This window comes from Chanodichthys erythropterus, chromosome 10 (genome assembly GCF_024489055.1).
Source record: "Chanodichthys erythropterus isolate Z2021 chromosome 10, ASM2448905v1, whole genome shotgun sequence".
In the NCBI taxonomy this organism is placed as follows: Eukaryota; Metazoa; Chordata; class Actinopteri; order Cypriniformes; family Xenocyprididae; genus Chanodichthys; species Chanodichthys erythropterus.
This window is the reverse complement of record NC_090230.1, coordinates 31,039,164-31,615,879: the sequence shown is the minus strand read 5'-3', so window position 1 is coordinate 31,615,879 and position 576,716 is coordinate 31,039,164. Positions and strand designations below refer to the sequence as shown.

The window sequence follows — 576,716 nt, the reverse complement described above, 5'->3', positions numbered from 1 at the left end:
TTCAGCTTCCTTTGTTCTGGCCAGTTGAATTCAAATTCACACTTTTCTTTTTGGACTGCATTTCAGTTCTGAAAGATAACGCATGTTTTCATAGATCAAGCTGTTTTATCTCTAAAAATCCTCATGATTCTTAGGATTGTGGCCCTTTAAGCTTGTGCAAACTGGATTTTAAGTTAAATAAATGCAGGTTTATGGTGCAACCGTGCTCCATAATCAAGAATGAGCTTCGGGCGACATGACACGCGTCCTCCATCATCTTGGAGGGAATGAGCGAGACCGCTGGGGTCGCCCGAGGAGGACATCTCTGTGACCCGAGGCCCTTCTGACTTTGGTCATTGTGCGGGTTGTAAACAGGCTGCCCGGCTGTTGCCCTGAGATGTTTACGGAGGCTTGGTGCTTATACACTGGCCAGACAATCCCATTAACTGACTAGAAGAGGCCAGGATCTAAATTACTCGTCTGACCTTTACTCTGATAATAGACTCGCTCTGGAGGAAGACGGCAGCTAGTTGAGCATGAGGTGCAAAGAAAGTGATCCTACAATTAAAGTTGGTGGAAATGTATATTTATATATGAATTTTGAAACATTAACGCTGTTATTTTCCTGTTTATTGATATGTAATTCACATGAGATCTTCAGAAGAGATCTCAAACTGTGCTGAGGTTTCCCAAGATACCAAAGTTTCGCAGTCAAATCTCAATAGAGTGCATTAGTGCACACTTTTTCAGCGGCGTTGGTTTCGAAGTATTTTTCCATTAATTTCTCCCATAGGGATTTATCCCATAGGGTAAAAATCTTTGTTAAAGCATTATAAGACATGAACGAAGGCAACCAGATACGAGGTGAATCATAATATTACAAAAAGTAAAAAAGTAGGGTATAAGACTGTGTACATAAGCGAGGGAAAGAACTAAAATCCCATGACGCATTGCAAACAGCATAATTGGATTAAAAACGATGGAGAAATCTTCTACTACTCATTTAAAAATGTTGATTATATCTATAGTTAATTGCAAAATATGCTTAATATTTAAGTATTTTGGTTATAATTTAAAGTGCTTTATGGGAGAGGGCGTCGCTAAAGAGCTCATTTTGCTTGTCTTGATTCTGATTGGTGGAATTTTCTGCACAGCATCATGGGTAATGTAGTTTTTTTTACCACAAATTCTGCTGTTAAACATGATTAACTGAAACTGAATTGAAATAATGTGGGCAAATACTGTTGATTGACAACCTCGTAGCCCACAGTAGGTTTATAAGTTATTGTTAAAAATAAATTTCTCTATGGAGAAAATGATTGCCGTTTTTACATTCGGGAACCCGACTGTATATGAGCATCTTCAGAGCAATGAAATGTTCCTTATTTAACTCAGAATGATTTTTAAAGGCAGTTGAGATTATGTTGTTCCAGGTATCTGTAATCGAATGCCGACGTTTTAGTGCCACAAACTGCTTAAGTATATTTATGTGTTTTAAACATGCACTAAAATGATTCATGTTTCTTTAAATCCTCCATTTTGCTGATCATTTGAGATGTCTTTTGCCCGTGGCGGAACTGAAACTGTGTCTCTCTCATTGATATACGGCACCAGAGCCGAAGCTTTGTTGAGTCGGGTATTTCCAGATGGCTCACAAAAGACTCAATTGACTCTCTCCTCTAATGTGTTAAACCGTTTGCTCCCACATGACAAATTTGGAGGGGGAAAAAAAACCCCAGCCCTTCAGCAAACAGTAAAAGATGAAATATCAAACAGATTTTCTCTTTCACTCTGCAAAAAAAAAAAAAAAAAAAATCCTACTCAGTATTTTTGTCTTGTTTTCCAGTACAAATATCTAAACATTCTTAAATCAAGACACATTTATTTGCGAAGCAAAATCTTGGTAAAAGAAAACAAGAAAATATGGTAACACTTTCTATGAAGCCAGTATTCATAATGCATTATAATGCATGCACAATGCCCAATAAACAACCTTATGTTGTATCATCTGATAAATAATCATAACAACAGTTACACTGCATTTTAATACTTACCTATTTTAAGAGGACAATGCATTATCACACCAGATGAAGCCTGCATCATAAGGGTATTCTTAATGTATTATAATGCCTTATAAACAACCTTATAATGTGTTGTATCATCTCTTGAATAATCGTAACAGCAGTAATAATACTCACCTATATGTGGTTATAACTATTAAAGGGGACCTATTATGCCCCTTTTACAAGTAATATAATATTAATATCATATAAATATAATATCTATAAGTCTCTGGTGTCCCCAGAATGTGTCCCTTTAAATGCAAATGAGCTGCTGCTCCCAGCCCCCTTCCCAGAAGAGGGCGGAGCTTTAACAGCTCAACAACAACAAAGCTGAAGAATCTCACGCAGCCAAAATGAGGATTGTCAGTAACGGTGTTCAGCCTCACATTGTTCAAACCGGGCGGGGTTTATCTAATTTTAGGGTTAGTGATGTCACCAACCCGGGAAGAAGTTTGTTGTAGTCCTTAAAAAGCGATTTCTGTAAAAGAAAATATCTTCATTTGCATTGAACGTTGAGCGTCGTAACTTTGCAGATGTTGTTTATGCTCAAACAGCAACATTACACACTAACTAAAGTTAATAAATTGAAATCATAATCAACCGCCCCTTTAAGCATAAACACATTTTTCATAAAACGAGACATCTTAAGTCAATTTGCTCCTCAAGTAAATGTGTCTTGACTGAAGAATGTTTTGATATTTGTACTGCAGAACAAGACAAAAATAGCGAGTTTTTCACAGTGTAATTTCAAAGATGTTGCACCACGTGCCATTTGTATAAATCAGTCTTATCTGAGTTCTTGTGTATAAATAAGTTTGTCTGTTACAGATACACTTACATCATGTCTTGCTGTCTTATGCAATGGCGTCTGGAGCTCGGCCAGCATGCAGTGAACCAGAGAAGCGGAGAGACATCCCAGCGGCCCTCAGCCCTGACAACACCCTCTATCCCCCTCTGAAATCTTTATTTACTGCCCCCACACTTCTGCTCCCTCGCAGGGGCAATTAAAGCACCACTGTGTCAGACGGGGAGGCCGCGCACCTTCACTGCGGAGCTTCTGTGAGGTTATGTGTGCAGTGATGCACTTCATGCGTTTGTTTGTTGTGTTTGCACTGTTGAACTGCAATAGTGTGTGAACAAGTGATAAATGACCAATATCATGTGTTTAGGCTGATATTGAAAGCAGATATCAGACCCCCCCTTCATGCTTTGACATGTTTGAAATGTTGTGAAAATACTAAGCAGTTATCTATCTACAGGGTCACAGAGACAAAAGCAGCTTGACTCATGAATATTAATAACATGATGGTCTTAAAAATGCAGCTTCATGTCTACAAACCTAAATTTGACTGAAATATGTTTTAAGAAATAAAATGAAATGTATTATTTTCTCAAAAAGCTGGCAGGGGATCTTAATATTAACTTTAAAAAATTATATTATTCTATTTTTATGTTTTGTTGTAAATTCTTGACCAAAGCTTTAGTGTGAACAACATTCTTGAGACATGAGCAGAATTAATGTCACTTTCATAAAAATGTTCTCTCATAAATCACGACATTGACTTGATTGAATAAGAATATTTTGTTTTTTTTATACAAAAAATGTTATTAATTACATGCTTTTCTTATTTTTCCACTTGCACTTCAATTTGCAGTTTAATGTGGCCGGCTACAATATTTTTTTTCCCTTTGCACCTGCAATCAAACAAAATTTTACTAGAAATCATATATATATATAGATTTAGAAAGATTTATTATTTTATATTTTAAAGTTTAAAGTTCATGTCTTTTTGAGAAATTTATATATATATATATATATAATATATATATATATATATATATATATATATATATATATATATATATATATATATATACTTTTTTTTTCTTTTCTTTTTTTTAAATTTACAAATAAAATAAAATTTATACATTTCCCCAAAAAGCTGGTTGGTGAACATAATATGAACTTTAAAATATAAAATAATAAATCTTTTGATGCAAATTATTGACCAAAGTTTCATATAAATGTTCTTACATTAATAGCCACATTGATTTGTCTAAAAACAAAAACAAATTCTTTCAAAATATATATTTTTAGAAATAAAATACAATTTATTAATTCCCCAAAAAACTTAAAATATACTTTAATCTTTAAATTGTAAAACATCAAATTATATATATATTTTTTAATGTTGATGCCAATCCTTAGTTTTCTCATATAAATGTTCTTACATTAATAGTCTAAGAAGCAAAATTGTATTTTATAAACATATATATATATATATATATATATATATATATATATATATATATATATATATATATATATATATATATATATATATATATAAGTTTATAAAATACAATTCTCAAAAAGACATCTGAACTTTATAAAATTTATTAAAAAAGTTTTGATGCAAATCCAAAGTTTGCCTACACTTGACCAAAGTTTAATATAAATGTTATTACATTAATATTGATTTGATTGTCTAAGAATGTTTTTTTTGTTGTTGTTGAATGATTAATTTGCAAATGAGTTCCAGAATTCGTCTCAAATAATTATCAGCTAAAAGTAAACCAAAATGTCTACATCAGTACATCCCTACTGTACTTAGGTAATGTATGTGGATAATTTGGAGCTCTATCTTCAGTTACTTGTTGGTTATTCAAGCGTTCTTGGCCTCTCGGTTCATCATGAGCACAGTTTAGTCACGTCCCCCGTGGAGAACACAAAGGATGTAATTGCTTTAGCTTGAGCTCAATTGCTCCAATTTGAGGCAGTCTTACACGCCAGTCAGCTGTGCGGTGCGAGCGGCGTGCCAGGAAGCGCTATGGATTACCCGCTTCTGTGCAGTGCCGAAGCCGAAAAATGGCACAGAAATTCGATTTGTTTGAGACGGAGGCTTGTGGCTTTTAAATTCACTACAAATTGCAGCAGTCTAGTGTCTTTTAAAGGCTATTATTGTGTCTTGTGCTAATGGTACATGTAGAGCTGCTATAATGGCACTTCGGTACTTGACCATGATCTCTGGTGTCAGTTTGAGGTTTTGTCTTTCACGCTGAGGGTCACGGTGATGATTAGGACAAACTGTTTGGGACACAGATGGTCCCTGCGGATGGATGGACATCTGTCCGTTTACATCTTCTGTTTTTAGAAAGTTGGATGCATTACATCTTTTAAGTACGCTACACCCATCCACGCAAAATCCTAAAGCTTAAAGTCAACATGAAATCAAAATTGACCCTATTTACACAGTACATTAATGCATGTTCCTGCTCTTACTGTGTATGAATTATTAGTGCACATTACTTAATGTCTACTTATACTCAAATGAGAGTTATGCTCGGTTCAGACTACATGATAGTCACAGATTATGCGATTATTTGACTCTTAAAGGGATAGTTCACCCAAAAATGAAATGATTTACTCACCCTCAAGCCATTATAGGTGTATATGACTTTAATTTTTCAAACAGAGTCAGAGAAAATATTCTGCTCTTCCAAGCTTTATAAAGATAGTGAATGGGGGGTGAGATTTTAAAGCCCAAAAAAGTGCATCCATCCATCATAAAAGTAATCCATGCGACTCCATTTGCCGGAAGATAGATTTATAGTTTATAAAGTTTTATATATGGATATTTTTCTTACAAAAACCCGTCGCTTCTCTTCAGTAGGCCTTTATTAACCTCCCGGAGCCGTATGGATTATTTTTTATGATGGATAGATGCATTTTTTTGGGCTTCAAAATCTCGCCCCCCATTCACTCCCATTATAAAGCTTGGAAGAGCAGGATATTTTAAAATATATCTCCGAATGTGTTTGTCTGAATGAAAGTTATATACACCTAGGATGGCTTGAGGGTGAGTAAATTTTTGGGTGAACTATCCCTTTAAATTCTTGTCGTGTCATGGACAAGAAACATGTTGCTTCCCGACCAATCATCGCTTGGTGTGCATGATGTCATCGAGAGGGCGGAACTAGTGACTGACTTCCGGAAACAAGAGTGTAGACAAAAAATGGCTTCTAAAGTGGCATGTTTTTGTCATCAGAAAAGACCAAAATAAAAAAACGTTGGTGGACGTGGCATCACTTGTCATCCACTATGACACACTATATGAGATAAATCGGTCGATTCTTACGTCCCGACACCCATTGTCATTTACGAATCACCACAACACCCCAACGTCAAACGGATAATGCCAAAATCTGTATATCACAAATTAATGAGAGTTAGGTCCTGTTTACGCCTGGTATTAAGGTGCATTTTTGTCAATCAGGTCACAAGCGGACGGCGCTAAATACAGGTGTGAACAGGGTCTAAAATGTTTTGAAAACATTGCTTTCATAGTGGAAACGCTCATGTGGTCAAATGCGTTTGAACAGCTGCAAAAGACCACCTACTCTCCACATACTGACCTAATGCGTAAACATTATGGGAAGCGCGCTAGTCAGACGGGATTCAAACTTTAGACGAAAAATGTACCAAGCACAATGTTCTCTCACCATTCCTGATTTCTAACACACACTCGCGTTTGGCATGGTCTGCAGCTGTCATCTTTTTCCGTCATCTCCGGTTGCGTTCATATGTAAATTGCACGAGCTTATTTCATCTATTACATAGAAAGATCTGAAAAAAATAGGGGTGTAACGGTACACATTCATACTGGACCGTTTCAGTACAGGGCTTTCGGTTCGGTGCAAGTGTCCGAAGCATTACATTGCAACAGTGTAGCCTAACCACCATTTAAAGGGTTAGTTCACCCAAAAATGAAAATTATGTCATTAATGATTCACCCTCATGTCGTTCCAAACCCGTAAGACCTCCGTTCATCTTCAGAACACAGTTTAAGATATTTTAGATTTAGTCTGAGAGCTTTCTGTCCCTCCATTGAAAATGTATGTACGGTATACTGTCCATGTCCAGAAAGGTAATAAAAACATCATCAAAGTAGTCCATGTGACATCAGTGGGTTAGTTAGAATTTGTTGAAGCATCAAAAATACATTTTGGTCCAAAAATAACAAAAAACTATGACTTTATTCATCATTGTCTTCTCTTTCGGAATCCTTTCCGTTGAATTGATTCCATTGAACTGATTCCATTGAATTGATTCAGTTGAAATGATTCCATTGAACTGATTCCATTTAATTGATTCCATTTAATTGATTCCATTGAACTGATTCCATTGAATCCTTTCATCTGTGGGCGTTGGTAATGCACTTTTACGTCGCCGTGGTTGTTTTTGGCGATTAGGACATCCGCGACGTGCACACTTACGCACCATTTTAAAAAATATAGTAATACCAAAATGCAAACAATGTAGAATAGCTTGAATACAGCGTGCGTGTCCCTCAGACTGTAAACGAAGCTTGGGCGCACCGGAAAACACGTCAGCAGCGTCACTGCGGAGTCGTGAACCACACTCCGGAGCAGAAGGGGGCGGTAATGCACCAATAAGCTGGATGCCAACCGCCGTAAAACAGTTAAGAAGAAGAAGCGGAGTCGTGAACGTGAATTCACAACAGACCCGGAAGAGAATACAATGCTGAATAAAGTCATAGTTTTTGTTATTTTTGGACCAAAATGTATTTTCGATGCTTCAAAATGTCGCGGATGTCCTAATCGCCCAAAACAACCACGGCGACGTAAAAGTGCATTACCAACGGCGACAGATGAAAGGATTCAATGGAATCAATTCAATGGAAAGGATTCCGGAAGAGAATACAATGCTGAATAAAGTCGTAGTTTTTGTTATTTTTGGACCAAAATGTATTTTCGATGCTTCAACAAATTCTAACTAACCCACTGATGTCACATGGCCTACTTTGATGACGTTTTTATTACCTTTCTGGACATGGACAGTATACTGTACATACATTTTCAATGGAGGGACAGAAAGCTCTCGGACTAAATCTAAAATATCTTAAACTGATGAACGGAGGTCTTACGGGTTTGGAACGACATGAGGGTGAGTCATTAATGACATCATTTTTGTGTGAACTAACCCTTTGACCACCAATAATCGCAATAAGTTCTACATTTTGTTACATTCGAGAAACAAAGTGTCATCCTTCAAATTCTGTCCACAAAATCATGAAATTTAAACAGAAAATGTCGTTTTGACACACTTTGATGCGGCGTGACAGATCACTGTACGGGCGCCTCAGTTCAACCTCATCTCTTCCTCTTTAATACTAGTTACAGAATGAACATCTGAAGGTATGTTAAAAGATACAGTACAACTTACTGAAACGGTCATATCTCGTGTAATCATTCAATAAGTGTTTCAACGGCAGAAATGAAAGCTTGTGAACAATCTGTCATGTAGCATTTACCTCAGAAAAGCCATTCAGTGTCCAAAGTTTGTTAGTTTGCTAGAGAAATGAACTTTTCCGCTTAATATATGCACTGTATTAGCCTATAATCATTATATTTTACTTAACCTTTTAGTGATTAGGCTATGTTTAAATAAATGAAAATCGTGAAAATGACAGCCACTGTGTGGAAATGATTATATTTTAACAACAAATTGGAGTAAAAACATTTAGAAGTTAATGCAAACACTGCCTTATGTGCAGCTTACATGTTTGCATAGGCCTACAATTTATTTAAGTGTTGATTATTTTATCTAAAAATAAAAAGCAATTGAATTTAGGCTAATAGTTTGGGCTCAGATGTTAACCATTAATATTATAGTAGCATAATGTTCAAGTAAGGGCTCCCTACATTAGCAGAGATTGACATGTAGTTGCAAAGTTACTTCTAGTTAGTAGACTGTCTAAAGTGGACTATTGAAATAAAGCGTAACCCAATCAACTGCAAATCTGCATTGATGTCTAGTGCCATTTATGTATAAAAACACCTACTTTTCACCATCAAACCAAATCCCAAATGATAAAATCCAGTCCTATCCTACATTTTTTCCAGTTGAATATTCTGTAAACGACACATTTCAGAAGTAAAACGGGTTATAGATGCCGTTTCATGTTGACTTTAAACACTTTCAAACATCTCTTCTGCACCAAAACGGCTGGTGCGAGGAGATTTCCCACAAGGCATTTCTTATGAATGAGAGTTTCAGTTCCATTAGAGCTGCTGTGAAACATTATCAGCCTCTTGAGTTTCAGAACTTTTTACGCAATAAACCTACTGTCCGTGTCATAACCTCGTGTAAATTAGCACACGGGATGTGAAGGATGTGTTTGGACGTTTAATCAGGTTATACCTAAGATCCAGCCAGTACCATAATCTTTCTTTCTCTGGTTTTTGCAGTAGCTTTTCTCCCCAAAACATAAGATAAACTTCAAACGCACAGCAATCTGTATTCCAAACGGATGCGGGGAAAGAAAAGTGTCATAAAGCGCCGTCCATATCTAATGCTCAGGCCTTTAAAAGCAATAAGCAATCTCACGCAGGCTGTTAATGCGATAAGCGATCTTGCGCAGGTTGTTAATGCGTGCTGAGAATGAATATATTCCTTTATGAGCCTCCGAAGACTAATTATGCCGCTCTTAAAATGTCACAAACATATGATTACAGCCTTTAGCGCACACAATAAAGATTTGCACTTAATAAAGACCTCACAGCTGCGCTCAGCTGCTCGCCCATAAATCAGGAAAGTTATCGGGAAGTGAAGTGTGGAGGGGAACATGTGGAATTCTTTGATTCTCCGCGCTGCCTCCCCTTGCGGAGGGAGTTTTGGGTTACCGCCGTGAAACAATCCGGCAGATTCTCCTCTGTTGGACACACCGTCGAGCGGCTAGTCTTAAAGAAAGCACCTACGCCCCCTGTTGTCTCCGAAAATGAAAATTTAAAGGGATGGTTCATCTAAAAATGAAAATTATGTCATTGTTTATTGAGCCTCATGTCATTCCAAACCTGTATGACTGACATTGTCCATTAAGCGGAAAGTTTGGATCCCACTGACTGTTTCAGGGGAGAAAGACAGTTCAAATCTTTTTTGTGAGTCAGTTTGTTTGAACACTTGTTTGTTGTCGGCTGCTTGAGACTACTGTACTGTATATCTGGCTAAGATTCACAATATTTAAAGGAGTAAAACCGATAGTTCACCCCCCCAAAAAAATTAAAATGGTGTCATTTACTCATCCTCAAGTTGTTCCAAACCTGTATGGCTTTCTTTGTCCATGTTCAAAGTAATGATTCGCTGACTGTTTTGAGTCATGTGCTGCAAAATAATTGTGTGAAACACTACTTTTGACTACCGAAATTTATTTAGTGTACATTTATCTGTTTCTTGCCACCATGTAGTCTTCACAACCCAAGTTGGGTTAATGGACTAACCCAGCAATTGGGTTAAATGTTTGACCCAACCTGCTGGGTAGTTATATTTAACCTATTGTTTAAAATTGACTATATGTCTGGCTTAAAATGAACCCAAAATAGGTTGGAAATTAAAAATCAGACACATAATTACTAGAGGCAACAATAATAATAATCAAAAGATGAACATTTATTAATAAATTTTTATTATTTAATTATTATTTATTAAACATAGTAATAAAGGTTAATTTCCAACCTACACTCTAAAAAATGCTGGGTTAAAAACAACCCAAGTTGGGTGGAAAATGGACAAACCCAGCAATTGGGTTGTTTTAACCCAAGTGTTGGGTTAAATGTTTGCCCAACCTGCTGGGCAGTTTTATTTAACCCAACTGTTGTTTGAAAATGACTATATGGCTGACTTAAAATGAAATTAAAATGTTCATTTATTAAACATATTAATAAATGTTAATTTTCAAGATATTTTGGGTTCATTTTAAGCAATCAATACAGTAATTTTTAAACCAATAGTTGAGTCAAATAGTGTCAAAACAACTCAATCTCTGGGTTTGTCCATATTTAACCCAACTTGGGTTATTTTTAACCCAGCATTTTTTAGTGTAGGAGTCTATAAGTAGCAATAAATAAAACCTGTATGACTTTCTTTGTCCTTTAAACTAACAAACTAATTGTTGTTTCTTCTTCTTTTGTGTTTCACAGGAGAAAGAAAATCCAACAGTTCAGTTTATTTTAGTGAATCAGTTTCTTTGAAAGATTGATTTACTGACTCATCTGAGTCCTGTGCACCAAAACATTTTTACACTAAAATACTCACGCACACAATCTCATGCACACCAATATTCAGGAGTGAATCATTTAAAAATAGCAAAAAACTACTAGTTTAACCAGCATGATTTCAAAACGTGTTGTAACAAGTTGCACCTGCAACCAATCACAATCCTAAAACATCATATGGGAAAGTTCAACTCACTGTAATGAATCAGTTTGTTTGAACAGTTCATGTAAAAAAAAAAAAAAAAAAAAAAAAAGATTCATGTGACTCATTTGAATCCTGTGCAGCTGTCTCCGTGTGATACTTATGACTATCAATGTGTTTTTTAGTGTACATTTATCTATTTCCACCCTCTTTAATGCCAGATACATACTGATAAAAATAAATTATTCATCAATGAATAATTATTTAAAAAAATAACTAACTTCAATAGCTTCAATGTAGTCTAGAAGCCTTTTCTTCTTTGTTTGTGTTTCACAGGAGAAAGTCAACCAAAAAAATCAAACGGGTTGGAACGACTAATTGATGACTACCTGTACATTTTATATATATATATATATATATATTCACTGTAAAAAAGAATTGTTGGTTTAACTTTAAGTTACCTGGTTGCCTTAATTTTGAGTTCATTGAAATTAAAAATTTAAGTTCATGCAATGAAGGCGATTGGTTTAATCAACAAAAAAACTCAAAATATTATATTATGTTATCTGAACCACATTATTGTTAATTTGACAAAAGAAAAAATGTGATAACAAATCATGAAACTATTTTTTTACAGTGTATATATATATATATAATAATTATATATATATATATATATATATATATATATATATATACATACATTATAGGCTCCTAGACTATACTGTTGCTATTTTTACTAAGTAATTATTCAGTGATTAATCATTTATTTTTATCAGTATGTATCTGGTATAAAAGCAATAAAGTTTGTGACACAAAATAGATAAATGTACAATAAATTAAATTAAAAACACGTTTGATAGTTAAAAGTAGTTTCACTTGAGCAGCTAGGTAATTATTTTGCTGCACAGATGACTCACAAATGAGTCAGAGAATCATTAATTTGAACATGATTCTGATTCACTAAAATGAATCAAACTTTCATCTGCATTAAAGCTTGTTACAGAACATTTTGCAATCATGCTGGTTAAACTAGTAGTGCTACTTTTAAATGAGATCATGTGCATGAGTATTTCCGTGCAAATGTTGCACGCACATGTGCGTGAAAGAAAAACCTAGAGTGTCCTTGCACCAGTGCATGTCACAGGAGATGTGAGAGAGAGAAAAAATGATGAAACCGGAGACTGCAGAAGCGGCCTGCAGAGATCATATTAGTAGCTGCGACCATCGATCGGTTCTAGCACTTAAATTTCAAGCGTGACAAAACTGTAGGCAAATTAATTGTTCGCCAGAATATTACACATCAGAGTACATTAATCCTCTCCAGAGCCGCACGCCATATGAATACTAATAGAGCTGCCAGACGCCTCTCCTCTCGTCTGCCGCGCGTCCATTCGCTCGTCTGCTCCTCTCTCCTTTTGTTTCCTTCTTATTTCCAGTCCTCATTGTTTTTTCGTCTCTCTCTCTCTCTCTTGCGCGCGTCTTTTCTCCTTCAATTGCGAGTGACATTAACTGGCAACAGCGTTCATTAATATTCATATATCCTCCCAATACCTGCGGTATCTGCGAGCCGTGCGCCTTCTTTTTGTGATTGAATCGTTTGAAGTGTTTCCTTTTTTAAAAAATAATTGTCTGTAAAATTTGGAACTGACACTTATGTCTTATCCTTTATGGGCCTTGGCAGGTATCCGGGCGCTAAATGTATAAATAAATCTGGGATTACAGGAGAAGACGGAAGTAGGAACATTATTGCATGTTAAAGTCATAAAATAAAACCTGTATGTAAAGCGTGCGCTCGGCCGTCCGTGTGTTTTCAATTAAAAGCGCAAGGTTACGTGTTAAATAATCCAGTAAAAATACACTCTCTCTCTCTCTTTCTCTCACTCTTTTTTTTCTTCCAGAAAACCATCCCGGCTAGTCCAAACATGGGAGCGGTTCTCGGATTTCAGACCCCCACCTTGTCTTTTGTGCCGAGTTCAGTGAGGCTCCTGGTCAGAAATGTACACAAGCCTAATTCGAGTTCGAAGATCTCCGAATAACCCGAAAGGGATCAAATTAAAATTCCAAGACGGGCGGAAAAAAGCGATATGGGGTTTGAAAGTGGCCCCTGCTTCTTTAAGCTGGATTTAAGTGATCAAAGTTCCATATGAGGCAGCCATTGGTGGTATTGAGTTACTCTAATGGCTGCCATGTGCTACTGCCGACGGGCCCGATCCACGGACGTCTCCAGGGTGTCAGGCACAAGACAGTTGTAAAAAGAGGCTTTACAATGGAGAGCGTGATCGGCTAAAACCAGATGCCTCGTGCATTTTTTTCCGAATTAGCTCCAGATTTTTCGAGGAGCATCGATCAAGGCGTCCGGCGGGTCTCTCAAGACCGTGCCAGCCGACAGCGGCCCCCTCTCTATCGCTCGCCAAGCGCTTATTTACTGATGCGTGGCTTCCCCATTCCCACTAAACTGCAGGAGACACAAGTGACAATAAAAGTCAAACACTCGGTGGTTGCCGGAGTCCTGGCTGGTTATTAGTATGTAAATGAAATCATCACAGCTGTTCTATGCGCGGAGAGGGGGAGAGCGGAGACAACGAACCCTGCATTCTGATGCTGTCTCCTGAACAACCATCAGGCGCTGGCCACCTCTTCCGTACCCTGCAGTCACGCAATAATGCATGCGCAAATGCTTTTATGCATGCAATTAAATTATTGCTAAAGTATAGTGTACACATATACAGGTTAATTAGCAAAACGGCTGGAATTGCTTTCGTTCAGTGAACAGCGAATGCCTGTGGATGTGTTTTGTTATTGCAAAAGCCTTTTGGAAATGAAAAAAATAGTACTTGGGTGTATTTAAAGCTGTGATTTAGATCTATAGCAGTCCAAATCAAGGAAAAAAAAAACATTTATTATTTATTAGGATAATGTTATACGATTTGAATCAAAGTTTCCGCGGAAAAAGCGCAGAGAATTTACATTTATATTATATTGTTTAAATCATCTTTTAAAATATATTTATGTTTTTAATTTACGTGTACATATATACATTTTATATAATATATTTTATATTTATATATTTATTTAGCAGTCTTTGTACATAAGTCTTATTTAAAGCTTCTTCTGTGATAAAATAATTTATATTTATATATTATTAAATAATTATATTTTTAATTTACATTTACATTATTTAAAAAATACTTTTATTCAAAGCAGCCTACAAATGAAAAACACTACAAAGCTATTCATCCCAAGTGTCAGTAACATGAAAAAATACTTTATCATATATATATATATTTTTTTATTATTATATTGTTATATACGGAGCCCCGCACATGACATGCAGGAAAAAAAGTAAATTGTGCGCATGATTTACTATTTAGTTCCCTCGATTTGCTAAATCATGCGCGATTTACTGTTTCGTTCCCTCGATTTGCTAAATCATGAGCACGATTTACTGTTTCGTTCCCTCGATTTGCTAAATCATGAGCTTGATTTACTATTTAGTTCCCTCGATTTGTTAAATCATGCGCGATTTACTGTTTCGTTCCCTCGATTTGCTAAATCATGAGCTTGATTTACTATTTAGTTCCCTCGATTTGCTAAATCATGCGCGATTTACTGTTTCGTTCCCTCGATTTGCTAAATCATGAGCACGATTTACTGTTTCGTTCCCTCGATTTGCTAAATCATGAGCTTGATTTACTATTTAGTTCCCTCGATTTGTTAAATCATGCGCGATTTACTGTTTCGTTCCCTCGATTTGCTAAATCATGAGCACGATTTACTGTTTCGTTCCCTCGATTTGCTAAATCATGAGCTTGATTTACTATTTAGTTCCCTCGATTTGCTAAATCATGCGCTTGATTTACTATTTAGTTCCCTCGATTTGCTAAATCATGCGCTTGATTTACTATTTAGTTCCCTCGATTTGCTAAATCATGCGCGCGATTTACTGTTTCGTTCCCTCGATTTGCTAAATCATGAGCTTGATTTACTATTTAGTTCCCTCGATTTGTTAAATCGTACGCGATTTACTGTTTCGTTCCCTCGATTTGCTAAATTGTGCGTGCGATTTACTGTTTCATTCCCTCGATTTGTTAAATCATGAGCTTGATGTACTATTTAGTTCCCTTGATTTGTTAAATCGTGCGCGCGATTTACTATTTAGTTCTCTCGATTTGCTAAATCGTGCGCTCGAATTTACTGTTTTGTTCCCTCGATTTGTTTAATTGTGCGCTCGATTTACTATTTCTTTCCCTCAATTTGCTGAATCGTGCACGATTTACTGTTTTGTTCCCTCGATTTGCTGAATCGTGCGTGATTTACTATTTAGTTCCCTCGATTTGCTAAATCGTGTGCTTGAATTTACTGTTTCGTTCCCTCGATTTGCTAAATCATGCGCGCGATTTACTATTTTGTTCCCTCGATTTGCTAAATCATGCGCTTGATTTACTATTTAGTTCCCTCGATTTATTAAATTGTATGCGCGATTTACTGTTTCGTTCCCTCGATTTGCTAAATTGTGCATGCGATTTACTGTTTTGTTCCCTCGATTTGCTAAATCGTATGCTCGTTTTTCTGTTTCGTTCCCTCGATTTGCTAAATCATGCGCGCGATTTACTATTTAGTTCCCTCGATTTGCTAAATCATGCGCTCGATTTACTGTTTTGTTCCCTCGATTTGCTAAATCATGCGCGCGATTTACTGTTTCGTTCCCTCGATTTGCTAAATCATGAGCTTGATTTACTATTTAGTTCCCTCGATTTGTTAAATCGTACGCGATTTACTGTTTCGTTCCCTCGATTTGCTAAATTGTGCGTGCGATTCACTGTTTCATTCCCTCGATTTGTTAAATCATGAGCTTGATGTACTATTTAGTTCCCTTGATTTGTTAAATCGTGCGCGCGATTTACTATTTAGTTCCCTCGATTTGCTAAATCGTGCGCTCGAATTTACTGTTTTGTTCCCTCGATTTGTTTAATCGTGCGCTCGATTTACTATTTCTTTCCCTCAATTTGCTGAATCGTGCACGATTTACTGTTTTGTTCCCTCGATTTGCTGAATCGTGCGTGATTTACTATTTAGTTCCCTCGACTTGCTAAATCGTGTGCTTGAATTTACTGTTTCGTTCCCTCGATTTGCTAAATCATGCGCGCGATTTACTATTTTGTTCCCTCGATTTGCTAAATCATGCGCTTTATTTACTATTTAGTTCCCTCGATTTATTAAATTGTATGCGCGATTTACTGTTTCGTTCCCTCGATTTGCTAAATTGTGCGTGCAATTTACTGTTTCATTCCCTCGATTTGCTAAATCGTGCGCTCGAATTTACTGTTTCGTTCCCTTGATTTGTTTAATCGTGCGCTTGATTTACTATTTCTTTCCCTCAATTTGCTGAATCGTGCACGATTTACTGTTTTGTTCCCTCGATTTGCTGAATCGTGCGTGATTTACTATTTAGTTCCCTCGATTTGCTAAATCGTGTGCTTGAATTTACTGTTTCGTTCCCTCGATTTGTTAAATCATGCGCTCGATTTACTATTTCGTTCCCTCAATTTGCTGAATCGTGCAGGATTTACTGTTTCGTTCCCTCGATTTGTTAAATCATGCGCTCGATTTACTGTTTTGTTCCCTCAATTTGTTAAATCATGCGCTCGATTTACTGTTTTGTTCCCTCAATTTGTTAAATCATGCGCTCGATTTACTGTTTTGTTCCCTCGATTTGCTGAATTGTGCGTGATTTACTGTTTCGTTCCCTCGATTTGCTATATCGTGCGTGCGATTTACTGTTTCGTTCCCTCGATTTGCTAAATCGTGCGTGCTATTTACTGTTTCGTTCCCTCGATTTGTTAAATCGTGCGCACAATTTACTATTTCGTTCCCTGGATTTATAAATTGTGCACATGATTTAGCCTACTATTTTTTTTCCTGCATGTCATGTGTGGGGTCATCTCCATAGTTATACTATAGTTAATTATGAGTAAATTATTTTTTTTCACCTTTTTCCATTCAGCATCTCAACTAGCCCAGCACAGCAACATCAGATCAGCAAATGGGGTGAGTTCTGGGAGGGGCTATCTTCTGGTCCAACCAATGGCAGAAGAGGAGAGTGTTCAGGGAAACATGTTTGAAAACAGTCATTATTTTTGCAATTACATTTGGGTCACATGCAAAAAATTACATACTGAAAGTGTAAGTTAGACTTGCAGCACACGCAAATCATGAGAAAAACATCACACTTTAACATTATGAGAAAATGCATTGCATCAGTGGGAATATTTCAAGTTTTCATTCGAACGAGTCAAAAAAACATGCACATAACATCAGTATGGAGGTTTATTTAAAGCTGTGATTTAAATCTGCAGCATGTAAACTCTCGAATTCCAGGCACAAATCATTTTCTTATTTATTTTTCCAAAGGATAATATTATGAGAAAACTCACATTTTTTCCCACACAGTAAACAAAAGCATTCCCCCCGAAAACTGATTTCTGCCGCAAATGAAACATAGACGGGCGTTAGACGCTGCCAAATCTCCGGCTGAAATTGTTTCCATATCTGCGCCATGTATTCAGTGCCCATCTGCCCGAACTCCTGCGCGTACCGCCAGCAAAAACACAATGAGTAATTCTCTCCAAACATAGACATAAAACCTGCCATTCCTTCTCCATCAGGCCTATGCGCAAAAAAATGTCGAAAAATATCTCGTTTCGGATCATCCACTTGAGAATACTAATTAGACCGCCATTGTGGAAAATGTTACACAAGGCTTCGATCAAACATCACGGGTCCAAGTCTCGGGATCAGATGTGTTCAACTTAAGTCCAAACAAATCCAGGAAAGAGCTTTCAATCTAAATAAAGAACTGTTTTTCAGCTCGGCCCATCTCTGCCTGGTAAATAAATAATGCTCTACGATATAGTCGACAGGCAAAATGTCAGATTGTCTGCTATTTAAATGCATAGAGGTGTGATGAGTGAAACATATGGGAGATTTGAGACCTAGCACCGTTTTCTGATCAAACCAGCCGTTACGGTGTGTAGTGTGCATTTTGGCTGCTTTTGACAAAGTAATCCGACGGGTTTTATGTAAAAATATGCTAAGATAGCATCACGGCGCATCTGTATCACTTCGTCTGCCGCGTTTCATTAAGCTAAATTTTATGACGTGTTCTCTTTAAGTCTGAGAATTTATGGATAGATGTCTCTCGAAATTCCATCACGTCAACAGCATTACTCTTCATTCACAGCGGGTGTGTTTAACGTCGTTCTCCATCTCCGTAACTTCAAGAGACGGATTCCGACGCACTTTTCTTCAACTTCATCATAAAGATGACTTGATTTAGCATGCGTTTACATAAGCTCTAATGCTTAATTGCCTGCAGTGAGTGAACTTCCGTGCAAACCGTGAAATAAACCATGTTCTCTGGCCTGAATTGTTTGATAGCGAGAGGTTACAGAGTGAGGAGCTTTGTTTGTTCGCCTCACCTTCCCTCCTACACTCACTGTCTCCCCCTGTGATTAAAAAACATCATCAGCATCTCATTAGCACTGATTTGCATAGTAACAGCATGAATATTGTGAGTGTGTTTCTGGGGGTAGGGGTAACTTAATGAATGCGACAGCCTCTTCTGTTTAACTAATTTTTTGCCTCATCCATATTCAGATGACTCTTGGAATCAGACAGCGGTTAAACTTTCGTGCTGAAGACGTGCAGACGTGATCGCCAGAATGTCGCACCTGATTCCTGAACCCAGAGGAGAATTTTAGCGCTCAGATGTTGCTCTTTTGACACTCGGGAGACTTGAAGGCATCATGAGATTTACATTATTTACTGTTTGAATGCGTGTTTGTGGCCTTATTGTGCGTGATTCATCAGTACATGATGTTTTTAAGGAAAAAAAGGTTTGTCGCTTGTAAATACGTCAAAATTGTTGTGAATGGCATTTCATTGTCAGAAAAATCCTTGGGAAAAAAAAAACACACAGTTGATGAGATTGGTCACAGACTTTGGTGTCTTGATGTATGTGAGTACAGTTTGAGATGTTGTTAGAGTCTCTGGAGATGCATGTGAGATTGTTGGTTTTAAGATTTAAATATCTCGATTTAATCTTATTGCTTTCATTTGTGATTTTTCTTTATTGCAGGAAATCCTTTCCAAATTGTATTGCTCAAATGTTTCTCATTCATAGCTCAAATGACCTAATGGAGATCCTAGTTATGTTTCATGTAAGTATCAGCTTTGTTTCAGATGTTTCTCCTAAAATGACTATAGGAAAAATAAAAAATACACACAAATGAGTCATATGTTGAGTTCACATTGATATGAGAGTACAGTTAGAGACATTGTTGATCTCGAGTCTCTGGAGGAGATGCATGTGAGATTATTGTTGTTTTTATGGTTTATTAATTCACAACATTCACTGGGTTAAAACAACCCAAACGCTGGGTTAAAACAACCCATTCACTCAGTTAAAACTACCGAAACGCTGGGTTAAAACAACCCATTCACTGGGTTAAAACAACCCAATTCGCTGGGTTAAAACAACCGAAACACTGGGTTAAAACAACCCATTCACTGGGTTAAAACAATCCAATGGCTGGGTCAAAACAACCCATTCGCTCAGTTAAAACAACCCAAACGCTGGGTTAAAACAACCCATTCACTCGGTTAAAACAATCCAATGACTGGGTTAAAACAACCCAAACGCTGGGTTAAAACAACCCATTCACTTGGTTAAAACAATCCATTGGCTGGGTTAAAACAACCCATTCACTCGGTTAAAAAAATCCAATGACTGGGTTAAAAAAAAAACCAAACGCTGGGTTAAAACAACCCATTCACTCGGTTAAAACAATCCAATGGCTGGGTTTAAACAACCCAAACGCTGGGTTAAAACAACCCATTCACTCAGTTAAAAAAATCTAATGGCTGGGTTAAAACAACCCAAACGCTGGGTTAAAACAACCCATTCACTCGGTTAAAACAACCCAAACGCTGGGTTAAAACAACCCATTCACTCGGTTAAAACAACCCAAACGCTGGGTTAAAACAACCCATTCACTCGGTTAAAACAACCCAAACGCTGGGTTAAAACAACCCAAACGCTGGGTTAAAACAACCCAAACGCTCGGTTAAAACAACCCAACCGCTGGCATAAAACAACCTAATCGCTGGGTTAAAACAATCCAATCGTTGGGTTAAAACAACCCATTCACTCAGTTAAAACAATCCAATGGCTGGGTTAAAACAACCCAAACGCTGGGTTAAAACAACCCATTCACTCGGTTAAAAAAATCCAATGGCTGGGTTAAAACAACCCATTCACTCGGTTAAAACAATCCAATGGCTGGGTTAAAACAACCCATTCACTCGGTTAAAACAATCCATTCGCTCGGTTAAAACAACCCAACTGCTGGCTTAAAACAACCTAATCGCTGGGTCAAAACAACCCAATCGTTGGGTTAAAACAACCCAATCGCTGGGTTAAAACAATCCATTCACTGGGTTTGTTCATTTTCAACCCAACATCATGTTTCATGTATGAACTTTACATCACTTTTCTCCTACAATTACTTAAAATTACTCAAATTAAATACACACAGTCTGTATTGATGGCCCCCCAACAGACATTCTACTGACTATAAGTAACTTTGCAAGTACATGTCAACAAGCAACCCCAACAGTCCACTATTACTCTAATGAAAGTTAGTTGACATGTAGTTGCAAAGTTAGTTGGTAGAATGTCTATAAAGTGGACTATCGAAAAAGAAAAAAAAAAGCCTTTCCAAACTGTATTGCTCAAATGTTACTCATTCACAGTTCAAAGGACCTAATAGAGATCCTAGTAATGTTTCAGGTAAGTATCAACTTTGTTTCAGATGTTTCAGATTAGTCAAGTATAGAGCTATAAAATCAAGGTGGACAGACTAGAATGTGATGAGAAATGTTCGAGTTCACATTGAGATCTTCAGTGCAGGTGCCATTCGGTTTTGGCACCTTCTTTCTCGCGCCTGAGCATCCAGCCGCATGATGGATGACGCCAGTGAATTGCAGCGTGCAGTATTTTGCCGCAGTTGATTGCAAACTGACTCCGGGTAACATAATTATTTACACTGACACAATAATGTAAAATGATTAACATCCGCTCATATTCATACCGGTATAAATCACCAGCCCACGTCGGGTTCATCATTCGGGGAGGAGGGCCGTCTCGCCCGCAGATTGGACGGTGGCCAGATAAGAGGAATATTAATCGTGGAGATATGCCGCATGGTCGTTTAAAACTTCGAGAAAAGAGAGGCCCTGGCAGAGTCTTTGGCAGAGCGATGGTTTCTGGCTCCAGCGGGCACCGCTCAAGATGGATTACCACCTGACTCCTCAACATAGATGTCCTACCTGTGCATGAAATAGGGCTTGACCGGCCAACGCGCACTTTTTCTACCCCTTTCTCCCCCAAAATGAGAATTACTGCTGGGAGGCTCTGGACAATTTTATGTAGGGCTGGAGAACAAAAATCAATATTTAATTATCTGTGAGCGTTTGGTGTCACTACATCTTTAGATCTGTAGGGTGGAGTGGACAGGGTCACCGGGCCGGTAAGTGAGTCCGTCAGTGACGAGGCCGTCTCGTCCCAAGGCTCCGATTGGCCTGTCTTCAATCACCGCAGGAGTGATGACTGACAAGTCATTTATACGTCGACCTGCGTGTTTGGAGAAGGCCACCTTAAGAAAGAGCCTGCGTGACGTGTGTACAGTACGCTTGAAGTTAAATATGGTTTTGACCTATTAGAAATATGGCTTAAATGCCCCACCTAGAGGCAGGATGGGACACTTACGGGGTTTGGTGGGTGGAAGTAAATGCATGCTTGTTAAAAGGAGAATAATATTAAAATGGTACCATTTTTGTCTGAAGACTGTGCTGTTAAGATCTATATTTTCTTGCACTACATTTGATTAGTGACCTAGAAGTAATGGAGAATGTTATTATTTTTTTTATTCCATTGTATTTTATTTGTTTGTTTATATTTAGTTTTAGATTTTTCAGATTTAGTTTTAGACTTTTTTCCTTTTTTTTTAAATACAGTAAACAAACATCTTTTGTAATGTATTTGACATACTTGTATGTAGTTGCATAGCTTAATTTATATCAGAAAATATCAAGGCATAGTGAGAATTCTTTGTTTCCCGTTTTCATCTGATATATTTTTTTTTTTTTTGGGAAAAAAAGCATTTCGGCACAGTTACGATTAGTTTGATCTACAAATTTTAGTCTAAGATCAGAGAGAAAATGCTTCTAGTTTTGGAATTTAGTATTTGATATTTGATATTAAATATTTATTCTTTATTTTATGTCATAACTTTCTTTGTTTTACATTTTTCAAAATCCTAAAAAAAACCTGTTTAAATGAAAAGATATCTGACTTAGTCTGTAGTGATTTATGTATTAAACACTCTGGTTTACAGTTTTATACACTCAAAAAAAAAAAAATGCTGGGTTAAAAACAACCTATGTTGGGTCAAAAATGGACAAACCCAGCAGTTGGGTTAAATGTATGCCCAACCTGCTTGATAGTTTTATTTAACCCAACTATTGTGCAAAAATTACTATATGGCTGGCTTAAAATGAACCCAAAATAGGTTAGAAATTAGCAATAAGCAATTTAATTAATGTTTATTGTTTAATTATTATTCATTAAACTTATTAATACATGTTCATTTATTAAACATATTAATGAATGTTAATTTTCAACATACTTGTGGTTCAATTTAAGCAAGCAATACAGTCATTTTTACAGTCAGTTTTTAACCCAGCATTTTTTAGAGTGTAGCATGTTAATTTATTTTAGTAAGGAAAGAATACAATATAATACTGGTAAATTCTTTATTTCCAATTTTCATAAAACATTTCAGTTTTTTGATCAGTTTGATCTACAGCTGCAGTTTGAAAGTCTGAGATCAGAGAGAAAATGCTGCTATTTTGCATTCTTTCTCATAAAATCTGTTTATTTCTGTATTTTAAATTGTAAACTTGATCTGTTATAATTTATATAACACTGGTTTGTAGTTTCATAGCATGTGAATTAATTTTAATAGGCATATAGAGTATAATAGCGATCATTCTTGAAAACATCTCAGTGCTGTTATGATCCATCTATTTTGATTTATTTAACATATCTTATGGTATCTTCGAGCATACCAAAAATGTCTGGCAGCCACCAGCGTAAAAATCCATTATGGCTTAATAATAGATATAATGGAGATGAAGGCAATTAAAAATTTCATACAGGCCTGGCGCTTGTAATCAACGTACAATCCGTTTGAATCCGTTCATTTGGCTAATGATTTCTTACGAAGAGAAAGTGAAGGGTCAAACACAAAATACTTGAACTCCTGTAATTACTGACCGCGATTCTTCCATGAAAGTAGTTCAGGGACAGACTCTTTTCCCAGAGCTGACCGCTTGCTTTTGGGTTGGTAAGAGACAGTTTTGTACCTCTTTTCCTCGAATGTCCTTTGCACTCGCAGTTAGAGGACACAGAATTGGGACCCTTCTTGAGTTTAATGGTAGCGCACAGCCAATCGATACACTTCAGCTACAAAGGAACAGTTGAGGGACCAAAGGCCCAAACACATTACACGCTGGTCAAGGCCAATAGCAATCTGATGTTGAGGTTAGAAAAACACGCTAGAACTGTTAGCCTCCAGTTGCTCAGGCGGGCCGCTCCGGTAGACCAATCTGTCTTTGATTTACCATTGTCACAGTTCAACTCCCTGTACGGCGAGGAACGCAAAATAAGATGTAAAAAACCTTCTTGGAAAGTCTTTGTGTTAAAGCATCAATTAGCCCTAGAGCTAACTGCTAACTTGTGGTCTGTTTGCAGAATGGAAAATGGAAAATATAAGGTGTGCATGGAAGGTCAAGTCCAGTGAACTGCATTCTGTGATAATGTCTAATGCAGTGTGAATTGTTTGGCTATATTCAGAATTGAATACTAGCTTAATATTTAGTCTACTGTGAGTATACACTCTAAAAAATGCTGGATTAAAAACAACCCAAGTTGGGTTGAAAATGGACAAAACCATCGATTGGGTTGTTTTAACCCAGCGGTTGGGTTAAATGTTTGCCCAATGTGCTGGGAAGTTTTTTTTTAACCTAACTATTGTTTAAAAATTACTATACTGGCTTAAAATGAACCCAAAATGACACATATTTACATAATTATTCATTACATATTAATGAATGTTCATTTCCAACATATTTTGGCTTCATGTTAAGCAAGCAGTACAGTAATTTTTAAACAATAGTTGAGTTAAATAAAACTACCCAGCAGGTTGGGCAAACATTTAACCCAGCCACTGGCTTGAAACAACCCAATCGCTGGTTAAAAACAACCCAGTCACTGGTTAAATCAACCAAATTGCTGGTTAAAACCACCTATTCACTAGGTTAAATCAACCCAATAGCTGGTTAAATCAACCCAATCGCTGGTTAAAACAACCCAATCGCTGGTTAAAAACAACCCAATCGCTGGTTAAAAACAACCCAATCACTGGTTAAATCAACCCAATTGCTGGTTAAAACCACCTATTCACTAGGTTAAAACAACCCAATAGCTGGTTAAATCAACCAAATCACTGGTTAAATCAATGCAATTGCTGGTTAAAACAACCCAGTCACTGGTTAAATCAACCCAATCGCTGGTTAAACAACCCATTCACTGAGTTAAAACAACCCAATCGCTGGTTAAAAACAACCCAGTCACTGGTTAAATCAACCAAATTGCTGGTTAAAACCACCTATTCACTAGGTTAAAACAACCCAATCACTGGTTAAATCAATGCAATTGCTGGTTAAAACCACCTATTCACTAGGTTAAATCAACCCAATAGCTGGTTAAATCAACCCAATCGCTGGTTAAAACAACCCAATCGCTGGTTAAAAACAACCAAATCACTGGTTAAATCAATGCAATTGCTGGTTAAAACAACCCAATCGCTGGTTAAAACCACCTATTCACTAGATTAAAACAACCCAATCGCTGAGTTAAAACAACCCAATCGCTGAGTTAAAACAACCCAATCGCTGGTTAAATCAACCCAGTCACTGGTTAAATCAACCCAATCGCTGGTTAAACAACCTATTCACTGAGTTAAAACAACCCAATCGCTGGTTAAAAACAACCCAATCACTGGTTAAATCAACCCAATCGCTGGTTAAAACAACCCAATCGCTGGTTAAAACAACCTATTCAATGGGTTAAAACAACCTATTTAGTGGGTTAAATCAACCCAATCGCTGTTTAAAACAACCTATTCACTGGGTTAAAACAACCTATTTAGTGGGTTAAATCAACCCAATCGCTGTTTAAAACAACCTATTCACTGGGTTAAATCAACCCAATCACTGGTTAAATAAACGCAATCGCTGGTTAAAACCACCAATTCACTGGGTTAAAACAACCCAATCACTGTTTAAATCAACCCAATCACTGGTTAAATCAATGAAATCACTGGTTAAAATAACCCAATCACTGGTTAAAACAACCCAATCGCTGGTTAAATAAAACCAATCGCTGGTTAAAACAACCTATTCACTGGGTTAAATCAACCCAATCACTGGTTAAAACAACCCAATCACTGGTTAAATCAACCCAATCACTGGTTAAAACAACCCAATCACTGGTTAAATAAACGCAGTCGCTGGTTAAAACCACCAATTCACTGGGTTAAAACAACCCAATCACTGGTTAAAACAACCTATTCACTGGTTAAAACAACCCAATCACTGGTTAAAACAACCCAATCACTGGTTAAAACAACCCAATCACTGGTTAAAGCAACCCAATCACTGGTTAAATAAACGCAATCACTGGTTAAATAAACGCAATCGCTGGTTAAAACCACCAATTCACTGGGTTAAAACAACCCAATCACTGGTTAAAACAACCCAATCACTGGTTAAAACAACCTATTCACTGGGTTAAATCAACCCAATCGCTGGTTAAAACAACCTATTCACTGGGTTAAATCAGCCCAATCACTGGTTAAATAAACGCAATCGCTGGTTAAAACCACCAATTCACTGGGTTAAAACAACCCAATCACTGGTTAAACAACCCAATCACAGTTAAATCAATGCAATTGCTGGTTAAAACCACCTATTCACTGGGTTAAAACAACCCAATCACTGGTTAAATCAACCCAATCACTGGTTAAAATAACCCAGTCGCTGGATAAAACAACCTATTCACTGGGTTAAATCAACCCAATCGCTGGTTAAATCAACGCAATTGCTGGTTAAAACAACCCAGTCACTGGTTAAAACAACCCAATCGCTGGTTACATCAACCAAATCACTGGTTAAAATAACCCAATCACTGGTTAAAACAACCCAATCGCTGGTTAAATAAAACCAATCGCTGGTTAAAACAACCTATTCAATGGGTTAAAACAACCTATTTAGTGGGTTAAATCAACCCAATCGCTGTTTAAAACAACCTATTCACTGGGTTAAATCAACCCAATCACTGGTTAAATAAACGCAATCGCTGGTTAAAACCACCAATTCACTGGGTTAAAACAACCCAATCACTGTTTAAATCAACCCAATCACTGGTTAAATCAATGAAATCACTGGTTAAAATAACCCAATCACTGGTTAAAACAACCCAATCGCTGGTTAAATAAAACCAATCGCTGGTTAAAACAACCTATTCACTGGGTTAAATCAACCCAATCACTGGTTAAAACAACCCAATCACTGGTTAAATCAACCCAATCACTGGTTAAAACAACCCAATCACTGGTTAAATAAACGCAATCGCTGGTTAAAACCACCAATTCACTGGGTTAAAACAACCCAATCACTGGTTAAAACAACCCAATCACTGGTTAAAACAACCTATTCACTGGTTAAAACAACCCAATCACTGGTTAAAACAACCCAATCACTGGTTAAAACAACCCAATCACTGGTTAAATAAACGCAATCACTGGTTAAATAAACGCAATCGCTGGTTAAAACCACCAATTCACTGGGTTAAAACAACCCAATCACTGGTTAAAACAACCCAATCACTGGTTAAAACAACCTATTCACTGGGTTAAATCAACCCAATCGCTGGTTAAAACAACCTATTCACTGGGTTAAATCAACCCAATCGCTGGTTAAAACAACCTATTCACTGGGTTAAATCAACCCAATCACTGGTTAAATAAACGCAATCGCTGGTTAAAACCACCAATTCACTGGGTTAAAACAACCCAATCACTGGTTAAACAACCCAATCACTGGTTAAAATAACCCAGTCGCTGGATATAACAACCTATTCACTGGGTTAAATCAACCCAATCGCTGGTTAAATCAACGCAATTGCTGGTTAAAACAACCCAGTCACTGGTTAAATCAACCCAATCACTGGTTAAATCAACCCAATCACTGGTTAAATCAACCCAATCGCTGGTTAAATCAACCCAATCGCTGGTTAAAACAACCTATTCACTGGGTTAAATCAACCCAATCACTGGTTAAATAAACGCAATCGCTGGTTAAAACCACCAATTCACTGGGTTAAAACAACCCAATCACTGGTTAAACAACCCAATCACTGGTTAAAATAACCCAGTCGCTGGATATAACAACCTATTCACTGGGTTAAATCAACCCAATCGCTGGTTAAATCAACGCAATTGCTGGTTAAAACAACCCAGTCACTGGTTAAATCAACCCAATCACTGGTTAAATCAACCCAATCACTGGTTAAATCAACCCAATCACTGGTTAAAACAACCTAACTAATACAGACATAAATGGTCATTATAGTTGAAACAGCCTTTATCATAATGATTTTGTAGTGAATTGTAAACAGGCAGAAAGAGAGTAAAGAGAGTACCTATTAAAAGCGATTTGAACCAATGGGGTGGGGGGACCCAATTTGTCGCTATACCCGAACCAGTGCTGCTGAAAAAGGGGGAAGAAAACTCTATATGGCAGAATAGGTCCCGGCTTTCTAAATTACAGCGTTCTGAGTGTTCTGCACTTAGGACTGCTCATGCACAATGGTGGATCTAGCTTGAAAAATAACCTTTTTTTTAACATTATGAGCATAAGAAACAACATTTATGAGATGGTTGTTGTGAAATTTCATTGATGCACTGTATACCACCTACTATTTTTAAAATACTATGAAACAGTTCCAGTGATAAACCTTTTGATTCGCAGTATACTATATTGTTGTCACATCTATTTTGCATTTCTAATCTAATTTTGTGTAGGAATGTCAAAACATGTGGTAGCCTAAGTCAAGAGAAAGATGTTAAATCACACTTGACATCACTTCCTGTTGAAATAGAAGGTCAGGTCACAGTGTGCTACTGCAGTATTCCGCTCACAGCCGTGGTGTGAACGGACGAAATGGACGTGTGAGAGCGACGCTCAGCCAGGCAGTTCATCGCCTCGTTCCAGCAGATGAGCAGTCTCCTCTGGTAATGCTTACCCTTGCAAGTTCAACTCAAATTAAGTGCCTCATCTTCATTGCAGGCTGTAAGGCGATTGATTTGTCCCTTTTAATCAATTTATTTAATTAGTCATACATTCAGCTCTTAACATGCACTGCCTTTCTCCTCGTCTCGTCTTCGCTTCTGGGTCTCTGGAGATTATCGGGGAAATTATCCAGCAACCCCCACCAATGGAGAGCTGATAAACAAAAGTCTATTAAGGCCATGGCAGTGTTTAAAGATCATGCGCTAATCGATTATTAGGCTATTATTTTACTGCCAATGTGAAATAAAAGGACAGATTCTGCTTCAAATTAGACAAACGTCTGATGGAGATGCGTGCTGAAACGCAAACATTTGGTGCCATTAAACTGTTCGCGACGTCATTTGCTAATGGTTTGTTTTGATGTGAGCAGTGATTGGTGTACAGCGCTGTCATCGCCGCACAGATGGTCAATGTTTTAAAAGTTTGTGAATTAAAAGCATCATTTATAGTACAGATGTGTCATGGATTAAATTAGCATACCTACAGTTTCAAACACTAGTGTTTCTGAAAAGCTAAAGGTTTTAAATGCACATACTTTATGCACATAATTTGCATTTCCAGAAGTACTTTTGGTTTTGCTGAGCATTTAAAAAAAATAAAAAAAATAAATAAATTATTAATAAATAACATTTTAATTATATATAATACATTTATAATAAAATATAAATAATAAAAAATAAATAAAAAGATATATTATAAAATATAAATATTTTAATTATATAAAACATTTACAATAAAATGTAAATAATGAAATAATAAAAAGATGCATTATAAAAATAAACATTTGTAATTATTTTAGTAAAATAAATTAATAATCAATAAATCATAAAAAATATGTATCATAAAATAATATTTTAAATTAAATATAATACATTTATAATAAATATAAATAAATAATAATGATGTATTATAAATAATAAAATATTAAATATAAATAATTACTAATAAATAAATAAAAATGTATTATAAAAATTATATTTTTAAATTGTTTTATTTATTATTTTATAGTAAATATAATAAATAAAAATATTTACATAATATTATTTTATATTATATAAAAATATAATACAAAATAATATATATTTTTAATTTTATATATATATATAATTGTAATAATTATAATAAAATGCAAATAATTAAATAATAAAGATGTATTATAAAAAAATAAATATTTTTTAATTGGTAGTAAAATATAAATAATACTAAATAAATAATAAAAATATGTATTATACAATAAATATTTTGTTAGAAAATTTTGAGTGTTGTTTGCCCCCACTAATGATGATCAGGTGTTGTGGATGTTGCTAAAATGTTTTGAGTGGTTTTTAGCATGTTGCTATGTTAACTTGCGTGTCAAAGTGTATTATTTAGGTTTAGGGCTTTGTTTAATTCTCTTACAGTATGAGTATAGTAATAGTGACGCTTGGCTTGGCAAATACTGCTAATGGAATAAAACATGCATCTTTACTGGCCTTAACAAAAATCTAATTTCAAAAAAATGTATGTTAGGACTGTAAAGCCAAGCATGTGGTCATGAGAAAAGGCTCCTCTGTGTGAATGTATGTGTGTGTGTGTGTGTGTGTGTGTGTGTGTGTGCATTTCACGGGCAGGACTGTGAGCGAGCGCTGAGGGAATTGCACATTTGTTATTCCGGAGGCATATTTGAAGCCCATTTAATCAAGCTGTGATGAGAAAAGATGCAGAAAGGATGAGATCGCCCCTCGCATTGATAGGGTCTGGCCGGGGCAACCGATGAACCACCTGAGGTCTTACCGGCAGACAGGCACGGCAGAATTATGGAAATAGATTCCACTCAACTCATCTCCCCGCTTCTCTCTTCAGGTGCTTCTTTCTGGAATGTTAAACAATGGCGTGTTTTAATCTTGCAGGTAGAGCGCAGAGTTCAGCAGCTCATGAAAACGATGACGTCCCTCCGATCTCTGAACCCTTTGAAAGCTGCTGGTCACGCTTCTACATTCACACCACAGAGATAAAGGCCTGAATCTGTGGGAATGTTTTGTGCCATTCCTGTTAAAATGCTGTCAGGAAACCTTTTTGACAACACTCATTATTTTTGCAGTTCAGTTTTGTGACACTAGGGGGTGGGGGGAGGGGTCAATCACAACATTACAAACTTTGATTTGAGGTGAAAATCTATTTGAAAATCAGACAAAAAGACAAAGATACAAGACGGCTCTAGTGAGGGAAAGAACTACAATCCCATGAAGCATTGCATACAGCATGATCAAATTATAAAACTATTGACTAAAGATGTTGACAGAAAACCATTTATTTTACTTTTATTCCAAAATATGCATATATACGCAAATATTTATGATTGATTCTTACATAAGTGTTACATGGAAGATTTCTTTGTAGAATCATGGGTAATGTAGTTTTTCAACAGGAAGTCCTCTGCTAAACATGATAAAAAATATGAAAAAACATGAAAAATAGTTGAAATAAGAACTGATGGCTTTGATAAAAGCATCTACCATCGATTAACAACCTCGTAGCTCACAGTACGTCTGTCTTTAAAGGTTTGTAAGTTACTGTTAAAAATCAATTTCTATGGAGCCCCGCACATGACATGAAAAGGGGGGGATGGGGGAGAAAAAGTGCACACAATTTACTATTCTGTTCCCTCGATTTGCTAAATCGCACAGACGATTTACTAATTTGTTCCCTTGACTTGCTAAAGCATGCGGACAGTTTACTATTTCGTTCCCTCGATTTGCTAAAGCTTGCACACGATTTACTATTTTATCCCACGATTTACTATTTTGTTCCTTCGATCTGCTAAATCGTGTGTACAATTTACTATTTTATCCTTCGATTTGCTAAATCGTGCACGCCATTTACTATTTCATTCTCTCAATTTGCTAAATCGTGCACGCCATTTACTATTTTGTTCTCTTGATTTGCTAAATCTTGCACACGATTTAGCGTCTGGACGATTTACTATTTTGTTCCCTCGATTTGCTAAAGTGTATGGACAATTTACTGTTTCGTTCCCTCGATTTGCTAAGTCGTGCACACGATTTACAATTTTATATCTAGATTTGCTAAAGCATGCACACGATTTACTATTTTATCCCACGATTTACTATTTTGTTCCCTCAATCTGCTAAATCGTGCACGGCATTTACTATTTTGTTCCCTCGATTTGCTAAAGTGTGTGGACAATTTACTGTTTCGTTCCCTCGATTTGCTAAAGCTTGCACACGATTTACTATTTTATACCTAGATTTGCTAAAGCATGCACATGATTTACTATTTTATCCCACAATTTACTATTTCGTTCCCTCAATTTGCTAAAGCTTGCACACGATTTACTATTTTATCCCACGATTTACTATTTTGTTCTCTTGATTTGCTAAATCTTGCACACAATTTAGCGTCTGGACAATTTACTGTTTCGTTCCCTCGATTTGCTAAGTCGTGCACACGATTTACTATTTTATACCTAGATTTGCTAAAGCGTGCACATGATTTACTATTTTATCCCACGATTTACTATTTTGTTCCCTCGATCTGCTAAATCGTGCACGCCATTTACTATTTCGTTCTCTCGATTTGCTAAATCTTGCACACGATTTAGCATCTGGACGATTCACTATTTTGTTCCTTCGATTTGCTAAAGTGTATGGACAATTTACTGTTTCGTTCCCTCGATTTGCTATATCGTGCGCACAATTTACAATTTTGTTCCCTCAATTTGCTAAATTGTGCGCACAATTTACAATTTTGTTCCCTCAATTTGCTAAAGCATCTGGACGATTTACTGTTTCATTCCCTAAATTTGCTAAAGTGTCTGGACGATTTACAATTTCATTCCCTCGATTTGCTAAAATGCACGGACGATTTACTATTACGTTCCCTTAATTTGCTAAATCGTGTGCACGATTTACTAATTTATTCCCTCATTTTATAAATCGTGCACATGATTTAGCCTACTATTCTTTCCTGCATGTCATGTGCGGGTGCTCATAAATTCCCATGAAAATGAATGGAATTTTTAAGTACGGAACTCGACTGCTGCACTTTTTTTTTCTGGCGTAATACATGTTTAGTGTAATTAACTGAGGTATATTGAGCTAGAAGGGCATTTTATCATGTGCTCAAAACTTAATTTTGAGCACAGGATAAAACTAACATGACGTGCATCAGATTTTCGTTTCTGCTTATGCATATAGCCAATATATATGTATATTTTACTCTAATTAGTTTCTGGTTTGGTACTTAAGAATAACCATATTGCAATCCTTACATAGGTGTGGTTTGCAAACACAAGCATCACTATTACAATTGTTCTTATTAGGGTTACTGATTTTCTTCTAAAAATGTGAAAATTTGGTTTTAACAAATACAGTTTGATCATTTCTGCTGATCTGAATTATAAATGATCTGAGTTCTGTGTTCTCCTGTTCTTCATACAGGGCATAAGTGCTGAATTAGTATTTATATGTAATGAGATAAAGAATAGCCTGTGTGTGTGTGTGTGTGTGTGTGTGTGTGTGTGTGTGTGTGTGTGTGTGTGTGTGTGTGTGTGTGTGTGTGTGTGTGTGTGTGTGTGTGTGTGTGTGTTTCATTCTACTCTGGGTAATGGCAATGCTAATGTGATTGTTAAGAACTGCTGGCATCAGCATATTGCATTGGCTGTTACTTTTAATCAGTGGTAAGGAGAAAATCACAACCGCTCGTGATTGCACAAATTATCTGCCTGAAAAAGTCAGCGTGGAGTAACTACGCAAAACATGGCGAACCTGACAGATAAATAACCCTCCTTACTTTACTATGGTCCTGGTAATGATAAAGCACGAGCGATTAGAGCAAGCTACGAAAGAGCAACAAAAGCAGCGCAGTACAAACAACTCTTTCTCCTCGTCCACAAAGCAATCAGCCTAACTTTTAATACGTCCATGGAATATTAGCAGGGTCATCGTGCGGATGGTGATTAAGCGACAGTTTAATCTTCAGCGCTTCTGGACGGCGGGGGTCGAGGGGTATATTTGCATTAGCAATCTCTGTGAAACTTTGCTAAATTGGCTGTAGTAGAAATCTCAGCTAATGTGATCTAATTTAGTTTTCGCCGCTCTGCTGTGAATGTCAAACATGTCTGACCTCGTCCGTTAGTTATCCAGACAGCAGCCAAGAATCTTCCAGGACTCGCTGCCACTCGACGACAGGTTTGAATCAGTCTGATGAGCCTTGAATATCAAATAACTAGCTTTGCATTTTCTGAAGAAAATATGAGCGGTGTCTGCCCATTCATAACTCGCTGCTCTGGTGTTGTTGTGGTGCAATTGCTAGGGTGTTGCTAGGGTGATCTGTGTGGTTGCTAGGTCGTTGCATAATGGCTAAAGTTAATAGTGTGTATGTTGAATGCAGTGTAAGTCGCTTTGGATAAACGTGTCTGTTAAATGAATGAATGCAAATGTAAAAGACAATCAAAATAGACTACACTTTAAAAAATGCTGGGTTAAAAACAATCCAAGTTGGGTTGAAAATGGTTGGGTTAAATGTTTGACCCAGCCTGCTGGGTTGTTTTATTTAACTCTGCTATTGTTTAAAAATGAGTGTATTACTTGCTTAAAATGAAATGAATGAACATTTATTAATACGTTTAATGAATAATATTTAAACAATAAACATTTATTAAATTGCTTATTAATAAATGTTCACCTTTTGATTATGATATTTGCCTCTATTTATTTGTCTGATTTTTAATTTCCAACCTATTTTGGGTTCATTTTAAGTCAGCCATATAGTAATTTTTAAACAATAGTTAGGTTTTAAATAAAACTGCCTAGCACATTAGGCAAACATTTAACCCAACCATTGGGTTAAAACGACCTAAATTCTGGCTTTGTCCATTTTCAACACAACTTGGGTTGTACACTGTAAAATAATAATAATGTTAGTCATTTTTACAGAAAATTGTAAAAATGCTACAGTAAAAATCTAAAAACAAGTTACCTTGCCACAACAGTGGAAACTGTAAATGCATTATATGTAATTTTACTGTATGGTTTTTGCCAGTAAAAATAATGAATTAACCTATCATTTATGGTGAAAAAAGTAAAATGACATTTTCAGATGTCCCTGCGTGACATCACATATTTTTTCCTCGTATTTTTTTGTTATCAATAATGTGCATTATGGGGGTTTGTGTTATATTTTCTGTTATTTAGTGAATGTTTATTGCATTATTTTAATATGACCATGTGCATCATCTTTATACTGGCCATATTTTATGCACAATCTAATGATAAACTCTGAAAAATACTGTCAAATTAATGGATATGGCAAGTAAAAAAACTATTAATTACCATATTTTTTACTGCAATTAGTAGAGATGCACGATATATCGGCCGCCATATCGGTATCGGTATCGGCCGATACATTTTGATTTTTAATGTTGTCATTATTGGCACAATAAGAAAAGTTGTCCGATATATTAAAGTCGATAAATAATGGATTATTTTCTGTCAGCAGAGACACTTCAGATGTGTACTGTCCGTCATGATGGTTTTGAATTGCTTGAAATATCATTGAAAATCACTTCAAAAAGGAAAGTACAGTTAAGTGCAACATATACAGCCTATAGTCTGTCATATAGGCTACATAAAATTGTAATGAGAACATTATAATTGTGTGTTTGGGACATGAATTTTAAGGTGAGATTTTTGTTTTTGTAATCAGGCTCTCAAAAATTTTATAAAAATTTTGATTTAGATTTATCAGCCAAAATATCGGTTATCGGCTTTCATATATAAATATCGTTTATCGGTATCGGCCAAAATATGTTGATTTGGGATATGACTTTTAATGGTGAGAAAAACTTTAGTTTTTTGCCATCAGGCTCTCAAAAATTGTATAAAAATATTGATTTAGATTTATCGGCCAATATATCGGTTATCGGCTTTCAAATATAAATAATTATGGGTATCTGCCGATATATGTTGATTTGGGACATGGCTTTTAATGGTGAGAAAGACTTTTGTTTTTGTAATCAGGCTCTCAAAAATTGTATAAAAATATTGATTTAGATTTATCGGCCAATATATTAGTTACAGCTTTCAAATATAAATAATTATCGGTATCGGTCGATATATGTTGATTTTTGATATGACTTTTAATGGTGAGAAAAACTTTTGTTTTTGTAATCAGGCTCTCAAAAATTTTATAAAAATGTTGATTTAGATTTATCGGCCAATATATCGGTTATCGGCTTTCAAATATAAATAATTATCGGTATCGGCCAGAATTTTTATATCGTTGCATCCTTATTAAGTAGTTACCTAGCTATATATGGGAAAATCTGGTTTAACATTGCATTATATGTTTAAAAATACGCTTATAATATGCTTTTTGCAAGTTTATTATAGTGGTTATCAGTATAGTTTAAAATAAAACGCAGATTTTGTTATTCAAGGTGTATTTAATGAAATATACGGTTAAAGGATACAAACATTTTTACTTTATGGTGATTTTTTTCAATTGCAACTACAGCTTTACTGTAAATTGAACAGGATATTTTTCTTTTACAGTGTAGAATTCAACCTCAGGCGGGTTAGTTAGGCAATCACCACTAATGAAATAATGTGAATATGATATGCATATTGTTTGTTTTGTATGAATTAGATCTCTAAGTTGTTTACACAGAGTAAGTAGATGGCGAGATGTATTTTTCTTGTTCATGAAGTGGCTTTTATGGTTTTGCACATGATCTTCATCAGTTTTGTAAGACTTTGAGTGCTGGTATTTTTGTATAATATATGAATGCAGCATGTTGGCAGAGAGAGAGAGAGAGAGAGAGAGATGGTGCTGGTGATCTCCTCCATTATTCATTAGGGCTCGTCTCAGACGGTAGAAGAATCCGTAGTGAGGTGGATTTGCGAATTATTATGATTCCGGTTAGCCAGCTCCAATAAGACCTTTAACTCCGGCGAGCTTAAGGCCTGTCATCCCCCGTTGACTTTAATTATAATTTCTATTCCCTCAGCTTTCTGCTGCTCTGTGGTTTTCAATCATCACACACACACACACACGTACACACACCTGTTTGGCCTCTCCGACCCTCACTAGAGGAGACGCACTGACTCTGACAGCCCTATAAAGTCATTAATGGCTCCTGTAGCTCATGTTTGAATATTACGGCCAGTCGCAGTAACACGAGGTCTGTGGAAACTGGGTGATTACAAATCTTCTGGCCTTTTCCGGACACAGTTGTACTGATACGACTTGTGCGATTCAAAGGCACATTCTGTGCTATTCTGGAGCAGTTCCTCTAAATGCGCGTCGTTCGCTGTGGGCAGGAAGTGTTCATGCTGACTAGTTTAACATCACCATCCGGTTTGTGTTTTTGTGTGTGCTGGTTATCCTGTCACTATTCTGGATAACAATGAGGAGTCATCATGTTTATAGATCCTGTTTATATTTGACGTTTCTATTTCATCATGTTTACATTCATATATAGGTAGATTTAGCATAATAATACATTGATTTCAAAGTCTAATGTAGTTACATATGACTGATATCAGCGTATATAGGTTTAAATGTTCTCTATTTGTCATATGATTCATTGCATCATATGCTTTTCTATATTTCTAAATATTATCTACATTATTTATTCTGTGGGTAGACGGATACATATGCATTGATAACATGTAAAATTGTAATATAATTAGATATGATGAATTAAATGAAAGTGTAGAAGTATTGTGGGGTCAACTAGCATGTGTACAGCAAGAGCGCCTGCTGGTGGAGAACATTTGCATTGCGTTTTGTTATAATGCACTTAAATCCATACTTAGTTTTTTTTTAGGTTTTTGCCTTGTTCAAAAGTGTATTCTGCATAGCATAGCCTTAATATATGAATTGAGCGAGGAACAAAAAGAGATTTTAAATATTATTGAATAGTGTTAAATAAATTATTTTAATTTATATAAAAGACGAAATTAATACATGTTAAATAAATCATATATATATTTACATTTTAAAAAATATTTTAAAAATACATTTATAAATATTATTAAATACTAGTTCATATTTAAACATTAAGTAGCCTATTAAATATAATATCAAATATTATTACATTGATTTATTTATTTAAAATGATAAATAAAATACATTTATAAATATTATTAAATACTAGTTAATATTTAAACATTAAGTAGCCTATTAAATATAATAAAAAATATTATTACATTGATGTATTTATTTAAAATTATAAATAAAATACATTTATAAATATTATTAAATACTAGTTCATATTTAAAGAATAAGTAGCCTATTAAATAAAATATCAAATATTATTTCATTGATTTATTTAAAATTATAAATTATAAATTTTATTAAGTATTAGTTAATATTTAAACAATAAGTAGCCTAATAAATATAATATCAAATATTATTTCATTGATTTATTTAAAATTATAAATTTTATTAAGTACTAGTTAATATTTAAACAAAAAGTAGCCTAATAAATATAATATAAAATATTATTACATTGATTTATTTATTTAAAATTATAAATAAATATGAACAAATCATGTCTGGTTGTGATATTCTCATAAGAACTGGATAAAATAACTGTAAATACATAACCAAAAATGAACAATCATCTCTTAAAGCTGACATCTTGAGTCTTGGTCTTAACTTACATCAGCGTGATAAAAACTGCCTAAAATGACAGAAACCATCTTTTGAAAAAAAAAAAATTTGACATGTAATTTGACTGTTTAGTTTGTCTCATGTCCCATTACATTACATGGAGTGGGCAGGGTTTATGACCTATACTGGGAGCAACCACTTGGGGGCGATCGAGTCGTTTTGGCTTCACTTTTCAGGGCTTGTGTGGCACGCTTGGGTTTAGACATATGGCAGCTCTTCTGTCAAATATCTCCATGTAGCAGTTACATGAATAAAACATTTATTGCTATTGTATCTTCAGATGAATCTGATGGTTCTGGGAGAAAATGATGCATGATCGTGGTATTCCCTCATCATGAATCAGGTTAAAGTCTTCCAAACCTGCAGGTAACATGCTCAACGAGAAATGTGAACCGAAGGCCGTACGTGCGTCTCATGGGAACGGCTGCAGATAATAGTCAGTGCATGATCTCCATGGTGTCAGCAGACGCCGCAGACACGTGTTTACTCATTACACTCATAAGATAGAGACTTTCCATACCGACAGTTAATGCAGCGAGGACCATCGAGAATGCATTGCACTTTTAATTCCTATTTGCACCTGCAAATAGTAGAAAAACTGAAATAGTATTTGTTTTATTTCAACAAAATTGGTAACGCTTTCATGCATGATGCATTATAAATGTATTTAAAATGTACATTTATAATGCATTATATATTTGCATACAATTGTAACCAAAGTAAAAATGCATTATAATATTTGCAGCTTCCTCGTTACATCTAATATTGGTTGTTTTTCATGTGTTTTAATGCATTATACTTCCTAAAGGTGCAACTAGATAAGTATTATAATGCATTATAACAATTATTCATGACATTATGCAATGCATTATAAAGTGCATAATTAATGCATTTAAAAATACTTTTATAGTGCATTATATATATATATATACACACAAGGCTTTAAGTAAATTGTTTAATATGAGCAACAGTAATAGTGTGAATAAACAACCAGCACTAAATAAAAAAAAATCTCAGCAAGGCCTGAAAATATAGCGAGCACATGAGCATTTTAGAGACTCTTATTACGGCATTACAGGAATCGCTCTGCACTTCATGGAATGAATCTCTTCTAGAAAGCTCTCCAGATAATTCTCCATCTCCTCACGAGCTCTGTTTATGCCTGGTAAGTACCCAAGAGAGAGTGTGTGAGGGTCTCTGTGGTATATTGCTCTGTCAATATGCCCTACTTGCAGGTACACACGACTAGGATGAAGTCGCTGACAAACACGAGGAAGAGATGACGACTTTGTCATCATTTATTGTCGCCTTTTTCCTTCTAGGATTCTCTTGTTCTTCACGGAGCGAGAGTTGTGTCGGTAAGTGTTCTGAGACCGGGCTCAATTAGAGACAGGTAGTCAATATTTCAGCACGTACGTGTGTGTGTGTGTGTTTGCGTCCTCAGCAGGTAACGTCAGTTTGTCGGTGTCTGTCAGCAATAACTCCACTCTGCTGGTTGAGTGGAACAGCGGGAGCAAACAGACGACCCAATGTGCTCTGCTCATTTCAACTGAAGGAAGACAGGAGATTCAGATACACCTTGTGCCAAGGTTAAATCTCTTTATAAAGCTCAATCTTTGATGGAGAATGTGGAATGGAGTGATTCAGTGATGGAGTATCTCGGCTGTTTTTGTTCTGTGTTTCAGGTCTGGATCCCTCCTACTGGAAAACATGACAGACTATCTCAAACACTTCTTCTTATGCACTTGTTTCGAACAATCTCAGGGACTCTTGTGCTCTAAGAACATAACCTTTGTCATGGGTAATTTGTTTTTATGATAATGAACATTTATAGCCTTGAAAACTCACAAATGCTTTAAAAAAATAATTTAATATACTGTAATTAGATGAGTATATCAAGCATTTATAGTGATATTACAAAACCGATGTCCGATAGCATGTAAAAATGCTTAAATATTGGTAAAACCGATTATCGGTCGATCTCTATAAAAATGTATTTAGGCAAAAAATAATAATATATAAATTATATAAAAAATAAATTATTTAAATATGTTTTTAATATATATATATATATATATATATATATATATATATATATATATATATATATATATATATATATATATATTATTAAGATAATTATACATGACATATTTATCATATATATGACATGTATTTTGGCATAAAGTAATATATATATATATATGTGTGTGTGTGTTTATATTTACTTTTACGTCAGATGCAAATAATCACGATTAATCGATTTAACAGCACTTATATATATATATATATATATGTGTGTATACATTTACATATATATATATATTAGTGGTGTAAAAGCAAGTAATTGCATCAAACATAAAAGTTTGTAAATATATATGTGTGTGTGTGTGTATAAATATATATACGAGTTTTATGTTAGATGTAATTAAACATGATTAATCAATATGACAGCACTTGTATATATTAATGGTGTAAAAGCAATCAACCACATGTAACATAAAAGTTTGTAAATATATATGTGTGTGTGTGTATATATTTACTTTTATGTTAGATGCGATAAATCACGATTAATCGATTTGACAGCACTAATGTGTGTGTGAAAATAAATATATATATATATATATATATATATATATATATATATATATATATATATATACACAACATACATACTTATATATAAGTGCTGTAAAACCGGTTAATCACGTCTAACATAAAAAAATTTTTAAATATATAATGTGTGTATATTTTATGTTAGATTAATTAAACAATCATGATTAATCAATTTGACAGCACCAATATGCATATATGTATATAACCAATGAAATATTAATAACTGATTATTTTGTAGTCAATGTGAGCTTTTTGTTTTTCTATGCATTTTTTTTCATAGTAAAATAGGTGTAGTTTTGCCAATTAATTTTGCCTGATAAATACCTTAACCAAGTTTAGTCTTTTGTTCTTCCCTCAAATTATTATTTTTTGTAATTATAAAAAAAGCATATATATATATATATATATATATATATATATATATATATATATATATATATATATATATATATATATATATATATATAATGCTTTATAAAAAAAAAAAAAAAAAAAATATGTTATGCATTTGTTTTTTTAAATCATATCTGAAATATGAATCAATAGAACCAGTATTACAATCATCTTTTTTCCCTCTTATCGCAGGCGCCGTTTCCACACCAGCTCTGGTCCTGATGTCAGATACTCAAAACTCTGCCAGTTACATCAGCATGTAAGTCTCCTTCCAATGTTCAGATCCTTCTGCTTCAGATTTATGCATAATCACACAGTACCTGCTGCCATTACAGTAACAAGACTTGTGTCAGGAGTTTCCTAGAAAACCACTAGAGGGCATCAGGACACAACACACCAAAACACACGACATTGGATGTGACATCAGAGTTCTGCTAGATTCAGAAGGATGTTGTGGAACATTAGCTCTATATTAGTTTACGAGGATGCTTTAATATGTATTTACAATTACATTTAATAGCATAGAAACACAATGCACAATTTAATTCAACAATTGGTTATTTTCTTATAAATATCTGTGAAAAGTATGCAAATGATCTATTTGGGATTCCCTGATGACCTAATGCATTTGCCTAAATGTGCATTACACAATGTGGAATACTGTGACAAATGTGATGAGTCCAATTTCCTGTTCCTGTTTCATTTATTTTTTTAAATAGTAGGCAGTATTTTATACAGTAGTGTCCAAACTTCATGTCTGGAGTTGATATTTGTTTTTAATTAACCTACAAGTTTGATTAAACCATCAAAATATGAGGAACATATTTTATAATTACAAAAAAATTTATCAGGCAAAATTAATTGGCAATTAACTACAGCTATTTTACTATGAAAAAGTGCATAGAAAAACAAAAAGCTCACAGGAAAAAGCTACTACAAAATAATCAGTTATTAATATTTCATTGGTTCGCTCTTGTTTTTGCATGTGTTCATAATTTCTTTGTATGACAGCCTGGCCAAATATGATTTTTCATTGCATTATCACAAATAAACCAATCGACTCCAAGCACAACTATATGCTTACAAAATCTTTTACCAATTTTTAATAATATTCGAATAAAGGGTGAAGATGTCAATTTTTCTATGCTGAACATCATTTTTGGCCACTACTGTACTACTCAATACTATAGTAAAGCTGGAATTCCTTTCTGAACATAGCAAATGACTCATTTGAACTGATTCAGTTTGCTAACATGAATCGGATCACATGCTCTTTGCAGATTCAAATGTTTTGTTTTATTAATTTTTAATGCAATGAAATGTTTATGAAACATTTTCGGAAGACACTTATTCTTAAACAAAGTGATTCTGTTTTCCTTCTAATCTTGTCATCATAAAAGAGTCTGCAGTGTTTCTCCTGAAGTGCATTTACTGTTAGTCGGACTTTATCCTCTTTAAATGGAGGAAATAATAAAAGTGACTGCGTCATATCTGCTCCTACGTTTCACACCTGGGAAAAGTGTTATCTTACACGTCACAGTATTTGTAATCTCTCCTATTTATTTAAAAACTGTAGTTTTGCATCAAAGCGTGCTTTTCTGTCGTTCTGTGGGCTGTAAACAAAATATGGCTTAGTCATGAGCCTTCTCTAAATGTTTATGGAAGAGCTACGGGTTATTCCCGTTCATCTAAACAGGAGAGTGTCACTTGAAGGACTCGCACTGCCTGACTGGATCCTTTCAGATAGTTCACAATCACTCGACTGAAATTTCCCTAAAACATTTTCATCTGCCTTCCTGGAAAGCAGTTTCGAATGTTAAACTCTGACACATAATTGCAGTCAGAGAGCGCGGCATCTGTGTTTGGACATGTTGGTGTTGTTTATTCGAATACTGATGAGGTTTAAAACTCACAAGCACCCAAAAATAACCCCATGACCCATGATGCCGGTCCGTCTCAAAGCGGCCCTTCTGTGGACAACACCTGCCGCTGTCTCATGGTTTATACACAAGCCTCGTCCACCCACAGCCGGCTGTTTACCCTCGGAGAAGGAGATCAGAGATCAGGGATTGATGCTTCATGGAGGTCGCCTTTGTTTATGAAGCTCGCATGCCATGTTCGGCTTTGTTTTGAAGCAGCACTGAAAGATATCAAGTCAAACAAGAAGAGTTTGCAGATGTCAAGCTGTTTGTATAAACGGAGGTACTGATAGTCAGTGCCCGCAATGACACTAAAAAACTACATATTCTAAACCCCAGGTAAACAGCATCATGGGTCACCTGACATTTATACAACGCTTTGTGTTTCTGTGACTGTATGTGAATACAAGGCAGATGATTGGCTGTCGGTTGCTAATAATCTAGCCTGCTCCGGAGCAGGGTTTCATAACCCTGGGTAAAAAGCTGTGATAACCCCGCTTCTAAATGAAAAGTGTGAGACGTTCCTTTATCCGGGGAATATAACCTGGGGTTAAGTGTAACTGTCGTAGGCCAGTAAGAGCTGGGTGTGTAAACCTCACTCTTCTGAACTCAAGAGACCCTCTAGCGACTGACACTAGAAACTGCGGTGTTTAGCCTCCCATGCAGCGGACCTGGGTTCGAGTCCTGCTTAGAATGGATGGTTCGGACAGGAGGGGTTACATAAGCACAGTGTGTAAAGGCCAAAAGGGCTTATCATGCTTGAAATAGTTTCACACTTTTCACACTGCACTTAAAGGGATAGTTCACCCAAAAATGAAAATTTGATGTTTATCTGCTTACCCCCAGGGCATCCAAGATGTAGGTGACTTTTTTTCTTCAGTCGAACGCAAATTATGATTTTTAACTGCAACCGCTGCCGTCTGTCAGTCAAATAATAGCAGTAGATGGGAACTTCAACTATAACAGTAAATAAAACTTCCATAGACAAATCAAAATTAAACCCTGCGGCTCGTGACGACACATTAATGTCCTAAGACACGAAACGATCGGTTTGTGCGAGAAACCGAACAGTATTTATATAATTTTTACCTCTAATACACCACTATGTCCAACTTCGTTCAGCTTCCTGTTAGTGAGGTCAAAAAACGCGTTGTGAAGACGGAAGTGATGTCTCGCCCATATACTTCAATGAGCGCGAGACATCACTTCCGTTGTCAGAGCGCGATCAGACCTCACTAGCCGGAAGCTGAACGCAGTTGGACATAGTGGTGTATTAGAGGTAAAAAATGATATAAATAATGTTCGGTTTCTCACACAAACCGATCGTTTCGTGTCTTAGGACATCAATGTGCCGTCACGAGCCGCAGGGTTTAATTTGGATTTGTCTATGGAAGTTTTTTCGACTCTTATTGTTCAAGTTCCCAATCACTGCTATTATTTGACTGACAGACGGCAGCGGTTGCAGTTAAAAATCATAATTTGCATTCGACTGAAGAAAAAAAGTCCTCTACATCATGGATGCACTGGGGGTAAGCAGATAAACATCAAATTTTCATTTTTGGGTGAACTATCCCTTTAAGCCCAGGTTATTGTAGTTCTAAACACTGCTTCGTTTTACACTTGTAATTCAGAGCTGGATTAGACACACTTTGCTTTGCGGTGCCAAACTTGTCCAGTGTGAAATAATAGTGTTAAGCTAGATGCTTAGCAACAGACAACTCATATTTGCAAGCTTAGGACAGTCACGGAAACACTGCACATTGTACATAAACAGTAAATTCACTGTTTGAGAGGAAAAATGTCATATGCTTCATTCTTACCGTTATAGTCTGAAATACTAGTCGGCAATACGAGGATGTGCAATGCAAATTAATGCATTTTCTGTATGCATTTGACATTTTCTGTCTCAAATGCTTAATTTAAAATTCAACCCTTAAATGCATACCTCGGGTCTTTAGTGACCCGGGACGTCATTCACTACCCTCCTCCTCCTTCATTTTTTAAAGTTAGACATCAACCTTCTTGGTATTCCTCAATCAATTCATTATAAAGAATATAACAAGAAAAAAATCACAAAATTATAAAATAATGCCTATTTTTGTAAATATTTTTTGTAAAAATTGTATAGGGTCGCAAACGACCCAAGGTGTGTATGAGTGTACATATATTTTTTCTGCACAACAATAACTGAATCTTAGATGATGGAATAAGTGCAATTCACCTTTATTCCACAAGGTGGCAATGTCTGATACACAATGCTGAAGTGGCGACTGAAAACGAAATAATAAGCAAAACATGAAATGGCTCAGGGATTTACTGCAGAATAAGTACTGAATGCAATCAAATATGACTGTAACTGTCACTGGATGGATCTGGTGAAGCTGTTAGCGATCGAAATATTGATTTTGAAGATGTTGAAAATTATATAGTTTTGAGAATACGTTTGAGATCGCGAATGGGCTCATATTCGTGACCTCAAACATAAAAATAGCCTATTATTTGCTGAATTTACTGGGAAATGAGGTCTGACGAGGACAGTGATGATGGCAATAAACATCTGCACAAACTGAGCCCTTTCAAGCTCCAAAAGGTAACAAAATACGATTTATTTTATTCTTCTGTAATTGTTACTCTAATATCAGAGGAGTTTTATATTATCGCGACAGGTAGAGATCCTTCCGTGTTAGATATTGATCCGGGTCGATAAAGACCCGAAAATGTAAGAATGATTGGCGAAACAGTCATGCATTTAAGGGTTAAATACAATGTGCAATGTGTTACCGTCCAAAGCAGGCAAATATGAGTATGCGATTGGTTGTCTGTTGCTGTAACATTTTAACACCGCATGATTACACACTGTATAGGTTTGGCGCCGCAATGCGGGGTTAACAGAGCAAAAGCAGTGCAGGTTTCATAACCCCGGGTAAAAAAACGCCGCTAACCCCGCTTCTAAATTACAGTTGTGAAACGCTTTACCTGGGGTTAAAAGTGGCATTTAGAACTATGATAACCCGGGGTTAAGCGCAGTGTGCCCTTAAGAATGTTAACCCAGGGTTTAGGAATGTGCAGTGTGAAACACACCCAGGATTAATTGTTAACCCTGGGTTAATTAGTGTAAGAAGTGTGAAATGGGAAGCAAGATAACCCAGGATTCCATTTACCCGACTATTTCAAGTGTGAAAATCCCTCCTGGGTCATTCTAAACCCTGTATCCTGGGTTATCTTGCTTCACATTTAATTAATAACTGGGCCTCAATTAATCCTGGTTTTTAATGACACTTCGAACTGTATATTCCTAAACCCTGGGTTAATGCCCTCATTTGCATATTCGTGGTGCCAGTGCTATTGATTGGACGAGCACAGCATGCAACTTGTTTATATAAAATCTCTAGCATTGTGCATCATCATTATATGTTGCTCACTGTACAAGTTAATTTCTGAATGGAATCTGCGGATTATAAAAATAAGAATGATCTCTTCATTAGTCCAATTGACTTTGCCATGTGACATTTTACCATCAAACGCTGAAACAACATGATTGGTTTGCTAAGCATCTAGTTGTAACATTCTAGCACGTTTGGCACCGCAATGTGGGGTTAATTCTGCTCTAACCCTGCTTCTAAATACAAGTGTGAAACATTAATTTACCCAGGGTTAAAAGCACGGTTTAGAACGATTATAACCCAGGGTTAAAAGCCCAAAGTGGCCTAACAGTTCACCCAAAAATAAGTATTATTTAGATAAATAAATGCTGTAATTTTGTGTTTTACAGGAGGTGGTTGAGCAGCGGTGTGTTTGGAACGACTTTAGCCACATGTGTCATTCTTCTAGCCTACATTATATACAGAAGATGGACGGGGAACGGCGTCTTCCGACTGCGTCTGAGATAGAGAAAGACTCGTCTGGGTATTTAATAGCCTAGTTAAAAGAAGAGACATTTTACTCCCACTGACATTTAATTCAATCTCAAGTATATTGATTTTGTATTAACTAAACTGCAGAGGACCTTGGACAGAGTGAGCGCCATATTTAATGTAATGTGAATGAAAACGAGGACAGAAGTACAGTTGTGCATGTCGATCATTCAGCATTGAAAAACATTACAATGTCCAGATGACAAAAAACACAAAACATGCGAGTTACTCTAAGTTTTATTAAACAGACATCTGTTTTCATTCATGTCAAATTAGAATCATTTTGACATGAATTTGAATGACAGTTAACAATGTTTATGTTTTCTGTCAATACAAGTAATATATATTTCTGTTTAGACCTTTATATTGTATGTAATGTTCATAGGAAACGCAAAAACACATTTTGATGTCATGCTGAGAAAGTAAAATTTAGGGTATAAAAACGCTACTGCTGAATGTTTAACTCTAAACTTGAGGTTTGTTTCTCTGAAACTGCTTTCTAAACTATTTAAGCCTGCATTTATTCTTGTAAACATATCAAGGTACCAAAACAACAAAGTTGTGCACTAAGTTACTGGCCTCACCAAAAGTGAACATTAGCTAGCATAGAAACATGGTTGTTTACAGTCATAGAATCAGAAAGCACATTACAGTAGGCCTAATTTTAATAAAAAATAAATAAATAAATATTTTTTTCAGCCATGCGCCTCTCACCTGGCAGATCAAAAGCTGCTAATGAAGGGCAAAATGCTCTCAGCTCAGAGAAGGGCTCTTAAAGCAAATGCTCAGACAGGATGTGCTCAAACACAATGTTTTTAATGGACAATAGAAAAGAGTATAGTATTGTACATGTCAAGGATAACGTTCAGTCAGTCAGTCATTGTGGCAAAATAAACCTGAAATAGGGGCCTTTTATAACCTCTAATGAGTTTATTCACTGATGAAGACATTCACTGATAAAGTCAATACCACACAAAATACATCTCTACTACATGACATTTATCATCAGACCTGTTTGTCTGACAGCGAATCAGAACCGCTCTCTGTCTGTCAATCATTTGATGGCCGACATCTGGTTGGCTGAGACATCAGGAGGGCGGGGTTTTGGAGGGAGAGTGTTGTTGAACCTGCTGTATCGTGTGTCACCACTAGATGGCAAGAGGGACATTTCTGCTGCAGCCAAGACAGGAAGCGTGTGTTACATGAATCTGCCAAACTCTCATTATAATGTGTTCTGCTGTACATCAGATGAAGCATGAAAATTCATTTACAGCAAGAGTGAGTTTTTACTGAGGCCATACAGTGTGTAAATTCACACGAAAAAAACATAGCTGGAGTCATTTGTTTACCCTGGATGTGTTCGGTGTGCTGAACATTGTTGTTTAATTGGATAAAATAATGCAAACATAATTAGAAAAGGAAAGATTGTTAAAGCAAAGTTTAGTTTTGGTTTTAAAAAGCCTTGCCTGAGAGTTTAAGGAGTTTGATGCTGGCCATGTACTTTGAATACTAAATAATAATAATAATAATATACATTTGAAGTTTGCAATCCCAAATATTGTTCTCAGATTCAGAACATTTGTGGGTAATACTATAATAAGGTCTCATTTGTTAACATTAGTTTATGAATTTGCTAACATGAACTAATACAGAGCAATATTTTTTTACAGAATTTATTCCTTGTTAATGTTAGTAATAAAAATACAAATGTTCATTGTTTGTTCATGATAGTTCACAAGCATTGATTAAAGGGCACCTATAATGCCCCTTTCACAAGATGTCTCTGATCTCTCCAGAATGTGTCAGTGAAGTTTCAGCTCAAAATCCCCCACAGATCATTCAATTTATCACTTGTTAAATTTGCCCTTATTTGGGCGTGAGCAAAAACACGCCGTTTTTGTGTGTGTCCCTTTAAATGCAAATGAGCTGCTGCTCCCACCCCCTTTCCAGAAGAGGGCGGAGCTTTAACAGCTCAACAACAACAAAGCTGGAGAATCTCACGCAGCCAAAATGACGAAAATGTTCAGCCTTACATTGTTCAAACCGGAGTCGACGCTGATGGAGAGACTCAGGAAGAAGTTACAACTTTTAGACGTTTCTGAATGGTTAGTGGATAAATTTATAGCATGTGCCGTCATGTTAACCTTTTGTGCAAATCCAGCATTATTCTGAAGCTAATATGAACAATTGTCTTCACATTGCATTTGAGATTTGTATATTGATTTCATGTATCTGGTTGAACTGTTTCCCCAGTTATTCTGAGCTGTAGATCATCTGGTGAAGGGTGATCGATCGATACCTTTCTGGAGTGATACCCATCCTATCTCACTGCTGCCAACAGCTCTGACGGCATCACTCAATAGTCAGCAGGACAAGCATTATATCACACGACCAGCCAGCGCCAACATCAGGAGACATGTAGTATGACATTGCTTGTGTCAGATGTTTCTGCAAATATAACTAACAGAGTAGACATACAGTAAGAGTATAGAAATATAACACATATGTAGATGGAGGAGTCACATGTGAGATGAAACATCCGAGGCCCTGTCCCAAATGGAACCCTAAGCCTTCGCAATCTTCCACACTTTCGTGTCGTAACACCACTTTGACTGTTCGGTTGAAGTCATTGGCCGCAAAGGGGGAGCTTGCGCACCCCCGTCTGAAACCTAAAATTACAAATGGGACACTCTATGGTGATGCACACAAAGTGTGGCATTTGGGACAGGGCCAGGAGACTTTCACTCAGAGGTTTGAGTCGATTGTTGTAGGGTGAGAACAGTAATGTGTATTTACTTAAAAAAGATGTTTCAAGCAGCTTCATTGCTTATGTTCCTTGCATTCATATTTTGGAGAAACATCTAAGATTTCCCTTTCTTTGTGGTGCTTTAGCTGCCCAGGTTCTTCTGATGCATAAGTGGGTCGTTTTGATGTTGTGCTTCACATTTAATGCCAGGTGCAACCCTTCCCTGGAGTGATGCATGACGCACTCAGAGTTTTCTTCTCTCTCATCCATCCGCTGAGAGGTTTCTTTTGTGGTCATCGGCTCAGTGTCCCGGTGTTCTGTGCTTAGGATAAAGCGGCTGGCGATAGGAGGTTCTTTATGTATTTATGTATGAGCTGAGTTTTGTGGCACGCACCATTCGACCCGTTGTGGATGATTTGATCTGGTGCCTGTTTGCCTGGTTTGTTTTGTTTGGGCAAGTTTGGAAGCATTCTTACTGCAGGAAATGGAATGTAGATACACAATTAAAGCTCTTGTGTGCCTGTCTACACATGTTTGGCTAGAAGTGTACATTTACTCAATGCCATGTTGCAATAACATTACAAAAATATGCAAGTTTTTATATTCATATATCATTTCCACATGTGTTTCTATTGTAGCTCAGCAATGACAGAGAAATATTGTAGTTTAACTTGCAAAAGAGTGGATATAAACTACATCTCTATTATGGACATGCACTTTTGGATAAAGAGTGCAGCTGTACTTTTGTTGAAGAGGACCTATTATGCCTTTTTTCAAAGTCTTGATGTTGTTTTGCGGTTTTCATGCTTGAATGTTCATTATTCTCCATTGCTGCAGCTCCTCTCTTCCCAGTCTGTCAGTAACGCTCTGTTTAGTTCCTGTCTCTATGAAGCCCCTCCTTCTTAAAAGCACAATGTGCTCTGATTGGTCAGCTGGAGCAGTGTGTTGTGATTGGTGTTTTGGAAATGTCCCGCCCCTTACCATAACTGCCAGTTTCAACACACTACTAACTAACTCAAGCAGGCCCCGCCCCTTTATTCTGCGTATGAATTATTTAAATGAGGAAAATTGTGACGTGTTCGTTCCTGGAAGAAACTCAAGACTACAATGGAGGCGTTTCTGGGAGTTCAGAAACACTGATATAGAGAATAACTCCTGCTGGAGGAACTTTGCAGACCTTTTTCATGCTCAAACAGCAACATTACACACTAAAGAAAGATGAACCTGTAAAAAAGCAGAATAGGACTCCTTTAAAGCTAAATGTGGATCTGTTTTGGGTTCTGTACAGCTGCCAGCGTTCAGTGTGAAATCTCTGAACAACTGGGGCATGAGTGAGAGGCGAATATAGGGAGGAGGGCAGCTTTAGATGTTTGTGTTCCTATGCCAACCAACTAGACTGACCTTCAGCCCGGCTGCTAATCACTTCAAAGTCATTCTCATCAACAACCAAGACTGAACCACTGTGATTCATCACAGTCATTAGGACGGGCAGCTTTCATGTGGACCACCTCTGAGAAAAACAAATCATTGAGCCTTTTTCAGTCTACACACACACTATACACACAGTACAGTCCAAAAGTTTGGAACCACTAAGATTTTGAATGTTTTTAAAAGAAGTTTCGTCTGCTCACCAAGGCTACATTTATTTAATTAAAAATACAGTAAAAAACAGTAATATTGTGAAATATTATTACAATTTAAAATAACTGTGTACTATTTAAATATATTTGACAAAGTAATTTATTCCTATGATGCAAAGCTGAATTTTCAGCATCATTACTCCAGTCTTCAGTGTCACATGATCCTTCAGAAATCATTCTAATATGCTGATCTGCTGCTCAAGAAACATTTATGATTATTTTCAATGTTGAAAACAGTTGTGTACTTTTTTTTTCAGGATTCCTTGATGAATAGAAAGTTCAAAAGAACAGCATTTATCTGAAATACAAAGCTTCTGTAGCATTATACACTACCGTTCAAAAGTTTGGGGTCAGTAAGAATTTTTATTTGTATTTTTGAAAAGAAATTAAAGAAATGAATACTTTTATTCAGCAAGGATGCATTAAATCAATCAAAAGTGGCAGTAAAGACATTTATAATGTTACAAAAGATTAGATTTCAGATAAACACTGTTCTTTTGAACTTTCTATTCATCAAATAATCCTGAAAAAAAAATATTGTACACAAATATTTTGTACAATTGTAAACGATAAATGTTTCTTGAGCAGCAGATCAGCATATTAGAATGATTTCTGAAGGATCATGTGACACTGAAGACTGGAGTAATGATGCTGAAAATTCAAAGCTGTGATCACAGAAATAAATTACTTTGTCAAATATATTTAAATAGTACACAGTTATTTTAAATTGTAATAATATTTCACAATATTACTGTTTTTACTGTATTTTTAATTAAATAAATGTAGCCTTGGTGAGCAGACGAAACTTCTTTTAAAAACAATAAAAATCTTAGTGGTTCCAAACTTTTGGACTGTACTGTATATTAGTAAAAATCGGCGTTATAATGACTATATGAAACGGTGTTAATTGCCAGTTGGCCAGTAATATTTTTATAAATTCTAATAATGCAAAATTGTGAGAACATGAATGTGAACAAACGGCCCAATATTAATATTATAAAGTGATCTTGAGAGAGGAAATGTCATTGCTGGATATGCAGGCCTCACGGAGCCATCAGATTTCAACAAAAATATCTTAATTTGTGTTCTGAAGATGAACGAAGGTCTTACGGGTGTGGAACGACATGAGCGTGAGTAATAAATGACATTATTTTCATCATTTTTTGGGTATAATGTTGCCCAAATAAGCATTTAATTGGTATCACACTCACAAAAGCCTTTTTGTAAGTATAACTTTTGCTATCTTCACAAAAATGTGTAATTCAATAACTACATTTTTAGAAAACCATAATACTTTTTTTAAGGGTCATATGAATGTCTTTTTAATGTTTCTTTGCTCATCTTGCTGTCTGCCATCAGTATGTTTTTGATGTTTCTCGGAGGTATTCAGTCGGTTGTTGACAAGATGCCAGCTAGAAAACAGAACTCGCCCGCATAATTGTCATGAAATCCTGAATGATCTTTTGGGAATATGGGATGCTGGAAATTCTCTTTTGCGGTTGTCGGTCGGGCAGCTGCCTCCGGGATCTGTTTACTACTTTCCATGTAATCGATACATCCGCATGCCCGCATTGATCCGGTGCCTTAGATGTTTATCTTGTTTAGTGAAAGAGGAAGCTCATGCCATGCTGTGCCAACCAAGTGTCCATGCATGGGCACACATTTTTGGTTATGTATATGCAGAATTCAGACTTTGCATTGATCTTTTTTAATTAAAACATTTCCTCATTTGATTTTCTCACATCTGACGTCTTAATACTTCAAGAATAGATTGAAAAGCAAATTAGCGGAAAACAAAACCCAATTAAATCGGGTGCTGCCAGGTTATTCATCTCAGAATTCTAGATTGCATAAGGTCAGTCATTTTTAAAAGCCTTACATAAATGATTATTAGAGGGAAACATCAACAACGGGCCTCTGGGCTTAATCTTGATTACTCACAGTCCTGATGTAGTTTGTGCTCTGATAATGCAAAACCTTTGCTGACAGAAACATGTGTATAAGTTTGATCCATTAACAACAAAGAATAAACGCAACCGTGTGTTTACAATCCTGCAGATGCTCGCTAAATTTTGTGTTTGCTTTCAGACTGTCCATTGAGACGCCACTCTCAGTTCCTGTTTTCCCAGACATCTCTAGATTATTGCCAGACATAGCAACATGTTAAATCATGCTATCAACATGCTAATTCATGTTAGCATCATGCTACTTAATGCTAACAACATGCTTAGTCATGCTACCAACGTGCTAATTCATGCTAGTAATGTTAAAACATTCTAGCAACATGCTAATTCATGTTAACAACATGTTAAGTCATGCTACCAACGTGCTAATTCAGGCTAGTAATGATAAAACATTCTAGCAACATGCTAATTCATGCTAACAACATGTTAATCATGTTAGTAACATTCAAATTCATGCTAGCAAAATGCTAATTCATGCTAACAAAATGCTATCTCATGTAAGCATTGTGATAATGTTAGCAATATGTTAAAAAATGCTAATCATGCCGACAACATGTTAATTAATACTAACATCATTAATCACGTTAGTTTCATTCAAATTAATGCTAAGTCATGGTAGCAATGTGTTAATTCTTGTTAACAATGTGTTAATCATGTTAACAACATGTTAAAGCATGTTATCAAAATAGTAATTCATGCTAATACCATGTTAAAACTTTTTAACAGTATGTTAAATCATGATGGCAATGTGTTAATTCATGTTAACAAATGTGCTAATCATGCTACCAACATGTTAATTAATGCTAATAACATATTAAACATGCTAACAACATGCTAATTCATGTTAACAAAATGTTAACTCATGTTAGCCGTGTGATAAATAATTTTAGCAATATGTTAATAACATGTGAATCATGCTGACATCATGTTGAAGCATGTTAGCAAAATGTTAATTAATGCTAACAACATGATAATTCATGCTACCACCATGTTAATCATGTTAGTAACATTCAAATTCATGCTAGCAAAGTGCTAATTCATGTTAGCAGCGTGTTAAATCATGGTAGCAATGTACTTATTCATGTTAGCAACAATGTGCTAATTCATGTTAACAGTGTGTTATTCGTTATCAACATGTTGAAACATGCTAACAATGTGTTAAATCATTCTAGCAAAATGTTAAATCATGTTAACAACATGTTAGCAACATATTAATCTTGCTAGCAACTGTATGATATACTGTATGCCTATATATGTGTCATTTCAATGGTATAAACAGAAATGACATTTAGCTCCAAGCTTAAGCATTTTATAGACTTCTGCTGCTGCTTGCTTCTATTTTTTGCCTCGGTGGAATTTTTTAATGGCAGTATCAAAATGTAAATTACATGTTTCATCCACGAAAGCCACAGCTAATTTCTGGTTTCTCTCTCTTTGTTCCTCTGTAATTTCTCTGTGATCTGCTGAGAGACATGAGCAGCGGCTGTATAAACTAGCATTAGTTGTTATATTACAGACCATTACAGGAAAAAAGGCAAATCTGAGAGATTCGTTTGGTAACAGTGTCTCATTTGCATCGATCTGACAGTCATGAAAGCTTCACATTAATGAAACACCTCTTCCGGCACTGCTAACAAGATCTCTTCTCTCTTTTCAAACCGACAATGTGTTTAATCAGTCCTAATGGCGAGCAACCACTGGATCAAATAGTGTGCGTCAGTAAGGGAGAAAGGGGCTAGTTGTCACACTTAGCATTCAGGGTATCTTTTTTACAGTTTATATACAGTTACTGCATAGATGTATATAAATTGTGTTTTGGCTACACAATAAGCTACTGTTGTATCCCAGGTTGCGCATACATCAAATTATATAATAGAGGGGCATGTTGTCACACTAAATGGAGTAAGTTGTCATATAGCTTCATATATCTCCTCATTCATAGGGTAACTGGTCTTTTGGTTCAAAACCTAATAAACTGAACTAATAGTTATTTGTATGCATCACCACATGGCATGTTATCAACATGTTATTTCATGTTAACAATAAAATAAAAGATGTTAGCAAAATGCTAAATCATGCTAGCAAACTGCTAAATCATGTTAGCAAAATGCTAAATCATGCTAGCAAATGCTAAATCATGCTAGCAATGTGCTAATTCATGTTAGTTACATGGTAAACATGCTAGCAACATGCTAATCATGGTAAAACATGTTAAAACATGTTAGGAATGTGTTAAATCATGTTAGGAATATGTTAAATCATGCTAGCAACTTGTTAATTCATGTTAGCAAAATGTGTTAACTTATGCTAGTAACATGTTATCAACATGGTAAATCATGTTAACAATGTCTAATTAATGCTAGCAACATGTTAAATCATGTTATTAACATGTTAATGCTAACAACATGCTAATTTGTGTTAGCAACATGATAATTCATGTTAGTAACATGTCAATTAATGCTAGCAAAATGTTAATCATGCTAGTAACAAGGTAAATTGTGCTAACAATGTGTCAATTCATAATAGTAAAATGTTAAAATATGTTAGCAAAATGCTAAATCATGTTAGCAATGTATCAATTCATCTGTTAACAAAATGTTAAACCGTATTAAAATTCATGTTAACAGCATGTTAATTCATGTTAATACAATGTTAAAACATGTTATCAACATGTTAATTTACGTTAACAATAAAATAAAATAAAAGATGTTATCAACATGCTAAATCATGCTAGCAATGTGCTAATTCATGCTAGTAACATGGTAAACATGCTAGTAACATGCTAATTCATGTTAGCAACATGTTCATTTTTTTGCTAACAATGTGTCAATTCATGCTAGTAAAATGTTAAAAAATGCTAGCAAAATATAAATCATGTTAGCAATGTGTAAATTCATATTAGCAATGTTAACAAAATGTTAAACAATGTTATCAAAATGCTAATTTGTGTTAACAGGATGCTAATTCATGTTAATATCATGTTAAAACATGTTATCAACATGTTAATTCATGTTAACAACAATAAAATAAAAGACGTTACCAACATGCTAAATAATGCTAATTAATGCTAGTAACATGGTAAGCATGCTAGCAACATGCTAATTAATGTTATCATTGTGGTAATTCATGTAAGCAAACATGTTAACAACATGCTAATCATGCTAACATGTTATTAAAACATGTTAGGAATGTTAAATCATGTTGATAACATGCTAATCATGTTAGCGATTTGAAATTCATGCTGGCAAAATGTTAAATTGTGCTTACAATGTCAATTCATGCTAGTAAAATGCTAATTCTTGGTAGCATTGAGCTAATTCATGTTAGCATTGTGTTAATCATGTTAACATGTTAAAACATGTTAGGAATGTGTTAAATCATGTTAGTAACACACTAATCATGTTAACAAACTGCTAAAATGCTAGAAATGTGCTAAATCATGTTAGCAACCTGTTAAATCGTGGTAACAACACATGTTTAGCATTGAATATAATTGTCTACAATGGTTGTTTAATTCAAATTAAAGCTTATAAATGTACTGCGGATGCACTGTACAGATGCCCATGTGACAACTAGCCCTGCTGCAAAATGAGCTAGAAAAGATCACACTTAATAAGGTGCTTAAAAGTTTGTCAACGTACCAAACAAATGATTTGCACGTGTCCCAGTGTTCACAGCTGGAAGTCACACTGCACCTATTTCCCAGGAAGACATTTTGTTTTACTGATGTGCACCATATACTGTATAATGGTGTGAAATAAATCTGTTCTGAGTGTTTTTCCTCAGGCCGGACTGGAGCTGTGGACTCATTAGCACGTGCTGTGGCGCTCCACACTCGTCCTCCGTCTCCTGCAGCGCCTGTCAGGGTTGGACACGGTCGCTAAGGTCATTAAGTCTGTCAGAGCCTTTCAGAGCTACAGCATTAAGCATTCAGCAGCGTTTTTAATAGGCATGTACATACACGTGCGGCATATAAGTGTTGACAAGATGAAGGCACAGCAAATATTGAGAGGAGAAATGTGTGCAGGGCGTAATAACAACAAATATGCATGTTTAGTTTGGGGATAGAAACCAGATTTTGTTTGCAAAATCTTATTCGCACTGTGAAATTCAGCATCATTAAGCCATTAGCTACAAAATGTGTGTCTATATTATTTACTCCAAATGTTTGTCATCTCTCAGCTTATCTTGTAATGGCAGCATGTTTGTATATTCTAGTTCACTGGCCTCGGGTTTGAGATCTTATTTCTGACTTCAGTTTTATCATTTGATTTGTTTGATGTTTAGAAGCATCATAGAATCATTCTATTTTCATCATGCATCTGCCTCTAATTGTTTGTTTTTCTTATGACTGATATGAAATCATTTTCCAGAAACTCACTGAAGGAAGGGAGGAATCTCTTCACTTTGGAGAAATGAGATCATAAACAAAGATTTGACCTTGTAAACTCACAATATTGCAGTCCTAGAGGCCTGGGTTTTGTTTTGTTTTTTTTCTGATGCCTTTATTTAAGGTTGGCGTTTTATTCTGACGTTATTCTCAGTTATTTTACCTGCATTTGCGAACGTTACATTGATTTTAATGCACTTTTTATTTGGCTATTAAAGGGTGCCCCTTTCACAAGATGTAATGTAAGTCTCTGGTGTCTCCAGAATGTGTCTGTGAAGTTTCAGCTCAAAATCCCCCACAGATCATTTATTATAGCTTGTCAAATTTGCCCCATTTGGGTGTGAGCAAAAACACGCCGTTTTTGTGTCACTTTAAATGCAAATGAGCTGCTGCTCCCGCCCCCTTTCCAGAGGAGGGTGGAGCTTTAACAGCTCAACAACAACAAATCTGGAGAATCTCACACAGCCAAAATGTTAATTTTTTGTGCAAATCCAGCGTTGAATTGACCCTCGTTTGTGAAGCAGTCCGACGTAAAATGGATATTGCCTGCATGAAACGTTTTGAATATAATTGGCTACAATGGCAGTATCATCAAAATTATGGTTTTCTTAAAAAAAAATAACCAAACAAACAACATTTTAAGACATTTCAGAGCATAAATATTGAAATATAATAATTTAGTAAATATACAAAGTGTCCATTAGGCAGATCTAATTCAATGTGTATGTTTCAGGTTGCATTTCCATTCACCGCATGCTTTCCATCCTTGGAAAATTTCACACTTTGAACCCCAAGCCAAAGTTGTTGCACAGCAAAGCTATCCAGAGTGGGAGACACTTTTTTTTTTTTTTTTTTGCTTTAGGATAACACATTAGACCCAATGCATTATCTTCACTTCAAAGGGCTTTTCAGAGTGCTTATGTGCTGGATTATTTTCCATCAACCTGATCAAACAAGATGAAGATCACAAAACCTGTAAGAGGAACTGTGCATAAGTCATGCTGGGATCCTGGGGTTTGTTTTCACCTCCGTGTCACCTCTATTGTAGAGGAATTAATTTGATCTGGATGTGTCTCCGTGCTGTCTGATCTGAGAACAGAGCATTACAGCTTTGATAAATGACCCTAAAGCATCTACTGAGACTGACCTTGATGTGTTCAGATGCTGATTATCACAAACAATAATTTCAAGATCATCAAATTGTTTCTGAAAGAAAAACAGAAACAGCTACTTTTAAAAGGCCATATTATGCCACTTTAAAAATAAGTCTGACCTGAAAACAAGGATAAATTATAAAATTTTACAGCTCAAATAGCACAAATATGTGTTGAAGGATTCAAAGTATTAATGTCAGCCCGTTTTCTATTTGTTCATACACCCTGAGGGAAGCATTGAAATTATTGTCTGTGATAATGGACAGTATGTACTTATGTTGTTAAAAAGCAGCTTTACAAAAATGATGTTCATAGACTATTTGGTTGCTGAGGTGTTCTGAGGCAGTTTTAGTTTGGTTTAGTTTCTATGGTGTTGTGTCCCTCCCAAAAAATCTCAATGTAGAGGATTTTTTAATGCATTTTACCATGGAACTGGTTCAGATCCCGAAGTATGAGCAATAGCAATGCTTGCCTTTGCAAACACTTCATATATTTAATCAAATCTATTGACCAAAAGCTAGTTTGCAATGCAATTTACCAAAGTGGTTTATTGTGCATGTGGTTGTTTAAACCTACAAGAGAAGCATCTTAAAGTATAAGTTCGCCAATCGTTTAGCCTAAAACACAATGTTGTGCATCAGCTTTTCTGTTGCAGTGTTCTCTCCATATTTATGATTCTTTGCAGCCTTTTAGACACTGCCTACAATGAACTGGATCCTTCACTGGAAACTGAAAATAACTCTTTGAACAAGAGGAACAACACAAGTCAACACCATTGTGACTAAAAGTTTGCTAAGAAGTTTTTCCTACTCAAGCAAGGCAGTGTTTGAATCAAGCCTGTTCAATAGAGTTCAACAGCCAGGTTCCGGAAGTAAAAACTTAACTTTCTCCATTGGGAAATATATTTTTAATGATAACTGAACTTATAAACCTTTAAAGACAGCCCTACTGTGAGCTAAGAGGTTGTTAATTGATGGTATTTAATTCTGTTGAAGCCGTCAGCCCACGTGATTTCAACTTATTTTTAAAATAATCATGTTTATCAGCAGAATTTGTGGTGGAAATCTATATCACCCAAGATGTTGTACAGAAAATTCTACCAATCAGAGATTCACGACAAGCAAAATGCGCCAAAAGAGCTCCACTCCCATGAAGCCATGCTAATGACGTAATTGAGTCAGATATTATCTCAAATCAAATTTTTTTTTGTGTATGTATGTACTATATACATATATATATATATATATATATATATATATATATATATATATATATATATATATATATATATATATATATATACACGTATATATCAAATATGTTAAAATGGCCAACTTTACGACAATAAATAAATGTGTTTACAGCCTGGTACAAAAATTGGTTTCGGTCTATATAGCTAATTTTGCCCTTCAGGACAGCTGTGAAGGGGTGAATTTTTTTAAACCTTAAAGTTCTGCATATTTAAGGGCGTGGCCACTTGAGTGACAGGTGGATTGCCGCTGCTGTCACTACTAGTGATTTGTCTGCTGTCTGTTAGCTCCACTCACGTCCCGCCTCTTTGCGTCCCGGCATTTTTGCTTATCTGGGAGTAACGCATGGTGACGTGCTGCCAAGATGGCGACAGCCGGCTCCGCCCACTTTGGATTTAAAAAATGCAAACCTACGCGTGACGTCACGGACACTACATCCATTGTTTTATACAGTATATGTGTTGCACTCTATAGAAGCAGACTAGGAGTGGCCTTGGACGGTAACATGCCCAATGCATTATGGGTGTTGAAGTTTTCCCACCTGTTTGGCAAAAGAAAGGAAAACAGCCCTTTTTTTCTCTGTTTTCTCTAGTCAGGTAGCACCAGTTTCTTGCCTTTCTATCACATAGGCAGTCAAGTTTTGCCAAGAGAGTTTCTTGATGGTCCTTTTAAAATGAGCATTGATTGATGTTGATGTGTTTAATGCACGTTGTTGGTACCACATCTAATTGCATATATATATATATATATATATATATATATATATATATATATATATATATATATATATATATATATTGCTTAATTCAAATTTTTTTGTTTTTTGTCTACCTAACAATCATATAGTAAGATCTGTCTGGCCTTGAGCAGAACTGTGAAGCCATCTCTCCAGCATGAGCACTACTCATTGATATTCTGTCAGTCGGTCTCATTTCACCCTGGTTTTCATGAATCAAGTCGAGCTCTTACCTTCACTCAAAAGCAGCTCAGTCTGACGTCACGACTCCCCGTGTTGCTGCGCAGAGTCGCAGACGTGAGACGATTGCCAATTTCTCTCCCCGGCTCGTCAGACACAAACACTCTCTCAGGACTAGCGTTAAGCTCAGCCGGCACGTGCACTGAATAGCAAACAGCTCTCCATTGACAGCGAAGGGTTTACACAGCGACTGTCAATCACTCGTCAGGGTCTCTCCACCAACTGCATTACATGCTGCGTTTAATGAAGTGCCCTTCGAAGTGTTTGTCTCATCTGAAGTGCTCACAGTTAGACATGTGCACGCTCCAGAAACCGCTCCAATAGAGACACTAACAGCTGCCTAAGACAGTCATTGTGAATTAAAGGAGACGTCATGGAAAGCAGGGTTTTTCCTGCTGTTTTGAAATGAGATTTTGTTGTACTATATAGACATACTCACACTGTTACTGCACAAAGCTTCCTTCTCGATCCACTTCATTTATCAAAATCTTAGGCCTGAAACATACTCTACGCAAGCTTCACGTGCTGTTGCATTAGAAAATCTGTCAGAATGAAATTAAAAGCAGCTTAAGGTCACATTTGCATTATCAACAATGTCACAAGGGGCGCTATAAGTGGGTATTATGTACATATCGCGATATGCATATCACAACTTGCAAAGAGGCTAAAAATTAGTGATCGACCGATATTGATTTTTTATTACCGATACCGATTATTTGCATGTTTTGTACCTGATAACCGATATGCAGAACCAATATTTATTTACTGTTATACTTCTGTTTTTGACAATTATTACAACACAAATGATAAATGTATTAACTAAATAATGGTTATGTAGTAAATCAAAGCAATATGAACAAACTTTTTTTTCCGAGACTATATAAAGTTAAACAGCACTTGTCAGTTGGCATTTTATGATCTAAATTTAATCTAACGTTAAATCATGAAATGCCAACTGACAAGTGCTGTTTAACTTTATATAGTCTCGGAAAAAAAAAGTTTGTTCATATTGCTTTGATTTACTACATAACCATTATTTAGTTAATACATTTATCATTTGTGTTGTAATAATTGTAATAATAAATAATTAATTTCCGCAAAGCGGTAGGCTATATTTATATGTGTATTAGCGAAATAATTGTTATGTAGTAAATGATAATATAATCTAGGGTGTTTAAACAAGATGATCTTGTCAAAAGTTTCATTCAGTGGCCGTGCTTAAGCCTCCTGATCATCCGTCAGTTGCTAAGCAATATGAACGAACTTTTTCTTCTAGACTAACGGTGAGCAAATACAACAGATCGAGAATTAAATCCAGCGCTTTTATTTTCAACATGCACTCATTCACGTCTGTTTTATTTAATTCATGTAAAGTTACGTCGGTATTGGGGCAGGACATGACGAATTACATTACGTGACTCAATGAGTTTGTCTCAATTGTTTAGAAACAAGCTGCACAAATTAACTATATCAGGAATTTATGTCTCAGATCTCATTTATGCATGTCTGTTATGTTAAATAAAGTTGATTAATTAAAGCAAACCAAGTAGAACATATACTTTACCTGTGCACTGAGTTGTTGTTGACTGATCTCCTCGGACAGCCACAAGATGGCGCCGTAAATCGGCGAATCCGATATTACAAAACCGATACCCAATTATGGAAAAATGCTTAAATATCGGGAAAAATATCGGTAAACAGATACATCGGTCGATCACTATTAAATATTGCCGGTAAATTTTCCGAAACTTTCCAAAAATTAAAAAAAAATTCTAAAAATCCTGGAAATTTTCTGGAAACCCTACTTACGATATCTGAATGATTTCAATAGGTTACTTCAAAAAGTTGGAAAAGTCAAAGATTTAGGTCGATGCACATAGTAGAGAATAGACTGGGCACGTGACTGTTACTTACATGTGACTTGCTTGATGTTAAATTGAGCTATTAAGTGACATAAGCTGCGAAAACAACTTCTTGCTTTACCCGCGCTCAGAGGCGATTCTAGGGTCAGAGCTTTAGGGGTGCTGAGCACCCAATGAGCCCCACTGCCACCACCCACCCTCTTTTCACACAAAAACAAAAAATATGTCTATTGAAAAATAACTTTATCATTTTAACATTGATTCAACTAACTCCAAAATCCAGATTTTATTATTTTTTTTTTTTCCTTTTTTTGAGACCTTTTCAGAACACCAGCTTAATTGTGATAGTTCACACAGCAGCCCCCTGTAACAAACACAAAACCTTCTTCACTCAGCTGGTTTTCCTGACTGTTAACTCCATGTGCCTCCTTTTGTAACAACAGTCATCAGATTGGTCAGATTAGATTCAGCTTTATTGTCATTGAACAAAGTAACAGGTACTTGGACAACAAAATGTAATTCATCTTCTGTAAATTATTTACAAATGGCCATCTCTAACATATCTGGTTGCATACAGCAAAAGAAAAACATAAAACTTTCTTTTATTGTCTAGTTTGATAGTCAGCCACAACTGAAAAATAACAGATATAAATCTAGGAATGAATAACAATTCATTTAAAAAGCCACAGTGAGTGTTTTCACACATGCTGGTGGTATACAGTGATATGTCGTTTGTTTTCACTCTGGTCCAAACGCCAGGGCTTCATGTTTCCATGACGACTGACCAGAAAAGACACACGTGAGGTCATGTTTGCATGACTCCCGATAAATGAGTATCAAATTAACGATAAACTTTAACAACAGAGACACACTGACCAGATTTCTGGGGACATTTCCTATGTGAGTGGTCAAAATACCACCAAAATCTCATTTGTTATTATCTATTAATTAAAAAACAGGGACAGTACATTTTTGATTTTTTTTTTCTTTATTATTGTTGTGGGTTTCACATTTTACATGAATAAATATTATGATTTAATTTTATTATTTGGATTTTTGGTCTGGTTTTAATAATTCACCAAAATAACTAGCCAGTAGGCCTAATTACAAAAAACTATTACACTATTTTGAAAAATCCCAATACAAAATATAATGTGAGATAAATAACACAAATAATATTTGCAACATTTATTATTTTAATTTTCACGAGCTGTTTATACTGTTTATAGGCTACCAGGGGGGTCCGGGGGCATGCACCCCCGTAAGAAAATGTTGTACATTTTAAGGTTAAATGCATCAATCTGGTGCACTTTGGAAGCTAAAAATTATGAGCTTCAACCCAATTGAACAAAGAAACAACATTGACTTGTACCTGAACTTTAAAGAGGGTTCAAACATCTTTTTAGTTGTGATATAAAGTCTACATCGTTTTAGGTGTTTTAGGATGCCAAACAATTATAACAATAAAATAATAATATAATAATGTTTAAAGCCTATATAATTATTCATATGACAGTAATATCCATATAGGCTATTGTAACAAACGCACTCTAATTAATAAATAAATAAATAAATATATAAATAAATATATATATATATATATATATATATATATATATATATATATATAGTACAGTCCAGTCCAAAAGTTTGGAACCACTAAGATTTTTAATGTTTTTTCTTCTGCTCACCAAGGCTACATTTATTTAATTAAAAATACAGTAAAAAAACAGTAATATTGTTAAATATTATTACAATTTAAAATAACTGTTTTCTATTTGAATATATTTGACAAAGTAATTAATTCCTGTGATCAAAGCTGAATTTTCAGCATCATTACTCCAGTCTTCAGTGTCACATGATCCTTCAGAAATCATTCTAATATGCTGATCTGCTGCTCAAGAAACATTTATGATTATTTTCAATGTTGAAAACAGTTGTGTACTTTTTTTTCAGGATTCCTTGATGAATAGAAAGTTCAAAAGAACAGCATTTATCTGAAATACAAAGCTTCTGTAGCATTATACACTACCGTTCAAAAGTTTGGGGTCAGTAAGAATTTTTATTTGTATTTTTGAAAATAAATTAATGAAATGAATACTTTTATTCAGCAAGGATGCATTAAATCAATCAAAAGTGGCAGTAAAGACATTTATAATGTTACAAAAGATTAGATTTCAGATAAACACTGTTCTTTTGAACTTTCTATTCATCAAATAATCCTGAAAAAAAATATTGTACACAAATATTTTGTACAATTGTACACATTAAATGTTTCTTGAGCAGCAGATCAGCATATAAGAATGATTTCTGAAGGATCATGTGACACTGAAGACTGGAGTAATGATGCTGAAAATTCAGCTTTGATCACAGGAATAAATTACTTTGTGAAATATATTTAAATAGTACACAGTTATTTTAAATTGTAATAATATTTCACAATATTACTGTTTTTACTGTATTTTTAATTAAATAAATGTAGCCTTGGTGAGCAGACGAAACTTCTTTTAAAAACATAAAAAATCTTAGTGGTTCCAAACTTTTGTACTGTATGTATATATATATATATATAATTTTTTTTTTTTTTTTTTGGTTAAGCTACTTTACACAATGTATAGGGAAATTAAAATACTAGCTTGTAGCCAATTTCCAAGATAAATCCTTGAGCTTTAATTTTGATCACCAAATCGCCAGCTGATCGTGGAGCAAATGTGCTCACTTCTCTTTAAAACACGCAGCACAAACAGACTGTATATATACTTAATCACTGTATGGCTCTGTACAACTGCGATGTGCGTGCCGGTGTATGGATACTGTAGAAAAGCGGTATTGAACTGTTTAACATATTTTAATAGAGAGAGATATGTTTAGAAAAAATATATATTTTAACAGCACTATTAAGAAACCTCTATGCTGTATTGTGGCCAGACGTTTTTGCAATGTATTTGCAGATTATTAATAAAACGGGGACATTTCCGGGGATAGCTCCAGTCGGGGACGGAGCACCGGAAAACGGGGACGTCTGGTCACCCTAACACGTGCGCACTACACACACAGGTACGCTGTTTTTGTTTCACGCTCTAGCAGTTAATAAACAGAAGTGCATGCGTCTTGCGGAAGAACATTGTAACCGGCGCTACTTCTCTCCGTTTATGACTATGGACGAGTCACCCAGGTCCTGTGCTGCTCCACAGCGGCGGCGACCCGCTGGACTAAAGTAGTCTGAAAATAAACACTTATTATAGGTGTACCATGGTGATTCAGGATACTGACTGCAGTACTCACCTATATGGTTTCATAATCGGAACAAATTTTAGAATAACAACATTTCTTACTCCATGTTTTAGGGGTAGCCTTGCCCATGCCCGCGCTGTCTGACACATGCCTGGAGCGCGCACACAGAAAGCCGCATTTTAGACAGCGTGCGATCTCGAATTCATTTCTCTTTCCTGGCTTATTGTATTCGAATCAGATTTCTACGTCAAAGAAGGAGGAGCCTCTGAGCCACACCCACCTATTTCATAATCGCCACAGACCAATGGCAGTGTGAAGGTGTTTACCAGCCAGAGAAAACGTTTTCGGAAAGTTTGTTTTGGCAAGCTGTTTCAAACTCGTTCTTGATTTTGTTCGAAATGACGTCACACCAATTTATTTTTCAATTTTGTTTGTAGTATGTCAGGGCCTTGAAGTTTGTTACTACCACAGAAACACAAGAATAGATGAAGTATGCATAATGTGACTGTGTGCTTGCAATGGATTGGCCAAGTATTTGCACATTAAGCACTGTATGTTTATGCGTTTTTGTCAGATCGACATTATAAATGGACTTTATATTGAAGTGTAGGTTATGGCCTTTTAATGTTTTCCTAGGGCAATCTTTGCATACACAGTATAATTATATGGATATTCAGAATATGAATGCACAGACAAAAATAGTCATGAATGACGTGATTAACTAGCCGTCACGACAAAGGTCTGACTCCTTAATCTTCTTATTTTGGACAGCTGTGACACCTCCTAAAGTGCAGTATGGAAACAGCTCTTTAATTCAGCATTATGTGCTTGACCTTCCTGAACTCCCTCTGAGTTGGTTGATGACTCTGCAATAAAACTTCAGATGAGAGGCATGTGAAATGGGCCGTGGAAGAAAATAATTCACACATAATCTCTGTGAGGGCAAACGAGGAGAGACTTTTCAAATATGAACTGTAGTTGAAATGTCATTGGCCTTTTAAACGTCGAGTGATTGCTTTTCAAATATGGCTAACGGCGATTATAAAGACAAAGAGGTGCCTGAAAGAAATCTGCGAGGATTAAGTGCTGATGGAGTTGTTGAATATTTTAGTTCTGACATACGCAAGTGCTGAGATTAAAAGGCTCATAACATTGTTATGTAGAATTGTCATCACTTGTCTTTTTTTGTCATTGCTGGGCTTTTTTTAAGGTTTGTTGTTGTTGAGATTTGATCTCTCTTTTCATACATTCAGAAACTTTGAAATGGTGACATTAATTGGTTTCATTTCAGGTGAGTGACGATTCATCTATATTCAAGAGCTTAGAGTATATTTCGCTGCTAAAAATGAAGTGTAAAAATCTATTAGTTTTAGGGCCCAACTAACACACCAAGTTTGAACAAAATTGGTGCAGCTTTACAATTGTTTAGAATTTTCGTATAAGATTAATTATTTATTTTTTTCTCAAAACAATAAGTTCAGATCGCTGAAAAATTAGCTTCTTGTTCACATCAGATTTGAATTTCTTATTTATTTAAGCAAATTGCATGCTTTTGCACTGTGCAAAAGAGTAAGTACAATTGTCTACAATTTGCTAAATGCACATGGCTTGTTGATCAAAACTAATGAGTTGATTCTCAGTGAAATTGTCAAACTCTTCACATGCAAAATCTGTCAGACATGCATGAATATATTATATCTGACATGCAATGTTTGTAATGTCTTTTAAATTGGCAAGCGGCCTGCCATTGTAATGAAATAGTGATCACAATCTTACCAATCTTACCATGGTGGTGTTAGGGGAAGACATAACAGTGTGTTATCATATTTCATTTTCTTTTTATGTACTACAGTATTGACTTTTCCCAGTAAATTTTTACCTACTGTTGAAATCTGTATCTAAAAAGCTCATCAAACAAGACAAAACTGACATTTGTATATTGTCAATAAAAACAATCAATAAAAAAAATTAGAAAACACACTGCATGTATATAATGTCTAAACATTTTGAGGAGTGTGGCTCACATGATGACAAAAACACTTTTTATTTTGGTGGCATTGGCCAATTTACTGACACATTAACTAGATTTTGAAGAATGAATTAAATGGTTTGGGTGCACTCACAGTTTAACTCACAAAAAAACTGTAAATCGGCCTGATTTGGCCCAGGATGACCCGGCTGTCTTGTAGAACGTGACTATAGACGCACACGAGACTGTGATGAGACACGTTCGATGACAGAATGACCTCCAGGAAAAAAGTGCAGTAGACAATACTATGACTATGAGACCTGCTGGATCTAAATTTAAACACCTGAATGTGACCAGGAGGAAGTATTTGGAGGAAGGACCATTGTTTATATGCATGTTGTTTTGGAGCGTAAGAATTTCCAGTATGGACACAAGGGTGAAATGGGATGCTTATAGTTTCCAGGGCTCAAAATAGCTTGGAAGATGCCTTCATGAGAATGTTGCGATGAACGGCACAGCGGCATCGGGTTTCAACCGTAGTTACTTCCGCAAAACGAACAATGCTGGTAGTTCACGCCTGTGTCTGTCTGATTAAAATAAATGTCTCGAGGCATGGAAAGTGTGTTGTGTCAATGGAAGGCCTAAAGAAATGTAGGCTATACCTGAAGAGCTGTTTGCATGGAAATCGAGCACAACACGTAGATATAATTGCATGTGCACTTGTAGAAAATAGAACCGGAAGCAGGTTTTATAGGACATGACCTGTCAATTCTTTTGCAATCCTTTAGGCCAGTGTTTCTCAACTGGTGGGTCATGACCCAAAAGTGGGTCGCAAGACCGTTTTGAGTGGGTCACGGAGCGTGCCGTCAAAGAAACAACAACAAAACGTAATTCTGTTTTTCTGATGCAAGACTTTTATTTTGAAAGACATGCATGAAAGCTGTCCCTTAAGAGTCCCTGAGAAAATTTGCACTCTACAGGCTATATGTCAGTGACATTATTTTAATGTTATTTTAGTAACTTAAATAAAAAGTCTCTTACTTCAGAACACTTACAGTTTTTTGTACCGATCAGATAAAGAGCATCCAGCAGGTTTGGGATCAGTCGAGGGGTGATGGCACATTTCTCCACACCTCTAATGGCTGTAGGGTGTGTGACAGCACGCAGAAAACACAACCAGTGCTTCACAGCCGACCTGTCAAGTCTTGCACTAAAAGTGTGAATAAAACTGCATAAGCTCTAATTAAATGCATTTTATAAGCATAAGGAAGCGCCTGATGTATATAGGGGAGCTTCGAGAGAGTTCTTGTAGGTTGCAGAAGTTGTTTTAGTTATTTTTTTGCACTAGCTTGTTAGTGGTGTTTACTAAGACATGCATCATTGTTAGTATTGTTTACACTGCAAACATTAAATACAATATCTAATAAAGTAAGATGTGGACAAAAGTGCGAAACCTATAAAAAAAATTAGCAATGCATTTGCTAGAAATAATTATATTTGTAAGGTAAAAATGCATACAGAACACATTTTTCAATACTTGAGTCACTTTTTCAAAACTAAACTGGATTATTTATCATTGCTTTGGCAAAAATTGCATTCACTGACTACAACTTTCAAATTACATGAATACATTTCTCACATAGACACAAAACTTTGTGTACCTATGCACAAATGCCAGTTTGCACTTTCAAAACTGTTAAACTTAAGTTCAAATCCTTGTATAATACATAACTGAATAAGAAAGCAATTTGCTACATTTCTGCAGTAATACCATATTGAAATATATTCAGAATCTAAAAAATGGAAATACCATCAAAACAATTGGATGTAGCTGAACGCCTACACAGCAGTCTTTCAGTTTCAGTACCATCTATACAAAATGTTGTACTGTAATGTAAACATGGACTATGCAAGTAGCATAAACTGCAGTCTATTCTAAACAGCAGAGATGTCATTTTTGCTTTGTAGAGGAACACAAGAAAACATTGTATAATGCTGCATGTTGTTAGTGTTTTTAGGTTATTGCTTTATGAGTGACCTTTACTAGTGATATGGAAGAATGAGTTGATTTGACACATGTATTAAGTACATGTTTTGAATGTGAAATTAACTGCTGTGAAGCTGAAAGTTTGTTAGGAGAACTGTGTGAAGAGTTTTGAAAAAGTGTCCTAAGTTTTGAGAAATTGTAAAAAACATTTGTAGTGAGCAGCAGGGCTGCACGATTCATCAAAATAAAACCTTGAATCTGTGTTCTTTTACATGCAAATCGAATATTTATTACTATTATTATTATTATTACTGTTATACAGTTGTATTTTATATTTCTTATTTTTTTATTTTAACAGTGAAATATCACAATAGTAATATTTTATTTTGTTGAATATTTTAATTTAGTAGTAATAGTAATAATAATAATTGTATTGTAGAGTACAATTATTATTGTTGTTGATATTATTATGTTTTTTTTATAGTCATATTGATATAATCACAACATTTTTGGAAAAATTGTGCAGCCCTACAAACAAGCACAGCAAACGTGGAGCTTTATTTTATTTTTTAAATCGCAATTTTTATCACAATTCGATTTTTTTTTTTCTTTAAATCTTGCAGCCCTATTGAGAAGTACTTATTTGTATTTATATTTATGAATTTGGCCCACAGTTGCGAGATGAATCATCAATATTTTTGGTCTGTTTCTGTAAAGTTTATATCTGTCAATAAGATAATTTGGTCAATTTTTAGTAGTAAACTAGCATATAGATGACCTCAAAGATGATTGATATGAACTAATGGTCCAGTTTTAATTTGGTGGGGTCTCCCTTGAGGATTACGGTCATATTTGGAAGGTTTGGACGTGCCGATCAGAGCAGCTCAGTGTTGATGGATGCCGACCACGGCGGAGGGGACTCTGGGTGTTGGCTGTGTTTCACAGCATTGTTCTCCAGCTCTGCTCTCTCCGGTAGGAAGCCCCTGCCACACATTTTTTTTTCTTCTTCCCAGAGTTCTCCTCTGTGCGCTCTTAACACACTGTGGGTCTTTCAGGATGCGCCCCCCTCCCCCACCTTCCTCACTTCCTCCGCCACCTCCATCGCTCCAATCAAAAGCACTTCCTACTTCCCAGCCAAGTAGCACAGTTAAACCCTGCCAACTCCACAGCTGGTACTACCATCGACTTTTTTTTCTGCCAAGAACGAGATGTTTTCCCCTGAGACTCGGTCCCTAGTAGACTTAAATATTGTGTTAAAGTGTTTGAGGTAACTTTATGGTTTGTTATAGAAACAGTAAGCCATGTATTACAGTGATTTTACTACGTTTAAGGGGTGCATTTGAAGCCGAATATATATATGCAGCTGATGCAGTTATAATTGGGCATATACATCGGCCGTTTTATTGACAATCTGATACTGTATGCTGTTTATAGTCATTTTACCTCCTTTTTGTCCTCTGTTTTGGCAGTTCTGGAGGTATTTCACATGAAATCCGAGTGTGAATGAGTTAACACATGCTTCGCCACCATTAGAGTGCAAAAATGGCATGACTCACGTCCTCAGAGAACATCAGCGGTGACTTTAAAATGCATAATCTCATTAATGCAGCAGCACTAAAGGAAGACATTACCTGTTTTCTGCATAATTTTCTGCACACCTCTGTATCAGCCTCAGTGAGCTAATGATTATACAGTGAAATGGGCCGTCACATCCTGAGCTCGGAAAAATAGCACAGGGCTGGGGATTAGAAACACGCGTTTGGCAGAGGAAACGGGATGGAGAAGCATTAAAATGTTGTCCGTAGTGAAGGTTATTGGCACGGGTGGATGGTGCATGAATGAATTATAGATACAAAAAGGGAGTTCGCTATAAGAATTTTATGAGCTTGCACCCGATTTGCTGAAGGAATGACTGGTTAAGGTGCTATTTGCCAGAATTGAGACGTGTGTGCTGAAAATAATGGCAATGACTTCATTTAAATATGCATACTTTTGCTGATAGCATTTGCAATGAAAAAAAATGGTAGAGAAACAATTTTCACAATTAGTTACAAAGAAACGGCAAGTAACACATGAATAAAAATTAGCATGAAATGGAAGTAGCGATCAGCTTATTTCCAAGTATATCCAAGTGAAACGGATTCTGGAACAAGAACAAATGTAGGGCGGGGCTTGATTTTTGTCTATGGGGAATTGATTAGATGGTTGTGGTTTGCTATTGGTGGATTTCATGTGAGTGATATTTGCCCCACCCTCATCATCAGACAAGAGAAGAGATGTCTAAGCAAGAGGATAAATCATTTATAAAAAATTTTAGATTTTGAGAAACATTTTTTTTACAGTGTGGTTTGCAGTTGTTTAGTGAAATGCCTCATTTTAAAGGGTTCATGACATGAGAAATCAAATTTGCCTTGATCTTTTCACATATAAGAGGTATTTATACCATTAAAACTGCAAGTTTCAGAGCTTAAAACATACTATTCATTTTAAAGGTGTCCTAGAATTAAAAATTGAATTTATCTTGGCATAGTTGAATAACAAGAGTTCAGTACATGGAAATGACATACAGTGAGTCTCAAACTCCATTGCTTCCTCCTTCTTATATAAATCTCATTTGTTTAAAAGACCTCTGAAGAACAGGCGAATCTCAACATAACACCGACTGTTATGTAACAGTTGGGATCATTAATATGTACGCCCCCAATATTTGCATATGCCAGCCCATGTTCAAGGCATTAGACAAAGGCAAATATGCACAGATATGGATATGCACAGCTGAATCATCAGACTAGGTAAGCAAGCAAGAACAACAGCGAAAAATGGCAGATGGAGCAATAATAACTGACATGATCCATGATATCATGATATTTTTAGTGATATTTGTAAATTGTCTTTCTAAATGTTTCTGTCACGGAAAAATAAGGCAGATGCAAGTGCAAGTTAAATCTCATTTATTGAGCTTCACACCAGGGAAAACACAAGTAGAATTGGGCAGACAGCAGGAGAGTGGTGATCGCAGGGACTTCGATGGGCCTCGGAGCAGGTGAGTGGAGATCGTGGAATCTGGTCCGTGGTGGGTGAAGATCCGTGGTGTTCCGTGGTGAGTGAGAGTCTTGTGAGGTCCGTGGTGAATCAAATCCAATGAGGAAACAAGACACAGGAACATGTAGACACAAGAACTCCAAACACAGGTAAGACTCACAAGGAACACGGGGGAAACACACGAGACACTCCAAACAACGATCTGACAAATGTGAGACGAAAGACAGGGCATTAAATAGGCTGGTAATGATGACAAACACCTGCTGCTGATCATGACTATCAGCGGCGACGCCCATACAACTGATTACGTGACAAAACACACGTACACAAGACCACAGGGTGAGAGAGCAGATCAGCAACCGTGACAGTACCCTCCCTCCTAGGAACGCCTCACGCCGTTCCCAGGAGCACCTACCGATGATTGTAATCATCGATAAGGGAGTGATCCAGAATGTCCCTAGCAGGTACCCAACTTCTCTCCTCCGGACCGTAACCTTCCCAGTCCACCAAGTACTGGAATCCGCGTCCCCTCTTTTTGGGTCCAGAATACGGTTAACCGAATAAGTTGGTTCCCCGTCTACGAGTCGCGGCGGTGGGGGAACCGGAGCAGGCGGATTAACGTGTGAATGAAACACAGGTTTGATTTTGGAAACATGAAAGGCGGGATGAATTCTCCTGTACGCTGGAGGGAGTTAAAGGCGGACTGCCACCGGACTAATGATCTTGGTGACAGGAAACGGGACGATAAATTTAGGAGCAAGTTTATTAGAAACGGAGCGGAGAGGAATGTTCCTGGTTGAAAGCCACACTTTTTGACCCACGACGTATACGGGAGGCTTCGACCAGTGGCGATCGTTCTTAGCCTTGGTGCACGACCTCACCTGGAGGAGAGTCTCGCGGGCTCTACTCCATGTGCGGTGACACCTCTAGAGGAAGGCGTGAGCGGAGGGGACAGCGACTTCGGATTCCAGACTGGGAAAAATAGGTGGCTGGTAACCTAAGCTACACTCGAACGGTGAAAGGCCCGTGGAAGACACTGGTAACGAATTATGTGCGCACTCGATCATAGAGAGTTGCTGGCACCAGGTGGAAGGATTCTTGGAGACCACACATGGCAACATTCTTTCCAAATCTTGGTTGGCTCTCTCGGTTTGACCATTGCTCTGGGGATGAAACCCTGAGGACAGACTGACAGTCGCTCCCAACAATTTACAAAATTCTTGCCAAAATTTGGACACAAACTGGGGACCCCTGTCAGAAACCACGTTCATCGAGAGGTCATGTAACCGGAAGACGTGGTCTATGACAGTTACCGCTGTCTCCTTTGCAGAGGGTAATTTGGGCAAAGGGATGAAATGAGCCGCCTTCGAGAACCAGTCCACCACAGTCAAAACGACTGTGTTCCCCTGGGAGGGTGGGAGGGCGGTAACAAAATCTAGAGCGATATGGGACCAGGGTCTCGAAGGGACAGACAGCGGTTGAAGTAACCCATGAGGAGGGCGATTGGAAGTCTTACCAATGGCACAAACCGAGCAAGCCAAGACAAAACTGCGAATGTCACGAGCCATAGCAGGCCACCAGAATCGTTGCTTGACCAAAGAGTTGGTGCGATTAACCCCTGGGTGACAGGCCACGTTGGAACAGTGCCCCCATCTGATAACGTCGGATCTTAACCCCTTAGGCAACCGGTTCGGTGGGCACCCGGGCGGAGGCGTTACCCCTTCTAAGGCCGATTTGACCTTCGACTCGACCTCCCACGTCAGAGTGGAGACCACTAATGTCTCAGGAAGAATGCACTCGGGAGTAGACGGGTGCTCGGATGGATCAAAAATACGAGATAAATAATCGGGTTTGATATTCGTAGAACCCGGGCGGTACGAGAGGGAAAAGTCAAAACGTCCGAAAAAAAAGTGCCTTCTAGCAGAGTCTTTTAGCAGATCTGATATATTCTAAATTCTTATGATCAGTCCAGACGATGAAAGGAACCCCTGAAACCTTCCAACCAATGTCGCCACTCTTCCAACGCTAACTTGACCGCCAGCAACTCTCTGTTACCAATGTCATAATTACGTTCGGCTGGAGACAAACGATGGGAATAAAACACGCAGGGATGCATCTTATCGTCTGAAGGAGTACGCTTGGACAGAACTGCACCTACCCCCACCTCTGACGCGTCGACCTCCACCACGAACTGACTTGAGGAATCAGGGGCAATAAGAATGGGAGCCGAAACGAAACGGCTCTTAAGTTTGGAAAACGCAGCCTCGGCTGCGTCAGACCACCTGAATGTCGTCCTGGGGGAGGTCAAGGCGGCCAGAGGCGTGGCTAGTTGGCTGAAGTTGCGAATGAAACGCCGGTAAAAATTGGCAAACCCCAGAAACCGCTGTAGGGCCTTACGGGAATCTGGACTTGGCCAATTCACCAGAACCTTAACCTTGTCAGGGTCCATGCGTATTCCCTCAGAGGACACGATGTACCCTAGGAAGGAAACAGACTGTGCATGAAAATCGCATTTCTCCGCCTTGACAAAAAGCAGTCGTTGAAGCACTCGTCTGACATGTTGAACATGTTCCTGGAGAGACGAAGAGAAAATCAATATGTCGTCCAGGTAAACATATATGAACTGGTCTACCATGTCTCTCAACACATCATTGATGAGTGCCTGGAAGACCGCCGGGGAGTTGGACAGCCCGAAGGGCATGACCAAGTATTCAAAGTGCCCCCTGGGGGTATTAAAGGCGGTCTTCCATTCATCCCCCTTCCTAATGCGAACCAAATGATATGCATTACGTAAATCCAATTTCGTGAAAATGGACGCTCCCTGCAGCCTCTCGAAGGCTGAAGACATCAACGGCAAAGGATAAGTATTCTTTACCGTGATGTTGTTCAGCTCCCGGTAATCAATACAAGGCCGCAAGGAACCGTCCTTCTTCCCCACAAAAAAGAATCCCGCCCCCGCTGGAGAAGAGGAATGACGGATGAACTCCGCTGCTAGAGAATCAGAAATGTATTTCTCCATGGCCTCCCTCTACGGAACAGAGAGAGAGTATAACTTGCCTTTAGGCGGAGACTTACCGGGCACTAACTCTATAGCACAGTCATAGGTACGATGTGGAGGGAGAGAAGCAGCACGGGACTTACTGAACACTTCCTTCAGGTCCAGGTACTCTACGGGCACGTTTGACAAATCCGCCGACTGCCCGAACCTCTGAGCCACTAGCTCCACCGTGTGGTCGGGAGAGGCGCTCTAAACAATTGAGTCGGGAATCCACCCGTAGAGCCAGTTCGATGAGGCCGTTTAGATCCGGTGGTAGGTCCAGGACGTAGATTTCCTTGTGGACACGGTCAGCCAGCCCATGCAGGAAGACGTCCCACTGCGCCTCCTCGTTCCAGCGGCACTCCACCGCGAGGGTGCGAAACTCGATCGAGTATTCGGCAACAGTGCGATGACCTTGTTTGAGTTCCGTGAGTTGGCGGGCAGCCTCCTTGCCCGCGACCGCATGATCAAAGACCTTCTTCATCTCCGCGGCGAGTGCCTGGAACGAGGAACAGCAAGGATCCCGATTCTCCCACACCGCCGTTCCCCATAAGGCTGCCTGTCCCGTGAGCAGGGTGAGCACGAATGCCACCTTGGTCTCCTCTCTCTCGAAGGTGCGAAGCTGGAGAGAGAAATGCATGGAACACCGATTAAGAAAGGCTCTACAGAAGTTCGGCTCACCAGAGTAAGGCTGGGGGACAGGCAGTCGAGGCTCTGGGATCATCTTGGTCCGGTGGTGAAGGGGGAACGGACGGCGCGGTCGTTTCTTATTGTATTCACAGAGACAAGAGCCGTCGCTATTTTCATTATTAAACACTTGCAGTCTGTATAATTCATAAACACATCTTCATTCTTTATAAATCTCTCCAACAGTGTGTAATGTTAGCTTTAGCCACAGAGCACTATCAAACTCATTCAGAATCAAATGTAAACATCCAAATAAATACTGTACTTACACGATTATACATGCTGCATGACGAACACTTTGTAATGATCCATTTTGAGGGTTATATTAGCTGTGTGAACTTTATGCTGTTTATGTTGTTTAAGGCAAGCGCAAGCTCTTTGGGCAGGGAGCGAGAGATTTAAAGGGGCCGCAGCCTGAATCAGTGCATATTTAATGATAGGCAGTTAAAAAAATTTATTTAAAAAAATCTATGGGGTATTTTGAGCTGAAACTTCACAGACACATTCAGGGGACACCTTAGACTTATATTACATCTTGTAAAAAACATTCGATGGCACCTTTAAACAAAGCATTTATTTAATCAAGCTCCTAAAATGGCATTACATTTGCATATGACTGCCTGCAGAGCAAGACATCGATGAATAGTTATACAGCATCTCATCATAGGCCCCGCCCACTGGCGTTCAATCACTTAACGGTTGACATTTGCCTAATCTGTCTGCGCTGATACAGTATACAGATGTGCGTTCGGTTTCTTACATTCTCCATGCCCTTGAGTCTGTTGATAACAGGACAAATAATAGAGTGAAAGAACGTTTGCTTCGACGCATCCAGTTTAAATGGCTCATTTGCTTTTCTGTTTAGACTTCATAAGGATCCCAGCATCAGAAAAACTAGTAGATGGATTATTTTAATAGCGTCTCGGATCATGTCAAATGATTATATGTTTGTTCGGAGCATTTTGTTTTATCAGTAAGGCACAGTGTAATGGAGAGTTTGCAAAAAACCTTTTGACAGATGAAGCAGCTGACTACTTCACAAAAACCGTAAGTGAATGAATTCATAATGCTTTGTCTGTAAATTATGTTTTTTTATGGATAATGTTGTCAAAACACTTACTCACGTGCAATAGTGAGTGGGCGTTGATTCTGTTTTCTATGCAATGATGTTAGCCAATTCGAACAGTGACAAGCCTTAAAGGAGCCATGCCTTAAAAATGGATCATTTCAGACAGAGGGTCAGTACAGTGAACGGGAGGGGACATGTTCAGTTCACTTAGTTTTGTGTGGTCATGACATATAAACTTGTGGGAACATGATAATAAATCGTGGCCACAAGATCGTTTTGTCGATGTAACGACATCCTTATGTCGTGGCCACGCGATGTAAAGTCGTGGCCTCAAGATCATATGTTGAGGGAACGACATAATTTTCTCGTGGCCACGAGTTACATGTGTAAACAACATGCGCTACCATAACAACCTGGAATTAAGAATGATAAAATAAGTGTGGAATTAAGAAATTATTATTATTTGAATGCTGTCTATATAGTCAACATCGCGCGCAATATAATAAGTTATAAATAGCCTGTTGTGCGCGATGTTGACACTATAGCATTCAAATGTTTGTTATTATCAATTTCATAACAAACTTCATTTAATGATAATGAACATTTATCCATCCCATCTCACAGCCTTTTAATCTGATCGTGTCTTTATAATAATAATTATTATTATTATTATTATCAGTGAATGGATTTTTTTTAGCTTAAACATTCTTTTAACAACCAATTAATAATAATAAATTCAAATGCTGTCACGGGCACGAGTGTCTACAGATGATAACAGACGCTCATTATTCTATCTTCACGGCTACAATACAGTCATAAAGTCACATTTTATTGGCATGATCTGGCATTTAAAGTATTTACAAAATATAGCTAACAACATAATATAGGCCTACAAGAAATGAAGGGGAAAATAAAGCAAATAGGGCTTCATAACAATGAATAAAAAAAATTTAACCAATAATGAAAGCCTAATAATAATAATAAATAATGTAAAAATACGAAATAAAAAAATTAACAATCAGTGAATGGATTTAAAAAGACTGTTGGATGTGATAAAAATATACATGGCATATTCTAATATTTATTGATAAACTTCATTCGCATGCTGGGCTGCGTTAAGCCCCGACAAAACGTTGCGAAACGTTTTTTAAAAGGAAACAGTGGTGCGTTGAACACCCCGTTCTGATGACGCAAGTGTTGACACTATGGCAGCTGAGAAGGCCATTCTTTGTGTTCTTTTTGAAGAATTTTCGGAGCCTGATGAAATCGGTATAAATACGTGTTTAATACTGCAAAATACGCTCAATATTACAGTCACTGCCCTTGCCGTCCAGAATGAAAGAGAACATCCCAATCGAGTGAAGGGATTTATGGAAACTTCTAATTATTGTGATACAACATTTGCCTCACATTTCAGGATGAAAAGACAAACATTTCAGGTCAAGGATAATCCACTTCTTTATCATTATTTGCTGGTCACTATTGTTGTGCTATGGTATTGTAATATTTACCATTATATAATCAGAGGAGTATAGAAAAGTTTATTAAAGTGTCACTTCACAATACAGTAGCAAAACATATAAGTATAGTATTTTTATGTTACATTAATACCCATTGTGCGAGAGGTCTCTTTAATACCGCGTGGTTTATATACATGTTGCTGCTGATTGGGCTGACGTTTCTGACACACCCACCAAACAAGAGAAAACACATCTCAAACCTGTTGCACACCGATGCACACCGTTTCCAGGAAACATGTCGTTCAACCCGGAAACCGTAGCAAAACGTTGCGCACCGGTTTGAGCTTGAACGTGCCCCTGCTGTAGGCATCGCACACAACCTACGGAAGAGGATTAGGTCCAATCAATAATAAAAAAATAAAACCATCTCAAGATTAAAGTTGTTAAATTTCGAGAAAAAAGTCGAGATAAAGTGTTGAGAATAAACACGTTAAATTACGAGAAAAACTCGTTAAATTTCGAGAAAAAAGTCGAGATAAAATGTTGAGAATAAACACGTTATATTACGAGAAAAACTCGTTAAATTTCGAGAAAAAAGTCGAGATAAAATGTTGAGAATAAACACGTTAAATTACGAGAAAAACTCGTTAAATTTCGAGAAAAAAGTCGAGATAAAATGTTGAGAATAAAGTCATTAAATTATTAAATAAAGTCATTAAATTACGAGAAAAAAGTTGTTAAATTATGAGAACAAATTCGTAATTTAACGACTTTATTCTCATAATTTAATGACTTTATTCTCATAATTTTATCTCCACTTTTTTATCGAAATTTAACAACATTTTTCTCATAATTTAACAAATTTGTTCTCGTAATTTAACAACTTTTTTCTTGTAATTTAACAAGTTTTTTCTCGAAATATAACAATTTTAATCTTGAGATGGTTTTATTTTTTTTATTATTGCTTGGCCCTAATCCTCTTCCGTACACAACACAATAGGCAACATGTTAATAACCACTTCTTAATTCCGCGCTTTTTCTTAATTAAAAATAAATATTATTATAATCCATTTCTGATAGTTCCAGGTTGCTATGGTAGCGCAGATTGTTTACACATGTAACTCGTGGCCACGAGAAAAATATCTCGTTCCCTCACCATATGATCTCGAGGCCACGACTTTACATCGCGTGCCCACAAGATCGTTTTGTTGAGGTAACAACGTCCTTTTACGTGGCCACGAGATCATATGGTGAGGGAACGACTTAATATCACGTTCCCACGAATTAATATCTTGTGGCCACCACATATTATCACGTTCCCACGAGTTTATATGCCAGTCACCCCAGGTCAGAATGAGGGTTTAATATTTTTCTGCATTTATATATATATATATATATATATATATATATTATTATTATTATTATTATTATTATTATTATTATTATTATTATTTGTTTGTCCCTATAAATGGAGCATCTGTTTAGTAAATTCACCTGAAAACATTCTGTAATTTAAAACAAGATGTCTTTTAGTAAGAATATAACCTGTGTGGGAATGAGTATTTTGCAACCATTGTTCTTATCTGAACTTCTGATTATGCTGACGAGAAGGAAATACATGCAGGGTAAAATGATTTAGCGGAATGATAGAGAATTGATCAATCTAGGAAAGCTTTACCCACAGGAAGCCATTAACCACAAAGAAGCATTTGTTCTGTACACACAGAAGCACTCAGATAACTTTAGTTTTAACTCTCAATGGTCTCATTTCAACAGGCCTGTGATTGGCATTTCCTGTTGCTGTCTTCTCTGTGAGTTGAAGACGCGCATCTGTAAGAATCTGACGTCTTCAGAGACGGGTAGGGAACAGGTTACCTACAGATAAGACAGGAAGAAAATCAGTCAGAAAATGGCAGCGTGTCACGAGAGTTAGCGCTCTCTACGTAGGGCACTAATGTTCGGAGACCCCTCATTTCCTCATGTTGTTTGGGCTGCGCAGTCCCACTTATAAACACATCTGTCCATGTTCAGCATGCCCGTCAAAGATGATTACAACTGAATGGTGAACTTGCATGCATATTTTCTCAGTCAAAAGTTTGAGGTATTTTTTATTCAGCATGGATGCATTAAATTGATCAAAAGTGACAGTAAAGACATTAATAAATGCTGTGCATTGAATTTCAAATAATACATCACGGTTTCCTCAAAAATATGAAGCAGCACAACTGTTTTCATCATTAATAATAATCATAAATGTTTCTTGAGCAGCAAATCATCATATTAGAATGATTTCTGAATGATGACTGGAGTAATGATGCTGAAAATTCGGCTTTGATCACAGGATATAAATTACAGTTTACTTTTTGACCAAATAAATACAGCCTTGGTGAGTAGAAACATTATAAAATCTTAAAGATTTGAACGGTAGTGTGCTTTGCTAACGAAAGTTTTTGCTTTAACAAAGATTAATAATTGCTTTAGGGGCACTGGGCATGTAATAAAACGTTTTAATAAAACGCTATTTCGTCCCCTGCACTTTTTTCAGGCAAGCAGAGGTTTTAATGGGCCAATGTGAATAAATTCAGAGACAAGATAGTCTATGCATGACCTATCCAAAACAAAGTTATGTGAACATTATGGAGAGCTACTTTCATATAATGTATGTTTCATTCATACTTGAAGCTAGAGGGCGCTCTTTTGCAGAAAGTCCAAAACGCACTCATAGAAGAAATAACTTATGACGTTCCAGAAAATCCTTTATATGGACAAGGAACTCCAGCTATAGCTGAATAAAATCAAAGTCCTTTTAAGGCAAGTCGTTTCACTTGGCAGCCAATGTCGAAATGCCTCTCGGGCAGCAATTTCAGTCATGCAGGTACAGCTTGTGTCTCTTTGAATGGAAATCGCCAATGAAATCTGACAACAACTGTCTCATAAATGTTGTTTCTTATGATCAAATAGCATTAAAAAGCTTAGGCTAGAGTAGACCATACAATGTGATTGGATTTCAATCTGCGATTGGTTCTTTTATTTAGAAGACGATGCTTATTCCACCATATTGCGCATTGCACTTTCTCCCATTCATAGTAATATGTTTTTATTACGTAATAAATCAATCATAGGATAATCTAGGAAATAAATATATCCATAGCCAATTAAAAGCAAGAGAAGGTCAGAAAACAACTGGTATTGCTCTTGACATTTCTTTCCCCCTCACTTCTGAAATGATGGTCATGCCCCTGAGCTATAGTAATGGTGATGCTTGATTAAAATATTGAAACACCACCCACAACAGCATGAGATGTATGGGCAAGCTCATATTTTCTTCAGCAAGTGTAAAAATCAAATTTTTCTTTGATTGATTTTTGAGGTGTGTTTTCATATGCCGTTACAAGATTTGAGAAGGTCTGAACTGATTATTCTGAGAATCTAATTTGCTGTCAAGGCAGGTTAGGTTTTCAGAGATGCGGTGAGTTGAATCTGAGATATTCATGACTCACCAGATCAAACACATTCCCTGATGAATTTCAACATGTGTGGAGGTGCTAAAGAATTCCCTGGAATATGCATTCCTTCTGCTTGTTTTCTTTTTTCAATCATGAGGTGTGGAAGAGATTGCTTTATTGTCCAAGTTTTGTTAGATTATTAATTAGAACCATAAAAAAAAAAAAAATTACTTGAAATAAAATAAATGTCCCCAAGTTTCCAAGGCAACATTTCAAATTTTAATTTAAATTTTTAAATACATTTAACTTAATGTACAGTAGTGGCCAAAAGCGATGTCCGGCCTATGAAAATTTACATCTTCACCTTTTATTCAAATATTATTAAAAACTTGTTAAAGATTTTGATATCATATTGCGCAGTTGTGCTTGGAGTCAACTGGATTATTTGTGATAATAACGCAATGAAACATGACAAATTGTGCAACAAGTTTTGGCTGGGCTGTCATATAAAGAAATTATGAACTATAGAAAACTATAGAGAACCAATTAAATATTAATAACTGATTATGTTGTACTTAATGTGAGCTTTTTGTTTTTCATTGACTTTATAATTTGCAATTCTCACTTTATGTCATGTAATTCTGACTTTATAACTCGCAATTCTGACTTTATATCTCAATACTGACTTTATAACATGCAATTCTGACTTTATATCTCAATTCTGACTTTATAACTCACAATTCTGACTTTATATCTCAATTCTGACTTTATAACTCACAATTCTGACTTTATATCTCAATACTGACTTTATAACATGCAATTCTGACTTTATATCTCAATTCTGACTTTATAACTCACAATTCTGACTTTATATCTCAATACTGACTTTATAACTCACAATTCTGACTTTATATCTCAATTCTGACTTTGTAACTCGCAATTCTGACTTTATAACATGCAATTCTGACTTTATAACTCGCAATTCTGACTTTATAACTCGCAATTCTGACTTTATATCTCAATTCTGACTTTATAACTCACACTTCTGACTTTATATCTCAATTCTGACTTTATAACATGCAATTCTGACTTTATATCTCAATTCTGACTTTATAACTCACAATTCTGACTTTATATCTCAATTCTGACTTTATAACTCACAATTCTGACTTTATATCTCAATTCTGACTTTATAACTCACAATTTTGACTTTATAACATGCAATTCTGACTTTACATCTCAATTCTGACTTTATAACTCACAATTCTGACTTTATATCTCAATTCTGACTTTATAACATGCAATTCTGACTTTATATCTCAATTCTGACTTTATAACTCACAATTCTGACTTTATATCTCAATTCTGACTTTATAACTCACAATTCTGACTTTATATCTCAATTCTGACTTTATAACTCACAATTCTGACTTTATATCTCAATTCTGACTTTATAACATGCAATTCTGACTTTATATCTCAATTCTGACTTTATAACTCACAATTCTGACTTTATATCTCAATTCTGACTTTATAACATGCAATTCTGACTTTATATCTCAATTCTGACTTTATAACTCACAATTCTGACTTTATATCTCAATTCTGACTTTATAACATGCAATTCTGACTTTATATCTCAATTCTGACTTTATAACTCACAATTCTGACTTTATATCTCAATTCTGACTTTATAACTCGCAATTCTGACTTTATAACATGCAATTCTGACTTTATAACTCACAATTCTGACTTTATAACTCACAATTCTGACTTTATATCTCAATTCTGACTTTATATCTCAATTCTGACTCTATAACTCGCAATTCTGACTTTATAACTCACAATTCTGACTTTATAACTCGCAATTCTGACTTTATAACTCACAATTCTGACTTTATATCTCAATTCTGACTTTATAACTCACAATTCTGACTTTATAACATGCAATTCTGACTTTATAACACGCAATTCTGACTTTATATCTCAATTCTGACTTTATAACATGCAATTCTGACTTTATAACTCGCAATTCTGACTTTATAACATGCAATTCTGACTTTATATCTCAATTCTGACTTTATAACATGCAATTCTGACTTTATATCTCGCAATTCTGACTTTATAACATGCAATTCTGACTTTATATCTCAATTCTGACTTTGTAACTCACAATTCTGAGTTTAAATCTCGCAATTCTGAGAAAAAAGTCAGAGTTGTGAAATAAAAAGTTGCTTTTTTATTTTTTATTTCATGGCAGAAACAATCTTCCATATTTAATTGAACCTGTAGGGTCATTAAAAAACAAATATCCCCTCCAGAAATCTTTTGTCCACTACTGTATAAAAACTAATTAAAAACTATAATAGTATCTCAATGAGAGTAAAGGTGAATGCTTTCATATAAAAACTTGGCGTGAGGAAGGTACAGCTCCAGTTGGCTCAGACTGAAGCTCCATATGCCCGACCTGTAATTACCGAACACAGTTTGTTGAAAGAAGCTGAATAGGAAACCTGGATGCATTGTACATCTGAAAGGGTGATTTAGCTCCTGCTCGGGTTTCCTCCTCAAGAAGTGTCTTATCTACAGAAAAACACATCTTGAGGAAAGACCATGTGACCTAGAAGGTGTTGGCAGGAGTGAGTTTGTGGATTCAGCCCGTCGTTTGTTTGGGGTTTCGTTTCCTTCACCTCCCCATGAGCACACACATATTTGCTCGTCTTTCTTTCATCTGCACGCTGGAGGGTGGGCGGCACGCCCTGCCCTCGCATTCCATTCTGGCAAGTCAAATTAAAGTAAGGTGAGAAAATTAGCTGGCACTTGATAGGACAGACTCCCCACAGGAAGCAGAAGCACAGCCAAAGTGTGTCCACCCAGAGGACCAAACCCACTGACATTCCATCTCCATTCCTGTGAAGTTATACAATATTAAAGGGCACCTATTATGCCCTTGATGTTGTTTTTGGGCTCTACTAGAACAGGTTTTCATGCTTGAATGTTCATTATTCTCCATTGTTGCAGCTCCTCTCTTCCCAGTCTGTCAGTAACGCTCTGTTTAGTTCCTATCTCTATGAAGCCCCTCCTTCTGAAAAGCACAATGTTCTCTGATTGGTCGGCTGGACCCGTGTGTTGTGATTGATCGAGCGCTTTGAGCGTGTTTGGTAAATGTCCTGCCCCTTACCATAAACACCAGTTTCAACACATTACTAATTAACTCAACCAGGCCCCGCCCCTTTATTCTGCGTATGAATTATTTAAATGAGGAATATTGTGACGTGTTCGTTCCTGGAAGAAACTCAAGACTACAATGGAGGCGTTGTCTGAAATCACCCCCTATACCCCTAAATAAGGCACTATTTGAGGGAACAGCCATTTGTAGTGGTGTCCAAAACCATAGTGGATGTTATCGAGTGCACTAATTCAATCCCACAATGCACCGCAATAACAGCCGTTGTGCGCTCAACAACTAGAGAATACCCATAATGTACTGTGAGAGTAGCGTGCAGAATGACCAGAAGATGGCGCCTGCAGCTGAATCATCCATCCATTCTCTAAACCGCTGGTCCAATGTGGGTACAGCATAATATCATACAGGTATAAATTCCTTTTTAATTGATTATTAAATGGTTTAATTAGGGTTTATACATTGCTTCCATAACAGAGTTCAAAAATCACTTGTTGCATGTTTCTATATATATATATATATATATATATATATACAGTGCGTACGGAAAGTATTCAGACCCCCTTACATTTTTCACTCTTTGTTATATTGCAGCCATTTGCTAAAATCATTTAAGTTCTTTTTTTTTTCCTAATTAATGTACACACAGTACCCCATACTAACAGAAAAACACAGAATTGTTGACATTTTTGCAGATTTATTAAAAAAGAAAAACTGAAATATCACATGGTCCTAAGTATTCAGACCCTTTGCTGTGACACTCATATATTTAACTCAGGTGCTGTCCATTTCTTCTGATCATCCTTGAGATGGTTCTACACCTTCATTTGAGTCCAGCTGTGTTTGATTATACTGATTGGACTTGATTAGGAAAACCACACACCTGTCTATATAAGACCTTACAGCTCACAGTGCATGTCAGAGCAAATGAGAATCATGAGGTCAAAGGAACTGCCTGAAGAGCTCAGAGACAGAATTGTGGCAAGGCACAGATCTGGCCAAGGTTACAAAAAATTTCTGCTGCACTTAAGGTTCCTAAGAGCACAGTGGCCTCCATAATCCTTAAATGGAAGACGTTTGGGACGACCAGAACCCTTCCTAGAGCTGGCCGTCCGGCCAAACTGAGCTATCGGGGGAGAAGAGCCTTGGTGAGAGAGGTAAAGAAGAACCCAAAGATCACTGTGGCTGAGCTCCAGAGATGCAGTCAGGAGATGGGAGAAAGCAGCAGAAACCATCACTGCAGCCCTCCACCAGTCGGGGCTTTATGGCAGAGTGGCCCGACGGAAGCCTCTCCTCAGTGCAAGACACATGAAAAAACACCTGAAGGACTCCAAGATGGTGAGAAATAAGATTCTCTGGACTGATGAGACCAAGATAGAACTTTTTGGCCTTAATTCTAAGCGGTATGTGTGGAGAAAACTTGGCACTGCTGATCACCTGTCCAATACAGTCCCAACAGTGAAGCATGGTGGTGTGTGAAAAACTTGTTGCATCTTACCCACTGTATATTATATATATATATATATATATATATATATATATATATATATATATATATATATATATATATATATATATATATATATATATATATTATTGTGTATGGGGCTGCATAGCCGCAGACCCGTCAGGGTGCCCATTGTCAGAATGTCAACTGTCCACCTCCGAAAGTCCAAACAGTGGTCATATGAGCAATGGAAGAAGGTGGCCTGGTCTGATGAATCATGTTTTTTTTTTATATCACATGGATGGCCGGGCGCATGTAAATTGATGAATTACACATGATATCTCTTTGATTTCTCATTTCTTTGTCCTAGACAGCAGTGAGATTAATTGGAGCAATGCATCTGTTTGTTAGATTTTACCTGAAATAAAAAGACCCAAGCAAATGTGAGTTCTCAACAATGTCTCAAATTCAAATGTCAGCGACTGACATTTCTCTTCAAATTCTACCAAGAGTAAATGATTCACATTACTTATATAGCTTCATCTGAAGTATTTCCAAAAACCTCAGAGACAAAGTTACTTAAAGGGTTAGTTCACCCAACAATGAAAATTCTGTCATTTATTACTCATGCTCATGTCGGCTTTGTTAATCTTCGGAACACAAATTAGATATTTTTGTTGAAATCCAATGGCTCCGTGAGGCCTGCATGGCCAGCAATAACATTTCCTCTCTCAAGAACCATTGATGTACTAAAAAACATATTTAAATCAGTTCATGTGAGTACAGTGGTTCAATATTAATATTATAAAGCAACGAGAATATTTTTGGTGCGCCAAAAAAACAAAATAAAGACTTATATAGTGATGGCCGATTTCAAAACACTGCTTCAGGAAGCTTCGGAGCGTTATGAATCAGCGTGTTGAATCAGCGGTTCGGAGCGCCAAAGTTCTGAAGATGAATGAAGGTCTTACAGGTGTGGAACGGCATGAGGGTCTCCTGAGAACTTTATCATTGTCTCTTTGTTAGTTTTCAGCAGTTGTTTGTCTCGTTCGGTCAGGACCAAGAACGTGACTATCCAGACAGACAGTTCCCAGCACAGATAAACACTGAGACATTTACTGAACTGATTAAAATCTTTTATGCTCATTTAGTATAAAACAATGCTCAGTGGGTCTCTTTCAGTGACCCTTTACTGAGGGCATCCATTCATTCGGTGTCTATTATTTCTCATATGAATGAATGCTCCTGTTATCATGTTATCATGGAAGATCATCGTCACGTGCCTCCTGTATACTAGTGCAGAACTAATGGGTGAAATTCACAGCCTCCAGGGATCATCCCGCACAGCTGCTGCTCCGTTCACCGCGGTAAATCACTTAGTTAACACACCGCAGGTTTGTGTGGAGAATGGAAGTGCATATAAATGTTTTGTTTGCTGCGTACTGTAATTGCAATCTCACAGTAGCAGGGAACCTTTGGTAAATGTCAATCGTGTTAGCACTCACTGCCAAAACACACTTTTAGAGTATATTGATATTGCTCAGAGAGCGCTGGAGAATTGATGAAGTTCCCAATGTATTTGAAAAAGTATCAGCTGAATATTTTTTTTTTTAAGTTTTGTCTTTTATTAATCGTAAATGTCTTATACACAAAAGTTTGGTGTCTGTAAGAGTTTTTAATGTTTTTGAAAGAAGTTTCTTCTGCTCACCAAGGCTGCATTTATTTGAGCAAAAATACAGTAAAAATAGTAAAATATATTTACAATTTAAAAGAGCTGTTTTCTATGCGAATACATTTTTTTGAAATGTAATTTATTCCTGTGATCAAAGCTGAATTTTCAGCATCATTACTCCAGCACAGTGTCACACACTCTGAAAAGTAATTTAGGGGACCTGTTAGCACAACTTAAATAAATGTTAAATAAAAGTAATTTAATGTTTTAATTAAACCTTTTAAGTTGCAAAAATTATTTTATTGAGTTCTGTTGACATAATAATATTGATAATTACATCAACTTAAGATCATCTGTAATTTAAACTCAAATTTCTGCATTAATTGGCTTTTAAAAAAAAATAAGTTGTAGTATCTTAATGAATTGTCTTGATAACTTCATAAATTAGGCAGTAGATTTTTAGCTCCCAGTATGCTTTGCATTAGGACTGGATAAGGAGAATAAATGTTCAAATTAAGTGTTTTTTAGTGAAGGGAAAGACCTGTTAGTGTTTAATTCTGTTATGTATGACATTTAAAAGAGTTTCTGTAATGTTGAAGTTTTTGTGGTTACCGTTGAAACACTACATTGACTCTATAAGCAACGACTGACAGGTTGGGTGGGTGGTGGTGAAAGGAGCGAGGACTCAATGATGCAGGGAAAGGAAGGGCTTTATTAATAATAAAAATAAAAACAAAAACACAACAAAAACAACCCCGAGGGGGAAAACAGACTATAACTAAACTTGACTGACTTGACAGGGACTTGACTTGACTAGACTTGACGACACACAAGGAGAAATACGACAACGAACCAGCACCGGACTGCAAACACAAGGAGAATAAATAGGAGAGCAAATGAGGCAGGTAATGAGGGAGGACAGGTGGGGCAAATCAACCAATAATCAGGTGACAAGGTGGGCGGGGTCAAGACAATAGACATGGGAGCACATGGCACAAAGAAACATGACAAGCCATGTGCTCACACCAAACAAAACAAAGACACAAGCACATGGCCAATGAAGACAAAATCACAAGCCATGTGCTTACACAAGACGAGACATGAACACGTGACTATGAAAACTCATAAGCCACGTGTTCACACAAAACAAGACAACATGAGAGCACGCAGCCTGTGAGACACAGACTGCGTGCTACACAACACAACAACACAACATGAAAGCACGCGGCAGGAAGAAATAACCGCGTGCTACACAAAACATGAGACAAGAGCGCACGGCAAGTGAAAGTACACACAAACCGTGCGCTCACAAAAAAGACAGGACTGGGAGCGCGAGTGTCCGAATCCCGACACGAAACCGAAAACAAACTAGACACAAGTGCCGGGATCCGAACGCCACGCTCCCAACATGAAACAAGGCACGCAGACAAGAGAGCGCACAGCCCCGAGAACACTCGAGACTGTAACACTCACACAAAAACACGACAAGAACGGGAGTGTCAGAGCTCTGTCACAAAACCAAGAAATACACTAGACCGAAGTGACAGAACCCTGACAACGACTGCGCTAATGCCAAGTAATATCTTATTAATATATATATAATATATATATGTTAAACAAGTTATGTGTTATAATAGCTGCTGATTTGAACTGAAATATATAAGATTGATTTCAACACCACTGGTAGTTGGAGCTACTTATTTTTTTGAGCAACTTAAAAATTTGTGTTGGCTACCTCTAACTCATTGTAGCTTGTTGGTTAAACGTAAATTAACTCAAAGTTGTCATAACGCAAAACAATTGATGCAAACTTTTGCATTCATTTTTTATTGTTGTTGTTGTTGTTGAGCCAACACATTATTTTGTAATGACCCTTCAGAAATCATTCTAATATGTTTTGCTGTCTAGGAGATTTGTGATTTGTGAAAATACACTAAATTATGAATTTTTGGTTGCACATTTGTTTTATGAGTTTTTGCGGAGACCTTTGACATGTTCCTGATTGACCTGCCAGATGCTTAAAACCGCCGCCAACATTTCAGCCTTGATAAACATGAGAAAAAAAACATTTTGTTTATCGCACTTGTTGATGCTCCGGCTGCTAATTGGAGGCTGTTTATAGTGTCTGCCTGCTTTAAAAGCCTTCGCTCCAAATTACACACTGGCATGAAAACGCACTCTATCAGCGTTCCCATCAAAGCCGACAGCGACCGAGAAACATTAATGTGCAGGATTCTTCGTGAGAGCTCCTCCTCACAGGTTAAATCTCTGAGGACTGACAACAGAAACAGCTTCATTTGGCATTTACTGCTTTTGTGTGAGTAGCTCATTACAGGCCTCATTTTCAGAAGAGTTTTTCTCTTTTTTTTTTGCAGTAGCTGACTCTCACTTGCACTATATCCAAGTATTTTCTTTGTCTTTGTCTTTGCTATGAGAGAAAAACTCATTGTGTCATTGCACATTTCACCAAGGCTTGTTATTATTTAGCTGAGTTAATCAAAGCAAGGATCAGCATTCTCCCCTAAAAGTGATCAGGCAGACCAAAACTGTAAGTCATAGAGACTTGAGATTTTAGTAGTCACCGTCTACAACATCACCAAGGCTCGCCTCGATCGGCCTGACGGGGGCGCTACAGCGGTCAAAAGTCCGAAATGGCTCATAACTCCTAAACCGTTTGACGTAGGCTCAAGTGTCTTATATCGTATCGATTTTTTGAAAAAACTACTTTTGCGAACTAGTCCTAGGTTTTTGACCCGATTGGAACCAAACAGGTGCAGCTAGATTCTCCGGAGCCTGATTGTCAATAGTTTAAAAAAAAAAAAAAGTTTAGATTCATGGTTGCTAAAGGGTGGCAAAACGTTTGAAGTGGGTGGAGCCACTTTTACTAAAATAGCTATAACTAATGAACAGAATGAGATATTTTCACCAAACTTGGTACACCTATGTAAGAGCTCATTCTGTGGTTGTGTGAAAAAGGACATGGCGACTGGCCACTTGGTGGCGCTGTAACAGGAAAAAAACATGAAAACGGCTACTTCACCGTTAGTCCGATCGTGTTGAAAATTGGCATTCAGTGTCTTTGTCTGAGGTGCCATGACTGTTTATGAGGACATTTATGTAACTCAAAAAAACATGTCTGCCATCGGCCAATGAAGTTTGAGCAGCTATCAGACAGGGTTAATGGAGGCCGATCGTAACAATGCTCTCTGGGCCTGTTTGACAACCCAAGAAGCCTGTGAGACATTCGAAAGTAATCAGACACCGTGGGGCGCCTTTGCATTTTTCACGTGCGTAAAGGATTGTGTATCGTTCGTTAAATATTAGAGATTATTTCAAAAACCAACTTTAGCGAACTAGTTGGAGGTTTTTGGCTCAACCTCGATAACCATTAAAAAGCTTTATAAACCATATATTTCCAATGATAAATTGCTGGTATTGGCTGATCGACATTGCTACAGGCTTGCTAATTAAAACATTATACCTTTTTAGGCATGTGCTTAAAGGCCTTAAAGTGCTTGAACCCCGATAATTGCTATATTTTTTAACTTAATTTCTCAGTCAGAACAGAATTACTGATTATGTATAAAATAGAATGTGATAGTGTGTGATAGCAGTGCTAGTATGTTGTTTTGTATGGTAAAAATTATTAACATAAATTAAAAATTATTAACATTTACAAATTGCTAAACAGGTTCAAATAAAAACTCACACTTACCTTGACTTTAATAATAAAAATAATGTTTTCATATCCGCATCTCAAAATCATTTTTAACATACACTCTTAAAAATAAATGTTCTTTATTGGCATTGATGGTTTCTTGAAGAATCTTTAGCATCCACAGAACCTTTCCATTGCACTAAAGGCTCTTAATATTTGAAAAAGGTTCTTTGGATTATTAACATGTTCTTTACACTAAGAAAAAAATGGTTCTTTTAAGAACTGATCACTGAAAGGTTCTTTGGGGAACCAAAACATTTTTTTCAGTGGCATCGCTCTTTTGAAACTTTTATTTTAAGAGTGTATTTTTAACATCGCTTCTCTTCTAAAAGTGTTTAATTCTAATTATTGAAAGAAATAATTAAGCTTTTGTCGTTTACTCACACCCATGTCGTATTTTTTTCATACAGTGGCAGTGAATGTTCACACTGTCAAGCTCCAAAAAAAGACACAACAGATGCAAAATTTAAGTTGTTATTCAGTGACAATTTGTCAATTTGTTGCAACTCTGGAGCAGAGCATCTTTTAATTGAACACATGAGAGTAAATAACAACACCATTTTTTCACATTTTTGTGTGAAAGCTCCAAAGGTTTTGCAGCATTACATAAAACTAGTTATCCAAAGTACTTTAAGTACTCTCTTGCAATCCGCCTTAAACACTTTCTTGATATTATTAGCTCCGCAAATTTCTGTTTTAGACATTCATTTCACACTTAAATAGTTTGCATTGAGTAATATGTTCGTGGTGACGGTCAGAAAGCCACCGCCTCGCTGTCACAACAGGAGGAAAGTGACAAGAGCGTCTATTTGTGTCCTTTTGGTGTTGGTTTAGTCACTATCTGTGTCCATCGCACTTGACTGATCTGTTAGCGTTTTACCATGTTACACTCTTTTAGAAAAAATGTGCAATAATTGTACCTTTAGGAGAACAACAGCTTGTCACTGGGGCATCTTTGACATCTTTGTACCTTATTTATTCTTAAAAGGTTCATAGTATGCTATTCTATGGTACTAATATGCACTTTTTTCTGCGAGAGAACCATCAGCGGCTCATGATGTCACTCAACATGTGATCGCCCACAGCCCAGACACAAACTGTTCACCATTTGGAAGTTCTTTCACAAGTACAGGTTTGTGTTACTCGATTTTTATTGAGAAGGCACAGTTATCAAGACGCTCCACTCAAGGTTGGAGCTTCAAAAATCATCTTTTTTCCTTTTAACTTCATCTCTTTACCACTGCTTATCTTTCACTTCCTGAAGTGAGATTCAATTTTCTGATTGCGGTTCAAGCATGGGAAATCAAAAGCACCCCAGCCCAAATCAGCTGGACATACTATTTTAAGTCATTCTCATGTCCTCATATGCTCCAAAAACAAACCCGGCCCTAAAGATAGCCAACGACAACAAAAGCGACACAGTGTGCTGTACCCAAAGGGTACTTCAAAGGGCACAATGCTAATTGTAGCCTTGGTTTTGGTCCTATCATTAGTCAAACAACACCCAGTAATCAACAGCACAATCACAGTGTCACTGCGCTTCCTGTGATGGAGTCCAAATGCTCCATCTGAGGCCACTTGAGCTTTTCAGTTGTCACTGAATGTTCATCAGCTGATGTGTGTAAGTGTTCATTAGTGTCAGCTTTAAAACAATTTGCAGGATCTGGTCAAGGATGTTCTTTCAGCTGTGGCTTTTGAACTTGAGAGCTGTCGAAGTGGTGCGAAAAGGGGTCCTATGATGTTTTTTTTCAGTGTTTATCTTTCTTTAGTGCGTAATGTTGCTGTTTGAGCATGAAAAAGGTCTGCAAAGTTCCAAAGCACAAAGTCCCTTCATTGTAGTCTTGAGTTTTCTTCCAGGAACAAACACATCACAGTATTAAATAATTCATATGCAGAATAAAGGGGCGGGGCCTGGTTGAGTTAGTAAGTAGTGTGTTGAAACTGGCGGTTATGGTAAGGGGCCCAAACACACTCGAAGCACTTGACCAATCACAACACACTGCTCCAGCTGACCAATCAGAGAGCTTTTCAGAAGGAGGGGCAGGAACTAAACAGTGGTGCGTTTCCCAAAGCCATCGTTAGCCAACTAACATCGCAAGTTCCGTCGTTACTTACATAGTTCAACGATTTGGTGTTTCCCGAAACCATCGTTCAAACGAACATTCGAAAATGCATCTCTCGAGCTGTAGTTGGAAGCATAGTTTCTTGTTTTTATGACATGTGGACTTAATAAATCATTATCTTGAGCAAAATAAGCAAGCTGACATTAAGTACAATGTATTTCGAATATATACAAATGTAATTTATATATTTTAGTTTGTCAAGAGATTTAAAGCACCATTTTTAGAGAGTGCGCATGTGCATACGTCCTCTAGTACGTAAGCACAAGCATTTAATTTAATTTGGAAATAAAGCAGAATAACTGAGAAAAATAGGAATTAGTCCTCTAAAGCCATGTCCGTAATTTATAGCAGAAATTCTAGCATCAAACACATTCATTTAAAGAAGTTATTACTCACCACCTGCGTGACGTCATTCACCAACGTGGTTGAACGACAGGTTTGCGACAATATGGTTTCGGGAAACGGTTGTGGCTAACTAGTTGATTTGTTCAACGATGCATCGTACTATGGTAGTTCAGCAGCGAGTTACATCGTTGTTTGGGAAATGCACCCCAGAGTGTTACTGACAGTCTGGGAAGAGAGGAGCTGCAACAATGGAGAATATGAGGAAAATAATGAACATTAAAGCATGAAAACCTGTTCTAGTAGAGCCCAAAAACATCATCAAGACTTTGAAAAAGGGCATCGTTCCCTTTAAGAGAGTTTATACAGTAAGACCTACAGATGCGCTGATTGTGATTAATGGTAGGGTTTCTAACAATATCTTAAAGGGGTTCTATGCAGGAATGATACCTAGTGGTCGAAATAGGTACTACAGTCCAAATTCAAAATATTGTTTGCCCCGCCCCCTCGTTCAAAGATGCGGGTGGCCAGCTTGAGGGCAAGAGGGAGTGCAATTGCGCAATTCAAAAATTACTTAGAAAGCAAGATAACATGACCACGTTTATTGCGTTTCGTCTGTGCACTTTGAGATGCAAGTAATTTATATACAAACAAAGACCCACAGAGGCTTCTCCTACTGCAGAAAATTGGCACCAGTTTATCAGGAATTGACTATTTTGTTCTCTTCATCTCGCTGGATGGAAACGGTGCTTTATTTGTGAATTTATTACAATTTTGCACACAAGTGAAATTCACAACTTTAGATGGAAACATAGCTATTGAATATCTTGTTGCACTTGGAAATATTATATATATCTTACAGTAGTATACAATCATAAAACCTAAACACTTCACATGAGACTAGTGAGTCACTTAAAGAATTAGTTGACTTCAGAATGAAAATTTTCTGATAATTTACTCACCCCCATGTCATCCAAGATGTTTATGTCTTTCTTTCTTCAGTCGAAAAGAAATGAAGGTTTTTTTAGGAAAACATTCCAGGATTTTTCTCCATATAATGGACTTCACTGGGGTTCAACAGGTTGAAGGTCCAAATGTCAGTTTCAGTGCAGCTTCAAAGAGCTCTACATGATCCCAGACGAGGAATAAGAGTCTTATCTAGAGAAACCATCAGTCATTTTCTAAATAAATAAATAAAAATGATATACTTTTTAACCACAAATGCTCATATTGCACTGCTCTGTGATGTGCCACGCATTACGTTGGAAAGGTCACAGAAGTACTGATCCAGTGTTTACAAAGCGAACGTGCAAAGACTCACTCAAACACCCTTTACAATAAAGGGTAAAGCAACAATGTCAGACGATTTTGAAGATGGAGGAGAAAATGAGATGGAGTTGTTTGCCCCAACATCTGCTTTTGCTCGATGGAAGAATGAAAGAAACAACATGATGGTGAGTAAATGATAACAGAATTGTCATTTTTAAGTGAACTATCCCTTTAATGACCATGTCTGGCAGCAAAGTGTGCTGTATGTTAAGGTTCACCATTTGCACCTCAATACCTTAAATACAAACACATTTTGAACATTATTCATGTGGCAAATGTTCATACACGTGTTAGTGTCATTTCCACTCCAGGAGTTCCTGGAAGGCAGCGGACTAACGCAGATGGCGAGTTTCCCTGTCACTCCCACATCCTGTTTCCTTGCGTTTATCATCAGACGTTTGAAGGAAGGATGCTCCATATATCCGTATCCTCTACAGCTGCACCATAAAGCCTCGTTCCACAGCTTTCTGAAGGGCTCACTGGGCAACGCAGGATCAAGGCCGTGGGCTACACCCAACAGAAGTGTCAGGAACTTCTGTACTTAAGGAAACTGGATGTGAGTGCAATCACACTCCTTACAGGATTTATGACAGTCATGTGTTCCTGTAGTACAGAGACCCCACCAAAATCAACACTTCATCAATTAACACCCAACATCTCCTGAGTTCATCACAAGTGGAGAGGTAGCTGGCTGCTACAGGGAGTTCTGGGGCCAGTCGCATAAACATAGACTTTATGTTAAGACTGTGTCTTAAGAATTAGTATGACTAACTAGCAGTTAGTTAGGGGTAATCAGTCTTACTTTTCGGTATCAAATTAGACCAATATACGTTTTTATGTAACTGACTTAAAAAAGTTATGAACAGTCTTAAAGAAAAAAACATTGATGACTAAGTTGTAAGACTAGTCTTAGCAGTTCATGCAACCCGCCACTGGCTGCTAAGTAGTCACTATTGAAGCTTGTTTCCGCCACAGAATACCACAATTTAAAAGATAATTGTGACTTTTTATCTCACAATTCTGACTTTTTTCTTGCAATTACAAGTTTATATCTCGCAATTGTGACTTTATTATCGTAATTACGAGTTTATATCTCACAATTCTGACTTTTTCTCGCAATTATGAGTTTATTATAGCAATTACAAGTTTACATCTCGCATTTCTGACTTTTTTATTGCAATTCTGACTTTATCGCATTTGCGAGTTTATATCTCACAATTCTGACTTTTCTCGCAAATCTTGACTTTTTCTCGCAAATCTGACTTTTTCTCGCAATTGCGAGTTTATATTTCACAAATCTGACTTTTTTATCACAATTCTGACTTTTTTATCACAATTACGAGTTTACATCTTGCAGTTCTGACTTTTTTATTGCAATTATGACTTTTTTCTCACAATTGTGAGTTTATATCTCATAATTCTAACTTGTTTTCTCAGAATTGCGAGATATAAACTTGCAATTGTGAGTTATAAAGTCCAATCCTAGGGGGAAAAAAGATAGTATATATCTCACAATTGTGACTTTATGTCATGCAACTCTGAGAAAAAAGTCTGAATTGTGAGATAAAAAGTCACCTAAAAAATTCCGACTTTTTCTCACAATTATGAGTTTACATCTCGCAATTCTGACTTTTTTTTCGCAATTATGAGTTTACATCTCGCAATTCTGACTTTATTATCGCAATTCCGAGTTTATATCTCACAATTCTGACCTTTTCTCGCAATTATGAGTTTACATCTCGCAATTCTGACTTTTTTCGCAATTATGAGTTTACATCTCGCAATTATGAGTTTATTATCGCAATTACGAGTTCATATCTCACAATTCTGACTTTTCTCGCAATTTTGACTTTTTCTCGCAATTCTGACTTTCTCTCATAATTCTGACTTTATTATCGCAATTCCGAGTTTATATCTCACAATTCTGACTTTTCTCGCAATTCTGACTTTTTCTCACAATTTTGACTTTTTCTTGCAATTTCGAGTTTATATCTCACAATTCTAACTTGTTTTCTCATAACTGTGATATATAAACTTGCAATTGTGAGTTATAAAGTTAAAAAAATATTGCAAGTTTATATCTCACAATTGTGACTTTATATTATGCAACTCTGAGAAAAAAAAGTCTGAATTGTGAGATAAAAAGTGACCTCAAAAACTTTTTCTCGCAATTAGTTTACATCTCGCAATTCTGACTTTATTATCGCAATTCCGAGTTTATATCTCACAATTCTGACTTTTTCTCGCAATTAGTTTACATCTCGCAATTCTGACTTTATTATCGCAATTCCGAGTTTATATCTCACAATTCTGACTTTTTCTCGCAATTATGAGTTTACATCTCGCAAATCTGACTTTTTCTTGCAATTCTGACTTTTTCTTGCAATTACGAGTTTATATTTCACAAATCTGACTTTTTTTATCACAATACTGACTTTTTCTTGCAATATCTTGCAGTTCTGACTTGTTTTCTCAGAATTGTGAGATATAAACTTGCAATTGTGAGTTATAAAGTCCAATTCTAGGGGGGAAAAAGATAGTATATATCACACAATTGTGACTTTATGTCATACAACTCTGAGAAAAAAGTCTGAATTGTGAGATAAAAAGTCACCTCAAAAATGACCTTTTTTTAGTTTTTATTCAGTGGTGGAAACAAGCTTCCATAGGTCTCTAGGGTGTTCTGGTGGTTTCTTAATGTCTCAGGTGAACCATTAAGTCTTTGGGAAACAGCTCAGTCCCTCGTTCAATGTGTGTCTGTGGGATTTCTTCACCTGTTTTATGGTCCAGCAGGTGAAAATGGTGCGTCTGATCACAGTAAAGTAACAGCAAAACTCTCCTCAACAACACACATGATTTGAGGAATCTGCATGACAAAAAATGCATGACCAATTTCAAAACTTGGCATTTGGTCAACTAATCATTTTGAGAAGAACGGAAGCTGTATGGAAACGCCCATATAGGGAAAATGTCCCCCTTGTGAATTAGAGGAATTCAGGCAGGAATTTTTTGGAAAAGACTTTTGCAGGTTGAAACTGAAACAGGCGTTGCTCATTTAGGTCCTTGTTTTACCTTTTGGCACAGACAGTGTTTCTGCAAGCCATTGAGGTGAGTTTCAGTAGGTGGCGCTGTTCATTCAGCCGAACATGCTGACTCACAGGTCGAAACGAATGGAGCAAAACCACAATCACTGCATCCTTAAATCCTCAGACACAGCTGAAGGTGAAATTAATTGAATGTTCTCCTCAGAGGAGAAACATTGTTATGAGCTCATGCACCAATTTATTGGTACAATTTTATCCCTTTTGGGAAAATTGCAGTCTGTTTCTCTGATTGGCTAGCTTATTAGAGTAGAAAAGACTTTGTGAATTAGGGCATGACGCCCATTTTGTTCATTTTCAAATGTAATAAGAACATTTCTCCTGGAAGAATGAGCTTAATTTACCAGAAAAAAATGGTTGAATTTGATGATACAGAAGCACAGGTATATCTTACTTCCACTCCTTCCACTCATGTGTGTGTGTGTGTGTACAATATATATATAATTATTAATATTAATGAATTAGCCTATAATTGTTTAAATGATTAACATTTCATTCTGCAAGATGAATGTAATCTTGATTATATAAATAGAATGTAGAAAACTAACAGTTGGATCAACTTAAATTGGTAACACCTAAAAAAATTAAGTTTTCTCAATTTACTTTTTTATCAACTTAATTTCACTAGGTCAATTAAACTTATATTATTTGTATTTGTTCAATCCTATTATTCACATTAGTCTAACTTAATTTTACTGAATGTTTTCATTTTTTCTAAATCATGTTTTAAAAATTGCCTGCAAGTAAAAACCTCAATTTCAAACATAATATTGCTTAAAAGTACTATTTTTTTCATTAGTTGTTTAGTATTTTTTCCTGAAAATGCTATAAATGATCATAAGTCTCAAACTGCTTCAAAACTATTAACATTAATTCAGTTCATACACTGACAGTATTTTCCTTATTCCAAAAATGTAACTTTGAGAAATCATTTGCAAAACAAACTGAACAAAGTTTCTAATGTAATTTCATTTACTTAAACTTAAAAAGATCCATTCCATTAATATACAAACTGTTTTTTTTTGTTTTTTTTGCAAAGTCCACTACTTACTACATAATACTTTTTAACAGATTTAACTTGGCATATTGTGAGGTTTCTTTTTCTTTTTTTTTTTTATTTAGGTTTAATTAAACCTATATGTTAAGGTAACTGTGTTCAAACATAGTGTACTTTAACATTGCATGTTTAATTCAGAATGGCATCCAATTATCATCTTGCAAATTAAGTAATTTTGCATGCTTAGTTAATTTTTGAGTGCGTTTCTTAATGTTTAGCAGCTTGATCAAATAAATGTTTAACGTTCTGCATGTGGTAAATCAAGCCAAGCGCATTGCATAGGATACTTTGGGGGATTTTTGTGTCAGTCTTTTGGTTACGTAATGAACTTCACATTTGTACTTGAACATGTAGGCATCTGTTTATTTTGTTTACAACAATTTATGTTGTTTGCTAATGCTGAAAGCTTGTTTCACAAGTAACGAGTTTCCCGTGATAGCATAATGACGATCGCATTTTGAACGTAATAATATGCCTGCCATGACAAATCTATAATGCTAATGTTTATTCATTTCAAGTAGCGTGTTTAGCCATCGCTACACGATTCACATTCTCTTCTGAGATGCACTTTATCCGGCAGTAAATCTGTAAACACTATTGTTTCGCTTCTCTAAAACAGCCTTATTAACTCTAAAAGCCAGTGCGGGAATGGGTTGATTCAGTAATGTTATGTGGTCTGTGGGTTTAACTTTTCTGTGGATTTTATCAAACTAACCTTTGCTAATTACATTGCGGCGCTTGATGGAAGGAGATAAGGTGATAATTGCTGTAGGTGCAATTAATGCAGAGAGCATCTAATGGTTTCCGGCAAAAGTCACTAATCAAAATAGACATTCGAGGGCTGTTGTTTTAACCTATGGGAAAGTTAGAAGCATGGCTGCATGTCTAGGAGGCTTTTTCTCTCCAGATGGCAAATAAGGACACTGCTCTCTCTCCTGTCACCTCAGACGCCTCCTGAGACCTTCAAGGTCAAATTAATAGTCAAATTTGTATAGCTCTCTGTCCTGCATGGGGAGTTTCTTCTCGGCACTATGTAAATTTCACTGCATATATTTGAAATTTAGAGTGCTGTCTCTGTAGACTTTTGCATCGAGTGCTCGTCTCTTTGTTGCGATTACCAAGAAATGTTTCAGTGTTACAAAATATTAGGCCAGGAATTCACTTTATGACCCTCCTTGTCAGGTTTGGCTGGGAAAAAAGAAAACAATAGTGTGAACCGTGGACAACTCCCAGTCAGCGATATGACAAAATGCCCCAGGAAACACCTCGTTACCTCTTCAGGAAATACTCTTTCTCTGTCTCTCTCCTTCTACAGCTTCTTTTGAAACTGCTGGAGAAAATCATAAGTTTTATGCATTACATGGGAAGATTGTTCATATGTGAACACGTCAGTTGGGCTGATTTCAGTACAAAACTTCACATTTTGATGGCATTTTCACATCCAAAAAATTATAAAAATCAGCTGCACAATAATAAACAGATGTGATGCTTCTCTTCATCAGGCATTTTAGCTATTTTCTAATGCTAAAAAACTTTCTTCTTTGCATATTAATAGGCATTAAGGATACACTCTAAAAAATGCTGGGTTAAAAACAACCCAAGTTGGGTTGAAAATGGACAAACCCAGCGATTGGGTTGTTTTAACCCAGCGGTTGGGTTAAATGTTTGCCCAACCTGCTGGGTAGTTTTGTTTAAACCAACTATTATTTAAAAATTGCTATATGGCTAGCTTAAAATGAACCCGAAATAGTTGGGAAATTAAAAACCAGATGCAATTAGAGACAACAATAATAGACAAAAGGTGAATGTTTATTAATAAGCTTTAATATTTTATTAATATAAATTTAATATAATATAAATTTATTAATAAGCAATTTAATAAATGTTTATTGTTTAATAATTATTCATTGAACATTAATAAATGTTCATTTCCAACATACTTAGGGTTAATTTTAATTAAGCAATACAGTAATTTTTAAACAATAGTTGAGTTAAATAAAACTACCCAGCAGGTTGGGCAAACATTTAACCCTACCGCTGGGTTAAAACAACCCAATTGCTGGGTTTGTCCATTTTCAACCCAACTTGGGTTGTTTTTAACCCAGCATTTTCTAGAGTGTAGATGATACAAGCTGAACGTATGAACACTGTGGCTGCATGCTCTGGAATAGCGCCACATCATGCATATTCAAATTAAACCAATGTCATTATCAGGAAAAACAAGCCAGAATGAAACATGTAAATGACGTTCATTGTAAAATGTGCTGGATCCAATATTTGTCTGACACAATTAAGGTTGCATTAGTACTCTGTGCAATTACCTGATATGCATCATTTCTTTTTGTGAATCGTGTGCATGGAAATAAATAAATGACACTGTCAGCATGTGCAGCATTCTTTGTGAATTACTCTTCAAATGTTTTAGAAATAGTAGTAAGCATTGAATGGATGATTAGATTTTTGTTCAACTTTTGTTCAAATTAATGCACCATTGCTAAACAAAAGTATTGATTTAATTTTTTTTTTTTTTAAATAAAACATTCTTACTGACCCCAAACGTTTGAACAGTAAAATATCTTTGTTCTGCATGTGCAGCACCTGTCATTACCGCCGCTGCTCCAGTTCCTGCTGTGAACCTCTTCACAAATTCAGAGTTTCAGCATAATTGCCACTGGAACAGAAATGTTGATCTGTTTTGTGTCTGGATGCAGGAGAAAGAACATGAAGTTCAGGATTTATCCATTCATCAGAGACCATTAAGTATAGTTTTCCTCTGAAATAGTTGTCTTGCAAAGAAAAGTTTGAATAAGATTATGTTCCCTGAGCTGGTTGGGTACTTGGGTTATTTTTGCAGGAAATGATGCAAGAACACAAGTACAAGTAATGACAGTGTGTTATACATCAATAGGACAGCGTCTGTCATTCATTTAAATAAATGTAAAATGATACACAAATATATACCATGTTATTTAAACTAATGTGCAAAAGACTTGATGTTGCTTTATTTATTTGACTTTATTTCAAATGCATATGACTGAATAATCTATTGACTCATCAGGTCATAAGCTGTAGGTACTAATATCTGCCAAAGGTATCTGTGTCAGTGTATCAGTGTGTGTGTGTGTGTGTGTAAAGGTCAGTGTGTGCTTTATCAGTGCAGATCTCAGTGTGGTACATCTAACAGCGCTTCTATCAGTCAGGCTTAGATTGCTAGATTCACCCTGACCAGCTGCTGATACATTACTCTGTGTGTGGGGGTGCTTTATCAGTCATGTTTAATGCTGATTTAAGGATTGGTTCCATCCACCCAATAAGCACCGATGGACAGATATGTGTGAATGCTTTTTTCCATGTTCATCTTTCATTAGTGTGTAATGTCGCTTTTTGAGCATGACAGTCCCTCCAGCAGGAGTTATTCTCTATATCAGTGTCACTGTTTCTGAACTCCCTGAAACGCCTCCATTGTAGTCTTGAGTTTTGTTTTGGGACAAACATGTCACAATATTCCCCATTTAAATAATTCCCAAGGCTTTCTCAAAAAAAAGGGACGGGGCCTGATTGAGTTTGTAGTGTGTTGAAACTCACAGGTATGGTAAGGGGATATTTCCCAAACACGCTTGAAGCGCTCGTTTCTGTATTTGGTTGCGTTGTGAGTATTTGCAGCGCATTTCTGTATTTTGTTGTGTTATGTGTATTTGCAGCGTGTTTCTGTATTTGGTTGTGTTATGTGTATTTGCAGCGTGTTTCTGTATTTGGTTGCATTGTGAGTATTTTCAAAACATTTCTATATTTGGTTGCGTTGTGAGTATTTGCAGCGTGTTTCAGTATTTGGTTGCGTTGTGAGTATTTGCAGCGCATTTCTGTATTTTGTTGTGTTATGTGTATTTGCAGCATGTTTCTGTATTTGGTTGCCTTGTGAGTATTTATTGCACGTTTCTGTATTTGTTTGCTTTGTGAGTATTTGCAGCATTTGCATTGTGAGTATTTGCAGAACGTTTCAGTATTTGGTTGCCTTGTGAGTATTTGCAGCATTTTTCTGTATTTAGTTGCATTGTGAGTATTTACTAAACATTTCTGTATTTAGTAGCGTTGTGAGTATTTACTGCATGTTTGTGTATTTAGTTGCGTTGTGAGTATTTGTCGCACATTTCTGTATATGGTTGCATTGTAAGTATTCATAGCATGTTTCTGTATGTGGTTGCATTGTGAGTATTTGCAGAACGTTTCTGGATTTTGTTGCATTGTGAGTCTTTGCAGAACTTTTCTGTATGTGGTTGTTACATGTGTGTTGCAGGAAAGCAGACAAAGAAGAAGATTATTCCAATACGAGGGTTTATTAACATAGCACAGCAAACGGGTAGCAACAAACACACCATACATAGACGAGAACCAACAATCAACTGAAAGATACAGGGAGTATAAATACCATAGACTGTAAAAAAATATGGACGTAGCGTCCGTGACGTCACCCATAGAGTTCTGAACAGCAGTTTTGAAGCGAAAATGAGGACGCGGCCATCTTAGCTGCGCGTCACCGCACGTAACTCCCGGATAACTGAAAATGGGCAAAGAGGCGGGGAGGTGGTTTGAGCTGATGTGATTGGTTGCTGAAACCACGCCCGCCTAGCTCCACGTGACCACGTTAGCAAGCAAAGGAGCTATCTATCTAGATACTATCTAAATTATTAATAAAGATAAGTTTTAACATCAGAAAGTTCTAAAGGTTTACTGTCAATTTACGGTGTTTTTTTAAGATATAGATGCTCCAACACCAGTAATTTGTGTTGGGTGTGCAAATAACAACATGGAACATCAAATGGGACTTCATACCTTTATAATAGAGATCGCGAGATGAATCCAATCTGCGGCACTTGCAAAACAGAAAAAAAATTTCACATTTCTTCTGAATGATCTGCTCTCTGTCATCGTTCTTCAAGAAAGGATGCAATCTGAGCAGCGATCGTATCTACCAAACATATGAGCCTGTGTCCAAAGTATATTTTTTTCAAAATAGTGCAGCAGTTTTAGTTATAATATCCAAGCAGTGTTGTATCAGAGTTGTATATCCTTCTGATATTGTCATTGTAGTAACTTAAATCTCGCAATCAAAACTTTCAGCCAATGCCACGATCCAACAACGTGTGTTCTGTGTCTCTTCCCCATGCAGGCACACAGACACACATCAGTCTCGAATATTATGCAGCAAGCCATATTTTATAATTGTATAAAATAATCGAGAAAAAAAAGCACAAAAACGGCTGAGATGCCAAATTCAGCGGCAGCTGAGGTAAAGTGACGGCTCACAGACAGCAGCACACTCTACCTGTCACTCAAGTGACCACGCCCTTAATTATGCAGAACTTTAAGGCTTAATATAATTTAAACGGATAAGTTATAAAAAAATTCACCCCCCTCAGAGTTGTCATGAAGGGCAAAAATAGCAGTATAGACCAAAACCACAATTTGAACCAACTCGTAAACATGTTTTTTTCTGCTATAAACTTGGCCAATTTAACATGGGACTCTATGAGATTCTGCTCTCTTTTGGAGCCTGTCCCTAGCGGCCAGTCGATGAATCGCAGTTTAAGTTACTTCCGTATTGGCTTCACGAGAGAAAGGGGGAGGTTGCCGCTTGATAAATACACAGGGAACATAATGACAGACACCTGAACGTAATCAGTAACCAAGGAGACTAACTAGAATGCAATTAAGACTACACATAACTGGAAACACACAGGAATGAAACTAACACCAAACATAACATAACCATAACAGTACTCCCCCCTCCCAATAGGCATGACCTCACGCCGAAAGGAAAAGCCCAGCAGTGGAGGGAGGGAGGGGGTTTTGGAGGTGGGCGAGGAGAGGCTGAAAATGGGTAGGAGACTGGAGGATATGGCAGAGAGGAACACCAAGGCAGAACTGACGGAGGGAGGAGCCAAGGCAGAGTCCTAAACACACTCCTGGGCGGAGCCTGGGCAGCGACTGACAGCAGTGGAGCGGAATGATGTGGAGACCCAGATGAAGCCGCAAGGACGACCGCACAGGAAGACACTGCAGGCCTGAAGGACTGAGGTGACGTCGTCGGCTTGAGAGATCGAGGTGGAGACGGTGGTCTGACTGAACGGGACGACACCGGAGGGAGCGAGGACCTCGGTGGAACCGAAGGGACGAAGGAGGATCCCGGTGAAGCTGGAGGGGAGGAGGATCGAGGCGCAGCCGGAGGTCCGGATGTCCACAGCGAAACCAGGGTGACGAGAGACCAAGGTGACACTAGAGGAACGAGAGAGCCCAGTGGAGCCTTAGTGATGGCAGACAACGGCAGAGCTGAGGGAGCGTAAAGCCAAGACGGATCCGCAGGGCCGACAGGTTGAGGTGGAGAACTGGGCACGGAGGCCTGAGGTGTGGCCAGGTGATCAGCATCCCAGAGCCACGCTGGTGTAGAAAGAGCCTGAGAAGAAGCCGACGAGCTGGTTGGGATCAGCGGCAAGGGCGGAGTCGAAGAGCTAGGAGACACCAGTGGGGCAGAGAAATCCAGAGAATATGTTGGAGTCAACGGAGATGGAGACAATGGGGTGGGCAGAAAATTGGGTGGGATCGCTTCATCCAATATAGAGAGTGTTTTAGAATGCAGAGGAAAGAGCTTTGTGGAGAAATTTATGAGCCAGCCCTCCTCACCTGGCTCATCTGAGAACTGCTTCACTGGAACTGACTCCTCGATGAATTTTCCCAGCCTCGGGACGGGTGTGGTGACCTGCTCTGGCTCCGGGATGGACTCTGTGGCTGGCATTAACTCCGGGAATGGAGAGGGCTCAAGCTCGTGGTCCATGGCGGGCGCTGGCTTGGGTTCAAACTCCGTGGCGGGCATGGGCGTCATCACTGGAATCGCTGCGGGAGGTCTCTCTGTCATAACCGGACACTCCGGGCTGGGATGAAGTGTTTTCTCTGGAGCAGGCAGAGAGATGACTGCTGGAGGTGTTGACTGTCCTGGGGAGTCGAAGATAGTGGTGTCGTTGTTCTCAACGACTCCCACGGTGAGAGAGGAACCACAAACCCACAAAGCATAGTCGACGAACTCGATGAAAGGAAGGTGATCCTTGTTCAACAGCAGCATCTGGGCCATAATATCGTCCATCCCGCTCCAGAAAAGCTGTTTCAACGACTCATCATCCCAGCACACCTCGTGATAGAGCTGCAAATACCCCTCCACATATTCCTCCAGAGACCGGCCGATCTGTAAAGTGTTGTCCTCATAATTCATTCTGTTGGGTCGGTTCTTCTGTTACGTGTGTGTTGCAGGAAAGCAGACAAAGAAGAAGCTTATTCCAATACGAGGGTTTATTAACATAGCACAGCAAACGGGTAGCAACAAACACACCATACGTAGACGAGAACCGACAATCAACTGAAAGATACAGGGAGTATAAATACACAGGGAACATAATGACAGACACCTGAACGTAATCAGTAACCAAGGAGAATAACTAGAATGCAATTAAGACTACACATAACTGGAAACACACAGGAATGAAACTAACACCAAACATAACATAACCATAACAGTGGTTGTATTGTGAGTATTTACTGCACATTTCTGTATTTAGTTGCATTGTGAATATTTGCAGGATGTTTCTGTATTGGGTTACGTTGTGAAAGATCTTTATTGTCATCTGTACTTTAGTACAGTGAAATTCTTATTTTGTCCATTCTTCTCAAGAAAAAAAGTGCATAAAAACGATAAAATGCAAGAAAATGCACATTAAGGGACAGTAAGAATAAAAATCTCTAAGCAGCTACAGGTTGAGTTAATGCAGGGATGGGCAACTCCGGTCCTGGAGGGCCAGTGTCCTGCAGAGTTTATCTCCATCCCTGATAAAAACTCACTTGCCTATAACTTTCTACTAATCCTAAAGACCTTGATAAGCTGGTTCAGGTGTGTTTGATTAGGGTTGGAGCTAAACTCTGCTGGGCAGTGGCCCTCCAGAACCGGAGTTGAGCTAATGTGTGAATAACCTACTAATCTAAGACATTTTCTTTTTGCTTAATTGTTATAAGTAGAAGTAGAGTAGATTAACTCTACACACACATAAAGTCAATCCTGAATGTGGCAATAGGAAGTGTGTTGATTATTACAATGGAAGGCATCACTATATTATCTTTAGGAGATCTCATTTAAAACAGGCCATCAGTGCCCATGCATTGAAAAAGAAAAGAAACCCTTTTTTGAACTATGCCCAGTTAATTGACATGAGCTCAGCTTCCGTTTCTTCGGGTGAGAATCTTTGAAGTGGTGAGCAGCCTCTCATCTTTCTGAGACGGAGTTTGTTGCCATGGCAATGGAGGAAGAGACCAAGAGAGAGGGATACGGGCATTGAAGTGTGAAGTGTACAGCAGCTGCCGCATGACGCCACAATGGTTACCACGGCAACATTCTTGGTCACTATTTCCATTTGAATTAAATCAAATGGATGTTAACCTTGTGATGTGCATTTTCTGAATATTGATCACACTGATGGATCTGGTATAATTGTGCATGTAATTGAAAAGAAATATAATTGCAAAAAAAAATCTCCATAATATTATCAAATTGTATCAAAACAAGTTTCATTTTCAGATGACATCATCAGTACCTATTATTTTTAACCACCTGTCATATAGAGACACTTTTTGCCATTCAAACTAAATATAATTCTCTTTGAATATTGTCTTAGTTGGAAATATCTTTTGATGTTGACTTTCTCAGATGTTTCATGTAAATGTCAGGAGTGTTGGGTTCAATTCATTACTGTAATTTAATTACTTTTCCCTTGAAAAAGTTTTTTTTTTTTTTTTTTTTGAATAACAGATACATAAATACGCCAAAATTTAAACCGTATCTCCTCCTAGAGCTTTCAAGCTACAACCAACAAACTCGGTTCAGACCTTTAGACTGTTCTGACTCGGTGTGCTGCATCTTTTCAAACTGATCTGACTGAAATTTTCGTTAAACGGACAATGAAATCTACAAAAAGTTCCATAAACTTTCTTTAAGGGGATCAAGACTTTTGTAGAATAAGACTTAAAGAGTATTTAAGCTGTCTATCACTAGCAAAGCTTAAAGACTATCCTAGGACAAAATGCTAAAACATGCTATCAACATGCTAATTCATGCTAGCAATGTGCTAAAACATGCTAGAAACATGTTAATTCATGTTACCAAAGTGTTAAAACATGCTGATTGCTACTAGCAAAGTGTTAAAACATGCTAATTCATGCTAACAATGTTAAAAGGCTAAATCATGTTAGCAGTGTTCGTAAACATGATAACAAAATGCTACATCATGTTAGCAAATAGTGTTAAATAATGATAGCTATGTGCTAGAACACATTAATTTAAGCTAGTAATGTGCTAAATCATGTTAACAGCATGCTAAAACATGCTAGCAACTGATTATCACTAACAATGTGTTAACACATGCTAATTCATGCTAGCAATATGTTAAAACTTGCAAACAACATGCTAATTAATGTTATCACTGTGCTAAAACATGCTAGCAATGTGCTAAATCTTGTTAGCAAAAAGCTAAATCATGTTAGTAGTGTGCTAAAACATGCTAGCAACATGCTAATTCAAGCTAGCAGAGTGTTAAAACATGCTACCACTAGCAAAGTGTTGAAACATGTTAATTCATGCTAACAATATGATAAAAATGCTACCAACATGCTAATTCATGCTAGCAAAGTGCTAAATAATGCCAGCAATGTGTTAAAACATGTTAACAACATGTTGATTCATGTTAGAAATGTTAAAACATGCTAGCAAAGTGTTAAATCATGAAAGCAATGTGTTAAAACTGGTTAACAACATGCTTGTTTATGTTAGCAACGTGTTAAAACTTGTTAAAACATGTTAGCAACGTGCTAAATCATATTAGCAACATGTTAATTCAAGCTAGCAAATGTGTTAAAACATGCTAGCAATGTGTATACTCATGCTATCAACCAATTAAATCCTGTTAGCAACATCTTCATTCATGTTAGGAACATGTTAAAACATGCTAGCGAAATGTTAAAACATGTTAACATGCTAATTCATGTTTGTAACATGCTAATCATGCTAACAAACCTACTAATTCATGTTAGCAAACATGCTAAAACACGTTAACGTGTTAAATCATGCATGCAATATGCTAAAACATTATAGTAAGATTTACTTTCTCTGAGTAAAACCTTTAAACTTCAAGGTGCTAAAAGTTATTTTAATCTTTCAGCTAGTAATTAATTACTATTTTAGAGTAACTTGAATACTGAATACCAATCTTGTATTAGAATGATTTCTGAAGGATCATGTGACACTGAAGACTGGAGATTTCTGACTTTTGTTTCCAGCCTTCTTGGCATATCTGAGGACAGTTTGAAAAGAAATTGAGATATTAAAGATTACAATTCATGCACACAGTACGTGACTTTTAAGATGAATTTCATAATCATTAATTCACAAACCGACAAAGACGCTGGCATTCCTACATTATCTCAATGGTACATTGTTCCTTGTGAATTGCTTTTCTGTTCATGCCAATTGGTTGATAATAAACACAGTTATAAGTCAACGAGCATCTCAAGTCAGCAGATGATTATGAAACAGTCACCCTGAACCTCTTGAAAATAGAACTATTGTGTGTAAACTTTAAAAATTCAGAAAGTAAATGTTGTGGCCTAAGAGAAATCTCTCGAGGTCACACTAATGTCATAAGTTAGTGCGCGTGAAGTCTCAGGAATTTCTCGAACGTAAAGGCCTTTGAAATCCGAGACTTTTAACGTGGCTGAACGGCCACAGATATCCTTAAAGCTGGCAATAACACCAAAATGACTAAAGCACCCTGATGTGACAGAAATATTGATGTCAGAGACGAGGAGGGTAACAGGAGATCTGTGACAGCAGCTGAGAGAGAACTGAAGATCTGTGACTGACTGCTCATCTGTCTGCCTTCATACTGGAGCTGAAGTCTTTCTAGGTGAATCCAGGGTTAGATTGCATTAGACTTGTGTTCATGTTAGAACTACAGAGGGGTTGTGAGATTGTTGCCAGTGCCAAATTTCATTGCATATTTGTTTACTTGTACATTTTATTTAAAGCATTGTAATGTGATGCTCAGTGTGAACAGTTTGTTCTGACTTTTGAATTATTAGCCTACTTCTTGGATAGTTCACCCAAAAATGAAAATTCTGGCATGAATTACTCACCCTCATGTCATTTCAAACCTGTAATACTTTTGTTCATCTTCTGAACACAAATGAAGATCTTTTTAATGAAATCTGAAAGCTTTCTGTCCCTTCATTGACAGGCTATGCAACTACCACTATTAATCCCCAGAAAGGTAGTAAAGACATCATTAAAGTAATCCAAGTGAAATTTATGAAGAGATGCAAGTGCTTTGTTTGTGCAAAAAAAAAAAAAAGCATAATTTACCACTTGAATTGTATATTTTATTTCAAGCATTGTAACATGATGCTCATATTTGTTCCGTCTTTTGAATTGAAAGGGTTAGTTCACCCAAAAATGAAAATTCTCTCATTAATTACTCACCCTTATGTCGTTTCATCTTTGGAACACAATTTAAGATCTTTTTAATGAAATCTGAGAGTTTTCTGTCCCTCCATTGACAGGCTGCGCAACTACCACTTTCATGACCTAGAAATGTATTAAAGACATCATCCATGTGACTCCAGTGGTTTAACATCAATTTTGCAAAGCGACGTGAGTGATTTGTTTGCTCAAAAAACACAATTTACCACTTTAATTACAAAAATATGAATCTCCAACGCATGTTTATGGAAGCATCGCGATGCATGCATGTTGTGTTGACGCGAGAGCAGACGTTGTTGTGTGAACGAGCATTGGAGATTAATATTTTGTAAATAAAGTGGTAAATTATGTTTTTTTGCACAAACAAAGCACTCGCATCGCTTCATAAAATTGAGGTTAACACTGGAGTCACATGGATTACTTTAATGATGTCTTTACTACCTTTCTGAGGCTTGAAAGTGGTAGTTGCATAGCCTGTCAATGGAGGGAAAACTCTCAGATTTCATCAAAAATATCTTCATTTGTGTTCCGAAGATGAACGAAAGTCTTAAAGGTTTGAAAAGACATGAGTAATTAATGACAGAATTTTCATTTTTGGGTGAACTAATCCTTTAAGGCACAGTATGTAAGTTTCACCACTAGAGGTCGCTTATTCAAAACAATAACAAAGGTGTGGCTTGATGACGCCGTGAATGAGCGTGGAATCATGGGAGCTGTCGTCTTCAACTCCACTGCAGAAGAAAAGCAATCCGACAGGAATCGAGCTAATGTATTAAAGTTTTATTAACGTTACTGTGGTATGAAGCGGGGCGGGACTGAGAGCCCAGGACATTGTACGTTCGTTGCTGTTTTTATTATGCATATATACCGCATTCGGTCGTTTCCATTTTGTTGTTTATGTTTATTTTACAAATAAAGTTAGGTTTAACGTTCGCCTCCTTCTTCCCTGAACTTAAACTTGGTTACAGTTACGTTTGACCACTTAAATTCACATTATTTATTAATGCAAGTGTTGAATCACTACTCATACAGGTCAGTTTATTTCACAAATTAAAATTGTTGGGGTAACGCAGCGCTGTTTTACTTGGTCAAAACAATCATATTAAAAATATGCAATGCGATGACACGGGCTGTTACACTGGTTAAAACTGCGATTTCTTTGGGTTTTGAACATTGTTGGAAACATTTGGGATAATGTAAGTACACAAGCCAACAACATATATCTGGTTCTAGTGGTTTTTGGATAAATTCAAAATTCTTACATATTGTGCCTTAAATTTGCACAATTTGAAATGGACCTTTTCTGTTTTATTAACATTTCCTTTTTCATTTGTTTTCAGTGTCTACTGTGTACATGTATTGCTTTCTTACTGCCTCATTATCTGTAATACTTTTTATTTGGAGGTCAAAGCATCTCATCTGTATGCTGTTTACGGTTGCCACATTATTTTAGTATTCAGCAGATGGCTGTATAAATTCACATATACATTTTTTAAATGGAACAGTTTGATGACCCTTTAGACAAATTATTAAAGGAACACTCCACTTCTTTTGAAAATAGGCTCATTTTCCAACTCCCCTAGAGTTAAACAGTTGAGTTTTACCGTTTTCGAATCCTGATCTCCGGGTCTGGCGGTACCACTTTTAGCATAGCTTAGCATAGTTCATTGAATCTGATTAGACCGTTAGCATCGCGCTTAAAAATGACCAAAGAGTTTTGATATTTTTCCTATTTAAAACTTGACTCTTCTGTAGTTAAATCGTGTACTAAGACCGACGGAAAATTAAAAATTCTGATTTTCTAGGCTGAGATTTCTAGGAACTATACTCTCATTCTGGCGTAATAATCAAGGAACTTTGCTGCCGTATCATGGGTGATATTATGATATTACGCAGCGTCTCTCACAAACGTCTCCATGGTTGCAAGGCACGTTCCCTGTGCAAGCAGGGGCTCACGGGCGCTGCGTAATATCATTGCACTGCTGCAGCCATGGAACAGCAGCAAAGTTCCTTGATTATTACACCTGAATGAGAGTATAGTTCCTAGCCATATATGCCTAGAAAATCACAACTTTTCATTTTCCGTCGGTCTTAGTTCACGATTTAACTACAGAAGAGTCAAGTTTTAAATAGGAAAAATATCAAAACTCTTTGGTCATTTTTAAGCGCGATGCTAACAGTCTAATCAGATTCAATGAACTATGCTAAGCTATGCTAAAAGTGGTACCGCCAGAACCAGAGATCGGCTGAATGGATCCGAAAACGGTAAAACTCAACTGTTTAACTCTAGGGGAGTTGGAAAATGAGCTTATTTTCAAAAAAAGTGGAGTGTTCCTTTAAAAACACTGTATACATCAGGCTTTAATATAAAGTAGGGCACACATGGGAGAAGAAAAAACACCCCCGAGACCCAAACTGAGCAAAAATGTACAATTTGGTGCAGTTTATGATATTTATATGGTCAAGTAAGATGAAATTCTGATGCTTGTAATGTAAATCAATATTATGGTAGCAGACTACTTACTTAAAATGCAATTGGTTACTCTATGGGCCAGATTTAATAAAAGCTCAGAGCAAACCCTCTCTTGGCGTTAAAGTGGTCATGAATTGAGAAATCTAATTTTTCATATAATATCCTGTAAGTTTGTTAGTCCAAAAACAGCTTTTATTGAAACTAAGCTCCGAAAAGGACTCGTTTCAGATTTTGTCTCAGTATGACATCAAAGTGTGATGAAAGACCGCCTCTGCAGAAGAAGATCGACGCCCACTTCTACATCATTGCCGCTTTAGCCCCGCCCACCGATCCGCGTAAATACGAGACAGACGCAAACACAGCAGAAGTGTGATGGCTTGATATGTACTCACTTTACTTTCACTTTACTGAAAATGATGAACGATGCGACAAACGATGGTCATTCATTCATAATTCGTTTACACAGAACACCGTAAGTTATCCTGTCAAGTATAACTCCAAGTAGCGTACTTAAACTTTAGGCCTGTTTACGCATCGTTTTTAACCAAACACAGAAATCTTTTTATGCATTTTGGCCGTTCATTTACACGACAATGGCGTTTCGAAAACGTAAACTTTTGAAAACGGGTTTCAAAGTGCAAATTTTTAAAAAGATACAGTCTTGGTGTGAGCAAGTGTTTCTTTTCAGAGTGACATTGCCATCTACTGGCCTGACAGCATAATACATCCATTTCAGTCGTTTTCGCAGATCCGTGTGAATGGGATCGTTTTGATAACATTGTCATCTGACCGCAAAAACGCTAAGTTGTTAGTATTGTTGTCATGTCAGACACAAAATCTATGGGAGGAGAGTATTTAAATAAATAATGCAACATGGTTTACTAAGGTTTGCGGTAGTCAATTTACTACCATTATTTAACGCCCCCCAAAAAGCATGTCTTAACCCATTTAGCACTTGCATAAATGCCTGTATGTATCAAGACATCGGCTATAAACAAGCCATTTTAACATCATCGCATTTATTCTGCGCTCTTGACACTGAATTGTTTATCTCTGACTAACATTTAGTATTCAAATGCATTCAGAGCTATTGAGTGACACTGACAGATCATTCCTCATACTTTTTTCATTTTTCATCCCATCATTAGCCCATTCTTAAACAGCTTTCCTTATCTGTCGAATGTAATGATGCGTAAAAGCGTATGAAATGGCTCTGCGTCATTTCATGAGTTCATGCCACAGTGGTTTAATGTGCGTTTGTTTCTGTAGAAGATGCGTTATGATAAAAAGTGATGCTCTAAAATGTGTGGGAAGGGATAGAGAGTCCTTTGTTTTGTTATTGCTTTATGAGGGTGATGCTAAAATAATATCTGAAATGAAAAAGGATTGAGTTTCTGCTAATGTCCTTAGCATGTCGACAAAGCTTGTGAGGTAAATCATCGTTAATGCGAATCACACGTCATGATAGATGTGATTATTTCATCATGTAGACCCTCATGTTTATTGTTGCTTCTCTTACAGACAGTTGGTAACACTTTACAATAAGGTCTCATTTGTTAACATTAGTGCATTAACTAACATAAACTAACAATGAGCAATATATTTTTGCAGCATTTATTAACCTTTTGTTAATAAAAACTATTTTATTAAGCATTAACTAATGTTAACAGACAAGTTTTGATCGTTAAAATGTATTAGTAAAGAAATGCTGAGGTTAACATAAATTAGATTAATAAATGATGTATTGTTAACTTTTAGTTCATGTTTACTAATTTAGTTAACTAATGCTAACAAGTGAAACTTATTGTAAAATGTTACCTATTTATTTATTTACATGCTTTATTTTTATTTATTTACATAATATACTTTTTTTTTAAATAAATTCACAGATCCACTGTAATAATAAAATAAAATGAAATAATAATAAAAAAAAAATACTGTCACACACGCTATATTTAAATTTGGATTTAATGCTCACAAATCCACTGTAAATATAAAAATAAAAAAAACAAAAAAATAAAATCCACTGTCAATTTGTATTCAATAAAATAAAGTAAATTAATGCATGTATTCAATAAATAAATTGAAATAAAATAAATTTTATTTTATTATTTTATTTTATTTGTTTTATTTTTTATTTTATTATTTTATTTGATTTATTGTTTATTTTATTTCATTAATTTATTTTTTACAGTGGATCTGCGAATATTAAACCTTTAAAAATAATGAACCTTTAGTAAAAATGAACAGTTTAATATTCTCAAAAATAAAATAAAATAAAATAAAATACAAAAATTAATAAAATAAAATTCATTCCACTGTCAATTTATAGATAATTATTGTATATATGCTGTATTGAAATTTGGATGATGTCCTGTTATTTTATAAAAGGTTTAATATTCACAAATCCACTATAAAAATAAAATAAATAAATAAATTATAATAAAACAAAAATTAAAAATAAATATATAAATAAATAATAAAATTAAAAAATAAAACCCATTTCACTGCCAAGGTATCTATAGTGTGTAATGATGTTTTAGCAGGCCCTGCTGACCTGAGTTGCTCCTCCAGTGAGCACAAGCGGTGGTTTCAGTTGAACCTGACCTTATCTGAAATCAACCCCAGGGCTTTTCCCACACTGTCAGGCAGATCTGAGCATTTGATCCTGCATATGTAGAATGCATTCCTTGTAAAAACAGAGAGAAACAGGAGAGGCTCAGCTGTCCTGTCTGGGTTTCAGGCTCAGTTATTGGCCCGACCCGGTGATGTGTCGCTGGTGTTTTTGTGCCATCTTATCTGCAGTGACCGAGAGCGAGATACGACCTCTCTTTGTTGTGCGCTGAGAGCAGAGCTGTAGCGGCAGATGTTTGCAGATATCACAGCGAGATTGTGTGAACAGCCTTGAGGGTGACATGGTGTTGTTTTCAGCGGTGAATTTAAATGAAAATGCTTGAAATGTGGCGACACGTACCTGCCTCAGACTCTTTCATACAGTATTTATACAGTCCATAATATGTGCACTGTCTTTACACACATAGAATATGTGCTATATGACTGTTTGCAAACAATAAATTGGAAAACAGCATCCCATGATGCAATGCTCTTAACTCAACCTTGCATTTCCAATGTGATGAATGAATTGGAAGTGAAATATCAAATGTTACTTTTTATTAACTCTTTCTTGATTCATTAGTTACATGTCATTTTGCATACAATACACAATATACCATATATATACTAATTTTTTTATATTCTAACTGGATGCCAATGACAGAATAATGATGCAATGTGATGATGAGGTCATGTGACAATGTAGCATTATATCCGTTTTAGTAATTTTAGTATTTCACCTTATACGTTTATATTTAATTTAAGTTAAATTCAGTTAAATTCAAGGCAGCATTTCAAATTTTCATTCGTTTCTTTATGTTTAAGCTTTTCATCTAGTATTTATAATTAATAATTAAATTAAATATATTATATTATTCATAATTAAATTAAATTAAATTGTGTAATGATTGTTTAAGCTTAAGCTTTTTATCTAGTGTTTATATCTTATTTCAGCTCTTTTTCAATTAGATTAATATTCACAAATAGACTGTAAAATAAAAAAAATAAAATAAAATAAAATAAAATACGATAGATAGATAGTGTAAATACTCAACTAATATTTCATCATATATTTATATCTTATTTTACTTCGGCTCTCTTAATTAGTTTAATATTCACAAATCCACTGTAAAAATTAAATTAAATTAAATTAAATTAAATTAAATTAAATTAAATTAAATTAAATTAAATTAAATTAAATTAAATTAAATTAAATTAAATTAAATTAAATTAAATTAAATTAATTGTGTAATGATTGTTTGAACTTAAGCTTTTTATCTAATATTTATATATTATTTCAGCTCTATTTCAATTAGATTAATATTCACAAATCCACTGTAAAAACAATAAAATAAAATTAAAGATAAAATAATTAAAAGAATAAAATTAGATAATGTGCATAAAATAAAATACTTTTTAAATAATTTTTAACAGTGTTATTTTCAGTTAACAATAACTCGACTGTGAACGGTCTGTCTGAGACTGAGACTAGATTGAACTCCACTAAGAAAGCCTTATGATTATACAACAAAAAGCCTGTGAGAACCTGCACATCTGCGTTTTTTGCTCCTCACTGCATAACATAACACAATTACCTGAAACATCTGTTTACTGAAATACTATATTAAAAAATGTAGCACTATTTATATTGTTACATAATGCAAATGTCTGCATTTTTATTATCACCGAAAGTAAATGTGAAGTTTAAGATGCTGCATGCAAACTTTTGAATATAAGTGGTCTTAATAATCATCCTAAAATTGCATTTAGTTGCATGATGAATTACTGTACTAAACTTTAATTCAGTAAATGAGATCAGTAGGCGACAACCTCTTTAGCGTCTTTAAATAAAGATGCTCTGATATTTGCATGACCTTCTGTTATTTTTCTTGATCTAGTGGAGGTGTCATCGTTTAAAGTTTTAGCAACATTTCTCACTCAGCATCTGGAAAAGTTTCTTCTTGACTTATGCAAGAATAGGAACAATCATTGTTTTCATGCAGGTTTAGATGTTATTTCACAGTGGATGCCATCCTTTGAGGTTATGAAATAAACATCCCTATTTTGCTTCCCTGGATAATTGGATCAACTGTTCTAAGCCCCTCATCTCACAGATCATTAGGTCCAAACATGATGTTATCTGTGAAGGGTTGAAGGGATCAACATGAGGTTCTTCAGGCCTAATGTTCAAAAGTTCCATTTAACTATAAAGGGATACATTAAAGGAGTTCTATTATATTTTGTTACATTTTGAACTTTCTTTAGCTTTTTGAGCATGAAAAAGGTCTGCAAAGTTCCAAAGCAGGAGTCACTGTTTCTAAACTCCCTCTATTGTAGTCTTGAGATTTCTTCCGGGAACGAACACGTCACAATATTCCTTATTTAAATAATTAATATGCAGAATAAAGTGGCAGGGGCTTATTGAGTTCGTAATGTGATGAAACTGGCAATTATGGTAAGGGCGGGACATTTCCCAAACATACTCGAAGAGCTTGACCAATCACAACACACTACTCCAGCCGACCAATCAGAGCACATAGTGCTTTTCATGTAACTGTTGTAAGCCAGTAAAAGGCGAGCTGTGCATGTAAACCTCGCTCCCCTGATCTCTAGAAGCGCTTTAGGTTCGAATCCTGCTCAGAGGGGATCAGTAGAATCGGTTACATTTGGTGGCGTGATCCGGATGAGAGTGAGGTTTAAGGGGGTACGCAGGGTTGCCAGGTTTTCACAACAAAACCCACCCAATTGCTACTCAAGACTAGCCCAGAGGCATACAAAACAACCCGGCAACAGTGTTAAAGTAAACTTGGTAACACTGGGGGTAAGTGTAACTGTCGTAGGCCAGTAAGATCTTAGTAAGGCCAATTGCATTTTGGGAGGTAAAATCCACGTTTTTGGCAGGGTTCTCCTTGTTCAAATTAACATTTCAGGGGCTGTTTCAACCCGCAGACATAAAAAAAACAACCCTTGGCAACAGTGTTAAAGTAGTTCATTTCCGTGGTAAAACCGCGGACTTGGCAACGCTGGGGGTAAGTGTAACTGTCATAGGCCAGTAAGAACTTTGAGTGTAAACTTTACTCCCCTGATCTCAAGAGGCGCTCTAGCAACTGATGGTCTTTAGCCTCCTTGTTAGTGCACCCGCCTCCAACACCATAGACCATGGTTCAAATCCACTCAGAGTGGGTCAGTAGAACCAGTTATATTTGGTGCCGTGACCCGGATGAGAGTGAGGTTTAAGGGGGTAAGCAGGGTTGCCAGGTTTCCACAACAAAACCTGCCCAATTGCTACTCAAAACTAGTCCAAAACTAGCCCAATATCATTTCAGGGGGTCCCCTGGTAAAAATTGTGCTCCGGGGGTAAAATCCACGTTTTTGGCAGGGTTCCCCTTGTTCAAATTTGCATTTCAGGGGCTAAATATCATGTTATTTGGGGTTGTTTCAACCCACGGACATAAAAAACAACCCGTGACAACAGTGTTAAAGTAGCCAAATGTTAAACAGCTGCAACAATGGACAATAATGAACAATCAAGCATGAAAACCTAGTAGTAGAGCCCAAAAACGACATCAAAACTTTAAAAAATGGCATAAAGAACTAGAAACCACTACATTGATTTAAAGAACATCAAGAACTTTTTCAAGAAATTACAAGGGAAAATCGTTCATGTCTCTGGTGAACTATGGTGCTGGTGCTGCAAATTACTATTGAGACTGAAGTTTCTGTTCTCTATCTGCTGCTCTCATTCTGTGCTCTTATCTGCTGGTTGTTGCTGGTAAGCAATTTGCTGAAAATGTTCAAGGCCTCTCTTGATGTTCCTCCCAACCGATGGAAATGGCCTAGCGATTAGATTCTGCTGCGCTCAGCGTTTGGAAATCAAGAGAGTTTGAGACTTGATAAGCTCACAGTCCTCTGATGCTTTAATCAAACTCTTTACTGAGCTTAATTTAAGATAAGATAATAATAGAAATGTGCTTGTGTACTTCATCATGAACAGAAGCGTAGAGAAAAAAAAAATCAAGGTCATTTTGGGGTTATTATCATGCTTTCTGTGTGCATGATCACATTTGCATGCACATACTTCTCATTACGCTGCATTTTTATTTCAGTAATTCATCAGCAAGGTCATTTAATCAACTCATTAATTCTTATGCATGTTCACTAGCACATGTGATGCTAAATGTAGGTCATATCATGATACCCATCTGCATGGTGATTAATTCGTTGAAATTAATTGCTTGTATCTTGTATAGTGCCCAGAATTAGAGATATAAAAAGTTTGGAGATATAAATGAATATGAATAAGTTAAGCGCCCCTTTTATGCTTTTTCTTTTAAATATTACCTTACATGCATTGTGTAATATAGCTGTTTGTGAATATAAAAGGTCTCCTAAAAGAAATAATCGATTCTAAAGTGCAGAAACGAGTCGTCAGCTATTCCAGTCTCGGTTCGATTACATATCTATGTAGGTTTGTAACAAATTTGCACAATCTATGGTTTTCATTGGCTGCCCGCGAACAACGTCTACTTTACCCCGCCCTCAAACACTGCAGTTGTAGCTGAGAGTTTGGATTGTGTTGTAAAGATGTCAAGAAGACAGATCCGGAGCTGAAATTCACTTATGCTAATGGACGTTTGGTTTCTGACACGAGCTGTAAGTGGTCGACCAATCACAACAGACTGGGCCATCTGACCAATCAGAGCAGAGTAGGCTCTCAGAAAGGAGGGATTTAGAGAGACTGAATCTTTTATTGAACCATTTCAGACACTGTAAGAAAAGAGCTAATGCTGCAGCGTATATTATGAGAAAAATGAAGTGTTTTTTGACCTTGAGTGCATGTAAATCTATTGTAGGAGCCTTTAAAACCGCATAATAGGGGCGCTTTAATATGACCTAGAATTCAATAATATTTGGATATTAGTATGCATGCAAGCATGTCACTGCATATTATATTATGTTAGCATAATAATAATTCTGCCCTGCATTATTTCCTGCCAAATAGTCTGTTTCACATTATGTTATGGCAGTGAAATGCATTATGAATTCTGCTTCATGTTGTTTTTAGTAATTGCAAGTTGATGGTAAAAAAGTATGAATATAAAACTATCTTTTTGTTTTTCAAACAGTTTCCACTCTCATCTGCAATTCAAATGAACAGGGTTTAATTGCATTTACATCCCAGCAAAGGTTCTAATTCCCTCTTTTTCTCTCACAAGGCAGTTTCTCACAGGACGCCGCATGTAAAAGGAGCGTCATGCAGCGTGAACGTGTCAGAGATGCACCTGCAGCGGGTCACAGGAAGCGCACACAATAGAGTTTGTGTCAGCTCGAAGCATCCTGCCTGCTTCCTGTTTGGAAGATTCCTTGGGTTTTGTGCACATGCACACTAACAACCCTTTCACTATTGACACTTACACACAAGTAATCTTAAGATCAAATGTGACTTTCATGATGCACGTTTCTGGTGTTATCAGAGCATGCTTGTCTTTTGTAATCTTTCATCAATATGTAATAACATGCTCCGCCTCTTTTCAGCTGATGTCATCAGTCCATCTGCTTGTCATATAGAAAAACTTTCCAATCAATTCCTCATGGATCAAATCAAGTCTTGTCCTACATTTTTGTCAAGTCAAACAGTTTCATGAAGAGAACTTACAAAATAACAGCGTCATAACCAGTGCAGTGATTTAAATGCTCGTCATATTTCAAACAAATCTGGTACAAATCAATTTTTCAGTTCCAGTGGAGCAGCCAGCTTCCAGTCAGTGAGCAGTTATTGATTTTTGTCTGGCCTTTAAACTCCATAACATAAATCGATAACAGGCCGGATGTGTAGGTGACGTTTTTGTGTAGTGGCATATTTGTAGCAGCTCACAGAATCCAAATGTGTTTGAAAAGGTAGGAAGGGACAACAGCAACGCTTAAGGAAAAATGAAGTCAACTGTGCAACAGAGGGTCAATATTTTAAGTACTTTAGTAATTACGTTTCCCTGTTGATTTATGCCTAACTGATGCCTTGAATGAGATGCACAATATGCAATTTCATATTTTGATTAAGGGCATGAACCGCTAATAGCTCGCTGTCATCAGTGAAACGACTTATAAAATGTTCTGGAACAGGATAGGTCAGACGGATGTTCTCGTGATGTAACAGGCTTTAGTTTGTCACCTTCAGAAATCACCTGAAAGCCTCTAAATATGTGTTTGTTTGATGTTTCACACAGGTGATGTAACCATTGTGTGGATTCTCAGATCCATGTGATGGGAATATAATATATCATTTATTATATATGTATAGTCAAGGCCTAAAATCAATACTCGCCAAGCGGCAAATGCGAATTAAAGGGGTGATTGATTATGATTTCACTTTTTTAACTTTAGTTAGTGTGTAATGTTGCTGTTTGATCATAAACAACATCTGCAAAGTTACGACGCTCAAAGTTCAATGCAAATTGAACTTTTGAACTTTTACAGAAATCACTGTTTAAGGACTACAAAAAACGGCTGGTAGGGACTACAACGAGCCTCGTCCTGGGTTAGTGACATCACAAACCCTAAAATTTACATAAACCCCACCCCCGGAAACATGCACCAAAAAGGATGAGGCTTCATTTTTGGCTGCGTGAGATTCTCCAGCTTTGTTGTTGTTGAGCTGTTAAAGCTCCACCCTCTTCTGGAAAGGGGGCGGGAGCAGCAGCTCATTTGCATTTAAAGGGACACACACAAAAACTTTTTGCTCACACCCAAATGGGGCACATTTCACAAGCTATAATAAATGATCTGTGGGGGATTTTGTTAATTATGTTGTTTCATAATATTGCAAGATAGTGTTTATGATTTACAGTAGATTTAATATTTTCAATGTTTTGCATTCAACACACTGCATCTTATGTGTGAATACTGTAATCTATTAAAATGGCACCAAAATAAATACGCTGCTTTTGCGTGCGGTGTGAAACAGGCCTATTGTTTTGCTGTTTAGCAGTGGTATTTCCTTCTGGAAAGGCAGATCTAGTTTCTTAAAGGTACACTTCCAGTTTAACCAGTGGAATGGCATGAATTCTCCAGCTTTTAACGGCTGAAATTTCCTTCTTCTGTAAAGTCTGTATTGCATTTTGCTCCTCTCCAATAGACGGGTCATTGAGTTCAGATTTATTCTGAGCTGTGAGATGACAGGAAAACACACTGATAATTTTCAATAAGTTGTGTTTTTAGTGGCTCATCTTCTGATACATCCAACCTCAAGTGTTCCTGAGCTGATCTGGACTCAGTGAAGATCTCTTTGATTGTCAAAATCATGTCCTCATTAATGGACTCTAACTAATGAGACACATGTTCTAATGCAGCAGAACACAGTGATATCTCGGCAGTATCTAAGATAAGCTTTTGTTCTGAGTTTCATTACTGGATTCAATGAAACATTCATAATAGAGTCATTTGTCTTTTCGGTGGGCTGTCAGGTTGATTTTTGATTCCAGCCCAAAGACATTTTATCACCGTCCCCGTGTGCCGGAGCAGAACTCTATTTGTAGAGCGTCCCAATAATGAAACTATTCTCCAGTCTGAAAATTAAGTGTCAATTGTCTTGCCAGGTCTGCAGTGTGAGGTCTGCCTCCGAGCTCTGTTAAAATAAGATGAAATTCAGCTGTAATATATCATAAACTATGTGACAGAGGCAAAAATATGACAAATATTTAATGCAAAGTAAAGTGTCTCAGTGTTCTTCTAGTTTCCTGCTGCTGAAGAGTATAATTAAGTTGGCTTTGGATGCACCAAACATCAAACTCGGGTCAGACCTTCAGACTGTTCTGATTTAGTGTGTTGTATCTTTTCAAACTGATCCGAATTACGGTTTTCCTAAAAATTACAATTGAAACTCAGGAAAATCTATCTATCTATCTAGCAACCACCCTGAGTACCCTAGCAACAGCATAGCAACTACACAGAATACCCCAGCATCCACATAGCAAAAACATAGCATTCACCCTGAGTACCCTAGCAACCTTATAACAACATCCTACCAATAAACCCGAGTACCCTAGCAGCCAATAGCAACACCCTAGCAACCACCCTGAGTACCTTAGCAATCACATAGCAACACCCTAGCAACCGCCAAGCAACACCCTAGCAACCGCATAGTAACATCCTAGCAACCACAAAGAATATCTTAGCAAACACATAGCAAAACCCTGCCAACCACCCAGAATACCCTAGCAACCACATAGAAACACCCCAGCAACCACCCTGAGTACCTTAGTACCCGCATAGCAACACTCTAGCAACCACTCCAAGTACTCTAGCAACTGCATAGCAACACCCTAGTAACCGCACAGAATACCTTAGCAACTGCATAGCAACTACACAGAATACCCCAGCATCCACATAGCAACAACATAGCATTCACCCTGACAACCCTAGCAACCTTATAACAACATCCTACCAACCAACCCGAATACCCTAGCAGCCGCATAGCAACACCCTAGCAACCACACCGAGTATCTTAGCAATCACATAGCAACACCCTAGCAACCGCATAGTAACATCCTAGCAACCACAAAGAATATATTAGCAAACACATAGCAAAACCCTACCAACCACCCAGAACACCCTAGCAACCACCCCGAGTACCTTAGTACCCGCATAGCAATACCTTAGTAACAGCACAGAATACCTTAGCAACCGCATAGCAACATCCTAGCAACCACCCAGAATACCTTAGCAACCACATAGCAAAACCCTATCTATCTATTAACCCCCTAGCAACTGCATAGCAACTACCCTGAGTACCTGACTACCCTAGTATCCGCACAGTAACACCTTAGTAACTGCATAGCAACACCCTAGCAACCAAGAAGAATACCCTAGCAACCGAATAGCAACACCCTAGCAACCACCTTGAGTACCTTAGCAACCGAATAGCAACCACCCTAGCAACCACCCCAAGTACCTTAGCAACCACATAGCAACACCTCAGCAACCACTCAGAGTACCCTAGTAACCACATATCAACAACCTAGAAACCAGCCCAAGTTATCTATCTATCTATCTGGCTTTATAGCTAGCTTTTTAAACTAAAACTTAAACTATTTCAAACTGAAAACCTTCAAACTTCAAGCTTTTAAAACTACTTCAAACTTCCTGGCTAGGCTTTTTCAAGCCAACTTTTTTTTTTTTTTAGTTTATTTATACTCTTTTATTATTATTATTTTGTTAGTGTTGCATGCAGGTATTCATCATACTAGGTTAAAGAAGCAAATTTCTGTCATCACTCATTTTTCATCCGTGGAAAGCAGAAGTTCTGCTAGTTGCTCTTTTCAATGCAATAATGATGGGAATCAAAAGCTTTCAAGCTTCAAAAAGCACAACATGAAAGTATCAGAAGAAAATCAAATGGGTTTGGAATAACATCAGGGTGAATAAATGATGATCCTACCTAAACACACCTCCACAACCAGTGTTAAAATCTAGTTATTACAATGTTTTGTGTATAATAAAATGTCAGCTATATACTCTGCTGACTTGTCTCAATGTGTCTGTTGACACTTTAATTGTACCGTTAAAGTTTATGTGGATTTTTTATAGCCTTCCTAAGGATAAACTGTGCTGAAATCTTCTGTTCTGGTAAAATAACACCTCACAGGAGCACTGGGAAATATTTATGAGAGAGAAATCATAAACAAATATTAAACCAAAGACCTGGATAGTGCAACATTGAATGATTATGTGAAAAGCATCACTTTGCATGTGAATCAGCTCTTTCATATCTCTTTCATATCTCTTTGTGCAGTGTGATTGTTCCAGCCGTGAGATTTGTGTTGTTGTTGTTGGTTTATGGCGGCTCCTGTCTGGGCATGTTAGTGAAGGTGTTTTCCTTTAGTGCTCTGACTCAGCCCTTGGCCCGGTGTCCTTTGATTTATCGCGGGCGGTTATTGTTGCGACCTGTGTGTTTCAGTGCCGGAGGTTTCCCACCGCGTGCTTCAGTTTCGGTGGAGACGCTCAGGTGTTTGGAATGTGATTCCAGAAGGCGTGTCGAGACGTGACCTTTATCCAGTTGGCACAAACTCAACGACTGACTCTGATCCTGCTCTGATGTTTAGATGGACACAGTCTTCTTGTGCTTTACACACGTTCACTGCTATCTATCTATCTATCTATCTATCTGTCTAGATCCATCTATTCTGTGTCTAACTGTCATTCTAACCATCCATCAGTCTTTTGTTCCATCCATCCATCCATCCATCCATCCATTCTATCTGTCTGTTGTTCTATCATCCATCCATCATCCATCCATCATCCATCCATCCATCCATCATCCATCCATCCATCCATCCATCCATCCATCCATCCATCCATCGGTCTGTTGTTCCATCCATCCATCCATCATCCACCTATCGTTCTATACATCCATCCATCTGTCTGTTGTTCTATCATCCATCCATTCATCCATCCATCAATTTTATCTGTCTGTTGTTCTATCATCCATCCATCCATCATCCATCCATCATCCATCCATCCATCATCCATCCATCCATCAATCGGTCTGTTGTTCCATCCATCCATCCATCCATTATCCACCTATCGTTCTATACATCCATCCATCTGTCTGTTGTTCTATCATCCATCCATCCATCATCCATCCATCCATCCATCGGTCTGTTTTTCTATCCATCCATCAATCGGTCTGTTGTTCCATCCATCCATCCATCCATCCATCCATCCATCCATCCATCATCCATCCATCCATCCATCCATCCATCCATCCATCCATCCATCCATCCATCCATCCATCCATCAATCGGTCTGTTGTTCCATCCATCAATCCATCATCCACCTATCGTTCTATCCATCCATCCATCCATCCATCTGTCTGTTGTTCTATCATCCATCCATTCATCCATCCATCAATTTTATCTGTCTGTTGTTCTATCATCCATCCATCCATCATCCATCCATCATCCATCCATCCATCATCCATCCATCCATCCATTATCCACCTATCGTTCTATACATCCATCCATCTGTCTGTTGTTCTATCATCCATCCATCCATCCATCCATCCATCCATCTGTCTGTTGTTTCTATCATCCATCCATCCATCCATCCATTCTATCTGTCTGTTGTTCCATCCATCCATCCATCCATCATCCATCCATCCATCCATCCATCCATCCATCCATCCATCGGTCTGTTGTTCTATCCATCCATCCATCCATCCATCAATCGGTCTGTTGTTCTATCCATCCATCCATCCATCAATCAATCGGTCTGTTGTTCCATCCATCCATCCATCCATCCATCGGTCTGTTGTTCTATCCATCCATCCATCCATCCATCCATCCATTCTATCTGTCTGTTGTTGCATCCATCCATCCACCCATCGTTCTATCCATCCATCCATCCATCCATCTGTCTGTCTGTTGTTCTATCATCCATCCATCCATCCATCATCCATCTGTCTGTTGTTCTATCATCCATCCATCCATCATCCATCTGTCTGTTGTTCTATCATCCATCCATCCATCCATCCATCCATCCATCTGTCTGTTGTTCCATCCATCCATCCATCCATCCATCCATCCATCCATCCATCTGTCTGTTGTTCCATCCATCCATCCATCCATCCATCCACCCATTGTTCTATCCATCCATCCATCCATCCATCTGTCTGTTGTTCCATCCATCCATCCATTATCCACCTATCGTTCTATACATCCATCCATCTGTCTGTTGTTCTATCATCCATCCATCCATCCATCCATCCATCTGTCTGTTGTTTCTATCATCCATCCATCCATCCATCCATCCATTCTATCTGTCTGTTGTTCCATCCATCCATCCATCCATCATCCATCCATCCATCCATCCATCCATCGGTCTGTTGTTCTATCCATCCATCCATCCATCCATCAATCGGTCTGTTGTTCTATCCATCCATCCATCCATCCATCAATCAATCGGTCTGTTGTTCCATCCATCCATCCATCCATCCATCGGTCTGTTGTTCTATCCATCCATCCATCCATCCATCCATCCATTCTATCTGTCTGTTGTTGCATCCATCCATCCACCCATCGTTATATCCATCCATCCATCCATCTGTCTGTCTGTTGTTCTATCATCCATCCATCCATCCATCATCCATCTGTCTGTTGTTCTATCATCCATCCATCCATCTGTCTGTTGTTCTATCATCCATCCATCCATCCATCATCCATCTGTCTGTTGTTCTATCATCCATCCATCCATCCATCCATCTGTCTGTTGTTCCATCCATCCATCCATCCATCCATCCATCCATCTGTCTGTTGTTCCATCCATCCATCCATCCATCCACCCATTGTTCTATCCATCCATCCATCCATCCATCTGTCTGTTGTTCCATCCATCCATCCACCCATCGTTCTATCTATCTATCCATCCATCCATCCATCCATCCATCCATCCATTGGTCTTTTGTATCATCTATCCATCACCCATCCATCCGTCTGTTGTTCTATCATCCATCATCCATTACCCATTCCTCTGTCTGTTGTTCCATCATCCATCCATCCATCCATCCATCCATCCACCCTGATCAGGTAAGATTTACATCAAATTTATAGAGTTAAACCACATTTTAAAATATATTTTTAATTCTTCATATTAATAGAAATTATTTAAAATAATATTTTTATATTTGTGAAATATTTTCTATGACTATTTTTATAATTACAGGAACTTTTAGCTGTTTTAATTCCGAACAGCGAATTAATTTCATGCCATGATCTGAAAAAATTCCTTACTTACTGAAAACTGTATGAATAACCTTGATTACAGCAGGTGCTTTAGAGTTATTAGTAAATCATAATTACATAACTCATAAACCGTCGTGTCCTGTGATGGACAGTTTATCCATCATTATTGATTAATTGTGCCTGTGTATTTAAATCCTGCTCATGGTGATGCTCACTGACCAGAAACAGGCCTTTATTTTTGTCACACATGATGTGAAATCCTCCATGTTCAGCTTGAATGACAAGGATCTGAACTTCTAGCAAACCCTTCTAGTTTGGAGATTTAATTTCCATGACTTTGTGCCATTGAGCAATGTGACGGTATTTTCTTCTGCTTTCATGTCTTTTGCATCAACTGTCTAATGAAACCATACACCTGTGGTGATGAAGGCTTCATAGGAATTAACCACCCACCTCACAGGCATCCTGTAATACCTGCAGGCCTGATAAAGATGACGTTGATGTCAGTAAGGCTCTGATTTATTACCAGTAAACCGTGCAGGAGTCTTGCCTGAGCGCAGAGATGCAGGATGTGTTGACAAGAGAATAAATGGAATTTATTAACTATAAATCTGAGCCATATCTACAGCAGAGATGTAACTAAAGCACTTCCTTCTGGTTGTCTGGTAAACAGTCTATAATGTTTTTGTCAGGCGGGGAGAAACAAGAAATAAATTGTATTTATTGTGCACAGTGAATTGTCTGTGTGTGTGTGTGTGTGTGTGTGTGTGTGTGTGTGTGTGTGTGTGTGTGTGTGTGTGTGTGTGTGTGTGTGTGTGTGTGTGTGTGTAGACTTAATTCAGACAGCTGAGTCACATTTCACAAGCAAAAGAAAGAAATATGAAAATATATACTGCATAACAAAAATTTCATTGTGACATCATGACAATTAAGCCTTTTATTTTATTAAGTTTTATTTTAGTATAATTGAGATTTTAAAAACTTTTTATCAAGCTTGTATGTTTAGGTTCAGTAATTTGACAAAAGTCAAAAGTCAAATTCTTTAAATTTCAATGCCAATAACCGATATATATATATATATATATATATATATATATATATATATATATATATATATATATATATAATTATAAAATTTTCATATCAGTGCATCCCTAGCAATTATGTGTCCAAAAACATTCCATTCACACTTTCTTTTTAAAGTATATAATTTAATAATAATCAGTGGCGTGCAGTGGCGCTCTGAAATGAGGAGGCACATTTTTTTTTTTTTTTATGAATCATTGTAAATTCATGTGCATTACTCTTAAAGTTGACAAATCTTCCTTGTTAAATGAACATTACTTTACAGTACATCAAAAAAAAAAGAAAAAAAAGAAAAGAAACCAAATACAATTCTATTTTGTAATTTTACATTAACAATGTAATGTTCTATTTATCAAAACCAAGTCAATCTCATCAAGCATCAAGTGTTTTAAGCATTTCTACATTCATTCCAAAATAATAACTAATGGCAATAATAATTTAAACAATATATTTTATTTGTTTATTGCGTTTTTTCTTTTTAATTGTCAACCTAGAATATTTAGGATCAGTCATGCTCTATTAACACCGTCTGTCACAGACACGAATTGCATTTTTAATTTCACCAAGCTGATTGCACTAAAAAACCCCGCAGTCATCATGCTTTCAGTCCATTTCAAGTTTGATTTTGACGTAACATAAAGCAGTGATATATCTAACTGTGTGATCTGTTTACTTACTTTTCGATTAGTCTTCCGATTGACGCCATCATTTGTTCAGTCAAACCTACGCGCGGAACGCGCACGTCAACGAGAGGCGGGATTTATCGCACAAACCAATCATATCCAATCATAACCAATTACATCCAATCATAGCGCGATGGAGACATTGCCTCCTCTCACGTGACTTTCCCCCATTCATTCTCAATTACCCCCCACAAAACCCACCGCACGCCGGGGTTCTGATGATTTTCTATAGATTCCTATGAGAGGAAAGGGAGGCATGACTCCTCTGTGTAACTTTACCTGCGGTTGTCGCTGTTGGGCAGTGTTCCTTAAGAAATACGCGTGACTTGCGCTCTTTTTAATGTCATAATTTGTAATATTTGTGTTGTTTTATATGTAATATGAATTATTTTCTATTTTTTTGAGGAGGCACTGCCTCCCTTGCCTACTCGGAGGAAACGCCCCTGATATATATATATATATATATATATATATATATATATTGGCCAATATATCAGTTATCGGTTATAATGTTAACCCTGAAATAATTTAAATACAAAAAATGTGCATTAAAGTCGACATTTAATTTATATATATATCGGTATATGTCAAAAAATTTTAATCAGTGCATTCCTAGCAATCGTTTGTCCAAAAACATTCCTTTTACACTTCACACTTTTTAAAGTATATCCTTTTTAAAGTGTAAAGTATATGGTTATCGGTTATAATTTATATATATATATATATATATATATATATATATATATATATATATATATATATATATATATATATATATATATATATATATATATATATTGGTTATTGGCTTTGAAATATAAAGAATTATCGGTTATCGGTATCTGTCAAAATTTTCATATCAGTGCATCCCTAGCAATTATGTGTCCAAAAACATTCCATTCACACTTTCTTTTTAAAGTATATAATTTCCAAAGTAATCTTTCTTAAAAGTATGCTTGAGTGTACTTTTAAATATATATATATATTGCATTTGATTTGATTTCACTTTATTTTATTTTGTCTGATTTATATTCAACCATATATCCATGTCTTCCAAAGTCGACAAAATAAGTAAGCAGTGTCAAATTGACTTCATTTTTGGCCTCTGTGAGGTTTTCTCGGGTCGGAGTTGATCTGGGTTACATCACGGTCTCTGAGCTGAAGTGAAATCAAACAGTCAAACTTGTTTCCTCACCAATTACATTCACTTCCAGGAATTTTGTACTGTGATTTTTCCACAGAAGGAACCCAACAACCCTGAACAATCTTGAGTAATTGTGCACCTAACAAAAACATCAACTCACTGTGGCATGTGCAGTCAAATGAGGCCTTGCATTGTATATGCAATCAACAGAATCAGTCAACTTTTTATTATGTTTGGTTTTGTTTTGTTCAAGCTGAGCTGACGTCAGACGTTTCTGCCAAGTGCAGCTGCCCTGAAGTGCAACAAAAGCCTAATTATCTTTTTGTTTAATTTACTGCAGTAAGACTGATGCTTCTGAAAGGATTTGTATACTTGTGAAAAAGAAATACACTTTAGCATACTTTTAAAAAGAGTACTTATTACAGAAATTATATACTTTAAAAGGGAAGTGTGAGTGTGATGTTTTCGGACACATAATTGCTAGGGATGCACCGATATGAAAATTTTGACCGATACCGATAATTCTTTATATTTCAAAGCCAACGACCGATATATTGGTCGATAAATCTAAATCCAATTTTTATAAACTATTTGAGAGCCTGATTACAAAAACAAAAGTCTCACCATTAAAAGCCATGTCCCAAACATACAATTATAATGTTCTCAATATAATTTTATGTAACCTATATTGTAAACCCAAATAAGTTGGGCTAACTCAAAAAATGTGAGGTAATCAGTTACATCAAATTATTAAAGTTATGATGTTCCCAATTTTAAGTAAGCAGAACTGTCATGTTTTGAGTTTGTAGTACTCATACATGTTAATTGCTCCTAACTTGAAGTACTGAGTTAGCTAACTCATACATTTTGATTGTAATTAACATAAAAGATTTAGTTAATCAAATGAGTTATTTAACTTCACTCTAAACCCTAATAAGTTGTCAGAACTCAAGTTGAATGATATTTTTAAAGTTAAGAAACTCTGAGTTTAAGTAATATTTTTAATCTGTACTCATACATTTTTCTTGTTCTTAACTTGAGGTATTTGATTACACTATACATGTAACTTAAAATGATACACCTCAAAAAAAAAAATCCCAGTAAAATTTACGGTAAAAAAACGGCAGCTGTGGTTGCCAGAACTTCACCGTAAAAAAATACAGTAGCAACGTAAAAAAATCTGTTAAATTTACGGTAAAATAACGTATTTCATTAACTGATATAATGTTAATTTACCAACCTAATGAAGTACTAATATCTGTTTTGTACCTTTATAATACACTGACAGTCACCGAACACAGTGGTGATGAGATTCACATAATGAATCAAAGTTCATCACAAGCAGCTTTTCCACAAGCTGAGAAGGACAATATTATTATATAAAAGGAGCACACAGTGTCATTCACACACACACTAAACACCATCATGGTAACATGCATGAAATTTTAAAAATGCAGTAAACATTAATTTACCAACATTAGATGTAACATAAAACCCTAATGTACATAACTGATTAGAAAAAATGAGAAAAACTAAGAAGAAACAGAGTTATTTCAACGAAAATATATAAAATGTGAAGTGTCACGCAGGGAATTGTGGGAATGTCAATTTACGTTTTTTCACTGTAAATTTTACAATGAATTGTTATTTTTCACTTCAAAAAACTGTGAATTTAACGGTATTTTACCGTAAAATTACATTAAATGTACCGTTAGATCTATTACAGTTATTCACCGTATATAGTACGGAAACTTTCTGTAAACCAATTGACAGTTTTTCACCATAGCATTTTTACAGTCTTTTACTGTTAAAATCATGGTCATTTTTTACAGTGTATGGTTATCTCAACATAAATATTTTGCTAGCTATAATAAACTCATTCAGAAAATGCCAACTTCTAATTTGCTAACATGTTAACAATAGCATTGTATAGCACTTACTGAATGAGTACAGCAACTTAAAACATGTAACTTACCTGCTTTCAAACCAACTTGTCACCATGATGGTAACTCTCCAAAAACCCACATTAACAGAAACTCTTCTAAATTAGCATAACACTACTTGCCATTAATCTTGTACAAAAAACATTATACAACACTTAATTTTAGCATTTACTTTCCCTTTCGAGTGCCATGGGCAAAGCATACTTAGGAAATAAAAAATCCCAGCCCAGTTTCAGTTAAACTCAAGTTTGTCTAAATTAAAAGAAATTAGTTCATACAACTCAAAACAATGAAACGGTTCAGTTTACTTGAAATATGTCAGTGCTGTGAACTCAAAAGAAAAAGAAAGTTAATTTAACTGAACTAATTTGTTTAAGTTTGTCCTACTCAAATCAATTAAGTGTTGTGAGCATTAGGGTTTACAGACTCACGCTGCACATTTTGCACTTCTATGCACATCTAAAGTGTCTCAGATGAATGAAGGAAATAATCCAGTGTACACTAGCACACAAACTCCTCCTCTTCTGCAGTTCAAGGTGTTGCATATGTTGCCCATATAAGCATGCATGACTGCAACTTTGGCATGCTGTTTTCCGGATCCCAGGAATGCAGGAATACAGAACATAAGCATATACAGTGAGCGCTGCTGCATTACTTCCTGTGAATGAGGAAGCCCGTGGTTTCCTGCTCTTCTACACAAAAGGAAAATCAGAAATGATTTTTTAAATTCAGATATAAACAAGACTTGTTTGTTTTTGTTTATATCATAGGAATTTTAATTCAAATTTTGAGATAAAACTGCATGAAATATCTGAAAGAGAAACCTCTGGGATAGATTTATCATGTTATTATGACACCCATCTATCCATCTCTGCTCCACTAAAGCTCGTTTGTGGTGAGTGAGCCGCTAGTCAGCGATCCCGGTGGAGTGTGTCCTGCCAAACGCTTCCACAACACAGAACAGCATCAGAAACACCCATCAATATCTCGCCAACACACAGGCTTTTTTGCCGGCTGGGCTCAGGCTGATGGACATTGTTAATTATGGTACGTCATTTGTGACATTCCCGTTGGGCAGACGAGCCGGCTGGCAGACAGACTGGCATTATCTGTGGACGCGGATGAGCGGAGAGCTCTAAAAACACTCTGAAAAGAAAGAGAGAAAGATGGCGGATGCAGAAACAGAACATGGAAACTTATATCACTCTTGAGTAGATCACTAAGCAACAATATACAAACTACGTTTTTCAGTAGTGAAACAGTAGATACAGAAAATGGACAACCCAGTAACTTTGTTTTGGTAAGCCTTTCTATGCAAGCACGTGAAAAAATGAGCCGCTCGGATTTCGCTCCCCTAGTGACGTAGGAAGGGGATCTTATTATAATGTTACCGTCCCTTAATCTGCACGTTTCCACCCACGGCGCCGCCTTTTTGTTTTTGCAAGCGAAAACGGTGTACCGGTTCTAACGCCATGGCAAAAGTTGGAGCAAAGCATGTTAACTGTTCTCTCATTGGCTGCACAGACGAGCACTGAACACTATTTAGCGTCTCGTTAGCTTTTTTTTCTCGTTTAGCGGTTTGAACAATGTAAGGCTGAACACCGTTACTGACAATCCTCATTTTGTCTGCGTGAGATTCTCCAGCTTTGTTGTTGTTGAGCTGTTAAAGCTCCGCCCTCTTCTGGAAAGCAGCAGCAGCTCATTTGCATTTAAAGGGACACACACAAAAACGGTGTGTTTTTGCTCACACCCAAATAGGGGATAATTTGACAAGCTATAATAAATGATCTGTGGGGGATTTTGAGCTGAAACTTCACACACACATTCTGGAGACACCAGAGACTTATATTACATCTTGTGAAAGGGGCATAATAGGTGGCCTTTAAAAAAAAGTGTTGCTTTAACCAAGTTTGTCATATTGTATCTGTGGCGACCAGGGCGGGCGAGAGCCGTGAGGGAACGGCGCGAGGCCGGTGGCGCGAGTGTTAATGAGCTTCACCTGGGAGGCGGACCGGCCTTGAGTCTCTCACGGAGGAGCTCCGGGAGCATAGGAGGAGCGACTACCGTGAAGGACGAGAGAGGACCAGGCCTGGACTTTATTTTATGTTTTGTTATGTTTGTGTGGCCGGCAGACGTCCGCGAGGGTCTGCCGGCATTACTTTCGTTTTGTTCTTTGTTTATTTTGGAATTAAAGTTTTGTTGAATGTTTGCCGGTTCCCGCCTCCTTCTTCCCATATTTATGAACTTCGTTACAGTATCCTTGCTGAATAAAAGTATTAATTTAATTAAAATCCCAAAACAAAGGTGTACATTTATATATACATTACTGTACAGTCCAAAAGTTTGGAACCACTAAGATTTTTAATGTTTTTAAAAGAAGTTTCGTCTGCTCACCAAGGCTACATTTATTTAATTAAAAATACAGTAAAAAAAAGTAATATTGTGAAATATTATTACAATTTAAAATAACTGTGTACTATTTAAATATATTTCACAAAGTAATTTATTCCTGTGATCAAAGCTGAATTTTCAGCATCATTACTCCAGTCTTCAGTGTCACATGATCCTTCAGAAATCATTCTAATATGCTGATCTGCTGCTCAAGAAACATTTAATGTGTACAATTGTACAAAATATTTGTGTACAATTTTTTTTTCAGGATTATTTGATGAATAGAAAGTTCAAAAGAACAGTGTTTATCTGAAATCTAATCTTTTGTAACATTATAAATGTCTTTACTGCCACTTTTGATTGATTTAATGCATCCTTGCTGAATAAAAGTATTCATTTCTTTAATTTCTTTTCAAAAAAAATAAAAATACAAATTCTTACTGACCCCAAACTTTTGAACGGTAGTGTATAATGCTACAGAAGCTTTGTATTTCAGATAAATGCTGTTCTTTTGAACTTTCTATTCATCAAGGAATCCTGAAAAAAAAAAAGTACACAACTGTTTTCAACATTGATAATAATCATAAATGTTTCTTGAGCAGCAAATCAGCATATTAGAATGATTTCTGAAAGATCATGTGACACTGAAGACTGGAGTAACGATGCTGAAAATTCAGCTTTGATCACAGGAATAAATTACTTTGTCAAATATATTTAAATAGTACACAGTTATTTTAAATTGTAATAATATTTCACAATATTACTGTTTTTACTGTATTTTTAATTAAATAAATGTAGCCTTGGTGAGCAGACGAAACTTCTTTTGAAAACATTAAAAATCTTAGTGGTTCCAAACTTTTGGACTGTACTAATATATATATATATATATATATATATATATATATATATATATATATATATATATATATATATATATATATATATATATATATATATTTATATATATATATACTTTTACTCAGCAATGATGCATTAAATTGATCAAAAGTGACAGTAAAGACATTTATAATGTTACAAAAGATTCTATTTCAAACAAATGCTGCTCTTTTGAATGTTCTATTCATCAAAGAATCCTGAAAAATATGTCTCACGGTTTCTTCCAAAATATGAAGCAGCATAACTGTTGACAACATTGATAATAATCAGAAATGTTTCTTGAGCAGCGAATCATCATATTAGAATGATTTCTGAAGGTTCATGTGACACTGAAGACTGAAAATTCAGCTTTGATCACAGGAATAACTCAAATGTTTTATCTGTTATGCTGTTTAATAGACATTGTTCACTCATTCAAAAATTCTCATTTTGTTTGTGTCAGAAAAAAAATGGCTGATTGAAATAATAATTGTAAAATTAGATTCATTTCACCTGATCTTTTCTAACCACTCCCAGCATTTATTGTGTCACTGAATTTTTACAGGCTTAATCCACTATTGACCATAAACCACAGGGAATTTCCAGGGATCTGGAACGGCTGGCCTCCCAGACGGCAGGAATGCTTGAAGTATATGTTGTCTACTGTAATTACATTCAAACTGATTAAACTATTACCTGTGGAATGTTTTAAGTGATGTAACTGTAAGTATAACTCAAGGCCAACAGTATCCACTTAAACCACAGAATAACAGGAGTTAATTAATCATTAACTAACCTACATGGAATTGTCTAGCAAGACACAGTGACCCCCTAAAAGTATATGAACACTTAACATTACAATCACAGATTGTCTTTTAACACTATCATTCCAAACCTTAAAAAGCATGTTTGTGCAGTCTCCCTTTAAAATACATTGCATTTTTTTCTAATGCAGTGACATTCAGACTTCACTTAAGTTCACTTAAATGTATTGCACTTGTAGTGTTCTTCAAATCTTAAAAGTATATTTTTATTAAAAACTGTATTTGCAGGTAATATAATATTAAAGAAACAAAAGGCCATTTAAGCGTAAAGCGAGTCTAATTTCATGACTGTAAGTGTTTGTTTGAAGTGTTTAGACTGCAGCAGTTCTTTAAATGAACACAAAACATTTCTGAAAAGCATCAATGTACAGCATACAAGCAGATAGAAGTAATGACAACCATTTCATGTCCTTCTGAGCTGTTTGGCGTTATAATAAGTGGGATTTGTCTTTGTTGAGATGGCCAGTGTCAGCTGGCACCCTAGATAGTGTTTGCTTATGAAGCTTTGCACCTGGCGCTTGTCAGTAGCTCCTGTTTGACATTTATTTAAACATCCTCCATATTAAACTGAGGGTGTGCAGGGGAGATGAGAGATCCTCTGTGTTTCATGTAGAGGAGCCTCGTTTTATAGTTGTAGTAACACTTTATCTTTTGTTTTTGCTCCAAATTTTGTAATTTTGTTGAACTAAACAGCCTGTTTTTGCTATCGTCCCCTCATATTCTTTGTTAATTTTCTCTAATGTGATTGGCTAACCTCTTTTCTTGGGAAAATAGTACTAAAACAACCCCACCCATACTGAGGGGAAATATCACAAGAACGTCACGGTCAGATTTCCCACCTTAAATAACTACAACTGTATACAGTATATTGCATCATTTTATAGTTCTATTATTGTACAAAATACTTTATATAATACAATGATTTTTTAAATGTAAAGGCAGTTCAACAAATACTACAACAATTTATGAATATGTTACAATAAAAATACAATGGATGGATGGATAAATAAATGGATAAATTAATGGATGGATAAATGGATAGATAAATGGATGGATAAATGGATTGATAAATGGATGGATAAATGGATAAATAAATGGATTGATAAATGGATGGATAAATGGATAGATAAATGGATGGATAGATAAATGGGTGGATGGATGGATGGATGGATGGATAAATGGATGGATAAATGAATGGATGGATGGATGATAGATGGATGAAATGGATGAAATGGATGGATGGATGGATGGATGGACGGATGGATCAATGGATAAATGGATGAATAAATGAATGAGTGAATGGATGGATGGATGACAAATGTTTGGATAAATAGATGGATAAATTGATGGATGATGGATGGATGGATAAATGGATGAATAAATGGAAGGATAAATGGATAGATAAATGGATGGATAAATGGATGGATAAATGGATAAATAAATGGATTGATAAATGGATGGATAAATGGATAAATTAATGGATGGATAAATGGATGAAATGGATGGATGGATGGATGGATGGATGGATGATGGATGGGCCGATGGATAAATGGATGGATAAATGGATGGATGGATCGATGGATAAATGGATGGATAAATTAATGGATGATAGATGGATAAATGGATTAAATGGATGGATGGATGGATGGATGGATGGATGGATGGATGGATGGATGGATGGATGGATGGATGGATGGATCAATGGATAAATGGATGAGATGGATGGATGGACAGATGGATCAATGGATGAGATGGATGGATGGATGGATGGATGGATGGACGGACTGATAAATGGATGGATGGATAAATGGATGAATAAATGGAAGGATGATTAAATGGAGGATAAAAGGATATATAGATTTTTGGGGGGGGTTTAGATTTTTATGAGAATTTTATGTTATTAATTGTTTGAAAATTATAATTCAGTGATACAAATCTTCTATAATTTTCTTTTTCATTATATTTTTGGATGAAACGCGATCAGAGCGTGTTGTTGAAGTTTGTGAGATTCACCAATTACTAAAGGAGTTGTTTCTTTCAGTTTATTTTCAGTGTCTGTTGAGGAAGGCCTGTGGAGGGAGAGATGTTCATGTTAGAGTTTGTCTGCACAGACTCTTTTACTTGAGAAGAGCAAGAAAAATCTTGTTTTCCATGATGCAAAAACACTTTCAACCCAATTTTTGAGGGCGTTTGAAATAGTGATAGAGCACAAAACCACCGTTCAGCCTCAGACTGCGTCAGTCCTCACCAGTCTCTTTGTCCTTGTGCGTTTTCCTTGGGCAGTCGGTGTCTCATTTTCACTCTGAACACATGCGACACTCTCTCACGCTCCTGTTGCGAGGCTGAGAGGACGTGAGTGTTAGAGTCAGCTCTGTCTGAATGCCACGCTCTCTCTCTGTCACCTCGCTCATTTCCTGTGGCATCTCTGAACTTAATGTGTGAGGCAAACAAACCAGGATCCCGTTCACATTCGTCCAGAGAGTGTCATGCAGATGTCAGTGAAGCACAGAGCTGAAATCAGTGAGCATTTGACTGATGATTCACTCATTCAAAACCACACAGGCGTGTTTAATGAGTAATGTGCAAAAACTGACCCGCATCCATGAGCTTTATTGAAATGTAGTGCATTCATTTTAATTTGACGGTTTAAAGGCATTTTGCATTCACAGGCTCAGCTTTAGGTAAAATTATGAATTTTAGATCAAAATGCATGTTGAAATAATTAATGTCGTCGACAGGTTCAAGAATGACTTCAGAGTAAGTGAGATTAATGGTGTTTACAGGAGATACAGACAATCCCTGTGCAAATGTTCAGAGCTGCTGGTGTCACACAAACTGTATGTGGCAGAGAGAGAAATGAAAATATGTGGATGTGGTTTGGCATCTGAATCGCCCAATTAAAGCTTGAACTTTCTACTTTGAGATCAATACTTGAAGGTACATTGTAAATGTTGCAAACAATCCTGAGACATTTACTTACTTTGAGCTTTAATTTCTACAAGCATGAATTAAGTACAAAAGTATATTCAAATCATTTATTCAGTGTAGAAAATAGTAAATATTTTAATCAGTATATGTAAATATATATATATATATATATATATATATATATATATATATATATATATATATATATATATATATATATATATATAAAAATTGTTTTATTATTATTTTATATTGTTTATAACATATTTAATATAAAAAATATATAAAATATAAATTAAAAGTATAAATTAAAAAATGTGATTTTTCTATTTGTTATTTTTAATTCATAATAAAATATAAATAATTAAATAATTAATAATCAATAAATAAATAATAAAATATGTATAAAATACATTTTTAATTATATATATATAAACATATATGAGTATGTTATAAAAATATAAAAATAATAATGAAACAATTAAATTCATGAATAAATAATTTAATATTTTATTATAAAGGTATTTTTTATGCATATATATATATATATATATATATATATATATATATATATGCATTTATAACAAAATTTAAATAGTAAATAAATATAAAAATATGTATTATAAATCTATATATGTATAATATATGTATAATAAAATATAAATAAAATAAAACATTTGAGTTTTCTAATTGCTATTTTTAATTCATAATAAAATATAAATAATCAATAATAAATAAATATTAAAATATATTTTATAAAATAATACATTTTCAACTTTACATTTTAAACTGAGATTTAATGCTACAAGCAAATCTTTTAATATCAAAAAACCTTTGTTAAATATATATATATATATATATATATATATATATATATATATATATATATATATATATATATATATATATATATATATATATATATATATATATATACAAAATATAAATACCTTCATAATAAAATATTAAATTATTTATTCATGAATTTAATTGTTTCGTTATTATTTTTATATTTTTATAACATACTCATATATGTATAAATTGTTTTATTATTATTTTATATTGTTTATAACATATTTAATATATATATATATATATATATATATATATATATATATATATATATATATATATATATATATATATATAAATTAAAAATGCGTTTTATACATATTTTATTATTTGTTTATTTATTATTAATGTTTTTTATATTTTATGTCATATACATATATATATATATATATATATATATATATATATATATATATATATAAAACAAAGCTTTTTTTGATATTGAATGATTTGCTTGTAGCATTAAATCTCAGTTTCTTTCATTATTCAACACTTATTCCTGGTATAGGATCTGTTTTTCCTCACTCCATTTTTTACATGCTCCGGTATGGATAACACTAGAGAAAACTGTAATGTGAGATGGGAGCGATGTAGAGCCTTACAAGAATTAGACAATAAATAGGTAGATAAATAAATCATTATTTCTAATATTGACTTTTACTCCCTCCTTCCCAGAGCTTATTTATTGAACTGTTTGTGTCCCATGGGTGTGTTTGGAAACCCTATCCAGGAGTAAATACATCTCTGGAAATCAATGTTTTAATACACTCTCCACAGATTCGATTATGAACAGCTCAATTCTGCAGCACAGAAAAGATGCCTTTGGGTGAATTGAGCTTGAATTCTAGACAAGCCAACTTGATTGTATGTTTGCATTCATGAGCTCTCATTAAAGTGCATCTTTTCTCAGGACGACTCGTGACATTCAATCCCAGCATCAAACAGATCCTATAAGGTAACATGGAAGGCAAAGGCGTGTTTTTGTATAGTATAAAATTTCACATCACTCTTCTGCCCGTCTCTTTAAACCCACTCCAGCTGCACAAACATCTCTCCCCGTCTGACCCGCCGCCAGTAAAAATCCATCTGTTCAGTTAGGGTGTCAAACCTGCAGCCGACATCAGATGCCATAAATGAGAGTCCCCGCGAGGGCCGTGATTCTGAGAATAACAGGTATGTTGAGAAGTTTCACAGGGCGGCTGAGAGCTTTAGAATTTAACCAGAACACTGTGTGCCGAGCTGAACCTGAACCCAACAAAGTGTGAAATAACCCACAGGGACATTTCTTTGCTCAGAGTCTCAACGTTTCATTTTCATCACTGAAGAAAAAAAAAGCTTTACTTTGCTAGTAAATTTCACAAATAATTACAAAGAAATGGAAAATCAAACATATAATTAAACAATGAAGTGGAATGACTGAAAGAGTATCTATCTATCTATCTATCTATCTATCTATCTATCTATCTATCTATCTATCTATCTATCTATCTATCTATCTATCTATCGTTCTGTCTATCTATCTATCTATCTATCTATCTATCTATCTATCTATTGATTGTTCTATCGTTCTGTTGTCCTATCTATCTATCTATCTATCTATCTATCTATCTATCTATCTATCTATCTATCTATCTATCTATCTATCTATCTATCTATCTATCTATCTATCTATCTATCTATCTATCTATCTATCTATCTATCTATCTATCTATCTATCTATCTATCTATCCATCTATCTATCTATCTATCTATCTATCTATCTATCTATCTATCTATCTATCTATCTATCTATCTATCTATCGTTCTGTCATTCTGTCTATCTATTGTTCTGTCGTTTTATCTATCTATCTATCTATCTATCTATCTATCTATCTATCTATCTATCTATCTATCTATCTATCTATCTATCTATCTATCTATCTATCTATCGTTCTATCGTTCTATCGTTCTATCATTTTATCTATCTATCTATCTATCTATCTATCTATCTATCTATCTATCTATCTATCTATCTATCTATCTATCTATCGTTCTGTCATTCTGTCTATCTATTGTTCTGTCGTTTTATCTATCTATCTATCTATCTATCTATCTATCTATCTATCTATCTATCTATCTATCTATCTATCTATCTATCTATCGTTCTGTTGTTTTATCTATCTATCTATCTATTGATTGTTCTATTGTTTTATCTATCTATCTATCTATCTATCTATCTATCTATCTATCTATCTATCTATCTATCTATCTATCTATCTATCTATCTATCTATCTATCTATCTATCTATCTATCTATCTATCTATCTATCTATCTATCGTTCTGTTGTTTTATCTATCTATCTATCTATTGATTGTTCTATCGTTTTATCTATCTATCTATCTATCTATCTATCTATCTATCTATCTATCTATCTATCTATCTATCTATCTATCTATCTATCTATCATTTTATTATAGATATTTTTCTTGTATGAGAAACCAGCAACAACACTCATTTTCTGAGGAACATCCATTAAGATAATTTGTTTTTGCTGTTTTTCAGTATCAGTTCTCTCTTTATGCATTTCTCATTGTCATTATCTTATTTTTTGGACAGTCATTATTCTGAGTATTTCTTTGAATGAATGGCGATCTCATTCTGCCAATGTATTGATTCCTTCTTGTTTAGCTCCTTGATGCAACATTAGGTCAACTGCAAAGATTTATATTTTCATAACAGTTTGCAAAGAGTAAGAACATGTTCAAATGCTTCTCTGAAAGCTCTTTTGTGTTAGTGAAATCTTCACTCCTCCACAACCTCGAGCCCTCTATTCTGCGGTCGCCAGCAGCTTCACAAGCCCCATTGTGTGGCAATGTACATTGCATACTGTACCGGCTGTGTTGCAACAATCGTCTGCATTGTGTTTGCTTCTCTGAGAGAGCAGTGTAGGCAACACTGAGAATACTGTACACACTGAGACGCATTAGCAGCGATTTCCTCAGAAAAAAAGGCATGCAGACATCGCAATTTACCTCGTCTGATTCACAGAAACGTGCAAGTTTTTACTTACCCTTTTTAGTTTCCTGGTCTTATTGTGAGCGATTTATCAGTGCATGTTATTCTAAAGAAAAGCATTGTCTTCATAGTCTTTCATGAAATAAGATCTCTTCTGAAACTCTATCTCTTTTTCAGTTTGATCTTATACTGAAACAATTGAGATTTTAATAGATTATTTGTGATTTTTATTTCCTCTTGGAGAGCGGTTAGATGCACTGAATGTTGTTGTGCTGTATGTGGGTAAAAGGTGGGATATTTTACAATCTTAAAAAGGGAATGTGTGAGAAAAAGCCGTCAGGTGTGTTGAAGAATGTCAGGCGTGGTCCTGTTGAGGAAACTCAAAGATATGTGTTCATTTCCCACTGTGCCAAACGGCATGAATGAACTCGTTGCAAAGCCACAAATATGCAGTAAATATGAGGTTTCCTCTGCTCATTCACTCCCTTACAGGCAAAAGATAAAACATTCTGATTAATAACTTAAAATGTAACAAAAAATAAAACATGAACATGGGCGAATCTGCCCTATTTCCACCTCAGAAAGAAAAAGCATATCAAAAAGGCCAACTATTTATGACATTATTTATGATTAAAAACTCAGTCATCACTGATTACATTCTTATTATTGTGTGCAAAAAATGTACATTTATAAAGCCAAAACTAAGTATGCATCCTATTTATCATACTAAATTTAATTCATGCTCATTAAAAGAACATTATGTCTGAACAGTCTTTTACAGTAATGAGAAATGAGGTGAAAATGTGGTGTTTGTTTGGGTAGTTTTTGTGTTACCCAAATCCTGGGTCAGACATAATAACCCAGTGTTTGGGTAGTTTATCCTGGGTCAGACATAATAACCCAGTGTTTGGGTAGTTTATCCTGAGTCAGACGTAATAACCCATTGTTTGGGTAGTTTATCCTGAGTCAGACGTAATAACCCAGTGTTTGGGTAGTTTATCCTGAGTCAGACGTAATAACCCAGTGTTTGGGTAGTTTATCCTGAGTCAGACGTAATAACCCAGTGTTTTGGTAGTTTATCCTGGGTCAGATGTAATAACCCATTGTTTGGGTAGTTTATCCTGAGTCAGACGTAATAACCCAGTGTTTGGGTAGTTTATCCTGAGTCAGACGTAATAACCCAGTGTTTGGGTAGTTTATCCTGAGTCAGACGTAATAACCCAGTGTTTGGGTAGTTTATCCTGGGTCAGACGTAATAACCCAGTGTTTGGGTAGTTTATCCTGGGTCAGACGTAATAACCCAGTGTTTGGGTAGTTTATCCTGAGTCAGACGTAATAACCCAGTGTTTGGGTAGTTTATCCTGAGTCAGACGTAATAACCCAGTGTTTGGGTAGTTTATCCTGGGTCAGACGTAATAACCCAGTGTTCGGGTAGTTTATCCTGGGTCAGATGTAATAACCCAGTGTTTGGGTAGTTTATCCTGGGTCAGACGTAATAACCCAGTGTTTGGGTAGATTTTGTGTTACTGAGACCTTGGGTCAGATGTAACAACCCAGTGTTTGGGTAGTTTATCCTGGGTCAGACATAATAACCCAGTGTTTGGGTAGTTTATCCTGGGTCAGACGTAATAACCCAGTGTTTGGGTAGTTTATCCTGGGTCAGATGTAATAACCCAGTGTTTGGGTAGTTTATCCTGGGTCAAACGTAATAACCCAGTGTTTGGGTAGTTTATCCTGGGTCAAACGTAATAACCCAGTGTTTTGGTAGTTTATCCTGGGTCAGATGTAATAACCCAGTGTTTGGGTAGTTTATCCTTGGTCAGACGTAACAACCCAGTGTTTGGGTAGTTTATCCTGGGTCAGATGTAACAACCCAGTGTTTGGGTAGTTTATCCTGGGTCAGACATAATAACCCAGTGTTTGGGTAGTTTATCCTGGGTCAGATGTAATAACTCAGTGTTTGGGTAGTTTATCCTGGGTCAGACATAATAACCCAGTGTTTGGGTAGTTTATCCTGGGTCAGATGTAACAACCCAGTGTTTGGACAGTTTATCCTGTGTCAGACATAACAACCCAGCGTTTGGGTAGTTTATCCTGGGTCAGATGTAATAACCCAGTGTTTGGGTAGTTTATCCTGGGTCAAACGTAATAACCCATTGTTTGGGTAGTTTATCCTGGGTCAAACGTAATAACCCAGTGTTTTGGTAGTTTATCCTGGGTCAGATGTAATAACCCAGTGTTTGGGTAGTTTATCCTGGGTCAGACGTAATAACCCAGTGTTTGGGTAGTTTATCCTTGGTCAGACGTAACAACCCAGTGTTTGGGTAGTTTATCCTGGGTCAGATGTAACAACCCAGTGTTTGGGTAGTTTATCCTGAGTCAGACATAATAACCCAGTGTTTGGGTAGTTTATCCTGGGTCAGATGTAATAACTCAGTGTTTGGGTAGTTTATCCTGGGTCAGATGTAACAACCCAGTGTTTGGACAGTTTATCCTGTGTCAGACATAACAACCCAGCGTTTGGGTAGTTTATCCTGGGTCAGACATAATAACCCAGTGTTTGGGTAGTTTTTTTGTTACCTAGCTCCTGGGTCAGACGTAATAACCCAGTGTTTGGACAGTTTATCCTGGGTCAGACGTAACAACCCAGCGTTTGGGTAGTTTATCCTGGGTCAGATGTAATAACCCAGTGTTTGGGTAGTTTATCCTAGGTCAAACGTAATAACCCAGTGTTTGGGTAGTTTATCCTGGGTCAGATGTAACAACCCAGTGTTTGGGTAGTTTATCCTGGGTCAGATGTAACAACCCAGTGTTTGGGTAGTTTTTTTGTTACCCAGCTCCTGGGTCAGACGTAATAACCTAGTGTTTGGACAGTTTATCCTGGGTCAGACGTAATAACTCAGTGTTTGGGTAGTTTATCCTGGGTCAGATGTAACAACCCAGTGTTTGGACAGTTTATCCTGTGTCAGACATAACAACCCAGCGTTTGGGTAGTTTATCCTGGGTCAGACATAATAACCCAGTGTTTGGGTAGTTTATCCTGGGTCAGACGTAACAACCCAGTGTTTGGGTAGTTTTTTTGTTACCCAGCTCCTGGGTCAGACGTAATAACCCAGTGTTTGGACAGTTTATCCTGGGTCAGACGTAACAACCCAGCGTTTGGGTAGTTTATCCTGGGTCACATGTCATAACCCAGTGTTTGGGTAGTTTATCCTAGGTCAAACGTAATAACCCAGTGTTTGGGTAGTTTATCCTGGGTCAGATGTAACAACCCAGTGTTTGGGTAGTTTATCCTGGGTCAGATGTAACAACCCAGTGTTTGGGTAGTTTTTTTGTTACCCAGCTCCTGGGTCAGACGTAATAACCCAGTGTTTGGACAGTTTATCCTGGGTCAGACGTAATAACTCAGTGTTTGGGTAGTTTATCCTGGGTCAGACGTAACAACCCAGTGTTTGGGTAGATTTTGTGTTACTGAGACCCTGGTCAGACATAATAACCCAGTGTTTGGGTAGTTTATCCTGGGTCAGACATAATAACCCAGTGTTTGGGTAGTTTATCCTGGGTCAGATGTAACAACCCAGTGTTTGGGTAGTTTTTTTGTTACCCAGCTCCTGGGTCAGACGTAATAACCCAGTGTTTGGGTAATTTATCCTGGGTCAGACGTAATAACCCAGTGTTTGGGTAGATTTTGTGTTACTGAGACCTTGGGTCAGATGTAACAACCCAGTGTTTGGGTAGTTTATCCTGGGTCAGACATAATCACCCAGTGTTTTGGTAGTTTATCCTGGATCAGACGTAATAACCCAGTGTTTTGGTAGTTTATCCTGGGTCAGACGTAATAACCCAGTGTTTGGGTAGTTTATCCTGGGTCAGACGTAATAACCCAGTGTTTGGGTAGTTTATCCTGGGTCAGACGTAATAACCCAGTGTTTGGGTAGATTTTGTGTTACTGAGACCTTGGGTCAGATGTAACAACCCAGTGTTTGGGTAGTTTATCCTGGGTCAGACGTAATAACCCAGTGTTTGGGTAGTTTATCCTGGGTCAGACGTAATAACCCAGTGTTTGGGTAGATTTTGTGTTACTGAGACCTTGGGTCATATGTAACAACCCAGTGTTTGGGTAGTTTATCCTGGGTCAGACGTAATAACCCAGTGTTTGGGTAGATTTTGTGTTACTGAGACCTTGGGTCAGATGTAACAACCCAGTGTTTGGGTAGTTTATCCTGGGTCAGACATAATCACCCAGTGTTTTGGTAGTTTATCCTGGATCAGACGTAATAACCCAGTGTTTTGGTAGTTTATCCTGGGTCAGACGTAATAACCCAGTGTTTGGGTAGTTTATCCTGGGTCAGACGTAATAACCCAGTGTTTGGGTAGTTTATCCTAGGTCAGATGTAACAACCCAGTGTTTGGACAGTTTATCCTGTGTCAGACATAACAACCCAGCGTTTGGGTAGTTTATCCTGGGTCAGATGTAATAACCCAGTGTTTGGGTAGTTTATCCTGGGTCAAACGTAATAACCCATTGTTTGGGTAGTTTATCCTGGGTCAAACGTAATAACCCAGTGTTTTGGTAGTTTATCCTGGGTCAGATGTAATAACCCAGTGTTTGGGTAGTTTATCCTGGGTCAGACGTAATAACCCAGTGTTTGGGTAGTTTATCCTTGGTCAGACGTAACAACCCAGTGTTTGGGTAGTTTATCCTGGGTCAGATGTAACAACCCAGTGTTTGGGTAGTTTATCCTGAGTCAGACATAATAACCCAGTGTTTGGGTAGTTTATCCTGGGTCAGATGTAATAACTCAGTGTTTGGGTAGTTTATCCTGGGTCAGATGTAACAACCCAGTGTTTGGACAGTTTATCCTGTGTCAGACATAACAACCCAGCGTTTGGGTAGTTTATCCTGGGTCAGACATAATAACCCAGTGTTTGGGTAGTTTTTTTGTTACCTAGCTCCTGGGTCAGACGTAATAACCCAGTGTTTGGACAGTTTATCCTGGGTCAGACGTAACAACCCAGCGTTTGGGTAGTTTATCCTGGGTCAGATGTAATAACCCAGTGTTTGGGTAGTTTATCCTAGGTCAAACGTAATAACCCAGTGTTTGGGTAGTTTATCCTGGGTCAGATGTAACAACCCAGTGTTTGGGTAGTTTATCCTGGGTCAGATGTAACAACCCAGTGTTTGGGTAGTTTTTTTGTTACCCAGCTCCTGGGTCAGACGTAATAACCTAGTGTTTGGACAGTTTATCCTGGGTCAGACGTAATAACTCAGTGTTTGGGTAGTTTATCCTGGGTCAGATGTAACAACCCAGTGTTTGGACAGTTTATCCTGTGTCAGACATAACAACCCAGCGTTTGGGTAGTTTATCCTGGGTCAGACATAATAACCCAGTGTTTGGGTAGTTTATCCTGGGTCAGACGTAACAACCCAGTGTTTGGGTAGTTTTTTTGTTACCCAGCTCCTGGGTCAGACGTAATAACCCAGTGTTTGGACAGTTTATCCTGGGTCAGACGTAACAACCCAGCGTTTGGGTAGTTTATCCTGGGTCACATGTCATAACCCAGTGTTTGGGTAGTTTATCCTAGGTCAAACGTAATAACCCAGTGTTTGGGTAGTTTATCCTGGGTCAGATGTAACAACCCAGTGTTTGGGTAGTTTATCCTGGGTCAGATGTAACAACCCAGTGTTTGGGTAGTTTTTTTGTTACCCAGCTCCTGGGTCAGACGTAATAACCCAGTGTTTGGACAGTTTATCCTGGGTCAGACGTAATAACTCAGTGTTTGGGTAGTTTATCCTGGGTCAGACGTAACAACCCAGTGTTTGGGTAGATTTTGTGTTACTGAGACCCTGGTCAGACATAATAACCCAGTGTTTGGGTAGTTTATCCTGGGTCAGACATAATAACCCAGTGTTTGGGTAGTTTATCCTGGGTCAGATGTAACAACCCAGTGTTTGGGTAGTTTTTTTGTTACCCAGCTCCTGGGTCAGACGTAATAACCCAGTGTTTGGGTAATTTATCCTGGGTCAGACGTAATAACCCAGTGTTTGGGTAGATTTTGTGTTACTGAGACCTTGGGTCAGATGTAACAACCCAGTGTTTGGGTAGTTTATCCTGGGTCAGACATAATCACCCAGTGTTTTGGTAGTTTATCCTGGATCAGACGTAATAACCCAGTGTTTTGGTAGTTTATCCTGGGTCAGACGTAATAACCCAGTGTTTGGGTAGTTTATCCTGGGTCAGACGTAATAACCCAGTGTTTGGGTAGTTTATCCTGGGTCAGACGTAATAACCCAGTGTTTGGGTAGATTTTGTGTTACTGAGACCTTGGGTCAGATGTAACAACCCAGTGTTTGGGTAGTTTATCCTGGGTCAGACGTAATAACCCAGTGTTTGGGTAGTTTATCCTGGGTCAGACGTAATAACCCAGTGTTTGGGTAGATTTTGTGTTACTGAGACCTTGGGTCATATGTAACAACCCAGTGTTTGGGTAGTTTATCCTGGGTCAGACGTAATAACCCAGTGTTTGGGTAGATTTTGTGTTACTGAGACCTTGGGTCAGATGTAACAACCCAGTGTTTGGGTAGTTTATCCTGGGTCAGACATAATCACCCAGTGTTTTGGTAGTTTATCCTGGATCAGACGTAATAACCCAGTGTTTTGGTAGTTTATCCTGGGTCAGACGTAATAACCCAGTGTTTGGGTAGTTTATCCTGGGTCAGACGTAATAACCCAGTGTTTGGGTAGTTTATCCTGGGTCAGGCGTAATAACCCAGTGTTTGGGTAGATTTTGTGTTACTGAGACCTTGGGTCAGATGTAACAACCCAGTGTTTGGGTAGTTTATCCTGGGTCAGACGTAATAACCCAGTGTTTGGGTAGATTTTGTGTTACTGAGACCTTGGGTCATATGTAACAACCCAGTGTTTGGGTAGTTTATCCTAGGTCAGACATAATCACCCAGTGTTTTGGTAGTTTATCCTGGGTCAGACGTAATAACCCAGTGTTTGGGTAGTTTATCCTGGGTCAGACGTAATAACCCAGTGTTTTGGTAGTTTATCCTGGGTCAGACGTAATAACCCAGTGTTTGGGTAGTTTATCCTGGGTCAGACGTAATAACCCAGTGTTTGGGTAGTTTATCCTGGGTCAGACGTAATAACCCAGTGTTTGGGTAGTTTATCCTGGGTCAGACGGAACAACCTGCGGATGTGATACTATTATCCCATTTCACAGATAGTTTGTTTCTGTACTGTTTCTATATAAAAATGTAGATACAGTGTAAAGTATATGCTTGTTGTACAGGCAGAATGTGGCATTTGGTCGGTGTTGTATTTGTCCTGCCCCTCCTCCACTGTGATTGAATGGCACAAAGTGACAGTGATGAGCGCAGCGTTTTACTCAAAGATTCTTCAACTTGAGTCGACCGGTAAACAACAGAGCGCTTGAGCGTGAAAAAGATGCTCCATATGTTTAAAAAACATGATGTTCCCATTGAAAACAACTGGAAAAGTATGCTAACCACTAGAAAAAACGCTTTGGTGGACACATGGCAGCGTTACGGTCATACACGTCCATCTAGCATGATGGAACAAAGGAAAAGCAGCACATTGGAATAGAAAAACGCATTGTAAAAGAGGCTTTGTTTTTTATGCAAAATATAAATTCTTGATTTTTTTCTTTAGATATTTTGTGGTGAAATTTGACTTAGAAACTGCATCAGCCTTAAGAAGCTGCATTCAAATAAAAAACTGTGAGACTGTGTGATTGCTCATGTGATTTTGAGGTAATGTGATATGAGATCTCTTAATGAAACCCTCTGACTCCTGTCATTATAGCTGAATTTATACTGAATCAAATTTCTCTGAATTGAAGCCTGTTGGTTAGACACGCCATGCATTATCCCTAAAAGCAACTCAGCTCTGCATGTGGTTCCATTCAAGACAGATAAATCAGAATCCGTTGCGAGCTGACATGTTCTCAACAGATTCAGACATGGACGATCACAGTACATGGAAACTGGGGCAAATGTGTGATGTGTCCGTGTAATGTAGGGCAGTTGGACACACGGATATGAAGGATGTTGGAGTTGCCAGCAGATGGATGTTAAATAATCGGGCGTGATTCATTATCTTCATATGTTGTTTGCCATGTCTTGAGAAATAACATGGAAAAGCAGTTTCCTGTGACATGCATAATGAACTGAATGGATTATTATTAAATTTATGCATACACAGATATTATTGTACTTCATGTTTATGGTGTAAAGTGGCTTAGATCCCTCAGACTGAAATATATGTTGACTTCATGCTGGAATGAAAGTCATGAACCACACAAACACAATGTAGTAACATTGTGTTTGTAATATTTGAGGTTTGTGATGACATTGTGGAAAACATGCCATAAGCAAAAGCTCATAACCACTTATTGTAATCTACCATTTGTGCATCCATTGTCCACACCTAAGGATGTAATTGTGCAAACAATTCCAGAGATTATATCTAATTGTATCAGCGGCACTTAAGAGGAACTTCATTAAGATAATTAGCACAGAACATTTTCATTATAGGAATGCTGTCTGATACTTTACGGATTTGCCCACTATACTCACAGTTTTGATGCCAAGACATTTAGCCAGTTTTTCTAAGCATTTTTGTCTTTTTTTTTTTGTACGTTTAGTAAGCCTGAAGAAAGGATTTATATATATTTTTTAGTTTCTAATAGTTTCTAAATATCTTCATCTTCTCTTGCGTGAACGTGACTATTATATTATATTATATTATATTATATTATATTATATTATATTATATTATATTATATTATATTATATTAATTATATTATATTATATTATATTATATTATATTATATTATATTATATTATATTTATTATATTATATTATATTATATTTATTATATTATATTATATTATATTATATTATATTATATTATATTATATTATATTATATTATTTTTGTCTTAAAAATGCCAAAAAGTTTTGTCCTTTTCTTTACAATGCTGAAGCATCATATATTATTATATTATATTATATTATATTATATTATATTATATTATATTATATTATAGTATATTATATTATATTATATTATATTATATTATATTATATTATATTATATTATATTATATTATATTAATTATATTATATTATATTATATAATATTATATTAATTATATTATATTATATTATATTAATTATTTAATTTTTGTCTTAAAAATGCCAAAACAAGTACATTTTGTCCCTTTTCTTACAATGTTGAAGCATCATTTACTAATCTTATATTATATTATATTATATTATATTATATTATATTATATTATATTATATTATATTATATTATATTATATTTATTATATTTATTATATTATATTATATTACTTATGATAATAATAAATAAAAACACTAATATATATTATTATTATTCAAATCATTTATAAACATTATTATTTTAATGTATTATTATTATTATTATTATTAATCACATTTTAAAATATGAATTTTATTACATTACTTTTATTTTATTACTTTATTACTCAGAGATCCAGTCATGTGTGCTGAAGGCCTGTATAAAAGCTAAAAAGATAATTGTTATGGTCATTATCAGTGGCTATGTACGTGTTATGTAACTGTAAAAGTGTTAGTTTGTGAATTCAGCCTATTAAGTAATCTGGCATTGACTCAGAGAAGACAAAATGGCCTACATTTCAAAGTGACAGATGATGCTAGAAAGAAACTCCAGGCAGCCAACTGTGAGGCTATACTGATCTTGGACAACAAACGCGTCTCTGTTCCTCGAATCTTTCCTCGTCAAGGCCAAGAGAGACAACAAACCAGCTGGCTCGATACAAAGATGAAAAAAACGAAAGCTGAATCTTGACTGTGTGACATAAAGGCCCAAATGTCCTCCCTTTCTCTTCTTCTTTTTCATTTCTTCCTATACTTCCTTCTGTAAATAAAAATGCATTTGCACCATAGATGGTTGCCATGGGGCCTCTGTTATTCCAAGATGAATAAAAGTTTCTTTAACTTTGAAACAGCTAGTTTGGTGATGGTATAGCCTACTATATTAACCATGGTCATATACCATGGTATTTAAATTGATTGATGTTGTTACTATCATGAGACTCAGTGTTTTGAAATCGGCCATCACTTTATAAGTCGTTATTTTGTTATTTTTGTTTTATTCTCGGCACTTTATAATATTAATATTGAAGCACTGTACTCACATGAACTGATTTAAATATGTTTTTAGTACATTACTGGATCTTGAGAGAGGAAATGTCATTGCTCCCTATGCGGGTGTGGAACGGCATGAAGGTGAGTAATAAATGTCATTTTTTTTATTTTTGGGTGAACTAACCCTTTAAGATTCTTCTCAGATCCGGGTATCTTTGGTTTTCCATCATACTTAAAGAACGAAAGTATATAAAAAGATATTGTGAGCCAGCTGTGTCTATCCTGCAGGTGTTCAATTAATTCTGGAAACCTTCTATGAGCCATTCATTCATCTTTAGTGTACCCTATTTATCCTTAAATTATGACTAATTATAACAACCGAGTTAATTAGTGCATGATCAAAAGACTTACAAAATTGGTGTTTGTCATAGTAAAGGTGTAAAGCTTCATTATTTCTTTGGGTTGTGACCTAAAAATGTGCCACAGGTCTGTTCCGACTGCAAATAATGAAATGCAAATAATATAGTAAAGCAATTCATCAATCAGATCAAGTATTTTTAAGCAATGCATTATAGAGAACAAAATCAAGTCAATGACAAGTAGGCGGTGAAAACAACACTCTTTTCATGTTTTTCTTCCCTTTTGTAAGCATAATGTGTGTTTTTGAAGTGGCTTCACCCTGGAGGTTTACATAATAGACTGCTTTGGCACTCAGACGCAGGGACAATTGGGGTAATTGTGCTTCAAAAAAGAAACAAAATACAACACCTCCACAATATTATTCATCTTTAATCTTTATACAAACATCAAGACAAGACAAACGCCGATTGTGGTTTTGCCACTGGCCTTGCATAATGAGTTCATCTCAACTCCCATGATGCCATGGGAGATTAACGCAAAAGGACAAAGCGAACAATTAAATAACGTGTGTTCTTGAAACATCACTCATGAACACTGACATAATTCTAAGGTCATCTTTATTAAATAAATAAATAGTGGGTCTGTCTGGTAATAAGTTATGTCCATGGCATTGCAGAGCGTGCGCACAGTGAAATGCAGCCGGTTCTTCCTGCCTTCCGGAACAGCGACGCACAGATAGGAGGAACCGGCCACACAGAACTACAGCATCGGATCATTTCACTCTGGAGCCCGTGTCCTTACGCAGGAATGTTTTCACAGTTAAACGAAATCTGCTCTCAAGAGAGCTACATCCAAACACCCTGCCTTGCTAAAGCCTCCTTTCCTCAAAGTTAACTCTTTCCCCGCCATTGACGAGTTTTTCCGGCAAACTAGGTTTTACTGTTATACTGTAGGGGGCGCTGTTACACGCCTTCTGAAATAGTACAGCATCTCCAAATCCAAAAACAATCGAAGAAGATGATCGGCATAAAACAGAAGGAGAAGTACACTCTAAAAAATGTGGGGTTATTTTAACACATGTTTGGGTCAGATATGAACAAACCCAACCATTGGTTTAAAGGGGTCCTTGATTATGATTTCATTTTTTAAACTTTAGTTAGTGTGTAATGTTGCTGTTTGTGCATCTGCAAAGTTACAATGCTTAAAGTTCAATGCAAAGGGAGATATTTTCTTTTACAGAAATCGCTTTTTACATTTTGGCTGCGTGAGATTCTCCAGCTTTGTTGTTGTTGAGCTGTTAAAGCTCCGCCCCCTTTCCAGAAGACAGCTCATTTGCATTTAAAGGGACACACACAAAAACGGCGTGTTTTTGCTCACACCCAAATAGGGGCAAATTTGACAAGCGATAATGAAAGATTTTGAGCTGAAACTTCACAGACACATTCTGGAGACACCAGAGACTTATATTACATCTTGTAAGAGGGGCATTATAGGTGCACTTTAAATTTAACCCAACGGTTGGGCTTGTCCATATTTGGCCCAAACATAAGTTGAAACAACCTCGCATTTTTTAGAGTGCAACGTGATCATCAATCATTCAACAGCAGAGGCGCTGGTTGGCAACTTTTGTAGTAAACACTGGCAGGGAAAGAGTTAACATCTCCGTTTGGCTTCAACAAAGCAAGATTTCTGCATTTAAAAAAAGATAAACACCTAATTGAGATATAATTGTCTTGATTTCATGATCGTCTCTGGTTCCAGCCCAGCTCAGTTCAGTCCATTTGTAAAACTCATAATCCAATGCATCTCCTCCCATCTTCAACACTCTCCCGTCCAACCATAAGTACTCCACATTCTGGTCTTTTCAAAGTATCCCAGTCTTCGTGCGCTCGTATCGTTCAGTTGCATCTCTGCAACAGCATGTTCAATGCATAGTCCATGCGGCTGCGAAGGTCCGCCGAGCATCCAGACACGAGCAGGGTGCTGAGCCGCAGCGTGGTGGACACGCGGTCCTCGTTGATGTACGTCAATAGATATTCTTCGCTCTGATTGCACAGGATGATCTTGGTGTGATCGTGGTAGAAGTTGACCTGTGGGAATAGAACGTGTTAGAACGTGTTACTTAGTAGGTGGCAGCAAATTGTCTTAATGAGTGAGTCATCCAGTCAAACGATTCATTCAAAACGGTTGATTCATTCATGGACAAAGTGAGTGTTTAGAATCCAAGTCAATGTTATGTAGATGTTTTTGCATTCTAGCAGAGCAAATGTGACGTTTTACCTGGAAAGTGCCATCGTTGAAGAGCATCATGAGTGCTCGGTCAGATTTGAGCCACTGAAGAAGGTACAATCTGGGTTTGCCTGCATCAGTTAAGTTGGGTAAATCACCTCCCTGTTGAAGAACAGCAAACAATAATCAGAAAACCTGATGCTTATTATCGATAGACTTCCAATGCAACCCATTTCCACCAAGAGAGGACACTTACATCCATCAGATTCTCCTCCATGTAGTGGGCGAAGTATTTTAAGATGGTGACCTGACCGACAAACTGCTCTGGGGCTTCGGTAGTGGGGAAGACCGAACATTGTCCCAGCTCTGCATAGTAATGCACCGTCCTGGAGGACAGAAAGACCTGTTAGTCTTCATGATTTTGATCAACAAACGAGCTACAAAGACATTTGAGATCGTCAACGTACTTTTTGTCTGACAGCAGGCTCATGTGAGTGCCATTGTTGAAGAGAACGCCAACTGTGTGATCTGACAACTGGTAGCCAAAGCCGTATTTGTTGGAATAGTCCACCCACTTAGTCACCCACTGGAAGCTGCTGTTCATGCTCTCCTTTGGAATATTATTAGCTGTAAATGAGAGATTAAAAATAGGTTATTAAAAGTGAGAACCCTTTTGACACTATTTTTTTATCTTACAATATGTATTATTCTTAAACACATTTATTATTAAGAACGGGTTATTAAAAGTGACTTTGCATTTGTGAATCAGATCATGTTAGATCCTCTGATACGCACCTTCCGGCATGTTCTCCAGACAGCCTCTCAGCACTCGGGCGACGGTGTCCGCAACGCTTCCCATTGTGCTGTCCTCAAGACCTGCGGACACAAAAAGCACCAAAACCCATTAGATACGGCTCTGAAACATCCATTAACATCCTCACTGATCTGAAAGTGCAGTCTCTTACATTCGCTGCTGCTACTGCAGCTCCCTAGAGTTCCCCGCACTATCATTCGAATGCTGTCTCTAATGTGCTGCTTGCTGCTGGAGTCCTTTGCCGCCGGGACAGCTGCTTTTCCAGCAGTTGTGATGGAGGGCTTAGTGTCCTGTGGGAAATGTAGGAAGGAATGTGGGGTTAGGTTACAATCTTAAACTTTCTGCACATCGATGAGAAGGATGAGGACGAAGGAGCTCACCTCAAGGGTTTGTCTGCAGGGTTGGGGGCTGACTGACGTTTTCCGAAGGTCAAGGCATAGTTTGTTTATATCTTCCTCTTCCTTGGTTGGTTTATCTACAAGAAGCACGCGAGTTTATCAGTCTAATTATGTAATTTGGGTAATCCACAAATGGTTTGCTGTAAACTAGGGTTGAAAGCGCTTACTTTGAGTCTCCAAGTACTTTGCTTTGTCCTTCTTTCCACCAAACAGGGCGGCTGCAGCTTTCTTGAAGAAGCTCTTGGCAGGGCTGGTGTGGTGAAGGTCTGGGGCTGCGTGGCAGCAGTTAGCAGACAGTCTGTCTGGAGTGAAACCCTGATATGAGAGGGGGAAAACACAAGCTCAAAGCCACTGAATACTTGAATACACTGAATTGCATCTGATTGAAGATGTTTCGTTCGCACAAAGAGACACACACCTGGCAGAAAAAGTCGTGGCGTAGAATATCATCGAGTTGTGGCCTATCCACAGGGTTTTTGGCGAGCATACTGCTGATGAGATGCTTGGCCTGGGGCGACAAAGACGACGGCATGGAGTATCGCGCTTCCCGAATGCACCGGTACGTTTCTTTAAGGTTTGTGGTCTCAAACGGAGGTCTTCCTAAAAGCATGGTATACCTGTTGGGACACAAATTATCCATGAGATTTACATGAAATCCAAGAGAAACATCCTTGACCTTTGCAATTTAAGAAAAAAAGACATTGTATGCAATGTGACTGAAATTACTTAGTAGGTGGCAGCCAATTGTCTTAATGAGTGAGTCATCCAGTCAAACGGTTCATTCAAAACGGTTGATTCATTCATGGACAAAGTGAGTGTTTTTATTAGTGAGTCATTGAATTATTTATTAGGATTTAGGTGTTTGACTGATTATCGGCCCCGATATTAAGCATTTTTATGGTTCTCGGTATTGGTCATTTTCAAAACTGATTTCCACCTCTGTCGGAACAGCATTTAAGCAAGTTTTTGTCAGAGCCCTTGTTATTCTTAAATTTTTTTATATATAAATTCTCATTTTTACACCAAATATATAAATATATATATCGGTTCAAAATATTGGTTATCTGTCTAGTTGATCTGTAATAATCGGCATCAGCCCTGAAAAACACTTTTTTTTTTAAATTATCGGCACCGATATAAATTTTTTTATGGTTATCGGTATCAGTCATTTTCAAAACCGATTTTCCGAATAAATAATTGAATTTTGAAATGCGCTATTTGACTCTGATGCAGACACCTGTCGAATCAGCATTTAAAGCAATTAAAGCATTTAATACATTCTTAATTTTATGTACATAAATTCTCATTTTTACACCAAATATATAAATATATATATATATCGGTTCAAAAAATCGGTTATCTGTCTAGTTGATCTGTAATAATCGGCATCAGCCCTGAAAAACACTATTTTTAAAAAAAATTATCGGTGCAAATATAATTTTTTTTTATGGTTATCGGTCATTTTCAAAACCGATTTTCCGAATAAATAATTGAATTTTGAAATGCGCTATTTGACTCTGATGCAGATACCTGTCGAATCAGCATTTAAAGCAAGTTTTTGTCAGAACCCTTGTTATTCTTAATTTTTTGTACATAAATTGTAATTTTTACACCAAATATAAATATATATGTATGTATATCGGTTCAAAATATCGGTTATCTGTCTAGTTGATCTGTAATAATCAGCATCGGCCCTGAAATACACTTTTTTTAAATTATTGGCGCTGATATTAAAAAAAAATTATGGTTATCGGTAGTCATTTTCAAAACCAATTTGCCGATAAAATAATTTAAATTTGAAATGCACTAGTTTTTGACCACAAATGCTCATCTTACACTAGCTCTGCGATGCGCCACACATTACATAATCACATCGGACTCTAGCAACTGACGTTAGAGACTACAGTCTTTAGTCTCTTTGTTAGAGCGACCCGGGTTCGAGTCCTGCTTAGAGCGGGTGGTTCGAACAGGAGGAGGTAACATGAAGAAAGAAAGACATAAACATCTTGGATGACAAGGATGGGGGTAAGTAAATTATCAGGAAATTTTAATTCTGGAATGAACTAACTCATACAGGGACATTTTTTTCCCCAATATCATGTATTTTGGGGGCATTTTTATTAATTTTGCTCCGAGCCCCAGTTAATTTTCAAGTGGTTTACTTACATCACACATCCGAGGGCCCAGACGTCAGATTCACAGCCGTGCCCTTGCTTGTTGAGGACTTCAGGCGACAGGTAGTTAGGTGTCCCGCATATTGTTCTTCTACGGTTCTCGACCGGCTCCAGCTTTGCAGCCAGACCGAAGTCTCCAACCTTGAGCTCCATTGACTCATTGATGAAAAAGTTACCTGGGAAAAGCAACAGAATCGGATTACGAAGGTTCAAGGGGGTTTATGTATTATTTGAGATTGAATGCATGCTCTAGGCACTCACCTAGTTTAAGGTCTCTGTGCAGAATTTCTTGCTCGTGGAGATACTTTAACCCCGAGACGATCTGTCTGAGGTAGTACCGAACCTCTGGTTCTGTCAGCACCTTTCGAGCCTTGAGAATATGTGCTAGTGACTGAAGAACAACAAAAATAAATACACCAGTCCAACAATATTTCCAACAAGACCTTGAAGAAGGATGTCAATAGTACTCACCCGTCTGCTGCAGTATTCGAGCAGGATGTAGATATTATCTTTGTCCTCGAAATGGTGGTAGAAGTGAACGATGTGTTTGTGATGCAGGGCTCTGTGCAATTCGATTTCTCTGTCGATCTGTCAATCAAACGGTTGCAAACTTAATAAGCCATTTGCAGCCAGCAGCAAATACGTGACAACAGGACAGCAAGTTACCTTTTCCCTTTGGTGAGGTTTGGAAACGCGCGTGTGTGGAATGATTTTGGCTGCATACATTTTGCCTGTGCTTAGATCTGTAAATTCATAGCATTTGGCAAAACCGCCCTGCAACAGAGAGAGAGAGAGAGAGAGAGAGAAAGGATGCATTATAAGACAATGACAAACTAGAGCATTACATATCAATGTATTCAATTGGTACAAATACTTGCATGCATAATGCATAACTAATTTTATCAGTTTATACTTGCATGCATAATGCATAACTAATCTTATCAGTTTATAGAATTAAGCAAATAATCAAACATGATGCACTTTCAAAGTACTTTTGTATATCATGGTACTGTATGATTACCATAGCACTTTTTTAATAAGTCAAATGCAAAACATTTACCTTGCCCAAAACTTTTCCTCTACAGTAACATTTCCCAGTGGATGAATCCGTGATGATGCGTGACATTTCTTGCGTGGCATGAGCATTATTATCCTCTACTTTCCCTCGTCTGCTCTCAGTGGCTCTGTGGTGTGTGTGTTCACACATCTTGCCGTTATTCACAGGCTGATGATGGTGATGGTGATGGTGGTGGTGGTGAGTTATAGTCCTGAGTATGTCCATGCTCGAGTCCCGACTGGGAAGAGTCATCACAGAGCTTCACTCTTATACACGCGCGCGGTCGCTCCGCCCCCTTAGTTTATTTCCACGGGCGCGTCACGCGCGTTCACTGAGAGCGCTGGAATGGACACGCGCGTCTCAAATCAAAATGTTATGATTTGCGCTTTGACATATTGAAATATTTTATTACATTTAAACGAAATGTATAACTTTAAATTGGAATAAAAATGTAAAATGTAACTAAATATAGATTTTAATTTATTATTATTTTGTGTTCAAAATTGAAAGTTTGTAACAAAAACACTTTTTTTTATTTTTCTGTGTTTTCTGATTTTTAACGCATATATTATTATGACATTCAATCTGTCCAAATATTCAATATGTTTTGTATCAAAAGCAGGACTTGCATGGACATGATTTAGAGACTGTATGTCACAGTAAAGATCTCTAGCGCCACCATGTGGTGGCTTTATACTAGTTTTACTACGGATTTAGATGTGTGGTGCATGCATGACTCATACTGACACCCTCCTGATACTGACATACAGTCAACAGGTTTATCATAAAAGTATGGGTTCAAGCATTTAACCTACATAGCTGTAATATGATATTTAAACTCTAAATCATACCAATAAAGTATGGGTTGTTTTGCTTATCTAAATAGTGGCATGGCTAATGCAAACTGTATGTGTAATGCAAACAGCATGCATTCATCTTTATAACAACTCTCTTTATTCTCTATTTATACTCTCAACTTTCTTTATTCAATTAAACAGCCATCAGTTCTCAGTCAAATTAAGGTGACACATTTCATACAACACATTTGAAAAGGTCTTTAGAAAGAGTGGGAGTGTGTTGATGCTGTTCTGAGAAGGCTGGTTTTCGAGTCCTGAAGTATAAATTGTTTACATGCTGAACTCAGTTATTTATAGTTAAATTCAACAGGTAAACATTTATATTCATTGCATGCAAACAACGCAGATTCACAGCGCAGGCTGCTTAATGAAACACAAAACAGTATCAAATTGAAACCATATTCCAGTTGTCAAATGTAAAAAAATATATAGACCCTTCCTTTTTTAAGTGACCACATGTCTCATGAATTATTCATCAGAGACTGCAGCAGAGTGTAAAGACTGTGTGGAAGAGTGAGGAGCTCGTGATCTCAGGGAAATTGCATAAAAACAAATAAGCTTTTACAACCAACAGCTATAATTTTGCTCAATTGAGGGTAATATGGTGATAACATGTATGTAAATATGACAGACCTTATTGCTCATCATGCAGGGTGAATGTGAGGGAGATTATGAAACACATGAAGATAAGATGTTTATGTATATATAATTTAATGAATAAACCAATAACCATCCCAATAAGCATCGTTAATGTAAGATAACATTTGCATAACATGCTGCTTTCCTGAATATTAATGTGACAGACATAAAGTGGGGTGCAAAAGTCTGCGTCAGAGAGAAATCTGCGATCGCTTTTTTTGTTACAACCTGAAAAAGCTTTTTAATAAATTTTTTTTTTTTTGGGGGGGGGGGGGGGGGGGGTTATTTTTATACTTTCCATTTTTAGCTAAAGTTTTAGTTTTTTTTTTTTTTTTGTCTGTATAATTTTTTTTATTAATTCTTATTTTAGTGTTAGTTATTTTCAAGTTTAAATAAAAATGAGAAAATTTGAAATATCTAAATAAAATAATTTTATTAAGATTTTTTTTTTTTTTTTAAAATGTATCATTTACTTATTTTTAACTTGAAAATAGCTCAACTAAAATTGAAATAAAAATTTTATTTTAGCTATTTTTGGGTTAAAATAAATTATACATTTTGAAATAGCTGAAATAAAATGTCCTTTTTATTAGGATTTGTTTTATGTGCATATAATTTTATTTCAGTTTTAATTTAGTTATTTTCAAGTTTAACTAAATTAAAGTGAGGAAGTTTGACTTGGCAACTGTCTGAAATAAATTCAGAAGTTATATAATATAATATTATATAATTATTATATATTATATATATATATATATATATATATATATATATATATATATATATATATATAAAATATTTTATTTATATATATATAAACTTCTGATATATATATGGGTCAAAGACATTTAGATGTCCGCAATAATAAAAATGTACAAAAATGATTTTATATACGCAGAAAGCACATTACATGCAAGTAAATCGTTTACTTTTAAGGTTTCAAATAAGTTTTGGGAGAATAAAATGTCAAAATGTGGGTGAAATAATGTTTCATTGTCATTCAGTCTAACACATATTTATGTAAGAATGGAAACAACATATTTATTCTGACCTGTACATATTAAAATATATAAAAGAATAAGTGAGCATACTTAATTTTATTGCATTTTAAATTAGTAAAACATTCTTGCTTACGAATGGGCAAAACCCATTTTGTTTAAAATTGTAAAATTACAAGTATTTAGCATTTGGGGTAAAAGTAATTAGTCTTTAATATGGCATAAATAGATTTTTTGTTGTAAAAATACACACACACACACACACACATATATAAAAATTGTAATGTAAGAAGTATTTTCACTAGTGGTCTTTTAGAATATGTCCAATTTATGTCCAATAAAAGGCAAGAAATGACTGAAAACATTGCAACAATTTATTAAACATCACACATCCAATACTCTGTAAAAAGCTTCAGAAATGAATTGTTCTGCAGTCACACAGGACCACTGACCATAAGAGGGTGAATATTCTGATTGCATGTGGCTTATTTGTCACATTTGAGAAGCGAGAGCAGTAGCTGTTCAGGCCTGTCGCTGGTGAGGAGAAGTTCTGGATGATTCTCTAGCAGTGTGAACATCATAAGCCCAGACCTGGTTCAGTCCAGATCCAGCAGTGCAGCTGTGAGGCCAGCGAGGAAAAGGGAAACGACACACAATGACTCTGGCATCCTCAGGAAGCTCCTTTAACAACTTCTCTTCCAGAACCCCCATCTGCCACATCAACAAATATATTATAAATCACCATTAAACATCTTCAACCCTCATGCTAAGATGGTTTGGTAACACTTTACAACTAATGCAATAGCATTTAATCATTTTGGTTGTTAATGTCAGTTTCTCTTAACATAATTAATGCTTCTTGAACTAAAAATGATTCAAAATTAACCTAAAAATGCTATAAAATTTATATTTGTTGGTTATGATATTTTATGCATCGTCTAGCATAAAAAAATAATATTTTTAACGCCATTTGAGCATAATAAACATTTATGGGACAGTTGATGCAAAGTCCCTTTAAGAATGTCTTATTCTATAGTCTTTGGTTCATCGTGTCAGATTTTGTTACTGATGTGAAATATGTCATTTAATTGTGAGTTCGGCAAGCAGTTTTTGAGATTTCAGGATTTTCCCATTTAAATAGATAGGACTTGGTCTTGGCTGCCCGGAGGCGTTGCAAATATGAACAGACTTTCTTTGAAAGGGACTTTGCCACTACAAATAGACATAAAATACATGACATGATCCTATAGCGCCCCCACATGGCGATCCAGCAACATACCACTGCAGGAGCCAGAAACACGGTCACGTTCCTGTATTTGGACAGGTCAGTCTGGAATATAAAAGAGCTACAGTAAGGAAATCTGTACCGTATCTTAATATATTTGACTTAATGAAATATTTATGCATTAACTTTACCTTCCAGAAGTCTTTCTTGATAAAACGAATATCATTGCCACGCCACCATGCTTTACTCCTCGAATAGGCCAACAACATGGAGTTTATTTCAAACCCTGTGCACTGAAATCCCACAGACGAGGCTGCAAAAACCTGCATTTTTAATTCATGAGATGTTGCACGTTCATCTAGTGCGAGCTGACATTTTATCTTCATTAAAAAGTCAGCGAGACTCACCAAACGTCCGTCGCCTGATCCCAGGTCAGCCAGACGGCCTTTGCGTCCATCTAGAAGCTTGATAACATTTGCAGTTAGTTCTTTTGTTGAAGGTAAAAATGGCACCTGAGAACATCAGACCAGACCTTTTCAGCTTCCTTAGCGTCTCTCTATTAGAGAGAGAAATGTGTGGACAGTCGAAGCACCTTTAGTCTGAAAGGGACCCTCAGTCCAGGCATGCAGAACGCGGCCCAGAGTCCGTAGACTCCAGCGAAGGCCGATCCGATCAGCAGGGTGACGTTGTGACTGCAGTGACGACTGAACCAGCTGCGCTGCTCCAGGATGACCTCGATACAGTCCTCCATACTGACGATAACAGACCCGCTGATCTGCCAAACATCATCATGGTCCAGCATATTAGGGCAAACATGTTTGTTGTTGTCGTTTAAACTTTATTGTTCAAATTATTAATCATAGGATGGAAATTAGTATTAAGATAACAGGATTATTCTAATACATCCTGGAATCACAGTCAAACAACAAAATTTAAAATTGGGACCGTGATACTATAAATACTAATTTTAACAACTTTGTGCACATCTTATAAATAGCAAAAAAATAAATAAAAAAAATGGTTTAGAAGAATGGCCAATCTATAGATTATATAATAATAATAATAATATAATATATAATTTCAGTAATTAAGATATTATAGTGATAATTTAGTTTCAGCAACTTTATGTACATTTTATAAATAGCAAAAAAAATTATAATAAAATATATATATTATATATAGAAGAATGATATATATAAAATATAATTTCCCAATCTATAATATAATATGATATGATATAATATATTACAATATTTAATTTTAGCAACTTTGTACATCTTATAAATAGCAAAATAAAAAATAATAAAAAAATATATAGAAGAATGACCAATCTATAATATAATATAATATAATATGATGATATAATATAATATGATATAATATGATATAATACAATATTTAAATTTCAGCAACTTTATGTACATCTTATAAATAGCATAAAATAAATATAAATATATATATATATATCTCTCGATATATATATCTATATATATATATATATATATATATATATATATATATATATATATATATATATATATATATATATATATATATATATATATATATATATATATATATATATAGAAGAATGACCAATCTATAATATAATATATCAGAAATGAAGATATTATAGTGATGATTTAATTTTAGCAACTTTATGTACATCTTATAAATAGCAAAATAAATAAATAAATAAATTATATATATATATATATATATATATATATATATATATATATATATATATATATATATATATAAAAGAATGACCAATCTATGATATGATATAGTATGATATAATACAATATAATTTCAGCAATTAAGATATAGTGATAATTTAACTTTATTTTATAAATAGCAAAAAATAAAAAACAGAAGAATGCAAAATCTATATAATATAATTACAGCAATTAAGATGTATATAAAATTGCTGGATATATATTATATATTCAAATATCTTTGCAGTGTTGTTATTGTTAACTGTAATGTCGAAATTAAGCTTAAATAAAATTCAATATAAATATTACATGAAAAACAAAAATTATATATAATTAAATAATATAATTTTAAGTTGAATTAGCCTATAAAATTACTAAAGCTACTGCAAAAACAATAAAAAACCCAAAACTAATAATAAAAATATAAAAATAAGTTAATTTTAAATGTTAATAAATACTATAAACAATACAAAAACAACATGTAATTAGATCTCACTTCTTGAAACTATATCGAACATTAAACCCTATTTATACATATTACTTAATTTTTCTGTATATTTATATCATCCATTTTTTTTTTTTGCTTTTTCTGTAACTTCATTTTAACTAGTATTTTTGAGCTTGTACAACATATTATTTTGTACATGAGTTAAATATACTTTCATTTGATTTTCTCTAGCTAAAACAAACAAACAAACAAAAACAATTGAATAAAATATCGGTTGATTGATTTATTGAGATGATATTTAACACTTACACATGAGCGGCCAATAGAGGTCGCGCTTCTGCAACAATCCGGTGAAAATGGAACATGCGGGTCGTGCACGCGCGCCTGTCTCAAGTGTCAAATGATACACTGTAACTAAACAAACGTGACGTGTGTTCGACACGGTGAACGAGCCGTCTGTGCATTTTTAAACGACTGTAAATGCTGTAAATACCGCAGTGAACACACTGAAACACGTCCTGTCAGCGTTACACGCCTCAGTCTCAATCGATACGGTTGACAGACTCTGAAAGCCACTGCAATATTGAGCTACATTAAAATATTAATGTTTAAAACACTAAAATGGGCCGTTTTAACTTAAAAGATGTTTTAAAGATGTGTACTGCCTTACCTACTTCCGACAGCGGTTTCAGGCCGTTCGAGATTAAAATGATTGACAGGAGCTACAGCCAATGAGATTATCGATCTTATCGATCTGCCCTCTGGACTTCCGGTAAATATTTCATTATTAGGAAAGTTATCAGACAAACTTTAAAGTTAAATATGATTTAAGTACTTTATAAATACGTTATTATTTCGCTTGTATATTATTGTTGATTTAAAAATGTTGGATACTTGAGTCAAATGAAAATTAAACAGATTTATTATATTAAAAGTGTAATAACTATATGTTTTTTTTTTAATTATCAATTTGTATAACCACAGTTTTACTACAAATACCATGGTTAAACTATGGTTATTTTAGCAAAACCATGTTTATTTTGTGGTTACCATGGTTTAACTACAATAACCATGTTTTATTTTGGTTTTATCTGTAGTAAAACCATGGTTCATTTTCATAAGGTGCGTGGTTATTGGAGAGGTTTGCTATTTTACAACATCTGCTACCGCAAACATAACTTATTTATTTATTTATTTATTTATTGTGAGGGTGTAAATTGTTAACATGCTATTATTTTACTCATTTACATCGAAAATGTCTCTTAAGGATTTTATTTTTTAACAATCGAATTGTTCTTTGGGGAAAACTACAACTCCCAGCAGCAAGCGCGACTGAGTGACGTCAGAATGGCCGGGAGCGCGCACAGCGGAGCGTCAGTGCGCGCTCTCTCTCTGGCGGCTGATGCTGATGCTCAGAGGACACGGAGTGATTCGAGCATCACCGGGAAGCGACTGAATTATCGTGCCAAAATCTTCGGGCTTCGGTAGGATGCGTCAGGACGGATCCATGCAGGTGTGTGCTTGCTTTTTTAAAGCTTTTATTGCCATGCGTGGCTTTATAATATTAAGTTACTTCATTATAATTACAGTTCCGCCTATCATTTCCGAATTGTATAAATGAAGATAAGGCGAAATATGTCACGATTGATTGTTAACCTTATTAATAACATCATTAAAAACGTCGTTATGAACATAAGGGTGAATAAAATGCATATGGTTATTGGTGGAAACACACCCTAACCCTCTGTAATGTGGGGGTTGGGGGGAATATTCCTGTACTAAAGCGTTTTATATCTTTAAATCGCTTCCTTACTGTACATTAATCATTATCTTAATTAAATGATTGTCAGCTTGACTGTATTTTTGAGATGGTGTTTGAGGATGGATGGCTTTCTAGGGTTCTTTCAGCCAATGACAAGCTCCAAATTAGATTGATGTCAACACATAAAATGTGATATTTATATGTTTTACTGTATTTAGTTTGGTTTGGATGTATAATTTAGAGAAATAATCACACTAGGCCTGTACTTTTCACAAGTTTCCTTAAACCGTACATCAAATCTGTCTTTTATAATACCCCTTTTAACCATATACAAAAAAAAAAAAAAAAAAAAAAAAAATGTTTAGAAGGGGGAAAAAATTAAAACTTTAATATCGGATCTAGAATATTTCCAAACACTAAAATGCTCACAGGGTTACGGGTCGACCGATATGTGTTTTTCAGGGCTGATGCCGATACCGATAATGCCGATATTTTGAAGTGACTTCAAAATATTGCCATTATCGGTATCGTTATCAGCCCGATATCGGCATTATCATCCCAAAATATCGGTGTTATCAATATATATATATATATATATATATATATATATATATATATATATATATATATATATATATATATATATATATATATAGAAAGAATATAAATATATAGATTAATATATATATATCTCACTCCAAAATATCAGCATTATCGGTATCGTTATCAGCCCGATATCGGCATTATCAGCCCGAAATATCGGCGTTATCAATATATATATATATATATATATATATATATATATATATATATATATATATATATATATATATATATATATATATATATATATATATATCACTCCAAAATATCAGCATTATCTGTATCAGCATCAGCCTGATAATGCTGATATCGGCTGATGACGATACTGAAAATGCTGATAATCTATATATATATATATATATACAGCTATGGAAAAAATTAAGAGACCACTCCAAGTTCAGAAATCAATATATATATATATATAAATATCGACATTATCGGTATATATATATATATATATATATATATATATATATATATATATATATATATATATATATATATATATGTCTGGTGTAAAAATTAAAATGAATGTCAAAATTAAGAATAACAAGGGCTCTTACAAAAACATTCATTAAAGGCTTTTAAACATATCTTTAATTCTCTGAACTGTTAATAATAATATTAATAATAATTATAATTATAACATTAAAAGTGCAGTGAGCACCCAGCAGCATTCTGTAAAAATTTAGTAAAACTGGCATCAGAGCCAAATAGCACATTTGAAAATTAAATTATTTTATCGGCAAATCAGTTTTTAAAAAAATGACAGGTACCGATAACCATAAAAATGCTTAATATCGGCACCGATAATCGGTCAACCTCTACACAGTGTGTTTACGGTGTTTACATAATTACATAACATCCAATTATTTAAGTGAAAAATGCATAGAATTTTGTAATATTTTTATTACGAAATTTTTTTTTAGAGTACAAAAAACATACATTATATTATCATTATTCGTGTTTATATTGTTGTTTTCTAATGAATATTATTGTGGTAAAAAACAAAAAGTAATAAAATAACAGTATTATCAAGCGACTCCATTTTAATCCAAATTTCGTTGTTAATAAATGTCATAGTTCTATACGCTTCAAAATCTTGATTTGTTTATTTGTTTTTTGATTGGTGTCCACTAACTACTGTAAAATAGAGCCCCATAATAAACGCATGTTGTAGATTTGTTAGTGCACGTTTGTGTTGCTGCAGCGGTTTGTTCAAAGTGTCTTTTCTCGTTCCAGATGGCTGCGGCACAGAAAGAAGGATCTGACCAGAACTTCGATTACATGTTCAAACTGCTGATCATCGGCAACAGCAGTGTAGGAAAGACGTCGTTTCTCTTCCGGTACGCTGACGACTCCTTCACGTCAGCGTTTGTGAGCACGGTGGGCATCGATTTCAAAGTCAAAACCGTCTACAAGAACGACAAGAGAATCAAACTGCAGATATGGGTGAGTTGGCCTACATTACACAGCAGGTTTCATTAGACTAGCCTTGTAGCTTGAAATGAGGCCGGTTAAATTGATGCCTGGCTTGTCTCAGGTCAGTGCTTCCCAACTGGTGGGTTGCAATCCACCAATTTAGACAGATATCAGATATTCCCTCCTCCTTAAAAGTAAATACACTAGCTTTTGGTTGCATTAAAGTATACTACATCAGTCAGTTTTGAAATTATTATGCATGGACATTCATGTTGTGAGATGGCGTAGGGTGTTGAATTTCATTGCTTTATTGTTCCAGAAAATATTTAATATGATTAATAAACTAAGATACTCACTATCCAACGTACACATGGCATGTTTGGTTTGAATAAAACGAACTCTGCTCCGATTGCTCTGTTCATCTGAAATAAGTATAAACAATGCCATCCGAACCCTGGTGCGCAGCAAACAAGTGGACCGAGACCGAGACTCTGTTGCGGTTCAACTGAAATATGAACCAAAGACATCTAAACGTACCAAAAACAGGATGTGATGTCACAAGATGCGACCTGTCTCTCAGCATGCGATCGCAAATTTAGTTCTCTTTCATGTCTTTTTGCGCTTGAATGGTCAAATACACTCGCAGTTATGTCAAAATGCTCATCGTGTGGAGGATTCATGCAAACACAGCTGATTAAGTCTCAAGTGAAAGTAAACAGTTGGGTGTAAACCGGATGTGTATCAGTATATTGGATCCGTGCATTTGGTCTTAAAGTGACAGCAGCCTAATAAATCTGCTGCTGCTGCTCTGTGTCATTAACGTGAATCAAACAAAAGAGAAGATGACTGAATAACTGTTTTTTAGCTTTAATAAGAATACATTTATATTTAATTTATACAGTGAAGACACAATGCATTTGCTTATTTGATTATTAAATTTCTGTACTACGTTAAATAAACGTAGCACCTGAAAATTCACATTTTTTGTTGTATTGTATTTGTCTTATTGCTTGTAATTTGCTTATTCTTTCTTATTTTTAATAACAGAAATGAGATAAAATAACACAAAATTACTCTATCGGGAAATCGCCCACCCCTAAGTGCAGTCATCTTCTTTGCAGCAGATCTTCATTTGTTTTCTAGTGCTTTTTTGACTCCTTTACACATTTATAAGCTCTTCACGAGTTTGTATGCACATACAGCGAGCGCATTTAGTCCATCACACAGCATTGTTTTGGATGTTCAGTAAGTTAAGTCACAAAATATACATAATTTTTCTTTAGTATTTTTAGGTTTGGTGTTAAAAATGACAGTGTGAACACTATGCTTACCAGAACTTAGGGTGCGTTCACATTTTTAGTTTCTTTTGATGCGCATCAAAATAGAAATCCTGGTTTGCTTAGCATTCACACTGTCATTTCTAAGATGCAAAACAAAAAAATGGCTTTTATGACGTATATTTTATGACGGAACTTACCGAACATCCAAAACAATGCTGTGTTATGGACTAAATGCGTTCGTTCATCGTACATATGATGGTATTTTTACCAGCTGAGAACTCAAGTAGAGCTTATAAAATGTGTAAAGGAGTCAGAAATGCAATGCAAACAAACACATCTCCTGCAGGAAGACGTCATTGCCGAAGCCTGAACCGAACACATCTTGTTAAGTCACGATGTTAGATGTCTTTGGTTCATATTTCAGTCAAACCGAGCCAGAGTTCATTTGGAAAGGTGGGTCTCGGCCCACTTGTTTGGTGTGCACCAGGGTTCAGATGGTAGCGTTCACACTTACTCAAATGAACTGCACTAACAGAGCAATCACACCAGAGTTTGTTTTAATCAAACAAAACATGCCAATTGTAAATCATTTTCTCTTTTAATCCGGACCAAGAGAACCAAACCTAAATCAAAGCCACTTTGTTGCATCATAGTTCTAGACAGATTATTTAGCAAATTCTGATCGGCACAAACATACGAGTCAGTGTGACTCAAAATGGATGAAATGCCCAAAGGCAGGTGATGAACAAACATAAAAGTGGCTTAGTGGAATGATGTTTTCAGTGGCACTGTACTTCTGTTAGACGTCTGGTATGCATGCTTTCAGAAACCAGACAGATGCAGGAATGTTTTTATGTTTTTAAACTGAACTCATTTCATTCATGTGCAGTTCGAGATTCAGTTTTGCTGTAGTGAATCAGCCCTTTTTATGACACCGGATATAGTTGTGCTTAGTATGTCGCCCCTATTTTGTCCTTATTAAATCTTCAATACAGATTGATTGAAAACCGATTCAATACCGGAACTAGATGATAAACCAGCTGTATGGAAACTAGCCCAAAGCAAAAAGTGTGCATGTGTTCAATTCACATTGACGTCATTGATTTGAAGAGGTGGCCGATAATGTCATTACTTTAACGTCATTACTTTACGTCATGTGTGGAGAGCAAACGCTGATTGATCGCACATTCAGAGAGTTTTGCAACAGTCATTGATTATATGATCAGTCACTTCATTTTTACACAAGCACAGCTTTTATTATCTGCTCATTTAATGCTCGAATATATTGTTTGTTAATAATCCGTTATTGTTGGAAGTACCATTGTACATTGTACTCTCTGACAGAATGATTTCTGGGAAATCCATGGCATTACACTGAAAAGACTGTAAAAAGATAAGTGAAGAGACAAGAGAAAAGACCATGTTGTTTATTTAAAGTACATTTTGGGGGTTTGTGTTGTCAAAATGTCGAGAAGACGCTGTTTTCAGCTTTGCGAATCCACTTTGTTGCATTTCTAAAGGATGAGAGTCGGGCGGAAATTGATACGGTAAAACAGACGCCATCTTTACTGTTCGAATCACTGTGTATCGAGTGCTGAAGAAGAGCTAAAATTCAGATATGCTAATTGGCATTTGGTTTCCAACACACGCTGTAAACGGTCGACCAATCACAACAGACTGGGCCATCTGACCAATCAGAGCAGAGTAGGCTCTCGGAAAGGGGGGATTTAGAGAGACCGAATCCTTTATTAAACTGTTTCAGACACTGTGAGAAAAGAGCTGATTTTACAATGTATATTATGAGAAAATTAAAGTGTTTTTTGACCTTAGGCGCATGTAAACAAAATTAGGAGCCTTTAAAATGGCATAATATAAAGCAAATAACACTCAGAAAAAAATTAAAATGAACAATTTTGGTTTGACTTTGGTGTCAAATACTGGCTAGCTTTACTAACTGTAGAAATTATTGTGAGTTTTATTAAATGTTCTGTTTTTATTTAGTACATAAAAGAAAACATGATGCTTATTTTAAAAAGGTCCTTATTTATTTATTAAATTAAACCGTAGCTAATAACATTCTTCAAAAGTGAAATTTCTATTATCACATTGTAGCAGCTTTTGTTTATGGTAAAATAAAACCAAAATTAATTATATTAACCCACATTAAGTAACATTTTGGCTTATGTCTTAAGAAAATATATTGGTTAAGTGTGGTCACCAAAACCATGGTAATACTGTAGTACTGTTTTACCGTCACTGAACATTTCGACTCAGTAGCGTCGTCGCACTACAGTATGTACATTATTTTGCAAAACACATCCTAGCAGATTTCAGTATGTAGGACATGAGTTTATCGCAGAATAAATGTGATAAAACATCCTCAAGAGTCTTTATAGCTCCTGTCGTTCCCCTATTATATTAAACAGATGTCGAGGACAGGAACAGCTGGGCTCAACGTTTTTGTTACAGGAAGCGCAGCCGCATCGGCTGTGAATCATGTGTCTCATTCAGCACCGTGAGAATAGCTCATTTAGCATTATAGATCTGAGCGGCTTCATTTTGAGTTTAAAGAATGCAAGTCAATCAATCCAGTGAAAAGCTTTTGAATTTGCCCCGACGTGCCATTTAAAGTGACAATGCGCATTTAGTGCAAACTGAAAATGTCTGATAATTACTGCATGAGGCCAAAAAGTGAAAACCAACTTGTCAGGGCTAAATGTTGAAAAACTGAATGGCTCTAGCTAAAACACGTCCAAAGTGCGTGATTTTATTAGCGTCGCCTCCTTCGCTCTCACTGTAGAGGTTATTGAAGTGTGTCAAGAAACTAGACTCTCATCACCTCATGCTCGTTTCGGAGATGTTGCAATAAACTAATGATGAGTTTCTGAGAAGAAACATAATAGGAAGTGTTCCCACGTACCTCACATTTATTATTAAGATCACTCTGTGATCACTTGACACCTCTGAACCTGCTCTAATTGCACAACCTCCAGTATACAGAGTTCATTTCATTTGCAGTTTATACTGCATATATATATATATCAATATGACATTATTTTAAGATTGTCAGCTGATGTCTGCTTGACTAATTAAATAATAATAACAATAATAATAATTTTAAACTTTATATAAATTGTGTCAATTCCAAAATCTACCAACAGATTTTTCAACAGATAATAAACATTTTCAGATGTTAAGGTGAATTAAACATGCATCCTTCATATCTCCGAAAATTCTTTAGTTTTGTCATATTTATAAAAGATAGATACGCTAAACCGAGTCTTTCCAGAAAAAGCTGAGATCCTGGAGGCGTGTCTGCCGTCAGTGCTGTGGGCGGAGCTAAAGAGCTTCAGCAATGTCTGCTAGCTGCAACATCATTATAAATACAAAGGGAACAAAAGCGTTCGTGTTGTTTAGTTTATATGCACTTGCGCGCCGATTGCCAACAAAACACAGACATCTGATGCAGCCTTACTCACCACCCGACATCTGCAAATCTAGTGCCGAACTGGGACTTGTTTACAAAGCATTCATCACTGAAATCCCAGGAACAAACAAACATACGTGCACAACATCCACTGTTCCCTTAATGCTGGGTTCTTTGGGAAGTTGAAAAAGCTAATCTTTCCCTCACAACCAGAAACACACTCCTTCGGTGACAGGAGCTGCGTCTCATTTCAGAGGCTGTGTCCTTCAGAGATCACATTTGAATGATGAATACGTCATCAAGGATGTCATAGTTAAAGCTGCCCTAGAATTGAAAATTGAATATACCTCGGCATAGTTAAATAATTAGAGTTCTGTACATGGAAATGAGTCTCAAACACCATTGTTTCATCCTTCTTATGTAAATTTGATTTGTGCAAAAGTCCTGTGAAGAACAGGCGAATCTCAACATAACACCGACTGTTACGTAACAGTCGGGATCATTAATATGTACGACCCCAATATTTGCATATGCCAGCCCATGTTCAAGACATTAGACAAGCCAGTATTAACGTCTGGATCTGTGCACAGCTGAATCATCAGACTAGGTAAGCAAGCAAGGACAACAGCGAAAAATGGCAGATGGAGCGATAATAACTGACATGATCCATGATATCATGATATTTTTAGTGATATTTGTGAATTGTCTTTCTAAATGTTTCGTTAGCATGTTGCTAATGTACTGTTAAACGTAGTTAAAGTTACCATCGTTTCTTACTTTCACGGAGACGAGCCGGTGTTATTTTCATTCATAAACACTTGCAGTCTGTATAATTCATAAACACAACTTCATTCATTATAAATCTCTCCAAAAGTGTAGCATTAGCCGTTAGCCACGGAGCACAGCCTCAAACTCATTCAGAATCAAATGTAAACATCCAAATAAATACTATACTGACATGATCTAATGCATGCATGCAATATGCATGACAAACATTTTGTAAAAATCAATTTTTAGGGTTATATTAGCCGTGTAAACTTTGTTTATGCAATGTATTATAGAATTGCGAGCTCGGGGGTGGGGAGTGTGAGGATTTAAAGGGGACACACACTGAATCGGTGCATATTAAATTATGCCCCAAAATAGGCAGTTAAAAAATTGAATAATAAAAAATCTATGGGGTATTTTGAGCTGACACTTCACAGACACATTCAGGGGACACCTTAGACCTATATTACATCTTGTGAAAAAGGGTTCTAGGGCACCTTTAAGAAAAGTAACTGTAATAAACGGTTATTTTTTGCCCCTGAATTGGGGCACAGCCATTGTTGAAAAATCTCTCGGCTTCCGTATCCCGAACGAAACTCGTTGATGGGCGTGATCTTGCTCTGGGTGATGTGTGTGCGCACGCTTATCAGGGAGAAGTGTCTGTACAAGGAATTCCACTCTCTTTTGACGTCATACAGGACACACTCAAAAAAAAAACCCTCCGAAACCGGAAGTAGTCATTTGGCACAGAAATACTCCATCATACATCCAACACGTGTTTTGAAACTTTGGCCATGTTTAGCATGAGAATGCAACTCTTCAACAGTGTAAATAAGTCAGAATGCATGAAATAGCATTATTAATTGCCCCCGTTTAATTGTTGTGATGTCACATACATACATTATATATATATATATATCTGTTGTTAGATTCTTTTAGACAATATAAATGAATAGAGTTAATATAATTTATAAATTAGTCAAGAAGTTGTGGGTATCTAAAAATAGTCAAATATCATATTACCACTGATTGCAATCAAGAATAGAGCAGATTTTTGCTTTCCGTCTTGTATTTTATTATTTATATCCTACTTAGTTGCTTATTAGATTAACCTCTAATGTCTGTAATCTAATTTGCAGTCATGGACTGAGAGTAATGAGAGTGTAATTATTATCAGTTTAGTATTGAATTTAAAGCTCTACCAGTCTTAAAATGCTTCATATCTACCCAAATCTGTACGTTCGTTGTCCATGTGCTTTGTGGTCAGAGGAGACGCCACCACTGATGGCATGACTATTCATCTTGAGCTATTTTTACACTCACTCGTTCAACCACGAAGCCTCTTGGGAGAGATCGTAGAGGTAGAATGAGGAGGTGAGTGAGTTCATGTGTGTGCGCTTGTGTGCGTGTGTGTGTCTTCTTTTCCCCGTGGCATATGTCCCCTTTCATTCACAGCTATTTAATTTCAATGCTTTTTTGTGTTCTCAAAAAATCAAAAGTCCTAAAAGCAATGCAAAATGTGTTCACTTTTTAAATATGATAAAAAATCTGAAGAACAAAAAGAGGCCTTTCAGCTGAAAGAAACTAACATTGCTTCATTTGGAAATGAAATACTAAACTACCAAACTTTTCTTACAGTTAAATTTGCATGTTCAACACTTTGTCCTAACCAGGCAAAACACATTTACAGTGAGAAATAATTTCTCTGTTCACACTGAATGTGAAAATCAGAACATGTTTAATATACTGTCATCATAATCGCTGGGTTTGGACAAAAGTGACAGTCTCACCAGACACAAGCATGTTGCGACATATAATCAATGAAGCCGTTTATGCTTTTTGTAAAAATCTCACAGTAGATGTATTGCGGTATAAACTGTATGAGTTTTAACCATCATTAACTGTAGTGAAACTGTAGGTGTGATTGATCTTTATCACCTGCCGTGGTTCTCCATCTCTTTGCGCTTGTGACATGCTGTCTGTGAATTTCTTTGTGCGAGCGTGAATTGATTTTCTCTGCTCTTCGCTCGCTGAGCGTCTTTCCTTCAGACTGTGAAAGTGTCAGCTGTTTTTTTTTACCAGTCCTCATTTGCTCAGCTGCTGATCTTAAGTATTTTCGCTCACTCCCAGCATTCACCCTTCTAAATCAAATCCCTTCTCCCAGCCGGCCCCAGAAGAAGGAGGTAACAGCCCATCTCCTAAATGACTCGCTCACATTGTCTAACGTTAATTTATTGGCCCAATGAAAGGATAAAGGGTTAGTCCACATAAGTCACAGATCAATAAAACTCTGTGGGATTTGGAGCGTCTCCAGACACATGAATCTCTCAGATGGCATGCGAACAGACCGGCCCCATCAGAATGAGGGCGACGCATTGACGAACATGTTCTTCATTACCTTAATGACGACACTGCCACTGTTCCATATAGGAAATGAAAACCACTCACATATGGAGCAGAAACAACGCCGCCTCTGCGTCTGTTTTAAGAGCTTCCTGTTTGGGTCTCTAGCCCTGGAAAGCATTTCTAAAGCTCTCGCTTGATCATAACCTTTCTTTTTCCAGTGATATTCCTCTGAACTTTTCTCTTTTGACAATCTCTCAGCCATCTCTCTTTCTAGTCTTTTTTCAAATCTCCCTCTTGCTCACTTCTCTCTCCTCCCCGATCATGAGTGGACACGCCCCCTACTGCTGATTGGCTTACTCTTTCTCCTTCCCCATCATGAGTGGATACGCCCCCTACTGCTGATTGGCTTACTCTTTCTCCTTCCCCATCATGAGTGGACACGCCCCCTACTGCTGATTGGCTTACTCTTTCTCCTTCCCCATCATGAGTGGACACGCCCCCTACTGCTGATTGGCTTACTCTTTCTCCTTCCCTTTCATGAGTGGACACGCCCCCTACTGCTGATTGCCTCACTCTATCCTCCCCCACCATGAGTGAACACACCCCTTACTGCTGATTGGCTCACTTTCCTCCCCCATTATGAGTGAACACACCCCTACTGCTGATTGGCTCACTCTCTCCTCCCCCGTCATGAGAGGACACGCCCCTACTGCTGATTGGCTCACTCTTTATCCTCCCCTATTATGAGTAGATACGCCCCCTACTGCTGATTAGCTCACTCTCTCCTCCCCCACCATGAGTGGACACAGCCCCTTCTGCTGATTGGCTCATTCTCTCCTCCCCCATCATGAGAGGACACGCCCCTACTGCTGATTGGCTTACTCTCTTCTCCCGCATCATGAGTGGACACGCCCCCTACTGCTGATTAGCTCACTTCTCTCTCCTCCCCATCATGAGTGGACACATCCTTTACTGCTGACTGGCTCATTCTCTCCTCCCCCTTCAAGAGTGGACACTCCCCTATTGCTGATTGGCTCACTCTTTCTTCTCCCCCATCATGAGTAGACACACCCCCTACTGCTGATTGGCTTACTCTCTCCTCCCCCATCATGAGTGGACACGCCCCCTACTGCTGATTGGCTTACTCTCTCCTCCCCCATCATGAGTGGACACGCCCCCTACTGCTGATTGGCTTACTCTCTCTTCCCCCATCATGAGTGGACACACCCCTACTGCTGATTGGCTTACTCTCTCCTCCCCCATCATGAGTGGACACGCCCCCTACTGCTGATTAGCTCACTTCTCTCTCCTCCCCATCATGAGTGGACACATCCTTTACTGCTGACTGGCTAATTCTCTCCTCCCCCTTCATGAGTGGACACTCCCCTACTGCTGATTGGCTCACTCTTTGTCCTCCCCCTTCATGAGTAGACACACCCCCTACTGCTGATTGGCTCACTCTCTCCTCCCCCACCATGAGAGGACACGCCCCTACTGCTGATTGGTTCACTCTTTCTCCTCCCCTTTTATGAGTAGATACGCCCCCTACTGCTGATTAGCTCACTCTCTCCTCTCCCACCATGAGTGGACACACCCCCTTCTGTTGATTGGCTCACTCTCTCCTCCCCCATCATGAGAGGACACGCCCCTACTGCTGATTGGCTCACTCTCTCCTCCCCCATCATGAGATGACACGCCCCCTACTGCTGATTGGCTCACTCTCTCCTCCCCCATCATGAGAGGACACGCCCCTACTGCTGATTAGCTCACTCTCTCCTCCCCCACCATGAGTGGACACACCCCCTTCTGCTGATTGTCTGTCTCTTCTCCCATCATGAGTGGACACGCCCCCTGTTGCTGACAAAAATATAAAGCAGCACAGCAAATCATCATATTAGAATGATTTCTGAAGGATCATGTGACAATTCAGCTTTGGAATAAATTACATTTTACACTATATTCACATAGAAAACTCTTATTTTAAATTGCAATATCATCTCACAATATTAGCTCATTAGTTGACTGAATAAACGCAGCCCGTAGAACAGACAAAAACATTAAAAAATCGTATTGACCCCATCTGTCTTGCTATGTCACAGTGTATGATGTTTTTGTGTCATTTCCAATATAAGTCACAGTGTTTTTGACAGCTTGACCTTTCAACAGCACCAGTCCCACATCTGAGTCTGTAACAGTAATGACTCCATCATCTTCTGTGTCTTTTAGAGAACATCATTTCAGCCTTTAGTTTGTGACCCAGTGAGTCTGAGGTCGAAAAGGTTCTGCGTAAACCGAATCAATCACAAAAACATTTATTAGAAGCATCTGGTTGCTGTTTTAGAGGCAGTGAAATGAAGGATATAATGCATAGCCTGTAATGATTTTAAAGCAAGCTCATTTTCCTTGTTGCTCGCTACTTCATATATTGTCATTTTGAGCAAAATAGTTACATTTTAGTTAATGAATTAGTTTTGTCTTGATGTGGTGTTGCATGCACAGTCATCTTTATTTATTCCCTTACAGCAGCTGAAGTGTTGTAATGTTGACGCTGTCTGCAGTCAGACCATAGGCCGCTCACGCTGACTCAAATTAGTGTCATACGCTCACTAGCATTTCATGTGTCGAATATGAAGCTCTTCTGCTTGCATAAGATCCCTTAAGTGACTCACACAGATCATTCATCTGCCTCCTATATCTTATAGCTCTCAAGTACGATTAAAGGTAGGGTCATTAATTTACAATGCTGATTTAATTGTTTCAAGTATTAATAATAAATATTTTATTTTATTATTTATTTTAAAATGTTTTCATTAGTTTTTTTTATAATTTACTTCTAAAGCTACATTTTGTCATCCCTTATTTATTAAAGAATACAGTATATTAAGTTGGACTGACAATTTAAATTATTTTATTTAATTATTTAATTAAATAAAAAAAGTATATATTTTTTATTTAATCATTATTTTTTAATTGAATTCTAAAGCTAAATTTTTTCATCCCTGATTTTTTTTTTTTTAAAGTAAGACTGTCAATTTAATTAATTATTTAATTTATGTATTTTTAAATGTATTTATTATTTATTTTTTTAAAGAGAAGTACGTACTATTAAAAATAGGGCTGTCAATTTAACATGTTGGCTTATTTATTAATTTTTAAATTTATAATTTTATAATTTAATTTATAATATTAATTTATTTATAAACTTACTTTAATGTACTTTATTATTCATTTTAAATATATTTTTATTAGTTGATCATTACTTATTAATTAACGCCTAATGATACGTTTGACTTTTTAATTTTTTTGAGAATAACATTTTTAATAAAATTATGAAGGGCTGTCAATTTAACATGTTAATTATTTTAATTATTATTTTTTTATTATTTATTTTTAATGCATGTTTATTATTTGATCATTATTTATTTATTATTAAGTTACTTTTTCTAATGTATGTTTGTTGATTTGCTGGTCTGCCACAATATTGTAATATTATTTGTGATTAATCAGTATATCATTATTAATTTTAATACATTTTTAATTGATCAACAGGCCTAATGTAACCTCAAGCAGACTGGAGTTATATATATATATATATATATATATATATATATATATATATATATATATATATGTACCTGGTAAATGGTACATTTTGCTCTCACTCGAGGGGTCGTGGACAAGATTGACCAGCACCTGCTAAGGGAGCGACAGCATGCTGTTTGCTCTTATCAGAGGCTCTGTTTGTGGTAATTAGAGCCTCCACTTCAGCCTGTGTGTGTCCAAACAGAAGCCTTTCACAGAGCCATAAAGAGACGCTCAGAGCCCATTTTATAATTGCTTGCGGTTCTAGATCATCGTAAAGCCTCCTAATGGAGCCTGATGCTTTATATTTTGCCCACTATGTGTGTGTGCTTCTCTTTTGTATTGTGTGTATGTGTGTGTGAGTGAATAAGGTGTGTGGTCGCTCATTGGATCTGTCTGTGGCAGATAAGAGCACACACTCTGCAGGCGGAGCAAGATTTACCAGTTTGTCACGGTCCACTTCACAACAGAGGGCAGTCTTAGTAGTACAAAATATTAATTGCTGCAGTGTATTTAATTTAATTAATTAGAATTAATATTCAAAAAATGGTTTGAATGAATGATTCAATGACTCACTCAAATAGCACACTTGTTTCATTACTGAATGAATCAGCGTTTTTGAACAAATCTCTTGAATGAATGATTCAATGACTCACTCAAATACATCACTTGTTTCATTACTGAATGAATCTGCATTTTTGAACAAATTTCTTGAATGAATGATTCAGTGAGGTATTTGAGTGAGTCATTGAATCATTCATTCAAGAGATTTGTTCAAAAACTGATTCATTCAGTAATGAAACAAGTGAGGTATTTGAGTGAGTCATTGAATCATTAATTCAAGAGATTTGTTCAAAAACTGATTCATTCAGTAATGAAACAAGTGAGGTATTTGAGTGAGTCATTGAATCATTCATTCAAGAGATTTGTTCAAAAATGCTGATTCATTCAGTAATTAAACAAGTGAGGCATTTGAGTGAGTCATTGAATCATTCATTCAAGAAATTTGTTCAAAAATGCAGATTCATTCAGTAATGAAACATGTGAGGCATTTGAGTGAGTCATTGAATCATTCATTCAAGAGATTTGTTCAAAAATGCAGATTCATTCAGTAATGAAACAAGTGAGGTATTTGAGTGAGGTATTTGATATGATTCAATGACTCACTCAAATGCTTCACTTGTTTCATTACTGAATGAATCTGTGTTTTTGAACAAATCTCTTGAATGAATGATTCAATGATAAATACATTTTACACAGACATAAAACATCAGAATACAGCATTTTTAGTAGTTTTTGCAGATCGGTCTTTGACAACGTTTTTCCGTTTTTAGTACTTCGCTGTCTTGTAAATGTACCTTAAGTTGACTTTAAAGCACCTTTGTGGTTCATTATCAGGGTTATTATAGTTAACTAAAACTAAAAACATAAAAAAACATTTAGTTACTTAAAATAAAATAGAATATTGTTATATTCCAGCTAGTTGCCAGGAAAACATTTTGCATTAAAATAACTAATAACTAAAATAGCTAAAATTTTTATTTTAAATAAAAATAATAAAAAGTAGAAAGACATATTTAAATAAATAATATAAATGGCACAAAACTGTACTAATTACTAAAACTTTAACAAATTAAAATGCAAATGGAAAATATAAAATTTGTTGACAAAGTTTTTCCATTTTTAGTACTTCGCTGTCTTGCAAACGTACCTTAAGTTGACTTTAAAGCACCTTTGTGGTTAATGATTAGGGTTATTATAGTTAACAAACACTAAAAACATAAAAACATTTTGTTACTTAAAATAAAATAGATTTTAAAATAGAAATAGATTTTTTTTTAAATAAAATTAATAAAAACTATTTAAATAATATTTAAATAAATGATATAAATGGCACAAAAACTATACTAGTTAACAAATTAAAATGGAAAATATAAAAAACTAATTTAAACTGTTAATGAATAAAAGCTATAATAGTATCGTACATTATTAATTCATATATAAACGGCATTTCAGCAAAACATATTTAATGTTGTTTTATTTTTGTGTAAATGTTTTTTAAGCTTTTTGTGTGACGTTTTGTTGCAAAACAGTTATCAAAAAGCTTTTAAAAATTATTTTAAAATATTATCACTGCATTAATTTGTGTCAGAACAATATCTTCCTTTCCTTGTTGTACTCGGGGTTGAAACTGAGCTCATTAACATATGACCACCCACATTTACATATCAACAGCCATTCAGTATTCAGCAGCTTGATTTGCAATCACCAAAACAATCATAACAAACATCAGAGAGAAAGTGATGTTGATGTTTTTGATGCAAGAATCCTTTACTAACATTATAACTGCTCAGCTGGGAGAAATTACATGCTACAAAAGTGTAAAATATGACACTTTAAGGTCCATAATTTGCTCTATTATTTCCACCCACCCAACCAGCGCTACTGATACTTCCTGCTGTACTGCTCGATCGCCATGGTAACCCCTGGCATGTCTCCACTTTTCCCTGCTAAATTTGGGAACAATCTGGAATAAAATGTTAAATGACTTCCTGCTCTCATTCATCAAGCCTTCTGAAATATTATATGAATATTATTTGAAATACAGAGACTTTATAGGTAATTATAGGCATTATACGTCCCCTTAATCACAAGAGAAGAGAGATTTTCTTCACACACAATATAAGTTTGACATGTTTTTCCACACCCTTTTGATTGACAGGATATAATCTGCCCTGATCATCGGCTGTTTTTAAACGATAGTGAAAATAATAGCTTTTATACCAATTATTGGTCGATACTTCAGTGCATCTCTAATTACTCTGGTATTTTGGGTTTAAGCTGTTAAAAAACTGTTTAAGAGTCAAATTCAAATGAGTATCTGATCTAACAAGGTTGTTTTGTGTGTATTTTTAAGGATACTGCCGGTCAGGAGAGATATCGCACCATCACCACGGCGTATTATCGTGGAGCCATGGGCTTCATCCTCATGTATGACATCACCAATGAGGAGTCTTTCGGAGCTGTCCAGGACTGGTGAGTTACCTCTGCTGATCTTTGTGATCGGAGCCAAAATCACTGGACGTGACGCCAACGTTTGATCATGCAGAGCTGATTTTGCAGTATTTGAATTGGTATTTCTGCATAACAGATTGTGTGTGTGTGTGTGTGTGTGTGTGTGTGTGTGTGTGTGTGTGTGTGTGTGTGCAGAACAAAACACCAACGCCATGATTGAGACATGATAAAAGTGTATAAATGATCATCACAGTGCTTTAGTGATTCATTGTTTGGTATTAAATTAAACATAGCAGTGGCAAGGCCATACATTTGAAAGATTATTTTGGTAATCGAATTATCTGTTGATTATTTTGACGATTAATCGAGTAAGCGGATATTTTTTGTAGTTTTAAAAATACACCTAGGCAAAGACCTAAGCCTTTAAAAATGATTTAAAATACATATCTAATAACAATGAGGCAATAATATTATATATAGACAATATATGGTTTTATAGAGCAACACTGGTAAAATACATAATATAAACCGTCATCTTATTGAATTTAATTCAGTTTCACTTTCTTCCAAAAATTGCATCCCACAGCGTTTACTGTCTCACATTAATTTACATATATACACATCCACATCAAATAATACGACACTACAAAATAAATAAATGAAATAACTGCTGGTCTAGGATCAGTTTTCTTTGCAATAATAACAATATATGGTTTTATAACATGATGTGACAAACGATCCAGTGCATATCTGTGTTTGTGTCCTGGAGAGCATCACAGGTTTCTATTTACAACATGTTTTTGCAGCGTTGAGCAATCACAGACATATCTGTTGATTTCTTGAATGCAATACCCAATCAGAGTCAGAGTTTTTGTCCAATGCTGAGTCCTGCATGCTTCAAATCCTTTCATTTTTGTACATGCTGCAAAGTTTTGGGAGTGACATCCGCTAAATTCTTGTATTTGACAAATTATTATTGTCATCTACAGTATGCATGATTTTTTTCTCCTTTCCCACAAAATATAATTTTATGTCTCATTTGATTGGGTGGACCAGCCGTCAATCTGAGTGCCTCAGTGCCACTGAGCAGTGGGTTTTGTGATGTGTGACTAACAAAACTTTAAAAGCTGAATTATAGAGTATTATAGAATAGGGCTGGGTAAAAAATATTGATTTCTCGATTTTAATCGATTCTCATTTTTATGAACCGATATCGATTCTTAAATCCCAAGAATCGATTAGTCTAGTCTGTTTTCAGTTGATGAATGAGCAGAATATGTAGCGCCTCCCATCCAATAAATCGCAATAATCTTTGTTACTTTTGATATGAATCAAAGTCTCAGATTTCAAATGACGTCCATCTTATTATGAGGTTCAAAACCGTTTTGGCGCTGTTTAATGTGGCGTGACGGATCGCTTTATCGCCTCAGTTAAAGAGAAGCATGTGATCATCCTCTCCTCCGCTTTAATACCAGTTACAGCGAAATAAACATGAACATCTGAAGGTACATTAAAATATACAGTACAACTTACTGAAATCCGAATCATGTCTCGTGTAATCGCTCAATCAGTGCTTCAACCTCGGAAAGACGTCAGTAACGCCACGTAACATCACATTTACCTCAGAAAAACATATTCAGTGACCATAAACTCATTAGTCAGCTAGAAAAGTGAACTCTAGAAAGCAACATTATGATAAATATAGCTATGCACCGTTACATATTCATTATAATTTTTAATGTTCTTCAATATTTAATGCATGTTTGAATAAATTAGTTATGACAGCCACGATTTAAATGTTTATTTAAAAAAACAAAACAAATATGCCATGAGTAGAAATATGATTATGTAATTCTAAACTTTATTTATAATAAAAACATCATTGAGTGTAATTTAAGTGTTTGTATATAAATAAGATAATTTAACCTTCAATATTATTATAGTAGCACCAGCTGACTCTCATGTGTAGTTTACAGCATTAGTTGAGAGATTGTTTTCCTATAGAAAATGTGCAATGTGCTGAAACTGAAATACTACATCCAAAATAATCGATATCGAATCGAATCAAATCGTGAAAATTGTGTCAATATTTTTTTTTTTTTGTAAGAATTGAATACTATTTATTCAGCAAGGATATATTAAATGATCAGAGGTAAAAGTAAAGACATTTATAATGTTATAAAAGATCCTATTTCAAATAAATTATGCTCTTTTCAACTTTCTATTAATCAAAGAATCCTGAAAAAAGTGTCACGGTTTCCACAAAAAAATAAAGCAGCACAACTGTTTTCAACATTTATAATAAATGCAGAAGAATAATTTTTGAGCAAAAGACATTAGAAAATCTTACAGACCCCAGAGTTTTGAACAGTAGTGTGTCATTATTTACTTTCTTAATTCACATTCCTGGTCTCATTGATAATAATTTATCAGTGCAAAATACAAAAACAAAATGTTGGTCCTGTAATGTAATAATGTGATAAGTCTGAAATTTCATTTTCAGCTGATGTCATCAATGTTTTTTTAACCACCTGTCATATATTTTCAACATCCAATCAATTCATGATGGATATGTGATGAAATATTTTTTTCAATTCAGAAACGTCACATTACTAAAGTAAAATTGATTGCGAACGGCGTTTCACATCGACTTATGAGTGAAAAAGAAAACTAAGTGAGAAAATTATTGATTTTGTTTAGTTTTGGTCATGATATTATTAGTTAATAATAATATATTTTGATTCATATTTAGTATTTTTATTTAGATTATTTGTATTATTGAGCTATTTTTTATTTTGTATTTTTTTCTTGTGTTTTGTGGCGTAGAAAGTTATTATATTTTGATGGGATATTACGAATGCAAGCTTACACTAAGATGTTTATTAAGAGAGTAAACTGGGTCTGTTTTGATTTCATGTTGACTAAACGGTCCACTGTGAGCAGTTAAAGAGGCCTTAGAGGAAAAGTGGCATTATTGAGTCTTTAGGAATCCATCTTGTTAATATTTAATAAGAGTCATTTAAATTTCTCTCAGTGTTAAAGGGCAGCAGGGCTCAGTTCAGGGCTTTACGGATGCCGCCCTATTGATCGGCTCAGCTGGGCGTCCGGCTGTGGTCAGTGAGCAGAGGTTGATTTAATTAGCGTGAGACGAGAGACTAATGAACATCCTGATAAAAGGCTGAGGAACTGGAACTGGAGTATAGCGGAGAAAAGGCGACCCGGGTCAGCTGCTGAGTCATTACAACCGCACAACGGCTAGATGTCTGAGGTTTATTACTTTATTAAGCAGAAATGAGACCTGAATTTACTGAAAGGACAGAGCTGCGGAGGTGAATTTGCAATTATACTGCTTCATCAGCAGATGTTATCTTCCTAAAGTAATAGTTCACTCAGAAATTAAATTCTTTCACCGTGTTGATGCAGATCTTTTCCATACAATGAAGGTAAATGACAAAACATTATAGATCCAAACAAGCACCATCAAAGTTAGACATGAATAAATGATGTAAAAAAAAAAAAAAAAAATTGTGTGTATATATATATATATATATATATATATATATATATATATATATATATATATATATATACATTATATTTTTTATATATATATATATATATATAAAAAAATATAATGTAAATAAAATAAAAATATTCTTTTCTGTCATTCATTGTCTGGTCATTTTTTTAATTTTAAATTATTTAAATATTTTATAAATAAATATTTAATGAAATACTACTGTTTATCACTATATATATATATATATATATATATATATATATATATATATATATATATATATATATAAATATATATTTGTAATAGTGTTAATAATAATATAATATTAATAATAATAATAATTTAATAATGTAAATAAAATAAAAATATTCATTTCTGTCATTCATTGTCTGGTCAATTATTTATTTTTTAAATTATTTAAATATTTTATAAATTAATATATATTTTTTATATTTTAAATAAATAAATAAATATATATATATAATATAATAATAATAATAATAATATATAATATATCTATCTATATATAATCTTGTCTAATAAACCTGGCATTGTATATTATATGAATATTGTTGGCTCTTTGACAAATTGCTTTTGTTCCTCTTTTGTAAGTGTCTTCCGATAAAAGCATCTGCTAAATGCATAAATGTAATTGTATTTCATGTAAATGTACATGAACACTGGCAAAAATAGCAAAATAAAAAGGATTACATCTTTGATTCAAGTCAAAAATGTTATTTTTATGTTAAAATTGCAAAGATTTCAAATCCTTAAAAAGCTACTTTTTGTTAGTAATTTGTCATGATGTTTTTCAGAAGGGTAGCTTGACTATAGTTCAATTGATGAGAAGCCTGTAGTTCTGCAAGCTAAAGAGTCGAAGCATTAGTCGCACTTTATCTCTTTATCTTGAGTCTGGTGATACTCAAGAGACTCCAGCTGCGGTCAGTGAACTGACACCTAATTAAACCAGACGTCTGTGGAAACGCTGGGGAATTACAGAAGCAACTTACTACAGTCTCAACAGTATCGCTTCGACATACATGAGCAAACGCTGTAATGTGTCGTGGGCTTCAGTGAGGCAGCTGTCTGCTGTTGCTATGGCACCTAAACTGAGATGTGTATAAAACATTAGCTTTAACTGTAAAAAATCTGCAGGAATTTACAGGATTGAAGAGTATTATTACTGTATTAAATTACTGTATATACTATACATAATTATATACATAAAATGCAGCTCAAAGTGCTTTGCATAATCAATATCACATCCAATAATCAAAAAATCAATCAAAAAGTATAAAATACTAAACGTATACTGTAAAAGATAATGTATTAAAAAAATTCATTATTCACTAACATAATCCACTGTAATTGTTTTGAAGTCACTATAATGGTGATCAGTGTTCAATTTGCTTGGGATCTTGGACCTGGTCTATTTATATTCAAATTTCTGATCAAGCAAAGTCAGAAGTGTGGCAAACTGTTAAAACGATGACAAGCTAGAATAAATAAACAAATTGGCTCATTTTAAGTTCTAATCTATTTTTAAATGAATATGAAGGTTTTATTTTAGCATGAAGATTTGCCAATAGCATATTTCAAATTCATAACTATTTGTAGATTGATTTTTTACAGTAGTGAAGCAACAGCTGAGATGCATCTTTAAAAAACAAATTTCTTGTAAGCATAAGAATGATGCATAGATATCATTACATGACATGTACAAAACTCAACTATGGTAAAACTCAACCAATAAAAATAAAACACAACATAAACCAACAACAACACAAACTGCTAAAAGTCCTTCAAGAATTTAGAGAAAAAAAGTTGAAAAAACTTAAAAAAACTTAATATTTTGAGAAAAAATCTAAATAAAATGTTAAGAATAAAATCATTAAATGTTGAGAATAAAGTTGTTTTGAGAAAAAACAATACATTTCAAGAAAAAAAGTTGAAATAAAATGTCAATAAACTCAAAATTTTGAGAATAAAGTCAGTTTTAAGAAAAAACTTGTTAAATTTTGAGAAAAAATCTAAATAAAATGTTGAGAATACAATCATTCAATGTTCAGAGAAAAGTCGTGTTTCGAGAAAAAACATTACATTTCGAGAAAAAAAGTCGAAATAAAATGTCAATAAACATAAAATTTTGAGAATAGTGTTGAGAAAAAATCGTTAAATTTTGAGAAAAAAGTGAAATAAAACTTGCCAATAAACTCATGAAAATAAAGTCGTGTATTGAAAAAAAACGTCATATTTTGAGAAAAAAATTTAAATAAAATGTTGAGAATAAAATCATTAAATGTTGAGAATAAAGTTGTTTTGAGAAAAAACATTAAATTTCAAGAAAAAAAATTGAAATAAAATGTCAATAAACTAAAATTTTGACAATAAAGTGTTGAGGAAAAAATCGTTAAATTTTGAGAATAAAGTTGTGTATTGAGAAAACTTAAAATTTTATAGAAAAAAGTCTAAATAAAATGTTGAGAATAAAATCATTAAATGTTCAGTGTAAAGTCGTGTTTCGAGAAAAAAACATTACATTTCGAGAAAAAACATTAAATTTCAAGAAAAAAGTTTAAATAAAATGTCGATAAACTCATACAATTTTGAGAATAAAGTCATTGTGTTTTAAGAAAAAACTTGTTAAATTTTATAGAAAAAAAGTATAAAAAAATGTTGAGAATAAAATCATTCAATGTTCAGAGTAAAGTCGTGTTTCGAGAAAAAACATTACATTTCGAGAAAAAAGTCGAAATAAAATGTTATCAATAAACTAAAAAATTTTGAGAATAAAGTGTTGAGGAAAAAATCGTTAAATTTTGAGAATAAAGTTGTGTATTGAGAAAACTTAAAATTGTATAGAAAAAAAGTCTAAATAAAATGTTGAGAATAAAATCATTAAATGTTGAGAATAAGGTTGTTTTGAGAAAAAACATTAAATTTCAAGAAAAAAGTTGAAATAAAATGTCAATAAACTCATAAAATTTTGACAATAAAGTGTTGAGGAAAAAATCGTTAAATTTTGAGAATAAAGTTGTGTATTGAGAAAACTTAAAATTTTATAGAAAAAAGTCTAAATAAAATGTTGAGAATAAAATCATTAAATGTTCAGTGTAAAGTCGTGTTTCGAGAAAAAAACATTACATTTCGAGAAAAAACATTAAATTTCAAGAAAAAAGTTTAAATAAAATGTCGATAAACTCATACAATTTTGAGAATAAAGTCATTGTGTTTTAAGAAAAAACTTGTTAAATTTTATAGAAAAAAAGTATAAAAAAATGTTGAGAATAAAATCATTCAATGTTCAGAGTAAAGTCGTGTTTCGAGAAAAAACATTACATTTCGAGAAAAAAGTCGAAATAAAATGTTATCAATAAACTAAAAAATTTTGAGAATAAAGTGTTGAGGAAAAAATCGTTAAATTTTGAGAATAAAGTTGTGTATTGAGAAAACTTAAAATTGTATAGAAAAAAGTCTAAATAAAATGTTGAGAATAAAATCATTAAATGTTGAGAATAAGGTTGTTTCGAGAAAAAACTAATTGAATTTCAAGAAAGAAAGTCGAAATAAAATGTCAGTAAACATAAAATTTTGAGAATAAAGTGTTGAGTAAAAAATCGTTAAATTTGGGGAAAAAAGATGAAAAAGTTGTCAATAAACTCATTAAATTTTGAGAATAAAGTTATATTTCGAGAAAAAAAAATTTAAATTTAGAGAAAAAAAGTAAAAAAAATGTTGAGCATAAAATCATTAAGTGTCGACAATAAAGTCATTGTGTTTCGAGGAAAAACATTACATTTTGAGAAAAAAAAGCAGAAATAAAATAAGAGAATAAACGCATTCGATCAGTGTCATATTCATTGCATACTGATAGAGGGCATGACAGAGACTAGAGATTTAACACGTTTTTTCTCTCGAAACAACTTTATTCTCAAAATTTAATGAGTTTATTCTCAACATTTTATTTTGAATTTCTTGAAACACAATGACTTTGTTCTTGAAATTTAATGTTTATTTTCAACATTGTATTTTGAGCTTTTTTTCTTTTTTTCTTGCATACTAACATTTTTAACAGTGCATGTTTGCAGATGGAGCCCTGCATGTACAGTACAGCAATGCATCATCACAAAGTGTAGAAATAATCCATGAGCGATGCTTGTAAAGTATGTGGGGTATAATTGCATTGTGAGAGTGAATCGTAACATCCTTGGTTGTTTTTATCTAGGTCAACCCAGATAAAGACGTACTCCTGGGACAATGCACAGGTCATCCTGGCAGGAAATAAGTGTGACATGGAAGAGGAGAGAGTGGTGTCTGTGGAAAATGGCAGAATGCTGGCAGAGCAGTTGGGTAAGTTCACTCTTCCTGACCTCATCCCCAAACTGAGTTTGATTCCTCCTGGGACTCATTAGAAACTACCTGTGGAGCCAGTCAGGTGGGTCAGAACAACTTACTTCTTAACTAGTTTTGCTTCAAGACCCAGATTTTGCAGTGGACATTAAATAAAACAGCTGAGTACATAGTTCATACAGTAAGTGCAAAGTGCGTCATTTGAGACAAAACATTTCAGCTATCTGTAACATTTATATGTTTGACTCCAAAATGAACCAGACTTGAAATTAATCTCACCATGCATAAAATGCACCATTTTTGCTCCTATAGAAACACTGTAATAGAATATATACCTTAGACAGCTCATGTATTGGCATATGTTCACTGTGCATAAATTAGAGCATATGGAGGGAATTTCAGCTTTGAGCTCAGGCGATAATTAAACGCATATAATTGGATGACACCAGAATGTGCAGACAGGCTTGAAAATAGACACACTTACTGCATGTGTGGTGTGAGAGAGGACATACCCTTGTCGCTTTCAGACCGTCAAATTAATTATATCTCACGATTTGTAAAAGAGCACACATTCTGCCTACATAGGCAACTTACTTCTGAGGCACCATCCATACAGAACCTCATAAGTCACAGAATTAAGATGATCTACATAGTCAGCGACTTTGTGCAAAAGTAGAGCTCCTCGTGTAAAGTGAACACAAAACTCGACATAAAATTGAAAAGAGATTGATGGTTACATGTTGATGGTTACATGTACTAAAAATGCAATATTCTAATAAAATACACTTTTTAATTTTAAATATAATTAACTATTTTTAACTATGATAAATAAATATATTTAATTACTAATTAAATTATTAATATATTAATGAAATACATTTCTATTTATATTAAAATGCTACATTATTAAAAAATAATTGAATATATTATTATTAAGCAGTATTGTACTATTTATATTCATATTTATATTATTACTTATGTGTATTTATTTATGTATTTATTATAATATAATTTATATTAACTATGCATTTAATAAATATATCAATAATATTTATAGTTAATAATACTTTTTTTCTGCCATCTTAGATTTATTTTTTCACTTAAGCTTGTTGAAATGCATTCTGGGATTTCTATTTGTAATATCATTATTTATATTAACTATTTATATTAGTATTTATAATACATATATTGAATAGATATAATAATTACATTTAAATAATCAAAATTGTTTATTAGGGATGCACCGATATGAAAATTTTGTCTGATACCGATAACCGATAATTATTTATATTCGAAAGCCGATAACCGATATATTGGACGATAAATCTAAATCCAAAATTGTATATAATTTTTGAGAGCCTGATTACAAAAACAAAAGTCTCACCATTAAAAGCCATGTCCCAAATCAACATATATCGGCCGATACCTATAACCGATAATCATTTATATTTGAAAGCCGATAACTGATATATTGGCCGATAAATCTAAATCCAAAATCTAAACGGGTTTATATTTTAAAATCAACATATATCGGCCAATGCCGATAAACGATAATCATTTATATATGAAAGCCGATAACTGATATATTGGCCGATAAATCTAATTCCAAAATCTAAATGATTTTATATTTAAAAATCAACATATATCAGCCAATGCTGATAAACGATAATCATTTATATTTGAAAGCCGATAACTGATATATTGGCCGATAAATCTAAATCCAAAATCTAAATGATTTTATATTTAAAAATCAACATATATCGGCCAATGCCGATAAACGATAATCATTTATATTTGAAAGCCGATAACTGATATATTGGCCGATAAATCTAAATAAAAAATTTTATATAATTTTTGAGAGCCTGATTACAAAAACAAAAGTCTCACCATTAAAAGTCATGTCCCAAACACACAATTATAATGTTCTCATTATAATATTATGTAGCCGATATGACAGACTTGTGATGTACTTTCTGTATTTTCTTTTTTGAAGTGATTTCAATCATATTTCAAGCAATTCAAAACCATCATGGCAAACATCTGAAGTGTCTCAGCTGAAGGAAATTTATCGGCTTTAATATATCGTCCAAATTTTCTTATTGGGCCGATAACGATAAATAAATCAACATATATCGGCCGATACCGATATGGTAGCCGATATATTGTTTATTCTTCCATCTTGGATTTATTGTTTCACTAAGCTTGTTGAAATGCATCCTCAATACCAAGAATACAAGCAAAACTGCCTTAGAAATGTGATATTTATTTGTATATAGAATATAATTTTGCTACACACCTAAAAAATGCTGTCTAGTTAAGGATCTAAACTGTGGTTTGGTGTCATTTCTGTCTACCAGGTTTTGAGTTTTTCGAGACGAGCGCCAAGGACAACATCAACGTGAAGCAGACCTTTGAGCGTCTGGTGGACATAATCTGTGACAAGATGTCAGAGAGTATAGAGACTGACCCCGCCGTTACCACCGGAGCCCAGGGAACGGCCCGGTTAACGGATAACCCTCCTCCACTACAGCAGCCTAACTGTGCCTGTTAGTGCTCAGTCTATATGGTAGCATAAGTGTGTGTATGTGTGTGTGTGACACCCTTTAGATGGATGCATATATCCTTTAATGTCATAGAATGCAGGTGCTGGAACAACCTGAATTTGATTGGTGCATGCCAGAAGTCATGTGACCCATTTACAACTACACCCAATGGGAACAGAGCTGTTTCAAAAGCAACTTTTCAGTGTTTTAGAAAGCAGGATAGATAAAAAAAATAGATATTGTTTTCAGTATAGGCCACTAGAGGGCGTTCACACAGGACACTTTCTTGCAGTAGTCTTTTTTTAAATGTCTTATGCACGTGAATGCAGACCAAGCGAACACGTTGTGTACTTTGAACGCTCCTTTAGCCTGTTTTGTTCCAGCACCTCTGCACTAGAGTCACGTCAGTCTATACGGTGCCTAGTTCATTCTGACACACTGCTTTCTTTACTGTCAATCAAAGTCTTAACGGCCTTTTCAGCACTGTTAGTCAAGACCTCGCCCACAAGCATGTTTATTTCTCTAAGCTCCGCCCCTCTTTCTAACGCAAACGGAATGATTTCTATGTTTTTTAGACAGATATTTACATATTTAGGAAGATATTATAAATATTAACAACATGACATTTATGTAAAGCTGCTTTGAAACAGTATGTATAGTGGAAAGCGCTATACAAATAAATTTAAAGAGTTAATTCTAAATTTACACATTTTAAATCTTCAAAAATTTAAATATAATTACATCATCACACAGGACTTCCATAGAACACAGCCACAGCTTGTCTGGCAACAGTTGGAAAGGTGTGATTGGTCAGAATTCTTTTTAAAGGCGGGGCTTAGCAGAGGGTCGGGAACCTAAAGCGACTGCATTAACACACACACACACACACACGACTCCTTGTTTTTGTAGATCAGGAATTCATCCCATATTAAACTAGTCAAAATTTCCCCATCTTGCGGCGGCAGCTGCATAACTGTAGTGTGTGTGTGTGTGTGTGTGTGTGTAGATTATTAAAGAATATTAAAGTCACCTATATGAATACATGATATATCTAGTGTACATAGGTTTGTATATACCTCAGTCAGATGAATATAATGTTGTGGATTCAAGTAGCTGTTCAATACAGGGAAAAAAAATGCATTTAAATGTTTCTACGCATTTCATTTGATCATTGTAAATGAATTCACGCTGACTTGATGAAATGAGATATTTATTTATCTATTTATTCAAAGCAAACAGACTTTACAGTGAGAAAAAGATGAGCTGCGTGTGTCTGAAAACAAAACATTCTTTGTGTTTTTCCCCCCAAACCCTTTTTTTCTCCATTTCTCTTTTCTGATTTATCGCTGTCGTCGGTTGTTTTTCTCTGCTGGCTAAAAAGCTACTTTGTGGAGGATGTGATTTGCTGTCCCTGCTCTTATCTGGCGTTACGCTCACGGCCGGAGAGGATTCAGTGATTTCAGATGTTATAAGTCGGGTCGAAGCTCGCTGGAGCTCGTCTTGTAAAATGATGCAGTAATAGCCAAGGAAATGTGTCGGGCAGCTATTTTCAGAAGTGCATCAATATTTCATCCGACAAACCTTACATGACTTTGGCCGTGGATGGAAATTTTTAAATGTTTGAGTCAGAAATACTGTATTGCTAAGAAAGAGCAGTCCTATGGTGAATGTCTCGAATATTCAGATAATATTTCACCTCAAAATGAAACGTTTTCACATTTTTTTTTACAGTACTATCTATCTATCTATCTATATATATGCCGATCAGGCTTAACATTATGAGCACTGACAGGTGAAGTGAATAACACTGATCATCTCTTCATCACGGCATGGATATATTAGGCAGCAAGTCAACATTTTGTCCTCAAAGTTGATGTGTTAGAAGCAGGAAAAATGGGCAAGCGTAAGGATTTGAGCGAGTTTGACAAGGACCAAATTGTGACTGCTAGACGACTGGATCAGAGCATCTCCAAAACTGCAGCTCTTGTGGGGTGTTCCCGGTCTGCAGTGGTCAGTATCTATCAAAAGTGCTCCAAGAACCGGCGACAGGGTCATGGGCGGCTCATTGATGGCTGGTCCGTGTGGTCCGATCCAACAGACGAGCTCCTGTAGCTCAAACTGCTCAAGAAGTTAATGCTGGTTCTGATAGAAAGGTGTCAGAATAGACAGGGCGACCAACACAATATTAGGAAGGTGCTCATAATGTTATGCCTGATCCGTGTATATATAAATATATATCAGAACCGTAACTACCATAAACATTGAGGGGGACAAGTCCCACCCCCAATAATTAGAAATGGCCAAATTGTCCTCCCTAATATTTGATATTATTGATGCCGCTCTGCTGTACTCCATTATGCACCGCTCTGTTTGTTGTTAGGATGACAAAACAAGTTTTAAAAGTTGCATTTTTTGGCTGGTCTAACAGCGCTCGTCACTGTCAGAATGAATGAGCTGGCCAATCAGATCAAACAAGGCGGGGCTTACCGTTCACAGAAGATGAGTGCGAATTCTAATGCGACGCTTTCGTTTTAGCATTGAAAGAGTACGTGGTGAGCTAAAGATTTAATATTTGATCATAATATTTCTGATTGGACAGTAATATCCAGTGATGCAAACTACTCAAAAATTGTATTGAATGAAATTTCGCCGTTTTGAATTGAAAACATGCTATTATTTGATTAGTATATGATTAATATAATATTAATGTAATTCATAACTGAATGTGACGAGACAAGAAACGTTTTGTGTTTTTTACATATTAGATATACAAATAAGAGTGAATATATTTAAAAAATAAATAAATAATAATTATTTTAAAAACTAAAATTAACCTGGAACAGTTATTCCCTTAAATCCCTTTTAATCTTTAAATTTCTTTTAATCAAAAAAAATTCCCAATAACACACCGAAAAAGAAAAAAAATCATGGTCATATATATATATATATATATATATATACACACACATACATTGCCCTCGAAAAGTTTGGAAACACCTTAGAAAAGTGGCGTTTTGGACAATATTGGCATGAATCCTTTTTAATTTGTGATAATTTTGCACTGATAAAATATTTGTGTGTGTGTTTACCATCAACCTGCCAGGGACTGCAGATGAAAATTAGCCAGAATGGCTAAATCTGGCACATTTACATAAGAGACTTGTTTCTTGTGTTAATTAATGTGCATTGTCCTCTTTTAAAAATAAATAAATAAAATAAAATAAAAATAAAATAAGGGACAACACAAACTACAAAAACATATTTTATTATATAAAAAGTTTATACATAGAAAAAACTTAAATTTTCGATTCATCAAAATATCCAGCATTAGCAGCTATCTGACCTAAACTGGGTTCTGATTGGTTCATTGTATTCTAAACTTAATTGGCAATCAATTGTTGGAGCTATTAAGGTGTGCTGACCCCAAAATCTTTTACAAACCTGGGCCGAGTTTAAACCAGTAACCAGCATCACAGCTGGCAAAGGGGCATGTCTGACTTTGACATGTATATATTGCCATTATTATGAAATCAAAATGAAAATTATTATTGCTGGTCTTCAATGATAATGTCAAGTTACTTTAGAAAATGATATGGATTTATGCTGATATCATCCAAAACCACACTTTGCCAGGAGTGTTTCCAAACTATATATATAATTCCAAATCAACACAACAGTTTTCATGGTTTAAATACTTAAAAATGTAAATACTAATATAAAGATTTTATTTGCATTATTGTAATGAGAATTTAGGACGAAAACACACAGAATTATCATTAATATAAAATGTACAACAACAACAAAAACCCCTATTGATCCTAAAAACGGGCTTCATTCTCTCACTTTATGTCATTTTGGGCTGAAATATGTACTGCGCACGTTCCTGACGAGTTTCATGCGATTCATCGATTCTAGACGGTTTTATTTGTTTCTCATCCCTAGAGATGGTCCGACTTCCATTGTAATGTATAATAATCTAGGTAGAATTATGGTAAAATAGCCCTTAAATGATAAAACTACATGGTGTGGTCTGTTTATATGTGTGGTCTTGTGAGTGTAGTACATAAAGAAGCCTCTATAACGTTAGGCCGACCATATATCCGGCATTACTTAAAACATATCATGGTCACAGGTGTACTGTAGACTGAATTCGCCGGTACTTATATTGCTAATAGTCCATTGATGTGTCCTCAGAATATAGAAAATCAGTACTTTGTTTCCCCAGCACAAGCCACGTTTAGCATCGTCCCTGCATGAAACTGTACGACATCTCTATTTAGATACCTGTATCTGTATAATCTTATTTATTTGTTCATTTATGCGTCCCTCGGTATGTGGGGCGCAGTGGGCCAGCAAGTGCAATATTTTGAATCCCTATCTCTTGTATATAGATGAATGACTGTGCGTGTGTGTGTGTGTGTGTGTGTGTGTAGAGCGTCTCGATGTGCCATGCTGATTTTGCACACTATCTTAACCCACGTGTGGATGATCGCTCTGACTCACCTTCAACTATCTTTGTGCTGACATTAACACAAAATACTGTGGAGTTACATATAGGTGTGTGTGAGTGTTGGTGTATATACTAGTATCTTGTTGCAAGTCATCTCTGTGGTTTTTCTTTGTGTTTGTGTGTAAATCTCATTCAGTTAGAGCATGCATAGGGCTATAAGAATCACTCTACTGCAAAAAGAGTATTCAGTAGTTTTATAATAGCTGCATTTCAGGTGTACAGCATGCATAAAACGGCTTTTTAAAAATAAGCTAAAAAAAAGAGAGTGAAAACATAGGCTATACAAAAAAGTACTTGTACTAGTTCAGTATCAGATGGTAATGATACCTGTTCTTATATGATTCTACCATGCTACATGTCCAAAAAAACATGGTACTTTATGTTTAGAAAAGTAAACCTCTTTGTTTGAATGATTTAGTGTCATTAACACTACCGATTTCATGTAGGAACTTGTGTAGGAACATAATTATGTTTATTTTATCAATCATCTGTGGCTGTAAGCTACATGTGTAAATACTAATATAAAGATTTTTATATTAGTACTACTGTATTGTCCCCGAAATGCGAAATTTTGTGGTTTTATTTTAAATATTTTGTTTAAAAAAGCTGGTTTGTGTGAAAAAAAAAAATCTGTTGGACCTAACTTGTGATATATCCGCAGTGATTTCTAATATTTTAGCTGAAGGAATCACTCTAGAGCTGTGTGTGTGGAGTGTGTATGACAAATGTGTGTCGATTACTGTTGAAAATATCAATAAATATTCCTATTGTGTTGATAGTCCTGTGGTCTTTTGCTGTATTAGTACAACTTGGGCAATAATATTGTTATAGTTGTTATATATTATATGATATTATAACATTATTATATTACATTATATGTATTGTTATATATTTCTCCTCAAGAACGCGATGTGAAAGTAAACGCCTATGATTGGCTCACCTCGGTCACCGCTGAGAAAAGTAACAGGTACCACGTGATAATGGTATTTCGGCGCTTGAACCGTGATTTTGACAATGATTTACATTACATAGTAAATATATATAATAGCGTTTATGTTGACCTCGGAGGAAAGTAAAGGCTAAAATTATATATATATATATATATATATATATATATATATATATATAGATATATATATATATATATATATATATATATTTCAGCCTTTACTTTCCTCCGAGGTCAACATAAACGTACATTTTCAAGGACAAAATACGTCACGACGTTTTTAAAGTTTTGTTTTATTGATTTATCTCAGAAGATCAACGAATATTTGATTCTTCATGACTCATCTGCACTCTAGAGGTCAGCGGTGTGTGTGTGTGTGTGTGTGTGTGTGTGGTTGACTTGGTTTCACTGCCCCCTGGCGGCAGTACTAGGTTACGACAAGCATGACAAAGCACATTCATTTTATCAATGTTGTAATATCTTATCCAAAGCCATTTGAAAGATTAAGAGGAAAAAAGGCGGGACCACAGACCGTTTTTAATGGATGTCAATGGCTTCACTACGCTGAATAAACTGATTTTGTGGCAAAACGGTTTATCATATAATGAATCCACAGCCCACTGACTAATTTTCAACATATTTGCGCTTAAATATCCGTTTTAAATCGATCTATTTTTAGTTTACGCCGAAAAATGCTGTTTTTTAAGAGAAGTACAGGTGTAATTCACTTCTCATTCGAATTTCAATGACGTCAAGGCTGTAATGTGATTGGTTATCAAGGCGCACGTGACTTAAGTTAGCCGTTTTGCTTTCTTCAATGTTGGTAGGCTATACAAAGTTTTACATTTAATGGCTTAATATTCCAGCTGCATAATTTCAGTCAGCAGTAAAATCAGTCGTAATATTTGGCAATCATGTACTTTCAGATTCAGTCTGACATGGTCAGAAATTAATTCAGTTCTGCTTTTATACCTGTGGTTTATAGGCTACTGAAATATATATTTTTTAAAACGTACATTTTGCATAACATATTTTCGATGACTTCTTATTTTTATTTAGGCCTATTTGTAACAGTGTTTTGGCAGAACCATGGTAAATATTTAAGTGAGGTAAGGTTTTCCCGCCTTTATTTTTATTGCCGTTTTAACATAGATATGAACAATGGCAGGCATAGTTTTATTGACACATCCATTTGTATGTATGGCAAGTTCATAGACATGTTATTCTATTTAAATTCATTTTATCAATGTTGATCTCTTAATCTTGTCCAAAGCCATTTGAAAGATTAGGAGGAAAAAAGGCGGGAAGGAGACTAGAGACCGTTTTTTTAATGGATGTCAATGGAGGAGAGGCTTCACTACACTGAATAAACTGATTTTGTTGCAAAACGGTTTATCATATAATGAATCCACAGCCGTTGACTAATTTTCAACATGTTTGCGCTTAAATATCCGTTTTAAATCGATATATTCTTATTCGAAATGACGTCAAAGCTGTAATGTGATTGGTTATCAAGGCGCACGTGACTTTAGTTAGCATTACACTTTCTCCAATGTTGGTATACAAAGTTTTACATTTAATGGCTTAATACTCCAGCAGCATAATTCCAGTCAGCAGAAATCAGTCGTAATATTTGCCAATCATGTTCTTTCAGATTCATTCTGACATGGTCAGTAATGAATTCAGTTCTGCTTTTATACCTGTGGTTTATAGGCTACTGACATATATTTTTAAACATATTTTGCATAACATATTTTCAATGACATCTTATTTTTATTTAGGCCTATTTGTAACAGTGTTTTGGCAGAACCATGGTAAATATTTAAGTGAGGTAAGGTTTTTCCCGCCGTTATTTTATTGCCGTTTTAACATAAAGATATGAACATGAACAATGGCAGGCATAGTTTTATTGACAAGTTAAGACATGTTATTAGCCTATAAGGGTTGATTCTTTCATAAGTTTGAAAAGTGAGTACAAATTAAGAAGCTAAATCCCCAAAATATTATATTTTCCATTGTTTTTTATCAGTCGCTTATGAAGTTGATCCATAAGCTGTTACTCTATTTGCCCAGCAGGTGGCAGCAGAATCAAAGTTTCGATTTATAGTCGACTGAGGGCAATGTTAATGTTTTTTGTTTTGTTTTTTTCATAAAAATGTGCCTTCTAAAGGATTTTAGACTATTTACTTAATACTTCAGAGCCATAAAAATTATGTAACCTATAAATCACCAGTTAGCTCAGATTCTACGGTCATAATACAGCGTGTATGAAATAAATAAAAGAACAAATAAATGTATGTGAATTATTCTAAAATACCTTACGTCAGTTTTGTTTATTGATATTTCATATGCTAATATTATGCATATCGTATTTGCATATCTGACCATCGCATCGCGATACTTAATATTTTAACAGTTCACATTGTTATATATGTGACTACAATATACAATACCACATGCCTAGTATATTTAATGCAAGAGCCTTTTTTGGAAAGAAAATTAGAGAAAACATTAATATCTCAGTGACGCATGACGTTGTCATTCTCTGAGCGTCCACGAGGTGGCGGTGGCGCGCAGGAAGACCTGATGACGCACTGACTGAACCACATCAGAAGACTTTCAGTTTGACTCATCAAACCAAATCATGATGTTCTTGAGTTAACCAAGGACAAACACTTATGAGCTTCACATCTGCAACACACAATCATGCGACACACGTGTGGAATCAACCCATGCTTTTATTTCATTCGTTGCATATAAAATGAGTTTTTCTGTCTTTTGTTTTGTAGTTAAACCGTTTGGAGATGGATCTACAGTACAGACTGTATAAGAGACAAAAGTGTTTGGGTTTTTAATCAGCAGAACTTAGGAATCAAATGTTGAAGTATCCCTTTAATGACATTGAAAAAATACCAGTAATAATTAATAATAATAGCCACGATTGGCTTTGGTCCAGGGCTGCTAAAATCTACAGTATGCGTGTCAGAAAGTATGCTTATTTAACATCTGAAACTCTAGGGACTCGTTCAGTTAGTGCACAAGCACATCTACAAGGCTGGATGAGATGAAGGTCGCAGACGGTACCTGAACAAAGTTGAAGAACAGCGTGAAAGTAGAAGATCACAAGCAGCTCTAGGGCAAAGCAAACTGTCCTGCGTCTATTGCATGTTTGCTATGTGCCACTGTTTTGGACCTACAAATGAAAAGAAGAAACCTAAGGCGTCCTAAGCTTTAAGTGCAGCACATAAGATGCCCTGATAGCACACGTCGTGTCGGGACAGCTGTCTAAAGACACACAAAGAAAGATTTTTTTAAGTTTAAGGCACAGCCCTGGGGCCAAACGCCAGTGGCGACGCGTCTCAGATGGTTTGGCTATCCCCAGATCTCCAGAAACAAGCTTCTTATTTTTATACAGAATATTATTATCATCATTTTTTTTATACATTGGATAATATCTATAATAATAATAAACATTCTCTCAACAAGAGTTTACCAAATACAGCAACTCCATCCGGGATGAAGTTTAGAATCTGTCATCATTTACAACAAACATTACAATATATACAGCAAAAAATAAATACGTTGTTGTAAACAGCAAAAAAAATAAACAACAATAACAACAACAACAAAAAAGGTAAGGTCATCCGGTGAGGAAAGAATATATCATGGCACAAAACTTAAATAAAAATATTTATAACAAAATCAGTACTACTCGAGCCAGGTTTCAAGTTTCTGTGAGCGTATTATATTTCCTACAGACTTTAAAAAGTTTTATGTACACGACCAGAAGACCAGTAACTTGCAAGTCCACACGCTCTATGCTACAGTTGATGGTCTACAGTACTGCTTTCAAACAGAAGCTAAACAATAAATAAAAACCATATACAGATATATATATATATAAATAAAAGCCACGTGCGGGAGGGAAGTTTTGGCATGAAATGTAAATGTGGATTTTGACGCTAAAATGCATCTAGCCCTAAGAGAAGATCTCTGATCTAATGAACCGTGAGTGGATGTGTGGGAAAAAAAAAAATTGGTCAAATCGAAAGGCATTGCACAAGAAATACTCTGGGATTGTAGAGTATTAATGTGCAGGATGTGTGACGCACACACTGATGTGGTTTTCTGGGAGATACTGCAAATGAAAGCAGAAAAAGGCAAAAGAAAAAAGTCTCACATGCTACAGAAGTGCTTCAAATAAACGGCTTGTGAGGTTTAAGGTTTGACTTCTGATACACCCATAACAGGATGTTGCCATTTAGAGAAGTTTTGAGTTATTAGGCCTGAAACAGGATGTTTGTGTCAGTCTGAACTGCATTAAAGCCAAAAAATAAAAAATAAGAGTATGCATGGTGATTAAAGGACTAAATAAAGTTCGTAAATGTGGGTTGGTAACACTTTACTTGGTGCCTGTAATGTATATGAATATTTTAATATTACATAATATGTATTATGCATATATTACAATGTGTCTGTGTGTATAATACTAACATTATAGTATTATATAATATATATATATTACTTTATATTATACACATTTAAATAGATAGTACCAGACATTGGAAACATTAATATTTTTAATGTTTTTGAAGTTTCTTCTGCTCATCAAGGCTGCATTTATTCGATCAAAAATACAGAAATATTGTGAAATATTATTACAATTTAAAATAATAGGTTTCTGTTTTAATATACTTTAAAGTATAATTTATTTATGCAAATTTTCAGCATCATTACTCCAGTCTTCAGTGTCACATGATCCTTCAGAAATCATTCTAAAATGATGATTTATTATCAATGTTGAAAAAAATAACAGCATTTATTCAAAATAGAAATCTTTTCTAACAGTATAAAGTCTTTACTATCACTTTTGATCAATTTAACACATCCTTGCTGAATAAAAGTATTAATTTCTTGCAAAAAAAACAAAAAAAAAAAACATTACTGACCACTAACTTTTGAACAGTAGTGTATAATGTTGCAGAAGATTTCTATTTTAAATAAATGCTGTTCTTTTTTAACTTTTGTTCATCAAAATATCCTGAAAAAAGTATTACAGGTTATAAAAAAGAGAATAAATAATAATTAATCATCATATTAGAACGATTTCTGAAGTGAATGTGACATTGAAGACTGGAATATTGATGCTGAAAATTAGGCTTTGCATCAGAGAAATAAATTATATTTTAAAGGATATCAATATAGAAAAACATTATTTTAAATTGTAATAATATTTCACAATATTACAGTTTTTACTGTATTTTTGGTCAAATAAATGCAGCCTTGATGAGCAAAAAAGTCTTCTTTCAAAAACTTTTGACCGGACTGGTACAATATATATATATATATATATATATATATATATATTATAAATGCATTAATATCTTTATATCACAGGCTTCAAGTGCAGTGTTGCTGAAAGAACGGCTCGGAAACGAGACAGAAATCACTCAGAAAGAGTTGAATGTTCATAAAGCATCTGTAGGTGAAGTGTATTAAGAGGTTGACTGGAGGTAAAGTGTTCGACGAAGTAAAAAACAACGTAAATACAGCTTCTGAGAGAAGGGCGTGCGACAGCTGTTATGTGTATACGGTGGCGAACGCACATCCCACGTTGCGTACTTGCAAGTTACCCTTCGCCTAAAGTTTCCTTGAAAACGCAACAGCTGCTGTTTTGATATTAAAAGTAAGTATGTAAAAATCTGTATGTATACCGTACAAAATCATCGAAGAGGCCATGACAGCGCTGAGCTGTGTGTGTTTTTTAGTTTTTTTGTCTTTTGTGAAATTTTTCTCAGTCAAAGTTTAGGAAGACTTAAAACGTAGAAAATAAGGTCTCTTTGAAATCCAAGGAAACGTGTTCCTGCGTCGATCTCCTCGGTGGGCGGCGTCTCCTCCGATTGCTTTGTGTTGAATCCCCGGAGGAGGGCGAAGGTAAACAAAACCAAGCTTGAAAAGACAGAGGACTAAATGTTATTCCTGAGTGCAAATAAAACGACAACCTACCGAAGTCTTAGTGTCCTCTCGTCTCCAGGCAGCTCGTAGAGAGACGGACAGAGAAGGAGAGAGCGAGAGAGGAGTGGCCGAGGTCTCGGAGTGCAACGTGCGCTTTGGAACTCAATTTCATTGTCAATTATTAAATATTCGCGGCAGCTAGTTCGGGACGCGCTGCTACGTGTCTGCCGGCTGCTCCTCTTCGTCTTCCTCCTCGTCCTCCACCATGCTGGGTTCCGTGGAAACCTCCTCCGAAATTCCCTCCTCCGGAATTTCCGTGGATTCCGAGTCCTGCGTGATGAGAGTTTTTGAATCACTACAGCTGTTGTCCTCCTCCTCGTCCTCGTCCTCCTCCTCTTCCTCCTCGGCCTGGCTGCCGCTGTCCTTCTCCGTGTCGGATTCGCCGTCCTCCTCCAGCGTCAGCTCGAACTGGAACTTCTCGGCCCCGCCGGAGCGGCTGCCGTCCTCGGGCTGGTCGGGAGCGGGCGACGGGCTCTGGGGAATGGTGCTCTGGTACCACTCTCTGTTGTCCTCTAGCGTGTCCAGGATGTCCTGTGCGTCCGGATGCACAAGGTCGGCCCACGTCTCCCACAGCGGGTGCACGATATAGTCAATGAAGCCCACCTGGAGACACAGAGGATTACAGTCATGTACAATCAATCAATCAATCAATTTCTATAGGATTAGTTGTTAAATATATTATTGTATGTTGAGTTTATCCTGCTGTCACCCTTAAATGGTTGTAATTCATGAACACTTTTGAAAACAGACTAAGATCTGTCACTTTATTTAAAGAAGACACTCAGAAGATTATTGCAGAAGTGAGGCAGTTCAGAAATGGTTACAGATAAGTTTACTGTAACTAAACGTACTAAACATTTTTTTATTCTATGCAAAAAACATAAATATATATACTATGAAAGATTGTTTCCGCCATGAAATAACAAATAAAAAAGGTAATTACGACTTTTTATCTCACAATTCTGACTTTTTGTCTCAGAATTGTGATAAAAATAAAAATTTGCTGTTGTGAGAAAAAAAGCCAGAATTCTGACTTTATATCACGCAATTTCAACTTTATAACATGCAATTCCGATTTTATATCTCGCAATTCCAACTTTATAACTCACAATTCCGACTTTATAACTCCCAATTCTGCCTTTATAACTCGCAATTCCGACTTTATAACTCACAATTCCGACTTTATATCACACAATTCTGACTTTATAACTCCCAATTCTGCCTTTAGAACTCGCAATTCCGACTTTATAACTCCCAATTCTGCCTTTAGAACTCGCAATTCCGACTTTATAACTCACAATTCTGCCTTTATATCTTGCAATTCCAACTTTATAACATGCAATTCCGATTTTATATCTCGCAATTCCAACTTTATAACTCCCAATTCTGCCTTTAAAACTCGCAATTCCGACTTTATAACTCACAATTCCGACTTTATAACTCCCAATTCTGAGCTTATATCTTGCAATTCCGACTTTATATCACACAATTCAGACTTTATATCTCGCAATTCCGACTTTATAACTCCCAATTCTGACTTTATAACACGCAATTCCGACTTTATATCTCACAATTCCAACTTTATAACATTCAATTCCGACTTTATATCACCCAATTCCGACTTTATAACTCCCAATTCTGCCTTTAGAACTCGCAATTCCAACTTTATAACTCCCAATTCTGCCTTTAGAACTCGCAATTCCGACTTTATAACTCCCAATTCTGCCTTTAGAACTCGCAATTCCAACTTTATAACTCCCAATTCTGCCTTTAGAACTCGCAATTCCGACTTTATAACTCCCAATTCCGACTTTATAACTCCCAATTCTGACTTTATATCTTGCAATTCCGACTTTATATCACACAATTCTGACTTTATATCACACAATTCCGACTTTATAACTCCCAATTCTGCCTTTAGAACTCGCAATTCCGACTTTATAACTCACAATTCCGACTTTATAACTCCCAATTCTGCCTTTATATCTTGCAATTCCAACTTTATAACATGCAATTCCGATTTTATATCTCGCAATTCCAACTTTATAACTCCCAATTCTGCCTTTAGAACTCGCAATTCCGACTTTATAACTCACAATTCCGACTTTATAACTCCCAATTCTGAGCTTATATCTTGCAATTCCGACTTTATATCACACAATTCTGACTTTATATCACACAATTCCGACTTTATAACTCCCAATTCTGCCTTTAGAACTCGCAATTCCGACTTTATAACTCCCAATTCTGACTTTATAACACGCAATTCCGACTTTATATCTCACAATTCCAACTTTATAACATTCAATTCCGACTTTATATCACCCAATTCCGACTTTATAACTCCCAATTCTGCCTTTAGAACTCGCAATTCCGACTTTATAACTCACAATTCCGACTTTATAACTCCCAATTCTGACCTTAAATCTTGCAATTCCGACTTTATATCACACAATTCTGACTTTATATCACACAATTCTGACTTTATATCACACAATTCCGACTTTATAACTCCCAATTCTGCCTTTAGAACTCGCAATTCCGAGTTTATAACTCACAATTCCGACTTTATAACTCCCAATTCTGCCTTTATATCTTGCAATTCCAACTTTATAACATGCAATTCCGATTTTATATCTCGCAATTCCAACTTTATAACTCCCAATTCTGCCTTTAGAACTCGCAATTCCGACTTTATAACTCACAATTCCGACTTTATAACTCCCAATTCTGAGCTTATATCTTGCAATTCCGACTTTATATCACACAATTCAGACTTTATATCTCGCAATTCCGACTTTATAACTCCCAATTCTGACTTTATAACACGCAATTCCGACTTTATATCTCACAATTCCAACTTTATAACATTCAATTCCGACTTTATATCACCCAATTCCGACTTTATAACTCCCAATTCTGCCTTTAGAACTCGCAATTCCAACTTTATAACTCCCAATTCTGCATTTAGAACTCGCAATTCTGACTTTATAACTCACAATTCCGACTTTATAACTCCCAATTCTGACTTTATATCTTGCAATTCCGACTTTATATCACACAATTCTGACTTTATATCACACAATTCCGACTTTATAACTCCCAATTCTGCCTTTAGAACTCGCAATTCCGACTTTATAACTCACAATTCCGACTTTATAACTCCCAATTCTGCCTTTATATCTTGCAATTCCAACTTTATAACATGCAATTCCGATTTTATATCTCGTAATTCCAACTTTATAACTCCCAATTCTGCCTTTAGAACTCGCAATTCCGACTTTATAACTCACAATTCCGACTTTATAACTCCCAATTCTGAGCTTATATCTTGCAATTCCGACTTTATATCACACAATTCTGACTTTATATCACACAATTCCGACTTTATAACTCCCAATTCTGCCTTTAGAACTCGCAATTCCGACTTTATAACTCCCAATTCTGACTTTATAACACGCAATTCCGACTTTATATCTCACAATTCCAACTTTATAACATTCAATTCCGACTTTATATCACCCAATTCCGACTTTATAACTCCCAATTCTGCCTTTAGAACTCGCAATTCCGACTTTATAACTCACAATTCCGACTTTATAACTCCCAATTCTGACCTTAAATCTTGCAATTCCGACTTTATATCACACAATTCTGACTTTATATCACACAATTCCGACTTTATAACTCCCAATTCTGCCTTTAGAACTCGCAATTCCGACTTTATAACTCCCAATTCTGACTTTATAACACGCAATTCCGACTTTATATCTCACATTTCCAACTTTATAACATGCAATTCTGACTTTATATCACCCAATTCCGACTTTATAACACGCAATTCCGACTTCATAACACGCAATTCCGACTTTATATCATGCAATTCCGACTTTAAATATCGCAATTCCGACTTTATAACACGCAATTCCGACTTTATATCACGCAATTTCGACTTTAAATCTCGCAATTCTGACTTTAAATCTCACAATTCCGACTTTATATCACACAATTCCGACTTTAAATCTCGCAATCTTTATTTTGGGGTTGTCGAAGTGATTACTGCAGCGTGTGGCGTGTGCTACCTGAGACTTCTCCACCGAGGCGTTGTGCTTGTCACACATGGGGCTGATCTCCATCCCTCGCTCTCTCTCCCGGTCGCCCTGACTGAAGAACTCCTCCATGATCCGGTCCGTCCACTGTCTGTACAGCTGCAGGGGTTTGGTGGGGTTACTGAGATCCGCACAGTGCACCATGTTCTGAAGCACCTGACCGACACCAACACAGAGGATATTAACACTTCTGCTTCAGTTAGACAATAAATCAGTATCATGAGTTACATATTAAAATGATAACTTCTTTAATGTCCAATAAACAGTTATATTTATAGTCATATTTAATGTATTGCCATTAAACAAATAAATGTTAATTAAATGGGTTTATTAAACACCATTGGTCAACAAAAAGACAGTCCCGCCCCCAATTCACGCCATTGGCTGAGACAGAAGTGGTGTATCCTCACTTGTATCCTGTCTGAATAGTTATCCAGCAGCAACACTCCAGAACTGGTGACCTTCTTCGTCTCCACCATCGTCTTCAGATCGGCCAGCAGGTTCATATGTTTGGACATATCCGTCGCTAAGACCTTGAAGAAACGTATGAGAAAGCCTTGAGACTTCGGAATAAATATAAAAACACACACTAGGTGTCATTTCAAGGAGCTCCAGCAGAACGTACGATGTCTATGACCATCTTGCGCAGCGATTGTCTCTGTTTTTTGGTCAGGTTCTGGAAGATGTCACAGTTCTCCTCCTGCAGCAGTTTGAAGCCCACCGCCAGATGATGGTTCTCCAGCACCGATGAGTCATTGTACATGAGGGCCAACTCAGAGTCTGCAGACACACACACACACACATGAACAAAACACGGGAAATTCTGAGGCTCCCGAACACGACCCCGACCTTGTGCTAATCTCTACATCAGCGTGACGGACGCGCCGCAAACAGCCGTGTCAGCAGCAGGACTCCATCACTGTCTGCCAGAGATTACAGCGTGTGACGCAGCGCTAAAGCCTCTCAGACAGACACACACGCTCCCATGAGGCCTGAGTCGCATTTATCTGTCGTATCAGTGCATCAGTGCTGCTTATGTCAAAATAGAGTTATGTAAGAGGTTCTGAGGACAGATGTGTGCTGGTCTGTCTGTCTCTGAGCTGATGGGATTTGGTTCGTCAATGCAAGACTCTGAACTGAATATATAGATCCATGCATTACGACACAAACGCTTTTAAATACATATATTTTGATTTATATAACGCATAGAGCCTGTTTTGGTCAAATAATGCCTTCTAGTCATCCTAAGCAACTGTTAACCTTAGTTTACAAGTCAATATGAGGAAGGAGAACTTGATGAATTTGCATAAAATTTGTGCCCTTCATTTTTTATTATTGTTTACTATTTTCTAAAAGCAATACACATTCTGTCATATATTCACATCATAGCACGGCCTGTCACACCTTATTGCTTAATTACAAATAGTCATAAATAATGATGAATAATTGACACTTTTTTTCTGTTATTTTGGACCAAACTGTGAAAATTGAATAATTAAATTATTAAAATTAATGAGACTGTATTTAGACATTCTAATTATTTAAGTCTCTAAATACAATCTCATCATTTAAATATCTAAATAAAACAATTAATTATTTAATTGTTATATTTAGATATTTAAATAATGAGATTACTATATTTAGATATTAAATTAAATTATTTAGATATTTAAAAAATATTATATTTAGACATTAAATAATTAAATTATTATATTAAGACATTTAAATAATAAAATTACTATATTTAGATATTAAATAATTTAATTATTTAGATATTTAAAAAAAGCATTATATTTAGACAAAATAATTCGATTATTATATTTATGCATTTAAATGAGATTATTATATTTAGACATTAAAATAATTATCTTATCTTATATTTAAAAAATTATTATTATATTTAGATATTAAATAATTTAATTATTTTGATACTTAAAAAAATATTTAGACAAAATAATTAGATTATATTTATGCGTTTAAATAATGAGATTATTATATCTAGACATTTAAATTATTTGATTATTATAATTAGATATTTAAATAATTAGATTATTATATTTAGACATTTAAATTATTTGATTATTTTTAATAATTTATTATATTTAAATATTTAAAAATTAGATTATTATATTTAAGACATTTAAATAAATAATGATATTATGATATTTAGAAATGTAAAAAAAAAAAAAAAAAAGGATTATTTAACCTTGAACAATTTTCAATAAAAGCATGGCTGCAGAGTTGTTTTTTAGTGTGCTTTATTATTATTATTATTATTATTATTAATAGTATTTTCTGTATCAAATACATGACAAAATTTTAGTTCATTTTAATATAATTGATCACGTGCTCAGTTGTTTGAATGACTCGTGTATTAAAGCACACTTACTGGTGTTAATGAGGAACTGGTTGGAGACGCCCGGGTGGTCGACGTCGTGAATTGCACTGGCGAAAATGGCAGCGAGAATTTCAAGGTCTGTGAAAACCGCCTGAAAGAGAACAACATGTGGATCAGTGCGGTCAGTGAGAGCAGACATTACCTTCACCACATAACCTTTTCATAAGTCCAGTTAATGGCCGCATGTGCTACACATTTCACCTGTAGTCAACTTATAATGTCAGTCAAAGTGTGTTGCACTAAAAACATTCAGAATTCAGTTGAATAATTCTAGATGTGAATAACCTCTGTTATGTGAAATGACCAACAATGGCCAGTTGTTGAACACTGAATAGGTGTTGATGTGGGCAGTAAACATTCACAGTTGTGGCGTCAATACAATGGCCACTTTTTTGTAGCTTAGTTTCCATGAATGTTCCGGGTGGAAGGTCTGCAATGAACCGCAGCTCTCACCTCCAAAGCAGGCGTGGAGAGCAGCACGTGTGTCGACTGCGTGACGTCAGCAGCATGAATGTTATTGTGATATGCAACATCAGCATGGTAATGGTCTTCTAAGGTCATCAGGTACGTTATGAAAGTGTCCAAGGGAATTTTAAATGTTTTGAGCAAATCCCTCTCCTGTGGGAGAGAAAACAGAGAGATAAGGGAATGCAAGTATCCATTAAAAACAACATGGAAATGCATATAAATTCAGTCTTGTGACTCAGCATGTCCTAACCAGATGCAATGCGATAAGACTCCAGTGACAAGCGATTTGTCAACAACAAAACAAAACCAATCCAAAATCACAGCCAATCAGAAGAGCGTGTGGGCGGAGTCTCTCTGTAAGCGCACTGCACTCGCAACCAAAACAATCCAAAATCACATCCAATCAGAAGAGCATGTGGGCGGAGTCTCTCTGCAAGCGCACTGCACTCACAAACAAATCAATAAAAAAATCACAGCCAATCAGAAGAGCGTGTGGGCGGAGTCTCTCTGCAAGCGCACTGCACTCACAAACAAATCGATCCAAAATCACATCCAATCAGAAGAGCGTGTGGGCGGAGTCTCTCTGTAAGCGCACTGCACTCGCAACCAAAACAATCCAAAATCACAGCCAATCAGAAGAGCGTGTGGGCGGAGTCTCTCTGTAAGCGCACTGCACTCGCAACCAAATCCATTCAAAATCACAGCCAATCAGAAGAGCGTGTGGGCGGAGTCTCTCTGTAAGCGCACTGCACTCGCAACCAAAACAATCCAAAATCACAGCCAATCAGAAGAGCATGTGGGCGGAGTCTCTGCAAGCGCACTGCACTCGCAAACAAATCGATCCAAAATCACATCCAATCAGAAGAGCGTAGGGCTGGACAATAATTCAATATCAATATATATCGCGATATAATTTTTTTCGATAACGATGATATGATTTTTAAACACATTTCCGGTATTTCGATATATAACGTTACATTACAACATTTCTCACTTACTTGAGGCGCAGCCGTTAGAAAGAGCAGAACGCGATTGGCTATTTGCGTGATGACGTACACCACAGAGAAACGCTGCCATCAGCGTATCTATTAGTTAATATGGTTTGTTTAAAATAGCAACGTGGAAAACAGACAGAGTTCAGATAATGTATGTTTCAGTCGATGGATGCACAAAACGTTACAACAACGATAATCAGAAAGCGTGGACAAAACAGTTTACAAAGAGTGACTGTTAACTGCGAGTGCCGTATGCTCTAATGTCCATTTACGCCGTCATCACCCGGGTGTTGATAGCGCGCGAGCGCAGGTGAGACCTGAACAGCACACGATGCTATCTGTGTTTAAACTAACTCATTTAAGCCTTGCTGATTTAAACCTTCAAGAACAAGACACGCAAGAGAACTCGCACGCGCTGTGAGAAGATTTGTGTGCGCTCATGCGACGCGCGCACACGCTTATTTCAGTCAGCGCGCAAATACTGAGTTCTCTTTCACGTCTTGCGCTTCGGCGGACAAATTCATACAAAAATTAAGTCAACATGCCCGTCTTGGCGAGTATCCTAGCAAACATAGTCGGTTATGTCTTAAGTGAACGTATAACAGTCGAGAAAGACATCGCATGTGTAACAGTATATGTAGCTACTGGATCGTGCATGTCTTAAAAGGGAAAAAAATATTCCTGCTGCCTGTTTTTAATGTTAAATCAAACAAGAAATAACAAAGAAATCACTCACTGCTCTTGACTGAATAGTTTTTGTAACTTCAATAATGATTAATACTATTTATTTTATACAGTAAAGATAATATGCAGTGTTATTTTATATTTGATTACTTTATCCATTCTGTACCTGAAAACTGCTGTTAGATACCTGAAAACCTGAAAAGCACTGTTTATTTTATTTGAATATTTGCTTTATTGTACTTATTTGTGATGTATTTATTTGCTTGTAGTTTGATCGTTTGTTCTTATTTTCTTTATTTTTATTTGACAGTAGTCTTATTTTTAGGGTCACGGTTTCGGTACGTGCTAATAGCACATACCGAACTGTACCAAAACCGTGACCCTAAAACCGTGATACGAACCGAACCGTGAGCAATTTGAACCATTGCACCCCTAGTGTCATCAACACTCAACAATGTTCCTGCCCCAGCAATGTGTTTTTGTTGTTTCTCACTGTTTTTTTTTCTGTTTTTACTTTTCACAATCTTTATCTTGGCTGAAGCACTTTTGTTTTAATCTATATTAAGGATAATAAAATCAGCCTACTTTATAGTTTAATGGTAAAGATATTAATATTACAAAAGTGAGTGAGTCTTATGTTTATTTTTTATGTTTGTATGAAGGCTAAATACAAATAAAAGCTGAACATACATTTATTTGTACTGTTTTTATTTCTTAAATATTATATAGTTTTATAGGAAGAGATTTCATAGATTTGGCAAATTCATTTTTCAGACGTTGTGGCCGTTCTTGGCAGTTTTTCTGAGGCTATTATATAGTTCATATCGATATCGGAATTATATCGTATCGACCGAAATTAAGAATTATATCGTGATATAAATTTTGGCCATATCGTCCAGCCCTAGAAGAGCGTGTGGGCGGAGTCTCTCTGTAAGCGCACTGCACTCGCAACCAAAACAATCCAAAATCACATCCAATCAGAAGAGCGTGTGGGCGGAGTCTCTGTAAGCGCACTGCACTCGCAACCAAATCCATTCAAAATCACAGCCAATCAGAAGAGCGTGTGGGCGGAGTCTCTGCAAGCGCACTGCACTCGCAAACAAATCGATCCAAAATCACATCCAATCAGAAGAGCGTGTGGGCGGAGTCTCTCTGCAAGCGCACTGCACTCGCAAACAAATCGATCCAAAATCACATCCAATCAGAAGAGCGTGTGGGAGGAGTCTCTCTGTAATCGCACTGCACTCGCAACCAAAACAATCCAAAATCACATCCAATCAGAAGAGCGTGTGGGCGGAGTCTCTGTAAGCGCACTGCACTCGCAACCAAATCCATTCAAAATCACAGCCAATCAGAAGAGCGTGTGGGCGGAGTCTCTCTGCAAGCGCACTGCACTCGAAACCAAAACGATCCAAAATCACAGCCAATCAGAAGAGCGTGTGGGCGGAGTCTCTGTAAGCGCACTGCACTCGCAACCAAATCCATTCAAAATCACAGCCAATCAGAAGAGCGTGTGGGCGGAGTCTCTCTGCAAGCGCACTGCACTCGAAACCAAAACGATCCAAAATCACAGCCAATCAGAAGAGCGTGTGGGCGGAGTCTCTGTAAGCGCACTGCACTCGCAACCAAATCCATTCAAAATCACAGCCAATCAGAAGAGCGTGTGGGCGGAGTCTCTGTAAGCGCACTGCACTCGCAACCAAAACAATCCAAAATCACAGCCAATCAGAAGAGCGTGTGGGCGGAGTCTCTGTAAGCGCACTGCACTCGCAACCAAATCCATTCAAAATCACAGCCAATCAGAAGAGCGTGTGGGCGGAGTCTCTCTGTAAGCGCACTGCACTCGCAACCAAATGAAAAAGTGTATATTGTTTTTCCAGCTGCGACATCACAGAAATAGAATGTTAGAATCCTAAAGTAGAATCAACTCTTATCGCCGTTAGGACAAAAACTCTGATCAACATGGAAAGACATATCGCGGCATCAAAACGCATCTGGTTAGGACACAGCGTTAAACATGTATTAGCACAGTAAACAAAGATCATTAGTGAATGTTTGTGATTGTTCTTACCTGAAATATAGTGTACATCATCACCGTTAACGGCCTGTTGCCTGAAAACTCTGTGACTTTAAAAACATTAAGGCCCCATTTGTTTATGTCCTCCAGTTCCTGAAACAAAGCAGCAGATCATTAGATGGTGCTGTGGTGTGTGTCATGCCACTAAACTAAATTACTAATTGGTTTCATAATTGATGAACTCTGCAACATCAACACTGAACTGAGAATCAACACTGAACCGACTTGAGCTGAATAATGACACTATTGTCTTCTGTAGAGCTGCTTTATACAGTAGTTTGCAACTTTGTAATGCAACTGAATTGAATCAACAGGACCAAATTAAGCTAAAAAATGACACTATTGTCTTCTGTAGAGATGCTTTATCGTTTGCACCATAACTAATAAACATTGCAACATTGACAATGTTACTGAACTGAATCAACACTACTGAATTAAGCTGAAAAATGACACTATTGTATTTTAAGAGCTGCTTTACAGCTGAAATACAGCACTACTGTAGCCCCTTGAACTGCCCGCTCTAAGCGGGACTCGAAACCCGGCCCGTCCGCATGGGAGGCGGGTGCTTTAACAAGGAGGCTAAAGACCACGGTCCATTACATCTAAATAAATGTGACTTGACTAAACCCATTTGCAAAATGCATTAAAAAAATACATGTTGGTTTGGCTTTCATAACAGCCACACAATGTTCTGGAATGATCCGGGAGTCGTTTTTAAAAATAACCAGTGAATTTGAGGAAATTGATCCGAATAACCTGCTGAAAAGAGCGGCGTATGTTGTGTTTTTAATGCATTCATCAATCAGCGTGTTGATGAACACTAGCAAAATGCCGGTCGACAACCTTCCTGTTGAACAGCGTGACACTAAACCAGCATGGAAACTCATGCTGGTCCAAGCTGGTCTTTTCAGCAGGGCACAAAACCTTTCCAATTCCACGTAATCCGTCCACGTCATCCCAGTGACCTTTCATCAAGGACTACTACAGTCTGTGATCAGGTCCAATCAGGATTGAATTCAGATGATTGAGGTTTTGTCTGAGTTTGAAGTGCTTGAAGGAGCTCTCCAACACAAAAAAGCCTGCCTGACGTCCCTGTCACTCACCTTGGCTAAGGAGTCTTCCGTATCCGTCTTGACTCCGAAGCGAGGGATGTTGGAATTGGTGAGGCTGGTGCTGTGCATGAGTTTTTTCACCCCGCTGATCTGACACATGGGCTTTTTCTTTTTCTCCTTCTCCTTCTGCGTCTGCGGAGTGGGCATCTCCACATCGTGCTGTTTGTCTGGAGGAGAGAGCGCGAACGTCACAAAAACTCACGATAACACTGACACGCCGACTGCATTGATGTTTTTGTGATTGATGGTTTACCTAAAAATGTGTTGGAGATGTACTCTGAGACCTGGTTACCAGATCTGCTCATCTCAGACAGGTGGGTTAACTCCCTGTTCAGCATCCGCTTGAACTAGATAGACAGACAGATAGATATGATTTATGATTAGGTGACACATAGACAATAAATAAATTAATCAACTGAATTTTAAAATCAATCAGCTGTAACCTTCTACTCTAATCAGTGTGAGAACAGACTGTTCTTAAATACACCCTTAAATAAAAACCTAAAAACAACAGCAGCAACACACACACACACACATATATATAATTTTTTTAAATAATTTTGCAATGCAAAAACATCTATAAAATGAAATAATAATAAATATATGAAAATAATTGTGCATTGCAAAAAAACATTCACTTTCTAAAAATGTCTGATATATATATATATATAATGAAATAATAATAAATATATAATTTTATATATAAAAAAATATATATAATTCTGCAATTCATTTTTTTTTCTACATTTTTAAAATTATATTGCCTATATATATATATATATAAAACGTGAAATAATATTAATATATTAAATAATATAATAATTTTTTTAAATAATTTTGCAATGCAAAAACTTTCTAAAAATGCTTGCTATATATATATATATATATATATATATATAAATAAATATATGAAAAAAAATTCAATGCAAAAACATTCAAATATTCTAAATTGCTATATATATAAATTAAATAATAATAATAATAATTAATATATAATTTTGCAATGTAAAAACTTTCTAAAATGTTTGCTATATATATATATATATATATATATATATATATATATATATATATATATATATATATATATATATATAAATAATAAATAAATAAATATATGAAAAAAAAATCAATGCAAAAACATTCAAATATTCTAAATTGCTATATATAAAAATGAAATAATGATAATAATAATAATTAATATATGAAAAAATTTTGCAATGCAAAAACATTCTAAATTCAATCTAATTAATTTCCTTAATACAAATTCGTTTTTTTCCCTTGTAATTGTCACACAAATTTGGCATACCTAAAAATACTTTAATCTGTATCTGCAAGTCTTACATTACAAATGCACTGATTTTCAACATCACACCATCAACACTGAATATATCTGCGTATGGCAGTTTAGCAAAGACCCACCTAAAGCCTTCAAAACTCATCACACAAAAATCGAGAAACTCGTTTTTTCTCACGCTGTACAGACACTGTCCTGTTTGGATCATTGCATAAAATATTAATCTCTGCTAATTTACATGTAATTTACAAGTGGCGTACCGCACTTATTTGAATACATCAATTCATGACGACATAAAACCCACAACTAAAGAACGAAGGTAAATGCAGACAGCCCAAATTGATTGTTTTGTTCACGTTTTGCTACTTTACAACCTCTATATTTGTCCAAGCCTACAGATTCATAAATCCATATTCAGAAAAACCATACCTTTATATATCCCCACGACACTGAGCGTAAATAATTCGCTTCAGGCATCTTCACTAAAGCTCCAAATGCACACAAAAGCAAGAAATGAACCGCTCCTAGATCCTTCAGACAAGGCGACGCAAACACTTCTGCAGTCTCAGTCTCAGAACTGCATGTGTGGATCAGGTGGAGGTGTGATGGAGGTGCGGAGGCTGGCAGACATGGCTCGGCTAGGCGAGGAAGACGCTGTGCTGCTCGACACCTTCCAAATATGGGACTGCTTGTATAATGGATGCTGCTCGTGCCCCTCCACACAGCCAATCACGGCTCATTACTGAGAGGGAGAGATGGGGGCAGGAGCGCCGTCACCCGCTGATGGAGGACGCAGGCCTTGGAGAACAACACGGATTTCACAGCTCACCTTGTACCTGGTATAATCATGAGCGGCGGTGTGCTCGGCTGACTCATCAGAGGAGTGGATCTGCTCATGTGATCTCTTCAAGTATTGATAGAAAGATTGATATAATTTGGTCCTTGTAAAATATTTGGCTGCTATTATCGGCACTGACCAATCAGAAGCGGGAGCTTCCACTTGCATCAGAGCAAACTTTTTTTTTCTCTTTTTTTTTTTTCGCCAAGCACTTTGAGAAAAAATTGTGTAATATTGTATGACAGCTTTTCAATGATAACTTTAAAAATTAAAAATTTAAATTTAATATATTTTTTATTTAATATATTTAATTAATATGTTTTTCAAATATAAACCACATTAGATAATTTATAATTAAAATAAAAATAATAAATTTAAAATATAATAGGTACAATCAAAAATAAATGAATAGAATAAAAATAAACAAATGAATAAAAAAATATTCAACTTGTTATTAAACTGGGCTTTAAAAAAATATGCATAAAATAGTATTGCAGTGTTTTGATAACAATGATAATGATAACACTAAAAAATAAATATTTATATTTTATTACTTTTTAAGATAATTAATACTTTCAAATATCAAAAAATTCAAATAATTTATAATTAAATATTATATATGTATATATAATATTTTTTATAATTAAAATAAAATAAATTAATACATTTTAGAATTGAAAATAAATAAAATATATAAATAGAATAAAAAGTATTAACTTTTTATCAAACTGATATTAAGTATTAAACTGGACTTTAAAAATATATACATAATAAAATTGTATGGCAGCACTCGATATGATAACATTACAAATATGTATATATTTTTTATTTAATATATTTAATTATAATTTCTATCAAATATAAAAAAATACAAAAAATTGAATACATTCAAAATATAATATCTACAATTGAAAAGAAAATAAGTAAATAGAATAAAAATAAAAAGTATTAAGTGTTAAGATGTTAGAAAAATACCATAACGAACATGATAATGTTCATAAATAAAATATATTATTATTATTATTTATATTTTATTATTTTGTAATATATTTAATTAACACTTCTTTCAAATGTCAAAAATTCAAAATAAATTCATGAATTATAATAAAATAAAAACAAATTAATACATTTAAAATATAATATGTATAATTGAAAAAAATAATAATAATAATTCACTGAACGTATAAATAATAGATATTTTTATGATCAATTTCTAGATGAATAAAAGAAAAAATAAAATAATGTTTTCATCTCACATACTAAAATAATTTTATTTAAAATAACTATCATATGTATATATTCGTCAACACTGGCCATTGAAAAACTGCCATTACACCAAAGCAGGGCCTGGTTGTTGGGATGTTCGTGAAGACATGTACAATTAATTTCAAATCCATGATAGTCAAAAAGAGGAAGTAGTTAAACTTCTCAGACTGTAATCTTGTATAAGTGTAAATACTGACATGCTGATAAACAGACTCTAAACAAAGGCCAATCAGAAGTGCTCGTCTCTGATGACACTTGCTACCTGGAGAAGGAGATCTGGAAATAAAACAAACATGTCTGGAATAATACGGCAGCATTCATATGGAGATATCCACCCCCGTCCGAGCAAAACCCGAGGCTTTCATGTGGCCAGGGCTGAAGTTCTCATTTGAAAAACAAATGGAGAGATCAGTGGCTCTTTTATGGAAGCAATAGCCATTGGCTGGATTTGTTTGTGGCTGATTTGAATATGAACCTGAAGCCCGAACTATTTGGCATCGATGCTGTATTATCAGGAGAAATATGAGGCCTCTGCGGTGGCGTATTACGTCAAAGCATTTCTTTATGCAAAGAGAGATATTATGTGGTTCAGTATAAACAAGGAAATAAAGCTTGAGAGAATCCTTGTGCGTGTCGATTTATTATTGTTTGTTGTATAACCAAGAACTCCCTAAATGACATTTTAGAGTCAGAATACATTATATTTTCGCTGGTTGCACACAATCGATAGCTGTTTTTATGTGCATTTTGGGATATTGCATAAAACAACGATAGATGGAAATAGGAAGATGAGCCTAAATTCAAAAATGTGCATAAAAAATGTATGCACTCAATTGAGGTGGATACATTTATTATCCGATAAGAAGACTTAAACTACACATTTCCAGAATGAAAGCATTTGATGCACAACAAAAATCGACTGGATAACTGAATGAACCAGTGGACCAATCGCATCACAGCATCTCAAACACAAGAGAACATGACAGTGTTTGTTGAGTTTCATCTGCATCTGAAAAAGATCCATTTTTATTACTGATATTTTTAGTGCCAATTTCCCAGGAAGTGACGGTTTTGTTCAACACACGGAGTGGAACGCTGCTTTATTCGTGAATGTTTTATGTAATATTCCAATTTTTAAATCCGCAACTTTGGATGGAAACATAGCTAGTGATGTCTGGTTGATGACTTCTCTGATTCATAAAATTTTTTTTTAAAAAAAAACCTGATTCATAAACTCACATATTATCATTTTGAATCTGATCAGATTTAGAATTTGTTTATAAGCTGTTATATTATATGCACTATTTGTTGTGATATTTTTTGTTGCCAAATAGTAATTTTAATGAATAAATATTTATAAAATATAAAATAAAATACTTCATTCTTTATTGAAACATTTAATGAAACATTTCATTTAATTTATTATTTTTTATTTAAAATATTTAATTTTAATGTCTTTCATAAATAAAAATAAATAAAAGCATTAATTAAAATAAAATAAAAATAATTATATACATTTAAAATATAATATGTACAATAAATAAATAAACAAAAAAAAATTAAAAAGTATTAAATACACTGTACTTTAAATAATATATATATATATATAAAAAAAAACATATATATATATATATATATATATATATTAAAACTATTTTAATTTAGGAAAATTACATTTTTAGGATCAATTTATAGATGAATAAAACATCTCAGATAATAAAATAATCATCATATTTATATAGAATAATATATAATGTCAGGCAGTTTTGAGTCCTTTGTTTATGGAGCTGTTTTTGCATTATTTGTTAATGTTAATAAATGTTTTTGTTTTTTTAGCCAAATAATAATTTGTAAAATAAATTTGTACAATTTCAATAAATAAATACATTTTATAAATATCAAATAAAATATTTCATTCTTTGTGTGTGCATATATATATATATATATATATATATATATATATATATATATATATATATATATATATATATATAAAATTTGACTTTAAATTAAAATATATAATTAAATATTATATATAATAATATTTATAATTAAAATAAAATAAAGAATACATTAAAAATATAATATGTAAAAATATACATAATAAAATTGTATGGCAGTGTTTCAATGATAACATTAAAAGATAAAATATGTATATTTTATTTAATATATTTAATTAATACTTCTTCCAAATATATAAAAATTCAAAAACAAAATAAAATAAAAAATTATTGAATATATTCAATTATAATATTTTAATTATAATATGAATTATATTATATTATGAATAATACATTACTATGAATATCAATAATGATATGATTAATAAAATAATTGAAATATAATATGTAATGTATATATATATATATATATATATATATATATATATATATATATATATATGTGTGTTTTGGGGTTGGATTTCCAGCAAAAATAACTTCTTGAAATTGTACATGTTGGTCATGTTGCCCACAATAGCCATGAAGCATAATAAACAAAGGTGAAACAGGATCCTGTAAGAAACACTGCCGTACAGTACAGCAGATTCGGATTAATTATAGACTAGTGCTAACTCGAGGGAGTGTGGTCGTGCCGTAGGAAGAGTCTGGCTGCAGGTCGAGGCCGGTGTCACGCTGATGGAAACGTCATACGGAACAAGGGGGAAAACCTCTGACCACACCCCAAAATCTGCCGGCAGCTCTTTCACGCTCATCATCAGAAAGGCAACTCTATTTCTGGAGATCTAATTATCGCCACGTCAAGTTTTATTGTGAACATGCACACTCATAATAACACACATCTGACGGATACTAAATGCATCCTGGAACTGGATGAACTCGCATCTAAAGTGCACAAAGCCCGAATCTGATGAACTCTTATTGGTGCAGGTTTTGTATTGGTAGCGTGTTGAACACATTAAGCGTCTGTTCTGCTCGTATAAAGGCTGTACTGCGATGCAAGAGGGCTGTTAGTACTCTTTAGTGAGGGAAACAGACTGCTGTGGTTTTCTGTGAAGTAGTCTGGTGAATTCAGGCTGGATCTGAGGCCGGGCCTCGTGTGGCTTTGATTAAAGCCGTCGGCGGACTCTTTGAGTATCGTTCAACGTTTCGTGCTTCGCGGTCGCCGCTTCAGAGAGGACCAATGGGACGCCGAAGGCTTTACCACAGCGCGCGTGCAGGATCCAAATCATCAAGAAACCCACTGGCCACAGATGCCCCCTCCCCAACCCATACATCTCATTTTCCTCCAGTCTTTCTTGGTTTGGGGTCTCTGCGCCCCAGCACTGGGTGTGGTGTTTGAGGAGGATTCATGAAGGGAAGCTGGTAACTCCAATGGGATGTCTTTAACTTAGTAGAAACATAAACATATACCAGTCAAAAGTTTGGAAAAATTTATATTTTTTAAATCTTTTGTAACAATATACACACATTTGTTTTTTTGTTTTTTTGAAAGAAATTAATACTTTTATTCAGCAAGGATGTGTTAAATTGATAAAAAGTGATAGTAAAGAGTTATATTGTTAGAAAAGATTTCTATTTTGAATAAAATGCTGTTATTATTTTACCTTTTATTCATCAAAGAATACTGAAAAAAGTATCAAGGGTTATCAAAAAATGTTATAAATCAGCATATTAGAATGATTTCTGAAGGATCATGTGACACTGAAGACTGGAGTGAAAATTCTGCTTTGCAACAGTGAAATAAATGATATTTTAAAATATATTCAAATAGAAAACAATTATTTTAAATAGTAATAATATGTCACAATATTACAGTTTTTTCTGTATTTTTGACCAAAAGAGACTTCTTTCAAAATCATTAAAAATAGTAATGTGTCCAAACTTTTGACTGGTATATATATATATGAAGAGTTTGGTTCGAAAATGCGATAAACACCATTTAAAAACAGTTTTTTAAGACAAGTTTTTTTAAAAAAACAGCTAGTTAAGACAGTATTGGCTGTGACTCAATGACAAATGCTAGACTGAGACACTCTTTTCTGCTCTTCAAATGCATAAAACATTAGCCTTTATATTTATAAAGAGTTTGTAGAGTAAAGAAAACGCCGTACTTATTCAAACAAACACTTCTTTATTTACCATTGCATTGCAAACAAGCAGAGATGTTACAATCACTTCATTCACGATTGAGTTTGGCAGACAGTTTGAGGAGTTATATATCTCTTTTTAATATGTTTCATTGGTTTAATAATTGCAAAACCCATGTAAAAAGTGACCAATAGTAATGATTTATGAAAATAATTAAAATGACATCTCTGCTTGTTTGCAATGCAATGCATATATTTTATGATCGCTCAGTAAAGTAACAGCAGACCGGTTCTCAACGACACATGACTGGAGGAATCATTCACGTCTGGAGCACAAACAGTGTGGCATGAGTTTAATTCTTAAGGTTAGGGGTTTGCTTAAATCCATAAAATCCTCTAAACCTGAGCCACAGTTATGGGATTATGGGATTAGTTAGTTGTTGATGTTGGATTTATTGTTTTCATAGTCCATAGAGATAGAGTCTGATTCTGTATATCTCTAAATAAATACTGATACCACTACAAGAGTACTTTCATTTGTTACATATTAGAATCATTCGACGCAAAATATGTTATGCAATAAAGTTCTTCTAAGCAACGAGAGATCAGATAACACACTTAAATTTGCATTTGATGCGCTGTTATAGAGCCCAGTTCATTTCTGAGCAACGGCTTCATTTGCATCATATTATGATGATCAAGTGCATGAGGCGTTTTGCATTCGCTCTCACAACCCAGCCCTCCTTCACGGCCCCTCAGTCTCTCCCGCCTGTTTTATGGTTTGTTTTTGAACGTACTGAGCACGCTCCGGAATCACCGGCATAGGCCTGCCACGCTGCATACTGATGAACAGAATACCTACAGTACACACACAGCAACAACATGCCCTCCCTGTCACAGCGCAGACAAACAGGCTTGTGCAGGATCCCACATGCTTGCAGTCGCCATGGCAACGCAGACAAATTGAGCCCTGCAGTGGGCTCAGACGCAGCGCAGACGACGTGCACGCACCACATTCGGCACAAAGACACCCAGCCGAAAGGTTAATGAGGACCACTAGCAAACATTACGGCATCTTAGCAGCTCTCTGCCTGAACACGCTTATATTGGCCTGAAATGTTCAAGCACGTGTTGATGAATATGAGGACAGTCTGGTAGTGCATATCATACCCTGTCTGCTGTGTGTGAACATTAAACTCTCATATATGCTGTAAAGACGCTATGATTTCATGCCCAGGCTAGTTTAAACACGCAGCGTCTCATTCTATATCAGCGGTGAGCTTTGTGACACTGTGGACAAGCATACCATACATCCATCCAATGATATACAGCTTTGTTCGATTGCTGTTAAATAGTTTTTATATAATAAAATGTGTGTACACACCCACACACACATATATATATATAGTGTTTGTAGTGTAAAGAAAATGCTGTACTTATTTACCATTGCATTGCAAACAAGCAGAGATGTGAGATGTTACAAACACTTAATTTGAGGTTTTTAATATGTTTCATTGGCTTTGCAATTATATGTATATATATATATATATATATATATATATCTCTGCTTGCATATATATATATATATATATATATATATATATATATATATATATATATATATATATATATATATATATATATATATATATGCACACACACACAGCGCTGTTCAAAAAGTTTGGGATCGGTATTATATATTTTGTTAGTGGTGTCTGCAAAGGCAAGAATCACAATTACTACTTAGCATTAGGAATTTTTCAAAACTTTGTTTACTTTATAGGTGAAAAACTGACCTTGGGTCAGGAAGCAACAACACAGCAAGTTTAAAGAAGGCTAGTGACTGACCTAAGACCAGTTCTCGAAAGAGTGTTTCCTGTCTATTCAGCAATAAAAGCTGATGGTGTTACAGTGAGGTTATATAGTCAGGTGTCACTGTAAACAGTTTGCATAATGCCCGCAGATGCTGGTGGGAAATCACAATAGTTAGCAGGATCAAATTATAGTTATAAAAATATTTACACGTAAACATTGTCTCATATGTCTCATCCAGGTGGTTGAGGAGATTCCCCCTTCCATATGTAAAGCGCTTTATAAATGTCAGGAATTATTATTATTATTATTATATGGGATGTTTCAAATGTGTTTAAATTTCATTGCATGTCTCCAACAAGATAATGATAGTACTGCATCTTTTATGCATATAATTTAAAATGTCTTTAAACTATAATATATCTATGTATATAATTAGACAGGCATCACTAATCATGATTAAACTTAGTCATGTGAACAAACCTTTAACCATAAGTATTAAACTTTCTTTTGAATGCAACCTCAAATGATCAGAATCTGCACCTGGTGTGTGATAAAAATGAGTGGAAAAATCCCACAGACCTAGATATCTAGATATTTATGACTAAGACGATGACGAGACGACACCAAGGTCATTAAAGGATAACTGTGACTATATTAACATGCAATATCTTTGACGAGACTAAAATATAGTTAAAAATAAAAACTTTACCAAAAACTCAAACAAAAAGAGGAGACAAAATATTACAGACTGCTGTACTACAAGCTTTCATGCTTGCGGTTGCCAGATGTCACAAGCTTAAATCCCCCAATCAGAGACTTTCAGTTGAAACGATATATTTTCTGACCCATGTTTTACTTAATCCTTGCAATCTGGCAACCATGTGCACACGCTCTCTCTACACAGCGGAAGAAGCGCCGCCGATAATCTGAAAACACAGATGAACATGTAAGCTGGAGTTCAGTGATCTCCATTTGAGATATTCTGCTTAAATGAAAGAGTCGCTCAGTCAGTCTCTGTTCCTTCATGAGCCGTTTGCTTTCAACCTTCTCAGCGATGAACTGTAATAAATCTAAACATGAATCTCGACTACACTCTAAAAAATTATGGGTTAAATGTTTGCCCAATGTGCTGGGTAGTTTTATTTAACCTATTGTTTAAAAAGGACTGTATGGCTGACTTAAAATGAACCCAAAATAGGTTGGAAAGTAAAAATCAGACACGTAATTACTAGAGGCAACAATAATAATCAAAAGGTGAACATTTATTAATGAGCAATTTAATAATTATTATTATTTAATTGTTATTTATTACATTTTCAAGCTATTTTGGGTTCATTTTAAGCAAGCAATACAGTCATAAACAATAGTTGAGTTAAATACAACTACCCAGCAGGTTGGGCAAACATTTAACCCAACTTGGGTTGTTTTTAAGCCAGCATTTTTGTTACAGTGTATATCGTGTACGATTGTAGTTGAATAAATGCACTTATATAACCTTGGAAAACATTAATGTAATTTGGAATTATTAGAATTACTATTAGGAATTTCACTGTTTAAATCTTTGAGGAAGTTTCTGGGTTAAAAACAACCCAATTTGGGTTGAAAATGGACAAACCCAGAAAACGGGTTAAGTGTTTGACCCAACCTGCTGGGTAGTTTTTATTTAACTCAACTATTGTTTAAAAATGACTGTATTGCTTGCTTAAAATGAACCCAAAGTATGCTAGAAATGAATATGTTTAATAAATAACAATTAAACAATAAACATTTATTAAACTGCTTATTATGTGCTGAAAGTGCAATTCTTATGAAATGAAAAAATACATTTCTCAATTGACAATGATCAAATTAACCATAATTATCAATACATTATGCAGCAAGACTAAAGTTTTCAATGGCCAGACATTTAGTCGACTAAAAACTGACTAAATAAGTTTGGCTAAATTCGATAAAAACTAAAAAGTACATCTGACAGACTAAATTAAAAAACAGCGGACAAAATTAACACTAAACTCCCAGGTAACCACCTACTGTAGCAACTACCCAGGCATTCACATAGCAACACCCTGGCAACAATCCACAACACCCTAGCTTCACAGCAGGCAAACACGCCTCACACGTCCTGAAGAAAATCAAAAATCTAATGACTATTCAATGCATTGACATGACAGCAAACATTATATCACCCCGTTCCAGTATGACCTTCAGTAATACCGGCGCCTCCCCTCCTCACAGACCTGCACCAAACACACAAATCAAAACAAGACCTCCATCTCATATTTAACCCCCTGGAATTGACACATCAAAAGATGCCTGTGCAGTCATCAGCAATGCTAAACATGATCCCCAGCGATCTGACCTCCCTCCCACAAGAACAGACCCACCATTCCAACGACAATGATGCTTCAGTCTGACTAAAGGTCTAAACTGACGATTCCAGCACGGGAACACGCGCACACATGCATAAACAGACACAGTTGATTATACTCACAAGCATTTGGACGTTGCATCGGATGATGGTCGCGCGTGATGGACAGCCTGACTCACAATCCTGCACGTACATGACTTATGTGTGTATCTCCCTGAAACTGCACCCCCCCGGGGCAGCCATCTTGGCTCTACGCTACCTGATAACGTCTCCCGTCTGTGAGCCAACAACCCTGCCAAATCGCACCAATTACCTGAGCTCCCCTGGGCGGCAGTAATGACATTAAGTCAAGGGAAGCCCTTCTTTCTTAGTGGAATATACCATGTGTTGACTCACCTTGTTGGAGGCCATCTCGCTGACGGAGTGTCGGGTCTGCAGGGTCTCCAGCTGGTCCAGGCACCAGTCCAGCTCCTCCAGGGTCTCGGTGGCCAGCTTCTGGTAGGCCTCCTCTGGAGGGAGACAGGGAAGGGGGTGATCAGTTTTGAGGCGCTTGACCGGGCTAGCCGAGGCTTCCCGGACATCGTCCACATCGTAGACAGCCATGCTGGGATGTCCACATGGGTGACTCTTCATGCTGAAAGGATCAGGGCTAAAGGATCGAATGAGGCGATAAAACGGAGTCACACCGCTGTCAGTCCAGCCGTGCAGGGCTCCTGGTGTAGAGCGCACCGGAGCCCCATGCTCCTGGAAAACAAAACACACACATATACAAGCACAGAGAATCCCTTTCCGACGCGCTTCTACTGATTCCCAGCCAGCCGCTGTAACGATTACACGTCCGCGCGCTGGTTTACGATCACAATCTCCTCCACAGGTCCATGAACTTCAGAGGATGTCTTTCGGCTGACGTTCAGTCTCACAACAAAAGAGAGAAAATGCAAAGCACCTCCCACCGGCTTTCAAACCCCCCCTAGTCAGAGATCCAGACCCTTATATGAAGCGACGAGCGTTCCTGGAGAGCGAGTCGTAAAAAAAAAAAGAGAGACAGTGAGAGAGCTGCGCGGCACCTCAGCTACACACACATGACATAGGAGGCATTGCTTTACACAAACATGAGCGGCTTCCTGTGAAACCACAAACCTACAGAGCTGGAGAGCACGACGCAGAGAGAGAGATGCAAGATGTGGACTGGAGCACTGGAGCTGGAGCCTGAGCCAAGCTTCCCTGCAGACTCCCTGCTGTCAGCAAAAAAAAAAAAAAAAGGGCCGGATCTCTGTTACAAATGTGTATTAAAAATGCATGCTGCAGTTGTGTCTTAAACATGACACGGCTCAGGACTAGAGTTTCACTACATCTGAATGCAAGATCACATTAACCACAACATGTGTTAGCATTTTCTATATAAAATGCATATTAAAATATATTTATATTACATTTATGGAGAAATACATGTGTGTATATATGTATTGGCAAAATATGGGCCAATAAATGAATAAAAAAACTATATATAAACTGGCCAAATATAGGCCAGAATACCAAATATGGCCTGAACATTATCACTAACCAAAATAAAGATATAAAAACGTAAAATTAAAATAAATGAATAAAAATGCATCATAAATAAGTGAAAAATTTGTACAATCCTTATATATATATATTATGCATATATATATAAAACGATCAATCACATCCAAAATAAAAGTTTGTTTACATAATATAAGTGTGTGTACTTTATGTATTTATTATGTTTATATAAATACACACATGCATGAATATATTTTTTAAAAATATAATATATTTATATTTATTTAAGGATTGTAAGGATTTTTCACTTATTTATGATGCATTTTTATTCATTTATTTTTATTTATATAATATAATATAATATAAATTATATATATACACACACATTATAAATAAGTAAAAATATCAGAATATGGCTTAATAATTAATTTTTTTAAAAATGATATATATCTGTCTGATTAGGCTGATACTATAAACAAATGTATATTATTTTATCTCTAATTCCATGTTTCAAAAGTATTCTTTTTTATGCTTTTTTTTTATTTTTCTCTGGTAGATTATGCCATTTAGATGCCTGATTTCACTTATGAAGCATGTGATTTCAAACCTGTATTTGTGTTTTAAAATGATAAAATCAGTATGGATGAACAATATTGGTCATTATATCAGTTATCGTCTAAAACAAAAATTCTGGGTTATCAGTCTCGACCAAAAGTGCTCTAAGAGAAACAGAGGATAGGGAAGTGTGTCTCTAAAGCGAAAGCAGCCCTAAACAAATTGAGTAAATGTGCAGCAAACAACCACAGGAGTCCGATTGGCATCAGACTGGGGGATGATGGGACAGACAGATTGCTGCTGCTCTTTCATGTCCCAGAATGCTCCTGGGAGGTTGTTTACTTTAGCTGTAGGCCATTCCAGCGCAGACAATCCGACACACACAGATTCATTCACTGCGATGCTTAAAGATTACGTGACAGTCAATCTCTGCAGATTACGACTCAAAATTAATCCTCGTTCAGGGCCAGATTTCTTATTTTTTTCATAATCCTGGATTATGTCAGGGCTGTGCAGTGCATTTAAAACCTGAACCTGCGTCACAGGACGTGCATATGCTCATACCGCACAGGTGATCAACAATAACCCATACTGTGCCGACAAAATGTTGCAACTCGACTCGTGTGCATCGAGTTACAAAGCTACAGTTACAAGAAAATCTTTCATCAAAACAAGCGTGCTTACGCGTGACACAATCACAACACGCACTTCAGCGGTCACAGGATCTTGGTGCTATTGTTATGGGGCAACCTTTACAGTGATCTGACATGCAACTCATGCATAGCGTTTGCCCAACCTCTGACTCAGAGCGCGCTACACGCACGGGTCAGCAGCAGATTCTTCTATCGTAATGCAATGGTCTGGGGAAATAACACCCCCCCAAAAAATTCAAGGATGCACAGATGAAAGGTTTAAAAAGGAAAAATGTGGGAAAGGATCAGATCATGTGTGGCATTCTCTCCGCCCCAACCCCCCATTTCTTTAACCCTCGTCTGTCCAATCACTCTGAGGAGAATTCAAGAGCAGGGGTCCACTGTCCTTGCTGACAACATCTCCTCTGACGTCAATGGCATTCTTCTTGTGTTCAGTGCGACACCAGAGGCCGGCCCCTCAGAAGCTGCTGTGACTGAGAGCGGGACAGGGCTGCAGACAAACTCTGGACTGGATTCCACAACACAACAGACTGCACTGCACGCTAGACACTGAATAGAAAATGCTAAATGTTTCAAATAAAGGAATTCAGGGAGTACAAAGTTTTGTTTTTTTTAACCCAAAAATATGCAAAATTAGATTTTGCATAAAAAGCCTATTTTAGGACAAATTAAAATAGTTTACATTTCTTTCCAGCCTGTTGCCAATCATCAGAATCCTACATTAATGTGATTATGCATATATTTAAGCATGTATAAGCATATATATATATATATATATATATATATATATATAATGTATTTAGTACCAGTCAAAAAGTTTGGACACATTACTATTTGTAACGTTTTTGAAAGAAGACTTTTCTGCTCATCAAGGCTGCATTTATTCGATCAAAAATACAGAAAAAACTGTAAAATTGTGAAATATTATTACAATTTAATATAATGTTTTCTATTTTAATATCCTTTAAAATATAATTTTTTATGTGATCAAAGCTGAATTTTCAGCATCATTACTCCAGTCTTCAGTGTCACATGATCCTTCAGAAATCATTCTAATATGATGATTTATTATTAATTATTTTTATGTAATACTTTTTTCAGGGTTCTTTGATGAACATAAAGTTAAAAAAGAACAGTATTTATTTAAAATAGTCATATTTTGTAACAATATACACTATTGTTCAACAGTTTGGGGTCAGTAATTTTTTCTTTCTGTATTTTTTTGAAAGAAATTAATACTTTTATTCAGCAAAGATGTGTTAAATTGATAAAAACTGATAGTAAAGACTTTATACTGTAAGAAAATATTTCTATTTTGAATAAACACTGTTCTTTTTAACTTTTTATTCATCAATGAATCCTGAAAAAAAGTATCACAAGGTTCCAAAAAAATATATTTCCAACATTGATAATAAATCATCATATTAGAATGATTTCTGAAGGATCATGTGACACTGAAGACTGAAGTAATGATGCTGATTATACACTGAAGGCACAATAAATATTGAATGGTACTAATATAGTTTGATTTTGGGGTGAAATATGTCTTGGACCTTTCTCTTTCTAAAAACATTGGCTAAAAAACTTCATGCAACACCAGGTAAACCGTCATTCACTATTTATAACATCAACCACCTGTTCCAAAATGTCCAAACCTCATGTGTTACCTATTGTGCTGCTAAACGACTGACCCATATAGTCCCTCAAACATCACACAAACAGGTCAGAGATGTGTAAATCACTCAGAACCACCACCTGCCAGACAGTTTCTGAGAAACTCTTAATGTCAGCCGTCAGTGGGTCAGCAGTCTTGAAATACACAAGACCTCTCCAGTAATAGTGAGAAAGCAGCCGTGGGAAACAGAACCCTCAGGCTGACGCACACGCCTTCAGAAAACCAGCCTGATAACCTAGATGCCACATTCAGAGAGGCGCCAGAGACCGCATCGTCCTCGCATTCTTATGCCATCCGCTGTCGGGTTGCCAGGCAACCATTGTCGGATCATTCGAAAGAAAGGGGCGGGGCTTCTCTGTTTTATATATGGAAGCAGCCAATAAATCAGTCTATATGAGTAAAATTACAACTTTGATTGTGCGGCTTCATTTTCACCTCTTCTCAAACGCACACACGTGTTGATGTGAGTTGTACACATATGACCGTTTCTGTAACAGGCTTTGTATACATTTGCGTGAAAGACAACATCTTGATTGACGGACTCATCTCGGCACGTGATTTTCAGCACTGGAAGCACGTCTCTGGCCGAGCACGAGATGGCGTGTTTATGCGAGTATCGTGTCAGTCTGACGGGCTGCCAGCTGCGCCATGTCTATTAATATCAGCTTTGCATGATTCGAATGAGCGGAAAGATTCAGCAATGTCAAAGCAGGTTGAGTTTACTTCTTTTGGAAGACTGTAAACATGCATCTATATGGACATAAGTATGTGATCGCCCAAATATCTGGTCAAAAGTGTGGAATAATTAATCATTTTTTATTTTAATTGTTTCTGAACATCTCTTCTGCTCACCAAAGCTGCATTTATTTGATAAAAAATACTGTAAAAATAGTGAAATATTATTACTATTTAAAATAACTGTTTTCTATGTGAATATATAGTAAAGTGTAATTTATTCCTGTGATCAAAGCTGAATTTTCAGCATCATTACTCCAGTCTTCAGTGTCACATGATCCTTCAGAAATCATTCTGACATGCTGATTTGGGGTTCATTTATTATTGGTGCTCCATTAATAATAATGATTCTTATTATTATAATCAATTTTGCATCTTAATTTTTTTTGAGGAAACCACGATACATGTAATTTTTCAGGATTTTTTGCTCAGTCTAAAGTTCAAAATAACAGCATTTATTTGTAACAGTATCTTTTGTAACATTATAAATGTTTTTACTGTCACTTTTGATCAATTTAATGCATCCTTGCTGAATAAATGTATTATTTTTATCATTTTAAAAAACATACTTACCCCAAACTTTTGAATGGTAATGTACCACAGTTTCCACAAAAATATGAACTGTTTCTAACATTGATAATAATGTTTTCTTGAGCAGCAAATCATGAAAATAAAAAAAAAATATTTATTTAACTTGTAATAATATTTCACAATATTACTGTTTTTACTGTATTTTTATCAAATAAATTGAAGTGGCTTCTTTCCAAAAACATTAATAAAATCTTAATTATTCCAAACTTTTGACCGGTAGTGTTTGATAAGCATCTAATTTCAAAACTATTGGTATTTAATAGGGAGTTGATCCTCCAAGGCTTTTCACTAGATGTCCATGTAGTGCATCTCTTTTCTACAATAATGTAGAAATGTGCATTGAAAGACTCAGTAGCATTGCTGAACGAGGCTAGCGAACTGCTTACTGTGTGAATGGAAGGAGTGTTGTCGCTCCCTAGAGGTTTACTGCTGATATGACAGGTTTGATTAAGAGCGCTGAATCCAACACAACCAACAGGAAAGAATCTCGATTAAATGGAGCGCAAATGAGTCTCCTGCTTCTCAGATGTTTCTCCTTAGAAAAACACTCCAGCGTACTGAAAGAGATCTCAAACTGAGCTCAAATCAAGCAATCAAGAAGTCAATATTTTTCAATATATGTTCAGTATTAATAAATCACATGACCCTTTAAATTCCTGGAATTATTGAAAACCAATGGGAAACGTCTCACCTGTGAAGGAGGCCTTTGTGAGAGGAGGCGGATTACACATGGGGGATCGCCTGTGAAAATTAAGGATGAAAAAGCAGAAAGCATTATATAACTAAACATTCTTGCAGTCAAAGTAGCAGGTGATTGTTCTCTTCAGCTCTTTTTGCACATCAACAACGGTCCATGACACTAAAGCTGTGTAACTGCACTCACTTGTTGGACGTTCGATCTTGCTGGAGGTTGGTTAACGCTGCAAAGTTATTCCGTACCGTCCTCAAACTAGCCAGCACCTTCAAGAGCAGAGCGAGACACAAGAGGTCATTTGGGTTTCGTTTTATCCATCACATTTCACCTTCACAGAATAATAGACAGAAAAATGTGAGCATGTGCAGAGCTTCTGCTCAATTCTGAGGCTTTACCCACAAATGAGCTTGAAATACTGTCAAAAAGGGTACTTATATATATAGTATGGAAGCTTGTTGAAAAAAATATAAAAGGTAATTGCGACTTTTTATCTCACAATTCTAGTTCTAAAGTCAGAATTGAGATATAAAGTCAGAATTGAGATATAAAGTCAGAATTTCGAGATATAAAGTCAGAATTGCGAGATATAAAGTCAGAATTACGAGTTATAAAGTCAGAATTGCGAGATATAAAGTTAGAATTGCGAGATATAAAGTCAGAATTGCGAGATATAAAGTCAGAATTGCGAGATATAAAGTCAGAATTGCGAGATATAAAGTTAGAATTGAGAGATATAAAGTCAGAATTGCGAGATATAAAGTCAGAATTGCGAGATATAAAGTCAGAATTGCGAGATATAAAGTCAGAATTGCGAGATATAAAGTTAGAATTGAGAGATATAAAGTCAGAATTACGAGTTATAAAGTCAGAATTGCGAGATATAAAGTCAGAATTGTGAGATATAAAGTCAGAATTGAGATATAAAGTCAGAATTTCGAGATATAGTCAGAATTGCGAGATATAAAGTTAGAATTGTGAGATATAAAGTCAGAATTGAGATATAAAGTCAGAATTTCGAGATATAAAGTCAGAATTGCGAGATATAAAGTCAGAATTTCGAGATATAAAGTCAGAATTGCGAGATATAAAGTCAGAATTGCGAGATATAAAGTCAGAATTGCGAGATATAAAGTCAGAATTGCGAGATATAAAGTTAGAATTGAGAGATATAAAGTCAGAATTACGAGTTATAAAGTCAGAATTGCGAGATATAAAGTCAGAATTGTGAGATATAAAGTCAGAATTGAGATATAAAGTCAGAATTTCAAGATATAGTCAGAATTGCGAGATATAAAGTTAGAATTGTGAGATATAAAGTCAGAATTGAGATATAAAGTCAGAATTTCGAGATATAAAGTCAGAATTGCAAGATATAAAGTCAGAATTACGAGTTATAAAGTCAGAATTGCGAGTTATAAAGTCAGAATTGCGAGATATAAAGTCAGAATTGCGAAATATAAAGTCAGAATTGCGAGTTATAAAGTCAGAATTGCGAGTTATAAAGTCAGAATTGCGAGATATAAAGTCAGAATTGAGATATAAAGTCAGAATTGCGAGTTATAAAGTCAGAATTGCGAGTTATAAAGTCAGAATTGCGAGTTATAAAGTCAGAATTGAGTTATAAAGTCAGAATTGCGAGTTATAAAGTCAGAATTGCGAGATATAAAGTCAGAATTGAGTTATAAAGTCAGAATTGAGATATAAAGTCAGAATTGCGAGTTATAAAGTCAGAATTGCGAGATATAAAGTCAGAATTGAGTTATAAAGTCAGAATTGCGTGATATAAAATCAGAATTGCGAGATATAAAGTCAGAATTACACAATATAAAGTCAGAATTGAGATATAAAGTCAGAATTGCGAGATATAAAGTCAGAATTGAGATATAAAGTCAGAATTGCGAGATATAAAGTCAGAATTGAGACAAAGTCAGAATTGAGATATAAAGTCAGAATTGAGTTATAAAGTCAGAATTAAGTCAGAATTGTGAGTTATAAAGTCAAAATTGAGAAAAAAAAAAGTCAGGATTGTGAGATAAAAAGTTGCAATTACATTTTTTATTTTTCATTTAGTGGCGTAAACAAGCCTCCATAAAATAGTGTGTAAAGTCAACATGATATACATTCCCTGTCATTTTGTGAAGCATTCGATTGTACACATTATTCCAAAAACTGATCTTCGTAAACATTTATTAAAATGAAATGTCTAAATGACTTTCTTTTTCAGTTGACATCACCAATCACTCTTATTTTCCAACTACTATTCATAATCCAATCAGCTTCTGTTGGATAAAAGTCCGGTATATCCTGTACATGTGATTACAGAAGTTGCAAAACAGCTTCATGTTGACTTTAACACTGCAGATAGTCTATTCGCTGGATGAGTCCGTCATGAACCGCGTCCTGGGTCACTGACCTGTGCAAACGGCGTGACGATGAGGTCATCCCCATGACTGCAAGAGAACGGATAAAGTCAGGAAATCAGCACACACAACTCAATCAGAAAGACAAAGAAAACGATGACTTTTAACGCGTGATACATGTTTATAATGTTGCATGCATTTGTCATGACAGACGAACCATATCCTCAATACAAGTGCAGATTTTTCCCAAAGAAATTCACAGTATGATATTCTCGTGTTTAGTCCTTCAGGAGGAATGAGATATGGTTTGTCTGTGTGACAAGAGACAACAAGGCAGGGACACGCTTGCATTAATGCTTTCAGTGCTAGTGAACGTTCACTACCAGTGTGAGGACGACCTACATCTCGTTCACATCTCACCGCGAGACTCTGCGTCAACACATTCAGTGGGCATCACACATGCTGCTCGTGTCTAATTGTTTACAAGGACATTTCACAAGTCAAAAGTGTCATTTCTGCTGAATATTTAGATTCCATGAAACTTTGATGATGCAGTGACAACAGTGATGATAATTGTGCACAAAGAAAACAAAAAGTTTCACGACAAAACATGATAGAAGATGTAAAAGAAGTAAACAAATGATTAAACATCAACTTTCCATTAAGTACTATTATATTCAGATGTCTAGATGGGCATCAGAAAATGCTGTTGACTTGAATAACCTGATTCTGAGTGTTCACTAGGTAGGCAGCAGCCTCATCCCACCTGAAGAACATGACGCATGTTCTGGTCTCACTTTCAGCAAGTTTTCTTTTACCCGTCTCACCGTTGCTCATTATCCTCACTGTCCTGATCTGATGGGGAATTGTGGTGTGAAATGGGGAATATGATGCAAAAACCTTCGATTTTATTCAGCATCCTGGTGAAAGTCCTCATTTACGGAAGAGGATTATGACCAAGCAATAATAAAAAATAAAACCATCTCGAGATTAAAGTCATCATAATGCGAGATCAAACTCGTTACATTTCGAGAAAAATAGTCGAAATACAATGTTGAGAATAAAATCGTTAAATTGAGAATAATGTCGTTGTGCTTTGAGAAATAGTGTATTTATCCTCAACTTTTTATTTCAACTTTTTTTTCTCTAAATTTTTTCTTGAAACAACTTTATTATTGACATTTAATGATTTTATTTGACGTATTTCGACTTTTCTCGATATTTAACGTGTTTTTCTTGAAACACGACTTTATTCTCAAAATGTAATGTTTATTCTCATTTTATTTAGACTTTTTTCATTGAAATTTAATGAGTTTTTTCTTGAAACAACTTTATTATCAACATTTAATGATTTTATTTGACGTATTTTTACTTTTTTTCCTCGATATTTAACACGTTTTTTCTCTCAAAACAACTTTATTCTCAACATTTTTAGACAATTTTCGTCGAAATGTAATGAGGTTTTTCTTGAAACAACTTTATTATTGACATTTAATGATTTTATTTGACATATTTCGACTTTTTTCCTCGATATTTAACGTGTTTTTTCTTGAAACGCAAAAACTTTAGTCTCGAAATTTAATGAGTTTATTCTCATTTTATTTAGACTTTTTTCATCGAAATGTAATGATTTTTTTCTCGAAACACATCCTTATTCTCGAAATTTAGTGATTTTATTCTCAACATTGTATTTCGACTTTTTTTCTCTATATTTAACGAGTTTAATCTCGCATTATAATGACTTTAATCACAAGATGGTTATATATATGTATTTTTTTATTATTACCTGGCCCTAATCCTCTTCTGTGCTCATTAGCTCTTTAAAAGTGTTAAACTGTCAGACGTGTGACATAACAGGACGTGCACATGCTCGCAACACGTTGGAGGTTTGACTCTCTGTATGTCCACTTCTGTTACAAGCTGTAAATTAACTGATAATACATTTTAAATAATAAATATGTCAATTTAGGTATAAATTAGTAATGTCAAAATTAACGCATCTTTCAGTTTAACGCTTTTAAAAATATCTACGCAATTAACTCAGCATCCATTTTTTTCCGCCATCCTTTAGCTAGTGTTACATTATATGATCACGTTCCGCATTGAGTTCTTTCGTGCTTGAACAGACAAAAATTATGCCAAAATGCCCGTTTTGCCTTAAACGAGTCAAATAAAGTCTTAAATGAACATAAAGAGTTCCACGTCATTGCATCAGCTCTTAAAGTGACAGCAGCCTAATAAACCTGATTGAAGCGTTTGATAACTTCATTCAATTTCTGTATATTTCCTACCTGTTAGATAAAATATTTAAAATATACTGTCTTTATGTGGTTTCTACACTAATTTGGAGATTAAATGTGAAATGATTGCAACATAAAAATATATTAAAAACTATAATATATTAAAAACTAATCATGATTAATCACAGAAAAAAAATGTGTGATTAGCTTTTAATTAATTCACAGATTTATAAAGAGAAAAAAAATACTTTTTATAGTGATTGTACGCTAAAGACAAACCGCTAAACTTTTGAAATGCTGAGAATACAAACATTAGTTTGTACATTGTAAAAAATATTTTCATGTTATCACAACATTTTTCTTTTGTCAAATCAACTTTAATAATTAATGTGGTTCAGATAATATAATATTTTGAGTTTCTGTTGATTAAACCAATCGTCTTCATTGTATCAACTCAAATTTGTAATTTCAATGAACTCAAAATTTTAAGTCAACCAGGTAAATTACTTAGTTAAACCAACAGTTCTTTCTTACAGTGAAGTACTTTATTATTTATCCATTACTTTCAAGGCCTGATTCCTACATAATTCCAAGTTTTCCGTGACCAATGGAACCACAGTAAGTAGTAAATCACTGTCAGTGTGGATGGGTGCCCTTTTAATCGGATAACCTGACCTGTAACCGTTCTGCCTTTCAGGCTCATTTGCAGGTTGTAAATGCTGTTAGTGAGCAGCTAGTGGCGAGAGCAACAACAGGCGCACAGAAGTGCTGTTAGTCGCTGCGGTGGGGGTTACGGCGCGGAGGGGTCCGAGTAAGCATATGCCGAGTTTGTTGGGAGGAGGGAGAGGTCGAGTCTGGGTTTCTGAGCACAGAACGAGACCTCCAGAGCAACTCGAAACACAACGTACCTTCTCCGCCTGTCATCCGGCTGGCTAAAGAAGCGTCCGATTTCACGCACAGGCCGTGTCCGTTTCAGCACGTGGGTGTCGCTGACGCTCCTGCGGTTTAGCATGATGCCGCGTGTCTGTACGTCCATGTGTGTGCATGTATGCATGGCGGCTACATTTCCACACGCCGTTGGAGAGGAAAAGGTCAGCGGCAGCAGGCGTGTGTACAGCGTATCACGCGCTCCCGTCCAACTGCTGCAGTATGCATGTGTCGCAAACGGAGCGCGCTAAACATAGCACACAGCTTCGGCAAGAGCAACAACTTGCTGCCATGGGAAGATGAAAGTGGCCAGGTCAGGTGTGTGAACTCCAGATGAACCTCACCTGACATCTGTGACAGTGCAAAACTAACTATGGGCAAATTGGGCAATTTATGAGCTCTCTGCTCAGTATGCTGAGACTGGCAGACCTTTCAGACAAGCTAAATGGAGAGGCAGCGGGCAGCTTATCAAAGCCGTAAGTTCAGTAACACCAGCTCGTCTTAAAATCCTTTGAATTTCCTTTTGATTTCAATATAAGTCCAAAAACAGTCTAATGCTTGGCCAATGAATCGCACAACACATTATTGCTGAGCCCATTACTTATATTTTTAATTTGAGTCTTATGTCTAACTCTTTACCCAAAATTTGGAAAGCTACTTATGTTCTTCACTTATTAAAAAGTGGAGATCCTTCGAAGTCGAACAATTATCATTTGTGTAAGAAAAATATCCATATTTAATAAGTAATAAAGTAAAATATCTAGTGTAACTGACGTCGCGAGAGAACTGCAATTGGCATTACACTTTCTTTGTAAAATTCTTCCAAAATTACATTATTGCTGCATTAAACAGAAAACGGCACTGTGCTGCCTTATTTGTGGATCTATCTAAGGCCTTTGAAGGAAAAGTGTTGCTGGACAAGCTTAGGAATGCTGGTCTTGCTTCTAAAGCTGTAAATTGGTTTAAAAACTATTTTGCAGACCGAACTCAGTGTGTTGATGGTCATAAATCAATTTCAGGTGTTCCCCAGGGTTCTATTTTGGGACCCATTTTATTTTCTATTTTTGTAAATGATGTTAGAAAGGACATCCAAGTAAAATGACACCTGTATGCAGATGACTGTAATTTATAAATATGTGACCTGATCCAGCAAAATGAGTCACAGTGACCCAAATTTCAAAAGTGACATTTTGGTATCAATGGAAAGATGAGACAATAAGCTTTAAAATTATATTCTAGTCAAAGTCATACCTTGAATGGTTTTAAAGATATTCCCATTTGAATTACAGTCGTCTGCCCTCTTTTTCCAATTGAAAACCTGAGAAAATCGCTTTTTTGTTTTTTGCCCGTTTTTTGTTGTTGATATCTTTCAAAATCCATTGCAGGTGCTACATTTTTGCTTGAGAGAGAGGGTGTGTGTGTGTGTTTACATTTCTAAGCTTTTTGATTGGTTCTATACAACGTGTAACACCATATTTGTTAGCAGAGATAGTGACGTTTCAGGGGATACCAGGAAATGCTCATCAGTAACGAGAAGAGTTGAGAAGTTCATTTCCAGCAAATTTAGTAAAACCATGTCAAATTTAATAGCCATTTAAATACCTTTACTCAATTATCTGGACTACGAAACTTTGGGAGATTATTTTTGAAAGTCTGTTCTTTGAAATTAGCTTAAAAAAAATGTTTCATTGTTTTTCCGCATTATCGGCCCATATCTTAAAATAGAATGTTGCGACTTCCGACTCATTTCGCCAGAGCGGGTCACATGTATTGATTTTGAATGCACAGAAAACTAAGTTTATGGTGTTTTCAAAAGCTGACTCACAGCATTTTCATGTCCAACAGTAAATCCACTGAAAGGGTGTCTTCATACAAATACTTAGGTATACGGATAGATGATTAGCTTTCATTTAAAGTACATATTGCTACTTTAGTTAGGGAGCTCAAAATAAAGATTGTTTTTTATTTTAGAAATAAATCTCGTTTCACTTTAAATGCCAGGAAAAAAAATTGTGGAAGCCATTGTTTTCACCTGTGATTGATTACAGTGATTTATTGTATATGTACGCAGCTACCACTGTTTTACAGGGGCTTGATTCAGTGTACCATGCATCTCTGCGTTTTATTACAAATGTAAAAAGTACTTGAGTTGTGTTATGAGCTGTTTTCTGATTTTCTGGAGCGAAATGACATGCAAAATCATGCTTGGATTCCTAGAAAACATGTCGACGAGAAAGTTTCAGGCCTCAAATTGAAAATTAATCATTATTTTGAACAAAACCAAAAGTGTTTCACTATCAAAAATAAGTTTTGTGTGGTGACTTGGAACCTGTTCATTGAAATATGAAAAAAACAAAAAATGAATCAGTCTTTCCAACAGTATTAATTACAGTGCAATATTGCCAATCCAAAGGCCAGTGAACTACTGAAACTCCAAGAGCAGTTGCGACGGTTGAAGGTAATGTCGGGAACTGACACGATATTTCCTGCCATTCCGGTTTGAGAATGGATTCTCTGGCAAAACGAAACAAAAACGTGTGTCCGCTGTCCCTCGGGACTCTACATAATGCATGAGCTGGTGCAGGGTTACATAGAGAAATGCTCTGAGCTTGCAAAAATCAGGCCAGAGAGAGGAAGTGCACTGATATCATCCATCACCCTTCCATTTGCTTTAGCTATATGATCTGCTGTTTGATCGTCCTGCCGTTTGTGTGCTTGTTTTGTCATGCAACTGAAGTCATTTCTACAATAACTCATGAGTACATCTCTATTCTGTTGTATTCTTATGTTCTGTTCCTAGTGAGCTGTCTATAAAGGAAGCAATTTAAGGTATCAAGTGTTCTTCAGATGCAAAGGTCATCCCAAAAGAGAAGTAACATGCACTACTTTTTTTTTATTTTGGCAAAATTAGAATACATGCAATGCACAGGGATCCATAAAAAAAGAGAAATGATAATTATAAACACATCCCGTTAAATACTGAAAAGATAATAATATTTGTAATAATTAATTATAAAATAAAAAATAATTTTTTTTATAAAAATATAAAGTACTATAAGTAAATTTATATACATAAAATATTACTAATAAAATAATTATAAAATATAAAATTATTAATATTTTTGTAAAAACAATTAGGGATGTCCAGATCCGATCACGCGATCGGAAATCGGGCCCGATCACGTGGTTTCAGACTCGATCGGAATCGGATGTTACCTCCCGATCAGGACTCGGATATATATGTATTAGGGGTGCAACGGTTCTCGGTAAAAAAATCTAACCATACGGTTCTCCACTTACGGACCGCACTTGCACCGCGGTCCATCTCGAATGACGACGCATCTATTGGTTAATGTGGTTTGTTTAAAATAGCAACGGGGAAAACAGACAGAGTTCAGATAATGTATGTTTCAGTCGATGGATGCACAAAACGTTACAACAACGATAATCAGAAAGCGTGGACAAAACAGTCACTCTTTGTAAACTGTTAACAGCGAGTGCCGTCTGCTGTAATGTCCAGTCATTTACGCCGTCATCACCCGGGTGTTGATAGCGCACGAGCGCAGGTGAGAACTGAACAGCACACGTTGCTGTCTGTTTTTAGACTAACTCATTCTCTTTCAAGTCTTGCGCTTCGGCGGCCACATTCATACAAAAATTATGTCAACATGCCCGTCCTAGCGAGCATCCTAGCAAACATAGTCGGTTATGTCTTAAGTGAACGTATATTAGTCGAGAAAGACAGCGCATGTGTAACAGTACTGGATCGTGCATGTCTTAAAGGGAAAACAACTATTCCTGCTGCCTGTATTTAATGTTAAATCAAACAACAAATAACAAAGAAATCACTCACTGCTCTTAACTGAATAGTTTTTGTAACTTCAATAATGATTAATCTTTATTTATTTTATACAGTAAAGATAATATGCAGTGATATTTAATATTTGATTACTATTTGAAAACTGTTAGATACCTGAAAAACCTGAAAAGCACTGATCCTGGATCTGTTTTTCGCTCTTCTTTATTCTTTTTTACGTAGGCTATTAAGTATCGGATCGGGACTCGGTATCGGCAGATACTCAAAATCAAATGACTCGGACTTGGACTCGAGGGCAAAAACACGTGATCGGGACATCCCTAAAAACAATAAGAAATGTTTAAAATAATATATAATTAAATACATAAAATATTGATAATAAAACAATTATAAAATATTACTAATTATTAAATATTACTCATTTTAAAATATAAAATTATTAATATTTTTTATACAAATAATAAAACATGTTTACTATAATTATAAAATAATATATAATTAAATAAGTATAACACAAAAGTTATATTATTTTACACATTAATATAAAATAATACTCCAATATTTTACACTATTTATATGTATGCTTATTAGAACATAGAATTAATAGCTTGGTATTAAAATGCTATTTTATACAGAAATCAACTGTGAATTCACATATAAAACATTGTAAAGCGTTCTAAATCAGGGTCAGCTAAGATGCTGTCTAAGAAGGCAGCTCCCTATGTAGGCATTAGGCAGGTCACTGGGTTTCAATGCAACGAAAGAGCAGGGTTGTGTTTCCTAAAAGCATTGTGAGCATATGGCAATAGTTTATACTTGTGATCATTTCGAGATACTGATGTATTTGCTTCTGTTTAAATGTGATGACTAGTCCAAAATCTAATTCATCAATTTCAGAATTTGACGTAAAGCTTTACAAACCATCTATTTCTATTGAATGTTCAGCATTTTATTTGCTTATTAGATCAATCTGCTGAGGAACATTAAATTACGCGACACAATAGAGCGTATGCATTGGAGGAAATAATAATAATAATAGTCACATGTGCACCTCTAAACTGCTGTTATCAGTGTCACATGCAATGCGGGACCATGGCAAAGATGGAGACTGACAAACACGCACTCACACACATCCAAGCCACAAGCGACATGTCATCCGAACTCATCCGTCTTCTCCATGCGATATCTTTCATAACGTTCCCCTACGCTCTTACGACACACAAAGGTTTTAATGCCCAGAATCTTCAACCAATCAAATCAACCTGGAAACTGAAGCCTTGAGGTTTGCATGCCAGGTCGATTTGGTTGTCATTCTGTTCATTAAAAGGTGAGGGTGTAGGTGAGGGATCTCAATGCATGTGAGACCGTGATGCTCGCGTCTACGGGTGAAGCAAGGTGATGCAAATTAGACAAGCAAGAGCATTCCTTGAGGAAGAACAAGGCCAGGAGCTGCCGTTAGGACAGGCGAGCCAGAACCAGAACTTACTTTCCACTAATAACCGGCTCAGATCTCCGAGAGACCAGGCCTGGTCTCGGCAGGTGGTTATTCCTATCGATAAGGACACAGTTTGTCAGACAAACACACACACACACACATACACACTCATACAGAGTGTATCACACACGTTGCTTCTTCTACCTTTGTGGTTTGTGAAGTAGCTGTTATAAATGACCGTGTCTCTAAAGAGGTCAGTGATCCGCTAAAGAGTCTCTCAGGTTCTTCAGTGGCTTTATTAATGAAATAGTTCATCCAAAAATCATCTACTCACCTTCATGTCATTCTAAACTTGATGATTAAAGGATTAGTTCAGAATTCAAATTTCCTGATAATTTCCTCACCCCCATGTCATCCAAGATGTTCATGTCTTTCTTTCTTCAGTTGAAAAGAAATCGAAGAAAACATTCCAGGATTTTTCTCCATATAGGGGACTTCACTGGGGTTCAACGGGTTCAAATGTCAGTTTCAGTGCAGATTCAAAGAGCTCTACATGATCCCAGACGAGGAATAAGAGTCTTATCCAGTAAAATGATCGCTCATTTTCTAAAAAATAAATAAAAATTATATACTTTTAAACAACAAATGCTCGTCTTGCACTGCTCTGCGTTGCACCACACATTACATAATCACATTGGAAAGGTTATGCATGACGTATGCGGAAATATCGTTGTAGGGTGAAAAACTCATTTTCTCCTCCAACTTCAAAATCGTCCGATATCGTTGTTTTACTATTTTTTGTAAAGGCCGTTTGACTTGATCTTTGCATGTTCACTTTGTAAACACTGGATCAGTACTTCTGTGACCTTTCCAACATGATTACGTCATGCGTGGCGCATCACAGAGCAGTGCAACACGAGCGTTTGTGGTTAAAAAGTATGTAATTTTTATTTATTTTTTAGAAAATGAGCGATCATTTTACTGGATAAGACTCTTATTCCTCGTCTGGGATCATGTAGAGCTCTTTGAAGCTGCACTGAAACTGACATTTGAACCCGTTGTACCCCAGTGAAGTCCACTATATGGAGGAAAATCCTGGAATGTTTTCCTGAAAAACCTTCATTTCTTTTTGACTGAAGAAATAAAGACATGAATATCTTGGATGACATGGAGGTGAGTAAATTATCAGGAAATGTGAAGTGAACTGTGGCTACTAAACTCTCAAAAGAAGAAAAAAGACACTAACACTATGGCTTTATAAGTCTTTTAGACTTTTAGTCCAAAACAATTTCACCATAGCTCTCAAATTCTTCAATTTTCAGAGATTTATATCTGCCATAGACCCACTGAATTGGAAAAAAAAGTCATACATTTGGAACAACATGTAGTTTTCTACCTGAAATATTCCTTTAATGCCATATTTACACAAGCGTTCAAAGGTTTGGGGTCGGTAAAACTTTCTAATATTTTTGAAAAGAAGTCTCTTCTGCTCACCAAGGCTGCATTTATTTAAAAAATACTGTAAAAATAGTGAAATATTTTTACAATTTAAAATAACTGTTTTCTAAGTGAATATATAGTAAAGTGTAATTTATATCCTGTGATCAAAGCTGAATTTTCAGCATCATTACTCCAGTCTTCATTGTCACATGATCCTTCAGAAATCATTTTAATATGATGATTTGATGCTCAAGAAACATTTCTGATTATTATCAATGAAATGATCAATGATATACAGTGATACATTTTTATCATAATTCTCTGATGAACAGAAAGAACAGCATTTATTTGTATTAACAATATTTTGTAAATGTCTTAAAATCTTACTGACCCCGAACTTTAAATGATAGTGTTCATAAAGACTTTTGTTTTCCTGATTGAAATTAGACAGAGAGAGAAAGACTAAAGTAAACATAAGAGGGTCATGTGAATTGAGGGCAAACACACACATACGCACACACTCAAACAACAGTGAACCATCAATGTCATCAATGGATGAGAGGTAAATGTTTATGTGGGTCTGATTCAAATTAGCATAATTTGGGTTTGGTTAATCGGCCTTTTTCGACCTGTAGAACTTTTTGTTTTAAGAAGTAAAATCAAATGAAATCACTATTCTTTACCTTTTTTCTATTGGTTACTAAGCATGAAAACTATAAGAAATGGGTGTTTTTATATCTGCATGGGCAAATGAAATTATGATGAATCGCAACACAAGCATCTTATTTTTAGTGTGGCGTGTCCACATAAAAGAAAACTCAACTGACCTAAAATAAAGCAAAGGATAATGGGAGAATGGCACATTTTAAATGGTTGGAGTACTCACATGTCACTGGCGATGGAGGAGTTTCGGGACATGGACTTCGGCGACAGGTCATAGTCACTGTCAGAGCGGTAGAGGAAGGATTCCCTCCGCTGGCTGTGTACAAAGTTGGCCTGAATGATCAGGCCTGAACCCGGACTCGTCATGGGATCCAGGGGACTCCGTCCTGACGACGTGCCATTGTCCACATCAAAGCTGTAGAGGAAGAGAAAGCATGTGTTATGGAACTGTTTGCTGCCCTGAGTCAAACGAGACCACCTTTCTGTTTCTATGACGCTTCTATCCAAAGATATTCCTTTGATCTTTTTCAATGGAAGTCTATGGAACTTGTTGCTAGGGTGCTCTAAATGGTTGCTAGGGCGTGGCTAGATAGCTTCACAAAGACCCTGAGAGACTGATTGGTTGCCTGAGTAAAATGAGCCCACCCCCTTGTCTCTATGATATCGTGATCCAGAGTTTTGTTCAATACAAAATCCCTATGCAATTTACCATAGTAGGAAAAACATGTAACGCAATGGGCATTCCCTTTACCATAGTATGTCTTTGGGGCAACTTTGAGCAGCTCTTGTGCCCCGGGGGTACAACTTAAACCCCATTGCGAGGTATTTTCTTATAGAGCCTGCCAGCTTCTTCAAATGTGGTAACCCACATGTTCCCACGAAATCCTCGCTGGGAGCTATGACTCGCCAAAGTTTGTCACAATGTTAAGTCTATGGGATTTATTAACACCGTACACCCGGTCGCTTACAGAAGTCAAAGCACACCTCTCCTCAATAATCCACATGATTTGACACCTCATTCATGGGTCAAACAGTGTGGGAGGAGAAGCGCATCAAAGTTTTGTACGGAATAATAATAATAAGTATGCAAGAGAACAATAGTGATGAAACAAATGTGATGTCTTTCCTTCCTGTGACAGAAAATACAAGAGTTTACATTGAATTCAATCCTAGTTACAGTTTGTGTAATGAAAATACCAAGAATAACCTGGGAAAAAAACAAAAAAACATGAATAATGCAGGACTTAATTATACACATGCGTTCGACACATGCACAATTTTGAGCAATCTCTCTCCACGAGTTACAACCCATGTAAACATCTTTGTCTTCTTTCATGCTAGAGTTGTATAAATGAGGGTACTTTTTTCACACAATCTCTCGCCTATATAGGCCTCAAATGTCGCTGTAGCTTGCATGTGTTCCTTCCGGTCTGTTCGGTTTATGCAATTTTTCTTTGACTACCTTGGGAATCGACGCCCCCAGAGGACAGTTGCCACCCAAACGAATTACTGCAAAAATTAAACTTGCATGTGCGACCTGTGCATACAAGTACGCGCGGTTACAAAAATCCCGCGGTGCGCGTACTCTTCTGATGACGGAATTCACATCACGTGCACGCTATACTAACCCTCGCGTACGCGTAAAAAGTGAACTATACTTTCGGCTTTACAACCATCTACAACATATTACAATATAAACATTGACATAATTCGCCACCAGTATATAAGCAATCGTTTGACGTTAATGGGCAAGATTCATCGATTGCAAACTGCTCTGAAACAGCGAACCTATATATTGTGTTTGCAAACAGCGATGATGTTTTTGTGGGCGGAGCCTACCTGGTGGCAGAAAATGACAGTTCTGCAGTAGCAGTCTGTGGAAGCCACAGAATAAAAGAATAAAAAAAAATAATAAATTCGAGTTTATATCTCACAATTATGACTTTTTTTTCTCGCAGATCCCACAATTCTTAGAAAGAAAAAGAGAACTGTGAGATATACTCATCATTCTGTCTTTTTTTCCTCAGAATTGCGAGTTTATATCCTGCGATTCTGACCTTTTCCCCGTTAGAATCTGATACAAACTGAATTTTGAATTGTGAATATCCAGTTTACATCAAATTTATGCTTTAATAGTAAACAAATCATTGCACGTTTCAACAGTCCAGGCTGTGACTTACAACATAAATGTCTGCGTTTAGCTTCAAAGGGCGTCTTCAATGACGGTATTCTATAGAAATGAAGACTATAGAAATTTTTTTTTCTCTTATTCTGTGGATTTTGCCCATATTCGTCCACATGTTACCTCTATTTTTCTGCCATCACTATGCATGCGCAGTGACGTAACTGTGATGTCCACTCCAAACTGGTCTATAGAATGCGTAACTGCGCCTCGCTTTGACTGAAACGTGCAGTACTCATATTTTTTAATAAATCGTAGCCTTTTGAAGTTTAATACTCACATCAGACTTCCTGGTTTTCCGTCTCAAAATTTAAGAGCTCTTTAAATAATCATTTAGATGTTTATTATACCATCTAAGATATATTTCATCTATTTTTAGTTGCAAATATGAGTGAAACTCTTGCACTAATGACCTGTAGGGGGCGTTGTTCACCACCTCACAGATCTGAGCATTAATGAAGCATGTTTGTGAACACATGGGGATTGCCTTAACTAACGCTTAAAGCTGCTTATCATAATGACCCTACACTCGCAGTGAGGTTTCCCTCCCAGTGACGTCTAGTGCACAGGTGTACATTGTCACTGGGTTTAGCTGTCATTATCCCGTACATTGTGTTTAAGAGGCTGTTAGGTGGCTAATCGCCACGGTGATGTACTTGTGATGTCACAGGCAGTGATTCATTAGGTGACTGAGTTTCCCCGCGAGCGTCCCCGCGTAGCTCATCTGAAACCTCAGTGACTCACTCTCTGACTGTTTTAGAGATTCGCTGCAATTTCCTAGAAAGTCTGAATGGGTGAAACTGGCAGAAACAGTAACGCTGCCGCGTGGACGAGATCCTCTCCACTTACAGGGCAAACAAAAGAGCAGATTCAAAACCAAAACCAAAGAATCATGAGGCCTGTCTGGTGGAAAAAGAAAATGAGCAGGGAAAGAGATACTCTGATAAATGGGGGGAACATGCTGAAATTCCTCTCCTAAAAAGGATGAGAGCCGTCAGCTCAGTGAAGATCTAAACGCACCTACAGTACGCTCGCTAACACAAGCCAGACCGCTGTGTGTTAGCAAAACAACTGCAGACTCGCATCATCTTGTCTGAATAGAAATGACAGCTGGAAATAATGTAAACATGTTTGCTGAAGCACATATGAACGGTTTGATGTATAGCAACCTGCTAAACAGAGAGAAATCGTCCTGTAACTTGATCTGAGCTGAAAGTGCTCTTTCCTCGTCCTTAAAGCTTCGAAACCAGAGAATGTTTTGAAAGACTTGCTTTGAGGTCTGAGAACAAGACGCGTCTGTTCCTTCCTGTTTCACATTTGGCCACTTTTGCATCGCTGTGGTTGAGACAAAGTTGAGCAAAACTCACAAGCCTGAACAATTACTGAATACAATCAAATATAAAGAATTAAATAACAATCATTTAATCTATCATTCTATTCTGTCCATCTATCCATCTGTCCGTCTGCTCTTCTATCTATCTATCTATCTATCTATCTATCTATCTATCTATCTATCTATCTATCTATCTATCTATCTATCTATCTATCTGTCCATCTGTCCGTCTATTCTTCTATCTGTCCATCTGCCCATCCATCCATCCATCCATCCATCCATCCACGTATCCGTTAGTCTATACATCTATCTATCCGTCTGTCTGTCTATCTATCTATCCATCCATCCATCTGTCCATCTATCCATCTATCTATCCGTCTGTCTGCCCTTCTATCTATCTATCTATCTATCTATCTATCTATCTATCTATCTATCTATCTATCTATCTATCTATCCATCTATCCATCTGTCCGTCTATCCATCTATCTATCCGTCTGTCTGCCCTTCTATCTATCTATCTATCTATCTATCTATAGACTGGTCTGTTCGGTTTATGCAATTTTTCTTTGACTACCTTGGGAATCGATGCCCCCAGAGGACAGTTGCCACCCAAACGAATTACTGCAAAAATTAAACTTGCATGTGCGACCTGTGCATATCTATCTATCTATCTATCTATCTATCTATCTATCTATCTATCTATCTATCTATCTATCTATCTATCTATCTATCTATCTATCTATCTATCTATCTATCTATCTATCTATCTATCTATCTATCTATCTATCTATCCATCTGTCTGTCTATTCATCTATCCGTCCATTTCCCCTTCCATCCATCCATCCATCCATCCATGTATCTGTCTGTCTATCCATCTATCAATCTGTCCATCTGACCTTCTATCTATCTATCTATCTATCTATCTATCTATCTATCTATCTATCTATCTATCTATCTATCTATCTATCTATCTATCTATCTATCTATCTATCTATCTATCCAAAATTTCTTCAAAAACAAAGCCATGTTGAAGTTTTAAAAAGTTAAGATTTGAAGTTTGTCTTGACAAACTCGTGATTTTCTTCTTGAAAAGTTCAGTTATATGAGTTTTATTTTAAACGTTTTTAATTCTACTTCCTTACATTAACATTGCAATTCTGCAATCCTGATTCAAATTTGATTCAAATTCAGGAATTAAAATGGAATTAAAAGGCATTCTTAGTTCAATTCTAAATGTTCTGAAATCCCGACATCGCTTGACATCCAAGATCCTCAAAGCTCTGACTGACTGACCTTGAAGAGAGAAGCAGAAATCAATGAGCTCTTGTTCTGCAGCCAGATCCTTCAGCGTCAAGCCCCTCAAGTCTTTGCTACATGTTTTCACCTGTCACATTACTATCAAGACCCTACCCTTTATCATTTTCACATGCCTGACATGTCTGCTGACCTTCTCGTGCTGTACTCCAACGTAACACCAAACATTTGCTCATGTAATACGACAAAAATAAGAGTTCAGGGACTCTCAAATGCACCAGCATGGTGAACATCACCAAGTAAACCCCTTGATGTCTAGTGACGCACAGCAAATGAGACATTTGGGACACTGGAAAACCGGCTGCTTTTAGCTTCTCCGTGGGATGTTCTCCCGCACTGGGACGTGTTCTGTACTACAGTGGGATTTGGCCCGTTCTGACCTCAGATTTGTGACGAAAGCCACAGTATTACACCAGCTCCATTAGCACGTTATCATCCTAATGCACTTCTGCACGGGAGCGTAAAGATACCTGAGCCTTAGCCGATACTGTCGGAGTAGTGTATTGTGATACGTCCTCCAGAGGAGCGCTGGAGGGACAGAACGGATATACCGTATTACTTCACCGCCAACTCTAATAACCAACCCGCAACATTGTGAGAATACATCGAAACCTGTCCGGAGGCTGTTTGTCTTGGACGGTCACCATGGGAATGCACACTAAACGTCAAAACTCACTGTGATGTCAAACTACTGTGTGGATTGGAAACAAATTGAGCACTACAGGATATTAAATGAACATTTGATTAGGCACATTAACCACAAACATGCATGGTTTGGCGCATTTACATGAAGCATCACTCACAACTCATCTCATTTCAGTAATATGACTCTTCTCCTAGAGAAAGCAGGAAATAACTTGATTTTATCATTCAGATCTGATTATACTGTGAAAAGTAAAACATGTCAGCTGTGATATTATTGGTTATGTCATTTTTTCCAACCTCAGACCCTTGGCCACAGCAGTGGAAAATCTTTTATTTTTATTTTTTTATATTAACATGCTCTGATGAATTTATTTAAGAATTTATTTATTTGCAAAAGCATCACCAGTGTCCATCTATGGGAATGTTTCTGAATGAAAGACAGCTGTATCATATTTGCTACTTTCTTAAAAATTCTGTCATCATTTATTCATGACATACTGTATGACACTCATTTTTCTGTGGAACAGGTATTTTGTAGAATATTTACACACATACAAAAAAAAACCACCAGTACCGCATTTTCCGGAATATAAGTTGTGTTTTTTCTTTTCATCTGAAAAGTTGTGGGGACTTTGTGCAAATTTATTTGTTTAAATTTAAATAAGTTTAAACATTATTTCACCGCATTTCTGAATTAAATAATAAAATGACTTCTAAATTTACTTATAAAATTACTTATAATAAAAGTGACTTATAAACCGATGCAACCAGGGTTATTATTGTTAATTAAAGTTATTAAACACAATTGAAATTGTTAATTGAAATAAATAAAATAAAACAAATATGAGATGAAAAACTTAAACTAAACAAAAATTATAAATTTTGCCATGGCAACTAACTAAAATAAATTTAAAATGACTAACCTTACTGGAAATAAATAAATAAAAATGACAAAAACACATAACAAAATTACTAAAAATTAAACTAAAATTAAAATGAATTTAAACTGAAAATATAAAAATAAAAGCTAATTCAAAATAATAATAAAAGGGTTAGTTCACCCAAAAATGAAAATAATGTCATATATTATGAATCTTCTGTGTCGAATCAGCGGTTCGGAGCGCCAAAGTCATGTGATTTCAGCAGTTTGGCGGTTTGGCACATGATCCGAATCATGATTCGACACAAAAGATTCACAACGCTCCGAAGCTTCCTGAAGCAGTGTTTTGAAATCGGCCATCACTATATAAGTCGTTATTTTGGTTTTTTTTGGTGCACAAAAAATATTCTCATCGCTTTATAATATTAATATTGAACCACTGTAATCACATGAACTGATTTAAATATGTTTTAGTACATTAATGGATCTTGAGAGAGGAAATGTCATTGCTCAGACCTCACTGAGCCATCGGATTTCATCAAAAATATCTTAATTTGTGTTCTGAAGAAGGTCTTACAGGTGTGAAACGACATGAGGGTGAGAAATAAATGACATTATTGTAATTTTGAGTGAACTAATAATCCTTTAATAAAAAATATAATAGTTTATATACAATATTAAAATAAGACTGAATCTTTTTTTTCTCTCTTTCTCTAAACAATGCAGTTTCGAGCCAGTGCAACTTATAGTAACGTGTGACTTATTTTCTGTAAAATACAATAAATGATGACAACTTCCATTTTGGGGGTGAACTATCACTTTAAATATAATAATAAAAATAAATTCGAGACAAAGGTCAGCGGAGCGGAAAAAAGTGTGACATCTACCCTAGTGAAAAATAATACAAGCACAGCGGTCAAACACATCTGTCTAGCGCGTTTACATTGAAAAACAATGGAAAAACATTGCATTGGAACGGGAAACGTGTTTTGTGTAAACGGCCCCTAACACATACAGCAGCACAACACACTCTTGAAAACTCCTTCATCCAGCAGGCCGACCTGACACATCCGATCTGCTTCACCAGACGTCACGCCGAAGGCTTAACATCACACGCGGCTCGCATCAAAGACCCCGAGCTCCGTCACGTGAGCCGCAGCGTCACAGAGCAGCTGCACCTCTTCCCATTTAAAGCACGCGGGTCGGCTATGTTTGGGGTGCGCTGGCAGGTATCTGTCCACCGGGGCCCCGTCTCTGAGAGGCTGACGCACGACGGGGGCCCAGGGCTCCAACAGGGCCCTCTCTAATTGGCCTGACCGTCAACTGCAGGCACATGGACGACAATGAGTTTATTTATAAAGGTGCCGAAGACGCACGGGAAGAGAGAGAAGGAGAGATGCCCTTGGCCTATTTTGGCAGAGGTCGTCCCCAGATAGATCGCAGGCAGGAGACAGAGTCCAGAGAGACAAAGGGGGAGAGAAGTCGTTTGGTGACGTGCCACGAGGCGACAGGATGCACGTCTTTCTGAGCGCGTGCAGTGCGGCCTGCCGCAGGTTTCCAGGTCAGAGCAGGCTGACGGTGTGAGGCGAGAGGAGAAAGAGACGAGCACTGGAGCATGATGGGGCATCTGTTCTTTAATACGCTCCTGCAACATACCCATAGTAGAAGAGTCACCTTATTGTTTCAAGACGAGTATTATCCTGCAGTAATGATGCATATTGTGCCGTATTGCAGGATAATAACTGCTGAGATGTTTATTCTGGTGCAGGAATGCGTGAGCTATTGTGGTCTCTTGTGTTGTGAATGGTCTCTAATGGCACATCTGAAATTTGACTCAAGCTCCCAACTGACAGGATAATGAAAGCGCGAAGGACCAGTGGTCAACGCTGGGAAAAGATTCACATCTTTTATGGGCAAAGATATTTTTACACTGCACTAATGCCACAGTGATGTCAGCCAACAACAAACACACCAGAACTAGCAGTGTCAACTAGAAATGACAGAAATTCATTTATACATGTATTGTGGGCGATTCATTAGTGCATGTTATTCCATATAACAACAAAAACTTTGAACAACTTTCCTTTTCGGCTGACGTCACCGAACCCTTGTTTTTCAACTTGACTCCATTCTGGTATGTAACGCCCTCTTTTTACAACGCAGTCAATTCCAGATAGATAAAATAGGTCTCGTCCTACAGATTTTCTTGTTAAATATCCTGTTTTACGCAGAAATAGGTTACAAATGTAACGTGGGTTTCATGCTGACAAAATATTTAACCACATTATAGGAACACAGTGTTTGAAGAGTCATTAACACAAAAAGTAGTCATTAATAATCAAATGGTGACTATACACAAAAATATAAAAAATACTTTAAGTACATATATATAATATTCATTAGTTGCAAAATAATTTAGATACTATCAAATTATGCCAAAAATATTTTTGAATATATATATATATAATTATTATTTTTGTAAAATAATATAGATACTATTAAAAATAAATGAATTACATATAATATTCTTTAGTTATAAAAAAATTTAGATACTATTAAAAATATTTTGAATATATTTTGATATATATAATATTAATTTTTAAAAATAAACAAAAATATTAAAAATACTTCTGAAGTACATATATAATATTCTTTAGTTGCAAAATAATTTAGATACTATCAAAATATGCCAAAAAATAAAAAATATTTACGAATATATTTTGATATTTGATAATAATGAATTAGATAATATTATAAAAAAGCAAAAATACGTAAAAATACTTTTAATTATAAAATAAATTAAAATACTTTTGAATTACACATATATGTAATATTCTTATAATAAAATATTATATATATATATAGGTAGCACTTTACAATAAGGTTCATTAGTTAACATTAGTTAAATAATTCATTAATTAACATTAACTATTAATGAAATATCAATGTTCTGCACTTAGACCGCATTTATTAATGTTTTATTAATCTTTGTTAATGTTATATATATATATATATATATATATATATATATATATATATATATATATATATATATATATATATATATATATATATATTCAAATTGTCTCCGTCAACCATATATACATATTTACATACATGTACATATGTATATATACATATATATGAAAAGAGTTTGGATCTAAAACAGCTTCAGCCATAATTTAAGTTACTGGACATAGTAAAAAACAATTAGCTATCAGTATCAGCCTTGAATTCCTATGTGGGTGCATACCAAAATAATAACTATAATATTAATATAAAGTAGTCTGTGGTAGACACCAAACTATGAGATGACATTGTCCACACTCAGTAGTAAGCAGGGTCTGAACGCATGCCGCATGCCTGTGAGCCGCCAGAGAGCCAGAATGAGAAAAACTTTACCAGATTCCCTCCGTGTTCCTGAGAGAGCTGGTGGAACGTGAGCGCGGTTTCATAACGATACTCATGGCGAAACGTGTTCTGTCGTCTCTCGGTTTTCTCTAGACCTCGTCAGAGTCCGTCCTGCTCCGTGATGGACATGTTCTCCAGATAATCCAGCTCTGTGCTCAAACTATGTGTCTCTCTGTGTCTGCAGGGGAAGTAAGCCGGAGTGTGTATCACGTTTCCAGTCCTCCTCTACTTTCTTTTCACTGGGTTGCAGTGGCCTAGCAGTGGGAGTGTGTGTGTGTGTGTGTGTGTGTGTGAGGAGGGATAAACCCTCAGGGTCCTGTGTGTGTGTGTTTGTGCCGTATCTCAGCGAGGGAACCAGAGCGGACGGCTTTAGGGAGTGGAGGGGGTGGAAATGCAGCTGGTGACAGCGTCAGAGCCCACTTCTCAGAGGCATGGAGGACACACACACACACGCCAACCATGACGAGACAACAAAAAACACCACCCAAGGGAGAGAAAAAACACAATGAGATCTGTTTAGCATCTCATTTCATTCTCCAACATAGAGAACAAATTGAGACCTCCTGCTTCTCACGTTTCTCACGTGCCTCTAGAATTTCAAAAAAGACCTCAAACTGTGCTCAGACTGAACTAATTATCAGATGTAATATAAGTCTCTGATCTCTACAGAATGTGTCTGTGAAGTTTCAGCTCAAAATCCCCCACAGATCATTTATTATAGCTTGTTAAATTTGCCCCTATTTGGGTGTGAGCAAAAACACGCCGTTTATGTGTGTGTCCCTTTAAATGCAAATGAGCTGCTGCTCCCGCCCCCATTCCAGAAGAGGGCGGAGCTTTAACAGCTCAAGAACAACAAAGCTGGAGAATCTCACGCAGCCAAAATGATGACAGTGTTCAGAATTACATTGTTCAAACCGGAGTCGACACTGGTGGAGAGACTCAGGAAGAAGTTACAACTTTTAGACGTTTCTGAATGATTAGTGGATAAATTTATGTGGAATCAACTCATCCACTAGCATGTGCCGTCCTATTAATCTTTTGTGCAAATCCAGCATTGAATTGACCCTCGTTTGTGAAGCAGTCTGATTCCTGGAATTTTAGACAATTCCCACAATGCAAGGTTGCTCTGTGTGGTTGCTAGGGTGTTGCTATTTGGTTGCTAGGGTGTTCTTTGTGGTTCCATGTGAGAGGAGAAAAGACATGGTATAAAAAAAGGAAAGCGTGTGAGAAAGAACGAGCCTCTCATGGGAAAGCGATAAAGGAGGAGAAGAGCTGGAGTGTGAATGACGGTCCTGACAGGAGTCAGGAGATATGGAGGTGTTTCTGAAAGCTTGAATGGACTCCACAGAGCTGTCGCCGGTTTTTTCAATATATGTTCCTGGTATTAATGTGCATAATTCATCAGGGAAAATGGAAGCTTGTTCCACTATGGAATAATAAAATAAAAAAGGTAATTGTGATTTTTTTTTCTCAGAGTTTGGGAGTATATCTCACAATTCAGACTTTGTAACTTGCAATATCTCAATTCTGAGGGGGAAAAGTCAGAATTGTGTGATGAAAAGAAAAATCTGAGACTGTAGGTTACCTAATTATGCATTTTTGGAAAAAAAATAACACTTTGAAAGCCTTTATGTATATATGCAGGTTTTCATAATGCACATTATAATGCATTATACTGTATGTTTTCATAAATGATTCCAACCAAAGTTTAAATGCATTACAATAGCAGATTCTGAAATTGGTTGTTTGTCATGTGTTTTAATGCATTATACTTTCTAAAGTTGCAACAATAAGTATTATAATGTATTATAACTGTGGTTACAAATACTAATAAAATCATATAAAGAGCATTAAAAGGCATAATTAATGCATTAAAAATACTTTTATAATTCATTATACATAATGGCTGTAAGTAAAGTGTCTTAATCAAATGTTTAATCAAAATAAAATAACTTGCATCCAATAATATTGGATCAGTTTAACCAACAGCTAAATGTAGCTGTTTAGGAACATTTTAGCTAATATCGGCTATGTGCAACACCTATACTTTTGACCATCCAACTACATTTTTTCTCATTGAACATCCTGTTTCACAAAGAAAAATGGGTTGGGACTTTAAAAAATAAAGGTTTTCTAAAGAAGAAAAAAAGTTTGTGGCATGTTTGTGGTTCACGTATGACGTCAAGACTTTATTTTTGTGAATTTGTGTGTCTGTATTCTGCATGATGTGCTTTATTGCACACTTCAGCTTCCTCAATGCTGAACTCGAGATGCTCTTACTGGCACTCTTAGATATGGGAATGCAATTGAATTTCCTTACATGCGAGTGTGTGTGAGTGATATTGCCCAGCAGACCGTATCTGATCTAATAAAAAGACTTACTGATCCATGAAGCAGCGTGTAACATCAGAGGATTTAGGCAGCGACATGCACTTTTTAACTCTTCACAAATCCACACAAGTTCCTCCTGCACTCGAAAAAATGCTGGGTTAAAAACTATCCAATTTGCATTGAAAATGGACAAACCCAGCAATTGGGTTAAATGTTTGACCCAACCTGCTGGGTAGTTTTATTTAAACCAATTTTGATTAAAAATTACATGTGGCTGGCTTGAAATGAACCCAAAATAGGATAGAAATTAGACAGACATAATTACCAGAGGCAACAATAATAATATTTATGATTATTTATTAATAAACAATTTATATGTTTAATTAATATGTTTTACACATATTAATAAATGTTCATTTCCAACATATTTTAAGTTCATTTTAAGCAAGCAATACAGTCATTTTTAATCAATAATTGAGTAAAATAAAACTACCCAGCAGGTTGGGTCAAACAATTTAACAACGCTGGGTTAAAACAACCCATTCACTGGGTTAAAACCACCCAATTGCTGGGTTAAAACAATCCATTCACTGGGTTAAAACGATCCATTCACTGGGTTAAAACAACCCAATCGATGGGTTAAAACAATCCATTCACTGGGTTAAAACGATCCATTCACTGGGTTAAAACAATCCATTCACTGGGTTAAAACGATCCATTCACTGGGTTAAAACAACCCAATCGCTGGGTTAAAACAACCCATTCACTAGGTTGAAATCACTCATTTGTTGGGTTAAAAAAAATTCACTGGGTTAAAACAATCCATTCACTGGGTTAAAACCACCCAATCGCTGGGTTAAAACAATACATTCGTTGGGTTAAAACAATCCAAACTCTGGGTTAAAACAACCCAATCGATGGGTTAAAACAATCCATTCGCTGGGTTAAAACAACCGAAGTGATGGGTTAAAACAACCCATTCACTGGGTTAAAACAATCCATTCACTGGGTTAAAACGACCCAAACTCTGGGTTAAAACAACCCAATCGATGGGTTAAAACAATCCATTCGTCGGGTTAAAACAATCCAAACTCTGGGTTAAAACAACCCAATCGATGGGTTAAAACAATCCATTCACTGGGTTAAAACAATCCATTCACTGGGTTAAAACGATCCAAACTCTGGGTTAAAACAACCCAATCGATGGGTTAAAACAACCCATTCACTGGGTTAAAACAATCCATTCACTGGGTTAAAACGATCCAAACTCTGGGTTAAAACAACCCAATCGATGGGTTAAAACAACCCATTCACTGGGTTAAAACAATCCATTCGTTGGGTTAAAACAACCGAAGCGATGGGTTAAAACAACCCAAACTCTGGGTTAAAACAACCCATTCATTAGGTTGAAACCACTCATTCGTTGGGTTAAAACAACCCAAACTCTGTGTTAAAACCACCCATTCACTGGGTTTAAACAACCCAATTGCCGCGTTTGTCCATTTTCAACCCAACTGTTTTCAACGCAGCATTTTTAGAGTGTGGCTTTAAACATCTATCCGTCATTACAGTCCACTCTGATTCCTAGCAGACAGGTGCTCTAATTAAAGCAATTAGTAAAGCAGAGGTGTGAAGTCGATCATCATGATCACGGCCCGGCCACAACAGACAACACAAGCCTGAGGATGACAATATCTACGACCACTTATGAAAGTGTTAATAATAAGGAATGGAATCTGAAGACATTCTGCCAGCCAAATTAAATGTAACTTCATGATAAGTTACGTTAATGTCATGATACAATCATAAAAGGACAGATTGTTGATCAAATCTTTCCATTCACTGCCTTCTGATCATTCGTGGAAACATTTTTTTAACATCACTGTGATTGGAACAATATCATATTTCCTGGAAGAGAGCAGTTGTATTACAGGGAAGACAAAAATCTCATTCAACTGTACTTAGAATAACCAAACTCATTGTTATCTGAAAGCAGATGGAAAATTGTGTGCAGAATATTAGCACAGCATCTCATGACATTCTGATGACACTCATCACTTGTGCGGTACGTGGCATGTGGGTTGAGTCTTTCTGACAAGCAACACATCATTGTGCTTTCACATAAAAACTGATGAACCTTGCAGAGGAAGTACATGTGCAATGACAGTCACACATGCTCCATCTTTTCTGCTCATGCCACTACAGTTTTAAACATATATATTCAACTCATTCCAAACAAAAGCAGATGCATGCATTTACTCAGGCTTGATTTGAAAGTACAGCTGTGTATGAGAAAGATGCAAAGCCTCAGCAGAACAGGACAAATTAAGAGCTGCAGAAAAATGGTAGGCCGCCCTCTGGTGGAGAATACAGAAATCATAAAACTGTTTCATTAGTCGGAGGAATTTCTACCTTTTGACAAAAGGTGCACTATAATGATGATAATAGTAGTAATAATAATAATAATAATGATAGCTCATTCAGAAACATTTAAACAAAGTTACTGAGCTGATATTTATCTCACAAACTGCCATATATTTCATTAGACAGTTTTTATCAGAACTAGCTGTCTAGAGCTACACAATTAATCGTTAAAAGATCGCGATTTCGACTCAAACACCCCTACAATCATTCTTAAATGATTTGCTTGTGTCTATTAAACCTTTGACAAAACCATACATTCAGATCTGTGATGGCGCTGCTGCTGATCCAGAGAGAGTCATTGTCATGAATAGGTATGAAACAGCTTCATAAACAGTCTTTTCATCCACACATTATCATTATTTCTGTGTTACAAACATTTAAATTATGACAGAAGTACTGGGATGAAAGTTTATAGCTCGGATATAAACACTGATGTCTACGTAAGCGATCAAAATAGAGCAAATCACCTTTTGAAAGTAACTTGACTGTTCAAATAACGATTGTATCACATATTACCTTGTAACACCAGTAGGTGGCGACAAGTGACTCTTAAAAATGTATGTTATTGAATCATTCATTCAAGTGATTTGTTAAAAAACACTGATTCATCCAGTAATGAAACAAGCGAAATATTTATAAGTGAGTCATTGAATCATTCACTCAAGAGATTCATTAAAAACGCTACTTCATCCAGTAATAAAACAAGTGAAGTCTTTATGAGTGAGTCATTGAATCATCAATTTAAAAATGTTTTTAAAATAATTCATTCTAATTATTAAACATTTTTAAACAGACTGGAGCAATTAACATGTTGACAGAACCTCTAGTAAATTGCATGATATTTTGTTTAGTAGTCTGTTCAGAGTTGTGGGAGAATCACGATCTCTATATGAAAATAATAATAATAATAAATGTAAAACATTTGTGATTCTCAATTCATCCAGAATTGTGCAGCTCTATAGCTGTCTAGTAAATGCATGAGATCCTCTAACTGTTCTTAAATGTGAGATGTGCTTAAATGCAATGGAAATGTGTTTCATCAATAACGTCTTTGGTGTAACACTTGAGGTTTTCTTGTGAAGGAAACTGAAAAAAAAGCATCAGGGCAATTTATCAACATACTGGGCCAAAACCAGTTTCCTCTTTCAAAATGAATATCACACAATTTCCCACATCCTAAACTGATGTGCAGTGATAGTAAATGCAAAAAAAAGAACAATATATTTTAAAATATATTCAAATAGAAAACAGTCATTTTACATTGTAATGATATTTGAATATTTTACTGTAGGTTTGATCAGACTTCCAAAAATAATAAAAATTTTTTTTACAAAGCATAATGAGGAAATATATATGTATAATATATATATATATATATATATATATATATATATATATATATATATATATATATATATATAGTAAAACACACACACAGTATATATAGCTGCAAAAATAGTAATAAACAACGGACACAAAAATTTGACATGCTAATATGATTCCTTTTTTTCTCCATCATCAAATTTTTAATATAAAATAATAAGCAATTGGTTGGAGTAAGTAAATTATTTAATTTTTTTTTTTAATTTTTTTTGTAAAGCAATATTTATGCAAGCGATGAGTCCACCTGTCCTGACATTTCACTGCTGAGACAAGGAAAATACTATCCAGAACTGTCCAGAAGATTGAGATATACAGAAAGCTTCAATGCAAACTACAAACTTCACAGCAAAGCACCCACAACTTCTGCCAGCTCGCCACAGAAAAAACACACTTGAGCAAACCAGAATCAGCTTATCTCACAGAGTCAGGCAGCGTGAGATCAAGAAACTTCCAGTATGCAAGTCAAGTTTCTGAGCTTGTTCTGTACCTGTAGGATTTGAGCAGGCGCTTTCGTTTCATGCCTCTGGTTACGGCTTGGACGGGAGCGATGAAGTCACCCGTATAGTCGTTCTGTAAGTCCATCAAGGTTACGTCTGAGCTAGAGCCTCGTCTTGTGATGTCAAGTGTTTCCTGGACTGAGTTTGAGTTGCACAATCTCCTCCCCTTCGCGTCTTCATGTGGCCTCCGTTAACCCTGGCTCCTCCCCTTCTGGTAATCTGATTAGCATTTAGGGACACAGAGTCCAAACGCGAGGGCTACTCTTACCTCGGGCTTTCCCTTAAAGTACAGCACCAGATCCTCATGTACCCTGCATTTGACAACCCACCTCTTCTTTAAAGGGATAGTTCATATTGCATATTATTTTAATGTATTGCCGTAATACATGAGCGCAATACATTACATAATAAGCTTCATACAAAAAGATTGTTTCAAAGCAGCTTCACAATAATAAACAGGAAAATAACTGAAACGATGCAAACTTCTAACCTAAACTAGAAAAACACAATAGTGTCATTATTCAGCTCTCAAACCCATTCGTTTAATCTTCAAAACACAAATTGAGAAATTTTTAATGAAACCTGAGAGCTTTCTGGCCCTCTACACCCTAAAGGATTATTTTTGTGATTTGGTATCACAACTTTTTTTTCTTTTGTCAAATCAACTTGGATAACTAATGTGGTTCAGATAACATCATATTTTGGGTTTCTGTTGATAAAAACAATCGCCTTTATTGTATGAACTCAATCATTTCAATGAACTCAAAATTTTAAGGCAACCAAGTAAGATTTTTTACAGTGTAGGCAACCAAAACTTAAAAAAGTTTATAAAGGCACTGTAAATCAAATTCACATGGATCAAGCAGTTTAATCCAAGTCTTGTGAAAAGATACAATTGCTTTATACTATAAACATACACACTGTAAACCCCAACAATACTACTAACTTATAAAGATTGAGTATGCTGCAATTAAAGTCTGTTAAATCATTGATCCAACTTTTGATCCAAAAGTTACATTTTCTGAACGAGTTTACTTTTATTTTTGTGTAGCTCAACATTTTTGAGTAAACACTTAAATTATTATTTTTAAGTTTACTGAGCGATATAAAGTGACATCATCCATGTCACGTCTGCCGACATTACTGACATAACCTACATTATCAGAAGAATCTATTTAACATTAAACTGAGTTGCAGCAGATTTCAAGTTCAGAGCTTTGCATCACATTCTGTAAAATGTTGAAATTAAGTGATATTTTGTGTGTTTGCACAAGATTAATACAGGTGTTATTGATTCATGTTCTGGTATTTTGGTATTTAAAGGTGTTTCTGGGATGTTTTGTAGGGTTACCAAGAGTAGTGCCTGTGGTTGGGTGGAGAATGGCCTGCAAGGCTATAAATACTGCATGTTAATTAACAGTTTATGCAAGTAAATAGTGATAGTCTCTTTGATGGTTACATTAGTGGATGCTGGTGTGCTGTTGCTAACTAACACTTAACCACAGAGATGAGTTGTTTACTTAAATGTTTTGAGTATTCTGAACTTACTGGGTTTTGCAACCACTGCATCAAAATAATTGAGAAATAAGAAACATTACGTATGGTAAACAGTAGTTTTAAGTACAATGGACTTAAACATTAAATAAAATTATTATTATTATTTTTTTTAGTTTGACTTAATTGTTACTTATAATCAGGGCTTGACATTAATACCCGCCAAAAGCGGTAGATTTCAGCTGTGGCGGGTAAGACAGCCACTCCCATTGGCCGTGTTGAATATAATTTCAGCCGACAGCCTAATCAAAGATAAACAAGCTCGTCGTAGCACAAAATTACAATCCGATCACAATCTGTTATCGATTTACTTGCAGTTAGTGAAGGCGGGATAGGCTGAATGACACACAACAGAAGCACTCTCTCTCTGTCGCGTACGCAATCAGATCTCCTTGCGCCTGAATAGTCAAATACACACACACACAGACGTCAAAATGTCCATCGTGTGGAGTATCTCACGTGAATACACTCGCTTAAGTGGTCAAACAGGTGGCTAAAAACTGTATATGTGTCAGTATATTACGTCCATGCATTCAGCAGCCCAATTAAATACCTGTCTGTTATTAATGTTAATCAAACAACAAAAGATGTTAAATAAATGTATACATGTTAAATAAACATTTAATTTACTACTGTATTTGTAATTTGCTTCTTTGTTTTTTTTTTTATATAGCCTAACAAAAATAACTTATAAAATTATAAAATGTATCATATTATGGTCATATTACCCACCCGTACATACCAGCTGATATACCATGTAGGCCTAGTCTTGATTTAGGTGGTCAGTCTGCATTTGAAAGTTTAAAAGGTTTTTAAATCTAGCTAATCCAGTAAAATGACTCAAAATCAATTAATTTTAGCATGCCAAAGTCAACTTTAATCATTTAACCCTCTGGAGTCTGAGGCTGATTTGGGGCCTGGAGAAGTTTTGACATGCTCTGACATTTGTGCTTTTTTCAGTTCTTCATAAACATATTAATGGAAAAAGTGTCATTACACTGTATTCAGCACAAACTAGGCTACAATAATATGTGAGGAACATGTATGTACATGTTTGTGTTTTTGAAGGAATAACATTTATGCGTGGTTATTGAAAAAACTAAAAACTTAAGTCACTGAAATAAGGCCAAAAAAAGTATAGTAAATCTGTGTTCACAAGACTTTTGGGTATTGGAGGTTGTAGACTAGAATTTTTGCTTCAGAATTATGTAAAAATTATGCTGCCTACTCCTTCATATAAAACAATATATTCATTTAGTTTTTGTAAGACACTTTTTGCCAAGGAACACAGTATGCGAGGAGGCGTGAATCACCACTGAAAATGGGCCATTCTCACCTGAGAAGACAAAAGAATTGGATAGTAATGAGCTGAAATGACTTGCATATTAATGAGGCATTTCAGTCAGGTAGGCTGTGAAAAAAAACCTTCTGTGATGTCTCAAGCTCATTATGATATATGAAACATACAGAAAAATATTATTACAATATAAAGTAATGGTTTTATATTATACTTTAAAATATAATGTATTTCTGTGATGCAAAGAGTCTGAATATAGGCTTTTAGTTTAAAAGCATGCACATTTGGAGAAATATTGGATTCTCATATGCTTATGTCAATTTTCTATACAGAGGAGTTATTTTAATTCAATATTCACTGTCATTACTATGAGCGCTGGCGTTTTCAATTCATCCTTGAAGTCGGAGGGCGCTCTGTGCATTTTTAGTCCACAAATTCATCTAAAAGAAGAAGAGGCTATTCCATGAATGGAGTTTCCAATTCATACAGCAGCAGGAGGGCGCTAAAGAAACAAAAACTCATCTAAAATTCATCCATAGAAGAAAAGTAAACAGGAACTAACTGTATGTCTTCTAGAGATCGCTAACCATGACTTTTACATCCAGATAAACACTTTTCAAGACAATAAATACACGATTGAGATGATGAATGCATGTATTGCCTCTGAATTTGCGTCTGAATAGCGCTGGCTCCGTGGGCGTGGCCGCATTAGCGGGTAATGAGCTGAATCACAGTCTTCTGACATGGCTCTCTTTTCATACAGATTACATAAACACAGAAGGTTTGTTTTCGATTTGACTTACATGATTTAAAACTTGACATCTTAACGTTTTTTTAGACATAAGTTTAATTTTTCTGTGATTAGTATTCACTAAGTTACAGTTCATTTTCTGAGAATTATCAGATTGGATTTCGTTCAGAGGGAGAGGAGAGATCACACATCATGTTAGTTTTCTTTATTTTACAAAAAGCACAACATTTTGTTTTTACTTTGAGTGTATATAAATAAAAGAAGACATTCTATAGTTTCAATTGATATATTACTTATGTCTCTATGACAAAAAATGACGGAGTATTTGAAGTCTGTTTTGCTGCAATGTGAAAAAAAAACTGCAAAACGCGCCGGCGCGTTTTTAGACCTCAATGTAATTTCCCAACAGCAAAATTATGGCCTGTGAGCAAAAGAAGTTAACTTTATAACTTTAAAAATTTGAGTTGCTTTACTTAATTTTTTTGAGGCAATCGGTGTCTACAATAATTTTGAGTATTCTCAACTTATCGGGTTTTACAGTGCAGTAGTGACCAAAAGTGATCGGAAAATTGACATCTTCTCCCTTTTCTCAAATATTATTAAACATTTGTTGTAGATTTTGTAAGCATATTGCATAGTTGCACTTGGAGTCAATAGAGAACCAACAAATTATTAATTACAGACTATGTTGTAGTCAATGTTTGCTTTTTCCTGAGTTGTTTGTCTTTCTATGCATTTCTTTTTTGCACAGTACATTTTTTTGCACAGTACCTTAACCAAGCGTTGTGTTTTGTTCTTAAATATTAAACATATTTTTCTCATATTTTGATGGTTTAATTGAACTTATACCCTATAAGTTCAATTAAACCATCAAAATTAAAAACAAATAAAAACAAATATCCCCTCTAGACATCACTTTTGTGCACTACTGTATATAATTTAGTCTTTTATTCATATATAAGCACACATGCATAGAGCACATCAAATATGGTAAACACGAAAGATTGCATGTGTTATGCTAGAACAAACCTCATTGGTTCTCGTGCATCACACATACACACACACACACACACACACACACATGCACGTTTGAGCTTGTTTACCAAATGTGATGTGTCCTAGTGTATTTGTGTCCATCATTGTTTATATGTAAACAAAAGCTTAAATTAAATCTGTTCATCGTATAAATCAATGGCATTTCTTTCTAAGTTTTGGTGACCTGGACTTTCGATGGAGGCACAGAAACCTTTTTTTGTGTGTGTTTTGAAGATTAACCAAAGTATTATGGGTTTGGAACGACATTTTTGGGTGTGCTTTCCCTTTAAAGCGACCTCACCACACGTGCATGCTTACAAACCACAAACCTCAAAGAGAACATTGTCACAGGAGAGGCGGTGAAAAGGTCTGTGGGTAATATCCTCTTTCCGATTCACCTTTACACATGACCACACTCCCGTTTGGCCGCAGGCCGCGTGTAATTGAAGTGTCCTGCTTCCTCTGCGGTTAAACGCGCCTCACATTCGTGTAAGACCTTAAGAAGCACGATGGGGGAGGAAGTGCATCGGTATAATTCCTCCTGATGGCCTTGTGTGGATCTGAAACTGAACTGTGTTGGGGCTAGAGAAGAAGAAGAAGCCAAAGCTCTTTGTGTTTATTCTCTCTAAACCCATCAAGTCATCAGCAGGTTCAGCGCCTGAGTTAACTGCTCATCGTCTGCGCAAACTGAGTAACTCATTACATCAGAACAACAGAAAGGAGCGTCTCGAGGGAACGCTTTCACCATCTCAGCTGCTCCCTGATAAAACACGCTGATGGGGCAAATTCTCACACTCTTAAGCTGCTTTGCTCCTCACATAACAGAGCAATCAGATTACGGCTGACATTTACAAAGTTTAGCGCAAACAGGTAAGATTAATTTAACTCCTCCAGGCCTCAGGTGAATAAACACCTTTAGTGTGCTCCTTATTTGATTTTGAGGAAAAACTGAACTAATTCAGGGCTCCAGACTAACATTTGAGAGCAGAAGGTGGCGCCAGCACCTGATTTGGTGGCGCTGGGTTTTTACTCATAATCATAAATGTAATTGAATCATATTACTATTATTTTGCATTAATAAGTGCAGTTACTAATGATATTATTTATTGAAATTTGACAGTAAAGCACTGAGCTTGAAATTAACTTATTAACAGTAACGTGCAAAAACATTTTTATAGGGAAAAATTAAAATATTCTACTCGAATTAAATGTACCATACTGAACTGACTGACAGCTTCAGTGATTATAAAAGGAGCGCACTTTACTTGCTTTCTGCGTAATTCAGTCACAATTTGAAGAAGTTTTTGTTTTTCATGAGACTTTTCCATATATTAGGGAGTCAATAAGTGATCCTCTGCTGCCATCTAGAGGTCATCTAGTGGCAAACGAGTAGCAGTGTTTTGTTTCACTTTCATTTTGTTTGCCGTTTTTTTGTTTCTCATATGAAACAGAAATGGCAGCTCTTATCAGTTGTGCAATGTGCAACAAAATTTTGTCGCACCAGCAAAAAAAAAACAGTCACTGAAATTGGTAAACTAAGTTGTTGCAAAACACAATGCTACAGTAGGACATTTCTATGCGGTTACTAGTCCTGTCCAATTTTTGTCACTAAGAAAAATAACAGAAGCCGTCTCCTCAATAAACCGCATGATTTGATGCATCATTCATGGCTGTAGCACAAACTGCGTAGGTTGAGTTCAATTTACAGCTTCGGACTAATCCCTAACATCATGTACACTCTTAGAATAAAGCTTCAGTGGGGTTCTATATAGAACCCAATGCATTAACAAAAGTTAACAAACTGAAGCTTACTGTATCCTAACTTAGCAGTCGCCATTCAACCATGAGTCAGATATAACATCAGCCATATTGGTGCATAATGCACATATATCAAATATTTTAAAGCATTCTGAGTAAAATAAATGTGCATATCTTTTTTTGCAATCCGCAGAGTAGATATCAGCAACACCAGCTGACTACATTCTAAAAAATGCTGGGTTAAAACAACCCGAGTTTGGTTGAAAATGGACAAACCCAGCGAATGGGTGAAATGTTTGCCCAGCCTGCTGGGTAGTTTTATTTAACCCAACTATTGTTTAAAAATGACTATATGGCTGGCGCAAAATGAACCCAAAATAGGTTGGAAATTAAAAATCAGACACATAATTACTAGAGGCAACAATAATAATCAAAAGGTGAACATTTATTAATAAGCAATTTAATAAATGTTTATTTTTTAATTATTAATTATTACATTAGTGTTCTTTTTAAGTGAGCAATATTGTAATTTTTAAACAATAGTTGAGTTCAATAAAACTACCCAGCAGGTTGAGTGAAACATTTAAATAACCTTCTTTGATGTGATGTGGCTTCGGATCAAAAATCAGACAGAAAATATATCATTTTAGGCTATTCTGCACAATGAGAAAAGCTATCTCGATTAGCATTGCATTATAAATATAATCTACTATTATGAATACCTGACATGGCGTGAAGAACACAGATAAACCACATATCGTCACGATCGTGTATTTATTACTTTCAAAAGTGACGTTCTGTATGTTTATATCAATGATTATAGCGATGTCTGGTAGCCTCTGTTAGTTCTGTATATGTCACATGACTGCCTCTTGTTCATGATGTATTATTTGTGGACTAAAGGTGCACAGAGCGCCCTCCGGCTTTGGGTATGTGTTGGACACACAGAAGTCAGTGTATACAGCGCTCATATGATGAAAACAGCGCGTTTTGGGTAAAAATTGAATAAATATGACTCATCTGTATAGAAAATTGACATAAACGTATGAAAGTGCATCAATATTTCTCCAAATGTGCATTCTTTTAAGCTAAAAGCCCCGAGGGATGTTATTTTGTGGAGTTTTTTCATGATGATCGTACAGAGTTTTTTTCTCAATGGCTGAAGCTGACGCTCATATTTCAAAGAAAAGGTAACGACTCCGTTTCTCATAACTCCCGACGCATATTAACAAATAACGGTCACTATACGTTGTTGAGTGTAAAATAAAGATTAAAAATTGAAGCTCGAGTCTTAGATCTTTTTAATGATGTATAGTTTGTCAATGTAATTACATTAAATCTAACAGTAAATTTGAGCTAATTTAAACAAAGAAGCTTCGGTGCGTCGGCGTGACAGTGCTGGTTAACAGGTTAACCCAGCTGCTGGGTTTGTCCATTTTTAGCCCAACTTCGTTTTTTTTAAACCCAGCATTTTGTAGAGTTTACCAATAGTAAAACTGACACTCCCCGTTGCAAACACCACTAATAATAGCATAATTGTCAGTAGGCTTCTGAATCTGAGTGTCTCTCACCTGATACGGCTCTATTTAGGCTCTTTAAGGTGAATGTGATTAAGTGATATATAAACACATCTCCAGCCTGAGCTCTGCCTCTTCACTCAATCACTTTAGGAATATACAAACACATGAGAGCAAATGTTTACAGACTATAACAAACAGCCATAGAAGGTAAAGCAACCCAGCATAAACAAAACGCTAAAAACTTGAATTATGCACCACTAGAAACAGCATAAAAACAGCAAATAACAAACGTTACCATCTTCTCCGGGCTTTAATGTCGATGGGTTTGTTGGTAGCAAACGGTGAGCCGCTGGTGGACATGCAGCGATGTTTGGCTAACAGCTCAAGGGAGAGGAGGTCGGTGCGAGTGGGTAAACTCATTTTGACATCAGCTCATCTCTTTCCCCGTCCTCTCTTTATGGACACAGCGCGAGGCAATGTGACACCTGCCGCCGCAGAGACACTGAGCATTCATAGTCATATTCAGACACCTCGCTGAACCTCTAGCCAAACATTAAACCCCGGGAACAGCGCTGATACGCTCTCGTCCAGAGACCTGCCAGTTTACCGCTGGAGCTGCCAACATCTGATAAAACTTATGAGACTTGATGTTTATTGACTGGTTCTTGGAAACCCGACGCATACCTGTCTGTTTGGTGTGACTGTGACACTCTTGCATAGTGACAGACCGATATATGGACCAGGACTGTGGCCATTTTCAGATTATCTATGAAGATATGTAGAATTAGCCATTTTAAGGCTATTTAATCTGCCCACAAGGGATGTGCAAAAAACAAAAAAAAAAAAAAAAAAAACATCGAAATTGTCATCTGAATATGTATGGACAGGTTTTTTCAACAGGCTTCTATTAGGCTTACAACACCGGTTATGAACCCACCATTCAAGCAATTGTCGCCCTGGCGCTAATTTGAAAGCGAAAGTAAAATGCGCACAACCACACAGGCATTCATAACGGTGTGTGTCTACTTGAGCAGAGCGAGAGTTTTCAGGCCCTCTGGGGCAGTTCAGCTGACTTGAGAAAGCAATCCGACCCAATGGACCAACGAAGCAAGCGGTATCATTATCATAATGGCAAAGGTGTTATATAAAAAGCAGCAGTGTCTGATTCTGTGAGTGAGCACATTAGATATTGCAGTTGAAAACCAAAGAGCGCCTCTTTTTCTTAAAATGTTTAATTTAATTGCTCTTCTCTGTGCATTGCAAGAATCCCGACGAAGCCTTGCTTTCCACTCTAACTGCGTTTTATAGGCTATATAATAATGAGAAAACGACGGCTACATTTGTATAGTTTTTGCGTGTGCCGATAGTTACAAATAGAGATCGACCGATATATTGATTTACCGATATTTTCCCCTGATATTTAAGCATTTTAGCATAATCGAATATCGGTTTTGTAATATCAGATTTACCGCTAAACGTTGCCATCTTGTGGGTGTTTTGAGAATTTCACGCAGGATCGCCATTACAGCGCATCTGAGGGGAGACGAGACAACGGCTTGCACAGGTAAAGTATATTTGCCTGCTTTGCTGTAATTAGTAAACTTTTTTTTTTATTTAGTGCATAAATTAGATGTTACATAAATGCCTGAAATGTAGCTAGATTATGCAGCTTGTTTCTAAGAAATAGAGACAAGCTCACGGAGTCACGTAAGATAATCTGTCCTGTCCCAAATAAAGATGTAACTTTGCATGAATTAAATAATACAGCCATGAATGAGCACATGTTGGAAATAAAAGCGCTGAATTTAATTCTATCTCTGTTGTCTGCTTATCATTAGTCTCGTGAAGTTGTCTGCATTCAGCGGGTTGATGCTCAGGAAATGCTCCACGGCCACCGCATTTAACTTTTAACAAGATTCACTTGTTTAAAACACCGTAATTATATAAACATTTACTATATAACCATTAATTCACCAATAAACATCCAAGTAAAAACATCTCTATGGAAATTAATTATTATCTCCATGAGCGATCGCAGTTTGAGTATAGTTCTGTGTAAATGCATCATTAAACAGTGCTTTATCAGCAGATATTTCATAATCTAGAACGACAAAAACATTATTAATAATTCTGATATAACACACCAGTTGAGAAATGCAATAAAATATGATGATTTGTTTATTATATTCCAATATTCCAGAGAATATTATTCAGTTATTTAAGCTTTAGCCTTTAAACTTTAGCCGATTAAACAGCTTATAAATCTACTAAAACTAGTTTAAAATTAAATATTGCATTTCTGCAAAGTTGATATGAGTCCTGTCTTTAATTTATTTTCTCCATTTGAAAACAGACATTCTACATTTGTTTTGCTTATTGTTAACATTTTTGTTGCTGCTGCTGATTTTTATAAATAAAATTATTTTTGTAATATGAAGATTAAAATTAACAAAATCTATTGATGTATAAATAAGATTTGTTTTGTGTTCTACTCAAGGAGGGAATGATTGTTATAAATAAAATGGTTTGTTCAGTTCAGTGGTGTTGTAGTCGTGTCAAAAACAGAAGTGTAACAGTAAATAAATATCGGTTCTGCATATCAGTTATCGGGCACATAAACACACAAATTATCAATATCGGTTCTAAAAAAATCAATACTGGTCCATCACTAGTTACAAATAAACCACAATATGCTCATGGAGTTAACTTGTTAATCATCCTGATGGATGATGCAGAGGAAACTCTGACCAATAAGAAGACAGATTTACTCGCATGTGACTTGCATAAACACATTTTTGTATGCTTTGAAATGCTGCCTGCTGAAAGCTAGCCGAACCAAGAAGAAAATGCAACGTTGTAACAAATTAAGTCCCTGTATCGGAACAAAGCATACAATCTACAGGTCTTAAAATGCCCTTAGGTCATTAAATATATATATATATATATATATATATATATATATATATATATATATATATATATATATATATATATATATATATAGAGAGAGAGAGAGAGAGAGAGAGAGAGAGAGAAAATATTAAGTACTACAGTGTTAATCGGTCATTCTGCTCTCTAGACTGTAGCATATGAAGTAACACTGTTACTAACACTACTGTATGCAGCATGTGTAAAACTGCCATCCTCCTCCTGCAATCACTATGAAGGGAACCGTGAGTGTAAGTGGACAGGTGAATTCATTGTGTTGATTTATGACCATGAGTTCAGTGCTGGTGATGAAAACAGCAGAACAGCAGATGTTTGTGGGAATCATAAAGCCTCTTCCCCTGACTATTAATTTCTCTACAAAACAGAAAACTATGACTAATTCAGGAAAAAAGATCTGGCTTCATTGATCCCATCTGCTCTCAAAGGATTTTGAGGTTGAAACTGATGATTCATTTAGTAGCGGGCTGCTATTGGGTCGTCCCTGGTCAGGTAACCAGGCAGAAAATATGACCGCTGAATATACAGTGGCATTAAATATGAAATCAGGATTAAAATTGTATTATATTTATGAGGATTTAAACCATTCTATGAAAGTAAGGCAAACCCTAATCTGATTCAAATGGACTAAAAAAAGTGCAATTAAACAATATTTTGAAGAAATTAATAATAATAATCAAAATAGTAATAGCTGTTTCAATTGTATGCTTTGGAATAAAACAAAAAAAGAAAATATAATTATTATTAAACGTATCAAAATAAGTTGAACAAATTTAAAATGAAAAAATAAACAATTTATTAGGGCTGCCCCCTAATAGTCGACTAACCATTGGTCGATTAGACGAGGCTTGGTCTTTTATTATTTAGTTAGTCGCAGAAAAAAGAAATCTCGACAGTAAGTGGCGAAGTCACGCAGTCCGTGAGGGACAGATTGTTAACAGCAGGAAATCCAAACATTTGCATATGTTTCATCTTTCATCGATCTCAAATATGGCTTATCACTTGAAAATTGTAAGTAGTAGCAACTTTACATGTCACTCGCTCTAATGTGTTTGTGTGGAGAGCGCGCTTATTGCATGACATGGAGGCGCCGGCGCGATCACTTTTGCATTTTAAAATGCTCCATCATTTTAGTCATACAGAGAAGAGTAATGCAAACTGTAAAGGGTCTACTTTTTCTGTAAACTGACAAATGTTGTGCATTTGTAAAACAATGAAAACAATCAGGATGCGCTTTCTGTCATCTCATTCTCAGTGAATTCGAGCACAAAATGAACCAAAACTCAGCGTATACTTGCTTCACAAACACCGGTGTGCTGTGGAAAGCTTTATGCTTGCGCTTGAGCGCTGATTAGGCTATGTTTTATATATATAGGCAATTAAAAGCTGGTTATTATGATTTATGGCTTATTAATGTAAACACGCTCTTAGTCGACTAATGGTTTAAATGAATGACTACTAGTCGAATAGACAAATCTTTAGTCGGTGGCAGCCCTACAATTTATATAATAATAATAGTGCAAAAGTATGCTTTTAATAAGGTGTCTGCTAAATTATTAATAAAGAGATAAATCAAATTAAATGTAACAGAAAGTGTAAATAAAAATAAAATAAATTGTTATATTTTATTTTACACAAAAATCATAAAAAAAAAAAAATACAAAGTAAAATTTGTGCCTCACATTTTATTATTATTATTATTATTTTTTATTATCTGACCTGGTCCTATCCAGCAGTGTTTGCGTGCACATGCACAGAAAGGAGGTCAGCATTATGCAGATCAGGTGGCGTGGCAATATATCACTTTGTAAACAGCTAGTCTAAACTCCGGCTCCTAACCTCTGCATTTTTCATCAGCACTGTAACCATGGTCCCTGAGGGGCAGACAAACCCTCTACAGGTACAGTCCTGTTGATGTGTGCTTCATGGAAACAAGCAAACTAAATTCTTGCCACATACTAGTTGATGAACATCATAGGCCCGCCCTGCTGTCTGGCTGAACCAATCACATCCCAGGAGTGAAGCTATATACCACAGAGAAATTCTCTTGTGATTAGATGCAAAACATTCTAATGAAGTGTTACTTGTCTGATCCTACCAGAGTGAACACGGTTTAGGGTGCTTGGTGTTAGTAAAGAATGCTGTGTTCCCCTTAAACACCACTAGATGGTGACACTCTCATATCTGATCTCTACAAAGCAAATCTATTTAATGATGTTTGCCAAACTCTGAACATAAGCTAGATTCATAACTAGTATTAGATCACTCAGGTCACACAGGCTGTAGCCAGAAAGGGGTCAAGATGGCCGACTAGTCATTGATCAACCGACTTTGACAATGATTAGTGGTGGGCTTTAAATGGGATGAACTTTGCAATTATTAAAAAAGGATTTTAATGCACTGTGCTTTAGTGAGTTAGACTATCAGCATGCTTAAACCTTTTTAGAGATATTGCATCTGCAAAATCCCTTTTAAAGCATATCCAAGTTAACAGGGAATGTTCTGGAAAGGTTATTCCTGTGTCATTAATAGAATGTTCGTTCAAAGTTATCTCAAAGCGTTAACACAGAAAATTTTATTTATACATTGTTCATGGAACGTGTTTTTTTCTGGAATGTTTCAGTTGGACGTTTATCTAACGTTTTTGAATGTTACTACATGCATCAGAATGTTCAGATAACATTCAAAAGTAATGTTCACATGTTTGAAAAATAATAAAATGGAATGTTTCCTTAACTATGGAAGCTTGTTTCCGCCACTAAATGAAAAAATAAAAAAGGTAATTGCAACTTTATATCTTTTTTTTTTTGTAATTGCGAGTTTTATCACGAAATTGACTTTATATCTCAAAATTCTGACTTTTTTTCACAGAATCGCGAGATTTATAAAGTCAGAATTGTGAGTTATAAAGTCAGAATTGCAAGATATAAAGTGCGAATTTCATGATATAAAGTCTGAATTGCGAGATATAAAGTCTGAATTGCGAGATATAAAGTCAGAATTGCTTGATATAAAGTCAGAATTGCTTGATATAAAGTCAGAATTGTGTGATATAAAGAAAAAATTTTTTTTTTATATTTTTAAAAGTACAGGTTTTGAACATTCAGAAATTTGTTTTTTATAACTTCATGGGAAATGTGAATTTCATCTAATTTTCTACCCAGTTATGTGATTTTATAGTGTGCAATGCTAATCATAAAGTGAGATATTATGTTTGACAACTTAACTTTACAGAAATGATACACCAGCAAATCGAACTTCTAAATTAATCCTCTAAATGTAACATTTTTATTTGTAATTCACATGATTCAGATGGAAATAAACTCTTGGATGAGGTAATGTCAAACATAATATCGACCTTGTTTCGGAAACTGCATTAATCGGATGAATCAGCTTCAACTCGAGATGGCCTCTGGGACACAGATGCTGACCTAGAGACGACAGAGCATTTCTGGAAAAATAAAAGGAGGGAAAACAGACGAGGGCTGGAGGAGCAACGGGCCCCATGTGAGACCTTCTCCTGCCAAGCGGCTCTGTTTGATTGGTCTAATTCAGTGTCTACAGTGGAAACCCAGAGACACACAATCACATCTCCTGCCACCCCTCATTTAGCCCTGGCTTTGCACGGATCCACTCCGCCACCTGTGTCCCAAACCTCTGCACTCGCTCCCTGTCCTCGTCCTGTGCCTTTCCACTGGACACGCTTTACATCAAAGCTGACTGGAGCTTCAGAATTATAAAAAACCCAAACAAACATGGACTATATTTGAGGCTGTTGTTTACACCTGGTATTAACGTCCGTCTCAGATAATCACAAGTTATGGACTAAAAATTTTCTGAATTTTACACTCATTTTTCATGAATTTGAACTGAGGCAGCATACAGTATGCAGAAATGCAATTTGCATTTCAATGTAAGGTAGTAGAATTAAAATGAATTAATATTCAAAGTAATACATATGGCTGTCATTTTTAAACTATGATAGACAGAACGATGGATGGTTGAATGGATAGATAGATAGATAGATAGATAGATAGATAGATAGATAGATAGATAGATAGATAGATAGATAGATAGATAGATAGATAGATAGATAGATAGATAGATAGATAGATAGATAGATAGATGACAGAACAATAGAACGATAGATAAAACAACAGAACGATAGAGATAGATAGATAGATAGATAGATAGATAGATAGATAGATAGAACGATGGACAGATAGATAGATAGAACGACAGATAGATAGATAGATAGATAGATAGATAGATAGATAGATAGATAGATAGATAGATAGATAGATAGATAGATAGATAGATAGATAGATAGATAGAAGGAGAGATAGAAGGAGAGATAGAACAATAGATAGAATGATAGATAGATGGATGATAGAACAATAGAACGATAGATAGAACAACAGAACGATAGAGATAGAACGATAGATAGAACGATAGATAGATAGATAGATAGATAGATAGATAGATAGATAGATAGATAGATAGATAGATAGATAGATGGATGATAGAACGGTTGATAGATAGATAGATGGATGGATGATAGAACGATAGAACGATAGATAGATGGATGATAGAACAATTGTACGATAGAACGATGGAAAGATAGATAGATAGATAGATAGATAGATAGATAGATAGATAGATAGATAGATAGATAGATAGATAGATAGATAGATAGATAGATAGATAGATAGATAGATAGATAGATAGATAGATAGATAGATAGATGTAGGCACTCGTCTCTCACAGAGAACTCTAATCCATCGGCACTTGTAAGTAATAAGTTAATGCGGGTGAATTTAATCAGAATGTCAGCGGGTGAGCGCCTGCGGTACGGTTGTGTCAATACAACAGCTTCCTGAGCGATAAAAGACCCTGAGCTCACTGAGGAGTGCCGTCTGTTCAACTGAGGCCTGTGAACAATGGCTCACTTAAACATGTTTGTCCTGTTGATGGTGAAACTGTGATTTACGACTGGCTGACATCACTGAACAATACACGAGTGAGTTGACTGATGACTTACTTGTGTTATTCTGGACTACATACACATGCTGGAGGGGATGTGTTATGAAACCCTGCTCATGCTCAACCCTGAGGGTCTGATGAAAACAGTAGGCACAAAACAGATCCAGATGTATCAACAGAAGCAAAGTCTTTGGGAATTGGACATCTTGAAAGATCAGCTTGTCCTTTGGAAGCAGCAAAAGCCTTAGGACTGTTGACCCAGGACTGTTTGGGAAGCCCCGTTGGAATGTTTTGCATAGATCAAGTTAACTAGCCTCAGATCCCATCTAACCCTTCCAGACTGAACAGCTTAATAAGAAAGATACACTCTAAAATATGCTGGGTTTAACAATAATTTGGGTAAAACAATCATTTTTAAACAATATTTGAAATTTAATAAAACTACCCAGCAGGTTGGGCAAACATTTAACCCAACCTCTGGGTTAAAACAACCCAATTGCTGGGTTTGTCCCTTTTCAACCCAACTTGGGTTGAAAATTAACCCAGCATTTTTTAGAGTGTAGCATCTATATTATATCTATATTTATCTATATATGTTTAAGGACTCTTCATGGACGCCAAACGGTGGTTTGGTCAAACAGGTACAGTTACGGCCACCAGCAGATACTGTAACACAAGACGACCATCTACTGAGATCACAAGTCACATGATACATGCTTTTAACTTAATAAATGAGTCAGCCTTTCGTTTTACACAGCCATCTTGATATTTTCTTTGCTGTCTTGTTGTGTTGGAGGCGGGTGCTCTAAACTGCCCTAAAATGACAATTACTGCAGTATTTGCATAATATAAAGCAGATGTTACACTCTAAAGAATGCTGGGTTAAAAACAACCCAAGTTGGGTTAAATATGGAAAAACAGAGTGGTTAGGTTAAATGTTTGACCAACCTGCTGGGCAGTTTTATTTAACCCAACTAATGTTTAAAAATGATTATGTATGACTGTCTTTGTAACGAAGCGGGACTGAGGCAGAGATCCATGTGCAGCTTTTATTAAAGTGAGAGTGGTCGTACAGGCAGGGTCAAACAGGAGCAAACAGGAACAGCAAGGAACAGGCAGAATCGTGGTCAAGGAACAGGCAATGATCAGGACAGGCAGATATCACTCACAGGTCGGTATACAAAGCAAGGGTCAGGACAGGCAGCAACGGGTCGATAAACAGGAAACAGGCAGGATCGGTAACGATAAACAGGCAGACAATAAACACAGGGAAACGCTCAGAAATGTCACACTGGGAAAACAAGACTTCGCGGTGAGGTGGTGTGTGTGGAAGTCCTTTATAGTCCAGGTAATGCGTATCAGCTGGGTGTGGTGATTAGTGTGGAGTGTGCATGACTGTATGTGGCAACAGGTGATTGGTGGAGTGAGTGCATGTGATTGACAGGGGGGATGATGGGAAATGTAGTCCGAAACTTGACAGGGGCAGACGGTGATCGTGACATAACGCCCCCCTCCCGGAAGGCGCGACCTCGCGCCGTAGATGACACCAATAAGGGAGGGGGGGTGGGTGCATTGGAGATTAAACAGCTGACAGGAACGGAATCTCCAATGCAGGTTCCAGAACAGCCACGGCAGGTCAGGTGCTACGGGCAGCCACGGCGGGTCAGGTGGCTCGGGCGGCCACGGCAGGTCAGGTGGCTCGGGCGGCCACGACAGTTCAGTCGGCTCGGGCAGCCACGGCAGGTCAGGCGGCTCGGGCAGCCACGGCAGGTCAGGCGGCTCGGGCAGCCACGGCAGGTCAGGCGGCTCGGGCAGCCACGGCAGGTCAGGCGGCTTGGGCAGCCACGGCAGGTCAGGTGGCTTGGGCAGGTCAGGTGGCTCAGGCGGCCACGGCAGGTCAGGTGGTCTGGGCAGTTCAGGGACCGCTGATGACCGCGGCCGTGCAGGGTTCCCACCCACACACTCCCCACCCCTAGGTATACTGCCCCCCCCCAAAAAGTTCTTAGGGATTTCAGCGGGGCCCGTCGCAGGTTCGTGGGCAAGGGGTTCGGGTGGCGGCGGCAGGGCCAGGCGTGTGGGTGAAGCCGTCAGGGCAAGACTCCTGAGTGGCGCCGGGAGGGCTGGAAGCGTGGATGGCGCCGGCAGGGCTAGAAGCGTGGATGGCGCCGGCAGGGCAAGAAGCACAGGTGGCGCCGGCAGGGCAAGAAGCACAGGTGGCGCCGGCAGGGCAAGAAGCACAGGTGGCGCCGGCAGGGCAAGAAGCACAGGTGGCGCCGGCAGGGCAAGAAGCACAGGTGGCGCCGGCAGAGCGAGGAGCACAGGTGGCGCCGGCAGGACAAGACGTTTGGACGTAAGAGGGGGAAGAACAGATGGAGCCTTCCTCCTCCTCCTCCTCCTCTTCCGAGGATGAGGCGATGGTTCACCGACTGGAGCGGTTTCTGGAGCAGACTCACTGGCTGAAGCGGACTCAATGGCTGGAACAACCCCTGCATCCTTGAGCACCGCAGGGGCGGCCATCTTGCCCGTGGGCACTGGCAAAGCAGCCATTTCGTCCATCGCGTCCAGGGTGCATAAGTCCACTGCAACCGGCGAACAAGAGTCCATGGCAACCGGCGAGCTTGAGAGCGTTGAAACCGGCGAGCTTGAGAGCGTTGAAACCGGCGTGTTTGAGAGCGTTGAAACCGGCGAGCTTGAGAGCGTTGAAACCGGCGAGCTTGAGAGCGTAGCAACCGGCAGGTTTGAGAGCGAAGCGGCCGGCTGGCTTGAGAGCGGAGCGGCCGGCTGGCTTGAGAGCAAAGCGGCCGGCTGGCTTGAGAGCGAAGCGACCGGCTGGCTTGAGAGCGAAGCGGCCGGCGGGCTTGAGTGCGAAGCGGCCGGCGGGCTTGAGTGCGAAGCGGCCGGCGGGCTTGAGTGCGAAGCGGCCGGCGGGCTTGAGTGCGAAGCGGCCGGCGGGCTTGAGTGCGAAGCGGCCGGCGGGCTTGAGAGCGAAGCGGCCGACGGAGACTTGGGGATGCCAGCTGCTCGGACTGAAATCAACGGTGGATCGGTCACACTGGAACGCAACCCTCTCCACTCCCGGACTGATCTAGAGACCTGACGTGACTCTGGGCGATCAGTGGCGACGTGACGTTGCTCTGGGCGATCAGCGAAGGCGTGACGTTGCTCTGGGCGATCAGCGAAGGCGTGATGTTGCTCTGGGCGATCAGCGAAGGCGTGACGTTGCTCTGGGCGATCAGCGAAGGCGTGACGTGGCTCTGGGCGATCAGCGGAGATGTGGCTCGGTGTTGTTATGGTGGTAGCCGCCATTTTGTGAATGTCCTTTGGCGCAGCGGCCATTACGTGGTTTATCTCGGTGTCGCATTCCTCCGCGACCCCCACGGTAAACGGAGAACCAACAGTCAATAACACATAGTCCAGGAAATGACTAAGAGAAGAACGGGGTCCCTCACGAATTAATTGTTCTTTGAGTGGTTGGTTGACACCATCGCAGAAAAAGTCAATAAGTGCACAGTCAGGCAGATCTGAATAATATGCAATGTTCAGGTATTCTGTGATGTAATCCTCCAGTGATCGTGTGCCCTGCGTACTCCACAACAATAATTGATTAATGTCCATACCGTGTAGAGATCCTCCGGGAAAGCTGCTGGATCGTGGTGTTGGCGAAGTCTTCTGTAACGAAGCGGGACTGAGGCAGAGATCCATGTGCAGCTTTTATTAAAGTGAGAGTGGTCGTACAGGCAGGGTCAAACAGGAGCAAACAGGAACAGCAAGGAACAGGCAGAATCGTGGTCAAGGAACAGGCAATGATCAGGACAGGCAGATATCACTCACAGGTCGGTATACAAAGCAAGGGTCAGGACAGGCAGCAACGGGTCGATAAACAGGAAACAGGCAGGATCCGTAACGATAAACAGGCAGACAATAAACACAGGGAAACGCTCAGAAATGTCACACAGGGTAAACAAGACTTCGCGGTGAGGTGGTGTATGTGTGAGTCCTTTATAGTCCAGGTAATGCGTATCAGCTGGGTGTGGTGATTAGTGTGGAGTGTGCATGACTGTATGTGGCAACAGGTGATTGGTGGAGTGAGTGCATGTGATTGACAGGGGGGATGATGGGAAATGTAGTCCGAAACTTGACAGGGGCAGACGGTGATCGTGACAGTCTTCAAATGAACCCAAAATAGGTTGGAAATTAAAAATCAGACACACAATTATTACACTACAAAAATGCTGGCTTAAAAACAACCCAATTGGGTTGTTTTAACCCAGCGAATGGGTGGTTTTAACCCAGCGAATGGGCTGTTTTAACCCAGCGAATGGGTGGTTTTAGCCCAGCGAATGGGTGGTTTTAACCCAGTGAATGGATTGTTTTAACCCAACGAATGGATTATTTTAACCCAGCGAATGGGCTGTTTTAACCCAACGAATGGGCTGTTTTAACCCAGCGAATGGGCTGTTTCAACCCATTGAATGGCTTGTTTTAACCCATCGAATGGGTGGTTTTAGCCCAGCGAATGGGTGGTTTTAACCCAGTGAATGGATTGTTTTAACCCAACGAATGGATTATTTTAACCCAGCGAATGGGCTGTTTTAACCCAGCGAATGGGCTGTTTCAACCCATTGAATGGCTTGTTTTAACCCATCGAATGGGTGGTTTTAGCCCAGCGAATGGGTGGTTTTAACCCAGTGAATGGATTGTTTTAACCCAACGAATGGATTATTTTAACCCAGCGAATGGGCTGTTTTAACCCAGCGAATGGGCTGTTTCAACCCATTGAATGGCTTGTTTTAACCCAGCGAATGGGTGGTTTTAACCCAGTTAATCGGTTGTTTTAACCCATCGAATGGCTTGTTTTTAACCCAGTGAATGAGTTGTTTTAACCCAACAAATGGATTATTTTAACCCAGCGAATGGGTTGTTTTAACCCAGTGAATCGGTTGTTTTAACCCATTGAATGGCTTGTTTTAACCCATCGAATGGGTGGTTTTAGCCCAGCGAATGGGTGGTTTTAACCCAGTTAATCGGTTGTTTTAACCCAGCGAATTGGTGGTTTTAACCCAGTTAATCGCTTGTTTTAACCCAGCGAATGGGTTGTTTTAACCCAGCGAATGGGTGGTTTTAACCCAGTTAATCGGTTGTTTTAACCCAGCGAATGGCTTATTTTAACCCACTGAATGGGTGGATTTAACCCAGTGAATGAGTTGTTTTGACTTATTTTGGGTTCATTTTAATCCAGCCATATAGTTATTCTTAAACAATGGCTTGAAATTGGGTTAAAACAACCCAATCGCTGGATTAAAACAACCCAATCACTGGGTTTGTCCATTTTCAACCCAACTTGAGTTGTTTGTGACTCAGCATTTTTTAGAGTGTAGAGGCAACAGTACTGTAATAATCAAAAAGTGAACATTTATTAATACGCAATTTAATAAATGTTTATTATTTAATTATTTAGTAAACATATTAATAAATGTTAGTTTCCAGTCATTTTTAAAAAAATAGTTGAAATAAATAAAACTGCCCAGCAGGTTGGGTCAAACATTTAACCCAACTGCTGGGTCAAAACCTCCCAAATTGCTGGGTTTGTCCATTTTTAACCTAACTTGGGTTATTTTTAACCCAGCATTTTTTAGAGTGCATTATTAAAAATCATTGCAGATGGAACTGATTGCAATGCCAAAGTCATGGGTTTGATTCCCAGAGGATGCATTAACTAATTTAACTTTATCCATTTAGGAGACTCTTTTATCCAAAGCGGCGAACTCATGAGGAAAATCACATGAAATTTGCCATATAGAGTTTAGTATAAACCAGACTAGATTATAAACACACTAGAGCAGAAGTGAAATGCAGAAATTATTTTTCTTTTTAAAAATTTAAATGAACAAATAAATAATTCAGAGTTAAAGTGCTACTGTATATACATTAATCTAATAAAATTAATACATTTAAAGTTTAATGCAAAGTGTCTGCAAAATATATAAACAAATGCAAAACGCCGATCCTTGCAGTATATGAGGTGTCAAATGTGTTTAAAAGGGCCTGTGCAAGGAGAGACAGTGCCAGAGTGGATCTCTTAAAGGTCTTCGGTGGATCAGATTGTCAGTCGAGGCAGGATCAGTTTGATGAATGTGACTATGAATGCTGTAGAACCAGTTTAAATATCTGAGCTAAAATTAGCAACTGAGTTCTGACATCACTTCTGAAGCATTTTCACCTTATAAAGCCTGACATAACAGAACCTTTAGACAACATATTTAAAAAATCTAAAGAAAAAAGTTTGGATGAGTATCATATTTGATACATCAGGCTTTTATGAGCTCATATTCAAGGAGGAAATGTTAACTAAATTTTATTCAGAGGCCCAAACTGAACAAAAATATGCAATTTGGTGCAGATGCTGATATTTACACTTATAGGTCTATGCTGAAAAAGTGAAGAAATGGATTATAACTACAGCATAAATATAATTTAGTACCACAAAATCCTCTTCAAATACAAAATATTAAACAAAAAACATAAATATAGTGCATTAATTTAACTGAAAACCCCAATAAATTGGTAGCGAAGAGCACCAGAGGGTTAAATGCGTTGCCTTTGTTTTATTGTCAAAGCTCTAGTTTTAAAACATATGATGCAATGCAATACAATGATGATTAAGAAAGACATCAACAAATAAGCATTCCTCAAAAGCCGACAGGTTTTATGTTGATCATTCAGAGGCCTTAGAAATTTCCATATCAAATATGATACAACAGGCTTTATAGGGATAAATATCACTCCTTCATTTTCCCTGAAGTCTGCTAAGCCTCATTTGCCATCAAAGGCTGTCGGTTTGTCTTTCCATTTACCCAAGATGCTCTACTCATTACAGCAATGCGGTAAAGACAGACGCCACTCATGCCGGAAGCGTGTCGGTGGCACCCTGTAATAAGAGGGATTCGTTTCTTTCTAATGGCAGGTTTAATTAGTGAGTGCCATGTGGCCGATCACCTGGGATGAGAGAGTTCTGCCAGCTTCAGCGTCTGGACTTCTGTCTCACTCCGTCTCGCTGCTTTAATGATCCTCTCCACAGGAGACCGAGCTTTCGCTCCCTCTGCGCCATCGCATCTCCCAGACCCGTTTGGCAAGAGCAGCGCCGACAGCTCAGATCTGCTCATTGAAGTTTTTTCAGGTACAATTTAGTGGAACGGGCCCTTTTCGACAGCGATCCGAGCAGGTTATTAAAGGGATAGTTCACCCAAAAATGACTCACCCTCAAGCCATCCTAGGTATATATGACTATATTCTTTCAGACGAATACAATCTGAGATATATTTAAAAATATCCTAGCTCTTCCAAGCTTTATAATGGTAGTGAATGGGGGGTGAGATTTCCAAAAAAATGCATCCATCCATCATAAAAATAATCCATATGGCTCCAGGGGGATAATAAAGGCTTTCTGAAGAGAAGTGATGGGTTTTTGTAAGAAAAATATCCATATTGAAAACTTTATAAACTATAATAACTAGCTTCCGGCAGACAACTGTACGCATTGATGTGTGACAGAAGAGTGACCTCTGACCCGACACACTGACGAACGTGGACGCACAGAGGATAGAGCAAAACAAAAACAAGTTTTAAATATGGATATTTTCCATCACTTCACTTCAGAAGGCATTTATTAACCCCCTGGAGCTGTATGGATTATTTTTTATGATGGATGTATGTTTTTTTTCTTTGGGCCTCAAAATCTCGCCCCCCATTTTCTACCATTACAAAGCTTGGCCATTTGCTGGAAGCTAGTTATTATAGTTAATAAAGTTTTAAATATGGATATTTTTCTTACAAACGGCCGTTGCTTCACTTCAGAAGGCCTTTATTAACCCTCAGGCGTCTGAGGCTGATTTGGGGCCTGGAGAAGTTTTGACATGCCCTGACATTTGTGCTTTTTTCAGTTGTTCATAAACATATTAATGGAAAAAGTGTCATTACACTGTATTCAGCACAAACTAGGCTACAATAATATGTGAGGAACATGTATGTACATGTTTGTGTTTTTGAAGGAATAATGTTTATGCGTGGTTACAAGCCAAAAAATATATATTAAATCTGTGTTCACAAGACTTCTGGTTATTTGAGGTTGTAGACTAGAGTTTTTGCTTAAAAATTATCATCCCTACTCCTTCATATAAAACAATAGAGAGATTTAAATTTTCTTAAAACATCTTTGGTCAACAAACACAGTATGCATGGAGGCATGAATCCTCATGTATAATGGGTGATTCTCACCTGAGAAGACAAAATAATCGCATAAAGAGCTCTAATGAGCTGCATAAATAATGAGCTCTTTCAGTCAGGTAGGCTGTGAAAAAACCCTCTGTTGATCATGTCTCAGGTCATCATAATGTAAATCAAACATACAGAAAAAACAACAATACTGTGAAATATTATTACAATTTAAAATAATGGTATTCTATTATTAAAATATAATGCATTTCTATGATACAAAGTGTCTGAATAGTTATGTTACCTCTATGGCATTTCATATAGGCTTTTAGCTTAAAAGCATGCACATTTGGAGAAATATTGATGGATTCTCATGTTTATTTCAATTTTCTATACAGAGGAGTAATATTTATTCAGGATTTATTGTCATTACTATGAACGCTGGATACTGTGATTACAATTCATACTCGCAGTCGGAGGGCGCTCTGTACACCTTTAGTCCACAAATGCCTGAGCACTAAAGAAGAATAGGCAATCCAGGAAATAACCGAACTAACAGAGGCCAGACATCGCTAACTATGGCTATTCAAAACACTTTTCAAGACAATAAATACACGATTGAGACGATGAATGCATGTATTGCCTCTGAATTTGCGTCTGAATAGCGCTGGCTCCGTGGGCGTGGCCGCATTAGCGGATAATGAGCTGAATCACGGATTTCTGACATGGCTCTCTTTTCATACAGATTACATAAACACAGAAGTTTGTTTTTGATTTAATACCACGATTTAAAACCTGACATTTCAACGTTTCTTTAGACACAAGTCTAATTTTTTTGTGATTAGTATTCACTAAGTTAACGTTCATTTTCTGAGAACTATCATATTGGACTTCGTTCAGAGGGAGACGAGAGATCACGCATCATGTTAGTTTTCTTTATTTTGCAAAAAGCATAACATTTTGTTGTTACTCTGAGTGTATACAAATAAAAGAAGATATTCCACAGATTAAAATGGTGTATAGCTCTTAATTGTATGTGCAACATTGACAGAGTATTTTGAGTCTCTTTCACACTGGTTAGAAAAAAAACGCGGTGATCACGCCAGCATGACCGCCGACCCGAGGGAGTTAACCTCCTGGAGTCGTATGGATTATTTTGATAATGGATGGATGGATTTTTTTGGGGCTTCAAAATCTTGCCCCCATTCACTACCATTATAAAGCTTGGAAGAGCTAGGATATTTTTTTATATATCTCCGATAATGTTTGTCTGAAAGAAGAAGCAACCTATGATTGCTTGATGGTGAGTAAATCATGGAATAATTTTAATTTTTGGGTGAACTATCCCTTTAATAAATCTGTTTCGTTTAAAGGTGACCTATTACCAGGGCTGGTTATGTTACTTTTAAAATGTACTTCACTACAGATTACAAAATACATGCTTTAAAAAGTCATTTGTAATGTATTCCGTTAGATTACATAAGTATGTAACACACACAAAAAAAGGTAATTACAAGTTTTTCTCACAATTCTGACTTTTTTCTCAGAATTGCAAGATATAAAGTCAGAATTCTGAGATATAAACTTGCAATTTCCCAGTAAAAAAGTCAGAATTGTGAGATTTCTTGCAATTGTGAGAAAAAAGTCTGAATTGCAAGTTTTTAATCATGCAATTCTGACTTTATAACTTGCATTTACAAGTTTATATCTCGCTATTCTGTGAAAAACATTCAGAACTGTAAGATGCAAACTTGCAATTACAAGGAAAAAAGTCATAATTGTGAGATAAAAAGTTGCAATTACCATTTTTACAGTTACAAGGGACTCACAAACAAATGAAAACAGTCGTGGATCATCAGGTAATGACAGTTCAGATTCAAGGGTATATACGTTTTTGAATGGAGGATTTTTATAAATTCAGTCATTTTGTCTTGTGGAATATATGTAAGCATATTTTATGTGAAATAGCTTATTCAGGACAGTTCTAAATAAAATTAACTTGCAATTTTTATGATCCTTCTTATTTGGTTAAAATGATTCAAATGTTACACATTCTGCAAGGGGAATGAAACTTATGAGCAGAAATGGAGCTGATGCTTTTGCAGACTGTCAGAGTCAGAGAGTCACAGATTGATTTTTACATGAATTACCCGTCACAGTTTACATTAATGTTTAAATGAAATTCAAAGTAATCACTTTGGTTATCTAAAATACTTTTCAAATGTAACTGTAATTTGATTACCACCCATTTAAAAAGTAACTGTAATGAAATACAGGATCCTAGTACAGAATAGGACCCTTTAAAAAGTGTGCGCAGGTTGGCATTACCATCAGCTGTAAGCGTTTCCATATACAGACATTATGATTAACTGAGCTTAAAGTCAGGCACCAGCTATTTCGGGGACAAAATAAATAATGTGAAACATGAAACAAAGACAGACGGTGGGTATTTAAAAGAAAAACATTCTTTGAAGTCCAAATGAGATGAGAGGACATATTCTGGAGAGAAGACCACCTGTGCCTGGATGGAGGACTAAACGAGAACAAAAGAAGTTTAAGCCACCTCATCCCCTTAAATACCCTCACCGGCGTCACAGATAACAGGGCGGTAAACACGTTTCTAACACACGCAGTCAAGCGCAACACTTGCTGATCGAAATTTACATAAATGCATATTGCACTTGCATTCAAGGTGTGCAAATCAGTTCATGCGTATGTCATTGGTGATTTATACCTCCACGCGGCTCCACTTCTACCACCAACATTTCCTGTGATTTGTTTACATCTGGGAACATATTTCTTAAAACAACATTCCCAGCTGGAAACTATTGCAAAGTTCCCGAGGGCCTGAAAGCTTGTGCATTATGGTCCGCAACCTCTGTACCAATCAAGAAACAAGATCCTCAAATCTCAAGGGGAAATACGAGCAATTATGGGTCAAAAAAAAAGCCTCAGTGAAAATATGAACAGACGCAGGGCTTAATCAAGAGCAAAAGAGTCTTTGTAAAGGTACAGCACATCATTCAGGTGATCAAGCACCTGTCACCTATTACTAAAATGAAACAGCTGCTCATTAGAAAAAAGTAAATTGCCTCTTTACTCATAAAGGTACAAACAAATTTTCTTTCTTTTTTTAGAGCATACGTTACTCCACTAACTATTCCCCCATACTGCACCGGTGTTTCTTTGGTTTACAGCTTGATTTTACAGTTGGTGCACTGCTGCAAATGTAGTCATGAACCACAAGAATAAACAGAGCTGAGGTCATCTTCTACATACAGGACAGAGTCTTTTACACTGTTCTTCAGTGCCGCGCCCATTTAAATCATGTTTTACCTAAGCTGAATTTGATGCGATAAAAAAAATTCAAATAATGGAAAGCAAATGTCTTTCTATTGAGTTGCAAAGCAAATGTTCAGTGTCTTCAAAAGAGTCTTATGAACCTTTAATGAACTGTTCAAAAAGACTGATTCACTGAATCAGTCTGAAAGTTTTGTGTATTTAAAGACTGTGAGAAATAAACAATAAACAATTATAAATACATACATATATATATATATATATATATATATATATATATATAAGTCTCTTCTGCTCACCAAAGCTGCATTTATTTGATCAAAAATACAGTCAAAAAAATAAATATTATTACAATTTTAAAATAGCTGTGTCAGTGTCAGTGTCACATGATCCTTCAGAAATCATTCTGATATCATTTCTTATTATCAATGTTGAAAACATTAATTACATCCATTAGGGAAATAAGGATACACTGCCATTCAAAAGTTTGGGTTACGTAAGATTTAATAATAATGATAATAACAACAACACTTTAATTCAGCAAAGACACATTATATAAATCCTGAAATAAATGCATTAAATAAATTGCTGAAAATAAATGCTGTAATTTTGAACTTTCTATTCATCAAAGAATCTTGGGGAAAAGCAGCACAACCTTTTTTTAAAATTGATCATAATAATAAATGTTTCTTGATCATCAACTCATCATATCAGAATGATTTCTGAAGGATCATGTGACACTGAAGACTGGAGTAATGATGCTGAAAATTCAGCTTTGATCACTGGATATAAATGACATTTTATAATATATTCACATAGAAAACACTTATTTTAAATAGTAATAATATTTCACAATTTTTACTGCATTTTTGATTAATTAAATGCAGCCTTGGTGAGCAGAACGTCTTGGGTTACGAGTGTAACCCTTGTTCCCTGAGTAAGGGAACGAGACGCTACGTCAGTGACGTGATGGGAATCCTCTGCATTTTTGTGTTCGTGAAGCACTATTGTATCTAACCAATGAGAGAACGCGACGTCAGAGGCGGGTGACGTCACGAACCGGAACCTATAAAGCATGCCCGGAAACAAAGAACGCTAGCTTCTGTGACATGTCTGAAGTAAGCGCTCCAGGCATGCTGGAGGTACGGCAACGTGACGTAGCGTCTCGTTCCCTTACTCAGGGAACAAGGGTTACACTCGTAACCCAAGACGTTCCCTTTCGTGGGAACTATCGACGCTACGTCAGTGACGTGATGGGAACGCTGTCCCAACTACGCCGTGCCTCCGAGTGCCTGGCTACTATCTTGTAAAACCAAGCACCCGGAGTTCTACTCACATTAAGATTATAAAATCTGATGGTGTGCTAGGATGACCATCCAGCAGAACCACATATGTCATTAATGGATACTCCTGACATTAAGGCCTTTTAGGCCGCCATACCCCTAGTCGGGTGAACACGGACAGCTAATGGAGATGGCTGTCCGGCCCCCTCATAAGCAAGTGTGATAGCCTCGACCACCCCCTTGCTCATTCTCTGCTTAGATGCTGGACCTCCTTTCTAATGAGACCCATAAAACACACAAACAATTTATCTGTTTTTCCCCACAGGGCAGCTCTGTGGACATATGCATCTAAAGCCCTCACTGGACAGAGCAGATTGAGTTTCTCCTGATCCGAAGTTGTAAATGGAGGAAGATGGAAGGCCTAAAGTACGATGGAACCTGGGACTTTGGTGGGGACCTTAGGCATATAGCCTGGTCTAGTGTGCAGGAACGCTTTGACCATTCCAGGTGCAAATTCCAAACACAAAGAAGCAGCTGAAAGTGCTTGAAGATCTCCTATTCTTTTAAGAGATGAAATAGCCAGTAGAAATATGGTCTTTAAAAGTGAGGAATTTCTCTGAAACTTCCTCTAGTGGTTCGAAGGGAGCCTCGGCTAACCCTTCTAATACCACGGCCGAGTCCCAGGCCAACGTCCTTGTAGGTACTGAAGGCCCCAGCCTCAGAGTACCACGGAGGAAGCGTATAAAAAGGGGGGCTCGACCTACCGAGGAATCCCCCAGAGGACTATGGCCAAAAATGGCCGCATACACTTCCTCGTGGAGGGAGCTCTGGAGTGGAGTATGGTCTCCACAACCTCAGTTGGGAGAGCAGCATGTATGAGCCTGGCCCCCTCAGAGGCCAGGCCCACAGTCTCCATAGCTCTGGGCATGGATGAATTATCATGCTGCCCGCTTGAGACAGGAGGTCCTGCCTGAGAGGAAGCTCCATCAGGGAGCCATCTAGAAGTGGCACTAGGTCTGAGAACCATATTTTGGTTGGCCAGTACAGGGCTATCAATATTAGACTGACCCCTTCCTGGCGTATTTACTCCAGAACTCCCGGGAGCAGAGCGAACGGGGAAATGCATACAGACGCAGCCTCGGCCACGTCTGTACCATGGCATCCAGACCCAGTGGTGCTGAATGAGATAGGAAGAACCACAGTGGACACTGGGTTGATTCCCCTGAAGCAAATAGGTCGATTTCAGCTCGACCAAAGTTTTCCAAAGTGAGCTCCACACCTCAGTATGGAGACTCCATTCCCCGGGCCTCGGCCCCTGCCTCGACAGGGCGTCTGCTCCCACATTTTAATGCCCTCAGGTCTGGGAAGAAGTATTTTACTGCAAGAAATACCGCCATCATTTCCAGCCGATTTAAGTGCCAGGAACTGATGGTCCTCCCAGAGACCCTGAGCTGAGCGACCACTCATGATCGCCCCCCAGCCCATGAGAGAAACATCCGTCGTAAGCATTACGCGACGACGAGAAGTCCCAAACATGGGTTCTGGGACAGGAACCAAGGCTTTTTCCACATGACCAGAGCACGAAGGCATCGCCGCGTGACTTTTGATCTTGCGAAAAAGATTTCTCCTCGGAGAAAACCCCTTGGTCCTGAGCCACCACTGTAAGAGTCTCATGTGCAGAAGGCCAAAAGTTATCACGTTGGACGCAGCCGCCATAAGACCTAACAGTCTCTGAAACTTTTACAGTGAATGACTGGTCAAGAGAGACCACCGTCGTGTTGTCCGTACGGACCAACACGTGGTGGCCCCTCAGGTCTGGGAGGAAGTGTTTCAGTTCTAGAGACACCGCCATCATCTCCAGCCGATTTATGTGCCAGGAGAGCTGATGGTCCTCCCTTAGACCCTGAGCCGAGCGACCACTCATGATCGCCCCCCCAGACCGTGAGGGAAGCATCTGTCGTAAGCATTACGCGACGACGAGGAGTTCCCAGCACGGGTCCCTGGGACAGGAACCAAGGCTTTTTCCACATGACCAGAGCACGAAGGCATCGCCGCGTGACTTTGATCATGTGAAAAGGATCTCCCCTCAGGGAAAACCCCTTGGTCCTGAGCCACCACTGTAAGGGTATCATGTGCAGAAGGCCAATAGTAATAACGTTGGACGCAGCTGCCATCAGACCCAACAGTCTCTGAAACTGTTTTACAGTGAGTGACTGGCCTAACTTCACCCCATTCACGGCTCCGAAAATGGAATTCACACGAGCAGGAGACAGCTGCGCCTGCATCGTGGTAGAATCCCAGATTACTCCTAGATAGTTTGCAATCTGACTCGGAACCAGCACACTCTTTTTGGCATTGAGCCTCAGCCCAAGCTTTTTCATGTGCGACAGAACAACATCTCGATGTTGAACTGCCAACTGTTCTGTTTGAGCTAATATCAACCAATCGTCGATATAGTTCAGCACGCAGATGCCCTGGAGTCTCAATGGAGCCAGCGCTGCATCCACGCACTTCATGAACGTGCGGGGTGATAATGATAGGCTGAAAGGAAGAACCCTGTATTGGTAAGCTTTGTCCCCGAAAGCAAACCTGAGGAACTTCCTATGAGAAGGATGGATGGATACATGAAAGTTAGCATCTTTCAGGTCTATCACAACAAACCAGCTCCTCGGACCTGATCTGTCCCTTCTTTGGAACAATGAAGTATAGGTTGTGAAACCCTGACAGCTTGCTGGGAGGAGAACCCCTTCTATAGCTCCTTTTTGCAAGAGCGTCATAACCTCCTGTTCCATTACCAGAGACTGCTCGGGGCCACCACTGTGGGAAGGACCCCATTAAACTGGGGCGGGCGAGACCCGAATTTGTAACCCTTTTCTATTGTGAGCAGCACCCATTTTGAAATATTTGGGAGAAGTTTTCATTCTGCCTTATTTACAAAGGGAACCAGTCTCTCGAGACTGGCCTCTGGTGTTTTTTGAACACTTGACTCGGCACCCTGAAGCGGCGAACCGGCAAGGAACAGCCGAATCAAATGATGACCGGCCCTCCTCGGAGGATCGGTGGAGACCGCTGTGCCCTGAAACACACTGGGTGGCAGGGTTAGCAGAACGGCCCCCTGAGGGCGCCAAAGAGGGATGAGTACCAAGTATTTTAATACCCAACCCTCTCTGGAGGGGACTGCCCTCCAATGTCCCGCGCCACTGGCATCAGGACTTCTTCGAAGCCTTCTTGGAAGTAATTACAGTCCGCAGATCTGTGTTACCCCACAAAGACTTCGGCTGTGTCGCCTGTCCCTGTCCCCAAGCTTTCTGCGGGGGACCAAGGGTGGCGACACTTTCTTTTAAATTCCTCAGAATTTAATGTATTCAATATTTCATTTAATCCTCAAATTAAATGCAGCCAGTTCTTATATAAATATATATATTTTTGAACAGACTGAATATATTTAGAATACAAAAAAGAATTATAGCTCGTAATAATTCGCAAGGTATTTTAGGGAAAGAGAGAAAGGGAAACTCCCGTCTGCTCAGATCCCTTAATATATAAATATATATACACATATACATACACACACATGCATAATTACGGACACGTGATACATGCGCAGCCTCGGCAAACGCAAGACCCGAGCTGTATATTCATTCTTGCAGACTTAATCTACGCGCTGCCTCGGCAACGCGAGATCCGAGCCATATATTCTTTAATGAAAACCCAATCCACGCGCTGCCTCGGCAAGCGCGAGATCCGAGCTTAGACTTTTATTCCCTCGAGAATAAAGCCAACAGGAGTGGAGCTACAAAACTCCCGCTAGTGCATACTTCCTCATGGGCTGGAGATGAGGATGACGGTCCCTCATCACCACCCTCGACACCTTCAACATCAACCTCCTCGGAGGAAGATATATTCAGTGTCGGTGCCTCCCTTTGCGGGGAAGAAACCGCAGCGCGTGCTTCCACCACCAAAGGAGAGACACTAGATCTAGCAGGTAAGGGAAGCGATAAGGCAGAGCCCGTCTCTCCCCCCTCTGCTAGATCCATTTGTGAACCCCACGAGTGCAGCCTTCGCTGTGCCTCGGCAGCAGCGGGACCAGACCCGCGGGGAACACCGCCGCGGCGCCCTCCTCAAAGAGCGCCCGGCGTGAGCGCAGCGCCCTGAGAGTGAGCCACTCACAGTGCACACAGACAGCCCCCTCAAGAGCTGCCTGTGCGTGCTCAACTCCCAGGCATTTCACACACATCTCATGTGTATCTCCCTCCACGATGAATCGCGGGCAAGGAGGTGCACACTTAGTGAAACGCTGGCTTTTCTCCGTCATTTTATATATATATATATATATATGTCTATTATGTGTCTTATTTCACTTGTTTAGAAACTCTTGTCCTCAGACAAGAGATCACTTTCTGGCGAGATGGTAGACAGACAACAGTAAATAAGACAGACAAGATACAAATAGCGCTTACTGAAGACAACAGAAGCTAGCGTTCTTTGTTTCCGGGCATGCTTTATAGGTTCCGGTTCGTGACGTCACCCGCCTCTGACGTCGCGTTCTCTCATTGGTTAGATACAATAGTGCTTCACGAACACAAAAATGCAGAGGATTCCCATCACGTCACTGACGTAGCGTCGATAGTTCCCACGAAAGGGAACCTTAAACTTTTGACCAGTACTGTATATATAATATTATTAAAAAATGACTATATTATATTGTGCATGTATCTTTCTCTCTATATATATATTATAATATAATTAAAAAATGACTTATACTGTGTACATTATATTATTATTATATAATAATGTAAATATAAAGGCATAACTAAATGAAAAGTAGATGGGAACCGTATTCTCTAAGGGAAATGTTATTTTTAGAGACAATGACTTTTAAAGCTCTAAACTCAAGATTACTTTCAATTTTTCAACAGGACATTTCAATAAATTATCCATAAAAATGGACACATGGATACGTACATGCATCTGAACTGTGCGGAGCTCCTGCTAATCTCTCCAGCCTCCGGTCACCTTTGTTTGCACTGTCAAATTCAAAACAGCTCTTGCACTAAATCTTTAGAGGGTCTTTCCTTCGGTCTAATCCTTATATTATTCACAGCACAGCGGACATGGAGAGCGGCTAGCGTTTATGTCTGTAGCATTAGCACATGGCTGAGGTAATGGGTTTAGTCATTTTGCTGTTGGAAGTGCATCACGCTAATGCTAATCCCATCAAACCGTACCTTTGTGATGTCACTGACCTCCCCTTAGCAGTGGGTGTGCATACATATGGGACGTACCAGGGATGCCCTGTCTCAGGGGTAAGCCTGGGAAGATCTCCAGACGTCACAAGCAACACTGCCACGTCTTTTTATAGCACAGAAGAGTGCATCGTGTCCGCTGTACGATTACTACATCTTATCCTCAGGGTCGACTAACACCTGAAAAACGTCACTTGAGAAGTGCATTATGTAATCGGAAATGTTTTGGACACACACATAGCTAAATGACAATGTTATTTGCTTTAAAAAGCCCACAAAGCCACGTTAAAATAAGCAGTTAGTTGCCCGTGTGTTTGCTGCTGTTCCCAATAATGCATTGAAATCCATTTGCTCTATATGGATGCTAAGATCTGCTGATTCAGCTCATGTCTGCACTATGAGAAATATTAAATAATGGCCTCTGCCTCTTCAATCTGACCCCAGGATCCTGCTGCTGATTGATGGGAAAGATGAGGCCATGCAGTGATGTGGCATTGTGCTTAAACTCCCAGTTAACTTACAATAATGCAACATTCCTAGTGAATATGTTGTTGGACGGTGGATCCCAAAATGGGGTAAGTGAGGTGAAAGAGGGGGTACGCAAACAAAATGCCAAATTTTGCCATTTATTTAATTCCACTCAACCTTAAAATAACATTAAAATTGAGCATGTATTTCTAACTGGCAAAATGCCGTGAATACATGACATCCAATCAAATGACCTCACCTTTTGTGGTCAAAACTGACTGCATCCACTCTGATGTCTGCTGCCTTAGCAAATCCCGCTATATTACTGCCGTTCTTGACAATATACCTTTGTAAAAGTGTTACTTCATTTTTACCATCATTGGATATTTCTGTATTGTTTTTTTATGTTAAACATTATTTATTTTATCAAGTTATTTATAAAGGTAAAAAAAAATGCACTGAAAAATCAATTTAGGGGTCAAATATTGTCCCTTAACCCTTTGGTCCTCTTCGGTTAAAAAATGACAGAACATTTTGCTTCATCAGAATGGTATGACACTTGGTGACTTTTGTTGCATTAGCTATGTGAATGCATGGACATGATCTTAAAGGGTAGGGATAAACACACACACACATATATATATAAGCAGGGCTTGACATTAACACCCGCCAAACCGCCAAATGCGGGTAGATTCCAGCTGTGGCGGGTAAGACAGCCACTCTCACTAGCCACTTTGGCGGGTTGAATATAATTTCAGCCTACAACCAAATTAAAAATAGCCAAGCTCGTCGTATCACAAAATTACAATTCAGTCACAATTCTTTATCGATTAACTTGCGGTTAGTGAAGGCGGGATAGGCAGAATCGCGCTGAATAACACAACAGAAGCGCTCGCGTGCGCGATCAGTTCTCCTTGCGCCTGAATACACGCACACACAAAATGCATCGTATGGAGTAGGCTATCACGCGTGAATACAGTCGGCTATGGCTTACAGCTAAGTGGGTAAAAACTGGATATGTGTCAGTATATGACGTTCATGCTTGTCTGTCATTAATGTTAATCAAACATCAAAAAATTTTAAATAAATGTATACATGTATGCTAAATAAACATATGTACCTGAAAAAAAAAAAATATATATATATATATATATATATATATATATATATTTAAATTACTATTTGAAAATTCTTTGTTCTTTTTATATAGCCTAACAAAAATAACTATACATACCTGATATATGCAATGTATAGTCTTGATTTGGGTGGTCAATCTGCATTTGTAAGTTTGAAAGGGTTTTAAATCTTGTAAATCAAGTAAAATGACTCAAAATCAAGTAATTTAAGCATGCCAGAGTCAACTTTAATCATATAAAATGTAATTTCCCCACAGCTAAATTGTGGCCAGTGAAAATGCTGAGTGGCTAGTTACTTTGGAAAACCACTAGCCACATTGGCTGGTGAGCAAAAAAGTTAATGTCAAGCCCTGTATATAAGTATGAAGTTCTTTGCAAATATGTGTGAAATAAAATAAAAAATTCAGCCACAAAGCAGTAAAAAAAAGGAACGGCAAGAGGTTACACTCTAAAACACAGAGTACAAAAATAGTTCAAACCCACTCAAACACACACTCCGTTACACACACACAACACACTATTATACACACAAATGAACCAGTGTGGCAGTAAAAATATGGTAAAATTGAGCCAAAAGACTCAAATAAACGGTTGAAATCAGATCAGACCCAGATTTATTAAGCTGTGATAAAACATACCTGTTACATTTTTGTCGAATTTTGATGTTGTGTAACAAAATGTTCTTTTCTGTTTTCAGGTTTGACTGTAGTAAAATTAAAGCAAAAACTGACACTTGAAATCAACATTTCAAACCCAAAAAATCTAAACCAAGACAAAAAGTAGTCTTTGAAAATGTCCAAGTATAAATCCAAAAACGCAACTTAATAAAAATATGTATTTATAAGCCACTTTATATAGAACTATATAGGCATCTGGTAGTTACACCACAGCATTACAAAAGTTTTTCTTTTTTTACTCCCACCAGATGTCACTAATGTACCTTCAAAAATTGAATTTTAAATGTCTTTATTTTAATATGGAATACTGCTTTGATTGAAACATTATTTAAAAATATATTAGAAAAAAAAAAAGTGCATTATTTTTAATGGGAAAAAATAGATGGTAAAAATTGTATACATATTGCATAGTATCATAAAATACCCTGAAAATTTGAAATAATAATCAAAAAATATTATTGAACAAAAATATATTACATTATTATTGGATATACAGCCTAGTCTCATTCTGGCTCTTTTTAAGTGGTGTGAAGGAATTTTCTGCTGACCACACTGTTAAAGTAGACAATTTTATCTCATAAGGTTCTCTGTTTTTAGCAAGCGATGGCGTTTAAAGACACAAAGAAAGAGAGAGATGATCATGGAGGAGTGTAAAGAAGTCTCTGGTGTGTGGGTTATTTGTTATCTAGTGTGGCACACGCTCCAGGGACAGCGCTCAGGGAGCTTTGGCAGACAGCATGCAGTAAATATCACAGTGTGAAACGAACCATTATAAAGCTACTACAATAGTGCAGATGCAACTAATGGGTGGCATGTTGCTCTATGAGTGATTCCTAAACAGATGAAACTGAGAAATTTTACAGTTACGCAGTCCTGAGCACTATGTACAGAATGAGTCACAAGGCACTGCATATTAATAAAGTCTGTCAAATTTTATCAGACTAAAACACTAAAGCTCAATTCTGAATTAGAAAGCTAATCACTCTATCGCCCTCATGACAGTAACAGAAGAACGCAAGCTAAGTATGTGCAAATTTCAATGCATTTCGCATATGCATTTTTGCATAAGATTGATTGTAGGTGTCGTAAATTGTAAGTCCGCTACCGAACGTCTCTCAAACACACTCTAAGCTCAGTGCTGGTTAATCCTTTATTATTTTGCTGCATTGTTTTGTGTGGTAATTGATTTTCCCAATTAGTGACGGCACAAAAGCATATGCAAAGGTCATTCAAACAAGCTTACGTGGCACATGCATGACGAGTGGATGAGCACAATCATGTGAAACCAAGCGGAATAAGGTGAAGCACGCTGACAAGCACTGCCCTTCTTAAACTATTCAGAGCTCAACCGAGTAGATCAATTCCACTGACTTCACAACGTAACACCCACAATTCATCTGATGGCATGTAACTGCCTCAATATTTCCTGAAAAGTACTTTGGAGAAAAAGAAAAAAACACAAGCTCCACTCCGTAGAGAAGCAGGGGACCGGTTCAATAAGAGTTAAATGCAAACATGAAATGTGTGAGCGTGTTTCCAAAAGAAAGACTGGGATTATGTGATTTTGGGCTTATCACACAGCAGTGATAAAATGTTTAAAATTCTTTTATTGTCCGCAGACGTTCGGTATGCTCTCAATTATTCAGCCATAGAATTCCATTAAAATCTCCCCCTCTAGGAAACTCAAAATTATATCCATTTCAGGCACTTATGATATTTCATATTATTTGGATATTTTGGAGTCCAGCCTCTTAGGTGGAAACAACTTAACATCTAACAAAGAACAGCATAAGATAAAATAATAAAATATAAAGGATGCACCAATATGAAAATTTTGTCCGATACCGATAACCGATAATTCTTTATATTTAAAGGCCGATAACTGATATATATTGGCTGATAAATCTGAATCAATTTTTATATAATTTTTGAGTGCCTGATTACAAAAAAAAAGTCTTTCTCACCATTAAAAGCCATATCCCAAATCAACATATATCGGCCGATACCGATAATTATTTATATTTGAAAGCCGATAACTGATATATTGGCCGACAAATCTAAATCAACATTAAAATCCATGTCCCAAGCACACAATTATGTTATTATTATAATTTTATATAGCCGATATGACAGACTTGGCTGTACATTGCACTGCATTTTCCTTTTCAAAGTGATTTCAATCATATTTCAAGCAATTCAAAACCATCAGGATGAACATATGTATCTGAAGTGTCTAAGCTGAAGGAAATAATCCATTATTTATTGGCTTTAATATATCAGCCAAATTTCCTTATCAGACTGATAACGATAACATTAAAAATAAACATTTATCGATACCAATATGGTGTACCGATATATTGTAAATAATTATTTAATTTGTTAATACTGAGAAACTTGCATGTTACAAAAACTCTTGCCAGCAAAAGTAGTTTCAAACAAAACCATGGCAGAATTAACTGTAACGCATCTCTAAAACGACACAATAGCATGTGTTTCGTTATTGAATGAATCTATTTTAGAATGAATCAGTTGAATGAATGACAATGATTCAAAGACAATGATTTGTTTTGCTTCTGAATGAATCATTGTTTTTGAACGAATCACTGATTAATGATTCAATGACTCATTCAAAAAGTCCCGTAACTTGACAGCATGATGATGTAGTATATAATAATATAATATACTATAATATAATAATACGCTCACTATTGCCTTTCTTAATTTGAACCCACAACCTCAGCTTCTTTTGGTGAGTCAAGGAAAACTTGTTCAAACTGACTTGTCTGTTTCGCAAACAGAGGCAAATGAAGCTTGTCATTGTTCAGTATCTGTAATTGGGACGCATGTTTGCATAATCTTGGCGTGTTCTGCTTGTGACGTACGTTAATGTTTGCTCCTCATTGCTTAAAACAACATTAGTAGTCCATTTCTATAATACAAAACAAATCAAGCAGTGAATATAAAGAGTGTAAGTTCATTCCAATAAGGAAGACTGTGTTGTTCTTACCAACAGGGAGCTTTGACATGTCTTGACCTGACAAATGCTTTAACTGCAACTAATGTAAAATACTGAACTGCACAGAAAACGTTTCACATGAAACGTCAATGGAAATGCCTTAGGGAAGACGACTGAGATGAGAGATCTGTCTTAAGGCTATAAAACACAACCTTAAAGGCTGATCCGAACTCAATCCTGTCATTTCTGAATGCAGAAATACCAGCTGAACAGCATACGGCAGATCACTGGACCATTGATCTCTTCTGAAATAACCAGCATGGTGTAGGTGGAAGTGAAAAAATAGGTAAAAGTTTGACGGTTTAAAGCAGCAAACGTACACACACACACCCACACATGCTTTCAGTTCTCACAGAACAATACTGTCTTGCTGTAGGGTCTGAAAGAAATCATATGGTGCTTTCGCAACTCTGTAATTTGATCATAGCAAACAAAAATGCAAATTACTTGTCCAAATATTTAAGGAGCATTGTCGGTACATGAACTAAACCAACGCTAAAGGTCTGTTTAATGTCATTTGTCATGTGCTAAGTCCCTGCAGTGCTTCTTTTATGACGCCTCTGTTTAAGCTGTGACTTAAGGAAACTTAAGTGTGACACTCCTACATGAAACTAGAAACAAGGACCTCCATTGGACTGAATCCCTGTTCAACGTTCCTGTTACCTCATTTATCACCATCGCAAAGCAGCATGTCAGAGCGATGCCATTATAGACGCCGAAGAGCCCTAGTGAGAAGCAAGACATTATACCCAAAGCCCGCCGCTGTCAAGTCTGATTCACTGTGCCGCTGTTTTTGCGCTGTTTTGTTTTTTGGGCTTCACACCAGAGCCTGCTGTTCATATTCGGGTGTTGACGGGCTTCAAAAGCTGGCTGGTGAACACATGAGGCCCGCGGTCACTAAAAAAAGGCTGTGGTTGCACACATAACCTGGAAAACACCCAATGTGGAGAGCGAAAATAAACAGTCACATGACTTTTGTGTAGCAAAGACCTAATTTCCTGGGTGCCAAAAGCTAATACACACTCACGCTGTGCTGTTGGTACAACCAAAAAAATCATGATCCTAACCTTGATCCCCATACCGAAACTCCTCGCTAAAATATTGGTGTCCGGGAGACTGTAGTGCACATCACGACTTTTTAAATGCTTAGCTTAAATGTGTGATATGAATAAACAGTGCTCATAAACGGCTGTTGAAATAGTATTTTCAATAGAAATGAGGTCCCGGAAACAGTATTCCTTACGTCACAACTGGTGACCTTTATGGAGATTCTAACAGACAACAGTTCTCAGAAGCGGAAGTCATCATATTTTGGAAAACTTCTATAGTGGTGAACAGAAATAACAACAAATATAATTTTTACGTTCTCATTTGCACCCCAAAAATGGCAAATTTGCAGTTACTCCTTCAGCCATTCTAATAGAAGCATTAGCCAGTTTTCTGTAATATAAAGCCAAGGAAAACAAGTAATATAATAATATAATGCCAAGATGTAATATAAGTATCTGGTGTCTCCAGAATGTGTCTGTGAAGTTTCAGCTCAAAATCCCCCACAGATCATTTATTATAGCTTGTCAAATTCACCCCAATTCGGGTGTGAGCAAAAACATGCCGTTTTTGTGTGTGTCCCTTTAAATTCAAATGAGCTGCTGCTCCCGCCCCCTTTCCAGAAGAGGGTGGAGCTTTAACAGCTCAACAACAACAAAGCTGGAGAATCTCACGCAGCCAAAATGACGATTGTCAGTAACGGAGGCAGGGTTTATGTAAATTTTAGGGTTTGTGATGTCACTAACCAGGGAAGAAGCGTGTTGTAGTCCCTACCATCCATTTGTTGTGAATTCTTTAAAAGAAAATATCTGCCTTTGCATTGAACTTTGAGCGTCGTAACTTTGCAGATGTTGTTTATGCTCAAACAGCAACATTACACACTAACTAAAGTAAAAAAAAAAAACAAATAATAATCAACCACCCGTTTAAACAAAATGAAAATATAAACAACCACAATACCCAAAGAATGGCTTTCCATCAGCACCTTTGCTCATACTACCCTGAAACCTGATGACATTTACCTCAAGATTAAGACAAATCCACAGGCAAATATGTGCAACCTCAATGTTTTGGTGTGTAAAACAGGCTTGACCTACCGACTGCCTCTAGTGTCATGAAACACAACTACACATAGTAGTGGCCAAAAGTGATGTCTGGAGGGGAGATTGGTTTTTAATGACCCTTTTAAACCATCAAAATATTTAAAATACGAGAGAGAAACAAAACCCTAAACTTGATTAAGGTATTTATCTGACAAAACCATTTGGCAAAATAAAGCAAACTACAGCTAAAAAATGCACTGACTACGATACAATCAGTTATTATTTAGTTGGTTCTCTCTTGTTTTTGCATTTGTTCATAATTTCACAGCCTGGGCAAAAATTATGTCATGTTCCATTGCGTTATCACAAATAAATCAATTGACTCCAAGCACAACTATGCAATATGCATACAAAATCTTTCTAATAATATTTGAATGAAGGATGAAGCTGTCAATTTTCCTAGGCCAGACGTCACTGTTGGCCACTACATAACACTAACTGTCCCGTTTCCATTTTCCAAGCCATTTTTCACCACTCACCATATCCAGGAATGCCTTCGGAACGGGAAATTGTTGACGTGCATCATTTTTTTCTCCCTTCCTGTGTAACTGCGGCCGGTCTTCATTTAAGCAAAGGTGTGGTTCGGGTTGGCTCCTCTCTCTCAGAAATAAATAACTCTTACGCCGGCCTCGGGATAGCCATAATACACCCTGCTTACATGCCTCCACTGAAACGTGCTCCAAGCATCTCAGAAACAAGAAGTCCGCCTGGAGTAATGGAGATTACATCTTCTTAGACGTGTGCTATTCCATAGAAGAGTCTCGAGAAGACACTTCATCCATTTATAAATGTTGACAGTGTGCGTAAATCAAATTTTAAGGCAACAAAATGGCAAACATGTTACACTGAAAAACAGTCTCGAGGGTTAAGGGGTTGTTCCATAGTAGTAGAGCAAAAATAACAAACAAAGAGCAGAACGAGGGTCCTTCCGCTGCCGTTTGTGTGGGATTTGAAACTCACTGTGGTACATCCTCATCCTGAAGTCTCGACATTAATAACTGTTTGAGGAAAATGCTTCCTTTGGACGTCGGAGATGCTTCCCCAAGAAAACCCGGAGATGCATGCCGTCCCTTCTCCAAAATATTCCTGGTGCAAACAGCCCAGATGCCATGGAGAGACGGATGACGGGTCCGATTCGTTCCGATGGGCTTCGTTGTCCTCAGTAAGCCCTGGAAATATTGGTCCCAAAAAAAGAGTAAATGCTCCACTCCTGTCAAACACCGCTATTGATCCTCTTAGTGCGGACAGCTCTGATTAATTCAGTGGTGTTCCTGAAGGAATGGGTGGAGCAGCCGTAGAGGATGAGATGGAGAAGAGAAAACACACCGAGTGTCACCTCAGGGTTGTCCGCATTCCTGTGTCTTCCCGTCTCAGCCGTCTGATCATGGATCTCATCAGATTTGGCAGGCAGTGACAGCGGTCAAGGTGCCGCAAGAAACCAATTAATGCGGTGAAAGCAGCACGTGCTAAACCTCTCACAAATCACGACAATACTCTGTCGCTCTTCCTTACCCGAGGGTCTCTCCGTCTCCCTCCCTCTCCGGCCAGTATAGCAGTTTCCCGGTTCTTTTCGCTCTCTGCCTCTCTGCTGCAGCGCCGGCTCTGGGCTGTACAGGGTGTGTGTGTGTGTTTGGGAAAGACTGTGTGACTTGTTGTCTGTGTGTGAGCGTCAAGGGGCCCCACAAGGGAAACTCTGACCGGCCGACGACGCACAGCGCTAAATAAAGCACACGTCTGACAGCTGGAAGAGCCTGTTTCTGCAGCACGGAATTAAAGCTGATGACAATGTCTCAAAGGTCAGGAGCAATGACAATGATATGGTAAAGTGTTATTATATAGGACAATACAGTCCTACAAACTCGCTCTAAACTAGCTGTAACATAGCCTGGGCTGCTTATAAGGTGCGAGAACAAAACACCACGTTTGAATCGGGAGACGCCTCATGGGAAAGAAAAATCATAAAGGAGATCTCTTTTATATCTCTAGAGTTTCTTCTCAATGGAACTGATATTTCAAATCCAGCTTCTCCTGAGAACAAAATCTCATGTTTCTCATATAAAGAGATTTTGATAATTGTGCTCAGATTTGTAATATCAGAAATCTCAAATATTTCTCATCAATTTTGGCCAAGATCAAATTATATGAGCTGCGATAAACATTTTCATTCAAACTCGTATTTTATGTCAACGTATTATACTCATTTGTGTCTATTTTAGTGTTTATTGTATCGTTAGCATTAGTGCATGCTCGTGACCCTCAGGGTTCCCCAATGTGCCTGACTGATGCCATTTTAGGACAAAGAGAAAATTGCAAACAGACAACTTTGCAGTGATGCCTGTCTTAAAGAATTATGCATGCTGTCCAGCTAAGTACCTTCAATTTTTCTTCTTGTTCAATTTTCCCCTTCGAGTAACCAGGAAAAAAGTGCGCTGACAGATTATTCCCTGTGACATAATTCAATTTCACCTCTAAATCTGACTGATGTTTTTATGCAGGGCCTAACACAGCGTAATACCTAGTCATGAATCAAAAATATCTTTAAGGATGGAGATGTTAGGAATTACAAAATAGTGACTGATGCTACGTGCGACTAATGGATTTGAATGTCTGTCTTGGTTTGTTCAGGTGTGTGTTGAGTACACATGCACATCTGAATCGACCACAAAGCTGGACACCAGCGATGCCAATTTAAATAAATTCTCATAATTGATCATTGTTTATATTAACGATCAAATTAATCATTAACTTTATCCTCTTAAATAAGAAGCAGGGGGTGCTACAATGTTATAATGTTACTTAACTCCCTGAGGTCTGAAAACGCGCCGGCGCGTTTTGCAGAATTTTTTTCACGTTGCAGTAAAACAGACTTAAAATACGTCATTTCTTGTCATAGAGACATAAGTAATATATCAACTGAAACTATAGAATGTCTTCTTTTATTTGTGTACACTCAGAGTAAAAACACAATGTTGTGCTTTTTGTAAAATAAAGAAAACTAACATGATACGTGATCACTCCTCTCCCTCTGAACGAAGTCCAATCTGATAGTTCTCAGCAAATGAACTGTAACTTATGAATACTAATGACAGAAAAATTACACTTGTGTCTAAAGAAATGTTGAAATGTAAGGTTTTAAATCATGCAAGTCAAATCGAAAACAAACATTCTGTGTTTATGTAATCTGTATGAAAAGAGAGCCATGTCAGAAGTCTGTGATTCAGCTCATTATCCGCTAATGTGGCCACGCCCACAGAGCCAGCACTATTCAGATGCAAATTCAGAGGCAATACATGCATTCATCGTCTCAATCGTGTATTTATTGTCTTGAAAAGTGTTTATTTGGATGGTAAAGCTATGGTTAGCGATCTCTAGAAGACATGCCGTTAGTTCCTTGTTCCTTTTCTTCTTTATATGAATTTGTGGCCTAAAGGTGTACAGAGCGCCCTCCGGCTTCAAGTATGAATTAAAAACACCATTCCTGAAATGTCCTCTTCTTCTTTAGAATAATTTGTGGACTAAATGTGCACAGAGAGCGCCCTCCAGCTACAAGTATGAACTGAAAACACAGTATACAGCACTCATATTGATGACAATAAATATTACTTCTCAGTATAGAAAATTGACATATATATATAAGAATCCATCAATATATATATATATATATATATATAAGAATCCATCAATATTGCTCCAAATGTGCATGATTTTAAGCTAAAAGCCTATATGAAATGCCATAGAGGTAACATAATTGTTCAGACACTTTGCATCACAGAAATACATTATATTTAAAAGAATATAATAGAATACCATTATTTTTAATTGTAATAATATTTCACAGTATTGCTGTTTATGATGAGCTGAGACATGATTACAGAGGGTTTTTTTCACAGCCTACCTGACTGAAAGGCCTCATTAATATGCAAGTCATTTCAGGTCATTATTATGTGATTCTTTTGTCTTCTCAGGTGTAAATGGCCCATTATTCATGCAAATTCATGCCTCCACGCATACTGTGTTTCTTGACAAAAAGTGTCTTACAAAAACTAAATCAATATATTGTTTTATATGAAGGAGTAGGCAGCATAATTTTTACATAATTCTGAAGCAAAAACTCTAGTTTACAACCTCCAATACCCAAAAGTCTTGTCAACACAGATTTAATATACTTTTTTGGCCTTATTTCAGTGACTTAAGTTTTTTGTTTTGACAATCCACATTTCGTCTGCGTGAGATTCTCCAGCTTTGTTGTTGTTGAGCTGTTAAAGCTCCGCCCTCTTCTGGAAAGGGGGCGGGAGCAGCAGCTCATTTGCATTTAAAGGGACACACACACAAACGGCGTGTTTTTGCTCACACCCAAATAGAGGCAAATTCGACAAGCTATAATAAATGATCTGTGGGGGATTTTGAGCTGAAACTTCACAGACACATTCTAGAAACACCAGAGACTTATATTACATCTTGTGAAAGGGGCATTATAGGTCCCCGTTAACAAGTGCTTTTAATTTGCTGACATTTTAGAAGTGCACTCTTCCATAGTGCAAAAAAACAATGAACGTTTTGGTTTGTAACCAAACATCAGTAAACCATAGTAGATCACATCTTTATTTAGAGCAGGTGGTCTCGAACGAGCCCAAACACAACATAAGACTGAATGACATTGACATGCTGCTCTGCTAAAGCAATAGTACTTCCAGGATTCGATGGCGATGCGATCATGATGCAGTGTTTGAAACGTCATTTGAAAGTTCAACCAATGGAAACTGGATCTCGGGTGTGGTGGGTAAGTATAGTGAGAAGGGACGATGTGTAGAGACCAATAAGACACTGTTTTACTGGTGGAGCGTGCTTGGATTGGAACGATAGCTTAGATTGACAGGTCTTGATTCACAGCTGAAACATCATCACTCATCAACCAGGATTTTATTACTTGTTTATTTCATGTATTTTTATTGTGGCTTTTACACAAGTAGTTCCTATGTTCAATAAAATCACTTGTTTGGAGGGTTTTTTTGGACCCTTGGTTAATTATGTTTTGAAATAAACAGCTTGCCTACCTAATCCATTAGATAGATAGACAGACAGACAGATAGATACATAGATTATACGTTATTATACGTGGCCACCCACGTATAATAACGGCCGCCCAAGTATATTTGGAGACACATTTTTGCTTTTATTATGTTTATCCACTTGTACTTTTATATCCGTGCAAGATAATGAAACCATCCGTGATCGATAAACTAGTCGTTTCATACCTGCTTGTTACGTGTGCATCAGAACTGTTTACTCCCGCTGACATTCCCATGGGCGCTGCATTTTGCAAAGTCACTAGGCGGCGCTGTTGTGTGTTCTACAAGCTCGCGCAACAGCGCTTCAGACTACTTCAAAGTGATTCTCAATCAATGAAAAGTGCAGATTTATGCCAAGCGATTGCTAATGAACTCAAGTTGATGAATTATTACAATGTCTACTTTATGGCCTATTTATATAAAATGTTTTAGACAGGAGGATCAGCCTGCAATAGTACAGACATTTCAAAATAAGTCCCGGTATATTTCGGGCTTGTTTATAATTAAAAGTCACACGCTAAGTTTTTTCTCTTTCTTTTGGGCATTATTGGTATTTTGGTTATACAATAAATTGTATTTAATTTGATTTTCATTTAATTCATAGTAAATTATTGTAGTCACCTCCACAGGAAGAAAAGACTAGGAACATTATTTGACACATATATTATTCATTTTATAAATTTTACTAGTAAAATCTGTGTCCCATTCACTGAGAGAGACACTATATGACAGCAAGGAGAACATAGGAAAAGGAGAACCATTTAAATGCTGTAATTTTGCATAATTTACAATGCATAATAATGCATAATATTAGTATGTAATTTAATGTAATATGCTATGTAATTAAAATTAATTTCAATAAATAAAAATACTGCTAAAAATCACACATTATTTGTTTGTCACATTTAGCAGACCATTTTTGTGCCATGGGTAATAGGAGGATTTTTTGCCAGGCTACCACCGCAAGTATATTTCAAACCTGTGGGAAGCACTGAGATAGATAGATAGATAGATAGATAGATAGATAGATAGATAGATAGATAGATAGATAGATAGATAGATAGATAGATAGATAGATAGATAGATAGATAGATAGATAGATAGATAGATAGATAGATAGATAGATAGATAGATAGATAGATAGATAGATAGATAGATAGATAGATAGATAGATAGATAGATAGATAGATAGATTCTATTCAGTCATCAACATCTCTCTTCACCAACATTTACTTCAGCTGAGATTCGTTACATAAGCTTGGTTCACTTCAGCGTGGCCTTATATTACACACAGCAGAGGCTCAGTATTTACTTATTAAAACCTCTGTGTAACTCAGCGCTGGGCGTAAATGTCACTTTGTGTTTTCTGCAGTCAAGCGAGAGCCTGATGCCCACAGTCACTTCAGATCAATGTGAACACGCAAACCGCACAGAAGCGCCCGGAGAGTCGCAGTGACCCCAACTGCTTTGCAGCGTGACACAGCCAGCATCTTACCAACACACAGCAGAGCTTTCCTTCATCTCTCATGCAAACCTATCAACAGGAACAGAGCTGCAGGGCTAATACCTGCTTATGCTAAGCAACTTAACAATAGCTTGAAGTCATTAAACAACAGTCAAGCTAGCCTTGTGGTTAGTTACACTACAACATACTTACAAGAAGTAGTGACATTATTGTGCTTTTTTCCATGTTCAACTTTCTTTAGTGTGTAATGTTGCTGTTATTCTCTATATCAGAGTCACTGTTTCTGAAACGCATCCATTGTAGTCTTGAATTTTCTTCCAGGAATGAACACGTCACAATATTCCTCATTTAAATAATTCATACGCAGAATAAAGGGGCGGGGCCTGGTTGAGATAGTTAGTAGTGTGTTGAAACTGGTGATTATGGTAAGGGGCGGGACATTTCCCAAACACCATTCACAACACACTGCTCCAGCTGACCAATCAGAGCACATTGTGCTCTTCAGAAGTAGGAGCTTCATAGAGACAGGAACTAAACAGAGCGTTACTGACAGAATGAAAAGAGAGGAGCTGCAACAAATGGAGAATATGAGGAAAATAATCAACATTCTTGCCCTAGTAGTGCCCAAAAGCACAATCAAGACTGAAAAAGGGCATATAGGTCCACTTTAAATCTATTGAAGGGAACTACTCATTTATATAATCAGATTATACACCAAAACTGAATCTGAAAAAAAAAAAAAATAGGTTATAGTTCATTGAACTACATAGTCCGAACAAACCAATCTGCTTAAATAAATCAGACTTCTCAGAGTTCTATTTCAGTGCATGCCTAATTTGGCTAAATATTTGTGTAAGTGCACAGGAAATACTTTGACGAATTGCTAAAATGTGCATTTTTAAGTCAAGGAACTGCATGTGTCCTCGGGTGAAACTTGTAATAGACACTATCCACCTCTCCTGTCTTTCCTCAGGGCCCAGAGAACAATCCCCCTGGGTGGAAGAACTGAAGATAAAGATGAACATGCTTCCTCCAGAAGGCCCTCGTGGCTGTAGTGCGTCTACAATCTACAGCCCTCAGTAGGGCCTCTGCCTATCACCATCCTCTGCCTGCAGGAACACGAACTGATAACACAACTACACATAAGCACACACACCCATCAGCTAAACTACTCACATTTCCTCTATGACTCTCCAAGGGAGCGATTTTCAGCTTTCACACAGTGCAGAATATTCACGGTTTAAACGTTTGGGGCCGGTAGGATTTTTTAATGTTTTTGTCTCTTATGTGCACAAAGGCTGCATTTATTTGATCAAAAATCAATTAAAAATAGTGAAATATTATTACAATTTAAAATAACTGTGTACTATTTAAATATATTTCACAAAGTAATTTATTCCTGTGATCAAAGCTGAATTTTCAGCATCATTACTCCAGTCTTCAGTTGTCACATGATTTTTCAGAAATCATTCTGATATGATGATTTGCTGCTCAAGAAACATTTATGATTATTATCAATGTTGAAAACATACTTTTGTGGAAACAAGGATAGATTTTTTGCAGGATTCTTGGATGATTAGAAAGTTCAAAAGTTCAATTTAAAAAAAAAAAAAATACTTTTTATAACATTATAAATGTTTTATTGTCACTTGTGATCAATTTAACATGTCCTTGCTGAATAAAACTATTCATTTAGTTAAAAATCTTACTGACCCCAAACTTTTAAACATTAGTGTATGCACACATTAGGGACATGAATGCCTATGCAGCCGCAAACTGGGTTTAAATCCCAAATATTGCCAAATAGGCGCTTTTACAGTTCACTTTGACACCAAATCTTCCGCCATCGTCTCGTCAGTCAGCTCCTCACTCTCGTGATAAATGAAATCCGACTCCTGCTGCTGATCTGTGCTGCGACTCTCGCTCGCCTCATGCTGCATTGAGCAGACATGTTCAGTGTTTATTTGTAGTGTCTGTTTTCTAACTGAACTAAATAATTTTTATTACTATAAAAAATCAAAACGACGGTGGGGGGCGGTGGGCAAGTGATGTAACCGTTGTCATGGTTGAACACCGTCAACACCGACTATCACAGCAAGCCTAGTACACATTGCAAAATCAAGACTGTAAATGAACAAACAGATTAAGTTTATCAGCTCAGTTGCACTTTTACACACTTCTTTCAGAGCCAGTGTTTCCTGAATCCACTTCACCAGCGAAGCAAAAGGTAAAATAAATTATTTTATCTCATTTATATCTTATTTAGTTTACAACCTGAATACAAAATAACAAATACAAAATAATATAAATTGGCCATCACTGTCGGCACGCAACTGATTAGTTTGATACACAAAAGAATTACTCTTATGAACCTTTGAATGAATAAAATTCAAACTGATTTGAATGAACAAATCAATTCTTTTGATGAATCATATCATATAAGTAACAAATGACTGAATACTGAATAAGCATCTGATTTATTTACTGACTGAATGTTTATATGTCAAAGTGCATTTAAATGTTTTATTCTTTGTTTATCGGCTGCCTTGTTGCAAGAACAGAATTCTAGGAATATTATGAATGCATATAGCTCATGCATATATTCACTTCTTATCTCACTGTTGCCAAAATATCAGATGCTTGAGCTTGTATGTTTTTAAAAATAGCAGTGGTCAGGAGTTATGTAAGCAGGACAGGCTGGAAAGGCCAACGAAGTGTGTGTGTGTGTGTGTTTGTTACTGCAGCAAGGGCTTGTCACTGGCTGTTCTGGGATGCCTGACTGGCTAAAACGGGAAATGTCAAGCACAGCCAGGGCAGGTATATGCTACAGCGGTGTGCAAGGTCACATCCCGACCCCTGCTGAGCAAACCCCACTGCGCTTCAAGTGTATGACGAACTTGTACATGCATCCGAATGTGACCCAGCGGGTACAGATGTGGATTACTTCAAACTTTACTGTGTCTCTGCAGACGTAGCTGTTTATTCAATGCATTGCGCTGACTGTGCAAGCGTGGGAGGTTCTTGGAAAAGCAGGCGGAAGGCTATACGTCTGCCATCAACTCCCCGCTGGCATGCTTTTTGCAGCATTCGGTTTCATTCTCCTTGTTAACTCATGTCAGACTGTAAGATGTAATTGCAAAACCTCTGCAAACACGATACAAGTCCCTGTGTGACAGAAAGGGCTGAAGACAGGAATATATGCAATTGTTTTGAACATTGCACTGGTGCTACAGATGTTTACATGCAATTATAGCATGAGTATAAAACTCCTGTTACCATTTCCGAAAGCAGCTATGCATGTATGCTATTTATGTTATCAATAACATCAGTAACATATGCCATCGTTTTTGAGTTTACGGACCATAAGAAATTCAATAAATATACATAGAAGTGTCATAAAATGATGGTTAACAAAGAGCCCATTTGTTCTTGTGCATATGGTATTTTTCCACTGATATATATACATAATATATCTTCTACATCTTTAACATAAGTATAAACATCCTTCCAAAACAATCTTTAAATCAGGGCTCTTCAAGTAGTTTCATTCAAGGGCTGGGTAAAAATTATTTTATTAATTATTAGGCTTAAATGAAAATATTCTCACAGTGAGACTTGGTAACCATGGGTAAAACCATACATGGCTACTCACTACCACTGTCAAATGATATTATATTATGATATGTTATATAGGCCTATAAACAGGTACAAACTACACCTTAACAAAGACATGAATTATATATCCCCTTAACGTTACCCACCTTATAAAGATATTGCAATATAAATGGATATAACATAGTTTTTAATATAAATATTCCACATTTCCACAAACCATGGTAATTTACTACAGTTCATTCATGGTAAATGTTATGAAGTCAGTATTGCGAGATATAAAGTCAGAATTGCATTATAAAGTCAGAATTGCATTATAAAGTCAGAATTGCGAGATATAAAGTCAGAATTGCGAGTTTTAAAGTCAGAATTACATGTTATAAAGTCAGAATTGTGTTATATAAAGTCAGAATTGCGTTATAAAGTCAGAATTGCGTTATATAAATTCAGAATTGCGTTATAAAGTCAGAATTGCATTATAAAGTCAGAATTGCGTTATAAAGTCAGAATTGCGAGTTATAAAGTCAGAATTGCGTTATAAAGCCAGAATTGTTATATAAATTCAGAATTGCGTTATAAAGTCAGAATTGTGAGTTATAACGTCAGAATTGCGAGATATAAACTTAGAATTGCGAGATATAAAGTCAGAATTGCGTTATAAAGTCAGAATTGCGAGTTATAAAGTCAGAATTGCGAGATATAAAGTCAGAATTGTGTGTTATAAAGTCAGAATTGCGAGATATAAAGTCAGAATTGTGTGTTATAAAGTCAGAATTGCGAGATATAAAGTCAGAATTGCGAGATATAAAGTCAGAATTGCGAGATATAAAGCCAGAATTGTGTGATATAAAGTCAGAATTGCGAGATATAAAGTCAGAATTGCAAGATATAAAGTCAGAATTGCAAGATATAAAGTCAGAATTGCGTTATAAAGTCAGAATTGCGTTATAAAGTCAGAATTGCGTTATAAAGTCAGAATTGTGTTATAAAGTCAGAATTGCGAGTTTTAATGTCAGAATTACGTTATAAAGTCAGAATTGCGAGATATAAAGTCAGAATTGTGAGATATAAAGTTAGAATTGCGAGATATAAAGTCAGAATTGTGAGATATAAAGTTAGAATTGCGAGATATAAAGTCAGAATTGTGAGATATAAAGTTAGAATTGCGAGATATAAAGTCAGAATTGCGAGATATAAAGTTAGAATTGTGAGTTTTAAAGTCAGAATTACATGTTATAAAGTCAGAATTGCGTTATAAAGTCAGAATTGCGAGATATAAAGTCAGAATTGCGTTATAAAGTCAGAATTGCGAGATATAAAGTCAGAATTGCGAGATATAAAGTTAGAATTGTGAGATATAAAGTCAGAATTGCGAGTTTTAAAGTCAGAATTACATGTTATAAAGTCAGAATTGCGTTATAAAGTCAGAATTGCGAGATATAAAGTCAGAATTGCGTTATAAAGTCAGAATTGCGAGATATAAAGTCAGAATTGCGTTATAAAGTCAGAATTGCGAGATATAAAGTCAGAATTGCGTTATAAAGTCAGAATTGCGAGATATAAAGTCAGAATTGCGAGATATAAAGTCAGAATTGCGAGTTATAAAGTCAGAATTAGGAGTTATAAAGTCAGAACTGTGAGATAAAAACACATTTTTTTCCTCATAATTTAACTTTATAACTTGCAATTGCAAGAAAGTCAGAATTGTGAGTTTATATCACACAATTCTGACTTTATAAATCGCAATTGCAAGTTCATATCTTGCGATTCTGATTTATGGAGCCCCGCACATGACATGCAAGAAAAAAACAGTTGGCTAAATCGTGTGCGACTAGTAAATTGAGGCAACGGCTTAGTAAAGTGTGAGCACAATTTACTTTTTTTTTACTTTTTTTTACTTTTTTTTCCCCTGAATGTCATGTGCAGGGCTCTGTACTGATTTTATTTCTCAAATTGAATGTAATTGATTATTCGTTCATTTTAATTTTATTAAAAAACAGTTTTCATCAACTCTCATTTATATAACCCTGTTGTATAGTATTAACAGCACTTTTGGCGGAACAGAGAAATAATAAGGAATGTGGGAGGAAAGGCCTCACGCATCAGGAGGAAATGAATGATCCGTGGAGATGAATGGTTTCATTACCCCAGACTCACAACAGATGAAGCAATTACAGATACATTGTGAATTACTGCAAGAAGTCCAACGCCATCTGTCAAAAAAAACAAATCAGAAAACAGGTCCAACTGGACGGGATGTTCCTTGAGAGATCTTGATGAATTCGGGTGCTAGGCATGTCTGTGAATAAAGTGTGATTCATCTGGAGTTACATAATCTGAAATAGTACATACTAATCTTCAGGAACCTGGGTCTGACAGTGATTTATATTTTTTATTGATGACTGTAAGTCGGGTTCTGTTCAGAGTTCCTGGTTGTGGTTTGTTTATATTTTGTGTTTTGTCCTTTTGTTTTGCCTATTAATTTAATAAAACTGTGACACTACCCTTACACACACTTACCTGCCTATTTCCCACCTGTCTTGAAATTACAGTAAGTTGTCGTAAACGGAAAATAAGTTCTCAAATGTCATGACATCAGATCATGTCATCTCTTTGCACGACGTCACAGACGGCAACTGTACCCTAGTAAGACGAACCAGAGACCTGCATTCATCCATGAGCCACGACACGAATGTTAAATGCATGTGGGGAACTCAAAGCACCACAAAGGCACGCGCAGCAGCGTCAGCGAGGTCTGCGTTCCAGCAGCGCGGGTGACATTTACGCACACCGATCACTTCGCCGTGGCTCATTAGCATGCACCGTGGAGCGCCGCTGTGATGGGCAGCCCACTTCTGTTGGCACCCAGCACTGGCAGTTTGGAGCCGTGAACCTTCCAGCAATTAAGATGTCAAATAACGCTGGCCTCCACCTTCAGAAGCGCTCTGCTCACAAGCCTGTCACGATGGAAGCTTTGGCCTTTCTGAGCGAGAACGTCTATGTAAATCTCACTCACTCAGCCTGCAACAAGCAATTGTCAGTTTGCTGATCTCAAGTCAAGGCTGTCAGTCAGAGGGTTTCAGCTCACGATTACAGCCTGGAAAAAAGCGGAACGGATTTCTGGAGGCCATCATTCGTTAATGTCCAAAGCATCCCGCATGCTTTACTTCAAGTTGACATGAAATCAAAAGTGTTGATCTTGACAGAAACTTGTTACATTATGAATTAAAATACGTCGCTAAAGCAGGAATATTGACATTAACTAAAACTAAAACTATTAAAACATTTTTTTGTTAATTGGAATATTGCTGAAATAAAATAAATTATCAATTTCAGATGAAAAACAAACCACATTAGTGGCCAAAAGTGATGTCCGGTGGGGATATTTGTTTTTAATGACCCTACAAGTTTGATTTAACCATCAAAATATAAAATATTTTTTTAAATACTTTAATTTAAACACTAAACTTGTTTAGGTATTTATCTAGCAAAATTATTTGGCAAAAAAACACAAACTACAGCTACAGGTTTTATTTTACTATGCAACAAAAAAAAAAAATTAAAAAAAAAAAAAGCTCACATTGACTATAACATAATCAGTTATTAATATTTTGTTGGTTCACTCTTGTTTTTGTACGTGTTCATCATTTCTTTGTATGACAGTCTGGCAAAAATTATGTCGGCACAATTTGTCATGTTTCATTGCGTTTTTATCACAAATAAAACTCCAACTGTGCAATATGATTACAAAATCTTTAACAAAGTTTTAATAATATTTGAACAAAGGGTGAACATGTCAATTTTCCTAGGCTGGATGTCACTTTTGGACACTAGAGTAAATTAAAATTAAAAATGTTCCCTTGGCAATTAATATATATATATATATATATATATATATATATATATATATATATATATATATATATATATATATATATATATATATTACCTATTAACTACTTTTTGAGTATATATTACATATTTTGTGTGGTCCTGGTCATGATCACAGCTGGAAAACCAAAAAAGCCTTCAAGCATTGGACACAGATGATGAAACCAGCATGGAAAAATCCCACACTCACATAAAGTTCTCAAACAGGAATAAACATGGTTGAGTTCCGGATCTGAGAGCGTTCGAAGACAAACCCATGTTCATTTCCTATCAAAAGCGAGAAAGCTATTTTAGCAAAATGGTAGTGTGTTTTCTGTGCCACGTGTCAAGAGCCTCGAGTCTATTATCTGGAGTAACAAAAAGAGAGACTTCCTCTCAGGGTAAGAGCCGTTTAATGGCACATGTGATTCAGCGGCGCTCAGCTGCATGAAGAAGATGAAAGAAAAAGAAAACCGTCGTCTGACTCACCGTTTACACACTGACCTGCAGGACAACACCTGCACAACTCACATTACAGCAGCTCAAGAGCAGACTGTCCAAAACTACAACATATTTTTGATCAAATAACTGGTTGTGAATGAATAAGATATAAATAAATTAGTAAATAAATAAATAAAAATAAATTAGTTGTTTATACTAAATCAATCCTGATTGGTATCAATATACTGTATGACATGCCGTCGTTTAAGATTTAACATGATCGTTCACTGCTGGAAAGAGTGTCTTAACACATGTCTTAGCCATTTTAATACAACATTAGTGACACTTCCATGGCAAGCAACCCACAATGCACTGCAAATTAAAGGGCCGGAACAATAGGTGGACTGGAGAAAACCCCTGCCTGCCATTTTCACCAGCACTAAAGCAGCACTTTGTCATCATCAATCATTCAGGGCTGATCCCAGAACTGCCTCCACAGCATCACTAACTGCACAGGAAATGCAAAAGCATCTACCTGCTCATTTACAACCCACAGTGCACTTAACAGGAAATACCTGCCAATGCTGCAGATCCTCACCACTGCAAATGACTGGAGATGAACAGCACACACTAAACTTCAATGAAAGATTTGACATTTATCGTGATAATTATCGATATCGATAGATTTGAACATATTTCTGACAATAATTTTTTGGGCCATATGGCCCAGCCCTAGATCTCACTTCAGGATTGTGGCTTGTGAATTCAGCATCTTTTAACATTAGAAATCACATTATGAATGTGGCTTCTAAACCATCAAGATTATGGTGCATATGTTTGTTTGTCCTGTTAAGGAGATTTTCACCATTTTCTCTTCCAGAACCACATTTTCAAGCTCTACTGTAGGGCTCTATGAAAAAAAAATGACATGTTGGGAAAAAAAAAAAATAGTAGAATAAAAAAATAGAAAAAAAATTTTGCACATGATTTACTAATTTGTTTGCCTGGAAAATCCAGCCTCACTGCTGTACCAGCAGATGAGTCTGGTCGGCCATTGAATCAATTCAATTTCAAGGGCAGAGCAAATCCGAGCAAACAGGAAGCGTAGTAAACCAATCAGAGAAGGGCGGATATAACGTTAGCAAAGCAACAAGAGAGTCAACAGCGAAAAGTAAATAATTAATGTGTTTTTGGTCATTTAAAACTGAATTCACGGCTGAATAGAACAAACTCTCGGGTCTCCCGTGCGCAATCTTTGTTGATTTTGAAGGGACTTTCGCCGCACTAGAGTGACACTGTTTGCGTCACTGAAATAAACGAATCTGATTGCACGGTACGGTTTGGAGTTGACTCGAATCGCGACGGAGGGCGGACTGACCAGACTGATAAATCTTGTAGAAGATATATCAGTCTGGCCTTGCCAGGCAACTAATTTGTTCCCTTGATTTACTAAATTGTGCGCACTATTTACTTTTTTCCTTGCATGTCATGTTTTTTTTGTGTGTGTGTGTGTGTGTTTTTACTCCATTTTAATGGTTTTATTAAAATGGAGAATTTTTTTTTTTCAATTTAAATTTTTTTTAAACATTTTAGTAATCAAAAAGCATGTCTAATTAATTGAAATAATACAATTTTACATTTTAACAACAGTTTAACAAAAATTAAATTTTTTAGGGCCCTATAAAATGAATTTTATTTTTTTTTATTTAATTTTTATTTTTGACTAGTTTTCTGAAATCCATTTTAATGGTTTAATTAAATGTTTATAATCAAAACGCATGTCTAATTAATAAAAAATCATTTCTATGAAGTGTTTTGTTTTTTCAGTAATTCTGTGTTGTGTATTTCAAATGAAAGCATAAAACATCTCGGTTACGTATGTAACCCTCGTTCCCTGAAGGAGGGAACGGAGACGTACGTCAGTAGTGACCGACGAATTGGGATATCGCTTAGAGAGCCCTATCATCTTCGTGTAAACTAAAACAAGTCAATAGAATTGGCGTGCGATATTTGCATAATGCGCACCGCCCCCGTCAGGTGTATATAAATAGGAAGCAAATGCAATCGCACTCTGTTTTTCGCTGAGGAGACAACTGGTGTCCGTGCTACAGCGAGGGTACAGAAACTGTGGCAACGGGACGTACGTCTCCGTTCCCTCCTTCAGGGAACGAGGGTTACATACGTAACCGAGACGTTCCCTTTCAGTCGGTCACGTTCGACGTACGTCAGTAGTGACCGACGAATTGGGATCCCAACTAAAGCGGCACAGTTACGAAACCCCTTCCAGTGCCTAGCACAAGCTCAGCCGTCCATAGCACCGGCTGGCGGTGAAGGGGGCGAGCTTACACCGAGAGAGTCTACTGCTGTCTAACAACTACCCACTAAGTAAACTAGACACACTGGGGAAGCGAACCCGTAAGTACAAATACACATATGGGACCGCTCACGTAGAGGGGTCACGACATATGGGCCCCAGCCAACAGACAGCGTCAGCGACGGATGTAGGCCTGGCATCAGACACTCCGCAATGTCCGAGCCGAAGGGGGAGGCGGAGGAACTCGACAGGGTTCGCCAAGCGGGGAACACGACTGGAGTGAAAGTATGCACGTATCCGGCCAGTGGTGGGAATGGCATTGCAAGCCGACACTTAGAGTGGGTACAACACGTCTACCGACTAGTGGATGCGAGTACACGTGAGGATACCGGCTCTACACGTAGGCTATAAAACTTAGCGAACGTGTTTGGTGTCGCCCAGCCTGCAGCTCTACAGATATCTGTCAGCGAGGCGCCATGAGCCAGCGCCCAGGAAGAGGCCACCCCTCTGGTGGAGTGGGCTCTCAACCCGAGCGGGCAAGGCACGCCCTGGGATTCGTACGCCAAGGCGATGGCATCCACTATCCAGTGGGCCATCCTCTGCTTGGAGACAGCCTTTCCCTTCTGCTGGCCTCCGTAACAGATGAAGAGCTGATCTGAGGTCCTGAAGCTTCGCGTTCTATCCACGTAAACGCGCAGAGCGCGGACGGGACAGAGCAAAGCTATGGCTGGGTCTGCCTCCTCCGAGGGCAGCGCTTGCAGGTTCACTACCTGATCTCTGAAGGGAGTGGTAGGAACCTTGGGCACGTATCCGGGCCAGGGTCTCAGGATGACGTGAGAATCACCGGGCCCGAATTCTAGGCACGTTTCGTCGACCGAAAATGCATGCAGATCCCCCACCCTCTTCAGGGAAGCCAATGCAACCAGAAGAACCGTCTTAAGAGACATTAGTTTCAGGTCGACTGATTGCAAAGGTTCAAAGGGATGACCCCGGAGATCTGTGAGAACCAGGGTCAAATCCCAAGAGGGTAAGGAGGAAGGGCGAGGAGGATTCAGTCTCCTGGCCCCCCTCAGGAATCTGACGATCAGATCGTGCTTCCCCAGGGACTTACCCTCAACTGCATGGTGATGTGCGGCAATAGCGGCAACATACACCTTGAGGGTGGAGGGAGACAGCCTTCGCTCCAACCCATCTTGCAGAAAGGAAAGCACGGATCCGACGGAACATGATAGGGGGTCCTCTCGGCGAGAGGCGCACCATTCGACGAACAGGTTCCACTTCAACGCATAGAGATTCCTAGTGGAAGGAGCTCTAGCGGAAGTGATGGTGTCTACGACCGCTTGCGGGAGATCACTCAGAACCTCCGCATCCCGTCCAGGGACCACACGTGGAGGTTCCACAGATCGGGACGCGGGTGCCACAGGGTGCCCCGTCTCTGAGTCAGGGGGTCCTTCCTCAGAAGAATCGGCCAGGGAGGTGCTGTCGCGAGGAGAATGAGGTCTGAGAACCAGGTCCGAGTGGGCCAGTACGGAGCCACTAACAGAACCTGCTCCCCGTCCTCCCTGACCTTGCACATGAGTTGTGCGAGAAGGCTCACTGGGGGAAACGCATATTTGCGCAGACCCGCAACGGCCACAGTGCTGTGTGAGCGGACTAGAACGTGCTTGCCTGACAACAGCTTCTTGAAGCGGGCCAGCGCAAGACGAACCGCTAGCAACTCGAGGCAATTGATATGCCAAAGACCTGTCACTGCATGCCCGTTGTACGTGGCCCCCCATCCCGTGGCAGAGGCATCTGTGGAGACCACAGCATGCCTGGACACTCGTTCGAGGGGTACTCCGGCCCACAGGAACGAAGGGTCCAACCACCGGACAAGGGTGCGACGGCAGCTCGGTGTCACGGGGACACGGAGCGTGCCGCACTGCCACGCCCATCTCGGGACCCGGCCGCGGAGCCAGTGTTGAAGCGGTCTCATATGAAGCAATCCGAGCGGCGTTACCGCGGCTGCAGATGCCATATGCCCCAGGACACGCGCAGTCCGTGCGACCGAGTCTAGCTCGAGATCGAGACAAGAGATCCTCTACCCGGGGGCGAGTTTACTCTTGTCCCAGTTGACCTGAAGACCCAACCGGCTGGGAGCTACAACCAAGTCGGGTAGGACTTTGTACTGACATGCCCGACCCTCGAACGCAGACCGACCTAGGAAGGGTCTGTGTCGAGGCAGAACCGAGACATAAAAGTACGCATCCTTCAGGTCTATTGCTGCAAACCAATCCTGGGGACGGTCCAGGATTGGCCGTAGCCCACCACCCTTTTTCGGTACAATGAAGTAGGGGCTGTAGAACCCCGACTTCATATCGGCTGGAGGGACCGGCTTGATTGTATCCTTCGCCAGGAGGACAGCAATCTCCACCCGGAGAACAGGTGCACTGTCCAACAACACCGGAGTGAAGTGGACAGCCCCTGAAGACCGGGGGACGCCGGGCGAACTGAATTGCAAAGCCGAGTCTGATAGTACGAATGAGCCAACTGGACAGGCTGGGGAGCGCTATCCACGCCTCCAGACACTGAGCCAGCGGGACCAAAGGCACCACAGACGCACCGGGGGTGGGGCAGCAAGGCAGAGAGGGACCCGACTCGGACGGCTTGGGAGCGGCCCGGAGTGGGGTCGGACTCTGCGAGGCAGCAGTGTGCATGGGAGACAGCGCACGGGACGCGGTCTGCGCCACCACACTGCCGCCTGCTGGCGAATGGGGAGGGAGCTGTCAGCGGCGAGGCGGAGCCTGGCACACTGGCAGACACCCCTTGTTGTGACCTGGAGTTTGAGGAAACTGCTCTTTTTGTGGCAAAGTGGTATGGACAGCCGCCACAAAATCCCCCCCGGCCCTCCTCCGGGGGTGGGAGAGCAGTAGAATACTCTCCCAAAGGGCAGGAACCTTCCGCTCCAGGTCGCCCGTCTCAGGGCCGAGTTTTCCCCGACCACTTGCCACCTGGCTGGCAGAGACGGGCTGGGCACCACGTCTGCGACCGGCACCCTGCTGTTTGGCTGATGTAGGCTGCTGCTTTGCCAACTTAGCAGAGGCGGAGGAAGACGCAGGCGGGCGCCCTCGGCGACGAGCGGGCTGAGGCTGAGCCACGGGCGGCTGGGTGGAGGCATCAGCGGACCGCCGTGGCATGACATGTCTGATAGCCTCAGCCTGCTTCTGTGCAGCGGAGAACTGTTGGGCACAGCTCTCCACCGCGTTGCCGAAAAGGCCGGCCGGAGACACGGGGGAATCCAGGAACCGATGTTTGTCGGTGTCACTCATGTCTGCCAAGGTCAGCCAGAGGTGGCGTTGCTGGACTACCAGAGTAGACATCGCCTGGCCAACAGAACGCGCTGTCACCTTCGTTGCCCGGAGGGCAAGGTCAGTGGCAGTGCGCAGCTCCCCAAGCAGCTGTTGGTCAGGACCTTCCTGGGGCATCTGCGACAGCGCTTTTGCCTGATAGACCTGCAAAAGGGCCATCGCGTGCAGGGCAGAGGCAGCCTGCCCACAGGCACTGTAAGCTTTCTCAGTCAGACCGGCTGAGAACTCACAGGCCTGGGACGGGAGACGCGGCTCACCGTGCCAGCCAGCGGCCGTTGGACACAACTGCATCGCAACAGACCGCTCGACTGGTGGGATCCTCACGTATCCCCTGGCTTCCCCGCCATCCAGGGAGGTGAAGGCGGACGAGGGACCAGTCCCTGTACGAGCCCCATACGGAGCTTGCCAAGACCTGGTCACCTCATCGTGTACTTCCGGGAACAAAGGCATTGGGGCGGGACGCTGGATTTGACCAGCGCGACCCCCCCCCAGGTACCAATCGTCCAACCGAGATGGGCCGGGACAGGGTGGAGGGTTCCACTCAAGCCCGACACACAAGGCGGCCCGGGAGAGCACAGCCGTGAGCTCGGGATCCGACTCGGGCAACGCTACCGTCCCGGGCGGCAGCGCGTCCGAATCTTCCTCCCCCGAGGACTCAGGCTCACCTTCCGATGCAGCGATCGACATCCGATCCGCCGCCGGCACACCAAAGGTAACGGCTGGACAGTCCGTAGAGGGCCCAGCGGAAACCAACGGTGGCACGATGGGTTGCGGTGCTGATGAGGCGGCAGGGGCCCCGAGGAGCGTTTCCGCTCGGCGGGGAAGCCCTGACCGTAATCCTCAGGTCACCCTTCCTATACAGCGCCGTACCGTCATTCCGGTTCCCGGGCCGGAAAAAACGGTCGTACGCGGCATAGGAGAGGGGACCCCCGCTTCCTGAGACTCCAGGAAGGAGAGCCTTGACCTCAGTACCGCGATAGTCATGTTCCCGCAATGGGAACATGAACCATCCACAAAAGCTGCTTCAGCATGCAGAATGCCCAAACACGAGATGCAGCGATTGTGCCCATCAGCAGGGACCAGGGAACGACCGCACCCATTAACGCACAGACGAAATGACATACTGTCAGGGTTCGTCTGTAAAGCTCTTTTAGAAGGGGAAGTCAACTCACTCGTGCTGAAGCACCCAGGGAGCGACGCGATGTGTCAGGTACACCACTCCCTGACACACAGAGGAACCGGCCCAAATCGCTACACACGCACACTCTCTTTGTGTTGCTGTGAAAACAGCAGTTTCGAGCTTATAGCTCAGCTCCTCGGAGACTCGCGACCTCGCTGAAAGTGCCCTTTCACCAGCACTGAAAGCTCGCTGTAAATCCTCTTCTGTTTAGGCAAAGTTTTAGAATAAACAAACGAAGAAAGGAGTCTTCTAAACAGGACACCAGTGAATGGCTCCGAAGCGAAAGACAGAGTGCGATTGCATCTGCTTCCTATTTATATACACCTGACGGGGGCGGTGCGCATTATGCAAATATCGCACGCCAATTCCATTGGCTTGTTTTAGTTTACATGAAGATGATAGGGCTCTCTAAGCGATATCTCAATTCATCGGTCACTACTGACGTACGTCGAACGTGACCGACTGAAAGGGAACATTCATTTATCTTTTAATCATATGAAACTAAACTTTTGTCAAAGTGCTGCACAACAGTTACTGTTAAAATTAAAATATGAAAGAAAAATTGTGATTATTCCATAAAAAAATAAGTTTTAACAATAATTTATTAGTAGTAATAGTATTAATATTCCATTGAGATGTAGCTAAATTCTTCTGTACAACAGTAATATATTTCTGTCACAATTTCTTCAAGTTAAACCAGACTTTTATTTTGACGGGTTGTAATGAAGACCTTTGAGTTTCTGTGTGTTTATAATATGACGATAGGTTTTTTTTTTCTCAAATTAAACGGTAAAATGCTCATGAAGTGATTCTGGAAATGAAGTTCATGCATTCATGTCCTCGTATAGTGAGGCGACAGAGGCTGAAAACACGAGCGTCACATGTGCTTTAGTGCCATTCATTCACACAGAGATACATTATTCATATGTAAATAGTCTTTTTGTGGTTTAATATTCCCAGACACTAGTCTATATCGTGATTTGATTGAAATGTACTGACCTACTTTTTGTTTATTCATCAAAAATTTGACAAATTCCACGTTATATAGTAAATTCCATTTTTATGACTGGAATCCGCAATTTGGGACGCGTTTTCTGCATCGTGTAAATCATAGGGCCCTACTACTGAAAAACCAGCTTTGACGTCTCTTCGGCTTATTGTATGAAGCAGATCTATGAGGTTCAAGATGCTGAACCCGCTGCTATCTCCCTTGTGTTTATTTATGAACATCTTCACCACTTGGTGTGGGTGAGGCTACTGTGGTTCGGTCAGAATCATGGGAAAACACGGCCTGTCATTTTCTTCAAAAACATCTCTTTCCCACACACACACACTCACATGCACACACACACACACACAAATTCAAGAAGTCCTGCAGGCCCTGTGGCAATGAGTCCCAAAAAAGCTTGAAGAAATGGGGACCGTTTTAACAAAATGAACAGACAGCCTGAGAATTGTGAAGGCCGGTTGAGTGGACAGTGCTTCCAACACATAGACTTTACTTGGGCGGGCCGCCCACGTATAATAACGGCCGCCCAAGTATATTCGGAGACACATTTTTGCTTTTATTATTTTTACCCTCTTATACTTTTATATCCACGCAAGATAATGAAACCATCCGCGATCGTTTTACTAGTCGTTTCATACCTGCTCGTTACGTGTGCGTCAGAACTGTTTACTCCCGCTGACATTCCCATGGGTGCTGCATTTTGCAAAGTCACAAGGGGGTGCTATTGCGCTTTCTACAAGCTCGCGCAACAGCGCTTCAGACTGCTTCAAAGTGATTCTCAATCAATGAAAAGTGCAGATTTTTTTTTTTTTTTTAACTCAAGTTGATGAATTATTACAATGTCTACTTTATGGCTTTTATATAAAATGTTTTAGACGATTGTAAGATCAGCCTGCAATAGTACAGACATTTCAAAATAAGAGTCCCGGTGTATTTCGGGCTTGTTTATAATTAAAAGTCACACACTAAGTTTTTTCTTTTTCTTTTGGGCATTATTGGTATTTTGTTTAATTGTATTTAATTTGGTTTCCATTTAATTCATAGTAAATTATTGTAGTCTCCCCCACAGGAAGAAAAGACTAAGAACATTATTTTACACATATATTATTCATTTTATAAATTTTACTAGTAAAATCTGTGTCGCATTCACTGAGAGAGACACTATATGACAGCAAGGAGAACATAGGAAAATGTGAACCATTTAAATGCTGTAATTTTGCATAATTTACAATGCATAATAATGCATAATGTTAGTATGTAATTAAATGTATATGTTATTTAATTAAAATTAACTTCAATAAATAAAAATACTGTTAAAAATCACACATTGTTTGTTTGTCAAATTTAGTAGACCATTTTTGTCCCGTGGGTAATAGGAGGATTTTTCACCCGGCTACCACCGCAAGTATATTTCAAACCTGTGGGAAGCACTGAGCGAACATACATAAAATCAGACCACAGTGCTCACAAAATGACTCATTCTCATGACATCACATTAACAAAATACTAATAAAGCTAAAAATAGTGCAAACAGTTCCCAAAAACAAGAAGTGTATACATGAGATTTGACCTCTGACTCGACGCTGAATTGAACAGACTCTGGGCCGTATTTTTGTTCTGGTCAAATTAAATATGACTTCTGCTCTGACTCAGGTCTATTCCTCTCTCTTTCTGAAATGGCAGCCTCAGGCTTTATGTTTAAAGATCAATAATCTGTCTGCAGGAAATCGGCTTATGCTGACGGGTTGAAAATGTCTGATTTTACGTCTCATTTTAGCAGTAACCTTAAGGTAAACCCCATCCTGTGCCATTTGATTCTGTCTGAGCCGCATTGATCTGAGAAATTAAATAAGAGCCGAACCGTAACCTACAGTATTTACCAGTCATCAATTATTTCAGAGACATTACACAGGTTATCGAGCAGCTGCTAATGCGGGTCTGTTTTTCTGTGTGAGAGAGAGCGAGGATGTCAAAAGTACCAATACAAACTCAAACTCAAATGGTTTAAAACGCAACTGACAGACAGCAAATGTGAGTAAATTCTCTGTCATCTTTGCAGGAATGTAATACGAAGATTCTATAAAGGAACATTTATCTTACAGTGAAGAGCAGGTACAAAAATGCAGTCTGGGTATAAATATAGATATCTATGGGCACAATATGCATCACATGACTAAGGCCAAATGCCTTTGATTTCGACATCCAAACTACAACGCGACAAGCTTATACACTTCAGAGAGTGTTTTCAAAAAGCTGTTTTCTTTGACAAAAACGCTGTCTCAGTGTGGACGGAAGGCCAAAATGGACAGAAAAAGAAGCGTTTTCAAACGAAAACGTAGGGTGAGTAAAGGTTGATTGGACAGATTTTGCCATTGAGATGACTGGGAAAAAGTGTCCCAATCAACCTGAATTCACCCTATTAGTGTAGACAAGGCCTAAAACTAAGGGTTAGTTCACCCAAAAATGAAAACAATTTCATTTATTACTCACCCTCATGCTGTTCCACATCTGTAACTTCAGAACAAAAATTATTTTTTTGTTGAAATCCGATGGCTCAGTGAGGCCTAGCCAGCAATGACTTTTCCTCTCTCAAGATCCATTAATGTACTAAAACATATTTAAATCAGTTCATGTGAGTACAGTGGTTCAATATTAATATTATAAAGCGATGAGAATATTTTTGGTGCACCAAAAAAACAAAATAACGACTTATATAGTGATGGCCGATTTCAAAACACTGCTTCAGGAAGCTTCAGAGCGTTATGAATCAGTGTATCGAATCAGCGGTTCGGAGCGCCAAAGTCACATGATTTCATCAGTTTGACACGCGATTCGAATCATGATTCAACACAAAAGATTCATAACGCTCCGAAGCTTCCTGAAGCAGTGTTTTGAAATCGGCCATCACTATATAAGTCGTTATTTTGTTTTTTTGGCGCACCAAAAATATTCTCGTCACTTTATAATATTAATATGGAACCACTGTACATGAACTGATTTAAATATGTTTTTAGTACATTAATGGATCTTGAGAGAGGAAATGTCATTGCTCAGGGCTCACTGAGCCATTGGATTTCATCAAAAATATCTTAATTTGTGTTCTGAAGATTAACGAAGGTCTTACGGGTGTGGAACGACATGAGGGTGAGTAATAAATTACATTATTTTCATTTTTGGGTGAACTAACCCTTTAATATCAATAAAAACAACCACATTTGCCAATAACCCTGTTTTTAGACCAAACAAACACTCCTTCCATTAAATAAGGAGAAAAGCAAATCCATTATTCCAAATTACTCCATACAGTATGAATCAGTCTGAACTCACTGTGTTCTCAGTGATTTCTGCTCTAAAACAGGCTGGTTATGATGAACTGAAACAGTGTTTTACCATCAGCATGTGTCTTCACCAGTGTTACTTACCTAAAACAGAAAAGAGAAGAGAAAACAGTGTGAATGATGTGGACTAGAATATTCACATTTAAACTATTATTCTGTCTTTAGTGTGTAATGTCACTGTTTGAGCAGGAAAAAGCACCTCCAGAGTTATTCTCTATATCAGTGTTTCTGAACTCCCTGAAACGCCTCCATTGTAGTCTTGAGTTTCTTCCAAGAACGAACAGTTCACAATATTCCTCATTTAAATAATTAATACGCAGAATAAAGAGGCGGGGCCTGCTTGAGTTAGTTAGTAGCGTGTTGAAACTGGTGATTATGGTAAGGGGCGGGACATTTCCCAAATAACCAATCACAACACACTGCTCCAGCTGACCAATCAGAGCACATTGTGCTTTTCAGAAGGAGGGGCTTCATAGAGACAGGAACTAAACAGAGCGTTACTGACAGACTGGGAAGAGAGGAGCTGCAACAATGGAGAATATGAGGAAAATAATCAACATTCAATTGTTTTAGAGCCCAAAAACACAATCAAGACTTTGAAAAAGTTCATAATAGGTCCCCATAAAACTTTCACACAAGCACAGCAGTGCTGAATACTGTGAAATGACCTGATAATGTGTGACAAGACTGACTCGAGAGGACAAAATCACACACACAATCACTCTCTCTCTAATAAGCTGTTTCTGTCGTTCTCTCTGTCTGTCTGTCTTTCCTGAGCTCTTCAGACAGCTCTATTTATAGTGTGTTACTCACAGTCTTTGCACGTAATTAGTGACAAACACACACACACACACACACACACACACAAACACTGCATCAGCATTAATGTCTGGGGCTGGATCACTTCATTTTCACAACACATTTCCATGAAATAATTATGGAAACATTGACAAGTCACCTTTCTTTCTATCACACTTTATACAATACAGACTGTTTCAAAGCAGCTTTACAGTGATAAACATGAAAATAATGATGCAAACAGAATGCAATAGCTCTTAAAGACAATAATAAACAGTCATTATTCAGTTGAATTCAGTTCAGTGTTGATTCAATTTGGTTCAATAACTGTGTAAAGTCATGAAATTAGTTTAATTAATCTATAAAGCAGTGATGTTGTCATCAGCCAGTTCAGTTCTCATCCAATAGTGTCAGTGCATTATGCTGTGAATAATACTGCCAAACATTAAGTGTCCCAAACTAAGCAAGTCAAAATGTGACAGAGGCAAGAACCCAAACTCCATCAGTGACAAAAATGGAGAAAAATATTAATTCAGAATATTTCAACAGGCAAAAACACTTTTAGTGATGGTAGAAAATGTTCAAAAACATTACAAAATCTTACAGACAGCAAACTTCTGAATGGTAGTATAAATGCAAAGACAGTGATGGACATGTGGAATTACATTTGATATTTAACATCGTATTTGGTCTTATAGTTGTAATAGCACCTGGACAAGCTCGTGCTCAAATCTGGAATTGTGTTGTGCAATTTTTGGGTGTGTTTGCACCGTTTGCGTCAGGTGCTAAAATAATGCAGAAAGCAACGAATGACGCCTTCAGTTTGAGCAATTCCCTCTTTGCTGTCCTTTTAGTACTGCCTGTCCACTTCCTCTCAAGCAGAACATTGTGAGGAAAGCACTGCAGACGCATCTCTTAAATAATGTATTGAGGCTCTAAAAGGTCTTTTATCGAGGGCTGAACTCACAAACACCCTCCATTACAGCTCTTGCTTCACATTATCGGCCTATTAGACACAATGTAAAAAAAATGTTGTGGTCTTTTTTAATTTATGCATTGAACTATTAATTTTTGCCTTTAAAATCCCATATTTCATTACAGAAGGAATCCAGCTTCCAGGTGAAACTATGGGCCGGTCCTGTGTAAATCCCTAAAAATTAATGCTAGAAATGAAAAGCCTCTTTGTCTTTCAACTTACCATTTCTTACATAAGCTTCATTTGTGATTCGTGTTACATAATGCAAGGTAATCGCCTGCATCTTTTGTTTGATTTATGTGTGTGTATGGATAAAAATCTAATTAAAAAATCTCCCCTTTCCACAGCTTTCCAAGAATGCCTTGCATGCTTCTGTGAATCTGAGATTTGTTTTACTAATAATAAAAATAATAATGCTTCTATTTCATTGCTCTAATAAGTTCGTCATGAGGTAAAACCAACTTCTGTTAAATCTACAATTATTAAAAAGCATGTGTCAAAAAAAAAAGAAAAAAGAAATGCATGTCAAAACAAGTTGTTACACTCCCTCAAAGAAAAAAATAATTGTCGGATGCCATGAGACCCAGACTCGCGGTGCGCTGACGTCAATAGTCTGGATTGTGCTCATATTCCCTAACCCATTCCGCATCATTACCGCACCTAATATTCTTAACACTAAATTAATCAGCTCTGCACACAGTTCACTTCACGTACCGCTCTCGCTTTCAACTCAAAACTGATTTGAGCGTAATGAGCATGTGAGGCTAAGAATAAAAGCAGATCATAGTGCTAAGCAAACAGTCTGAAATTTGCTGCACATTCAAATAAAGCGGGATGAGCATCGTGGACCGTCAAGGTTGTACAAACCCGATTCCAAAAAAGTTGGGACACTGTACAAATTGTGAATAAAAAAGGAATGCAATAATTTACAAATCTCATAAACTTATATTTTATTCACAACAGAATATAGATAACATATCAAATGTTGAAAGTGAGACATTTTGAAATGTCATGCCAAATATTGCCTCATTTTGGATTTCATGAGAGCTACACATTCCAAAAAAGTTGGGACAGGTAGCAATAAGAGGCCGGAAAAGTTAAATGTACATATAAGGAACAACTGGAGGACCAATTTGCAACTTATTAGGTCAATTGGCAACATGATTGGGTATAAAAAGAGCCTCTCAGAGTGGCAGTGTCTCTCAGAAGTCAAGATGGGCAGAGGATCACCAATTCCTCCAATGCTGCGGCCAAAAATGATGGAGCAATATCAGAAAGGAGTTTCTCAGAGAAAAACTGTTATCATCTACAGTGCATAACATCATCCAAAGATTCAGAGAATCTGGAACAATCTCTGTGCGTAAGGGTCAAGGCCGGAAAACCATACTGGATGCCCGTGATCTTCGAGACCTTAGACGGCACTGCATCACATACAGGAATGCTACTGTAATGGAAATCACATCATGGGCTCAGGAATACTTCCAGAAAACATTGTCGGTGAACACAATCCACCGTGCCATTCGCCGTTGCCGGCTAAAACTCTATAGGTCAAAAAAGAAGCTATATCTAAACATGATCCAGAAGCACAGGCGTTTTCTCTGGACCAAGGCTCATTTAAAATGGACTGTGGCAAAATGAAAAACTGTTCTGTGGTCAGACGAATCAAAATTTGAAGTGGGACACCATGTCATCCGGTCTAAAAAGGACAAGGACAACCCAAGTTATCAGCGCTCAGTTCAGAAGCCTGCATCTCTGATGGTATGGGGTTGCATGAGTGCGTGTGGCATGGGCAGCTTACACATCTGGAAAGGCACCATCAATGCTGAAAGGTATATCCAAGTTCTAGAACAACATATGCTCCCATCCAGACGTCGTCTCTTTCAGGGAAGACCTTGCATTTTCCAACATGACAATGCCAGACCACATACTGCATCAATTACAACATCATGGCTGCGTAGAAGAAGGATCCGGGTACTGAAATGGCCAGCCTGCAGTCCAGATCTTTCACCCATAGAAAACATTTGGTGCATCATAAAGAGGAAGATGTGACAAAGAAGACCTAAGACAGTTGAGCAACTGGAAGCCTGTATTAGACAAGAATGGGACAACATTCCTATTCCTAAACTTGAGCAACTTGTCTCCTCAGTCCCCAGACGTTTGCAGACTGTTATAAAAAGAAGAGGGGATGACACACAGTGGTAAACATGGCCATGTCCCAACTTTTTTGAGATGTGTTGATGCCATGAAATTTAAAATCAACTTATTTTTCCCTTAAAATGATACATTTTTTTCTGTTTGAAAATTTGATATGTCATCTATGTTGTATTCTGAATAAAATATTGAAAATTGAAACTTCCACATCATTGCATTCTGTTTTTATTCACAATTTGTACAGTGTCCCAACTTTTTTGGAATCGGGTTTGTAGTTGTTCTTGTTGAACTCTGACAATGAGGTAAATAATGTTTAGGATGTTAACAGCGTAGCACAGGGGTTTGGTGTTCACACTTGAGCGGCGGTGACATTTGTGAATAAAAGGTGCATCATGCATGTCCTCTCAGTTAAACACACATGCACCATCAGCTCCTCATATTTAATTAATGTCTCGCTCTTCTAACAAAATATGGATTTGGGTAGCAATATTCAATATGAACACGGTGCAAAATGCCAATGCACTTCTTACATTTTCTATAAAATATGTGCAACATTGAGCAAAATGATAATCCAAATTCAATAACATAATTTACATTTATTTCCTATGCTGGTTTTAATATATATTTTAAACATATATTTTACAAATAAGGCATAAAATCATCCCAGTCATCCAGTGAAAGAAGGACTCGAGCTATATCTAGAGATTGTGCTGACTTTCTTTGCACTTTTGACTTTTTTGACTCTTGAGGCCAAGCAACACATTAGAAATCACCCAGAACATCCTAGCAACCACATACTAATCAACTAACAACCATTCAAAACACTACAGCAACAACAACTCATTGCTTTGGACAGCAACAGACTTGTCCAAATTCATAAGCCTTTTGGCAACAGAGTGACTGAAACAGACTGCAGTGAGTGACAATCCTGAAGGTGAGGACGTTCACGTGGAAGTGCATCTCCACCAGCTGTTGTGTGTGTGTGTGTGTGTGTGTGTACGTGTGTGTTTGCATACGTTAGTGTCTGTCACACCCAAATAGTAAACCCAACAGCATTTCCTTGAGCATACATCACTTGTCACTTTACCCAAACACACGTTTATATTCCAAAGAATTTCTTCCTGTTTAAACACTGCAAGTATTGCATCACACAACCAAGAACCCTACGAGCAAAGCAAATATCCTCCAAAATGACTAAAATTACTGTCAGTAGTCTGTCACAAAAATTTAGTATTAGGTCTAAATAGCAGATAGTAACGTCATAAAATTATTTTGTTATTTATTATTAATTATATTGTTATTTGTCAAATAAAAAGTAATACGAGTTCTAACTATAATTCATAATGTGTGTGTGTGTGTGTGTGTGTGTGTGTGTGTGTGTGTGTGTGTGTGTGTGTGTGTGTGTGTGTGTGTGTGTGTGTAGTGTTGTCAAAAGTACCGACTTCGGTACCTGTCGGTACTGAAATTTTAAAAACGTGACGCTTTGAGCGCTGTTGAGCGAATTCGTAAACATTTCTGATTGGCCATTGTGTTGACGCGCTCATCGGATATGCCTGTGATTGGCTACAATGATCAACGCGTGGGAGCATTTGAAAGCACACGGAGGTGTTTGAATTTGAAAGTGTTTTAAAAGTGGGAGCGCGAGCGATTGAAAGCAGGCGTCTAACAGTGGACCGATCCGCGATAGACGCCTGCTTTCAAACGCTCCTGTGTGTATCTGTGCGCTTAGTGAAGAGATTAATTGATGACTATTTACAACGTTTTTACAGCGTTGATCATCGAAGCCTATCACAGACATATCCGATGAGCCGTGAAAACAACGGCCAATCAGAGATGTTTACGAATCCACTCAACCGCGCTGAAAGCGTCACATTTTTTACATTTCAGTACCGACTAGGTATCGAAGTCGGTACTTTTGACAACACTATGTGTGTGTGTGTGTGTGTGTATATATATATATATATATATATATATATATATATATATATATATATATATATATATATATATATATATATATATACACACTACTATACTACTACACGTAATGCATATATATATATATTGCACGTATATGATATACATGGAATATTTATACAGGTACTTTTAAGTACAAATAAAAACTGGTTATAAAAAAGATTACCAGTTGGTTAAAAGTTTACCACAGCATAAGCACTAATAATTTAATAAATGATAATAAAAATAATAAAACAAGGTTACACTTCTCTGCTGGTTGTCATCTGTGACATTTTCAGCCTAAAGCTCCTGGTGGCACATCAAAACAAATAAAGCTCTCCATCCACACCTTCAACATGTGCGTGTGGGAGAATTAAAGACAAACACTTCATCTGACAAAGTGCTGACTGATGACGTCTGAATTTCAGCAGGTGGGGAAATATCTCCTAATGAACAGGGTGAAGGGAGGGATAAAAATGCTGATGTGAAAGTAGAAGCAGATGCTTCTGCTGCTTCTGGAACACAGCGGCGGCTTTGGAGCGCAGAAGCTCGTGGCTCGGATCGCACAGAGGAGTCTCTCACTCCCCACGTCATCGGCCGCCCTGCCTGCGTCAGTCGAGTCCAGGCATCCTGGCTGCTCCCAATAATTCCCTCACACGTTCCCTCTCTCTCCGTGTACTGTTTTTCGTAACAAATACCCTATTACAACTAAACCATACAGTTAATTTTTATAGTCAAATTGACGAGCCCTGCGTGATTTTATTTGTGGTTACCATAAAATAATAAACATTTATTTGTATAGCACTTTTCATACATGAAATGCAGCTCAAAGTATAAAAACAAATATTGGCAATACAATATATAGATATAATCAGACAATATATAATCAATATAAAAATACTCAAAAAAAAACTATAAAAGTTTCACAAGGTAAAATAAAGATATTGGCAAAACAATTTTAAACAATCAATATACTATAAAAATAGCAACAATAAACCTACCATGATCTACAAATGTATGACATATGGAAGAACAATGGTGAATTTTAATGAGCAAATAAAAAGGGCTGTAGAGATTCACAACAGTCAGAATATTTACATTTTTCCCTCCACAAGGTCACGGGCTTTACATATTTACACAATGTAACATTTCACGGTAAATGGAGGCTGTTTGCATTCTAAGCTAACACACAATTAGCCATAAAGGAGCGCAAACAGGCTGCTCCCAATAATTCCCTCACACGTTCCCTCTCTCTCCGTTTGCGGCCTGCTACACCGTGCCCTTCTCCCGAGAGGGGGGTGGGGTGGGAGTCTGGACTAATCCGTCCTCGCACGGCAGAGCTACAGAAACAAAGAGCTGTGGGAGCGGATTGAAATGACTTTCCAGACATGGATTGGTGCGTTTTAATAGGCCTTTCATAGTCTGCCAGGGTCAATTAAAAAACTCGGATTTTCGCGCTAAGCATGCAATAATGCACTGAAGGCAGTCTGAAAGATTGTAATGGGCCGATTGTAATGGTATATATTTTATACACACATAAACATAATTTATTTAATTATATATTATATTATAATTTATTACATATTTTTATAATATAATACAATATTTTTAAAAATATTATAAAACATAATTAAAAGACAAAAATATAAAATATTCATATTTATAGAGATATATATTTTATAGATTATATGTATTACATGTATTTAATACTTACAAAATAATTGTTTTGTTTATTTTTAATTACCAGAGTGTCTAAACAGCCACTAAAATGACTATAACAGATATTATATTATATTATATTATATTATATTATATTATATATTTTATTTTAGTTTTTAATTTTATTATAAAAATATTATATATATATATATATATATATATATATATATATATATATATATATATATATATATATATATATATATATATATATATATAAAATTGTATCATTTTCTTACATATTTTTATAATATAATAAAATATGTAAAAAAAAATCTAAAATATAATTAAAACAAAAATATATTATTTATATATAAAACATTCATATTTATATATAATATATACATTATATATATATATATATATATATATATATATATATATATATATATATAGAGAGAGAGAGAGAGAGAGAGATAGATAGATAGATAGATAGATAGATAGATAGATAGATAGATAGATAGATAGATAGATAGATAGATAGATAGATAGATAGATATAGATATTATATTATATTATATATTTTATATATTATATATATATTATATTATATATTTTAATTTCTTTTAGAGTTTATTTTATTATAAATATATATATATATATATATATATATATATATATATATATATATATATATATATATATATATACACACATAATTTAATTATATTTTATACACACATAAACATAATTTATTTAATTATATATTATATTATAATTTATTACATATTTTTATAATATAATACAATATTTTTAAAAATATTATAAAACATAATTAAAAGACAAAAATATAAAATATTCATATTTATAGAGATATATATTTTATAGATTATATGTATTACATGTATTTAATACTTACAAAATAATTGTTTTGTTTATTTTTAATAATTATGTATTTTTTAGTACATAATTAATTATTTTTTTATGTACATAAACATATGTATTTATATTTATTTTGTTTAAGTTTAAATTAAAAAGACATTTAAAAAATTAAAATTAAATTAATTTGGGGGAAAAAATAATTTAACAACAACAAAAAACAACTAAAAGTACTTTTTATTACTAAAACAAATATCACACAGATTAAGAAAAATGATTGTCAGCAAGCTCCCAAAGCATTTAATTTCACTATCCTTTTCTAAGGTGTCTCATATTATGTTATGAGCCCACAACTAATTGCAAACATATTTTTAATGCATAATCTTGCTTATGTACATATTCACCAGGCCCAACCTGACTGTTATTTCAAGCTTTATAATGAGGTTTGGTGTATGCTGGCCTCCGCTTGCGTCAGAAAACAGGCCGTTAAGTGTATAAAATAACTTTACAGAGCCAAAGCAGTGTCAGACGGGCCGGGCCAGATGCCACGCACAGCTCGGATCAAAGCTAAGCCACTGAATATGAAATCCATTTTAGCATGCTAACCACACGGTGATTGTAAACCTTGCACCCAGTTCTCATAAATGAAGCCGTAAATCTTTTAATACTTGATTTTGGTTGAAGCACGTTTAAAGCAAGCAAATCTGGTACTGTGGCATTCGTTATGAGAGCTGTAATTTGACGAATAGCAAATTAGTTTTCAGACACATTTGGAGTTCAAAGACACTGTTAAAGTTTGACTCTGAGGCCTCGATGCGTTTAAAGCAAACCGTGCGGCAAATGTCACATGCTTTAGCGCTTTTTCGACTGTTGGCAGAGTGCGTCATGTGTACACAAGTATCTGCTTGTCTAGAGGGATGATCTTATGATATTTACGATAGGACGGGCATTATATCATTGCGCTATGTCAGTCAATTTGCAAACAAGACACAGTCTCTTGGCAATATTCAATATTAAAATGCCTAGTCGGTGCCAAATATGTGGTTTACAAACACAAACACTCACTCATGTGGTGAACTCCATAGTAACAGAGTAAATACTGAACACAAATCCACTGTGACGCATCTTTGTTTTGTGTGTAATGGTGTAACGGTCACATTATACAGCCACAACACAATAAAAAATGGAAAAAACTGCTGGTAGTGGATGGAGCCTGATTGACAGTGATGGACAAATACAGACTGAATACAATAATAATATTAACAATCGTAAAATAATAGATTCAAGCTTTAAGCTTTTTTTCAAGCTTTTTTGTTTTGAAATAGGCCATCAATATATAAGTCGTTATTTTGTTTTTTTGGCGCACCAAAAATATTCTTGTGGCTTTATAATATTAATATTGAACCACTGTACTCACATGAACTGATTTAAATATGTTTTTAGTACATTAATGGATCTTGAGGGAGGAAATGTCATTGCTCAGACCTCATGGAGCCATCGGATTTCATCAAAAATATCTTAATTTGTGTTCTGAAGATTAACAAAGGTCTTATGGGTGTGGAACGACATGAGGGTGAGTAATAAATTACATTATTTTCATTTTTGAGTGAACTAACCCTTTAAGACATAAACGGCTCTGTTTACTTGCAAATACATGGTCATTTTGGCACATAGGTATGTGTATTTAACCGTTCAAGCCCAATTAGGCATCAAAAAGCACTCAGTTCAGTCCTCACGCGCTCTATGAGCAGTGGCTTCACATCGCACGTCTCTCGACGGCGCTTCTTCAGAGAGCGCGTGTATATGCTGAAATGAGTTGTCTTTCACTGCTAATTGCACTTAAACGGTTTAAAATCACTTTTTTTTAAAACCGCAATGCTTAAAAACTCATGCACATTATAATCTCAAATAATAAAATGAATTCTCTTTCACATCTCCTTGCGCTAAAATGGACAAATGCACACAAATTTATCTCAAAATGCCCACCTTTGCTAGTCTACAAATAAACATATTCAGTTATGGCTTAAGTAAACAGTATAGAAAGAACGCATATTATTATATTGGTTCCATGCATTAGTCTTAAAGTGACAGCAGCCTAATATTGCTAATATTTTTAATGTTAATCAAAAAGCAAAGAAATCACTCCCTGCTCTTCACTGACTAACATTTTTGTCATTTTAATAAAGATTAACCTTTATTTAATTTGTACAGAGAAGATAGTCATTTTACTTTTTATTACTTCATTCAATTATTCTCATAATCTTATTTATTACAATACAAGAATCATGGGTCAGAAACAAAAACAATAAATATTTAATTAATGTATTACTTTTTTTGTGGTGGGGCCAGTGAAAATTGAATCATTGAATTAACTGAATCAAATCGAAAATTGAATCAAATTAAGATCTTGGAATCGGAATCAAATCGATTTGGGACATCTGTATCGATACCCAGCCCTAGTCATGTATAATGTATTAAATGTATTACAGGAGTAATGAAATATTACAGTTTTTTTGCATTTATATTTATACTAAATGTGTACTGTTTTTCGTAACAAATACCCTATTACAACTAAACCATACAGTTAATTTTTACAGTCAAATTGACGAGCCCTGCGTGATTTTATTTGTGGTTACCATAAAATAATAAACATTTATTTGTATAGCACTTTTCATACATGAAATGCAGCTCAAAGTATAAAAACAAATATTGGCAATACAATATATAGATATAATCAGACAATATATAATCAATATAAAAATACTCAAAAAAAAACTATAAAAGTTTCACAAGGTAAAATAAAGATATTGGCAAAACAATTTTAAACAATCAATATACTATAAAAATAGCAACAATAAACCTACCATGATCTACAAATGTATGACATATGGAAGAACAATGGTGAATTTTAATGAGCAAATAAAAAGGGCTGTAGAGATTCACAACAGTCAGAATATTTACATTTTTCCCTCCACAAGGTCACGGGCTTTACATATTTACACAATGTAACATTTCACGGTAAATGGAGGCTGTTTGCATTCTAAGCTAACACACAATTAGCCATAAACGAGCGCAAACAGCGTGACGAAGGAACACAAAGAGAGTGACCTATACCATTAAAAACACATGAGGAAACTGACGCTCAACAGCCTGTGTCAGCTGATTGTCACGGTCTCGTTTTGAGAAGCGTAAGACGACTTTTTTTACATTAATGGGTGAAAAATCATTCTTGTGTCCCATTTATTTCGGGCTCCTTTTGTAATTAGGGCTCATATCTGCTTTTAACGGAGCACTTTAGCCCGACAGACAGCCCACGCACGACTTCACCTCAGCTGATGCATACAAATTCACTTTCATGTCCTAATAATTCTGCTCTCTAAAGGTACAGAATGAACAGGAGAAATTAGGGGGCACATTTAGTGCATGTCACGTCATTATTTCACCATGGTGAATGGACAGACTGCTTGAAACTGCATTTTCGGGTTAAAGACCGCAGCTTACATAGCAAACACTGTTTAATTTGAAAGCATGTCAAAAGTGCATGGCAATGAATCAGCCAAAATAAGGATTTAAGCCACTGCTGCTGTAGACTGCATCCCCCTAGTGGTCACAAATGTGCAACTACCACAACAAACAGACAAAAGATTGTGTGTCACCATCATATAACCCAATAAAAGTCAATGTTTGCCATATAAATAGTGAAATAAACATCTGAAGCCTATTATTAAAACAGGTCTGTAGATGTGGTTTGGGTCCCTTTCTCGAAAACCTCTCTGAATTATATGCCAAAATGTAATAAAAATAATTTAGGGTGTTTGTTAAAATGCTTAACCGTAAGTATAGGCAGTATATTAATATTGATGCTTGACCTAGCAAACATCAGTAATGAAAAAGATCTCATATGGTTTTAAATGACAGCAGGTTTTAACAGGTCTGATTAGGTAACTAGCCCTCGCAGAAAGATAAACACATGCTGTGGATATTTTTCCACTATTAAAACCAATTACTTCTGAGTGAAAGCCGTTTATCATGTGTGCCAGAAAATTGTTTCCAGTAGTGATGTTTGGCTTAGCATGAATGAAGCCGAGCTTTTCTGTTGTATGTTTACACGACACAAACACACAATTACAGTGCGTGTGCTCGCCAGGACTAAGACTGTAAAATGATACTGACTGTCTGATTTAATGTTGTATAATTAATATATTTTATATATTCCATATGTATATGTGTGTATTTATATATACTATACATACACACAGTACTGGTCAAAGGTTTGGACACAACACTATTTTTAATGTTTTTGAAAGAAGTCTCTTCTGCTCAATAAGGCTGATCAAAAATACAGAACATTTTGAAATATTATTACAATTTAAAATAAAGGTTTTCTATTTTAATATACTTATGTACTATATAATTTATTTCTTTGATCAAAGCTGAATTTTCAGCATCATTACTCCAGTCTTCAGTGTCACATGATCCTTCAGAAATCATTCTAATATGATGATTTGATACTAGTTATTATCAATGTTGGAAAAAATATTTTTTTGGGAACCTGTGATACTTTTTTCAGGATTTATTGATGAATAAAAATCTTAGAAAGAACAGCATTTATTCAAAATAGAAATATTTTCTAACAATATAAGTTTTTACTATCAGTTCTTTTACTATTACTACCGTCAGTAAATTATGGAGTGCCACAAGGATCTGTGTTAGGCCCTCTGTTATTTTCAATATATAGGCTATGCTGCCACTTGGTATTATTAAATGATTAATTTTCAGATGTAATTCAGATGTTGTCTGATGTAGTGAGTTAAAATGGTTAAGAATTTGTCTGATTCACTCAAACCGATAATTTGAGAGCATTTTTACTTCCTAAATAGTGCATTATTTGAGGGGGCAGCCATTTGTAGTGCTGTCCGAAACCATAGTAGACGTGCACTCATTCAATCCCACAATGCACTGCAATGAGTGTACAACTGATCTAAGCTCTAGATCAAGAAGATGGCGCCTGCATTTTCCAAACCACTGGTCAAGCGTAATATCATACAGGTATGAATTCATTTTTTATTGATTATTAAATTGTTTTATACATGACAGAGTTCTTTTCAGTACTACTGGAGCTGCCAGTTTGCCAAGTTTCAAATGATTATTAAACAGCAAGCACAAACTCAACACACTCAGTGTTCACTCACTCATTTTCCTTCACTCCATCAAGTGAACTATATTAGCGGACCAATGTAGGGAATAGTGAATAAGGGTACATGGGATGATTAGGAACACAGCCCAGTTCATTCTAAAAGCAGTTCAACATGATTCACAAACAAATGACTCTTACGAGCTGATTCTTTTCATGAATCAATCAAAAAGACTGTCAGAGTGGTTACTAAATTAATGTCAGAATTGCAAATCGATTAAATGTTTATCGTGATGTGTTGTTAATGATAAGCACAAAAATAAATTTGTTGTGTGGAAAAAATGAAAGGGGTGGTTGATTATGATTTCACTTTTTTTACTTTAGTTAAAAAAATTACGCAAAGTTACGACGCTGAAAATTCATTGCAAAGGGAGATATTTTCTTTTAAAGACTTTGCTGTTTTAGGACTACAACAAACGGCTGCTAGGAACTACAATGACCTTCTTCCCAGGTTAGTGACACCACAAACCCCAACATTTACATAAACCCCGCCCCAAAGAACACACAACAAAGGGGGCGGGGCCATGTTGGGCTGCTTTAGAGAAGAGGAAGAGTTGTTGTAGTAGAGTGTTGTTGACATGCCGTCATTTTACGCCGGACTGCTTCACAAACGAGGGTCAATTCAACACAAAGGATGAACATGACGACACATGCTAGTGGATGAGTTGATTCCACATAAATTTATCCACTAACCATTCAGAAACGTCCTAAAATTTGTAACTTCTTCCTGAGTCTCTCCATCAGTGTCGACTCCGGTTTGAACAATGTAAGGCTGAACAGTGTCATCATTTTGGCTGCGTGAGATTCTCCAGCTTTGTTGTTGTTGAGCAGTTAAAGCTCCGCCCTCTTCTGGAAAGGGGGCGGGAGCAGCAGCTCATTTGCATTTAAAGGGACACACACAAAAACGGTGTGTTTTTGCTCACACCTAAATAGGGGCAAATTTGCTATAAAAAATTATCTGTGGGGTATTTTGAGCTGAAACTTCACAGACACATTCTGGAGACACCAGAGACTGATATTACATCTTGTAAAAGGGGTATTAAAGGTCCACTTTAAAATATAATTTGTATTTAGGACTAATTTAGCAGCTGCTTCATTGCTAAAACAGAAGGTAGGAGCAGGAAAAACTGGTGGTTCCGATCGCTTAAAAAATCTCGCTCAAGGCAACAAAAACAAACCACAAAGCCTTTCTATTATGATTAATTTTGGCACTGCCGCACACATACTTAGCAGACAGTAAATATTGTCCTTTTCATATGGCTGCAGGCCAGTTTTCCCTCATTGCTCCAATTCTGTGTTTTTTGCAGAGAGTGCGCTGATGACATCACCGCGGGCAGATCGATTCGCGGACGCACTTACAACCCCTCTTCCAGTCGGCCGCGGCCGGGCCATTAAAGTGCACTGAGTGTGCCGGGCTATTAGGACCTCGGGCTAAAGAGAGCACGAGGGATTCATGGAAAACGCCGTTGCCTAGGAAATAAATGCCAAAGATGTCATCCGCGAGGCCAGAAATAAATATATAAAAAAGCGCTCTGAATAATAACAGCGGAGTCGTATCTCAAGATGCACATTGGAGCTCAAGTAATAGCAAATAAAGCCTGCATGTTCTGACGTGAGGAATGCTAATGAGGCGGACTATCAAGAGAAGACATGAATGATGTGATGCATTCTGAAGGGGCCGTTTCCATTCAGACCACTGGTGCAATGGGAGCTGGGATACGGCGCTGGATGCAGCTGTCCACTTTCATATTGAAATGAAGCAGGTTGGAGTGTGATAGCTCAAAGGAGACCATCACGCTCTCTCTCCTGGCTATATGTAAGAGATAAGATTGCATGCTACCTTTATATCTCACTCCCCGAGCACCTTTGCAGCCGCTTAACTCAGGCTAAATGAACTGAACCCTTTCCCATTAGAGACCTGGTGCATTTTAATATCTCTCATGCTCAAATGAAACATGAGCTCTGAACTCTTTCCATATCAGGAAATTATGTACTCGTGTTTCAGCGAGGATTGTTTGAGCTTATCAATTGTCAATTAATCACGCGTTCAGTCATCTGAAGCAACTGGCTCAATGTCATCAGTGTTTCTCTATAAATACAGAAAATGTTCACTGTAAACACTTTGATTGTGTGTTGAAGTACAACACGACAACATGCACCATTCAGTCTCTCTGTAACAGGGTTGTTATCGTTAACTAAAACTATTTCTGTTAACTGAAATAAAGCTGAAATAAAATATAAATATTAGTTGGCAACAAAATGAAATCAATTTAAGTTGAAGCACTAATTGAAAATGAATAAACTGTAATAAAATTAAATTAAATCTAAATAGCAATATTTAAAAAAAAGAAAAAAAAAAAGAAAAACAAATAAAATGGCAAAAGCACATAACGAAATTACTAACATGAAAACTAAAATATATAGATAAATAATAAATAAAAAAACTTAAATATACACTACCTTTCAAAGGTTTGAGGTTGGAAAGATGTTTCTTCTGCTCACCAAGGCTGCATTTATTTGATCAAAAATACAGTAAAAATAGTGAAATATTATTAAAATTTGAAAGAACAGCTTTTGATGTGAATATATTGTAAAATGTATTTTATATCCAGTGATCAAAGCTGAATTTTCAGCATCATTACTCCAGTCTTCAGTGTCACATGATCCTTCAGAAATCATTCTAATATGATGATTTGATGCTCAAGAAACATTTATGATTATTATCAATGTTGAACACAGTTGTGCTGATTAATATTTGTGTGTAAAAACACATTTCCTTTTTGTAGATTTACTATTGTTAATCTACAAGCTGGGACTTAAAATTATTATCTGTGATAATCAACATGCCACATATTTTGTTGACAGAGCTTAATATTTATTTAAACTCCTTTAATATTAAAAAAGGTTACTTTTCTCTCTATTTCTCGCTCTCTCGGCACAATCAATCAGTCTGGACAGATCTATTTCTTATCCTGTTTTCTATGAAACGTAAGCGGAGAAACCCGTAGAGAACATCCCAGATCGCTCTGTCAATCCCAATATACACAAAACGTACAGTGCATATTCAGCCGCTGCAACAGGCAGCGTTCATATCGGTGTATCTCTGGGAAGGCTGTCAACATGATTTATTGGCAATTGGAGAACAAATCAAACAGGGACACATGCTGAAATAGACTTCACTTGAACATTATACCTACCCAGAGACAACATGTTTCTCCACAAACTGACAGGCCGTGAGCGAAAAATAACTAGATTTTTATATTTTCTGAGACACAATGCTTGGGGATTCTGGGTGGTTGGTAGGGCATTGCTATGCGGTTGCTAGGTTACCGTTCAAAAGTTTGGGGTCAGTATTGTTTTTTAAAGAAATTAGTAATATTATTCAGCAAGAACACAATAAATTGTGTCAGTGAAGACATTAATAATGTTATAAAATATACAATAAATGCAAAATAAAAGTCTATCACATTTTCCACAAAAATATGAACTGTTTTCAACATTGATAATAATCATAAATGTTTCTTGAGCAGCAAATCATCATATTAGAATGATTTCTCAAGGATCATGTGACACTGAAGACTGGAGTAATGATGCTGAAAATTCAGTTTTGATCACAGGATATAAATAACAATTTACTATATATTCACATAATGAACATATATTTTAAATTGTAAAAATATTTCACTATTTTTACTGTATTTTCGATCAAATAAATGCAGCAGAAGAGGCTTCTTTCAAAAACATTTTATCAACCATAAATTTTTGAACTGCAGTCTGAGTCCGTGGGACTTTTTTTTGCTTATTTTATCATCCGTCATGCAAAATCCTTCAGCCTAAGTAACATTTATGACAACACCAGACAAGATAACGGCCAAAATGTAAAAGAGGGTTAGAAGTTTTGAAAAAAATCCTTGTACAATGCTGAAGATTATCACCAAGAGGTCTGAAAACTGTTATAGCGTCTACAACTAGCCAGAACGTGTCTCACAAGCTTGCATGCCGCGATCTGGGGCTTCATGTGGCACTGAAGCATGAGCAAAAAAACATTAGAGATGTTGACTAGCACTGATTAAATATCTGTACAATGAGTAACACGGAACAGACAAACAAAAGCCTGACTAATTCTTCCAGTGTCTTACAATGCCAACTAGATTTGTGTCAACATTTGGCTTTCTCAAATTAAACTCAGACAATTTTTGTTACTAATTCTCAGGCTCAGCCTTTAAAGTGTTTTAAAATGCAATTTCATGTGAAAGTCAGTCGAATGTGCCAGGAGCCAGATGTCTTGGATGAGTGTATGCCATGTGCGGCGTCTTCTCAAGCCAGGCCTGAGTCATTCTGGAGACGCCAACCAAATGTCTTTTATGTGGTCTTCACTGGCAAAAGTGCTTTAATTCGTGAGAAAACAGACAACATAACACTGTGCACCACAGTGAAGCCTATTGCTGAGAAAACGTGAGCTTTGTGCTGAGGGTTTTATGAGCGATCATGGCCGGGAAAATATCAGTTGGTGGTTGTAAAATAATGGCAGTGTGCCTCAGTGTGTTTGTGTACGGCGTGTGTGAGTAATTTTCCCTGTTTGCTCGGTCATGCCGAGGTAAGAGTCACCTGCGAACACAAGCGACATTAACTTCTGCTTTCTGACGTCAGATCTGCAAGTCACCACAGAATCAGAAGGTGTGGGGTCAGAAAGATTTTTGCAATTAATACTTTTATTCAACAAGGACGCATTAAATTGGTCAAAAGTGACAGTAAAACCTAGGGCTGGGAATTGACGCAATTTTCACCATTCGATTCGATTACTATTCACATGCTTTTGATTCGATTCGATTACGTTTTCAATATCGATTATTTTGGATGTAGTATTTCAGTTTCAGTACATTGCACATTTTCTATAGGAAAACAATTGCTGCGTCCCAATTCGCATACTATGCGTCCTAAATAGTATTCGAAAAAAGAATTAGTATGTCCCAAATCGTAGTATGTTGAAATGAGTATTCCAAAGATACCCGGATGGTGTACTTTTTCCGGTTAGAATTCGAAGTGCAGATCCGTGCACACTTCTAACGGCTAATATTGCCCATAACACATTGCGCTGTGGACGAGGATTCGATTAGAACTACAAATACGAATAAAAAGTGTTTAAAAACTACAAACATGACGGACGTGCGAGGTACGACAGTTAAGATAAAAGGGCTTGAATGATTAATAAGCAGTGTCTAACCTGACAAAAAGATATTTATTAAATGTTATCCACATTATATTTAATCTGCAACAGCATTGTGAACTTTTATAACGATGTGTTTGGTCATTAACTTTTAAATGCATCATTATGCAAAGATGAGGAGAGTTCTCTGCATGAAAGACCCATGACTGGCTGATCAACGTGCGACTACATTTCTCTCCGAAACGGTAGGAAAATAAATTTAATTCAATGTGGAGGATTTTAACTGTGACAAGATGATTGACAGGGTAGTTTAAACAGTTACAGGTTGAGTAACTAAGCAACAGAACGTCCGTTAAAGACGCAGTATGTCCCAAAACTTGCATACTCTTCTACTACACACTCAAAAGTATGTACTTTTTCTTTACAAAAACAGTACATACTTTTAGGACGTAGTATAAGTAGGCGAATTGGGACGCAGCAAATCTCTCAACTAATGCTGTAAACTACACATGAGAGTCAGCTGGTACTACTATAATAATATTGACGGTTAAATGAACTTATTTATATACAAACACTTAAATTACACTCAATGATGTTTTTATTATAACTAAAGTTTAGAATTACATAATCATATTTCTACTCCAATTCGGGGTTTTTTTTTTTTAAATATAAACATTCATTCAAAAAATGTTGGGTTAAAAACAACCCAAGTTGGTTTGAAAACGGACAAACCCAGCAATTTGGTTGTTTTAGCCCAGTGGTTGGGTAGTTTTATTTAACCCAACTACTGATTAAAAATGACTATATGTCTGGCTTAAAATGAATCCAAAATAGGTGAGAAATTAAAAATCAGACACATAATTACTAGAGGCAACAATAATAATCAAAAGGTGTACATTTATTAATAAGCAATTTAATAAATGTTTATTGTTTATTATTCATTATCTTATTAATAAATGCTCATTTATTAAACATATTAATAAATGTTAATTTCCAGCATATTTTGGGTTCATTTTAAGCAAGCAATACAGTAATTTTTATACAACAGTTGAGTTAAATAAAACTACCCGGCACGTTGGGCAAACATTTAACCCAACCGCTGAGTTAAAACAACCCAATCTGCTGCGTTTGTCCATTTTCAACCCAACTCTGGTTGTTTTTAACCCAGAATTTTTTAGAGTGTAGCTATATTTATCAGAATGCTGCTCTCTAGAGCACTTTTCTAGCTGACTAATGAGTTTATGGTCACTGAATATGTTTTTCTGAGGTAAATGTGATGTTACGTGACACTGAAGCTGTTTTATTGACGTCTTTCCGAGGTTGAAGCACAGTTTGAGCGATTACACGAGACATGATTCGGATTTCAGTAAGTTGTACTGTATATTTTAACGTACCTTCAGATGTTCATGCATGATTATTTCGCTGTAACTTGTATTAAAGCAGAGGAGAGGATGATCACATGCTTCTCTTTAACTGAGGCGCTAAAGTGATCCGTCACGCCACATTAAACAGCGCCAAAATGGTACTTATTTTTTGAATCTCATGCACATGACGCATGCACATGACGTCATCGTTTTTACAAATTCGCATTTTTCATATTTACAATAATGGTATCATTCTCAAAAACATGCACTTTGAACACCACTAAAAGCTGAACACCACTAACACGTCAACACCGACTATCGTAAAATCAGCATATTAGAATGATTTCTGAAGGATCATGTGACACTGAAGACTGGAGTAATGATGCTGAAAATTCAGCTTTGTGTAATATTTCACAATATTACTGTTCTTACTGCATTTTTAATCATATAAGAGACGTCTTAAAAAACATTTCAAATAAAATCTTACCGACCCCAAACTTTTGACCCATATTGTATTCAAATTTGTTATGCATTCACTCTCAAATTAAGAACATACGTTCTCTGTAACAAAGCCTTCTGACATGAAATACTGAAGTAAATTCAATTCCAAAGAAAAAAAACGTTCAGATGTTTATGAGTGAAGCTGCACCAGAAACATCAATGCTCTGAGAGTTAAAGGGGTAATAAACTACAGCAGCACAAATACATGCTCCAAATTAGAGCAAAGGAGAAACCGACGCCTCTCTCAGGAGATGCACTCCTTTAAAGGCCGAGTTAAACATCAAACGCTATCGCACGCAGTATCGGAAGACGCGTGACAGTTTCAAAGGGCCGAAACGAGTATGATTGAGTCTGTGATCTGTGATTCATTCAATGCAAAAAGGACGTCCAAAGCTTGTCAGCTTTCAATGACGTACCGCTGAGGTATTATCAGACACAAATGCAAAAAAAAATACCATAACGATCATCTCTTGCACTGCATTCTTATCGGTTTGCAGACTGCATTACTTGCATTTATTGCCACCTCATTGACCTGAGCAGGTGAGGTACAGAAAGCCTCTCCAGGTACCACATCTGTGAATGAAGCAAAGGTGTCTGTTATGCAATTAAAGCTGAGGACACGGAAATTATACCAGACGGCTCACACAAGACGTCATCTGAGAATTAACAAGCTAGAAACAAAAGGAATCTGAATGCATATGAATTAGAAAGGTTTGAACCGAAGCTGCCGTCGGCCTCTTAGGCACGTTTTTCACAAATGGATGGTGATTAATACAGGAACAGCCGGTCTCATGAGACGACAACACAGCATCAACACTCATAGTACAGTACGATCTCTTCCTGCTCTCTGATGTGCAGGTACATTTGTGTTGATTTAAACAGGCATGCATTTAAATGTGGCGAGAAAGAAAAAAGAGCATGCAACACAGGAATTGAAAATATTTTGGCATTATTTTCAGACGGTAATTATTTCGCAGAGTGATGTAATGTATTTTCATCATTTATAGGAGCTAGTCAGTGATTTTATTATCGTCCGAATCCAGAATGTCAGTGTTTTTCTCCCACAAAATCCTCGGTTGAATTACCTACTGTTTTTTGACAAACGCCAAGGTTGAGTGGTAATTTAATTGCCATCCAAATGCACATCTCTGAGTTTACAAGAACAGATCAATTCAAAATTCAGTTTATATCCTTTTTGACCACCGCAGAACACCGTATGATACCTGTTGTGCTTCACTGTAATTTGCATGCATTTTAAATATGTACACTTTTATTACTGAAATGCTAGGAAGTATTTATTTATCACCGCTGCACCTGGAGAAAGAGGAAAAAAGCATTGAAATGGGCCGTTACAGCGGTGTAGTTTTAAAATGCATTATAGCTATACAATTATATACATTCAAAATATAAACCAAGCAACTTTATGTTTAACTTATTTCTGCTAATTTCCATAATTTTAAAATGACATCTATCATTTTAAGATAAAACACAAGGCAGAAAAACATTTCAACATTTCCTATTTTTAAACAGGAGATTTAAAAAAACAGGATATTATTTTCCTGTTATTAAATGAAATATGAATTTATTCATATTATTATATTTACAGCAGACAATCATGCGAATGCATTAGCAAAATCTGAATGCATGAATTTTTTCACTGAGGTGCCATGCAAATTTATTTTTAAAAACGTCGGCATGAGAAACAATTACCGTCCAAATAGGGCGTTTGCCCCACCAAAGATTTGTTCAATCATTTAACGTGACGATATCTGTTGCTCTAGTGTACCAGTACCCGCTGATAACCGTCTGTTTCATAACGCTCCCGTGAGTGTTTGTGTAAACCCTCTGTGAAGAGCGTCAAAGGTTTCTATTTACAACATGTTTTTGCAGAGTTGAGCTTGGTAGCCAATCACAGACATATCTATGAATGCAATGGCCAATCAGATGTGTTTGAGCTAGTCAGAATCTGCTCAAAACACCACAGTTTTTGTTTTAACAAAGTATAAACACAATGTCAATAAGAGATTCACTGCAAAGCATAGATAGTCTTTACTGTATTTTTCATGCTTCTAACTAAACATTTCAAATATTCTGTGATAATCATATGGATAGAACAAAACAATCCGATACTGTATGTCAAATGATCTGTGCATTAAGTCTTGGAGTGTAAACGCAAAATAATAGACTCGCCACTTTTTCTGTAATGTGTAATGTTACTTTGTTGTTCATTCTATTACTAACTTTTTAAAGTAAATAAATAATGTTCTTTTTTAACTTTTTATTCAACGAAGTATCCTGGAAAAGGTATCACAGGTTTAAAAAAAAAAAAAACTAAGCAGCAAATAATCATCATATTAGAATGATTTCTGAAGGATCATGTGACACTGAAAACTGGAGTAATGATGCTGAAAATTCAGCTTTGAATCACAAAAATAAATTATATTCTAAAGTATATTAAAATAGAAAACCATTATTTTAAATTTTAATAATATTACTGTTTTTTTATGTATTTTTGATCAAATAAATGCAGCCTTGATGAGCAGAAGAGACATTAAAAATAGTAATGCGTCCAAACTTTTGACCAGTACTTTTGACTAGCCAACATTTCTTCAACATAGATTAAAGTTACATATGAACACGGGGAAGGTGAATATGACAAAGAATCGAATTAAATTGTGAAGAACAACAACAAGTAATCACTGGCATAAAATGCCCAGTTTGTGGTGAAAGTTAACTGTTTTCAATATAAAATACATCTACGGCTAATTAAACATTTCACTTAATTCAACATTTAAAGTCCACTGAATCAATATTCACTTATTGACTCTCAACGCCTGTGTGACAGATGAAGGATAAGTGTAACTATGGCAATGAGACAAGCAGAAGCCGCCATCATAGCATCAGCCACCACCGTAAAGTATACTGGGATTTCCCAACATACATGTTGGAGTGTGAATCGCTAGGACAGTAAAGCACAGTATCCGGACCCTTACCAGGTGTGCGCCACCGTGAAGCGCCGCTGCTTGTGGCTGTTGTTATTAAGCAGCATGCGACGAAGCAGCCTGGGGGAGTTTCGCGGGGACAGGGTGATCGGAGACAAGCGGGGGGACATGGAGGACGGGGATCTCCGGTCCCTGGGGCGGCGCGGACGCTCCTGCTGTAGCAGGTTCTCTCTCAGGATGCGCACCAGGTCCTCGTTCAAACCCACATGGTCCCCGTCATGGAGCTGTTTCGGCGGGACCGCCAGGGTGTCCTGGCTGCCTCCCGGCTGAGCCATTCCTGGGAAACCAAAGTGTCACTTTCTTCCTGTTTGTATCCGTTAAAAAAGAAAGTTGCGGTAAAGGCAACTGAGAAGGTGAGAAGTCATTCCTCCATGGAGGTCAAACCCGGAGTTTCTCTATTAATTCCTAACACAGGCAAAAGCCAGGCTGTGCTCCGGCACGGTTTGGGAGACTGGAAAAAGAGCGTGTGCACGATCTCCATGTGTTTGCAGGGGGTGAGAGCGCGCGAGGGAGGGGAGAGGGCTGTGTGCGCACGGAGAGGAGGAGACTCACCCGTCTGTGTACCAACACACAACACTGAGAACACATTATGCTGGTTATTGAATAAACCGGCCTCTCCCAGCAGCGGCGTTTGTAAATACATCAGAGGAGCTGTACCACAGACAGGGCAGCAGGGGCAATTTCATCCGCACTTCTCATTTATCCGTCACACCCGCCTGTCTGTGGGCTGGAAAATGAATAGAATAAATGTGCAGAGTCTTTATGTGATGGATGCTTCGTATAATCATGTGCACCTCAAAGTGAAAGGCATCATAGATAATGTGGCATGTGTGTCATGTGTATATAAATGAAGGACGGAAGAGCAACAATGAGATCTAATGATTGGCATCATCAATTCAAATTTAAAAGATGTTTGTATTAAAAGCAAATATATAAAACAGATGGCACTGATGCTGTAATTTAATTCGATGTGAACAGACAATTTATAAACACATGCATTACCAGAGAATGTAATTGAAGCTGTTACAAACCATTAAAATGAAGCATGAATTATATTACTTGTATATTATTAAATATATTAATATACATATTACTAATAGTACATATTAAAAAAACATATAGATTTATATATATTTTAATAATATACAGTGCTTCCCACACATAGACTTTACTTGGCGGGCCGACCTGTAAAATAACGGCCGCCCAAGTATATTTGGAGACACATTTTTGCTTTTATTATTTTTATCCTCTTATACATTTATATCCGATTAACTAGTTGTTTCGTACTCGTTATGTCTGCGTCAGAACTTTTTACTCCCACTGACATTCCCATGGGCGCTGCATTTTGCAAAGTCACAAGGGGGCGCTGTTGGGCATTCTACAAGCTCACGCAACAGCGCTTCAGACTACTTCAAAGTGATTCTCAATCAATGAAAAGTGCAGATTTATGCCAAGCGATTGCTAATGAACTCAAGTTGATGAATTATTACAATGTCTACTTCACGGCCTTTATATAAAATGTTTTAGACGGTTGTAAGAATCTGAAGGATCAGCCTGCAATAGTACATACATTTCAAAATAAGAGTCCGGGTGTATTTCAGGCTTGTTTATAATTAAAATTTAAAAAAAAAAAAAAAATATTTTTCTTTTGGGCATTATTGGTATTTTAGTTACACAATAAATTGTATTTAATTTGATTTCCATTTAATTCATAGTAAATTATTGTAGTCACCTCCACAGGAAGAAAAGACTAAGAACATTATTTTACACATATATTATTCATTTTTAATCAATTTTACTAGTAAAATCTGTGTCCCATTCACTGAGAGACACTATATGACAGCAAGGAGAACATAGGAAAAAGGTGAACTATTTAAATATTGTAATTTAGCATAATTTACAATACATAATATTAGTATGTGATTAAACGTAATATGCTATGTAATTAAAATTAATTTCAATAAATAAAAATACTGTTAAAAATCACACATTATTTGTTTGTCACATGTAGTAGACCATTTTTGTGCCGTGGGTAATAGGAGGATTTTTCACCCGGCTACCACCACAAGTATATTTCAAACCTGTGTGATATATATAAAGAGACTTGGTTTTCCTGCTAAGACAAACAGCTGAGATCAAACACCCTGCAATAAAGCAATAAAACTCACTAATCTGGAGAGAAGATCTCAGAGAAAGAGTATAAAAAGAGCCTTTCCCAAACTTCTCTCCTCGTTTATCAATGCATCCCCCTCTCCCTACTCCCTTTATTCCCCCTTATTCAAGTCAGTCAAAGCTCACTAGGAATGCCTATACTCCACAAATGACACATCTTGTGTTTTCCCTTTCATGTTTGGTATCATTTTAAATGTCTTAATTTCACTGCAGTCACTGTTATTATGAGAAAGACTGAAAACTTAGGATAATTCTGTTCTCCTTTTTGTGTGGTGTCTCTTCAAGATATCCGATTATCCTCTCCTCTCCCCCGCAACCAGGTGTTTGTGTAGTAAATTTACAACTCTTTTGTTCTGGTCTGGGTATTTAAAGGAAAGTGGCAGAGCAGCCATTTGGGAAATTCTGTAGCCAGAAGCATTTCTCTCTAACATTTTGAGCACTGTTGAATGGAATCTTAAATACCTTTAATTGGCCGCTGTGTTCACGCACTCAACAGATACGCTCAACATTAGGGGTGTAACGATATATCGCAGTACGATATTTCATGATGCAAAAATGTAACGATATGTATTGTTGAGTGGTGGCGATACTTTTACGATATGACGGCAGTCTAATCTTATTGGTATTCAGCACAAACTAGGCTACCATAATATGTGAGGAACATGTATGCACATGTTTGTGTTTTTGAAGGAGTAACTTTTATGATTGGTTATTGAAAAAACAAAAAAAATTAAGTCACTGAAATAAAGCCAAAAATTATATATTAAATCTGTGTTCACAAGACTTCTGGGTATTGGAGGTTGTAGACTAGAGTTTTTGCTTCAAAATTATGTAAAAACTATGCTGCCTACTCCTTCATATAAAAAAATATATTGATTTAGTTTTTGTAAGACACTTTTTGTCAAGAAACACAGTATGCGTGGAGGCATGAATCATCATGAATAATGGGTCATTTACACCTGAGAAGACAAAAGAATCACATAATAATGACCCGAAATGACTTGCATATTAATGAGGCCTTTTAGTCAGGTAGGCTGTGAAAAAAACCCTCTGTAATCATGTCTCAGCTCATCATAAACAGCAATACTGTGAAATATTATTACAATTTAAAATAATGGTATTCTATTTAATACTTTAAAATATAATCCATTTCTGTGATGCAAAGTGTCTGAACAATTATGTTACCTCTATGGCATTTCATATAGGCTTTTAGCTTAAAAGCATGCACATTTGGAAAAATATTGATGGATTCCCACGTTTGTCAATTTTCTATACAGAGGAGTAATATTTATTCAATATTTATTGTCATCACAATGAGTGCTCGATACTGTGTTTTCAATTCATACTTGCAGCCGGAGGGTGCTCTGTACGTACCTTTAGTCCACAAATTCATATAAAGAAGAACAGGAACCAGGAACTAATGGCATGTCTTCTAGAGGTCGTTAACCATAGCTTTAACATCCAGATAAACACTTTTCAAGACAATAAATACATGATTGAGACAATGCATTCAAGTATTGACTCAGAATTTGCCTCTGAATAGCACTGGCTCTGTGGGCGTGGCCGCATTAGCAGATAATGAGCTGAATCACGGGAGTCTGACATGTCTCTTTTCATACAGATTACATAAACACAGAATGTTTGTTTTCGACTTTGCACGATTTAAAACTTGACATTTCAACGTTTCTTTAGACATAAGTCAAATTTTTTAGTCATTAGTATTCACTAAGTTACAGTTCATTTTCTGAGAACTATCAGATTGGACTTCGTTCAGAGGGAGATGAGAGATCATGCATCATGTTAGTTTTCTTTATTTTACAAAAAGCACAACATTGTGTTTTTACTCTGAGTGTACACAAATAAAAGAAGATATTCTATAGTTTCAATTGATATATTACTTATGTCTCTATGACAAGAAATGACGGAGTATTTTAAGTCTGTTTTGCTGCAATGTAAAAAATACTGCAAAACGCAGGGTTCGTCTCAATCAGCTTTCTAGCTCAGTAAGTGTTTCGCGCACACATCGAATCATGCAAACAGGTTTAAACGTTTCTCGCATCAGTCTCTTGCTTGGTTGCGTGAGAAAAGTCGTGGCTTTCTTTTACCACAGTGCCACGGCAACAGCTGTGCTCACAGAAAAGCAAAATATGTTTGCGATTCTTGGAATTCTAAGTTTGCGTTAAATTTAATTTTTTTTGTTTTCAGTGACAGACAGACCTATTCAGCTGTTAATTTGAATACAGATAATACAGAAGGTTTTTATTAAACCTTGAAATGTGATCTTGTATGTACAACAAGGAAAATTATTGAAATTTGTTAATGTTTTTAAAATAAATCTTATTTGAATTTCAGTTTCATTTTTTTCAAAATATCGTGATACGTATCACATTGTAAACTCAGTATCAAGATAGGTACCGTATCGTGAGCTGAGTGTATCGTTACACCCCTACTCAACATACTTTCTCTGATATGCCGTTGTGTTCACATGCTCAACATATATGTCTGCAATTGGCTACAATGATCAACGCTTCAAAAACATGTTGTAAATAGTTATCTTTGACACTCTTCACCGAGCGCTTATACAAATACCTGTACACATGGGAGACTTTGAAACCAGGTGTCTATCAGCGGATCCCTAATATATCCGCTAATAGACGCCAGCTTTAAGAATGACGAGTTATGTCCGTGAGAACACGACCGGCCGACGTGAATCCGATGTGATTGTGCCAAAAACTCCACTAAAGCGATGAAATGACTGACGTCTTCAAACAGGTGTTTGTGATTGAATCAGGAGTGTCTGTGTTAAGCTAGTGAAGATCATAGTAGAGGTCAAACATGATTAATCAAGTGAAAGAGCCACAGCACGAGCTCTGGGTCTGTATGAATGAGATTATCTCATTACGTGTGGCATGTCTCATATCAAGGTCACTCTGTAGCATAATATGACAAGAGGTCAACATGAAGTGGATCAAATGGCCCCTCGTTCATGCCAATAAAGACAGCTGTGTATAGACAACATTAGATAGGCTTAAATAGTCCGCAATGTCATGAACTCAGTTCTTAAAGGCTCACACAAAAATAAAAAATGAAAAATGAAAAAAGCACCATAAAAGAGGGCTATATGACTCATCTGAAGTTATACGATAGCTTTATATGATGAACAGACTGAAATTCTGAAGAATCATGCCATTTTATAATTAGGCTACATATGTGACAGAGAGATATACATTAAATTGTTTAAATTCGATGAACATGTCAGTCTACCACTATGCATGCAATAAATGCATGAATAAATTAAAAAAAAAATCAGCCATTAGAATCTAAATATTACAGGTCTTCTGATTAAAATAATCATAAAAGAGATGTGGAATACTGAATAATAATAATATCTAAAAAAGCTGAGTGAGGGAGAATGAGTTGCGGAAACTCCCACTGGTGCGACAGATTGTAGGAGAGAAAACATTTGCAAAATGCAACTGTGCACATCCTGGAGCACTTTATTCAAACCTGCCCAATGTCTTTCATAAACACTGTACTGTGACTTCAACATAATCAGCACAAAGATCAAAGTAGCCTGAACACAATTCATTTGCTCAGGGAAAACAAACAGGGGAGTTTATTATAAACTGATTTGCATTGCCAGAGAACTGTACTGAATCTAGACCGACTTTAGAATTGCCTAGAAATTCCATGCTAATGATTGAGTTAATGAGCTCATTTCAAATGCATGAATCGGGACACAATGAGCCTGTGAAAGATCCCGAGTGTGAGGATGGTAATTAAGAAAGAGAAATGAATCTAATTAAGTCCAATCACGTTACTTGTTTGTTGTTATTTTTTATTTTTATTTATTTTTTTTATTTTTTGGAAGGGGGGCAGCATACTTTTTCTTGACAAAGGAAATGGTATGAAAAAGTCAAAGATTTTTTAATTAAATATATAGTTAAATATATAAATATTAAATATAAATGAAATATATAATTGCATTAAAAAAATAATGCCAAATAAGAAAATTCCCACTGGGAGAAAAAAGTTTTATACAATTTTTAAATTTTTAATTAAATATATAGTTAAATATATAAATATTAAATATAAATGAAATATATAATTGCATTAAAAAATAATGCCAAATAAGAAAATTCCCACTGGGAGAAAAAAGTTTTATACAATTTTTAAATTTTTAATTAAATATATAGTTAAATATATAAATATTAAATATAAATGAAATATATAATTGCATTAAAAAATAATGCCAAATAAGAAAATTCCCACTGGGAGAAAAAAGTTTTATATTTTTTTCTGTTTTTTATTGTATTTTATTTTTTATTAAATAAATATATAAGATACATATATAAATATGAATTAAATATAAAATTTCTTTAAAAAATAATGCCAAATAATGTAATTATTTTAGTTTAAGCTTTTGTAATTTTGATATGTGCTTTTGTCATCTTTATAATATATGTGTGTGTGTGTGTGTGTGTGTGTGCTTTTGTTTATATTACATTGTGGGGACCAAATGTCCCCATGATGTAATATAAACCTGAGTTCACCTACATCGTGGGGACCAGCCAGCGGTCCCCACAATGTAAATGGGTTTATAAATCATATAGAATGAGTTTTTGTGAAAAAGTAAAAGTTTGCACAGTTTCCTGTGAGGGTTAGGTTTAGGGGTAGGGGCAGGGTAGGGGGATAGAATGTACAGTTTGTTCAGTGTAAAATGCATTGAAGTCTATGGAAAGTCCCCACAATTCACAAAAACAAACATGTGTGTGTGTGTGTGTGTGTGTGTGTGTGTGTGTGTGTGTGTGTGTGTGTGTGTGTGTGTGTGTGTGTGTGTGTGTGTGTGTGTGTGTGTGAAGAAGCACAACTGTTTTCAACATTGATAATAATCAGAAATTTTTTGAGCAGCAAATCATCATATTAGAATGATTTCTGAAGGATCATGTGACACTGAAGACTGGAGTAATGATGCTGAAAATTCAGCTTTGATCACAGAAATAAATTACAGTTTACAATATATTCACATAGAAAACAGAATTGCAAAAATATTTCACAATATTACTGTTTTTACTGTATTTTTGATCAAATAAATGCAGCCTTGATGATCAGAACCAACTTTCAAAAACATTAAAAAATGTAATGTTTCCAAACTCTTGACAGGTACATACAGTATATTAATTAAATATATAATTATTTTAAAAACTAATGTTAAATAACGTGATTTCATTACATATAATATGTTTTTTTTTTTAGACAATGATATTCATGTGTGTGTGTGCGTGTCCATCACACACCTAATGATGCAGGCAGCACAATATCAGTGGCACATCGCAGCTTCAGAGATGTCATCTCATGAGTTCATTAGGTTCACCATGGCTAGATGCCATGATGTACATAAGCAAGACAGCAAATTTCCAAAACGCCAGCTTGCATTACCCAGTTGTGGCAAAAAGTCACTTGGCAGTGTGCTGACGCCTACATCATTACTATAGCAACCGATGCATCCCAGAAGATAACTATACCGCCTGAACGCACAACGGCTTGATTTAATCGCTTACAAGTGACAGTGTGGAAAGACCGGATTTGAAAAACAATGGACAGAATGAAAGAATCCAACAAGAACCAACACAAAAGCCTTCAGGATGAAGTCTTTGTCGCCACCTTGTGTTAACAGCTGACAACACAGAAAAATCCTAAACTGATACATACCTTTGCTTTGTGTATCGCATATAAATAGTCTTTGAAACAGCAAAAAGATATACGTTAAATACACGTAAATGGTGTGTGCAGTGACAAAACACAGGAAAACCAAAAAATATCTGGCTGCAGTTCCTTACATGACCAACAGAGAACACACTGGGATCATGAATCGAGATTTGTCCTCCAACTCGATTGGTTTATGAAAAGGTTACACATACCTGATGCAATTCTGGCCCAGACAGTATGAAAAATATCTAGTCTGCAGTTCATTTTTACAACGCAATGCAAGAGCATTTGCTTTGCAAAAGCATCACTTTACCACAGTATTTATGATTAGACATTAACACAACCCCTTAATTAAGACATTATTATTAAGGCATAATAGATTTGGATTTATATTAGTTTTTACTAAATGCTTGCCCATGCAAAACGAACAGTTGTGATTGCAAGGGTGTGTTGGTGTCAAAAAGGCCTCATTTTTAAGTCACATTGGATAAGAAGTGCCTGATAAATGATTTAATGTGAATGCAAACGCAAGTCTCTATGATATTCTCTTCTGGGATCTGTTTTATCCATTACCAGGTCTCATCATTCAGAAAAGTACCTGCACACTTGTTGTAGGGGTTTGTTCAAATCACTAGCCCGAATTCTGAGCAAAAATTTTGTTCACAGGCGAGGGGGGACGAGTTCTCTGTGCGCTTGCATTAATGTCTATTGTATTTCTCGAATACGAGGGGGGGAAATACATTTTAATGAATGTATGCAAAAGGTAAATCAATAAAGCTGCTGTTACTGAATGTGGCTGCAGTCTGAAACCAGCACGCTGTTTCTGTAAAGTGCTATTGATGTGCATGACTCACGTCCCAGATTCTTGAAATTGCTGTGCCCGTGGAAGCACTGGGTCTTTTATTTGAGAGCGGACTGATTGAATCTCACAAGGCATAAAAGCGTAGCCAGATTATTCATAATTACTGGGGACAAATCTGGAAGATTCTTTTGTAGTCGCCATCAACACAACAGCGCATGCACTGTGAGCGCGTCTGGGTACGAATGCGTCAACGCATTTGCATTTAAAACAAATTACACTGGCTGAAAAGGAGCGCTTGTGGCGGCACTTTAAATGCATTTTTAAACAACACTATAAATTAAAGCTGAATGTCAGCATTGAATGCAGTCTGTTTAACGAATAAATAAATAAATACATTGGTGTGAATTAATGGTTTGAATTTAAATATTTCTAATATGATCTACAAATCTGAAATTCTCTCTCATCCAACTTTTTGTATCTCTAACCGGTTCCCTGTTCTTCCCATGATTTAGATTAGTCATCAATGAAAAGTTTTACACTGCCGTTCAAAAGTTTGTGGTCAGGACAATTTTTAATGTTTTGAAAGAAGTTGCTTCATCTCTGCATTTATTTGATCAAAAATACAGTAAAAATAGTGAAATATTATTACAAGTTCAAATAACCATTTTCTATTTGAATATATTATGAAATGCAATTTATTCCTGTGATCAAAGCTGCATTTTCAGCATCATTACTCCAGTCTTCAGTGTCACATGACCATTCTTATATGCTGATTTGATCAATTTAAGGCATCCTTGCTGCATAAAAGTATTAATTTCTTTAAAAAACAAACTTATTACTAAACTTAAAACTTTTGAATGGTTGCGTAAAGATAACATGGAAATCCTTCAAGTCCATTTTTCTCCATTCAATAATCATTTTGGCGTGAAAAATTCATGTTTTCACTTGATCATATGCATCTCCCGAAACATCAGGTTATTCGGTACAACCGCTATAAAACATGTTGTAATATTTTAAAAACTTGTACTAAATATAAATGTTTGATTGTCCTTTTGCTAGCTAGCTAGACATCAGCCTGTTAGCATTGTTTGAAAATATTGTATATTCGGTATAACCAAAAGTGTAATTCGGTAAAACCGAAATTTTGGTTAAGCCGAATAACTTTTTTGGTGATAAATTTTGTCAATCTTGTAAAAAATGACAAAAGCAGTGTTAACTGATTATAAAAACCACATCATTTTGTTGTTTACACTTTTAAAAACCATATTCGTCATTGACCCATACACTAGAGCTGCACGATTCTGGATAAATTGAGAATCGCATTTTTTTTTTTTTTTTTTTTTTTTAATAGAGATCGCGATTATTCCAAGATTTTAAAGAGATGACTAAACAAAAAAACATGTAATTAACTAGAAGTTCTGGCAAAATGTAAATCGCTGCAGTCTATTTAAAATTGTTTAATTAATTTGAATGAATTATTAAAAAAAAAAAAAAACAATTGAATGAATGATTCAATGACTCACTCAAATACTTAATAAATCAGCGTTTTCATCACTTGAATGACAAATACATTTTTAACAGTCACTTGTTGCCACCTACTGGTGTAACGATGTAACTGATACAATCTTTATTTGATGTGTCACCTTTCAAAAGGTGATTTACTCTATTTTGATCGCTTCCGTAGACGTCAGTGTTTATATCCGAAATATAAACTTTTATCCCAGTACTCTCTCTGGCTCAGCTGCAGCGAAAACACAGATCTGATTGATCCAGTGTGATTTTGTCAAAGGTTTAATAGACACGAGAATGGTTTTCATTTAGGAATAAGATTGTGTGGGTGTATGAATCGAGATCGCCATCTTTTAACGATTAACCATTCACCTTTAATATTTAATCGCATTTAGCATTTTCTGTGCTATCCATGATCCTATCAGATCCACTCACCCAACTTAAACCCTACTGGTGTGTGAATATCAACACTTAATATCATGTTATCTACAACAGGCATTAAATGCATGAAAAGGGAGTGATTTTAGCCTTTTTTCTAACAATATGATCCTTGTCAAAAGCACTGTTCCTAATTACTTCCTATACTCACCATAGGGTGAAACCAGCACATGAACAATCTGATTGCAACCAACCGTGAAACACAGCAGCGGCCTTATTAACACCCGTGTTCTATCCAGAGCGAGAACATATACTTTCCTGAGGTCTGTCTGACGGGAACAGTCACACGGATACATCTGCAGTACTTAACTTCAGTCTCATTAAAAGTCTGCATGAAGGAAATGCACATTTCACTGCTTCCATTTTGAGGCGCATTTACACTATAGCGATTTTAGCAATGTCAGCTGTGATGGGAACACGGGGGCTCATTAAACGCTGCTGAAGTTACAGTCGACACATTAGCTACTTTCATCGGCACAACTTTCCTGACCTTTGACAGTATGTAGGTTGTGGCTACGCTGTTAATTCTGTGACGATTTTATGCATCAGATGCTTAGACTTGTCTGCATGCAAATGAATAAATGAGCTTCAATAACAACCACAGGTGAGGCAGCAATGCAGTTCACATACGCAACCACAGCAGAAATACTAGCTTAATTAACACTCGAATGTACACTAGATCCAATTCTACATCTATCATGATCAGTACGGGTAAGCTCAGAATGGCATGCTAACTATTTTTGAAAAAAACATTGCATATTTTGTGTAAAGTATGCATGCAATACTCCAGTGATCTAGTGCATTTACTGTATCAAAATATTCAACCAGATTACATGCAATATTCTATCCTATACTGCAATGCATTAGAATAGATATTCCATTTCCAGAGTGACAAATGAATACAAGTAATATTATCTGTGATTATACACTCTAAAAAATATGAATTGGCTGTTTTAACCCAGCTATTGGGTTGTTTTAACCCAGTGAATTGGCCGTTTTTAACCCAGCTATTGGGTTGTTTTAACCCAGTGAATTGGCTGTTTTAACCCAGCTATTGGGTTGTTTTAACCCAGTGAATTAGTTGTTTTAACCCAGTGAATTGGTTGTTTTAACCCAGTGAATTGGATGTTTTAAGCCAGTGAATTGGTTGTTTTAACCCAGCTATTGGGTTGTTTTAACCCAGTGAATTGGCTGTTTTAACCCAGCTATTGGGTTGTTTTAACCCAGTGAATTGGTTGTTTTAACCCAGCTATTGGGTTGTTTTAACCCAGTGAATTGGCTGTTTTAACCCAGCTATTGGGTTGTTTTAACCCAGTGAATTGGTTGTTTTAACCCAGCTATTGGGTTGTTTTAACCCAGTGAATTGGCTGTTTTAACCCAGCTATTGGGTTGTTTTAACACAGTGAATTGGTTGTTTTAACCCAGCTATTGGGCTGTTTTAACCCAGTGAATTGGTTGTTTTAACCCAGCGAATTGGTGGTTTTAACCCAGCTATTGGGTTGTTTTAACCCAGTGAATTGGGTTGTTTTAACCCAGTGAATTGGCTGTTTTAACCCAGCTATTGGGTTGTTTTAACCCAGTGAATTGGTTGTTTTAACCCAGTGAATTGGCTGTTTTAACCCAGCTATTGGGTTGTTTTAACCCAGTGAATTGGTTGTTTTAACCCAGCTATTGGGCTGTTTTAACCCAGTGAATTGGTTGTTTTAACCCAGCGAATTGGTTGTTTTAACCCAGCTATTGGGCTGTTTTAACCCAGTGAATTGGTTGTTTTAACCCAGCGAATTGGCTGTTTTAACCCAGCGAATAGGCTGTTTTAACCCAGTGAATTGGGTTCTTTTAACCCAGAGAACTAGTTGTTTTAACCCAGCGAATTGGGTTGTTTTAACCCAGCGATTGTGTTGTTTTAACCCAGCAAACTGGTTGTTTTAACCCAGTGATTGGGTTGTTTTAACCCAGTGAATTGGTTGTTTTGACCGAGAGGATTGGCTTTTTTAACCTAGGTATTGGGTTGTTTTAACCCAGTGATTGTGTTGTTTTAACCCAGCTATTGCATTGTTTTAACCCAGCAAACTGGTTGTTTTAACCCAGTGATTGGGTTGTTTTAACCCAGTGAATTGGTTGTTTTGACCGAGAGGATTGGCTTTTTTAACCCAGCAGTTAGGTTAAATGTTTGCCCAACCTGCTGGGTAACTATTTTTAAATATTACTGTATTGCTTGCTTAAAATGAACCCAAAATATGTTTGGAAATTATTAAAGTTATTAATATGTTTAATAAATGAGCATGTATTAATAAGTTTAGTGAATAATAATTAAACAAAAAACATTTATTTAATTGATTAATATATATTCACCTTTTGATTATTATTGTTGCCTCTTGAAACTATGTGCCTGATTTATTTTTGGTTCATTTTAAGCAAGACATATAGTCATTTTTAAACAATAGTTGGTCAAATGTTGGCCAAACATTTAACTCAACCGCTGGGACAAAACAACCCAATCACTGGGTTTGTCCGTTTTCAACCCAGCATTTTTTAGTGTACACAAAATTGGACTGAAAATGCTACATTTCTTTTTTAAACAGTGTCCCCAAATTATACATGCAACATTATGAGGTGGTACAATATTACTGTTTGAAACTTCCATCATTGCATACATCTTTTTTAAAGTGTACTAGCAATCCATTCTGAACAAGCACACATCCACAGGACCAGAAATGTATGTTGATAATGTATGGTGCATATCAACCTCATGGATATTGCATGAGATGTAAATGAGACATACCTCTGGAAAGTATGTCGGAATGGCTTGAACATGCTTGCTGGATGTGATGTTTTCATGTAAAGCCATAAATGTATTTAAATATATGAGTTAAAGCCGCAGAAATGAATTCCCTGTTCTGATGGATGGCAACATTCAGCCCCGCCATCAGCATACAGTAATACCACTGAATTACTATCAGGGGCACCTCTATTTGCCTTAATCAAGAGTGGCAGAGAAATTCAAATGCAAGGCCTGAGGAATAAACAGAAAACGTTTAAAACAGAGCCAAAGAGCTGCTCGTTATAGATGTCAGTTTGAATTTGCAGCCACATTCAGGCTGCTGTAGATTTCAGCCACCATGTCACATACATTCTGACCAGAAGCACAGATGATGAAACATAGGAAACCAAAGCAATGTTTTGAAGATATGTTGAAGAATATGGTTAACCAAACAGTTGATGCACCCCATTAGGGTCCATCAACCATACATCCATTTGGTTTTCGACATTCTAAAATATCTTCTTTTGTATTCAGCAGAAGAATGAATTTCATACAGGTTTGGAACAACTTGAAGGTGAGTAAATTTGAATTAAATTTTTTGGGAGAACTATCCCTTTAATGCATAATTTTGCTGTCTCACAGAGCATAGATTGGTCCGTGTTAATGAGCATTTTTAAGATGACATGCAGCTTTGCAAATTATTGCATCATTGGTTGTATTCAATGTAGACAGGAAGGTGAAATTATGACTAGATGCTACTGGCTGAATTAAAAATGAGCTTAATGTAGCATAATAAAGCCAAAAATGACCTATAACGCCCCTTTCACAAGATGTAATATAAGTCTCTGGTGTCTCCAGAATGTGTCTGTGAAGTTTCAGCTCAAAATCCCCCACAGATCATTTATTATAGCTTGTCAAATTCGCCCCAACTTAGGTGTGAGCAAAAACATGCCGTTTTTGTGTGTGTCCCTTTAAATGCAAATGAGCTGCTGCTCCCGCCCCCTTTCCAGAAGAGGGTGGAGCTTTAACAGCTCAACAACAACAAAGCTGGAGAATCTTTCAATCCTGTGTGGAGTATTTCACATTCTACACAAACTGCAGCCAAGGCCTCTGAATGAACGTCTACAGCTCTACACATTTCACTCGCTTCATTTCCCCTTTCATTCTGTCTCTCTCTCTCCTCGGCGTGAAGGTGGCCACATAGGTCACTAGGATGCGGTGTCTGACCTTCAACTCTGGGAGAAGAGCACCTCGGGCCTTCAGTTGCCGTGAAGAGCATTACAGCTGGAAGCATTCACTTCCTCTCAGTGTACCCTACACACACACACACTCACACACTCCTCCTCTGGGAACAAAAAAACGAGCTTTAGCTGCCACGTCGCGCACAACCCCCCTCTCCATACACATACTATCCACCTTTTCCTGCAGCTCCGACTCAATTAGCTCTGTTTTCTCCCAGCGGCTCACACAAGAGAAGAGGCTACACAGTTCAGACCACAGAGACGTGAGCTGGAGACATCGAGTTTGCTTTTCTGAGGTATTATTGTTTTCTAACCACAGATGTGGCTGTAAAGGTCTGCAGCGATACACTCTCCAAGCTATTCACTTCAAAATGGATGCTGTTTTTCTTCAAGTTCACCTATAATGTTGGTGTCATTCATATTGCAGATTTCTGTGACATATCAAACTCTTGCTTCCAAAGATAATACCCAGTTTTCAATTAAATATTCATAAATTGCAATTTGGCAAATCAAAACATAATATTCATTTCTGAATATTAAAGAAGCACTGACGTCTCTCATGAACTTGCGAAGTGTGCCCTATCATATAACATACGTCAGTCAAATTAAATCGGAAGACTCATTTCCTGAGAAGCCCGTCACAATTAACACCATCCTGTGAGAAACCTGAGAATAACGCGCAGGTGTAAAGCATCAGCACGGCACCACGGGAGTACGCTGACTTGATTTCAGCTCATTTGCATTTCTCTATCTGATTCCCCTGCTTTCCTATACATCTTTGTGCTATTTTAGAGCTGCAACTATCAGCAATAACATATACTACTGTCCAAAAGTCTGAGGTTGGTATGAAATTATTGTAATGTTTTTGAATTAAGTCTCTTCTGCTCATCAAGCACTTCTGGAAAAGATTAAATAGTTTGTTTCTAGAAACATCTTTGCGAACACGATTCAGACAAATGCAATTCCATTCATCAATAAGCTATAGCGGGTTTGCACTCGGTTCTTATCAATCATATCAATCGTGATTTTATAATAATAAATGTATTATATGTTTTAATATACATACTGCCCTCCAGTCAGGGTTAGATATTTCAAGATAGGCTGGCAAAAATGCTCCTGATAGTTCGTGACACGCTGTTTTTGTTTCGTTTCTAAATGAATCTGTTTTTGAACAAGTCACTGACTCACTAATCCATTCATTAAGACAGTCATTTGCTTCGTTCCTGAATGAATCAGCCATTTTGAACAAATCGGTTGAATGATTCATTGACTTAATCATTAACACTTGCTGCCACCTACTGGCGACTTTAGTTTCCCATCTAAAAGTAGGTCTATTCTATCATTTTTTTCCGCCAACATTTTTATTTCTATATTCAAATTTTTATATTTGAAACATTAATATCATTACATTATTTATGCAATTGTAATTGAAGTGTAAATGCATAAACGCTACATCGTAATGTCAGTTCATACAGCTTCTGTGCAGTGCTAAGATGAATTTTGTTTACAATGATTCATTTGATTGGTAATAAAAGCCTTTTATTCATTCTCATTAATGAAGTATTCAGAGAAAAATCTGGTCTGTTTTCATGTTTTTATGAAAGTTTGGTTCATTTTGTATACTGCATGGTATCGCGATACTACTTGGTATCGTGATACTTTAGCTGGTATAGTATCGTAAGACATTTTTATGGTATCGTGACAACCCTAGTCAAAAGTAGGAAATTGCTCATATATTCCTAAACCGTTAGGCATAGGCTCAAGTATCTTATATCATTGGAATCCTTGGCTCAAAACGGACAAGAATGAATTTTCTGGCAAAATTGTCGGGTATTTTCAAATTTTTGAAAAAATTACTATTTTGGTTTCTAGACCCGAACGGAACCAAATCAGTGCAGTGAGATTCTGATTGTCCATAGTTATCAAAAAAAAGTTGAAATTTCGATTAACAGTCCCTAAGGAAGTAAGTTGATTGTTGCCTGTGATTTCGGGCATTTGTCGGCGAGCCAAAATCAGGGCTAAAATCGTGCAGTCTGAACTCTGCCAAAATATTTGAAGTGGGCGGAGGCAACTGGCCACTTGGTGGCACTATAACAGCAAAAAAAAAAAATTGAAAACAGCTACTTCACCAATCGATTTGAAAATTGGCATGCAGTGTCTTTGTCCAAGGTGCCATGACTGTCTATGAGGACACTGACGTATCTCAAAAAACATGTCCGCCATCGGCCAATGAAGTTTGAGCAGCTATCAGACAAGGTTAACAGAGGCCGATTGGAACGAAACTCGCTGGGCCTGTTTGACTCACAGCCCAAGAGGCCTGAGAGAAATTCAAAAGAATTCGGCCACCGGGGGGGCGCCTTTGAGTTTTTCAAGGAATTTGTAAAGGATTGTATATGACGCAATTTTTTGCGAACACCCACGACATTTGTACCACATGGTAGAACTCCTCAATCTGAGCAACTTTTTCTCTAGGACCACTGCTGTCCATCGAATCATTCGTTAAATATTGGAGATTATTTCAAAAACCAACTTTGGCGAACTAATCATAGGTTTTTGGCTCAACCTCGATAACTGTTAAAAAGCTTTATAAAGCATAAATTTACTATGGTAAATTGTCTGTATTGGCTGTAAATGCTCTTTAAGTAGTTACATGCTTGCTAAATAAGACATAATACCTTTTTTCGCATGTGCTTAAAGGCCTTAAAGCGCTTGAACCCAGATCACTGCTGCTTAATATATTATTGCGATCAAAGCTGATTTTTCAGCATCATTACTTCAGTCTTCAGTGTCACATGATCCTTCAGAAATCATTCTAATATACTGATATTTTTATTAACAGTTGCAGCCCTATTGCATTTATCACAGTAAAGTCATTTTTGTGAAAGCCTTCAGAAAGTAATTGCTTAAAAGCTTCATGAAACACAAGGAAGGCAGGTCACGTCCACTTGAAATAAAGTGTAAACCAGCCACTTTTCCTGTCCTCCAGTATAAGGTCTGACCTATGGACTTCTCCTCCAGATGGTTAGTGTATAATAATAAACACTTTATCACCGTCTATCTCTCCCTCGGCTGTAAGTTTGGCTAAGACCAAGAGACGTAAAGGCTCTCTGGCCTGACATGTTTCAGTCCCAATTCACACTTCTGTCATTTCACCGTTTAAAAGGTCATCTGGATTTCTCTTGCTCTTTTGAAATAAGAGTTTGGTGTTCTATGTAGACAATATAAAACTGCACCGTATTGTGACTCTAATGGTCGGAAAGAGGGTGAAAAACAGATGAACAAACTGTTTTTGGCGCAGCAAAAAACATCCTTTGACGTCAGAGTTCAGGACAGTTACGAGTGAAGGGCCTGGGACCGTGTGCATCTTCCCTTGAGATGGATGTAAATGCTAGTGGACAGTTTCCCCAAGTATGATAGACCTACTTGACAACTGGTCAGCGTTTATCATTGAGCCGCATTTATTTGAGAAGGCAATGTGATTGGCCAGGCTGGATTCAAACTAATCTATTTCCTGCCAACTTCAGACGACGGGGGGAGGGAATTGAGTCCCGCATGTTGCTGACTGTGGTAGAAACGTCTCATTCTCTCACATCTTTTTCACAGGTGCAGTAGCGTTGCGTTCTCTGTGGTGTGAGATCTCAGCCATGTCCTGCAATCGCATTCACGTGCTTCATGTAACCATCTGTGAATGAACTGTGCCTCCTTACACCTATAACAGTCCTGGCATCTTAAGGAGCCCCTATTATGCTATTTAAAAGGCTCCTAATTTTGTATTTAGGTCTCTTACAATAGAGCTACATCCATCCAAGGTCAAAAACACTCTCATTTTAATATAATATACATTGTAAAATTAGCTCTTTTCTCACAGTGTCTGGAACAGTTCAATAAAGGATTTGGTCTCTCTAAACTCCTTTCCGAGAGTCTGGTCTGATTGGTCAGACGGCCTGGTCTGTTGTGATTGGTTGACCGCTTAGAGCATGTGTTGGAAACCAAATGCTCATTAGCATATCTGAATTTCAGCTCCTCGGCATTTGATACGAACAGTAACGATGGCGTCAGTTTTAACGTATTTCCAGCCAGAGTCTCATCCTTTAGAAATGCAACAAAGTGGATTCGCAGAGCTGAAAACAGCATCTTCTTGACATTTTGACAACACAAACCAAACTCTCAGCTACAATTACAGTGTTTGATGGCAGGGCAAAGGAGTCGTTGTTCGCCGCCAGCCAATGAAGACCATTGTGCTACAAAACTACGCAGGTTTGTAACATGAAGTAACTTTAAATGTCATGCACTTTGATCTTTAAAACTTTGCAGACCTTTTACTTTCACAAACCAGCTATTTTAGACACTAAGGTAATATAGTTGGTAGGGGTGTGCACAAATAGTCGAATATTCGACCTGTTATTAATATTCGAAAAATAAAAATACCATTTGAATTTTACTATGTTTCTTTGCTGGCCGTAAATGCTGTGAATCCATGATAAATCCTAAGTACTAAAACTCGCAGTTTTGCACCGGGTGGCGCTGTGGAGCGTGTTTAACAAGTTTATTTTATTTGATCACATAATGACGTCGTCTGCCTTGCGAAGTTTGGAATTACTGGATGAAAATGATGTTACAAAATGGAATTACTTTTGGTCAAATTAATTAATGAAACAGAGTTATCATAATATCACCACCATAATGAGAAAGCACATGAAATCAAAACACCAGTCGAATGAGGAAAGACAGCTGTCCATCACTGCATTCACGACTAGGGCTGGGTATCGTTCAAAAATTTTTGATACCGAGACGATACCGATACCTTGACTTCGATACCGATACCTAAACGATACCTTTTTCGGTACCAGTTTTAAAAAATCTGTTTAAACAAGATTACATAACCTCAAAAAAATCTTTGGTTTTATATTTTAACTTTGTTGACTTTTTATCAGACTCAAAGACTCATCTCCTGTCCTGAGCCACTGCGGGGAACAAAAAAAGCACAAATTAACAAAATTTACCCAACACAATAAATCAGTGCAAATAGTTTTAATAAAGTTTAGTTTTCAATGCAAAAAATTAAGTATGTGAGGCTCTTTTTAAATCACTCAGCAATTGTTCTTCAAAAAATTTATTATTATTAACAAGATCAAAGCGGAAGTAAGAGTGACGCAAGTTCGTTGCGTCTTACCGTGAAATAAGAGTTCTGTGTCTTCATTAAAATCAACACATTAATGATTCATCTCTCATCCACCCGCAATTAATTTGAATGTTATTTTTTTATTACTTGGCCCGACCCGCAAATTATCCGCAGTATCAGGAGGACGCTGATACCCCTTTTTCAGCAGAATTGTTTGCGTTCTGGAGCCAGAGGCAGAGCCTGTGCTCGTGCAGGCGAACGAGTCTGTCACGAACCGGTCGCGAGTTTCCATAGACTTGAGGGACGAACGCTGATGTAAAGCTGCTGTGTGTTGTACCTGTCCATAACTAGTCTAATAAACATTGCGCGTCCCGCTGTTTCTGCAGGCAGTGCTACACTTTTGTTTTCTGTTAACAGTATCTGTAGTGAACCGGCTGTTCACATAAACAGCCGTTTCTCACCCGTCCATTCGGAGATAAACTGAAAACGAAACCGTTGATTCAATCGCCCTCTCGCACATAGGGTCTCTCTCGCGCGTATAGTTTTATATATTTGGATATAAATAACAATGTAGCGCAATGTTACTTGCTCCTCAACGAGACAGCGAAAGCATTTCTCCGCGCCTCTCCTCGATCGGCTCCATTCTGAGGTACCGAAATTTGGTACCGAATGACAAGACACTTTTCGATACTCGGTAGTATCGAGGCAGTTCGATCGGTACCTAAAAAGTATCGAGTTCGGTACCCAGCCCTATTCACGACAGGTAAGCACAGCTATAACCCAAGTGATCTGAGAAGAACTGAACTGATAGCAATGATTTTGAGACATATGCTTCCTTTAAATTTCGTCGAGGGAGATATATTTGCGAACAGAAAACACAAAGTGCTACTGTTAGAAACTTCGCTTAGCACATCGTTATGCATTATCGTTATCTTGTTTCTGCAATGTCTGTAGCGTCTCGTTTTCTCACCCGAGCATGTGGATATTATTGTTTTTCTCAACATGAACATGTGAAACAATATGAAAATGATAACCAAGGTCGAGTGTATTATGAACGTTTTGTACGATAACTGGTTGGTAGCTCTATTAGCGTTTTCCTCGTTTGTGCTGCTTGAGCTTAAATGCTTTTGTTATTTATGTATATATATATTTTTTTTTTTTTGCACATATTGTTTAATGCTTTGAACTAAAAGAAAAGCTTAAGTTAAAACGTAAGCTTGTTGTGTATATTGCCTAATCGTAAGCTTGTTCAGAAATGGTTAACTTCTTTTTTAACGTCATTTAAATAAACAAATATTCGAATATTTGTTTTTTACAAACCCAAATATTCAAATACAATATTTTCGAAAAATGCCCATCCCTAATAGTAGGGTAACTTTAACAGATGCTGTGAAAGCTTGAGACATCTGTATCAGACATTCTTCACAGAGGAAGCTGAAACACTTCTGTGTTCATACATGATTTATATGAAACCCATTTGGCTCCAAACTGCCTGTCCTAGAACTCATCACATCAAATAACCACAATTATGAGAACTGACCCATGGGCTGCATTTCAGAAACTAGTGAGATGCCTACCAAGACACCATTTCTACAGAAAATGCTGCTTTCTATGTTTTTAAACATCCCAAATAACAAAGAATGTTCCAAACACATAAACTAGCCTAATTACATAAAAGCTTTCTGGAATATTCAAAAATTAATAATGTTTATGAAGGTATTTGGTAAGTGGGTTGAATGAAGAGGTTGCAGTCTAGCTCTGTGATGCGCCACGCTTTATGTAATCACGATGGAAAGGTCACGCATGACGTAGGCAGAAGTACCGATCCAGGGACTACTAAGTGAATGTGTAAAGACTAAGTCAAATGCCCTTTACAAAAAAAAAAAGGTAAAACAATGATGTTGGATGATTTTGAAGTTGGAGGAGAAAATGAAATGGGGTTTTTCGCCCAACCGCGGTACTTCTGCCTACGTCACGCGTGACCTTTCCAACATGATTACAAAATGCGTGGCACATCGCCGAGCAGTGCAAGACGAGCATTTGTGGTTAAAAATTATATATATATTTTTTTAGAAAGTAACAGATTGTTTCGTTAGATAAGACTCTTATTCCTCACCTGGGATCATGTAGAGCTCTTTTTGAAGCTGCACTGAAACTGACATTTGGACCCGTTGGTCCCTGTTATAGTCCACTATATGGAGAAAAAATCTGGAATATTTTCCTCAAAAACTTAAATTTCTACTGAAGAAAGGAAGACAGAAACATCTTGAATGACATGGAGGTGAGTAAATTATCAGGAAATTTTAATTTTGACTCCTTTAATAGTTTTAGTTAATAAAAACAACACCAGTTGGATGTATCACTGACATTTGTGACACAACCAAAGTAGAATGTTTTCCAATTTTTTAGAATATAAACCCTTTAAAGGGTTAGTTCACCCAAAAATGAAAATTCACCCTCATGTCGTTCCACACCCGTAAGACCTTCGTTCATCTTCGGATAACAAATTAAATCTGATGGCTCAGTGAGGCCCCCATTGCCAACAAGATCATTGTTTCATGAAGCTTTATGAATCTTTTGTTTCGAATCAGCAGTTCATAGCTCTGAACCACTGATTTGAAACAAAAGATTCGTAAAGCTCCGAAGCTTCATGAAGCAGTGATTTGAAATCACCCATCACTAGATATTGTTGAATAAAGTCATTATTTTGTTTTTTGGCGCACAAAAAGTATTCTCGTCGCTTTATAATATTAAGGTTGAACCACTCTGTTCCAAAGATGAACGAAGGTCTTATGGGTGTAAAGTGACATGAGGGTGAGTAATTAATGACAATTTTCATATTTGGGTGAACTAACCCTTTAAATGCCTAAATGGTTATGCATGAGGGTAAATCACTGAACCTGGAAACTGGCATTGAACCAAATCATTTCAAATGCACTAGCTTCAGAAGCCATGCAGAATGAATGAAGCCAGGTTCCTGTATGCACATACAGACAAGATGAGGAATCCATGCCAATAAGCCTGCTCGGCATTTGGATGTGATTTTGTTATGAGGTAACACCGAGTGTTGGCAACTGCACTTACTCAGATGAAGAAATTATATAGCTTTTCCTACCCACACAATCTGTGCAGGGGATGAAATTCTGCGGGCACATTTCTGTAGTGCCGAACAGTCCAACTAAAACGAAAAGCCCTTATTTCACAAACATACAAAACTGAAGATAATTGTTTTTATCGCTTTCTGTAATACAAACACTCATTCAGACCAACAGGCGTGACAAAAAGTGCCTCAAACATACAAGACATACAAACAAAGCTGTAGTGACTCGTGGGTTCACAGATTCTTATTCCAAAGCCTGTGTTTTCATGCAATCACACGTTGAACAAAGTGAGTTATAGGGAAAATTGGACTCTTGTGGTCAAGCACACAGGAAAACGAGCCTGCCAGCCCACCGCAGTGCAAGGCGCCGTAAACAACAAATAGTCGAGTGCATATGATGGCTGCAGTGTTGTATTTGCATAAACAACCTAGGCAGCTCAGATCTTGCTGATCTCAAAGCTGCTCTTGCCTTGATTCAATTCACCACTAATTGGCCCACAGGATTGTCTTAAATGATTCAGTGCTATGCAACCACATGATCAAAATGCAGATCTGTGAGGCTGGAGGCACTTAGAGGTTTTACTCTTCAAATGGCAGCATGCATACAGACCATCTGTTATTGAATCATGGGTAACATTTTATGGTCAAATCAAATGTTCGCTGTAAGTGCTTGGGTTTGAAACGGCTCCAAAGCCACTCACCAATTCTCATACAGATATAAAAAAAATGCACTGGATATACTAGATTTGACTGCCCGTGCAAAATCCAACACCACAGTGCTTAAGGGTTGTGAGTGGTTACCAAAACATTGGTGTTCGGTTGCTAATTGTCTCCAAGTGTTTAATGGCTCATTTCCACCGAGCAGTACGGTAAAGTACAGTATGATTCCGAATGGTAAACCCTGATCCAGCTTGCGTTTTCACCGGCAACGGTACCCTTACTTGATATGCGTGGTGTAGCCGGAAAGTACGATCTGCAATATACTGTATGAGAATGCACAATGCATTTACATAAATATATCACGTCCTGCACTCGTCCAATCAATGATACTGACTCTGTAAATATGCAAATAAGAATATTAACCCTCTGGAGTCTGAGGCTGATTTGTGGCCTGGAGAGGGTTTTGACATGCCCTGACATTTGTGCTTTTTTCAGTTGTTCATAAACATATTAATGACCCAAGTGTCATTACACTGTATTCAGCACAAACTAGGCTACAATAATATGTGAGGAACATGTATGTACATGTTTGTGTTTTTGAAGGAATAATGTTTATGTGTGGTTATTGAAAAAACAAAAAACTTAAGTCACTGAAATAAGGCCAAAAAAAGTATAGTAAATCTGTATTGATAAGACTTCTGGGTATTTGAGTTTGTAGACTATAGTTTTTGCTTCAGATTTATGTAAAAATTATGCTGCCTACTCCTTCATATAAAACAATATGAAGAGTTTGGTTCCAAAACGCGATAAACGCCATTTTCAAAAAAATTGAGTTTCCGCCAAAATCAGTATTGTATCTGGTCGGTATTGAAAAGTCATTTATCAATTTTGCGCAAAATGTGATATCCGTCATGTTATTCTGTCATGTTTTCTCCCTTTCTTTCCAAAACGCGACAAACGCCAGTCTCCTTTTTCTGCAGAACGCGATATATCCGCTCTCAACCAATCACAGCGCACCATTCCACCCACTGTAAACATTGAAGGCTTTTTTTAAAAAGCCGTTTTAATACCAATGTACTCGACAAATGTGTTTATTTAGCCGTGCGGTGGCGCCAGATACTCGTTAATCGGTGATGACAAATAATTTATAACATTAACAAGATGATCCGTTGAATTCATTTTGGGAGCAACGGCTGAATGTATTTTTAGTAAAATGCCTGTATATAAAATAAATATTGGCAAAGTTTAGACTCTATCATATATGTGAATAATCTTGCTTTGTTGTTTATTTTCAATTTGAAAAATAACTTTTATATTGATGGATTAATTGCATTTTGGGAAAAAAAATGTCATGGATTAATTGCATTTTGGGAAAAAAATAATACGTTTTTATAATAAACTTTTTAAAATCAAAATGTAGATTTGAATTTTTAATGTTTTTATAACCAAAAGATGCTATGTGAAAGTTTGAAACAGAAAATAGTGGTTTTCATCTTGCCACTTTCTTGGTAAAGAAAACACCTTTTTACTCAAATTAATCAAAATGGAGTTATTGCGTTTTGGAACCAAACTCTTCATATATTGATTTAGTTTTTGTAAGACACTTTTTGTCAAGAAACACTGTATGCGTGGAGGCGTGAATGATCATGAATAATGGGTCGTTTACACGTGAGAATACAAAAGAATTGCATAATAATGACCTGAAATGACTTGCATATTAATGAGGCCTTTCAGTCAGGTAGGCTATGAAAAAACCCTCTGTAATCATGTCTCAGCTCAATTTAAAATAATGGCATTCTATTATATTATTTAAAATATCATGTATTTCTGTGATGCAAAGTATCTGAACAATTATGCTACCTCTATGGCATTTCAAATAGCCTTTTAGCTTAAAAGCATGCACATTTGGAGAAATATTGATGGATTCTTATATGTTTGTCAATTTTCTATACAGAGGAGTAATAGTTATTCAGTATTGTCATCACTATGAGTGCTGGATTCTGTGTTTTCAATTCATGCTTGCAGTCGGAGGGCGCTCTGTACACCTTTAGTCCACAAATTATTCTAAAGAAGAAGAGGACATTTCAGGAATGGTGTTTTCAATTCATACTTGCAGCCGGAGGGCGCTCTCTGTACAACTTTAGGCCACAAATTCATATAAAGAAGAAAAGGAACTAACGGCATGTCTTCTAGAGCTCACTAACCATGGCTTTAACATCCAGATAAACACTTTGCAGGACAATAAATACACGATTGAGACGATGAATGCATATATTGCCTCTGAATTTGCGTCTGAATAGCGCTGGCTCCGTGGGCGTGGCCGCATTAGCGGATAATGAGCTGAATCACAGACTTCTGACATGGCTCTCTTTTCATACAGATTACATAAACACAGAATGTTTGTTTTCGATTTGATTTGCATGATTTAAAACCTTACATTTCAACGTTTCTTTAGACATAAGTGTAATTGTTCTGTCATTAGTATTCATAAGTTAGTTCATTTTCTGTGAACTATCAGATTGGACTTCGTTCAGAGGGAGATGAGAGATCACGCATCATGTTAGTTTTCTTTATTTTACAAAAAGCACAACATTGTGTTTTTACTGTGAGTGTACACAAATAAAAGAAGACATTCTATAGTATCAATTGATATATTACTTTTGTCTCTATGACAAGAAATGACAGAGTATTTTAAGTCTGTGTTGCTGCAATGTGAAAAAAATCCTGCAAAACGCGCCGGCGCGTTAACGGACTCCAGAGAGTTAACCCAGCATTAAAAAGGCTATTTCAATTTTTTGTGTGTGTCCTTGCATTTGTTAAATGCAAATGAGCTGCTGCTCCCGCCCCCTTTCCAGAAGAGGACGGAGCTTTAACAGCTCAACAACAAAGCTGAAAAAATCTCACGCAGCCAAAATGACGACAGTGTTCAGCCTTACATTGATCAAACCGGAGTCGACACTGATGGAGAGACTAGGAAGAAGTTACAACTAAATGGTTAGTGGATAAATTTATGTAGTTTCTGTGGAGTTGATTCAACACATCGACTAGCATGTGCCGTCATGTTCATCTTTTGTGTTGAATTGACCCTCGTTTGTGAAGCAGTCCGGTGTAAAATGACGGCATGACAACAACACTCTACTACAACTCTCTTCCTCTTCTCTAAAGCAGCCCAACATGGCTTATGTAAATTTTAGGGTTTGTGATGTCACTAACCCAGGAAGAAGCTTAAAGCTGTAGTCCTTAAACAGCGATTTCTGTAAAAGATAATCTCTCTCTTTGCATTGAACTTTGAGCGTTGTAACTTTGCAGATGTTGTTTATGCTCAAACAGCAACATTACACACTAACTAAAGTTAAAAAGTGAAATCATAGTCAACCACCCATTTAACTTGGCTCATACAAGGTCCTTCGGATGGGACGATCGCATCAAATATACAATATACTTCGGCCGACCTTCACCTCAAAACCTCTAATAGAGAGAAATGTGTGAATGCAGCATTGATATTCTGGGATACTCTCCCCTACAGGGGCAGCGTGTTGCACAAGCCTGGAGCGTTTGACCTCAAAAGGAGTTCAAGAGACGTACAGATGGCTGGAGAGGAGAGGAGAGGGCACTTAGTGGCGTTGTCATTTAGACTGCGTTTTTGTCCTTCCTCAGCTCCCCTGCCTGTGTGATAAAGGGTTTGCATCACATAAACGGATCACCTTCACTGCACCAAATCGAATTTCACACAAAACCTTTGCATTTCTTTCTCTTTCATAGCCTACAAATGGAGCGCGTGTGATTTGAGTCCATAATAAGATACAAAGTAATGCAAATAAAACTTCTCCGTAATTTCATTTTCTCATGATGCATGCTTCGGCTTCAGTTAGTTCGCTCAAACTGTAGCATCTCATTAACCAACGCGCACCACAGTGTGTCCATCCATCTTAATCTTTAAGGTCTATGCAGAGTTTATTTTCTGGCCGGGTGCGTTTCAATCACCATGACACTGTGCTCATTTATCTGTGCTGCGAATGCGGTGTAATTCTCCCTCTTTGAACAACAGAGGTTATGTTTGGAATAACATATTACTATTGCTGCATATATAGTTCTGTATGTACTGTGAAAAGTGTGCAATCTCTAAAATGTGAAATACACATACACATCGATGGACTGCTGAATGATAAAGCACTTTGACACAAAATTAGAATAAAAATGCAAAATAAAATTATTTATAAAAATCGAATTATAATTTAAAAATATATAATATATATTTAATATAATAATATATTTTAATGGTAGAGGAAGCATATTGCACTGATAATGGTTTGGTCTTGGGTTTAATTCCCAAGGAAAATATACTAAAATATGAACTGAAATGAAAATAAATAAATAAATAAATAAATAAATGCATCTGTCAAAATCTTTAATAAAATAATAAAATATATATTAAAAAAAAATAATAATAATAAAAATAAAAGCCTGTCCTTAGGTTTAATTCCCAGGGAAAATATACTAAAACATGAACTGAAATGAAAATAAATAAATAAATAAATGCATCTGTCAAAATCTTTAATAAAAAACAAAATAAAATAAAATAAAATAAAATAAAATAAAATAAAATAACGGCTTGGTCTTGGGTTTAATGTCCAAGGAAAATATACTAAAACATGAACTGAAATGAAAATAAATAAATAAATAAATAAATGCATATGCCAAAATCTTTAATAAAAAACATTATAATAAAATAAAATAAAATAACGGCTTGGTCTTGGGTTTAATTTCCAAGGAAAATATACTAAAACATGAACTGAAATAAAAAATAAATAAATGCATCTGTCAAGATAAAATAAAATAAAACAATAATTAATTAATCAATTAAAAGCATCTCTCAAAATCTTTAATAAAAAAAAGTAAAATAAAATAAAAATAAAATAAAATGAAATCAGGACTACCATTTGTAACACAGCCAGAGTTTATTATGCCACAATTACGGCGCAGCAGCCATGACTCACTTTAAGAATGTTACATAAGCCCATTTAAGAGTCAATCAGCTAAGACGTGAATATGTATGAAAGTCATAACCATGTGTTCCAGAGGGCGTTGCATTTCACCTCCATAAATATGTACCATTTCACAGCTCTCAAAGCCATAAGTGCTTTTCCATTCAAAATGAATATGAAAATGCCGCAAAGAGCAAGATGAGGAGAATAAAAAACAGCTTTGTCAAATTAGGGCCATGATTCATCAGATGTTGTGACCTTCGAAGACATTTAATAGATGCCCATGTGAATTCCAAAGGTCACCTCCGAGAAACGCTACGACTACACAGAGCTTAATTGTATTCGGTAATTGACATCAACACTGTTGCACCTCAAAAACAAAGCAGACAGCACACTGCAGCTCTGAAGCGGGACTAACGGAGTACGAATGAAGCGTATGCATGAGCCACAGGGAGCTGCTAACGGTGCATCTGATGGGTTTGCATATTTTAAAACGTCTCTCTCGTACATAGCCACGTTGAGTTGGTGCGATTCATTAACAGTCAGCGTCCCGTGACATTTGCAGTCCAGGGCAGTGATTGTCCAAGAGGTCCCAGCCCAGTGAAGGAGAACATACACTGTAAATCCACTCGTCACAGGGAACGGAAACATCCAGAATACATTAAACGAACATCTCACAGACCCTCTAATACTGGAACAACTTGAAGATAATTCAAAGGGAAGTAAACGCTGGCTAAATCATCATGAAAACACTGTACGAGGAGCACCAGAGAGGTTGCATATTTTTACCAAAAAGCGCCCTCAATACGAGTGGCTTTCTGAGATGTTTCACCATCAAGCACATGAGTGTCTAAGAGTAGGTGTTTCATATTTATTCCAGAGGAGCTCTGAAGCTGTCATCCACAGCCTGGATACCCACAGCATTCAATCCCGCCGTGGAAAAAACTAACTCGATTTTTACATTTTATGAACAAAATGTGAGAGGAGCTCTGTGCAAAATTCACTGGCATAATGCTGGAGGTGTATTATTATTATAACTATTATTTAGTTTGCTTTAATTTACTTTAATAATAATAATAATAATAACATCATGAACAATAATAATAATAATAATAATAATAATAATAAAGGTTGATATTATTTTGTTGTTTTTTATTATAATTAAATTAAAAAGACACTTATCTAAATAATTGTTATTATTTTAATTTACTTTATTATTAATAATAGCAATAATAATAATGGTAGCAGTTGTTGCTGCTGTTATTAATATTATGAAATTATAATACACTAAACAATAATAATAATAATAACTGTTATTATCATTAATATTAAGTACTGTTGTTAATATTACTAATTCAGTTTGATTTTAATAATTAATTAATTTAAAATAAAAATGAATTAATAATTACAATAATTTAGATTTTTATTTAATAATAAAACATTTATTATATATGATAATAAAACATTTATTGTTAGTATTATTTTAAATTAGTTTAATTTTCATTTACTTTAATAATAACAACAACAATAATAAAAAAATTGTAGTTGTTATTTTGTTAAAATATTTTGTTTTCTTAAATTAAAATGAAACTAAATAATTTTAATAATAATAATATTAATTGCTGTTGTTATTATTTTAGTTTAATTTACTTTATTATTAATAATAGCAAAAATAAAATTAAATGAAGTAATATTAATAACGTTTTATCATTAATATTATTAAGTACTGTTGTTAATATTATTCAGTTTGATTTTAATAATATTTATTTAAAATTAAAATGAATTAATAATAATAACAACAATTATAATAATTTAGTTTTTTATTTAGAATTGTAATAATCATTGATAATAATAAAATTATTATTAGTAGTATTATTTTAAATTATTTAAGTATTATTTGTTTCATTTTAAATTAACTTTAATAACAACAACAACATCAACAATAAGTTTAATAATAATAATAATAATAAAAGTTGTAGTTGTTGTTACTTATTATCATTAAATTAAAATGAAACTAAACTAAATAATTTTAATAACAACAATAATTGTTATTATTATTATTATTATTATTATTATTATATTTTAATTTACTTTATTAATAATAGCAAGAATAATAATAATAATGGTGGCAGTTGATGTTGTTATTAATATTATTAAATTAAATTAAACTAAATAATAATAATAACTTATTATCATTAATATTATTATGTACTATAATAATAATAATAATCCTTACATTTATATAGCGCTTTTCTGGGCACTCAAAGCGCTTTACATATAGTAGGGGGAATCTCCTCAACCACCACCAATGTTGTACTGTTGTTAACATTATTAATTCAGTTTGATTTTAATAATAATATTAAAATAAAATAAAAATGAATAATAGTAATAATATAATTTATGTAATAATAATAATAATGAAATTATTATTGTTGGTATTATTTTAAATTTGTTTCATTTTACTTTACTTTAATAATAATAATAATAATAATAATAATAATAATAATAACAACCATTATTATAATTATTAAAATTACCATTATTATTAATTATTATTTATTAATAATATACTAATTACTAACTATTAATAAGCAGTAATTAGGAGTTCATTGAGGCAAAAGTCGTAGTTAATAGTGAGAATTGCACCCTAAAAGTGTGACAAAATAAATCAATAACTCCTCACAAAGGTGTGAAATTCTCACTCAGATTAGTGCAACAACATGTGGGATTAACATTTCTAAATAACACGCTGTATTTGCCTGCTCTCCATCGAACCAAATAGACGACTGATTACCCATAAATCTCCATGATCCCTGACAACACCTACAGCTGACAAGAGCAGCGATCTGAAGCGCTCGCAGCCTAATGGCTAATCCAGTTTCCCACGCAGAGCAGTCTTTCCGAAGGCCAAACTTAACGGACTCCTGCTAGCCAATAGCATCACTGATGGCGCCTCCAACACGGAGCAGAAGTCACATGCGGAGAGCGGGGGTTAATTCCTCATTGAGATGCGAGGGCTTTACGGTGAACGATTGCACTAATCCCCGCGTTTGTTCTGGTTCTACCTGCGCTCCTCTTTCCGAAAAATCAAACACTTCAGCTGGAATGAAAGATTAAAGTGGCCTGGTGTACGAACTGAAACAATGAAGGAGTAAATATTCATGAGTTCCAGGTAAGAGAAAACTGAGAACAAAGAGAACAAGCCTTGATGCCTGGGCTGGGAATCATAAAGACTTCAATGCTTCTGGTGCCATTCCAAAATTCTTCATTAAGATTAAACTGTTTATACTATATAGTCAATTAAAATTCAGAAAGAAATTACTGGTTCTTTTTCGTGAATCAAAAACATACAGTGAAACCAATGATTCACAAATGGCTCTTATGAACCAATTCTTTTTAGTGAATCAAAACATACAGCACAATCAGTCTAGTCTGATTCACAAACAAATGGCTCTTATGAACCAATTCTTATTAGTGAATCAAAAACATACAGTGCAATCAGTCTAGTCTGATTCACAAACAAATGGCTCTTATGAACAAATTCTTTTTAGTGAATCAAAAACATACAGCGCATTCAGTCTAGTCTGATTCACAAACAAATGGCTCTGATGAACAAATTATTTTCAGTGAATTAAAAACATACAGCGCAATCAGTCTAGTCTGATTCACGAACAAATGGCTCTTATGAACCAATTATTTTGAGTGAATCAAAAATATAAAGCACAATCAGTCTAGTCTGATTCACAAACAAATGGCTCTTATGAACAAATTATTTTTAGTGAATCAAAAACATAAAGCGCAATCAGTCTAGTCTGATTCATGAACAAATGGCTCTTATGAACCAATTCTTTTTAGTGAATCAAAAACATAAAGCGCAATCAGTCTATTCTGATTCACGAACAAATGGCTCTTATGAACCAATTCTTTTTAGTGAATCAAAAACATACAGTGCAATCAGTCTAGTCTGATTCACAAACAAATGACTCTTATGAACCAATTCTTATTAGTAAATCAAAACATACAGTGCAGTCTAGTCTGATTCACAAACAAATGGCTCTGATGAACCAATTATTTTTAGTGAATCAAAAACATAAAGCGCAATCAGTCTAGTCTGATTCACAAACAAATGGCTCTGATGAACAAATTCTTTTTAGTGAATCAAAAACATACAGCGCATTCAGTCTAGTCTGATTCACAAACAAATGGCTCTGATGAACCAATTCTTTTTAGTGAATCAAAAACATACAGTGCAATCAGTCTATTCTGATTCACAAACAAATGACTCTTATGAACCAATTCTTATTAGTGAATCAAAACATACAGCGCATTCAGTCTAGTCTGATTCACAAACAAATGGCTCTGATGAACCAATTATTTTTAGTGAATCAAAACATACAGCGCATTCAGTCTAGTCTGATTCACAAACAAATGGCTCTGATGAACAAATTCTTATTAGTGAATCAAAAACATACAGTGCAATCAGTCTAGTCTGATTCACAAACAAATGGCTCTTATGAACAAATTCTTTTTAGTGAATCAAAAACATACAGCGCATTCAGTCTAGTCTGATTCACAAACAAATGGCTCTGATGAACAAATTATTTTCAGTGAATTAAAAACATACAGCGCAATCAGTCTAGTCTGATTCACGAACAAATGGCTCTTATGAACCAATTATTTTGAGTGAATCAAAAATATAAAGCACAATAAATCTAGTCTGATTCACGAACAAATGGCTCTTATGAACAAATTCTTTTTAGTGAATCAAAAACATAAAGCGCAATCAGTCTAGTCTGATTCATGAACAAATGGCTCTTATGAACCAATTCTTTTCAGTGAATCAATAACATAAAGCGCAATCAGTCTATTCTAATTCACGAACAAATGGCTCTTATGAACCAATTCTTTTTAGTGAATCAAAAACATACAGTGCAATCAGTCTAGTCTGATTCACAAACAAATGACTCTTATGAACCAATTCTTATTAGTGAATCAAAACATACAGTGCAGTCTAGTCTGATTCACAAACAAATGGCTCTGATGAACCAATTATTTTTAGTGAATCAAAACATACAGCGCATTCAGTCTAGTCTGATTCACAAACAAATGGCTCTGATGAACAAATTATTTTCAGTGAATTAAAAACATACAGCGCAATCAGTCTAGTCTGATTCACGAACAAATGGCTCTTATGAACCAATTCTTTTGAGTGAATCAAAAACATACAGCACAATCAGTCTAGTTTGATCACAAACAAATGGCTCTTATGAACAAATTCTTTTCAGTGAATCAAAAATATAAAGCGCAATCAGTCTAGTCTGATTCACGAACAAATGGCTCTTATGAACAAATTCTTTTTAGTGAATCAAAAACATAAAGCGCAATCAGTCTATTCTGATTCACGAACAAATGGCTCTTATGAACCAATTCTTTTTAGTGAATCAAAAACAAAGCGCAATCAGTCTATTCTGATTGACGAACAAATGGCTCTTATGAACCAATTCTTTTTAGTGAATCAAAAACATAAAGTACAATCAGTCTAGTCTGATTCACAAATAAATGGCTCTTATGAACAAATTCTTTTCAGTGAATCAAAAACATACAGCGCAATCAGTCTAGTCTGATTCACAAACAAATGACTTTTATGAACCAATTCTTATTAGTGAATCAAAACATACAGTGCAGTCTAGTCTGATTCACAAACAAATGGCTCTGATGAACCGATTATTTTTAGTGAATCAAAACATACAGCGCATTCAGTCTAGTCTGATTCACGAACAAATGGCTGTTATGAACCAATTCTTTTGAGTGAATCAAAAACATACAGCGCAATCAGTCTAGTTTGATCACAAACAAATGGCTCTTATGAACCAATTCTTTTTAGTGAATCAAAAACATACAGTGCAATCAGTCTAGTCTGATTCACAAACAAATGACTCTTATGAACCAATTCTTATTAGTGAATCAAAACATACAGTGCAGTCTAGTCTGATTCACAAACAAATGGCTCTGATGAACCAATTATTTTTAGTGAATCAAAACATACAGCGCATTCAGTCTAGTCTGATTCACAAACAAATGGCTCTGATGAACAAATTATTTTCAGTGAATTAAAAACATACAGCGCAATCAGTCTAGTCTGATTCACGAACAAATGGCTCTTATGAACCAATTCTTTTGAGTGAATCAAAAACATACAGCACAATCAGTCTAGTTTGATCACAAACAAATGGCTCTTATGAACAAATTCTTTTCAGTGAATCAAAAATATAAAGCGCAATCAGTCTAGTCTGATTCACGAACAAATGGCTCTTATGAACAAATTCTTTTTAGTGAATCAAAAACATAAAGCACAATCAGTCTATTCTGATTCACGAACAAATGGCTCTTATGAACCAATTCTTTTTAGTGAATCAAAAACATAAAGCGCAATCAGTCTATTCTGATTGACGAACAAATGGCTCTTATGAACCAATTCTTTTAAGTGAATCAAAAACAAAGCGCAATCAGTCTATTCTGATTGACGAACAAATGGCTCTTATGAACCAATTCTTTTTAGTGAATCAAAAACATAAAGTACAATCAGTCTAGTCTGATTCACAAATAAATGGCTCTTATGAACAAATTCTTTTCAGTGAATCAAAAACATACAGCGCAATCAGTCTAGTCTGATTCACAAACAAATGACTTTTATGAACCAATTCTTATTAGTGAATCAAAACATACAGTGCAGTCTAGTCTGATTCACAAACAAATGGCTCTGATGAACCGATTATTTTTAGTGAATCAAAACATACAGCGCATTCAGTCTAGTCTGATTCACGAACAAATGGCTGTTATGAACCAATTCTTTTGAGTGAATCAAAAACATACAGCGCAATCAGTCTAGTTTGATCACAAACAAATGGCTCTTATGAACAAATTCTTTTCAGTGAATCAAAAATATAAAGCGCAATCAGTCTAGTCTGATTCACGAACAAATGGCTCTTATGAACAAATTCTTTTTAGTGAATCAAAAACATAAAGCACAATCAGTCTATTCTGATTGACGAACAAATGGCTCTTATGAACCAATTCTTATTAGTGAATCAAACCATACAGTGCAGTCTAGTCTGATTCACAAAAAATGAACTTTTACGCAATTTGCATGTTTGCTTCTCTGCAGAAACATTAATGGAACAGAACGTCATGACAATTATTAGTCTAGTATTTAATTTTTAGCTCATCTGAAAAAGTAAAGACATGTCCATGAACATAATTCCTTCGATGAGGTCTGCTGAAACCATGGAAACTATCTACTAATAAAGAGGCTATGACCTTTTGAATAGTGTATATTAAAGGGAAGGCTGCAGCTGGTGACGGTCTATTCCGTAAACAAACGACCGACTTCTGCTTGCAGCATTCAGTTTTTTCCAAGCTCTTTCAAGCAGCCAATTAAGTGGCTGTCTATTAGCTATCTTTATGAAAACCTCCTTTTCTGCAGTGTTTAAAGCTCAGCGTGGACACAGGAGCGCGGCGGAGAATCCCTGGAGAGAGCAGGACTGGCTCCATAAGCAGTTCATATTTCCCTGCTCTAATCAATTCAACACAACGCAGTCGTCAATTAGCTGCGCCAGGCAGCCAACCATCTGCCATCACCTTTAGAAACGGGAGAGGATATTCCACTAAAGAGAAAGGTGTTGCTAGGCAGGCATGTGTCTGTGTGGGATGAGCCTGTCGCTCTTTGACTTTTGCGATTAATAACGTTCCTTTTCATAACTACTACTTTGTGAGTAATTGTGCTGTTCGCACTAGAAAAATTCATTGCTCTTGCATATCTTAATGGAGGTCCCAGATATGCTTCATTTAAGTATCATCTTTGTCCTGGATGTTTCTGTTAGAAATAGACAAACGAGACAATTAGTACAGCCCCCGACTATAGATTTTTCTCGTCGACTAGTAGTCGTTCATTTAAGCACAGTAAGAGAAGGAATGTGGGTTAAAGGGTTCCTGGATTTATGTAAAAACAACATATGTTATCGTAATAACGAGATGTTGTCATAAAAACAGCATGTCGTAATAACGACGTTATGTCGTAAAAACAAAATGTCGTAATAAGATATTATGTCGTAAAAACGGCATCTTTTCTCGTAATAACGATATGTCATAAAAACGTGTAATAACGAGATGTCATAAAACGTAATCTTTTCTCGTAATAATGAAATGTCATGTTGTAAAAACATGTCGTAATAACGAGATGTTATGTCATAAAAACGGCATCTTCTCGTGATAACAAAACATTATGTCATAAAAACAACATGTAATAACGAGATGTTATGTCGTAAAAACAACATGTAATAATGAGATATGTCGTAAAAACGGCATCTTTTCTCATAATAACGATGTCATAAAAACAACATGTAATAACGAGATGTCGTAAAAACGTCATCTTTTCTTGTAATAATGAAATGTTATGTTGTAAAAACAACATGTCGTAATAATGAGATGTTATGTCATAAAAAAACAAGTCATAATAACGAGATGTTATGTCGTAAAAACGGCATCTTTTCTCATAATAACGAGATGTTATGCCATAAAAACATTCATTTCATAACGAGTTGTCATAAAAAAGACATCTTTTCTCATAATAACGAGATATGTCATAAAAACGGCATCTTTTCTCGTAATAACAAGATATGTCGTAAAAACAACATGTCGTAATGAGATGTTTGCCGTAAAAACGACATATCGTAATAACAAGATGTTATGCCATAAAAACAACATATTCTCACAATAACGAGATGTTGTCATAAAAACGAGATGTTATGTCGTGAAAACAACATGACGTAATAGCAAGATGTCGTAAAAAGACATATTTTCTCATAATAACGAGATGTTATGCCATAAAAACTGCATATTTTAATTTAATAACGAGTTGTCATAAAAAAGACATCTTTTCTCATAATAACGAGATATGTCATAAAAACGGCATCTTTTCTCGCAATAACAAGAAGTTATGTCGTAAAAACAACATGTCGTAATGAGATGTCCTGCCGTAAAAACGACACATCATAATAACGAGATGTTATGCCATAAAAACAACATGACGTAATAGCAAGATGTCGTAAAAAGACATATTTTCTCATAATAACGAGATGTTGTGCCATAAAAACGGCATATTTTCATTTAATAACAAGTTGTCATAAAAAAGACATCTTTTCCCATAATAACGAGTTATATTGTAAAAACGTCGTAATAATGAGATGTTATGTCGTAAAAACAACATGTCGTAATAACGAGATATGTTGTAAAAATTACATCATAATGAGATATGTTGTAAAAACATAATTTTTCTTGTTAAAACGACATTATTCTCGTTAAAACAACATATTTTGTACATGACGCATACGAAATATGCCTTTATCTGATCTATAATAGAGAATTTATATAATCTATTAATTAACACACATCCGCCTTCGAAAAGCAAAAGCAAAGCGTAAAATTACTTTCCGATGCCTGTATCCATAGCAGTGCCCATAGCACGAGATTTTTGTGATCTGATGTACAGTTCGTCACAAATACAATCTAAACCAAACTTTCTCAAACTTATGAGGTAGAAAATTTTCCAAACACCCCTCATAATTAGCCTATAGCATTGATTAAATCCAAAGTCAGTGTGGGTGAGAGTAATGAACACAATATAATTGTTTTATTTGCATATATATTCCCATTTTTAAATATGACCTTTTTAATAATAAAGCACAATTTTGTAATTTAGCCTATTTTATGGAAAATAAGTCGCACCTGATTATGTCGCATGCACCGGGTCAGACTTACGTTTCTGGCACACCCTGAGAAATCAACATAATTGAGTGCAAAAAATAATTTTTAGATATATCACTGCAAGTTGCTTTCAGTTAAAACAGCTCAAACATGCATTTTAGTCTGGGACTAGGCTTAAGCCTTTTCTGACAGACGTGAGAATAAGTCAAGTCATTTTAATTTGTACACAATCCACACTGTTTCAAAGCAGATTAAGAGAAAATCATGCATACAGTTTACTAGGGTCTCCATTCGCTCTTCATTTAAATCACATTGCTCGCTTGGAGAAAGAGTTGAGATTTAAAAGATCATATGAACTCTGAACATTCTGCCCACAATTTTAATAATTCAGCAAAGCCGCACCTGTTGGTGATTCAGCTACAATCCTTCCTGTTTCTGAACTAATTGGAGTGAGTCTAATGTCATCTCCAGTGTCATTCTAATGTGATTAAACTAGGGGAAGTCAACATGTACTCTACTCTGAAGAAGAGCACAAGCACTTACGGAGAGCAGCCAAGCCATTAAAAAGATAATGATGAGAGATTCAATTATGACTGCAATTCCTGGAAGGACAACAGCATTGCAAATGACTCAAAATCAAGGATGAAACCCAAATCAAGGCCTTTCTGCTTTTAAAATATGCACAAAAAAGTCCATTGGGTATCTGCTGTGAGTCTGTGTGACAGAATTGGAGCACAAAGGGAAAGGAAACATCTCGCACTAAGTGATTTTATGTGACATAAAGTGGGAGCTGAACACAGACAAAACAGGAGAAGCATCAAACGAACAGATAAAAGAATTCTTTGTGCATTTTGATACCACTATAAACTGACAAAACGTCGTAATCCTAGAGGGCTGCCATAAGTGTAGACTCAACACACAAAAAAGACAAAAACACAGTGAAAGAAGATACGCTGACATTTAGTGTTGCAAGGCAGCTGTCTGAATAACATTCGTGCACACTGAAGTCATTTTTCACAAGTATAATAACCATAAAATGAAAGAAGTAATAAGATAATATTACAATCTTACAGCAGAACAATAACCATCTAACAAAAATGATTGTATGAGTATTTGCAGCTCACATAAAGGAATATGTAGCAAACTCAACTTTAATCGACAGCATTTGTTCTCATATGTCAAGCAAAACTGCATGTGTAAAACCACGAGGTAAGAAAATCCATGGGGGATATGCTGCATGTCGTAACTTCTGTCATTTAGAGATGACAACACATGACATTGACACGGTCGTCTGCCGGAAACTAGTTATTTTAGTTTAAAATATGGATATTTTTCTTACAAAAACCCATCGCTTCACTTCAGAAGACCTTTATTAACCCCATTTGATGCATATTTTGGGCCTCAAAATCTCACCCCCCATTCACTACCATTATAAAGCTTGGAAGAGCCAGGATATTTTTAAATATATCTCCAATTGTGTCTGAAAGAAGACACCCAGGATGGCTTGAGGGTGAGTAAATCATGGGACAATTTTCATTTTTGGGTGCACTATCCCTTTAAGATTGGGAAAGTGAAAGTCTATTAATATTGAAAAAAAGACCATTAATTTTCATCAGTCTGGTAAGCAAAGCTTTACTTGATGTTCAGTGCGTGTGTGCTAAACAAATACACATGCATGTTCTGCTTCCCTTCCGTACACATCCCGCTCTAAGTGACTAAACAGGCTGACGCTTTAATCTTTGATGAGCTGAGAGCCACCACGAATGGCAGAGCACTCAATCTAACTTGACAATTCAGTAAAATACATTTCCCAAGAGCTTAGGGTGAAATCACAAGCTTTAGCGCTGGATCGGTCACATATCAGCTCCAGCACAACATTAGTAGTCCCTGCACTTACAGCCATAAAAGTTTTCCACAGAATTTTAAGGAGCCAAGAGCATGACCTAATGCACAGAAACAAAGAATTAAGCATTGAAGTCACAGTCAGGGTTAGGGATGGGTATCAAGAACAGGTTCCTTTTTAGAACCGGTTCCAAACCGCGTTTCGATTTTTGATGTGCATTTAAATATGATTTAAACAGGGCTAGCAGTCTATTAACATTTTTAATCTAATTAATTACATGATGTGGCGATTAATTAATCAAATTAATCACAATTTAATCGCACATAAATTCTGTCTGAGAAATTACACCCAGTTATTATTGTGTAAAGCATCAAACAGACATTATAAAAAGTAGCTTCAGAAAGAAATATTTTATTTGATTAGTCACAGAATTAATTACACATGTACTTTTGGACTATGAGGTTGAGTAAATGATGACTGAAATTTCATTTTTGGGTGAAATATACCTTTAGTTTTTTTTTTAATTATTATTATTATTATTAATATGTAAAAATGAAATTTATTTTTAAATAAAGTTAGACTCTAAATAATAAACTAAAACTGCCAGTAGGTGGTGGTGGTAAATGTCTCAGTGATCATTCGATTCATTCAAACAGCTGATTCATTCAGAAGTAAATGTTTCAGACTTGTTTGACTTGAACTGGCGCTACACAGAATGATCAGTGTATGATTAGTCTGTGCTGTTTTCTGTTGATGCACAAACAAAACTTTACTAAACATTTAGCATGCATGCCATCTAATAATCGCAAAAAACTTTGTGCTTTGTTACTTTTAATATGAAACAAAGTCTCAACTGTCGATTTTATTATGAAATTCAAACAATAAATTTTGTTTTGGCACTCTTTAATACGGCGTGAAGGATCTAAGTATAAGTCTCTGGTGTCCCCAGAATGTGTCTGTGAAGCTTCAGCTCAAAATCCCCCACAGATCATTTATTATAGCTTTTTTTGTTGTTTTTGTGTGTCGCTTTAAATGCAAATGAGCTGCTGCTCCCGGCTCCCTTTCCAGAAGAGGGCGGAGCTTTAACAGCTCAACAACAACAAAGCTGGAGAATCTCACGCAGCCAAAATGAGGATTGTCAGTAACGGTGTTCAACCTTACATTGTTCAAACCGGAGTCGACACTGATGGAGAGACTCAGGAAGAAGTTATGACTTTTAGACGTTTCTGAATGGTTAGTGGATAAATTGATGTAGTTGCTGTGGAGTTGATTCAACTCATCCACTAGCATGTGCCGTCATGTTCATCTTTTGTGTTGAATTGACCCTCGTTTGTGAAGCAGTCCGGTGTAAAATGACAACATGTCAACAACACTCTACTACAACAACTCTTCCTCTTCTCTAAAGCAGCCCAACATGGCCTCATTCTCTTTGTTGCATGCTCCCGGGGGCGGGGTTTATGTAAATTTTAGGGTTTGTGATGTCACTAACCCAAGAAGAAGCTTGTTGCAGTCCCTACCTAACCCAAACATTTCATGCAAAAAGCTGAGAAAATCGCAATTTGTCAAAGTCTTTGTCTGGATTGGATTCAGAGCGATGATCTAAACATGGAGTAGATTGAGCCCATCAAAATAATATTATTAAATATTAATAAAAACTACAATAGTATTTCAATGATTCTAAAAAAAAACATGTAAGATTGTCCCGGGGTTTCTAATTTGAATGCAATCAGCTCTTCTCTAAAGAGCACACATATTCGTCACTAATTAGACAGAGTTAGGCTCGATGGGACGTTCCTAAACATCTGCAACTGTCTAATTAATCCTGTTAATGTGAAACCGAACAAACCCAGTTAACGTAAGAGTGAATATCTAGGAGGAACAGGAGTCAATCCTTTTGGAGGCAAAAATGTAAATGTTGAGCAAATGTCAAAGCGAGTGCTGCCGTCAGGTTTCAGGCTCTTTGTTAGAAGTTTGGTGAAAGACAGCGATGGGACGTGAATTTATTTAAAAGCTGGAGAGGGACCAGAGTATGCTGGGTAAATTCGTGTTTCACTGATGTACTTTAATCCGGTGTTTTTCCTCGCACAGCCTCTGTAAAAGCTAAATTTTACCGCTACCTCTGTGAAATCTAATCCCGTCCGGATAGAAATGTCTGTGAGTGTGGTATATCATTATTTTTTTACACTTCTCCTCATTTATTTTGACCTTCCTTGAATACCGTAACTAAAGCTTAATTTCTCATTACGCTGCCTGGTGCACCTTCGATATGAAGGTGAGTGAAATTACAGTTGGTGATAATTGGTAATTCCTTCCCTTAATTACATACTTAACATAAAAATGATATAATTATGCGACAAGACATATGTAAGTCTTGTTTATTTCATGATGCATTCACAGCACTTCTATAATGGGCACATCCAGACGTCCTTTGTTAATAATTGCAGCTCAAATGTCGTTAATAAAACGAATCCCTTCAGAATAGTGCTAAAGAAAGGTTTTTCTCCTAATGGTACTAGGCAAAAATGTTTCTTTGGGTTTGTGTAGCATCAGTTATAAGACGAAAACATTCAGCGGCGAGGATCAGAGGGTACCAGAAGTCGTTAAAATAAAGTGCAGTAATTGCCTTCTTGTTTATCTAACAAATGAGGCCTGATATGTTCTGAGCGCAGTGACTTCGGGGCGTTTCTACAGAGAGAATGACAGAGCAATTTGTTAGCATTATAATGGCATTCCAGTGAGGCTTTTTCTGGGAACATTTGCAATCTGGGCTTACAGATAATGGACAAGTGTAATTTTTCTTAAAAACTAGAGATCTGCATTAATCAGACACTCGAGGGGGAGTGATTACAAATGTTTCCGCTGCCTTTATCGCTGAAGAATATGAAATTCGCAATAATTTGTAAGTTCTAGCAACAAAATGGTACAAAAACTGCATACAAATAAAAGATTTATATGATAAATGTTGGGAGGTTTATGCTTTTAAAAAAGGCAAAAGAAAGAAACATGTAAATTGAACATGACAAAATACAGTATTGACCAACCAATCACACCAATTCGATTGTTTTATTTGTGATAAATCAATGAAACCAAATTGTGCGGATATAGTTCTTGGCCAGGCTATTTATGAACACATGCAAAAACAAGAGAGAACCAACAAAATATTAATATTTGATTATGTTGTAGTCAGTGTGAGCTTTTTCTCTATGCACTTTTATGTAGGGCTGGACGATATGGACAAAATTTATATCACGATATAATTCTTAATTTCGGTCGATACGATATAATTCCGATATCGATATGAACTATATAATAGCCTCAGAAAAACTGCCAAGAACGGCCACAATGGATGTCTGTACCTACAAATGTCTGAAAAAAGAATTTGCCAAATCCTATGAAATCTCTTCCTATAAAACGTCTTGGGTTACGAGTGTAACCCTTGTTCCCTGAGTAAGGGAACGAGACGCTACGTCGTTGACGTGATGGGAATCCTCTGTGTTTTTGTGTTCGTGAAGCACCACTGTATCCAACCAATGAGAGAGAGAACGTGACGTCATAGGCGGGCGACGTCGCGGACTATAAAGCACGCCCAAAAACAGAGAACGCTAGCTTCTGTGATATGTCTGAAGGAAGCGCTCCAGGCATGCAGGAGGTACGGCAACATGACGTAGCGTCTCGTTCCCTTACTCAGGGAACAAGGGTTACACTCGTAACCCAAGACGTTCCCTTTCGTGGGAACTATCGACGCTACGTCGTTGACGTGATGGGAACGCTGTCCCAACTATGCCGTGCCTCCGAGTGCCTGGCTGCCATCTTGTAGCACCAAAGCACCCGGAGTAATACTAACATTTAGGTCATAAAACCTAACAAAAGTATGCTGGGATGACCACCCCGCAGCACCACAAATATCAGCCAGGGAAACACCCGACCTGTGAGCTGTTGATGCCGCCATACCTCTTGTTGAGTGCGCCTAATGTTCAAAGGACACGGGAGCCCTAAGGCTCTATAAGAAAGTGTGATGGCCTCAACCACCCACTTACTCATTCTTTGTTTGGAGGCTGGGCCCCCCGATTCGGGGACCCATAACATACAAAAAGCTGGTCAGATTTTCTCCACAGGGCAGCTCTGTGGACGTAAGTATCCAGCGCCCTCACTGGGCACAGCAGGTTAAGTCTCCCCTGATCCGGTGTAGTAAACGGAGGGGATAAAAGCCTCCAGAACAATGGGACCTGGGACCCTGGTGGGGACTTTGGGTATGTAACCAGGCCTTGTATGCAGGAAGGCCTTAACCATACCTGGTGCAAACTCTAAACATGATGGTAACACCGAAAGAGCTTGAAGGTCACCTATTCTTTTCAATGAAGAAATGGCTAATAAGAACACAGTCTTCAATGTTAGCATTTTGTCCGACACATCTTCCAAAGGTTCAAAGGGCGCCTCAGCCAACCCTTGTAACACAATGGCCAAGTCCCAGGTCGGAGATTTTGGGCGCACTGAGGGCCTCAACCTCAGTGCGCCACGAAGGAAGCGTACAACTAAGGGGTCTCGACTTACCGAGACACCCTCCATAGAAATGTGGTAAGCCGAAATAGCAGCAACATACACTTTTAGTGTGGAGTACGTTAGACCCTCTGACAGTTTTCCTTGAAGGAATTGAAGCACATGGCTAATAGAAGAATGGACCGGGTCCACTCTGAGATGACTACACCATGTAGAAAACACATTCCATTTATACATGTAAAGCTTCCTTGTAGATGGAGCCCTGGACTGAAGGATGGTTTCCACCACCTCCGTTGGGAGACCAGAATCTATGAGTCTTGCCCCCTCAGAGGCCAGGCCCACAGTTTCCACATTTCTGGACGGGGATGAAAGATCGTGCCGCCCGCTTGGGACAGGAGATCCTGTCTGAACGGAAGCTCAGAGGAGAGCCGTAAAGGAGAGAAACTAGGTCCGCAAACCAAATTCTCGTTGGCCAGCAAGGAGCCACCAATATTAGATGCACCCCTTCCTGGCGTACTTTGTCCAGAACTCCCGGGAGCAGAGAGACTGGGGGAAACGCATACAGGCGTCGCCTCGGCCACGTCTGTATCATGGCATCCAACCCCAGAGGAGCTGGGTGCCTCAGAGAATACCACAGAGGGCAATGGGTTGACTCCTCTGTGGCAAAGAAGATCGACTTCCGCTCGACCGAACACTTTCCATATGAGCTCCACTACCTCGGAGTGGAGCTTCCATTCCCCGGACTCGCGCCTTGCCTCGACAGGGCGTCCGCCCCATATTCAGATACCCTGGGATATACGCCGCTTTCAACGAGAGTAACTTCCCCTGGGTCCAAAGGAGGATACGGCTGACTAGCTCGCACAGTGGACGAGACCGCAGCCCCCTTGGTGATTTATATAAGAGACCACCGTAGTGTTGTCTGTCTGGATCAACACATGGTGGCCCCTCAGGTCGGATAGGAAGTGTTTCAGAGCCTGAAACACTGCCAGCATCTCCAGCCGATTTATGTGCCAGGAGGCCTGGTGTATATCCCACCGACCTTGAGCTGAGCGACCACTCATGATCGCTCCCCAGCCCGTGAGGGACGCATCTGTCGTAAGCATTACGCGACGACATGAAGTTCCCAACACGGGTCCCTGGGACAGGAACCAAGGCTTTTTCCACATGACCAGAGCACGAAGGCATCGCCGCGTGACTTTGATCATGCGAAAGGATTTCCCCTCGGGGAAAACCCCTTGGTCCTGAGCCACCACTGTAAGGGTCTCATGTGCAGAAGGCCAAAAGTAATAACGTTGGACGCAGCTGCCATCAGACCCAACAGTCTCTGAAACTGTTTTACAGTGAGTGACTGGCCTAACTTCACCCCTTTCACGGCCCCGAGGATGGAATCCGCACGAGCAGGGGACAATTGCGCCTGCATCGTGGTGGAATCCCAGATTACACCTAGGTAGTTTGCAACCTGCCTCGGGACCAGCACACTCTTTTTGGCATTGAGCCTCAACCCAAGCCTTTTCATGTGCGACAGAACCACATCTCGATGTAGAACTGCCTGACGTTCCGTTTGAGCTAATATCAACCAATCGTCGATATAGTTCAGTACACGGATGCCCCGGAGTCTCAGCGGAGCCAAGGCTGCATCCATGCACTTCGTGAACGTGCGGGGTGACAGTGATAGGCCGAAGGGAAGAACCTTGTATTGGTATGCTTCGCCCCCGAAAGCAAACCTGAGGAACTTCCTGTGAGAAGGATGGATGGATATGTGAAAATACGCGTCCTTCAGATCTATCGCCACAAACCAGTCCTCGGATCTGATCTGTGGAATAATCTGTCTGAGTGTAAGCATCTTGAACTTCAACTTCTTTACAGATCGATTTAGTATGCGTAAATCTAGAATCGGACGCAACCCTCCATCCTTCTTTGGAACAATGAAGTAGCGGCTGTAAAAAGCCCGACATTTTTTGCTGGGAGGAGAAACCCTTTCTATAGCTCCTTTTTGCAAAAGCGTCGCAACTTCTTGTTCCATAACCAGAGACTGCTCTGGAGCAACCACAGTGTGAATCACTCCACTGAACTTGGGGGAAGAGACCCGCACAGAAGTCTGCACCCCCGTTCTACTAAGAACAGCACCCATTTCGAAACATTCGGAAGACATTTCCACTCCTCTGAATGATCTACTAAGGGTACCAGCCTCTCGAGACTGGTCTCTGGTGTTTTTTGAGCACTTGGCTCGTTTATCTGACGCGGCGCACCGGCAGATAAACGAATCACGTGCTGGCCGAACCTCCTCGGAGGATCGACAGGGACTGCTGCGCCCTGTCGCACACTGGGTGGCAGGGTTGGCAGAACAGTCCCTTGAGGGCGCCGAAGGGAACGATAGGGGGTGTCGTCGAACCCCTTCGGAGGGGGCTGCCCTCAGAAACCCTGGCCCACGAGCGTCAGGATTTCTTTTGGGAAGCCTTCCGGGAAATAATGACGGTCCTCAGATCCGCCCTACCCCCGGAAGGCTTCGGCTGTGCAGCACGCTCCGGTCCCCAAGCTTTCCGCGGGGAGCACGGGCGGCCACACTGGCCTTTTGTTGGGGTCTGTGCCCCGAGGAGCCGGCTGTCGGCTGAGGGCTGCCCCCGCCCGGCAGCCTCAGGGGGATGAGTTTTCGAGGGAGGAACCTTTGAAACGCCGCCTTCTGCTTCTTTGCCTCCTCGAACCTGTCGACGACAGTATTAACTGCGTCACCGAACAGGCCCTCGGAGAAGCGGCGCATCCATGAGGACATATTTATCTTTGTCCTTTATGTCAGCTAGATTGAGCCACAGATGTCTCTCCGTGCCCACCAGTGCTGCCATGGAGCGGCCCACTGACTTGGCCGTCTCCTTGGTGGCACGGAGAGCTAAATCCGTGGCTCTCCTCAGCTCTTGGATTGTCTCAAAGGTTACCTCCCCACTTTCATCAATTTCCCCCAGCAGATCAGCTTGGTATGCCTGCAGTATACTCATCGTGTGCAGACACGCCGCAGCCTGACCCGCTGCCGAGTAAGCCTTGCCCACCAGATTTGATGTTTGCTTTAATGGTCTGGTGGGCAATGTCCGAGATTTCAGGGACGATGCAGACTCGGGCGAGAGATAGCTCGCAAGCGTCTCTTCAACCTGAGGCATCGCCCCATAACCGTGTTGTTTCAGCCCGTTAATATTGCTGTACATGGATGTTTGCGGGCTGAAGACACGGTACTGCACGGGTCTGTTCCACGACCTCGACACCTCGGCGTGGAGGTCGGGAAAGAACGGCAGTCCCCGACGCTGAGGCAATGACCTGGCTGGAAGAAAGCGTTCGTCCAGTTTGCTCTTTATTTTGGGAACGCTTTCCTCCACGGGCCAGTTTATATTCAACTTTTACTGCCCGGGCCATAACCTCAGCAAGCTCCTCATGGGCTGGAGATGAGGATGACGGTCCTCATCTCCACCCTCGATACCTTCAATATCAACCTCCTCGGAGGAAGATATATTCAGTATCGGTGTCTCTCTTCGGGGGAAGAAACCGCAGCGCGTGCTTCCACCACCAAAGAAGAGACACTAGATCTAACAGGTAAGGGGAGCGATAAGGCAAAGCCCGTCTCTCCCCCCTCTGCTAGAGCCATTTGTGAGAACCCCACGAGTGCAGCCTTCGCTGTGCCTCGGCAGCAGCGGGACCAGACCCGCGGGGAACACTCGCCGCGGCGCCCTCCCTCAAAGAGCGCCCGGCGTGAGCGCAGCGCCCCTGAGAGTGAGCCGCTCACAGTGCACACAGACAGCCCCCTCAAGAGCTGCCTGTGCGTGCTCAACTCCCAGGCATTTCACACACATCTCGTGTGTATCTCCCTCCACGATGAATCGCGGACAAGGAGGTGCACACTTAGTGAAACGCTGGCTTTTCTCCGTCATTTTATATATATATATGTCTTTTTTATGTGTCTATTTCACTTGTTAGAAACTCTTGTCCTCAGACAAAGAGATCACTTTCTGGCGAGATGGTAGACAGACAACAGTAAATAAGACAGACAAGATACAGATAGCGCTTACTGAAGACAACAGAAGCTAGCGTTCTCTGTTTTTGGGCGTGCTTTATAGTCCGCGACGTCGCCCGCCTATGACGTCACGTTCTCTCTCTCATTGGTTGGATACAGTGGTGCTTCACGAACACAAAAACACAGAGGATTCCCATCACGTCAACGACGTAGCGTCGATAGTTCCCACGAAAGGGAACTATATAATATTTTAGAAAAAAAAAGTACAAAAAATTTATGTTCAGCTTTTATTTGTATTTAGCCTTCATGCAAACATAAAAATAAACATAAGACTCAATCACTTTAGTAATATTAATATCTTTAACATTAAACTATAATGTAGGCTGATTTTATTATCCTTAATATAGATTAAAACAAAAGTGCTTCAGCCAAGATAAAGATTGTGAACAGTAAAAACAGAAAAAAACAGTGAGAAACAACAAAAACACATTGCTGGGGCAGGGACGCTGTTGAGTGTTGATGACACTAGGGGTACAACGGTTCAAATTGCTCACGGTTCGGTTCGTATCACGGTTTTAGGGTCACGGTTTTGGTACGTGCTATTAGCACATACTGAACCGTACCGAAACCGTGACCATAAAAATAGGACTACTGTCAAATAAAAATAAAGAAAATAAGAACAAACAATCAAACTACAAGCAACATCACAAATAAGTACAATAAAGCAAATATTAATAAATTAATAAAATAAACAGTGCTTTTCAGGTTTTTCAGGTATCTAACAGTAGTTTTCAGGTACAGAAAATGGATAAAGTAATCAAATATAAAATAACACTGCATATTATCCTCACTGTATCCACCTGTTTCCGCGGGGCGTTACTGTAAAAGAGAACGTGGGTACAACTTCCGGTGAGGCGGCGGAAGCAGCATACCAATGGTGTTTTGTGTGCTAATAAGCGAAGAGGCTAAGTGTTTTTTGGATAATTGTTTACTTTGTAAAGTTGCAACTCTTTATGAGAGATGTCGTTACGGTGCTCAGGGACAACATTTCAGTTTATTACATCAATATCACAATACAATAAACAGTTTTCGTGCCCTTAATTGCTCTTTACTTTACAGACCTTTCATAAAAGTGCTGCTGCATGACTAGAGGATCCTGACCCTGCATGAACCCGCTGTCTGTACTTCACCCGTCACTGATGCACCAAAGCCAGATGATGTGATATTTTACTCCTCTAACGTGTCGTGCGTGCCAGAGCCAGTCGTGTTTCCACTGTCATAGGCTATATGCGATGCTAAAGGCTACTTATGTTAACCATTGCAATAATAAATACACACGTTTATGGAAAATATCAGAGGCTGCTTGAGGAACGAAGACAATTCTTATATGATTATAATCGTGTATTTATTTGGTTTAATGTTTTATCTGTCTCTTCCCTGTAGAGCTTAGATCGGGCCCAACAAATCAAGCCCGACCCTACCCGAGCCCGGCCCGGCCCGACACGTCCACTGTAATTATGAGCCCGAGCCAGATTTAAACCCGACCATTTTTAATATGTGGGCCGTTATAACCAGGGGCGGCGCCAGATTTTTTTTTTTTTTTTAACGCAGGTGCTGCTATGCTAGATCATTTAGGCTACAGGGGGGAGCTGCGCAGTTATATAAATTATATAAATACTATTAATAAATGAGCAAAAATTGTCCACTCAATATTAAATATTAAATTATTTTAATTATCATAATTAAAGTTTTAATTTTATTAAATTGAACAAGCTCAACATTCAGCATTCAATCAAATATTCTTAAAGATTAATTATTATTAATAATGTTACTTCAACATATTGTTATTTCAACATAATATGTGTGTGAGCAACAAGCAAGATGTGCATTTGTAAATTCGGTGACAGCGTGTATTACCAGTTTCAAAAGGTGTGTGTGACCGCGGCGCGCCGGCGCCTCCATGTCATAATTACATTGTCTGCTATATTGCTTTTTATGTATTAAATCCAGGTAATTGGATGATGAAAAATGTATTAAAATTAAGATACAATTTATACTAAACGAAATTCACTTTAAAGAAAATATTTCTTCAAAACAAAACTTAACAAACTTGAAACTAAATGTGCTTATTTAATGGCTAAAACACGTAGACTAAAGACTCTCTTTTTGTACAAATTGCAGCACATTCATTTAATTCTGAATTTTGCACATGTAAGTTGAAAAGCATTTGTTTGTGCATAGTAAACATCTCTGTAACATTTATCAAGTTCATAATTGTGCGTGCATCTATTATTATCTTAATGAATAATAGGCCTACGACAAGGAAGAAGCATGTAAACTGCGTTGTTTATTAAAACTAGTTTAAAATGTTTCCATACCTCCGATTTTCCTCCAGACTTGCTCAAAGTTAATTCTCCTGTTTTAATTTTTTTCTTTGCTGCTTCAAGCTCCATGTTGTAGCCTACTTAAGCCTCGTGTACACTGTTCGTATTGCTCCGACAAGGTTTTGTTCCGTCCTCTGAGCGGTGTCAACTCACACCAGAAGCATTTCAGAAGCGAAGCGGCTGGATTCGCGAGACGACTAGATTTACCTGGCCAACATTGTTTTCGTTAAATTTTTCATGTTTTTAATGGCTAAATGGTTATATTTTGTCCAGTTTGATTGTGTTTATTGCTATGCCATACTTTATTTTGCTGTAGCCATACAGATGAAGTTAACACACTTAAAATTCCAGTTATGGACAACAAAAACAAAGAAATTTCAAGTTTTTCAACTTCGAATCTCTTGTCTTCAGTTTCTGTCATTGTAGTGATGTGAAATATCAGCAGGAGTTTATAGGATTATTTTGACTTTATTTTGTATTTGAGCTGCGCGTCAAAAATAGGCGAGGCGCCTATCTTTAGCGAAGCGGCGCAGTGAGCCCCTTCTGGGACGCTTCTCAAACGCACCGCAGCGCGGCTGGTGTAAACACGAGCATTGACTAGAGTAGCCGCGAATCAGCTCCGGTAGCCGCATCGCAGCCGTAACGTGCCGCACACGCGTGCAGTGTAAACGAGGCTTTAAGCTACTGAATAGTAGGCTACAGCACGCACAGCAGGTGTGATGCGTCACGCGTGCGAGACTGCGAGTGGACGAGACGCTGCGCATGACACGTGACGTGCTTTATCAAGGGCCCGGCCCGACCCGGCCCGGCCCGAGGACGTTGGCGGGAAATATCGGCCTGGCCCGGCCCGCGGGTCGGGTCGGGTCGGGCCGAGTCCGGGCTCGGGCAGAGAATCTAAGCCTGTTGATTCCTGACAAATGCGTATCTTTCACAGATTCACACACTCCGGTTAACTCGTATAACTCATAACTCCCGTTGTCTTCTCATGAGCTCCCTCAGTTGCTCTGGCTGAAAGGATCAGGATAGATAGACGGAGAGATCACGCAAACATAGCAAGCATCGCATAATTTAGAGGAAAATAAATAGAAATGCTCAGAAAAGTGAAGTATACACTTCTAAACACTTCACATTTCTAAATGTGTAAGCCTTTGGATTCAAAAGCCTTAGTGGAGTTGTTTTTTGCATTCTTGTGATCGCAAATAAATGGAAGCAGGCGCAACTGAATAGGTCTGTGTTTTCTTTTTATGTCAATATAAATATCAGTTAGATTTAGCATGATGTGCACTCTTGACATAAATTAATACATTACCATTACTGTAACATTTTTTATTGTAAAACATTGTTCAAATATTGATGCCGGAATCTTAAATCTTTAAGTAAAAAACAAACGTTCGCAAGTTTGGATCGTTAAATCTTGAATTACTGTCAACTGTTGAATGAATGAGTGTCACGTCCAGCTTGTTTACCTCGAACCGGAAGACGCTCCCACGTTTGACACAAGGCCTCATGGGGCGTAGGAAACTTGTGGATAAAATAAATAAAGATGAATCATTATTGAAGTTACAAAAACTATTCAGTCAAGAGCAGTGAGTGATTTATTTGTTGTTTGATTTAACATTTAAAAACAGGCAGCAGGAACATTTTTTTTCCCCTTTAAGACATGCACGATCCAGTATACTGTTACACATGCGCTGTCTTTCTCGACTGTTATACGTTCACTTAAGTCTTAAGACATAACTGACTATGTTTGCTAGGATACTCGCTAAGACGGGCATGTTGACATAATTTTTGTATGAATTTGTCCGCTGAAGCGCAAGACTTGAAAGAGAACTCAGTAGCCTATTTGCGCGCTGACTGGAATAAGCGTGAGCGCGCGTCGGATGAGCGCACACAAATTTTCTCACAGCGCGCGAGTTCTCTTTCGCGTCTTGTTCTTGAAAGTTTAAATCAGCAAGGCTTAAATGAGTTAGTTTAAACACAGACAGCAACGTGTGCTGTTCAGGTCTCACCTGCACTCGCGCGCTATCAACGGGTGATGACGGTAAATGACTGGACATTAGAGCAGACGGCACTCGCAGTTAAGTTTACAAAGAGTGACTTGTTTTATCCACGCTTTCTGATTATCGTTGTTGTAATGTTTTGCGCATCCATCGACTGAAACATACATTATCTGAACTCGGTCTGTCTGTTTTCCACGTTGCTATTTTAAACAAGGCATATTAACCAATAGATATGCTGAGCACTGGCTGATGGCTGCCTGTCTATGTGGTGTACGTCATCACGCAAATAGCCAATCGCGTTCTGCTCTTTCTAACCGCTGCGCCTCAGAGAAATGCAGTAATGTACATTATATATCGAAATACCGGAAATGTGTTTAAAAATCATATCACCGTTATCGAAAAAAAATATATCGCGATATATATTGATATTGAATTATTGTCCAGCCCTACTTTTATGTGGTGTCAAAATACTTTCTTAAAACTAAGAGTTTCTAAAACTAAGGAGATGACTATTGATTTTAACTCTAGGAGGAAATCTTTTCATGATAAGCAATCAAGCATTAATGGAGTAGGCATCGAGAGTGTTGAACAGTATTTGGGGACTGTTTTGGATAATAAATTGTCCTTTTCTCCCAATACTGAGGCTATTTGTAAGAGGGAGCAGCAAAGATTGGATTGTTTGCAGAAATTAAGGTCATTTCAGGTGGACAAAACATTGATGTGCATGTTATATAGATCCTATATTGAGTCACCGTTATCCTTTTCAATGTTGTGCTGGTTTAATGAACATTTAATGTTTGTATTGTGTTTTTGATGTTTATGTGAAATGCTTGTGTGCTGCAACCAAATTGCCTTCGGGAAATTAATAAAGATGAACAGAAAAATGAAAACCTGTAGCTGTAGTTTGCTAAATAATTTTGGCAGATAAATACCTAAACCAAGTTTAGTTTTTTGTTCTTCCCTCATATTTTATTTATTTAAAAAATGTTTTCCTCATATTTTAATGATATAAATCAAACTTGCATGTACATAAAAAAACAACTCTCCCCTCCAGTAATCATTTTTGGACACAACTGTACATGTTACAATCTGAAACAGGATTAAAAAAGCGTACTTAGTAGGAATAACTTGCTGAAAACTACACCAAACACCAAAAATTATATTTGTATACTTATTTTGAATCTGAGTGCAATACTAAGGATATTTTATGTTGTTCCACTGGAGCTTTAAGTCTTATTTTTTCCATTTTGAAGTGTTGATTTTTTCTGAATCATAGGATTTTGCAGTGTACAAAGGTAAACTATCTTTTGTTAGCAGCACTGCATGCAGAAATAAGATATCCGTATGATTGACACTGTGGCGCAGGACTTTAAACCCGCAGTGACGGACAGCAGAAACCCGGTGAAATCCATTACAGCACTGAGAGCTGTTTTAGCCATGTGACATGAGCGAACACTCATTCATTCACTCACTCGGCTCTCAGCACCCACTCTCTCTGTACTGACCCACCTTAAAAATACACCAAAGACACGATCATTCACTCTACATTCCCCAAACTACTGTTCCTCGGGCCATGAAGCAATCAGTGTTAATGAGAAAATGGAGTTGGAACTAATGAAAGACACCATTTGAGAAATCAAGATGACCTGATGTAGATGGTAGATAAAAAAGAGGGTACAAAATTAACACAAGGCTAGTAAAAATTGGCTTTGGGGAAGAAGAAAAATCTACTGGCCAATGGACAGTATGCACTCTTAAAAAATACTGGGTTAAAAACAACTCAAATTGGGTTGAAAAGTGATCGGGTTAATTTTAAGCGAACAATATTGTAATTTGTAAACAATAATTGGGTTAAATAAAATGGTCCAGCACGTTGGGCAAACATTTAATAAAACATTTTCAATAAAACTAGATTATGCTTTTCAAATAAACATTTAAAGGTGCCGTAGAACGTCTTTTTACAAGATGTAATATAAGTCTTAAGTGTCCCCTGAATGTGTCTGAAGTTTCAGCTCAAAATACCCTATAGTTGTTTTTTTTTATTCATTTTTTATATGTCTATTTTGGGGCATCATTTAATATGCACCAATTCAGGCTGTGGCCCCTTTAAATTCTCGTGCTCCACGCCCCCGGAGATTGCGCTTGCCTTAATCAGCATTAACACTCTGAGGTCTGAAAACGCGCCGGCGCGTTTTGCAGGTTTTTTTCCACATTGCAGCAAAACAGACTTAAAATACTCCGTCATTTTTTGTCATAGAAACATAAGTAATATATCAATTGAAACTATAGAATATTCACACTCATTCATTTACACTCAGAGTAAAAACAAAATGTTGTGCTTTTTGTAAAATAAAGAAAACTAACATGATGCGTGATTTCTCCTCTCCCTCTGAACAAAGTCCAATCTGATAGTTCTCAGAAAATTAACTGTAACTTAGTGAATACTAATCACAGAAAAATTACACTTATGTTTAAAAAAAACGTTAAGATGTCAGGTTTTAAATCATGCAAGTCAAATCGAAAACAAACCTTCTGTGTTTATGTAATCTGTATGAAAAGAGAGCCATGTCAGAAGTCCGTGATTCAGCTCATTATCCGCTAATGCGGCAACGCCCACGGAGCCAGCGCTATTCAGACGCAAATTCAGAGGCAATACATGCATTCATCGTCTCAATCGTGTATTTATTGTCTTGAAAAGTGTTTATCTGGATGTAAAAGTCATGGTTAGCGATCTCTAGAAGACATGCAGTTAGTTCCTGTTTTCTTTTCTTCTATAGATGAATTTTAGATGAGTTTTTGTTTCTTTAGCGCCCTCCGGCTGCAGTATGAATTGGAAACTCCATTCATGGAATAGCCGCTTCTTCTTTTAGATGAATTTGTGGACTAAAAATGCACAGAGAGCGCCCTCCAACTTCAAGGATGAATTGAAAACACCAGCGCTCATAGTAATGACAATGAATATTAAATAAAAATAACTCCTCTGTATAGAAAATTGACATAAGCATATGAGAATCCAATATTTCTCCAAATGTGCATGCTTTTAAACTAAAAGCCTATATTCAGACTCTTTGCATCACAGAAATACATTATATTTTAAAGTATAATATAAAACCATTACTTTATATTTCAATAATATTTTTCTGTATGTTTCATATATCATAATGAGCTTGAGACATCACAGAAGGTTTTTTTCACAGCCTACCTGACTGAAATGCCTCATTAATATGCAAGTCATTTCAGCTCATTACTATCCAATTCTATTGTCTTCTCAGGTGAGAATGGCCCATTTTCAGTGGTGATTCACGCCTCCTCGCATACTGTGTTCCTTGGCAAAAAGTGTCTTACAAAAACTAAATCAATATATTGTTTTATATGAAGGAATAGGCAGCATTTTTACATAATTTTGAAGCAAAAACTCCAACCCACAACCTAACCCTAACCCTAACTAACCCTAACCCTAAAGTCTTGTGAACACAGATTTACTATACTTTTTTTGGCCTTATTTCAGTGACTTAAGTTTTTTGTTTTTTCAATAACCACACATAAATGTTATTCCTTCAAAAACACAAACATGTACATACATGTTCCTCACATATTATGGTAGCCTAGTTTGTGCTGAATACAGTGTAATGACACTTTTGTCATTAATATGTTTATGAACAACTGAAAAAAGCACAAATGTCAGGGCATGTCAAAACTTCTCCAAGCCCCAAATCAGCCTCAGACTCCAGAGGGTTAACAAAGTTCACACAGCTAATATAACCCTCAAAATGGATCTTTACAAAGTGCTCGTCATGCAGCATGTCTAATCGCGTAAGTATAGTATTTATTTGGATGTTTACATTTGATTCTGAATGAGTCTGATAGCGCTCCGTGGCTAAAGCTAACATTACACACTGTTGGAGAGATTTATAAAGAATGAAGTTGTGTTTATGAATTATACAGACTGCAAGTGTTTAAAAAAATGTAAAATTGCAACTACAAACTGTTTTTGAAACAAGTCTCTCGTGCTCACCAAAGCTGCATTTAAAAATGTAGGTGTTTTTTTTTAAGTTTTCTAGGTGAATATATAGTAAAGTGTATTTTTTTCCTGTGATCAAAGCTGAATTTTCAGCATCATTACTCCAGTCTTCAGTGTCACATGATCCTTCAGAAATCATTCTGACATGATGATTTGCTGCTCAATAAACATTTATGATTATTATCAATGTTGAAAACAGCTCATATTTTTGTGGAAACCATAATTTTTTTCAGGATTCATTTGATGGTTCAAAATAACAGCATTTATTTGAATTTGTTTATTTTTTTTATTTTTTTTTTTGCAACATTATAAATGTCTTAGAGGGTACACTCTAAAAAATGCTGGGTTAAAAAAAAACAAGTTGGGGTGAAAATGGACAAACCCAGTGATTGGGTTGTTTTAACCCAGTGGTTGGGTTAAATGTTTGGGTAGTTTAATTGAACTCAACTATTGTTTAAAAACTACTGTATTGCTTGCTTAAAATGAACCCAAAGTATGTTGGAAATTAACATGTATTAATATGTTAAATAAATAATAATTAAAAAATAAACATTTATTACATTTCTTATTAATAAATGTTCACCTTTTGATTATTATTGTTGCTTCTAGTGATTATGTGTCTAATTTTTAATTTCCAACCTTTTTTGGGTTCATTTTAAGACAGTCATATAGTCATTTTTAACCAAAGCTGAGATGAATAAAACTACCCAGCAGGTTGTGCAAATATTTAACCCAACCGCTGGCTCAAAACAACCAAAGTTGGGTTGAAAATGCATTTTTTAGAGTGTACACTTGTTCATTTTGAACACTCCTCGTCATTAAGAATCTATCATTTCATCATATGCTTGACTCCCTGGTGGATAGTGACAGCTACACCTCCATCCCCACTTCACAGTCTCTGTCGCTGAAAAATACAGACATCAAACAATGTGTTTTCTGTGCATGAGGAAGTGTAACATGCATTAGCTGACATCCAGCTCCTGTACACAAAACACAGATGGTGTTACTGAAAGTCATCTTATAAGAGCCTCCTGCAACCTCAACCTCTACGCAAAGGGTGGAATATTTCAGAAAAGGGTGACGTTAGACAATCATGTTACAAAATAATAACTAACACGACTATGACAGCACCGTCACACAAAACAATAGTAATCCATACGCTGCGTGCCGAAACAAGAGCGCTCAATTATTTAAAATACTTCCAGCATCCATCTTCTTTTTGTGGTTTGAGACAAGCATTCAGCAGTGTATTGATTTCCCAAAAGGTCTGGAAGTCTGGCTGCATTCAGAAGAATACAAAGCAGGTCTCTGAGGATTGTTCGGAAGTGCGTTTGCTCGCTTAAGAAAACCACCCTACTAATGCCATACACCCCGAACAAGTTTTATTCAAGCATGTTGCTGTTGATACAGTCAGGCGTGCTTTCAATTAGCACTTCAGAAAGTAGTAGCACTACTTCAGCAGCGTGAAGAGTCTAGAAACTCCCACTTTTACAAAAGCATCAGCACAGTCACTCGACTCTAAGATGAGACACATAAAAAAAGGAGAAAGCAAGGTTTATTTGTCCTCTCAGCTCCATCTGGACTCTTCAATTCAAAGCGACACTGACCATGTCAAATCTAGCCTGCATGTTTTGCAGTTGTTCTTTCTAATTAGCTGTCTGTGAAGAGAGTCAAGAGGACAGGACTCCCTAAAGCATCTTCTTGAAGTATCTCTGCAAAGGAGAATCATTCAAGGGCCCAAAATCTCTCAAGATGATTAGCCTAAAATGATGACGCCTGTATAATAATATCTGGTCCGTCCCATCATGCACAGCTCTCAAATTATAAGTTTGGCCCTGGGATGCAGATCTTCAATGATTTATTATGCTGTCAAAATCCATCAGTTGTCGCCAGCTCAACACATTACTGGAGGAAATTGTTCTGGTGTAGCGAGCCAACCTCATACTGCAAAATTACAGAGGTGCAGATGCACAGATGATGCTCAGGTGGTAAAATGGGTTACTTTCTCAGTAAGGGTATAACAAAACAATAGTGTTTTTGACAGCAAAGCCATCCTCACCTGCAAAATGACATCTTGCCACATCACTTACCTTCCCTACGGAGAACTATCTGTACAGCATCTTCCAAATCTGACCCAGTTTGGCTCAATGAAGTAACACTTGCAAACATTCACTTTCCGTCCATACAGTATCAATCCAAAGAGAGGATCAGTAAAAAGCATGTAGGGACGTGAATCTAGTTACAGTGACCATGCTATTGCAGCACATGAATTTCCCTTGAGAATCACCCTGTGCTCTGGTCAATAAGCTGACAGACAGGCCTACGGGCTTAATAGCTTGTGTGCCACCTTCCATCACAGGGGTCATGCATTTAAAATTTGCTCAAGTAACATTAGGAGAGCAAAATAATTAAATTCTGCAAAAATGAGAACTTCAGCAGGGAATTAACAATAAGGATGACCTGCTAGCCCGGGGCCAGTGTACGCGTTTTTGCTTTGGAAAACGCGAGACGCAGGCAGTGGAATAGAGCTGCATGATATATCGTTTTAGCATTGAAATTGCGATGTGCGCATAGTCACATCGCAGGATGTGCGATGTCTAGTAGGGATCGTTAATCCATACGGACCAGACATCAAAGTTCAAAACGCAGGTTGATTATCTGATTAATTGCAAAGATTGACCATCGTACAATGAAAGTTTATCGTTTCAACGTGTTTTAGGTCCTGTCAGTTTAAACATTCAAGTGATTTTTAAACCATTGAGCGCACGGAGACTCGAAACTGAACTCAATTCTGAACGTACAGCTATTTTGTGCGCACTAGGGATGTGACGTCGAAAAAATTTTCCCACCGGTTAATTGACATGTGACAACACCGGTAATACCGATGTCACCCGGGGGGGGGGGGGGGGGGGGTGATTAATAAATTAATCATTTATTAATGCCGGTGTGGCCGTGTGCATTTTACTTTCACTTTCAAATTAGCGGCAGTTGCTTAAAGGATTAGTTCACTTTCAAATAAAATTTTCCTGATAATTTACTCACCCCCATGTCATCCAAGATGTTCATGTCTTTCTTTCGTCAGTCGAAAAGAAATGAAGGTTTCAATGGACTCCAAACGGTTGAAGGTCAAAATTAGTTTCAGTGCAGCTTCAAAGGGCTTTAAACGATACCAGACAAGGAATAAGAGTCTTATCTAGCGAAACGATCTGTCATTTTACGAAGAAATTACAACTGTATATGCTTTATAAACACAAATGATCGCCTTGCACGTGCTTCCGCTTTCCGTATTCTTCAAAAAGCTTAAGCTGTATGTCCTACGCCTTCCCTATTCAACTTACGTAACGAACGCGGCACCAGTTCTGTTTTTCTCATAAGTAGAATAGGGAAGGCGTAGGACATACGGCGTAAGCGTTTTGAAGAATACGGGAAGCGGAAGCCATGTTTTTAGAATGCCGCGTCATGCGCAACACGCGGCAAAAGACGCAAGTGCAACGGTCATGCACGTCCATCTAGCATAGACGTAAAAAAAAAATAATGTAAAAGTGGCACGTTGGAATGGAAAAACGCATTCTGTGTGAACGGCCTCTAATGCTCAGACAACACTATTTTAGCCCGATTTTGCAACGGTCTGTTTGACGTAGGGTGTCGTGGGGATTCGTTAACGACATTAGGCGTTGGGATGCAAGATTCGATTGTTTCAGCTCGTGTAGTGTGTCACAGTAGACAACAACCAAAGCCGTGTCTGCGATGCTTCACAAAGTCATGACAAAAAGACTAGGATTTTTTATCTTTTTTTAAGTCACTATCGTAACTGACAAAAATATTGTGTAGTCTAAACCCGGCATAAGAGTGTTTTGTATTGCAAACTGTTGTTGCATATTCTGCTTATTAGTCTCCAAGACAATGTCTTTTAGCAGGCTAAAACAGACGGCTTTGTCAAATTTGCAAAAAAAAATTCAATAATAATATTTTATTTTAAATAAAAAAATTATATAAAAACGATTTTAGTGAACAAAAAATTGTAAAAGAAAAATTAGCATTTAATTAAAAAATATATGTAATATATATAATACTTCTATCAAAAAAAAAAAAGAAATAAAAAAAATGCATCGCTAAAATTAAAAATTTATCTAAATGGCATTTTGTGGTTAAAGTGAGACAAGTGAAATCATTCACAGGGCAATTAAAAATTTGAACAATAATAACAGAAAAAAAGAAAACATATTGCCGAGACATGTCAAATATGTCTTTTAGAAAGTGGAACAACCAAATAGAAAATGACAGTACTGTACGACTCCAGCTCCTTATGAAATTTAAACATGTTCCTTGATGGAATTTCTCCCTAGCGACATTACAGAAGATGTACACAAATAAATTATCCAGTTTGTGAGGAAACACAGCCATAACTTTGCTGCAAATTAGACAGCCATTCACAGGGACAACTCTATAGTACACACCCTAATTGGATGTGCCCTTGACCCTGATGAGTCGTACAATGAAACATACAATGTATCATTTTATAGCTATCGAAGTTATGTAAGCACCTGGGTACACCGGTCACAGGGTCATACACCATAATGAGGATAACTCGAGCTTACAAATCTGAAAAAAAAAAAAAAAAAAAAAAAAAAAACCTAAATACAACTAATCGGCTCGTTTCCACTGAGCGGTTCAGTACAGCACGTAATTTTTGCCGTTTCCATTGTCAAAATTTCCGAACCGAACCAGTTTTTTGGGACCCTTCCATTGGGGTACCAAGCACAATAGTACCGTACCAAAATTGTGGAGCTACACCCTGCAGAACATTGATTGGTTGACGGAGAATCGTCACTTGCGCGTGCTACACAAGAGGCGCCACACAAATGTGGTTCAGGCAATGCATGCACTGATTATCTTCACATCATGTAGGCAATATAAAAAAAAAAACTAAATATAAAACACAACCTTGCCTCTTTTCATTTTCATTTAAAAAATATGAAACCTATTAATGTGTGGTTCAGGCAATATGTGCATATGTACTCTGATTATCTTCACTCTATATGTAGCCTATAATAAAATTAAATAAGACAAAACAACCCTCTCTTTTTGTTTTTTTAATTATCAATAATAACCATTATAAAAGTATAAATCTAAAGTATGAGAAGCTATACAATAAGAAATAAGGACAAGCAAACAATTTAGTCAAACGTACAAAGTCAGCGCTCTAGTACAACAGTAAAGTTAAATAAATATATAAAGTTATGAAACTTCACTTTGCCCTCAGCCAAAACGATTTGCCCGGGAACAATTTATAAATTCATGAGACCAAAGATTGCCCGTTATACACAAGATAAATGATATCTCGTTTTGAACCACTACAGAGACATCTGAGCCAGCGGCAAATGTCAGAAGGAAGCCATGTTTTTTTTCTGTCATATGTTATTTATTTACTTTTCCTGCTGTTTTAGGTTTTTGCCGTAGTATCGTTTAAGTATCGGTATCGTGATATTTAAGTTGAGTATCGAATCGAAGTCAAAATTTTGGTATCGTGACAACACTACTCCGGAGTATAACTGACTTTTTGACAGCAATTACCCTCCAGACAGGAAGTGAATTTAATTGACTGATGGTTTAACATGTAGGGCTGGGCGATAAAACGATAACGATATGTATCGTGATAGACACGTGATCGATATCAATAAAAAATGTGTTAGATAAAACGTTCTATATTTTTTATTCTTCGTCGGAAGAAAACAGGTTGCGAAGCAAGTTTGGGTGCATTAGCAAAGGCACTCGCTCTCTGGTAACCTAGCAACGTAGGGAGTGACACGCTAGACAGATACATTTACAACTATTACGCTATGTAAATATTGATTTACATTTGTTGGCAAACTTGGCATATGTGCCGATAAATGTTTCTGCCGGTGGGTGCCCACACTATAATGTTGCGCTTATGCTGCGCTTAATGTTGCGCTTATTTTCATGAAATTTTGCAATTTTGTATTGGTTAAAAAAAAATGGAGAATATTTTTTTTATTGTTTTTCTGTAGGTGCTCGACCATTTCCGAGTGTGGCGCTTGATCACCGCCATTCGTTGGAAAATTTAACATCAGGATGGATGATTACATGCTTTAAATCATCGATTCGGGCAGCTTTAAGCAGCTCTTGAGGTTCTTATCCAGTATGGAGGATGAAATCCTTGCTGGTGTAGTTTACCGACTTTGATGAGGCCTGCTCTTTGCCGGTCCACTCAGTTGTCATCAGCGGGAAAACCTCTCTCTATGATTGCGCTGGTTGGTTATTTTCACAGCTAGAATATGACGGATGCACAAATAGATTTTTAAATGCTCACAGATTTTATTATATTTCTTACTGTGGTATTGTAATTTCAGGGATGAAAAAAAATTAGACATAAATGAAATGCAGGACACTACTTAAGTCTTGCGGGACAAAGCTCCTAATTTCGGGACTGTCCCGCAAAATGCGGGACGGGTGGTCACCCTACTTTAGACTTATGTTTACATTTTAATTATTTGAGTTTTCCATGGTTGTTGACATTTCTGTCTTAATAACTGAGGGGATTATGATCAGTGGAAGGTTAATAAAATGTTATATGTTAATAAAATGGAAGGTTTAAAATAAAAATGTGATATATTTTTCTCCTGGTCCTTATTTTAAATGGGTCATAAAAAATATCAATAATTATCAATGGGTGACAAACAGTGTCAGCTGTCAACTCCCTGGGAGTTGCGTTTTATTCTTCTGTCCAAAGAAGTGTGTCTATCTGTCTATCCGGCAAACGTTCCCAGAACTTTGGCTAATTATAAGTTATAAGCAAACACTTTTCCAGTAACATTTAACAGAATGTTCAGAGTTTTCCGGTCTTGAATAATGTTATCACAAAAGTGTTATTCATACATTTTTCTGAAATGTTTTGGTTGAATGTTCGTCTAACATTACTAGGGATGGGTAGAGTTAAGGTTTTAACGGTATTACTACTCTTAACGATACTGCTTATCGATCCGGTACTTTAACGGTATTCTTATCTGTACTTTTTATTTATATATACATATTATATATACATATTATATATATATATATATATATATATATATATATATATATAAACGTTGATAATAATTATCAAACATTTACTGAAATTTAGCAACAGTAAAGACTGCATTTTACAACAATCACAGATTGTGCTGATTGTGAAGTTAAGTTGACGCGAGAGCAGACATTATTGTGTGAATCAGCATTAAAGATTAATATTTTGTAAATAAAATGGTAAATTATGGGGTTTTTTTCCATGTCACTTCATAAAATTTAGGTTAAACCACTGGAGTCACATGGATTATTTTAAAGATGATTTTACTATCTTTCTGAGGCTTGAAAGTGGTAGTCGCGTAGCCTGTCAATGGAGGGACAGAAAGCTCTCAGAATTAATAAAAAATATCTTAATTTGTGTTCCGAAGATGAACGAAGGTTTAGACTGCCAAATAACTTTAAAGATAATGCCAAAAGTAATAGTAATGGTTACTAATATTAATAATATATTTATAAACGCATATAATGTTTTTATCGTTGTAGTTTAATGATCTTTTTAGCAAATATTGTTAGAAATAAAGCCAATAATAATATAACAAATAGTAAAACCATTCATCTTTGAGTGTTACCAAAAATAAAAACTCTATTTGGTCGTAAAAATAACAATGTCAGTCAAACTCTAGCAAACAACCACATACGAATTGATAAACACATTCACCACAGGCGTAAATAATTCTACCTGAAAGCACGTGTGAATTTACGCTGGTTCCTCCCAAGCAATATTCATAATGTATAATTAGACAGATTATCCATATACATCTATCTTTCTGAGGCTTGAAAGTGGTAATTGCGTAGCCTGTCAATGGAGGAACAGAAAGCTCTCAGATTTCATCAAAAATATCTTTATTTGTGTTCCGAAGATGAACGAAGGTCTTGAATGAGGGTGAATAATTAATGACAGAATTTTAATTTTTGGGTGAACTATCCCTTTAATGGGAACATTTGCAGAACATTTCTGATAGCTGGGTCTCTGTCTGTCTATCTATCTATCCTGCTGGATTAGCCCAACTCCTAACAATGAGCTCTCTGCACTCAGGGAATGAAACCCAACGCTGCCATTACTCCTTATAAGCAATATACTGGGAGATGAGGGCAGCCCGCCCAGAAAGCCCACAGGACAAAGTGTTCTCTGTATTTAAGAGTAAAAATCCACCTCTGCTCGACCCCCACTGTGTTGATCAAGATATATTCAGCTTGAAACGAACTCCAGAGACAAAAACATCTCGACTCAGCAATAACGTGTAATCAGTGACAAAAAAAAAAAAATCAAGAAATAGCAACTGAGTAGGCAGTTAACACATGCCACGTTACGGTTTTTCTTCGTCCGTGTATGGGAATGAGAGTACATGGTTAGAGGTTAGGTGAGAAAGACACTTTGGCACATTAATTATGTCTGTAAGTGGAGAGGTTTGTCCTCCTAAGGACAATTCAAGGTGGAACAACAACTATGATTTATGATCAGCAAAACAGGACGGTGCCACACAGCAAAACTCTGAGACTGTCAATGACGACTGGCATCAGCGTAATATACATTTCCCTATTGATTGTTGTAGATTACACCATTTAGACTGCCAAATAACTTGCCAAAAGTAATAGTAATGGTTACTAATATTAATCATATATTTATAAATGCATATAATGTTTACTGTTGTAGTTTAATAATCTTTTTAACTAATATTGGTAGAAATAAAGCCATTAATAATATAACAAATAGTCATCTTTGAGAGTGTTACCACAAAAAAAAAAAAAAAACTGTATTTGGTCGTAAAAATAACAATATCAGTCAAGCTCTAGCAAACAACCACATATGAATTGATAAATGCGTAAACACATTCGCCATAAGCGTAGAAGCACGTGTGAATTTATAATGGTTCCGCCCAAGCAATATTCATAATTAGACAGATTATATATGATTATATTCCACACACACTTGCCTTCCAGCATTATAGTGCAATAAAAAAATACCAATAAAATAAATAAATAATAAAATAAATAAATAGACCGAAGGACGAGTAAGTACGTTAGCGATCAAAAACGATGTTTTTAAATATTTGCGGAATTGAAAAATCGATCGGCAAATCGCTGAGAGAAATAGAGGAACTTTAAAATAAATAAATAAACAAACATATAAAATCAAAAACATTATGCTTAATAAATGGCTGTTATTTTATATTAGAGATTAAATATTTGTACTCTAATTAGTATTGCAATAATTAAACGATTATGTAGCCTATCAAAACAAGGAGTCTCGTGCATAACAAAGAAACTAACGTGCACGCGCTTTAAGTCACTATCACTTTAAGTCGTTTGACTTTCAAGTTCATTCTAAGGTAAAAAAAAAAAAAAAAAAAAGACTGAATCTGAACTGATCTGCACAAAGAAAGTGCACTTCACACACCCATCTATCCTTCATAATGATCTTACCGCCTAAATCCCTGAAAAGACGACGGCCACGACATCCGTGATTTCTTCAGACCCGGTCGGTGACCCGTATCCACCGCGTAGGTTCGGTCCATTTTCCCTGGTTCTTTCAGGTAAGCTTTGAGTCGATGTGTGTGAGAATATCCCGCTGTCTCCCCCTCTCGCTCGCTGTCTCTCCACTCACTGATGTGTACTGAGACTTTCTGCGCTAGAGACGGTGAGGCGGGCGGCTGCTGCCTCCGCAAATGTTCAGGAGGAGCGCGCGCATCATCTCCACACTGATGCTACCGGTCACTTTCCCGCTCAGCGGGCGCGACCGTTATTTTAAACTGTCACTGACTCTGAGGAAAAGCGCCTCAGGATAAAACGCCTCTGATATTCAGTACGTCACCTTCATAATAAGGTGAAGAACCTTATTAAGTGAGGTAATAATCACACGAAGCACATCCTGTCATGCAAAAATATGTGTGCTGTAACATAACTGACCTGAAAAATAGCATAAACTGACAGGAGGACAAATTACATCGAGTACTATATCGAAGTAAAGAAATTACTACAACGATGATCCTATTCTTTGTTAATTTAAGAAACGTTTTAGCAATAAAAATAACAGGAAACATAGTTTAAAAGACGCTTTTGTAGCTTTTAAAGGGTTAGTTCACCCAAAAATTCTGTCAATTACTTACCCTCATGTCGTTTAGATTAAGATATTTTAGTTGAAATCTGATGGCTCTGTGAGGCCTGCATAGCCAGCAATGACATTTCCTCTCTCAAGATCCATTAATGTACTAAAAACATATTTAAATCAGTTCATGTGAGTACAGTGGTTCAATATTAATATTATAAAGCCACGAGAATATTTTTGGTGCGCAAAAAAAACTAAATAACGACTTATATAGTGATGGTCGATTTCAAAACACTGCTTCAGGAAGCTTCGGAGCGTCATGAATCAGTGTATCGAATCATGATTCAGGTCGTGTGTCAAACTGCCAACAGCTGAAATCACATGACTTTGGTGCTCCGAACCGCTGATTCGACACGCTGATTCATTATGCTCCGAAGCTTCCTGAAGCAGTGTTTTGAAATCGACCATCACTATATAAGTCGTTGTTTTTTTGGCGCACCAAAAATATTCTTGTGGCTTTATAATATTAATATTGAACCACTGTACTCACATGAACTGATTTAAATATGTTTTTAGTACATTAATGGATCTTGAGAGAGGAAATGTCATTGCTCCCTAAGGAGGCCTCACGGAGCCATCAGATTTCAACAATAATATCTTAATTTGTGTTCCGAAGATAAACGAAGGTCTTACGGGTGTGGAACGACATGAGAGTGAGTATTAAATGACAGAATTTTCATTTTTGGGTGAACTAACCCTTTAATCTGTCTATTAGCATTGGAGTTGTCTATATCCTAGGCTATATTCCTAAAATACAATATATACAAAAACATTTACATTGCAAAAAGCTATCAAAACTTAATGGTAACACTTCGGTAGAGGGAACACTTATTCACTATTAACTCCTTCTTCTAATTTACTGATTATTAATAGGTAGTAAGGTTTTTTAGCATTTAAATTTAGGTACTGGGTAGGATTAAGGAATGTAAAGAGGTCATGCAGAATATGTGTTTTATAAGTACTAATAAACAATCAATATACTAGTAATATGCAAGCTAATAAGCAACAAGTTAAAAGTGAGAATTGAACCCTAAAATAAAGTGTTACCAACTTAATATTTTGTGTTAGAATGACTTTCATTGATTTGACTTGTTGAGAATATCTAAGTTGTCACTTAATAGTGTCACATTTCAAGTTGACTTAACTTAAAAGGCAGCACAAACATTTACTTTAAATTTAAAACAACTTTTTCTTTTTTTTTAACAATGTACACATTACAAATTTCAAACCAGAAATATTTATGACTCATCTTCACTTATGGGCAAATGAAGGGTTTTTTTTGTCCAATTAAATGGTTTCTAAAATGAGAACATCTCTTAAGCAGGGATGGCGTAAATTTGGAGGTCGGCATCACACTGGTTCCCTCAATAAAAACCCAATTGGATTTTTCCATAAGCTTTTAGATTTTTGCAAAAAAACAAGCTCTGCGATCAACAAAGGTTTATTATACATTTTGTGCATTTTTTAATTTAAGAGTGTCAAAACGCCATTTATTGTTTGAATTTCATGATTAAATGGACAGAATTTGAAAACTGAAACCTTTATTCTTATCAGAAGTAACAAAGCACAAAGTTTTTTGTGATTATTGGATGGGAGGCGCTACAAATAATATTTGATGTAGGTAAAAAAACGCAGACCTGGCTTGAACTACGGGTGATTCATAGGATCAAAAAGAGCCTGCTTTAATGTCACTATTTTTAAACTGTTAATGCATTAAAATTCAACACAAGAGTGATTTTCTTCACACATATGAGTTGCAGTCTGAACATGTTTTTCCGCACCCTTTTGATTGACAGGATATAATCGGCCCTGACCTGATGGTCAATAGTGAAAATAATAGCTTTTATCAGCCGATACCCATTGTTGGCCGATACATTGGTGCATCTCTACCAAAAACCCATTGCAAAAAGCCCATTGACTTCAGGACGATGGAACCAGAAGTGCTAAAATGCTAATTCGTTTCAGGGTTATATAATCCCAACTTACTTTTCAATAAGAAATAGTCAAAACAAGAAAAGAAGACTAATTTCATGGCACGCTTAACTAACATTTTCCACCAACTTTGTGGGTGGGCTCTTGAGACCAAATTTTCCTATGCAAATTAAAGTTTACTGTAGGCTGACTGATTTTCATAAGTTGATAAGTTCCATAATTGAACTGAATAATGAATATAAGTCTGGCAGAGCAAATCAAAGCACCTATTGGTTTAACGTTTGTGTGCGGTTTGTGCTCTGTGAGCTTGGGAAGATAGAATATGGTAATTATTTTTTGCAGTTATGAATCTGCATATGTGAGTCAAACAAGTAAATCTTTCAGGGGGAAATAAAACAGACCACATTAAATGTGATGACACTGGTTGTGTGGATGCTTGTCAGTGATATTGTTTTGCATTTTGGGCAAGTGATGCATCTATTCACAAACTGAACATGACCAAGACTTACAACCTATACTCAACAGAGATGTGTCAGGGTGACCTATTCTGACCTGAATCTTTTTTATAGGTGCCCTAAAATCAAAATTTGAATTTACCTCGGCATAGTTAAATAACAAGAGTTCAGTACATGGAAAAGACATACATTGAGTTTCAAACCCCATTGCTTCCTCCTTCTTATGTAAATCTCATTTGTTTAGAAGACTACCAGAAAACACGCAGATCTCAACAGAACACCGACTGTTACGTAACAGTCAGGATCATTAATATGTATGACCCCAATATTTGCATATGCCAGCCCATGATCGAGGCATTACACAAGGAAAGGCAGTATTAACGTCTGGATCTGTGCACAGCTGAATCATCAGACTAGGTAAGCAAGCAAGAACAGCAGCAAAAAATGGCAGATGGAGCGATAATAACTGACATGATCCATGATTACATGATATTTTTAGTGATATTTGTAAATTGTCTTTCTAAATGTTTCGTTAGCATGTTGCTAATGTACTGTTAAATGTGGTTAAAGTTACCATCGTTTCTTACTGTATTCACGGAGACAAGAGCCGTCGTTATTTTCATTTTTAAACACTTGCAGTCTGTATAATTCATAAACAACTTCATTCTTTATAAATCTCTCCAACAGTGTAGCATTAGCCGTTAGCCACAGAGCATAGCCTCAAACTCATACAGAATTAAACGTAAACATCAAAATAAATACTTTACTCACATAATTCGAAGCATGCATACAGTATGCATGACGAACATCTTGTAAAGATCCATTTGAGGGTTATATTAGCTGTGTGAACTTTGTAAATGCGCTGTAATATAGTCGAGAGCTCGTGTGGCAGGGAGCAGGCAAATTAAAGGGGCGGCGCACTGCCAAAATCAGTGTATAGTTAATGATGCCCCAAAATAGGCAGTTAAAATTTTTTTGCTCACATCCAAATTGGGGTAATTTTGACTATAAAAAATGATCTGTGGGGTATTTTGAGCTGAAACTTCATAGACACATTCTGGAGACACCAGAGACGTGTAAAAGGGGCATTATAGGTCTACTTGAAGATTTAAGAATACGTCCCTTTTAAGAATTTACACTGTAGAGCAAAACATCGTCAAGTCATGGACCTCGTTTTACTCATACATCGAAAAACCCTATAAAAACCCATAGGAAAATCTCGAGGGAACCACTGGTGAATTAGTCTTCCAGGTTTTGACATCACGCCTGCAGCACTGCATACTGAAACACAAGCATGGGAAAAATCAGTGTAATTGGAGAATGTGCAAATGCAGAGCTATGATTTACATCACAACGCAAAGAATACAATTGCAAAAATCGTTTTTTTTATGCTTTACATGGAGCGTGACGCATGATCTATTTATTACATGCCAAAGCATGCACAAACTTCTAAACGAATCCCAGATGTATTCACATATCAAGGGGCAGAATATGACTCACCAGACACATAAAAATTGTATTCCAGTCCACGGCTGATTCAGGCTGCTGATATGATGCCACTCAAGCACAGCATGGCCTCGGCAAGAGACAAATTCCTATTTTCATACGTCTGTAAAACCTTTTCAGAATTTGGATATGCCAGGCTGTATCTATAGAGCCCCCCAAATCAGTTAAGGTCAGCTATAATGAAAGGTGTTCAGGAGTTTTCATGCTTCTGTAATACTTTTCTGACATGAAAGTGCACAGTTCAGCAGTATTAGTGTTGAAGCTGGTTTAAACAATCATGGTGTCACTAACAGGGTGGCCAATAGGCCGTTCAAACCGACCGGCAAAACGTGTAACCATGTTGAAGAAACTCAGTGAATTATAAATGAACCATGCTTGGGGCCAAACTAGACAATATATGCAGGAAACTTCTTTAGAAAGCAGCACAAATCTCCTCTGGAGTTTGTATAGGTCAGAAAATCTGTAATGCAATCATAAGAAAGTGCGTCAGGTATTCTATTAATTTCACTTTACAGGGCGAATGACTTGTGATCACTGTGACATTTAAACTGGATGTCTGTGATTCAGAAACCTGACAGGAAATTACTCTCTCATTCCCAACAATGTGAATAGGTCTGACGGTGTTTTCTCTGTGGGGGAACGTAAAAGAAGACCTTTTTAAAAAAAAAAAAAAAAAAAAGAAAAAGAAAAGAAATCTGTCCTTGGTTCTAAGCGGCACTTCCATCTTTTCTCATAACCTTGTAAACTATTAGATGTTAATGGAAGAAGATTGCACCCAGTCTATAAGGTTTGATTGAATCCTGCCACACTAAAACACTACATCAGTGCATGACCAGTTTGGCCTAAAAATAAAATGCAGCTCAAAGATGACGCAGATTTTCAATGAATAGCTAAGGGAGGAAATTGATTGTGAATGGTGGGGTGCCTCTGATTTCGCTCTGTTATAGAATAAGGCCATATTTGACACTTGCAGGCTAATGAAGAATGCTGGTTATTTGTAAGAACTACTCAACCCATGGAGAATCTTTAAAAATGCAAGAACATGAAGTCACCACAGCTAATGAAATATTCATCACAGCTAAAATGCAACCCTACATATAAACTAAATATTTACAGGAATAATGAAATAAATAAATCCGATCGAAATAAATACAGTTCCTGAATGTCATTTAAATATACAATTTATTTCATACAATGATTAATGATGTCACACTTCAAAAGAAAATTGAATTTACCATTATGTGACGCAATTAAATTTGAAACAAATTTAAACAAACCTGAAATGACGAACATTGTGATATTGTGTTTTTCTGTGATATATATTGCGATATGAAAACAATTTCACTAGATGATTTGAATAGCTCTTTTGGTAAAGAATGAATCATTCTAAGATGACTGGGGTGATTTTGTAGGGTAGTGCATGTGCATAGAAAATAAACAATAAACTGAAATAAATCTTTTTTTTTTAAGGTAAATCTAACTGTATTCAGGTACAGACATTGAATAATCGAATGTAAAATAACACTGTATAAATTAACCCTTAAATGCATGCATTTAAACAGTCAGACTGTTTCGCCAATCATTCTTACATATTCGGGTCTTTATCGACCCAGATCTATATCTAACACGGAAGGATCTCTACCTGTCGTGATAATATAAAACTCCTCTGATATTAGAGTAACAATTACAGAAGAATAAAATAAATCGTATTTTGTTACCTTTTGGAGCTTGAAAGGGTTCAGTTTGAGCAGATGTTTTATGCCATCACCACTGTCCTCGTCAGAGCTCATTTCCCAGTAAATTCAGCAAATAATGGGCTAGTTTTATGTTTGAGGTCATTAATATGAGCCCATTCGCAATCTCAAACGTATTCTCAACTTTCAACAATCAATATTTCGATCGCTAACAGCTTCACCAGATTCATCCTGTAACAGTTACAATCATATTTTATTGCGATATAGCCATTTCATGTTTTTCTTATTATTTCGTTTTCTGTCTAAATAAGTCGTCACTTCAGCATTGTGTATCAGACATTGCCACCTTGTGGAATAAAGGTGAATTGCGCTTATTCTGTCATCTAAGTTTCAATTATTATTGTGCAGAAAAAATATACGTACACTCATACACACCTCGGGTCGTTTGCGACGCTATACAATTTTTACAAGAAATGAATACAAAAATAGGTATTCTCTTATAATTTTATGATTTTTTTCTTGTTATATTCTTTATAATGAATTGATTGAGGAATACCAAGAAGGTTGATGTCTAACATTTAAAAAATGAACGAGGAGGAGGGTAGTGAATGACGTGCATTTAAGTGTTAAATATAATATAATTATTTAATTAACACACATTCTGGGGACACCAGTGACTTATATTACATCTTGTGAAGAGGGGCATTATAGGTCCCTTTTAACATTGGTGACACAAACAGCTGTGGGTATATTAGGCTCCTGTCACTAAGACGAATGCACGGATCCAATATAAAGATACACATCCATTTTCTTTCTCAATTGTACACATAACCAACTCTGCAAGTTATGAGGAAACTCACAGAGACGGGCATTTTGACTTAATATTGCATGCACGTGTACGCTCAAGCTGAAAAATAAGAGAAAGAGAACTTAATTCGGTGTTCACATGCTGTCTGCATGGCTCTACAGTCATCTTGCACTTGATGTTTAAACTGACAACACATGCAAATGATAAACTTGCACTCTGGTTAAACTTTGCAATTATTGGCCGAACCGTACTGGCCTATGTGGATCAGCTACGATCCCTGTACTTAACATGTGACTATGCTCACATGGCAATAACTAAATGCTAAAAATATATATATCGTGCAGCCTTAGCTCCAAACTAAGAAGCAGCTACTAAAGCTCACTGTGTAAACTTTACATCCCAATTTAAGCAAGACTATAAAAACACAGATGTAACCCTACCCTGAATATTGGGCTCTTTTGCCTGTGAGCAACCACCCACAACACCCACAAAGTTCTGCACAGGCAAGCAGCACTCACATTGTGTACAGTAAAGGTGAAACTCTATTGTGAAATAGTTATCGCCTAACAGTGAGGACTACAAAATGTAAGATGCAAGAACATTCACTGATAAAATGCCATTGTATATGTGGATACCTTAAGAGAAACTGATCTTAAGCCACAAATTCTCTTTTATCCATCTGCTTGCGGCCCTGGAGAGACACCCTTCAGCTGTGCCTCTTTAAAGAGCCCATCAAAGAAAGAACAGGCTGCATGGATGATAAGTGACAGAAAAACAGCGATAGGCTGACATTGGACAAAATGTCAAAGTGTGTTCTAATCTAGCCCTCCCACCAAAGAACTTCTCGCTCTAAACAGGATTTGTAGAGCTGGTAGTGAAGCCAATCTTTGCCAAAGTCAGACAAAGGAGTCGATTTTATCGCCATGCCCATTTCATTCTTACATTTCTATCACTGGCAATGATGAAACACCACTGCTGAGTGTTTTTACAAAGACTCCCACGATGTTTTCTTCACAAATGACCTTGTGGGTTGAAAAAAAAAGTGGTGCACTGAAACGATTTACTAGCAATTATTTTTATGTTATGACGGATGGCCAATATTATTGTTGATACTAAAAAATATATATAGTTATAGGGGAAACAAACAGCATACTTACATGCTGCGGGAGAAAAATGTAACACATTATAAATGTGTTAAAGAAATCCAGATTTTATGCATCCACACAAAAGGCATCATCAGTTTTTGCTCACCTGTCGGTGTCAGCAGATGTGATGGCGATGAGCGGGGGGATGCGCAGTGCTAGGGTGGTGGGACGGGCGATCGGCTCCATCTCTTTGCTGTTCCAGTCATGTTGCTCAGCTTGCCGGAAGGCCAGTGGGGGCAGCTGCAGGTTTCGACTGGATCGTCTGCGCACTTGGATGAGCTCCATGCCTGGAGCGGCTCCTTCCTCTGCCTCGGCTCCTGGGTTCTCTGGGGACCCATCACACACCTGGCACAACACAAACACAAACTTACCATTTACAAGTGCTCGGTCTTCCACAGAGCTGTGTGGAACAGATCTGGCAAGGCGGTGTTGAGTGCACAGGCCTACAGATATGTCTTGGGTTTATGATGGTTTTATTTTATTTTTTTATATATATAATTGACTAAGGGGCAGGAAACTGCACACACTCATCCCAGATCAGCCAGCTGTCAAAGTGCCAAATCAAAAAGGGAAAATAAAATGAGGCAAGCTACATGCAATGCATCAGTTTGCACCATGTGTCATTTTCTGAGACATTTCAGTTTTTGCTTACTGAAATGCCTCAGAATCTCTCAAAATGTGCTCGGTCATACACAAATGGAAATTATCCCTCGATTTACTCACCCACAATCCATCCTTAGACTTTCTTCACAATCAGAGATGGCTTTTCCAAGCTTTATAATGGTAGAAAATGGGGGGCGAGATTTTAAAGCCCTAAAAAATGCATCCATTCATCACAAAAATAATCCATATGGCTCCAGGGGGTTAATAAAGGCCTTCTGAAGAGAAGCGATGGGTTTTTGTAAGACAAAATCCATATTTATAACTTAACTATAATAACTAGCTTCCGGCGTACGGCCGTACCCCTGACCCGACACATGACATAATGATGAACACGGAAGAACAGAGAATAGAGCAAAACAAAACACCGGTCAAGAATTAGAAGTCTAAAACAATAATTTTAAAGAGAAATGTTGGGAGTATTTCGATATAAAAGAAGAGGAGCTTGAGTTTGTTGCAAAGCATTTGTTTAAACAGCGAGAGGCGTTTAAGCTTACGACACTCCTACATCCTGCGTCATACATCGCGCCACGGATTACACAAGTGGCGCTAGTCGACTTGTGTAGTACAAGTTAAATCAACTCTGCTCAGAGTACATGTGGTCCCTCTCTATATAGTGTTAAAGTAACACTGAAGCAGAGTTAAAGTTAATGAGATAATTAAGTGATTAATTAAGTGATGATTGAGCAGTAGTGATGAACACCTGCTGTTAACAAGCAGAATCAATGAAGACAAACACAAGAACTACAACTGACTTCCAGCCACTGCCTTAGATGAAATCAACTGAAGATAAAAGACATTAAATCTCTCAAGGTCTGATTAAACAACTCCACAAACAGCATATTATCTCATAAACTTTAATTCTGCTTCAGTGTTATTTTAACTCTATGTAGAGAGGGACCATATGTTCTCTGAGCAGAGTTGATTTAACTCTGGGGATTTTGCTGTGTATGCATATGGTTGTCTGCCGGAAGCTAGTTATTTTAGTTTATAAAGTTTTAAATATGGATTTTTTCTGGAGTTGTATGGATTACATTTATGATGGATGGATGCAATCACCCCCCCCCCCCCCCCCCATTTACTACCATTATAAAGCTTGGAAGAGCCAAGATATTTTTAAATATATCTCTGATTGTGTTCGTCTGAAGGAAGAAAGTCATAAACACCAAGGATGGATTGAGGGTGAGTAAATTTTTGGGTGTACTATCCCTTTAAGAGACTGTGTGGCAAGGTTTTATCAAATCTTTTCAGATCGAAACATAATACATAAGTCCTAAAGCACATTTCCCCCCCAAATTCACATTCCCAGAATGAGCTATTATTCTCAACTATTATTGTCATTACTGAAATACAGTAATTTTTACTAGATAAAAATGTTTTATTTATTTATTTAACCAAACAACACCAAATTCTATCATGATGCAGAAATATTTTTTCCAATATGATCCTAAAATAAGCTTCCTTTTCACCAAGCACAATCTGATTTTGGGGTGAAATATGACCTGGATTTGTTCTTGACAAGCTCCATCCTAGTATAAATAGATTTGCAGAAAATTAGTTTGGTGGTTATAATGGAGGCATGACCCCAAGATGAATTCCCAAATTAAGTAAATTAATTTCCTTAAAGAGTATGTCAAACCTCTTGGGACTCTTGAGGCTATGAGTCTAAATTTAATCAGCCCAGAGATAGTCCTTTCATTCTGGTAGAAAAATTGTAAAAGAAAATGGAAAAAACATGCAAAAAAAATAGGTATATTGTCATATTTTTGCATGGCACTTAATTTAATATATTCCATGAGGAGATGCACTTAGTTTAGCTTCACAAAGCAGTCTTGGTGTCCACAAAATGAATAAAGCAAGCAGAAAAAAAATGTAAAAGATTGTTTTCTGGGCTTATTAATTATTAAGATGTCAAATGTTCTGTCATGCCTCATTATTTATGGGATATTTAAAGGGATTGTTCACCCAAAAACTCACACTCAAGTTGTTCCAAATTGGTATGAATTTCTTTCTTCTGCTGAAAAAGAAGATATTTTGAAGAATGTCGGACAACCCAACAGTTGATGGGCCCCAATGACTTCCATAGAAGGAAAAAAATACAATGGAAGCCAGTGGAGCCCCATCAACTGTTTGGTGTCCAACATTCTTCAAAATATCTTCTTTTGTGCTCAGCAGAAATTGAGGGTGAGTAAATGATGACAGAATTTTCATTGTTTGGTGAACTATCCCTTTAAGCGAGCACAAATTGTCCATACTAAATCCAATAGAATGGGCTCTCATTAGAAGCAGTTTGTTAACGAAGGTGACCAAGAAGACCGATGAGAAGGAAATACAATATTCACACACAATACAATACAATACAATTCCCCAGGTACACTCTCTGACGCCTACAAACAGCTCTGGAGAATCACCTAATAGGCTGCGTTCACATTACTAGCGCTTTTTTACCATGAAGGGAACCGATATGTGTGCAGAATCCACTCACGGTGCGTATCCCATAGGGACTGTTGAACTGTGCCGCAACGAGATGGAAAGCATGCTGACAGAGGAAAGGTAACGAAGCCTCTGTGTGTTTGCATTTCCCAAGCTGCAACTTTATTACCATAAGTAGTCTGTCAGTGTAAACACAAAACTTATAAGGAGAGAGGTTTCTGTGGAACACAGACGCAGTCATTAATTTTGTATTTTGCATAACTTCCAAAAACTTACACACACACACACACACACACACACACAAAGTGCTGATGTAACTTCATATTTAAGCTCTTACTCTCTTTTAATTGGACCAATAACTTGCATTAATCATGACCGCATAAAAACCAAAAGTATAAAAACATCTATCAAATGAAAGCTCTTCTCTATTTTCCCTTTTTGCAATAAGGCCCAAATGCACAATTCATTATTATATGAGTAGCTTGACTCATCCACTGAAGCCTGTGGGCATGTTGAAAGCCGCGGCCCCCAGCACAAAGCATCAAGGGCTTCATTTATAGTCAGAGCAACATCTCACACCGAAGGCACATAAAATGCGTCCATGTGACTAAACAAGGGATGGAATTAGCGTTTGGGTTGGCTGTCTGGAGACAGACGGCACAATATCATGAAAATTGCAGAAACACAATAAGAAGATGTGCGCCGTTATTATAGAGTCAGAGTCGCATCAGGAGGGGCGGGTGGGAGACAGGGGGTTTAAAATAGTCTTTCGAAGCGACTGTGGAGATGCAGATCACAGCGATGGTTTGAATGGCACGGCGCGCAGTGGAACAAAGGACTGAACCCTCCACCTGCGGGTCACGCTGGAACGCGGCACTTTGTTCGGCAAGAGAACAGAGAAAGGGGAATGTGAGGTTAATTTCAACTATTTGGCAGATGTATTCTGGGAAAGGAGGCAGAGGTTATCGGTTGGACGTGGGCTTGAACATCTTGCTCTGGACAGTGGAACATGACTCATGCTTGAGAGCGACTGAAAGCTACAAAGACTGATAAACTTCAATAAAACCAGAACTGATCGATAGATGTTTATAAAAACAGATCTGACTGGATATTCCGCGCTGTAAAATACTCAATAATATACACTCATCAAATTAATTACTGCAATGCAAGCCATCGAACTATTTTATTTGGTGGAATAATATTGAATATTATTATTATTAATTTATTTTTTTTAGCTACTCATCATGTTCAAAGGAATAAGTGATGAGAGGCCATGTATTTGAGTGGTTTCTTATGGTTTATTGCTTTAAAATGTCAGTGGGTCTATATACTGTACACTGTTCAAAAGTTTGGGGTCAGTAACATGTTTTTAAGAAATTAATATTCTTATTCAGCAAGGATGCATTAAATGTGACAGTAAAGACATTTATAATGTTACAAAAGATTTCTATTTAAAAAAAAATTGTTCTTTTGAACTTTCTAGTCATCAAGGAATCGTGAAATGAAGCACAATCGTGAAATTTTTCACAAAAATATGAAGCAGCACAACTGTTTTCAACATTGATAATAATCAGAATAATAATCAGAAATGTTATCTTGAGCAGCAAATCAGCATATTAGAATGATTTCTGAAGGATCATGCAACACTGAAAAAAAAATCAGCTTTGATCACAGAAATAAATAAGATCTTAAAATGTAGCTGTAAGCTTCACATCAAAAACAAACAAGGAAGCTAGCAGCACACCAACAATGTCATAATGGACTGATAGCAACTGAGACAAAGACACTGCATGTCAATTTTGAAGTCAATCAGACCAACAGTACTGTAGTTAGAGCAAAGGTCATGTTTTGTTCAATTATAGCGCCACCAGGTGGCGCAGTCCCACCACTTTTTGTGTGTGTCCTCAGAGTGCCCCCATACATAAGCGCACCAAATTTGGTGAAAATATCTCATTTCGTTTAGGAGTTGCACTAACCATAAGGCGATGTTTGGTATCGTTGGACTCGGCAAGGATTCAGGAATCCAAAGAGATTAATCTCGTGAAAATAAGTCAACCACATCCAAAGTTCTAAGCATGTAAAAAAAAAAAAAAAAAAAAAAAATCCGAAACTTCTCAGACTTCTTCAGGGCATCGTGCTGATGACCCAAACCAAATTTCATAATGATATGTTCATGTGTCCGTAAAATGCAGCATTTTACTGCAAAATTCAAAATGGCCGATATGGGAAAATTGGATATCATTCGACTTGGCATGACGCCCCTGTCACAGAATGGTGGTAAGGAACTCTCCAGATGAGGCAGAATACAAGAAGGTAGACTCACTTCCAAATAACAGGAGAAACTCAGGAAAAACCACTCTACATACAAACGAGAACTGACCGAGACAGAAGGAGAACACAGGGTATATATGCACAGCAAATAAAGGGAACTTATTAATTAATAAGGAACACCTGAACTCAATCTGTAACCAAGGGAACTAAATAATGGCGGGAAAAACTGAACAAAGGAGGACATAAGACAAATGACAAATCAAACAGAGAGTCCAAAACAGATGTAATCCTGACAGCCCAGAAACTACCTAGAATTTTTGGACAAACAGTTCAGAAGTTATAAGCAAAAGTAACCATTTTTCATATCTCCGGAGCAGTGGGTAGCGCTGCACCGAGCATGTAAACTTAGGTCATGCTTGCGATGACATGGACCAAGTTTGGTCTGAATACGTTAAAGCGTTGAGGTGATCAAGCCTTATGTCTATTTTTCGCAAGAGCTACGAAAAATTAGTTTGCACGTTTTTCGAAATTGGTTTGACAAATAAATTGAATTCCACAACTTTTTATTGGCATGGTCCGAAGATGATCTGGTTCAATTTCAGTCAAAATCAGAGCAACGGCCTTGGAGGAATTAGAAAAAAAAAATTTTTCTGAAAATTCAAAATGGTGGGAAATTTGTCATGAAAATTTCACTTATATTAGCATAAATATAAGTGCAAGTTTGGACAGGTGGTGGCGCTAGAGGGACTGAGTTAGAGACTCCAAATTTGCCATGGTGACAGTTCAGACTGCCCTCTATCAGTGTGCCAAATTTCCTAAAGTGGTTCTATGGGCTGCCATAGACTCAAAAGCGGAAGAAGAAGAAGAAGAAGAATGCCAACGGATACAATAGGTGCCTACACACCTTTGTTTTTATACTGTTTTTTTTTTTTTTTATATACACACCTTATACTGTTTTTTTAACAAATAAATGCAGCCTTGGTGAGCAGAAGAGGCTTTTCAAAAACAAACTTTTTAATGTTAGTGTATACATGTATACACACGGCTAACAATTTATTTTGGATGAAATAATATTTAGAACAAAAAATGTTAAACTGCCCAGCGTATGAAATGCTTTTTCTTGCATTAAATGATACGAATCTTTAGTGGGCCAGATGGTAAATTAATCATAGGTGTACCGTTGCTCTCTGCAAATGTTAAAGCTCCTGAATTGGCTTGCAGTGGGAGAACAGGGTCCCTCCGTCACTGGAGGATGAGCTAAAATATTCATGTCTGTTCACAGCAGTTTCTCTCGTTTACAGTCATCGACTGTATATTAAAAGAGCCAGTACTGAAGTCACTCAAAGAGACTGAAACTGTTCTCTTTACTCCAAACAGCTTTGACTTATTCTGCAAGGCAGATGCCGTTTTGTACAAATATTCATTTAATTTTGTGTGTATACACAATTTACGCTATTAGCCGGGTTGTCCTTCACAGAGCAGACAAATATAGCCCTATCCCTCAATGTTATTCATCTCTTACTGGATGTCAATGTTTCAGAAAGTGAAAAAATGTGGCTACATCCATCCATTGTGTGAAGTATTACAGGGTTCAGGGAATAAATCAGCTGTTTCATCACTCATCCGTCAGTCGAGGTATCCCGGGAGTTACAGGAGCCCGTGTGCAGCAGGAGAGATCGGATCAGCACAGTACTGCTGCTCGCCATTCAAAGGCTGTTCCTGTTAATAACTGAGAAGCCATTTACAAGATTAATCTCGTAGATCAGACGGCATGAGTTTTCTTTTGCCTTTTCTAAGCCTCAACCTTCATTTAGACACCTTGACTGACTCTGTAGTTAATTTTCTTGAAAGAGGCATTTTCATTACTTTTTAAAGTCAACATGCCGTTATACTTTATTTCGATTGTAAACTTTAGAAATTCTACTAACTATAAGTAACTTTGCAAGTACATCTCAACTAAAGCTCATTAGAGTATTAATCTGTTAGTTTAGGCTTAGGGTTAGTATAATAAGTTGATAATTAATTGCATCAAAATAAAGGGCCCTATTTTAAACGATCAAAGCACATGATCTAAAGTGCATGGCGCAAGTGCGCTTAGGGCGTGTCCGAATCCACTTTTGCTAGTTTAACAATGGGAAAAATGGTTGGCGGTCTAAAAGGGTTGTCCCTATTCTCTTAATGAGTAATGGGTCTGTTTTGGGCGTAATGTGTAATAAACCAATCCGAGTCTCATCTCCCATTCCCTTTAAAAGCCAGTTGCGCTCGCGCCATGGCAGATTCGCTATTTACATGGCAAAATTTGCAAGCAGAAAAACTTGCTAGAATTCTCTAGCGAGGAAATGGATCTGCTCGTACGCGAGGTTAAAGCAGATATTAAGTAGACAGTCTACTTATACTCTAATGACTGCTAGTTGACAATGACATGTAGCTGTTTACAAGTTACTTACTGTATAGCAGGATGTAGAGCTGCACAATTAATAATTAAAGATCATGAACTAGATTTGAACACGTAAATGACAACGATTCGTCTGACTATTAAACCTTTGACAAGTACAATCACAGCGAACATTGACATCTGCATTGATGCGGCTGCTGAGCCAGAGAGAGCCGTTGTCATGAATAGGTATGAAAAGGCTTCACAAACAGTCTTTTCAAACACACATTATCGTTATTTCTGTCTTTACAATAATTCAAATTATCACAATAGTACTGGGATAAAAGTTTATAGTTTGAATATAAACACTGATGCCTATGGTAGCGATCAAAATAGAGTAAATCACCTTTTGAAAGTAACTTAATGCTTCAATTAAAGTTTGTATTGATTACATTGTTACACCAGTAGGTGGCGACAAGTGACTTGTCTGTTTAATCTGTTTAAAAATGCTGATTCATCCAATAACGTTACATTACATGGTTCAAATGACCCAATCCTGATTTTTTTCCTCCCACATGGCACAGATCGGATATGAAAGTGATCTTTTCAGCACGGAACCCCATTTTCTGCAGTGGGGATGGGCGGAACGGTTCGAGAATGGACGGGAAGCTCCAACGGAACCATGGTAAAGGGGTGTCTGAGCATGTGACTGCCTGTCTGAATTCTCTATGCAGGAAACACCCTATATATATATATATATATATATATATATATATATATATATATATATATATATATACACTCTAACACATGCGGGGTTGTTTCAACCCAAAATTGGGTCAAATATGGACAAACCCAACCGTTGGGTTAAATTTTTAAATGCATTTTTTTAACCCAACGGTTGGGTTTGTCCATATTTGACCCAATTTTGGGTTGAAACAACCCAGCATTTTTTAGAGTGTATATATATATATATATAAATTGGATTACACCTGCAGTGTAAATGAGAGTGTCATTGAATCATTCACTCAAACTGATTTTATTTTGAACAAATAATTAATTAAAATTAATTAAATATTTTTTAAATAGACTGCAGATATTGAGATTTTGTCAGAACCTCTATTAAATTACATGTTGTTATGTTTAGTTGTCTATTCAGAGTCATGGGAGAGTCGAGATCTCTATTTTAAACAAAACAATTTATCTAGAATCGTGCAGCTCTATTAGAATGTCTATCAAAATAAATTGTTACCATGCTTGCAACTCTTTTACTTTTGCATGATTTTATTCATTGGGAATTGAATTGAGAAGATGAAAAGTATCTCTATATAAGCACCGATTAAAAAAAAAAAAAAAAAAAGGAATTGGTAACATCAGCCAAAAAATAATTCAAAGTTAATAAAGATAAGAATTTATTTTGCTTCAGAATATCATGCACAATAAAACCAGGAATGTGTATAGGAAAAGTAGCATTTCATGTTGACTTTAATTGCTTCACCAGATAATATAAATGTTACTCACGCAAGATTAACAACGTTAGCATCTGTCGGACATAAGAGCCATTATTAACAGATCAGGTGTGATGTTATTAAAGGATCATCGATCCAAGTCTTTATGTCCCTTGGGAATCGCATTCTCAGATACACATCCATGATGTAGACCTTAAATATTGAGAGGGGCAGCAGAGGGGTCCTCAGCTGTATAAGAAAACTACTTGAACCCGCACCCATGTGACTCAGTTCGATATCTACATCAAAGGCTGAGCTGGAGAACATCCTCTGACAAAAGACAAATAACCTCCAGTCCTCCCTCTCATCAGTTGCAATGACCACTGTCCATGTCGCTTCTGCAGCTCCTGCGACAGGCAGCTGACCTATGGATTCCCGCTTGAATTGCAATTAAGGGTCCCATCATTTTTTCCAAGAAAGCTTTGATGTCTTATGTGCAGTTTGCCTTAAAGAATCAATCAGAATCACAGGCTGTATGAACTTCCCCACAAATGAAGAATACTAACTGGTGCATCACGATCAGTTTGAGAATCTGATGTTGATGTTGCTTACTCGCGCTTCAAAATGTGCATGTTATGATGTTAACATGGAATCCAATTATGCTAATGTGTTTCTGTGCTTCCTATGTGTGACCATTAAGATATGAAAGACTGTAAGACTGACATTCCCTTCTTAAATAAAACTGAAATGGTGACTTTCTTCTTAACAGACACACTCACATAGTCAAGGACAGCAGAAGAAGAGAAAGGAGAGATATTTAATGACAGAAATGTGTCTCAAACCGGCTTGCATCTGTATAAATTTAGACTAGTATAATTATTGCAGCAGATATTTACATAGTAAGAAAAACTAGATTTGCAATATTGCTATTTGGTTGCTAAGGTGTTCTGTGTTGTTGCTAGGTGGTTTCTTACCAGTCCAAGTAAGAAGAGTTCACCCTCAGGATATTATGGTCTCTAGATACAGCTCATAAATCTGTGATTTTTTTCCCCAGTTTTATTGACCAGCAGGTGCATCTGATCACTTACATAAATTGATAAAGATTTACACATAAAATCAAATGGCTGATGACTAAATGATGTATTGTCATTTTTTTTTTTTCATATATATTTTTAAGAGGCACATTTATTTTGATATTCTCATGCGAGCCACATCTGCACACAATGTTCTAAAGAAAACCCACATTTGGTGGTGTTGGTCCAATTGCAGATAGACACTAGATTTGCACATGTTAGAGAGCACAAAAGACTGAAAGACTTTCTTGATTGTTGAAGCCAATGATTGATGATCTCATGTGCAACTTTTTTTTCTCATTATTTAGTTTTATATATTGACTACTGTTTATTTTTTGTTGTGGCTTTCCCAATTGATATACAGGATTTGCAAGTTCTATTAAATGTTCATGTTAAATTTTGGCTGCATTTGTGAGTTGTGTAAAATAAGCACATAATATCAGGCAACACTTTATTTCGATATGTCCACTTTAGACATTCTATTATCTATAAGTAACTTTCCAACTACATGTCAACTAGCAGTCATAAAAGTATTAATAGACTGTCTGCTTAATATCTGCTGACACTTTATTTTGATGATCCTGCAGACATTCTGCTGACTATAAGTGACTTTGTAACTACATCTACAACTTATTCTACTAACCTAACAGTCTATTAATACTCTTATGAGTTAGTTGACATGTAGTTGCTAATTAAAGAGATATTGAAGTTGAAATGTAGTTGCAAATTAATGAAAGTTAATTGACATGTAGTTGCAAATTAATTAGTTAGTTGACATAGTTGCAAATGAATTAGAGTTAGCTGAAATGTATTTGCAAATTAATGAGTTAGTTGTCATGTAGTTGCAAATTAATTAATTAGTTGACATGTAGTTGCAAATTAATGAGTTAGTTGATGTAGTTGCAAATTAATTAGCTAGATGACATGTAGTTGCAAATTAATAAGTTAGTTTACATGTAGTTGCAAATTATTGAGCTAGATGACATGTAGTTGCAAATTAATTAGCTAGATGACATGTAGTTGCAAATTAATAAGTTAGCTGACATGTAGTTGTAAAATAACAAGAGTTAGTTGACATGTAGTTGCAAATAAATGAGTTAGTTGATGTAGTTGCAAATTAATGAGTTAGTTGACATGTAGTTGCAAATTAATGAGTTAGTTGACATGTACTTGCAAATTAATGAGTTAGTTGATATGTAGTTGCAAATTAATTAATTAGTTGACATGTAGTTGCAAATTAATGAGTTAGTTGACATGTAGTTGCAAATTAATTAATTAGTTGACATGTAGTTGCAAATTAATGAGTTAGTTGACATGTAGTTGCAAATTAATGAGTTAGTTGACATGTAGTTGCAAATTAATGAGTTAGTTGACATGTAGTTGCAAATTAATGAGTTAGTTGACATGTAGTTGCAAATTAATTAATTAGTTGACATGTAGTTGCAAATTAATGAGTTAGTTGACATGTAGTTGCAAATGAATTAGCTAGATGACATGTAGTTGCAAATTAATAAGTTAGTTTACATGTAGTTGCAAATTATTGAGCTAGATGACATGTAGTTGCAAATTAATTAACTAGATGACATGTAGTTGCAAATTAATAAGTTAGATGACATGTAGTTGTAAAATAACAAGAGTTAGTTGACATGTAGTTGCAAATAAATTAGTTAGTTGACATGTAGTTGCAAATGAATTAGCTAGATGACATGTAGTTGTAAAATAACAAGAGTTAGTTGACATGTAGTTGCAAATAAATGAGTTAGTTGATGTACTTGCAAATTAATGAGTTAGTTGACATGTAGTTGCAAATTAATGAGTTAGTTGACATGTAGTTGTAAAATAACAAGAGTTAGTTGACATGTAGTTGCAAATTAATAAGTTAGTTGACATGTAGTTGCAAATTAATGAGTTAGTTGACATGTAGTTGCAAATTAATGAGTTAGTTGACATGTAGTTGTAAAATAACAAGAGTTAGTTGACATGTAGTTGCAAATTAATGAGTTAGTTGACATGTAGTTGCAAATTAATGAGTTAGTTGACATTTAGTTTGAAATTAATGAAAGTTAGTTGACATGTGGTTGCAAATTAATGAAAGTTAGTTGACATGTAGTTGCAAATTAATTAATTAGTTGACATGTAGTTGCAAATTAATGAGTTAGTTGACATGTAGTTGCAAATTAATTAATTAGTTGACATGTAGTTGCAAATTAATGAGTTAGTTGACATGTAGTTGCAAATTAATGAGTTAGTTGACATGTAGTTGCAAATTAATGAGTTAGTTGACATGTAGTTGCAAATTAATGAGTTAGTTGACATGTAGTTGCAAATTAATTAATTAGTTGACATGTAGTTGCAAATTAATGAGTTAGTTGACATGTAGTTGCAAATGAATTAGCTAGATGACATGTAGTTGCAAATTAATAAGTTAGTTTACATGTAGTTGCAAATTATTGAGCTAGATGACATGTAGTTGCAAATTAATTAACTAGATGACATGTAGTTGCAAATTAATAAGTTAGATGACATGTAGTTGTAAAATAACAAGAGTTAGTTGACATGTAGTTGCAAATAAATTAGTTAGTTGACATGTAGTTGCAAATGAATTAGCTAGATGACATGTAGTTGTAAAATAACAAGAGTTAGTTGACATGTAGTTGCAAATAAATGAGTTAGTTGATGTACTTGCAAATTAATGAGTTAGTTGACATGTAGTTGCAAATTAATGAGTTAGTTGACATGTAGTTGTAAAATAACAAGAGTTAGTTGACATGTAGTTGCAAATTAATAAGTTAGTTGACATGTAGTTGCAAATTAATGAGTTAGTTGACATGTAGTTGCAAATTAATGAGTTAGTTGACATGTAGTTGTAAAATAACAAGAGTTAGTTGACATGTAGTTGCAAATTAATGAGTTAGTTGACATGTAGTTGCAAATTAATGAGTTAGTTGACATTTAGTTTGAAATTAATGAAAGTTAGTTGACATGTGGTTGCAAATTAATGAAAGTTAGTTGACATGTAGTTGCAAATTAATTAGTTAGTTGACGTAATTGCAAATTTGAGTTAGTTGACATGTAGTTGCCAAATTAATGAGCTAGTTGACATGTAGTTGCAAATGAATGAAAATTAGTTGACATGTAGTTGCAAATTAATGAGTTAGTTGACATGTAGTTGCAAATTAATGAGTTAGTTGACATGTAGTTGCAAATGAATGAAAATTAGTTGACATGTAGTTGCAAATTAATGAGTTAGTTGACATGTAGTTGCAAATTAATGAGTTAGTTGACATGTAGTTGTAAAATAACAAGAGTTAGTTGACATGTAGTTGCAAATTAATGAGTTAGTTGACATTTAGTTGCAAATTAATGAAAGTTAGTTGACATGTAGTTGCAAATTAATGAAAGTTAGTTGACATGTAGTTGCAAATTAATTAGTTGACGTAATTGCAAATTTGAGTTAGTTGACATGTAGTTGCCAAATTAATGAGCTAGTTGACATGTAGTTGCAAATTAATGAAAGTTAGTTGACGTAGTTGCAAATTAATGAGTTAGTTGATGTAATTGCAAATTAATGAGTTAGTTGACATGTAGTTGCAAATTAATGAAAATTAGTTGACATGTAGTTGCAAATTAATGAGTTAGTTGACGTAGTTGCAAATTAATTAGTTAGCTGAAATGTAGTTGCAAATTAATGAGTTAGTTGACATGTAGTTGCAAATTAATGAAAATTAGTTGACATGTAGTTGCAAATTAATGAGCTAGTTGACATTGTAATACCTCCCCTTTTTAAAAGATATTACTCTGAGGGGGTTCAACAGAAATTCAATCGGTACTGAAATTTAAAACCACTTCACCAAACAAATATACATTTTACTCTTCTTTATTCACACCAGTGCATATAATTGCCACAAAAATAAACCATAACCACTGCAGTCAATGAATGAAACTTATCGTCAATGATCAACTGTAGATGAGCTGGAATGATGAGCGATGAGATGAGTGTAAATCCACGATGTATTTTGAGAGCGACGCAATGATAAATCCAATGAGTGAGGAGTGAAGACAGAAGACAGCCAGCGGCTTTTGGCGACTCTCTGGGAAACGCTGAGTTGATTAGGCCACGCGCCGTAGCCTCGCTACCGCGTGGTCTTTTCCTTTTCAACTGCTCATGCTACCTTGGAGACGTGCACGAGTATTATTGCGACAGCAATGCAATTAAATATGAGGTAGGAGAAACAAAAAGAGTCCTTTCTACAAAAGAAAGCAAAATAGTTCCCATCAGTCAAATGCGTTTACACTTATAACAAGTCATAGTTGGAAAATACTCACATTGAGCGTAAACTCTCAACGAGTTCTCAAAACAGGACATTAATACGAGTAGAATTAGGTAGCGTCAGTTCAACCACCATGCGGTTTCCCTCTACCAAACAACTTGACTTGCTCGGAGGTAACTAGGGCTTATATATGGTAGCTATAGTGCGCTAGCGCCCTCAGGCAGCTCCAAGTGACATTACCTTTGACCCCGATATAACCCTTAATTCAATAAAAAGAAAAATACACACAAAAAAAAAACTTGGTAACGTTTAGACTGTTACATACCCCTCCCCGTGGACCAAAAATTTGACCCATGGCAAATTTTTAAATTCTGGGTATGATACGTGTCACCCTGAGTAGGCTCAGATAACATGGTTACCTTGTAATTTACAGGACCTAGCTTTTTCACAATCTTAGCTGGGCCCTTCCATTTAGGTGAGATCTTAGCCATAAAAGCATCGTCTGCACGCGAGAGAGGATGTGTCCGCACCCAAACTAAATCACCCTCATTGAAGTTTTGAGCTCTTCTCTTGAGGTTGTAGTATTTCCTTTGTTTAGTTTGTGCCTTCTCTACATTCTCTCTTACTGACTCATATAGAAATTGTTGGCGTTCTAAAATACTATAGGCTGGTTGGTCAGGATCCGGAGGATTCTGTAAGGCTCTCTGCAGAGGACCTTTCAGCTGTCTTCCTAGTGCTATCTCAGCAGGTGAGTACCCTGTACTTTCGTGCCATGCGGTATTTAGTGCAAATCTGAACTCACATATCCACTGATCCCAGGTACGGTGATTTTGTTCGACGTATGTGGCAATCATAGTTTTTAAATTTCGATTGACCCGTTCAGTGAGGTTTGACTGAGGATGGTAGGCGGTGGTGAGTCTTTGTGTTACCTGCCACTGCTTACATACTTGGTCCAGGAGGTTTGAGGTAAATTGCGTACCTCTATCGGACACGATGAAGGCTGGCGTTCCCCATCTTGTAAAAATCTCCTCTATGAGAATCCGTACAATGGTTGTAGCCTTAGCAGCTCTCATGGGGAAAACCTCTACCCATTTAGTGAAATAGTCCACTATAACCAGAAGATACTCATTCTGGCGGGTGCTCCGTGGAAATGGTCCCATGATGTCCATGCCAAGCATATATCCAGGCTCGACTATGGGCACGCTTTGTAGACCGCCTGCAGGTTTTAAGTTAGTGGGCTTATGCTGTTGACATTTCTCACACTTTTTACAGTGCTGCCATACATTAGAACGCATCCATGGCCAATAAGCAAATTCTAAAAGTCGCATCAGAGTTTTGAATTTACCCAAGTGACCACTCAGGGGGCTGTCATGTGCATAAGTTAACATTACTTCCTTCAGTTTTTCAGGGACTACAATTTGAAACCTTTGGCCTTCTTTGGAGTCTGGAACACTCCTAAATAAAACCTCATTTTTTAAAACATAGTGCGTTCTCTTAAGATCTGTGGTTTTCTGGGTCTTTGCCTTAACCATGATCTCTTGGCACTCTGGGTCATTTTTTTGTTCATCAGCAACTTCTGACAAGTCCAAAGGCAGATCACAAGTGACAGTATTAAAACCATGTTTAGCTGGTGTGTGCAATAACACAGCTGGTGATTCAGCCTCATCTCTTCTGGATAACACATCCGGTACAACATTGCATTGTCCTTTTCGATACCTTACAGTAAAGTGATATCCTTGTAGTCTGATCGTCCATCTTTCCAGTCTGGATGAGGGTTTCGGATGTTGGAAAAGCCAGACTAAGGATGCATGATCTGTGATTACCTCAAAAGCTCTGCCTTCTAGGTAATGGTGCCACTTCTCTACAGCCCATACTACAGCTAGACACTCTTTCTCTGATGTCGAATAGGATTTTTCAGCACCTCTGAGCAAACGAGATGCATATGCAATAACTCTCTCTTGTCCATCCACTTCCTGGGTCAATACAGCTCCTAAGCCCACATCACTTGCATCGGTCTGTACTTTAAAAGAAGAATCAAAGTTAGGGGTACTTAAAACAGGTGCTCTAGTGAGTTCATCTTTGATGAGGTCAAATGAACGTTGGCACTCGTCTGTCCACTTCCACTTCATTTCTTTCTTCTTCAGTGCATGTAAAGGTGCTGTTTTAGTGGAGAATTCAGGAATAAAACGATGGTACCATGCTGCAAGACCTAGAAATCTTTGTACTTCTTTTAAGGACTTGGGAGTTGGATACGTTCTGATTGCATCCACCTTTTCTGAATTCACCTTGACTCCATCTGCTGTGATGGTATGGCCTAAGTAGTCAAGTGAAGAACAGATGAACTTACACTTCTTGAGGTTCAGCGTGAGACCAGCCTTGTGCAGACTATAAAACACTTGTTTGAGATGGTGCAGGTGTGTTTGGATGTCAGGAGAGTATACAATAATGTCATCAATATAGACCATGCAACATTTGTTCTTATGCGCTCTGAGAACTTGTTCCATCAGACGTTGGAAAGATGCTGCGGCGTTTTTAAGGCCAAAAGGAAGACAAAAGAATTCATATAGCCCTGAAGCAGTAATGAAAGCAGTTTTCTCCATACTTGCAGGATCCATTTCAACTTGCCAGTATCCGCTCTTTAAGTCCAACGTGGTAAACACCTTGGCTCCTTGGAGAGAATCAAGAATATCCGTGATCTGAGGCATCGGATATGCATCAAGGTGAGTTTTTGCGTTAAGACCACGGTAATCAATGCATAACCGGGATCCTCCATCTTTTTTATCTACAACCACCACAGGTGAAGCCCACGGAGACGTAGAAGGTTTAATGATTTTGAGTTGAAGCAACTCCTTAATCTGCTCTTCAATAAAATCATTTTTAGTCTTAGAGACTCTGTATGGTCTCTTTCTTAAAGGAAGTTCATCAATAGTTTTAATCTCGTGCTTAACAAGGTTAGTACGACCTAGTTTGTGGGTACATACTGAAGGCCAATCACACATGAGAGCTTTCAATTGACTCTTTACCTCGGTTGAAGCATGCGAGTTTTCCCCCGCTTGGTCGATCAGCTTCAACGTTTCCTCCTCGTGAATCATCTCGTCTTCTCCTTGTGCAGCATAAAATTGGACAGCAGCATGTTCATGCATTTTATTAAAACACATTGGGTGACTGGAGGTAGCATCAGGCAAGTAAATACAGGAGGCATTAAAATCGATAGTTAGTTTGGCTTCTTTGAGGAAATCCAATCCTAAGATGACAGGAACAGCCAAGTTCATATCATCCATCACATAAAATGTGACCTCATGTTTCACTCCGTATATTTCACATCCCCAGAGTACTTTACCCTGAGTTTTCTGACTCTGGCCATTAGCGAGCATGAACGCTTGAGCACTTCTGGTCAATTGCTCATCCTTCTTCCTCAATCTCTGCCATACTTTTTGCTGTATCAAAGAAAAGGTGCTTCCTGTATCAATTACAGCATTGAAGTATGAGTGATTTAAAATTATAGGAGCTTGCAGCACATTGTTACATTGAGAGCTAAAAGTGGGATCCATAAGCATTAGGCGATTTGGCTGACCTTTTCCACCTGAAGATTTCTTCTTCTGCTCCTCATCTTTACCTTGATTCCATCTTCTCTTGCTCTCTGCCCAGTCCTTCTCTATTTGCGTGCCGAGACGAACAAGATCATCAATTGTCTTTGCCGTTCCCCTCAACAGTGAAGCCAATCGAGGATTGCAGTTTCTCAACGTTGCTTGCACTAGCTCATTTTCAGACATCCTAGGATTAATCTTTAGTGACATCGCTCTGTAGTTAAAAGCAAAGTCTCTTATGCTTTCGTTAACTGTTTGTCGGTAACTTGCCAACTTCTGAGCAGCAACTTCTTTGTGGTCTTCATTCAGAAACGAAAACAGGAACTTTTCTTTGAAAGAGGGCCAATCTGTAATATTATGCTTCTCAGCTCTCCACCAACTTTTAGCAGTACCCCTAAGACTCACAGATAACGCTGCTAACAACTCTTCGTAATGCAGAGGTCTTAATTCATTGTACTCTTCAAAACGATCAATGAAATCAATGGGGTCTTCTGAATCCAAATTACTAAAAGTAGGCAGTTCAAGTTTAACAGTAGGGAGAGACGATGATGAAGAAAGATATGTTACTTGCTTTGTGGTGTCTTGAGAAACTGAAGCAATCTTGGATGGTGTTTGAGACATCTTATGAGCAGCAGTGCTGGAATGCACGGGAGTGGACATGATGGGTTTAATAGCTTTGAACTGTTGCTCTAATTGTCTATCTCGTCGCTTTAAACAATCCACAATGCTCTGACTTAGTTCATCAATTTTGGAATAACATTGCTGTTTAACACGTTCCAGCTCTCTCTGTAAACAGTAGTTAATTCTATCTTCACAGGCTTTTAGCTTTGTGCTCATTGTCTCTGTGGTGACAAACTCACTGACTCTGTGCTCAAGATCAACAAGATGCTCTTCAATACTACACATGCGTTGGGCATTTTCATCATTGCCGAATTGCAATTCATCCTCATGAAACTCAAGAGGTGGAGGGGGTAATGGTAAGTCGTCGTCAGATTTAACAAAATGCTCACCACTTTCCCTTTCTTCCTCCTCTGAATCTAAATACAACTCACTAAAAGTATCTATGAGATTCGTTACAGGGTCTCTACGCTGCACGAAAGCTTCATCTGAATAATCAGCGGTGGGCACTCTCTCTTCCATTGCATGCAGATGATGGCTAAATATATTTGTTTATGAAGGGTTTTCAATTACCATTGAAATTTATATTTTTTTAATAAGGGACTCCGTAAAAGTTCAAAACAGTCCCTGTTCGGGCGCCATTCTGTAATACCTCCCCTTTTTAAAAGATATTACTCTGAGGGGGTTCAACAGAAATTCAATCGGTACTGAAATTTAAAACCACTTCACCAAACAAATATACATTTTACTCTTCTTTATTCACACCAGTGCATATAATTGCCACAAAAATAAACCATAACCACTGCAGTCAATGAATGAAACTTATCGTCAATGATCAACTGTAGATGAGCTGGAATGATGAGCGATGAGATGAGTGTAAATCCACGATGTATTTTGAGAGCGACGCAATGATAAATCCAATGAGTGAGGAGTGAAGACAGAAGACAGCCAGCGGCTTTTGGCGACTCTCTGGGAAACGCTGAGTTGATTAGGCCACGCGCCGTAGCCTCGCTACCGCGTGGTCTTTTCCTTTTCAACTGCTCATGCTACCTTGGAGACGTGCACGAGTATTATTGCGACAGCAATGCAATTAAATATGAGGTAGGAGAAACAAAAAGAGTCCTTTCTACAAAAGAAAGCAAAATAGTTCCCATCAGTCAAATGCGTTTACACTTATAACAAGTCATAGTTGGAAAATACTCACATTGAGCGTAAACTCTCAACGAGTTCTCAAAACAGGACATTAATACGAGTAGAATTAGGTAGCGTCAGTTCAACCACCATGCGGTTTCCCTCTACCAAACAACTTGACTTGCTCGGAGGTAACTAGGGCTTATATATGGTAGCTATAGTGCGCTAGCGCCCTCAGGCAGCTCCAAGTGACATTACCTTTGACCCCGATATAACCCTTAATTCAATAAAAAGAAAAATACACACAAAAAAAAAACTTGGTAACGTTTAGACTGTTACAACATGTAGTTGCAAATTTATGAGTTGATGTAGTTGCAAATTAATGAGTTAGTTGACATGTAGTTGCAAATTAATGAACAAGAGTTAGTTGACATGTAGTTGCAAATTAATGAGTTAATTGACATGTAGTTGCAAATTAATGAGTTAGTTGATGTAGTTGCAAATTAATGAGTTAGTTGACGTAGTTGCAAATGAATTAGTTAGCTGAAATGTAGTTGCAAATTAATGAGTTAGTTGACATGTAGTTGCAAATTAATGAAAATTAGTTGACATGTAGTTGCAAATTAATGAGCTAGTTGACATGTAGTTGCAAATTAATGAGTTAATTGACATGTAGTTGCAAATTAATGAGTTAGTTGACATGTAGTTGCAAATTAATGAGTTAGTTGACATGTAGTTGCAAATTTATGAGTTAGTTGACGTAGTTGCAAATTAATGAGTTAGTTGACATGTAGTTGCAAATTAATGAGTTAGTTGACTTGTAGTTGCAAATTAATCAAAGTTAGTTGACAAGTAGTTGCAAATTAATGAGTTAGTTGACATGTAGTTGCAAATTAATGAGTTAGTTGACATGTAGTTGCAAATTAATGAGTTAGTTGACATGTAGTTGCAAATTAATGAGAGTTAGTTGACATGTAGTTGCAAATTAATGAGTTAGTTGACATGTAGTTGCAAATTAATGAGTTAGTTGACATGTAGTTGCAAATTAATGAGTTAGTTGACATGTAGTTGCAAATTTATGAGTTGACGTAGTTGCAAATTAATGAGTTAGTTGACATATAGTTGCAAATTAATGAGTTAGTTGACTTGTAGTTGCAAATTAATGAAAATTAGTTGACATGTAGCTGCAAATTAATAAGTTAGTTGACGTAGTTGCAAATTAATGAAAATTAGTTGACATGTAGTTGCAAATTAATGAGTTAGTTGACATGTAGTTGCAAAGTTACATGTCTTTGCATGTCTAAATTGGACATTCGAAGTGTAACCTACACTCTAAGAAATGCTCAAAAAAAAAAGTCCAATTAATGATCTAAGGCAGTGGTTCCCAACCGCATTCCTGAAGCCCCCCCAACACTGCACATTTTGCATGTCTCCTTAATCAAACACACCTGATTAAAGTCATTAGCTTATTACTAGAGACTCCAAGACCTGAAATGGGTGTGTCAGACAAAGGAGAAATGCAAAATGTGCAGTGTTGGGGGGCCCCAAGGAACCACTTTGTTGCAGAATTAGTTACACACATTGAAGCTAAATACTTAGTGCTAAGGGTCTGTTCTTCACTCATTTCCACCAAATATCTTTTAATGGCTCTTTCTGGCCATTTAAGTCCCATTAAATCTGTAGTAGTCATTCCTAAAATGGTATAATTGCTGCTCCTAAACGAGCCTGTGATACTTTTTCTTCAAAAAATCAAGCTGAAGACCTCAGTGTCAGACAGAAAGCATACTTGATTCTTTTTCCATTGGCTCGGGATTGACTCCAAAACTCAGTGAATTACAGTCACAAGCGTCGCTCTCGATACATAACACCATATGTCCCAGGAAGCACGCCTGTAATCCCAGTCAAACCCTCGGAGAGATGACTACAACAAGTGCCGTCAGCGGCTTGTTGGTTCTGAAGCAATAACTTTGTCTAAGCCCTCACAGTCATGTTATATTTTTAGACATGTGAGACGACATAACCTAAAGAAGCCCAACAGACTCTGAGTATCTGTCAGCTGTAATAAGAGATACCGTACCACCCTACAGCAATCCTGCAAGGCTCTCATTAACATTTTAATAGCATAAAGCCAGTGTAACAGAGTGGAGTGATCACGAAAAGCTTTACAACAGACATTTCTCCTGTCAATATTTACTGTACAACTGTAATTTCTGTGCTCGTAATGATAGCTTAAGCAATCACCAACCATTTAAATATGAACTATATACTGTAATGTTGCTGTAAGTTTTCTTTGGGGCCTAATGGATTAGTGCCATGAATAAAACTCCATACTAATGTAAAATTCATGATTCAAGTTCATTTCAAACCTCAACATATATTATAACCCTTGAGATTATAAGTGTTTTAAAGAGGTCATATCATGGAAAACAGGAATTGCTCTTTTGAAATAAGAGTTTAATATGCCATGTAGACAAATTCATATTTATAATGCAATGCTCCTTTGGATGCAGTCCATCCAAAAATGGGTCATTAATTGAAGTTGAACCATGTTAACTCTTTCCCCACCACTGACGGAATTTTCCAGCAATACATGTTTTACCGTTATACAGTAGGAGGCGCTGTTACACATCTTCTGAAAGAGTACAGAATCTCTGCACTGTAAACCCTAACACTCAAAATAATTAATTAGTTTGTGTAGGACAAGCATCAATTAATCTAATTAGTTCAGTCAATTTAACTTTTATGAGTATTTAGCACTTTCTTTTGAGTTCACAGAACTGAAATATTGTAAGTAAACTGAAATGTTTCATTAACTGTTTCAAAACTAACTTTTACTGAAACTGGGCTGGGATTTCAATTTCCAGCATGCTTTTCCATGGCACTCGAAAGGGAAAGTAAATGCTAAAATTAAGTGTTACATATTGTTTTTTGTGCAAGATTAATTTTAAGTGGGAGATTTAGTAGTGATTAATGTTTTGTTATACTAATTTAGAAGAGTTTCTGTTAATGTGGGTTTTTGGAGAATGACAAGTGGTGCATGCAGCTTGGTTTGAGAGCAAGTAAGTTGCATGTTTTATATTGCTGTACTCATGTGTTATAACATGCTATTGCTAACATGCTAGCAAATTAGCAAGTTAAAATTTTCTGAATACTAATACTAATTCCACTAATAAATTTGTTTACTTTGAGATTTCAATTCAAGAACAAATAATAACAATCTGCCAGTTCTGCTTACTTAAACTTTCAATTTCTTAACTTTTATGTAACCGATTGCCTCAATTATATTAGGTTTTGCCAGCTTATTTGGGTTTACACTGCAGGAGAAGAAGCAGCAGAAACAAGTGATTGAAGCATTGCTGACGCACATGTAAAATAATGTGATTTAAACAGCACATAAATCAAAACTGCCTAATGTTACTAAATGAAATGTTGAACCCATGAAAGGGAAATGACTGTGAAGCTTTGAGAGTGTTGATAGACTCGATCTACTCCATTAGTGATCGACCAATATTTATTTTTTTAGAACCGATATTGATAATTTGTGTGTTGATGTGCCCGATAACTGATATGCAGAACCGATATTTATTTAATGGTATACTTCTGTTTTTGGCATGACTACAACACCACTGAACTGAAACAAACCATTTTATTTATAACAATCATTCCCTCTTTGCATAGAAAACAAAACAAATCTTATTTATACATCAAGTAATAGAGGGGTCTGAAAGTGCAAAAAATAAAAATAAGTGCACTGTTAATAAACTGTTTTTGTTGAAAATTAGTAGTCTTTCATGTTAATTTTAATCTTCATATTAAAAAAATAATTTTATTTATAAAAATGTTTAATATTTTTAAACAAGTGAATCTTGTTAAAAGTTAAATGCGGTGGCCGTGGAGCATTTCCTGAGCATCAACCCGCTGAATGCAGACGACTTCACGAGACTAATGATAAGCAGACAACAGAGATAGAATTAAATTCAGCGCTTTTATTTCCAACATGTGCTCATTCATGGCTGTATTATTTAATTCATGCAAAGTAACATCTTTATTTGGACTTGACGGATTATCTTACGTGACTCCGTGAGCTTGTCTCTATTTCTTAGAGACAAGCTGCGTAATCTAGCTACATTTCAGGCATTTATGTAACATCTAATTTGTGTATTAATGGCTGTTATGTTAAATAAAGTTTACTAATTACAGCAAAGCAGGCAAATATAGTTTACCTGTGCACGCCGCTGTCTCGTCTCCCCTCAGATGCGCTCTAATGGCGATCCTGCGTGCAATTCTCAAAACACCCACAAGATGGCATTTATTGGTGAATCCGATATAACAAAACCGATATCCGATTATGGTAAAATGCTTAAATATTGGGTAAAATATTGGTATATGTATATATATATATATATATATATATATATATATATACATATATATATACATATATATACATATATATATATACATATATATACATATATATATATATACATATATATACATATATATATATACATATATATACATATATATATATATATATATATATATATATATTTATATCGGTCGATTTCTAGTTTTGAAAAAAAAAAATTTCAGGTTTTGATTTTGTTTAAAATATTGCTTTTTTTTATGAAACTTACGCACATTCAAGTGTTGATAAAAAAAGAATGCAGGAAGCTAGAATAAAATGTTATGCTAGAATAAAGTGTGAAATATGGGCCCATTAAAGCACTGAAATGCATAGAGTCGCAGTGGCCAGTGGACTGTGTGTGTGAACTAAAAGAAAGATTTGCTGAAGCTCTTAATCCTAAATGAATCTTTACACATCTCAGTAGAGCATGACGCTGTGAATCCACAACAGCAGAACGCATGTTCACCCCTGCCGCCCATCCAAGGTCGTGGCTCATGATTCGTAAAGTCTATAATGGTTGCGGTTTCACAGCTCAGGGGATTTCTCTGCGCTCACTGATTTATGCAAATTCAAATATCACTACTATTGCTCATACCTAGTTATTGATTTGAACAATAAGTACTAAAGTGACATCAAATTTGACAATTACAGAATATTACGGTTGTTATCATGAATTATCTATCTGTGCACATCATTATTTTTTTTAATTCATGTGCACTCGTAATCTTTAGTAAAAAATGTTAACCTCCCCCTCAAAACGGCATCTGTTCTTTTCATGATGTGCGTCTGGCTTGAGGGTTGGAATAAATATCATCAAAATTGTCAAAATGCCCATCTTGGCGAGTATGCTAGTAAACATAGTCAGTTATATCTTAAGTGAATGTAAACACGAGAAAGATAAAGCATGTGTAATAGTATCAGTCTATTGGATCAGTGCATTCGCTCTTAAAGTGACAGCAGCCTAATATTCCTGTTGCTGTCTGTGTTTTAATGTTAATCAAACAACACTCACTGCAAAAAAAATCACTCAATGCTCCTGACTGAATAACTTTTGTAACTTTATAATTAATTTATAAAGTAAAGACTAGTGTTAGAGCAGTGTTATTTTACATTTTATTTCTGTTCATAATCTACCTAATTTGTATCTAACTACTGTTAGATCTACCTGAAAAGCACTGCTCATTTAATTTGCATCTTGCTTGTAGTTTGATCATTTGTTCTTATTTTATTACAGACTGTTTACTTGACTTTAATAGTGTTTGAAATTTCTATTATATTTATGTAGATTTTTTTCATTGTTCTTGCATTCTACATAAAATGTCTGGTGAGTAAAAAAAAATGAAACATTTACTAGCCAATAGCGATTCAAGCTTCAGTGTGTCCGTAGAGGGTTGCCAAGGACGAAAACAAATATTTTTTTTTCGCAATATAATATTTAAGCAATTTTTTTGTCTCATAAAATTATAAAATGTTATTATATATGCTATTATTATATATGCTATTATTATATTATATTATATTATATTATATTATATTATATTATATTATATTATATTATATTATATTATATTATATTATATTATATTATATTATATTATATTATATTAATGTATCCAAAATAAAACTACGAACAAAAATAAAGCCCACTGTTGACAAACAATAAGATTATAGTGCTATAAATATAATATTCAGTCCAAACACTGAGGTCAATGAGATGAAAAGGGTAACAACAATCACTATACTGACATAAATGATTAATTCAGGGTCACCTCAGGCTAAGGAGCAAAATGCAATCTGAAAGAATCAGCAATCAGACAAGGGTGAATAATCAAGAGAAAATTGCTGCCGTGTTTCAGGAGGAAAGTTCAGATAAACAGCCTGTTAAAGTGAACGAGTGAACGAGAGTGGCGGAGAGACGGAATGAGGAAGGAAGAGTGATGTACATGCGAATCGCTCAGAGCGCTGGGGTTGTATATGTGTAGCTGAGGGCTTTATAAGCTGTGTGGCTGCTGCGTGGGATAAATGTAGCATCCATTCAATTCAGCTGTTCTAGCCAGCATGATGTAGAAAAGATTTAAAGATTCACTTGATACAGAGAGCAACATCTGAAGGTGAGGAATGACTTGCAAGATGAAAATGTCATTTCAGGTCACACAGCTGCTGAATTTAAAAACAAAAAACCTCAGTCTTGACTGACTGAAACCAGGTGAAAGTGACAATGCAGATTTGCAAAACAGCTTCAATTTATGATAAAAAAGATTCAAAATAATTTTAATGGATGAGCCATATAGGCATTCTCACAGTCCTGTATGTATGTATATATATATATATATATATATATACAGCTATGGAAAAAATTAAGAGACCACTCCAAGTTCAGAAATCAATGTTAAGTGGTCTCTTAATTTTTTCCATAGCTGTATATATATACATACATACATACACATACACATATACATACATACATATATAGACAAATTGAAATTAAATCCTGTACTAACTAGAGCGCTGCTTTTGTACATTTGACTGAACTGTTTGCTTGTGTTTATTTACTATTTTGCTTCTTTTACTGTTATAATGGCTATTGCGGTCAATATAAATATTATTGTTCAATAAATAATATCTTATATAAATAACATGCCATATTTTTGGTATTGAGAAAGAGTCTATTAGGGATTTCGACTTCGACTTCACACCATTAGATGGCAGCAAAGCCTGTCTTTATGAGTGAGTGAGTCAGTCGCAAAGACTTTTATATTGAAATGGACTGAAACAAGGACACAAGGACATCTTAAATGGCGCAACTGACAAATGCATTGACTAGCGCTGTCATGGGAAATCCTCTTAAATGTTAAAAGGACAAAGATAAAGATATCACTTTCCACAGCAGACATTCAAACTGATTTTGTGATTATGAATATAAGATTAAGCTGAAAAATATCAGCTAGATGCAGGTAATACACTCGCTCAGGTGATCTTTCTCGCATAATACTCTACATCAGTGGTCACCAACCTTTTTAAGCCCAAGATCCCTGACTTCGACCTTTTTGAAAGACAAGATCTACTTGATAGAAAAAGACAGCCCAGAATGTATTTAGGGGCCAAGCCCCGAAGGGGCTATAGCCCCTATTGTAATTGTACGTTTTCCCTTTTATTATTATTATTCTTCCTCCCGAATGGGAGTCTATGGCAGCCCTATCAACGGAACATGAGAAAATGATGAAATTTGGCACAGTTGTAGAGATGCTCATGAATAGTGATTGGACCAAATTTGGAGTCTCTAGAACCAACTCTATAGCGCCACCACCAGTTCAAAATTTCAACATTCTAACGGTTTTAACATTTGAACTCTTTGTCATAGAAAAATTAAATTTAGTTCATCTGATTCGTCTCTTCATGCTGATGCTATTCAACTTCTTACATTAAGTCTCCACCCATTACAGTAGCGGCCATTTTGAAAAGTACAGTATTTGTTTTTTTCGCTTCTCCTCCTTCAAAATTTGTCCAATTTTGTCCAATCTTTGATCAGATTATCTTTGGACTGAGCCGCACAGAAATGACTGAACAGATTTTTTTTTATTCATCTTTGTTCAAAGGTTATGATGTCACGAAGTTAACGAGGTCGACCCAAAATTAGTATAGAGGCTGTATCTCGGCCAAACTTTGAGCAATCAAAACAAAAATTGGTACCCTTCATCAGAACCATGGTCTGAGGGTCTATGCCAAACTTGGGAACAGCGCCACCTACAGGTCATGAGATATGAAAAATGGCTATTTTGGCCAATAACTTTTGAACAGTTTGTCAGAAAATCAAGATCTTCATGGTGTCTATGGATTCCTTGGATCATGCCGAATCCGACGATACCGATTCTGTCAATATTGGATGAATCACGTGTCCGCCATTTTGAATTTTGTCATAAATTGCGTTATATTTAGGGGCCAAGCCCCGAAGGGGCTGTAGCCCCTATTGTAATTGTACGTTTTCCCTTTTATTATTATTATTCTTCCTCCCGAATGGGAGTCTATGGCAGCCCTATCAACGGAACATGAGAAAATGATGAAATTTGGCACAGTTGTAGAGATGCTCATGAATAGTGATTGGACCAAATTTGGAGTCTCTAGAACCAACTCTATAGCGCCACCACCAGTTCAAAATTTCAACATTCTAACGGTTTTAACATTTGAACTCTTTGTCATAGAAAAATTAAATTTAGTTCATCTGATTCGTCTCTTCATGCTGATGCTATTCAACTTCTTACATTAAGTCTCCACCCATTACAGTAGCGGCCATTTTGAAAAGTACAGTATTTGTTTTTTTTCGCTTCTCCTCCTTCAAAATTTGTCCAATTTTGTCCAATCTTTGATCAGATTATCTTTGGACTGAGCCGCACAGAAATGACTGAACAGATTTTTTATTCATCTTTGTTCAAAGGTTATGATGTCACGAAGTTAACGAGGTCGACCCAAAATTAGTATAGAGGCTGTATCTCGGCCAAACTTTGAGCAATCAAAACAAAAATTGGTACCCTTCATCAGAACCATGGTCTGAGGGTCTATGCCAAACTTGGGAACAGCGCCACCTACAGGTCATGAGATATGAAAAATGGCTATTTTGGCCAATAACTTTTGAACAGTTTGTCAGAAAATCAAGATCTTCATGGTGTCTATGGATTCCTTGGATCATGCCGAATCCGACGATACCGATTCTGTCAATATTGGATGAATCACGTGTCCGCCATTTTGAATTTTGTCATAAATTGCGTTATCTTTTAAACAATTTGACATATCTTCACAAAAATTGGTATGTATGACCTTTAGAAGGTCGTGAAGGTACCTGAGAAGTTTCAGCACAGCGCCACCTACTGTTCCACAGATGTAATGATTATTTCAAAAACGCTTATAACTTTTGAAAACACTTTCCAAAATGTGTATGCTTTGTGTCATTTTATTCCCTGGCTTATGCCGATTCCGACAATGTATCATTTGTCATTTTCCTTAAATGTACCTGTCTGCCGTATTGAAGTAAATGAAAAACAGTTTTTTCGCTACTCCTCCTACAAATTTTGGTCAATTTTGTCCAAAATCAGCTCAAATGATCTTTGGACTGAGCCGCACAGAAATGACTGAACAGATTTTTGATATTCACTACCATTTCCGAGATATTCATCTCTGAATGTGACCTTGCTTGTGTTTGTTGTCTTATGCTAGTTAGCTTAGCACAGTAATTGCTTAGCATGCTAAACTATTGCTATTCTTTCTAATGTGGTCTTCAGTCAACAGGTTAACCAAAACTTAGTTGGCATTAAATAACTTTGCATACTAATATGGTTAACATGCTATGAAGCTTTTTTTTTTGTGAACTCTTTCTCACACTGAAACCTCTGCTTAGCATACTGATGAACTTGCATGGCTGATTAGCTCAATGTGTTACGCCACGGATCCCGAATGCTCTGCATCGTGGGTTCGAAACTCAGTGTGACACATGCCCAGACCGCATGAGGTACTGTGGCAGGAAAAGATGCAGAACTTGTGTCTGTTCTAGGCATTCTGCCTAAAACTGGTCTAATCTGAAGCTATCACATGCAATTCCTTTATGTCCAAATTCGTAGTTATTCTTCTTCCCCCTGTATGGTAATCAATGAACCATAAGAAGGAAAATTATCAAATTTGGCATGCTTGTAGTGATAGTAATTAAAAGTAATTTGACCAACTTTGGAGTATCTAGGACTAAGTCTATAGCGCCACCACCAGTTCAAATATTCACTTTTGTAAAGGTTATAACTTTTGAACCCTTTGTTCCAGAAAAATGAATGTCAATACAACTGATTCCTCTCTTCATACTGATCACATTCAATATCTTACATTAAGTCTCCACCCAGTACAGTAGTGGCCATTTTGAAAAGTACAGTATTCAATTTTTTCACTACTCCTCCTACAATTTTTGTCCAATTTTGTCCAAAATCAGCTCAGGTGATCTTTGGACCGAGCCGCACAGAAATGACTGAACGGATTTTTGATATTCGCTACCATTCCCAAGATATTCATCTCTGAATGTGACCTTGCTTGTGTTTGTTGTCTTATGCTAGTTATCTTAGCATGCTAATTGCTTAGCATGCTAACCAGTTGTCATTCTCTTTAATCTGGCTCTTCAGCTATCAAGTTAACCATGAGCTTCATTAGCATTAAGTTAGCTTAGCATGCTAATATGGTTAGCATGCTAAGTAATGCTTTTTTGTAACTTCTTTCTTACACTAAAAGTTCTCTTCCACAGATTGTTGAATGTGCATCCTCAAGTAGCTCAATGTGTAAAGCCAGTTACCTGATGAGCTCTGCACCCCAAGATAGTGGGTTCGAATCCCAGGTGGAGTGGTTTTATGAAATAGTGTGTTTTGATTCCTTTACTGCCTCTTGGATTAGAAATAAATGCTTTTTGTTTCATGCTGTGTTCATTTTCATCTAAGCTTATGTACATTCTGAGTTCATTTTCGCCCGTAATTCTGAACCAGCTGTTTCATGTTTGTTCATTTTCTGCTGTTTTTCCTCTTCCTGCTCTGTATTGCGCTACAGCATGATGAGCTGCAGAATGATCTAAAGTAGTTATTAAATATAACATTCAGTGCAGTTTTATAAAAATTCTTCCTTTTGAGTTCATTTTCACATGAACTAATGAACTTCGGCAGGTGTGCCAACATTCATCTGCACAGTGGTGCAATGAGATGAGAAATGGACACTGGACTCGGAGGTCGTGGGTTCGAATCCCGTGTGGGGTTCCTTTATACAATTGTGTGTAATGAGTCATTTTGATACCTTTTTTATCCAAATAAGCATTGTACTAATCTTTATTCCTCTTGAATGAGATACAAGTGTTTTTAGTTCATTCCCTGTTCATTCTCTGAACTTCTATTGATTTTCATTTCATTTCCACCTGTCTTTCTGAACCAGCTGTTTTGCATGTACATTCAATTTCTGCTGTTTTTGCTCTTCCTGCTCCGTATTGCGCTACTGCCCCTTCTGGGGCTTGGCCCCGAATTGCTGCTTGCAGCTATATTTAGTTTTTTTTTTTTTTTTTTGTGGTCAATGTAGATTCTGATTTATTTATTTATTTTTACAAGCAAATTGGCCGATTCTGATACTGGTTGCAGATATTTATTTTTAATATTATTATAATAAACAAAAATACATAGCCATTTCAAATTGGGAACCACTGCTTTTTAATCACAATCCAAACAAAGATGCTATGCACGTTGCATGAGCAGTTGTTTTTTATTTGAATTAGATTTAATTTCAAGATTTAAAGCAAAAACAGAATGGTCTGACTATATCTTTATGAAATTATAAATGCAACACACACAAAAAAAGCATGAAACAAAAACAGCAGGCTGAATGAGACGCAAATTCACTCTCTGACAGCAGGTGGCACTTATGGAGCAGCAGTGATACAGCGTTTCCTTGGTTACCGCTGTAAACAAAGCTGAAATGCGCTAATAATCAGCTACTTTATCCGGAGGTAAGAGGAAAATAAAATGCCATTGCCATCGAAATCTTCCTGAAGACTGATCTCCTTTTAGAGATGAATTCATAATCCCTCACCCCCAATTCAATATTTATATTTTCTTCCTATATTTTGAGCATCGTGAAAAGTGAGCTGCTCTACCTGCTACAGAATTTTATCCTCTTCGCGTCTGTCTTCAGCGTCTCTGGCCTCTTGTTTACGGCCGTTTTACAGACTCAGACATAATGTGGGCTATTTACCTTTATCTGTCTGTCCCAGTAGCTCCAGAAAATAACATAAAAATAAATACAAAAATACAGTACAAAGACTGGAGAAATGTAATGTATTTTTGTACTCATATTTCTGTTATTTTCACGAGCTACTGGAACAGTGATAAAGATCGACCACTGCTCTACATAATACAATGAGTTTCAATGTAGCGACTCAACATTCCTTCGTTACTAGTTCTAAAGTGATGTTTTAGAATTACAGTAGATTTGGCTCAAATGTTAAACTGTCAACTTGAGATTTGAATCCGTGGCGGAAGGAAGTAGTTCCTCACAAAAGAGGGTTTTTAAGACCGTCTGTTGTTGTTTCTTATTTATTTACACACTCATGCTATTGAACTGTTGTATAAATGCAATATCACACTCGTAGCTGTACGATATCGCTCTATATCAGCACAGCCGAATCACAGTTGTGATGATATAGAGCGATATCACACAGCTATGAGTGTGATATTGCTTATATATATATATATTATATATATTTATAAACATTTATGTTAGATGCAATTATTTACTGAAAACAAAAAAAATATATATATCTGCCAAAGCAGTCAGATTCCCTGTGATTAAGTTTATTTTTCTCAACCCACTGGCAGATTTTTATACTCCTTTGAAGTATAAACTCACTTAATTTTGATAATTTTTCCAGAAAACAAGATCTAATATCTTAAGTAATTTTGCTTCTCAAGTAAATGTGTCTTGATTGAAGAATTATATATATTATTACTGGAAAACGATAAAAATTGTAAAGGGGCAGCAGACTCAGTGGGATCCATATGCAGCTTTATTAAGTAATCGTAGTCGTACAGGCAATGGTCAGAAAACAGCAACAGGAACAACGTAGAACAGACTGAGACAGGGTCAATACCAGGCAGTGGGTCAGGACAGGCGGCAGACAGAGCAGAATAGTCCAGAGAACAGGCAGGGGTAATACAAGGCAGGCGGCAAATGGTAAACGAGGTAGTCAGGCAGTCCAAGATCATACACAGGATATAAACACACAGGGAAAACGCTCAGTAATGAATGCAATGCAAAACAAGACTTTGCGAAGCATGATGGGTTATGGAAGTCCTTTTATAGTCCAGAGAATGCACTGCAGGTGGGAGGAGGAATCAGTCCAGGTGTGTGTGATGGGAGTTGTAGTTCTTAGGTTGGTTAGTATTCCGGTGACGGCGCCCTCGGGTGGCGATCGGAGGGGACCACAGAGACCGTCTCTGTGACAAAAATACTGAGGAAGAGCATCATTTGTTTGCAGTGTAGAAGCAATAAGCCACTCGAGGATGCTTGTTTATGAGGTGCTGTTACACACAACAGGAAGCAGAGGTTTACTTGTTTATTAAATCAAGCAGCATAGAAATAAATGAGAAAATAATCTGCATATGAGTAGTGTCATCACATGCAGAGCCCTTTATTAAAAGCAGACGGTATTTCCCTGCTGGTGTCGAGAATATATCTCAACGGCCATCTTCATTTCACCTTGATCCTCGGGAGATTGGAATAGGGATAATAAATAGTAAATGATCCCTACAGATTAAAATGCTGATCTGATCTGAGTGTGAAACTTTCAGATCGTTACTGCATAGCCAGAGGCTATTAATTCAATTAAGTGGTTAATTGTTTGAAAAATGTAAATGACTTCAAATAGTCTGATGATGCATGAAGTACTTAAGAGTGAAAGATAAACAGCATGTAGCATGACAACTTCTATACGATTCTGTTGAGAAATGCAGTGGTGCTTGTTTGCAGGAGTTGTGTTTATTTCTTTACAGCATCTAGTATTTATAACGTTAGCACTGAAGTTTACACTATGTACAATTGTTGGTAGGAAGACGCTTTTCAGCGGTTCTGAAAATGGCAAAAAAGTACATTTTAAGGGCTTTGCAATAGACAGAGCACTCTCACTTTTAAAAAATAACTTTCCGAAAATGGTTTTACAGCCTTTTATTTCCTGATTCCAACAGGAACCGCTATACATTTAGAAAACGCTCAGCCACGTTGTGAAAACCCAGGATGACTTCACTTTTTATAACATAAAAATGATGTTCTCAACCATTTTAACTTCATAATATGACAAAATTCAATAGAACAAAACTTGATTATGTCCATTAGGAATTGATTGGCTCATGAAAAATTGGTGGGTCACACCAGATTCTCCAGAAAAACACTGAAAAATGCAGAAAATGTAAATAATTTCAGAGATGGAAATATTATCTTTTGATGAAAGACTATTAAGACATTTTTTTCTGCACAATAACATACACTGATCAATTATTCACAATAAAAAAACATAAATGTGTATTAAAGAGTTGGTTCACCCAAAAATGAAAATAATGTCATTTATTACTCACCCTCATGTCGTTCCACACCCGTAAGACCTTCGTTAATCTTCAGAACACAAATTAAGATATATATATTTTTTTAAATCCAATGGCTCAGTGAGGCCTGAGCAATGACATTTCCTCTCTCAAGATCCATTAATGTACTAAAAACATATTTAAATCAGTTCATGTGAGTACAGTGGTTCAATATTAATATTATAAAGCAACAAGAATATTTTTGGTGCAGCAAAAAAAAAAAAAATTCAAAACACTGCTTCAGGAAGCTTCGGAGCGTTATGAATCTTTTATGTTGAATCAGCGGTTCGGAGCGCCAAAGTCACGTGATTTCAGCAGTTTGGCAGTTTGACACACGATCCGAATCATTATTCGACACACTGATTCATAACGCTGCTTCCTGAAAGCAGTGTTTTGAAATCGGCCATCACTATATCAGTTATTTTGTTTTTGTGGTGCGCCAAAAATATTCTCGTCGTTTTATAATATTAATATTAAACCGCTGTACTCACATGAACTGATTTAAATATGTTTTTAGTACATTAATGGATCTTGAGAGAGGAAATGTCATTGCTCACGCCTCACTGAGCCATCGGATTTCATCAAAAATATCTTAATTTGTGTTCAGAAGATTAACAAAGGTCTTATGGGCGTGGAACGGCATGAGGGTGAGTAATAAATGACATTATTTTCATTTTTGGGTGAACTAACCCTTTAAATAGAGATGCACCAATGTATAGGCCACCGATATTTATCAGCCGATCCATTTAAAACTATCGGCATATTGGCTGAAGTATGTAAAAGCAGGAACACACTAAGCCGACGGTCGGACGATTAAGTTTTCTCAGTGTATTCCGCACCATCGGCTGAAGTTGGTCCTCGTCTGCTTTTTTCCTATTTGACATGTTGACATGTCGGAGCTCATCGGTCCATCGGCCCATCTGATCATTCTGATTGGCTGTTCAGCTACTGCCACCTGCTGGTACGGAAAGACATTTCATCTTACGCAGGCGCAGAACGGACGTGCTACTTGGCTGTTGACTGCCGAGCGTCAGTTTGATGTGTCAGTTTGATGCTGCCGACATGAGCCAACCCCACAGTCTGCTTTCGTCACCACTAGTTTGTCAGCGTCGGCTTGGTGTGTTCCTGCCTTAAGAGAGACAAAGCATCTTGTTTAAAACGTGTTTTTGCAGCGTTGAGCAATGTAGACCATCACAAACATATCTGTTGAATGCAATGACCGTTTAGAAGAGCTTAAGTTAGCATTGGCGTTTTGAGCGGTGAGTAGAATTACATAAATATGGGATTAATAGCGCAGTCAGCTTCATTTATTGTAACAGAACTGCTTGAGATCACGATGAACTAATTAACTTTTTAGTGATTTGCACGCATTCTGAGATGCCAAATACCATGCAAGTATGTAATCTGTCAAAATGAACAGCGGTTTGTGAACGTAGATGCTTTATTAACAAATAATTTATCAGTGTTTATGTTGGGATGTGTAGGTTGTGTGGTGACAAGTAACTTGAAAATATTTAAAGGAAATCTATTTCCAGATGTTCCCTGGAGTTGGTTCACGCTCCGCATATGATCAGAAAATTCATATTTAACGCATCTTGTTTTTTTGGTGTTTAGAACTTGGTCTATTTCAGTAATAATACGGGATGTTATTGTTTTGGTGAAAGTCTGTTTCTCGGATCATAAAAATCAAAATTCAAACAAGCAAATGCTTAATATATTTTGACTTTACCTAAAATTTGACAAACCACACATTTTAAAAACCTCTTCAACGAATAAAACGGCTCAGTTTTGGAATCCTATACAGCCAAAAAAAAAAAGAAAAAAAAAAAAAAAAAGGTTATTTCCCAGAACTGTAAAAACCTTTATTTATAAGACCTTGGAAAATTAGAATGAACAATTCAGGAAATAATGAATAATACATTATCTTGGAAAAATCTTTTCTTTTATTCTACAAATTGTTCTTTTATTCCAGTTGATAATCAAGGTGGTTCAACCATGCCGAAGCATCTGCCAATGTGTGGTGATGAGATAACATCATATTACGTATTGATGTTCTCATTATGCAATAATAAATCATCATTAGCAACGGCTAATAAACAAATCAATTAAGAAGGAAGCCTGAACACAACTGTACGAATGAATCTGATAACAATGTAAAGTACGCTGACATCATGCATCCTGATTTAACAACAAATTAACAGATACAGATGCCCCTCTCATCTGCCGTTTATAGATCCAACTGTGGTGAAGAATAAATCACCTTCTGTTCGAAACACCATAATCGGTTATTTTTTACTGCCCAAACATGCGCCGTTTGCAAGCGAGCGTGGCTGTGTGTCGTACAGATATTAGCTGCCTATTAAGACTCACCTCTCAAGGGTTCGTTAGTAACAGCACAATGAAGAGGGATTATCCCTGCTAAATGTGTGGCCACGGCTCAATAGTCCTTGTCCTCCAGCACTGGACCATTTGTGTAATTGGTTTAAAACTGCAAACCACATACAAATGTATGAATAAGGTGTAGGGCATAATTGAAGCAAACAAAATGAAAGCAGTCGTGCACCTGCTGCACGCCTGGTGTTTATTGTTGCTCTGAGCCGGGTCATTCTCGCTGGCGGTCGCGGCTAAGTTGAATTTATGAGCGTTCTTAAGTAGGTCAAGCTCATCTTCTTTTGAAAGTCTGTGTAGAGTAGAGTTTCTCCTTGGGGACGTTTATTGTTTGCGCTATTGTTTGTTTTTCTGCTGCTCTGCGGCACTTGGGTCATCCTGTAATAAGCAACTCTATTCAGAGAAACAACAGAAAAAACTACATGCTGTCTGGATTTAATGTGCAATCAAATAAAAAGCCCCCATGATCATTAGACTATGTTTTCATAAAGTCTCCTGAAGTCTATATAATAATGAGCAGTGTTTGCCAAGGCAAGCTTTACTACTACTACTATTACTATTGTTCATACTTGGGTGTTTTCAAAAAGAGAAATGCACTGTTTCCTTTCTAAGCACAAATTTTGCCTGGTGGACAAAACTAATAGGGAAAATAAGTCAGATTGTCTTTGATTTACAGTCATATCTAGTGATCTAGAGACTTGGTAGTAAGTTATTTTGAAATGGGCTAATAAGAAACACCCTATCAACCACCTAACAACCACTTGAACACCCTAGTAACCACTCAGAATATCATAGAAACCAACATAACTCTCTTGCAACTGCAAAACTACAATTGGCTGCATGTTTTGTAGGGGCAACCATTTAAAATATCCTACCAACCAGCTAGCAACCACTTGAACATCATTGTAACCACCTAGCAACCACTTGAACACCCTAATAACCACTTGAACACCCCAACAACCACCAAGCAACCAATTGAACACCCTAGTAACTACCTAGCAACCACCCAAAACACACTAACAACTGCTCAGATAGGCAGAGAAACCAAAACAACACTCTTGCAACTGCAAAACTACAACTGGCTGCAAGTTTTGCAGGAGCAACCACTTAAAACTCCCTAACAACCACTTGAACACCCTAGTAACCACCTAGCAACCACCCAAAAAAACAACAGAACACTCTTGCAACTGCTAAACTACAACTGGCTACAAGTTTTGCAGGAGTAGCCACTTAAAACACTCCAACAACCACTTGAACACCCTGGTAACTACCTAGCAACCACCCAAAACACCCTAACAACTGCTCAGATAGGCAGAGAAACCAAAACAACACTCTTGCAACTGCAAAACTACAACTGGCTGCAAGTTTTGCAGGAGAAACCACTTAAAACACACCAACAACCAGCTAGCAACCACTTGAACATCATAGTAACCACCTAGCAACCACTTGAACACCCTAGTAACTACCTAGCAACCACCCAAAACACCCTAACAACTGCTCAGATAGGCTGAGAAACCAAAACAACACTCTTGCAACTGCAAAACTACAACTGGCTGCAAGTTTTGCAGGAGCAACCACTTGAACACCATAGTAACCACCTAGCAACCACCCAAAATACCATAACAACCACTCAGAATGGCCATGAAACCAACAGAACTCTCTTGCAATTGCAAAACTACAAGTGGCTGCAAGTTTGCAGGGGCAAACACTTAAAACACCCCAACAACCACCAAGCAAACACCCAAAACACCCTAGTAACCACCTAGCAAACACCCAAAACACCCTAACAACCACTCAGAATGGCCAGGAAACAAACAGAACTCTCTTGCAATTGCAAAACTACAATTGGCTGCAAGTTTGCAGGGGCAAACACTTAAAACACCCCAACAACCACTCAGAATGGTCTAGAAACCAATAGAACACTCTTTTCACTGCTTAACTACAACTGGCTGCAAGTTTTGCAGAGTCAACCACTTAAAACACCCCAACAACCACCGAGCAACCACTTGAACACCCTAGTAACCACCTAGCAACCACCCAAAATACCCTAACAACCACTCAGAATGGCCTAGAAAACAAAAGAACACTCTTGCAACTGCTAAACTACAACTGGCTGCAAGTTTTGCAGGAGCAACCACTTAAAACACCCCAACAACCACCGAGCAACCACTTGAACACCCTTGTAACCACCTAGCAACCACCCAAAACACCCTAACAACCGCTCAGATAGGGAGAGAAACCAAAACAGCACTCTTGCGACTGCAAAACTACAACTGGCTGCAAGTTTTGCAGGGGCAACCACTTAAAAGACACTAACAACCACCTAGCAACCACTTGAACACCATAGTAACCACCTAGCAACCACCCAAAACACCATAACAACCACTCAGAATGGCCAGGAAACCAACAGAACTCTCTTGCAATTGCAAAACTACAAGTGGCTGCAAGTTTGCAGGGGCAAACACTTAAACCACCCCAACAGCCACCAAGCAAACACCCAAAACACCCTAGTAACCACCTAGCAAACACCCAAAACACCCTAGTAACCACCTAGCAAACACCCAAAACACCCTAACAACTACTCAGAATGGCCAGGAAACCAACAGAACTCTCTTGCAATTGCAAAACTACAAGTGGCTGCAAGTTTGCAGGGGCAAACACTTAAAACACCCCAACAGCCACCAAGCAAACACCCAAAACACCCTAACAACTACTCAGAATGGTCTAGAAACCAACAGAACACTATTGCAACTGCTAAACTACAACTGGCTGCAAGTTTTGCAGAAGCAACTACTTAAAACACCCTAACAAGCACTTGAACACCCTAGTAACCACCTAGCAACCACCCAAAACACCCTAACAACCATTCAGAATGGCCTAGAAACCAACAGAACACTCTTGCAATTGCTAAACTACAACTGGCTGCAAGTTTTGCAGAAGCAACCACTTGAAACACCCCAACAACCACTGAGCAAACACTTGAACACCCTAGAAATTACCTAGCAACCAACCAAAAATAACACTCTTGCAACTGCAAAACTAGCATTTGTTTCAAGTTTTGCAGGGTCAAACAATTAAAACACCCAAACAACCACCTAGCAAACACCCAAAACACCCTAACAACCACTCAGAATGGCCTAGAAACCAACAGAACACTTTTGAAAGTGTAAAACTAGCATTTGTTGCAAGTTTTGCAGGGGCAACCACTTAAAGCACCCTAGCAACCACTTAGCAATTACTCAGAACACCCTAGGAGCCGCCCAGGACACCACAGCAACCACACAGCAAACAGTTTTGGAGTGGAAAGCAGCTCTCATATTTTCTTTAGTTGTCCTCTAAAATGAGAATAGTTTTTCTTGCAGGTGTAACAGGACAGTAGGCAGCACTGTGTGTGAGAAAACAGTGCTAGAGGTTGTTAAAATGGGTCGGCAGTAGGAGAGCCCCATTTATATAGTAAGTGGCAGGGATGGGTGAAGGGTACACAGTCAGATCTAGTATGCCGAGCCGGCTTGTCTTTGACAGGCTATTCGACTTTGTGGCTTCTGCAGTGTGTGGGCGCCCTTGCCCCATTACTGCAGCTCGTACACAAGCAGCCTTCCAAGTGTGTCATCCAGACAGCCGTCAGGGCCTGAGCCTAATGTACTGCAGCAGCGGCGAAACAATCTCTGCCACCACCAGAGGGGATGTACGCACATGTCCACACTGCTGCGATTAGACAGCGCCCGACTACAGCACGGAAAGAATGACACAGCCTGGTATGCATACAGATCTCTCAATATCTCACAGAAGCACTATGTGAAAGTATCGGCATTGTTATTCCATGCTGCCCTTAGGCGCTGGTGAAATTTCAACCACAAATGAGGTCACGTGACTGGGTGAATCTCACGTAACCTGCCAAAAACTATACTTCACCAAAGATCTAAATAAATAAATAAATCATCTCTGCATAAAGAAAATGCTGCCTATTTGTGAGAGCATTATTTATACAGCATAGGTTGCACAGCTTTAATTTATTATTCTATTAAATAAAAATTATATTGTAGTCAATTTTGCTGTAATGACTCACTATTAAAAAATATCAAAAGAAAACCATCCAGACATGCACATCACAGTAATGTAATGCAGGGGTATGTGAAATATTAAATAAGTCTAAATAAATCAACATAAAAAAATCTACATGGTCCTAAACATACAGGTTTCAATTTCTTTATGTAAACAATTATTTATTTTTTCTTCCATTTTTCACACCCATTACACACACTTCCTTTTTGAATTTATAGGTAAAATGTGACCTGGACAAGTTTTCTTGAGATTTACGAGAATAAGACTGCGCGAAAGAACACCATAATCATTTTTCTAAACAAATAAAAAAAATAATAATAATTTTAAATAATCTTTGCATAAAGAAAATTTCTGCCTATTTTTAAGCATATATTAATACAGCATAGGTTTTACTGCTTTAATTTATGTTGATTTTAATTTAAAAAAATTATTGTCAATTTATATATATATATATATATATAATGTAATGCAGGGGTATGTCCTAATAAATGTGTCTAATTAAATAAATAAATTAAAATGAATAAATAAATTGTTTTCATAGATAAATTGTCTGTCTAAAAAAATATATTCAAAACATTGGTTTCAATTTCTTTATTTTATATATATATATATATATATATATATATATATATATATATATATATATATATATATATATATATAAAGATAAAGAAATTTAAACAAATATATATATATATATATATATATATATATATATATATATATATATATATATATATATAATTTCCCTTTTGAAATTAGAGGTAAAATGAAACCTGGACATGTTTTCGTGAGATTTACCCGACTAAGATGATCGTGGCAAGTGTCATTTTGCGTACATTTATGCAAAAGAACACCATAATCATTTTCTATTAAAAAGATACAGGAAGAGCGTTTGTTTGATAAGTGGGCTGCTGAGTGCGTTTGAAAGGCAGATGCTGTGTTGCAGTCTTTTGATCTCTGAAAATTTCAGGCCACTACTGGTAAGATCTTCTTCTATTACTGTTAATCAGATCGGATTGATTGAATCAGGAGCTATCAGGATGCGATCAAACACGTGGGACTCCTCACCACGGCTAATGTACTGCTCTGAGGTCAGTAGAAATGTGTGTGTGTGCGGATAAAAGGATGCTGACGTCTATTTGACAGACAGATGCTACATGACATGCCTGTGTACGGATAAACGCAAACCTCTGAATATTAGCTTTTGTCAAAAGGGCATATTGTCAACCACTGTCTGAAAAAACAGGATGTGCCCTTTACAAGAATCAGCCAATAACTGCGCACCGATGGCAAAGCAACACGGCGGAGAGAGTTGATTAAGGAAAACAGTGGTACATTGCTGCTGCGCTCTAGATGATTCAATATACCAAACATTAAAGATACAGAATGAACAATAAAATAAGAGATGGAAAGCAATTAAGGCTTCCAATGACTTATGAGAAGCTATTCTATTGGCTTTTATTGCTCAGAGGTTGCTTTTTCAAAGCTTGGGAGTATTAATGGAGCTCTCCATTAAGTTTTACTTATATATCAACTTTGGTTCAAGTGTTTCTATGGAAGCTTCTTTTTGCGAGATATAAAGTCAGAATTGCATGATATAATCTCGCAAATCTGACTTTCATAACTTGCAATTCTGATTTTATATCACACAATTCTGACTTTATATCACACAATTCTGACTTTATATCATGCAATTTTGAGGAAAAAAGTCAAAATTGTGTTATAAAAGTCAGAATTGTGAGATATAAAGTCAGAGTTGCGAGTTATAAAGTCAGAATTGTGAGATATAAAGTCAGAGTTGCGAGTTATAGGGCCCTATTTAAACGATCTAAACGCAAAGTGTAAAGTGCACTGCGCAGGTGCACTCAGGGCGTGTCCAAATCCACTTTTGCTATTTTAACGACGGAAAAACGGTCCGTGCGCCGGGGCGCATTTTTGAAATGGGTTGTCCCTATTCTCTTAATGAGTAATGGGCGTAACGTTCAATAAACCAATCAGAGTGTCATCTCCCCTTCCCTTTAAGAGCGAGATGCGCTCGCGCCATGGCGGATTGCTATTTACATACCGGAATTTGTTGGCGGAAAAGCTGAACGCTTTTCAAGCGAAGAAACTGATCTGCTCGTGCGCAAAGTTAAAGCGCGCGAGCAGATCATCTACGGGACAAGCAGGATATAACATTATATATATTATATAATTATATATTATATAACATATAACATTATAAAATACATTGACTTATTAAACACACCGATTCAACTGAGGAGTTCAACGCGTGATGTTTTGCTGAAATTACCTGTTAAGTGGCCAGTCAATCTTTCAGTCGTCTGCGTTGGATGCAGGCTTTCAAATAGCTCCGCGCGATCAGTCAGTTAATATGTGTGTGTGTTGGCACGATTGTTCAATTAATTAGCCAGTTTCGTTCATCATTATAAGTAGTAATAGGCTGAATTGAAAATAGGTATCCTAATTCTAATACACACAATGACTATTCATCATTACATTTTTATATTTATGTAGCCTACACAATAATATTCTTTTACACTGTAATCCTTTTGTTTTTAATATTTGGCATATTTGTGTGATGCGTATCCCTGTGCGTAATAAGCAAAGTCAACGCGCACTGTGGACGCGCCCAGAGGTGCAGTTTCTACCAACGCGCTCTAACAAAAAAATATTGCGCCATTGACTTTAGACTTTAGACCAGGTTTGAGTTGGTCTATTGCGCAGTCTATTTTCAGCTCCTTAAAATAGCAATGCGCCGGCAATGCGGCTGAACACACCTCTTTTTTAGACCAGCACGCCCATGGGCGCACTAACTGGCGCAAATGCATTTACTAATTTAAGGACGTGGTGCTGAACGGGAAAACGCGAACGGCGCCGGACGCAAACTAGCAAACACACTTGCGCTGCGCCTTGCGTCGCATTGCACCGGGTGTATTTTAGGGCCCATAAAGTCAGAATTGCGAGTTATAAAGTCAGAATTGCGAGTTATAAAGTCAGAATTGCGAGATATAAAGTCAGAATTGCAAATTACAAATTCAGAATTGCATGATATAAAGTCAGAATTGCGAATTACAAAGTCAGAAGTGCGTGATATAAAGTCAGAATTGCGAGATATAAAGTCAGAATTGCGAGCTATAAAGTCAGAATTGCGAGCTATAAAGTCAGAATTGCGAGCTATAAAGTCAGAATTGTGAGATATAAAGTCAGAATTGCGAGATATAAAGTCAGAATTGCAAATTACAAAGTCAGAAGTGCGTGATATAAAGACAGAATTGCGAGATATAAAGTCAGAATTGCGAGCTATAAAGTCAGAATTGCGAGATATAAAGTCAGAATTGCGAGATATAAAGTCAGAATTGCGAATTACAAAGTCAGAATTGCGAGTTATAAAGTCAGAATTGCGAATTACAAATTCAGAATTGCGAGTTATAAAGTCAGAATTGCGAGTTATAAAGTCAGAATTGCGAGTTATAAAGTCAGAATTGCGAGTTATAAAGTCAGAATTGCAAATTACAAATTCAGAATTGCGTGATATAAAGTCAGAATTGCGAGATATAAAGTCAGAATTGCGAATTACAAAGTCAGAAGTGCGTGATATAAAGTCAGAATTGCGAATTACAAAGTCAGAAGTGCGTGATATAAAGTCAGAATTGCGAGATATAAAGTCAGAATTGCGAGCTATAAAGTCAGAATTGCGAGTTACAAAGTCAGAATTGCGAGATATAAAGTCAGAATTGCGAGTTATAAAGTCAGAATTGCGAGTTACAAAGTCAGAATTGCGAGATATAAAGTCAGAATTGCGAGTTATAAAGTCAGAATTGCGAGTTATAAAGTCAGAATTGCGAGTTACAAAGTCAGAATTGCGAGATATAAAGTCAGAATTGCGAGATATAAAGTCAGAATTGCGAGATATAAAGTCAGAATTGCGAATTACAAAGTCAGAATTGCGAGTTATAAAGTCAGAATTGCGAATTATAAATTCAGAATTGCGTGATATAAAGTCAGAATTGTGAATTACAAAGTCAGAATTATGAGTTATAAAGTCAGATTTGAGTGTAATTGCAAGTTTTTATGATGTAATTCTGACTTTATAATCCGCAATTGTGAGTTTATATCTTGCATTTTTGAGAGATAAAAGTCACAATTACCTTTTTATTTTTTATTTAATGGCGTAAACAATGTTTCTCCTAAAATCCCTTTTAAGGAATAGAAATATATATATATATATATATATACTGTATATATATAAATATATATATATATATATATATATATGTATATATATTATATATAAATATATATATTATATAAATATATATATTTATATATAAATATATATATATATATATCAGTGTTTCCCACAGGATTTTGTGAGACTGTGGTGGGTGGACATCGGTTCCTCTAGGGGGTCCGGGGGCATGCCCCCCCGGAGGAAAATTTTGTACATTTTAAATTTGAATGCATAAATCTGGTGTATTCTGAGAGCAAAATTATGTGACTAGATCAATAAAGAAATTTGTTCTCTTGTAAACAATTTTGTGCTCTAAAAGTAATTTATTTACTGGTGATGGTGGGGCACATTAGTCATGTACACAACATATAGTAGGCTAAATGAATGTAGAGCACACATTTAAACCATTAAAATATGTATGGTTACCTTTGTTGAATTAATTTATTAGTGGGAGCCTGTATCTTTGATTTGTTAACCAATCCAGAATGCACTAAACACACCATCTCATTATAGAGAAAAATAACAATGAATAAAAATATATTCATAAGCTGACCAATAAATAAATAAGTAAACTAGGTGAGTATATAATTCAGCAGCAAAAAAATATTCTAGCCTAAAAACTTTGCACAGTAATTTTATAAATCCAAATGTTAATAAAAAGTTTAAAATTACTATTTGTATTCTGAAATGAAAAAACGATTTATATTAGATTTATATGTAAATAATTAAATGTATTTATATTAATGTAACATTAAAAGGTGCTTATTTTAAATGTATTGTGCAGCTTTTTAATGGGGCAACAAGCTATAGATACGACAGAACAAAATAGGCTATTAATAATCTTTCAGTGTGCAAAACCATGATAACATGAAACGCTTCAAATCAGCAGCACAAACCGCTAATGCGCATCCCGGGTGCAGAATGATGCGCTCGAAGCAATATCGAGTCAGAGCGCGCAGTTGTGCTGCGCATTGAAAAGTTCACGGTACAAAGAGAATCCCTGTTTACATCTGACTGTATCTAACAGTTTATTAATCATATGGTTCTTTCATTTTTAAATTCCAGTTATTGTGCGTGTGACACGAATTCATAGTCCTTGTGTTGTGCGATCTAACAGACATCCTGTAGCCAGAATGATGACATCGTTCAGAAACAGCAATAAACTCCAGCAAGATACAGTCATTTTATGCAAATCCGCAGCTCTTTATATACATATCAAGTATTATAATGGGAATATATCATATTGGAGAGTTTTACCGTCCTGACTGTCGTTACCGAACGTGACGCGCTGTTTGAGTGCTGAATGATTGACAGCTGTAGCGGAGGGAAGACAAGTTTCTGACCGTGAACTTATCGATGTATATTTCTTCTGTCCCTCACATGAAGCTATGGAATGGCTTCAGATGACTGTGAATATAGTACAGGAACACTTAATTGGTGCTAGTCTACTTATTTTGCTCTATGTCTCCCACTTTTGCCATATAAAAGAGCGCAATTATCAGACGGTAATTTATATATCGCGACAAACCTAATTTCCGTTTCATTCTGAGACTGTGGCGGGACAAATTAGAATATGGCGGGCCGCCACAGTCTAGTCAATGTATGGGACACACTGTATATATATATATATATATATATATATATATATATATATATATATATATATATATATATATATATATATATATTTACAACATTTATTAATCTTTGTTAAATATTAGTTAATAAAAATGTTCATGTTAGATTACAATGCATTAACTAACAGTAACAAATACATTTTTTTAAGTTTATTAAGTTTATATTTTATAAGTATTGTTCATTCTTAGTTCATGTTAACTTAAGTTAAAAATAATAGTTTAGTTTTATTTATTTCAGTACTTCAACTTACATTAAACAAAAATGAGAAATGTTGCCTTGGAAAAAAGCTGAAATAAAATAACTTTTATATTTATTTTTTTATTTCATTTATTGTTTATTTTATTTCAAGTTTTTATGGTTTTAGTTTTAGTTAACGATAATAACCATGATACACACTAATCAGGCTGTGATTGATGTACAGTAAGAGTATAGAGCTATAAAAATAATCAGATCATTTGGTTTGAAGAAATGTTTGAGTTCATATTTAAGATCTCAATTTAAAATAAGGTTCTCTTCTGAAGCTCACATGTGAGATTACTGGGGGACATTTTCCTCACAAATAAGGAAATCTGAAAAGCAAGAGACTTACAATTTTTCTCTTATTGCTGTCTAGAAGGATTTTTCATTTCTACCGGAAGTCACCCTCCAACTTGACTCAGTGCACCTTCGCTCTGAGATCCCATTTGGAGACGTAATTATAAAAGCACTTAAAGTCTGTCGGCGCAAACGCACTCGTCCTTGCTCGTGGTGCTGTGCGCCCTCATTTAATACATTACAAATGATCTGCAGCTGCACTGCTGGTCACGCTTGACGTTGATGCTTCCTGGCGATGCAGAAAGTGACGTGGGGAGTGAGAATGTGACGGGTCTGTTGATCTTACACCTCTCTGTCACATTAAAGCTGTCCAATGGTGACACACTCTTCCATCACAAATCACATGGCTGACCAGAACACCTTCAAAACACAGTGCTCCATTTAGCAGCGGGTGCACAGACCAATTGAGCTGATTGTGAATTATATGGGCAAACATATTTAAATATGAAGTATTTAAAGGGGTCCTTGTTGTTGTTGCCATGTCGTCATTTTATCCCGGACTGCTTCAAAAAAGATTAACATGACGGCACATGCTAGTTGATGAGTAAAATCAACATAAACCTATCCAGTAACCATTCTCTCCACCAGTGTCGACTCCGGTTTGAACAATGTAAGGCTGAACACTGTCATCATTTTGGCTGCGTGAGATTCTCCAGCTTTGTTGTTGTTGAGCTGTTAAAGCTCCGCCCTCTCCTTGGAAGGGGGCGGGAGCAGCAGCTCATTTGCATTTAAAGGGACACACACAAAAACGGCGTGTTTTTGCTCACACCCAAATAGGGGCAAATTTGACAAGCTATAATAAATGATCTGTGGGGGATTTTGAGCTGAAACTTCACAGACACATTCTGGAGAGATCAGAGACTTATATTACATCTTGTGAAAGGGGCACTATAGGTTCGCTTTAAAGTATTGATGAATTTAAAGTCACAATGAAATGGCATTGGCAACCAATTTCCTTAAATTTACAAAAAAATATCCTACTCAGTATTATTGTCTTGTTTTCCACTATAAATATCTAAACATTCTTTAATCAAAATACACTTACTTGAGAAGCAAATACAAATTCCCAAAGATATTAAGTCTCAAAGTATGAAAACTAACTGGGTTTTTGCTGAAAATAATAAAATATATCTGCCAATGTGGTCAGAAAAATAAACAAATTTTCCCTTTGAATTAAGTTTACTTTTCTGACCCCATTTTCTCCCCTTGTTTTAAGCATAAACTCACTCAATTATGAGACATTTTTCATGAAGTAAGACTTAACATCTTAAGTCATTTTGCTTCTCAAGTAAATGTGTAAATGTGGGGGAAAAAATACTTTTAGCAGTGAACGTATATTATGGGATTTGATTTTATCCATCAGGAATTTATTGTAAATTATTTTATGGAAAGGTTATACAGGAAAACGTTTTTAGGGAATAACGTGGACCCGATGAATCATTCACAATAAGAAAGATGTATTAAGAAAGTAAATAGAGCTCCTTTGATTTCATTTTGACTTTAAATGAGGTAGTGTAATTGCTTCTGGTGCTGTCGTTCTGTAATGAGTCAAATCAGAGGTGCATTTCATCCGCAAACCGTTTTTCCTCACAAAGTCTTGAATATTACATATTACTCCCAGAATGAGTCATCAGACCTCAGAGGCAAAGAATGATTGCAATAAAAAAACAACAACAGTAGAGAACATACGGTAAGAGTGCAGGCTGTTCCACCACTACAGACTTTCTCTATGACAAATTAGAGGAATTTAATAAAATTGCTTCACCCCATTCCCAAGATTCCCATTATGCGAATGTATTCCTCATTTACACTTTATACAGTGAAACTACAGGAGTACTGAAATGCACTCACAGTCCCCAGGGAGTCTGTCGGTGTGCAATCGATCTTTTTCATCCTGCCAGATGCTCCAGCATGTAATTCCTCACACAGTCAAAGAGCTGAAAGAGAAAAACAAGAATAATGCTGGTCAAAGAGGCAAAATAGACTTGGTAAAACCGCATTTGACATATGGGAGAACAATAATTAACGAATATTGGGACCTGCTTCATCTAGGCAACCATTTTAGGCATACAAAATAATGTAATGAATAAATAAATGCATAAATAAATACAAACAAATAAATAAATGCATTAACATTTAATGCATAATTAACCTAATAAATAATTAGTGATGCACCGAAACTAAATTTCTCATACCGATAGCAATCATTCAGAGTGATACCAATAACGAAACGATAGTTTGGGGGTTCTGCTTTTTAAACCTCCTTTTAAATTAATAATAATTTCATTATAATTAGTAATGAATCATTATTTTTTTAATTATTATATTTTGAAAGAAACGCAAATAAAAACTTTATTTTCTCCATTTCATCAACTTTAACTGGTAGAATTTATAAACATAAAAATGTAAACATATCCTCTTTTGATTGACAGGATATATCGGCACTGACTATCGGCCGATAGCTGATAGTGTGAAAATTTGCTTTTATCGGCCGATACCGATTATTAGCCAATATATCGATGCATCTCTATAAATAATTGCATAAATAAACAAATGCATTTAATTGCAATGAAAAAAATTCATGTATAAATTAGGGATGCATGATATATCGGCCACCATATCAGTATCGGTTGATATATGTTCATTTTTAACGTTATCATTATCGGCCCAATAAGAAAATTTGGCCGATATACTAAAAGCTGATATATAATGGATTATTTCCTTCAGCTGAGACACTTCAGATGTGCACTGTTCACCATGATGATTTGAATTGCATGAAATATGATTGGAGTCTTCGAAAATGAAAATCCAGTTAAGTTCAACATGTGCAGCGCAAGTCTGTCATATCGGCTACATAAAATTAAATGAGAACATTATAATTGTGTTCTTGGGACATGACTGTTAATGATGAGACTTTTGATTTTGTAATCAGGCTCTCAAAAATTATATAAAAAATTTGATTTAGATTTAATTGCCAATATATCGGTTCCCTTTCGTGGGAACTATCGACGCTACGTCGGATGACGTGATGGGAACCCTCTGTATTTTTGTGTTCGTGAAGCACCTCTGTATCCAACCAATGAAAAGACGCGACGTCAGAGGCGGGTGACGTCACGGATCAGGAAGCTATAAAGCACACCTGAACACAAAGCACGCCAGCTTCTGTTGTCTTCAGCAAGCGTTCTCTGTATCTTGTCTGTCTTATTTATTGTTGTCTGTCTGATATATATATATACATATTCACACAGTGATCTCTTCGTCCGAGGACAAGAGTTTCAAAGCACAAAAATAAGACAAAAAGCATTATGGCGGAAAAGCAGCAACAGTTTAAAAAGTGTACTCCTCCTTGTCCACGCTACATAGTGACAGGAGATTCACACGACATGTGTGTGAAATGCCTGGGGGTTGAGCATGCACAGGCGGCTCTCGAGGGAGCCGTCTGTGTACACTGCGATCAGCTCACCCTCAGAGTGCTGCGATCTCGCCGGGCGCTCTTTGAGGAGGGCGCCGAGGCGAGTGTTCCCCCCGCGGGTCTGGTCCCGCTGTTGCCGAGGCACAGCGAAGGCTGCACTCGTGGGGTTCACAGATGGATCTAGCAGAGGGGGAAGAGACGGGCACTGCCCTATCGCTTCCCTTACCTGCTAGACCCAGTGTCTCTTCTTTGGTGGCGGAAGCACGCGTAGCGGTTTCTTCCCCCGAAGAGAGGCACCGATGCTTAACATATCTTCCTCCGAGGAGGTTGATGTGGAGAGCGTCGATGAGGAACCGCCATCCTCATCCCCTGCTTATGAGGAGCTATTAGAGGTAGTGACCAGGGCAGTAGAAAAGTTAAAAATCGACTGGCCCGCGGAAAAAGCTGAAAATAAACCAAAAAGTAAGCTTGATGAAAGGTTTCTTCCCGCGCGGTCACTACCTCAGCGCCGGGGTCTGCCGTTTTTTCCCGACCTCCACACCGAGGTGTCGAGGTCGTGGAAGAGGCCAGTACAATACAGACTGTACAGCCCGCAGACGTCACTATATAGCAATATAGTTGGGCTGAAACGTCACGGCTATGGGGCGATGCCTCGGGTCGAGGAGACGCTCGCGAGCCATCTCTCACCCGAGCCCACATCGTCCCTTAAGACCCGACGCTGCCCACCAAGCCCCTAAAGACAACTTCCAGCTTGGTGGGCAAGGCTTATTCGGCGGCAGGTCAGGCGGCGGCATGCCTTCATACCATGTCTATCTTACAGGCATACCAAGCCGACCTGCTGGGGGAAATTGATGACACTGGGGAAGCGTCCTTTGAGGCTATTCACGAGCTCAGAAAGGCAACAGATTTAGCTCTCCGGGCCACCAAGGAGACGGCCAAATCCATCGGCCGCTCTATGGCAGCCCTGGTGGCCACGGAGAGGCATCTCTGGCTCAACCTCTCAGACATCAAGGAGAGAGATAAAAATGTTCTCATGGACGCGCCGCTGTCTCCTGATGGCCTGTTCGGCGACGCAGTGTCAACTGTCGTCGACAGGTTTCAGGAGACACGAAAGCAGACAGCGGCATTTTCTAAAATTATTCCCCGCCGCTCTCATCCCCCGAGGCTGCTGGGCGGGAGCAGCCTCGGCCGACAGCCAGCTCCTCAGCACACAGGGTGCAACAAAGAGCCAGTGTCGCCTCCCGCGCTCCCCCACAAAGATTTGGGGGCCGGGGCGGGTGGCACAGGCGAAGCCTTCCGGAGGTAGGACGGATCTGAGGACCGTCATTATCTCCCGGAAGGCTTCAAAGAAGAGGTCCTGACCTTTATAGTGCAGGATCTCTCGAGGGCAGCGCCCTCCGGGGGATTCGGATATCGGGTCCCTCCCGGTGCCCTCAGGGGACCGTTCTGTCAACCCTGCCACCCAGCGTGCGTCAGGGCACAGCGGTCTCCGCCGATCCTCCGAGGAGGGTTGGCCAGCACGTGATTCGCCTGTCTGCCGGTGCGCCGCGTCAGATGGACGAGCCAAGTGCTCAAAAACACCAGAGACCAGTCTCGAGAGACTGGTTCCCTTAGTAGAATATTTGGAAGAGTGGAAAAATCTCCCGAATGTTTCGAAGTGGGTACTGCTCATGGTAGAACAGGGCTACAGAATTCAGTTCGGTTCACGACCGCCCAAGTTCAATGGGGTGCTTCCTACGGTGGTAACCCCAGAGCAGTCTCTGGTGATGGAGCAAGAAGTAACGACGCTTTTGCAAAAAGGGGCTATAGAAAGGGTTTCCCCTCCCAGCAAAATGTCGGGCTTTACAGCCGCTACTTCATTGTTCCGAAGAAGGATGGAGGGTTGCGTCCGATCATAGATTTACGTGTGTTAAATCGATCAGTAAGGAAGTTGAAGTTCAAAATGCTTACACTCAGACAGATCATCCCTCAGATCAGGTCCGAGGACTGGTTTGTAGCGATAGATCTGAAAGACGCATACTTTCATGTATCCATCCATCCTTCACACAGGAAGTTCCTCAGGTTTGCTTTCGGGGGCGAAGCTTACCAATACAGGGTTCTTCCGTTCGGCCTATCCCTCTCACCCCGCACGTTCACGAAGTGCGTGGATGCAGCACTGGCTCCGCTGAGACTCCAGGGCATCCGCGTGCTGAACTATATCGACGATTGGTTGATACTAGCTCAAACAGAACAATTGGCAGTTCAACATCGAGATGTTGTTCTGTCGCACATGAAAAGGCTTGGGCTGAGGCTCAACGCCAAAAAGAGTGTGCTGGTCCCAAGTCAGGTTGCAAACTATTTAGGTGTAATCTGGGATTCCACCACGATGCAGGCGCAGTTGTCCCCTGCTCGTGTGAGTTCCATTCTCGGGGCCGTGAAAGGGGTGAAATTAGGCCAGTCACTCACTGTAAAACAGTGTCAGAGACTGTTGGGTCTGATGGCAGCTGCGTCCAACGTCATTACTTTTGGCCTCCTGCACATGAGACCCTTACAGTGGTGGCTCAGGACCAAGGGGTTTTCCCCCGAGGGGAAATCCTTTTCGCATGATCAAAGTCACGCGGCGATGCCTTCGTGCTCTGGTCATGTGGAAGAAGCCTTGGTTCCTAACCCAGGGACCCGTGCTGGGGACTTCTGGTCGTCGTGTAATGCTTACGACAGATGCTTCCCTCACGGGCTGGGGGCGATCATGAGTGGTCGCTCGGCTCAGGGTCTTTGGGAGGACCATCAGCTCTCCTGGCACATAAATCGGCTGGAGATGATGGCGGTGCTTCTGCACTGAAACACTTCCTCCCGACCTGAGAGACCATCATGTGCTGGTCCGAACGGACAACACTACGGTGGTCTCGTATATCAACCATCAGGGGGGTTTGCGGTCTCGCCCATTATCAAAGTTGGCCAGTCGCATCCTCCTCTGGTCCCAGGGAAAGCTCCTCTCGCTGAGAGCAGCCTACATCCCCGGGCGGTTGAATGTGGGAGCGGACGCCCTGTCGAGGCAGGGCACGAGATCGGGGGAATGGAAACTCCACACCAAGGTGGTGGAGTTAATATGGAAAACTTTCGGTCGAGCTCAAGTCGATCTTTTTGCCACAGAGGAGTCAGCTCAGTGTCCTCTGTGGTACTCACTTCAACACCCAGCACCTCTAGGGCTGGATGCCATGCTACAGGCGTGGCCGAGGCTACGTCTGTATGCATTTCCCCCAGTCTCAATGCTCCCGGGAGTTCTGGAAAAGGTTCGCCAGGAGAAGGTCGACCTAATATTGGTGGCCCCTTACTGGCCGACCAGAATATGGTTTTCGGACATAATGTCTCTTCTGCACGGCTCTCCCTTAGAGCTTCCCCTCAGGCAGGATCTCCTGTCTCAAGTGGGCGGCACGATTCTCCATCCCCGCCCAGAAATGTGGAAACTGTGGGCCTGGCCCCTGAGGGGGCAAGGCTCATAGGATCTGGTCTCCCAACTGAGGTTGTGGAGACCATCCTTCATTCCAGAGCTCCCTCCACGAGGAAGTTGTACTTATACAAATGGAAATTGTTCTCTGTGTGGTGTGAACAACATAATTTGGACCCGGTCCATTCTTCAGTCTCAGACGTGCTTCGGTTCCTTCAGGAAAAGTTCTCGGAAGGTTTAACCCCTTCCACGCTGAAAGTATATGTGGCCGCTATTTCGGCTCATCATATTCCTGTAGGGGCTCCTCGCTGGGTCGAGACCCTCTAGTAGTACGCTTCCTCCGTGGTGCACTCAGGTTGAGGCCTGTGGTGCGCACAAAGACCCCGACCTGGGACCTCACTATTGTGCTCCAAGGGCTGGCTGAGGCTCCCTTCGAGCCAATAGAGGAGGTGTCAGACAAATTCCTGACACTTAAAACTATCTTTCTTCTTGGCCGTCTCTTCTTTGAAGAGAATTGGTGATTTACAAGCGCTGTCAATAGCTCCATCTTGTCTTGAGTTTGCGCCTGGTATGGTGAAAGCCTTTTTGCATACCAGGCCGGGCTATGTTCCAAAGGTTCCGACGAGGGTCCCAGGCCCCATTGTACTTGAGGCTTTCTGCCCGCCTCCTTTTGCAAACTTGGATCAGGAAAGGAAGAATCTGCTTTGCCCTGTAAGAGCATTAGATGCGTATGTCCACAGAGCTGCCCTGTGGAGAAAAACAGAACAATTGTTTGTGTGTTATGGGTCCCCTAAGAAGGGGGGCCCAGCATCTAAACAGCGGATGAGCAAGTGGGTGGTCGAGGCCATCTCACTTGCATATGAGACGGTGGGGCGCCCGTGTCCTTTGATGGTGCGGGCTCACTCCACGAGAGGTATGGCCGCGTCCAGAGCTCTTCTATCTGGTGTCTCTATGGACGACATTTGTGGTGCGGCTGGATGGTCATCCCAGCACACCTTTATCAGATTTTACAATCTTCACCTTAATATCACTCCGGGGGCCAGGGTGCTACAAGATAGCAGCCAGACACTTGGAGAGACGGCGTAGTTGGGATTGCGTTCCCATCACGTCATCCGACGTAGCGTCGATAGTTCCCACGAAAGGGAACGTCTCGGGTTACGAGTGTAACCCTTGTTCCCTGAGTAAGGGAACGAGACGCTACGTCACGTGGCCGTATCTCCTGCATACCTGGTGCGCTTGCTTCAGACAACCTACAGAAGCTGGCGTGCTTTGTGTTCAGGTGTGCTTTATAGCTTCCTGATCCGTGACGTCACCCGCCTCTGACGTCGCGTCTTTTCATTGGTTGGATACAGAGGTGCTTCACGAACACAAAAATACAGAGGGTTCCCATCACGTCATCCGACGTAGCGTCTCGTTCCCTTACTCAGGGAACAAGGGTTACACTCGTAACCCGAGACGTTATCGGCTTTCAAATATAAACAATTATCGGTTTCAGTATTGGCCAAAATCTTCATATCGGTGCATCCCTAGTATAAATAAATAAATAAATGCATTAATAAATAATCCATTTCACCAACTGTGAAAGCTGAAACAGAAAGCATAAAAATAGTTGTCTTACAGTTTTTTACAGACGCTAGGACACATTTCTCAATACTTAGGTCACTTTTGCAAAACTCTTCACACAGTGAGCACAACAGAAGTCTATGTGGGCTAAACTGAGGATCAATTATCATTGCTTTGGCACAAAATGCATTCAGTGACTACAGCTCACAAATTTCATGAATTCTTTTCTCACTCAGACACAACAACTGCCAAAACTCTTTGTACTTACAGGCCAATTTGCACATGCTTACATACTGTTTTCAAAACTGTTAAACTTATGTTCAAAACAATAACATAATACAAAACTGAATAAGACAGCAATTTGCTACATTCCTACAGTAATATTTTAATGAAATATATTTTAAATCTTAAAATTAAATGCTATAAAAACAATTGAATTGTATCTGTATCAGTAGATGGTGTGTATACAAATTCTTGTATTTTGGAATTATAAAAAAATTATAAAAATAAATAAACAACATAAAATATTGACGAATTCTGCATCATGTCTGATTCATTTCAGTAACATATATTGCAGTGAATTATAAACAGAGATGTGTCCTTGTTTTTCATAAGAAAACACTGTATAATGCTACATGTTGTTAGTGTTTTTCAGGTAATTGTTTTGTGGATGACAAAGTGTGTTTGTCGGCTGTCAACCTTTGCTAGTGTTCTGGAAGAATGAGTTGATTTGAGACCTGAATAAAGTGTTTTGGTAGTTGTAGTGCATTTTAAATGTGAAATGAACTGCTTTGCCGAGATGAAAGTTGGTTAGGAGAACTGTGTGAAGAGTTTTGCAAAAGTGACCTAAGTATTGAGAAATGTGTCCTAGCGTCTGTAAAAAACTGTAAAAGGTAGCCTATCACATTTTGGCCAAAATTAAAGGTGAAATTAAGCAGCACAGCAGTTTTTGAACATTGATAATAATCATAAATGTTTGTTGAGCAGCAAATCATCGTATTAGAATGATTTCTGAAGGCAGTGTTGTAGTCGAGTCACCAACTGTCGAGTCCGAGTCGAGTCTCGAGTCCCAGTGTTCAAGTCCGAGTCCAAGTCCGAGTCACCAAAGAAGAGTCCGAGTCGAGTCCAAGTCGAGTCACCATTACCAGAGTTCGAGTCCAAGTCCGAGTCACCAAAGAAGAGTCCGAGTCGAGTCCAAGTCGAGTCACCATTACCAGAGTTCGAGTCCAAGTCGAGTCTCGAGTCCCGTATTCGAGTCTGAGTCGAGTCTCGAGCTCCCAGTGCCTACATGTCTCCACTCTGGGACCTTCAAAGAACTGATCAAATGTATTAAAGAGGTTCTACATTAAACAAAAATGACAGAAACGTGCATTTTACAGGGCACTGTATTTTAAAAATACTTAAAACGTAAAAATCAATACGATATGCCGAGAGAGAGGAAGTGTGAGTGAGTGTGTGTGTGTGTGTGTGTGTGTGTGTGTGTGAGAGTGAGAGAGAGAGAGAGAGAGAGAGTGAGGGAGTGGGTGACCGAGTGATTTAGTGTGAGTGCGTTTGTATGTGTTCAAGTGAATGTGTGTGTGTGTCGCCCAACCATAGCTTCTTCTGTTTATTATCATATATGCATTAGTCAATAATAGTTTTTTTAAAAGCTAACGTTAGCCAATGGAAAGCATTTTACTTACTTTTCTGGGTACATCCGTGACAGGTGTCTGTTAAAGTTTGAAGTTGTCCCAGTCTTTTCCTCAATTGTGCGATTACACACACAACATTTAGCGCTGCTCTTTCCAGCATTAGATGCTAAATACGTGTAGGCGAATTTCACGATCCGGGGCACATCTTTCTGCATTTTCCAAATTTGAACATTTAGCCCGCGAATCATGCACAAGCGTAAAGTGAGTGACGTCAGTGAGTGTGTTGTCAAGAGAGTGAGCGGTAGCAGTGTCTGTGAGGGAAAAACATAGATCCCGGCCGGTCTTGGGCATGAAAACTTATATAATATTATATATAAACTTATATAATTTTTTATAACATATTTAGTCAAAAACAACGTTGTGAATGCTCAAGTCCGAGTCCAAGTACGAGTCATCAATCCGCGAGTCCAAGTCGAGTCACGAGTCCAGAGAATGGAGTCTCGAGTCGGACTCGAGTCCAAAGAATAGTGACTCGAGTCGGACTCGAGTCCGAGTCCAGGACTCGAGTACTCCATCACTGTCTGAAGGATCATGTGACACAGAGTAATGATGCTGAAAATTCATCTTTGATCACAGGAATAAATTACATTTTAAAATATATTCAAATGGAAAACAGTTACTTTATATTGTAATAATATTATACTTTTTTACTGTATTTTTGATGCAATAAATGCAGCATTGCTGAATCTTACCAAACCCAAACTTTTGAACTTTTGAAATCAAATTTTTTATATAATTTTTCAGAGCCTGATTACAAAAACAAAAGTCTCACAATTAAAAGCCATGTCCCAAGCACACAATTATAATGGTCTCATTATAATATTATGTAGCCGATATGACAGTATTTGCTGTATTCTTTTTGAAGTGATTTTCAATCATATTTCAAGCAATTCGAAACCATAATGGTGGACAGTTTTTTCATTATTTATCAGCTTTAATATATCGGCCAAAGTTTCTTATCTGGCCGATAATGATAACATTAAAAATCAACATATCGGCCGATACCAATATGGTGTCCGATATATTGTTCATCCCTATAATATAGTATCAAGTTGTTAGCTAATCAACACGCTCAAACTATTGAAATCCACTCAGAGAGTTAGTGAAGTCTGCTTTCACGTGAAGACCTCTACTTGTGTGGTGTGCTTGAGAGATCGTTAATGATGCTTGACATTAAAAGCGTTTCAAATCAGACACTTATTAGGTTCCAGCCTTTGTAAGGAGTAGTCAGTGAGAAATCTCACTACTATAAAAACAGAGCAATGGGGTCAGAGAAGGTGCTGTGATAATATTAAAATAAGGACAGATGAGCTGAACACCCACACTAAGACTGCAGTTAAGATGAATCCAGCTTTGTAGAAAACAAGTAATGCAAAGAACAGCCCAAAAATAGGCCTTTATTAATCGATAATCTGCCTGTGCAATCATAATTATCTGTGAAAAGGAATAAAAGTTGTTGGTGATATCTAGTGTTCATTTCACCCAGTGATTTGCATGTATTGGTACGTGTTTTGAGATTTCCAAAAATGTAAGAAGAGGCACGTTTTTCCAGTGAGCCCGTGTTGTGAAGTTTTATGGATGTTTGAGAAACGCAGAGCCAAAAAAACACTGCGAGGAAATGACAGCCAACCTCTTCATCTGTCTCCTCATCAGCAAGTGAGAGATTTCAAAGCTCTTCCGCTGGCATTCTCAACACCTGACGGAAACTCAGGACAATTACGCTCCAAAATGAGCCGAGATTTCCTGCAGCCTCTTTCCTATTTACCTACGGGAAATGAAGCACTGAAGAGGAATGAAGTGATGTGACAGTGGAAAGCTTGATGCTGCTTCATGTCTGTGGAAAACTGAATGACAATCTGCCCTTAAGAATCAGTTTTGTTTTTTGATCATTTTGCCTGTGTTAATGCCAACTGCATAAAATTTGGCACAGGTGTGTATTTTCATTGGAATTGTACTTTTTGACCCTCATTTGCTTTAATAAATCAATTTTACACTAGTAACACAAAATAGTTCCTCTCAGGACCTTAAGGACAAAAATGTCCCCATTGAAACCCATTAAAACCGCAATTTTTAATCCCAGGGTCATTTAACTATAAAATGATGCAGTCTTTGTTAATAGGCTTTCATTCTGTTGGCAAGGCTTCAAAATTTTATTTTTTACTATTTTTTACCAAATGGTGCCATTTTCTCAGGTTTGGCCAATAAAGCAAATACTCGCTTTATTCCTGTTTTCTTCTCCAGAGCGAATTGGATAAAGTATGCAGCTATAGTTGTGTGGGTGTGCTGTTATGGATATGTGTATTAAAACAATTGTGTGTGTGAGTGTAGTATTTGAGAGAGAAAAACTCTACTGTACTGCAAAGATGCTTTGCTTGCATCTAATGGGGAAATTTGATACTTCGCCCAAACAAAATCTTACTGAAAGCTCATTTTTTAAGATATCAACCTCAAATTTTCATAAACTTAAACCTCAATAACTTCTGTCTTATTTCACTTTAAACTGTTTTACTTACATTAAATAGATTAAACAATAATCCGTCTTCTTTAAAATGAGACCAAACTTGAGTCTGTGCTCCCAAATTTTAAATTTTTATGACATTTTTTTTTTTTAATTGAAGCACAAGGGTTAAAGTGGAAGTACTAAAATTACTAACATTAAAACTGAATAAATAGGATAAATAGGAATGTTTAAGAAACTAATAAGAATGAACAAAAGCCGGATTTCGAAAGAAAACTTTAGAAGATGATGAAAGTAGACTTGTGCTCACATTCGGTAATGCGATAAATCGTGATAATGATAAGGCACGATATTGTTATCGTCGGCACTTCAGAATACCGTAAATAATAATTTATTACCAATTATTAATTTTTTATAAGGCAATTAAGAATACTTTACCCATCAATCGTATAAAATGCACAACACCGCTTCTGCGTCAAAAGGACACGCGCTCAGATGTAAACAATCCCAACATGCACGAGAAGCACATGGTGGAACCAGTGAAGGAGACGAGCTGAATGAAAGTGCGCGTTCACTCTCTGACAGCAGAGGGCGCTGATGGAACAGCAACGGTTACCACAGAAACCGTGCAAACAAAGTAACTGCGCAAGTGAAGTTTTTAAAATGCTTCAAACAGCCATTCATTTTTTTGTAATCTCAGTGTTGTTCATCACAGCACCAAATACTGAATACTTAAAAAAGACTTAAAAGGATATATATTTTCAAACCTAAACATTTTTATATTTTAATCTGGACTACAACATGCCCTAATGATTAGAAATGTTCTGATTATTTGTTATTGTTCAGTAAAACTTTGAAAACATACAGCTTCATTAGTTAACATTTTAATTCATTATCACTAAACTGACAATAAAAATACTTATAAAGTATTAATTATTATTAATTAATGTTAATTTCTTTGTTACTATTTAATAACATTACTAAAATCAAAATAACTTATTTAATGGACCTGAGATAAAACTAAAAATGTCAGTTGTGTTTCTAAACTAACATTAACAAAAAATAACACTTTCTGTAACAGATGTAGCTATTGCTCAATCTTAGTTAATGCATTAAATAAAGTGTTATCTGTTGTTCTTTATAGCCTAATTCTTTTACATTTTAATCTGTTTGAAAATTTCAGTCAGAGTTGTTTTTGTTTTATTACAAAAAGAGTTCATAAACCTGTTAAACTATGACAAAAATGGTTTTGCAACTTATTTTAATACCGTGATAATACCGTATACTGTGATAAAAGCTTCATCAATTAATCGCAACATGAAAATTTGATACCGTCACATGCCTAGATGAAAGATTATTACGACAAACATTTAATAAAAAAAAAAAAAAAAAAAAAAGAGTTAAATTAAATCTGGTCCATTTTATGTTGACTTCAAGTCTCCTGCTTCTCAAATGTTTCTCTTGGTCTCCTCTAGGGTTAATAAGATATCAATGTGTGCTCAGAAAACACTAAAGTCTCAGATACTTCTCAAATTTTCTGAGCTGCTTTTTATGTCAACTATAAACCACTTTATGTGTCTGTTTATGAATTTTAGATGAGACATCTGAGACCAAGTTGATAATTAAACAACACAGAACTCAATTTAACACAATGAAATAGCAAATTCCCAGGGATTTTATGACATTTTGCTATTATTTCAGTAAACAGACAGGCTGTTATTAAAAATTACAGATTATAGTCTAACGACTCTTAAACTAAAATGAGAAGTCTGGTGACGAACACAATCACTTTAGATACAAAGGGAAAATAATTCATTTTTCTTTCCTGTCAGTCGCACAACGGGTGTGGTGGAAGAAAACAAAACATGAAAAGTTCTTGCTGACTGTCATGGCATGTCGTTGAAGTCACAATGAGGCCTGTGATGTAATCCCAGATTAGCGTGGGTGGGAATGGAAAGTGTCGCGCTAAATTGGCTACAATAACAAGTCAAGATCTTTTCAATAACGAGAAGTTCTTCCGCGGTCACATACGGATAAGATTGACGGTTCAGCACAGCAGTTTGTGAGTCACTGTGGGTTATTTCTAAAATGGATACGAGTCTGTAGCCAACGGAGTCCCTGTGATCCCATACCGCTCTTAAAATCAACCCTACGCTCCTGAAGACTCTCTAAATCACTTCAAAAAGTCCTCGGATAATAGTGGGATTTTATACCATTAGAGTGCACTAATTCAGTTTCACTGCTACAGGCGCTGATATTAAATGGAAAATGAACCAGGGGGCAGAAATTATAATGAAGGATATTAAGCCGTTTGAATGAAATTTTAGGGCACACCGGCGAGACGCGGCCGCCAGAGCACGGTTCCTCTCGGAGGGGAAGCTTACTTGGAAGCCCTTCCTGACATCACTGTGCGTCAGTGAGACGTGAGCGTGTCCTTGTGAGGCCTATGTAACCGTCTCACTGTTGGCGGAGACAGACACGTCAAAGTCCATTCTTTTTCTGAGACATAAATTAACTATCCTGCTTAAAAATTAAGCATTGATGCATCATGAGATTAAGGAATGGCCTCAATAGCTCCTTCTGTTAGATGCTGAAAATACACTCTCAAAAAATGCTGGATTAAAAACAACCAGGTTGGGTTAAATATGGACAAACCCAGCAATTGGGTTAAATGTTTGACCCAACCTGGGTAGTTTTATTTAACTCAACTATTGTTTAAAAATTACTGTATTGCTTGCCTAAAATGAACCCAAAATAGGTTAGAAATGAACATTTATTAATGTTTTATAAATATTTTTTTTATACATTTATTAAATTGCTTATTAATAAATGTTCACCTTTTGATTATTAATGTTGCCTCTAGTAATTATGTGTCTGATTTTTAATATAAAACATATTTTGGGTTCATTTTAAGCCAGGTATATAGTCATTTTTAATCAAAAGTTGGGTTAAATAAAACTGCCCCAGCAGGTTAGGCAAACATTTAAAACAACCCAACCGCTGGGTTAAAACAGCCCAATTCGCTGGGTTAAAACAGCCCAATTTGCTGGGTTAAATCAACCCAATTCGCTGGCTTAAAACAGCCCAATTTGTTGGGTTAAATCAACCCAATTTGTTGGGTTAAATCAACCCAATTCGCTGGGTTAGAACAGCCCAATTTGCTGGCTTAAAACAGCTCAATTCGCTGGGTTAAAACAGCCCGATTTGCTGGGTTAAAACAGCCCAATTTGCTGGGTTAAATCAACCCAATTCCCTGGGTTAAAACAATCAAATTCGCCGGGTTAAAACAACCCAATTCGCTGGGTTAAAACAGCCCAATTTGTTGGGTTAAATCAACCCAATTCACTGGGTTAAAACAACCCAATTTGTTGGGTTAAAACAACTCAATTCGCTGGGTTAAATCAACCCAATTCACTGGGTTAAAACAGCTCAATTCACTGGGTTTGTCCATTTTCAACCCAACTTGGGTTGTTTTTAACCCAGCATTTTTTAGAGTATATATGTACCATTCAAAAGTTTAGGGTAGTTTTTGTTTTAAAGAAATTAAAATTGTATTCAGCAAGGATGCATTAAATGATCAAAAGTGACAGTAAAGAAACTCTATTCATTAAAGAATCCTAAAAATAAAAATATATCACAGTTTCCACAAAAATATGAACTGTTTTCAACATTGATAATAATCATAAATGTTTCTTGAGCATCAAATCATCATATTAGAATGATTTCTGAAGGATCATGTGACACTGAAGACTGGAGTAATGATGCTGAAAATTCAGCTTTGATCACAGGAATAAATTACAGTTTAACATATATTCACATAAAAAAAAGATATTTTAAATTGTAAAAATATTTCACTATTTTTACTGTATTTTTTGATCAAGTAAATACAGCCTTGGTGAGCAGAAGAGACTTCTTTCAAAAACATTAAAAAGTATTTCCGACCCCAAACTTTTAAATAGTTTACATCATTATGGCAGCAAAGCATTGATGGCCATTTGGAAATACCAGGGTATTCTAATTAAATTAAATAAATAATAATAAAAAATTGTTATCATAAAAATTGAACAGCATGGGAAAAAATTGCAATTGATGGCACAGAAAATTCTAAAAGAAAATGTTTGTAGATCAGAATTTCTGTCCATACAAATATAATGAATGGGTATTATGAATATTTGTACTTCTAAAATTGCATTTCTCACACCACAGGACCATTTCAAATTACCAAGTAACTAAAAAAAGAAACTGTGACTAGTCACTACACTTATGTTGACAAAAATGTTATGCATCAGTTATTCAAATATGGATTATACTCTAGGTTATTTCACAGTTCTGCTTGTGAATATCTAGTTTGATTGCTCCAACATGCCTCAAACCAAATTCCCAATATCATTCAAAGATTTAATAACTAACCTGGCAAACTTCGGCATATCCAGTGATCAGTTTGTTGTTGCTCCGTGCTGAAGTCCGGCGCCTTTTACAAACATTGTTGCCATGCAGACTGACAAAGACCTGTGCACTCAGACTGCAGGAAGTTGCATAATAATTAATGCAATCTGATTGGAAATTGGCATGTTTGTAAGTGCTTTCCAAGTGAAAGGACTGCAGGCGGTCTGTGTGCGAGCTGTCTGACACTACTGTACATGTGATGGATAAAACTGAAATTAAGATGCATAGAGAGCATACAATATAAATCATTTCAGATATGTTATTTTGATGCACAGTCTCTGTAATATTAAATATGAACTGAAATCCAGACTACCAAGTTGGGGTTTCAAATGCAACCTGGTCCAATCAGTATCTGAAATTACCTGGGCTGCTGAGGGAATAACCTCATCATATAGAGCAACAGAGAAAGCTTTCATACATCTGGGAACACACTGCAACAAATCTGGGTTGGATTAGGAACATCAAATCAATTTTATCTGATATTATGTTATCTAATGTAGAATATTTATTAAATTAAACAGAGTTTCAATGGCTTGACAAGTGCTTAAGTGCTTCATACTAAAATATTGTTTTGATGAAAATAATTATTTTGTGAAACTGAATACTTGAACTCTACTCACTAACAATAGATCTCAGGAAAAACAACATTTTTGTTGATCTCACTGAGCCAACAAGCCAATAACAAAAATCACACTCCCACACATTTTTTTAAATATCCATTTCAAAGTAAAGTGCAATTGGCCACAACTGAGGTCATTTATCTTTGTGAAGAGTCATTTCGTCGGTAGAGTATTTGACCTAAAGCAATATGTTATTTAATTATGAAAGATGGATGAGCTTGACTTAAATGTGAACACAGTCATGAATCAGTCTATAAACAATTGTACTTAAACGCTAAACATTTAATTTTAAGGATTCAGGAGAACATTGATTTTAGCTTAACATCTGGTGAGCCCTACACAGTTCAGATCTTGTGATTATGATTAAAAAGCATAAAAAAAAAATGTTCAGTGTCTCTTGAATTCATCAGTCTTTTTTACTTTGAAATACTAAAATGTCTGCTAAAACTAGACGAAAAAACCTTGCTCGAAAATCCCGCCCTACAAAAGATGTCAGCCAACCCGACGTCAGCAAAAATTGATTGACAGGCAAAGAGCTACTCTGATTGGTTTCATTTTCAGATTCACAAAAACATTTATAAGTACACTCTAAAAAAAATAGGCTACTGGGTTAAAACAACCCAAGTTGTGTTTAAAATGGACAGTCCTAGCGGTCGGGTTAAATGTTTGCAAAACATGCTGGGTAGTTTTATTTTACCCAACTATTGTTTAAAAATGACTATATGTCTGGCTTAAAATGAACCCAAAATAGGATGGGAATTAAAATTCAGACACATAATTACTAGAGGCAACAATAATGATCAAAAGGTGAACATTTATTAATAAGCAATTTAATAAATGTTTAGTTGTTATTTATTAAACATATTAATAAATGTTAATTTCCAACATATTTGAGGTTCATTTTAAGCAAGCAATTCAGTCATTTTTAAACAATAGTTGGGTTAAATAAAACTACCCAGCAGGCTGGGCAAACATTTAACCCAATTGCTGGGTTAAAGCACCCAAATTATCTGGGTCAAAACAACCAACCGCTGGGTCAAAACAACTCAATTCATTGGGTCAAAAGAACCCAATTCACTGGGTCAAAACAACCCAATTCACTGGGTCAAAATAACCAACCGCTGGGTCAAAACAACCCAAATCATTGGGTCAAAACAACCCAATTCACTGAATCAAAACAACCAACCGCTGGGTCAAAACAACCAACCACTGGGTCAAAACTACCCAATTCATTGGGTCAAAACAACCCAATTCACTGGGTCAAAACAACCCAATTCACTGGGTCAAAACAACCAACCGCTGGGTCAAAACAACCCAATTCACTGGGTCAAAACAACCCAATTCACTGGGCCAAAACAACCAACCGCTGGGTAAAAACAACCAACCGCTGGGTCAAAACAACCCAATTAATTGGGTCAAAACAACCCAATTCACTGGGTCAAAACAACCCAATTCACTGGGTCAAAACAACCCAATTCACTGGGTCAAAACAACCCAATTCACTGGGTCAAAACAACCAACCGCTGGGTTAAAACAACACAATTCATTGGGTTATAACAACCCAATTCACTGGGTCAAAACAACCCAATTCACTGGGTCAAAACAACCAACCGCTGGGTCAAAACAACCCAATTCACTGGGTCAAAACAACCCAATTCACTGGGTCAAAACAACCCAATTCACTGGGTCAAAACAACCCAATTCACTGGGTCAAAACAACCAACCTCTGGGTCAAAACAACCCAATTCACTGGGTCAAAACAACTCAACCGCTGGGTCAAAACAACCCAATTCATTGGGTCAAAACAAACCAATTCATTGGGTCAAAACAACCCAATTCACTGGGTCAAAATAACCAACCGCTGGGTCAAAACAACCAACCGCTGGGTCAAAACAACCCAATTCACTGGGTCCAAACAACCCAATTCACTGGGTCAAAACAACCAACCGCTGGGTCAAAACAACCCAATTCACTGGGTCAAAACAACCCAACCGCTGGGTCAAAACAACCCAATTCATTGGTTAAAAACAAACCAATTCATTGGGTCAAAACAACCCAATTCACTGGGTCAAAACAACCCAATTCACTGGGTCAAAACAACCAACCTCTGGGTAAAAACAACCAACCGCTGGTTCAAAAGAACCCAATTCATTGGGTCAAAAGAACCCAATTTGCTGGGTCAAAAGAACCCAATTTGCTGGGTCAAAACAACCCAATTCACTGGGTCAAAACAACCCAATTCACTGGGTCAAAACAACCCAATTCACTGGGTCAAAACAACCCAATTCACTGGGTCAAAACAACCCAATCGCTGGGTCAAAACAACCCAATTCACTGGGTCAAAACAACTCAATCGCTGGGTCAAAACAACCCAATTCGCTGGGTCAAAACAACCCAATCGCTGGGTCAAAACAACCCAATTCACTGGGTCAGAATAACCAACCGCTGGGTAAAAACAACCAACCGCTGGGTCAAAAGAACCCAATTCATTGGGTCAAAAGAACCCAATTTGCTGGGTCAAAAGAACCCAATTTGCTGGGTCAAAACAACCCAATTCACTGGGTCAAAACAACCCAATTCACTGGGTCAAAACAACCCAATTCACTGGGTCAAAACAACCCAATCGCTGGGTCAAAACAACCCAATTCACTAGGTCAAAACAACCCAATCGCTGGGTCAAAACAACCCAATTCGCTGGGTCAAAACAACCCAATCACTGGGTCAAAACAACCCAATTCACTGGGTCAGAATAACCCAACCGCTGGGTATGTCCATTTTAACCCAGCATTTTTAGAGTATATTTTGAAAATGGACAAACCCAGAGATTGGGTTGTTTTGACCCAGCGGTTGGGTTACATTTTTTTTACCTGCTGGGCAGTTTTATTTAACTCAACTATTGTTTAAAAATTACTGTAAGGCTGGATTAAAATTAACCAAAAATAGGTTGGAAATTAAAATAAGACACATAATTACTAAAGGCAACAATAATAATCAAAGGGGGAAATGTAATAAATGATTATAATTTAATTATTATTAATTAAACATTAATAAATGTTCATTTATTACACATATTAATAAATGTAAATTTTCCAACATATTTTGGGTTCATTTTAAGCAAGGCATATAGTAATTTTTAAACAATAGTTGAGTTAAATAAAACTAATTAAAAAGTATTTCCGACCCCAAACTTTTAAATAGTTTACATCATTATGGCAGCAAAGCATTGATGGCCATTTGGAAATACCAGGGTATTCTAATTAAATTAAATAAATAATAATAAAAAATTGTTATCATAAAAATTGAACAGCATGGGAAAAAATTGCAATTGATGGCACAGAAAATTCTAAAAGAAAATGTTTGTAGATCAGAATTTCTGTCCATACAAATATAATGAATGGGTATTATGAATATTTGTACTTCTAAAATTGCATTTCTCACACCACAGGACCATTTCAAATTACCAAGTAACTAAAAAAAGAAACTGTGACTAGTCACTACACTTATGTTGACAAAAATGTTATGCATCAGTTATTCAAATATGGATTATACTCTAGGTTATTTCACAGTTCTGCTTGTGAATATCTAGTTTGATTGCTCCAACATGCCTCAAACCAAATTCCCAATATCATTCAAAGATTTAATAACTAACCTGGCAAACTTCGGCATATCCAGTGATCAGTTTGTTGTTGCTCCGTGCTGAAGTCCGGCGCCTTTTACAAACATTGTTGCCATGCAGACTGACAAAGACCTGTGCACTCAGACTGCAGGAAGTTGCATAATAATTAATGCAATCTGATTGGAAATTGGCATGTTTGTAAGTGCTTTCCAAGTGAAAGGACTGCAGGCGGTCTGTGTGCGAGCTGTCTGACACTACTGTACATGTGATGGATAAAACTGAAATTAAGATGCATAGAGAGCATACAATATAAATCATTTCAGATATGTTATTTTGATGCACAGTCTCTGTAATATTAAATATGAACTGAAATCCAGACTACCAAGTTGGGGTTTCAAATGCAACCTGGTCCAATCAGTATCTGAAATTACCTGGGCTGCTGAGGGAATAACCTCATCATATAGAGCAACAGAGAAAGCTTTCATACATCTGGGAACACACTGCAACAAATCTGGGTTGGATTAGGAACATCAAATCAATTTTATCTGATATTATGTTATCTAATGTAGAATATTTATTAAATTAAACAGAGTTTCAATGGCTTGACAAGTGCTTAAGTGCTTCATACTAAAATATTGTTTTGATGAAAATAATTATTTTGTGAAACTGAATACTTGAACTCTACTCACTAACAATAGATCTCAGGAAAAACAACATTTTTGTTGATCTCACTGAGCCAACAAGCCAATAACAAAAATCACACTCCCACACATTTTTTTAAATATCCATTTCAAAGTAAAGTGCAATTGGCCACAACTGAGGTCATTTATCTTTGTGAAGAGTCATTTCGTCGGTAGAGTATTTGACCTAAAGCAATATGTTATTTAATTATGAAAGATGGATGAGCTTGACTTAAATGTGAACACAGTCATGAATCAGTCTATAAACAATTGTACTTAAACGCTAAACATTTAATTTTAAGGATTCAGGAGAACATTGATTTTAGCTTAACATCTGGTGAGCCCTACACAGTTCAGATCTTGTGATTATGATTAAAAAGCATAAAAAAAATGTTCAGTGTCTCTTGAATTCATCAGTCTTTTTTACTTTGAAATACTAAAATGTCTGCTAAAACTAGACGAAAAAACCTTGCTCGAAAATCCCGCCCTACAAAAGATGTCAGCCAACCCGACGTCAGCAAAAATTGATTGACAGGCAAAGAGCTACTCTGATTGGTTTCATTTTCAGATTCACAAAAACATTTATAAGTACACTCTAAAAAAAATAGGCTACTGGGTTAAAACAACCCAAGTTGTGTTTAAAATGGACAGTCCTAGCGGTCGGGTTAAATGTTTGCAAAACATGCTGGGTAGTTTTATTTTACCCAACTATTGTTTAAAAATGACTATATGTCTGGCTTAAAATGAACCCAAAATAGGATGGGAATTAAAATTCAGACACATAATTACTAGAGGCAACAATAATGATCAAAAGGTGAACATTTATTAATAAGCAATTTAATAAATGTTTAGTTGTTATTTATTAAACATATTAATAAATGTTAATTTCCAACATATTTGAGGTTCATTTTAAGCAAGCAATTCAGTCATTTTTAAACAATAGTTGGGTTAAATAAAACTACCCAGCAGGCCAATTGCTGGGTTAAAGCACCCAAATTCTCTGGGTCAAAACAACCAACCGCTGGGTCAAAACAACTTAATTCATTGGGTCAAAAGAACCCAATTCACTGGGTCAAAACAACCCAATTCACTGGGTCAAAATAACCAACCGCTGGGTCAAAACAACCCAAATCATTGGGTCAAAACAACCCAATTCACTGAATCAAAACAACCAACCGCTGGGTCAAAACAACCAACCACTGGGTCAAAACTACCCAATTCATTGGGTCAAAACAACCCAATTCACTGGGTCAAAACAACCCAATTCACTGGGTCAAAACAACCAACCGCTGGGTCAAAACAACCCAATTCACTGGGTCAAAACAACCCAATTCACTGGGCCAAAACAACCAACCGCTGGGTAAAAACAACCAACCGCTGGGTCAAAACAACCCAATTAATTGGGTCAAAACAACCCAATTCACTGGGTCAAAACAACCCAATTCACTGGGTCAAAACAACCCAATTCACTGGGTCAAAACAACCCAATTCACTGGGTCAAAACAACCAACCGCTGGGTTAAAACAACACAATTCATTGGGTTATAACAACCCAATTCACTGGGTCAAAACAACCCAATTCACTGGGTCAAAACAACCAACCGCTGGGTCAAAACAACCCAATTCACTGGGTCAAAACAACCCAATTCACTGGGTCAAAACAACCCAATTCACTGGGTCAAAACAACCCAATTCACTGGGTCAAAACAACCAACCTCTGGGTCAAAACAACCCAATTCACTGGGTCAAAACAACTCAACCGCTGGGTCAAAACAACCCAATTCATTGGGTCAAAACAAACCAATTCATTGGGTCAAAACAACCCAATTCACTGGGTCAAAATAACCAACCGCTGGGTCAAAACAACCAACCGCTGGGTCAAAACAACCCAATTCACTGGGTCCAAACAACCCAATTCACTGGGTCAAAACAACCAACCGCTGGGTCAAAACAACCCAATTCACTGGGTCAAAACAACCCAACCGCTGGGTCAAAACAACCCAATTCATTGGTTAAAAACAAACCAATTCATTGGGTCAAAACAACCCAATTCACTGGGTCAAAACAACCCAATTCACTGGGTCAAAACAACCAACCTCTGGGTAAAAACAACCAACCGCTGGTTCAAAAGAACCCAATTCATTGGGTCAAAAGAACCCAATTTGCTGGGTCAAAAGAACCCAATTTGCTGGGTCAAAACAACCCAATTCACTGGGTCAAAACAACCCAATCGCTGGGTCAAAACAACCCAATTCACTGGGTCAAAACAACTCAATCGCTGGGTCAAAACAACCCAATTCGCTGGGTCAAAACAACCCAATCGCTGGGTCAAAACAACCCAATTCACTGGGTCAGAATAACCAACCGCTGGGTAAAAACAACCAACCGCTGGGTCAAAAGAACCCAATTCATTGGGTCAAAAGAACCCAATTTGCTGGGTCAAAAGAACCCAATTTGCTGGGTCAAAACAACCCAATTCACTGGGTCAAAACAACCCAATTCACTGGGTCAAAACAACCCAATTCACTGGGTCAAAACAACCCAATCGCTGGGTCAAAACAACCCAATTCACTAGGTCAAAACAACCCAATCGCTGGGTCAAAACAACCCAATTCGCTGGGTCAAAACAACCCAATCACTGGGTCAAAACAACCCAATTCACTGGGTCAGAATAACCCAACCGCTGGGTATGTCCATTTTAACCCAGCATTTTTAGAGTATATTTTGAAAATGGACAAACCCAGAGATTGGGTTGTTTTGACCCAGCGGTTGGGTTACATTTTTTTTACCTGCTGGGCAGTTTTATTTAACTCAACTATTGTTTAAAAATTACTGTAAGGCTGGATTAAAATTAACCAAAAATAGGTTGGAAATTAAAATAAGACACATAATTACTAAAGGCAACAATAATAATCAAAGGGGGAAATGTAATAAATGATTATAATTTAATTATTATTAATTAAACATTAATAAATGTTCATTTATTACACATATTAATAAATGTAAATTTTCCAACATATTTTGGGTTCATTTTAAGCAAGGCATATAGTAATTTTTAAACAATAGTTGAGTTAAATAAAACTACCCAGCAGGTTGGGCAAAAATTTAACCCAACCGCTGGGTTAAAACAACCCAATTGCTGGGTTTGTCCATTTTCAACCCAACTTGGGTTGTTTTTTTTAGTGTAATTAAATGTGGAAACATTTTTCCATACTCATATTCAGGTCTGTTTTTGGCCCAATATTTTGCAAACAGTATGAATAATTTTAACTTAAGTACAATGTCTTTAGTGCTGTCATAACATATCAACCAGAACCAGTATCATGCTCGTGTCATGGTCAATTAAATCCAATAGGGGTCTCTGCTGAGCTACTAGAGATCTGTTCTCCAGCTGATTTCCCCGGCCTCAAGCCAGTTAATTAGGAATAGTGAGTCATATTTCAGCGCCATAACAGATTTATGACTGGAGAGAGGCCAATTTTACAATGCGTAATGATGGAATAAATAGTCGAAGCAAGATTAAAAACAATGAATGATGGCTTGGGCAAATCATTATAATCATTTATAACCAGTTTCCAGCATTATCAGAAAATAAAGCAAGCAACCATGTGCTATTTCTAAGCTACTGTTTTGAGTTATAATTAACTATATTAAAATTACTGTCATGAATCAGGAATATCATAAATGCCCTGGGAGCTTGGTTATTGCCAAATACTTATGTCTAATAAGAAAATCCTCATTTTGATCATGCCATCAATGGATTTTAATGCTCAGTGGAGCCATGCGCTGCTTCTCAGTTAGTCCTAACCTCAAAATCAGTTCAAAATCTCATGGGGAATTGAATCATTGATATTGATTTGTAATGAGTCGGATTGGATCATGTCATCACACTGCCTCCAGCAGCTCAGTTTCATCCCTATATAAAGAATGAACTCATGGAAAAATGTGTGCCGCGTGAAATCACGCTCAATAGCTGATCTGGGAGCTGATTGAAACAGACGATACTCATCGCACACGCCGTCTCAATACAAATCACCATCAGTCTGTCAGCGCTAGGTAACTCACAGAATCAAGAGCTGTCAAGATCCCATCACAGTCAATCGCTCAAAAGTGAAAAGTCTAGGAAGAAAAAGGCAACGATTTTAGCTAGATTTTAAATAACCCTCAGGAAGATGTTATCTCTTTTTCATAGCTCATTAGATTTAATGGAGTTCTCAATATTACTCAGTTGAAGTATCAACTTTGTCTCGGATTCTCCTAAAATGTTTCCTCCTTGGGGGGAAAACTGAAGCAAATGGGCCAAGGTTGACATACAGTACGAGTTTGGAGAGAAGCTCAGATCATTAGCTCTTGGTGAATTTGATGAGAAATGTTTGACTTCATACTGAGATCTCTGACTATGGAAGCTTGTTTTTGGCCATGAAATAAAAAAATAAAACAGGTAATTGTGACTTTATATCTCAGAATTCAGATTTTTTTTCTCAGAATTGCAAGATTTAAACTCACAATTGCAGATATAAAGTCAGAATTATGAGTTATAAAGTCAGAATTGCGAGTTAAAGTCAAAATTAAGAGATAGAAAATTAAGATTTGCGAGTTATAAAGTCAGAATTGCAAGATATAAAGTCAGAATTGCGAGATATAAAGTCAGAATTGCGAGATATAAAGTCAAAATTGTGAGATATAAAGTCAGAATTGTGAGTTATAAAGTCAGAATTGCGAGATATAGTCAGAATTGTGAGTTATAAAGTCAGAATTGCGAGATATAAAGTCAAAATTGTGAGATATAAAGTCAGAATTGTGAGTTATAAAGTCAAAATTGTGAGATATAAAATCAGAATTGCGAGCTATAAAGTCAGAATTGCGAGTTAAAGTCAAAATTGTGAGATATAAAGTCAGAATTGCGAGTTAAAATCAGAATTGCGAGTTATAAAGTCAGAATTGCGAGCTAAAGTCAAAATTGTGAGATATAAAGTCAGAATTGCGAGATATAAAGTCAGAATTGCAAGTTAAAATCAGAATTGCGAGTTATAAAGTCAGAATTGCGAGATATAAAGTCAGAATTGCGAGCTAAAGTCAAAATTGTGAGATATAAAGTCAGAATTGCAAGATATAAAGTCAGAATTGCGAGTTATAAAGTCAGGATTGCGAGTTAAAGTCAAAATTGTGAGATATAAAGTTAGAATTGCGAGTTAAAATCAGAATTGCAAGTTATAAAGTCAGAATTGTGAGATATAAAGTCAGAATTGCGAGTTATAAAGTCAGAATTGTGAGATAAAGTCAAAATTGTGAGATATAAAGTCAGAATTGTGAGTTATAAAGTCAGAATTGTGAGATATAAAGTCAGAATTGCGAGTTATAAAGTCAGAATTGTGAGATAAAGTCAAAATTGTGAGATATAAAGTCAGAATTGTGAGTTATAAAGTCAGAATTGTGAGTTATAAAGTCAGGATTGCAAGATATAAAGTCAGAATTGCGAGTTATAAAGTCAGGATTGCGAGTTAAAGTCAAAATTGTGAGATATAAAGTCAGAATTGCGAGTTAAAATCAGAATTGCGAGTTATAAAGTCAGAATTGTGAGATATAAAGTCAGAATTATGAGTTAGAAAGTCAGAATTGCAAGTTAGAAAGTCAGAACTTCATGAAATAATGTCAGAATTTACTATATCTCCAATTCTAATTTTTTTCTCAGAATTGTGAGATATAAACTCGCAGTTGCTTATAATGTCCAACTGTGAGGAAAAAAAGACAGAATTGCGAGTTATACAAATGTTTTAAAAACACTTTAAAGCAGTTCAAATATTAATAATAATAATAATAACTTTATTTTCTATAGTCAATGATGTCAATGACAATGTTGACATATCTTACCAACATGCGATTTTATAGATAGTTTATACTCTATTATGTACATAAATGGACCAACGTGAACATATTTGGAAAGGTTGTGAACCCTGTTTTGTTTTCAGACAGTTGAATATAACTTTCAAACACGAGACGTGGGCAGTGAAATGGGGAAAAACACAAGGTCTCGAGATGCGTTTTTTAAAAGTTTATCTTCTTTTACCTTGAGCGCCACATTTTTAGAGCGCCTTGTCATGCACAAGACACTGAAAAAGACGAGACGTGAGCGCAACAGTCAAACACTTCCGTCTACTGCATGTTTACATTAAAAAACAATGGAAAAGTAGCACAGTGGAATGGAAAAACACATTCTGTGTGAACCTGGAAAATAAGCTTTTTTATCATTATTTGAGCATAAGAAACTACATATATGGGATGGTTCATGTCAGATTTTGTTGGTGATTTGAAGTAGTTCATTAAATTATGAGTTCGGCAAGCAGTTTTTGAGATTTCAGGATTCCCCTATTCTAATAGATAGGATTTGGTCTTAGATGCCCGAAAGAGCTGCTCGGAGGTGTTTTGAATATAGCCGCAAATTAACAGACTTTCCTTGAAAGGGACTTTGGAAACATCCGAGAAGGAGACTGTCCAAAACTGGAAAATGTACAATAATTTTACTCAATCTCATGCCTTTTGAAACCTCTTATGACATCTGCGAGTCGTATGGGCTTATAAGATGCATTTTGTCCTTTCTGGAGTTTGACAGCTCAGATATTCTGCTAAACTTTTGACTTCCACAGAACACAAGAAAAAGACTGGAACAGCATGAGGATGAGTAAATGATAAAAGTATTGCCATTTTTTTCAGGTGATCAAGCCCCTTTAATCTCATTGCTGTGTAGAAAAAACAACATAGGTATTAAAAAGATCTGTCTTTCCTATGGGAACCTACAAAACCCAGACAGTAGCTTATTTTCCAAACACTCAACTAATCAGACGAGGAACAATCTTGAATTTATTTTGAAGCTGTTTGGCTGGCGTTATTATATAATGACACTCTCCATTCCCTATTCACTCAGACTGTTAAATTACATGAAAACCTTTTGTGCAAAACTACATGCGTCACTTCAGGTGATATAACGTCCATCACCTCGACACTCATTTAGACGCCTGCATCTGCTCAGAGTTTCAAATCCAAGGTTTATCTCAGCAGGGTGCAACCTCAGAGCAAAATAAGCCTTCAAAAGTTCTGAAACCTGCAGGTTTTGAAACCAAAGCATGGTTTAAAAATGCAAAATCATTCATTTAATCAGTCTACGAGCTGAACCACCTCTGTACATTTCATGTACAATCACACCTAATCAAGCCCACTTTGACACCATTATTTTAATGGGTTTTTACTCAAACAGCTGGTAAAGGTGAAAGTTCCTCCAGGTCACGCTACAGCCCATCAACGGCTCCTGAGCGGAGATCTACACTAATGACAGTGTGTGAAGAATTACGCCTCAAAATACAGGCAGATTCGCTGTGGGGACACAGTAAGATTGGGTATGTTCATAATGCCATAATAATGTTTATGTACTTCAAAATGTACAATAAACAACCAAATAAAACAGTGTATGTAACACTGTATCCCATAATCCAATGTGCTCAACTTGACCTTCCATTTCCAGTGGGATTAATGAACTGGAAGTGAAATAAATTTTTTCCTTGTAAATTGTACTACAATAATCTTTGTTGACATTTTTTAAAGTGAACCAATGGAATAAAGAAGTGATACACACAATGTTCTTCAATAAAAACTAAATGAAAATAAAACTTTTACAAATACAGCAAAGAATAAATAAAATTTTTAAATATAAAAAATAAATTAATATTTAATATTTAACCCTTGCAATCTTTTCGTTTGGGATGTACACTCCCAGAGCCCCCAGACAAAAAAATGTGATTTTGTAACAAAATAATGTTTGTTTTTATGTCATTTTTATCACTTTATTAATGTTTTTACTCTATATTTGTGCAGTTTTGGGGGAATTTAAGGCATGTTGTAAATTTATATAAATAATTAAAGGTGCCCTAGATTCAAAAATTGAATTTACCTTGGCATAGTTGAATAACAAGAGTTCAGTACATGGAAATGACATACAGCGAGTCTCAAACACAATTGTTTCCTCCTTCTTATATAAATCTCATTTGTTTAAACGATCTCCAAGGAACAGGCGAATCTCAACATAACACTGACTGTTACGTAACAGTCAGGATCATTAATATGTACGCCCCCAATATTTGCATATGCCAGCCCATGTTCAAGGCATTACACAAGGGCAGCCAGTATTAATGTCTGGATCTGTGCACAGCTGAATCATCAGACTAGGTAAGCAAGCAAGAACAATAGCAAAAAATGGCAGATGGAGCGATAATAACTGACATGATCCATGATATCATGATATTTTTAGTGATATTTGTAAATTGTCTTTCTAAATGTTTCATTAACATGTTGCTAATGTACTTTTAAATGTGGTTAAAGTTACCATCGCTTCTAACTGTATTCACGGAGACAAGAGCCGTCGCATTTTCATTATTAAACACTTGCAGTCTGTATAATTCATAAACACAACTTCATTCTTTATAAATCTCTCCAACAGTGTAGCATTAGCCGTTAGCCACGAAGCACAGCCTCAAATTCATTCAGAATTAAATGTAAACATCCAAATAAATACTATACTTACGCAATTAGACATGCTGCATGACGAACACTTTGTAAAGATCCATTTTGAGGGTTATATTAGCTGTGTGAACTTTGTTTATGGTGTTTAAGGCAAGCGCGAGCTCTTGGGGCGTGGAGCACAGGATTTGAAGGGGCCGCAGCCTGAATCGGCGCATTTATAATGATAGGCAGTTAAAAAAATTCATTAAAAAAAAACTATGGGATATTTTGAGCTGAAACTTCACAGACACATTCAGGGGACACTTAAGACTTATATTACATTTTTGAAAACATGTTCTTCGGCACCTTTAATAAAATTGTTTTTTTCTCATGTGAATTCACTTTTAAAGGTGCCCTCGAATGAAAAATTTAATTTATCTTGGCATTGTTAAATAACAAGAGTTCAGTACATGGAAATATCATACAGTGAGTTTCAAACTCCATTGTTTCCTCCTTCTTATGTTAATCTCATTTGTTTAAAAGACTTCCGGAAAACACTCGGATCTCAACATAACACCTGTTACGTAACAGTCGGGATCATTAATATGTATGACCCCATTATTTGCATAATGCCAGCCCATTCAAAGCATTAGACAAGGAAAGGCAGTATTAACGGATGGATCTGTGCACAGACAAGGTAAGCAAGCAAGAACAACAGCGAAAAATGGCAGATGGAGCAATAATAACTGACATGATCCATGATTACATGATATTTTTAGTGATATTTGTGAATCGTCTTTCTAAATGTTTCATTAGCATGTTGCTAATATACTGTTAAATGTGGTTAAAGTTACCATCGTTTCTTACTGTATTCACGGAGACGAGAGTCGTTGCTATTTTCATTTTTAAACACGTGCAGTCTGTATAATGCATAAAACACAACTTCATTCTTTATAAATCTCTCCAACAGTGTGTAATGTTAGCTTTAGCCACAGAGCATAGCCTCAAACTCACACAAAATCAAACGTAACCATCTAAATAAATACTTTACTCACATAATTCGCAGCATGCATACAGCATGCATGACGAACATCTTGTAAAGATCCATTTGAGGGTTATATTAGCTGTGTAAACTTTGTTTATGCGATGTATATATAGTCGAGAGCTTGTGGGGCAGAAGGAGCGCATCTCTTAAAGGGGCCGTGCTGTAAAAATCAGTGCATAGTTAATGATGCCCCAAAATAGGCAGCTAAAAAAATTAATTAAAAAAAATCTATGGGGTATTTCGAGCTGAAACTTCACAGACACATTCAGGGGACACCTAGGACTTATATTACATCTTGTAAAAAAACAATCTAGGGCACCTTTAAAAAGCTCCACATTTCATTTTTGCTATCTTTTGGAAAATAGAGTTTTAAAAGTAAAAAAAAAAAATCACTTTCGCCAATAGATAGAGAGAAAGAGCTCGACTAGTGCTATTTTCTGTTTACTATGCTATTATAACAATACAATTACTTTTTGTCTAAGTTTAGCATTTGTTTTTTTACTAAAATAAGTTTTGTACTGAAGTTTATGAAAAATTTTATTATCTCATCCTTTCATCTCTCTCTCTCAGTGTGTGTGTGTAGAGTATGAATTTGCTGTTTAAGGACAACAACAAACGGCTGGTAGGGACTACGAGTTTCTTCCCAGGTTAGTGACATCACTAACCCTAATATTTACATAAACCCCGCCCCCAATAACACACAACAAATGGGGCGTGGCCATGTTGGGCTGCTTTAGAGAAGAGGAAGAGTTGTTGCAGTAGAGTGTTGTTCATGCCGTCATTTTACGCCGGACTGCTTCACAAACGAGGATCAATTCAACACAAAAGATGAACATGACGGCACATGCTAGCGGATGAGCTGGCTGTCTAAGTGGTGTGCGCAGAATAATATAGTTTTCATAGACAATTGGAAAAGCTTTTGGGGCAGACCTGATCTGTTGAAAAGAGATGGTATTCATCCCTCCCGGGATGGTGCTGCTCTTCTCTCTAGAAATTTGGCAAATAGTCTTAGAGCTGAAACATGACAAACCAGGGCCCAGATCAGGACGCAGACAAACTGGCTAAACCGACCGTCTGCTAGCCGCCTCACGTCACAGAACTCAGATAATTCACAGCACATAGAAACACTTTCACCTAGATATTATCACATAGAGACTGTGTCTGTACCTCGAACTAGTAAATACAAAAAACTTCCAAAACCTTTTAAGGGTAAAAATTTAATTGATGTTCAAAAAATGAAAATCACAGATAAATCAGATAAACAAATGATAAAGCTTGGGTTACTGAATATTAGATCTATTTCTTCAAAAGCACTTATTGTAAATGAAATTATCACAGACAATAAACTAGACTTGCTGTGTTTGACAGAAACCTGGCTAAAACCAGACGATTACATTACTTTAAATGAATCTAGTCCTCAAGGTTATGATTATCGACACAATCCTCGACAGAAAGGCAAAGGGGAGGTGTTGCTGTAATTTATAGTAATATATTCAGAATCATTCAAAAGAATTTCAAATATAATTCCTTTGAAGTGATGGTGCTTTATGTAACATTATGTAAGTTGACATTTGTGCTGGCTACTGTATACAGGCCACCAGGGCACCATACTGACTTTATCAAAGAATTTGCTGAGTTTCTATCAGAGTTAGTACTGGCTGCGGATAAAGTCCTTGTTGTTGGTGATTTTAATATCCATGTAGATAATAATAAAGACGCATTTGGATTGGCATTTGCAGATATTTTAAACTCTATTGGAGTTAAACAACACGTGTCAGGACCCACTCATTGTCGTAATCATACCCTAGATCTAATACTGTCGCATGGAATAGATATTGATGCTGTTGAAATTCTACAGCAGAGCGATGATATATCAGATCATTATTTAGTCTCGTGTATAATACAATTAGCCAAGGCTACAAAACCACCACCCAGCCATAAATATTGTAGAACAATCACGTCTGCCACTAAAGATTGCTTTATAAATAATCTCCCCGAGCAGTTTCATCGCCTTAGTATACCTGACAACTTAGAAGAACTCGATGCTGCAACACAAACTATTGGCTCTCTCTTTTCCAGCACATTAGATGCGGTCGCTCCTTTACGTCTAAAGAAGATTAAGGAAACTAATCCAACGCCGTGGTATGATGAGCACACTCGGGCTCTAAAACGAGCTGTTAGAAAAGCTGAACGTAGTTGGAAGAAAACAAAACTAGAAGTTTTTCGCCTTTCGTGGAAAGAAAAAATGATTGAGTACAGAACAGCCATAAGAAATGCTAGATCTACTTATTTTTCAAATCTCTTAATAGAAAACAAACATAATCCTAGGTATTTATTTGACACAGTGGCTAAATTAACTAGAAACAGAGATTCAACTGCTGACGTTTCCATAGAGCACAGCAGTAATGACTTTATGAACTTCTTTACTTGCAAGATTGATAATATTAGAGAGAAAATTATAAACATGCAACCGTCTACAGTTTCTCTTCAGACAGTGCACTGTAGTGTCCCTGAGGTAAAACTAGAATCATTCGCCGCTATAGGAGAGGAAGAATTATCTAAACTTATCAAATCATCAAAATCAACGACATGTATGTTAGACCCAATGCCGACTAAACTACTGAAAGAAATGCTTCCAGAGGTCGTAGGTCCACTTCTTGATATAATTAATTCATCTTTAACACTAGGACACGTGCCAAAAACCTTTAAGCAGGCTATTATCAAACCTCTTATTAAAAAACCTCAACTAGATCCGAGAGATTTAGTAAATTACAGGCCAATCTCGAATCTACCTTTTCTGTCAAAGATACTAGAAAAGGCAGTTTCAACACAACTGTGTTCCTTTTTAGAAAGAAATGGAATCTGTGAGGATTTCCAGTCAGGATTTAGACCATACCATAGTACTGAGACTGCTCTCGTTAGAGTTACAAACGATCTACTCCTATCATCCGATCGTGGCTGTATTTCTCTATTAGTGTTATTAGATCTCAGTGCTGCTTTTGACACTATCGATCATAACATTCTTTTAAAAGGACTTGAAAACTATATTGGCATTAGTGGAATTGCTTTGGCATGGTTCAAATCATACTTATCTGACCGTTATCAGTCTGTGGTAGTTAATGAAGAGATGTCGTATCGATCACAGGTTAAATATGGGGTACCACAAGGCTCAGTATTAGGACCGTTGCTTTTCACTCTGTACATGCTGCCCTTAGGAGAGATAATTAGGAAGCATGGTGTTAGTTTTCACTGCTACGCTGACGATACTCAGCTCTATATTTCCTCGCGCCCTGACGAAACCTACAAATTCACAAAACTAACAGAATGCATAGCTGACATTAAAAACTGGATGACAAGAAATTTCTTATTATTAAATTCAGAAAAAACTGATTTCCTAATCTTTGGACCAAAAACTTCCTCACGAAAAAACCTTGAATACTCTCTAACACTTGACGGGTGCTCCATTAAACCTTCGTCCTCAGTTAGGAACCTGGGTGTGCTCTTTGATACCAATCTTTCATTTGAAAGTCATGTTTCTAGTATCTGTAAAACCGCCTTCTTCCATCTAAAAAATATATCTAAATTACGACATATGCTCTCAATGACAAATGCGGAACAGTTGGTTCATGCATTCATGACCTCCAAGACTAGATTATTGTAACGCTCTACTGGGTGGTTGTTCTGCTCGGCTTTTAAACAAACTACAGTTGGTTCAAAATGCGGCAGCTAGAGTTCTTACTAGAACCAGAAAGTATGACCATATTAGCCCAGTTCTGTCAACATTACATTGGCTCCCTATTAAACATCGTATAGATTTTAAAATCTTGCTACTTACTTATAAAGCTCTAAATGGTTTAGCTCCCCAGTACCTAAGTGAGCTCTTAATGCATTATAGTCCTTCACGTTTATTGCGATCTCAGAATTTAGGCCAGTTGATAATACCCAGAATATCAAAATCAACTGAAGGCGGCAGATCATTTTCCTATTTAGCACCTAAACTCTGGAACAATCTTCCTAGCATTGTTCGGGAAGCAGACACACTCTGTCAGTTTAAATCTAGACTAAAAACATATCTCTTTGCTCTTGCATACACATAACACATTATCAATACATTAACATTTTTCAAATCCGTTAAAGGATTGTTACGCTGCAATAATTAGGTCGGCCGGAACCGAGAACATTTCCTATAACACTAGATATACCTGTACATCAGAACAAGAATGGCATCTACGCTAATATCTGTCTCTCTGCTTATCCTGAGGTTTGCCGGGTGCTGGATCCAGGCCGTATCCAGGTCAGATGGAGAACCTGCGTCTGGACCTGACTACAACGTAGCCCAGGATCCCCGTATCCGCTTACATATATTTATATATAATCGATTTTTAAACTCTATAATAAAAATGTACAATTCAGATTTTGATCTCCATATACATTTACATATATATATCTTCCAAGGGGTTTTTTCCCTCCTAGGACTTTTTTCCCAGTGCTAGCACGCTGGGTTTTTCTCCTAGGGGGTTTTTTCCACCCCTGGAAGTCAGCCGACATTGGCTTAATGTAGCACCATCTTGTATATGTTACATATTACCACGCTTGTTTGTACAGTTTTAACCACTTCCCTTTTTTTTTTTTTCTGTGCTTCTAATATGTAAAGCTGCTTTGAAACAATTACCAATTGTAAAAGCGCTATATAAATAAATTTGACTTGACTTGACTTGATGAGTTGAATCAACTCCACAGAAACTACATCAATTTATCCACTAACCATTCAGAAACGTCTAAAAGTTGTAACTTCTTCCTGAGTCTCTCCATCAGAGTCGACTCCGGTTTGAACAATGTAAGGCTGAACACCGTTACTGACAATCCTCATTTTGGCTGCGTGAGATTCTCCAGCTTTGTTGTTGTTGAGCTGTTAAAGCTCCGCCCTCTTCTGGAAAGGGGGCGGGAGCAGCGGCTCATTTGCATTTAAAGGAACACACACAAAAACGGCGTGTTTTTGCTCACACCCAAATAGGGGCGAATTTGACAAGCTATAATAAATGATCTGTGGGGGATTTTGAGCTGAAACTTCACAGACACGTTCTGGAGACACCAGAGACTATATTACATCTTGTGAAAAGGTCCATTAATAGGTCCACTTTAAGTTTTTGTCTCACTCTTCATTTATAATCCCTGTGACTTTCATAGACTTAATGCCAATACCATGAGCAGAATGTTTGTAATATAACTTCTATACTGATACCAGGGAGATTAATTGAGGTCGCAAATGATTAAATGGCCTTTGTAGTTCCTGGTGGATGATGGATATATCTGAAAAAAACAGCAGCCAGCGAACCTCCCAAAAAAGGTCTTTTTCAGCACAAAGACAGATCGCTGTGCTATAATGTGCTTCAAAGCCCAATGAACTCTGCCTTAGAAACTGATCAGAGACAAACGTGGAAAGCTCTGATCAGACATTTGACCTCACAATCCCACGACTTCTCCACCAGCTGTCTAATGGACTACACTTATTTCTGCCTCCAGAAAACAATTCCTCAACGGAGCTCGACTGTCAAAACCCGATGCATTATTTTGAAGAAACAGATGCTGGAAAAACTGATGCAGGCTTTTCCATTCCATGCAGCTCAAAAGTGCAACTCCCTCTCGCAGATGGATCCGGCTAATGATAGCTTTGTGTAACTATCTTCTCTGGATTGTAATCAACACATCACGTTTTGTGTTTGAGATGCGCCGGCTGAAACCAAACACGGAATAAACAATGTGAAATCACAGATACTGACAGCGCAAGACATTTGAAGAGAAGCTTTTACACTGATAATTACTCCTGACAGCACTAAACACAAAATGTCTGGGACATTTATCTGAGACTGGATTGTTTACATATGTGACATACATGTGCGTGTACTGTAATTAGGTCACTTGCAGATGCTGCATGCTGTGAAGTTATCATTAACTGCAGCCAATAAACAAGCACTATTGCTGTGCTTTCCTGTAACTGCTAAGCATGTTTTATAAGTTTGGTAATACATGCATTTCATGCATTTTTGGTTACACAGGAATGTCAAAGCAAAGCCAACACCTTTATCAAGCAATACAACAGGGTGTGTGAATCAGTGCTCCAGTGGGACCCTTCTCTACTGGCTAGTGTTGTCACGGTACCAAAATTCCAGTAGTCGGTACGATACCATGAAAATCTTACGGTTCTCGGTACCAATTTCGGTACCACAGCATGTTTGATTTAGCGCTGCCAGAGAAAACAAAACTAAATATCACCGGTGTGTGAAACAAATAAACTTGACGTGCCTTATAAAGTCTAAAAACAAGCACAAATGTGTTAAGTAGAAATTGACGTGCAAGCAAAAAGGTTTCTGTCCTACGGTGTGCGAATGCGAATTGCCTAATAGGCCTAAATGTGAACGAAAGAAACGTTTATAATCCCCTGCGTGAGTGAAGATTTGGGAAAAGAGATTCCATGTTCAGTAGAATAACTAATGGAATATTGTTAAGTTCTCTGATAATCTTTGTTGACATTTTTTAAAGTGAACCAATGGAATAAAGAAGTGATACACGCAATGTTCTTCAATAAAAACTAAATGAAAATAAAACTTTTACAAATACAGCAAAGAATAAATAAACATTTTAAATAGAAAAAAAAAAAATATATATTTTATTTATATTTAACCCTTGCAATCTGTTCGTTTGGGATGTACACTCCCAGAGCCCCCAGACAAAAAAATGTGATTTTGTAACAAAATAATGTTTGTTTTTATGTCATTTTTATCACTTTATTAATGTTTTTACTCTATATTTGTGCAGTTTTGGGGGATTTTACGATATGTTGTAATTTATATAAATAATTAATAAAATTGTTTTTTTCTCATGTGAATTCACTTTTGAAAAGCTCCACATTTCTCATTTTCATTCATGGAGATAACACGGACAGTTTGCCATGGTTTAATGTAAGATTTTTGCTATCTTTTGGAAAATAGAGTTTTAAAAGTAAAAAAAAAAAAATCACTTTCACCAATAGATAGAGAGAAGTCTAAAAACAAACACAAATGTGTTAAATAGAAATTGACGTGCAAGCAAAAAGGTTTCTGTCCTACGGCGTTTTTCACAGTAAAGAATGCGAATAGCCTAATAGGCCTACATGCGAATGAAAGAAACGTTTATAATCCCCTGCGTGAGTGAAGATTTGGGAAAAGAAACAGAGATTCCATGTTCAGTGCAATAACTAATGGAATATTGTTTAATTCTCTGATAATCGGGTGACAAGATTGTGATTCACAAAACATGGACTCACGTACCTCTCATTCAGCATGAACCAAAATATTTCCATGGCTGCAATTTCACATTTAATTGCTAACCTATTATTTCTTTTGTAAACAAAGCTTTGTGCTTCACTCGTGTCATATTCACTTAAATGCCACAGCCCTATCAGTGGGGAACATACCCGGATTCTCGGTGCTACCAGTACTACAGAAATGCGGGTATCGTCACATTTTCAAAATTTCAGTACCGACTTGGTACCGAAGTACCGGTACTTTTGACAACACTAGGTCCAAATGTCAGTTTCAAAGAGCTCTACATGATCCCAGACAAGGGATAAGAGTCTTATCTAGCAAAACTATCGGCCATTTTATGAAAAAAGTTTTAAATTATATACTTTTTAACCACAAACGCTCAAAAAATGTCACGCGTGACCTTTCCAACATGATTACGTAACGCGTGGCGCATCACAGAGCAGTGCAAGACGAGCATTTGTGGTTAAAAAGTATATAATTTAAATTTTTTTTTTAGAAAATGGCCGATGGTTTCTCTAGATTAGACTCTTATTCCTCGTCTGGGATCATGTAGAGCTCTTTGAAGCTGCACTGAAACTGACATTTGAACCTGCTGAACCCCAGTGAAGTCCACTATATGGAGAAAAATCCTGGAATGTTTTCCTGAAAAACCTTCATTTCTTTTCAACTGAAAAAAAGACATAAACAACTCGAATGACATGGGGGTGAGTAAATTATTAGGAAATTTTAATTCTGAAGTGAACTAATCCTTTAAATAATTTAAAATAAGAAATATTTTCAAAACTTTTGCCAAAAGAGACGTTCCAAGCAGACGGCGGGTGCATGTAAAGAGATCATGATGAAAGGATTTTGAGACGTAATTGTGTCGCTCTGAAAAAAGAAAATAACACTGTTGCAATGAATAAAACAGGAATTTCAAGAAGGTTTTACACATTTACGTCACAGACGCAGGAAGCATGACACAAATCAGAATGCTGTGATTGCTCCAGTCTTACACTCAGAGACTAATTGTTGCCATTTTGCAATATTCATGCTGATCTAAAAGATACAGAAAGTGGATAACCTGTAAGACTTCCAAACAAACGTATGCAGACCACAATTATAACACACCTTTCCTCATCAAGCCACATGATTTGAGAAATAATTCAGGTCTCTAACACAAATGATACAGGATAAGTTTATTGCTTAGGGTTATGGGTTTGTTCCAATCACTAACTTTAATACGAGCAATTAGCCTTGGCAAATGCCACTAATCAGGCAAACAAGAGGTGGGTCCAATTAAATGGAAACTACTATGCCCTTTTTCATAGTCTTGATGTTTTTGGGCTCTACTAGAACAGGTTTTCCTGCTTGAATGTTGATTATTTTCCTCATATTCTCCATTGTTGGAGCTCCTCTCTTCCCAGTCTGTCAGTAACGCTCCTGTTCCTGTCTCTATGAAGCCCCTCCTTCTGAAAAGCACACTGTGCTCTCATTGGTCAATGTCCCGCCCCTTACCATACCTCCAGTTTCAACACACTACCAACAAACTCAACCAGGCCCCGCCCCTTTATTATGCATATGAATTATTTAAATGAGGAATACTGTGATGTGTTCATTCCCAGAAGAAAACTCAAGACTACAATGGAGGCGTTTCAGGGAGTTCAGAAACACTGACACTGACAACTCTATTTGAAGTGATTTTGGAATGACTTTGTGCTTTGGACCTTTTTCATGTTCAAACAGCAACATTACACACTAAAGAAAGTAACTATTGTTTTGCACTTGAACTTCCAGTGGCCCCAAAGAGTATTTGGTTACAAAAGTCACACTTTAAAATGTTTGCATTAGATAAAATAACAAACAATTTGGCATTTATTTTAAAGAAACATTTCACAAAAGAGGTTTCTTGGGTTTTGAATAATAAAACAATGTCCGAAGTAAAGACAGTATTGTGTGACTTTGTGGTTAGCAGATCTTGTGCATAGTTAATGAGATTCTCCACATGTGGTTTCTCTGCTAGGTGTGAATTTAAGGAGAATTTACTTCATACATTCACTACCAAAACACCAGCTGATTCAAAGTTAATATTGAGACAAAGTAGAATTATACAATTTCAGACAATTATAATTGAGACTTAAGTGTCCAGATAGCCTTTGAGGTCACTGTATACAGAAAACACCTTTGCATCAAATTGAAACATACTTCAGTGTGACACCCTATATGAGTAACTTAGCTTTATGAAGATTAAACCACTTTGTGGTAAAGATGCCCTGAAGACAAATATGCAAACATCAAAACAGGATTTAAGATCACCATCAGTGCACATGTTTTTAAAGGGGTGGTTCAGTGTTTTTTTTTTTTTTTTTCTAGGCTTGATTGTGTTTTTGTGGCACAGTTTAACATGTCTTAATGCTTCGTTTTTTCATATATTTTTCCTTTATTCTACACCTCTGTTTCCACTGTCATATGAACGGCTCATTTGACTTCCTGCTTCTATCAAGCCACTCCCTCCGACATACGCAATGTGCTCAGATTGGTTAGCTGGTCCATGATTCGCTGAAGCGTCCGGAAAGGACACGTCCCTTACCATCAGTTGCTTCAGTAAAAATGTAAATAATAGCGTCTATATTGCTGTATCAAATTGAGCCCGAATTAGACCCAGATTAACAGCAATCGTGGCTTTTAAAGGACGTTTATGAATGGTATTTAATTTAGTATTTGTGTCAAAGTGTTTAGATATGCTGTCACTGCTGTTTGTTAGCTTTCAATATACAGTTTTATCCTGATTAAAGCTTTACTGTAGCCGAATACATGACTGAGTAGTTGCATTTTTGTAAAGGTGGTGTTTAATTCATAGAATGAACAACTGTTTGTCTATGAACATAGAAGTTTGTTGGTGTTGGTAGAATTTAGCTAACTGGCTAGTGAAGCAAAAACGAGTTGCTCTTTGTACATGTCCTTGATGCAAAAGACATGTACAAACAATAAAATGTACTTACAGTTTGAAGCCATTAAACAGCAGCTTCTTCATCTCCAAAAAACAAACCTACACTCTACAAAATGCTGGGTTAAATACAACTAGACTTGTGCCGATATTCGGTAATGCGATAAATCGCGATAATTAATATGCACGATAATGTAATCGTCGTCACTTTAGAATACCGTAAATAATAATTTATTACCAATTATTAATTTTTTATAAGGCAATTAAGAATTCTTTACCCATCAATCCTATACAATGCACAACACCGCTGTATTCTGCGTCAAAAGGACACGCGCTCAGATGTAAACAATCCCAACATGCACGAGAATCACATGGTGGAACCAGTGAAGGAGACGAGCTGAATGAAAGTGCGCGTTCACTCTCTGACAGCAGAGGGCGCTGATGGAACAGCAACGGTTACCACGGAAACCGTGCAAACAAAGTTACTGCGCTAGTGAAGTTTTTAAAATGCTTCAAACAGCCATTCATTTTTTTGTAATCTCAGTGTTGTTCATCACAGCACCAAATACTGAATACTTAAAAAAGACTTAAAAGGATATTTATTTTCAAACCTAAACATTTTTATATTTTAATCTGGACTACAACATGCCCTAATGATTAGAAATGTTCTGATTATTTGTTATTGTTCAGTAAAACTTTGAGACATACGGCTTCATTAGTTAACATGTTAATTCATTATCACTAAACTGACAATAAAAATACTTATAAAGTATTAATTATTATTAATTAATGTTATTAAACTATTTAATAACATTACTAAAATCAAAATAACTTATTTAATGGACCTGAGATAAAACTAACAAGGATCAGTTGTGTTTCTAAACTAACATTAACAAAAAATAACACTTTCTGTAACAGTTAATCTTAGTTAATGCATTAAATAGAGTAAAGTATTATCTGTTGTTCTTTATAGCCTAATCCTTTTGCATTTTAATCTGTTTGAAAATTTCAGTCAGTTTTTGTTTTATTACAAAAAGAGTTCATAAACCTGTTAAACTATAACAAAAATTGTTTTGCAACTTATTTTAATATCGCGATACCGTAAACCGCGATAAAAGCTTCATCAATTAATCGCAACATGAAAATTTGATACCGTCACATGCCTAAATACAACCCAAGTTGGGTTAAAAATGGACAATCCCAGCAAGTTTGCCCAACATGCTGGGTAGATTTATTTAACTCAACTATTGTTTAAAAAATACTGTATTGCTTGCTTAAAATGAACCCAAAGTATGGTGGAAATGAACATTTATTAATATGTTTAATGAATAATAATTAAATTGCTTATTAATAAATGTTCACCTTTTGATTATTATTGTTGTCTCTAGTAATAATGTGTCTGATTTTTAATTTCCAACCTATTTTGGGTCCATTTTAAGCCAGCCATATAGTCATTTTTAATCAATAGTCGAGTTAAAACTGCAAAATTTTAAACCAACCGCTGGGTTAAATCAACCCAGTCGCTGGGTTTGTTCATTCACCCAGCATTTTTTAGAATGTAAAATTCCTATATGACCAAAAATGGTTCTTCCAACAGAACTAAAAACCACTGCAGGATCTTCACATTAACAAGTACTATAGAAAATGAAGGATTGGATATTATTCTGTAGTTCTATGAACCTACAAACCAAAAAGGAACTGAAGAACCTTGCCACATCAAGATCCTTCTTTATCTCCAAAGAAGCAACTCAAGACCCCTATACGGCTAAAAATGGTTCTTCCAACAGAATTAACAACCAATCAAAGACCTTCACATAATCAAGTTCTGTGGAAAATAAAGCCCAGGTTTGACGTTTCACAAATAATACCTTTAGAAAACCATTAAAGTAATGGTGCTTTAAAGAACCCCAAAAACAAATACACTCATCTGAAGAACCTATAATGTAACATCAAGAACCTTCGAAGAACCATAGACTCTTAAAAATAAAGTTTCCAAAAGGAGGTTTTCACAGCAATGCCATAGAAGAACTATTGCTGGTCCCACAAAGAACCTCATTTTTGTCTTTGTGTAGAATCTAAATAAACTTTTTCCATTGCAAAGAACCTTCAGTGCAATGGAAAGACTCCATGGATGTTTACAGTGTTTCATAGATCCCAATAAAGATTTTATTTTTAAGAGTGTAGCAACTCAATACCTCTATAGACCTAAAAAGCAGATGGTTATTTGCTAAAAAGTAGCAACCACTGAAGAACCTTCAACGGGATCACATCATTATGCGTCAAGGCATCTTTAAAAGATGTTACGTTTCAAGAAACTAGTCCAAGACTGCACAATTCAATCAGGAAATAAACAACGGCAATCTCAACTTACTTGTTGGAAGAGATTCAGATGTCAATGTGCCTGAGACTAGATAAAGACTGACAGCAAAGAAACTCACCTATGTGCCTTCACTGATGCCCAGTGAACTAAAAGAAAAGCTTGTTTTCGTCTACAAGAGGCTGTTGGACATCTACACGCATTGGCTTGTTACTCCACCGAAGAGAATGTGAATGAATTCTTGAGTCTTGAGCGTAGTTAGCAGCACAATGCTTGGTTACACGCTGGTTTACAGTGATGACACTGATTGTATGTGCAGCCCAAGCCAATGATGTGTCACATACACACCCACCACCCCCTTCCAAACCAGCAGATCTGGATCCAACTCGCCGGAGGAGAAGTCGAGGCTGCGTGTGCAGCTCAGCTCAGGAACAACCTACTAAACCACTGACAATGAGCTCTAATCCCACACAGCGCTCATTCACTCCATTGTTTGTGCAAACGAAAGCAGCACCACACCTCTCTGAGGTTTAACCGGCCCGCAACGCTTTTCAAACACTATTTGGATCACATGCCTTGTTGATGAGGATCCAGGAGCCAGAAAACAGTTTGGTTGTAGCGAAATCGGATACAGCTTGACAATGGTGTTATTGAGGTTGGGAAGACTGATGCCAGTTTTTGTGGTCAGTGTAGTTTGAATGGCCGCTTTCACATTCAAAGTTAGGAAAATCTTGAAGACCAGGGACAGAGTTCAACTGAGATGTCAATAAAACCTGCGCCGATGTCCGTATTTAATGGCTACTAGACTTTCACCTTGAGAGAACAAGAGGAATTTCATCAAATTTAAGGGACTGAAGACCAGAAAACAATGACAATGCAATGCTTATGAAATACTAAACTGGTTTACTGAAACATCTAAACTTGTGCAGATGTAAGAAGAATGAGTCGATTCAGAATTGAATTAATGGCTCTTTTTAAATCCACGAGTGTGAATTTGAATTGAAATGGACAACAACATATGGAGTTGGACTGGAATTTGAATTGAAATGACACAGGAATTTACTGAACTACAATTTAATAAAAAAACATTAAAAAAAAATTGTTGATCCATTATCACTGTTTACTCTCAAAAAAATCTTGATTATTTTTTTTTATTATTATTATTCTGTTTACAGACAACTTAAAAAAAAACATGCTGACATCAAAATGTGAATCTATTGATTATATAAAGCATTCTGGGAAATTAATCTTCCATCATAGTCTAATAAATTAAAAAAATTTGTATAACAATATAATGAAATATAAAATAACTCAATATAAATTTCTACACTGTAAAAAATAGTTTTCATGATTTGTTAGCACAACATTTTTTCTCTTGTCAAATCACCTTCAATAATTAATGTGGTTTAGATAACATAATATTTTTAGTTTCTGTTGATTAAACCAATCATTATATTAACTAAAATTTTTTATTTCAATGAACTCAAAGTTTTAAGGCAACCAGGTAACTTAAGTTAAACCAACTATTCTTTTTTACGCATAATTTCAAACACTCGATTTTAAAGTCACGATGAAACAGAAGCTGTATTTTCTGTATTGTGACGTACAGTACAGTCCAAAAGTTTGGAACCACTAAGATTTTTAATGTTTTTAGGCTACATTTATTTAATTAAAAATACAGTAAAAACAGTAATATTGTGAAATATTATTACAATTTAAAATAACTGTTTTCTATTTAAATATATTTGACAAAGTAATTTATTCCTGTGATCAAAGCTGAATTTCCAGCATCATTACTCCAGTCTTCAGTGTCACATGATCCTTCAGAAATCATTCTAATATGCTGATCTGCTGCTCAAGAAACATTTAATGTGTGCAATTGTACAAAATATTTGTGTACAATATTTTTTTTCAGGATTATTTGATGAATAGAAAGTTCAAAAGAACAGTGTTTATCTGAAATCTAATCTTTTGCAACATTATAAATGTCTTTACTGCCACTTTTGATTGATTTAATGCATCCTTGCTGAATAAAAGTATTAATTTCTTTAATTTCTTTTGAAAAAAAAATAAATAAAAATTCTTACTGACCCCAAACTTTTGAACGGTAGTGTATAATGCTAGGCCGGAGAATTGGTTCTATCCATTAGTTGTTGTTTGGATTATGAGGAGTGGGCATTGCACTCAAAAATAGAGGTGGATCTAAATGTGAGCTTGCAGAAAGGGGCGGGGTTTAAACTAACTACAAGATTGGAGAAATCCTGCATACGTCACCAGACATACTATAGACCTTTTTTTAGCCCCGCACCTTTTCAGCGCTGTGCTTGTTGTGTTCGGTCTTCTAGTTTGTGTTTCCACATCATGATTTATGAATGAACCACTCGTTCCCAAATCTTCCCAGTGTGCTCTCCTTTAAGACCCTGAGTGATCCCACTGGTTCAATTAACTTTTAATGGGTATGTTTTTAGCGCTTGATTATTTCCAGTTTGATTTATAATGCAATACATATATGCTTTCAGTTTATATTTCAAGCATGTTGTTTCTTTCCATTTTATTCCATTTTGTCAAATTCAAATTACAATTCTACATCCTGTTTGCTACCTCAATTTCAATTCATTTTCATTTCAGTTCGGAATGTCACACAATCCTGACGTACAAGTTACAACAAACACTCGTTTGCCTGTGACCTTTAAGCATGAACCCTGGAGTCATAAAAGGAAAGACAAACAACAAAGTACAGCCTCCACGATGGGGGCTGTTTCTAGATTCCCAAAATTGGCTAAATGTAATGTTTTGTATGTTTCACACCTTAATGCATTTGCTCATTTCCACTGAATCACATGTAATGGGGCCACTAACAGCACAAAACAACATTGTGATACGCTATTTGCCTTGTCACAAAACCCATTATATTGATGCAGATCGGCCTAATTTAGTAACAACATGAGTGCGGCCTGTCAGGCAACATCAGCGTCTTGTCTTAGCTCAAAGGAATTGCGGTACTCAAGTGTATAATCTGACCAAATAAGGTTCTTGCAAACAAATAAAGGGATGCAGCAAAGGAACTGATCCTTAATTAAATATTCAGCACGCTATGATCGTGATCAATGCAAACCATGATGCAAAACAGTTGGTGTTCAAGCAATCCAGCTGGTGTGAACAGTACAATGTGCATCCCATATGTATGTGTTGCATATTTAGAGTGGAAGAGCTGCAATTTTTTATAACTTAGGAAACAAATAAAAACACGGCACTATTGCTTTTGTCTACTCCCAAAGAATAAGCTACTGTAACCCCATGCATTTCATGAAACGAGCAAGCTGACAGTTTGCAACAAGGAAATGGGTTAAAAACAGCTGGTCATGAAAAAAACCTTTGAGAGTTAATGTGAACTTGTGCTGACGCGTTCCTGCTTATCCCAAAGAAAACACAGTGACGGGCTCCGAGCGCCAGTGGGTGTTGTTTTTACGTGTCTGTAGCTTACAAAGGGTTGGGAAAGGCGTGAGAAAATGCGATATGTGCCATGTACCATCAGCAGAGCTATTTCCACTCTAACTCTTGAGTAAATTTTCACCACAAATTCAATATAATAGCCCTGTAAATTATTGGCAGAGATCTGTTTTCTAAGATATTTGGAAGTACAGTATAAGGTCAAAAGCAATCTTAACACAAATCCTTTGGAGGGGCCAATTTAAAACCTATTTAAAGGGATAGTTCACCCAAAAATGAAATTACTCACCCTCAAGCCATCCTAGGTTTATGACTTTCTTCAGACAAATACAATCGGAAATATATATTTAAAAACATCCTAGCTCTTACAAGCTTTATAATAGCAGTGAATGGGGGAAGTAGCAGTGAAAGTAATCCATATGGATCCAAAGCATTGTTTTTTTGTAAGAAAAACTTTAACATAAAATAACTAGCTTTCAGCATAATCGTAAGCTTAGACGCCTCTCCGATTTAAACAATTAGAGCTGGGCAACAAACAAAGCTCCTCCTCTCTAATATCGAAATCCTCTGACATTTCTCTTTAAAAATTCTCATTTTAGACTTCTAATTCGTGACCAGTGTTTTGTTTTGCTTTATTCTCTGTGTTTCCACGTTCGTCATAACATACAGCCTGCGGGCCAAATATGGCCCACATAGAGGATTATTTGAACAATAATAAAAAGCTGAATACGGACGCACAGACGTGCCAGCAGAGCAAATACTGTACCAGGCTAAGCTCACTGTTTGTGAAATAATATAAATATTGAATTGGGTTTATATGAATGTAACTTAGAAGGGAACTGTCTTGAGAAAAGTTTTGAACTCCGTATAAGTAGCCGATAACTGTTCCACAAGCACCACCTACTGACAGAAAGTGAATTTGCATTTTCATTCGGTCCGTCTGCTATTTGTTTTGTGCAGGTGTCTTATCAGGGCTCGACAATAAGGACTGCCCAATGGCTGGTGAATGACGCTCAGGACAGTAGACGCAACGGTCACTTGCCCGATCGGGCCAGTGCTGTCGGGTGTGCGATATATATTGTATATGATATCGTAATTGTTGATTAAACGATCTGAAATTATCGAGTATGTCCCTCACTTTGCAAAAAACAAACAAAAAACACACCCATTGAGTGCACGCATACACTACGTGACGTAGTCTAGTAGGTTAGACTAGTGCGCGTGCATATTTAGTGTACGCTTTAGTCCCTTAAAATTAGAATGACCCAGGATAAGGGGCAAAAATGCCCCTCTATATCTTATATAATCTTATATAATTTAATATAGTTAACCAATATTACACAAAGAGCGCAGTTTTTCTCCAAATATCAGCGTGATTAAAAATGTGATATTGATTTTATTCATTGTACAGTTTAATGAACAAGAACTTAATATCAAGTGACTTACATTTTAGACACCAAATCGCCTGTTTCGCTCTATTTCGCCTACTAAAATAGTTCCAAACAAAGTCCACAGCATTGTTTTGCATCTCTGAGCAACATTTCCTGAATTAATCAGCCGTTTGAATGAATCAAAGCCGTTTGAATCTCAATGACTCACTCATTAATACTGATTCGCTGCCACCTACTGGTGGGTTTAATTTCATTGTTAAAGTGTCTTAATTCTTTTAATAATTTCAAATAACAGTATTTAATGTTTTATATTTTCAACATATCAAAACATTATTTATGCATCTGTAACTGCCCTTGACTAACTTTAATAAAGTTTAATCTATAGCTAAATAGTTACAATTTCTGTACCTGAAAATCTCCTGTTTAAACCTTAATGAAAAGCACTGTTTATTACATGTATGTGTTTGTTCTGTTGTATTTATTACTCGTAATTTGATTATTTTTTACTATTTTATAACTTGACTGTTTATTTGTCTAAGTGAGTTAATCTAGTAGCTTTTGGTGTCATAACATTATTTATTAAGGTTACATGTATCAAAAACAACGAAAACAATAACGAGGCTTATTTTGTAGGCTCATTTTCTTGGAGCAATTAATTTAAATCTAAAACAACTGCTCATGCTCAAAATGCAGTGGTGTGTATACCAAATGGCTACAAATAAATTTGCTTGAAGAAAAAAAAATGACAACAGGTATCGAATTTGCTCCCAAAAAATTGGAATTGGCCATGAAAAAAAAAAAAGAAAAATTAAATAAAACATTATTTTAAAAATCTCAGTGCTTCCCACACATAGACTTTACTTAGGCGGGCCGCCCACGTGTAATAACGGCTGGATCAGCCTGCAATTGTACAGACATTTCAAAACAGCAAGGAAAACATAGAAAAAGGAGAACCATTTAAATGCTGCAATTTTGCATAATTTACAATGCATAATAATGCATAATAAATAGTTTGTAATTAAATGTAATAGTATGCTATGAAATTAAACTTAATTTCAATAAATAAATAAATAAATAAATAAAAATCATCACGGCCGCCGTCCACATAAAAGATGTGCCAAAGTCACATCTTCTTTCATCAAGTCCACTTAGTCAAGGTTTCTTACATTAAAAAACAATCACTTAATTAGGTTTTATATCACAATTTTCCACCTTCTAGAAATACATACGTCATGAAATGGATTGACACACATTTAATATGCTGAGTCAACTAAGTCATTGTCTGCTGACAACTGCAGTGTCTCATTCCATTCCCTAGTTCCCTAGTCAGGATCTACTGAACGGCAGGATCATGATGACCTCATTCCCAGCTGTAAAAGTACAGTGCAATTCAGTATATAAGGATTTTTTCTGATGGCTGGCCACCAAAAAATTAAAATAAAATCATTATTTTTAGCAATGCATTTTTATATTTGCTAGAAAATCTATATTTTTAATGTTACAATGTTATTTGTTTCAATGTTAAGTTTTCTAAAAGAAAATGTTCAACAAGCTTAAATTATACAACTATAATGTAACTCCATAAATTCATTAACAGACAACGAAACAATGGCATGATGCAAAACTGACGCTTCCAAGACTATCACAAGATGCAACTTCAACAAACCTCATCTGTGTAATTCAGCTAATAGACAACCAGTATGCACATTCACAGCATAACAATGAATGTCCATAATCAATGCATAAAAGTCTTTGGCTGCATCCGAAATCGCATACTTTCCTACTATATAGTAAGCACAAAACAGCATGTGACAAAAGAAGTATGTCCGAATTCACCGTATTCATAAAAGAGTAGGCAAACGTATCTGGATGAACTTCTTCCGACGAGATTCTGAAGTCTGCATATGACACTTTACTATCCCATGAGGCCATGGGAGAGGAATTGTGAATGGCAGTGAAGCGGCACAAATGACGTTGGTAGGTCACGTGATAATGACAACATGGCGGATGTAGCACATCGAGATTACATTCATACTCATACTATATAGAACATACTTTTTTAGTGGTCATGAAGTAATTACTTATTCAAAATAAGTACCTACTCAAGAGAGTATGTGATTTCAGACGCAGCCAAAATGGCCGAGTTTTTCAACAGGCCCCAAAATTGTTTCAGCATCCCTATTCACGCGTTTTGGGAATTTCAACTGCCAATGGGAAAAGTACTAAAAAATGGCAGATTTCCTGGCAATGTGCACGGACTACTGAACTAAGGAGCTTATTGAGAAACGACAAGGAATAAAAGTCTTAACAAATGGCGTATTTAGGGCGCGACCATGAAGCGTAAGAAGCGTTCAGGAATCCTGTTAGAAAACACAAAGGCTGCGTCCGAAATTGCATACTCTCTAGGTACTTATTTTGAATAAGAAATTACCTCACGACTGCTAAAAAAAAGTGCATTCTATATAGTATAAATGAATGTAGTATACTACATTCGCCATGCTGTCATCACGTGACCTACCAGCATCAGTTGCATTGCTTTACTGCTATTCACAAATCCTCTTCCATGGCCTCATGGGATAGTAAAGTGTATATTGTATGCACACTTGAGAATCTCACCAGAAGCAAAGAGCTTAGAACCCAAGAGGCGACGCTTTGATACTTTTTGGGAAACAGCCACTAGATGGTGCTCCGGTAGCACGGCCTCCATTATGGGGTGAAAATACTAACTGGAGCATTGAATCCTTCACATCTTACGCACCCAAAATTGGCGAATTTCACTGCCAAATCAGAAGCGCGATAGAACAGTTTTTTAAATTAAGTCACCAGTAAATTGTATGGCTGCTACAGTAAATGTTGTATTGTCTTATATATGTTTTATTTTACCAGCTGTGGAATCCAACCATTCATCCATCTAAGGTAGTGTAGTTAGCCTATTGAGTATTTCCATTTTATGCAACTTTACACATTTATTAAGAGTAAATCAATAATTAATAAATTTAAGATCATCATGTTTGCAGCGAACAATATATTTCAGATCTAGTGGAGTAACATTAATAATATAGGTCTGAATTGAAATATATTGGCTATATTGTACGTTTTAATGGATCACGCTACAAACATAACGATCTTATAATACATGAAGAATTGCAGTGTCTGTTATAATCACATAATTTAGGACACTTTTGCTTTGACGGACATTAGACAACACTGCAAAATCAAGCTGTTATATTCATATTGTCCAACATTCCCAATTTTTCTGATGCATGTCCTTAATTTAATTTTATATGTTGGGAATAATTCAGTGTTTATAAACCTTTTAAAGAATTTTAACCTAAACTGACTGGGTTTCTAGAGAGCAAAGGTCTTGTGAAAAAAGTTAAAAAGACTTAAACACAAAGTGTGTAAAATAAATTGTAAAAAGGATTTGATGATCACTAGTGATAGTATTTTATTCTGTGTTGTCATCATTCAGGTTGGATTTCAGCTTTAATGTACTTTTTGTTTTAACAAAGCAGCTGATATTTCCATAGAAACTAGCGGGCTGCCGACTCGCTTTCACCCCAAAATGGCGGAAACGCAGGGCTGCTGCTGGACGCCGGTGTTTCAATGGAACTTTCTATTAAGTGTCGCTTCTTGTTAGTGTATATTCTTTGCCTGAAGTACGAGGTCATCCGTGTCACATACTGTTTTTCGCCTACTAAATAGGGAGGAATGTGATTTCGGATGCAGCCTCAGTCACACACTTCAGCTCAACGGCTGTTTTGCCGCGGTTCCTTTAAGATTTCTATACATACATGACATTTAAAATGATTAACCAACCACTTCGCATATGTGAATTGATTAACATCGCTTACTCACGAACGTGCTGTGGGGTCCAATATAGTTTTTAATTCTTCTTTCAAAATCAGCTTCATCATATTTTGGCGGTTCACGAAACAATCCGCGCTAAAACGTGCCGCGCAAACTGAAAATGGGCGGTACTTATTTACATTGCCCGGTCAGGTATTTTGGGTCTATATAATAATTTTAAATTAACTATTCACTGTCTGTTTTCAATTTAAATATGCATTAAAATCTCTCAGTATCAGTATTTAGGTGTAAATATTTTTTTCACAATGTTGCCTCACATAACCGATGTGGTCACGTGGTACGTTATGAACACAAATCAGAAAGTTCACTTTAATATTCTCGATATTTCTGATTGAACTGCACTATCAGATGAGAACAAAACCTGAACTGAATTATGCAGCTTCTCATAGCCGTTTCATAATGAAGTATAATAATAATAATAATAGGTGACTTGAGTCCATTTTACTTAAAGAGTTAGTTCACCCAAAAATGAAAATAATTATCATTAATTACTCACCATCATGCCGTTCCACACCTTTGTTAATCTTCAGAACACAAAGTAAGATATTTTTGTTGAAATCTGATGTCTCCTTCATAGTGAGCAATGACATTTCCTCTCTCAAGATCCATTAATGTACTAAAAACACATTTAAATCATTTCATGTGGTTCAATATTAATATTATAAAGCCACGAAAATATTTTTGGTGCACCAAAAAAACAAAATAACGACTTATATATTGATGGCCGATTTCAAAACACTGCTTCAGGAAGCTTCGGAGCGTTATATCAGTGTATCGAATCATGATCGCGTGTCAAACTGCGAACGGCTGAAATCACGTGACTTTGGGGCTCCGAACATTTATTAACATCATTTATGCTCCGAATCTTCCTGAAGCAGTGTTTTGAAATCGGCCATCACTATAAGTCGTTATTAAGGGTTTTTTTGCCGCACCAAAAATATTCTCGTGGCTTTATAATATTAACATTGAACCACTGTAGTCACATGAACTGATTTAAATATGTTTTTACATTAATGGATCTTGAGAGAGGAAATGTCATTGCTAGCTATGCAGGCCTCACTGAGCCATGATTGGATTTCATCAAAAATATCTTAATTTGTGTTCTGAAGATTAACGAAGGACTTACGGGTCTGGAACGGTATGAGGGTGAGAAATTAATGACATAATTTTCATTTTTGGGTGAACTAACCCTTTAAGTTACCAATCCTTTAAATCAATAGATGTGAATAAATATACTTTCTACTGTGTGAAATGAGATTTAAATACAATCCAATGGCTTTTTGAACTGCTGCGCGGCATCTTGAGGAAAAACAACTTTCTTTTTCCTAGGAAACAGTTATTGTAACGTGTGTGCTTATCATCCTGATATCCCAGCCAAGAATTTTTCTGAAGCAGCTTTGTTTTTCATTTACTTCAGCTCTTCTTGGCGCCTCCTGGTGCGTCACGTGAGGTTTGACGTCAAACATAGCTGACGTTTGAATGGAGTTTTCAAAACACAACATTCAAGACTGTTCCACCCTTTTTTTTACAGTCTATCAATGTTTCCTTATCCTGCCCTATTTTAATTATGTATTTGCATAACCTAATCTTCTGATTTGTGCCAACTTACGGGCTCTAGGCATATTCACAGCCAGTATGCATTCATCCAGATAGTCTGAATGGTGAATCTGATGTCTTTGTACATCTCTTTCATTAGCACTAATCTAATGGTAAATTAGCTGGATGAGAAATAGCACTATAAAATCCTCACTACAATAGCTTGTTGCATAACTGCGGCTGCTTTTGCATGATAAATTTGTATATGTGGACCATTTAATCACAGACCACCTGAATGTTGCAGCCGTCTTCATTAAGTAGGCTCAAAGTGAATATTTATTAATAGAGATCTGCAGACAGTATTGATTGTTGGACAGCACAGAAGAGCTTTTGTTTGTCAGACAGAATCATTGAACTTAGTGTGATGAATGGCTGGCGAAACTCCAGTTCGGGGCAAATATTGATCAATAATCTCACTGATACTATTACTGAACATGGTACATGCAGTGCTGATGTGCAGGTCACGCAACAAGTTCAGTGTGAGTTCACAGACTCGTGTCATTAGACACAAATATCATTTTTAAATCATTTGTGCTTTCAGAAAGTGTGCATGAAATTGTAATAAACAAAGTACTTCTGTGGCATTTGAACAAAGTATTTTAATATCACTTTCATTTGTAGACTCATTTACTTAGTATTGAGACTTATGAAGCATAATATACATATTTTGTTAATGGGATTCATTTGGGTTGCATAATAGAAACCCATTAACGTTATTCATCTCCTAAAACTAAGGTTCTGTACCAAAAAATTTTTCCTCTCTCCAAATTTGTCACTACCGAAACACAATAATACATGAGAAAGGTTATATTGATCTATTAAGATTTTGTTTGCATCTTCCATGTAAATATATTTGTTGCTATATTTTTCACATGTAAATCAATAACAATTACAATTTTAACAATATTTCAAGTGTAATTTATGAGATTTGTTGTATTTTGAATCTTTTGTCACTACCAAAACAATGATGACATGTTTTGGTCGTGACTGTTTCGGAAGTGACAATTTTAGATACTTTGGAGCCGAAGATGCTAATCATCACATGGTTAGCTAGCACAGTTCTGAACAGTTGTGCACAGAAAAATTAATTAAATTAAATTGAATAACACTCAAAAAACAATGATGTCACAACCGAAACTTCACCACATTTCGGTCGTGACTGTTTCGGTAATGACAATTTTAGATACTTTTGAGCCTAGCGCAAAGATGCTAATCAGCACATGGTTAGCTATCACAGTTTTGAACAGTTGTGCACAGAAAAATGACTAAATTTAATCAAATAACACTCAAAAAATAATGTTACGACCAAAACTTCACCACGTTTCGGTCGTGACTGTTTCGGTAATGACAATTTTAGATACTTTTGAGCCTAGCGCAAAGATGCTAATCAGCACATGGTTAGCCAGCACAGTTCTGAACAGTTGTGCACAGAAAAAAAAAAAAATTTTGTTGAATAACACTAAAAAAAAAACTTGTCACAACCGAAACTTCACCAAATTTCGGTCGTGACCGTTTCGGTAATAACAATTTTAGATACTTTTGAGCCTAGCGCAAAGATGCTAATCATCACATGGTTAGCTAGCACAGTTCTGAACAGTTGTGCACAGAAAAATTACTAAATTAAATTGAATAACACTCAAAAAACAATGATGTCACAACCGAAACTTCACCACATTTCGGTCGTGACTGTTTCGGTAATGACAATTTTAGATACTTTTGAGCCTAGCGCAAAGATGCTAATCAGCACATGGTTAGCTATCACCGTTTTGAACAGTTGTGCACAGAAAAATGACTAAATTTAATCAAATAACACTCAAAAAATAATGTTACGACCAAAACTTCACCACGTTTCGGTCGTGACTGTTTCGGTAATGACAATTTTAGATACTTTTGAGCCTAGCGCAAAAATGCTAATCAGCACATGGTTAGCCAGCACAGTTCTGAACAGTTGTGCACAGAAAAAAAAAAAAAATTTTGTTGAATAACACTAAAAAAAAAACTTGTCACAACCGAAACTTCACCAAATTTCGGTCGTGACCGTTTCGGTAATAACAATTTTAGATACTTTTGAGCCTAGCGCAAAGATGCTAATCATCACATGGTTAGCTAGCACAGTTCTGAACAGTTGTGCACAGAAAAATTACTAAATTAAATTGAATAACACTCAAAAAACAATGATGTCACAACCAAAACTTCACCACATTTCGGTCGTGACTGTTTCGGTAATGACAATTTTAGATACTTTTGAGCCTAGCGCAAAGATGCTAATCATCACATGGTTAGCTAGCACAGTTCTGAACAGTTGTGCACAGAAAAATTACTAAATTAAATTGAATAACACTCAAAAAACAATGATGTCACAACCGAAACTTCACCACATTTCGGTCGTGACTGTTTCGGTAATGACAATTTTAGATACTTTTGAGCCTAGCGCAAAGATGCTAATCATCACATGGTTAGCTAGCACAGTTCTGAACAGTTGTGCACAGAAAAATTACTAAATTAAATTGAATAACACTCAAAAAACAATGATGTCACAACCAAAACTTCACCACATTTCGGTCGTGACTGTTTCGGTAATGACAATTTTAGATACTTTTGAGCCTAGCGCAAAAATGCTAATCATCACATGGTTAGCTAGCACAGATCTGAAAAGTTGTACACACATAAAAACTACATTTTATGGAATAACACCCAAAATAGTTTGCTTAATTGCAGAAAAAGGTGTTTAGTTGTGACGTTCCTTAAACAGATTTTCAGACTTTTGAACACATTAAACTCAGAATGATGATCTATCTGAAAGAGAGGCTGTGAGAGGAATACTTCCTGTATCAGCCAATGGACTAAAACACACACTGTTTCGGTAGTGACATGAAAAAAAATCAAAAATCTATTATTATTGCAAAAATTATTTCAATATTTTCACAAGTTGAAGTTAAGGGGTTAGGGTTCAGGACAGACACCTCCCAATTGAAAGTACCCAATAAATAAAGATTTTATTTATATGAAGGTTACTGGTATTTTAAATATTATTGTGGGATTCAATAGATAACAGAAGGATCTTAGTAAACATCTTAAATTTGAATACTTAAATGCTTTTTAAATGTGTTTTTTGGTTGTGAGACAGCAGTTGCACCAATTCTGTTGAATGGCCCATATATGAACCTATATGAAAATATTAATATTTACTCACTGTTAAAGCAAAAGTAAATCTTAGTCATACAGTTATTCCATTTTTGGAATCCTTTTTAAAGTTCTATAGAACCTTTTGGGTTCTTTTGATTAAAATGGTTCCAAATGAAACTGTTTGTGGGTTTCAGATATATAGCGAATGATAAAACTGTTTCTTCACTGTATTCTCATGTTATGCTAAATTTAAACTCCTCTTTCAGAACCCAACATCTCTCTCTTGTCTCCGGCTGAGCTGAAACTGGATGGAGCCCAGAGGCTTCAGATATTGATCACCAGCTATAAAGGAAAGTGACCTTCAAAAACTCTATCTTCAACTTGCCGGATGATTCACTGCCTTTGAACAGGCCGCTTAAAGAGATGTAATTAATGCGGAAACCTGCATGCCGGCAGCATTTGATTACCTGGAATAGACCAGGGGAGCCCAGGGCCAGCTGGGACGTTTCTGCACGATCAAGGTCTGTTTCAACTCTGACACACAGAGAATTCACCGCATGCATGTGTTTTGTTTATGTCAGGCGACGGGCTTGTGAAGGAAAAAATATATTGTTGTGAAATTGCATGAGTAATTATGTTCATTTGTGAGCATAATTACCACCGGTTTCATCTGATTTATTTGTAGCTAAATTGCATCTCCTGTTAGACATAATTAGAACCATGTATTTAGCAGTTAACCAGAATGCAATTCAGGACATATTTACATGTGCAACATGAAGAATTAAACTATTAGGGTTTCATTTTCATGTCTTCTGCAGCGAGTCTCTTTGTTGGTGTATAAACGCAACACTTCAGAAGGATATGAGAGTGTTTTGAGGCGTATTAAGATGTCTGCAACCGTGAACTTGCAGGTTCGTGTTCATATGAGATCATATGCCATTTTGCACTAAAGAGTGAACAATGTTGAACACGTCACTGTTTCAGTTCAGTTGAGATTTATTGACATGGCAATTGTTCTAGTATTACCAAAGTATTATAAGGTAAATACAAAGTATTGTGTGTTTAAATATATATATATTGTATTTTTTTTAGTTCCATCCTGGCAGGTTTGTACTAAACATGCAGTGATGTTTTGTGCCAGTTTTCTAAGAGATTGATTATTAGTGCACTACTGACCTCTTGAGGAAGAAAGCTGAAATACACTTCAGGGCACAAATATCATTAAATACATTGAAATTTGTCTCACATAGCAATTGAGGTGTATATTAGACATCATAACATAATTAATGACTAAGATTGATGTTTAGCATGTATGTCAGATTGCGAGATTATTACCATTCTGAAATTAAATACACAAGAATAACATAATATAATTATATAGATTTATTTTTTCAATTCAATATTTGTGATCACAGTGCAGACGTCCAAATCAGTAACAATAACTCCAGAATTTGCACAAAATCAAAACGTTGGAGACACAAAACTTTTGAAATAAACACTGAAATAGATGATAAATTCATCTAGCATTGTACATTAAGTTTGCGATCCATTATTTTAGAAACACATGTAAAAGCTGCCTGGCTTAATCCAGTTTACAGAAAATATCCGGGAAGCCTTAAATGGTATGTATTGAATGATATACTTACAGTACTATTATAAATAGTCAAGTAATAGAATGTGAAGGTTTTCTTTAGTGCTCCGTGATGTGTTAAACAAACCATAACTACTTTAAAACCAAACAAAAAGAACCAAAGAAACATGGACTAACAGAGAACCACATAAAATCTTACAAACCCACAAAACAGAGAACGAATAAGTATAAAAATAACGCCTGTATCAGTAGTTGTAGTGACACTGAGATCTATCTGACAGCATTTATAAATCTATTCTAAGTATAAAATCAAAAGCCATTTTCTAGTGACCAGCACAAATGAATGTTAAACTGATTATCAGTGACAACATGATTTAGCAGAACTGAGAACTGAACAGCTGTTAGACGACACCTGCAGCTGGAGGTAAAACTAAACGAATTACAGCTCGTTAAAAATAGAACGCAACTGATTGTAAATGTTACAGATTATTTAAATCAAACGAATAAAAAACAACAAACACTACGGATGCCGTGTTTCTGGTTATAATAACATGCTACTTTATAGATAAACCTTTTTTATTATTATTTTCAGGCCCTTTCTTAAAGCAAGACACTACAGGTGAATAGGGAAAAATTTACTTATAGATATTATTATACTTTCCTCAGTTAATCAAAGTACATTAGGAAAACACGTTTTCAGAAATGTTATTTTTAAATATGTAAATTACATATGGAATAATTTGCATACACAAACAGAAATTTAAACTGGATGAACGCGTCCTTTAAATGCATTGTAATTGAAATCTACAGACACAAAGAGATGAATAAAATAAACACTTAAATGTGTAATTTGGATGTTTTCTTCCACTAGTATGATGGTTTTGCCTGTAGTGTCTCGCCTTAAAGGGCTCCAATGCATAGCATTATACTTTAATGAATCCAACAATTCAGTCAGCTGATGGCTGATGAGGTGAATTTGGTGTTATGTAGATTCAGGATGTCATAGCACCACCTTTACTGATCGGTAACATCGCTCCTTGATAGTAACACTTCCCATCAGACTCAAGCCCGAAAGCTCCAGCTCCTCTGGAAGGGCTGGAAGGGTTTCTTCAGCGTCAGGAACATCAGCTGAGGTTTGAGTCTCGGTGGTCTCTCTGGGAAAAGCGCCGCCTCACTTTCAGCGGTGGGAAAGCGTCTACGGTAGATGTCGGGATGAGATCTCTGGAACTGATGGCAGAGAAAAATCACACAGGGGGAAAAAACAGATTTCCCCAAAATGAGAGTTTGAAATATACAACAAGTCACATTTAAAGAAATATTCATGGTAAAACAATTCAAGCTCCATGAAGGCTAAAGAAAGCCATTATAAAGTATACTTGGGTTTTTACACGTATGCATAGTACTCCAATAGCTTTCTCCATAGGGAATTAGATTTTTTATGATAACTCCGAGGTTGATAATCGATGGTATATGCTTTTATTGAAGCCATTTGTTCACATTATTTTTTAACTCCTTAAGTGCATACCTGGGACATCATTAACTACCCTCTTCCTCATTCATTTTTTAAAGTTAGATATCAATCAATCAATTCATTATAAAACAATATAACTTTTTATTAACCCTTGTGCGGTCTTCGTTTAAGGGACTACACTCGTGGTCTTCGGGGTCTCTGGAGACCCTGGCAACAAAATGCAATTTTGTAACAATATAATATATTTTTTAAAAACCAATGCAATTTTATTCTGTTTATTAATGTTTTTACTCAACGTCTGTGCAGTTTTTGGAGTATTTGTGATATCTTTTAAATTTATATAAATAAATTAAAAAATATATTTTTTAATAGGTTTTTATGCAAAAGCAGCTTTTTATGTAAAGTTCACTTTATGAAAGGCCCAGATTTCTAACTTTCATTCACGGGGATAACATGGATAATTTGACATGGTTTAGTGTAAGATTTTTGCCCATCTTTTGGAAAATGCAGTTATAAAAGTAAAACAACTATCACTTTTACCTGTAGATGGCTGCAGAGCTCCACTATTTGCTATGTGCTATTTGAATGACTGAAAGTTTTTTTTCAGTTGGATTCATATCTAAATGTTATGAAATCATAATTATAACAATTAAAATTACTTTTTGTCAAAGTTTAGCATTTTTTTGTACTGAAAAAAATCAGTTTTTCAATAATATCATCAGTAATGTAACCCACAGAGACCCCACTTAGAAACTGGACAAAATCCATTCTCAAAATCAGAAACAACGCACAACACACACAGACACAAATGGCACACTTCCAAAAATGCAAAAAACATTCCCAGTACAAAATGGACATGCTCTCACACACACATACACGCGCACACAAAAATAAAAATGATTTATTTTATTATTTTTATTATAAAATTATTGTTGAAAAACTGATTTTGCCCTGCACAAAAAATGCTAAACTTTGACAAAGTAATTTTTTTTTTATAATTGTGATTTCATAACATTTAGATATGAATCCAACTGAAAAAAACTTGTGAAAAGACATCTCTCAGTCATTCAAATAGCACATAGCAAATAGTGGAGCTCTGCAGCCATCTACTGGTAAAAATTATAGTTTTTTTACTTTTAAACCTGCATTTTCCAAAAGATGGGCAAAAATCCTACACTAAACCATGTCAAATTATCCATGTTATCCACATGAATGAAAGTTAGAAATCTGGGCCTTTTATAAAGTGAATTTTACATAAAAAGCTGTTCATGCATAAAAACCTATTTCAAAAAATATTTTTTAATTTATTTATATAAATTTAAAAGATATCACGAATCCTCCAAAAACTGCACAGACGTTGAGAAAAAACATTAATAAACAGAGTAAAATTACATTGGTTTTTAAATATATATATATTATATTGTTGCCCAGGGTCTCCAGAGACCCCGAAGACCACGAACGTAACTTTTTTTTTTTACACTAACATAAAAACAAGATATTTGTAGATATTTGTATTATTTGTAGATCTTAAAAGTGTTAACCACCGTACAAAGTCTCATGCCATTTGGACAGAGAGAACATTTTTTTTTTATTTGAGCAAACATCATTTGCGGGTCAAAAAGACCCCGAAGACCGCACAAGGGTTAAATATATATATGTTTTCCTATTAATTTTTTGTAAAAATTTTATAGGATCACTAACAACCAAGGTGTGTAACAGTGTAAGTATATTTTTTCTCCAAAACAATAATTGAATGTTTGATGACTGAATTAGTGGCAATGTCTGATCCACAATGATGAAGTGACGTTTCACTCACAGTTACTGCAGGCAGAAAACAAAAGAATAGGAAGTATCATCAGTAAAACTTGAAATAGCTCAGCGATTTACTGCAGAGCAATCAAATATTAGTGTCACTGACACTGGATGGTGGATCTGGATAGAGATCAAAATATAGATTTTGAAAATGGTAGTTTTGAGAATATGTTTGAGATCACGAATATGAGCCAGATTCTGAATGTACTGGGAAATGAAGACAGTGATGATGGTATAAAACATCTGCTCAAACCAAACCAAAAGATGCTTTATTTTATTCTTCTGTAGCTGTTATTCTAATATCGAGAGTTTTATATCGCGACAGGATGAGATCCATCCGTGTCATGCATTTATGGGTTAAAAATATGTTTTACAGCGAAACTCGAGGTGAAGAACTACATTACCCATGATGATGTCCATATAAAATCCATATGTCCACCCCTACCATAACCACAAGCCTCAACACACTACTAACTAACTCAACCAGGCCCCGGAGGAACTTCGTGAACATGTAAAAAAGCATAATAGAACCCCTTTACGTCTATTATACATGCCACAATTTTTCTGTGGTAATGCACAGCATGCCACAGATATCAAAAGAATCCTTTCTAACCTGCTTCAGCTTCTTCTTCTTGTCTTTAATGGACATGTTCTTGTCTTGTATGATGCTCTCCAGCAGTTCCACGATGGCGCCCTGAGATCCAGAGACCCTCTGCTGCTCAAACTCCTCTCGGCTGATCTGTCTACAGAACGAGTGAGGCGGAGACATCATGGAAGCGTCTGTGTCCGCACCGGCGTACTTTATCTTGAACAAACCAAAGCATGTGAGGAAATCAGAATGTGTGGTGAGAAAGAGTCATGAATCAGATGTTAATTAAGAATTGAATTATTTAAAGAGAAAAAGTGAGTGGAGAAATAAGCCGTACACAAAAAGACAACAGGGAATCAAAATGGACTTACTATTCTTTTCTGGTAACACTTTACAATAATTTGTTAACAAGAAAAAACTATGAGCAATATATTTTTTACAGCATTTATTAACCTTTGTTAATGTGGGTTGCTAAAAATACAATTATTCATGTTAGTTCACAGTGCATTACGTACATGTACAAATTGACTTAGATTAATAAACGCTGTAGAAGTATTGTTCATTGTTAGTTAGTTCGTGTTGTCTACTGTAGTTGTCACATTTGGTGTTTTCAGGAACAGACTGAAGACTCAGAGCATGAAATCCAAGGAATAAACTTTAATATTCTTACTCAGGAAAATCACCTCTTAACATAACAGTGATCGGACAGAGAATGAAATTCAAGGCACAACTATAGCAGACACAAACAGGGTAATTAATTACACACACCTCATTCAAGCGAAACTACTAAAAGTTACTATAGAAACTTAAGGAGTGGCAGGAAACTGAACAAAGGAACACAGGAACTGATCAAAATACAAACTACATAGTAATTCACTCCTGTTAACAAATATAATTACTGTCATTTAATTACTTTTCCCTTGAAAAAGTAAAGTAAGGGATTGCTCTTAATTCTTCTGTAATCTAATTAGTTACTTATGATGTAATTGCATTACATACTTTATAGACTATAGAACAAATATATATATATATATATATATATATATACACTACCGCTCAAAAGTTTGGGATCGGTAAGATTTTTAATGTTTTTAAAAGAAGTTTCATCTGCTCACCAAGGCTTAATTTATTTAATTAAAAATACAGTAAAAACAGTAATATTGTGAAAAAATATTACAATTTAAAATAACTGTTTTCTATTTGAATATATTTGACAAAGTAATTTATTCCTGCTGAATTTTCAGCATCATTACTCCAGTCTTCAGTGTCACATGATCCTTCAGAAATCATTCTAATAAGCTGATTTGCTGCTCAATAAACATTTCTGATTATTTTCAATGTTGAAAACAGTTGTGTACTTTTTTTTTTTCAGGATTCCTTGATGAATAGAAAGTTCAAAAGAACAGCATTTATCTGAAATACAAAGCTTCTGTAGCATTATACACTACCGTTCAAAAGTTTGGGGTCAGTAAGAATTGTTATTTTTATTTTTTTTGAAAAGAAATGAAAGAAATTAATACTTTTATTCAGCAAGGATGCATTAAATCAATCAAAAGTGGCAGTAAAGACATTTATAATGTTACAAAAGATTAGATTTCAGATAAACACTGTTCTTTTGAACTTTCTATTCATCAAATAATCCTGAAAAAAAATATTGTACACAACTGTTTTGTACAATTGTACACATTAAATGTTTCTTGAGCAGCAGATCAGCATATTAGAATGATTTCTGAAGGATCATGTGACACTGAAGACTGGAGTAATGATGCTGAAAATTCAGCTTTGCCGACACGAGAATAAATTACTTTTTAAAATATTTTCAAATAGAAAACAGTTATTTTAAATTGTAATAATATTTCACAATATTACTGTTTTTACTGTATTTTTAATTAAGTAAATGCACCCTTGGTGAGCAGACGAAACTTCTTTTAAAAACATTAAAAATCTTACGGATCCCAAACTTTTGAGCGATAGTGTATATATATAACATCAAAATTTAACCTCTATTATTAAAATCAGGGTTGCTGCACATTTTTAAAGTCACATTTTAGGCTTTTTAAGACCTGAAGAAATAAAAATTAATACTATACATTAGGGGTGTGCAATATTGACAAAAAAATGTATCTCAATATTTTTTAAAGTCATTTCAAAAGCACCTTAAATGGATTTCAAATTTTTTTTAAACTTATTAGATGTATGCATCATCTTTTATGTCAAATTCTAACATTCAAATTAAAATCTATTAGAATACGAGCACAGTATAGAACTGTTACCAATCAAATGAAATCATTATCAACAAAATCCATATTTGCAATGCAGAGGTGACAAAAGCAGCATGCTAAGTGGCATTAATATATTTACACAGCATTTACAATTTGTCTACATATATTTAATTCAATATTTAAATATAAAAAATTATTTCGAATTAACTTTTTAATTAGTGTACTTTAATTATGAAACTAAACTGCCAGTAGGGGGCAGCAAGTCACTCTCTTAATGAGTGAGTCATTCATTCAGCCGATTTGTTCAAATGACTGATTCATTCAAAATGAGGATTCAGTCAGTATATTAAAAACATTTCTGTCTGTTACACTGTTCTGCTGTTCTTCATTTTGACAATATTGTGTCTAAAATGTAACTCACAATGTTAACTTATTGTTCATTTAACTGTTGTATAAAATAAATATCACATGTGCAACCGTTCTGATTTGGGAAAAACGGCACTCTTGCTCGTGTGATATTTTGCATAACTACATAATTTCATATTATATATTATACAGTGAGACAAAAACTCATCAGGGCAAAAATGCGTGAGTGACAAACTCAATGTCAGCTTGCACATTGTTAAATTGTCACGTGAACAATCAAATCCACAAATAAAAATAAAAATAATATTTACGCTAATTAGATAGTTTTCATTTAGTAAATGATTTAGGTATGTCTAAGTCAAATTGTCATATAAAATTTAAGACCTCTCATAAGTAAAAATAAGACTTTTTATGGCCTAAAATTTAAAAAATCTAATTTAAGACCTTTTAAGACTCTAAGGATTCGCAATAACCCTGTAAAATGTATGTTTTAATTAAATATTTAATTTTCTCCCTTTAAATATTACATTTTTAATATTTGGTCAGTTCAAGAATAATTTATGCAATTTTATATTATTTATTTGAAAGAATTAAAAGAGCATTTTCTTGTCTTTCCTTGTATTGTTCAACTGCTCGAGGTTGGTATGGGATTTAGAAAGTAATTAAGTAATGCAATACTTTTTAGAGAGAGTAATTAGTGCAGTAATCTAATTGACATTTTGCAAAGACCCGCCCCCCTTAGTTACTGTTGCTATGTCCGATAAGCCGTGGCGCTGTCACGCCACTCACAGTGATAAATACATCGCAGAACAAAGAGGACACTGACAACACGTCGACAGACAAGACAGAGCAGGTTACTGATGATATTAAACAAAGTCCCAACTTTAAAACTGTGTAATTTTTTAATAAATTCAAACAATAAAAAACATTTTGTGGCTCTTTAATGTGTTGTGTCAGATCGCTGTAGCTCCTCAGCTCAAGCGGCTCGTGAACCGATAATTTCTTCCTACTAGTTCATTTATAGCATCAAATAAACATGAATGAACATCAGAAGGTATGTTGTTTCAAATGCGGAAAGATGTAAATACACACATTTTTCAATTTCAAGTCCACTGAGATTAATCTTCTAACTCCTGACTGCTTTGTCGGACAAAATGGTGGATTCGGCGTTACAACTGGTTAGATCGCTTGTCAATCAAACTCCCGGCGAAGGTTCAGATACACTTTTGAAGATGTGATTAGTACCAACACTGATTAATTCCCACGTAATATTCTGTTTCTCTCAGATATGCACTAAAGAAGTTCCTATTTTCAATCAATTAACAAACATGTAATGAATAATGTGAGATGCTGACCTGAGCTCTTCTGAGGTGTGACAGATGCTCCTCGACAGATTTTCGCAGGTTGGACGGCACCTTCAGCACACCATCATGGTTATCAATCATAAACGTGACCAGCTTTGTGGCCAACAGCTCATCCAAGTCCACCTCATCTGCAGATCCCAGAATGCACCGCGAGAAGGTCTGGACCATCTGCACGGGAGCGTCACCACCCACAAGAGACAGACCGTGTGAAAGCTGCTTGTCGAATCTACTGAACGCTGAGCTGAATTATAAATTAACTATGATGGTTAAGGATTAACAGCTATTTGCCTTTCATACAGAACATCTATCTGAGGAGGAGAGCGAGTTACCAGAGTTCGTGCTCCTATGGTGTCGTTCAGAGGGGGCAGCGAGGGGTTGGCACAAACTTTAGCTATCAGACGCATTAACAGCTGCAGTTTACGCCGGTTGGCCGGAGGCAGCAGGAGGAAGCAGACCTGCAGCGCTTCAATCGCAACCGACTGTCGCTGCAGAAGCCCTGTGGGGAACATCATTCATATTAATTCAGAGACTAGTTGAAGTGAATCCTTAAATTAACAATAAAATAAACAGAGTGTCTATTTACACTAAGTGCAAATAGCGTCCCTTGTTGGCAATCGTTATATACACTAGCTCCGCCCACCAATGTCTGGTTGGGCCCTTAAAACTCTGTAAGACCTTCGTTCATCTTTGGAACACAAATTAAGATATTTTTGATGAAATCCGTTGGCTCCGTGAGGCCTGAGCAATGACATTTCCTCTCTCAAGATCCATTAATGTACTAAAAACATATTTAAATTAGTTCATGTGAGTACAGTGGTTCAATATTAATATTATAAAGCCACGAGAATATTTTTGGTGCGCCAAAAATAACAAAATAATGACTGATATAGTGATGGCCGATTTCAAAACACTGCTTTAGGAAGCTTTGGAGCGTTATGAATCAGCTGTTCGGAGCGCCAAAGTCACGTGATTTCAGCAGTTTGGCGGTTTGACACATGATTCGAATCATGATTCGATTCACAGATTCATAACGCTCCGAAGCTTCCTGAAGCAGTGTTTTGAAATCGGCCATCACTATATAAGTCGTTATTTTGTTTTTTTGGCGCTCCAAAAATATTCTCGTGGCTTTATAATATTAATATTGAACCACTGTACTCACATGAACTGATTTAAATATGTTTTTAGTACATTAATGGATCTTGAGAGAGGAAATGTCATTGCTCAGGCCTCACTGAGCCATCGGATTTCAACTAAAATATCTTATTTTGTATTCTGAAGATGAACAAAGGTCTTACGGGTGTGGAACGACACAAGGGTGAGTACTAAATGACATGATTTTAATTTTTGGTGAACTAACCCTTTAAAATAGCTTGAATGTACCTCTGCACCCTTGCTTCATTTAGTATACAGTACAGTCCAAAAGTTTGGAACCGCTAAGATTTTTAATGTTTTTAAAAGAAGTTTCGTCTGCTCACCAAGACTACATTTATTTAATTAAAAATACAGTAAAAAACAGTAATATTGTGAAATATTATTACAACTTAAAATAACTGTTTTCTATTTGAATATATTTGACAAAGTAATTTATTCCTGTGATCAAAGCTGAATTTTAAGCATCGTTACTCCAGTCTTCAGTGTCACATTCAGAAATCATTTTAATATGCTGATCTGCTGCTCAAGAAACATTTAATGTGTACAATTGTACAAAATATTTGTGTACAAAATTTTTTTTCCAGGATTATTTGATGAATAGAAAGTTCAAAAGAACAGCATTTATCTGAAATACAAAGCTTCTGTAGCATTATACACTACCGTTCAAAAGTTTGGGGTCTGTAAGAATTAAAAAAAAATTTTTTTGAAAAGAAATTAAAGAAATTAATACTTTTATTCAGCAAGAATGCATTAAATCAATCAAAAGTGGCAGTAAAGACATTTATAATGTTACAAAAGATTAGATTTCAGATAAACACTGTTCTTTTGAACTTTCTATTCATCAAATAATCCTGGAAAAAAAATTTTGTACACAAATATTTTGTACAATTGTACACATTAAATGTTTCTTGAGCAGCAGATCAGCATATTAGAATGATTTCTGAAGGATCATGTGACACTGAAGACTGGAGTAATGATGCTGAAAATTCAGCTTTGCCGACACGAGAATAAATTACTTTGTGAAATATATTTAAATAGTACACAGTTATTTTAAATTATAATAATATTTCACAATATTACTGTTTTTACGGTATTTTTAATTAAAGAAATGTAGCCTTGGTGAGCAGACGAAACTTCTTTTAAAATCTTAGTGGTTCCAAACTTTTGGACTTGACTGTACGCAGATATATTAATATGCAAATTAGCCCCACCTCCACTTCGTATGACGAACAACACTTGGGTCAATACAATGAACATTCACAAGTCTATTAGTTTGGCACCCTATTCTGCACTTCCTGTGACTTATCCACCTAGTTCTCCTGAAATTACATTCTCTACCTTTGAAAAGGTTATTTTGAAATTAATTATGGCAATGAATACAACATGTACTCCTATTCCAACAGTTGTTAGAAGGAGTGTCTGCCATCAATAAGTCCCTTCATTCTGAACATCATGAACACCTCCCTTACTACTGGTATTGTTCCAGAAGGCCTTAAGGTTACAGCTATTATTCCAGTCCTTGAAAAGCCTGGATGTGATAAATCTGATCTACAGGCCTATTGCAAATCTTCCCTTTCTCGCTAAGAATGTGTCGTTGCGACAACTATACTCACACTTGTCATTCAATGAGCTTTTTGAGCCTTTTCAATCTGGGTTTAGAAAGGGACACAGTACAGAGACTGCCATGGTTTGAGTCATGAATGACCTGCTTGACCTCAAAATAGAACAAATCACCTTTTAAAAGTAACTTGTCTCTTCAAATAACGATTGTATCGATTGCATTGTTACGCCTCCAGGTGGCGACAAATTAAATGCAAGTCATTGAATCATTCATTCAAGAGACTTGTCAAAGACTATAGATGTAGAATGATGGTTCACTCATATTAGTTATGAATGGGAGAAACTGCAACGCGCAATATGGCGAAATACGTCCCGCCTTCTAAGTAAAAGAGCCAATCGCTGATTGATAAAGTCATTTGAATGCTGTTAGAAGCTCCGGTTCCCATAGAAACCTGAGACTTGCACTTAGGACTAAGTGGGCTAATTGGCATATTCAATGGATAAGTGAATAAGAGATAAGTGAATAGCTTGTGCATCACTCACCCAGAATACTGACAAATATTTCATACAGATGGAACGTCAAAAGTGGTTCTTTCAGTCTCTGAAAATGTTCTGCAACTGTCCTGAAGACGTCTCTCTCAAACCCCGGATACATGGGCTGCCTGGCGTCACTGCCATTGGGCCCTAAAGACGATTCAGAGATGTATAAAGTGTCATAAAACACATGCCGGTTGTAAAACACATGCATACAGACTTCATATTTAATTCCATATTAATATAGCAAGCTGCTTGGCAACCTATAGATAAAATAATTGCTTATTGTGATGATTAATAATAAATTTAATTATTTATTGAACAGTAACGTCTTTCAGTTTAATCACTCACAGTTTGCCAGGCATTTCATTGCAGATAACACCCAATGAGGCAAGTCCTCTACAGAAAGAAAAAATATCAGAAACAAAACAGAGAAAGAGATCTGTCAGACATTAGCTTTAAGAACATTTAATGTGTTATGATATAACCCATGCTCACCTGTTTTGTTCTTCAGGACAACAATGCCCTGCTTATTAACGCCAAACACATTGTGAACGATGTGCTTCGAGCTCAGAAGTTTGGCATCTAGAACCCCGTCCAGAGACTGGAGACCCAAAACAGTCTGTAAACTAACAAGAGAGTTATCTATAAGGGCTAGGCTATCTCAACCAGGCCCCGCCCCTTTATTCTGCATATTAATTATTATTTATATGAGGAATATTGTGACGTGTTCTTTCCTTGGAAGAAAACTGTAGACTACAATGGAGGCGTTTCAGGGAGTTCATAAACACTGACAACGATATAGAGAATAACTTTGAGGGACTTTGAAACTTTGCAGAGTTTTTTCATGCTCAAAGCCTCAAACTGAAACATTACACCAGTGTTTATTTTGACAGCAAATTTTGATTTAGTTTTAGTCAGTCTTTTGACTAAAATGCCATTTAGTTTTAGTCATATTTTAGTCATCGGAAATTGTTTTAGTTTTAGTCGACTAAATCTAATTTAGTTAAATTGTAATGCATTAAGTATGCATGCACAGATCCAATACTCTGATATACATCTGAAATCCTTCAAACTGTTTATGTTCACTTAAGACAACCAACTGTACTTTACCAGCCAAAACGGACGTTTTTTGACCATTTAAATGCAAAAAGACACAAAAGAGAGCTAAATTCAGTGCTTTTTAGGGATTGACACACTTATCATTGAGGTACTATTATAGTTTTTCTTAAAAAAATGATTAGATTACTGCTTTCATTGTAATTTTAGTTAAAAGTTTTATTTCAGTTAACGTTTATTTCAACGAATGAAGACTTTTTTTTAATGGTTTTAGGTTTAGTTAACTATAATAACCCTCATACTTGAAAAATATATTGAATAATGTGTCCAATAATGTTCTTAGTCTTTCCTTCCTGTGACAGAAGATACAGTAGTTTACTATGAATCAAATAGAAATTAAATTAAGTTAAATGTAGTTTGTTGTGTAAACAAACTAACAATAATGACCAGGAAAAAACAATAATAAACCATCCTGCATACACCGTGACGCTTATTCTGAAATGTCTGCACATTAGCTGGCTGCTCATTTAAAGGATTAGTTCACTTTTAAATAAACTTTTCCTGATAATTTACTCACCCCCATGTCATCCAAGATGTCCATGTCTTTCTTTCTTCAGTCGAAAAGAAATTAAAGTTTTTGATGAAAACATTCCAGGATTATTCTCCTTATAGTAGACTTCAATGGGCACCAAACAGTTGAAGGTCAAAATTAGTTTCAGTGCAGCTTCAAATTGTTCAACACGATCCCAGATGAGAAATAAGGGTCTTATCTAGTGAAACCATCGCTCATTTTCTGAAAAAAATTGAAAATTATATAAGTTTTAACTAGAAATGCTCATCTTGAACTAGCTCTCTCCTTCTCCTCCTCAATTAGAATTCCAGCAGTGTATTACTGCCCTCCACAGGCCAAAGTTTGAACTAATTTTTATATGCAATATGCTAGTTCAATAGTATATAACAATTAGTTCAAACTTTGGCCTGTGGAGGGCAGTAATACACTTAGCAGTGTCTACAATGCTGGAATTCAAATAGAGAAGAAGATGAGAGCTAGTTCAAGATGAGCATTTCTGGTTAAAACTTATATAATTTTCAATTTTTTTCAGAAAATGAGCGATGGTTTCACTAGATAAGACCCTTATTTCTCATCTGGGATCGTGTTGAATAATTTGAAGCAGCACTGAAACTAATTTTGACCTTCAACTGTTTGGTGCCCATTGAAGTCCACTATAAGGAGAATAATCCTGGAATGTTTTCATCAAAAACCTTCATTTCTTTTCGACTGAAGAAAGAAAGACATGGACATCTTGGATGACATGGGGGTGAGTAAATTATCAGGAAAAGTTTATTTAAAAGTGAACTAATCGTTTAAGTTCAGATGAGGAAGATAAAATATGCATTCTGTGTAAATAAATCAGATAGTGATCAGTAAAAACACATGAAGTGACCAGGTATAAACAAAACAAAAAAATCTGTTGATGCTTACTGTGTTAGTGTCATTGACTTCCATATCTGGTCCACGTGTTTCGGGGTTAACTCTCTCCTCCGGACTAACCGGCATTCCGGCACCTCACCAATGGCGATGCTGTGCCTCTTATTCCACGACTCGGAATTCTAAGATCAAAATAACATTTTAGGAACTTACAAAAAATATGTGAAAGTTACGCTCAGTAGGTTTAACACTGTAAATGGCACCAGAAAGAATACATTTTCATGTTTTCTCCTACCATAAGAGGCTTCATGGGGATCTTCTCCGGCACTGAGATCTCCTCATAGTCGTCCCAGTGTGGGATTCTGGGAACTGAGATATGATCTCTTACAGGTGGACGCACAGGAACAGGCTTCAGAGGAGATTGTGGAGGAAATCTGACAAATTTAAAGCATTTATTATTAATTATTTTGAAATACAAAAAATTATTTTGTAGTACAATGAAAATATAAACTACTGTTCAAAAGTCTGTGGTCTGTAAGATTTTTCTTGAGCAGCAAATCAGCATATTAGAATGATTTCTGAAGGATCATGTGACACTGAAGACTGGAGTAAAGATGCTGAAAATTCAGCTTGGACCACTGGATATAAATTACACTTTACAATATATTCACATAGAAAACACTTATTTTAAATTGTAAAAATAGTTCACTATTTTTTAGTGTACTTTTGATCAAATAAATGCAGCTTTGATGAGCAAAAAATATTATTCTTTTTTTTTTTTTTTTAAACATAACGGCTCCTGACTTTTGAACGGTTGAGTATATATATATATATATATATATAGCTTTTTTAAAATTTATAATTAATATATGAAATATAATTTAGTTATTATTATATATATTTATTATATAACATTTAATACAATACAGAGCAGTTTCAAAGCAGCTTCACATTAATAAACAGGAAAATAATGCCATTTATGAAAGATTCTTCATAAATTATATTTAATATATTAATTATTATTTAGTTATATACACTACCACTCAAAAGTTTGGGATCTGTAAGATTTTTTATGTTTTTAAAAGAAGTTTTGTCTGCTCACCAAGGCTTAATTTATTTAATTAAAAATACAGTAAAAAACAGTAATATTGTGAAAAATTATTACAATTTAAAATAACTGTGTACTATTTAAATATATTTGACAAAGTAATTTATTCCTGTGATCAAAGCTGAATTTTCAGCATCATTACTCCAGTCTTCAGTGTCACATGATCCTTCAGAAATCATTCTAATATGCTGATTTGCTGCTCAATAAACATTTATGATTATTTTCAATGTTGAAAACAGTTGTGTACTTTTTTTTTCAGGATTCCTTGATGAATAGAAAGTTCAAAAGAACAGCATTTATCTGAAATACAAAGCTTCTGTAGCATTATACACTACCGTTCAAAAGTTTGGGGTCAGTAAGAATTTGTATTTTTATTTTTTTGAAAAGAAATTAAAGAAATTAATACTTTTATTCAGCAAGGATGCATTAAATCAATCAAAAGTGGCAGTAAAGACATTTATAATGTTACAAAAGATTAGATTTCAGATAAACACTGTTCTTTTGAACTTTCTATTCATCAAATAATCCTGAAAAAAAAAATAACGTACACAAATATTTTGTACAATTGTACACATTAAATGTTTCTTGAGCAGCAAATTGACATATTAGAATGATTTCTGAAGGACCATGTGACACTGAAGACTGGAGTAATGATGCTGAAAATTCAGCTTTGATCACAGGAATAAATTACATTTTAAAATATTTTCAAATAGAAAACAGTCATTTTAAAGCAGACGAAACTTCTTTTAAAAACATTAAAAATCTTACTGATCCCAAACTTTTGAGCGGTAATGTATTATATAAAATTCAATACAATACAGAGCAGTTTCAAAGCAGCTTCACATTAATAAACAGGAAATGAATGCCATTTATAAAAGATTCTTTTAAAGCACCTGTATAGATGCCCGTTGTCCTCAAAGTCCTCTTTACCAAACCGTCCTTTGACGTCCTCGATGACGTGATTTTTGAGGAATTTCCGGAGTAACTGGAGTGTTTGGAAGCGCGTCACCTCCGGCCCGAAGTTCTGGTTTTGTCTGAGCAAATCGTGGAGGAAGTCGACAGCCTCAGCTCCGGTGAAACTGTGATCGTAACTCCTGAAATGAGCCCAGTGACGTCTGACAGGCATTCCACCACGGAAGAGCATGATGGTCTCATTCCACTGGAAAAAAGAGAAGACATTTCAGATTTAATGCAGTTTTTACTGACACTTGTTGAGAGTTTGTAAATTTACATTGTGACAATGTTGCAGTATTTTATGTGTCCACATCAAAACCTAATATTAATATTTCATTAATAACAATAACTGGAGTAAATGGTATTTTTGAAACTAGTTACCACTGTGAATGTTGTTGCACAGGAGTTTATCTTTTGGGATCAATAAAGTGCATCTAAAAGTTATGAGTTTCTCTGATGCTTGCTGAATGTTTTAGATTCACAGGTGTAAGAAAAATCCAGGTAAACCATTCTTGTATTTACTTTAAGCATTATTATGCATTGTAAATTATGCAAAATTACAGCATTTAAATGGTTCTCCTTTTTCTATGTTCTCCTTGCTGTCATATAGTGTCTCTCTCAGTGAATGGGACACAGATTTTAGTAGTAAAATTTATAAAAATCAATAATATATGTGTCAAATAATGTTCTTCGTCTTTTCTTTCTGTGGGGGAGACTAGAATAATTTACTATGAATTAAATGAAATCAAATTAAATACAATTTATTGTGTAACCAAAATACCAATAATGCCCAAAAGAAAGAGAAAAAAAATGTAGCGTGTGACTTTTAATTATAAACAAGCCCGAAATACACCGGGACTCTTATTTTGAAATGTCTGTACTATTGCAGGCTGATCCTTCAGATTCTTACAATCATCTAAAACATTTTATATAAAAGCCATGAAGTAGACATTGTAATAATTCATCAACTTGAGTTCATTAGCAATCGCTTGGCATAAATCTGCGCTTTTCATTGATTGAGAATCACTCTGAAGCAGTCTGAAGCGCTGTTGCGCGAGCTTGTAGAACACACAACAGCGCCGCCTAGTGACTTTACAAAATGCAGCGCCCAAGGGAATGTCAGCGGGAGTAAACGGTTCTGACACACACATAACGAGCAGGTACGAAACGCGGATGGTTTCATTATCTTGCGTGGATATAAAAGTATAAGATGATAAAAATAATAAAAGCAAAAATGTGTCTCCAAATATACTTGGGCGGCCGTTATTATACCTGGGCGGCTCGCCCAAGTAAAGTCTATGTGTGGGAAGCACTGAGATATAATTCATTTTGAAGTTTTATTAAGTGTTAACAATGAGATTATGTGGTTTTTATTATCACTTAACACTGATTTTGTCATTTTTTACAAGATGGACAAAATTTGTCATCAAAAAAGTAAAAATTTTGGTTTTGCCGAATGACACTTTTGGTTATACTGAATGATGATATTTTCAAACAATGCTAACAGGCTGATATTCAGCAAAAGGAGAATCAAACATTTTATATTTAGTACAAGTTTTTCAAATATTACAACATTTTCCATGTTTTATAGCGGTTGCACCGAATGACCTGATGTTTCGGGACATGCGTATGATCAAGTGAAAACATGAATTTTTCAGTTAGTTAAGAGAGAGTTAGTTACTTTGCTTCATGACCATGTGGTCCTTTAAAGGGGTCTGAATGATGTCACATCCTGTCACATGATATTGACCGCATGACTTGATCCAAAATGGTCCCTTTATATTGGTTACTCCAAATGACATCAATGAAATTCATTTTTCTGGACATTCTCATAACAAAGCAACGAATAGTTTTCATACATTTTAACACCATTTTGCACTATGTTGATATATGATGTTATAAAATCATGGCAGAATAAAAAATATATACATTACATTTTAAGATTTTTTATTCACAAATGAACGGTTGGACGGTTGACACTTTAAAATCTTTAAAATACCTTTATATGTAGCAAAACATAATTAAAAACCTTTTGGATTCAGTAAAATAGATCTAGTTGTACAACCTTACATAGTTTGGATGTCATATCTTTGTTTTTGTTTTTTATTATTAAGGCCTTCAGACAAAAAAAATGACCCGTCATGTGACGTCATTGACCTTAATATAGAAACATGAGTGGCCTGTTCATTTTTCATGCTTTCTCAAGGATTTCAAATTTTCTGAAATGTAATTTTAAATATGCAAATGAGGCATTATCTAATTAAATACACACTAATTAGCAAAAGTTCTCAAAACAGAAATTTTAAATTCATATTTTCATTTTGGTGACATATTAAGGGATCATTTTTTTTACAGAAGAGATCTACTTTTATCGCTCCATAAATCATAAAAATACTGTCAACAGCCATAAAATAATTACCATGTTATAGGAATATGTGATATGTAAAAACTATAGCGTATATTATACTACAGTTTACTGTAGTAAAAACAAAAGTAGCATTTAGTACAGTTTATCAGTTGACTATAGTTAATACTACAGTATGCTGTAGCATTCATTAAAGTGTTGTAAATGCTATAATATATACAGTATGTATACTACAATTTTCTATAATATGGTTCAAAAACAGTATTTACTATTAACGTTATAGTATTTTTTCATGTCTTTCCACTACTCTGAAAGATGAGTTATTGAAGCAAAATAGCCCAAAATGCATGAAAAAAACAAATGTTTTGCCAATTTTATGTATGTGGCCTTATATTTAATATATTTGAACAAACCGATTAAAAAAAAAGACATTAAAATACACAAAATCAGCTCGCGTTAAATCAACGAGCGAAAGCATTCAGCTTTTTAAAAGTTATTCTTACCAGTTTCGTCGCCCTATAAGGCCCAGGTCCAATCATTTTACCATCCATTTCAGCCCTATTAAGTTTTAAAAACATATATTCTTATAATTTATCCATTTAACGCGTTTATCTGTGTCAACATCTCCACGCCAGTTACTTCACTTTTGAAAACCGAAACGTTCCTGCCAATGATGTGATTGGCACACGAAACCAGCCACGTGATGCTGATGCCCATATTTGGTAAAGCAGCTTTACCGGGGTTGCCAAAGTGCAGTATGGGAAATGAAGTTTAACTGAAAAATTATGTACACGTAATGAAAACGCAAGAACACAGAGATAGTGACAAATAATTTATTTTTTTTTTTTGTTTCACTATAAAAACACTTCGATTTTTCACAAAATTGGAAATTTTAAAAAAGACAAACAAGGGAAAAAAACGAATCCTGTGACATTGTTCTGGTGTTCCATTTCCTCACATCAGAATATAAAAGCAAACAGGTAATTCCTACAAATCAATTTCGTTTTTTTTTTTAAAAGATCGCATTAAGAAAACGTCAACATTAAATAAAGAATAAATAAGTCACATCATAAACACAGTAACTTCAGATGATGTCACTTCTGCGGCACTGGTTCGAGCACAAGCAGGTCGATCAGTCAGGTGTTCCTCAAGGGTCAAAGGGCCTCGGGCTCATTCAGTTACAACTAAAACACAACCTTCAAAAACCCCTTTTAGCAACAAACGTCAATCACCTTTGCTCTCATAACCTCTGCATATTTGGCCAGCAGTTCAATCATATTCCAAAGCTGATAATTTCAATATTTACAGTTAAATTGGAAGACATTATAACAAATACTGTACTTCCCACCCCATACTCATTTCAAAGCCTTAAGTGACAAAAATGAGGACAGCTTCTCTAGTAAAACACCAGTGTGCAAATTCTGAAGTCTTAAATCCAGTGATAAGGTGGCAGTATTCCACATTAGTTTTAACATAAAACAGGGGAGTGGAACTTGAACATGAAATAAAAAGGAATATTCCCACTTAACAGGTTAGAGCTTCACTTTTTAGGTTGGCCAAGGGAAAGATCACTCGGATTTCTTGAGAAGGTAGTTTCCGTTCTGGAGCACTTTGGGAAGCCTCTTGCCCTTGGTGTAGGCGTGGTAGTAGAAGTGGAGGAACAGGAGCAGGAAGATCAGCCCATATAGACCAATGATGTAGAGGAAGACGGGGAACTGGTAAGGACAGTCCTTCATGAAGAAGAACTGGCCGATGTGAGCCGTGACCATCACAAACTGAACCTGACACAAACAGAACGGTCAAGTTAAAACCAGCTCAGAGTTCCCACGTCAAAATCCTGGATTTTGACAACAAAAAGGCATTTGGCAGATAAGCTTGTGAAAGGTTAACTTACCAGCTGGATGGTGGTCATATACTTCTTCCACCACAGGTACTTCTGGTAGGCGGGTCCCATGGCAGAAAGAGCGTAGTAGGAGTACATAATGACATGGACGATGCAGTTCAGCAGGGCGTGGAACGTTCCCAGACCACCTAAGAAATCCAAATATACCATTAGCACTTCATAGCATTTGTTAAAGGAATATTTAACCCGAAAAGGACGGAGCCTTGCACATGATAAAAAAAATAAATAAATAAAAAAAATAAATTAATAATAATAATAATAATAATAATAATAATAATAATAATAATAATAATAATAATAACGATTCACAAAATTTGTTTCCTCGATTTGCCAATTTGTGCACATGATTTACCAATTCATTTCCTCGATTTGCCAATTGGTTTGCTCAATTTGCTAAAATTGCATGCACGATTTACCATTTAATTCCCTCAATTTGCAAATTCTTGTGCACGATTTATGTTCCCTCGATTTGCTAAGTCACACGCACGATTTACCATTTCGTTCCCTCAATTTGCCAAGTTGTGCACATGATTTACTAATTCATTACCTTGATTTGCCAATTCGTGCACAATTTACGAATTCTTTTCCTCGATTTGCTAGTGCGCGGGCACCATTTACCATTTCGTTCCCTCGATTTGCTAAATCATGCGCACTATTTCGTTCCCTCGATTTGCTAAATCATGCGCACTATTTCGTTCCGTCGATTTGCCAAGTCATGCACACCATTTACCAATTCGTTCCCTAAATTTGCTAAATCATGCGCACGATTTACCATTTCTTACCTTTAATTTGCTAATTTGTGCACACCATTTACCATTTCGTTCCCTCGATTTGCAAAGTTGTGCGCATGATTTACTAATTCATTACCTTGATTTGCCAATGTGTGCACAATTTACGAATTATTTTCCTCGATTTGCTAGTGCGTGGGCACCATTTACAATTTTGTTTCCTCGATTTGCCAATTCATGCACACGATTTACCATTTCATACCCTCGATTTGCGAATTCGTGCACACTATTTACCATTTAGTTCCCTCAATTTGCTAAATCATGCACACTACCATTTCATTCCTTCGATTTGCTAAATCATGTGCACCATTTACCAATTCGTTCCTTCAATTTGCGGATTTGTGTGCACCAATTCATGCATTTATGTCGTTCCACACCCATACGACTTTCGTTCATCTTCGAAACACAAATGAAGATATTTTTAACGAAATCTGAGAGCTTTCTGTCCCTCCTTTGATAGAAAGCACTCAGATTTCATTTAAAAGATCTCCATTTGTGTTCTGAAGATGAACGAAAGTCTTAAGTGACATGAGGGCGAGTAAATGACAATTTTCATTTTTGGATGTACTGTCCCTTTAAGGGTCAGTCGTATAATACTTTACCTGGGGCAAATCGGACCCCAAACCACCATGTGAAGGGCATGATGGAGTGATGGTAGACATGAAGGAAAGTAACTTGGCTGTTCTTTTTCCTCAAGACAAAGAAAATCTACAGAGACAAAAAGGAACGAGAGGATTAGCATCGGTAGGCCATTGTAAAGTTGTTTTTTAAATGCAAAATAGACCCACTTACAGTGTCAAGCATCTCAATGAACTTGGAGAAGTAGTACAGCCAGCAGGTCCATGCCATCTAAAAAGGAAACAAGATAGTAAAGGAAATGCCAAATCGTTGTACGCGTCATCTGACGGTAACAAATGCACAATGGAAAGAATGTGCTCCATTCACATACCCTGAGAGCCTGAGGAGAACTGGAATAATCAACAAGGTCACACCCATAGGTGTAGCCGTTCGCCCAACCAGACATGAGAAACTGCAAGAAGGTGAGAGAGAGAATGATAAACACACAGATACAAGGGAGGTGCATGATGCAACAGAGACAGAGTTCACAAAGGACAAACCTCATAAATCATGTAGAGGGAAAACGCCACAATGCTGAAGTTATAGATGATCATGGGACGCTTGAGGTCAAAGGGCTTGCGGTTTTCCATTAGCCGAGGTCCCAGTGATGTCACAAAGTAGACGTAGGAAGCGATGATGATCGTTTGAGGGAACGGGGAGGCCATAAGCAGCCAGTTCCCAGTCCGTGGATCTAGAAATGATGCAAAAGAAATCTTATTTTCAAGCCAGAAATTTACGGTCATGCTGCTGCTGATGATGATGATGCTGATGCAAACTAACCTGCTTCCTTAATCCACTGATCATACAGAAGAACGGCTCTTGAGGTCAGTGTGTTGAAAGACATGTCTAAGGAGTCTTTATGCTTCTCTTCTACAGGAAAAGAAGGAGGTTAAATCATCAGCAATACTTTTAAATAAATAAACTTGTTAATGTTTGCCTGAAGAAGGAAATGGAGCAACATGATGATGCCCCTCCCAAAGAAACAAAACCCAAACAACTGGAAAGACGTGAAACCTTAGAAGATTCCAGATTTTTCCAATTATTTTAGTATTTCAACAAGGTATTTAGCTTGAAAAACATCCAAACTTTATAGAAGGGCGATACGTGTTTTCAAACCACTATGTTTACTTCAAAAGTAAACGTTTAGTCTAGGAAATCTCATAAATAAGAATCCTACGACAAAACTCAAACCTTAAAACCCGACGTTGTGCTCCTTTCCACGCTCTCCCTTCCTTCTCTCTGCTCCCGGTGTCAATTGCAAAGCTCCAAATACACCTGCAGTTCTTATACAACCTGAGATCCTGGCTCCGCCTACAATTATTCATATATGGAGATTCCGTCCCATGAAACTTCCGGAATTTAGGTCGAAACTTTGAGGCATCCGCTCATTGGCGTTTCCATGGTGGCTCGAATAAAAATATGAGCGGAACGCTGTACGAATGTCAACAGCAGGTGTGTTTCGTTATTTTGCCCCCGGAAAAAAAGCTTGGAATTGGTGCAAATATTCGAAAAAAGGTGAATATATGAAAAAAAAAAATGTCTTTTTTACCTCAAAATTAACAGAAAACGCGGCTAGTAGTCACACTTATAACATTCTCAAGGTTGGTTTTTCCTTGAAGCTTAATTTATGTCTAGACACATACCTTAAAGTCCACAAATAAGCTACTGTTGTGTTATTGTCCACACAGATTCCTTTGTGACAACATGCCCCAGTTATAAAAATGTGATAGCCTACTAGAATTCGCTTAAAGGGATAGTTCACCTAAAAAAATAAAATTCTGTTATCATTTACTCAAACTTAAGTTGTTCTAAACCTGTATTAATTTCTTTCTTGTGCTTAACACAAAAGAAGATATTTTGAAGAATGCCAGTAACCAAACAGTTTTTGGTCCCCACTGACTTGCATAATATTTTGTTTGGTTTGGACTTGAGGGTGAGTAAATAATGACAGAATTTTCATTTTTGGGTGAACTATCCCTTTAAAAGACAGAAGTATATTCTACTATGATGATTACAAAACATTGCAGTAATAGGAATTAAGGGATGTAGGAGTAATAATTAATGTATTTTTACTTTTGATTTTAAAGTGAAATGTTTGTGTGTGATTCACCCTACAGTCCTGTTGACTTCCATCACCCTGGTTTCAGTTTCAGGGCTGGGTCGCCCCATCACTGAAGACAATTAGCCTGAATGAGCAAAGGGGTCCTGTTGCTTTTGGAGTCATTACTGCACAATAGAAGAGCCATACATCGTTGGGTGTGAATAATAAAACTAAGCTACGGGTGGAAAAAGATAACCAGACGAAAACACAGGCCCAATGATCCCAGGATTTATATGGCTTATTTCACACATTGTCTGTATTTTTATTTGTGCATTATGTTAAAATGTCCATTGCACTTATCCTTTAAATTGAGTTGCAGATATTGCATGTTATGTTTGCAGAGTAATTAAAGTGCATTAACTCATTTGAAACATTTGAAATGCTATTAATGAGCCTTCAAGGGATTGATATTTGGTTTTGGATCTCTAGACTTCTAGAATGCACATAAAGTGACACATCAAAATGATTTTGAACATTAAGCAACACATCAGGTAACCCTGAACATACCTGAGCTGTGACAAACATTTCAGACCAGACGGATCTGGTTTTTTTTCTTCAGACAGGCATTGTGATAAACCACTGATGTCACAGCAAAAGGCTCACCTTCTTAAAGGGATAGTTCACCCTAAAATGAAAATGATATCATAAATGAATCACCCTGCTGTTGTTCTATTGCCGTTCACCCTTCTTTCTTTAAAGGACCACAAAAGGAGAATTTTTAAATAATGTCTTGCTCACACTCTCCCATATAATGGCAGTGAATAATGACCAGCTTTTTTAAAAAGATGCAAAAGTAGGGATGCACGATATATCGGCCACTATGTCGGTATCGGCTGATATATGTTCATTTTTAATGTCATCGTTATCAGACCGATAAGAAAATTTGGTCAATATGTTAAAGCCGATAAATAATGGATTTTTTCTTTCAGCTGAGACACTTCAGATGCTCACCATGATGGTTTTGAATTGCTTAAAATATCATTGAAATCACTTTGAAAAGCAAAATACAGTGCAACATGTACAGCGCAATTCTGTCATATCGGCTACATAATATTATAATTAGAACATTATAATTGTGTGATTGGGACATGGCTTTTAATGGTGAGACTTTTGTTTTTGTAATCAGGCTCTCAAAAATTATATAAAAATTTGGATTTAGATTTATCAGATATCTGTTTTCAAATATAAAGAATTATCGGCAGGGGCGTCGGACTGGGGGGGTAAAGGGTACCGAGTACCCAGGGCCCGAGGCAGGGGGGGGCCCTTAGAAGTCAGTTTTCTATACATACATATACATGCACTAACATTTGTATAGCATTTATTTACAAATAAAAAAGTTGCTGTGCAAAACTAAACTTGTAGTTAGGCACTGGTTTGGTATAAAAAAAAGTCATTTTCATGCTGTGCAGGGCCCCACCACCCCTCTCGAATCAATGTAAATGGTACGACCCGCAGTTCAGGTGCTTCTGCGGACCTGCTGCGGTGATTCGTGAATCAGTTAATGAGACAGGAGCTGGAGTTAGCCGTGATATGAACTAGGAAGACAGGGGAAGAGTCATGTCTTTCCTTAAGAAAGGAAAATCAGGGGCTCAAAAACGAAAAGAAAAGAAGATTAAAGAGAGAAAGGCAAATGAGGGCAAGCAGTTGCTCACTCAGGTTTTTGAAAAGAAAGGTGAGCTACAAATGCATCATCGAGCATTGACATTGTTTAACATAAATATCTACTCCAGGTAGAATAGCATACATTTATGTTCGTACTCTATTTGAATAATATACCAATACTTTATAGTATCACACCCTACATAGCGAGCAAACAATATTTCTGAGTAAATAACGGAGTGAGAAGCAGACGGAGGCGGAGCCTGCGCAGCTTGTCTCCTTTTCTGCGGCAGTTCTCCCCAGAGTCAGAACTTTACATGAAAACACTGTATATTTCCCTCCATTATCAAAATCTAACACCCGCGAAAACACAGATCGTTAGCGCCTATTTTACCGCATTGTTATGCAAATTAGCTCGCGCACGCTCTTACATTAAGTACAGGATTGTTCTCAGTTTAATGCACATCTTAATGATTGAAAATGACTTATTTTAAAACGTAATTCAAAGACTGAATGTCTAGTTTGGCGGTTAGTGTACCCTGTGATTCTATAGTCTGCATTTATTTTAAACAGACAAATAATCAGCAATTAACTTGTACTTAGCCTACACTTTAAAAAGGGTATTGTGACAATAAAGGATATTTTAGCAAGTTAGTAGTACTTTTGACAATGAAACAAAAATATATTAATCAGAGTGTGGCTTATTTTGTTTACATTTTAAGTGTTTTTATGATAAAAATGCAATACCCCACCCATTGGTATCACTATGGTATTTGGTACAGGGGCCCAGCAAGATGGTTTGTACCCAGGGCCCAAAATTTGGTGCTACGCCCCTGATTATCGGTATCGGCAAAAATGTTCATATCTGCGCATCCCTATGCAAAAGTATCACAGAATGATCCCATGCATCACGTGTGACACGTTTACAATAAGAAATTTAATCTAAAATCCTGACCTTGGCTCTTCTTTGCACAACACGCGTTCATTAGCGACGCAGTTCACTCTGTCTCGCCCAGAAAAACACACAAGCTGTGAGAAATCAAGGTTAGTAAAAACATGATATGAAATGCAATGCCTAGAAATCCCCAAAAAAGCATCCGTTTACATTCTTCACTGAGATGAATATCTCCGGACCGGAACTCCGTTTGTCTGATGATAGTTAGAATAATGTGAACGCGATAACTTCTTGTTACGACGAACACAATATATTCACCTCAGAGAAGAAGTTACATGGATTGTATTTTGTGTTGTGTTTTTTTAAATCTTGATTTCTTTCAACTTGTGTGTTTTTCTGGGTGAGTCAGCGTGAACTGCAGCACTAATAGAGTTTCGTGAACACGAACGTCGCTCACAGAAGACCAACGGCCAAGGTCAGGATTTTCGTTAAATAATACCTACATATTGTTTTTAAAATACATTAAATTTCATTGTATACCATACCGCAAGAACACTTGGAATTCTACTTAGAACTCATTCTGTGATACTTTTGCGTCTTTTTTTCATTTGCGTCATTTATCATTTCAATGTCATTTTTTTTATTCTCCTTTTGTGGTCCATAAAAGAAAGATGGGCATACAGCATTAGAACAACACCAGGGTGAGTAAATGATGGCTCAATTTTCATTTTAGGAACTATCCCTTTAAATATGTTATCTGTGTTCTTCTATAAACTATAAATTGCATAAACATTGTAGCTAAGAGAGCAAACAGAGAGAAAGGAACATCTCACTCTTAGAAAAAAATGTTCAGTGGTTTCTTGACTCAATTTTAAAGGTTCTATAGACCGTATGTAGCCCCGCCCCCTTTCTGCGCTCGTTGTGTTCTGTCTTCCGGTAAGATCTGGATTTATGAATAAATCGTTTTGAAATCTTCCTGGTCTGACATTTGCTTCAAACATTACAATAACTTTCGTTAAGTAAATCCACCAGCTAATTACTCTTCGACAGCGATGCCATACAGCTAACGCAAAACGGATGTTCTAACACAAAATTTAAAGAAGGCCGTGTTTTTCTGGCGCATAAGGAGAAATATCTTAACTTATGGCATAATATTTTCGTTAACCGGGTTGTTTTAATTTTTTCTAGTGATCAAGTTTGACAAGCTGCTTAATTCATACATTTTAATTACTATTAAAAATGTATAAATTAAAACTAAATAATCCATAAAGTGTCCCCCTAAAAGGTTCAATATAAAGCTATATAGAGAGTACAATGTGACATCAAGAACATTAATCTCTAAAAAATTTGCTCAGTGTAATAAACCAGAACGGTTGCTGATTCTTTCCTCACGTCAAGGTCGTTCTCTTCAGAAAATGACAACGACACAAAAAAATGTTGTGATAGTGTGGATGAATTCCATTGTAAAGGACTCATCTGAATGAAGTTATTACAGAAACTTGAGTGTTCCTGTTCTTGTTACTCAATGAAACCGGCTAGTCGAGCTCTGTCAGGATGGAGCCAGACTCATCACTACATTGTCTTAGGGGCTGTTTACACCATTTTCAACTAAAAACAGAAAACATTTTATACGTTTTGACCGTTCATTTACACAACAACTGCGTTCCGGGGGGCTGAAAACGCAAGTTTTTGAAAACAATTACTTATTGTCCGTTACCGTTGTTGTCTCGGTGTAAACTACAAAAAAATGGTGGCGTTATGTGCATGCGTATCTCATGTTCAGTCTAACGTACTTTTTATTTACAGAGTGACTTCGCCAACTACTGACATGAATAATACAGCGTTTCTAGTCGTGTTCGCGGATCCATGTGAACGTGGATCGTTTTGATAACATTAGTTGCAGGGTTGCCAGGTTTTCACAACAAAACCCACCCAATTGCTTCTCAAAACTAGCCCAAAAATAGCTCAATCGCGTTTCAGGGTAAAAATCGTGTTCCAGGGGTAAAATCCATGTTTTTGGCGGGGTTTCCTGGTAAAAAAATCGCATCCCATGGGCTAAATATCATGTTATTTGGGGTCGCTTCAACCCGCGGATATTAGAAACAACTCGCGGCAACAGTAGCCCGATTCCGCGGGAAAACCGCGGACTTGTGTATGTTTCGCGAAAAACGAATAAAAAACTGCGTTTTTATATTGTCGTGTAAACGTGCCCTTATTATACTAGGGATCTGTGGAGACGATGTATAATATTGGCGATAAAATATTTTCTTTAATTAATAAAGTCTTCTAGTCTTATTAGTGGTGGTTCCAGGTTCGGTAACGGTTGAAAGTGAAAAGGCGGGAGCTCATGATTTCAATGCAGATAGAGTTTCCTGTTCTATTTTACATACCTTACATAAGCACATGTTGCTGTGTACTTGACAGCTTTCGGTTGTTGTTAAAATACTTTACGGAAACCCTTGCACAAAAATGCATTAAGAGTGTAGTTAGTACAAACACTAAAATAAACAAAGGTGGTTGTGACATCACAAAAATGTGAATTATGCTACTCATACAACAGGTTCAGCTGGAAAAGTTAAAGAGCACTTGTCTGTTTTTGAATATGATACACATGTTAAACACCATAATATAGTATGTTAAATAATGAGATCATAAACCCTTTGGTTGTAGCATTCAATATGTTTGGATGCTGTTGCTCTTGTGAATATTAGATGAGTCATCAGATGAGTCATTTTTACTGAAATGTATTACTTTTCTGAACACCCAACAACATTAATGCCATATTTAACTTCCAGAAAAACATATTTTCCCATCTCAGGCATCAAATCCCTATTATTATTGGTCATTATTTTAAGTTATGGACACTATGGGAACTCTCTGAATATTATTATAAAATGTATTTGTGATCAAATCAACATTTTCCTATTAATCAGATACCCCTCACACTAATTCAGTAATTGCAAATTTAAAAGTTACATAAAATCTCACACTTTTGCTACTAAAGCCTGAAATGGGCACTTTTTGTCATAGCAGCCTCATAATTTTTTATCAATTTGAACTGAATTTGAGTATTCTTTTAATTGCTCTGAACATTTCAGACATAATTCAACTTACTTTAAATTACTTTTTCATAAACTTAACAAAAAAAAATAAAAAATAAAAATGTAGGTGTGACGGGGTTGTGATTTTTTGCCCAAATTGGCCACTGCTCTAAATCTAGTGAATAAATGGAGAGCGCATGGCATGCATGATATTAAGAAATCATGAATAATGTTGAAATAACAAAGACAATTTTCACAAGTAATAGTTTTCTATCTTTAATTGATGTAACGGGGTTGAGTCGTTAAGCTTGACCAACTCAATTTCACAACATAATTTAGTTATAATTATTAGTAACTTGCTCACAATGTTGTCCAGAAGACTTCTATGATGTCACTTCCTATTAATGATGTCACACAAGTATCCGTTCATTATGGTTTGTGTTTTGTTTACTGAGGTACAGAACTAAATTATGTGATTTTAATGAATAATCATGAATTTACTTAGAAAAAAAAAACATTACCAGCAAAAAAGCACAGATGGATATTTATGGGAATGGCAAAATGAATGAACTTTTTTCTCATTTTATTATTCATATCCCAAGTACACTTTCATAGAAGGCCTTGAGGGATGTGACAAAATCAACTGAAAAAAACTAAATAATTTCTAATATGAGGATAAAATGTAGGTCATGTTTTCAAACATTATTAAAGGAGACATTTCAATTAGCCTAATGCAAAAAGCTTTTAAAAATATATTTTGGTGACCCAATAGATAAAATACACTGAAAAAGGTCAGAGGGACTCAATTCGTACCGGTTTCGTGGAATGACTCAGTTACCGTTTGTCTGCACTCATATCAGTTACATAACTGAGGTTGATATTCACAGTTTAAAATTCCAAATTCATGAAATTTATGTAATTCACAACGGTAGTCTAAAAGTATTTTGTGTAGAACTCCAAATAGAACTGGTGTTCTTGACTTAAAGCAGTTGACCAGGATAACTTAGCATCTTAATGGACAAATAATGCCTCAATTGCAATTATGTTCAATGTCAGAGGTAGTGCAGATTCTGTGTCTTAGCACCATAGTTTATGATAAACATTTAACACTTTTGGCAGAGACCTCAGGTGCTTGAGGTATTCCGCCTGAGGGCGACGCTCTAATGTTGATTGACAGGCATGCTTTGAATGCCATCTTAATGTAGTATTTATTGCATCCGAATGCTGTTTTAGAATGTTAGAAGGAATTCTGTTGAGGAAAACAAAGTCATTTCTATTCTCAGAACAACAAACACAACAGAACTAGCTTATATAAAGGCTGTTCACATGGGAACGTTTAAATTTTAATTAATTTAATACGAAGAACAGACATGCCAACTAACAAATACACGCGTACCTGAAGAGCAGTGATATCGTTTTGATTTTGAACTCTGGAGTGAGTTTACATAAGATAACGAGAAAATGTGCGCGCTGCAGTTCCATTTTTCACCACAGATTTACATTGGAAGATTATGGGGCGCTGTAGAGCAATTCCTCTGAATGAATCAACCGTTTATATTGGTTTTGTTTTGGCAGCGATAAACTTCTTAAAATTATAGAACTAATCAATTTCTTAGAGTTATATTCTGTGTATATTATGCTGTGTATTGTATATGACTCCATGTATAGTTTTGTGCAATATTTTATAATGTTTTGCATTGCATAATAAAGTTGTGAGGTCCCATATTTCTGTAGAAAGTGCAAATTTGCCACGGTAATCTGTTCTGAGTGGTTGCCAATGCGTTGCTATGTGGTTGCTAAGGTGTTCTGAGTGAATTTAAATGTTTACTTCGAAGGCCTGTTGACATCAAGGACGATAAAAGTTATACATTCGTTCTAAATATGAAAGAATAACAGAGTACATATTACAACTATAACGATAACGATTTAGAGAAACGATATCGTTGGAATCGCTTTCAAAACGATATTTCTTTCCAGCTGATGAACGGTAAAAACATTGACAGCCAATCAGAATCCACCCTGCTTTAAAGCGCTCGAGCATTTAAAGGGACAGTTCACCCAAAAATCAAAAGTCATTTACCCAGCCTCAAGTTGTTCCAAACCTGAATTATTTTATTTTATTATTATTATTTATTTAATTTATTTATTTATTTTTTTTTTTGGAAGAATGTCAGTAACCAGTTGATTGACTTCCATAGTATTGAAAAAAATCCTATGTAAGTAAATGGGGTCCCATCCAGTGTATTAGATGACAGAATTTTTATTTTTTGGGTGAACTATCCCTTTAAACTTTGCATAATATTATTCATATTAACTTTTTATTGTTAATATGTTGTTAATATATTGTTGCTTGACTTGTCTCATTATGTCCACTAGAGGGCGCCAAATACTAGATTTTCTTGATCTCCACATCATACAGAGAACTCTCTTTATTCCATGATGTTACAGACATTTACCAATAGTCTAGGAAAATGAATTCAAGCCAGTTCTCTTATTTATTATTTAATAAAGCCAGGACTCTGTGTGACCTCTAATAAAGACTGGAGTTTGTTGCATGTTTTAGCCTATAGCCTCAGATATCTGATTCAGACAAGACCTGAAAAGTGAAAAATCACATTTCCACACTCACTGTTCTGTTTACGTGTGTTTAAGAGAAATGCTGTAAAATCCCACTAACGGCATCTTATTTAATATGGCGGTCAATGACGCCACCTAGTGGTGATACTGTGTAGCTGCACACTAGAAATTTTAGTCATCCAGTCATTTGCATATTATCTACATACTATACACTGCATTACAAGTAGTATGCTAATCTAGTGATCCACAGGTAGGTTTGTCACAGTGAGTTTAATCAAGGGATGTTGATGCTGCTCCAGACCTCTGTGTAGGACGGTCAAGGACATTGTCTCGGGCTGAATGGATTTCCTCTCTGTGATAAAGGGTTGAATCTGCTTTGGCTGTGATGGAGGTCAAGAGGTCGCAGCGCAGCAGGTGACGGCAGCCGTAAAGGAATGACCTCATCGACAGGTTCGGACAACAAATCCCACACACTTCCATTGTGATGAATCGCACTGAGCAGAGACAGAGAATGACGTGACTGAAGTGTCGGACAGTGTGAGGGATATTGAATCTGGCTTTATCCAGTGTTTAGGTTTCTGTGTTGGACGTTTATGCAAATGAGTGATTATTTAATTAGGTAATGCATAATTTGCATATTTTAACATAACATTTCAGAAAACGTGCAATTGTCTTAATGTTTGTAACAATTGTCTATCAGAGTGAGAAGAGCAGGAATCTCAAATATAAGAGAGATTTCCTTTATTAAACATATTTTGACATCATTTCCTTTAGTGTTACATAATAGTTTTGTTCACTCACTATTATTATTATTATTATTATTATTATAAAATGTGGAAAAGTGTCTAAAACGTCTCTGCCAGTAAGTGTGTTGAAATGCCTCATGACCACTAGGGGCGCTGTTTGTCCACGTAAAAATTGAGAAGAAAGAAACGTTTGCAGATTCCAGCAAAAGTAAACATTTTTATATATTATTAAAAAATCACATTTATTCTAAATGGGGGTCCTATTCTGCTTTTTTACATTTAATTTGCTGTTTGAGCATGAAAAATGTTAATAATATCAGTGTCACTGTTTCTGAAACGCCCCCAGGGAACGAACACTTCACAATATTCCTCATTTAAATAATTCATATGCATAATAAAGGGGCGGGGCCTGGTTGTGTGTTGAAACGGGCAGTTATGTTAAAGGGCGGGGCATTTCTCAAACACCAATCACAACACACTGCTCCAGTCGACCAATCAGAGCACATTGTGCTTTTCAGAAGGAGGGGCTTCATAGAGACAGGAAGTAAACAGAGCGTTACTGACAGACTGGGAAGAGAGGAGCTGCAACAATGGAGAATATGAGGAAAATAATCAACATTCAAGCAGGAAAACCTGCTCAAGTAGAGCCCAAAAACAACATCAAGACTTTGTAAAAGATGTCTAAATCTTGTGTTGCTGTGGCTCATGCTAATATTTTTAATATGTTGTTGTCATGTTTCATAGTACACTTTAGACACCCCAGCCATGTCAGGCATCAGGGAAAAGGACCACCGCTTTGTTTTTAACACAACAACAGATGGCTCAGTGTCAGTGCGTTCTCCTCCAGCCCCAAACCTGAAGGAAATATCGCAGAGAAATGCGCTCCAGATTGCCGGTTTGTCGGTCGCCAGTCGTCCCCTGGGTAAAATCGGGGAAATTCAGCATTTGTTTTCAAGCCAAAAGAGCTCCGATTGTAAGAAACCCAGACAGACAATGAACACAAAATCAATAGTTTGTTTACTGCTTTGTTTAATTCCAGTATCTTCATGATTTTCCTAAAATAATTATATCACAACATTTCACCACAGATGATCCATCACTAAGTTTTCAGATGAAAAATATTATTCTGAGGTCATTTATTTGTAGTTATTGCTTGTTTGTGACGAGAATTGAAATGCTAAAACTCGCCTACAGCATGATTTTGGAGACTAGGACACGTCTTCTGATGTCTGACTGAAATTAGACAGTTAAAGCACCATATTATCACTTACAAAGTTTCTTGTCCCATATGAGATGTTGTTCTATCAGCGCAGGTTTATTGAAAAGCTCCTCGGAGGTTACAGTATTTCCCTCCTGGATTGTACAGAGATGATTCGTCTGTGTTAAACATTAATTGAATTTTGATTTTAGGCAATTATTCTTCATTTTTGTGGGTATTTGCATTAATCTAAAATATTAATGGGTTCATTTGGCTGAGTGTTTGGCCGCAGAGGACCCTTCCTAACTCTGAACAATCTCCAGCCGTTTCTCCACTAATCTTAAAGAGGCAAAAAGAGCACAGATTTTGTAAAAGAAATTATTGGAATCGACTAGGATCATCTTACAAAAAATACCATACTCTGATTTTTATCAGTAGGAAACAAAATGAGATTTATAATGTACCAGGTTCAATTTATCACCAGTTTTGTGGCTTTAATTTAGGATTTTGTTTAAGGCACTTTTGTGCAAAAATGTATATTGCATTATACTTTTTTTTAGATGCTTTTAAATGGCACTTTTAAACAATATGAAATTTTATTTGTAACTTTGCATGTTGGTTTTTACAGTGGCATTTTTTGAAAATAAATTAAAACTTTTATTCAGAAAGGATGCATTAAATTAATCAAAAGTGACATTTATAATGTTAAAAAAAATATTTTTTAAGAAAAAAAAACTTTATATTTATCAAAGAATCCTGAAAAAAAAATGGTTTCCACAAAAATACTGAAACTGTTTTCAACATTGATAATGATCAGAAATGTGACACTGAAGGCTGGAGTAATGATGCTAAAAATTCAGATTTAATCACAGTAATAAATTACATTCCACAATATATTCAAAGAGAAAGCAGTTATTTTAAATTGTAATAATATTTCACTATTTTTACTGTATTTTTGATCAAATAAATTCAACCTTGGTGAGAAGAATAGGCTCATTTCAAAAACATTAAAAAATCTAAACAACCCAAATATTAGTGTATATGAATAATGCAATTAAATAGTACTATTTATTAGTTCTTTTTACAGTAAAGGGAATTTTCCATAACAACATCCTTTGTTTACAAAAATCCCTTTCAATTTAAAAGTCTCACTGACTCATTCACTCCTAAACTTTGCTGCCATCTAAAGGCATGTTAATGCAACTTTCACTCAATCCATATATTACGCACTAATGGACCCTTTCTCAATACCAAACACAGCATATTATTTATATAAAATAATATTTAGTGAATAACAATATTTAAATTAACAACAGTAGCCATTATAAATGATAATAGGAAATAAACACAATTCAGTCAAACGTACAAAAGCAGTGCTCTACAGGATGTCATTTAAATATAGCCTTAATATTAAATTATTAAATTTAACATAGCCCAATTCGATTTGCTCAGGTAATAGATTAATAAGACCAAAGATTGCCTGTTTTATGTACCCAAAATGAATTATATCTCACGTTTGGGCCAGCAGCAAATCCCGAAGCACTGGCCGAGATGAAGCTGTTCTCGGCGGGTACTCGAGCACTGAACGGCCGCCTAGAGCACGCATCTCTGAAAACATCTAAACAAATTGTAAAATAGGTGCTATGATTCAATATGAGTCACATATTGCAGGTCTAAACAGCTACAGAAACTCTTAAAACTACATTTTGTTGTACAACAAGTTTAGTATTTGCAAAAATTACAGTGGATTTGCTCGGCCGCCATGAAAGTCGCTTCAAGCGGCGTGATGCAAATAGTGAGTGCTGTTCAGATTCGAAAACCAGAAAGAACTGTTGTGTATATATATATATATATATATATATATATATATATATATATATATATATAAACATCTAACATAAAAGTTTGTGTTTATTATATATATATATATGACACATTTGTTGTTGAAAGGCATGACTAGCAGCACAGTAACCAGTTCCTGACAGACAGAACGTGGTTATAAGCCTCACCGTACTGTCTGCATGTATCTCAATATTTCCAAGATATGAAATTCAAATTTTCAGGCAGGTGGGAGGGCAGGGGGAAGATGGAGAGAGAGGTTTCCAGACATTTCTCTCCTCGCCGCACGGACTGTCAGACGTCACGCGGCAGATTGTTTTGACACCCCGTTAAGAAATTCAGGAGGAAGATGGACGGCTCATGAAATTTGCAGGCCCTGATTGAATTTATGATATTTTCATAAAGGCCATCAAGTGTGGACGCCTGCGGGGAAGAAAACCTGACAGACAGACGCAGAGAAAAAAACGATGTGCGGGCTCAGGACCCTTTCCTAAACTATCACACAGCACATATTACTGACCACAGGAGGCCGCGGCTCCTCGCGCTGATGTATGAGCTCCTCAACGCAGAGCTCACGTTTAGATTCGCTTTAGAAGATCAGCAGCTTGGTGTCGGATCGCTGGATCTTCACTGGTGCTGTAAAACAGAGAAATTTGATCATTCAAGGTTAAACAAAGACATTTAAAGATCATTTTAAAGACGACATGAATCACAACACACTTCATTATTATTATTATTATTATTATGTTGGCTTGAGAAAATCAACAAACTGAAAAGCTATTTAAACGTAAGACTCTCTTAGACCTTCAGACTGTTCTGACTTATATCTTTTCTAATTTTGACTTTGGAAATTCCCATATCGGACTTACAAACAATCCCATATTTCTATAGACTTTCACTGAGGGGCACAAAAATCTAAAACATGTTAGCAATGTGTTAATTCAATATGCTATCAATATGCTAAATCATGCTAACAAAATATTAAAACATGATAGCAATGTGATAAAACATGCTAGCAAACATGCTAATTCAT

At 36.7% G+C, this 576,716-nt stretch overlaps 7 protein-coding genes and 1 long non-coding RNA gene across 19 annotated transcripts in view; 3 read left to right on the top strand and 5 right to left on the bottom strand.

The window, feature by feature from the left end:
• The window catches only part of mn1a (meningioma 1a), an 86,286-nt gene extending 67,184 nt beyond the window's left edge, over positions 1-19,102 (top strand). For both annotated transcript variants that reach the window (XR_010896169.1, XR_010896168.1), the window contains 3 exons: positions 2,871-3,106; positions 17,267-17,310; positions 18,919-19,102. The gene's annotated coding sequence lies outside the window, so the exon portion shown is untranslated. The remainder of the gene's footprint in view (positions 1-2,870; positions 3,107-17,266; positions 17,311-18,918) is intronic.
• A 19,563-nt stretch (positions 19,103-38,665) lies between these two features.
• On the top strand, positions 38,666-47,709 carry LOC137029357 (uncharacterized). The gene is made up of 4 exons (XR_010896286.1): positions 38,666-40,064; positions 40,161-40,276; positions 41,677-41,743; positions 47,176-47,709. It is a non-coding gene; the product is annotated as an uncharacterized lncRNA (long non-coding RNA).
• A 109,547-nt stretch (positions 47,710-157,256) lies between these two features.
• Positions 157,257-163,759, bottom strand: plk2a (polo-like kinase 2a (Drosophila)). The gene is made up of 14 exons (XM_067398948.1): positions 163,534-163,759; positions 163,140-163,247; positions 162,945-163,061; positions 162,735-162,864; positions 162,466-162,649; positions 160,718-160,916; positions 160,467-160,614; positions 160,282-160,376; positions 160,053-160,191; positions 159,883-159,963; positions 159,555-159,714; positions 159,344-159,473; positions 159,139-159,249; positions 157,257-158,948 (listed from the first exon to the last, which is right to left on the bottom strand). Exons 1-14 carry the CDS (start codon positions 163,753-163,755, stop codon positions 158,757-158,759), a joined length of 2,016 nt encoding a protein of 671 aa, XP_067255049.1. The 5' UTR covers positions 163,756-163,759; the 3' UTR covers positions 157,257-158,756.
• Positions 163,760-166,369: 2,610 nt separating this feature from the next.
• On the bottom strand, positions 166,370-170,110 carry LOC137028486 (ATP synthase subunit C lysine N-methyltransferase-like). Of its 5 annotated transcripts, none has more exons than XM_067397326.1 (5): positions 170,089-170,110; positions 167,842-168,024; positions 167,441-167,761; positions 167,304-167,354; positions 166,370-166,735 (listed from the first exon to the last, which is right to left on the bottom strand). In XM_067397326.1, the coding sequence occupies exons 2-5, from the start codon at positions 167,998-168,000 to the stop codon at positions 166,547-166,549; spliced, it is 720 nt and encodes a 239-aa protein (XP_067253427.1). In that variant the 5' UTR covers positions 168,001-168,024; positions 170,089-170,110; the 3' UTR covers positions 166,370-166,546. The 5 variants fall into 5 exon arrangements, with proteins under 5 accessions (XP_067253427.1, XP_067253426.1, XP_067253428.1 ...); XM_067397325.1 differs by lacking the exon at positions 170,089-170,110 and adding an exon at positions 169,728-169,858; XM_067397327.1 differs by lacking the exon at positions 170,089-170,110 and having other exon boundaries at positions 167,441-167,572; positions 167,657-167,761; positions 167,842-168,140.
• On the top strand, positions 170,052-203,577 carry LOC137028487 (ras-related protein Rab-3C-like). Its single transcript, XM_067397328.1, has 6 exons — positions 170,052-170,190; positions 170,739-170,931; positions 173,026-173,235; positions 187,526-187,644; positions 195,369-195,493; positions 197,851-203,577. The coding sequence occupies exons 2-6, from the start codon at positions 170,908-170,910 to the stop codon at positions 198,042-198,044; spliced, it is 672 nt and encodes a 223-aa protein (XP_067253429.1). The 5' UTR covers positions 170,052-170,190; positions 170,739-170,907; the 3' UTR covers positions 198,045-203,577.
• Positions 203,578-203,750: 173 nt separating this feature from the next.
• On the bottom strand, positions 203,751-483,286 carry LOC137028485 (3',5'-cyclic-AMP phosphodiesterase 4D-like). Of its 7 annotated transcripts, XM_067397315.1 has the most exons (17): positions 483,230-483,286; positions 434,156-434,394; positions 252,518-252,709; positions 250,243-250,305; positions 241,826-241,862; positions 239,602-239,678; positions 239,410-239,459; positions 233,382-233,494; positions 221,607-221,700; positions 221,345-221,520; positions 220,236-220,334; positions 216,471-216,635; positions 216,009-216,108; positions 214,245-214,399; positions 214,030-214,152; positions 213,593-213,775; positions 203,751-210,113 (listed from the first exon to the last, which is right to left on the bottom strand). In XM_067397315.1, the coding sequence occupies exons 1-17, from the start codon at positions 483,269-483,271 to the stop codon at positions 209,667-209,669; spliced, it is 2,355 nt and encodes a 784-aa protein (XP_067253416.1). In that variant the 5' UTR covers positions 483,272-483,286; the 3' UTR covers positions 203,751-209,666. The 7 variants fall into 7 exon arrangements, with proteins under 7 accessions (XP_067253416.1, XP_067253417.1, XP_067253419.1 ...); XM_067397316.1 differs by lacking the exon at positions 250,243-250,305; XM_067397318.1 differs by lacking the exons at positions 434,156-434,394; positions 483,230-483,286 and adding an exon at positions 310,505-311,618.
• A 56,933-nt stretch (positions 483,287-540,219) lies between these two features.
• Positions 540,220-559,016, bottom strand: depdc1b (DEP domain containing 1B). Its single transcript, XM_067398947.1, has 11 exons — positions 558,882-559,016; positions 555,953-556,218; positions 554,247-554,385; positions 554,006-554,133; positions 551,962-552,092; positions 551,815-551,862; positions 551,473-551,613; positions 548,547-548,713; positions 548,209-548,385; positions 544,290-544,481; positions 540,220-541,620 (listed from the first exon to the last, which is right to left on the bottom strand). Exons 1-11 carry the CDS (start codon positions 558,954-558,956, stop codon positions 541,456-541,458), a joined length of 1,629 nt encoding a protein of 542 aa, XP_067255048.1. The 5' UTR covers positions 558,957-559,016; the 3' UTR covers positions 540,220-541,455.
• A 217-nt stretch (positions 559,017-559,233) lies between these two features.
• elovl7b (ELOVL fatty acid elongase 7b) lies at positions 559,234-562,983 on the bottom strand. Its single transcript, XM_067398945.1, has 8 exons — positions 562,879-562,983; positions 562,468-562,557; positions 562,188-562,378; positions 562,019-562,099; positions 561,862-561,918; positions 561,672-561,777; positions 560,273-560,409; positions 559,234-560,159 (listed from the first exon to the last, which is right to left on the bottom strand). The coding sequence occupies exons 2-8, from the start codon at positions 562,529-562,531 to the stop codon at positions 559,947-559,949; spliced, it is 849 nt and encodes a 282-aa protein (XP_067255046.1). The 5' UTR covers positions 562,532-562,557; positions 562,879-562,983; the 3' UTR covers positions 559,234-559,946.
• Between the last annotated feature and the right edge of the window lie 13,733 nt (positions 562,984-576,716).

What these genes read in the sequence shown, in the direction of transcription:
- plk2a (XM_067398948.1), bottom strand. Translation starts at nt 163,755, where the DNA reads ATGGACATACTCAGGACTATAACTCACCACCACCACCATCACCATCAC. An exon ending in AGCCTGCTGTCAGACAAAAA is followed by an intron (nt 159,474 to 159,554) that starts GTACGTTGACGA and finishes TCTGTCCTCCAG; the next exon opens with GACGGTGCATTACTATGCAG. An exon ending in TCAACGATGGCACTTTCCAG is followed by an intron (nt 158,949 to 159,138) that starts GTAAAACGTCAC and finishes CTATTCCCACAG; the next exon opens with GTCAACTTCTACCACGATCA.
- LOC137028486 (XM_067397323.1), bottom strand. Translation starts at nt 168,051, where the DNA reads ATGCTGGACCATGATGATGTTTGGCAGATCAGCGGGTCTGTTATCGTC. An exon ending in TCAAGAAAGACTTCTGGAAG is followed by an intron (nt 167,355 to 167,440) that starts GTAAAGTTAATG and finishes TTTATATTCCAG; the next exon opens with ACTGACCTGTCCAAATACAG. An exon ending in TGTTTCTGGCTCCTGCAGTG is followed by an intron (nt 166,736 to 167,303) that starts GTATGTTGCTGG and finishes TTGATGTGGCAG; the next exon opens with ATGGGGGTTCTGGAAGAGAA.
- LOC137028487 (XM_067397328.1), top strand. Translation starts at nt 170,908, where the DNA reads ATGCGTCAGGACGGATCCATGCAG. An exon ending in GTCAGGACGGATCCATGCAG is followed by an intron (nt 170,932 to 173,025) that starts GTGTGTGCTTGC and finishes TTCTCGTTCCAG; the next exon opens with ATGGCTGCGGCACAGAAAGA. An exon ending in TTCGGAGCTGTCCAGGACTG is followed by an intron (nt 187,645 to 195,368) that starts GTGAGTTACCTC and finishes GTTTTTATCTAG; the next exon opens with GTCAACCCAGATAAAGACGT.
- LOC137028485 (XM_067397315.1), bottom strand. Translation starts at nt 483,271, where the DNA reads ATGAAAAAGATCGATTGCACACCGACAGACTCCCTGGGGACT. An exon ending in TCGTCACGCCGTTTGCACAG is followed by an intron (nt 239,679 to 241,825) that starts GTCAGTGACCCA and finishes CTGCTCTTGAAG; the next exon opens with GTGCTGGCTAGTTTGAGGAC. An exon ending in CCTCGGTGGAGAAGTCTCAG is followed by an intron (nt 210,114 to 213,592) that starts GTAGCACACGCC and finishes CTGTGTCTCCAG; the next exon opens with GTGGGCTTCATTGACTATAT.
- depdc1b (XM_067398947.1), bottom strand. Translation starts at nt 558,956, where the DNA reads ATGTTTTTAAAACTTAATAGGGCTGAAATGGATGGTAAAATGATTGGA. An exon ending in CTTATAGGGCGACGAAACTG is followed by an intron (nt 556,219 to 558,881) that starts GTAAGAATAACT and finishes TCTTTTTTCCAG; the next exon opens with TGGAATGAGACCATCATGCT. An exon ending in AATGAAATGCCTGGCAAACT is followed by an intron (nt 551,614 to 551,814) that starts GTGAGTGATTAA and finishes AATCGTCTTTAG; the next exon opens with GGCCCAATGGCAGTGACGCC.
- elovl7b (XM_067398945.1), bottom strand. Translation starts at nt 562,531, where the DNA reads ATGTCTTTCAACACACTGACCTCAAGAGCCGTTCTTCTGTATGATCAG. An exon ending in TCAGTGGATTAAGGAAGCAG is followed by an intron (nt 562,379 to 562,467) that starts GTTAGTTTGCAT and finishes CATCATTTCTAG; the next exon opens with ATCCACGGACTGGGAACTGG. An exon ending in CCCTCTACATGATTTATGAG is followed by an intron (nt 562,100 to 562,187) that starts GTTTGTCCTTTG and finishes ACCTTCTTGCAG; the next exon opens with TTTCTCATGTCTGGTTGGGC.